At 37.8% G+C, this 576,716-nt stretch overlaps 53 protein-coding genes, 5 long non-coding RNA genes, 4 other non-coding genes and 1 pseudogene across 86 annotated transcripts; 38 read left to right on the forward strand and 25 right to left on the reverse strand.

Moving 5' to 3' along the window:
• The first annotated feature begins 18,376 nt into the window (after positions 1-18,376).
• LOC133847037 (protein obstructor-E) lies at positions 18,377-26,265 on the forward strand. Its single transcript, XM_062281786.1, has 6 exons — positions 18,377-18,477; positions 18,668-18,724; positions 21,764-21,986; positions 22,441-22,559; positions 25,502-25,898; positions 25,955-26,265. The coding sequence occupies exons 2-6, from the start codon at positions 18,685-18,687 to the stop codon at positions 26,124-26,126; spliced, it is 951 nt and encodes a 316-aa protein (XP_062137770.1). The 5' UTR covers positions 18,377-18,477; positions 18,668-18,684; the 3' UTR covers positions 26,127-26,265.
• A 14,453-nt stretch (positions 26,266-40,718) lies between these two features.
• On the forward strand, positions 40,719-42,728 carry LOC133850437 (uncharacterized). Its single transcript, XM_062286544.1, has 2 exons — positions 40,719-40,941; positions 41,541-42,728. The coding sequence occupies exons 1-2, from the start codon at positions 40,930-40,932 to the stop codon at positions 42,567-42,569; spliced, it is 1,041 nt and encodes a 346-aa protein (XP_062142528.1). The 5' UTR covers positions 40,719-40,929; the 3' UTR covers positions 42,570-42,728.
• A 664-nt stretch (positions 42,729-43,392) lies between these two features.
• LOC133838988 (importin subunit alpha) lies at positions 43,393-46,422 on the forward strand. The gene is made up of 5 exons (XM_062270271.1): positions 43,393-43,591; positions 43,943-44,088; positions 44,161-44,474; positions 44,528-45,098; positions 45,231-46,422. The coding sequence occupies exons 2-5, from the start codon at positions 44,026-44,028 to the stop codon at positions 45,849-45,851; spliced, it is 1,569 nt and encodes a 522-aa protein (XP_062126255.1). The 5' UTR covers positions 43,393-43,591; positions 43,943-44,025; the 3' UTR covers positions 45,852-46,422.
• A 218-nt stretch (positions 46,423-46,640) lies between these two features.
• LOC133834977 (serine protease inhibitor 42Dd) lies at positions 46,641-51,763 on the forward strand. Of its 2 annotated transcripts, none has more exons than XM_062264802.1 (4): positions 46,641-47,233; positions 50,281-51,219; positions 51,278-51,428; positions 51,496-51,763. In XM_062264802.1, the coding sequence occupies exons 2-4, from the start codon at positions 50,317-50,319 to the stop codon at positions 51,618-51,620; spliced, it is 1,179 nt and encodes a 392-aa protein (XP_062120786.1). In that variant the 5' UTR covers positions 46,641-47,233; positions 50,281-50,316; the 3' UTR covers positions 51,621-51,763. The 2 variants fall into 2 exon arrangements, with proteins under 2 accessions (XP_062120786.1, XP_062120776.1); XM_062264792.1 differs by lacking the exon at positions 46,641-47,233 and adding an exon at positions 47,386-47,415.
• Positions 51,764-52,396: 633 nt separating this feature from the next.
• Positions 52,397-245,628, reverse strand: LOC133834941 (uncharacterized). Its single transcript, XM_062264732.1, is given in 24 exon segments — positions 52,397-53,186; positions 53,267-53,785; positions 53,884-54,070; positions 62,855-62,965; positions 62,967-62,988; positions 63,428-64,482; positions 68,917-69,126; positions 69,439-69,577; positions 69,635-69,817; positions 70,598-70,747; positions 71,474-71,871; positions 76,829-76,945; positions 77,676-78,320; positions 78,322-78,375; positions 84,082-84,187; positions 95,009-95,148; positions 106,185-106,412; positions 139,388-139,653; positions 141,165-141,256; positions 141,567-141,674; positions 156,693-157,734; positions 180,096-180,144; positions 240,957-241,511; positions 245,097-245,628. Coding segments are annotated over 21 exon segments (6,147 nt in total). The 5' UTR covers positions 157,583-157,734; positions 180,096-180,144; positions 240,957-241,511; positions 245,097-245,628; the 3' UTR covers positions 52,397-52,659.
• Positions 59,427-61,138, forward strand: LOC133834986 (odorant receptor 67a). The gene is made up of 4 exons (XM_062264815.1): positions 59,427-60,378; positions 60,438-60,639; positions 60,703-60,858; positions 60,928-61,138. The coding sequence occupies exons 1-4, from the start codon at positions 59,540-59,542 to the stop codon at positions 60,979-60,981; spliced, it is 1,251 nt and encodes a 416-aa protein (XP_062120799.1). The 5' UTR covers positions 59,427-59,539; the 3' UTR covers positions 60,982-61,138.
• Positions 88,973-90,425, reverse strand: LOC133842322 (heat shock protein 23). Its single transcript, XM_062275376.1, has one exon. It carries the CDS (start codon positions 90,087-90,089, stop codon positions 89,421-89,423), a length of 669 nt encoding a protein of 222 aa, XP_062131360.1. The 5' UTR covers positions 90,090-90,425; the 3' UTR covers positions 88,973-89,420.
• On the forward strand, positions 92,166-138,110 carry LOC133834949 (uncharacterized). 5 transcript variants are annotated; one of them, XM_062264761.1, is made up of 13 exons: positions 92,166-92,327; positions 110,712-110,877; positions 114,132-114,505; positions 115,058-115,230; positions 116,630-116,695; positions 118,119-118,259; positions 118,344-118,473; positions 122,500-122,636; positions 126,671-126,815; positions 129,564-129,823; positions 131,893-131,997; positions 133,641-133,782; positions 133,872-134,406. In XM_062264761.1, the coding sequence occupies exons 2-13, from the start codon at positions 110,814-110,816 to the stop codon at positions 133,926-133,928; spliced, it is 1,794 nt and encodes a 597-aa protein (XP_062120745.1). In that variant the 5' UTR covers positions 92,166-92,327; positions 110,712-110,813; the 3' UTR covers positions 133,929-134,406. The 5 variants fall into 5 exon arrangements, with proteins under 5 accessions (XP_062120745.1, XP_062120754.1, XP_062120737.1 ...); XM_062264770.1 differs by having other exon boundaries at positions 133,926-134,405; XM_062264744.1 differs by lacking the exon at positions 133,872-134,406 and adding an exon at positions 137,439-138,110 and having other exon boundaries at positions 92,167-92,327.
• Positions 160,698-173,265, forward strand: LOC133840756 (cGMP-dependent protein kinase, isozyme 1). 5 transcript variants are annotated; one of them, XM_062272800.1, is made up of 11 exons: positions 160,698-161,382; positions 162,836-163,196; positions 167,617-167,688; positions 168,093-169,196; positions 170,716-170,867; positions 170,941-171,224; positions 171,281-171,450; positions 171,516-171,754; positions 171,810-172,127; positions 172,188-172,419; positions 172,486-173,263. In XM_062272800.1, exons 2-11 carry the CDS (start codon positions 163,092-163,094, stop codon positions 172,999-173,001), a joined length of 3,192 nt encoding a protein of 1,063 aa, XP_062128784.1. In that variant the 5' UTR covers positions 160,698-161,382; positions 162,836-163,091; the 3' UTR covers positions 173,002-173,263. The 5 variants fall into 5 exon arrangements, with proteins under 5 accessions (XP_062128784.1, XP_062128801.1, XP_062128818.1 ...); XM_062272817.1 differs by lacking the exon at positions 160,698-161,382 and having other exon boundaries at positions 168,681-169,196; positions 172,486-173,257; XM_062272809.1 differs by lacking the exons at positions 160,698-161,382; positions 162,836-163,196 and adding an exon at positions 164,804-164,863 and having other exon boundaries at positions 172,486-173,265.
• Trnag-gcc (transfer RNA glycine (anticodon GCC)) lies at positions 174,486-174,556 on the forward strand. Its single transcript has one exon. It is a non-coding gene; the product is annotated as a tRNA-Gly (tRNA).
• Positions 245,629-252,430: 6,802 nt separating the features above from the next.
• LOC133850228 (ATP-binding cassette sub-family C member Sur) lies at positions 252,431-314,622 on the reverse strand. Of its 4 annotated transcripts, XM_062286270.1 has the most exons (23): positions 314,160-314,622; positions 302,620-302,885; positions 302,329-302,504; positions 292,658-292,873; positions 289,700-290,396; positions 287,794-287,897; positions 283,061-283,198; positions 282,206-282,368; positions 281,249-282,143; positions 275,053-275,314; positions 274,209-274,346; positions 272,982-273,118; positions 272,293-272,500; positions 270,642-271,312; positions 270,383-270,561; positions 265,812-266,530; positions 262,757-262,914; positions 261,541-261,736; positions 258,177-258,966; positions 256,742-256,869; positions 254,680-254,974; positions 252,933-253,129; positions 252,431-252,876 (listed from the first exon to the last, which is right to left on the reverse strand). In XM_062286270.1, exons 1-23 carry the CDS (start codon positions 314,333-314,335, stop codon positions 252,715-252,717), a joined length of 7,071 nt encoding a protein of 2,356 aa, XP_062142254.1. In that variant the 5' UTR covers positions 314,336-314,622; the 3' UTR covers positions 252,431-252,714. The 4 variants fall into 4 exon arrangements, with proteins under 4 accessions (XP_062142254.1, XP_062142251.1, XP_062142252.1 ...); XM_062286267.1 differs by lacking the exons at positions 283,061-283,198; positions 302,329-302,504; positions 302,620-302,885; positions 314,160-314,622 and having other exon boundaries at positions 252,432-252,876; positions 292,658-292,861; XM_062286268.1 differs by lacking the exons at positions 287,794-287,897; positions 289,700-290,396; positions 292,658-292,873; ... (1 more) ...; positions 302,620-302,885; positions 314,160-314,622 and adding an exon at positions 283,360-283,516 and having other exon boundaries at positions 252,434-252,876.
• A 580-nt stretch (positions 314,623-315,202) lies between these two features.
• LOC133850233 (probable isoaspartyl peptidase/L-asparaginase GA20639) lies at positions 315,203-316,873 on the forward strand. Its single transcript, XM_062286275.1, has 3 exons — positions 315,203-315,439; positions 315,503-315,553; positions 315,639-316,873. Exons 1-3 carry the CDS (start codon positions 315,350-315,352, stop codon positions 316,593-316,595), a joined length of 1,098 nt encoding a protein of 365 aa, XP_062142259.1. The 5' UTR covers positions 315,203-315,349; the 3' UTR covers positions 316,596-316,873.
• On the reverse strand, positions 316,616-317,564 carry LOC133850236 (RIP-like protein). Its single transcript, XM_062286278.1, has 3 exons — positions 317,419-317,564; positions 317,282-317,347; positions 316,616-317,227 (listed from the first exon to the last, which is right to left on the reverse strand). The coding sequence occupies exons 1-3, from the start codon at positions 317,533-317,535 to the stop codon at positions 316,814-316,816; spliced, it is 597 nt and encodes a 198-aa protein (XP_062142262.1). The 5' UTR covers positions 317,536-317,564; the 3' UTR covers positions 316,616-316,813.
• Positions 317,565-317,670: 106 nt separating this feature from the next.
• Positions 317,671-318,822, forward strand: LOC133850235 (large ribosomal subunit protein uL30). The gene is made up of 3 exons (XM_062286277.1): positions 317,671-317,807; positions 317,880-318,178; positions 318,262-318,822. Exons 2-3 carry the CDS (start codon positions 317,880-317,882, stop codon positions 318,719-318,721), a joined length of 759 nt encoding a protein of 252 aa, XP_062142261.1. The 5' UTR covers positions 317,671-317,807; the 3' UTR covers positions 318,722-318,822.
• Positions 318,823-319,375: 553 nt separating this feature from the next.
• On the reverse strand, positions 319,376-320,420 carry LOC133850234 (thymidylate synthase). The gene has a single exon (XM_062286276.1). The coding sequence runs from the start codon at positions 320,415-320,417 to the stop codon at positions 319,518-319,520; it is 900 nt and encodes a 299-aa protein (XP_062142260.1). The 5' UTR covers positions 320,418-320,420; the 3' UTR covers positions 319,376-319,517.
• Positions 320,421-320,449: 29 nt separating this feature from the next.
• On the reverse strand, positions 320,450-322,163 carry LOC133850237 (transcription factor mef2A). Of its 2 annotated transcripts, XR_009895608.1 has the most exons (4): positions 322,005-322,163; positions 321,520-321,814; positions 321,181-321,390; positions 320,450-320,557 (listed from the first exon to the last, which is right to left on the reverse strand). XR_009895608.1 is itself a non-coding variant. In XM_062286279.1 (3 exons), the coding sequence occupies exons 1-3, from the start codon at positions 322,019-322,021 to the stop codon at positions 321,253-321,255; spliced, it is 450 nt and encodes a 149-aa protein (XP_062142263.1). In that variant the 5' UTR covers positions 322,022-322,163; the 3' UTR covers positions 320,796-321,252. The 2 variants fall into 2 exon arrangements, 1 of the variants encoding a protein (XP_062142263.1); XM_062286279.1 differs by lacking the exon at positions 320,450-320,557 and having other exon boundaries at positions 320,796-321,390.
• Positions 322,164-322,833: 670 nt separating this feature from the next.
• LOC133850231 (sorting nexin-17) lies at positions 322,834-325,438 on the reverse strand. The gene has a single exon (XM_062286272.1). The coding sequence runs from the start codon at positions 325,207-325,209 to the stop codon at positions 323,683-323,685; it is 1,527 nt and encodes a 508-aa protein (XP_062142256.1). The 5' UTR covers positions 325,210-325,438; the 3' UTR covers positions 322,834-323,682.
• A 377-nt stretch (positions 325,439-325,815) lies between these two features.
• On the forward strand, positions 325,816-327,563 carry LOC133850232 (tRNA-dihydrouridine(20a/20b) synthase [NAD(P)+]-like). Its single transcript, XM_062286274.1, has one exon. The coding sequence runs from the start codon at positions 326,068-326,070 to the stop codon at positions 327,259-327,261; it is 1,194 nt and encodes a 397-aa protein (XP_062142258.1). The 5' UTR covers positions 325,816-326,067; the 3' UTR covers positions 327,262-327,563.
• Positions 327,564-327,746: 183 nt separating this feature from the next.
• On the forward strand, positions 327,747-333,917 carry LOC133850238 (uncharacterized). Its single transcript, XM_062286280.1, has 2 exons — positions 327,747-328,249; positions 333,637-333,917. The coding sequence occupies exon 1, from the start codon at positions 327,945-327,947 to the stop codon at positions 328,200-328,202; it is 258 nt and encodes an 85-aa protein (XP_062142264.1). The 5' UTR covers positions 327,747-327,944; the 3' UTR covers positions 328,203-328,249; positions 333,637-333,917.
• Positions 328,231-333,084, reverse strand: LOC133850230 (insulin receptor-related protein). The gene is made up of 7 exons (XM_062286271.1): positions 332,133-333,084; positions 331,983-332,063; positions 331,757-331,920; positions 331,027-331,149; positions 330,605-330,955; positions 330,238-330,538; positions 328,231-329,855 (listed from the first exon to the last, which is right to left on the reverse strand). Exons 1-7 carry the CDS (start codon positions 332,547-332,549, stop codon positions 328,299-328,301), a joined length of 2,994 nt encoding a protein of 997 aa, XP_062142255.1. The 5' UTR covers positions 332,550-333,084; the 3' UTR covers positions 328,231-328,298.
• A 1,908-nt stretch (positions 333,918-335,825) lies between the features above and the next one.
• LOC133850198 (chymotrypsin-like protease CTRL-1) lies at positions 335,826-339,151 on the reverse strand. Its single transcript, XM_062286229.1, has 6 exons — positions 338,928-339,151; positions 338,236-338,583; positions 338,067-338,175; positions 337,815-337,999; positions 336,073-336,374; positions 335,826-336,017 (listed from the first exon to the last, which is right to left on the reverse strand). Exons 1-6 carry the CDS (start codon positions 338,998-339,000, stop codon positions 335,904-335,906), a joined length of 1,131 nt encoding a protein of 376 aa, XP_062142213.1. The 5' UTR covers positions 339,001-339,151; the 3' UTR covers positions 335,826-335,903.
• A 1,031-nt stretch (positions 339,152-340,182) lies between these two features.
• Positions 340,183-341,166, reverse strand: LOC133841008 (uncharacterized). The gene has a single exon (XM_062273256.1). It carries the CDS (start codon positions 341,015-341,017, stop codon positions 340,742-340,744), a length of 276 nt encoding a protein of 91 aa, XP_062129240.1. The 5' UTR covers positions 341,018-341,166; the 3' UTR covers positions 340,183-340,741.
• Positions 341,167-341,577: 411 nt separating this feature from the next.
• LOC133840994 (recombination repair protein 1) lies at positions 341,578-344,552 on the reverse strand. 2 transcript variants are annotated; one of them, XM_062273243.1, is made up of 4 exons: positions 342,991-344,545; positions 342,849-342,929; positions 342,571-342,773; positions 341,578-342,515 (listed from the first exon to the last, which is right to left on the reverse strand). In XM_062273243.1, exons 1-4 carry the CDS (start codon positions 344,279-344,281, stop codon positions 341,856-341,858), a joined length of 2,235 nt encoding a protein of 744 aa, XP_062129227.1. In that variant the 5' UTR covers positions 344,282-344,545; the 3' UTR covers positions 341,578-341,855. The 2 variants fall into 2 exon arrangements, with proteins under 2 accessions (XP_062129227.1, XP_062129217.1); XM_062273233.1 differs by having other exon boundaries at positions 342,571-342,929; positions 342,991-344,552.
• A 304-nt stretch (positions 344,553-344,856) lies between these two features.
• Positions 344,857-346,951, forward strand: LOC133838860 (tubulin gamma-1 chain). Its single transcript, XM_062270095.1, has 4 exons — positions 344,857-345,129; positions 345,203-345,405; positions 345,461-346,063; positions 346,127-346,951. The coding sequence occupies exons 1-4, from the start codon at positions 345,081-345,083 to the stop codon at positions 346,694-346,696; spliced, it is 1,425 nt and encodes a 474-aa protein (XP_062126079.1). The 5' UTR covers positions 344,857-345,080; the 3' UTR covers positions 346,697-346,951.
• A 115-nt stretch (positions 346,952-347,066) lies between these two features.
• LOC133838869 (uncharacterized) lies at positions 347,067-348,397 on the forward strand. Its single transcript, XM_062270105.1, has 2 exons — positions 347,067-347,471; positions 347,536-348,397. The coding sequence occupies exons 1-2, from the start codon at positions 347,159-347,161 to the stop codon at positions 348,264-348,266; spliced, it is 1,044 nt and encodes a 347-aa protein (XP_062126089.1). The 5' UTR covers positions 347,067-347,158; the 3' UTR covers positions 348,267-348,397.
• Positions 348,398-348,565: 168 nt separating this feature from the next.
• Positions 348,566-351,078, forward strand: LOC133838845 (1-acylglycerol-3-phosphate O-acyltransferase Pnpla3-like). Of its 2 annotated transcripts, XM_062270085.1 has the most exons (5): positions 348,566-349,556; positions 349,642-349,994; positions 350,068-350,339; positions 350,429-350,505; positions 350,608-350,744. In XM_062270085.1, exons 1-4 carry the CDS (start codon positions 348,714-348,716, stop codon positions 350,473-350,475), a joined length of 1,515 nt encoding a protein of 504 aa, XP_062126069.1. In that variant the 5' UTR covers positions 348,566-348,713; the 3' UTR covers positions 350,476-350,505; positions 350,608-350,744. The 2 variants fall into 2 exon arrangements, with proteins under 2 accessions (XP_062126069.1, XP_062126060.1); XM_062270076.1 differs by lacking the exon at positions 350,429-350,505 and having other exon boundaries at positions 348,567-349,556; positions 350,608-351,078.
• A 608-nt stretch (positions 351,079-351,686) lies between these two features.
• Positions 351,687-360,491, reverse strand: LOC133842049 (chromodomain-helicase-DNA-binding protein 1). Its single transcript, XM_062274953.1, is given in 8 exon segments — positions 351,687-352,658; positions 352,775-352,909; positions 352,969-353,159; positions 353,161-357,529; positions 357,599-357,778; positions 357,863-357,981; positions 358,044-358,652; positions 360,303-360,491. Coding segments are annotated over 8 exon segments (5,811 nt in total). The 5' UTR covers positions 360,312-360,491; the 3' UTR covers positions 351,687-352,459.
• Positions 360,492-360,644: 153 nt separating this feature from the next.
• On the forward strand, positions 360,645-362,775 carry LOC133842103 (protein ABHD13). Its single transcript, XM_062275028.1, has 5 exons — positions 360,645-360,947; positions 361,009-361,250; positions 361,317-361,658; positions 361,728-361,906; positions 362,263-362,775. The coding sequence occupies exons 1-5, from the start codon at positions 360,809-360,811 to the stop codon at positions 362,381-362,383; spliced, it is 1,023 nt and encodes a 340-aa protein (XP_062131012.1). The 5' UTR covers positions 360,645-360,808; the 3' UTR covers positions 362,384-362,775.
• LOC133842078 (DNA repair and recombination protein RAD54-like) lies at positions 362,641-365,708 on the reverse strand. The gene is made up of 6 exons (XM_062274997.1): positions 365,439-365,708; positions 364,086-365,388; positions 363,871-364,024; positions 363,406-363,811; positions 363,181-363,344; positions 362,641-363,118 (listed from the first exon to the last, which is right to left on the reverse strand). The coding sequence occupies exons 1-6, from the start codon at positions 365,439-365,441 to the stop codon at positions 362,770-362,772; spliced, it is 2,379 nt and encodes a 792-aa protein (XP_062130981.1). The 5' UTR covers positions 365,442-365,708; the 3' UTR covers positions 362,641-362,769.
• A 169-nt stretch (positions 365,709-365,877) lies between these two features.
• LOC133842064 (ER degradation-enhancing alpha-mannosidase-like protein 3) lies at positions 365,878-370,350 on the forward strand. Of its 2 annotated transcripts, none has more exons than XM_062274977.1 (7): positions 365,878-366,212; positions 366,343-366,818; positions 366,884-367,030; positions 367,700-368,913; positions 368,974-369,245; positions 369,380-369,520; positions 369,681-370,350. In XM_062274977.1, the coding sequence occupies exons 2-7, from the start codon at positions 366,685-366,687 to the stop codon at positions 370,275-370,277; spliced, it is 2,505 nt and encodes an 834-aa protein (XP_062130961.1). In that variant the 5' UTR covers positions 365,878-366,212; positions 366,343-366,684; the 3' UTR covers positions 370,278-370,350. The 2 variants fall into 2 exon arrangements, with proteins under 2 accessions (XP_062130961.1, XP_062130969.1); XM_062274985.1 differs by having other exon boundaries at positions 365,880-366,212; positions 369,380-369,478.
• A 1,092-nt stretch (positions 370,351-371,442) lies between these two features.
• Positions 371,443-377,852, reverse strand: LOC133842054 (uncharacterized). Its single transcript, XM_062274965.1, has 5 exons — positions 377,214-377,852; positions 375,564-377,159; positions 373,484-375,493; positions 372,512-372,710; positions 371,443-372,450 (listed from the first exon to the last, which is right to left on the reverse strand). The coding sequence occupies exons 1-5, from the start codon at positions 377,602-377,604 to the stop codon at positions 371,694-371,696; spliced, it is 4,953 nt and encodes a 1,650-aa protein (XP_062130949.1). The 5' UTR covers positions 377,605-377,852; the 3' UTR covers positions 371,443-371,693.
• A 384-nt stretch (positions 377,853-378,236) lies between these two features.
• Positions 378,237-386,479, forward strand: LOC133842087 (ethanolamine-phosphate cytidylyltransferase). Of its 2 annotated transcripts, none has more exons than XM_062275016.1 (7): positions 378,237-378,643; positions 384,018-384,268; positions 384,334-384,400; positions 384,470-384,582; positions 385,344-385,471; positions 385,534-385,719; positions 385,786-386,479. In XM_062275016.1, the coding sequence occupies exons 1-7, from the start codon at positions 378,534-378,536 to the stop codon at positions 386,101-386,103; spliced, it is 1,173 nt and encodes a 390-aa protein (XP_062131000.1). In that variant the 5' UTR covers positions 378,237-378,533; the 3' UTR covers positions 386,104-386,479. The 2 variants fall into 2 exon arrangements, with proteins under 2 accessions (XP_062131000.1, XP_062130992.1); XM_062275008.1 differs by having other exon boundaries at positions 378,238-378,643; positions 385,296-385,471.
• LOC133842111 (uncharacterized) lies at positions 386,274-387,792 on the reverse strand. The gene has a single exon (XM_062275040.1). It carries the CDS (start codon positions 387,675-387,677, stop codon positions 386,772-386,774), a length of 906 nt encoding a protein of 301 aa, XP_062131024.1. The 5' UTR covers positions 387,678-387,792; the 3' UTR covers positions 386,274-386,771.
• Positions 387,793-388,751: 959 nt separating this feature from the next.
• Positions 388,752-388,946, forward strand: LOC133835396 (U2 spliceosomal RNA). The gene has a single exon (XR_009893553.1). It is a non-coding gene; the product is annotated as a U2 spliceosomal RNA (small nuclear RNA).
• Positions 388,947-391,283: 2,337 nt separating this feature from the next.
• LOC133837443 (actin-binding protein IPP) lies at positions 391,284-395,104 on the reverse strand. The gene is made up of 5 exons (XM_062268214.1): positions 394,248-395,104; positions 393,988-394,179; positions 392,212-393,056; positions 391,891-392,146; positions 391,284-391,822 (listed from the first exon to the last, which is right to left on the reverse strand). The coding sequence occupies exons 1-5, from the start codon at positions 394,686-394,688 to the stop codon at positions 391,688-391,690; spliced, it is 1,869 nt and encodes a 622-aa protein (XP_062124198.1). The 5' UTR covers positions 394,689-395,104; the 3' UTR covers positions 391,284-391,687.
• LOC133835401 (U5 spliceosomal RNA) lies at positions 393,313-393,427 on the forward strand. Its single transcript, XR_009893558.1, has one exon. It is a non-coding gene; the product is annotated as a U5 spliceosomal RNA (small nuclear RNA).
• Trnav-cac (transfer RNA valine (anticodon CAC)) lies at positions 393,872-393,944 on the forward strand. The gene has a single exon. It is a non-coding gene; the product is annotated as a tRNA-Val (tRNA).
• Positions 395,105-395,220: 116 nt separating the features above from the next.
• Positions 395,221-396,712, forward strand: LOC133837451 (peptide chain release factor 1-like, mitochondrial). The gene has a single exon (XM_062268227.1). It carries the CDS (start codon positions 395,489-395,491, stop codon positions 396,668-396,670), a length of 1,182 nt encoding a protein of 393 aa, XP_062124211.1. The 5' UTR covers positions 395,221-395,488; the 3' UTR covers positions 396,671-396,712.
• Positions 396,675-397,574, reverse strand: LOC133837459 (exosome complex component RRP41). Its single transcript, XM_062268238.1, has one exon. It carries the CDS (start codon positions 397,481-397,483, stop codon positions 396,734-396,736), a length of 750 nt encoding a protein of 249 aa, XP_062124222.1. The 5' UTR covers positions 397,484-397,574; the 3' UTR covers positions 396,675-396,733.
• An 817-nt stretch (positions 397,575-398,391) lies between these two features.
• Positions 398,392-400,419, forward strand: LOC133844562 (uncharacterized protein C19orf47). Of its 2 annotated transcripts, none has more exons than XM_062278621.1 (4): positions 398,392-398,546; positions 398,601-399,050; positions 399,116-399,742; positions 399,804-400,419. In XM_062278621.1, exons 1-4 carry the CDS (start codon positions 398,528-398,530, stop codon positions 400,133-400,135), a joined length of 1,428 nt encoding a protein of 475 aa, XP_062134605.1. In that variant the 5' UTR covers positions 398,392-398,527; the 3' UTR covers positions 400,136-400,419. The 2 variants fall into 2 exon arrangements, with proteins under 2 accessions (XP_062134605.1, XP_062134610.1); XM_062278626.1 differs by having other exon boundaries at positions 399,119-399,742.
• A 252-nt stretch (positions 400,420-400,671) lies between these two features.
• On the reverse strand, positions 400,672-402,102 carry LOC133844575 (RNA-binding protein 33). The gene has a single exon (XM_062278639.1). The coding sequence runs from the start codon at positions 401,368-401,370 to the stop codon at positions 400,822-400,824; it is 549 nt and encodes a 182-aa protein (XP_062134623.1). The 5' UTR covers positions 401,371-402,102; the 3' UTR covers positions 400,672-400,821.
• A 2,321-nt stretch (positions 402,103-404,423) lies between these two features.
• On the forward strand, positions 404,424-404,969 carry LOC133837695 (uncharacterized). Its single transcript, XM_062268548.1, has one exon. The coding sequence runs from the start codon at positions 404,424-404,426 to the stop codon at positions 404,967-404,969; it is 546 nt and encodes a 181-aa protein (XP_062124532.1).
• Positions 404,970-406,209: 1,240 nt separating this feature from the next.
• LOC133850696 (protein Mabiki-like) lies at positions 406,210-407,179 on the forward strand (annotated as a pseudogene).
• Positions 407,180-410,734: 3,555 nt separating this feature from the next.
• On the reverse strand, positions 410,735-412,914 carry LOC133850758 (protein Mabiki). Its single transcript, XM_062286943.1, has one exon. The coding sequence runs from the start codon at positions 411,892-411,894 to the stop codon at positions 411,181-411,183; it is 714 nt and encodes a 237-aa protein (XP_062142927.1). The 5' UTR covers positions 411,895-412,914; the 3' UTR covers positions 410,735-411,180.
• A 2,121-nt stretch (positions 412,915-415,035) lies between these two features.
• Positions 415,036-418,024, forward strand: LOC133850223 (uncharacterized). The gene is made up of 4 exons (XM_062286261.1): positions 415,036-415,272; positions 417,062-417,442; positions 417,514-417,660; positions 417,726-418,024. Exons 1-4 carry the CDS (start codon positions 415,161-415,163, stop codon positions 417,878-417,880), a joined length of 795 nt encoding a protein of 264 aa, XP_062142245.1. The 5' UTR covers positions 415,036-415,160; the 3' UTR covers positions 417,881-418,024.
• An 838-nt stretch (positions 418,025-418,862) lies between these two features.
• LOC133850468 (protein takeout) lies at positions 418,863-420,106 on the forward strand. The gene is made up of 4 exons (XM_062286570.1): positions 418,863-419,117; positions 419,176-419,556; positions 419,619-419,768; positions 419,829-420,106. The coding sequence occupies exons 1-4, from the start codon at positions 419,033-419,035 to the stop codon at positions 419,984-419,986; spliced, it is 774 nt and encodes a 257-aa protein (XP_062142554.1). The 5' UTR covers positions 418,863-419,032; the 3' UTR covers positions 419,987-420,106.
• Positions 420,107-422,885: 2,779 nt separating this feature from the next.
• On the forward strand, positions 422,886-427,444 carry LOC133841023 (uncharacterized). The gene is made up of 4 exons (XM_062273276.1): positions 422,886-423,510; positions 426,414-426,815; positions 426,868-427,017; positions 427,075-427,444. The coding sequence occupies exons 1-4, from the start codon at positions 423,342-423,344 to the stop codon at positions 427,224-427,226; spliced, it is 873 nt and encodes a 290-aa protein (XP_062129260.1). The 5' UTR covers positions 422,886-423,341; the 3' UTR covers positions 427,227-427,444.
• A 1,703-nt stretch (positions 427,445-429,147) lies between these two features.
• Positions 429,148-435,096, forward strand: LOC133841014 (serine proteinase stubble). The gene is made up of 5 exons (XM_062273268.1): positions 429,148-429,666; positions 433,123-434,248; positions 434,314-434,449; positions 434,507-434,803; positions 434,871-435,096. Exons 1-5 carry the CDS (start codon positions 429,474-429,476, stop codon positions 435,024-435,026), a joined length of 1,908 nt encoding a protein of 635 aa, XP_062129252.1. The 5' UTR covers positions 429,148-429,473; the 3' UTR covers positions 435,027-435,096.
• Positions 435,097-435,339: 243 nt separating this feature from the next.
• Positions 435,340-436,172, forward strand: LOC133841033 (N-alpha-acetyltransferase 20). The gene has a single exon (XM_062273286.1). The coding sequence runs from the start codon at positions 435,450-435,452 to the stop codon at positions 436,071-436,073; it is 624 nt and encodes a 207-aa protein (XP_062129270.1). The 5' UTR covers positions 435,340-435,449; the 3' UTR covers positions 436,074-436,172.
• A 26-nt stretch (positions 436,173-436,198) lies between these two features.
• LOC133837702 (N-alpha-acetyltransferase 20) lies at positions 436,199-436,750 on the forward strand. Its single transcript, XM_062268559.1, has one exon. The coding sequence runs from the start codon at positions 436,199-436,201 to the stop codon at positions 436,748-436,750; it is 552 nt and encodes a 183-aa protein (XP_062124543.1).
• A 7,821-nt stretch (positions 436,751-444,571) lies between these two features.
• Positions 444,572-445,563, reverse strand: LOC133850311 (uncharacterized). Of its 2 annotated transcripts, none has more exons than XM_062286367.1 (2): positions 445,464-445,563; positions 444,572-445,392 (listed from the first exon to the last, which is right to left on the reverse strand). In XM_062286367.1, exons 1-2 carry the CDS (start codon positions 445,464-445,466, stop codon positions 444,766-444,768), a joined length of 630 nt encoding a protein of 209 aa, XP_062142351.1. In that variant the 5' UTR covers positions 445,467-445,563; the 3' UTR covers positions 444,572-444,765. The 2 variants fall into 2 exon arrangements, with proteins under 2 accessions (XP_062142351.1, XP_062142350.1); XM_062286366.1 differs by having other exon boundaries at positions 444,572-445,407.
• A 2,472-nt stretch (positions 445,564-448,035) lies between these two features.
• On the forward strand, positions 448,036-463,775 carry LOC133839825 (uncharacterized). The gene is given in 11 exon segments (XM_062271791.1): positions 448,036-448,339; positions 452,679-453,376; positions 453,714-454,510; positions 455,409-455,894; positions 455,965-456,031; positions 456,336-456,513; positions 457,356-457,636; positions 458,026-458,076; positions 458,216-458,356; positions 459,027-459,982; positions 459,985-463,775. Coding segments are annotated over 11 exon segments (7,656 nt in total). The 5' UTR covers positions 448,036-448,112; the 3' UTR covers positions 463,759-463,775.
• A 935-nt stretch (positions 463,776-464,710) lies between these two features.
• LOC133840657 (uncharacterized) lies at positions 464,711-467,061 on the forward strand. The gene is made up of 2 exons (XR_009894221.1): positions 464,711-465,211; positions 466,313-467,061. It is a non-coding gene; the product is annotated as an uncharacterized LOC133840657 (long non-coding RNA).
• A 4,497-nt stretch (positions 467,062-471,558) lies between these two features.
• Positions 471,559-474,772, reverse strand: LOC133850659 (DNA fragmentation factor subunit beta). 3 transcript variants are annotated; one of them, XM_062286802.1, is made up of 4 exons: positions 474,659-474,772; positions 474,338-474,586; positions 473,854-473,977; positions 471,559-473,788 (listed from the first exon to the last, which is right to left on the reverse strand). In XM_062286802.1, the coding sequence occupies exons 2-4, from the start codon at positions 474,584-474,586 to the stop codon at positions 472,800-472,802; spliced, it is 1,362 nt and encodes a 453-aa protein (XP_062142786.1). In that variant the 5' UTR covers positions 474,659-474,772; the 3' UTR covers positions 471,559-472,799. The 3 variants fall into 3 exon arrangements, with proteins under 3 accessions (XP_062142786.1, XP_062142787.1, XP_062142785.1); XM_062286803.1 differs by having other exon boundaries at positions 474,338-474,603; positions 474,659-474,750; XM_062286801.1 differs by lacking the exon at positions 474,659-474,772 and having other exon boundaries at positions 473,854-473,971.
• An 11-nt stretch (positions 474,773-474,783) lies between these two features.
• Positions 474,784-477,771, forward strand: LOC133850658 (UV radiation resistance-associated gene protein). The gene is made up of 5 exons (XM_062286800.1): positions 474,784-475,327; positions 475,422-476,331; positions 476,390-476,712; positions 476,775-477,185; positions 477,264-477,771. The coding sequence occupies exons 1-5, from the start codon at positions 474,921-474,923 to the stop codon at positions 477,376-477,378; spliced, it is 2,166 nt and encodes a 721-aa protein (XP_062142784.1). The 5' UTR covers positions 474,784-474,920; the 3' UTR covers positions 477,379-477,771.
• A 318-nt stretch (positions 477,772-478,089) lies between these two features.
• LOC133850657 (probable phospholipid-transporting ATPase IIB) lies at positions 478,090-491,651 on the forward strand. Of its 2 annotated transcripts, none has more exons than XM_062286797.1 (6): positions 478,090-479,488; positions 487,794-488,631; positions 488,704-489,484; positions 489,548-490,892; positions 490,956-491,029; positions 491,089-491,651. In XM_062286797.1, the coding sequence occupies exons 1-6, from the start codon at positions 478,839-478,841 to the stop codon at positions 491,220-491,222; spliced, it is 3,822 nt and encodes a 1,273-aa protein (XP_062142781.1). In that variant the 5' UTR covers positions 478,090-478,838; the 3' UTR covers positions 491,223-491,651. The 2 variants fall into 2 exon arrangements, with proteins under 2 accessions (XP_062142781.1, XP_062142782.1); XM_062286798.1 differs by lacking the exon at positions 478,090-479,488 and adding an exon at positions 486,465-486,891.
• Positions 481,557-484,463, reverse strand: LOC133850660 (uncharacterized). 3 transcript variants are annotated; one of them, XR_009895677.1, is made up of 3 exons: positions 482,901-484,439; positions 482,098-482,209; positions 481,557-482,024 (listed from the first exon to the last, which is right to left on the reverse strand). It is a non-coding gene; the product is annotated as an uncharacterized LOC133850660 (long non-coding RNA). The 3 variants fall into 3 exon arrangements; XR_009895676.1 differs by having other exon boundaries at positions 481,557-482,049; XR_009895678.1 differs by lacking the exon at positions 482,098-482,209 and having other exon boundaries at positions 481,557-481,868; positions 482,901-484,463.
• A 690-nt stretch (positions 491,652-492,341) lies between the features above and the next one.
• LOC133837711 (uncharacterized) lies at positions 492,342-506,471 on the reverse strand. The gene is made up of 5 exons (XM_062268571.1): positions 506,442-506,471; positions 500,788-502,653; positions 499,577-499,940; positions 496,435-496,615; positions 492,342-496,367 (listed from the first exon to the last, which is right to left on the reverse strand). The coding sequence occupies exons 1-5, from the start codon at positions 506,469-506,471 to the stop codon at positions 495,692-495,694; spliced, it is 3,117 nt and encodes a 1,038-aa protein (XP_062124555.1). The 3' UTR covers positions 492,342-495,691.
• LOC133849673 (uncharacterized) lies at positions 496,970-497,895 on the reverse strand. Its single transcript, XM_062285799.1, has one exon. It carries the CDS (start codon positions 497,893-497,895, stop codon positions 497,152-497,154), a length of 744 nt encoding a protein of 247 aa, XP_062141783.1. The 3' UTR covers positions 496,970-497,151.
• Positions 498,061-499,014, forward strand: LOC133849657 (uncharacterized). The gene has a single exon (XM_062285795.1). It carries the CDS (start codon positions 498,061-498,063, stop codon positions 498,970-498,972), a length of 912 nt encoding a protein of 303 aa, XP_062141779.1. The 3' UTR covers positions 498,973-499,014.
• A 9,472-nt stretch (positions 506,472-515,943) lies between the features above and the next one.
• LOC133850484 (uncharacterized) lies at positions 515,944-516,883 on the forward strand. The gene is made up of 3 exons (XR_009895636.1): positions 515,944-516,122; positions 516,190-516,356; positions 516,436-516,883. It is a non-coding gene; the product is annotated as an uncharacterized LOC133850484 (long non-coding RNA).
• Positions 516,884-520,946: 4,063 nt separating this feature from the next.
• On the forward strand, positions 520,947-523,116 carry LOC133850661 (uncharacterized). The gene is made up of 3 exons (XR_009895679.1): positions 520,947-521,369; positions 522,499-522,618; positions 522,676-523,116. It is a non-coding gene; the product is annotated as an uncharacterized LOC133850661 (long non-coding RNA).
• A 13,004-nt stretch (positions 523,117-536,120) lies between these two features.
• LOC133850110 (uncharacterized) lies at positions 536,121-537,450 on the reverse strand. The gene is made up of 2 exons (XR_009895583.1): positions 537,320-537,450; positions 536,121-536,572 (listed from the first exon to the last, which is right to left on the reverse strand). It is a non-coding gene; the product is annotated as an uncharacterized LOC133850110 (long non-coding RNA).
• Positions 537,451-576,716: the final 39,266 nt, after the last annotated feature.

Genomic DNA, 576,716 nt, shown 5'->3' on the forward strand with positions numbered 1-576,716 from the left:
ATGTGTGAGTTCATTGCATGTATTATAAAATACATTTGCATGTATTTGGACTTACATACATAGTTGTATGTACATATGTAAGTGCATGTAGCTTTATGGACACATGGCTTGCGTGTCATTCTAAGTAATTTTCGATGTAGCTTGTGCAATTATTTAACTAATCAACAAGTGGCGTTGAAATACATTTAAATATTTAGACATTTACATATTTGTATAAAATTAAATGGTTTGGGAATTTAGGAAAAGGCATTAAAAGCAATTACCAAGCGAACTGATTAGATAATTTAATTAGTTAAAATACGAAACATTTATATTTATTTTTGTATGTGCAGTCAAGTATGTATGCTTCACATGAATTTCTGTAATGTCAACAACTTGTACTTCTGATTGATTTGTCACATTGTAAATGTGTTTCATTCCTCTTCAACCATCAACTACATCAAATAATCAAATATTTAATGCTGACGACTAAGACTTGCACGATATCTATCAAAGTTTCTGATAGTCTTTGACTTTCGCAGACTATAGATATTGACATTTTTTTTTTTATATAACGAGTATGCAGGATATTTAAAGCCAAAAAAACGCATTAAAAGAGCATTGGCCGCAGTCTGCAATCGCTCGCTGGGCATTTCCGTCTCATTGGACAGCGAAGGCAAAAGGCGTTTGGTTTAGAGTACCCAATGAATGCAACGAGAACTCGCACTCGTCCTCACAACGAGTTCCCAAATCAAGTGTAACTATAAATTATAAAAGCATCCGTTATACGATTACGTGCACCCATTTTGAATGAAAGGGCAGCTGTCGGGGATTTATGTTAGCGATTTGCCCATAAAAATATGTATGTACTATATGTACTATACATATAACAAATGATTATCACAATTCTCACTTACTATATTATATCATAGCCGTCTTTTCTGGGCGTCTAATTGTATGAAGTATTCTGTATTGGGAATTCCTTATAATAACAACACCATCAAACTGCAATTCGTTGGCTGATGAGGGAGGTCGCCGCCTCGAAAATCAGTAAAAAGTTTCTTGGTTGCTGGCGCAGGCATTTTAATGCATTTTTATTGCAATACTTTTAGTGTTCCTTTATTTTCGACATTTTTACTTTGCTCTGGAATTTTCAGTATGTTCTCTTTCCGGGTTTCTTTTTTTTGTGTGTTGTTTTTTCTGGCTGGCGTGGCTTTTAGTTGGCGTTTATTGCGTTTCCTTCAGCATTTAAAACGCGAATGGGTTACTGTAATTTAATGTGTGCCAACTATTTGAGGCACGCACGCACACAAATACACACGCCCGTTCACGCAGACATGCGCGAACACACAAAAGAGGCGTGGCTTATGGTCAGACAATGCATTTCAATGAATTTGCAGGGAAGAAAAGAGTTTTAAAGTGCCGAAATAAACGATTTAAGTAACGAGGTTTGTTCTGTATACTCGTGGGGAATAACAGGGTACAAAGTAAGAAAGACAGTAGGCAAGTGTTGACTGTAGGAGGCCTGTTTATTAATATTTCATATGTCTAACTTCCGGTTTTAATTTATTATATATATTAAATGGTTATATATACATATATTATAATAATAATTAATAAGTTATATGTATGTACTTACTGAAATTTCATTCTTATTTACTATTTATTTGTATGTCGTAGTTAATATAAATATTAATTGAAAAGGTAACAGAATTATAACTAGATTTGTGAATTTATTAATAATAATTACACAACATACTATAGGTTTAGAGTTTGATTACGACGAAGACGAGACGATATAACCAGTTCGTGTTTAAGAACATTTACATCTCAGAGACTACAAAAAATATAGAAATATAGCGACAATTTTGGCAACACTTGTTATTGGTGCACACAGAACCAGTTTGTCTTGGGTTCTTCGAATAAAAATCGTGTTTTTAAGGATAAAGCAATTTTCGGCACAATAAAAAATATCGTCAATTCTTATGATTGTTCAAAATTTCGATGCGATCCGATGAAAAATTTAAAATGTATTCAAGAAATTAATAAATAAAAATATAGCTTCAAAAATAACTTATAATTTTTCGGATATTATTTTCCTCAACACCATTCCTTAACGGGTAACTTACTTTTGAGCACACTTGACTATAATTTTTTCTATACAAATGTATGTATTTAATTTTAGGTTTCTGGTATACACATTAAAATGTCGTTTGTGAAATATCTGGTATTAAGAATTTCGTTGAATTTTGCTTTGCGAAAAGTTCTACTTGAAAATAATTGAATCCCCTAATTGTCACCATTTGAAGGTGCACATCGATTGCACATTGATTGACAGCAACCATAATTTTACCATTTTCTTTTATTCAAATTATTTATGAGCTGCAACTGAACTGCGACAGCTCCTTCGTCTTTGCACCTTGAGGCTTAGACAGAATTTTAATTGAAATTTCGTACTTCCTGTTACGTTCTGCTAATACAAAAACAATTTCCGCCGTTTTTTGGGTGTATTCGTGTGAATGTACCACGTACATACTTGCATACTATAGTATTTATTTTGGCAAGCCAAAGGGAGCGATTGAGCCATGCCGTTGGCGTGGTAGTCTTGCACTTTTTATTCGCCTGGCCAGCTGACTGAAGCGCCATGAAATATAAAAGTCAGCTACGCTCCTCTGTGGCAACGTGACTTGTGCGTGTATGTCGACGTGCATATGTATTGGTCTCGGTGTCGGTGTCGGTGTCTGCTGTGCCACATGCATGAGAGAGCGTGTTGCAACGCACCAACTGCTTACTTATTTAACACAATTTGTACATTTCATAATTCAAGACGGTGTCTTGAAAGCCGGACAGGGATGGGGATGTTGATGTGAATGTGGAGGTGGAGGTGGAGGTGGATATGAATGAGGTTGTGGCACGGGTGAAATCTATGGTTGTGGCTGCCACGCATGCGTGGCCACGAGGGTTAGAGTTGTGGGAAGTTACTTATTTGATGGAACGCTCGTATGCAGGTCGACAGCATTTTGGGGAAGTACAAGTACAATGTGTGGATGCAGCTGTCACTTGGAGTTTGTTTCAGTAAGTGGAAAGTGTTGTTAGGCATCTTGAGAAGGTGGCATGCAACAGTAGTAAGAGCTCCCAGTTGCTGTAGTTGCAACACTACCAGCACTGACCCAAGTCCCTCAGTGTTGTCACAACCTTGAAAAGCACTCAACAAATAATGCCAGCGACTTTCTAAACACTCACATACTCACATACAATGTTAAGGTATTAACATTTATCCTTCGTCCACAATTATGAAGAGTACACTTTTGAAGTATTCTCTTTTTGAGGGACTTCATGCTGAGATAATATTCCCTCTGATATTCTTTTATTTTTGTCACATTCACATTTTTCAATGTTATTCGCTGTTTATTTTGTTAATTTATTAGTTAGCTGCGAAGAGTCATTGTAATTAAATAATAAGATAAGATATTTTAGAATGAAAATATAACTTATTTAAGCTAGCCGAGATTTGTTGAGATTTATACCTAATTAAAGTAGTTATACCCGCTACCCACAGGGTAGACGGGTGTTATAACTTTGTGCCTGCATGAAATGTATGTAATAGGTTCATCAGGGTCAACAGCCTAAAAAAGAAAAGATGAAATATTTTCGGCTGGATAAAAACGCCAATTGAGTCTTGCTTGCCTTAGCTGACAATATGGTATATTTAGAATGCGGTACTATTTCAATATATCAATTTCAGTATTTTGTCCAGCATTTGGTATATTTTAAGAAAAATTCGGGTATCTCACAGTGGAGCACACTCGAATGTAGTTTGCTTAATAGTGGTAGAAATGATTTTGACAAACTTAATGCTCTAATTTATATCTAGAATTTCTCTCTCTAATAAAATTTCATTGTGTTTATTATATTGCATTGCAGGACGAGTAGAACAAAAAACAGAAGTACACTCGAACTTGTATTATACAAGTACGTTTTTATAGTCCACTCATTTTTTGGGGGGTCTTCTGTTCTGCTGAGGCTTTGGTGGTTGGCCAGATGCTTCCGTTTTCATAAAAGCGCTTCTAAAGGTAATTGTTTAAAAATATATTTCATTTTATTATGGCGCAGAGCACTGTCTACACAGCACTCATACTCATATTAGCACTCACACTCATTTTCCTACTCATATTCTGACTGTTAGATCGCTTGTCTACTCATGTGTGTGCGATTTTCTCTACGTGTGTGAGTGTGTATGTGTGTCCATGGAAATTTCAGCAACTCTCCCAAACTAACCAACAAAATTTGCTGCTGTTGCGGTTTATTTTGTGTTGCAAAAATATGCACAGCCTCCGTTCTCCTGCTGCCATCGTCTTCAGCCTCTCTCTCTCTCTCTCGCTTCCTGTTAGCGCATTGTTGTTGGGTTTGACTTTTTGTTGGTCGTTTCAGGAATGCTGAGTTTGTTGTGTTGTGTTGTTTTGTTCTGCTGGCTTGTTATTTTAGCCAAAAGCTGTTAAATTGCATGAAACAAAACAACACGACTGCAGTGACTGCATACACACAAAAGTATGTGAGTCAGTGTCTAAAGGGTAGTTGAAAGTGTGCAAACGACTTGACCAAAAGCTATGCTGCTTCCAACGGCGGCAACAACTACTACAATGTTTGGCTATAAATATTAGAGCGGGTGTCAAAAGGAATATGTGTGGGAAATACTTCAGAAATAACAGCCTATCTTGAGATAGTTTGCACAAGTTTTCCCCACTCTTCTTTGCACTTAGCTCGGAATTTAAACTAATAAAACTGGACTTTAATGATTATAGATCGATTTTATATAATTTATACTCCTTTTAACTACGCGTATTTAATAATTAATGTCTTCGCAAATTATTTTACAAATGTGGTATTTCATTAGTTTTATTATCAAAATATTTCGTTAATTGTACCCGCTACCCATAGGATAGAAGGGTCTTATAACTTTGTGCCGACAGGAAATGTATGTAACAGAAGGAGGCATCTCCGACCCTATAAAGTATATATATTCTTGATCAGTCGATCTAGCCATGTCCGTCTGTCCGTATGTGTGTCTGTGTGTCTGTCCGTCTGTCCGTATGAACACCTAGATCTCAGAGACTATAAGAGATAGAGCTATACTCATAAGATAACAACATAAGTCTCTTAGACAGACTCTCATCATCATCATCTCGAGTAGCTTTTGTCTGCCAAGACTTTAAAAGAATACTATGTTTTATGAAGCAAACATTATTTTTTAAGAAGATTAAAATTCGACAAATGTAATCATTTAATTTTAAGTGTGGTTAAGTAATCAATATCTAAAGCCAATCTGGCAACACTCGGAATTAATGTGGTAATGATGAGTTTATAATTTACCAATCCTGAACGAACGTGTTTAAGAAAAGTCGCGACGTAGAAGACAACAGACTTTGTATAATAAACTTTAAATTTATTAGAAAAATGCGACTTTCATCGTGAGCTATATATAAGAAATGGAATTCGAACTGCATTCACAAGTGCATATTAAAAGTTTGTCATATGAAAATTGTCTACAAGGATTTTATTTTCGAACCGGTTTCAAACTATATTTAATAGGTTAGAAAACAACGTTTTTGTTTTCATTGTCATCGCTGAATTGTTGGCTCTATATCTTGTCTAAGTCTAATCTTTTTTTTTTACCATATTACGAGAAAGTCGTGCTCGACCAAGAGAGACTTTTGATCGAATTTTTTTCGAAAAAACTGCAAATATAAAGTACCCAATGTACAAAACCTGATATCTAAAATAAATTAAAATTTTATATCAGTTTTAATTTTCAAAATAATTTTTTATATTCTACTTTATATAAGAAATATTTTATGTTCAATAAGGTATTATTTGTAGAAATGCAGATGCAGTCGTGCAGGTTTAATAACTTTTAGCTACTCTAGATTAATGTTGTTTATTTCAATATAATCCCTTTTCACTTACGATTTATGAAAAGTTTACATTTCCTTTATATTTTTTAAAACTTTTTTTTGGTTGCTTTTCTTAGTAACTTTTCACGGACAAAAAGTTTTAATTAGACCAGGAAAAATAATTAAAACATTTTTTTACTTGATACTGCATACACCTTTAGTATACTCATAATAGCTTCAGTATATGTACATATTTTAATCATAAGCTATGCAAGCGAAAAAAATGAAAATAATACAGATATTCTGAGGCTACTTTTGGAGCGCTTTCAATGGAGGCGGCTCAAAGGATGTTATTGTTGGTCAGTGTGTGGCTATGTTTCATAAGTTTCGGTTAGTTTTCTTTAAAAAATATTTCTGCTTATGATGTGTTAAGAAGTTTTGCGGTTGGCACTAAAGCTGGCATGGCATTGAACTACGCGGCGTATACGCTATGCGCGATTTTATTACTTTCTTCTTTTTAGCAAGTTTACAGCGCTCGAGATGTTTGCATATTATCTGAATGCCTGTTCGCCTTTGAGAGTGCTTAACTTTCGGCTACTGCAACTATCGAGCCGCGCTTATTTGTTATGAAAACTTCAAGTGGATAGCCGGGCGCAGGATGTTCAAAGGACGAGAACAAGAACGAGAACGAGAATAAGAACGAGTAAGAGAACTACTACTCCAGCTTATCGTCTATGAAAAGCTGCTCAAGTGCAGCCCTTTGACTGGAGGCAAGGCAAAAAGGCATACGTTCCTCTTGCTCCTCCGCAACCTTCTTCTGACTGGCAGTAGTTTATTTCCTGTGTGTATGTGTGTGTACTTACCACTGCTTATGTAACAGGAAGTTGTTGGCTTCCTAAACGGATATACTGACTTCAAATAGTGTTTTTCCCCAGCTAAGCTGCATTCTTTTATGCTATTTTTCTGCCACTTTTTCTTGTTATTGTTGCTCTAGCTCTCGTCGCTGTTGTCGTTGTTGTTTTTGTTGGTGCTGCTGATAGGGGTGCAGGAGGAGAAGAAAGCAACTATGATTTCTTTGTTGCTGCTGCGTGGCGCAGTCTGTGCACGTGCCTGACGTGTGCATAGTGGGACTGATCTACAATTTCATTAGCTTAAAAGTGCGACTGCATTTTTATTTTCAGTGATAATTGTATTAATTTGCTGTGTTCTGCTATAGAATTCAGTTCAAAGTAGTTTTCTAATGTTGCTGAAGGGAATACAATAGTCTTATTGAACTATTGTTTTACATACTTGACTTCAGCCCTTTTTTTTTTTAGTAATATTCATCTTTTACTTATATTAGACTATGCTTGGCTCTAAAGAGAGGATGAAAAAGTATGTTTAATATAGAGTACATCAAATATGAGCCCTAAATTTATTTATAATTTAATTCACAATAAAATGCTTAATAATGCTTAATAATTATATCATAGATTACCCTATACTAATGAACGTGCTGCATTTTTGCCACTGTCGGCAAATTGTTTATTTTGTGGCACCTTCGTCTCTGACACCAATTGGGACCGACTACCTTCAAGAGTTTCAGTGAACTTTACTTTAGTTCATATTTACCAGCAGCCACTTGCAGCTCAACTTTATTCAACATATTTTATAGAGCATTATGGTCAGTTTGGAGGGACCCTGAAGGCAAAGTGCTTATCGCTTGATGTTCTTTTTTTTGTTTGGTTCTCCGCTCGTTTAATGTGGCCTTTGATCTGGTTATTATAGTCAGTATGTAGTGTGTGCTATTGGAAAGTGTTCAATCTTTTGGGCCATAAATCATGTTAACTTGTCCCAACTTTTACTAGCGGTGTGAATTTAAGAAAACTTAACTGGACTTCAATTTATGGCAAATATTTATGAAGCTGAAACTGCAGCTTATTAACTTAAACGGCGAGTGGTCTGTTTAGCATAATTAAGCATAGAAGTAAAAAAAAATGTGAGAAAAGGCATGAGCATTTTTATGCAATGTAAATTCATTTCGCTTATTACGACACGCAGATCCCAACGCCAACGCCAACGCCAATGCCAACAGCAACAGCAACAGCAACGACAGCAGAAAAGACAAAGCTTGACTGTGGCGAGACACCATAATCGCACCAAGACCGAGGATAACCCAGCTGTCCACGCCGACAGTTTGCCCAGTTTTACTTGTAGTGAGTAGTACCTATTCACCTGACCCCCTACACCTGTCCTACTTTGTCCGGCAACTGTCGGGTATTTAATCTCGGCAACATTTCTTTTGCCTGTGCCTGCGGTATGACATTTCCTACCAGTGACCAGCACTACCACCTCCGTCTGCACACCCCTCTTAAGACCGAGATCCGCTAGTTGGTTACCTCTTCGTCTGCAACCCTGCGCTGCGACAGCCCTTTGCCGTTGCCGTTGTCGAAAACAAAAATTAGCCGTGCAGTAAAATGGCCAAAGGAAGTGGCAAGTAACTACCTTGCTGCAGTAGCCAGCTCCGACTGCACTCTACGCTCTACCCTCTTCCTGTCGCCCTCAACAATCTCCTAGCTACCATCTACCATCTAGCATCTACCATTTACCATTTACCAACAGCCAGTGCCACTGCCACTGCCACATGCAGTAAAAATTCGTTAATGTGCAGCTAATTAAGTTCAAAGCATGGCTCCGGGCTCTGGTTCTGGTTCTGGTTGTGCTGGGGCGAGCCAGGGATATGTCTAGGGTCCCCTTGCTACCATAGTCCTTATTCATGCATAGTTAACAGCATTTTTATTCTTTTTTACTTTCTGCACTTTGCTCACTCCCACTCTCGCCCTATGTTCTAGCTCCTTCACACACATTATCTCTGTACTCCTTGATAACTTGGTAACAGTTTTGACCACGTTGAGGAGTCGCTACTGTTTCGAATTAGTAGCTTTTATATTATTTGGAGTACATTCCCTTATTTTGGTACGTCTTTAAGAACGAAGTATAACCAAATACTAATAAATAAAACTAAAAACCACTGTTGTAAGAAAATATTTTGCAAGGTCTACCCATGTTCAAAAATACCACAAGAATACTGAAATATACTAAAGGTTTTATTTGGTATAATGATATAGTTCTATAATCAAAATGTATAATAGATTAAACAAGTTAGAAAATTATAGTCGAGTGTGCTCGATATTCAATATTCCAGATTGTGAGCCGAAGCAACTAAGACCCCTAGTAAGTGGGCGTTTTTGCCCATGCAAAAGTATTCCTTTAATAACTACCACAATTTGTATCTGATCGCAACCAAATTTACACCAAAATTCGCAGAAGTAGCTTGAAAATTACGCTTGATATTCGATTTTATTGAATTGTGGGGCGGAAGTGGGCGTGGGAAAAATTTGAAACAAACTTGATCTGCGTGCAAACATAACAAACAAATGCTGTCGAAAAAAAATTAAAGCTCTATTTCTTATAGTCTTTGAGATCTAGGTGTTCATACGGACAGACGGACATGGCTAGATCGTCTCGGCTGTTGATGCTGATCAAGAATATATATACTTTATGGGGTCGGAGATGCTTCCTTCTACCTGTTACATACATTTCCTGCCGCCACAAAGTTATGTGTCCACACATTGGAAATCGGTTTTGATATTGTGTCATAAAATCGCAAAACTTTGGAAAAATAAATAACTTTATGTTTCTCTCAAAAATTGAATATTACATTTTTTTATTTTTTTATCTAGTTTTTCTGTTAAAGTTGGAAAGGCGAAATTGCACTTGTATCCCATAGTCTAATATGGTGTTTAATGAATAAAAAAGAATTTTTTTTAAACCAAATAATATACTTTTGTCAAAATAATCTGGATCTTTTTTCTGGAAATACCCTTGAATGAATTAAGAAAACTGATCTTGATTATATTATTATTATTAGGTGGCACTACAACCCATTTCGGGTTTTGGCCGACCTCAGCGTCTCCCTCCAGGCGCCTCTGCTCTTCGCGCGCCTCCTTCAATTAGAAATTCCCAGCAGATTAAGGTCCTGCTCTACTTGGTCCTTCCATCGAAGATTTGGTCGTCCCCTTCGTCGTCGCCCGTAGTCGACTCTCGCTTCGAATACCTTCTGAGCTGGAGATTCTTCATCCATACGCACAACGTGGCCGAGCCAGCGCAGACGTTGTATCGTGATGCGCCGGACCACGTCCACGTCGTCGTACAACTCGTACAACTCGTGGTTCATCCGAATGCGAAAGTCGTCCCCAATCCGAACGGGACCGAAGATCTTGCGAAGAATTTTCCTCTCGAACACTCCAAGCGCTGCTGCATCTGTCATTGACACTACCCATGCTTCTGCGCCATATAAGAGCACGGGTAGGATGAGAGTCTTGTAGAGTGCTAATTTTGTTCGGCGAGAGAGGTCCCTATTGCACATTTGCCTACTCAGACCAAAGTAGCACCTATTGGCAAGTATGATTCTTCGTTTGATCTCCAGGCTGACGTCATTTTTGGTATTAATGGCAGTGCCAAGGTATGTGAACTCCTTGACCACTTCGAACTTATATTTGTCTGCTACCACCTGGGAGTCTAGACGCCGCGTCTCCCTGCTTGTAGACAGCATATACTTCGTCTTGCCCTCGTTTACCGCCAAACCCACTTTTGCTGACTCTTTTTCGATAGCGGAAAATGCAGCAGTGACATCACGCTTGCTGCGGCCAATGATGTCAATGTCATCAGCGTAAGCAAGGAGCTGGACACTTTTATAAAAAATAGTGCCAGCTCGATGCACACCGGCTTTCCGCAAGACCCCTTCCATCACAAAGTTGAAGAGGTTGCACGACATGGGGTCGCCTTGTCTGAAACCTCGAACGGTATTGAAAGGTTCGGAGAGGTTCGTTCCTACCTTGACAGAGCTGATGGTGCTGCTCAATGTCATCCTGCAAAGACGTATCAGCTTTGCAGGAATACCGAACTCAGACATGGTGGCATATAGGCATTCTCGTGTCGGACTATCGAATGCAGCTTTGTAATCGACAAAGAGATGGTGTGTGTCAATTCCATTTTCGTGGGTTTTCTCCAGGATTTGGCGCAATGTGAAGATCTGGTCTATAGTGGATTTGCCAGGTCTGAAGCCGCACTGATAAGGTCCGATCAGTGTGCTGGTATACGGCTTCAGTCGTTCACATATTACGCTCGATAGGACCTTATATGAGATGGCAATCAGGCTAATTCCCCGGTAGTTGGTGCATATCGTCGGGTCGCCTTTCTTCAGCACAGGACAAAGGACGCTGAGATTCCAATCGTGCATGCTTTCTTCTAGCCATATTTTGCAGAAGAGCTGATGCATGCACCTTATCAGCTCTTCGCCGCCGGCCTTAAACAACTCTGCAGGCAGTCCATCAGCACCGGCTGCTTTGTTGTTTTTGAGCCGCATAATAGCAACTCGGACCTCGTCATGGCTAGGTAGTGGTATATCCACATTGTCGTCGATTGGTGGTATCGGGCTGCTTCCTCCAATGGATCTTGATTATATTATAGGAATGAAATTCATCTAAACATTTACTTAAACACCTAATGACAGCTTAGTACAAAAATTAGACGAGAGTAAATTTTGCCTTTACTACTGAAAGTTGTAGTAATCCATTTCTGACAATCTAATATTTGGAAAATTTAAATTTAAGAAAGGATAGACGAGCAACATAGCTTTGAGACACTTATTGTTATCAGATTTATTGATGAAATATACGGTTAACTTTCTATTATTGAACAGATGAACAGATTTTTTTGGAATTAACTTACTAGAATTAATTGACTATTATTAGGGGTGATGATTTTTGTTCAAGGAATTATGGATCTTTAAAACACTTTCTATTATTAAAGATCTTATGATTTTTATTGAGCATTCCTAAAATTAACTTACTATTATTAAAGAGATTATAATTTTTGCTTAAGTAATTATGCACGATGAGACGATTTACTCAGACTTCTACAGAAGCATAAATCAAAAGTGCCTGCATCTGGTAGAACTTTAAATTTATGGTTGCACAGTTTGGGCGCCATTAAAAATGCAAATATTTATGTGTGTGTATGAAATTTGGCTGTGTCTCTGAGGATACTCCACAGTCACTTCATTAGCCGCATTACCAAAGTTATGAGACGCTTTTTTATGGTTCTCATTTATATGCAGACTGACATTCGTTGCTTTTCTGCAACTGTATATTCTATATTGTACACAATTATACACAAATTGCTGTGCCGAGTGTTGATTGAATAGACTGCGAGCTGAGAAGAGTTTGTAAAAAACTATTGCTATGGATGCGGTTCACTTAGCGCTCTCGCAGTCACTGTCTTAAAACTTCTAGCAAGTAAAAACTTGTCTAAAAGATGCCTTCCTCTATCAGGCCTCTGGCCAGACAACAACAACAACAACAACATCTAGAATAGCCAAGAAGAATGCAATGGTTAAAACGCAGTTCTCTACTGTCCCTTGGTGGGGATTGCAATTGTGGTGCCTCTATAATACCATTCAGAATGCCTTCGTCTTTGGCTATCCCGTCGCATTGTCGTTTGGCTGATGAGTTTTTAAGTACAAACAATTACAAGCGACAAATGCAACAAAGAACAAAATAAAGTCAAAAAGTTCGTATAAAATAGCAAATATCCTGTATTAAGGCGCAATTCACGACTTACTCTCTCACAACTAATACAAGAACTTTACGTTTTTAAATCTTCGCGAAAATACTTAGTGGCTTTCTGATTGTAGCATATAAAGAACGTTTTTTTTTCATTATAAAAATCTAGATTGAAAAGAAGTTTGAAAATCTTGATATAACAACTTTTAAATCTTAAAAAAAAAAATTTAAATCAAGATTCTTAGGTTGAATTAACATAAGACTTATATAATATATGCAGTTTAAGATTAAAAAATCGTATTTTTTATCTTAAAACAAGATTTTAATCTACAAAAATAAGATTTTTTAATCTCAAAATGCATATACTATAATATAAATCTTATAAGGTTGAAAAATAATTCTCAATTAAGATTTTGTTGTTCAATCGTTGATTTAAGATTAAAAAATCTTGTTTTAAGATAAAATTCAAGTATCTTACATTCTAGATTTTTTGTAGAATTGCGATTTTTACATCATAAAATATTGATTTATAATTTTATACTTGATTTTGGCATTATATGATAGATTTGTATATACCTGCTTAAAAATATTATCAATGAAATTTTATGTGAAGCATTTTAACTGGCTCCGGAAGAACTTTTCTTTCGTTCTAAGTTTCCCTCTAACCGACGATCAACAGGGTATCTGTAATTTAACAATCGCAAATACTCGGAATCATGCCGCAGTCGCTTTAGTTATTTAGCCAAGTCTGTGCCCTTCAGAGTTGTGGTTATCACATTCTGTTGGACAGTTAAGTTGCGTAATTATCTTCAATTTAATTTTCAAATGCAAATCCCTTTGATTTGGTCTTTGAGTGAGTTTTTGTCGTTGGACGCTTTTCAATTCAACTAACTCTTAATTGACATTTGTTTACAGCGTCTGTCTTTGATATTCTAGTTAATAAAGGCACGAAATATTCTGAAAACAGCATTTTGAGGAGGAGGATGTAATACACCCAAATTGTAAAACATTTTTTTTGTATCAATTAACAAGCAGAGGAGGCTTTATGCATAATGAATCGCATTTATTTACCAACACTCTGCATTTGCATCATTTTCGTTTAGATTTTGCATTTATCTAAGTACACTCAGAGACCGATGGAATTTGTATATTTGTATGGAAAACATAAATAATAAACTTTGTTAATTATCCTTTTGTATGTATATTTCGGCCAAGTCGAGTTTACTAATTAATTTTAGTTGACTAATTAATTTAATGTCTACTATGGCATTTCTTTGAGTGTAGGTATCAAACCGACAGCAAACAGACCAAACCAATTAAAAATGCAGATGCCCTGCCAGCTAAAGAGCCCAGAATCGGCATTGAAACGGACAAAATAAATGGCAAACATGACCAAAAAGCAGCTTAGTTTCGAAATGTTCAATTTACCTGAAATTCGATGAGGGACACCTGGACACCTCTCTCCTCCTCTCTCCTCCTCGTGGCATTCAGAATAAATGCAACGAATGCCTGTTAGGAGGACCTGCGGCATGTAGCAGCAATGACATGTGAAAATTTGTGCCACGCACTGCCGTTGCTCATTAATTAAAAATTGCAAAACAACAACAACAACAACAACAAACAAAAACAACAACCATTACCTGCCGTGGCAGTGTTACGTTATGTGGGCTGCTTGCTCTGCGATGACAATGAGACGCACGTGACGCGTGTGTGAAACGCCGCTGACACGAAGTTCAGCACTTTCATCATCAGCTGACGGCTAGTGTCTGCCGCAGATGTCGTTGATGGCAGTGACACCCACGTTCCTTGTAGCGCGTCACCCATCCTCCACAGCGTCGTTCGCTCCGATTCTGAACCTCCCCTCGGACAGGCAGTTTATGTATTAAATCACTAAAGCGTATGACAGGATTACACTTATAGACGTGCATAAATCAAGTAGCACCCATAGGCGATGTTAACTCGTTTCCCTTAGTGGGCTATCGCTAATAGTGTTTGATTTACTGCAAGTGGGCTTTAAAACAGTTGAGAATTCCTAAAAGTGTTCGAAAATAAAATACACGGTTATAAAATTTGGATCATCTTTACTTATATCGTTTCGGATGTTAATTTATAGAAACTACGGTTTACTAGGTTAAGAATATAGTCAATATTCACGATTATGAAGTAAATTCGAATTTTAGCCAGTGCACATTGGGATGAAATGCCTTTATTTTGGCCATAACCGTAATTTTAAAGCTAGAAAGTTGAAACTTGGAGAATTTGCTGCTTATATTATTTGTGAATTTCGGATTTTTTTATTTTTTATTTTTTTTTTTTTTTTTTAGTTTTTATTTTTTATTTTTTATTTTTTTTTTGTTGTTAATCACCTCTAAATCGTTTTCCGGAAAATCATTTGGAATTACCCAGTCAAAAGAGGCCTTGACATTGCGATTTGAATCCAGCCAAATTTTTAGTTAGTCACCCCGACGAAGAGAAACCTTGCTTGTATCTATTGAAATATTTAACCCCCCCGCAAATTCCCGCAAATTAATTAAATGCTATCTGAATATACACATAATAACTCATACTACCACATAAGTTGTTATTTGTTGTCTGTTGTTTTTTGCTAGATATGCTCCACGAAACACAAATATTTTAAGGTTAGAATCAACAAAATAGTGTTTACGTATTTTATTAAAAACATGACAACACAAAAAGAAATATAATTAAAAACTTATACAAATATTTTCTACATACCATGAAGAACATTTTCCAATTTAAGGTATTTTAATAAGTCAAACTGTTTAAAAATACGACAACGCCAAAATTAAGAAATTTTACTAGTCTGCAAGCTTGCACGCACAACGTGGCAAGAACAGCTGACTTTAAACAGCTGGTGCAAGACAAAGGCTGCGCAATAAAATTCAAATTAAATATTTTCGATGTCTAGGGACATTTCTAAGCTTGAAATAATTGCAACATTATTGATATATTAACATGAACTTTTTAGGTTTTTGCCAAAATAAAGGCTTTTCATCCCAATGTGCAGTGTAGGTAAACCAAGTTGGTAGTTGGGTTGACTCTTGAATTAATTTCGTATTTTGTAGCTAATTTAAAGTCTTTAGTTCGTGTAATTTCTAAGATTCAGATGTTAACTTTAAGTATATGCATCTTTTCGTTCATCAATTAAACTAATTTAATGATGGTATTTTTATTTTCCTGTTTGTATACACGTGTAATTGGAAATTAATACAGTTACAGTCGAAGACCCTCGACTGTGAGACACCCGCCTTTCATTTTCAATAATACCACGTTCTAAAATTATACCAATAACATACCACAAAAATACTACAATATACCGTAGGCTGCATTTGGTATATTGATATAGTACTATAGATTACAAAATATACCAGATAGTCAGACAAAGCAACGAAGACAGGATTGCAGTAGGCGTTTTATGCCCTACTAAAAGAATTTTTGAAATCACTTCTACAATATTTATGTGATCCATACCAAACCCCAGACGGTGATCAAAAATATATATACTTTATGAGGTCGGAGATGTATCCTTCTGCCTGTTACATACATTTTCTGCAGGCATAAAATTATAATAACCTTCTACCCTACGGTATAAAAAGTGAATTTCATCTATCCTGATTACCCGCAATTTGAAACTCGGTGTTGGAAAGCACATTCAACTAAAAATGGCTGGAATTATCACACGGGTTTTGACAAAAATATATTCACATTAATTTAAATACACCTTTCCTTTATAAATCGACTTAAGTGTCGGGACCTTGCCTAATGATGCTAAAAAACTTTTTGTGTGGCAACCTGAACTTTTGTTTGGGTTTTAAAAATAAAAGATCAAGCGAGCTGCGGCATGTCCCCGGGCGCACATTGTGGCCAATGTTGCAAGCGCAGCACAAAAGTGCCAGATAATCGCTGGCTAATACAATGAATGACCGCCCCCGGATGCGGATCCATTCGTATTGCCATTAAATTCAATTACATGACAATAACGTGGCGCTTATGGCGTTGCGGTTCACGAAAAATTGAATATAATAATAAAAATAAAGCTGCAAATAGATAAAAAGTGCAAGCCAAAGCTAAACTAAAGCTGCTCGGGCGCGTGCACAAGTGCGAGAGATTGAGAGTGAGCGACAGGGACAGAGACAGAGAGAGAGAGAGAGAGAGAGAGAGAGAGAGAGAGAGAGAGAGAGAGAGAGAGTATGGTTTGAAGCGAAAATTATGATTGGATTTTGGTAAAGTTTTTGGTCGCAGTCAGCAACCACTTGAGGGCTGAGCTTTCACTGCATACTTTGCGGTGCCTAAGCCGCTGCATGCGGCATGCGATGCCATTCAAGCGTGTGCGACAACCCTGGACATTCTCAAACAATACGCTATGCAACACTCGCGAACAATACAAGGCAAATTTTCGCAACGTTTGAATTTCTATCTTGTATCTGTGATCGTTGCTGTCGCTTTGCATGAAGGGCTGGCAGCTTTGTGTAATCGCCCAATAATGCGCTAAGCTTTTACTTTATGCGCCACTTTGCAGAGTTGCTTGAATAGGTTTAAGGCTTAAAAGCCTGACGAGTGTAAGCACAAAATGGGAATACTTTATTGAACATCCGATAGTTTCTAAAATTACTGTTCAACTTGATATACTGATATACTTTTAATAAATGATGCCTTAATTTGAAAAAGAAAAAATAATTTAAAAAAATAGTACAAATTAATCTCATAATTGAAAACTTCAATGCTGATTGGTTCTTTGCATTCTATATATGTAAGTATCATTTTCGATTAGGAGTCCTTAAAATAACATTTCTGTAGACATTTTCCGCTCTACATTTTCTAACCATAATCAGTTATTTGAGCACATAACTTAAGACAACAATTTACATTAATTTTATTTGTAAATTGTACCCATAACATGGCCTTAAATGTCGTAGTAGTCGGGTCAAGTGTAATATCTCCGTAACCGAAGCAGGCAAGTTTAGCACAAAAAGACTATTTGTCACAATCACAATTATTGCGCACAAAAAATGACAGGCAAATAAAAATCAAGTAACTGGAAAACAAACTAAGTAAAGTCAAGTCAGCTACTGCGTCCAAGCTCAAGATGGAGAGGCAGTTATGCCCTGACATGTCCAACGTCCAATTTCGTGAGCCTGCAGAATGATGCAGCAAACCTGGACGAAATACTATATGTACACAGGGGGCGGCACCTGAGGTCGGTGCGAGTCTTCTCTACGCCCAATACATTTTGTCATATTTTTTAGTTAATTTCAAAAATGCAAATCATTGATGCCATGGCAATGGACGTAGTCGATCCTGGTCCTCGTTTTCATTCTCATGCAGTCCTGTGCGCTTTGGCCTAGCCTGTTTGACAAATTTTAGCATCATTGCTCATTGTGTGTACGCTCGTTAAAACTGAGCAATATTTCATGGGCCGTTTCGTGTAGGATTTCTGTTTTGTTTCTGGCAACATATTTTCATTGTTAGAGAGTCTCGTTGTGGCTTATAATGGTATTCAACAAAGCTTGCTTTAACTGCTGTTTGCTGATGTTTAGTTCTTTGAAAAGACTCTGCTTAATTTGGAAATAAGTTGATGAGTTCTTTCTTTCACACATACGGGATATCGATATCGATCTAATCGATTGCTGCATAGGTAACTAATTTTTGTTCGATATCACTTTTATTTGACAAAAGCTGCAATACACTCGAACTTTTTCTGAGTCAGTAAAAAGCTTTGCATAAAGCTCGCTCAAGCCGGTTTTGGTAATTGCGTATGCGCTACCGACTCCACCGCTAGTCAAGATGCATTTTGCATAAAGTTTAAACCATTTCGAAGTTTTGTCTGCTTGTCGCTGGTGTTGCTGTATGGAACAGCAACAACGCAAACAGAAACTGGTCACTCAGTTGAGCATATTTAAAAAGTATTTTACTCCTCATGGTGGCACTCAGTAAGCTCTGAGACGGGAACGCGTGCGCACAACGAAGACAAAGACGCAACGGTAAATTGTACATTCTTGAATTTGGACAAAATGAAATGGAATTGGAACAGTGCAAAGTGCTGCAATATGTGAAAATAGCACAATATAGATTTATATATAAGTGAAAATGAATAACATTTAAATAACGCAATACGACTGAACATTTTTCATCATATCCAGTTAAAACTACAAAAAACTTCTATTTGCACAGGTCGAACTGGTTACAAAATGGCGTTTATGAAAATTTGCATATTTGCTTTACTCGTGGGTAAGTTTTTTAGTGAAACTCTTAATTGCATACGGCAATTAATGAAATGAGCAACACATTTTATTTAAACATATTTTTGACAACGCTCAACAATTAGCATTAATTTTGGCATCAGCTGAAATTGTACACAAATGAAAATCATAAAAGCCGTGAAAACACATGCCATAATTCAACTGTCGACAACAGACCATTTCACCATTTCACCGTTTCAGCGAAATGATTTTATTTGTTTTCCATTTTTTTCTCGTTCTCGATTTTGAAATTGCAATTGCAATTGCATTTTATTTATTATTGTTATCCCCAAACAAATGGAGCTGTTATTACACACATATTTGTTTCACATTATTTGACTAATGTCGCACAATTTGCATAGTTTTTGGTTTTCGGTTTTCGATTTGTCCGAAAAACAACAACCTCTTTATTTAACATATTTATATTGAGGTAGCTCATTAAATTTGTGTTGTCGTCCAAATTGTCCACGTACTCGCATGCAATACGATTAAATTGCATATTGTTATACCCAATAAAATGAGTCACACTGAGTGTTTTATATTTTAAAGAGGCAAGTTTACTATTCATCTGACTTACGCTTGCTAGGTATCTTATAGTCAATCATTATTCACGAACATATTCGCCGCGCACAATAATGGAAGTGATGTGCAAGTAACTGATGCATATGTGTTTGGGCTGTTAAATATATTTTGTAATTATGTTAAAATGGCCATGAAATATATTTCAATTGTTTGCGCCTCTTCTAATTAAATGTACGAATAATTTCATTAAGTGTGGGTGCTAAAAATTCGGAATTTTTGCTTGATTGTGGGATTATTTGTGCTCAGAATTTAAAATAGCTTTTTAACAATAGAGTAATATGAGTTGTAAATTGATTTAATATTTCTGTTATTTATTTAGGCATATTTAATTATTGTTTGTGCAGAGTTTTCATTTAGATATTTAGCTACAAATTAATTTCTCTTTAAATTGTTTTGTGTCGCATTGTGTTTATACTATTCAAATAGATGTACAAACATTTCTCTTCTTTAGAACGATGGTATTAATTTCAATTTCAGTTTTGTCCCGTGTAGCTTGCGCTTTACAATGCGCTTCGTACAAACTTAAACCAGTCTAGACTACTTGAAAATGTTTATCTGAATTCAATAAGCCAGATTAATTTGCCTAACAGTTCAATGAGCGACTTGAAAACGAGTAGAAAAGGCGAAACGCATTTCAAGCTGTTTATTTTTAATCTATTTAATGTTCAATGAACTTAACACGCATGTTCCACGCACATTTATTCATTTTCCTTTGACGGCTACAGCTCGACTCAACACCCACAAAATTGAGTGTGTGACTTGAATTCATCGACGAAAGCAAGCGAGCCACAAAAACTGTAATTTTTTCCACACATATTTCTTTTTCTATTTCAATACGACGTCGGCTAAGGCACACAATTAATCTAGTTTAACCGGACTGGAAAACCAAGTTAAAGGGGCCAAATGTCTCAGGGTGTGAGGGGTTGCAGTAGGGGACAGACGACAGTTGTCGGAACCGGGACTCTATGACAAACTTGTTGACAGACTGTCAGTTCGACGGTCGACAAGTCCAGGCCGAAAAAAAACCGAAAATACTTAAACCGCATGGGTGACGACAATGCGACATTGCGTTTGACAAGCTGGATAAAAACTACAATAATGTTTTAAGAAAACGTATTATTTATGGTGCGTAGTCGGTATACCCTAAAAAAATCGTATAATCGACGATATTGAAATATCTTAGAACTCACAAACATTGCTCGAGAAAATCTGGAAGTATCATAAAATTGTCTCACTCTTTAAATTAAATGAAATACAGCTACAGTTAAACATTGAACAGTATTATTGATTGATTTATGCAGCTCTTAGAAATTGTATATTGTATTAAAAATATTACCCAAAAAATATTACTTTATAGCAAGTTTGTTGAAGTAGTCTACGTCGTTATTTTTTCGTGTAGAGTATTCACAAAATCAACTGCAAAAGTCACAGCTACTTTTTTCATTTTTTTTTGTATATATATTTGTTGTTTTTTTTTTTTGACCAAGTCGTGTACGAAACGTGTTTCAATGACAAGCAGCAGCTGCAGTGCCAACAACTACAACAACTTGTTTCCCATTGTTGTCAATGTTGTTGTTGCTGCTGTTATTGGTAACAGTCAGCTTCGTCGCCGGCGTTGGCTTAAATGTTGCCTGACACTTTACGCACTAATTGCTCTGTGGAATTGTTTCTTTATTAACGTTTAATCGAATGTCAGGCACTCCCAATGCTCTGCTTGCAACTCTGCAGTATTGTTGTGTTGTGTGTTGTGACTTGCCTGGCGTCTCGAATTGAATGGAATTGAATACATTTCTTCTTGATATACATTTTTGCTGGCAATGTTGCTGATTAAAGTGGTTTACCTTGAGGAACTTGAAGTAGTTTGTTGCAATTTTGTCGGAAGTGCATGGCAATGGCTTGCTTTGGCTTGGCTTCATGATTGACTCAGGCATTTGAATCCATTGACTTCACCTCGGTTTTGTCTTTGTACATCGTACATACATACATATCACAACAGCTGATGGCGGTGATCGCAACAAAAAACAGCTGTTTTTGTATAAATATAAGACACAAATGCTGTGTGAAACTTTCACTTTTAAGGTCGCACACTTAATTTGCCTATGTCACAATCTGCCGAGATCATAAACAACACGCTAGCTCGTTTTCATAACAGGTTTTAGGCGGCACAAAAACTATACATATGAGTTTGATAAACCGGTGGTCTACACGGCTAAAAATGATATTGGCACACTTTCAACCGGCCGGAAAAAGTATATTTTTGTAAATTTTAGTTTAATTCCTTAAAGGCTGAAGTGCCCTTCTTACTTACTCGTTTAACTAATGTTCTTTGCTACAACATTTTATTTGATATTTTAAGACTCTAATTTAAATCTCACTCCTCATCCATTAATTTATTTGTTGAAGTATAACTTTGCTCATACTTTTATCTATCTGGTCTTACAAACAGGCACAACATTAGCCCAACGCGAACGTGGCAATTTCCGCGTTGGCCCGGGTCATCCGCCATCGCAGCGTCATTTGCCTCCAAGGACGCGAGATCCTGTCGAGGTGGCAGCCATAGAGCCCAAACGCAAACAGGCCGAGGTGGAGTACGAGCCCACCGAGGAGTGTCCGGATGCAAATGGCTTTTTTCCGGATAGCAAGCAGTGCGACAAATACTATGCGTGCTTGTAAGTTTCATCATACGCCATTAAGAAACCGATATGTCGTATACGTGATATCCTTTATGATGCTAGAGTTGTTTTGATACACACATATCAAATCGTTGGCACGGGGTAAATCTACTTTTGGTTAGCTTTCCATGATTAGCGATAGTCAAATCAGCGCAGCTCACTGAGAAAACACCTCTCGGGACACTGAAAGCTGCAACCAATGGTGTGTATAATCGCACTTTGCTCATCTTTCGCACCATTGGAGCTGCAAGGGAACATAATCAATAACTCAGGCTGCGATATAATAAAGTATTAAAATCTGACTTGATTTGGATGATGCGCTAGCTCCTACGAGACACTCAACTGAAATGTCAAAGCATGAAAGACGACGTGTTACGCTTCGTTCTCCGGTTTTCCATATTATATTTAATTTCCTTATAAAAAACTAACGAAATTTTTTTCCTAATTACAGAGATGGCAAGCACACTGAACGCCTCTGTGCCGATGGCATGGTCTTCAACGATTACTCACCCATCGAGGAGAAGTGCGATTTGCCCTACAACATTGATTGCACCAAACGTTCCAAGCTGCGTAAGTTGGCTCTCTCTCTCTCTCTCTCTCTCTCTCTCTCTCTCTCCCTCTCTCTCACCCGACATGTGTATACTCCTCCTACAGACCTTTTTTATACCCGCTACCCATAGGGTAAAAAGGTATAATAACTTTGTGCCTCCAGGAAATGTATGTAATAAGCAGAAGGAGGCATATCCAAATCTATAAAATATATATAGCTTGATCAGCGTCAAAAGCCGAGACGATATATCAAATTCCGAGTGTTTGTCTGTATGAACACCTAGATCTCAGAGACTTTTAGATATAGAGATATTATTTTTTTTTGTTTGCACTCAGATGAAGTTCAAATAAATTTAATGGCAAGCCTTATTAACAAGTGAGAGTCTAATTGTGGTACATAGCTACAGTATTTATGATTTCTGAAAATCTGGTAAAAAAAATGTCGAACTTATTTAAAGATACTTTTGTATGGCAAAAAACAATCGAGTAATAGTTGCTTTGGCTGACAATCTGGTATATTTTGTTTCCTATTTAAAAAGTATACCCACATCGTTATACATACCAAGAATAGCCTTTGGTATGCCTTATTATTTGTTCGGTATTTTTTCGGCTTTTATTCACAATGGGTAGCAGGTATCTCGCGGTCGAGCACACTGGATTGTAGCTTTCTTACTTGTTTTAAATTTATTTTAAGTATTCACGGCGTGTTGCTCATTGGCAAACGCAGCATAGGATTCTTCAGCTCTGTTCTATATTTAAACCTGGCCGAAATCAACGCGTAAACGCGAGCCGTACCCATACTTATTTGCTCGTTATTTGGGCTTCTGCTTTAAAACAAAACACAAAACAAGCAAAAAATTATATAAAACAGAACAAATTTATTATGCAAACGGCATGCGAGGCGGTTAACCCAAATTGATGTCGTCAATAGGTCTTTGCTCTGCGTTTTCGTGTGCGGTGGCATGGGTTAAGGTTTTCTTTTATTTGGCTCTTTTATTTTTTCTTAGTCTTGTGCGATTTTATTATTTCATTTCGTCACGCTTCAGCACAATTTTCTATGTGTATCAGACGACTTCCAGTGCACTATGTTGAATTTGACCCGTTTTTGTGGCCAAAATTAAAATTTTTGAAATTAACAAGATTTTTGAATGCAGGTTTCTTGTATAATGAAGGTTATTACTATAGAAAGGTATTTTAAAAAAGTGGGCGTGTCAACGCCCACAGAAATCGAAAAAAAAGCGAATATCTAAAGTAATTTTCAAGTTAGAGAACACAGGATGAATGTCCTATTTCAAATACGTCCTGCAAATTTGGTCCAGATCGGATAAACAATATGGAAGTTATTCAAGAAAAAAAAATCTCAAAGGCTTGACCAAGGGCTTGTTTATCATTTTGCGAAAAGTGACGATTTTTTCAGGGTTTAACGCAAGTAATCTTAATAGGACAGCAAGATCAACAAGTTATGAAAGTGTATATGGCATTTTGTTTCTCGCAAAAGCTCCTTGCTTACGCCACACTTCTAGCAGCTCTGCAATTCTGATCAAAAAGTTGCTCCCTAATAATTCAAATTATGCAAAAAACCGCAAAAAACGCATAATGAGCTTACATATTATGAATTCAGAATTGACAAATCTACGACATGTATATACACACTCATTGAACAAATTTGAACATTTTAGTTAAAACCTTTTGGAAACTTCAACTTTTTTTCGAAAAGTGACAAGGGGACAACACTTGCTAAATATACAAATTATTAGAAAAATACGAACAAAGCACGCAACATATTAGTATCAACACATAGTAATAACTTGAAGAAGTAATATTCTTTTTGAATTTTATTATTTAATGTTATTTTGTGGAAGATATGTCAATTTGAAATTGCACCGCAAATTTAACATTTAACACTGCACGTGGTGTCTGCTTGCAACAGCTTACTTTAACAGCTGTTATTTTAACATTAAACTGTTAAGTTAACATTTTATGTATACAATATCGCGATTTGATCATTTCTTAACATGGTAACATTAAAAAAACGGAATTTTGAATACTTGCGAAAAATGAGTTTTGGCCACGAAAACGGGTCAAATTCAACATAGTGCAGTGATAGCATCGTAGTTTCGTTAAATTGATAAAAACAGAAATATTTACATAGATACCTTTTATTACTCAAACGTACAACTAATATTTAATGACTTTAAAGTCTCTTGGTAATTGCTATTTGCAACCATAAAAAACTATTGCGAAATAGTTAAATCGAATCTCCCATAAAGTACTTTCTTAATTTACTAATTGCATATTTTCCATTAGTATTGCACTTCAACTTTAATAATTAAATATGGGTTCATTAAAGCAACTAGCAACATACATTGTAAGTTGTACCTATTAGATACTTAAATTACCTTTGTCGTTCTGTATGGTTATAAGCTAAATGGTTGGAACACAGTTCGATGAGAGCCAAAAGGAAATAGTCTGTAATGGACTCAAAGGATGCATGCAATTGTCTCTTTCATATTACTCGCAGTATGTTGAATTTTTGGCAAACTGTTTGGGCCATAAACTCTCAGTCTGGGACATAGCAAATTGAAGGCAAGGAATGTCCCTTACTTGAAAATGTTCTGTAACAAAACTCTTGCAAAGAGATCGCCAAAAGCAGTACTTTAAAAATAAAGTAACTATCTGAGATCTATCTGAGATCTTTAACAGGAATTCTTAACGTCAGAGTCTGAAATTACATTTTCTTTTTTCAGATATTTATGAGTATGTTGAACTAATTTTGCAATTTGTTTCTTTAGGGTGACGCTGATTAGATAAATCCTACAATCAGTTTACAATAGAATAATTCTTTGGCTTTTCATTTTAACTAATAAATTGGTGAACTAAAAATGCTATGCCAAATTACAGAATAAGTTTAGAAGTATTACAAACTTTTAATGGAATGGCTTACATTCTTATTTTCCTTTTAGAAACTCCGCAACCGTCACAGCACTGTCCAAGGAAGAACGGGTATTTTGGTCATGAGAAGCCGGGAATTTGCGACAAGTTCTACTTCTGCGTCGATGGCCAATTTAACATGATCACATGTCCTGCTGGACTGGTATTCAATCCCAAGACTGGCATCTGCACCTGGCCGGATGAAGTGGGCGTCACTGGCTGCAAGTCAGAAGATATTTTCGAGTTCGAGTGCCCCAAAGTGAATGAGAGCATCGCTGTTACACATCCACGCTACGCGGATCCCGATGACTGTCAATTCTTTTATGTGTGCGTGAATGGGGATCTGCCACGTCGCAATGGCTGCAAACTTGGTCAGGTCTTCGATGAGGAAAACAAGACCTGCGACTGGGCTCGCAAAGTACCTGACTGGTAAGTATATGAAGTTGAATAAAAGTCCCCAGATTAATTTGATTTATTTTCCAAAGTGCTGATTGGTACAAGGATCGTTTAACTGATGCCGAGCTGGATGAGCTGGAGAATCCGAAACCAAAGCCAACGACCACCAAGAGGCCGCAACGTGTGCGCGGAGCATCGAGGCGTAAGCCTAAACCTAAGGTGGTCAAGGAGGAAGAGGAACTCGAGGAGGAAGAGGCCTAAGCGCTGACTGTTTAATCTTAAGTTTGTCATTCCTGGCTACGAATAAACGTTTCCAACAGACGTTTAGGCAAAAACAATAAACTATTACATACTTTCGCGCGCTGCAATAAATATGTTCCCTTCTCAGTCGCACTTTAAACATTCCGACTGGTCTGTTAGTTTACGTATCATTTTGTAGTCCGCTGTTAGACATTTCCAGTTGACAAGTAGTAATAATAGGGAAGCGAATGCCGCATCATGTTTTCCAGTCTGTTTCCCACAGACAACTAACAACAAATACAAAAGTTCTGCACATAAAAAATACAAGAGCAATACGCGCTTAGCTGCCAAAATGACAACATTTTTATGCGTATACAGACAAGCAGACAAGAATCTCATCGCCATTAGGGCCATCTTGCTCGCTGTTGTATTTTCCCCGTTTTATGAAACAAAATCAATGCATATACTCGGTTTGCTCTCCGTCTTTGGCAGTTCGCTCAGCTGCTGTTGTTGCTGCTGCTGCCTGCAGCGCATAAATTCAATTTACCGTTCAGCATGCACAAAAGTATGCAACAAAATCTTGCCAGACCGTAACACATACACACTCGCATTGGACATGTGTATGACGTTTGCAGACAACAAGTATTCGATAAAACGTATCGAAATTTCATTGCGAAAATTGTGTGCAGTTGAAAGACGAGATTTACAGTGGCCGTTGCCAGAGACTGAGACTGAGACTGAGATTGAGAGAGGGAGAAAGAGTGAGAGAAAGGGGGAATAAAGATGGATATGGAGAAATGGGTGTGGAGACCAAATCGTAAATTGTATTGTTTAAGTAGCAAAGTAAAATCGCAGAGTGCCATAAGATATTCGACTTCCACTTGGCAAACGTTGAAGCATTTGTATAGGGATTGGACATTGGACATGGGTAAGGCAATAAATTGATAACCCAATAAATGGATGTTCCAATTGAACTGCACAATATGATCAGCGGTTAGATTTGAATTTAGATTTGAATGGGTCACTTCTAAAGAGAAATGTGTTTCCCCACCAGTTTGTGGTTAGTAAATTGATAAAAAAAATCGAATATAGAACGGTGACTGAGCACTAAGCTAAGTTAAGTTGAACCTGCACTTTTGCTTTGCTTATCAACAATAGGATCTATAACTATGCCTAGGAACACGCTCCGAATCTGAACATGTGAAGTGAAACGTTTAGCCAAAGCAGCAGAACGTGCATTGTCCAAGTGAGGACAATTACCAGGCACCGATGTTGTTTGACTGGGTGTTAATGAACAACTCAACTCAACTCAACTCAACTGAACTCGACTCTATTCAAGTCAACTTCATCTATGGCAGGACTTATGACGCGGTCACTGGCGCACGCACTCGGCCAGGACCCGAACGAGTGGCAAGGGAAACCTGTTGGCCCAATGGCTTTTGCGTCTAATTAATCAACCAACTCAGGCAGTCAGGAGGCAGCTAGCAGTGGGTTGCGAAGGCTGGCGTCACGCTGTCAATAATTTGGCACGTTCAGTGACCCGCTCAAACCCTCCCACACCCCTCCACTGCCACAGCCACAGCCACAGTCATGGCAGTAGGCAGCAGGCAGCAGGCAGGAGCACCTGCTGTTGCGAAACCATCTAAAAAGCATTTCGTCGAACTCAGCGCCTACTTAATCAAGTGTAACATGAACATGTCCAAGCACACCTGGCGGCAGGCTGACATATTGGCCCACAGCACTTCCTGCCTGCTTTTCACTTAATGTGTGTGTGTGTGTGTGTTGCCTGCGTGTATTTGTGTGTATGTGTATGAGTGTTCGAGAAAAGTCCACACATACTCCCTCATTCCATTGTATCAAATGTCAAATTTGACATAAACAAGTGTTTACATAATGACAACAACAATTTGCGTAATTGTCGGAGACAAGTTTCACATGGACCTCGCGTTGTTTCGCCCTTATAAGGCACAAGGCTCCAGTGTTCCAAACTGGGGACGCTTTTTCTTTGTGTCTCGCATTTTCATCGTGCTTGCCAAATTGCATAATTAGTTCAGAATCGTGAGTTGACTAATTGATCAAATACCGTGGGGAAAATTTAATTGAGATCAAACTGCGACAAACATTCAATGTGCTTTATGCTGTGAATTGTGGTAATGAGAATGATTTCGCAATATTTCAACTATTCAGAAAGAGAAACACAGAAGTACTTAAACAAATTAATTTATTCCTATATTTTTGAGAAACAATATAGATTTTAAAGTTTGATAGAATATGAAATAACATACACACATGCATTCATCATCTACCACAAATGTGATATACATACATTCAGGATATTAATTCAAAGCTTGCCTCAAATATTTGGTTAAGAAGTAGAATAAACAATTTGGAAATATTGTCGGACAGGATTCGGCACATTAAATAATTAAAAGAGAATTGTGACTTTGTTCTGAAATCTGATAATGTTACTAAACAGCAAACATTTTGACCTTAAGCATCTTTGCACTACCCGAAAATGAAGTCATTGTTTGCCCACGTTCGAATCGAGGCGTTCAACCAACCGAGGCGTTCACCAACAGCATCAGTTTGGCTTGAACTTGGAACTTGGAGCTGGGCAAGTGCTGAGTGGCTGAGTGCTGTGTCTGGTTATGGTGTTATGTGGGCACGCCCAAAAATAAAATGAAATAGCAGCAAGAAAAAAAATAATAAGGCAAAGAATATGCCAATGCCTTATGCTGGGGAGAAGTTGATTGTTTGCTCCTTGGGCTATTTGCTTTCTTGATGAAATAATTAAATGTCATTCATTGAGGTCCTTTTGCCGTTTATGCCGCTGAGGAGCAGCAGCTGCCAGTTAGCCTGTCCGCCTGTTCGCCTACTCTCCTGTCCGCCTGCTTACCGTCTGACTCCTCTCTTCCCGTTTCCGTAATTGTTGAGCACTTTCGCATATCCTTTTTGCGCCTTCGCTTCTGTAACTAATTTGTGCAGTTGCCTTGGGGCGGTGTCCTTGCTTCCCAAGCGTTTTGATTTTAGTTATTGCACCCACCCGATGAACTTTCTCCCATTCTGCGTTAAGTTCATTAAACTTTTGTCTGGGCAGGCTGCACATTTAGTCAGCTAATTAACTACTGCACACTTTTCGGGCCGGCTGAAGTTTAATGAACCGACTCTAGAAATATTACACCTCCTCAGTTGCCAGCACTCCAATTTGCATATTCATAAGCGTCACATCAGCATCGAAGTCGAGAGACATCGGCGAGAGTCTGAAGTCAAAAATACTCGAACATCAGTCTGAATCATTTAGATGGCCAATTTGTAGGCCAAGTTGTGCAGCCTTGGACACTTTTTGATTTAATGCCAGACAAATGCCAACAGTGCTCAGTTTGGTCTAGTCTAAAATTAGCATTTTTTAATTATACTTCTCTTTTGCTTAAAGTGCGAAAGCCGAAAGTTTATTGAAGAATGAAAATATATTGTTGACATCTTTACTTGTTTTTGCTACATTTACTAAATATGTAAATAGATTTAAAGTGTTCTTACAAATTAGTGGATATTATTCATAAGTGATTGTAATACTTAATTAAAATTGCCGTTTCGTCGAGGCTATGCACATAATTCTTTGGCTACAATTCTGAAATAGTCTATAAGTTCGGTTATAAATAACAAATATAAATAAAATCAAGTAAAAACATTAAAAAGTAAACCTCATTAATGAATATAGTTAAGAAACCTGGTATTTATATTATTGAATTAAAAATGTAAATTGTTATATTTCCTATAAATTGTATTTGAAAACACTTCGTCAGAGTTGATCTTGATCAAGGGTTGAAAGGTGGTCTTTAAATAAAGAAGGTGGGCAAAAATACAAGGAACTAAATAAAATCCATTGTATTATTATTTGCTAATGACAAATAAGCCAAACATTAAACAGTAAATATTAAGAAAATCATGAAATTTTCGACTTGAATATTTGCAATTTAAACTTTTCGTTTTGTAGAGGAAAGAAAAGCATGAATTCAATTGCAAGTATTCGAATATCCTTAAGCAATATATTTAACCAAATTAATCGATGAAATTCAAATTTGCTGATTTGCAAAATTTTATTATCTTGGCAATAATTCAAATAAAATTAAATTTTCATCGCATTTGAATAATGCCGCCTTAATGCAGCTCGTATTTGAAAATTTTCATGTTGCGAGCTCCAATGCCGAAATTTAATGGAATATTTCACTTCTTCGGGCAAAATGCTAAACGTTTGCATAGAGAATACACCAATTTGGCGAAAACTCCTTTAAAGATACAAAAACACAACAGTCAATGTATTTTGAGATTTTTTTATGAACGATAAAGTACATTATATGAATATGTGTAATTAGATCACTCCAAGATGTAATAAATAAATTGAAATATTAAGGGAACAAAGTACATTTTCTAATTAGTTTAAGGATTTGATGCCTCAAATATTTAAAGTTAAACCACATTTGGATTCCACGTTTCGCATCATCAGGGACACAATCGACACAACATAATAAATTTACAAATCGTCAATGCGGCTTTGCCACCAATCAACAGAAATCCCTGAACAAAAGTTAATATCATTGAATTCATAAATAACCGGAATTGCCACGCCCACAATTGCCGACATACGCTCTCTCAAATGCTAATTGCACTAAACATGATTTTATTTCCCCCTCGCTGTGGCTCTCATTTGGAGAGTAGACAAAACACAACGAAGTTAATTTCATTCCTGAATTATGACTCAAGGGCAATATTAACATGGAAATTATGAACATGGCGGCCAATGAAAAGTGACAGCCGCCACAGCAATAACTCGCGGGACTCGCGCGCTAAACTTATTGTCTAGCAAAATTCTCTGTAATACTCTATAGAGTTTTGAAGAGAGGCATATTGTTTGGGTCTATTTTCAATTTTTAAAGTGACTTCATAAATATTATCACTATTCATAGCAATATAGTATATACATATATAACTTTATGTGAATGTATAGCTATTTTTATTGTTTATTTTAATATATATACTTATATATACTTATACTGTATGTAATAATACCATACACTCCTGTTCAAAATTATTCGACTCCACTTAAAGTTAATTTTTTTCGCTCGTATTAGAATGGGAAAACGAAAAAGAGCTAGGTAAAGTACATATAAAGAATAATAGCACAAAGAGTAATGCACTAAATGCGATATTTTTGACTGTGTTTGCATCTTCTGTTTTCAAGTAACGGTAAAAAAAACACACACGCTTCAAATTGAGCTCATTTCAATTATTGCGGCTGGAGAAATATATTTGGTGTGAATTTGTTTTATTTATGGTCTCGGTAAACATTTAATAGGATTCAAATAAAATAAAAACAGCTAAGCAAATGGAACCAGTTTTAAAAATAAACGTTTAACTCATTATTATTAATATATATTTATAATATATAAACAAAAGCATAAATTATAAATGATATTTAAAAACGTGTTAGCTGGCTAAGTTTCAAAGTAAAAATGGGCTTATAAAATAAGTAATAATTATGTTTCACACTATATACCTCACCACTTATACAACAACAGGGTAAACTGAAAACAAGGCAATAAAAACAAATTGCAAAACCAACAGAGTTCGGGCAACGGCAACAACAACGGCAACTGCAAAATGCAGCACTAAGGACTGCCTGAAAGCTGCCGGACACACAAAAACAAGAAAATTATTTTCATAGCACAACAATCTCTGCTTTTTTGTTGTTGTTGTTTTAGTGATTTTTGAGCAATGAACCTAAAGGGGGTCGCTTTGTCGCTCCAAGAGACGTCGCGAGAGGCACGAAGGGAAACGCTGCTGGCGAGAATTGGTAAAACTGTCCGAAAATTTACGCCACAGCGGTGCATTTTAGGAGTGGTCAAGCGTTGACAGTGGCTCTGGTTTTAGTACTCATCCTGGCTCTGGCTCCTCCTCGGTTTTGTTGGCTGTGACCCGCTTGGTGGGCATTGCATATTTTGCGGCGTTTAGGCAACGAAAACAATGCCCAAAAAAGGGAACAACAACAGCAGTCATGATGGCAAGCTGCAATTTTATATATGGTACTATGATTTATGCCATCATCATAATAAATTTATGTGATTTATCTGCGATGCCTAAGGCGGCTACTATTTTTTTTTTGCTAATGCGGTCCCAATTCAAATTTTACACTTTAATTGTAATGCAGTTGCCCAAGTCTTTGAATGTATGTGTGCGTAGCAAGCGAATTCATAACTTTTGACAGTTTTAGGTTAGCATTTCATAAGAAAATCGTTGTATACCTTGTAACCATAGTGTGCAAGGGTATATAACATCGTTGCATCCGGAAGTGTAGGAAATGCAACCCATAAAGTAGTAATATCCTTTTGACTGAAAGCACACTCAGAGACTATGTGAGTCGGAGAAATCAAATTGTAGCTTTAACTCATCATTTTTCTTGTGCACTTTGATGAGTATCTAGAAGTCAAGCACAATCGACTGCAGTTTTCATTCATGTTTATTCTATTTCTGAATTCAAGACATCCATACTATGGTAAAATGTTTACTCAGCTACTAAAGCTCCCCGAAAAAAATAAACTTTATACTTTTTTATTTTTTTCATGCTTTAAGTTTGAAGTAGAAGATTAGCATGCAGCCAAAGAAAATTCTAATAGAATTTTAATGCGTTCCGAGAACCGAGACTAGTAGACAGGTAAAAGCCGTATAATGCAAAGAGAAAGAAGGCTTAGAAATACTACTAGTGTTTAATCTATCATATCCAGTTATTCTGTATGCGCTGCTGGCATTTGGCTAACTGCCTTCAGTTGGTGTTTTCATTGGTATTGGGCTACGAAGATTGTTCGTCGAAAGAAGCCATCGACTCTGGACACTTCTCCTACTTAAAGAAGCGGAAAACTAAGCATTAACCAAATACTAAACCAACAATACCTAGAAATATTAAAGCTAAATTATAACTAATACATAAATAATAAAAAACTAAATAAATATATAAATAAAATAAATATGTGAAATAGTTATAATATATCTTCAAGAGATTTTAATATGGCAAATTAATATAACCTACAATTACTTTAAAAAAAAGCTACAATTACTTTAAAAATATTTAATTATATCGTCATATAAATGGTCTGACAAAGTCTTGACACCAAAAAACTTAAGGATTCTTGATTTGCAGAATTTTTAAGCTGTTAGCGTGGACCACAAATGTTGAACAGATGCCATAACCAAGCTCTATTTTAAAGAAAATATAACAGTAAAAAAGCTCACTTACAATATTCTCCAGCGACGAAAGATCTTTCTCAGCCGGTGATGTGTGTGTGTGAGTTATGATGTTGTTATATCTGTGGAAAAATACTTGAAAGGCCTGACAAAAGCTCTCCGCTATGAGAAGATCAAATCTAAAAAAAAAGAAGTGCGATCCAAGCGACAACTAAAAGCTTGTGAGACAGATGAATGCAAAAAGATTACCGCTACAGCAAATGAACCGATTGCATCTCACTGTTCAACAGATGGAAAGAATTCGGGATTTGTTGAATTGTAAATTATCACAGTGATTATATATGATTGTTATCAGCTTTTATCTCGTTTGCTTAAGTTTAGTCAAGCGAATTTTAATTAAAATTCGCATTTGCAATGGCAAACAACGTCAGTATACTGCGTAAAATATTTTGCATAATCATAAAATAGCGTAGACATGCTTACCCATGCTGCATTTCCAAAACAGCATCTCACATCTTGTACGAGTTTAATCTGGCCCGTTTCGTGTGTTCGCAATTCCGCATCACGTATTCGCCGCATGGGCCACGAGCAGCCGTTAAAGTGTCAACAAGTTGATGATGTAGGTACGTACTACGTAGGTAACATATCGTTGACATGACATGCTGTGACTGACTGCTGACTCCAGTCTCCTGACAAAGGGCCTTACATCTGCGTAGAGCACTTGTTTAGCCAGTTATCCTTAAATCTGGGGAAAGTTAAGTTAACAACACGAGCATGGGATGCCCAATCAATATGCACAATATGCAGTCAATATTTGAATATTCAAAACTGCTGTGATTTCCATTCACTCGATAGTCAATTGTCCCAAAACCTCTTTTGTTTGACTATTTGCTAGCCCATGAAGAGCCCTTCTGCATGTTCCCGTCTGCACTCCAAACTCCGCACTCCATACTCCATACTCCACTGATTGTTGCTGCTCCTGTTGCTGTTGCTGTTGATGGCACAGGTTAAACTGCAGTTACAGCGCGCGATATCGACGCCGGCGCTCAAGTGGCATGCATCCAAGTCCAAGAGCCCTTTACATTTTTAGGCATTAGCAAGTAGTCGCCATTGTTGCTGACGTTGTTGTTGTTGTTGTTTATGCACTTGGAATGTTAACGGCATTGTTAAAACGCGCCTGTGGAACAGTGCGAGGGCGTGGCCCTGAGCATTACTCCTGCCAGCCAGACACAAATGCAATCAATGCTCTCAGTGATTATTGTTGTAGCTCTTGATGTGTATGCGGATGCGGAGAATATTGTTGTTGCTTCACGCCTGGCGCTTGGCGCTTGACGCTCTTGCTCAAAACAATCAGACAACCCAAAACAGCATGCATGATGTGTCAGACATAGCGTGCAGCACTCTTTGTCGGCACTTAGACGCCTTTAAATATGCAACATTGTCAAGTGCAGTCAGGTGGCACTTTGTTGCACAGCTTTTCCTAATACGAGTACTTCATACTCAGCATTTCAGCTCAATCGACTGTCGCTCAATTCAACCGAATTGAAAAAATTTAATCCTTAAACCAAATGTCCCATTACTGTTTAAAAATAGTATTGAGATCATAAAAAATTAATATAACTTCGATTTTCAGAGGAATAGTTGTGTTCAAGATCAGTTCAAAATTGTTAGTTATATAAACAAAATCTCAGATTCTATTTAAATTCCCCATCTAAATTTCAGTTCATCAAAATATTTAGCTGTATTCATAACTTGTGTTTTTCTCTGAAAAAATGGTTGCAAGTTAAACAATTTAATTTATTGACATATTCTCTGCATATTTTAAATATCACTACATTTTTATACCCGCTATCTATAGGCCAGAAGGGTATTATTATTTTAGTTTATGTAACAGGCAAAGAAGCTGTCTGTCCACATGAACACCCAAATCTCAGAGTCTATAAGAGTTATTGTTGTCGAAGATATTTATAAAATACTTTTATATGGCAAAAAACAACTACTGCAATCGGGTATAACAATCTGGTATATTTTGTATGGTATATTTAGAATATATTACTATATACCAAAAATAGCATTCGGTATATTTTTAATATGTTTCGTTTTCCGCATTGTTTTGCTTTTATTCAAAATAGTTAGCAGGTTTCTCACAGTCGAGGACATTTGACTATAGCTTTCTTACATGTTAATTCTTAAATCATGTAATCTCGATTTTGCATGAATGCTTAGTTTAGTTAAATTTAATGATGTTTAAGTTTAACTTTGTCGGAATGTTAGTCAATTCAACCATATTATTTATTTTTAATATAAATACTGAAAATGAACACGTAATTTATGCATATGTTTGCGCTGGGTCAGCTTACTTCATATTTGTATATCGAAGATAAATGATAATAAGTATGTAGTTACAATGGTTCAATGTTTCATTCGAATAAAGTAAATCCGTTAAAGGTGGGAATCTGGTTTAAAGAAATTTAAATATTTATACAGCAGTATCGCTTGGAAGGATCTTAAATAATTATTAATTGAAGGATATATCTAGTTACTTACTTAAGTTAAGCAGCTTAAGTCAATAGCAGATATTTACTTGAATACAAACTACTATCAATCCAAGCAAGCAATTGCCATGATTACCATACTCTTCAATTCGAGCCAGCTGGCTGTGAGTTCCAAATCCGCTTAGCAACCCTGTAATTGGCCCCTTTGTCTGTCTGTTTGTCTGACTGTGTATAAGTTGGGTGCGGGTGTTATTCTCGAAGTCGCGGACAATCGCCAATCGTTCATCTAGTTCTTTGGTCTCCTTTTATTGCATAATCTTTAAAGCTCTAAAGCGCCGACAACAGACACGAAAATTGGGATTAAGCAATATATGATATCAAAATATATACGCAATAAAAATAAATCAGCCAAAATCAGACTACACTTTTTTGTTGTGGACACCGTTGACACAATTCAATTTTAATCGCATCGTTAAATTGATTAATTTCATTGTTTGCGTCTATAGAATTTGTCGCCAGACTTTGATCGATATACAATATATTAAACAACGCCGGTGGCGTCAATTGCTTAAATATTACCTTATAGAGCTTTCGCAAAGAGCACAGACTAGTCATCTTATTCACTTACTTTAAATATTTAAATTAAATAATCTTATATTTCATATGCTAAATTAAATACTTTTTGTTTTATCTAATTTCATTATAGGATACTGAATGTAAATACTTTGTAATTATTAATATTTTTGGAAAAGAAATTTGAATTTCAGAATAAATTCCTGATGTAAGTTTCTTAAATTATTTTATTAATTCAAAACCACATTTAGTTTACTGAGCATGTTTGGATTTCCGTTTCGACGCCAATATTGATGGATTATTTTACCGGCGTGAGTGTATGAGTTCATTCACAGTTTACTCTTAACGCTTGAAGTGTGTGTGAGTGAGTAGGTGTGTGTGATTTGTCTCAGGTCATTTGTCTTGGCATGGCTGACTGGCAATTATGCTGCTGCCATAGCTTCGAGATGAATGTATTCATTCATTGAATGCGGAAAGGTGTTTATGAGCTTGAATTTGCCTGTCAATGGATAGTTTTGATCGATATCTGTGTGCAGGGATTAACGCTTGCCAACTAATTGGCTTAAATTGTTTTCTATTGGCTGACAGCCCCAAAAGCTAAAGTCCTGTTTGATGGCATGGAAAGTTTCCAACTTAAAGGCTGAGAAGCGAGAATTGAGGAGCCGAGAACCTTGACAGCATTTCCATTCCAATGCCTTTACCTATACACATATACTCCACATACACACACACACACTCGCACACAGTTGCAAGGTTGTGTGATTTTTGTGTAAATTGTCTGTGGAACTGCAGTCGATTGCATTTGGCAAGAGCCGCCCACTTGGAATACCCTGTATTTGGCCAGAAGTAAGGGAATGATTAAAAGGTAATAGCTGGAAAAGTAAGTGTCAACTCAAACAGCACAAAAGGATAACAAAATAAGATTTTGCCCCTTCATGAATTATTTGTAGTCAAGACTGGTTTTGCTATAAATGTTGTTAAACGTCTTTTAAAGGGTATTTCCTCGTGTTACCTTTTCATTGCAGAGACTCTGATTTGCGTATCTAGTTGGACTAACATCAGTTGTGTCTACCTTTCTCTCTCACTGTTTATCTCTCATTCTCTTTCCATCTCACTCAATACACGTTGCTCATTTCGCTAGCTAAAAATGCATTTCCTGTCAAGTGTAAAAAGGAAATGATGTGATGCTCTCGAGCTGTAACGTGCAATCAATCATTGCCGCTGTCGCCGCTGCTGCTGCTGCTGCTGCTGCTGCCACCGTCTCTCAGTATCACTGCCATTTTACAGTCCGACACACACATCTCCCCTTCGCCTCTGAAGAATCACCTATTCGGCTGGCTGCCACCACTCCGCTGTCTTTGGTTGGCTGTTTTGCCATCTGGCCTTCGTTTGTGGCGACAAAGTCAACGAAAAGAGTTTATTAAGCCAGGCAAATAGTGTTAAGTATTTGTCAAATGTCAAAGTGCAGCCACATCTAGTCGCCTGCTGCTCGTGCTCATGAATGTACTCACTTTGCACTCGCATTTCCGTTACCGCAATTTCCGCCATTTTGTCGGTTTTGCGATTAAACGAATTCATCAAGTGTAAATCATTTTTCACTTAGCTCGCTTTCCTATCAAATTCGAATGGAATATAAATATTTTGTTCACTACTAAAGCGATATTAATTTTCATTAAAATGAGCCGAATTTTTTGTTTATGTTTGCATAATATTATGCATTATTATTTTAAATCGTTTAAATAGTTATCATGGACTTATTACATCAAGAAGATATCCGTTAATATGTGTAGTGCAGCTCAAGTCGCAATTCTCAACACTTATTTTAGGTACGTACTACTCAACACATAGAATAAGCAATTATTTTGTAATACACAACACTTAAATTAAGAAAGTATCGATAAGAGAAGATTGAAATTCAAGAATCGATAACAAATATATTTGTATGTAAACGAACTAATTAACAAATTAATTGGAAATATACAATGGATAAATAATTGAAAATATGAATATAACGTATGAATATAAACATCAAACATCATTAGTATAAATTTTTTTCATTCTTTAGTTTGTTTTTTAGTTTGTAATTTAGCCAGCGGAATTCGGGTTGAACAACGCTTCTTTCGGTCTTCGTTTGTGTCTTCTCCCATTTACTCTTCTATATTTTCGCAAAACAGCTGTTTGGGTCTGCCTACGCATCTTGATAGACCTTTGGGGGTACGTGTCTGGAGACAGTAATTGGTCTTTAATGGCCATTCGAATAGAATGCTTCAACCTCCGGAGTCGACCACAAAAGAAACAACGAAGACTCCACAAGCGACGCGACTTATGAACGCTTCACGCACTTTTAATTTTGAAACTGAAAGGGGGAAACGCTCGCCTTTTAAGTGTTTACTCAACAACAATATCAACAAAATAAAAACATGAAAAAACAACAAACTAAGAAAAGATGCCTTGAACACTTAATACAAATAGGCTCGAAATTCCTTGAATCTATTTAGAGTTTAATTATATTGATTTTAACCACAAAATGAGTTGACAAAATTGTGTTACCCATTTTCGTTAGAAAACCCTTCTTTGCTCATGTTGGGTAACCTTCAATCTTCTGTATTGAATGAAACTGATTTTCAATTAAAAATCCACTCAATTAGGTTTAAATAACGTTTGGTAATTTGTTCACTATGCATACCCCAAGGTAAAGTTAACCGCATAATGATGAATTTCTCCTTGATTCTAAGTATTTTAGAATTTTTTCCCTTGACCATTCGCTTGGAAAAAGTTTAAATTTCTCGGTGGGTTACACAATTTCCATGCACCTTTATACTACAATATTTTTGAAAATTCATTAAATCAATAGTAAACATTTAAATTGTGTTTAAATAACGCATGTAATTTTATTTGTATTGTAATAATAACATACATACATATTTAAAATTTGAATTGGATTCCGTTTGATATGAGATGGAGATGTTTATTTATAGTATTGCGTTTGGCATATCGACAAGTGGGGAAACGAACAAGGCGACAATTAACAAGTAAATAAACAAAATCGTAGTTGGCATTTGGGGCATGGACACCGAAACCGCGTTCACGAAAATGGGACAAATGAGACATTCTCTGAAAACAACAACTAAAAAAAGTCACCGAAACTGAAACTGACTCTGAAACAACACACAAATTGAAACAGTAAGTGAAACAGAGACTGAAAGTGAAGTGAAGCGCGAAACTGAAAACTGAAAACAGAAAACAGATAACTAAAAAACTGAAAACTCAAACTCATGCTGCAAATGAAGCAAACGCAACGTCCCGTCTGACATACAAACTGAGTGGGCAGAAATGAAGTGAAGCAGACGAAATAGCCACAGTAGAGCCAAAGGTGTTGACAGACAATGCGCTGACAAATCACCTAACAACGAGACTGTGCCAAAGGGACGGCGGTTTGGGCAGCGCCACTTGAGATGGCACTGTGTCGTGACACGAGGCACGATAAATGTGAACTTACAAACTTAAGAGGAGATGTGTGATTAATCTTTTGATTTGTGTCTACTATAGTGGAAATTAGTCGACTAGTGTGATGTGCCAGTAGAGATGGCATGGTGACACAAAATTAAAATTACTTAAAAGGAGACTCGAGATCAACTTTTCAATTTCTGTTTAATTTAGTGGGAGTTATTGTCATCTATAATTAAAAGTAGCAACTTTTATCCTCACACGCTGTACGAACGGCAACGAACAATTATTGTATTCTAGAGAGGTAATATAAATGATTGATCAATCTATATAGTAAGCGTTTTCCCCTATGGCTAAATAACACGTTGACATCTCCAATGCCTTTGCGCAGTTCCTCCACAAGTTGACAGCGAGTTGACTGACAGCCTGAAGGCAATAAATCGTGAATTTCAAGTGCAAAAACTGAAAATGTGGTGTAATCGAGGATGATTGGCTGAAGAATAACTTATTGGATTTGGAGCACTCAAATGACAATTAAAGACTTAATTAAATAATGGCCAATAGGCACACGAGGAAGCGCCGTTAGCGTTGAACTTGAAAAAAAAAAAAAAAAACAGAGCAAATCCCAAATGGAGATCTATACTGAAGCCCAACTATGAGCTCGACTATGAAACGAAACCAGTTTGCGACACAATTGTCAAATTGTCAACACGGGCATCTATAAGATACTTTTGTACTTTCGAGATACTTTTGTACTTATTACCGGTTTTGCACGTTGTCAAATGCTTCGTGAGTACGTGTGTGGGTGTAAATGGACAACACCTCAGGGGAGCCAAGAGCTAATTCTAGCTACACGCCCGCTCCATATAAAGTGACATGCACGCAGAGCGAACCACATCATTAACCAAACGTCGCTCACATCGCCATCATCAAGTGTTGGCGAGGACGAAAACTACCTTGTAAACTCGACGGATTCGCCCGATAAATTTGCATACCTCGTGTGTGTTTGCAGTGTGTGTGTGCGTGTGTGCCGCGTGTTTCCAAGTTTCAATCAAAGCCAAGTTAACGACAAAATGGCAAGTCGAGTAAGTTGCTTGGCTAAACCACTTATATCCAGCGGCTATGTATGCCGCCAAGATAAGGATATCGAACGCAAATCGTGTTACGCGCTAAACTTATAATATCTATGCACATCAAGGATTTCGTAGTTTTTATCACAAGTTTATTAAAGTCGCAGATATTTTACTATATGTAGAATTTATTGTCTAATTCATCTTCAGACTACACAGCGCGCTCTTTTCTTATCTTGAATTTAGATTGTGAACTTTATTTAATGATAGATCATTAACTTCATGTTTGGGGCAGGATTATATAATACTTGAGTACTACATATAATATGTTGATCTATTTTAGTCCGGAGTGGACTTCATTATTTGTATACTAAACCTGACGTTATAAATATTATTAAGACGGTATCCAGTATTAGAATATCTCTTCTAAAGAGTCATGTAAATGTTCTTATTTTATTTTAAACAATTTTATCTTTTAACAAGATATTTTATCTTTGTGATTTAGATACAGCTGATAGCGATTGATTTAATCTTCATTCATCAGACTAGAATAGTTTTAAATTATTAGATATCAAATCCCCAACTTAATCGATCTTAATCGCTTCCTATTCCAGTTTCTGACCGCACTCTCCCTGATGGCGCTCGCTGGCAGCAGTCTAGGTGGCTTCGCAGCCACGTACGCTGGTTACCATCCCGGTTTTGCCACCTATCAGGCAGCTCCCGCTGTCTACCATGCGACACCAGCTGCTGCTCTCTATCATCAGGCAGCGGCGGCTCCAGTGTTGGCCAAAACGCTGCTCCCAGCTGCACCGATTTACACAAAGTCATACGCTGTGCCCTCGCCCTTTGTGAAGGCTGTTGCTCCGGTTGCTGCAGTTGCTCCAGTGGCTGCCCCCGTTGTGAGCACTTATGCAGCTCCCGCTATCGCTCCCGTTGTGAAGACCGTTGCCCCGATTGTCAAGCAGGTGGAACTGGAGTCTACGCCCCGTTACGATTTCTCCTATGGCGTCCATGACTCGCTCACCGGCGACATCAAGAGCCAAGTGGAAAGCCGCGACGGTGGTAATGTGGTTGGCTCCTACAGCGTTCTCGATGCCGATGGCTATAAGCGCACAGTGACCTACACCGCCGACGACATCAATGGCTTCAATGCTGTGGTGCACCGTGAGCCTGTGGTTGCTGCCCGTGCTGCAGTCGTCGCACCTGTTGCCGCCGCTCCAGTGGTTGCCGCTGCTCCAGTGGTTGCCACTGCTCCAGTGGTTGCCGCTCCAGCCACATTCCCCGCACCCATCTACTACCCACAAGCCCAGCAGCAAGTGTTCCAGCCACAACAGCAGCTTTTCCAGCCACAACAGGTTAATGTCGAGCAGGAGAGCGAAGTTGTGGAGGCACCTCGTCAGCCCGAACAGGAGCCAGCGCCCATTGACTACACGGAGGAGCAGCAGCAACAGCAGCAGCTTTACCCACAGGATCAGCAGTTCCCACCTTATCCATCAGCGTCTCCAGCTCCGGCTGACTCCAGCGATGGCGACAACGATTCCGATGTGGTAGAAGCCCGTGTTGCTAAGGAAAACGGTTCCACTACCCCAGCTCCAGCTCCAGTGAACGAGGACAATAAGGAGGAGGACAAAAAATCGGCATAAATTTATCTGACCACTCTGAATACTTTCTGATCAAATAAAAAATTTATTCAAAAGCAATAGAAATTGTATCACTTTGGTAAACTTTAGCTAATGTTTCTAAAATATGCATGTATAACACATTGCATATGTATGTATAAAGTAATTTGTGGCAGGAAATCAAATTAACTGCATTTCGATGAAATAACCAAGTTTGTTTTAAAAAGCAAACAACCAAGTCGTTTTGCTGAATTTGCAGACTCCGCTAATGTGGATGGTAAATTTCTTCGCTGCAAGTATGTGGATCATGTTTGCTCACCTCACATTTGCAAGCGTGCATTTTTTTTTTTTGCATTACGAAATATTAAAAAAAAATATGGCCTCATTAATATCCTTTTTAATGATAAAATTTCTGAAATACTTGTATTTTTAAGAGAATCAGGAAAATTAAAAACATTTGATTCACACGCCATCTAGCGGATGGCGGCATTATTATTTTAAGCGATCGTGTTAAAATTAACAGCGACACTCGTGTAGCACATTACAACTTTGCATCTTTGATTAAATATGTAATATTTTGACAAATCCAATCATCAAGTACAAGCTCATTTGAATGCAATTAATGTTATCGCTTAAAGCAAAGGGACTGTTTTGTAATAAATTACACAAAAAAAATCATACAAAATTAAAAATTACAATAATCCCAAAACTGGTATACTTGGTATATTTCTCTTCTTAAAATAGCATATTTGGAAATCACGCTCTACGGCCACACTATAGATCAAAGCAAGCATTTCATTTAAATAAAACGGCACTTTTTTAGCGCAAAGCAAAGTAGTCATCGGAATCCAATTCTCTGCTACGTTCTCCGTAATATTACAATCATTTACATCAGTTTTATTTCGATTTTAAAGGTGTTCAGATACACAGAGATTCGGTTATATTAGTTCCAAATTTGTAGGGTGAAGCAAATTAAAAAGTTTTTCTTTTAAACATATTTTTTATAGCGGTGGACCGTACATTAAAATACAGCAAAAGAAATAGTGGTAAGTGAATCAACAAAGATTGAACGAACAAGGCTGCTGCGCCTCCGCTTCACTAGCAAATGGCGGTCCCATTTTTGTCATTTTTGCTTTGCGCCTTGAAGCGCATTGGCAGCGCAGCTGTTGCTTTTGTTGTTCTTACTTTGGCCTTGCGAAGCAGGCTCTGCAAAGAGCAAAAAAGGGAGATGAAAAAGAAAAGATCGGCAGGCACAAAAGAAATGCCAAAAGTACGCACACAAATGCATGATTCTTGCGTGTATATACATATGCGTGTATAATCAAAGCAGGCTTTGATCTCTGTCTCTGTCTCTGCATTTCCTTTGCACACTACTAACAGCAAGTTTTTCATTATAGCTGTAAACTTCTAATCGTGGCAGAAACAATTTTATTTTAATTATCAAAAAAGAACTACAAAAAAAAACAATATAATTTTCATCATGAACAAAGCGGATGGAAGTGCACACCAGGGCCACTACAAGGCAAACTCTCTTAACACGCAGGTAAGAGAGCGGTCTTTTTAAACTTGCCGTTCAAGTTTAACCTCAACTCTTGCATGTTTGCTTGTTATCTAGGACTCGCGCATGCGCCGCCATGAGGTGACCATCGAGTTGCGCAAATCTAAGAAAGAGGATCAGATGTTCAAACGTCGTAACATCAATGACGAAGACCTCACCTCACCTCTCAAGGAGGTCAACGGCCAATCGCCAGTGCAACTGTCGGTCGATGAGATTGTGATTGCCATGAACAGCAAGGATCAGGAGCGACAGTTCCTGGGTATGCAGCAGGCCCGCAAGATGCTAAGTCGTGAACGCAATCCGCCCATTGATCTGATGATCGGGCATGGCATTGTGCCAATTTGCATTAGCTTCCTTCAGAATACTGGCAAGTAAGTAATACATTTTTTTACATTGTCACATTATTCATGTCATTCTCCCGTAGCACCATGCTGCAATTCGAAGCCGCTTGGGCCCTGACCAATATCGCCTCTGGCACATCTGAGCAAACTCGTTGCGTGATAGAACAGGATGCAGTGCCGCATTTTATTGCCCTGTTGCAGTCAAAGTCCATAAATCTGGCTGAGCAGGCTGTTTGGGCACTCGGAAACATTGCTGGCGATGGCGCCGCGGCACGTGACATTGTTATCCACAATAATGTGATCGATGGCATCTTGCCACTAATCAATAATGACACACCCATCTCGTTCCTACGCAACATTGTCTGGCTCATGTCAAACTTGTGTCGCAACAAGAATCCATCGCCACCCTTTGAGCAGGTGAAGCGCTTGTTGCCAGTACTGTCTCAATTGCTTCTTAGCCAAGACATCCAGGTGTTGGCCGATGCCTGTTGGGCACTCTCCTACGTCACTGACGATGACAACCACAAAATACAGGCGGTCGTCGATACGGATGCAGTGCCAAAGCTGGTGAATCTTCTCAAGACTGATGAACCCAGTATCATTGTGCCGGCCCTACGTAGTGTGGGCAACATAGTAACTGGAACGGATCAGCAGGTTAGTTAATGGTCGTTGTTAAATTATTATATTATGATTATTACTAATTATTATTATTAATTATTATATTATGATTATTACTAATTATTATTATTAATTATTATTATTAATCATTGTTATTATTATTTGCAGACCGATGTGGTTATAGCCTCTAATGGTTTGCCCAAACTAGGCTTGTTGCTGCAGCACCCCAAGGGTAATATTGTCAAGGAGGCGGCATGGACTGTAAGCAACATTACAGCCGGCAATCAGAAACAGATTCAGGCGGTAATCGATGCGGGCATCTTTCACCAGATTCGTCATGTGCTTGAGAAGGGAGATTTCAAGGCCCAAAAAGAGGCAGCTTGGGCAGTGACCAATACTACCACTTCGGGTACACCCGAGCAAATTGTGGAATTAATAGAAAAGAACAAGATATTGAAGCCCTTCATTAATTTGCTGGATGCCAAAGATCCCCGCACCATCAAGGTGGTCCAAACAGGACTTTCCAATCTCTTTGCACTTGCTGAGAAAATGGGTGGCACCGAAAATCTATGCCTGATGGTGGAGGAGTTGGGTGGTCTCGATAAGCTAGAGGCGTTGCAGCAACACGAGAACGAAGAGGTCTACAAGAAGGCCTATGCCATCATTGATACCTACTTCAACACTGGCGACGACGAGGCCGAGCAGAAACTTGCGCCCCAGGAGGTTAATGGCGCATTGGAGTTTAATGCCACACAGCCAAAGGCGCCCGAGGGTGGATATTCCTTCTAACAAAAATCACAAGTGCCAACCATCACATATATATACCATACACTCATTTTGTTTTTCGTCATATGCGACCGCGCCTACACTACAAATGCACACACAATCTATACTGTCTTGCCACTCCAAGTTAATACTCTTTCAATGATGCCCTTCCACACTGTACCGCATTCGGCCATGAAAACGCATCTTAGGCGCGTTGCTAACTATTTTCCATTGATTCGCACACACACTCATACAAGCATATCCTACATACACACACACACACACACACACACACGGACCACATTCTAAATGCCACGTGTTCTTACACCTAGCAGCTTCTGCCTAACTGCGATGGGTGTCCTTACACTGTTTTACACTGATACACGGGATGGACGCAGCCTGTTGCGTTTGCATGGCTGAATGTGTGATTGGAGTGTGTGCTTTATTCCATTTTGAATTACACATCATCTTTTCGAATGTATAGTTAGTCTGTTAAAATATTTATTGATTATGTATATGTACACTTGTGAAAGCAACACAAATCTTTAATCGTCAGTAATTAAACAATCCGGTCAACGGATAATAAAAATTGTAAGCGATGAGCATGGATTGCCTTTTTAGACAAAGTAAATTATATTTTTCTGGATTAAATTCGAATGCAGCAATAATTGCATACATTTTAAAGAAAATATTGGTATTTATTATAGTGGCAAAATAATATGTACATATACTTGTAGATAATAATAAATGTCGTTTATCGTTATCGCACCATATAATAGAACGACATTCATTGCTAAAGCATAATGACCCCATTGCGACAGATTAGATAAGCTGATTAAACAATAGAACTATGGCAACAAAGCAAAAGCTGATGCTGTATGACTCAATTTAATCAAGCGTCGCATCCCAATCAGCGACAATTCTAGTTGTAGTGGTTGTGTTCAAAACACATCATATAGTAGAATAGAATTGTGAATGGAAATGGTCTCTCAGTGGACGCTGAGCTGAGAGCGCCCACCGCATCGCAGTTCGTCTTTAGCGTCGTTCGGTCGCTGTTTGAGCGGCCAGAGAAATTGTAAAAATAGATGAAATTTTCAGTTGCAGAAAATTCAAAACTTTGCCAGAGCTTTCAGCGTTCTCCAAGTGTCGTCATCAATGAACACAGCGGCAGCGCAATTTAATTAGCTTCTTCATATATATTTTTTGTATCCTCTAATGAAAATGAGCATTCAGTTCAATTGTGTGCGATGCTCTGTGCGGGCGTGAATTCTCTTGTCTCGTTCTTCTATTTTGTTTTTCGCCAACGCATCTTGTGAAATTTTTGTTTTTGTTTTCGTGTTTCGTATACCATTTGGGTATACTTCCTCTGGTGTGGTGCACTACTGAGTGGACAGGAAAAGTAAGAGGTAATTATCAGTGAGATCAGTGATAAATGACGCATGAGATATTTTTGAGATTCAACGCTCTGGTGTTGTGGTGTATCTTAGTAAAGTTGTGTTTAAAATTTTAAATACAAATGTATATAAGTGTTTAAAGTGTGTAATAAAATATATGTTAACCATGTTTTGGTCAAATGATTTTAAATTGTGTTCGTTATACATATAAAATTGGAAATAAAACAATAAGTTGCTGAGTTATTGATATATAATTCAAAAAAGAAAAGTTAAATTCACATCTAAAAATAAAAATTTATAAATTATGATTTAATAATGCATTTTGAGAAATATATACATACATATGCCTTGAACAAGAAATAATATACATAATTCATGATTGAAAAAGATCTAATTAAACTGCTCATGTTGCTTCCCAAACGCGTATATACTATATCTGCAAAACATATACATAAATATAGTTGCTCTTAGTGATTGTTGTAGTTGTTGTTTCAGCCTACGAAATTGATTCTGTGACCTCATGCACAGCAATTGAAAATCTATTGATCGTTTACCATCTGTTAAGAATCGGATCAATATGCATACATTCGTTGAATCGTGCTCTATATTTTGTAGAAAAATCTACAACAAAATTGAAATAAGAATGGAGAATACTTTTGACAAATTCATGATGTAATTAATTTCCTAAAGAAAACGAAAAAATTGGCACGCCAAAACTAAACAATAAACATTTAAGAGCTCGCTGAGTAAAACTACTTAGTCGACAGCTGGCACGATCTAGCGATTTGTTTTTATGTGAACTGAGGGAATACTCTATAAAAATAAAAATTGTAAACTTCACGGAATTCGAATGTGATATGATCTCCGTAAAAATAAAAAGTTAATTAAAACGTCTCATTCAATAATTGAGCACATTCAACAGTTGAATATTAGCATAAGATTTAAAAGCTGTCAGAATTATCTGCAAAAGGGTATTTGGTAGTCAAGTTCTGTGATTTATTGTCTTCACTTTCATTCAAATTGGGCATCCGATACAAATTCGCGTCAGATTAAAAGTTGCCGAAAATACTAATGCGCGTGTAACCGTGTGTGTGTGTATAGATTCACTCATGCATGTGAGTATGAATGTTTCTTTTGCCGCGCAATGTCAAAGTTTTTCCGTTTCGTGTTATTGTGTACTTTGTTGCTTAACCTAGAATAGTGTCAAGTTTTTCTATGTTTGTGGGCAATTGTCTGGGGCCATTATTTTTTCGACTTGTTGTATTCTTTGGTGTATCTAGTGTAACAATACTCTATAATCTTTAAGAAAGAAAAAGAAAAGAAAATAAGAATTGCTAATAGCTGTTATATTTAATCTCATAATCTCAATTTGAATATAAGTTAAATTTTAGTCACTCGCCTTTGTTATATGTACATATGTACATACATCTTTGTTAGTGCTCCAAATTCATATATGTACATATTGACTTATTGAAGTGGTATGAAACAGTCGATCAGACTTATCTGCTATTTATTTACTCTTACTCGATGGCATTTACGGGCTTGCATAGTGAAACGGAAGAAATTGTTTAATAGAACAGTTTTGAGGCCAAGACTCAACTTTTGACCATTCGAAGAAAATCACATTAATGGCTTGCACGTAAATATAAATCTATGAACCCATGCAAAATATTAAGTAACACACAGAATGAGATAAGAAATTGAAATAGTTTACTAGACGATAGTATATACAAATGTTATGATTCAAGATCATGTTAATGGAAGGGATATTACAAATAAAATATTTCACATATGGTTACTATATCATAAATTTACATATTATATACACAAAAGTTCTTATTTCTTTAATCGCATTTTTTGTAACTTGTGAAATATAATATTAAAAAAAATATCACATTATTTATATTTTAGAAAAGCCTTATCATTTTCCGAATCTCGAATTGTAAACATAATAGACATTCAACAAAATGCTTTACTAAATTTAATTTTATTTATTGTATGGTTTAAATAATAAATTTATTGGGTATACAAGTACATGCATAACATACACAAAATTCATAATAGGCATGTCTCTGATGTCTAATGCCACACTTGTAGGCATTCCTAGTGTTTCCACAACAGGAGAAACTTATTACGCTTGATAAAGCATTTAAAACTAATACTTTCAAAATAATTACAATAAAATAAATACCGCACGCTGCAAAACCAGAAGTTGCTTTCGGATTGATTTCAAATCTATTAAATTCAACGAAATCTTATTAATTGATTTATCATTATAATGTTGTTTATTTTGTTTTACACTTGCTACACAAAGGGTAGCAAATGAATCAGAAGGAGTCATCTCCAACCCCATATAGTATATACATATATTCTTTATTACTGTCAAAAGCAGAGACGAGATATAATTTAATCGAATAACATGCGTAATTTAGAAGAATCTCGAAAATAAACATATAATAATAATTACAGTTTTTATGCTACCGAAATATTTGGATGCGAGAAGATAAAAATTGTAAAAGTTATTTAAGAAATACTTTTGCATGACATAAATTACATACTGCAATTAGGTCTTAGCTACTTTGGTTGGTATATTTCGATTGTACTACTATATTCATATACCAAATGTTAGACTGTAGTTTTCTTACTTGTATTTTTCTTCAAAAATTTTGATTTTAAGTGCAAGTGACATGTCTCACATGACAATTCATCACCATATTTATATTAAACTTTATACGAAGAGGAATGTATCCTTTAAGACTAGAAAATAATATGATACTACTTAAAATGCATTTAGTAAATTTTAGCTTAAGCCATCCAGGAAAAGTCCCAATTCTAACAAAAATAATTTAACATATGAATTATAATAATATATTTAATGTATTGTTCTGACTTTGAGGGTTGACTTTCCCAAAGACTTGCTCATAAACTACTTATTCTAATATGTTTAGTATACCACCAGCACAGTTATATTTTTATATTTAGCTATTAATCCTCTTTAATGCATGTCTGTAAATAATGAATATATTCAATCTAATAATACACAAATATGTTAATTGCAGATCGGTCCCAAATACGCCACGAAAAACCTTATCAGAATGAGCTCTACACCTGCCTCCAGCTCCAATCTACCGCCAGAACTCAATCTTGGAGCGGAGATATTCCACATCATTGCAGCTTCAGCTGAAGATCAAAATGTGATCATATCTCCGCTGTTGCTAGAGGTGACACTGACACTGCTCTATCTGGGCTCAGATGGGGCCACTGCCGAGGAACTGCAAAAGCTGTTAAAGTTAAAGGATCGCTTTGTGAGCAATGCTAAAATGGCCAACTTCTATGCCGCCGAATTGAATGCGGCGACAAGCGATGCAGATACTAAGATCCAGCTGGAAAATCGCCTGTTTCTGCAACAAAACTCTGGTGTAGCAGTTGCCGATGACTTTCAGAAGATTGCACAAACCTTTTTCCATGCGACGGCAGAGTGTGTGGACTTACAGCAAACCGAGAAGCTATCTCGCCACATCACCGATAATATCTTGGCCAGCATTGGCGGCGGCAACTGGCAGCAACAGCTTCAGGTGAATGGTGGTCAGATGGCATCCATGTTGCTGTTGCTGGCGGCACGACTGCAAAGCAAATGGTTCTTGCCATTCAGTGCGTATCGCACTGGCCTCTATGAGTTCCACAACAACGACGGCAGCAGCAATGTTGCGAAGTCGGTGCCCATGCTCTTTGACGATGATATGTTTGTAAAGTACGCCGAGTTGCGGGAGCTCAATTCACGTGCCATTGAATTGCCGTACGAGCATGAGGACGAATTGGCAATGCTTCTAATCCTGCCCAATCAGCGCGATGCCTCGGCCTTAGCCCATCTGGAGTCTCAATTGCGTACTGTCGATCTCGGTGACTTGCAGCAGCAAATGCAAATGGAAAGCGTTCAAGTCTTGCTGCCCAAATTTAGCATCGACTTCGAATGTAGTTTGCGACAAGCGCTCAAACAAGTAATACCCAAAGCAATGAGTTATGTTATCATTTATTAATTTTATACTATTCTTGCAGATGGGCTTTTCGGAGATCTTTAGTTCCGCTGCCAACTTTAAGCATTTGCACTCAGCTTCCACCAACCTGCCTATTCTCGACGTCCTACAGAAATTGCGCATTGACCTAAATGAATCCGGCTCTGGCTCAGCGTTACCACAACCGGCAGCAGGTGAGTACTTGAATGCTATGACCAGGTCACATCTATTGTGATATTACAACTCTTTTTTTTTTTGTAGGATATAAGCCGATTGTCATTAGCAATTCCTCGCGGCAAAAATTCTTTCGGGCGGATCATCCATTTTTCTTTGCCATCCGCGGGCCGAATGTGACCCACTTTATTGGGCATGTGGTTAGTTTTTAACGGCCATATATAATATGGTATACTATCTAATGTTGCACTAACATGCCTTGTACTATATAACGGCTATTCAAACTAATAATTTGTACTCTCTAATTTATGCGCAAAAAATAAAAGAATTGATGGTTGTAGATTTTTTATAACAAGAGTCTTGAGTTTATTCAAAGATATATGTGTATGTATAATTTGTGTTCTTTTGTTTTTGTCAGAAATAGTTCTGTTCTGTTATATTATTGTATTTTTGCAGAATCTTGCATCCTTGGACTTAAACATTAATATGCTTTAATTTAGAGTTAGGGTCTAGGAAAATTTTAAATGGAATCAAAAAGTTAAGCACAGCCGTAAAAACAATTGTTTCGTGGCCTGTGTGCTTTACATTTTATTAACCTATGGTTAATATATTTAGTTACTCTTTTACTCTCATCATCTTATTTGCTAGGTCTAGCTAAAAAATTGCCTTTAGTTGTAAATTCTTTCATTTTGATGCAGCTTGAAGTTTGATTTTCGAATGAAAATGATGTTTAAAATCACTTTACAGAGTTTCTATATTTCATTTTGTTAGACTTGATAAGTTAATGTATAGGATAGGTTTATTCACAAGAATGATTTTTAAACGTATGGTACATTAACTATAAGGAAATGCTCTCTTCGGTACCCCGAGGATTGAATACCCTAGCAGAATGAAGTTTTTTTTTTACTAAAAAAATATGTGAGTTTCGTAAATATTTAAAGAGTCTAGTTATTTTTGTATATTAAGAATTCAATTTTCGAAAAGTATAGACAGACGGACAGTCGGATTTTCTTCAAATAATATTATCTGTTAGAAAATGCTACTAAGGCATTCAAATTTTAAATGGAAATAAATGCATAAATAAATCTGAGGACTCAAAAACACATTTTTAGTTTTAGACTGAGTGATTGAACAAATTTTGGGTTTAATATTAGTTATTTACAGGATTAACGATAAATTGAGGAAATATTTACACATCTCATGTTAGTCGCGAGTATTTATTTTGTTCCTTCTGTTCTTCCTTTGTCACTTTTACAACTTGCTGCTTTGCTGAGTCTCTTCGCACTTCTTGTGCACAACCGCAGGTGGTGGGGGAGGCGGTGTGGCCGAGTCCACATCCAGATTGCCTCGATTGAGTAAGTAGTCCAGATCGTGTGTGATCCTATCGAGCGTTGCATCGTGCCCCGTTGTTGACTTGCCAGTGTCCACGCCAGCTGTTTGTGTAGATGGAGTCACAGAGACAGTGGTGGTCGCTGTGCTGGTGGTGGAGACCACAGCAGCTACCATGGTGGGCAGCAGCGGATCGAAGGTTGTGCGCGATGTTGGCTCAAGGATGGTGACCCGTTTCTGCGTCTTCGGTGTGGGCAAAGTGGCGCTGGAGATTCCACTGCTCAGGTTGCCGCTGATGGTGGGTGGGGGCAATGATGGAGCCGCCGTTGGCATGCTGAGCATCAGGGAGCTGGGCATGAAGTCCACGTACGGATTATGCTGCAGCGGCACGTAATGGGGCGTGGTTGTGGGCAGCAGTCCACTGGTCGTGTGAATGCCAATGATGCTTTCTGCAAGTAGGTAGGACGAGGTTGCAAGTGGCACATTAGTGTCGCAAGTCGCACTTTAAGATTGGCAAATAGCTGCTTACCTGCGGCCAGACCCTGAAGTATGTCCAGTGTCTCAACGCCCACAAATTCGTCACACGGCCCCGTCGTGTAGTGTGCTGGCTGCTGTGCAACTGGATGCAACATCCGGCGACCCAGGCTGCCCGTCAGCCCGCCCATCGTATAGGCATCGTAGGCGTACCCCAAAGCTGTGGCTGTCTCCGCATTGCCGCCGCTGAGCAGGGCACAGCAGCGTGTGGCCGGCGAGGCAGCCACCGTTAGTGGCAGCTGCTGATGGCCACCGAGCAGTGCCTCCGTGTTGCTGACAACCGTTGCCGCCTGGCAGCGTGGTGCCGTCGAGATGATTGTCAACGGCAGTTGCACTGTCCCTCCGCCCGCCCCTGTCCCCGCACTCGCTACACTTCCGGCCCCAGCTGCTGTTGACAATTCGAGTCCTTGCATCGACTGCAGCGGCCCCGATGAACTTGACACACCAGCAACAACTGCTGCTGTTGATGTTGCCATGCATTCGCTCTCCTTCTCCTTGTCATGATTCGTGTAGACTGCAAGCGATAGATGGTTAAATGCGTTGAACTAAATACTAACTGAACTGTTTCACACATCTCCCACACTCCCTCCTTTAATCATTGTGGCTACTTACAGCTCAACGGACTATTAACGCTCGCCGTCGTCGTGGTGCAGTAGTTATCATCCAGACTCGTCTTGCTCGTATTGAATTTGGTCTGCTTCAGCGAGCTGCTCTGACTGCTTCCATTGCTGCTGAGAAATGGAGGTCCACGCAACTGACTCTCTGCCTTCAGAACGAAACTGAATAGAATGCCAAAGCCCTGCAATCAAAATAGATCTTAATAATATCTTATGTTGATAAACTATGTATTCCCCTATATTATGAGTTAGTGCGGTAAATTATCAGCATTCTTCCATACATATATAATGTATCTAAAGGTAAAGTGTGTGACCTATTCTGTCAACGTAGCGATTTATTAGACCGCAGTCTAATTTTGATAAAATTTGTATTCCCCTATATTATAAGTTAGTGAGGTAAATCATAAGCATTATTCCATCTATAAAGTATCTATAGGTAAAGTGTGTGACCTATTCTGCCAACGCAACAATTGCTCAGACCGTAGTCTCATATATGTAAATGTTTCAGGTAGAAGGTGGATTTTTTAAACCGCGGTCTACTGTTGAGTATCACCTGGTATATAATCTAACAAATAATAAAAAGAAAACATATTCGGATCGTTCGTCAATAGGGTTACAAATATTTTCTTTACTACTTAATTAGATAAAATACAATATATATAAAACATGTGTCATATTTCACAGTTTGATTGCTTAACTCGAATACCTCAAAGCGACCTTTATTTCCCCTCAATTCGTGATCAAATACTAATAGCTAACAACAAAAAATGCCATTAAAAGTCCATTACAAGTTTCTGCATAAGAAATCGCATATCCTTGAAGAAGTAAAATATTTTTGATTTTCATTTCGACTGCAGTTGTTATTCGACTGCAGTCCAAATCGGATTGAACTTGGAAGTCATCGCGATATTTACTAAGCTATCAAATATAAACAAGAAATGTCAAATCCTTTTGTGACCATAGATGATTTTTTAAGCATGCCTGTTTTTTTCTGGCATACTGTCGGTGTGGATCCCTATAAAACCGTCACTGATAAAATTAAGAGATGGAAGCTTCGCGTAAACTACGTTATCCAGATTTTGAATCTGAACTTTATACTCGCGATGGAGCTTGCTTTCTTGTACCTGAGCTTCAAGAATAGTGAGAACTTTGTGCAAGCCTGCATGGTGATGGCCTTCGTTGGATTTGTTTGTGTGGGAGAACTAAAAATTGTCAAGGTCTGGTGGCAAAGAAACCACCTGGATGCTTTGGTGCGGGAAATGGAGTCGATATTTCCATCTCCCGAAGCAGAAGCTCAAGACAAATATCAAGTCGATCTCTACCGCAAACGATGCCGTTGGATAATGAAGTTTTTAATCGTAATTTTTCTAATACTCATCACCACATACAATCTATTTGACATTGTGCAATTTTTCACTCATCGATACGTATTGAAGGTGTCAGATGCCAGAATGGCCATGCCTTATACTCCGATATCCCCTTGGGGTCTCGACACCAAAATGGGATTTACAACGATGTATGCCTTGCAGGCCTTGGCTGGATATACTTGTACTGCTGGACAACTGTCTAGCGCCATTCTTATTTATGGAGTCGTTATGCAGGACATTATGCACTTCGATTATTTATCGAGGACCCTAAAAGGCTTAAAACTCTCACTTGCAACTTATGCTGAGGATCTGAAAGTTTTACAACAGTTAATCATTTACCATAACAAGCTAATGAGGTAAGCGTCTCTTAAGTCCATCAATGAATAACAAATTTTTAAGACTGCTTTTTGTAGAATTACAGATGTCATAAATGAAGTTTTTGGTGTAACCCTGCTATTGAATTTCTTAGCATCTTCTATACTTGTCTGCATGTTAGGCTTTCAGATCAGCATTGGACTAAGCCCAGAACTAGTCTACAAGATGTTTATTTATCTAGTAGCGGCTACTATGGAGACCTATCTTCTTTGTTACTTTAGCGATTCTCTTATTGTTGCTGTAAGTATTACTCCTCGACATATGTATGTGTATTATCTGTTTCTTTATTTGATTTCCACAGAGTGAAGGAGTTTCTTGGGCTGTTTATGAAATGAATTGGTTGGAGACCGATCGCAGATTTGCTAAAATGCTTATACTGATTGCAGTTCGGGCCCAGAAACCAGTATTTCTTAAAGCAACTGTGTTTCTAGATATCTCTATGGAGACTATGACTAAAGTAAGCAAATCAATATTATTCCTATATGAATATTTATTCTATTGATATTCCTTATTCAACAGTTTCTTCAAGTAAGCTACAGATTCTTCTGTGTCATTCGTACTATGTATGGTTAGAGCAACTAGTTTTCAAAGTATTGGATTAATACTCTTTGAACCTCACACACTTGTAAAACTCTTCTTGTTTACTATATAGTTCAATAAAAAATAAATATGCACGAGCATTTTAAATTTTAAAAAATTTACTAGGATGATGTTGTGGCATCGCACTTTGAAGGTAAATTATTTTGAAAACACATTATGAGCAAATTTAAACTGTTTAATTATGAACCTTTAATGCTGTGTCTTAAACACCTTAGAGTATCCACAATACATCGATATTTAAGGTTTGATGGCTTAGAAACATTTGTATGTTTGTAATAAATAGAGCTTATAAAATAATTTGCCTTTGCTATTTTATTTAATTGCGTAAATTTAATGTGGTTGGTGGGAGGATTTGGCTTGAGCCCGATCAGCGACTCTAGAAAAATATTCTTACGATTAAACTCCTAACTCACAAGTGGTGTCGGAACTGCAGCTATATTTCGTATAGTCTCTTAATTCTATATCGTCTCGTCTAATAACGCTAATTAAGAATATTTATACGTTATGAGGTCGGAGACGTTATTTTCTTGCTTACATTTCCTTGTAAAAGGTATAGCAATTATTGAAATAATATATTAAACTTGAAAATTCTTACAACAAGGTTTAAATATTCAATAGCAATAGCTTCAAAGCAAGCCATACAAATAAAAAATATCTGCTCTTCAAATTAACTTTTTGGCAGTAATGTTTGTTTACAATATTTATTACAATGCACATTTATGTATGTACATTACTAAGTTTTCAATCCAACTTGGCATATTATATCGACAACTTTAATTTCTCAGGCAGCCATTAAAATGTCATTTCTAACAAGTCACAAATGGTATAATTTCTCACTGTGAATCCAAAACCCATTTTAATAGGGGCAAAATATTGCGGTATTATTTCAAAATATACCGAAAATACTAAAAAATACTAAAAATATACCAAATGGTATGTTTGGTATATCGATACAGCACACCATTCATAATATACCATAGACGGCGCAATGTACCAGATTGTCAGCCAAAGCAACTAAGACCCCTAGTAAGTAGGCGTTTTTGCCCATACAAAAGTATTTCTTTAACAACTTCCACAATTTTTATCTGCTCGCAACCAAATTTTCAGGAATGATAACTACTATAGCAATTATAGTATATACCAAAATTCGCAACTCCAGCTTTAAATTTACGCTTGTTATTCGATTTTTTGATTTCCGGGGCGGAAGTGGGCGTGGCAAAAATTTGAAACAAACTTGATCTGCGTGCAAACATAACAAATGCTGTCGAAAAAAATTATAGCTCTATGTCTCTGAGATCTAGGTGTTCATACGGACAGACGGACAGACACACAGACACACAGACGGACAGACGGACAGACGGACATGGCTATATCGTCTCGGCTCATCACTTTATAGGGTCGGAATGCCTCCTTCTACCTGTTACAACACCTGCCGGCACAAAGTCACCTATGGGTAGCATAAAATTCATAAATGTGAAACCAAAACTCATTTCGTGAATTATTCAAGAATTTTATTCTGTACCCTACCATGTGCCTTTTTGGGTCAACTAGTAAACAAACACGTCAATCAATTGTGATTATCATTTAGCATTTGAGACCACATCCCACTATTGCCAATCGCTATGTAATAAATTCACTTAAAAGTCCATTACGAGTGAAATAGGAAATGTCAATATGAATTGAAATCAGTTTAATTTTAATTTTCTTTATGAATTATTATTATTATGAATTTTATAAATGAGAGTTTTACTCTCAATTACGATTACTGTGATCCATTGGTTTCTCGAATATACTACTGTGGGTAAAAAAAAGTAAGACTTAGTAAGGCCTTTTGCAACATTCTGAACGTTTCGGTACCTGAAATTTGATTCCGCACACAAAATTTATTGGAACTTCTTTGTTGAATAATTTCACTCATGGTAAAAATTGCCGAATGCACTTGTTGCACTTCAGAAAGACTAGCATATACTAAACAATAACTATTATTTTGATGGGATATTTGGCATAGATGTTACTGACACTCTTGCCAACGTTGAAAAAAAATATTTCGACGAATGGATTTCCTTGCTAAATTTAAATTAAAAAGTCTTACTACTTTTTGCCTTAACAACTGAAAATTTAATTTTTAATTATGCATAAACTTTAACCACAATTGGTTTTTCCCTCCATCGAATTGAATAATAATACGAGTAACAAGTAATATGTAGGTGTATTTATACCTTGTGCTCATTAAAAAGGGTAAACAAGTTTTGTGTAAATGTATGCGACAAGTCGATGAACATGAACAGCGGACATCAATTTGTATTCCGCATTAATTACGCAGATCAAGTATTTTTCAAATTTGTTTCAATAAACACGTCGATGTGTCTGTAGCATACATCCATATATATGTACATATTACGTACAATTGTGCACAGAATATTTCGAGGTTGACTTGCTTTATGTTTATACTCATTGTTAAAGCTCATGGATCTTTTATACAATTCTAAGCTCGATGATTAGGAATGCTTATGAATCTGTTCATTTCAATTCAGTATTGAGATGCATTTGCATTTATTTGTATACCCGCTACCGATACGGTAGAAGGGTATCATAACTTTGGGCCTGCGGAAATGTACATATGTAACAGGAAGAAGGAGTCATCTCCGACCTCATCAAATTTATATATTCTTAATTAGGGTCAAGAGCTGAGGCGATATAGCAATGCCCGTCTGTCCAACTGTATGAACACCTGGATTTCCTCGACAGCACTTATTATTTTAGCACGCAGATGAGGATTGTTTTAAATTGTTTGCGACGCCCGCTCAATTATAACTGCAGAATTTGTGATTCTTCAACATTTTGATACGATCAGATAAAAATTGTAGAAGTAATTTAAGAATTTTGTATGGCAAACAACGCATACAGCAATCGGGTTTTAGTTGCTTTGGCTAGAAAGCTGGTATATTTCGTTCTCTATTGTGTATATTGAAAGTACTACAATATCGATATGGCATTAGTTTTCATTATATTTCAGTATTGCTGTGGTATTTTTTGGTATATTTGTAGAATATGAATTTATTGAAAATGGGGAGCAGTATCTCACAGTCGAGTAGATACATATATAGATATGTATAAGAGAGAGCGTTTTACGTGCCGTTACTTTCACAATCAATTACTTGTATTATTGCTATAGAAAGGTAGAACCTAATTGATATCTAATTATTTAATGTACGAATAGTTTGCGGTTTTCGCTAAAATGGATTGGGGCATAGCTGCAAAGGAGCAGGTATTTCATAAGTTAGTATTAGATACGAGCTAGACTTGAGAATGTTAAGCAATCAGCTAACGGTTGCTGAAAAGCCAGAGAAATTCTTTGTGACCTTCAATGACTTTATGAGTTTGCCTCTGTTTTTCTATCATACAATTGGAGTGGATCCGTATGAATCGACTAGCTCAAATTATGTACAGAGTCGCTGGCTTTATGTCAACTTTATGGTTCATGTTACAAATATGGGATTCAACTTTGTGATGGAATGCATGTTCGTCGTTCTCTACTATAAGGACACCGAGAGTATTGTCGATGTATGTATGACTATATGCTATGTGGGCTTCGTTCTCGTTAGCCAATTGAAGACAATCAGTGTGTGGCGTCAGAAGTCCAAGCTCAATGCCTTAGTTCGTGAAATGGAATCGATATTTCCATCACCAAATCGAGTGGAGCAACAAAAGTACCGAGTGGATTATTATTTGCGTCGCTGTCGCTTTTTCCTACGGGGATTCAGTGGACTCTACTTGGTCCTTGTCGTGACATATAGTTTCTATATCTATGTAAAGTACCTAATCCAGCACTGGCTGATGCAATCCACGGAAGTAGAGAAAGCAATGCCTTACTTCTCCATATCGCCATGGGATTGGCACAACAACTGGAGCTACTATCTTATGTATCTCCTGCAGGTGCTGGGAGCTTATACAGCCACGACAGGACACATTTCGGCCGATATTCTCATTTATGCCGTCAATATGCAGCTTGTCATGCACTTTGACTATTTGTCTAATGAATTGGCCGAATTTAAAAACGATGCAGCGATGTTACATGGGACTAAGAGCTATGCCAAAGACTTGAAATTACTGCAGGATTTAATATCCTATCACAACAAACTACTCGGGTAAGTTAATTAGAAAAATGTTTCTAACTTTAATATACTTTGTTAAACGCTCTTTCCAGACTCTCCGATGTGATGAACAATGTCTTTGGCATGCCTCTACTCTTAAACTTTCTGACTTCCTCAGTAATGGTTTGCTTTGTGGGCTTTCAGATGACCCTTGGCTTGAGCGCAGATCATACTGTGAAGTTGGCTCTCTTTCTAATATCAGCTGTCTCAGAGATTTATTTGATTTGCTATTTCAGCGATCTGCTGATTGTTGCAGTGAGTTCTAAGTAATGATCACTAATCTTAGGTACTTATGTTCGTCTTTATATTCTCTTACAGAGTGAGAGTGTGGCTTCAGCTGTTTATAAGATGGAATGGTTTGAAGGCGATTCTCGATTTAGAAAAATGTTAATTTTCATAGCTTTGCGTGCTCAGAAACCAGTTTGTCTGAAGGCCACCGTTTTTCTAGATATCTCAATGGAGACCATGACTATGGTAAATATATAAATATACATATATTTATATATTTCAGATAATTTATTACATCTTTACTTTCCAAAATAGTTCTTGAAAATGTCTTATCGTTTATTCTGTGTAATACGCACTATGTATCAGTAGAGTTCTTCTACATGTAATGTGGTTGAAGGAAGATCTTTAGAAAATGTTAAACTCTCAAAGGAGCAATAATCTCTTGAAATATATTATTTGTATTACATTATTGTATTACGGCACGTTAGTTTAGTGAAAATAACAAACACGATAATAAAGTGACATCTTTAAGCACACAAATCGATGCTAAGTAATGTGGTCCTGACCCAAGGACGTGTCTACTCTCGCAGCGGGGCTTTCATTTCATTATTGTTCACGATGTACATTGAAATTAATTACACACTGTGGTTCTTCGACCGGCAGTCAAGTAAGCTTTCTTTTGACCAAATGAAACAATTGTCTAATAATAATTAGTCGAGTGTCGAGAGTGGAGTAAGCAGCTGGGTCCAGAAGGAATCACTGAATTGCCATGAAGGTCCCAATGGCATGCGTGCTTCTGGCCTTTTAAATATCGACCAATTAAGTGTGCTTGCTTGTAAATAATTTAACATGAACACAACGCAACCCAACGTAAACAAAGAGGCCTTGTCAATTCCAAATGCCAATCGATTGACCATATATTAATAGCCTCGACCTGGGCACCCAGAAAAACAAATGAGTGTTCGAAATGAACGTCCTCTGGTGTTTGCAAAGTAACATCGCAATCTGTTCGGATTTGCTTGACTTTGTTTCCCAATACCCTGTAAATATCAAAGGGGGTAGACAATTTAATCATTAAAATTAGGAATATACTTATACTCCACATAATTTTTGTTAATTGATGTGTAACATTAATTTACTATGATATTAATTTATATTTTGTTGCACTTGATGAAGTATATTTTGGACGCACATTCCCATTAAATTGTGTTACTTTTAATTGCGTGATTAGATATGCTTCCTTTGCATACTCGAAGTCTTAAATTCAAGGTCTTCGTGTGCGTGCCAAGAACATTTAATGAATTCTATATTAGAATATTCGAAATCTGTCTATGATGTTTGAAATACTTTAACTGTATGATGAAAAATCTGATATAATAATTTGAATCCCATTACCCAAAAAGTATCTGAAGAGCTATTACTATTCCTGAAAATGTTTTGAAAGAGGTCACAAATTTACTAAGGAAAAAGAAAGCGTGTATTTAATTTATATGATTTATGTGTTTCATACTTTGAATGTAATACTTTCGTATACTTCTCCGAGTAAGTGCGAATATTCAAAAAGAAGTCGAGTGCACTTATTTAATTTACACAAGAAATCAGTTGGAAACACAAGGAAAAACAAAAAGAAAAACAAGAAGATGCCCACATTTGGTAAGTGGGAAAAGTAAGAGTCAAATTCAAGTGCAAAGCACACCCCGAAAAAAAAGGCTTCTTTGGAGGCAGGCACTTTGATCAGCGCTGGCGACGACGATGGCGACCTCAGGTAGAAGTTAATGCAGCGAGCGAAAGTGGTTAGAAAGTGGTGGGCGTCCAATGGGCGTGGCAGAGCTGTACTTTGCTCTAAGAGAGTCTCAGTTGATTTTGCATGCATAATTTGTGTGACAGGCGTAAAAATATGCAGGCTCTGCACTTTGATGAAATATGTACGCCAAAATACGGGGAAAAATTGAAATTGAAAGAAAAAACAGACATAAAAAAAACTCGAAAATGAAATAAACTTAGCACAGATTTGCATAAAAGCGAAAACCCTGAAGAACGGCAACAGTGGCTTAATAGTTTTGTTGACAAGTTGCGACTCCTAACTCAATCAGCATGAAAATCAGCGAATTGCTATAAAACTTGGTCAGCAAATCATTATGAACACTCGCATTTCTTGATTTATACAAATTTATTCATACATATATGGGAATACGTATAGTGTTTGTGTGTAATTATAGATGAATTGGGCTGAATGACTTACCAGCAGTATGCACGATATGCCAAACGGATACGACCATAAAGTATCCGGCGTTGAATTCACATAGGCTATGAAGAAGCCGTCGGTGCAGAGTTTTATAAGCAGCAATCCCCCCAGCCCGATAAAGTAGGCCAAGTCTAAAGAATGGAATCGTAGAAGACATAGAGCGAGAGAGAGAGAGAGAGAAAGGAAATTAGAAGCGATTTAACTGAGGGAGATGACGATTTTATGGTTTATGTACGTCTGGTCATATTGCTGTCATTGCTTCTATTTTCAGCATACGCCAGCAAAAAGGGAAATTAGTTTCTGCCGTGCTCTAAAAATAACTCTCAGCGGATTGCTGACTGCGACAGCTTATCGGGAACGAGTGTATAAGTTAACAGTTATTCGTCAAGACGGCGAATTGCATTTGGATTGCTCTGCCAGTCGCTTTTATGCAATCTCAAGCATCTTAAGCGGTGCAGCATAGAGATGAGCTCGTGTCGTGACACGAAGTTAACGAGTTGAAACAGTGCAGCTAGTCTTGGACTCACACGACCATCTCTAAGCGATTGTCAACTACTGAAGGATGCTTACCGCCTGCGCAGCGCCATATTGAATTTATCCAACGGATGCGTGTGCACATTGCGATTCTTGTGCCACAACCACAAAAGTTTCTTCATTAAAATGACAAACAGCGCAAAGAAGAGCAGAACGAAAAGCAAATCGATGCAAATGAATAGAACGAAGCTCAACGATGGCGAAGTCGCTCCCAAACCGGATGTGAATGCCGCCGTCGCTGCCTGTTCGTGCAGCTGGACGGGGGCGCGGTTCCAGGGGTCGAGCGTCTGTTGTTGTGGCCAAGTCAAAGCCGCAGCTGTCACCACTGGGCTGCTGTCTTGGTTGCTTGGTTGCTTGCCGCTGTCTGTGATTGATGACGCTGATGACGTAGCCACATCATCGTAACTGCCACCGCCACCGCCATCGCTGCCATCACCCATCATCGATGCTGATGTCTGAGTTAGCGCGGAAGCAAGACGCTGCCGTCTCGTCGTCCCATTGCTGAGCAGCGCCTCCGACTCGAGCATTAAATTATCGCCATTGAGAAGCGTGTGGGTGGCATAAGAAAGGCCTCCGTCATACTCGTGGCCCTCGTCGCTGGCATAGCTTGCATCGCTGGCCGCATCCGTTGACTGTCTCGTCCAGAACAACTCGAGCCACCAGTGTCGCGGCCACCTGCCAATGATGCTGCAGATAAGCGGCGCAGCGATGGCAAACAGCAGCGGCAGCAGCCAGCTGATGCCAATCGCTCCACGTATGCCCGCCGAGCCGCTGTAGAGCGCCAAGGAAACGGAACTAGAGGCGTTGCCTGGGCCGGAGTTGCTGCCCGCATTGGAAATGTTGGCCGGATGACGACTCCTGGTGCGACGAGCAACTGCCAACTCGGCCGGCGACTGGATGTTGATTTGCGTAATATTGCTAAGACTCTCGCGACGTTTGGCTTGCTTTGTGGGCGTCGCCGGTTTGCTGCCGATTTGGAGATACTTCTTCGGCACCAGCTCCGTGTGTATGACCAAGGCGATGGCAATCAGCGTTGAGATTCCAAGCAGCAGCAGGGATGCGAGTGTGCTGCTGATTATGGCGTGCCAGTTCTGAAAAAAACAGAGTGAGAGAGAGGGGGGAAATTATGAGGCGCATTAATAACGCTCCAGTAAATGCCACATTGCCACTCCACTTCGTTGCAACATCATTATTTTTAATTAAATATAAAAGTTGTCATCGCATTACAGCAACAACAAACCGCAGCAACAACATTTACGAGTGAGAGTAAGACTATATCTACATGTACATATACTTATTTCACAGCTATTTACTTTGGATTTTCATGCTCTCCAGACCATAAAGACGACATCAAAATTTGACACGTGCCTCGGGCATAAATTATTTCATTGCCACGCCTTCACGCCTTGAGCCATGTCCACATCCACTGCCAATGACTGGACATTGCTTATTAAAAAGTTATAAAATTCTCGCTCTACTTTGCTTTTCTACTCTCACAAGCCCTGTTTTTTATTTTTATGTGTGGCCAAATGGGATAATGTTTTATTAGCAATATGAAAGTGGCTCAAAAGTATCTCTTGAATTACTTCTTATTAACTTGCTGCTTCTATTTTTGTAATGCGTTTGTTATACACAAATTACTGATCTTATTTAATTAAAAATTAAATTGGTCTATTTTAGTAACATTTTTAAATAAATTAAGTTTAGAATTGAAAATTGTTAAAGTAGTAAAGAATGATTTAGAAGTACGTTTTATAGGATGGGCCTGTATGTAATGTATGTGAAATGTATTTGAGGCTGATATATATATATATCATATATATCAGCTGATACAGTCCGTCATGTCCGTTTTACAGTCCGTTCTTCTTACAGTCCGTCTTACCGTCCGTTCGTCCGTCCGTCTGTCTGCCTGTCGGTCTGTCCGTTCCTATGTTTGTCTCTCTGTCTGTCTGTCCGTCTGTCAATATATTTAGAGTGCAGTATAATATCAATCTACCAAATATAGTCTTCGGTACATATTAGTATTTTTGCGGTATAGTTTCAGTATATTTGTAGAATATGGTTTTATTGGAAATGCGTAGCGGGTATTTCAGAGTGGAGCACTCTCTACTGTTGCTTAATTATTTGTTAAGCTTAATTTATAGTTTTAATACTTCATTGCATTTACAATCAGTTATTCCATTTACAAAACAATACACATATTCTTATATTTGTTAAATTCACAAACAATATATGCAAATGTTCATAATTTTAATATTTCATAAATTATCGTAAATTGTCACTGCTCTCCATTTAGTAAATTAGATAAGGTCGTTGAGTTGAATAATAAACTCAACTGATGTGTCGAAACAAAAGAGCACTTCATTTGAAACTCTGATTAATCTTTGACTCCAAACAGAACATTTTCAAGTAAAAGGACAACACAAAGAGCGAATTTAATTTGTAATCATAAGACGAATACGAACTTGCTGCAAGATACTTATTGAAAAAATGCATTTGTAGTGGTTCTTGGCGCTGAAGTTGTGAATGTCAGAAAGCTAAGTTAAAAGGGAACAGCATAAATGTTACAACTGAATAGACCATTAACCAAATTGAATGCTAATACTCTGCCAAACTGATTCAATATGCGAGCTTGTGGGGAATGCAGGAAGTGGCTGCGCTGGTTTGGTTGAAGCAAAAGATTGTGGTTTTAATATGCCAGACACACTTCATTACATTATCAGCATTCTTCTTTCGCTTACATGTTGCTCTTAGCTTCTTGAAATCAGTCAGCCCAGTGAACGGAGGTCAGCCTCATCTCGCTGTAACATTTAAAATCATTGTTGGTGTTCTTGGGCGGAGGCAAAAACAATTTTGAGAACTTTTTAATTTTCAATTCTCAGCGTAAATACATTTTGTTTCGTTTCGCGTGTATTTTTCTTATCCGTTTATTTGGTTCTTTTTTTTTGTGCGAAATTATGAGTTAAGTGCGCTTAAAAGCTTTCGCCTTTCACATGCCGCTGCCGCCAGTCAGGAGTTTGGCCAGAGGGCATACCACATGGCGAATACGTTATTTATTTTATTCTTATATTATTTATCATGTATTTTTCACCAGTCGCTGAAATTGTATTTATTTATGTACAAATACACATGCAAATACACACACTGTGTGTGTATGTCCATAAGTAAAATGAATATTTTAAATTTTATTTATTGTGGGTTATTGTGCGGACCACGCCCACATGCCACAGCCTCCTTCAACGTGGCATGTGACACGTGTTTTTAACCATGAAATTTGCATTGTGTCTTTGTGGTATGTTGTCATGTGTGTCGCCTCTTATTTTATATATACTCTACGTACATACATATGTGCACATACTCTTACTATATTAATAAAGTCGCCTTCGCATTTGCATGCAATTAATGTGCATCAATAATATTTACGTGCGTGCTGCATTATTTAGTCAATGTTTGCCCATTGGCGCTGCGTTATTTAAACGCATTGTGCAACTTGCCCGGCGGCCGTCGAACGCCTTTACGTAAGTTGCTCATTAAAATATGATAAAATACCACAAACTCAAATGAGTGTGAATATGTGTGTGAGTGTGTGTTGCATGCTTCATACACAATGGGTGGCGCTATCAGTTGCTTAACTATGGCAACAACACTCCTTGGGGCATGCTTGAGTTGAATGCTTCGGCTTGAATTACGAGCAACTTGCTTGTGCCGTTCGAGAATTTCGCTCTTGTCCATAAGCATTATTAAGTTTCAATCCCCTCTACTAGTTGTCCCCGTGTCCATATCTGCCAGAGTCTCCTCCGTTCGCTTTGCCTTTGACAACTTTGTTTCAATTCCCCCTGTGCGTGTTGTTTTTACATTTTCAATTGCATAAACCTTTTTGTTTCTCCGTTTTCTGGTCTTGTTGTTGTTCTTGGCCTTGTCGCGTTTTATTTGTTTTTCATTCATTTATTGCGCTCCGTTGTTTCCAGCAACGGCCCAGTTTATTACTAATTCAAAAATGTTACATCTTGTTAGGAGCTTACAGTTTTTCTTACGCTTCCTTCTCACCTCTCTCTCTTTCTCTCTCTGTCTCTCTCTCTCATCTTTTTATAGCGAACTGAAGTTGGTTTTCGCGGCAGTTTCGCGGGATCCCAAAAGATTAAACATAGCAAATTTTATACTCTTGTTTATACGTTTTATTTTTTGTTGGCTTCTTTTTGTTGCTTTCATTTTATAATTTAAAATATTCTGAGATTCTGTTGGGGATTTGAAGAGAGTTGTTTCAGACTGTTGTTTTTGGGACCGATCTCAAGCATTTTATATTCCATAAACTATGAGAAATATTTCGCTGGCGTGTTTTTTGGCAAATTGAAAATGTTGGCATTTATTAATATTAATTTCGATTTAAGCGATATCTTTTTTCTCAGCTTTCTTCAGCTCTCTGGAGAACCTTGCTTTGCTCTGTTGACTTTTAATTTGCATTACTTTCAACAGGTGGATACGACAAGGCGGCTTAGTGCCATCGGGAATTGTATTTCATGAATTTTGTGTATGTTGGCTTTGCCTTCACAAACTGTAAATTATAATATTTACACAAATCCCCGCCATCTTTATGCCTGCCAGACGACAAGTTAATTTATTTTCTTTCTGACGATTATGATGATGGAGATGATGATGATTATTAAAATTTAGCTCCCAAGGATGGTGCTTCTTCACTCCCCCTTTTGAAAGTAACATACATAAGACTCAGTACGCCTGAATACTTTCCAAAATTAGTAATTACAATTTCTTGATTGTTATTTACTGGTTCCCACCCAGGTATGTGAGTACTTAGACTGCCCCAAAGGGGTGCACTGAAAGGGCGCAATATTCATTTGAATTATGTGTACACGTATTTGCAAATTCTCATTTCGGTTCTTACATTCTTCTTCTTTGTTTTCTGTTTTAAACGCACTTGAATTCAATTTGGAAACATTTTTTTGTGATTATTATTCTTTGTATTTTTTTCCGTTACTCGAACACTGGTTTCCTTTTACTCGGTTTTTTGGTTTTCGGTTTCTTTTGTTGTTGGGTTCGCCTGAATTTATTTGTATATTTATTTTGCAGTAATTAAATTTTACGCTTTGGTTGCGTTCATATCGGCAAAGGGAGAGCAGTGAGCTACAGGGAATGAGCAACAGTTTTCACTGTGTGCAGCTTTTGTTTCTAAAAGTGAAACACTGCACAGGAGTTTCAAAAAATAAACTGTTGAAACAGTTTTCTTTCAAGGTGGCTGGCAACCAATTGGTAACAAAAATATTATTTATTGAGATTTATCTATATTTCGAGTCAAGTTTTCTTTGGCAAATGTTTTTACATGTGAATGGAGATAAATTTCAAGTCGGCCTAAAAGTATGCAACAGTTTTTAGATTCGATTTTAAATTTGAGATGTGAATGAAAGGACAACATTTTGCAATCATCCTAAAAGTATGCAACAGTTTTAAGAGTTGACTCTAAGACGCCTTTCAAGCATAAATTAGATTTATTCAATTAAATTAATACTTACCACAGGCAGCATTTTCATGAAGCCCAGCAAATAAATAAGCATAACACTCGACGTAGAAATACAAAACTGCATCTTTAGGAAGGTCACAGCACACTTGCGATTACACCAGATGGGCAAGAGGATGAGAAACGCAGAGCAGCACTGAAGCAGGCAGCAGGCACAGCTAGCAATCACGAAAATGGGTCGCTGTGGGGCATGCGACTGCGTGGACTGCAACAGGATACAAAGAGAAGGGGAAAAAACAGTAAAATTTGTCGTAAATTAGCTTAATACTTATAAAACTGTGGCCAAGGGCAAACAAACAAATATATTTAAGAGGGGCAGCTTATGCCACTGCCAAGTTCCTCAATGGAAGCAAATAACTATATTTAAGTAAGTAAAACCAAAAAGGGAAATCATAAGCAAAGTTGCCAGGGTCAAACCGTAAAAGTGAAAGCATAAATCAAAAGCATTTTCCACTTTACTACACGTAAAATTAGTGCAAATTTGACGACCTTCCTTCTTTGTATTTGTGTTACTCACATTGGGCTGCTTCTTGGTCAACATCACTACATAAGTCCCAGAGAGCGGGCAAATGCATCGGGTAATATTCTCCATCAGGTGCTTGGTAATGCACAGGTCTGAGCGCCATGTTGAATCGAATGAGGCCTTATGGTCGTGTCTATCGAAGGGTAATCAAAGTCAGTTCATTATTTTGTTGTCTCTTTTGCCAGCTTACCCGCATACCGCAACCCAGTCCCCCGACTTGGGCACGCTTTCATGCTGAAATATGATCTCCACATGCCCAGCTTCAAACGAGAGATCGAGAGGCTCTCGAAAATTGTCGTTCGAACGATTCGATTGAAATAGCCAGGTTTGAATAATGCGCGAAGCGAGGACATAGTCCGAGTCCTTTGGATCACTGTGAAATGCAAATGAGAATAGGAATGAAGAAACTCGTTATGGATTTGTTATACATATTGAGTGAAAGTCCGCCACATCTTCCACTATTTCCTCATTAAGTGAATTACGAATATACATATATCAATAAGCTGTATAGCTGTATCTGTCAAACAGCTGTTGCTATTCATGCTCCAGTTGCACCCAAACTAATCGCATCAAGGCAGACAAGCACTGCATGTGTTCATTAAAGCCTTGCGGCACATACAGAGAAGGACATATAAGCATACTCTTGTCTACATAATTAAATCAACATTTGTCGGAATATTGGCAGCTATTCTACAGGCATTTCATGTTATTCCCAAACAGATTTCATTTCTGGCTTCCGCCATGGACACACACACTATACTATATGTTATGTGCTTATGCGAATGTGGTATGGACAAATATATTTTATGGTTTGTGGATGTAAGTTGCATATTTGCATTTTGTTTACTATATTGCGCCATTTGTTATTATGTTGTTGCCACATCTACAGCTGCCTTAATGCGCTTATGAGAGATGCACTCGCTTGTCACTGCGAATCCAACAACATTGACAACAGTTGGCGTTACACAAGGGCTCTCAAGGACTTTTATCTGGGGGACTTAGTATTAGACACAGCTGAGAGATAAGTAAAAATAATGCCACGCAGACTGAACACATGTTTCGTCATTCGGAAAGTATTTAAGAAAAGATTAAAAGCATATTGTTAACTATTGCTTTAACAAATATGTAAGATGCTAATGATTCTATTACTTACCTGCCACGCGTATAGTATGTCTTTGGCAGAAAACTTTTTAGGTTTTTATAGGAAATCACAGAAGCGAATATTGTCGAGTTGGCCATGATATGAAGCAGACGTGAGGACAGTCCAATGTCCATATATAGTTGATCCGAAAATAAGTCCTCGCTGCAGGCGAAAGAAAAAACAAAATGCAAAAGCATTAAATCATAACCCGGACCTGCTATGCAGCCACCTCACTTAATTAGCTTAATTAGACACTTAAAGAAGTCAAAACTGTTTGCCAAGGTAAGTAAGGCTCTGCACTATTTCAAGGAGATCCAAGCACACTATGGCAAAGTCTGTCAAGTTGAATTTTTATGATCCATTTTATAGTAAACACGAGCGCGTGTGCTTGTTGTTTTACGCATTTTCTTTTTCACTTTTATACTTATTTATGTTTGCTCATAAAGTAAATTTTCCATTAAAAGAGAATGCAAAATATCTTCACCGTTTACCGTTTGCCGTTTACCCTACGCCCTTCGTCAAGGTGGCATATTAATCATAAAGCCAAGTTTACTGTTTACTTGGCCAGCAGAAATTTGCATTCACGTTTTTTTTTTTGTAATTATGAAATTATGCAAAGTGCGAGCACTTGAAATGTGAAAGACACTGCTCTTCTTATTTTCAAGGAGACTTTAATTAATCGAACTACCAAATACATACAATCATTTTTCAAAACTGTTTAATTAAAGAAAGCGGAACAAGTGCATGATTTCGAATTATTTGCTAAATTTAAAATTACTTATCTACGCTGATATTTGCATAAAGGGATTGAAAATGCGTAGCGATCGGAGCCACACGATTTAAATTGAGCTAAATGGAATGTTCTTAATTCGGGTTGAAGCAACTCACCCGTAAATGCGTAAATTGAACGGCAACGTTTTCACGGAGGTCATATAAATGCGCAGCGAATTCAGGCGATCCAGTGACAATGTATCCTCATCGACTGTCAAAATACTCGTGGCGCCAGCAGCTTCGCCGCGATTGGCCTGCAATTTGCCTGCAGCACTGCCCGGGGCAAGGACAGCTCCTGCATTGCCATTGCCGTTTCCATCACCTCTGCCACCACCGCCACTGCCACCGCCTCCCTGTGCGGTCAAAGTTGTTGAACTGTCAGCAGTCGTTCCCGAGGACGTTGCCTGACTATTGCTGCCACTGTTGCTCCCTGTCGATGTGGCCAATTGTGAGGCCGCAATTGTCTCGCGGTTCAGTGCCGCAGATTGCGTTAAAAGTTGTAACTTTTTAATTTGCTGCAAAAAGAAAAATTGTTGTCGCGTTAAAGCATGTCTGCCCAAAGGAATGAAGGTCAAGTTATCAATACGAGAGAGCGTAAACACCGTTGCCGAGACAACACATTGTTGTTGCCTTTATTTTTTACCCAGTCAATCGAAATCAATTGTTTGCTTGCCTTTGTTGTTCAGTAGCTAGAACTCATTATGACTGGACTCATCGCTCAAAAAATATGGTATCGAGTCTCAAAGTATAATAGAAAGATACCCTGCTAGAGTAACGTATTCTTCTGTACCTGAAACCATGATCTAGACTTACATTAATGGAATCATTTTCATATAACCATCATATATTATGGAATTACCCTTTTCAAACAATTAAAAATACCATTTCATATATCGATATCTTTAATGTGTTATTTACAAATGTGCTGATCACACTTGGACTTCCTTTATTCTTTTTGATCTTGATTTCAATGTGAATGTGGTGCGGTGTTGCGATTGAAAAGTAATTAAGTATTGAAAAAAATTATTAAATATTAAAAGTGAAAAGTAAAAATTTCTTCTTTTTTGGGAATGTGAAGTTCAACCTTCCATATTTCAATTATTATATTAAATAAAATATCTAGTTTTAGGTTAATGCCCCGTTAGGCATCTTGTAGATTAACAGGGTATCTCAAGGTGTCAAGCTATTTATTAGAGTGTTGCCATAGCACTTAGACGCTAATTACTCAACATTTGCTATAACATTTTTGTATACAAAAATAATATCAAATGTTATTTACACATACATACATTATATGAATAACTTTATTTTCAGTTTGAGTGAGGTTTTCGGCACTCCTGCAAATAAACTTTTACCTTGCGCTCTAAAACAAGTAACCTCTACTTTAAGCTATTCTACCATTTCCAGGCTTATCGCTTGTGCAAGTTCTACGACTCCTTTGCGAGGATTGCCAACAATTGTTTTGCAGTCAGCAGATAGTTTCGATGAGCATTACACACCACAAATCAATAGCAAATGGCGGTGGCGAAACTCGTTGGAGTTGGCCATATTTTTCTGTTGGCAATAACAGCAGAAAGCAGAACAACAATAAGTGAGCCGGCAAGTCAATGAACCCATACAAATTATAAATTGTTGCATTCTGAAGTCAAGGGTTTGCCAAAAGCTTAAACTTAAGTAGCATTCGAGCGGACAAACGGGCAATGAACCAATCGATTTTCAACCGAGTTCTCTTCAATTTTGAAATGTTCTCTTGATTATTTTGTCATGTACGTCTTCTACTTTCAATGTTCGGATTGCATTTTCTGCTGTGATGGCACAATTTCCTGTGCAAATCATCTTTGCGCACTTGTTGGGCAGGATATATTTAAGGATAAATGAAATTACGAGACACAGAACTCACATCCATGTGCAATTGAAACCGAAAACAATTCCAATTGAAAAAGTTTCCATTGCAACTTTGTAAATACAAAACGAAAAAAGGAAAAAAAAATACAAAATACTTCAACTTCAACAGTCATCATCTACAGTCATCATCCACGCCCCTTGCGCCTATGCAAATTGTAGCAGTTGTATGATTTCCTTTTAAAAGACGGAAAAAATTTCTATGAAAATTTGCTCTAAATAGTTTCAGAAGCGAAAAGTCCGCTTAACTTTGCGACCTGGCCACGTTTAACAGTTTACCGGCAAATCACTAGGGCGGTCAACACATAGTGGGCGTGGCCACACACACGTCACATACGTGTGCTCGTATGTGTGAGTGTGTAAAACTTTTCTGCTGATTTGAAAGTTTTGCTGCGACTTTTGAACTGCGTTTTTGCAATCGTTTTTTTCCCAACTACTTTTTGCTAAGTGATTTGTCGTGAACTTTACGAATTTAATTTTTGAATAACAAAATTCTCGTAATATCCAGTCTTTGCTAAAGTTTTCTTTCGGTCAAACTGCAGAATGTGAGGATATTTGGCAGAAGCGTATTAGCAACTAAGGGAGGCCAAATGGAACGCACAAAAGAGAAACGGCAACCTTGAATTGAAGACAAATCAAAATACTGAAATTTAATTTTCTCAGTTAAAGCAGAAAAGCTAAAACCAAAAAAAAGAAGCAGATTATACGAACACAACTGAAATTGAAAATGGGAAAAATAGTGAAAAAAGTTCTTAATTAATTAGAGTAAGAGTATAAATAAGAAAAGCTGGTTCGGTTAATGGTCTTTTATCAAAGCAGAAGGTGAGACAAAATTAAATATAAACAAGTTTGAGTTTTTTTTTAAATAAGTCCGTCCCTGTGAATTAGAGTAAATATTCTTTAAACTAGGTCAATGAAGTTTGTTTGCCACTTAGTTTGTGCTCCCTCGATAATGAGTCAATAGGCATTGAAACTTTTCTCGTATATTTAAATAAAGTCTTTTTTTGGGGCATTCTAAATTGAAATATAAGCCTTAAAAAGCCAATTGAAATCTGCAACTTTTATGCATAAAACTTTTTTCAATTGCAAAATCTACAAAATGCTTTACCGCAAACAACGTTAATCAGACGAAAAATACATTTAATGAAAATCTGCTTTAAGCATGAGAAATGCAATCATAATTCAGAATTATCAACAACCAATTGATAAGGCCAACTGCAGAACAACTCATGTTGAATATGTGGATGTATGTGCTTGTATAAAATGAAATTGATAATATGCATTCAATACACCGCAATCGCATTCATTCACAGTATTCATTCATATATGAATTTAAATACATTTTATTTAATTGATAAAACATGTGGGCACAAAATTATGGTTTCTGTTGTCACATTATTGCATGTTAATATGATTGTTAATTTATGGAATTTAAATTTAAATAGCTCAAAAATATATTTAATTATCTCTCTACGTTAACTTATTTGATAGTTCTCCTCTCTTAACGAACATTATCGATTGGAGTAGTTTTCTGTTAATTAAAAGTCCGCACAAAAGTATATTCGATTTGTTCGTACCTTCAATAGTTTTGGTAGAGTCAATAAGAAGACTGCCAACTATTTGGCAAGTTGAGAAAAGTTGAAATGCTGGCATTTAATCGACCCAATTATGTTGGCAACTTCTTTTTTTCCGCCTTGCTAATAAAAATTTTTAAACTTCCAAAAAAAAAAAAGAAAATAAAACATAAAAGTGTTTGGTGAAGTTTCAGGCTCACATGGCGCATGTGAAATGCCATAACTCAAGGGAACTCGAAGGCAAACAAAATTAATTTGAGCGCATTAAAAACTTTCACGCTCTCCCCATCGACTTTCTGCCATTTGGGCTCTTAGTCACTCATCCTCATTCTGTCTAAAGTCAACTATCTGCTATGCAGACTGCGCAATAAAAACTTGCTTAATTTCCGCGCGTGCCCCGATCTTAAAAGATGAATATTAAAACACGAGCTAGCGACAGCTAATAGATTATGCTGTATAGTTTGCTTCATTCGCCAACTTACTGCTACTCCTTAAAGCGAGGTCCTTGACATTGAGTCACCGTTGCTGATGAGGATGCGAATGCGGATCAAGCTGCTTTTACTTTCATGCTACTACTTCTCCCACTACTTCTCCTACTCCCACGCCGAACAGGTGCAATCAACACTCACATAAATTTGCATATCAAAATTGAAGCCGGATGCATGCGACTGCCTGCCTGCTTGGTGTAATACAACCAACTCCTTCCCAGCAACCGTGGCTGTTACTTTTATGCCGCACTTCGCGAAAACAAAGTGTGTTCAAGGAATAAAACATGAGCCCAGACCCAAATCCTCGCCTCCCTTCCATGACAGCAGCTTCGGCTCTGGCTGGCGAGCCACTTAAAAACTTAAGTAAGTCGAGTGTGAGAGCGGAAGCCACCAACAACAACAAAAGCCGCACTCGCTCTACTCCAGATCGTCAAGGTCCAAGGTACATTGACAGTGCTGCAAAGGACAAACGGGATACGCACTTTTCACCAAACAGCAACACGGCCATAAGTAGCTTCCGTCATTGTCCGATGGACATAAGGAGGTAGCTGTAACAATGGAAGAGAATGGAGAAGGGGAGGGGTAATGGTTATTGTTTTGCGGTCCAACCAGGTGTCTGGAGTACCATTGAGCCTGGCTCATTTGTCTCGTTCATAAGTGAACTGTTTGATTGCTGCTCATTAGCAACAACTCTGAGGCAAGTTTGAGCATCTACTTTGTGGTTTACTGTTGGGTAAACAATAGTCAAGTTAAAGTGATAATATACAAATTCAATCTAAAACCTCAAATAATAGACGTAATACGGAATATTTAAATTTAGAAAATATTCCAGCTGTAATGTAAGATAAAATTGTTTTCATAGTTCAGATCTAGGCTGCAGTTTTTAGCATTACATAGGTAGTATTATTTTCACCTATCATTCAATACTTCAAGTAAAATCTATGCAATTTAGCAAGATGCTTGCCAACAAATTGGCCTTTCAAGCCACAAATACATGGCTTCTGCCGAAGGTATTCATTACCAGCAAACATGAGCATCGATTTTGTGGATGGTTTAGTCGTAGTTCGAATTGCGGTAGACAAATGTAAATTGCGGCCCAATGACAAACCCCAACTACATGCCAAATAAAAGTAAAACCAGTGAAAAATGCGACTCGTATTACACACACCCCAACACACCCCACTACACCTCACACACACATCGTCGTACTATACTATAAATGTGTGTAGTACCGCAGAGCGAAGTCCAATTTAGGCCCTTAAATGTGTATGAGCGTGTAATAAATCTGGAAAGAGCCGCAAACCAGTCTGGCAAATATTGAATATGGCTGTAGGTTATAAATTATGGCACCCGAAACTCGCTCGACTGCCGCTCTTTTCACATAATTTATGTGCGCTGGGAAGTACATACTGTACATGCGCGAGCGTGTCTGTGCATGCACAGACAAGTATAGACTTAATGCTGACTTGAACTATATACTCTAGTGTAGTGTAGTGTTGTGGTCTCACCTGTTGACTGTTCAGGGATTGTGCATTCTGCATGACTTTGTCCAGAATGCGGAGTATTATCTCCGCAGCCATCTCACGCTCCAATTGTGTGCCTTTCAATTGCAAATAGGTGTCGAGCTGCAAAATAGTCAAAGAAATACGAGTGTGAGTGTGAGTTTGAATGTTGAACAAGTGGACCAAAAAGGTGAAAGCACAGCGCACAACATAAGAGTCACTCTTCCATTGCCCATTGCCCAAAGCCCATTCGTTAGGCGGGAAATTTGTGTGCGCATTAAAATGAAAAATTGTTGCCAAGCGGCCGAAAGAGGAGGAAAACTTTTCTTCTTTCACTCTACCATAAGTTGGTTCTGAAAATTGTGTGAAAAATTGCCAGTCGCCTCGCCTGCTTCTGCCAGCTTTTGCATTCATTTGTGTGTAAAAATAGTTTCTGCCAAAAACCCCTTCACAAGTGCTTGTGGATGAGGCATCTTAACGTCCGGGCTCAGGCCGAGCCTCAGGTAAGAGTACAAGATGTTTGTAACGCTTTGAGCTCTTTGCACTAGTCTCATTCCCATCCCAGCAAAGTCTTAAAAGTGCTCAAGTTGGAGTTTCATCTCTGCAGTGCATCCCAAGACGCGATACTTGTTCAAAATTGAATTTGGCGAATGCGAACCTACTACGAATACTACTTGAGGCAACAACTTTTCCTCCCTCATGATATTATACAGTTTTCTCAAGACAAAGTAGCTCAGGCGCTCAATCGGAAATCACGAGAATTGCTAAGAAGAGCGCAAACTTCAGTTGAACTATTCGCTCCGCTAGATTTACCCTTTCGTCCCTTTTCAGATTTCTTCAGTTCTTCGCTCACCTCATGCAGCATGTCGATGAGGAAACTCGCCTCGCCCGGCAGAAAGTTATGCCTTCGCTGCAGGGTGTAGTCAAAGCAAGCCTTTAATATATTTGACGAATTGGTCTGCTGAAATCCAGCGCTCAGAGCTCGGAACCGATTGTAGATGAGCAACAACTCATCCCGCACACAGCTAGAGAAGTCAGGCAGCAGCCAGCTGGAGTTGCCGGCATCCCGCTGTTCGCAGATACGTCGCGAGTGTCCCTCATAGCCGCGAGGACAGTCAGTGATGATGGGAGCACCGGGAGCACTGGTGGGCCAGTGGACCCCATAGCTGGACTCTGCCAGACACACGTGGACTGCATTGCGCTCAATGACATTGATGTAGACACTCCTTGACACGGGTCGCACACTATTGGACACCAGACACGCGTACTCTGCGGACTTTTGTATGTTGTTGATCTTCAATATGCTGCCATCCGGATACAGATCCTCCCACATGGCTGTCGCGGCATCCGACTGAAAGAGCATGCCATTCCGCGTCCAGCTGTAGCCCAGCTGAGCATAGCGTTTGATGTCATCATTGCCTGGCGAGAGGCAACGCACTCGCAGCGAGTCACCACGCTGCAGCGTTACACTCGCAGGATCCACTCGCAGTCGAGGGGGGCGACTTGATGTGGATATGCAATGAGCGACACTGCTCCACGCCCCAATCGGTGACCTGCAAAGATCGGAAAACAGATGTCAGCTGCGTCTTATTCGATATATCAATCAATTTTCGTTTAACATAGTCGAATAACATTGAAATGTTAGAATGAAAGATATATTAGTTTTAAGTTTTTGGTATTCGTTTTTTATTTTTATATGTTGAGAAAACCTGAAATAATGTGTAACTTAGTTAGAGTGAAAGTCTTTCATTATTAACAAGTAAAAAAGCTACAGTCGAGGGTACTCGACTGTGAGATACCCGCTACCCATTTTGAATAAAAGAAATATGTTTTGCGGTATTTTTCTCAAAATATACTGAATATACTGAAAAATACTACAAATATACCTAATGGTATGTTTGGTATATGGATATAGAACCGCATTCAAAACCATAGACGGCACAAACAGATTACCAAGGCAAATAAGACCAACGTTTCAGGAATTATTACTACTATAATAATTATTGTATATACCAAAATTCACAACTCTAGCGTGGGCGTGGCAAAAATTTGAAATAAACTTGATCTGCGTGCAAACATAACAAATGCTGTCGAAAAAAAAAATTATAGCTCTATCTCTTATAGCCTCTGAGATCTAGGTGTTCATACGGACAGACGGACAGTCACACAGACGGACAGAATATATATACTTTATAGGGTCGAAGATGCCTCGTTCTACCTGTTACATACATTTCCTGCCGGCACAAAGTTATAATACCCTTCTATCATGAATCAAATAAGAAAGCTACAGTCGAGTATGCTCGGCTGTGAGATACCCCTTATCCATTTTGTATAAGAATAAAACAGTGCGGTATTATTCTTAAAGTATACCAAATGGATATACTTAAAAAATGCTAAAATCGATGCAGTACTGCATTCGAAATATACCATAGAGTGTGCTAAATATACCAGATTGTCCTACCATATGAGTAGCGGGTAAAAAATAGATCAATCGCCTTTTGATTCGGACAAAGCCTTAATAACATATTAACACAGGCTTACCAACAACAAGATTTTACTCATTACGTTTTGAAAAGGCCTACATAAGAGCTAAATCATGAGAAAGGACTCAATCATATTGGAATAAAGAATGCATGCCCAGTGAAGAGAAATGTGAGGATTCAGGAAAAAAAGAAAGTTGAAATTAATCATAGAAAACATTAATTGATACAAAAATGGCAACTATCAGAAATATTTTTTGCAATACCGAAACATTCAGAAATATGTAACATATATGTATGTATGTATGTACTTATTATTATTTTATAAGTGAAATTAAAACTAGGTACAATTTTCTAATTCATTCGCATTTTATTTATATGTTCTACATTATTGAAAATTATATGTTTTTTATGTCATTGTGACATTTAATAACTATTCTCTGAATAATTTTTTATATTTATGGACCCAGTTCAATGAGATTAGGCAGTCTCACTAAGGTCACTAATTTTACTAGCAAAAAATATGAGTGCAGCCCACTGCGCGACCTGCATTGATGTCCGTTGAAGCTGCTGGCTCTCGATGGACCTGATAAATATCTGCAATGACAACAGCAACAGGAGCATCAGGAGCAGTTAAAGCAGGCGCAAGTCGACTGTCCTTTAACAATACGTGTGTGCCTTATATCAACGATTGTTGGTTGTTTGCTCGAAGCACATGCTTGAATTTAATACACTGGCACTGGCTCTCGCCAGCTGTCTGGACTGTTGTTAGCCAGGCTAAAAAGCGAACACATTGTCTGCTGATTGGATATGACTTTGGCTGATTGCGCGCAGTCTGTGCTGAATGGACTGGTAAGCCTTTTAGAGGGCGTTTTGAAATAAGGATAACATGATTTTGTTGCGGTGTCTGGCTGGTGTGTTTGCCTCCATAGCTACTTAAAGCTCAACTGTGTCATGTGGCACAAACATGTTGCATGAATGTATGTTTGCGTGTGTGCGTGGGAGGAAGAAGGGTACAGAAAAAACAAAACTTTTGCGTCTGCTCGTGCTGCTCTCAGGGAATAGAATGTCAGTGGGTTTAGATGAAAGGGAAGATGGCGATGGAGTCATAGCCCTGCAGAGTTCGACATTAGTATAATGCTGATGATGATGATGATGATGTTGTTGCAGTTGCTCACAATTGGTTGGGAGGACTGGGGCCTTACATCCGTTTCAAATTTAAAAAAGCAGACAAACTAACGAGCAGCGACGTCAGGATCACACCTCGGGGCTCCTCATTGCCGGTATGTGGCATGTGGCATGCATTTGCCGTCGATGCTGTTGATGGTATTGGTGTATCTGTAGCAAGTGTCTATGTCTGGATGTGTGTCTGTGTCTGGCACTTTGTTGCAACTGAGCCGGAAACATTTGATAGACAGAGCTGAGCATTTGGGGAAGCAGCAATTCAAAAGATTGTTACTCTTAAGTTGCTGCTTTACGGCATTCGAGTATTTGCCCATTTGAAGTTGCTGTTTTAAATTTGTGGCACGAATCGAAAAATGGCGCAATGGCCCCGCACTTTACGACCCTGCAACGTCAACAAATCTTTGCCAGTCACAAAATCCAATTGGCAATTAACTCATTTAGCCACAAACCTCATCACAACGTCGCTGTGACAGCGACAGCGACAACGACAGCGAGCATACAATTTTTTATGGCCCAAATGTGATTTTATTGCCCCAGTCTGAGAAGCTCAAAGTTGCGTCTCATTAACAGTCGAAGTCGTTAAACAGCACATTGTACGAGTATGGCTAATGTCATTTAGTCCTAACTCCGACCATCACCACCTTGTCCCCTTTCTCTAAGTCTCTGTGTCTCTCTGCAGTCAATAAAAATCGCTATAGTAGATGGTGGCATGCCACAACACTCGTGCCACAAAATTTCCAATGTTAATGATGCTGATGCGCCAAAATGGTTCCCTTTTATAGTCGGCAGATAAAAGCGTCTTTACGAACTGAAAAGTGCATGTCCCCAAGGATAATGCCAACGATATGCTTCTTCTCTGTACCAATTCCACTACTTACATATGTACATATGAGTTCAATTACAATTAAAATATTGTAGTTACGGAAATCCATAGCAAAGCAAATTAAAACACTCAACATTACGGCCACTCACAAAAAAGTGTTGCTTGCATAACAATGATTTCCGTTAATGATGGCCGTTAAGTGAGGTATTGAAGAATGTAGTGTTGTAGATCGATCCCGTATGAATTTAATGCCGTACTCAATTGACAGCTTATAGGGACTTTAAACCGTGTAAAGTGTCGTGTTACAAGCACATAAATCGTACATAAATCAATGGACGTGACAGAAACACAATCGATGAGATTAATTGGACGAGCTGCAGTTAAGCCTAAAGACGGCAAGCCCCTGAAGGTAATGAACTAATTGCAAGTTGATATCAATAAATAAATAATGACTGCGCTTACAGCCCGAGGGTATTTTCTTATGTACCAACTCAAGTTATCGTTCTTTCCCTCGTATATGAATATGATGATGGAGTCCCTGGTGCATAATGGACGACACGAAGTGCCACACACACACACATATACCACACACATGCACGCACATTATTGACATGCTGCATAGCACTCGCACCTTGGGGCGCATCTTATTGAAAAGAATTTATGCTTTACAGTTTCAAGACGGCAAATATTAACCTTTGGGGATTGTGCATTAAGCTTGTCCGCTGAGAAAGCAGAAAAGAGGAGAAAAAATCAGAGGAGAGAGATGGCGAGCACAGTCCGCTGATTAACGTGCAATTCTCGTAGCAGCTGCCAACAGTTGCCAAGAGGCCGCTTCCACTCCTCTTCCTCTACCCACTCCTCCTCATTGGGGCCGCAACAGCAATAGCAAAAGCAAAAGCAACAGCATCGAATTCAGTATTTTTCCCTTTGCCTTTGATCTGATGGCGTCATTACGTGGTCCATACAGCAATAAGTGGAATAGCGAGAAGCTGGCACTAGGCGAACCAAAGGCACAAAGCGACAGCCCTCAAAACAGTGCTGGGGGACTCATACAGCGGGAGAAAAGCAAACGAAATCCCCCTTGGAACGCTCGGACAGCGCATTAAATACAATTGGTTCTGGGCTTTAAGAAAATCTTCGCTCGTTAGCTCTGTGGTCGCTCCTCTGCAAGCAACAGCTGCTGCTCCTGATGCTCTTTGCGGTCTTAAAGTAAGAAAATTTATGGCAGCGACTTGAGATTGCAGCTCAAGAAATACTCCTGCTACTGTTGCTGCACTTGCACTACAACACCAAAGCAGGACACTAGAGCAGGGGCACCTTGCAGCAGCTTAAATAGTTCGCAGGACATGCAACAACTTTTTGTGCAATTTATAAAGGATTGTATATTCTCACCAAATAAATTTATTCAGTATTTTTGCACACTGTCCAGTGAAAACTTTTTCAATAATTTAAAATTTCTGCACAATGAATTTAAGTTAATTATAAATGGAACATTTGCTTGAATCCAAATTATTCTAAATATAAGTAATCACACTTTTCAAACAATGTGTAAATAATATTGGAGTCGAGAAGTATACTAATGTAAAATAAAGTTTAGCATAACATGGTACGATAGGCTTGTCTTTTATGTAGTTATGAAGCGCAATGACATCTTAAAGACGTTTGAACAAACCAATGAAAATATATCTGCATGTTTAGTTTATTCAGTGAATATTCACAAATTCAATTAAATTGTCTTTTTATTGCTTCACGCAACAATTTCTTTTTTAATCTTACTCGTTACTGCTGTTAATTCAGTTTGGATTTGCTGGTAATTTGTGGATTCTGTTGAAACTTTCATCTAATCAGTTTAATTCCAAGCTTTAAGCTGGCATATCAACAGAGCCAGTCAGCCAGACCCACTTTTTGTTGGCATTAAATCACAAGCAGGCAGTTAAAAATAAAATAAAAAAAGATTCTCCTAAAATGCCACAACATTACTTTTAACTTTTCGCTGTTTCCGTTTCTGTTTCCTACACGCCAACGCTTTTAATTAGCCAAATTAAAATAAACCAACAGAAGTGAGAAACAGAAAAAAAATTAAAAAGTAAAACACAACGAGAGTTTCAATCACTTAAATGTGGGTTATTTTGATTTGTGCGTACAGAGTTCTAAGTCTGCAAATATTTTAATCTATGGGATTTAAACATTTTGTTTAACTGCTGAGGATTTTCAGCAGTCTCTCTGTTCCGTTACTTAATCGCACTTACTAAGTCTTTAAACTGTTCCAGGCCATTAAACCTAAAAAGCCGACGGACCGGTAACCATTTTTGTTTATGGCTTGGCAAATAACAAATTACGCAAATGGCTTGTAAAAAATATTGACATGTACGAGAAATGCCACAACAAAACCAAGATGTGGAGCCACATTTAGGAACTGCTGTTCTATCACTAAATATGAACAACATGTTTATGGCTTTGAGGTGGGATTTTTTTATGCCATTGACATTTAGTGAAAGGCCTTATGTAGACCTGGCTGTGAAGCCCACAAAGACTCATGAAGGGGAAGTAAGTTATAAATCAGTAAATCAGTTGGTAATTCGATTAGTAGGGTTAGCTTCAGACTGTCTGGCCTATAAATCAAATTATTTGGGAAATTGATCATTTACTTTACGGCCTTAATGTCTAATATCCATTTTCCCTAAAAATAACTGCATATTTTTAATAGAGTAGATCCTAACCAAAGGATTGCGGAGATTTAAATTGAAAAAAAAAAGGATAATAAGACTTACCTTGCAGCTATAGACTCCTTCATCAATGCGACTGGCTTTGGTAACGCCCAGAATGGCCGTGTATACATCTTTTGTTTCCGGTGGTAATACTGTAGTCCAGATCTCCCTGCAAAGAGCGAAATTCCGGATATAGTTTGTGTTAGTCGATCTGCTGGTAGATGGGTTACGTAAGTACTAGCCGGGCTAATTAGCACAGACGACTTTCGCTTTTGCACTTGTGTCAGATTCACATTTTCACACCCAACAAACACACAGACCAAATGAATTGGAGCAGATGCAACTCCCCCGCTAATTGACCCACTAATAGCGGCTCACTTATCATTTGGGGGCTAAAAGAGCAGATGGTGTATGCGAGTGTGTGTGAAAAATCATGGCTAATGTGAAAACAATCGCGGATGCTGCGGTTCGTAGTCAATTAGCAGGCAACATGATTCATTCGCGAATGTTTTTCAAAATGTTTTCGATGCCGCATCAGTGGCATTGTTGCTAAATTCAAATTTGGATTTGGTTGCATGCATAAATGGGTCGCAATATTGGCTGGCAAGCTTGCAGCATTCCCCGAGGCAGAAAGTCAATGAATGTTTTGCTTTGATTTATCTAAAAAGTATACGAGTACGTTGATTGGATAGACGGCGCGTTAATTAGATTGGAGACGAACAAAAACTCGAGGACCTGTGAGAATAAATTAATCGGAAAAACTAATGGTAAATTTTATTTATTGAGTGTGCAATCAAACACCTTGGAACTATGGTAAATGAGTTTATAAAGGTGACTTTTAGAAGTCGCTTATTGATTTCCCATACCTAATTTCCCAGTTTTAATCTGCGTATATGAAATCCGAGACTCTTTGTAGTTTACCGCGCTTGGCAACAGTATAAGAAAAGTTGCGTTCATAAGCATTTTATAAAGTTGCAATCAAGGTAAATAATTAAAATATGCTGAGCTGTGTCTGGCAGATAGAAGGTGCTTAGTTGCCAGTTGCCAGTTGCCTGTCTGCCACTTGCCCCACACTGCCACTTAACCGAGATGCAGTAAGAGCGTGGTAAGTTGTGGAGGGCAAGAGAGTCTGGGGAGGAGCCTTCAAGTAAATCCCATTGCAAAACCAAAACCAAACTCTTGCAGTTGGCAACAACTTAAGTGCTGTTTGAGGTTTTTGGTAGCAAACAAACAGGCTTTGCAGCCAGCCCAGGCTGTCACCATTCCCCTCCCCGCCTTCTACAGATTGCCCCTGTTCAACTGGATGGAGCCGCATGCTTAGTGAGTGCATTCCACTAATAACTTTTACGCATGGATAACGTTGGCAGCAAGGATAACAGCTTCATAACATTGAAAAAGTGGCCAAAAACCGCACAAAGTGCGAAAGTGCGGTTTATAGTATATGGAGTAAGAGTGGGAGTGGGAGTGAGGGTGGAAGTGGAGTGGAGGTAGAGAGGACTTTAAACCACAGCACAGGTGCAATGGCCCAAGCTGCGTTCGCAGCAATGTGAGGTCCAGGAAGCTGCTGTGTATGAGGCGTGGCATTGCCGAGCATACAAAGCACTTAACCTACAATTTGCTAATGGCTAACGGCACAAGATTTTGCCAGTGCCTGCGCCTGCCTGTTTCCATGTTCGTCGCTGGCAACGCACCTTCAAAATCAATTAAACGGCAACGGAAGTAATAACATTCTGTGCAGGAAGTGCGTAACGCTTAAATGCAGCACCAGCAACGCTAGCAACGGCAACCACAAAAACAGCAAAGCTCTGTCCTCGTTTACTGCAAATGAGCAACACCAACAACAACAACAACTGTAGCTATGACGCACAGGAAGCAGCCTTAGTGCTGGTTACTTCTCGACTAATACAATTACATACTGCTAAACACACACACAAGCACCTATATTCGTGAACGCTGCCAACAGAAGATAAAACGACTAACAACAGCAACAGTTAACAGCTAACGGAACCCACAAACAACAGAGATGCACACGTGAGAATTTGAAATTTATGGCGGGTGTCAGAAGGATTGCACTGGCAACAATGTGACCGCGTTTCTAACCTTAAAATATACCAAAAATAGTACGCCAAATAAAATGTACGAAAATGTTAGTTGTCCTGTTATTGCTCATTTAAAATTTGAAAATATGAAGTAAATGTATAGTACACAAACAAATTAGTTTCTGTCAAACTATTTAAGCGATATATTCTTTAACGCTAAATTTATTTATTATATCGAAAATTAAAAATCTACCATTTAAGGCTGATATTTGGCATTCTTGTAAACAAGAATTTGCTGCTGAAAGGTGGAATTTGTAATTATCAAATATTACAGTTTGAGAAATGTAGGAAACCCTTTTGTTAAAAAATAAATAAATAATGGAATCAAATCTATTAAATGGGTATTGCTTTTGTCATTAGTATACATTGCCGTCAGCTTTGCTATTCCGGTGAAGGTTCAATATTCAAACTATATTTCCTTATATTATTTAAAAACTGTCCATATTTTTTTTGTACAATTTGTCATCAAAGAAGTGAAATAGTCTATATAGTGAACACGTGATCATCTCTATTAGTGATGCCATTTGTGGCACATCGGCTACAAAAGAATTTTTGCTGTAGTTCGGCATTTGTAAACTAGTAGTAACTCTGGGGGCTGTGGCAGCTGACTATAAAGGCATTGCTCTGAATGTGTTTTATAAAAGTGTATGCATGTGTGTTTGTGTGTCTGCATTTGGCATTCCAACAACACTTGCTGTTGCCTTCTGAGTTGGATGAACGCTTTCCAAAGCAATTCAAATCGAGAATTGTGATGCGACTGCCGTGATTTTTGACAGACTAACAAAGATACAGTTCATGAAATGGAATTGGTCATAAAGTTGACTGACTGAAATCTCGATTCCATAATCGCATATCAATCGAAATCAATGGTACTCAGATGGCTGAACTTAAACTGTAACTTTTAGCATGCTTAAAAATTAGAGCTTTATGCAGATTGGAGAAATATTTGTAAGTAAATAAAGTTCGGTAGAGATCACGCCACGTCAGACACTCAGAAGTAATAAATAATAATAGTCCAGAGTAAACAAAAGTTACAATAAAATAAGCCACACACGTTGCCAGTGTAACTGAAAAATTATGTTTATTTTTAAGTTCACTATGCATAAATAGTTTCAAGGCATATGTTTTTGTAGGTGACCTATGAAGACAACAATAGCTGTAAGCGATCTGGGTCGTTGTCAACTGGATGAGCGCCAAGTTGTTTTAGAAGGGAGATGCTGAAAGAGAGAGAGAGAGAGGGATAGAAAGACATAGGAAAAGAGGATGGAGACGCAATAGGGATTAGATTTTTATGTGATCGGGCGCACCGCTAAAGCCTTCGGGCTTCCAAATACAAATCCATTGCAATGGTTTTATGAGTTCATAAAATTGGTATGTATGGTAGGTGTTTACTCTCCTTGTATTCTTTGCCCACTTTCCTGGCCCTCCTTCCCGGTTCAGTGATAGCGTGGGAAATTGAAATTGTGAAGTTACTTTTCTGCTGAATGTTTTATGCGTTGCCCGTGGAATGCTCGTAAATATGAATAAAAATGTGTTACGGACCGATGGCCTGGACCAATGCATTAAAGCTGCAGGCTCCTATAATCGTAACTTGATTATAAATACGATATACGATACACCACAGAGCCGAAATTCAAGAGCACAGCATTCGAATACACACAAACAGAGTCTGTGTGTGTTTGTGTAGGTGACATGTATAGGCTTCTCCAGGACCCATATAAAAACTTTATTAAACGCAACTACGCATAAAAATAAAACGATGACAAAGTACGCGACGCGCTTCCAGTCTCTCCTTCTGTTGTCCGATGTCCCGTTGTCGTTGCCCTTTGCGTGACTGCGACGCCGACGCTAGCATTTTTTTACTCTCTTATGTTTTTGTTGTTGGTGTTGTTGTTGTTGTTGGGCTGGGGCGCACAATTCACTTGAAGTTGTAACAAATTTCATTACAATCGTAACAAGAAAACGTGTCTCAACAACTAAATTGCTAAAGCCAAAGCAAAGACAAAAATTGCACATAACTAGACTGGCCAGAACTTGGTAGCTGGTACATGGCCAAAGGCTTGATTGGCTTTTTTACAGAGCACCAACAATTTCACTTTAACTGTCTACTGTTAAAGTGCACAAGCCTAACAGCGGTATGTAAAGCTTTAACTTAACAGTGCCAGCCCGCATGTTAAAGTGTCGCTTGTCTGCGACATAGCAAACAAACTACACAATCCATATATTGAAAATAGCAAACGCCCCCACATTTCAGAGTTCCCATTCCTCTTCATTCACCAAGAACTCCTTAACTGCTTGCTATATTATTTGCCCCTTGGCATATTGCTGTCATACGATGGATTTTGTTATTGTTATCATGGCGGTATTTGCCTTTTTGTTTGGGTCAAACCGGCAGCAGCATTTGCTTACTATTTTTGTTTCTTTTCTGCTGACAAGCAGCTGCCTTTTTCGACTTTCCCAATTTTTATTGATGTGCGTTTTGGGCGTCTACCCAAATTGTGAGAGAGCTATATCTATCCAGACCTTCGCCCTACGGCAGAGGACTTGAGGTGTTAGTGAATTTTATTCAAATTTGACGCTAATCAAATGACACGTGACAGGGTTGTCGCACGTCACAAGGGACTTCAGAATTATTACACATGAATCGAGATATGGAAAGCATATTTGCAGTTACATACAGCTTCTTAAAGAGCTCAATTTGAAAAAAGTATCACAAATTATGGCATTTTCTTGATTTATGTGACACAAATGTGTTAGACTGACAATGGCAATCACAAGAACAGAGGGGAGTTTATTTCTAGATAAAGTAAAAACAGCAGTAAACATTTAAGAAATCTATAAACAAATTAATTGTGCAGAGACTGTCCGTTTTTAGAGTGTTTACGATAAAGTCCTTTATTGGCATTAAGCAGAATCAAAGTAGCAAAGACATAAATCCTTAAGAAATACAACGTTATAGTTATAGATTCTAGGGGCCATATTTGTTAACGTTTTCAACAATTTGACTATGTGTTTTGTAACAAGAACGAAGTAACTAACTAACTTTTGCTCGGATAGTCTATAATAAGGATTGTGAGTCTAGTTACTGACACCAGCAGGTGCAGAGGTGCATTGGCTATGCCAAGTCTTCGTGTCATTGCATCAGCTATACTATATCTATTACATCCAAATGCTCGTCATACTTGTGTTTTGCTTCATTCAAGTCCAACGACCGCCTCTGACGGTCTTCACGCGTCCCAGGAGACGCTTCTTCCACATGCAGAGTGGACGCCAGGTACGCGCGACCGCCAGACGTCGCCAGCTTCATTTGTCCATCGCTGTGCCAGCAGGATTAGCCTCGCCACCATCAGCTGAATCGTCAATTGCCTGCTGCTCAATGGCCTTGGATGCACTGGGATCCGCAATGCTGCCAAAGTAGTTGCCAGTGGGCTCAATGTCCACCACACGCTCCACGTCGTCCAGTTTGGGTGGTGCTGGCACCGTTACCATAAGTATGCCGTCCGCCGAGAATGTGGCACGCGCCTGTGTGGCATCGTAGTGTCGGGGCAGCTTGTAGCATCGCGTAAACTCGCGTGTAATGCACAGCTGCCCCTTATCGGCTCGATCGTCCGCCTGCTTGCCCTCCACGCAGATGGTGTCGCTGTTCTTGGCCTTCACCGTGAGCTCTGCCAACTGGAAGTGATGCACGTCCAAGACCACCTTGAATGTACCCCGACCCAGCGAGTCAGGCTCTGTGCCCGTCTCAATGACCACACGGCCCACCAGGCACGAGCCGTGACACCAGGCGCTGTCGTCCACCCTCAGATGGAAATCCCGGGCGCAGACGTCCATGTCGTGGGAGAGATGGTAGCGACGCTGGCGGCATTTCGGCTCGCCCGTTGACCAATGCCTCCTCGGCGGCCAGTGAAAAGGAGCTCCGCCGTGTTCGTGCTCGTGCTCGTGCTCCCAATCCCAGTCCCAGTGTATGGGCATGGTATGGGGTTCCTTTCGATTCGTGTCCTGTTGTGAACGGTGTAGGGTGTATAGTGTTGTATGTTGTGTGTTGTGTATGGTATGTAGTGTAAAGTTGTGTTGATTCGTTGCACACGGAGCAAACGCGTTGCTTTTTGGCTAAGTGCGCCAAAAAAACCGTTGTCCTCGGCCTCCTTCTACGCTGCTCGACTCTTACTAACTAACTAAACGACTAACTAACTAGCTAAGTAGCTAAGCAGCTTGGAGGACATGATCCGATCGAAAGCGAAAGCTAATGAATTTATTCAAACCGTTTCAATTGGATGCGACTGTACCTATCGCTGGGCTAGGTAACAACTGCGCTTTGTGCCATTTCTAGAAACCATCCAATGCCCCGCATAAATATTGCAGGTTCTCAAATGCTCCACCACTACCCCGATTACTGCCAAATACGCTCAAATATACTCGACAGGGGGTAGAACCAAGCTACCCCAAAGTCAAATTGTTTGATCAATATTTGTTGTTCTGAGTCGAACGCAACCCTTGCAGCTATTTTTATACCCCCAAATGGCGCCAATGGGTTGGAAACTATCTTTAGCTTCACAAGCCCAGACAAGCCAATGGCAGTTATGCGGTAATGCCCTTAGTAACATTATGAAGCAGCGTTGAACGAGTTTATGCAACTAATTGTGGCATTGTCGCCTCACATTGTACTCGTAGTCAGCGACAACATGCCTCCGATGAGTGTCTCTCTCATGCTGTCTACGCATAGCATTGGGGCAAATGTAACTAATGAAAATCGTGACCCCCACTCGGCACGTCTCTCATATGAGTCTGAGACATACTATATATACGCACATATAAGCACATTCAAATACAGGGTACAGTAGGTATTAGTTCACCGCAGTCGAGTACAATAATACAATAAAAATTCTTATGATATTATAATTTTTATATATTTTGTAAAAGAAGTCTGTATACTTAAAAAAAAAAGTATGTTTTGATAGTAGTTGAAAACAATGCTTTAATTAATGAACTTTAAAGAATTCACTAAATAATAAACATTTGCATATATAGTAGATATTAACTTATTTCTTAAATATAACTTCGGTAATGTTGACTGCAGCACCCTGTTTATCAATTACAAATGAACGAATATCCAAAGGAGTCGAGTACAACAAATGCTTCTTTGGCCCTAGACAACACTGACGTTGTCAAGACATTTGCTCTTGTGTTGTTGTATCGTTTTTTCTTCTGCTGTTCTGGTTATTATTGTTGTTGCTGTGCAGCTCGGACCCGAGTCGAGCCAATTTGTAAAATAACGAAATATATATATTTTACTTATATATCTTGTTGGAGGTCAGACAGTTTTGTAACTTTGCTGCTGAAATTGAATTTCTGCTGTTAGCTTTACAGTTTGACAAATTTTTAGCAAACGAGCTAAGAGTAACTGCAGCTTTTGACATGGCTAAAATGACAGGACATTGTGCACCCTAAATACAAAGTGAAGATTGTTGTTAGACCTGTTCACTTTTGAAAAAGTGGAAAACGTCTGCAAACTTCGTCGAAGCTGAGAAAACATGTAAAAGAACTGATTATCTTTTTTTTTATTAATTATAGTAAATGGTTTGAGTTATTTATATATTTTCGTTTAAAAAATCGCTTACAGCAAGCACTTAATAGTCTTCATTCTTAATTAATTTTTTTTTTACAAATCGGAATTATCAAAAGAATAACTAACAGACGACAGTTTATGCTTGGGACTTTAAAGAATTTGTTTAGTTTATAGACCGACAAATAATATTCAAGATCTAATTTGAATTGAAGAGATCCGGAAAACAGTTCAAAGTCCAATGCAAGCCAAACAATTTATCTATAAAAATAAATATACTAAATTTTGTAGCATTACTTGCCATACAAACTGATAATTTTAACACCTGCAAACAACAGACGAGTCTGTTTTGTTGCATTTCTGTTCACGTGCTTCGGAAATTTACAATATTGTGTCATCGATATATGTATCTATGAAAATATAACATGGCAAATAGCTTTGTGAAACCTAACGAGTTGAAAAGGTTTCCAAAGACGTTATCAGTCGGCTTCCACTCGCCAAACAGATCAAATTAAATTTCTCTGGTCAAAAGTAAAAAAAATTCTTTTAAAGTGAAATGTGTATTACTGGTATACCAAATATTTATAATGGAACTCTTTAATTAAAGTGAACTTAAAAAGATCTACTACAATCGATACACTACTAACGTGAGTTGAGTTAAATGAAATGTAACGGCATTAAACTATTAGTGTTCAACCGTTGCTCGCCCAAGTTCTTATCTACTATATAAAAACATACTCCTTGCCCAGATTACTTAGGGTTAATACACGAAAGCCCTTAATTGAATTTGATGCATATAGGATTACCCCGGAGGTCGGTAATTCGAGTGCCATAAATATATACATTACACCAGAATCGAATAATATTTGTTAAATGCCCTTGGCTACACTGAACTTAATTGGAACATAAACAGCTTTCTAACACTTAATGAGAGCGACAGCCCCAGTAGTCTCTCATTGGGGAGTGGGTGGAATTAATGGTCGTGCTTTACATACTCGTATATGGGCAGTCAGCAGGGCGACACAGAAAGGGGTGGGAGGTAAGATGGGAATGTGTGGGAGAATGCGAGAAGGTTTGGATGCTAATCAAAGTGTTGGCCCTCGCTTACCATAGTTGGCCTTCGCGATGGTTACGAGAGAGGCGTCGCGACGTGATTGGAGAGTAATTGCATTAATTACACAGCTGAAGCTGTGGCACTGAACAGAAGTTAACTGGGTCAAAATTGTGCAAGTTAAAGGACTACTAGATCAGCTTAAAGCTAGCACTGTGAGGCTATTAAGCAGGTATGCAAAATATGTGATGATAAATCATCCATTGAATCTAGCCCTCTCCTTCCTTTCAGACGGGTGAAATCAAGCATTACAAATTTACTTATTTCCGGTTATTTTAGTACGCAAAAGTCAAGTCAGCTGAGGCCAACTAACGAATGTAGAGGAGCTTGGCTAAGACTGTTGGACAGGACCCAATGTTTAGTCGTTTGTGTAATGCGAAGTTAGTAAATGTCCAAATGAATGACTTCACTTCACTCTAGTTAAAATATTTACTCATATTTTGCTGCATCCGTTGGGGGGAAACATGTGTTTGTGGCTTTCCTACAACCACAATTATTTACACATCGTCGCATTCCTGTGCTGACGAGAAATAGGATGATGAGAAACCCAAACACGTGTAATAACGGATGTTGAGGCAGTCATACTCATCACTTTGCTATATTGGGGATAGAGTCATCCTTAAAGGTAGGTTTGGGATTCTTTAAGTTAAAGCGTCGGAAGAAATTAATCTTAATAGCGGGGTAATGAATATGACACAATGCATTTTTTCACTACTAGACAGTTAAGATTGCTGCAATGAATGTGCTAGATTAAAGTATACGAGATTATGAGTAACTAAGAAAAAATTAGAGTGTCTCTTGTTAATATGAATTTAATTTAATATGAGTTTCTGCGAAAAGCGAAAATGGAAGAAAGAGTTCTAGGAACTCGCGCCACATCTCACACCATGCTTGAATTCATTTGTTATGCCGCCTGATGAGGCATTTGCACCCTTGCTTATGCTTATGCGCCCGGGTTCTTATTGTGCAACAAATTTAAGCATCATGCTTTGAGGGGCAAATTGTCAAGGCTACATAGCCCGTTAGTTGTGGCTAAAGCTAAACCCCTAGAAACCCCAGTCGGCAGACCCAACAGCAGTCGGAGCAGTCGTCCAAGTAACAACCCCTCGTTAGTTACGGCCATATGCTTTTTATGTAATATGCCACAAAGCAGATGAACAGTAAGAGAGCAAGAAAACGAGAAAGAGAAAGAGAGAGCGAAAAAAGTAAGGGAAAGAAGACGCACATGTTCAAAGGTTGAATGAATACACGTCGTATGTGTGAGTAGTGAATGCCACACAGATGTGTTCCCGCTTCTGCCCCATTCTAGGGGTTTATGATCAATCATTCGCCTTGGCTGACTGCGGTTAGGCTGGACCAACTCTTGGCTCTGTTTTCTCCAATAGAGGATGGGGATGATGCGTCGGTGTCTGACAAATCTTTATCTTTGCCTTGACTTATTTATCCTTTTTGGCCGTTTAATTTTTATTTTGCCAAGGCTTTTTATGTCATGTTTATTGATGTGTAAAAGTCATAAAGTCAAATTGAACACTTGTGCTGCAAAATCCCCCTCGATTCGCATCGCTCTTACTCGAAAATACATATTCAAGTCGTCCTCTCGTGAAGCTGTCACATTGGCGTTACAATTTCCTTTTGGGTTTTGCCTTTTTCCATGTTTCTTACTTTAAAAGGTTAACTAAAGGTCTGTGAAAATACCCTGTAAAATCAAAGATTCATTATGTTTCAAAGCGCAGCTGACTTGAAGATATCTACTGTGTTTATTGTGGTTATGTACCATTTTAATAATGATTGACTTCCTCAATATATGAAGTATAGTATATTATCTACTATTTGGATAAATAAGAGTTATTATCTTTTTATCCTGTTAATGTAATATAAGTAGTAGGCAATACTTTGTAGCTTTATTATATACTAGCAATTGTTTTATACGGAATATGGTATTATGAATAACTCTGGTTATCTGAATATTCAGTAAACGTACGGAAACCAAACAACTTCTTTGAATGTCTTGTGTTTGCAGATAACATCAGGAGATGATTTTTAAATCAGTCATATTTTCAACAATATACAACTACAAACACTTAACTTTCACACGGTATATTTTAATCGATCAACTCTTAAGTATACAATGTAAAGTTGGCAAGTACTTGTTTTTATAGTTTTCCATTTGAATGGTCCACAGTGATAGGCAGCTGTTTAACGCCATGTTGCACTTACCTCGTTGCCTTGGTTGCGTTCACGGGTGCCCCGTCTTTGAACCATTGGAACTGCATGCGCGATGAGCCTTGGGCTGTGCAGGATATGATAAATTCGCTGTCCTCGCGCACAGCTGCTTGTGGTTGATTGACGCTCAGGTCCTGCAATGAAAGCAAACCACACACAGTTTCAGTTCACAATATATTCACTAATTAGACGTACAAGAGGGACACGGTTGAGGGAAGAGGTAAGGCATCCAATTGGGGCTTTTTGAGGGTTTCGCTCCCTTGACCCCTGTTCATAAGGGGTGGGGGCGTGGGCTCTGAGGTTTCCGGCTTGACAGTTATGTTAATGCAACTTAATTGCTAGTGGCGTTTGAGGCCCGATGGCCTCCTGATGAGGCCAATTGTTCATCTGCTTGCACAATTAATAAATAATTATTTTCGATGGATGTTGCCAGTCGCCAGTCGCAAGTGCCAATTGGCAAGTGGCAAGTGCCACACGATTTATATATTTATGTGTATATATTCACTACGTTTATTTACCCCCATTGTTTTTGTGTATGTTTATATTGTCTGCCGAGTGACACAAGTGCCGCAACAGTAAATAATTTAATGTTTTATTTATAACGGAAATAAAAGCAGAGTCATCTATATTATGCAATGTTCGAGTAGTGTATGCATATAATAATTTATTATTTTTATTAAAAAAAAACATCCGAAAGCACCTACTATACATTCGTATATCTATGATGAAGTGGTTCACTTGATTGATTGGTTCTTTACATTCATGCATATTCCTCTTTAAAAGTGTCAAATTTCAATGTGTCATTGAAATTGTTGAAAAGTTCAATTAATTGACAGATGTGAATTGAAAAGATGATTGAATGGAATACATTTTTGCTTAATATCTTTCTTATTGGTTATGTCTTTCATAAGATATGAAATAATAAAAAATTCTTGTTTAAATTAAATTTCTTTAGTTTCTTATTTAGATGGTTTGGTTCCAAACATAACATGCTACACTCCTGTCCAAAATTAAACTAGACCCCTTAAAATTTTCGTAGCAGAATAGGAAAACGTAAAAAAGTGAAATAAAGTGCTGTTATAATGTGCTATTTTTATACCCGCTAGAATCGCGTATTTTATATAATACATATATACAATTATAACTATAGTCTTTGTGATTCCTGAAAATTTGGTTGCGGTCAGATAAAAATTGTCGAATTTATAAAAGAAATTCTTTAGTGCGGGCAAAAACGCCTACTTTTTACATTGAACACTTTTTAATATCTAACATATATCCATATCCATATAAATATACCAAATTTACAATATGCTATTTTTAGTATTTTGTAACGAACACGTCTTGGGCGTCGTCTTATAATAAGACGACCCGTTCAGTGGGCAGCCAACTGGAAGCATACTCTGCCTACATTGTCGACTAAAGCTCAGGGAAAGTGGGTGGGTCTTTGCCACCTAGTAAGCTACCGTGCCACACAGATAAAAAAAAAGGTAGACAGAGTTAAGACGGGAACAGACAGGATAGGCTATCAACCGATAGACCGGTTAAGAAGTATATGCATTCAATATATATATATGAAGAACGAAGATGGTTATGTTCTTCTTCTTTACCCTCCCAACCTGTAAAAGCTTCTGGCTCTATGCCTTTACCCAACTTAAGCAACAACAAGTAATATCAGGTGCCCATTACATTATAATTTTATTTCGACTTCATGATTATTCCAAGAGATCAATACTAAAAGAATTCAAAAATACTATAATGCATGTACATAACTTCATTTTATGCATTATTTGCCTACTATATTAATTTGCCTAGTATTTCCTAATAGGAAGGGTATGAATATAATACTACTAAGAATAATAATAAAAATAATAGCTGTCATATACAAGTTACAAACGATTTTTGTGCGGCTATGCCGTACTTACACATACTCATTATACGCAGATTTTTATACTGCATCGATATCGACAGGCCTGTGATGATTGATGAGTTGATGAGCTGGGTGAACTTCAAAAGGATTAGAATATATAACAGCTTTGTTATAATATTATATACATACCATACCCATATGAGGACTTACTATTGATTATATCTAACTTAAAATATAACACTAAATATAAAATTTACATTTAAATTCAAATACGAATTATATTTCAATACTATTTTTAATTGAATTTACGTTACTTTGTTGAACATTTTATATGGCAAAGAAAAATCGTATACGAGAAAAGAAATAACAGCAACAAAGGCGGCAGAGAGTGCAACAGCACTGTCGGCGGCGTCAGAAGCAGCAACGAAAATTAGCAGTGGCCTCCAGTGACAATCGCACTGTCAACACAACATCCAATCAGGATGCGACGACGAGTGGTGCGGACTCGGCAACACTTAGCAGCGAGTCGTAGCAACGAGTCTGCGAAACGCGCAGCCTCAGCAGCGCATGGCGCAACTTCCACACTGGTAACGAGAAGTGGCCACGATCAGCTCTATGCTAATCCGTTCTATCTCAAAAGAGTTTATCCGAAGCTTGGGTTCCTTCTGGAACCGTTTTAGCAACGCATGTCGTCGCTTCTACAGCCTCCTGCTGTCTTTAAGTCACTAAACTGGTGACTCCAGTGCAAATATCTAGGCGTATGGTGGCAACTCCTTTGCAAAGTTGTTGCCACGCCTTTTGGCGCGGGCCTCTGCAGTTGCAGATCAGTTGATGTGTGCTGTACTGTGGTCGTTGCCACGTGATTGCACACACAATAACCTACACCAGGAAAACGTACCAATTAAAATTATGAAATTTGGTTATCTCGCTACGTACCTTGTAAAACCAACAAGAGGGCCAAAGAAAAATAAAAACAATGCACTTTGAAAAGTGCGCACTCCCGAACAACACCAATAAAATATATATATTATATTATGACGGATGCCGTCAGATTTATTTTTAATATTTTTCTGCCGCACAACTTGTCTTTGCAGCTTTCGAATTAAAAAGAGATGGTCTAGCCTAGATTAAGAGTGAATATCGATATTGCTTGATTATCTAAGTTAGATATCGATATTAGTTAATACGATACTTATGTGAATGGCAAAAGTGATCCTGCCAACTCACTGCAAATATTCAATAGATAATTAACATCTGTTGGCGAGTGCATCAATCATCGAATGCAGATGTTATCGCGAGCAGCTGTTAGCTTGCACAACAGTCGCGTCGCAAATATCGATACCGCCATACAATTCAAATTCAAACTGCAATTAACGGACATTGCTCACCCCTACACCACAAGTTCAATGGGAGTCCTTACGACGAAGATTGAATTTGAAAAAGGGTGAACAAGAAACTACCAAAGGTCTTTAGCATGGAATGTGCCTAATTCTTTCCCTGTTAGATCTTCCAATAAGTACAAAGAATTGCCAATTTTCTTTTTAATGCGAGCGTTGATTCCAACAGGAGCTAACTTGGCATTAAAATTTGTTGCTGCATTGCTTAATGCAAAATTCCGTTTGACCACTTGTTGTCCAACTTCAAAAGAACGTGGTCTACTACGCAAATTATACATCTGCTGATTTTTCTCATAAGCCATTGTGAGATGTTTTTCAATGTCTGCACGAATCTTCTGAAATTGATCAATTCTATTTAAACCTTCCGTTCAATCGCTAAGCAAGTCAAGATTTCTAAGCAATTTAAAATCTTGACCGTGTGTAGTCATATGTTGTCCGAATACTACAAGTTATGGAGATATACCAATTGACTGGTGTATGGAATTTCTTAAAGCCGCATTGATACTTGGCAAATAAATGTCCCACACCCGCTGATCACTCCGTATATAAGCTCTTAAGGCTGCGTTAATAGAACGATTAACTCTTTCGGCTGCATTTGATTGCGGAGCATACGCACCTGTTCTTATATGCTGAACTCCGAATTTGGAAATAAAGTTAGTGAACTCATGGCTTTTAAATTGAGTGCCATTGTCGCTAACTATAGCTTCAGGTACTCCAAAACATGCAAAGATATCATCTCTTAAATAATTGATAATAACTTGCGATGTAAATTTCTTTACTGGTTTAAGAAAGGTAAACTTAGAAAAATGGTCAAGGATGATGAAAATTCCTACATTGCCTTGTTTAGTGCGCGGAAAAGGACCAATAAAATCGATGTAGAACCTCTGAAAAGGTCTGTCACTCGATACTTTATTTCCCATCGGAGGTTTTAAGTTGCACGTTGGATATTTAGTGGTTTTACATATATCGCAATTTTTAATATAGTTACGAACATCGACAACCATCTTGGGCCAAAAGAATCTCCTTCTCAGCCGTTCTAAGCTTTTAGCTATGCCACAGTGACTAGAAGTTGGCTGATCATGAGCAGCTCTGATCACTGATTGTCGTAATTCGCCTGGAACGAATAATTTCCAACAATCCTGATTAAATGCGCAACGATGATAAATGAATTGGTCGATTACTTGAAAATCAGGTAAAGCAGCTTCTTGATAGCTATCTCTTAACTTACAATATTTAGGTGATTGAAAGGCATCGGAATCGAGATTTATTTCCGGGAACAGTTCTAACTCTACTGCTGCGATTTCCGTCACGTCTTCGAAGGATCTAGAAAGTGCATCAGCTACTACATTTTCACTTCCTTTTCTGTGTTCAATATCAAAAGAAAAGCCCTGTAATTTAATTGCCCATCGAGCCAGCCTCCCACTCAAGTCTGATTGGTTCATTAACCAACGTAGGCTTGCGTGATCTGTAACGACTTTAAAAGACTGTCCTTCGATATACATTCTAAATTTTTTTATTGCAAGAACAACCGCTAGGCATTCAAGCTCAGTCACTGTATAGTTTCGTTGGGCTTTATTTAGCTTTTGGACATATAAGCGATGGGTCTCTCGCTTCCTGATTCATCCACTTGAGCCAATACAGCGCCTACTCCATAAGACGAAGCGTCGCATTGTACAACGAATGGCTTTGAATAATTCGGATGAATTAGAAATGAAGCAGTACACAGCTTGTGTTTGATTTCATCAAAGGCCACTTGAGCTACGTCATTCCATTCATACGATTTTCCTTTTAATAATTCAGTTAGGGGAAATATGACTGTAGAATACTGGGAAATGAATCGCTGATACCATCCAGTCATACCTAAAAATCTTCTTAGTTGTTTCCGTGTTTTTGGAGCTGGGAACTCATCCACTGCTTGTATTTTGTTAGGGTTTATTTGGAGAGTACCTTCTCCTACAATATATCCAAGATAATCTACTTGGCGTAAACCAAACTGACTTTTTCCGACATTTATCGTCAGTCCCGCTTTATGCAATTGTGTAGCAACTGTAGACAAATGCTCCAAGTGCTCATCAAAACTTGCTGACATGACTAGCAGATCATCAAGATATACAAATATATGCGATTTTAACTGATACGGTATAACTTGATCCATCAATCTGCACATAGTCTGAGGAGCATTGGTAAGACCAAAAGGCATACGTTTAAATTGATATAGAGGTCGGTTGGGTATTGTAAAAGCAGTTTTCGGACGAGAATCCGAATCCAAACGTATTTGCCAAAATGCGTCTTTTAAGTCGATTTTCGATATGCATTGCACCGAAGGAGTCGACTTAAGAGACCATCCAATATAGGCATGGGATAGGCATCTTTTACTGTCGCCGCGTTGAGTTTGCGAGCATCTAAACAGAATCGAACCTTCCCTGGTTTAACGACTAACGTGACAGGAGAAGACCACGGCGAAGTGGGAGCTTCTTCGATTACGCCTATCTTAATCATTCGATCTACTTCTTCGCACAGCAACTTTTCTTTAGCTGGCGACAAAGAGTAGAATCTTTGCTTAATGGATTTGATATTGCCTGTATCAATATTACGCTCTCTAAGTGAGGTTTCACCTAGGCCATCACGTTCTGATGAAGGAAAATATCCGATTACGGAATTCAATTTAGCTCTCTGCGACACAGAAAGATCAAGGCCAGATGAATCAACTGACGACTCAGCTTTGATCTCATTAATAGTGAACGAAGGCGAAATGGAAATGTCAAAGGCCTTCCAGAAATCCATACCACAAATCACATCTTGTTTAATGGACGGTACGAGCAAAAATTCGAAATCCTTAATCTTAGAATTAAAAGTGTAGGAATGGTAACTGTGCCAGCAACAGCTTGCTTTAAACCATCCGCAGTATGAACAAAACCTTTAATTTTCTTAAATTTGTGTTTCATAGAGATAATGTGTTCTGCAAGAGCGTATCCAATCACACTTTTATTAGCGCCACTATCGAGGAGAGCTAAATAAGATTTGTCGAAAATACAAATCTGTGTAAACGGACGAATATCATTGTTCTTGTGCACTATAGAGGAAATAGTAAAGCATTTTAATCTTCGTCTATTTTCCCAAAATGCTTTCAGTCGTTGAGAAGAACGGCTTCTTTTGACAAACAATGCGTTGGCATTAAAAATTTCCGCTCGACGCAAACGATAATCTCGCAAGCGTTCATGATATGGCTTGAACGATCGATAAAATTTTAAATCTGGTGATTGATAAGAAATGTCAGGGGGTTGTAAAGTCGTGTCAGGTAGAGAAGTCATTATGTTGGAATCCCAGGCTAGTGTCGGATGTTCCTCGTTTGAATTTGGAGAACATCCTTCGTTAAGTTTTCCTGTGCTGGTCGACATTTGGGACAAGTAGAGCGATACATGTCTTTTAAGCCACAACCAAAACAGAAAATGCGACGAGTTTTTAGAGAATCGTGATAACGATGACCAGATTCATCACAATTCCAACATTTTAAATTTTGTTTTTCAAGTAAGGCACAGATTTCTTCATTCGATTCAGGTTCTGATACAGATTGATTATCAGAATCCCCATCATGAGAAATGGCATTGACAACTCTCCTAGAAATATTCTCACGCTGTCTCGAACGCGTGTTTCTAAAGAAATCTTCGTGTCTATGGCATTCTCTTCGCAATATAGCTAGACTAGGTGTATCTATATGCAGTAACTCGTGCTTCAGATCAGATCTCAGATTATGTCTGACTTCTGTTATGATGTCAAACTCCGATAACGGGTTTTTGAGAGAATCTGCGATAGCCACCATCGCATCCAGAAAGTCATCAAAAGTCTCATTGGTTAATTGCTTTCTGTGTCGCATAGCCTGCTTAATATCTCGATCCGATCTTTGATCTTGATAACGTTCTCGTAACTTATTACATAGCTCAAACCAATTCATATGACCTGCCGTCTTATGAACTCGCCAATAAAAGGAAAGAGCAGAACCGGAAAAGAGTAAATTGGCAAATTGATACAATACGTCGAAGTTGCCATTGAAATATTGGGTCGTAAGACAATTAATACGATATATAAAATCTTCTATAGGAAGATCATTGGCTGAACCAGAAAACTTAATTTTCCAATTAGAAATAACATTGGAAATTCGGTCAGGCCTATCAGTGGAGTAGTCACTCATGTTCGTACGTCCATCTGAGGCTCTGTTTCTCGAATTAGAGTCATTAGCTCTTGGCACATTGTCAGGAATCTCGTTATCCCATTCGAGCTGTGACTCGTCTCGAGATCCTCTCCGAAAGGAAGAAAGATTCAAGTTACGTAAAGCCGTGTTAATTTGCTCAGACACTGCTGCAGCAATACTTGTTCTATGAGCTTCTAAAGAACTTGATATCATTTGTTGAATGTGATCCTCATTACTTACATTGCTAATAGGAACGAATCTACCCGAGTCTCGCCTAGTTGCAGCACCAACTGATTGGCGTGTATTTTGGGTGTTTCTATTGGTCGACCTAGTTACTGGACGATTTCTTGGAATAGCTCCGGCGGGATTATTACTCGCACCTCGAGGTCTACCCAATGTGGTTCGTGAATTGGCACCTGCCATACGTGACAAATTCTCGGCACTATGTGTAAGAGTACATGGCTGCCTACAATTTGGACAAGTGGTATTACTATTTAACCACTCTGACAGACAAGAACTATGAAATTTATGTTTACACCGTGTTTCGGTATAAGCTGTTTCAGAATTGACGTCGTTGCAAATAGTGCAGAGAATTGATTCTTGGGCCACGTTGCTTAACGAAACTAAATCCTCTGTACTACGCATAACTGCCATAATGAAATTTGTTTTCTCTATACAATTTTAAAATCGGAAAATAATATTCAACAATATTATTATATAACAACAGCAATAAAATAATATTCAACAATATTATTTAAATTCAGAAAATAATATTCAACAAAATTATTTATTCTCTCTCAAAAATCTTTTAATTGGGACTTATCCTTTTATTACTTGTCGCATAAAAACAAATATATATATCCTGCAATACTTCTTAGTAAATGAACTGAATCTATAAACTTCTTTGATTAGTTGATGAAGGAAAAGAGGAACTTGTCGAAATAATCCAACAAGAGCGATCTCAATTTTCTCACTCATTCAAACAGAAAACAAAACTTACTGCTAACTGAAATCTATCACTTGGTTTAGATCAACCTGAGGTTAATTCTAACATTCCAGAGTGATAAGATGACAAGTCGAATAAGCTTTAGAGACTACTAACTATGGTTAGTATTATATTGGCCAACTTGATTGATTATTGGTTAGGCTCCACGAAAATTAGCAGACTACCTACACTTCCGAATAATCAAACAGCTGACACGCTGCACTACTAAAGATTTGGATGGCGGTTGAGGAAGGAAATGGGAATATGAAAAAGGTAACCGGAAGCGCGGGGATGCGATTCCTAGATTCTGGATCGCTAATTGGTTGGACATTTTATTCTAACACAATTTCGGCTCAACGTTCGGGCACCATTTTATTAAATGGCGACTCCATTTAGAGCACATTTTTTGTATTACTATCTCCGGCTCCACGTTTGAGCCGTTTTATTGTGTTACGATCTCTCGCCCCACGTTTGGGCGCCATTTTATTTATGTAACGAACACGTCTTGGGCGTCGTCTTATAATAAGACGACCCGTTCAGTGGGCAGCCAACTGGAAGCATACTCTGCCTACATTGTCGACTAAAGCTCAGGGAAAGTGGGTGGGTCTTTTGCCACCTAGTAAGCTACCGTGCCACACAGATAAAAAAAAGGTAGACAGAGTTAAGACGGGAACAGACAGGATAGGCTATCAACCGATAGACCGGTTAAGAAGTATATGCATTCAATATATATATATGAAGAACGAAGATGGTTATGTTCTTCTTCTTTACCCTCCCAACCTGTAAAAGCTTCTGGCTCTATGCCTTTACCCAACTTAAGCAACAACAAGTAATATCAGGTGCCCATTACATTATAATTTTATTTCGACTTCATGATTATTCCAAGAGATCAATACTAAAAGAATTCAAAAATACTATAATGCATGTACATAACTTCATTTTATGCATTATTTGCCTACTATATTAATTTGCCTAGTATTTCCTAATAGGAAGGGTATGAATATAATACTACTAAGAATAATAATAAAAATAATAGCTGTCATATACAAGTTACAAACGATTTTTGTGCGGCTATGCCGTACTTACACATACTCATTATACGCAGATTTTTATACTGCATCGATATCGACAGGCCTGTGATGATTGATGAGTTGATGAGCTGGGTGAACTTCAAAAAGGATTAGAATATATAACAGCTTTGATATAATATTATATACATACCATACCCATATGAGGACTTACTATTGGATTATATCTAACTTAAAATATAACACTAAATATAAAATTTACATTTAAATTCAAATACGAATTATATTTCAATACTATTTTTAATTGAATTTACGTTACTTTGTTGAACATTTTATATGGCAAAAGAAAAATCGTATACGAGAAAAGAAATAACAGCAACAAAGGCGGCAGAGAGTGCAACAGCACTGTCGGCGGCGTCAGAAGCAGCAACGAAAATTAGCAGTGGCCTCCAGTGACAATCGCACTGTCAACACAACATCCAATCAGGGATGCGACGACGAGTGGTGCGGACTCGGCAACACTTAGCAGCGAGTCGTAGCAACGAGTCTGCGAAACGCGCAGCCTCAGCAGCGCATGGCGCAACTTCCACACTGGTAACGAGAAGTGGCCACGATCAGCTCTATGCTAATCCGTTCTATCTCAAAAGAGTTTATCCGAAGCTTGGGTTCCTTCTGGAACCGTTTTAGCAACGCATGTCGTCGCTTCTACAGCCTCCTGCTGTCTTTAAGTCACTAAACTGGTGACTCCAGTGCAAATATCTAGGCGTATGGTGGCAACTCCCTTTGCAAAGTTGTTGCCACGCCTTTTGGCGCGGGCCTCTGCAGTTGCAGATCAGTTGATGTGTGCTGTACTGTGGTCGTTGCCACGTGATTGCACACACAATAACCTACACCAGGGAAAACGTACCAATTAAAATTATGAAATTTGGTTATCTCGCTACGTACCTTGTAAAACCAACAAGAGGGCCAAAGAAATAAAAACAATGCACTTTGAAAAGTGCGCACTCCCGAACAACACCAATAAAATATATATATTATATTATGACGGATGCCGTCAGATTTATTTTTAATATTTTTCTGCCGCACAACTTGTCTTTGCAGCTTTCGAATTAAAAAGAGATGGTCTAGCCTAGATTAAGAGTGAATATCGATATTGCTTGATTATCTAAGTTAGATATCGATATTATTTAATACGATACTTATGTGAATGGCAAAAGTGATCCTGCCAACTCACTGCAAATATTCAATAGATAATTAATAATATACTAACATCTGTTGGCGAGTGCATCAATCATCGAATGCAGATGTTATCGCGAGCAGCTGTTAGCTTGCACAACAGTCGCGTCGCAAATATCGATACCGCCATACAATTCAAATTCAAACTGCAATTAACGGACATTGCTCACCCCTACAATTTTTGTGGAATATTATTTGGGTATATTTTTAGCAAAAATATTGCAATATATTGTTTTTATTCAAAATGTGTAGCGTGTATCTTACAGTCGAGCACACTAGCTTTCTTACTTGTTGACTCTGTTTGCATCTCTCGTTTTCAAGTAACTGTAATAAAAGCACACACGCTGTGTATCAAAACAACCTATTCTATATTTTGATTAAAAGTTGCTGCTTTCGAGATTGTATTTGATTATTTTAAGAAAGAAATGTTTGAATCATATTTTTATTTTATTCATTTGCAACACTTACCATCATGTTCAGCGGTGGATTCTCATCGAAATGATGAAAGTTGGCGACAAGTGTAAAGTTTCCAATGCGTCCACGTTCCACCATGCGAGTGATGACCTCTCGAATGCGTTGTGAATCACCTTTGACGCCAAAGAAATGAAAGGTTATGTCCAGTCGATCGGTGGTATTTGAAATCAGTTCAAGATCGCTTATTTTCGTAATATTAAAGTTGCGCAAAACTCTTGTCAACTGCAAAACATTCAAAAAAGGCAGCTTATAAATTCATGTATTGATTTATATTTCCAAATTTCATTGTTGACTCATGACAGTGTTTATTATTTTTTCGAAAGCAACATATTCTTAACAGCATGAGTGGCAAGATTAAGCACTTTACGACTCCCATAACAATACGCTACAGTTGTGAAAGGTAAAAAGATGTCATCCCATAATATATTAAAGCGGGTGAACAGCACAGTGGACACTATCGTTCACTTGGGTGCACTTAAAGTGCTGCTCGTTGGATTTCCCCTTGCACTTTTGTTATCTGTAAAAAACTTAAAGTTGCAAGTTTTTTCTTTGCCCGCTGAAATTGGTTATGAAATGCAATTTGGCTCTTGCCTAACGAAACTTTTCTATATTTTCTTATTGTTATTATTTTTCCCTTGTGTGCAGCTCTGTGGCTCATAATCTGGGAACAGGAATTGGGTAGCGAATAGTGAAGACTATGCAGTGTGTCTAGCTTATCCTTATTTAAATGATTATGCATTACGTTAAAGTCCTTTGCTCGTACAGTTGACTTGGTCCCAATGCGAGGGTCGTTGCTCTGGCTATGCAGTTGACTGAGGCCAAAAACTTCTCTGAAAACTTTTGCACTGCTAGTTCGCCACAAGCTATAACAGCAAATGCGACCATTTGCTTAAATATTAATATTATTGAGCTATTTCTTTTTCATAGACCAGCTTTTTGAAGTCAATGACATTTTAGGCTGCGCAGAAACGACCACAATCTTAAAAAACAAAAATGGCAAAAAAAAGTAAAGAATAGTCGAAATATTTTTACAAGCATGTGCTTCGAGTCACCAACATTCTAAGGCTAACAATTTGGTACACTTTAAGTCGATGGACGTCATTAAAAGTACCGTTAGCTTGACAACTTTTGGCTAATATGGCAACGCTTCATTTGCCACTAGAGTAGCACAAAGCGGACTAGAAAACGAAAAGATACCAAAAATAAAAGCTAACCAAAATGCAATTTGAGGCATGTTCCCGGAAAAAATGTGAAATAATTTAAGGAGAAAAACGGAATAGAGGAAACTGAAAACGGCTTCAAAATGAAGAAAAATGTTGATTCAAAGGGCAAATCCAAAAGAAGTGGCAAAAGATACAGTGGATATTCAAGTCCGCTAGACTAAGCTGTGCACAACGAACCAGCTCAAAGCAAAGTAACCAAGACGAAAGGTTGATTAGAACGCAGCACAGTTATTTTCTTTTAAGTAAAGGTATAAAATGTAATCTTCAATGCAATGATTAAAGATTTAAAGAAATGTTCCTATTTGTATAGGACATTGTTAATTTTCAGAATTTAAAATCCATTTTTTATCCAAGATCGGAATAGAAGTTTGATATTAATTAAAAATCTAAAAATGTCTTTATCAAAGCGAACCAATTACTGATTTTAATTAACAAAACATTTAAGCATTCTATAATGTGGCAGCTGTCAAAAAAAAAACAAGCAATAAATATCGAGCACTGAGAGAGCTCGAACAAATTGTACCTCGTAAAATGCAAGCATATTTTAACATGCAATGCATTAAAAGCATGATTCGAAAGGAAAGTAAACAAACTATTTGAAATAATACTATTATTTAAAGGATTAATATTAATGCAATTTAAATGTTTTCCTAAATATAATATTTTTAATTGTTTTGCCCTTTAAGATGGATTGTCAGATTCTGAAGCTTGCAGTATAAAATCAGAGCTGACAGTGTAACAGAAAATTTCTTTATCTGGCCTCTTTTGAACTAGCCTTGAAGTAGCTAGTTTGAGAAAAGTGAGAGGGAGAGAGAGAAGTATGGCTAGAAAAAGGAATTGGAAGGGAGAAACTGTAATAGACGTGGCGGCAATCAGCCGCTTATTGGTAATTATTACAATATTTTTTTCACGCCTTCAGGACGTGTTGCCTGAGCTGCCATGAGGCACTTCAATTGCAGTTTCCGTTGGCCTTTTAGCTTATGTACAAGTGCATATAAGTATGTAGCTATATATTTTGTAATTACTAGTGAAAAAGTAATGTAATTTCATTGCTCTAATTATAGCGCAACGTCGCCATAGTGTGGAGGAAGGTACTCGAAAAAATTAGCACTGGGTTGCATTGTCGGGGGCGCGCAAAATCAACAATGCAACGTGCGTCACAAAAGTGTAAAGTAAAGCTCAGAATGGTTCCGGGTATCCACTTTCCCTTCCTCACTTCTCTCCATCTCCATCTCATATTTGCCTTTTTCCCGTTTGCCGTTTTCCATTTCACAAGTGGCCGTCAATGTCGTCAACGTGGCCAAACTTCGCTCAACTTATGTAAATATATAGTTACGGAATTAATCAAAAAAGTGCAACAGGGAATGAAGAAAAATGAGTAAAACCAGGCTGCCACGAAAATGAACGACTCCATGCTACTCTGGTGTTGCTAATAAGAAAAACTTTTGGAAAATGAGCATCTCTGAACTTTTGTTTCACTATGGCGAATTAGTGTGTCTTTCCATTTTGCAGAAATAAAGGGTATAATGAAAAAGAAGCACAAAGTTCCGACCACAATACAAACAGCGACGGCAGAGAGTAAGAAAATAAATATTTTCGGTTAATAAAAGGGAACAATTTTTGTTGCCACACTGTGCACACTCGCTTTTGTTTTTTAATAAATATTTCTCAAGTGAAAAACTTGCGAGTGCGGAGAGAAAAAATGTGCAACAGTCAACGCTCTAAAAAGTGGCGTTGGTAGTGCAGAAGAGTTTGCCAGGCGGTGCAACATAGAGTTCAGTTCCTGGTTCCTGATTCTAGCCTGATTCCTGCCAGCATGTTTCTTTATGGTTGTTGGGCAAAGTGTTTTCAGTTAAAGTGCAGCAGATTGTTTATTCAGAAGTTTTGTTTATGACGGCTGCTAAGTTTTACAAATGCGTCCTACGATGTACTCAAATTTAAATGACAATATACTCAAAAAATATTAATGTTAAAATAATTTTGCTAGATTTCTTTTACATTTCCGTAAAATGCTAATATATATTTCCAAATTAAAATTGCAATTCTTAAAGCAATTTATCTGATTATATGTAATTAATATGACTATAGCCTCATAATAACTTAACCTTCATAGATAGACGCATTAGGAAATCGGAGTTACTCATTTGTTTTTGCGAGTATTCACACACACTCGTTGAACTGACAAGGAGTTAACATCTTGAACCACAGTGATAGAGGCACATTGTGAGCATTGGCTTCTTGACTGCCTGTCTGTGTGTTAGCCACATCATTTTTATCTCAACGCTGTGCTAATGGCATTTTAATTTCAACATTCGAGTATGAGAACGTGGAAAATCTTGAAGGCATCGCTTTCCGTGTGTTGCCGGGGAAATCTGTTGGCAGGACGTTGCCGTTTAAACAGAGCTTCAGAATATTTTCATAGTCCGCAAAACATTTCCATTTTATACTGATAAAAGAGAATTGCCCATGGAGATATGCCAAGTAAAATAATTAAAGCAAAAGTGAAATGAGGAAAACATAAAATGCATATTTATTTGAAACGCCGCGGCGGTTTCTTAAATTAAGATATTTCCCATTTCTGCGAACCTTAAAAGAATGCAACATAATTCTAAAGTTGCTTTTGCAACAAGACATTATGGAGGAGAAACGTTTGAAACATAATATACTCAAATGAGTACAAAGCGAATCCTAAGAAATTTGAAGTAAACTTTCCTTTGCTATTGCCAAAAACAGTCAAGAATTTACCGTTACCTGGCCAGAGAAACTTTACAACTAATGAGTTTTAATTGCGAAATTAAGTTTACTTTTGTCGAGGGTAAATCAGTTACGCTAAATATCTCAAGTTTATGTCAAAAATAACATGACAACCAACTTATTTAGTGTTACTTGCTTAAAGCACTGTGATTAGTCAAGCTTTCTCATGCCCATGCTAAAATTAAACAACACAAATGTTTATAAAAGTTCCTAGTATTCCCATTGAAAATATTGTTAAATGAATTCTTTAAAGTAAAGTAAAAGAAGGTTATAAAATTCATTCAGCTTTTTAAGATTTAATAAACGAACCTGACCGTCTTAGTGACACCTCGAGCGAAAGTGTTGACAACTTTTCGGACAGAAAATTTGATTGGTTTATTTTTTGTGCGTCCAAGAGAAGCAGTACTCCTTTAATATATGTACTATATATGTATGTTTCGGGCATCATATATTGTACTCAAAGCTCCTTCCCTGAGAAGGCAAAGTCAAAGCAAACAATTTGTTAACTAAAATGGTAAATTTTCTGTGTTTTTGTAATTCATAGCGTTTCGTTGTTGCTTGGCCACTTTCAAGGACTAACTTAAGTGTGAATTATCTTCGCCTCAATCTTGGACTTCGTCTCAACGTCGTTGTCTATTGCGACAAAATGCCGGGAGTTGTGTTTCTAATCGTTGTGCCCACTGCGAATTTTGAACGAGAGTTGATCTACGGTAAGTAGAATGAAGGGGAAGAAATTGAATAACGCGCTGTGCGCTAATTAAATAGAAAGTTACAAAATTTGTACATGTTGCATCACATTGTGGCATGCTACATACTTTTGCGAGTCTACATGCGGTGCTTAGGCGCATAATTATGTTGTTTAGTGGCGTTATTAATTATTTTATGACATCGTAAAAGTGTAAAACTGTTTGCTGCGCCTAAAAGCATGCTACGAATTTTGTTCACCACAAACAGAGGGAATCTGTGTGTGTGTGTGTGGGTCTGTAAAAGAATTCGTTTAAAGAGGCTTGTACGTTTACTTTTTGCTGTGTCTAAAAATTGAATATTAAATTTTAATTAACAAGCCTGCGAGTTGGGTTAAGTGTTACAGCATGTGGCATGAATGCAGTACGGGGTTGTGGCATGTTTATTTACTCGCAAGCAGCATGTGTAAACATGCCTCTTCTCAGCGAAGGGGAATGTGTCAAAGTTTAGACGCTACAGCGCAACGAAGAAGTCTTTTGGCCCGGTTAAAACTTAATCAAATTTGTTGGTTCTTCTACAAAAGCACATCAGCTTAATTTGTGTTTATTCGGTAAAGTGAAGCTGCACGACTTTCAATTTGTTCCGTTGCAGTAATGGGAGTTAGGCACAATTTTGGAGATAAACAAGCAAACAATATGTAACAACCAAGGATATCGGCACATTATACATAATATAAATAAGTCCGCTAAATCACAAAAATTGAATGATTGATTTAATTTTAGAACTTCTTTTTCTAATTTTGCAAATATTTTGCTTAGCATCAAAAGTGTGCATCAGTGCGAATTAAATTAATAAACAAGACTCCAAATGCCACAACAATTAAGAACCCATAAAGAATGTACGAAAATACATTTATTTTCGGCACAAAAACAGCAAGCAACAATCAACTGTCATTAAGCAAGGCTATTAATTTATCATAATCAAAGACAAAAATGTCCATAATAAAAACCTATCAAAAGCGATAATTTATGAAACGCATTCCAGCATAAGAAAAATAAATAAAATGTGTCGACTTATCAGGTTTGACTGAGTGAGGAGAGTGCGTGTGTGTGCGTGTGTGAAGCTGTGCTATTGCTATTATTAATCAAATATTTATTTAAATACTTGCATACATACATAGGCAAAGTAAAACAAGGCAAAAGCAAGCGCTGTCAATGGGCGTCATCATTAATTTTGTTTGTCGCCATGACAGTGGCTCCAAAAGCTGATAATGACAATGGCACTGTTGATGAGTAGCAAGCCAGCTGAAGAGATCGAGTAGGTGGAAAACATATACGCAGCAGGGGTAGAGTTGCAAGGAGAGCTTCTGCTCCGCCGCTGGGCGTGAACAAAGTTGGGTCAAAGTCAAAGTCAAAAAGTAAAATAAATGACTTTCTTTTTGGAATGTAAAAGTGAGCAATGAACATGCGTTGCCAGGCTGAAAATTTGGCCAACAAGAACAACTTGACATGCACATATACTTCGTATACTTGTGTCAAGTCATTGAAGAGCCGGTCGAGGTGCCAGACATAAATCACAGGGCTCAATGCCATGCCAAAGCGTTTCTCGAAGTCCTCCTCAAGTGGCTGCTAAGACGGAAAGAGTGGCAGGAGAAGAGATGAGGGGATGGGCGGGCAATACGCCAACTTGGGGACTTGACTTGGCCAAAACATAACTATGGGTAACAAAGACTTGGCTACTCATAGGAAAATTTGCTGTTCTGCAACTAAACTAAGCACATTTAAGCTTTATTTTGGCATTTGTCAATGTGCGGGGATTTATATAACATTTCGATGTCTGTCTGGTTTCCATTTGCTCTCTTTTTCTCTATGTCTGTATCTTTCTCTGCCTCTCCTTGCATGCGTTAGTATAATAAATTGAGATACTTTGTGTGGTTTTTATGTAGGCTTTGATTTGATTTTTGCCTGCCAATTTATTTATTTAGCACAAGTGGAGGAGGCATTGACCCTCTGCAAAGCTCATTTAATTACAGAGAATATATAATGCATTTGGTTTTTTATACTTTATGCACAGTATGTATGTGTATGAATTATTAAAAAAAGATTTATATTAAACAATTGCTCTTTGCTTACTTAAAGCCATCAATTTAATTAGTGCCATTTGCAGCTGGAGGCGCTAGTGGTCAAATGCTATTTAAATAAGCCAAATAAATTAAAAAATTTCAGCTGCTTTTAGTCGCTTGTACATAATGCAAATATTTATTAAGTGCTTGAAATAAATTCCACGCGAATTTTTCGCTAATTAGAAAATAAATCGACTAAAACTACGGTATTAAATAAATAGGCATTTAAATTAAACTGTTTGACTAAAGATGCGACAAAACAATTCGCATATTTCAAATGCTTTGAATTCAGCATGAACTAAATATGCAATTTTAATACTTCCAAAAAAACAATTAGTGTTACTTGTGCCAGCCAAACAATATTATTAGCTGTCCTAATCCCAACATTAGAGTGTGAATAATGAGGGATAATTGAGCTTAATACAAAAAATGGGAAACTGGCGTCAAAGATGTATTTATTTTTCTTTTAAAATATATACATATAGTACATATGTATGTATATATGTTTCAAAGAGTTGTAAATGAAATTTTGTATGTCGCTATATTATTAAATATCATAAAAAACGATCACAGATATGCGAATATTGGGAAATAGAAATTATCAATTTAATTCTGAGGGCATTCAAAAAGTATAAGTATACATCAATTTTATTTATTATTCATCAAATGACTATACTTATATCTGTTTCACATCATAATAAGCAACTCGCTCTGCAACGATTATAGTCTTGTACAAAGGGCTTACATTGATCGTCTTGTCGATTTTCTTTAAACGTTTTCCTATGCTTCTGACTATTTACTTTTATTTTTTCGACATACATATTTAGTTTAGTTTAGTTTTAGAAATATTAAATAATTTGAAGGCGCAAAATTTGTAAGTGGAATAATCAGCTGAGTTCCATCAATATCGCATTTTTTTTCGATAATAATTATGATCAATGATGCGATTCCATTAGCCATCCCTCTCTTACATACAGCCGCTTATGGAATGATGCGGCGGAAGGTTCTTAAGGGAAATTTCAATGATGCAGCTTAGTTTATACAGCGTATTATGTTGATTTTTATATTCTAGGGATTTTTATTGACAACTGTTGCGTGTGATTCGTTTTAAAGCAAGTTAATAGCTCTCTAGTGAAAAATCGCTTCATTTACTTGTAGGCACATCGAACAATGCTGTAACTGAGACGACGACTACACATGGCTCTCCTGGTCGTGGGCATCATGCGAATGCTGGGATGGGTGGCGGCAATAATAATCTGAACATCAATCTTCCGGAAAATAACAACGCAATACTACGACTCGAAGTTGAGTTACGTGACAAGAATGTACCCAAGTATCGACGCGGTGTGGGCGGCGGCGTGCCCGGTCGTGGGCGTGGCATCGGTCAGGGACGGAATGCTGCAGCAGCAATAGCTGACGCTCGAGCTGGAGCAGGTGAGGCAGCGGCAAGTGCGCTGAATAAAGGAACTGGAGCGGCTGCCACGTTGGCTGTGCCACTGGACCGACGTAATTTAGTGGTGCCGCTTGAAAAGGTGCGTCCATAGAGCAGTAACTTCTGAGTTGAACTCAGTCCGAAGCCCAGTTGCCCCCCAAAACACTTAAAGTTGACTTTCGATGTGGTGTACGCCGTGGTGGATAGGGGACGAATGATTCAGGGGTACAAGGATATAAGAGTACTCAACCACTGAACGCTGTGTGTAGTGTTGTGTAGATGCACTTAACCAGGCGAAACGTGACTCTAGCTCAGTGCATGTGCGATTAGGAAAGAGGTCGAAGAGGATGGAGTGGGGGGAGTGCGAGGGAGGCACGTTGACATTGTAAAATGGCAACCAAAATGTGTTTGGCTTGCGGTTGGTCAATCGCAGAGCTCGCGTGAGTCGAGCTGATTTTGATGAATGAGGGTGACAACTGGCCGAGTTAGATAATCGCCAAGATGAAGATGCGCTTCCGAAGATTGATGAAGCAACCACAGCTTTAAGTAAAGGAAGAGCAAGGGGTGAATCGTGAAGTGCAGCTGCGATTCAGCACTTCAATAAGATGCATAACTAAAGTCTTACTATTGTTTCTGTTGTTATATTTGCCAGGTGCTTGAGGAGTTACTTGTCAAGCTTGAAATTGAGCACGTTACTTGGACAACAAGCAAAAAGGGATATTTTCATCACGTCGTTTTCCCACTGCAAGCCGGTGATGCTTGCGAGACGACACTGCACTGCCTCACGGAGCTGGGCATTGGCACTAAATTGAATTCCAGTGTCAGGTAAGTTGAGACATTGAAAGGCGCCACCAAACGGCAAAAGGAAAACGTGCCGGGCAAACCAACAAGGCGGCAACACTTTTGACCAAGCGCTAGCAACAGCTGGCCAAAAACCAACCTCATTCCGCCCCCTGCAGATGGTTTGGCTCTTAGTAAAAAAAACTGCAATGCCATCGATGGAAGGGCTGAACTCATCTTAAGCTGAACCCACAGTTATGCAGCTGTTAGGGTTTTACCATATAGACGAGGAGCAGTAGTCTGGCAGGCACGCAGACTAGTTTATATTTGGATTGTCTGTAGGCGGCAATGGCAAGAACTAAAGGCGGGCATCATATCACATTGCTATGCAACAGCTGGACAGCTCCGGATTTGAAAATTGAAAGCTTTTGTCAAGTCTAAGTGTAATTGACAATGATAGAGTTATAAGTGCGGGAATTGAATACATTTTCATGTCAGACGTTTAATGCATAATTATTAAGATCGTAGCAAAAATAATTTGTTCTTGGCTTAATGAGCATTATGTTAAGTTTCACAGTTGAAGGCATCTCTTTTGCAATTACTCAGCATTAAGTACCAATGAAATTTCACTTACGGGCAAGTGCAAGTGCAGGAACTGTTTGCTTGGGAGTAAATTAAGTAGCTAAGGAGAAACAATGAACTGGTCTCGCACTTGTACTAAGTGGCCCTACAAAATAAATTAAAGATGAACTGACAATGACCAAAAGACGCCAGCAAGCAAGCTGGGTGACAGGCTAGACGAGAGCAGGTGCGATAATCATTTAATGGCATTAAGCTGGTGCATTAAAATGCAACCTTCGGAGAGGTGTGACCAGCTGCTGTTAGGGGCCAGACAAAGACATTACATGCAAGGGGTCGAAGATGCAAAAGGAGAGCCGGACATGGTAAATGGGGAATAGTGAATGGGTGAGTGCAAAAAGGATTGGCCGAGTAGCTGTTTACCTTTACCTATACCTTTGGCTGAGTGGCAGGTCAAAGGGTGGACAGTTTCGATGGGCAAAAGTGATATTTAAGCTGTTTAATGTGCACAGAATGCAATTAAGTTTCGCCATAGTAAATAGTCAGACACTCCAAGGAGTGAGCACTGAGTCCTTTGAAGCATCTGCAACTTCGGCCCCAAGTCGTGGGATTAAGTATCAGCTGCTGTCATTCCTGGGCAAACCAAAGACAAGATACTCGTATTTGCCTTGCAATCCAAAACAACGAAGACCAAAAGCAGAAAGCAAACGTGGCTCACGGTCCTACAAACTTGGCTTGCAACTGAAAAATATTTCCATATTCAAATGCATCCTTTTCGTCATCTGCATTCGCCTACTCGAGTGGAGCACACGAGTAATAGAGTAGTCTTTCATCTTTCATCTGCAACCTTTGGTTTGTTTTACAGCGTTCTGCCCTGCAGTGTTAGTTACGATGCCATCACCGATGCGGCCAACATGCGAGATGATTACAGGTAAGTCTGTGCAGGAATAATCCTATTGTCAGTGTCAGTGTGTGTGTTGGCCTAGTGTCTACTTTTAATGCGAGCACCTTTGTCAGCTACAGACACGTGGCTTTTGACCCGAGTGCTCCTTTTGTCGGAAACTAATTTGAGCGCCTCCTTTTGTGGTTAGCTCTCAAAGGCGTGTGCCATTTCATTAACTTTCACTTGCATTTCCAACTCTCTGCTTTCTTAGTTTCAGTTTCCGATTCAGTTTGAGTCGTTTTCTCATTCGGTGTCGCCATGTGTTTTAGTTTCAGTTTCATTTACAGGAGCTCAGTGTTTGTCTAGCCGATGGCAATATAACAAGTGGGTTGGTCTACCTTTTTTTCACACCTACTCGTATACTGCGTGTCGTCTTTCTATCCACAAGGGGTCTGCTTGGCACTGTGAAACTTGGCTGCCATAAAGTCTGTACTTCTTGCGATGATATTTGAGTAGAAAAACTATCGATAGATAGCATTTCGTGCAAAGCATTGAGTATATCAAATATATTATTTACTTTTTAATTAAATATTAATAAGCTTCAAAATTTAATTTAATTCACATATGTTAAAAACTCGAATCGTGTCACGCACCCATCTCTAGTGCACCCAACACACAATTTTCAGTGCTTGGCACATGACCAAGTTTATTGAGGCTTTGGCAAAAACGACGAGTATTGTCACAGGTTTTTTTGTGTTGTACTTCAGCTCTCTCTGTCATGCGGTGTAAAAAGTGAAAATGTTTGAATTTACATATAAAAGCAGCAAGTTAGTTGGATTAACCCCATCAAAGGGTTAAATGCATCTGCCTAGTGCACATAATTTATGAGTTTCGTACGTTGACAAGAAGTTTTATGTGTATGTGGGTGAAAGATTTGTCTCGATGTGAAGAGGGATATATGGAGAAAGTGTCAGAGTAAGCAAGAGAAAGAGAAAGGGGAAGCCAAGAGGGAACCTAATTGAGGTTGTGGTTTCTTTACAGAGGTTAGTTAAGTGGCTAGATTTATTGCTGGGAAATGTATTCGAGATTTAAGAACAGTTTTTTCTGTGTCAGCTTAAGATATTCTCTGAATAGAATAAAAAAATGAGGAAAGACTGTCGGTCTACGATAACGAGAAATAAAAACAGAACATTTTAAAAATTCTGCTTTTAGTTTTATTAGTAAATTTATTGAAATAATTAAATTTGTGATCTATTTGAGAAATCTTGATAAAAATCCTTCTTAAGCTGACGATACTTGGTAAAAATGTTTTGCAATTGAAATGAATTGAAATCGTGGTACAATTCCATACCAATTAGCGAGAACACAACTGAGCTAAGTGTCGGCCGCAGGATATTGGCCATGGCTACTGGTTGGCCATGGCATTTTATGATATGGTTTTAATGGTGTTTATTTATTTAACTATTAATAGTGATGATGCCGAGGAAGCGTCCAGGTGGAACAATTTTGTGGAATCAATTAAATCGAAATTGACCGTTAAACAGGTTGTGGACGGTGTGCGGGCTGGCGGTTCCTTGTCCTTTGACTATCTGCTGCTAATTGTTACCGCCGAGTGAGTACACATCGTGCTTACCGAATTCCGTTCTTAAATTCTAATGCGAGTGTGTGCAATCTATGGTCTATGGTCGTCTTGCAGCTCCCTGGCAGCTCTTGGTTTGGTCGAGAATAATGCACCGAATATTGTTGCGGCGATGCTGGTTTCCCCGCTCATGGGTCCTGTTATGTCTATTACATTTGGCGCAATTATCTCGGACAGAGAGCTAATGGTAAGTGCATGCAGCTGTCGTTACCATTGCAGCTGCCGTTGTTGGTGCTGTTGCTGTTGCTATGGCTGTTCTCTGTGGTTGGCCATAACCATTTCGACTCGCTTTTGTGATGATGTGGTGGCAGCATTCGCTGTACAGCAATACACAAATTGGCAGCAAAAACATTGCATAAAGCACAAATAGCTAGAGAATCGACAAATTGCAGTTGCAGACCCCAGATGCAGATCCAGTTCGAGGTCCAACAATAATCCGTTGGCAGCCGTACTTTTACAGCGCTTCAGATTGATTTATGTTCATACATATGTATGCGAAAATGACAGTGGCAAATAATAATAATAATAACAAAAAACATTTGTCGAAAATTACCCTGTCAGTCAGCCAGTCAAATAATCATCACCATCACCATCACCCTCAGCCTATAGCCTGTGGGAACAACTCATCCCACAAGTGGAAAGTCAAATACATAATGACAATTTTCATCGGAATTTGTTACATATTTTCAACACTTTTGTGATAACTGTCGAGTTGCTGCTTTTGTTGCTTGCTTATGGGCAGCTCGTTCGATATCATATTTTCTTTTTAAATATTGACGAAATTTGTGTAATGGAAATATCCCGTTGTGGTAATTAAATTAGGGAAAGACTATCACAGAATTGGACATTAATTATTGCGAGTACTATTTTGACAGCTTTACATTACTTATTAATTACTACATTAAATATGTGAATAAAATATTTTCTTTTTATGGATAAGCGGTGCTACTCTTATCGAATCTAGGCCAGCCGTTCTTTTGAACTTGCTTAAGCTTGATAATAAATGGAATTAAGCCATACTAGGTAAAATCTTAGAATTTTTAATCCAAACTCTTAACATTCAAATGTTAAGGGTTGAACACCAACATTTACTCAATTTCCAAATAACTTTCTGTGTACGATGCCTATAAATAAATGAAACGAGGCCGCCGTTTTATCCTCGGTGGAAAACTCGTTTGAAGAGCGTCTGCAAACAGACTTAAGCTACTTAAATTAAAAGAAAATAAGCACTTAAGGAATTATACAAAACTCGAAGCAAATAAAACTTAACGTCAACTACAGCAAGTTGCCTCTCCCTTTTCGCCTTTCTTTTCCTCCGTACTCCGTACTTCGAGCCCTATAGCCTGCTGTTGCCTGTTGTCTCTTCCCTGATCCTTGCTCCATTGCTGTTCCTGTTGCTCATCCTGTTCCTCTGACTGTCAAGTGAGAGCCATAAATGTCAAAAGCAGCCAGGACAACAGTCGAATTCTATGGTTAAGCTAAAATTATCCGTTTGTTCGTTGAATAACGACATGAAAAAGAAAACGCGATTCATAATTTTTGCAGGTGCGCTTTATATGATAAACACACTCATAAATGAAGATAAATAGAGAGTCTGAAAGATGAGGCGAGACAGAAGAAAAACGAGATAGAAACCAAAAATGTGAGGCGAACATTTTTTCTAATGAGTGTGAGATTTCGTTTGCTCCCCCTCTGGGGGACAACTCGGTGTCTGCTGACATAATTTTACGGACTGTGCACACACTGACACATGCATATGTACATATAAATATATACATGTAGGTATATATTCCTAAGTACGTGTCGTGGCTGCGGGTAAGCCATCTGTGTCGTGTACTTCAATTAAATTTTAATTGAAATGAATATATTTTTTGTCGTTTTACATGTCTCTGTGAAGTAGCTCTAGTTGCTGCATAATCTTTGCCGCAGTAGGATGCCACAATATAAAACTACTGAGTATTAAAGGTACAAGTACGAAAATAATTACATTGTACGAAATATAAGTAAGTTCAAGTACATTAATTAAATAATTTACTATCGCACTAAAATCATTTCATTCACTTTATACAGCACTCGAAAAATGAATTATGTTTAGAAAACAATTACACAAATTCTTCAATTTCAATTTATCGCAATTTGTATTTATATTGCGAAGAGAACTAAATATGTTCAGTAAATAATTTGAAAACAAATTTAATAGTTTTAAATCCTTGATGCAGAAAAAATAATTTGCAACGCATAAAAATTGATAACTGAGCGTTAAAAAAAATAATTGAAAAATGCTAACAAAAAATTACGAAATGATCATAAAGTTGCGGGAATGAAAACTAAATGCTTTGCCTATGTGCATAAATGTTTATGGCAGCATCTGTCAAAAGTCGTTAAATGTTATTGAAATGTTTTTTTTTTGTGCAGCTGCGGGCAATGCACAAACAAATACACAAAATGGTGTGTATGGAATACTCTGTAGTGCTATAAAATATTTGCACGCCATTTAAACTTGATGCATGTAGTTTACACATTACTCATACGTCTGGTGTCCCGTTCCCCCTCTTCCTTTGTTTACTTAACTACCTTTTCGAGTGAGAGAACAAACCAAAACACCGAGAACACAACTTGCCACTTATAATTTCACTTTACTTTAATGCCAGTTGGCAAATTGTTGTGGCAGTGTCTCGACTCTTTAAACTGCATTTACTCGTACCCACTTTCACTTGGCAAGTTGCTTCTTTTAGCAAAGAATTTAAACAGTTGTCAGCTTTTTATGCTGCAACTTGTGTTTCTCTCACTCAGATTGAGGGTTGAGCTTGAGTTCTGTGCATTTCAAAGAGAGGAGAAGTCAAAGCATAAGTAAAAGAAGTCGATGCGAGAAGAAGGGAGCGCCCAAGACGACAAAGACAACGACATCATCTGGCTGACATTAGAACATTTTTCTTTTGTGTGCAGCTGCCAAAAGCAGTTTGAGTTGCGTGGCTGCAAATTTGGGTTAACATGTCACGCACCCACTCGATGTGGCCAACTCCCCCATTCCACACCCTCCACCCTCGTTCGTTCCCCTTCTTACACACCATTTCTTCATTCTTATCCTTCATTTATTTTTCTCTATGTTATACGCTGCAAAGTATGCTACATTATCGCACAAAGTGTCGCTTACTGCCGTCAGTTGGCATTCAACATGCAATCCTTTTTCTGTTCGTCCAGTCTTTATGCCCCCTTCGCCAAGTGATTTTGTGTAAAAAAAAAATACTATTGTAAGCTTATTCTATGAAATCAGCTTCAATATTCAAGATATATTTCAATAATATTGTAAATATAAACAAGTTAGAAAGCTACAGTTGAGTTTACTCGATTGTGAGACACCGGCTACCCATTTTGAATAAGAGCAAAACAAAAATATACCAAATTAATATACCGCAAAAATACTAAATATGCCTATATTTGGTATACATAATGAAAATGTACAATATTATGATCAAAACTAAACTGTAGCCAGCGCTCTCTTTTCTCTAAAAAATTAAATGTATTGTTAAATACTATATAATAAGTAAATACAATGAATATTTGGTATATTGATTTTGTATTCATTCAAAATATACCATTAGAGTACTACCATTCTAAAATAACAAAAAATTATATGTCTATGTTATCTCAGAGATCTAGGTGTTCATTCAAACAGACGGACAGACAGAGAGACAGACTGCCTGTTACATAAATTTCCTGCGGATACCATGTTATAATACATACTCTTCTTACCTATGGGTAGCGGGTATAAAACCAACAATTGATTTTGTTCTGTGTGTTCTTTTATGACTTTTTATAATTTTAATAATTTTATACATTTTGCAATGGTATTCTAAAATTCTTTTTATCTCAATGAGACTTACTTTAACAGTGAGATGTTATTAAATGAATGTGGGTTGATAAACGTTATGTAGAATTCTGAATTTTGAAATATATTTAAATTATAAACACTGCCACCTGTTTTAATAAGCCAAGTTTAATTTTCAGTGCTCAGCAAACTGTTTATTTGCAAATAACTGCTGGAGACTTTGTTTGCCCCCATTATGCTATGTAAATACAGTTTGTATATTCGTTTTCTGGGTATTTCTTTTATTTTGTTAGCCAGGGCGGTTCTTCTAATTGGTTCATGCTTATTTTGGGTACAGGGTACTTTGTAGTCGTTTCACGAATACTATTTTTTATTCAATTTTAGCGCGTCGGCTTTATGTGCTTGGGTCTGGGAATGTTGATCTCCTGCATATTTGGTTTCTGCTTTGGTCTAATTCTCGGAACTACAGAAATGCCATGGGGACAGAATGCGGATTGGCCAACGGAGGAGATGCGTGGCAGGTAAGAAATGTCCAATGTCCCCTGTCAAATGTCAATTTCAATTACTGTTAATCAACCAAACAATTGTGACAGATTTGATGAAATTTGTCACGTTTTAGGTTGTCTCTGCACACAAATGTACATCAAATTGATATAACCAGTAGATGTTTCTATGTTCATTCCCCAACAATTGTTCGTAATTTGGTTCATGTATAATCCTAATTATGTTTTGCTTCTCATTCGCATTCGACTCTTTTTCATTTATTTTAATTAATATTTATTTTGGCTTATGGCAATTAAATTCCTGAACAGTAATTGTATATATGAAATAAATCTTTGAATTCAAGGACATGGCAAAGCCAATTAAAACGAGTATCTTAGCCGTAAAAAACGCTCTTGGCAATCGAAATTAAATTAGGTGGAATGTATAGAATTACTATTTTGAAATATATTTGCATAAGAGTTACATAACAATACATGTGTATTTCACAAGCATAATGAATAAAAAATTATGAATACAATTAGCAGAATGATACAATCTAAAGGTAAAGAACTACTATTAGTAGAACTGTGGTTGACAATTTTTCATTTGATTTGATTACCTTTAGGTAACGTTGGTTAAACGAAGACACTCCCCTCCTTGCTTGTCTTTGTTTTAGATGCACTGGTCCAATTTGAGATCACAGTTGTATAAATAAATCGTATTGCATAATCCACATTTCTTTCTACTTTGTAGATGCTTAGTAGATCTGCTTGTACAGCTGGCATAAGCAAACTCTTCAATGTAAACATTCATTCAGGAATACTATTTAGTAAATATGAAAACTCATTCAGAAAAACAGGTCAAAATCAAATAGGCACTGGGTGTACGATAAAAGACTCGGGTTGGCTTAACTTAATCCAAAGGCGTCTTCTCGGAATACTACAACTATGATATACAATTAAATTACTGGCATTTTTATTTGCTCAAACACAAATACCACTAATTTGGTGGCCAGTGACGATGCCGTTTTCACGCGCCACGTGACACAATTACGAGCGGACAATGGCACCTATTGAGATGGTGGGGTGAGGGATTTCAGCAGGAAGTTGGCCATTAAAAGCACACGCGCATTGAGAGATATATGTATGTACAGAGCAGTACTCGAGGTGGCTGCGGCGGTGGTTGCAGAGGTGGAGGTAGATGTAGTGGCCAGGAGCAATCACGCAATCTGGGCAGAAAGGAGAGGCTTGCGTTATTATTATGATGATATGTATTTGTACATTGAGCATTGTGCTGGCCACGCTCTCAATTGAGATGTAGATACACTCAGCCGTCAGATTTGGTTGTCTATGCTATCTCCATTGCACACACTGTCGGCTTGACGGCTTGTATGCCCCTGCCTCTCCTCACCCACCGTCCTTTGTATTATTATTTTAACAATTTATTTTGCGCAATTAACACAATTGCCGACACACATTCATTACACACAACTTCCGCGTAACTGCGTTTGAGCTTAATTTATTGTTGCTGCCACAGAGTGGAATGGTGGAAGTGGGCGTACCAACAAGAGGAGAGGGGGGCTTGGTTGGCTCTGTCTGTTGAGACCTAAGCCTATTTCGCCCACTGGCGCACGAGATTTCCGCAGTCGGCGCGTGGCAACTTGAAGATTTGCGCTTTGTATGTCCTGGCAAGCTGGCAAAAAACGATGCCATAATAAATGTGTGCTCATATACTTGCCGAGAGTCTATCTATCGCCTCATTGCTATGGGACTCCTAGTGAGTGAGTCAGCGGGGAACGGGCTTGAGACAAAGGGGAACGCACTGAGTGTTGGCCTAATGAGCGCACGCCTCGCATTTCGGGGGAGCGGATCAGATTAGTTGAATTATTTGCAAGTAATTTATTACATTTTCACTCCTAGATTCCCCAACTGACTTGAATTGTGCACCAAAGTCGGGCATTTCCAAGAACCGATGGCTAATTAACATACTTAATGGATTTCCATTGTGACAAACAAAGCCTTCTTCATTTCTACACGACAATGAAAAGCTATCAAAAAATTAACTTCTGCAAACCAGTCTTAATTCAATGTCAAGGCTAATTCGACGTCTTAGTCCGCAAACACACCCTAAAAACAGTCGATAATAGCAATAGTAATGAAGAACATTTTGTAATACACTTTTATATTTTGAAATGACCCTAATGAGCCTCAAACATTACCTCATTGTAATGTTAATACTTAGGCAAGCGATTCAAATTCTCTTTAAAATTCACTTCACTTTGGAATAAGCTCTAAAAAGTAGATGGAAAAAGACAAAAATGAAGACTATAAAGAATTTACAAATCACTGAGCCAGAACCATTAGAATGAATTTAATGCTTATGAAGGCTATTATAACTTTTCGCCTCCAGCGAATAATCATGTTGTAGGTAACAGACAGAACCTATAAAATATACATATATAATCTTGATCAGCATCAAAAGTCGAGACGATATAGCCATGTCTGTTTGTCTTTTTTCTCGTCAGCACTTGTTAAGTTTGTTTCAAGATTTTGCCACGCTCTCTTCCGCCACCGCAAATTTAAAAAATCAAAGTTTGAATTTAGTACAATATCGATATACCAAGTATACCTTTTGGTATATTTTTTTTGGATATTTTGTAGTATATTAATTTGGTAATTCCTTTTATTCAAAATGGGCAGCGACTCTTACTTGTTTTTTACTAGTTTGAATACCAAACATCAAAGTGTCAAATGCAATTTATTAAAGTCGCCTATCAATAAGGGATGGGTAATACAAAAAATTCTCTTAGTTGGGGTCACCAATTAGTTTGGAGTGAAGATACGATACGGAGTACGAATGTCCGTATGGACATATGACACGGCTGACAATAACAAAATAATTTGTGACATATGACAATTTGATATTAGGTTTTTTAAGCGCTGGCGTTTAATTATCTCGTATTAAAGAGGAAGGGAGAGAGAGTCTTTGTCATTAAAAATCAGTGGCATGTATTTAACATATTTTTCACATGTTTCGTGGGTCATGTATGATAATTATTTAATTACAATGCAAACTAATTTGACGGTATTTTCTCATATGAAAATTAATTCCAATGGCACGTATGCAAAATATGAAGTATGAAAGACTAAATTACAACTGTAGGGTATGCGCAGAAATTTACAAATTCAATGAAATGTTTAGAGTTTAATTTACATTTTTTAGGTTGTTCATAAAAGTCAAGCATAGGTTAACTTGACTGAGATATATCGAGTCTAATTGAAAAGCCAAATTAGACAGATACTTATTTGAAAGACGCAGCTCCGACTTCTACAATAATTGAGCACAAATTGCGGCATATAATAAAGTTGTTCCATGATAAAATGTGAAATGTGTTCTTTTGTTGGCTGAGGAAGAATTTCAACAGTCGCGACGTCAAAGCATAGTGAAGGGCCATTAATCAGCAAAAGTTGGAAGCAGGTTAAGAAAATAAAAGTACGAGTTTTCATGTAGGCAAAGTGTAGGCACAAATGAGGTGTGCATGAATCACACGCAAAAAAGGACTCTGAAAAGTTTTCAAACATTTTTCACAACGAGAAATGACTCAAAAAAAAAAAGAACCAACCGTCGACAAGGTCGCTTGCCGGAAGTGATAACAAAAGCCGCTGACACTTGACAAAGTCGCGAATTACCTCAACACAAAAAAAAAGGAAAAAAGACGGAGCGAAAGTCAAATCAGGACTGAGGTGGCGCCACCTGGTGGCGTGTCCAGCTGACAGGACAGATAAGCAAATACCACTGACAGCCGTAGCGCGGCATTCATCTAAATTTAACTTAATTTGCAGTTGCAGAACCTGCTTCCTCGTATCCATTCACAGCTGGCATTTATCAATTTTCTGCGTTTTTATTTTTAATTAATTTTTACATTAACATTTGTGCTGCTTGTTTTTGTTTTCAATAAACTTTTCTCCTGCACTTGTTCCACCCATACACACACACATACATACACTCAGACATGCATACAAACAAACACTCAGAATTTTAACGCAATTGAAATTCTCCTTCCACCCATCAGAGGCAATGTGCGTTCCCTGTGGATGGGAGTACTATGGGCCCTAACATCTGGCACAGGCGTTGCCGTTGCCCTGCTTCAGGGTTCAGCTGGCCCTCTGATTGGCGTTGCCATATCAGCGTCTCTCCTGCCGCCGGTCGTCAACTGTGTGAGTATGCAGCCTAACCGAATATGTCTTTTAATTGTAATGCTGAGAACAATTGTCACTGGCAACGAGAATTATTATAAATGGCGTCATATGTACATTTATTGATTTTCTGGTAATGCTATTCACAAAGCTAAGTGCGGCCTTGAAATACGTTTTTCAATTATAGTCTCAGCAGCTTATCTGTCATCGATGAGATTGCGAAGCAGCACTGTGAAATCAGTTATGTAGCGCCTTTGCTCTTCAAGATGATATCACAAATTGGTCACACATTTGGCATAAGATAATTCTCAGCTTTGACTGTCTAATTGGGTCTGCGTAATAGAAAGTCTCTCTTCTCAGCCAACCAATGAATGAGGAGTGCCTTATTAACTTTGATGGCAGGTTGTGCTAGAGTTCTTTTGAGGAGTTCTTTGACTTATCAGATAATTGGAGAAGCTTAACAGCGGAGTGATTTCCTTTAAAGGATTTTCTGTATATGATCGAACGAAGAAAATAGGAAATAGGAAAATAAGTTGAAGTACGTAGAAGTTATCTTAACGAGTAAACTCATTTATTTTCAGTCTCTACTTACTTAGTAATCTCTGCCTTTGTTATTTTGAAATTAACCGAAATTATACCATATTATTTGCTTCTTAATGTTCTTGTTCAACTATCGTAAATATTTGTAAATACTTAGAAATTTGAGCAATATTTGATGTTGAGCAAATAAAAGAGTTTTCGTTGATAGATAAACTGAGAATACATTTGCTGTTTACTTATCTGTAAATGCGATGACCACATGATAGAGTGTGTTTATGTGAAGGAAGGATAAATAGAGAAATATGTGAAAAGTGAGAGACACAGGGATAGAAAGCGAGCGGACGCTTTGGTGGCCAACACATAAATTAGGCCAAAATACAATTTGCTGATTAATCTGAAGTGTAAGGCACAAAAACTTTTGGTCGTAAATTTATCTGGCCGATTGCCTGCCTAGCTGTTACTTAACTGGCTCGCTCTGGCTCAGAGTCAGACTGAGACTGAGACTCAGACTCAGACTCAGCTGGTTGCCTCACATTGTGGCAGCTAACCGCAACGAGTGCATAAATTTCGACCCAATTTTCAAGTGCGAATTGTACCCCAAGCGGATGTTGCGTAAAATTATTAAGCAAACCTACGATGAGTTAAAAGGCAAAGGAAAAGAAAGGGGAGCGATGAGTGAGCCGAATTGTAAATGCATGCAAAAACTTTGCAGAGCGGAAGCAGCAGGGCAACAGCCAAAGGGACAAGCAAACAAACAAAATTCCCGGCGACATGAGGCTGGCTGACATTTATCAATTGTGACAGAAAGACAATGCCACAAGGCGGCGGGACAAGTTAGGAGTCGGGACTCGGGAGTCGGCAGTCGGGCCACAGCCATGACAAAATGATGCAAGAGAGAAAATTGCAGGATGGTGATGGGGAGGGGTCAGACGGAAACAGCAGGATGAGAGGGAATTGAAGCGGTAACGAGAACGAAAACGTACATACATTCCATACACTTCCTCGTCCTGCTGCTAATGGTAATGGTCGAAGTATAGGATCTAGAGCTGGAGCTGAAGCTGGGTGCAGGTCTAGCTTTGGCCTTTGCTTGCTGCATGTGCTGAAACAATGGCGCTGAGATCGCTTAATCATGCCGACGATTGTGGTCGAGCATGTGTGTGCATTCAGTTCCCTTTTCTTTTCGTCCTTGCATCCTCGTGTTGCTCTCGCAGCTACATAGTTTTTTGGCTTATATGAGAACCGCATAAATCAGACACACGCACTAAAACTCTGACGCTGTCAGCTTTGTCAGGCTGGCGTTGCACGTTTCTAACCTAAAATCTGCTAACTGCATTGCCCAGCAGCGTGCCACAATTAATTGCAAGCATTTTGTACGACGGTAGCGGCAACGGCGCGTATGAGTAATAACATTTATATTCTATTTATTTTACTCTAACGGAGCGGGGTCTGTGGGAAAAAATATTGCTGCTGTATAATGCTATCATTTGACTTGTTATGCCATTCATTTATTTACTTTTTCACGAATATTATTTCAGGTCCGTGTCCCTTGATTCCTGATTTATTGTTCGCTGCAACTTAAATAATAATAATTTAAGTTTTATTTTCTTTTCTATTATCATTTAATAGACTTTAACTTTGCTCGCTGCTGTGGAAATAATTTGTCGTCCTTACTTTCAAATAAGAACCAGCATAACTTTGCCAAAATGGCCATAAATACAAAAAAATAGCAAACAGAAAGCAGAGAAAAAGACAACATACACATTCACATTCACATAAACACGTATTTGCAGCACGCACGCACTTCCGGACAGACATATGTGTGTATATGTATGTGAGTGTGTGTGCACGCCTAGCACTGAGTCATTATAATTTATAAGCGCAAAAAAATGCCATAAGAAAAGAGAGAAGCAAAAAAAGGCAGCGAGTAGACAATGCGACAATGAAGTTTTATCTACGACCGCCGAGTCTGCCTCTATGAATACATGTGTTTGTCCTTGCTTGTGTGTGTGGCTGAAATTTATAACAATTCAAGGCCGAGATCACTACTACTTTGTATGCTAAGAGCAACACCAGAGCCGGTTTCAATTTCAATTTGGCAACGCGTATGCTACGACCTTATGACCTCGAAAGCCAACGACAATTGCCAGCCAACGCATTGCCTTCAATTACATCTTAAATCTGTAAATGTGACTTGCTTGTTTTGTTTTTTTTTTTTTTATAATTTTACAGGGTTTATTTTGGTCACAGGCCTGCATATGGCTCATCTATCCGGATAAGAGAATACCCCACTTGAAGAACGAAGCGATGAACTCAACCACCGCCTATCCATTTATTTACACTGATTATTTGCCAACGGAGTTCTTGATCAATGGCATTGTCTCTGCCTGTCTGACAGTTGTGAATGTTATTTGCATATTCATAACTGCAATTATTGTACTAAAAATCAAAGAGGTATCAGCGCCCTATACCGCCAGTCCGGATTTAAAGCGGTGAGTATCAATTACTTTAATTTGATATAAGGCATTTCTGAGATAACGGAATTCACCTCTAATTATTGAACTGAATTTAATGTTAAAGCTTAAACTATGTATAGCATTTCATAGCACATGATGAGAAATGCCTCAAAGGTAATCTTAAATTAACATTGCGATGCACTCACTATCGTGATTTATCCTCTGGGGTTGCATGACATGCCGAATTGAGTTTGAAGTGTCTTTATTCGACACACACTGCAGTGTGCACTGTAGAGTTTCTGATAGTTTAAATCAATTATTTGTGGATTATATATTGCGACCTTGTTGCACTAACTTTCACTTTTAATAGCATGTTGGTTCATTGTGTTAGAAGCATTTAATAAACCTTAAAACGTTAACATGCGTAAAAGTTGACAAATCGCACAATTAACTGGCTGGCTTATTTCGTGCATTTCATAAGAAATAACTCATGCGCCGAGTGGTCGAGTCCATTCTAAATGAAAATAAATGAGTTTTATTGCCAGAGACCTACCATAATAAATAGCCATAGCCAAGACGCCACACTTCCTTCGTTCCCCCAACCCCCTCTCTTTTCAATCCTCTTCTTCTATCTCTGCGTGTGTGTGCTTGTGTTAATGGCCGCCACTTGGAGGCTGGCTCATGGCTGCTATATTTTGGTCTCGTCTACGTGGCCTTCAATCTCATAAAGTGGCGCATTAAATTACTCGAAGCGAGCACGAAACAATTTTTCCTCAAAGCTTTGTCAACATTTGCGACATAAACTGCTAGCAGAATTATGTATATGCTACAATTTTTGCTACAGTTTGCACAGTTTTGCGTATTAACTCGAGCGCACGCTCGCTCGCCCACCCAACAGCAAAAAAATCCTAACCTCCCTTTATATATCCTGTAATCACAAACATTACACAAGAGAGTCAAACTGACTGAATTGAAGGTTTATGTCACTTTATTGAATTTGTGACATATTTAACTGTTTTGAATGTCAAAGATAATGACAGAATAAAGTGTTTGAAAATTATGCTTTCAAATTGTTGTTTACTCTAGGAATATTCATGCGGCATTTACTAGTCGAGTTCACGCTTCTGTTTAGTGAACTCATATTTGTTTTGCTTTTTATCTGCGTATTTAACAGTTGTTTATGCAATATTTCTGTTTGTCCTGCTGCATTCGTGTCGTGTGCAACCATCTAACTGGATAGGGGCCAACGCTCTGCTCAAATAAATGCCATAGATGGGCGACAACTCTTGTGCTCGTGGCTCGTCGTTCTTTGTCCATATGGCTGAGAGCATTATTTTGTTGTTTTTTCAGTTTCCCCATTCCCATTTCGATTTCAATTCGGGTCTGGCAATAAGCATAAAGTGCATGATATCATATTTATTTGTTGTTAGTTTGTTTACTCCGCTTTTTATCAACAGATTCTGTTATTTTTTCAATTGCACACTCTCTTGCTATCACAGCAATATTGATTGTGGTCACTAGCAATTGCGAAACATTGAAAGAGATGTTGGTTTTCGATTGGTTTTCGAGTGCGCTACGAAACTGGTATTTGTTACGTAGCAAACAAATTAGACAAGAGAATATCGTTTGTTTTGAATATACCTACACTATAAAAAAGCTCTTAAATTAAGAATTTGCATTAAGAATTTTGGATAAAAAAGTGCGTCAAGAACAAATAGACAACAGATCTTGATTTTAAGAACATTTTATATAGGACCCAAGTTCTTATTAATAAGAGGAACAAATTGTTTATTATAATATGAAAAAAAATAAATTAAATATTTTTTTTTTACTATTTATTTATTATTTTACCATTTTATTATTTAATTAGCGCATTCAATTGTATGTTAAGCACTCGACTTACGAGAGACCCTCCTCCTTAGACTGCAACGAAGATTAACTGAACTATGAATGAAAACACTCAAAACTAGATAAAAACTATATAGATTTTTCAATAACGAATTTTTAACACGAACGTTTTTAATTTTAGAAATTGGACTTGTTTTTAATGTAGATGTTAGCTATCAGAATATGGTTGTGGTTAATGCTCTGTTTTCTCTCAACAGATTTTGGGAAACGGATCTACGAACTGTCCGCAAGACCAATCGATCCACAATGCGCCATCGTGGAGGGACTTTACGTGGACTTGGAGCTAGTGACAAGCTTATGGGGTAAGTTCTCCATCCGACTGAAAATGACTTCAATATTCCCGTTCTTTTGTATTTATAATTTTGCAATTGATGTTTATTGTTGTTGCGGTAATTGAGCGCATGTGTGTAACTGTTTCTTCTTTTCATCCGCCCTCACTTCCTTTATGAGGGTAAGAGAGCGTGGGTGGGGGTGAGTGTTCATGACATTCCCATGGGGCAACACAATTTACTTCGTACCCAATCTTGACTTGATTCTGAGTCAGCACATCGAAAGACATGCTTCAAAAAAAAATATCAAGAGGTAAATATCAAAAGTATTTATACTTGTGTAATTTTGCCCTCCCATCTTATTCGGGCATGGGATATTAATACAATATTATCAAAAGGCAAAAAGCGGAAGGGGGACAACTTACACTGGCGTTTAAGGAATTTTAAAGAATCTCTTGCAAAATTGTGTTGCAAATTAATGTATATTTATCCAAGTTGTATGAAAAGTGAGCAAACCACAATAATTATTTAACACAAAGCACTTTGTCCCAATTTTTGTTTAATTTTCTTTTTTATTGTCATATGTTAGAAATATGTCAGCAAAACATCTGTAGGCATTTTTATTTGAAGGTTAAGTAAGTACGCCTATTTATTTAACTACAACTACAAACTGGTTAAATAAAACGATTCACCATAATTCAGTAAAGAATTCAACGTGAAACTCAGTGACGAATTTATCAGCAAATACAAGTTTTTAGTCACTAAATATTGAGTGTAAATAACCATTTTATACCCGCTAACCATATGGTAGAAGGGTATTATAACTCTGGCAGGAAGTGTATGTAACAGGCATAAGGCGGCATCTCCGACCCTATAAAGTATATATATTCTTGATTAGCGTACACAGTCGATTCGGTCTATCTGTATGAACACCTAGATCTCAAAAACTATAAAAGATAGAGATGTAATTTTTCCGACAGCATTTGTTATCTTTGCATGTAGATCAAGTTTGTTTCAAATGTTTGTCACGCCCACTTACTCTCTCACAAATTGACAAAACTCAAATAATAAGCGTAATTTTAAATTAAATTTTAATTTTTATTGTGATCAGATAAAAATAACGAGGGGTCTTAGTTGCTTTAACTGACAATCCGGTATATTTTTCACTCTCACAGTCGAACACTCTTGACTGTAGCTTTCTTAATTGTTAATATTTGGCTAAGTTATTTAACAGGATAATTATGTGTCATAATGTTAAATCGCATTTGAATCCAATTTATCGTTAATATTTTACTTTATATTGATATAATATTTAAAAATTTTATTTAATTTAATAATATATTTGATAAATATAAGAATAATAAGTAAGAAAGCGACCAGCCATTTCGAATAAAAGAAAAGCAGTGCGGTATTATTCTTAAGATTTACTAAATAGTACACCCCTAAAATACTAAAAATATACCCAATGCCATTTTTGGTATATCAGTGAAGTAATGCATGCTGATCGAGTCGAAGATGCCAAAATCGGCCTGTTACATATAGGAACAAGTTATAATAGCCTTCTACACTATAAGTAGCGGATATAAAAATTACCTTCAACTGTATTTTCACATAATATTTTAATCGCTTGTTAAGTATCCGCTTTCTAAATTTGTATATCTGCTTTAATCCGACAGTGGAGTGAACTATCACGGCCTGGATGAGGCACGTAATGCCAAAATGGATTCAGCTCTAGAAAGAGCCCTGGCGCAAGCGGAAAGTGATACAACGTTTAAGAAGGTCAAACGAATGAGTTATTCAAGCAATGCAGCTGGTGAGGTAAGTCTTTTATTGTAGGAATAGACAAACTGAAGGTGACTGTCATATTTATATATATTTGATTTCTACTGCTGCGATTATTCATAAAGTTGTTTAGCCATATCTGGTCCTCCAACGCCTCCTGGTTTGATTTTTGTTCAGAGTAGAAGAGCTGGAGCTGGAGCTGCTGCTGCTGCTGCTACTTGAGCTGGAGCTGTTTTTCCTGCGGCCTCCACCCATAACTTTTCTTCTCCAGTGGCGTGTGTGCCTCACTTTATGGCTGCTACTGGAACTACTGCTAGAAGATGAGGATGCTGTGGTCGTGGTGGTCGAAGTCGAAGCCTCTGTTGTTGTGCTGGTGGCTTCACTCTGGGGCATGTAGATCACGCATAGAACCAAGAGGATACACCCTAATATAATCGTTTCACTTCTCATGTTGATCACTTCGGTTGACTGATAGTTTTCCAACGAGTTGTCGGCGTTTTTATAGCGAAGAAACTAACCAAAAATTGGCCTTAGATTTTGCGTATTGACAAAGGTGTTTCTTTTTTAATTACGCAAAAAGAATTTGCAACTAGAAAATTGACAGCAAAAGATTAATAAATCATTTGCGAGATATGTTTAAATTTGTTGCTTTATTTAACCAGCTGTTGCTTGTCTTTATTCTTTACTTGATGGAACGTATCAAGCAAGGCCATGTGCATATTATCTTGCATTATTCTCAAATATTCATTTCAAACCTTTTCATTGTATGAAATTTGATAATATTTATAATTATAATAATATCCAAGTTAACATAATTGCAAATTCAAGTTTTTTGTTTTGCATTGAAAGCGTATAATTTCTGTTTATTGGCTAATTTTTGTGGCTTAACAAAATATATGTACTATTAAATATCGAATGCTATTGCGCATTCGTTTAAATTATGAATAATACCAAAACAATGTTAACTATAATTGCGGATAGTTACATAAGTGTACGATAGGCGTGGAAATCAATCATAATGGCAGCCAGATTTGTTGAGCATTACGTCAGGCAACAATTATATTGATAATCCTTCTTTTATCTCTAGTTGTGCCTAGTGTGTAATATTACTCTTCGTCCACCTTCTATGACCAAAGGTTGATGTTCTTGTCCGCAATTACTGGCGTAGTGCTAATTTGGTACATTAGTATATGGTGTTGTATGAACCGTTGAAGATGGTCTCTTATCGGCACATTCGGATTTCTAATCACATTTTCCTGACCTGGCCACTGGCAAGTAAGGCAGGAGGATGACCAAATCTTTCACAAATCTCTGATTGAATACCAGGAGTGATTTCGTCAGTATAAATAGTAATATACTGCTTGTTAATACCTTATGGAGACGACATGAAGTTGTTTAACAAGTTGGAATAAGAGATTTATTATTTATTTAATCCATTAATTATTAAATCAAATATGCAGCTTATGTGGCAAATAGATCTGAGATTCGAGAACACCTATTAACGTTGTAATTATTTGTTCTAAAATCTGTCATCGAGGGCGGCAAGAAGAAAGTGAGAAATGTAGAGATGGAGACAACACGAAACAGTTAAAATAACAATAAATGTTCGCTAATCGCATTTGTCAAGACTTCTGTCGTGGCTATGAACACAATTCCCGGGGGAAGGCAGCATTTAAACGAAATTACCCCCAATTACGAGTATTTTTGGAAGAAAAAGAGAGAGAAACGCATTAACATACAGTCGGAGAAGACGAGAGCGAGCGAGAGAGAGAGAGAGAGAAAGAGATGGTACATACATTAAGAAGTGACCTCAATCATTTGTTGTTGATAAGCGCAGCAGGAGTCGCTAGTAAGAACTACTCGCGATGCACAGCGACAGGCAAAAGCTGTCGCTGTCGACAACGACGACGATGGCGACAGACACAACAAGGACACACGCAAGGATAATAAAGCAAGTCGGTTGGTCATAAATCAATGCGAAGTACGGCGCAGCACAGAGCACAGTAAGGAGTAAAAGGTCAGCACCAGTTTTGGTTCCATCCTTGTCGCGAGACGCAAAAACACGACCACTCTTGCAACTTTATAGTTGAGAATTGCGCAAGATTTATGGTAGAATCTGATGAAGTCGTCGCTCTCGAACAAGAAACAAAAGCAGCAAATGCAGAGCTTCATTGTGCCCAAGTTCAAGAAGATTGACTGAAAAAAGAACATTCATTTCCGATACGAAGATTGAATTCTCAGCTTGTCGCTTCAAGTTTGAGCGACAATTGATGGAGGTTAGACCTAACAAAGATGGTGAATGAGTACAACAAAGTGTGCAAAACCTTATAAGGGTTCGCTGTTCAATTCTTTATATCGAAGAATTCTTCGATATTGTTGAATAAACTTTGTCAAATTAAAGCTCGTATTAATAATAAGTCAAAACTATGTAATCATAATCGGGTAGTCCATAAGCCTATGCTGATGGAATGCAAAAGGAAAAAAGAACTTTGTTAATTTCCTGTTCAGCGTAAGGAAGAAGGATTATGCCTTCAATTAAAACTTACTGGGAAAAAGCGATTAGGCAGCCAAGCGTCAATGGCCACAAATCAACTTTTACATTAATTCGTTTTGGTAAAAAGAAAGATGAAAGTTGACATCGCGGGAAGAGCGGAATAAGAAGGCTCTTGAACGAGTGACAGATAGATAGGCAGACATTCAGACAAACAGACTGACAAAGAGGACATGGTTCAAATATTTAGGGCGTGAGGCGAAACAGAGTGTAAAACAAACTTGTCAAGTGGTTAGAGGGCAAGAGTTAGAGAAACCAGAAAGGGAGACACGGAGAGAAAGGGATTGAGGATGGCTTGTAATCTATTTAAAGTGAGTCGCGGCCACTAAAACTCAATTAACCCCGTTTGACGGAGCACCAGGCAATTGAAAAAGACAGAGACAGCAAGCGCAAGAGCGAGATAGAGAGATAGAGACGGAGAGGAATAAAAAGAAATACGAAATCAAGGCAAAAGATTACAAACGGAAATGGTTGGCCAACCATTGAGTGGCCCATAGATGGGATGGGAGCTCAGCATTTTTCACTTAAAACCGCATTGATACTCAATTACTAGTGTATGGGTTGCCAGGTTGCAGGATTGTTGAGTTGGCCAGTTGCTCGCCAACTCTGAGCCTTTGCAAGCTTTCCACTCAGGAGAAGCAGCGAGCCCAAAACAAACGTCGCATCGCGTCGGCGGATGTTGAGCACAGGAAAGCGGAAGCACTTTGCAACGGAAATGAAACATCAATTAAAGTCGCACACTGCCAACGCCGAACGTGCACTGTAGAACGGGCAATGGCGAACGGTGGCAACCCTGGCAGATGCCGAAAAATATATTGCTTTTGCGTCCAACTACAACCCAACATTGTTAATCCTTGTGGTGGATGCCACAGCCCTCGAAACAGCCCTCGAAACAGCCCACGAAATGCTGTCCTTGTGTCTGTTGTAAGTTTTTCTCAAATCTCCCAATGACTGAGCCCATTTTTCTGTTAGATTGCCGTTTAATTGTAACTATGGCAATTGCAGCACACGACCAAATATCTCGCTGCATCACCAAAGTGTTCCTGAAGTGCTTGCTCTTCAACATAACTTTTGTTTACTTATTTATAATTACTTTCTTTAGAGTCTTATTCTTTTGCTCTACCCATTTTTCCATTCACAGCTTACCGAACGCCTTGCAAAGATAGCCGGGCTGAATAAGCGTCATGTCGAGGATCCGTTGCACACGAATTCGAGCAGCTTAGCGGGCAGTCGTATGAACTCTATACCCAACTCGCAGTTGAATGTGGACCTAAAGGCTTTGGACAAGATAGTGACCAGCCTGCTGGAGCAGCAAAGCGGTGGCAACAGTAAAGCCACCGCAAATCTAGAAGCCGGCAGCCGAACACCGCCCGTGCAACGTATACCGTCAAAGAAACTGAACCGCTGGCGTCCGCTTTCCCGCTCAGTGCACAGTTTTAAGCGAGGCGATGCCAGAGACTATTCGGGTGGCAACTCCACCCAGTTGCAGGAGTGCAGCGATATGCAGGCTGCAATGGGAGCACAGCACTCGCACAGCAACATGCCCACCATTATGGAAAGCAGCGCTGGCAGCCCGACCGCCAACAATGCCCAGCAGCTGACGCACAATCCGTGGACGGCTTCGCTCGAGCGTACTCCGGGTGCGGTCAGAAATGTACTGCACAGCATCAGCCAGGCCGCCAATGTTCCTTTAGCCGGGTCAGGCCCTGTTCCGGAGGATCAGCTCAATCTTACACAGAACTATGTGGGTTGATTGACAAAAAATTATACTAGCATCATTTGTATATGCCTGTAATTGCAGTCACTCTCGAAAGTGATATAACCGTTACCCATTAAAAAAACACTATAGTATAAAAATATACCGAAAAATGCAAAAATAAATCGAAAGCTATATTTGGTAGCCATAGCAGCAGGACCCGAGTGAAAAAGCCGTTTTTTGCTCAATATATCAAAAATGGGTTTATCTTCAAAATTGTGTTTGGCTTTTTTCGATTTGCGGAAACAAACTTGATCTGCGTGCCTCAATAATCGAGTGTTTCTTATGAAAATGACGCTGATAAAAAATATATATTTTTTGTAGGATCGGAAATGCCTCGTTTTGCCTGCTTTATTCATTTTCTTTTAGCCTATGTGTAATTGGTAGAAAAAGTTGATGAGTTAAACTATTTCCTATTTAATTCCTTTTTCTACTATTCACCTGACAATGTCGACTACAATTATTAGACAGCTTTAAGCACTTGCAGTTCATATTGGTGAGCAAAGCTTAATATTAAATAGCAAATAGTAAGCACATCCAACTGAAACCAAGAATCACTCACGGAATTTCATTATCAAATTCATATAATGTTGTGACCCACGAGTAAATTTTAAACCTCGCAAGGGGCAAGTGGTAAGTGTCGGGGAAGCCTGGTCAACAAATGTCAAATGGCTGGTACTGTAACACTTAATAATTTAGAGGAGCAATAGAAGGACTTGAGAGAGGCGCCCAAAAGAGGGCCACTCAACGTTGACGGACGACAATTTTTGTGTGGCTGGTGTCTGTATCGCTGTCATCATCAGAGACTCAGACACAAACTGGCCGGCTGTCAGGGACAGGGATTGCACATAATGACCTAGCTGCTTCAAGTTGTCTGACCATTGCGGTTGTCGGGGAATGATGACGAATAAATTGGTTGACTTGTAGGCGCACAACAAAAGTACCTGCCATTTAATTGCTAGTGACCGTTAATTAAAATTAATAGAATGTATGTCAGTTGAGACTATCTTTGTTGCTCTGAAAATGCTACTGATTAAAGCACAGATGAATGGGACAACGACCCTTATTTCCATATATAAATAAAAGTCATGTATATACTAAGCACTCTCTGACTGCAGGGTATCAACAGATCTCCTAAGGCTGTCGGACTGCCGAAAAGGCAGCTTACCTAGCTGCTTTTAAGAATATGCATGTGAGTCACGTACTCGAAGTCCGCTTAGTTGATGGACCATTCCGGAACGAGAAGGAGTTCAGCAGTATATAGTACAAGCTAATCAGGTCTTCAAAAGTGCCCGCCATAATATTGATCTGAATGCTTTTTTTAACCCACTCACCTGTCGCTCCATGACGTCAGACAATTGTTCGCGCTCCGAATTGCGATAGTATCCGGTCAGATTGGCGCCCAGTCGCATGGTCACCTCGTAGCGCGTCTTGCCACTACGTGCCGCATTGCGATTGCTTTTCAGATTAAAGTAACCGGAATTTGCGTTCGAATTGGATCCGGAGCTGCTGCTGGTGCTGGAGATGAAGCTGCTGGCGCCGTTGATGTCAAATTCGCATGCACGATGGCAATTATTGGCGCTGGCATTACCAATGCATCCTGCGAAATACAAACCGATTATGTAAGGTAACTTTGCGTTTATCACTAAAGTAAGACGTCAAAGTAAATGACGGTCTATTATTAAAGAGCAGATAGCTTAGGTTTTATGGAATTCAAGCATTTACGCACAAAAATATTTTCCATACGGTCGAATAGGGTCAACGATGAGGAATAATTTAATAATGCTTGTTGCCAGGGTGAGAAAAATAGGGTGAGAGGACTAAACTGCATTGACATAGTGCCGCAGCCTTAGCCACACAAGCAGTTAAAGACTTTCGACAAAGCGCTTCGAGGACTCTTAAAATGCAATAAGAGACATTACAGCGCACGAAAAATGTTTGAAATGTTTAAGGAGAGTGCGAAACATACGCAAAAAAAAAATAACCCTCGTCCGGCAGCATTTCGCTCGTGACCTACATTTGCTATGCATTTCCCACCTGACCCTTGGCAAGCAGAGCAAAAGCGAATGTCAAATTCGATGACATTGTCATTCTGCGGAGAGCTCACCTGGGCAAGGGACGGATTATTGTTCTTACAGCAGAACATTGTGTAAGAAGATTTTTGCTTATTGCATGCTATCAAAATGTCTGCTCATCATTTATTAAAATAACTTCCTATCGCCACACTATGAAGTCTATTCAATAACAAATTCGGTAGTTTCATTCACATCAATTATCTTGATGATAAACAAGAAATAATTGTTGCATACTTTTGGACAGATATGTGTAAATAGCACCACACATATTCATAATGTGATTGCATACCTTCAGGCTGAAATTTAAATGAGTTAGAATGCTGCAGACGCAGTTAATGGATAATTTAATCAACTACTGATATTCTAAGAAGCAGGCGATTTATTAGGTACGATTTCGAATTGATATTTTCATGAAAGCTTCAAGTAAGTGAATTTGTTTGCGACTCAGAGCATGCAGTGCTGTTGCAATATTTGCTCGAGTTTTACTCATTGTTGCCTGTCACTTGTTGTCATTGTTGTGGGTTTGGCGCGCTCGCAACAGTTGCAGACTTTGCTGGCGCTGCAGCAACAACAACAAAGTCAACATTGGGCGTGCCAGTCCGCCCAGTGACAACCTTTCCACTTGCCGGTTAAATGACGCGACAAAGTCTGCACTTGACAATACCCCGGTCATGCCGTGTCCTGCCTCAACCCATCCTCGGTATGCTCATCAACCCTATCGCTCAGTCCCTTTACAGAACACTTTGTGTGTTGCATGCCTCTCAGCGGGCATCGAGTGCATTTTCAATGCTTAATTATTTCCTTAATTAAATTTGCTTGCCGAGCTTCGTTTTCGTTTTCCTCCATTTTTTTGCGTTTTGCATTTTCAGTTCGTTGTTTCTTTCACTCTGTCTGTCTCTCTGTCTGCGTCTTCACCTATCTCTTTTGCTCTCCTCCCCATTGAATTGATGTTTTTCAGATGCACATGCTCCGTTTGCATTCCTTATTGCTTGTAATGTCCGATTAAATTTATTCCCTTTCTATGGGGCTCACTTACCCTGGGTCGACTCGTTGATTTCTGGTATTTCACATTTGGTGCCCTTATAACCTTTAGGACAGTGGCACGTTATGGCCGCATCGCCGATGTGCCTGTAAATCAAATAAAATTAATTTATTCACCAGAATCGATTGAACTTTATCTGCTTTTCAAATAACTATTTGTTGTTCTTGAGAATTTCTTTTAAATTCTGTATATATACATATTTATGTATACATATGTGCCATGAAGTCTTAAGTAGTTTTGAAAGTTGTAATTAAAATTTGAAAAGTTTATCTTATTATTTATATTGCAGTCTATTATTCTTTATTTCAGCAATCTGTGCATCTTGAAGCTCATTAAGCTTTACACTGCAGGCTCTGGCCAACTGAGGTTGCGTATTATTTTGATGACTCAACTTACTTGCAAGTGCCGCCGTTTTGGCAAATGTTCGTATGCGCATCCGTACATAGTGGACCATGACCACAGTCGCTGCCACTGAAACCAGGGAAACAGGCGCATCCATAAGAGCTGCAGTGAGATGAAAAAGAAGATTAGAATGTGATTCATTAGTACTTTGCTAGTGATGTTTATTTTTATATTTCCTAAGTTTATATATATAAACTGTCAGCTGTAAGAGACAAGATCCTGCAGTAGTTGTCAGAACAGGATATCTTATTTTATTTGGCATCAAATTTCTAAAAATATTTTTCTTGTTATTTTACACAATGTTATCAATTGTAATAATTTATAACCGCTACCCATGGGGAAGAAGCGTATTATAACTTTGTGTCTGCAGGAAATGTATATAACAGGCAGAAGAATCCATCTTCGACCCTATAAAGTACATATAAATATGATATAGCCATGGTATATTTTTAGTGTTATTGTGGTATATTTATTTGGTATAATTAAAGTTCACAGTAGGTAACGGGTGTAACACAGCCGAGCATACTCGAATTAGGTTTGTTACTTGTTTTGATGATGGTTTTTTGAATTATTGAATTATTGAATTACCGAACCTCGATTGAAATACCAATGGATTATTATCAATTATGTATGGTAGTGCTAACTTTTTTGAAGTATCTGTGTACACATGACGGCTTACAAATTTACGGAAGGGAGAGCGTTGTGGTACGTGTTTAAGACGAGTTTTTTATATTTGCTGAAAAACATCATTTGAACTAAATGTTAAGGTCAAACACTTAACCCAAGGCAATAATTTAAATAACTTGGCGTCAAGGATATGCCAGACAAACACGAACACTCACACGCGTAGAGGAAAAAATATGGGTGGACAAAAATGAGGCCTTGAGAATTCTTTGCGCACTTATTAAGTTCAATTAAGAGCAAACAAGTACTAGAGGCCGAGAAGTCCTTGAGCTTGAGCTCACGTCTGCTCATTAATGTAAACGACAGTGTAGAAGCTAAGGACTCTTTATCGAGTCCAAACTTTTACCCATAAAATGTTATTAAAAGACAAAAGACAATAGGACACTTTAAGCTAACTTTAACCAAAACAAACAGAGAGGACAAATAAATTAAATATCAACATTCACAATCACTTTTTTATTATAAATATTTATAAAATAAATGATATTTCATTTAGCTGGGAAAACAGTTTAATTAGATTTTGCCATCATGTCAATTAGAATGGGAAGCATGACGGCAAATTGCTTTTCGGCGTTTCAAATCACAAAAATTAATTCACGCTAACAAAATATTCGTGTTGACAATCTAATTGGGACTCCGAGCTTAGCAAAAGATGACAAAAAAAAAACGATAAAGTTAAAATATTGCCGGCGCGAATAAACGACTGCATGATATGCTGCACTAGACTCAGACTTCAACAGCTCAGTAATATTGTAAATAATATTTGGTAATTATTAGAAGTTTATATATTAAAATATATATGAATGCATAAAAAAAACTCGTCGAAGTACAATTTTGTATATTTTAATTATAAATTTAGTATTCAATAATAATAGAGGGTATAAAAAGGTCGCCTACTATTTGTGCGTTGAATAATGGCGTATCCTTTGCCATTTGTTTCACTCCCCATTTAAATGTCTGTTTGTCTGTCTGCAGCCCCGTCGCTCGTTTTTCAGCGCCAAACAATCACAATTGCTGTTGTGTTTTGTGCCATGCGTCGTTGACACATGTCAACAGAAATTAATTTTTAGAAACATTTTGAAATTGTCGAGAAGAAATTTTGGGGAAATTAAAGCCTGCCTAAAAATGTACAGCAATTTCATTAGAACTCCCGCTAGTTGCCGCGACTATTGGCATATGTGCAGTCATATAATTGTTGTATCTCTCTTGTCATCAATTTGATGTTAAATATTTAGTTTGTCCGTTGAGTTGGACACAAGTTTGCAGATATCAAAACGACAAAAAACATAAACTAATTGATCTGCTATTAACGCCATAGGCAATATACATTAGCTGATAGTAGCATATGTCAATATTGAATGCATGTTAAGTATACGAGGGTTGCTATTTATATTTCTGGCCTAATAATGAAAATGCGAATATTTATAAAAAAAAATGGATTTATTGTTTGTCACAGTATTCTCCAGCAAGATTTATATACTTTCGAATCCCCTCAAATCAATTGTCGAAGCACTTTTTCCACTCTGATTGAGGCACCTCCAAAACATGGTTTTTGAACGCTTTAACAGCATCTTCTGACATCGAAAATCGATGACCACGCCTTTTTTCGATGATGTGCGGGTATAAAAAGAAGTCATTGGGTGCCAAGTCAGGGCTGTAAGGCGGATGACCCATGAATTCCACGTTTTGACCACAAAAAAAGGCGCGGGTTTGAGCTGGTGTGTGAGAGTTCGCGTTGTCATGGTGCGGAATGATCCATCTTTTCTTGTTCGTTTTTCGAATTTCTACAAGGACTTCAGGCTTACAAATTATGGTGTACCACTCAGAATTGACTGTCCTACATTGCTCAAGCGAAACAGTCGCCACATGACCAGTTTTACCGAAGAAACAGGAGACCCTTTGCTGAATAGTGCTTCCTCCACGAACAAGGTTCGTTGGATTTGGCTCGTCTTCAAAGACCCACACGGTCGATTGCTGTTTTGTTTTGGGCTCATAACCATAGATCCATGATTCGTCACCTGTGACTATCTTATAAATGTCTTTTGAAGCACAGGGAATGTATTTTTCCAAAATTTCTTTGAACCAATCCACACAAGCCTTTTTGAGCAATTGCCAAATTGTGCGGGTGCTGAGAACAACTTTTTGACCAGGTGTTTATGCAATATGGAATGTATTCTGGTGGAAGAAATGTCAAAGGATGCCTCTATCTAACGATATGTCACATGACGATCTAGCATTATCAGTTCACGCACGGCATCAATGTTTTCTGGCACAACGTCTGTTTTTTGACGACCTTCACAACCTTCGTCTTCCAGCGAGCATCGGCCACGATAGAATCCATTAAATCAGTTTTTCACAGGGCTATAGGATGGCACTTCATCGCGTTATAAAGACTTAAGTTCATCGGTGCACTCTTGTCGTAATAATCCAAGTCGAAAGTTGTGAAAAATTATTGCTCGAAAATGTTAACGAGTTAATTCGATTTTTCTGCCGAGGTAAGTTTTAGATTAATCGTTTATCGATATCAAACGTGGTCGCACATGAAAAAGTTGTATGGAGCTTTTATCGATAAAAGTCCAAACTTTCTTTGGGAAATAGCCAATTGGTCCTAATATGGCTAAAAGTGACCTAGGCCAGAAACTTAAATAGCAGCCCTCGTACGCCGTGTTGGCCACAAGCAATAAAAGAAACTTTTTCGCTTTCTTTTTCTCAGTTTTTTTTTATGTTTGCGCCTAAAACTTTAACGAAGAGAACGAAATCAAAACGTGCCCAGGGGTGCGACAAAAACTGGGAAAACTGTACTGAACTCGGAGACACTTGGAAAAACTTTTGCTTTTCTTTTGTGTTGCAGAATAACATTCACTTGGATTTGTTGGACTTTAATGGGCATTCTTGATGCGTGTTGGGCATTCAGTACAACAACCAATAAATTCTCATGAAAAAGCCGAGGCAACACTTGTTGGATAATCGTATTGAGGGATCGAGAGGTGTTTGCAAGCTCTTTTCGTTTTTCTGGTTAGTCATAAATTAAAAGCACATTTCGTTGTCTTTGAACTGCTTTAAGCAGCAGAGGCTTTTGTTGTCTTTAGCTATTTATCATATGTACGTATGTAAGTAGTAAATATGTAAGCAGTATCTATGATATGTACATACATGAGCCATATAATATAGAATAAGCTCGGGACACGCCCATTGTTGGTTCCCCACATTGACCTAGTGCTGTTCGCTTGTTGTTGTTGTGCATCTCAAGTATATATGTAAGTAATTGTGCCTTTGTCTAGCGGAAATTAATTGCCTCTCTGGTGTTCAGTGCTCTGGCATCTGCGGTGCTATTGCGACTGCGATTACAAGACCCTTCGTCCTTCCCTGCGCATGGACCTTGCATGTCCTGCCGTCTGTGACGGAAGCGCTTGCCCCTAACAAATGCCGCATGTTTGGTCTGCTGACCAACAAAACCAGCTGACCGAAATAGTCGAATCGAAAAAGTTGTAAAAAAAAACTCATTCGTGAGCCATCAATTTAGAACAACTGGTCTATACTCTGTAAAATAAATGCAAACTTCACACGGAATACAAATTTAAAAATCTCTTGAAAAATATTTTAAAATATCTTTGCAATATATGTATGTATGAAGTGAAGTGAAAGATAGGGTATCAAGAGAACAGAAGCTTTTCAAAATGCAAAGTCCTATCTCTTTCAATGGTTTTTGCATTTTTTACGATTCGTTGAAAATCACCTGCAGCTGTTTGTCCATGTGTTGCAGTACTTCTGCATATTTTTGGTATTTTTTTTCCTGTTTTTGATCATTTTTTGTTGAGCGAACGATTTAAATTTTTTTTCACTAGGCGCACCAAAATTTGCATTCTTTTCTTGCTCAATTTTTTTTTTGTTATTTGTAGTTAGCTGGAGGCAGTCTTCTCTTGTAAATAAAAATTAAATATATTGCGCATACGACATGTGCGGCACGTGGAAAGCAGCAGGCAGAATTCAGAAGGCATTGTTTTGATTATGATATCGACCCCAATCGTTTTTGGTCTTCGTATTTAAATTCATTTAAATTCAAAAATGCAGCTCAACAATTAAAACAGCGTGCCAAAAGCTGTTACAATTTTATGGGCCGCCACTCAAAAACTGCTGACAGTTAAGTGCTGACTGTTTAGCAGCAAAGCAGAGACTCCAAACCTTTCTCTTGGCTCTGCTGGCTTCTGCTTATGACAGAAATAACTAATAATTTTCATGATGCACATACATACAAACTCCTTGGATGTATTTGTGTGTATTCATAGTTGTCTGGCTGCCAATAGCGCCTTGCCTCATGCGAGGAAAGAAACTTGCGACAGTAGCCAACATTCTCTCAGTGAGTTGCACTTATGACTAACCGACAATAAGCAGACACATGCTGAAAGGCTGCTTTGATTTCAATGTACACTGAGAGAACAGATTTAACTCAAATCAAGAATGCTACAGTCGAGTGTGCTCGACTGTGAGATACTCGCTACCCACTTTGGATAAGAGCACTGAGGAATTATTCTTAAACATAAAAAACTAATATACCGCTAAATACTAAAATATACCGAGGACTATATTTGGTATATTGCTATATTGTTACATTCAGAGTAGAGTTCTAAATATACCTGATTAACAAATTCAGAAATCGAAAAAACTGTTATTATAATATGTTCTTAAATTACACTTGCTATTCGATTATATTCGATTTACGAAGGCAGAAGTTGGCGTGATGTCGAAAAACTTCAATTTCTATTTCAACCAATTCATTTTTGCAACTTATTCACAATTATGTAATTGTAGCTACAAAGAATTTGGTGTAGTGCAGTTTAGCTTGAGGGGATGTCAGAGATTCGTTAGTTGAATTTTTGACAAACAGCCAAAAAGCATTCTAGGAGTTTGAGAAAATATGAAAAGCAGCCAGTTGTATCTCAAATGGATGCATGCAATTATAAAATGTCCCGAGAAGCTGAAACGGCGACAGGGGTCTTGGTCTTGGGTCACAAAATAATTTATATTTGGATGGAGATGTATTATAAATAGTATGTATCTGCTGCAATTTAAGAAGAGACATTATATGCAATGGCTATTATAAGCCATATGATCCATAATTATATACTTTAAACCTTAATGATCTTCATCAACGCAAAGGTCAATCCGCCATTAGACCAAATGAAAATTATTTGTTATACAACATAGAGATAGATTTTCTTTGTAAACTCGTATACAAAAGTGAATCCTTATCCTGCAGAGAACTCATGCTCCGAAAAAAAATGAACCATACACGCACGCAACAGGGAAAGGAAAAGCAATGGTAAATTACAACAAATTGGTTTAGGTTTCAATGTGTGTACTGACGAACAAATAAAATTTTAGCAGCTCTGAAAAAGAGCTTGAAAAATAAAAGATTTTTCGTTTTTGTTGTACTACTTTTTCTATTCACCTAATGTAATCAAATTAAATGCCATTAAATTTGATGGCTTTTTTTCTGCGGATAGGTGTGCACATAAAACTGTGTATGAGTGTGTGAGAGTAGGTGTGTGTGTGTGTGTGCGAAAAGGGGTAGCGAGTATAGCAATTGTTACCGATTGTTACGGTAGCCTTGCGGCTCCTACGGTTTTTCTTCTTTTTTTTATGGCTCGACAATCGTAAAAATGTTGTTAAAAAATAAATTTGAATTTGCATTTTTATGGTTTTGTCTTTTGTATATAGAAATTAATTTACCACCATTACAAAATTTGAAAATTAAATTGCTGGAAACTCAGTGAAAAACAAGTTGTGAGTGTTTCTGCTGACAGGAAAGACACGTGGAAGTCTCAACCAAAATAAAAATATACAAAAATAACAGCAGCCAATTATAATTGTAAAGTTTTTGGCTGACAAACGAGTTCAGGTAAGTTTTTTCCGTTTTTTGTTTGCCCCAAAAGGGAACTTGGCAGCTAAGAATGAGCCACATATGGCAAAAGTAAGCACACAGGAAAATTAAAAATGAAACTCCCACAAGAGTTCAGAGGGCAAACTTTTAATTGAGCAAGGAGAGATGGAGACAGAAAGTGAGATGCAGATGCAGATGCAAACGAAGATGGAGATGGATATGGATATGGATGGAATAAGAAGAGGGAGCTACATCAGGTCAAAATTTTGGGCAAACAAAACTTAATTGCAATATGCAGAGCACCTGCAGCTATTTGAATCCCCTTTGACCTGTACCTCCTCCGACTTTAAGAGCATGCTCGTGCCTCAGCTGCCACCTCCTCAACTTTGGATAAATGACAATGTTTGACAAGGCAAACAATACACAATACACGCATTCTCATATGACGGGTGACTGGCGACTGGTGAATGGTGAATGGCGAATGGTAGCCAGATGCGAATGACACTGACACAGTTGCCACCGAGTTACCGAGTCACCAAGTGGATGCCAACCGACTCATTGCACATGCAACGCCCACAACATTGCCATCCTTACAACGACAACAGCGACAACAACAGCAACATCAACGACCATCCCCCTGGCACGCTGTATCACTGTTTGCTCTTGCTCTGAACCTGATCTCATTTAACGCAGTCGGTCTGTTTACCCAACTTGCCCCGGCAGCGGCTACATGCGTTATTACATGCGAAAAATACGAAAACTCCGAGGCGAACACTCGTTGCACGCTACATGCTGCACGCAGCACGCAGCACGCAGCACGTTGCACATGGATTGCCGTAAGCTGCACCAGCTTCCCACACCTCCTCCGCACTGTTGGCCGCTCTGCTCATGTGACACACAATTTGCCACCGCTTGAACGTGGCCTAATTTTAGTTTTTCTCTTTTGTTGTTGTTTTATGTTGCTCAACTGATTGCTGACCTACTGTCAAGGTTCCCCATTGACAGCTTGACGGGATCCACGTGCGTATATCCTATAAAATTCCACTCATTGCTATCGCAATTCCAGTGCCTTCTATTACAGGGTATAAGCTTGGAGTATTTTATTCACTTGGTTGTTTCTATGCTCATAAAATTCAAGGGTATTATAACATTGTGCCTGCAGGAAATATATCTAACAAGCAGAAAAAGTCATCTCCGATAATATACATATATTCTCTATTAGGGTCAACAGCCGAAGAGACTATAAGAGATAGAGAGAGTTATAATTCTTTTTCGACATCACTTGCTTTGTTTGCACGCAGAATATTGGAGTTTTTGGGCAATAGGGTCTCAGTTGCCAACTAGTATATTTTGACATATAGTATATTTTGTACTCTAGTACAATATCTTCGTATATATCAAATACAGTATGGTATTTATGATTTTATTGAAAATGGACAACGGGCATCTCACAGTCGAGCATACTCGACTATATCTTTCTTTCTTGTTTGTTGTGAGCATGTAGCTTCGAAAGTTAACGAAATTAGTCTGTGATTGGTCAAAGTAAAAAGAATCAAAACTATAACAAAAGACAATCTTTTTTGTTGAATCACTGGAATTTCTCAGGAATTGCAAATTCTTAGTTCTTCATTTGCTTAAATTTTTTAATTTTAGTATCGCAGGTTTAAAGTTTCTAGAGAAAATAACACACCAGAATCTTAAAACACTCTCGAGATGGATTTTTAAATATGAAGCCTTTTAAGTAACAAACAAAATTATATCAGTCTTCCTTTGTAAGTAAGGTACAAACACAAATTAAGCAATCGTAGCATAGCATTTGTCTTTATTCAATTATTCTCATCAAATTGGCTATTAGTACGCATCCTTTTCCCAATTTAAACCCTTAAAATATATTCAATTCCACTTTCAACTAACGCAACGCTCAGAGAACTGAAGGAGAAAAAAGGCTTGGAAAAGAACCCGCATCAGTTCGATATGAAATCCTCTTTGTTGCGCCTCAAAGCGAAAACTTTTTCAATTAAACATTTCTTCTTAAAAATACAGACACGCACAGAGAACTCTTAACAAAAAAGCCAAACTAAAAGAGAAATCCCTTAAAACGACTGTAGTATACCCTTCACTGAATTTTCAAATATATTTTTACCCAGCATATAGTCTATTGCAAAATTAACGTTAACTGATTTGTTTGTTTCAATGAAACTAAAATTTTATGGAAGAATGGTAGTGTGCTTAAGTAAGAACTTATTAGATTATGTTATTCCATTTCATTTGCAACATTCATTTCACTTTTTCGTAGAGTATTAAAAGGGAGCGTGAGTCAAATGGGTTGAAAACCATACAAAATATTTAAACATAAATTGTTTGCAGCTGAATGGAACTTTTGCGGTGAAGTGCAACAGATTTATGCAAACCGAAAAACTGATGCATGCATATTCTCAATCGGCAGTGCTAACAAACAAATGTGTAAAACAAATTGCTTTTGTTGATATGATATTTTTGATGTTATTTTCCTGCTTTATTTTTTGTAGCAGACGCTAAAGCAATAGCAGCAGTAACAGCAATTGAAAATTAAAACGCAATGCCAACAACCAATGGCTGGTCAATTGTTTATTGCTTATTGTTTATTGTCCTTGTGGATACTTCTGAATTGCCAAAGGAATGAAAGCAGATCGACGACAGCCAAGGAGCTAGAGCTGTAAGGAAGCCAGTTAGCCCCGCAGGCATTTTAAATATTTTAAGCTAACTTTATTAGCAATAAAATGAACTCTGCTGGCAACCACTTGTAATGAGGTGGCAATAAAAAAAAAAATTTTAATTGCATCGCAGTGTCAATAGCTACAGGACGATTCTTAAATTAAATACAAGAAAACAAAAACAAAATCGAAATAAAATACAATTAGTGGTTGCTATGAAAACTCAGCATCAAATCTGTTCAATGTATTTAATGAAAAATTCTACGTATTCATTTCAGTTTAGATATATAATATATAAATATATTCATATTAAATATATTCATCCATATATCAGAAAGCTTCATCTTTCTCCATATGATATCGCTCATTAAAAGTTTAGAGGCAAACGCTAAATAAGCGAGGTAGTAAAAATTAAATTAATAAAATAACGAAAGGAAAGAAAGTCTGTCAAGTATACGCTCTGTGGTCCCCTTTCTTTCTAGCAGCTCTTATCATTTGACATTTTTAAAACGTTATGCATTTTTTCGCACAATTATTAAACAAAACACGCAAAGGACGAGCATCATAAAAATGCAATGAAAAATTGTGCGACAAGCACTGATGGCACACATGGAAACAATGATGCGGGAAGAGAGAGGGAAGGTGTTCAGTTCGGAGAGGTAGGTTACAGTCTGCCGACTGGTAACAGTTGTAGGGGCTTTAAGAGGAACTTCAGATACTTGACGACGCGATGCCAGCTTGAGTTGCTCTTGTTTTGTTTATCTTAGCCACGTAGAGTGGAAGACAAGTCAGTGCCTCATTTGCCTTGGCTTCGTAATTAACTTACGAGTTAAGACCAGAAGTTACCAGGGAGCTGCTACGTGTCTCTCATGAAGGGGCACCGCTGTCTCGCGTTGGGCTATCGGAGGCTGTCACTTTTATATTAAATTTCTAGGCAACAACGCGAACACATTTCGCTTTCATTTTGACATTAATATTAATATTCAATTAGTCAGCCAGCGTGTTGGCCCTCGGGCTGTCCAATTAATGTTAATTATGCTAAGTAGGCCAGGCCACTTGCATGTTTGCCTTATTTTCCGCGCAAATTGCTTTCGAGTTGCCTCAGTTTATTTTTTGATCAGGCTCATAAATCCAGCTCCCAAATGTATTAAATTGATTTGTCTTGTCGCCTTCTCGGTCTTTATTCTATTTGTTCCTTTATTGTATCATTGCCAGTCGTCCTAAGCGCTGTTAATTGCCTTTAAATTGTCAAATTTGCTGGCGTTAAAATTCAAATTAACAAAAGCAATTGAAAAAGTTCTTCGATTCGCCCCAGAGCATGTTTTGTTTATTATGCTAATTGAGTTAGTGCCTTCACGTTCTGGCGCCTTCTTGAGGAAAATTCACGCCACACTCAAAATAATGGGGTGGGGAAAGTGGGAGGATTGGCTGGAAAAGAGGTGGCAAACTCATTGTTCTTTTATGTAAATTCATTTATTTCAGCCAACTAGCAAATCTACCTTATCTATAAGAAAATACAATACGATTTAAGCTAGAGTAAGGCATATTTTAATGTATTTAAATTTGAGTGAAAAATGTTATCTTCAAATAAATGCAAATCTTAATTTGCGCCAACTTGTCACTTTGTCAGTTTTCTTAACTTTCGTGTGATTTTAAATATGTTTTTGATGAAGGTTTCATTAGTTTTATGACAAGGTTGAGTACAGTGCTCAGAGAGCATTAGCATTCCCTAGGTAGACACTTCTTTTCCAGTCTGTGTGCTCTCACTCTTATCTCCTGAATCTTCACTCCTGTCATTCTCTTTGGATCTCTAAGGCATTGTCGGCACATACATACACACGCAAGCGGCATTAGTTTAACCTTCATAAATGGTAGCCAATGCCAAACAAATGATATTGCTTTTAGCCAACTCGGCGCACATTAGCTCCTCCGCTGCTCGCATGTGCTGCCATTTATAAGTCATGCCCGAGAACTGTACACGTGGTGGCCAGAGAGACAGAGAGAGGGAGAGAAGAGGAAGGAGGGCCGCAGGGAGAGCGGTCTCAGAGCAAGTGCACCTGTGTCCGGGTGCCACGCATATTTAAGCACACCAAAACTTTTACGCCTCACAACTTTTGGTCGAATGCTTCATTCTGCTCCCTCGCTCGCTCTTCGCGCATTCACTTCTGTCGACTGTTGGTGATTTCAAAATTGAGTTTTCTTTCGGTTCCGGTCAATGCATATAAACTGGGCCAATGGCAATGCCAATCGTGGACTCTCTCAACAGTCGCGCACCCAAAATCACGGGCATCTAACCATGCAAACTGTTAAATGTTTGCATATCAATCTTTGCTCTTCTTTCTCTTCGCTTTCTATTTCAGACTGGGTTTCGGGGCTCTAAGGGGTTTAGGGGATCTGCTTCGGTTCGGCTTCCGTTTATGTATTTCGCTTGAAATTCAAATACAGATTCAGATGGTGGCAAAACGGTACAACTGTTTGGGGCCTTTCAGCCTAAACCAAGTGGGAGCCATACATTTTGCAATGTTCCAGTGGCTGACGCTGTTGTTGCTCTTGCTTTTTGCTTTTGCTGTTGCTGTTGCCAAATAACTTTCATTTCGCTGTGTTTCGTTTCCTGGTCTCCAGAGTATTACCGAAACCCCCAAAACCCCAAACAATGAAAGGCATTGCCAACACATTTGCGCCAAAAAAGTGGGCAAAAAACAATGAAAATAGTGAAAAGAAATAAGAACGATATATTCAAGACAATTTTCACGATGAGATATCCTTTTTTAAATTCTTCAATTACAAATTTTTAAATGTTTGCAACACAGATGAAAATATGAAATGACTGACCCACATCTTTATGTGCTATTAAACAAAAACACCTCGACTTGCTTAAATCCAAATCAAAACAGGGTATCACAAAACGTAACAAAAGGGTTTGCAAAAAATTTTGCATACAGTAAAAAAGCCAATTGAAAGGTAGTAACAGCAACTTCAGTCAGCTGCATTTCCTCAGGCAATTCTCTACCTTTTCACTCAAAGACATTTTCTTAAAAAATAACCTCAGCAATTGAGTTTGACATACAGTATGTCAAGAAACTCTTTACACACTGAAAATATTTTTTGACTTTGCATGCAAAAATAACGCCTTTAGTTATTATTTTTCAATTTTTTTTAATGCAGATCTATTATTTAGTAAATTTCAAATTAGTATGTACAAAAATAAAAACAATACAACGAAAGGGAAAATTTTAAATCAACAAAATATGAGTTTACACATTTTGACACTGTCAAGACACACTTTAGTTTTCGATTCTGTTTTGTTCTATTTTTCGAAAAAACTGTACTTTATTGTTATCTATGCTTCTGCACTATTCGCTATTTTTGCATTCCTTTTCATTCAATTGCGAAATCTTGCTACGCACTTGTCAAAAGCTGATTTTTAATTATTTAACATGCCTGGAGCTGGTTTGACTTTTGACGTTACCCAATTGACTTATTATAGTCACAAAATTGGAAAATCTGTAGCTTAGCTAGTGGAGCTTTTGGGGTATCGCAAAAATAATTTATAATGCTCCAAATCGAGCCGAAAGGAAGACAAACTGCAAGCAAAGTGTGGAAATGGTCGAAAAATGGATATTGACGAGCGGGCAGACCGCCTTATTATGGGCATGGTTCGTCAAAACCCCCAAATTTTGATCAGAACCCATGCCAAGGAGTTGGAAGAAGGGTGTGACACGGTCAATTCACATGAAACCGTCCGCTAACTAATTCTGAGGAGCAAACACTCTTCAACCGTTGAAACGGTTGCGCGTAAGAAGCCGCTGCTTTCGAAAGTAAATGTTGAAAATGCTTAAGTTTTGGCTTTTAACATGAGGATCACGCCGGACAACTATTGGGATGACCTCGTACTCTATGTCCAAACCAAAAAAAATCCTATACTACAATGATGGACCAACTAGAGTATGACACAAGTCGTTAACAGCCTTACATCAGCGCAACATCATTGTGACAGTAAAATTGGGAAAATAGTATTTGTTCCGCAGAATTAGTTAGCGGACGGTTTCATGTGAATTGACCGTGTCACACCCTTCTTCCAACTCCTTGGCATGGGTTCTGATCAAAATTTGGGGGTTTTGACGAACCATGCCCATAATAAGGCGGTCTGCCCGCTCGTCAATATCCATTTTTCGACCATTTCCACACTTTGCTTGCAGTTTGTCTTCCTTTCGGCTCGATTTGGAGCATTATAAATTATTTTTTGCGATACCCCAAAAAGCTCCACTAGCTAAGCTACAGATTTTCCAATTTTGTGACTATAATAAGTCAATTGGGTAACGTCAAAAGTCAAACCAGCTCCAGGCATGTTAAATAATTAAAAAATCAGCTTTTTGACAAGTGCGTAGCAAGATTTCGCAATTGAATGAAAAGGAATGCAAAAATAGCGAATAGTGCAGAAGCATAGATAACAATAAAGTACAGTTTTTTCGAAAAATAGAACAAAACAGAATCGAAAACTAAAGTGTGTAAACACTTTCTTGACAGTGTCAAAAATGTGTAAACTCATATTTTGTTGATTTAAAATTTTCCCTTTCGTTGTATTGTTTTTATTTTTGTACATACTAATTTGAAATTTGCTAAATAATAGATCTGCATTAAAAAAAAATTGAAAAATAATAACTAAAGGCGTTATTTTTGCATGCAAAGTCAAAAAATATGTGTTTTTTTCAGTGTGTAAAGAGTTTCTTGACATACTGTACATGAGAGTTCGTGAAGCTGACGGAGAAAGGCTTTGGAAATGCTGCGCGATCTGGCAGAACTTGAATTGATGTGAAATACTTTGGACAACAACACTTCTGAGAAACCTTTTCACCTCACATATTGATTACAGGTTATAATATAATTTTGAGTCTCATTCATTAACATCGCTTATAACATCTCTCATCACTATAAGGTAAGACTTACCACATTATAGAGTTATCGATGTTTCTTTTCTACTATTATTTCGACTTATGAGTGACTGGTAATTTGCGCAGAAAATATAAATTAAAACAATAAATTAAATATGAAAATTAAAACTACGATTTGTGAAACGTATTGAGGTGGTCCAACATATTGGAAAAAACTACACATTGCAATCTGAAAGCCTGGCCAACATAAACGAACTATCGAATGAGAGTTTAAACTATCGATATATTTGCTTTACAATTTCTTAAACACTATTTTCCCATTTAGACCAATCGCTTGTATTATGCGATTATATGATGCAATTGTTTACACCAAAACATTACGTGAACAGCTTTTAACGTATCAACAGAAAATGGGCAATTTAATAAATTATGTGACAATAAGGGCATTCAAAATATATAAGTTTGTATAAATTTATTTTATCATTCATTAATTGACTCTGTTTTTTTCCGCTTTGCATCAAATTATGCAACTCGTTCCGCAATGATACAAAGTGGTCAATTTGATCATATTTCTGTACAAAGGATTTAATTTAATCGTCTTGGCGATTTTCTTTAAAAATATTCTGATGCGGTATCTCAGTCTATTTCATTTATTTTTGTTTTACCTTTTTGGGGTTTCAAGCTTGTTTAAATAATTTTAAGGCACCAAAATTTGAAAGTGGAATATCAGTAGGTTTCAATCGATATTGCATTTTTTCAATAGGTATACCAAAATATTAGCGAAAATATGGTCACATATTCAGAATCATTGTCGCATCATCAATGATGCGTCTCCATTAGCTGTCTCTCTCTTAGGGAATGATGCGATGGAAAGTTCTACTTAATGGAAAGTTTCAATGACTAGTCCGAACAGAGTATAATACAAACTACCAAATATATCAAATACAGTTACATTTGAACTGTTACTCACCTGTAATCAGCACTAGCGTAGCAATTGCCGAGGAAGCGGCACTGCAACGTATTGCATTGCGACGGCTTCACTTCGTGCTGCACCTCATAGGTGATGTTGAAGCCATAGACATCAAGCAGGCGATCGAGTGCCCGCAGATGAGTGCCATCCAGTGAGGACATGGTGAAGCGGATCTCCAGATACTGGCTGTTGAACTGCATCCAAGTGACCTGCGTTACATCGTCTTCGGTCAAGGTGAACACCCGATGGGCGGGCACCTTGAAGTCATCTGAATAATACATGTACTCGGTGAATTTAAGACCGCCGAGCACATAGAGTTGCGTTAGATAAACCACAATCGAGACGTTGCCTTGGGCTGTCGTCGGCAATTCGGAGGCGTCAATTATCCAAACGCATTCGATGGGCGTGGCAAAGCGATTTGGGAAATTTGGCGTCTGTATGAGGCCATAGCGTGACTTGAGCAGACCACCGCAACCAGTGGAAGAGGAAGACGATGACAAAGAGGAGGATGATGAAGAGGACGATGAGGAGGAGGAGGAGGAGGGGAAAGAGCTGCTCCCGTCCGATGCATGCTCAGCAATGGCGAAAGCATTCAAGGCAAAGTTGTGCTTGGCAGCGGGAAAGGGAGGCGGAGGTGGTAGCGGCACTGCGGGCAGGGAAAACTTTTGATCCACATTGCTTTGGCGCTTTTGGCGCGAATGATGCGCGTTGTAGTTGTGTAGTTGTTGCTGTTGTTGCTGTTGATGTTGATTTGTTAACAATGTTGCCACCGGCAGCAACATAAACAGCAGCAATGTCGTTGATAACCTGACGGTTGTCAGCAGCGACATTGACTTGGCTTTTGTTTTGTATTCTCTTTCACTATACTTGTAGTTCGACTGCGTCGTCATCTCCTGCTTCGGCTGGCGTCTCCTGCAGCTCTCGCCTTATCATTTGGCCCACGTTAAGCATGCAGCACGGTCGCCAGCTAGTTGAGTTCTCGTTGCAGTTACCCTTGTTGTTGTTGCCACGCCACAGCAGCCACTCATTGACTGTGGGTCAACTGTAAGCAATAGAAAAAGAGAGAGAGAGGTGGATAAAGAAAATAGAATATGAAATTTTTAGCAAAAACCGTTTTGACAGATGTCGTTTGCATTTGAATAACTGCTGCTGTCATCCCCAATGCCGAATCCCCTCTTGAGTTCCTACTCCACTAACACTAGCAAATCGTAAACTGTCAGCGTGAAAAAGCAATTTAAAAATCCACTAAAAACGGAGCCCACTGGCACGCATCAATCATGGCTGCCGTGAAAGCGTGTATGCTCATAAAACAAAGGCCCCAAAAATGCTCCGACACTAGAGCGCTTTTCTTTGTCAACTTTCAAATTGTTTTCCCATATTTTGTTGGACTTGTGCTACCCTCCATTCTCTGTTCTCTATTCTCTGCCCGCTGTACTCCATTCTACACTCTCACTCCCCTCCGGCACTGCTCCTTTTTTCATTTTGAGGCAGCCTATGCTCAAGTCTCACCATTTGCTATCGCACATTTGGCTGCGGGACATTCAGAGTGCCAAATTGCCAAAGCTCTTCAACTGGTTGACTTTTGTAGTTTTTGTGGCGCTTTAGAGGCAGATTTGCTTTACTCAACGGAAGCTCCCACTAAGAGACAAAAGGCCAGAAGCGAAATAAACCACGACACCCAGTCAGAGCATCATTTCCACACGAAATGAAAAACTCTGTTTGGGATGAGAAAACTGTGCTTTCCATAATTTAATTTCTTTAAGTTAAAATTAGAATTTGACGACACTACAAATTTGCATAAGCTGAATAACTAGTTGGTAATAAAGACAACATTTTGAAATGATGCCTCTTTCAAATAAGAATGAATTGACTTTTGATATGCTCTCTACTGATTATTGCAAAGAGATGAATGCATTTATAATTGAGTTTCGACTCTACGCTACTGATATGCGATATTTCTTATTAATTCGATTAGATCTTTATAACAGGCATAAAATAAAGTTTGCTTGGAGGCAATAATTGCACATTAAGCATTGCATCGCATGCAAATTGTATGAATAATGAGAATAGCCACAAACTATATTTGACCATTGACACAAATCAAATTAGACATACACAGTAGTCAATATTTGATTCGCTGCAAATTATTTGTGGCTCAAATGTCATACGAGCATTATATTTGCATACTGGAAATACAGAAATTGTTGGCATCGTTGGGGCTCGGAATTAGAGTTGGGGTAGTTACGAGTATTTCGAGTCGAAAGTGTGAGGCTTAGCAAATAACTAAACCTTCGCTGACAATATCCGTATAAATTTAACACAACTTCTGGTACACATTACGTATACGACGCGTGAACTTTAAGACAACGCGTCGTCAGAGTTGGCAGAAAGGTGGATAAACTTTTGTTGCTGCCACTGCCACTGTCACTGCTTCGTGTGCTAACAAGTTTAATCAAATGACAATGTCGTAACACGTGCATACTTTGGAGCACCCAAAGGCCGTAGACGTCCCCAGGCTAAGACAAGTTTTCGCTGACAATCCCAACAACATTCACATGTGAGCACGCAAAATCATAGGCACTTCCTTCCACCCTCCTCGGCTCGCCTAATGCTCATCCTGGTGTACGTGAGCTTCGCGATTTTTACTTTCAAATTGCTTTAGTTACGCATTTTAAGCATAATGAATATTTTTCCTCCTTTTCTTATTTTAGCTCTTGGCATGCGCATTATGTGCTTGCAAAAAGTTAATTTACGCGCTACGTCATACATTTAATCTTGCGAGACTTTTGCCCTAAAGTTATTACATTCGATAAGGAGAGAGATATTCCTTAAGGCGATAACACACACACACACAGACGTCAACGACCTTTTTTTAAATTAACGTGAAAGGCGACATTTAAGTCAGCCAAGACAAAAATAAATTCAAAAGCGTTGCATTCTTCTAGGCGGCTAAATTGAACAACCTCAAACAAATTTTACCCATTCTCACTTAACAGATGAGCGAAATTTTTGACGTGCGGAAAAGCTAAATATTTCACAAGTTCCACATACTTTAGAGTGACTGTTTTTTGAAAAGCTTTATAACCCTAAATTTGTAACAGAAATGGTGAAAATCAATCATTCGCTAATTAAATAAATTAAATTATTGAAAGAAACAGATGAACTCACATTCTTTACCTATTTCTATGGCCACAATACTGAAACAAATTTTATTGCAACTTGGTTGCAAAAATTATAGGATTTTAAATTTCAAATACAATTCAATAAGTCCACAGCTTTTATTAGTCCTATTTCATTTTTTGAAGAAAATGTCTATACCCGCTTTATTTAAAATTTTGTTTATTTATTCATCTTTATGTTTGTTTTTACTTTGCCGATATAAGTGCGGAATAATAGGTTGTCTATTTTTTCGCATGTGAAACTGCTGATTTGATATTCTCATAAATTCTAGTGTCGGAGTATTGATACTCTTATAAATTTTGTTATGTACTATACTATATGTGTTATACTATAGCATATTGAAAAAGTAGAATTTATATTGGATTGTTGGCGTTTTTTGAGTAACGATTATCATTGAATCCTCACGTTAATGCAAATTGAATACTTGACACAATGTGCACTTGTTAAAGCTATGAAATTATTTGAATTGAATTCATTGAAATAAATAGCTTTCAAAGTTTCCTTTTAAATTTCACACTGCTATCGAAGGAAAGATTATCCAAAATCTTCGTTCGTATTTCTTATCATCCTGCTTTGCTTTAAACAATGACGCGTTACATGGCACCCACTATCTGGCGATAAGAGGAGCAGGAGAGCAGTGGAGCAGGTCTACTCGTAATATGTACTAGGCGGGCACTTCAACCTCAACTCAGATACCGATAAAGAACCTCTAGGCCCAGCCAGTTGCTCACTGTTGCCGTTCGCTCTGCTGTTTGCCGTAGCGACGACGCGTCGAGCAAATTGCCAATTTAAATTGGCCGCGGTAAATTAGTCGAGTTATCAGCCTCCACGGTGGCAGGTGCACGGGTTGTGAGTGTTACGGATCGGGCAATATTTTGCATTGTCAATAGCACATATTTGTGATTTTTGTCATTCGTTGTTAGTGCTTGCTTAGTAAATTGTGCAATTTGTATGAAATTGCTAACGAAATGAAACGGAAATTGTAACGTGCCTTATTGAAATTAATAGAAATAACAAATATCAGTAATAATGAATTGCTAAACCTGATCGGATATATGGTGCAGACATGTATGTACATAATATGAGTTGCTGAAGTCAGTAGCTTGGTGGCTCAGTGGTACAGTGGCTCAGCAGTTTGCATGAGCATTTTGCGTGTCCGTTTCGAGTGGTTCTGAAGAAAAGTGAATGAAGTCGAATGAAATTCGATAGCGAGTGGTGCGAGCGAAAAATAAAAAAGCGAGTACGCTCCAAGTTATTATTCGTGAGTACCTTATACATGGACATACATAGGTACTCACTTATCGGTGTCCATGAAATTATAGAGCAATTCGATAAGAAGGTGTTTCTTTTGCCAGTGGCTCGCTACAATCGTTGCTAGAGCTCTCATCTGTGCTGACAAATGTTATTGGTGAACCTACTCTATTCGAATAGAACGAATAAAATTACCTGCAAAATCAATCACATAGCGTCTGATATCGATATCTAATCGAAAGGCATAAACCTAATACTGGTTGGTTTCTTTCTAAATTGCTTTGTTAAAGTGTTTTACTTTAAATTTCAACTAATGCTAAACCTCGTGCTGTGCGGCTCTGAAATAACAACCTTTTACTTTCCACGAAATGTAAAATGAAATAATAAAATTTAATAGTTATATAATTGAATATAAAATAAAAACGAAAACATAAACAATTACATGAATTACATGAATTTCAAGTTTTTTAATGGTTTACAAAAAATGCAGGGAAAACAAGAAAAAAAAACAATCTAAAAAAGTGCTGATAAGCGCAAAACAAAAAGTCAATAAAATAATATAAATGACGGACTCGTGACTCGATATTGTTGTGTTGTTGTTAAAAGTGAAATACGAATCATTGTTAAAAGAAATAGCAATAGCAACAAACAATATTTTGTCGTTGTTATTTTCTTCTTTCTTTGATTTGCCATATACAATTGTTGTGTTCGCATTGGAAGTTTGTCGTTATCTACATGTCGTGTAAGGAAATAACCAAACCTGATTACATGTCATATGCATCATAATATTAAATGGGGAATACTTCGAAGAGTCAGAAAATATTGCCAAAATTACCCGTGGCCGTATGCCTTATTTGACCAAAAGTCTGGTCAACTGATAAGATACAAATTCACCGAATAAGCAAATTTGATTCACGGCCATCAGCTTTAAAGCCCACACCGACCGGTCTGTCGTGTGCTATTAAGCTTTTGGCCAAACAATGAAATCCTTTTCGTCTCCCTTCCCAACTTTGCCCGCATAAATAGAAAACAATTAAGCATTTCAAACGATAAGAGATGCACGATAAAAAAAGTACACTCTGCCATTGTGACTCATCACTGCCCGGAATACTAGTGAAGTGGAGGAAGGTGGAGGGGGAGGAAGAAAGAGAAAAGTTATGTAGCTCGGGGCTTTGGCTAATTAGCCCGGTTCGTCCATCCATTTGGCGATGCGTGAAATTTGTTAACTTTACAACCATAGCTGTAAGCTTGCCTACAAGTCGACTGGCTATCAGATTGAAAGTGAGCATTCGTTTCTCTTTTGATTTTTACTCAACTTGTCGAAGCTTTATCAATGGGGGTTTCTATAACTGAAAACTGACGCAGACAAGTTGGTTGACGAAATTATTAATTTACATTGCTCAGCAAATCAATAAAGCTGTCATAAATCTAATCAATTTAAAAAGAATCACCTATGTATAGGATATTTGAATGTGTTGGTATGCGAGTTTCGGGGACTCTTCAGATAACACGGTTAGGCACCTAATGCCAATGCGACATAAACATCGAACGCAAATCTATTCAAATCTATTCACTTCAGTTACAGCAATTGCAAGCGACTGCAACAAATTTACAGCGTCAATTAGAAGCGCGGCCATAAATCACAATTCTGGCAACAGTAATCAAAATGGGGTTAGGGCCCGTTAACAACCTCGACTCTGTTTTATTTGCAGGCCCCAACAACAACGACAACATCGTCAACAATAATAATAATAATAACAATCACAAATAACAAAAGATGTGTGCGATAAATATGGTAAAATAGTAGCTGCCACTAACTAACCACAACAGCAACTGTAAACAATAGCAACTATCTGCCCATCCGGGGAACGTAAGAATAACGCCCGGCGTGTGAGGCTCGCACGCAACTGACCTCCTGACCCCATCTGTCCCTCATCCGGCACACCCACACCTGTTCGCTTGAAGAAGATGGCCTGTTTTCCACGTCTCTTCCATCACCGGAGTAAAAACAAATTTACGCCATCTCAAGATGAGAACACCGACACGATACTCAACACACCTGATAGTCCCGTGGTGAGTTTCTGCTCTCTCTTCAGTTCTCTTTCTCTCTCTCTCTCTCTCTATGGGAAGAGTGCTCCCACATTCATGAGGGGCGTATTTTATTGTTGGCTCGATAAGCAGCACTGATAAGTTCATTAAGTGTTTAATTAAGTTAAGCGGGGACAGAGCTACAAAATACTTGATACCATAAATAATGCTATTACTAAGCGAGACAGCAAGTCAAATACTAAAGCTGGCTAACAGAAGCACACACAAGTAAAAACGTGTGCAGCAAAAACAAGCCAACCTTATCAACTGTGCTATGACGTTCTCTTTCCAAATATCTTATCATAAACTCATATCTAGAAATTTAAAAACCTTACTCGACAGTTGTATACACTTTAAAAGCATGTTTGGTTATTGCTTGAAATTATAAATTCTCTGTATTATCTTCTTTATTTTGACATTTTCTAAAATGAAAATCTATTTTTCATTCTGTTTTTCGCCATTCAAAGCCTGAGCCAGAATTGAGTGCGTATAAATAATTTCTCTGCTATTTTCAACAGTCACAATGAATACATGGAATTATAATTAAATTATGCAAATAAATACAAATACTATTTTTATAACACAATTATGTTGTGTTATCAGTAGACCATATAAAACTGAATAGATAGTTGTGATTTTATCAATCGTTGGCCTTGTTGTCGTATCTATCACATACTCAATTGTGATTCCATTGTTAATGGCTTAGTGTTGGCTTATAATATTATCTACAGATTTAAGGAACTATATGTCAGTCTGATAATGGTTTGCATTCTATACAAATTTATTTAAATCGATTCGATTTTACGCTGCCACACGAAATAGAAAAATGGGAAACGTAGAATTGCTAAGCACATTCCAAGGAATTTGACTTGGAATTGCCTACAGAAAATTACCAGCGTCTATAAAAAATCTTGCAAATTTCTATAACGGAATTCGAGTTGATGCAATCTCAGCAGTTTATCGATGAGGGGCATGATTCGAATATGCAAAAATATGATGAGCTTGCATACGAATAGGTGAACGATGAATCACATGCATAAATCGAAAGCGAAATGTATTCGAGTATTCGAGTGACACAATTCACAGATGCGTAGTTATCTGGTAATGTCTTTGGATAAGACGAGTGGATGAGTGGAGTTGGGCGTGTGACGTTGTCGGAATGGGCACGTGATAGAGATCGACATGGTTGCACGTTGTTGCCATACAACATACCCCGGATAGAGAGTTCAAAGTCTTAGGCGGCAGACAAATAGCGCCCCAGGGATAAATAAATGCAATGTCTTTGACATTTGAAGTGTTGTCGAGGAGAGGCAGAGGGACAGAGGTAGAGCAAATGTTTGATAAATACAATAAAATCATACAGACTAGAGAAAGCTTTTTGATGTACTAACGATTAAGACACTGGCAATAATACTCGAAACCACTATCACAACCTTCCTCTTTTTTTTGCCTTTCCGTGGGAAAATGGAAAACGGAAAACCTGTCGAAAATGTCGTCGTTTAAGGCTGATTAGCATATCAAAGCAGAGGCAACCACGCGACCTGCCTATTGACATGTGTTTATTTATGCGGCTTACGGGCTACCATGCGACATTCACAACAACCTCAATGATTTCTCCACCCCCATGCGACACTCCCCTGCAGCGAAAAAAGGTTTGAATATTTTATTGTCCACATGCCTGTCTGCCAATTGAGCGATAAGACACTCTGTCCTTTTGGGGCTCTGTCGTTTGGGTTTGGATTTAAAAAAAGCTTTTAAAGTCATGTCTAAGCTGGCAATGAATAAGTCACTAATCGCTGTCAACAACTTGGTCCAAAGTAAGCAAATACTCGTGTATTTTGATCACATTTGCGAGGGGTCAAAGCCACATCATCATGTTTTCAAAACAAACTTAAATACAACCTGTTCTTGGAAGCTTAGAAAATGAAGCCAATTCAACGAATTCCAACAGAGGACTACTGATTGAAGTGAAAAGTCAAGTATCAAGTTAAGGCCTCTTGAAAGATTTGTTACATCTTCTATTTGAGATGCCCTCTAGCATGTTGTAAAATGTCTATAGTCTAAAAAACAGCGAATTTATATTTTCCCCTGAAATCTCTAATAATTCGATTTAATCACAAAATATAGAGATAGTGGAGAATTCAATAAAACGTTTTAGGATTGATTTAAAATATTTATTTTATTTAGGCAAGAAATTGTTTGAGCTAAATATTACATGAAAAAAATTTATAGTAACTTTTAACGTTCCAACTTCATTTCCATTAAAATTATAAGGTGGCTCGAAAATACATGTGAAATTTGAGTAATTATTTTTAGTGTTAAGTTGATAAGCAAACAAGTAAAAACAAGAAATAAAGCTCCAGTCGAGTGTGCTTGACTGTGATATACCCGCTACATAGTTCGAATCATAGTAAAATTAATACAGCGCTAAGATATTAAAAAATAGCAAAAGCTATATTTAATATTAAGTACTACATTCAAAATATACCATAGAGTACAAAATATATAAGATTGTCAGTCAAAGCAACTAATGCCTGTAGTAATTAGTCCTGACAAAAATTTGAGCCGTACTTGCTCTGCCTGCTGCCCAAAAATTATAGCTTTATCTCTTAATATAAACAAATACTATTTTAAAAATCATAATTTCATTTTCATCTCATAAATATTTAAATTTAATATTTTCTTTTATCTTTAATGTGATACTGGGGAATAGTAGGTATAGATAGATGCGAGACATATATTTTGTATCTACGTATATGTGAACATTTATTATTTATTTTGAACAGCGTTCAGTTAAATAATAAACAATAAATAACGAAACCGAGAAAGATAAAATTGTAGTCAAGATTATGCCGCTGCAAAAGTCAATAATGGAGAACTTTATTTTTATTTAAAGACTCGGTGAGTCAGTCGAAGCAAAAACCAATGCAAATAAACGAAGAGGTAGAATTTTCGGGACAATGTTATGAAGCGAAATTAAGTGATATGCAATGTTCGCGATATACTCGATATTTATTGCTATTTAAAGCTATGGGATCAACACACATGAAGCCCATCAATCCGATAAAACCGTATGAAAATCCCCCAGCTGTCAAATAATCAAAAGTGTGGAAAAGCCCCAGCAGACACACTCATCAAGTGACTGTGAATCAGATTCAAACAAATGACAGTTTTGTATGCAATGATGAAAAGCAAAGCTGAAAAGTATGAATAATCTTTGCCACAAATACAAATGCGGCGATATAGAAACATATTTATAAGTTACAATGCCAGTACAATGGCAGTTGGTTTTCTCGTTGAGTTCTTGCCACTGTTGTTGTTGTTTATTGAGGCTCGGCAGAGGGATAAACTGGCAACTGTAGCAGAACGACGAGAGCAATATTAAACTGCAGGACTCCCCACATTTATCAGGCAGTGTCAGTACCAGATTGATTTCAAAGCTAACGGACAGACTAAGCGAGAGGGGGAGAGAGTGGGAGGGATATCCATATACTTCGCCATCCATCCGACTCACCGACCCACAGACAGATGATACGAAAGCAACCGGCATTATTTGCTTACTTTCACAGATTGTTTTTGTTGTTCTTTTTTGTTATCGTACGTTTTTTTTTTGTTGCTATTGCTGAGTAGCAGCCACAATTGTTGTTCCCTTTGCTGTCATATATTTTATATTCTTTTTGTAAGCAGCGACCTGTTGACGTTTTGACGCGATTTGGCTTTTCCATCGTGAATGAAGTTAAATTATGTTGGACATAAATTCCATCGAGTGTCGAGTTAAAGTCATGAATGTTCTCGAACTGAGTTAATGCTTACAAAGTATGTAACCATTTTATATTCATGGTTTAGTATTTATCTCTTCTACTAGTCTAGAATACATTTTCAACAAAATTTACTCAATAAGTTTGTTTGTTCATTTTTGAGCAGTGAACCAGATAGTTCTTTTCGTTGGGTCGATTTTACTCACAACATTGTTGACTGCAGGAACGACTAATAAAAAATGAAACTAGCAAGAACGAACTAAAGTTCAATAGTGATGAACAGAACTGGAAGGAACTAAATATCAAAAGTGAACAACTAACTTAAATGAACTAAACAACAAAATTCACTTTACTGAAACTTGTAGTCCTTCTTTCTTGAATGAGCCAACACTACTTTTTACTCTACTCGCATAGCCAATATAAGAAATTAACTTTTAACAAAGTGTTTCTCGGATCAAAGCACTCATGACAAGTGAGTTCTCTACAGTCGCACCGTGGGAGGCATTGGACAATAAACTCAATTGTGGGCAACAAATTTGATAACGATTGAAAAAGTTTTCCTCACTCAAACTTTAACATAAATTCTCTTATATGGTTTTTTTCATTTTTGCTTAATTTTCCAATTTGTTGTATGTGCTCTTTTCTAGCAAATTGGTCTCTACATTCGACGTGAGGAGAAACCACTTTACACCCCCATTCTAACGCCCAATGCCAGTGAGGTAAGTGCGTCTGACGCTGTCTATATCTTTGTAAAATGTGTTGTCCTAGCACCTCTAACCTTCCACCTACCACCTCAGCACCCAGCATTAGTCGTGGGTTCCGTATATGTACATACATACATACATACATATATGCCATCAACTATCCAAGCGTATTCTGCTTGTCTTTGCCAAACTCAATTAATATTTGCACACATGTTTCTTATAATTTCAAACAAAAATGATGGAAACAACAACACGAACAACACTTGTAAATATGTACACAATACAACAACAACAACAACAACAACAAACAAAAACAAAATCAACAAAAACACAAACTATGCTCACGGACCCACACTTTCTTGCACTCCGCACTTTTGTTTGTCTTTGTGAATGTTTGGGTTCCCCTTGGGCTCGATTAGGCGCAATTGCAGCGCCTAAAACAACAGCCCATAGCATCTGGCTCTGGCTCTGGCTCCGGGTCCAACTCTAGCTCCGTTGGCCAAGTGCTTCAGGGCGTGTCTGAAAATGTGGCTAACACTGTGTGTGACGATGCCACCGACAGCTCGGCGAGTCTGCAGCAGCAACAGCCAAAGAAGTTTCGCTCCAATAAGAATAGGCTGCAAGCCGAGGAGAAAGAGAAGCAGAATGAGAAAGGAAATGGTAATGGGAAAGTCAATGGTAGTGCAATTAATGTCACACGTACCAATTCAAAATTAAAGCCCGTCAAAGAGCGACGACCGACGGCGTTGCCGACTGAGGCGCCCATCGTGGATGATGGCGCCCAACGTGAGCATTCCGATGAAGAAATGGAGAAAACGCTGGCTGTTGTTGCTGTTATGGACGACAAGTCAAAGTTCAGGGTGAATAAGAATGGCATAATTGATGAGAGGGGCGACAATGACACGCTTGTCAACACCTCGTCACCGACTACATCTACAACATCGACACCAACAGCACAGACACCAACCACAAAGGCAAATGTAAAATTTTTCATTGGTCATACACAGGAACTAAATGCTGAGCAGCACAATGATGACACTTTGTCCTGTCACAGCAACGATGCCAACAACAACAACAGCAGCAACCACAACAAGTTAACAAATGGCACATTACCACTGGATCAACAGGGATCTGAATATGAGCAGCGATGTCTGGAGTCCACAGGCACGACAATGCCGAAAGCACCCGCAAAGAGTTACAGTAACGTGTCACTCAATTATTTGCGAAGGTCCAAAAGTACCATGGCCACCGTGACAGCGGCCAGCAGCAGCAGCAGCAGCAGCAGCAACAACGGTGGCAACAACACCAGCCAACGACGACGTGTCTCCACCATGCCCAACATTAATATACCACCGCCTCCGCCGATGCCCGTCGAGCTGTTGAAACCCGTGACACCGATGCATTTGCGCAAGAAACGAAGTGCGGAACGTCAAAGCGACCAACACAATGAGCCTCAACAGCAAGAGCAACAGGAGCAACAAACTCCCTCAATAGACACAATGCTCCATGCTCCAAGCAGTCAGGTATGTAGGAGTAATGAACCAAGCTGCACATCCAATTCACAACTGTGCAGTAATTTGTGGCGACACTGGCTGCTAAAAGTGTGCCACCACATGGCCGATCATTTTGCAGCTGAAAGTGTTTCAGTTACCCCAACAGTTTTCCTCTTCATCTCAAACATCATTAAAATTTAATCCTGAGCTATTAACTTCTGGCCAATTACTTTTACATGATAAACATAATCAAAATTTTAGCTGCACATTTCACCGGACTAACATTGCTCTGTTGACCCGACCGTGGGCAAGGCGTTAATAAAGCGCTCATTGCTAATTGAATAATCTCCTCTATACGCTGGCAAACAACAACAACTACAATAAACAAGTAATATAGCTTTAGAATGCCCAACTTATAGACGAGGTCATACCCTGTGAATTCCGTGTCATTTAAGTCACTATGTCAAAGTTAGGGAAAGATAAGCATATATGTAGAAAATATTTTTTAGTTTTACAACGCAAAGAAATCTTTCTTCATATTTTAATAAACATCAATAGAAATTGCAATGGCAGTATATACATTATTTACTGTAGAAGTCGAATCCTTACATTAAATACAGGGTATGCTAGAAATTACAGTTATTTTAGAGCTCAGCTGAGTCTGTATGTTATTGCACAAGAGGGCGAGTTTTCCCGACCCATATCCCTGGCCCCCTCGAGATGCTACTAATTACGGCTACAAATGAAATGTTAATTGTTTAGCAACAGTCATGAACACTAACTTTTGGCCAACAAAAACAGACAACAGATAAAACCCAAACAACCCCTCAGCTCCCGCTCACTCTGTTTTCCTTGCACTCTCACACTGCTTTTCACTCTCTATCTCGCTTAGCAGCAGATGCAGCTGTTGCCAATTCTGACTCTTTTACAGTCCAACAACGTTGTTGGCTTGCCTCTGGTATTTACCTGTCTTCCTCTCCGTCCGCTCCAAAACTCCTGCCTCCGGCCTCTGGCCAAATTGAAACTGTTGCTAAGGCAGCGAATTGGACAAAACCCACAACAGATACGAGTATTTTGGCTGATGTTGCGACTTGTTAGTCAACGTGGCCATTGCTTAGTCTTTGCTAACTCTTGGTCCGCCTACGTGCAGCGTCTGTGGCGCCGATAGTTTGGCCTAGAGCCCTTTTGCCTCTTCCAGCCGGAAATGCTTATAATGGCTGCGTTGCCACTGTGCGAATGGAGTTAAATATTTTATCAGAGAAGCCCGTTAAAACCCACAGAATCTATTCTTGTCTGGGGCCAAGTGCATTGTTGTGACTCGTAAAATCTTTAATAAACTTTAGTGGAAATTCCAGGCGTAACTCCTAGACTGTCAACCACCTTAGGTAACAAAAAAGTCAATATAAACCGCTGGCTAATAAACTGACAAACTCTATCCAAGCTCTATCCAAACTCACTTGACTATTACTTATTATTGGCATGTGGAAAAACATTGAGTTAAATAACATGTTGGTTGATTTAATTTGCTTTTATTTGGCTCATCAATTAGGTTGAGTTGGAAGACAGCAAGAAGGGCAGTAGCTCAATGACGAAGGAGACGACAACGAAACTCCATCGCGTCGAAGGTGGCCTTATCTTTGTGAGACCAAATTTGCCAGTGCAGCAGAATATCAAAATCGAATTTAATGCCAAGGATGAAGAGTAAGTAGTAGAGCACGAGGATGCGACAACAACAGAGCGAGACATTGTGTTTACCTCCCTCATTTTGTATTAGCACACGCAATCTCATACTCAATGCCATCGAACACAACGACTTTCTCAATAACCTAATGGACAAAGAGCGCAAGGAGATGGTCATCAATGCTATGGCGCCGGCGAGCTACAAGAAGAACAGCTACATCATCAACGAGCATGACGAGGGCTCCGAGATCTATGTCTCCGCCGAGGGTTACTATGATGTCATACAAGCTGGCCAGCATGTGGGCAGCTTCGGACCTGCCACCGTCTTTGGCGAACTAGCAATACTCTACAATGCACCCCGCAAAGCCACCATTAAGGGTAAAGCACCTCTCATCATCTAGAATACACTTCTACATATAATAACTATCTTGCAGCGGCAACCGATGCAAGGGTTTGGAAGATTGCGAGAGAAACCTTTCGGGCCATCATGCAGATCTCGGGTTCCAAAGAGCGAGAGGAGAATTTGCAGTTCCTACGCTCGGCGCCCTTTCTGCAGGAACTCGATGAGAGTCTGCTCAACAAGGTTGTGGATCTACTGCAACGGGTAAGAGTAATGAGAAGATATAAATAAATACTGAATGAAGTACATTGAACTTGCCTTCCTCTCAGAAATTCTACGAGACTGGCAGCTGCATTGTACGCGAGGGGGAGGTGGGCAATGAGTTCTTCATCATACGCGGTGGAACGGTGACCATCAAGAAGAAGGATGATGCTGGGCAGGAGCAGGTGGTGGCCAAGCGTAAGCGTGGCGACTATTTTGGAGAACAGGCGCTGATGAATGCGGATGTGCGACAGGCCAGCGTCTATGCAAATGCACCTGGCACAGAGGTGCTCAAGTTGGAGCGAGAGTAAGAAGCTGGCAAACGGCTCAAAGGGACTTTAATTAGTTTATGCTTTCCGCAGAGCCTTCATAAGTTATCTGGGCACCATTAAGCAGCTAAGTGAGAAACCGGACACGAATGTCAATTTGAATGGTCGCTCAAGCAATAGAAGCGCCGAGTTTGATAATGAACACGCTCACATTGCACTCTCGGATTTGAAAAAAGTGGCGACACTGGGATCTGGTGCATTTGGTCGTGTGGATCTCGTCTCTTATAGCAATCAGACATATGCGCTAAAGATCATTAAAAAGATCGAAGTGATCAAGCAGGACCAAATTGAGCACGTCTACAACGAGAAGAATGTGATGATCAAGTGCCGCAATTCTCCCTTTATAGTGCAGTGAGTAGAATTCAATTTAAGAATCGATTGTTAGATACTGAATTCTTATCTGTGTTAAAGACTCTATCGCACATACCGCAATGAGAAGTATGTTTACTTTCTCATGGAGGCATGCATGGGCGGTGATGTCTGGACTGTGATGTCGAAGCGACAGCATTTCGATGATAAGACTGCCAAGTTCATAGCTGGCTGCGTTGTGGAAGCCTTCGACTTTCTGCACTCTCATCACTTTATCTACAGGGACTTGAAACCAGAGAACCTGATGCTCACAAGCGATGGCTATTGCAAGCTGGTAAGACTCATTGTACTAACAATAGAAATATGATTGAATTCACTCCGATATCTCTCCATCTACAAGGTTGACTTTGGCTTCGCCAAGTACGTGCGACCCAATGAGAAGACAAACACTTTTGCCGGCACACCCGAGTATGTGGCACCCGAGATAATCCTGGATCGTGGCCACGATCGCGCCGTTGACTACTGGGCCTTGGGCATATTGATATTCGAGCTGTTGGTTGGTAAAACGCCCTTCCGCGGCATCAACCAAATCAAAATTTATCAGAATATACTCAGTGGCATCGATGTGATCCACATGCCCTCGCGAATACCCAAATTCGCCCAGCATCTGATACGACATCTGTGCAAACAGTTGCCCGCCGAGCGACTCGGGTATCAACGGAAAGGCATAGCGGATATCAAGCGACACAACTGGTTCGAAAACCTGGACTGGGTGCGACTCAAGCAGAAGCAGCTGCCATCGCCCATCAAGAGATCCCTGAAGAGCTTGACAGATGTACAATACTTTATTCATTTAGGCGGCGAGAACGATTACGAGCCGCCTGAGGAACTAAGCGGGTGGGACAAGGACTTTTAGTATTGCGATTGAGATATTGTTGTGGAGTACTGTAGAGTTAATTAAGTAGTCGACAAGCGAATACATATGTCGAAATAAGTTGTAAATAAATTGATATTACAATTGTTGAAATTTTCAACTTTATTATATTACGCCACCAGTTAAAGCAATCAGAACATTGAGATGTCGACAGTTTTCACAGTTCAGAGCGAGTTGGCAGCTTATTTGTTTTCACCACTTCAATTAATAACGCCAACGTGTTTTTGTTGTCTGCAACACACACAGACGTTCACACTTACACCCTCACTTAGATACCCGAAGTTGGCAAGGCAAGGGAAATAAATAAGTATTTTCAATTAGGCTCTGTTGTTCAACTGCAGCTCAGTTCAGCTTTCATTTCATTTCACACAAAATTGTCCAAAATGACAGAGATACATTTGCCGCAGGTAGTAAGTATCTTTAACTTTGACTTCGTAACAGCATCTTGAATTATGAGAGCTCGTTACTAGTTACTTTGTCGTTAGATAAGCATACTATGCAACTGTCAGCTCGAGTTCATTGTCAGTATTGTCTTGCAGTTTGTGTTAACAAAGCTGTCGTCATCATTATCAGACCGAGAGTCATTATTACCCACATGCCGTCGACATTCATTTGTATCTTACAGACGATTCTAAAGGCACATCCAATATAATTGCATTGTGCGGCCATCTCCGCACACTGCCTGCCGCCTGTCTGACACATGATGAGGCAAGTCTCGGCTATGAAAATGATGCAAACTTTATTGTTTCTGAATAAAACATCCATACGGCAGTCTCCTGACTTCCACACAGCCAAGCAGGTATGTCGAACCAGTGTAGAAGTATCTACAGGATGTGCTTGCTGGCTGCAAATATGAAACGGAGTCAAGTGCAATTATGTGAACTTAATGTCTCTGTTCATGTCTCCATTCCTGTCTACTTCAATCACTTTACGAGGCAGAGAATGCTCGACGGGATTAACTACGAGATCAAAGGTTAAACAAACTTAAAGAGATATTCGATAGCCAAATTTCATAATTCAAAGAAATTTAAGACATAAAGATAAATGAGGAATTAATTAATAGGTTAATATTATTATTTAATAATAATAATGGAAATATTTGTAAGACTGCCTGAGGCAAATCAACTAAGAATTCATTTAAGCAATAGTGTATTAAGTTCACAAAACATGTGCTCTCTCTCATTCAAAAGTTTACGTTCCGAAAAGCAGCATTCTTGTGCATATTAAATATTTCTAAAAAAATTATGTACAGATTTCTTAAATATGCGCCCCATTTTATATGTTATGTAACCCAACAAATGTTCCTTTGAGATAAGATAATTTTTAAAAATTAATTTATTTTTAAACACGCCCATTATTAAGTTATTTTAGATAATGTAAAAACTTGTTTCAAATACAACTAATAAACGCAGTAACCGAATTATGGTAGAAAGGGAAAACAAACATTTTTTCATAATTCGACACAAGCATCGGTGGTTCAGTGGTAGAATGCTCGCCTGCCACGCGGGCGGCCCGGGTTCGATTCCCGGCCGATGCAAATTAATTTTTTTTTAAATATCATTTTGTCTTTTTTGTCGACGAATTTCAATAGTCAATTTAAAAAAATATATACCTAAGATCGTAGGAAATTAAATAAAATAATATTTGTTGCATCCTTAACATAAAAGTCCAAATCTAAACACAATTTCGGTATAGGTTTTTTTTTTTTGTATTTCGCCAACTAGAAACAAAAGACAAACAAAAGTTGAGGAAACGCGAAAAATGTGGAGAAGAAAACATACCCAATGATGCGAAAAAATTCCCACAAACAATAATAAATGATAATTGATAATAACGTTTTGCTACCTTCCTTCCGTCTGTCAGGCGAAGAATAAAAAGTAGCGGCATCAGATGAAAACAGAGCATGCGAATAAAGCAAATAAAAGTAAGTAAGTATGTAAAGGAAATCAATAAAAATGATGGCGACAACATTTGGCCACAATTTCAATTTTGTGGTAGCCAAGCGCGGCAAAGGAGCATTCCAACAATTTCCGACCGCATGCCCACTTACTGTCTAAGGGGCGCTGAAGAGGCGACGGTGGAAGGGAGAATGAAGTGAAAATTTTCATTTTGCAACTGTCGAAAATGTTTCTATACATTTTCTTAGACACCTTAGACAACGCCTTTTCACAATTTCTATGCGAGTGCACAGCGTGGCAACAAAGTTGGACGAAATGTCATCATTTCCGATGGGGAAACTGTGCGCGCTCAAGCGTCAACTACTACGAATGCTACGCTAGGTGATGAGGACATCACCGTCTAGGACCCGCAGCGAGCATCCGTCGACTGGTTATCAGCATAGCACACCGGGGGAGAAAAGGGTTAACTAAAAGAAACCATGCAAATCCCTTTTTATTTGCCCAAGAAACTTTGACGCATAAAGCAGAGAAAAAAAATATATTTCGTCGAATCAAAAACGCAGGCCGCAGCAAGGCAGTAAGGCAGCCAGGAAGAGGGGCGATTCGAACCACGAACCTCTCACGGTTCCTTAACGAAGCGTGAAATTGTTAAATGAGTGCGAACGTCTACGAGGGGTTTGTCTTTCTTTCCATTTGTGCTAAATTATTGATTAAGAAACTTTTTCGACATGCACGTTTGGTCGACCTATTCTCTGGCCAGATATTCTTCAATTCAATTGAATCGAATTGAGTTGTGTGTTCTTCGCCATGCCTCTTACTTTTATCGAATTGTATGCCAATTGAGTCACGAAATGTCCAGTGCTTTTTTGTTACAAACAAGAAATGTAAAGTAAATGTGAAAGGCTCATGGAATTCTAATCAAATGAAGACCCAAAAATTTACATTTACTGCATAGACTTTAAAAAGCAAAATATGACACTGTTCAGAGCATCTTTTTTTATGTCAAAAACAGTCTCAGCAATTTTGCACAACATTTTCTTCAAAATTTGCGGCTTTGTGCTTCATTACGTATACGCAATGTTGAACTCAATGGGAGCAGAAGCTACTATGACACTATATTAGTTTTTTGTGGGGGGAGTACATCATTAGGTGCCAACATTTGCATGTTACGTCATCACAAGTAAAGCACACTGAAAACATTTTGACTTCCTTGAAAAGTTCAACCAATATTCGACTTTGCATACCACAATGCCAATACAAAAGTCTTTATTTGGAGGCTCAAAAATAGTTGCCAACACAACTGGTAAAGCAAAACTAACAGGCAATTTACAACTTGTTCTTACGTATGTGTGTGTGTGTGTCTGTGTATTTATGTTTGTTTGTGTGTACAAAGGAATTTGAAAACGAAAGACAAAACTTTCTTTTTAATACTTTGCAACACAACTCTTGGTTAAACTATGAGAATTGTAGGCCTAAGTGAATGTCCGTCAACATCTTGAGCATATGCAATTTTTAAACCCATGTGAAAGGCTTTGGTAACTTAATACAAAAATACTGAGAAAGAAGGCTTATAAACAAAATGTGAACCCTAATCAATGGGACTATTGTTTGCTCACACATTTTTAAGAGGAATCCAAACAATGGCCAACAAAAACTATGCTTATATTTTATTTTATATATTTTAAGGCAGTTCCATTCGTAGACATATACATACTCATGTATGGCTTTTGTTACAGATATGACGGCCAATTTGTTATCAACAATTCTAAAGACTGGCTCAATATTGAGCAGATAAGTTATGATTTCGGAACAAATAATAGAAATTTGGGTCAAATAATCATAAAACCCATAGCAGAACGACATTTAAATTAAAGTTCAGCTTGAAATGTTCTTCTAAAGATATTTTAGTCAAAAATACTCTTATGGACTTTATTATTATTATTATTTTTGTTACTTTATATAATCTAAAGTGTAACGTCACATTTTAAGAAAACAAGAGGAAAACTGCGTAAAGAAATGCACTAATTAAGGAGTGAACACACGAATGCCTTTAATTAAATGATGTATTGTTTTGCGCATCTTTCATTAAGATTTTCACGTATATAGAAATTGTAAATTAATAAGTTTTACAAATTTGTAGTCTAACAGTTCAGGAAAAGATCTGAAATAAGCGGGTAAATCATGGAATTATTTGAAGAGCTCTCAGTTTCCCAAGCACTCAATTTGCTCGAAATCATTTGAATCATTCAAGCAAATGGTGTTATAAAGTGGATAGTTAGAGGATAGCTCCCCTATTGGCACTTACACTCAGACAAAGTGAGTGGAAACATCATGTGAAATCCTTTTACTGCATTCAAATCACAACAACAAATCATCACGGACCACGCCCTTCATACGCCTTCAATTGCCGATGATGCGTTGGCCATTTTACAAGAATACTCGCATAGAAACTGCCGCCCTGGGTGCAATTTGAAATTTTGGACATTCAATAACGATTCACACAAAAGGGCACATCACACACACGGACACGAACACGAACATGCAATCACACACAGAAAGAGATACACATGGACCGCACTCAGGGGTGCATACGGGTGTACGTGCGGTCCCCGCAAATAAGCTTTAAAATTTTACCATTAACAGGCGCCCAATGTTTACAAATGGCAACCGACAAGCAAAGCAATGCAAAGTTGTTTTGGCCTGTTTTGAAATGTGCGTTTAGCACGTATGGATTTGCTGTTGTCATTGTGTAAGAGCCTATGTATAAGCAAAAGCAAGCAAGGACAACTACAATCGATTGGTCTTTGGTGCTGGCACAGCACGGCACGCAATGGTCGGAAAGGCCTTACTCGATTTCGATCTAATCAGCTTCGTTCTAAAAGAAGCTGTTAACAATATTGTCAATTCTGTGTCCAGTTTGTGAAATCAAGGGATTCCAGCTAGTTTATTTTTATGTTGAGAAAAAGTTAAATTTGCATTTATTTTTTGTACGCTTTGTGCCAGGTTGTCCGATTGTACCGTTGTCCTGTTTGTTGTGTTGTCCTTTTTGTGGGTGTCCTTGCTGTTCATTTTGTGGGCGAGCCTCAGCGGCACTTGCCTCATAAACACTTTGGTGCTGAACACTATGAATAATTAATGAGTTTTGTGTTGTCGTTCCCCACTCTCGTTGTAAGTTTTCCGCCCAAGTTGTTGTTGTGCAGAACTTTTAAACAGTCAACCAAAAATTGTTGTTTGTTTGCTTTTGTGGTGCATGCTTTTAAGCACGGCTCGGACAATAGGCTCATGCTCTATTTGCGAGGCATTTAAGGTGCTCAAAAAGCTCTTTTCTCGAAATTAGTTCAAATTTACAATTGTGTCGAACTAAAGAAGACCTCACATAGGCCATTTTAAGAAATATTTTGTCATTAAACGACCTTTATAATAGTGTAAACAATTTATGAATTCTAGGAATTAAAACTCTTTCGACATTTTCATACAATCAAAAGCTATTGCTGGTGTACGATATTAGTAAGCAATTCATTTTACTATTTCTGATTCTATTATTATTTCAGAAGTTTTATTGCATTGAATTTGGAAATTCGATTTCGTTAAAAAAAAATCTTTATATTTGAAGTCGAGTAGCTGCCAACAATACAGGCAATTGAATCGAATATAATCGACCAACATGGAATCAACACACATTCAGTGAAGTAGCATTACCACAAGCTTGCCTCTCGTCGGAATCAAATTATGTTATTTTCATGAGCCGCCCGAAAGTATGCAAATATTTGCTGTATACAAACATATGATTTGCCCGTTGAGAGTCAACGTTTGCAGCCACCTCAACAAAAGCGACTACAAGTACAGCTGGCTGACTGGCAAGCTGGTTCTCTGGTAGGCAAAAAAAGGTCGTTAGATTGTTAACAAGTTCATAAAAAGACGCTGGGACACACACACACGCACACTCCCATGTATATGTTCAACCGCACTCACACATTTACTTCGACATAGGACAATTATACTAGCAGGAAAAGGAACTGTAGCTGGGGTGGCACTTGTCCCTGTCTAAATACTACACGACGCGACTGCTTGCGTATTTGCAAAGCACTTTTTCCATTTCACCACTACCTCAGTTGCTGTTGCTGCGACGTCGACGCGTCGACGGAGCCTGCAAGAAGAAATAAAATGCAAACAGCACAAAAGTATGCTACGAAAATAAAGCTAGACTGAAACCAGGGCTGGAGAATGTAGGCAGTTTGCAGAGCTCCGACTGCGACGCGACTGCGGCTTTTGTTAGCATTAGGCAATTGATGTTTATTATTGCAAGTGTATATGTGCATATGGGAGTTAGGTGTGGCGAAGTTCCAGACAAGGCTCTATTCCACATATGCTAAACTAAATTCAAGCATAAAATGTGGCCAAGCAAAGCCGATTTAATTCAACGCAAAATGCACAATTGTTGCTTGTGTTGCTAGACTTATTTAATGCATAGCTGGGCAACAACAATAACATACATACACAGCCGCTTATGCGGCGACAACAATTAAAAGCAATTTGTAACCGCAGTGAAAATCGCTTTAATTTTATTGCCACTGCTGCCTTTTTGTGCATGTGTCAATATGGGTTCTGTAAACAGAAACGTATTGGTGTGCGTACGTAGTTTGATTTAAATTTCCAACAATACAATGTTTGATACAAGTTTGGTCAAATTAATTAAATTCCAATAGCTCTGACATTATTAATAACATTAATTTAATTTTTTCAAATTTATGCATACTGATTATCTCTGCAAATTTGATTAATTTTATTTTAATCGATTCCTTTTTTGTGGCTACTTAATTAGCCCAATTTCATGATTAATTTACATAGTAAAAAGAATTTTCTAATTAAAAAGCCATTATTGGTATTAAGCAAAAGCAATCAAGTATGAAATTTAATCACCTTTTTTAATTAAAGTCATTTTTAATAAACGCTTTTTTTCTAAACCCTTTAATATTGTCTTGTACATTTTGTGCAGAAAACCTATTTAATATGACTAAAAATATTTAAATTCCAAACTCTTATTGTTTTTTTTGTACGGATCTTAAATTAGTTGTTAGTTAACTGTAATTCAGCAAAAAAATTGAACTTAATTTTCTCTTCATGTTAAACTTCCATTCGGATCCTCGAAATTTCATTATTTTTTTTACTGAAACTCACCGTCAATCATATTGGTCGTCGAATGGAGGTGGAGATGTTTCCTTGGCGTCTGCAATTAGAAAAGAAAAAGTTTTAATTAAATAGGGAAATATTTATGCAGCATTTATGTTAATAAAATGGAAAAGTATGTAAACAAATGAAACAAAAGCAAAATAAGCGAAATTTGCGACCCGAAATTGCTGTAAAATATTAAACAATTAAGTTGAACGCAATGTTGCCGCACAAGTGTTAATAATTGAAATACACGTAACGCAGCAGGAACAAACAAATAGGCAAACAAAAGTTTTCGCCTGCGGCCAATTAATAATAAATCGCGTGGTGAATCAAAAAACTGGAAATCAAAGTCTGAGGCAAAGTCTGAGAGAAAGACTATGGCAGCTGCCAACTAATGACGCGCTTCATTTGGGCCAAGTATTTTCGCCGTACCAGCTCCACGTGCAACAACAAATTGGCACCACAAATGGGGGCTCAAACTTCGGTCAGCCCAAAAGTCAAAAGGACGCAACAAAAACAAAAATGATAAAGGTGCAAAGGAAAATGCCAGAGGAAAGTTTACCAATGGATCGGGTCGGCCTTCAATGCTTCTGAGAATTTGTTACGGCGGGCTTAGCGCTTGATTGAGCGGATCCAAATTTGTAGTAGCACTTGCCAGTTAACGTGTTTATGTATGAGGGAGTATCTGCTACTTTTTGTTCGCGTTCGCGTTCGCGTCACGGACTGATTGATAAGGTTAAGGTAAAATTTGACCCAAACCCGTGGCAAGGTCAGAGGCAATTGGGCTGTGGCAAATTATAGATAGGCCTCGCTATTTACCCTTACTTTTTATGCGCGGCCTAATATTTAAATTAAATCAAGTTACCCCAATGTTTGGCCAATGAATTAAGGTTACTTGAGCCTAATTTGATTACCTAATTATTCTGTGAAAAAATGTGGGAGCAAATTAACTTAAGCTTACGTCAATTCGTTGTCTTATTGAACCAACTTTAATCAACAAAGGAAAAGTTAAGCTAAAAACAGTTGTTTCGAAATGCAATTCGAATTTAAATTTTTCACACAAACCATAAAAAACCTCTTCAATCAAACCATTTCTAGCAACCTGAGCTAAATTTATTTTCTCTGTGCTCCTTGGGCAAACTTGAATCCATTTCAAAATCAATTTTCAACAGACCTCGGTGCTATACATTATGCCAGAAATCGAAACGCAAGACGAAAAGCTAATCAATCAAAATGTGCAGCCTCTTTTGTTAATAAGCCAAGCAGAGCCAGGCGGGCCAACACAATTTACGCTCTGGAAAAATAAATATATAAATAAATAAGCATAAAACTGCGAAATAATATTAAAGAGCAGCTACTTCGAGGCAATGTCAAAAGGCAAGGATATGTTCGAGAAGGCCAGAAACAATCCTCGGGATTTTCTCATTTTGAGAAATCGAAACTCATTCCTGGCAAGCATCAAAAGTGAGAACTGACAAGACAGTCAGAGAAGCTTCGAAGTACAATATTTGTTGCATACCTCCAGGCGCTGTTGGATATTGTCTTGATTGATTTTCATATTGTTGAGAATTGCCTTTGATGATGGTAAAAGGAGCAGTTCGAATACTCAAAAATCATATCTGATTCTAGCCGCAAGTCCAATGAATATTGCTTAATCAACTGTGAATGTTTAGTGCAATCCATAGACGTTGTCTGCTTACTGTTTTCTGTTCTCCGCAACGTAATAAAATTTTCTAATTGAGTTGCCGCTAACATCATGAAATGTATAGCGAACTCACTATGGCTGATTTATAAGCGGCACAGTTTTTGAGGCTTTTAGGCCATGTGGCAAGTTGCTGCCAAAGCCAGCTAATAAATTATTTGTGCTAGATAAAAAACGAGAAACAAAAACAGAAATAAACAAAACTTGTGCCGCATAAAAAATGCTCGTAACGCGCCTAAAGGCATGCCATGCTTTATGTTGTTTATTTGCAAATTGTTTTTCCCTTTTTATCCTGGTGCTATGGTGTTATGATTTATATAGAAACCAGCCACGCCCTGTCCATAAATTATTCCTGTGCAGCAGAGGCCAACCACATAAATAAAAAGTATAAGATTGGGAAACAAACCTCACAATACATTTGTATAATTAGTAATACCATCAACATCAGGCAGCACACTCTGCATTTGAATCATGAGTTGAAATTATTGCAAGCTTCAAACCTATAGAACTTTCGTCTATTCGACAGATGTTTCTCAGAAATAATTGGCAAATATATTCTAGAATCAAGTTAGTATGGTTTCTTTAAATTAAGACTCAACACTATGTTTTAAGCTTAGAAAAGAAGGTAGGCTTATGCACAAATTTTAAAATTTTAAAATAAATCAGAGCCAACTACAAGGATGAAGCTTTTCCAGTATCTCCCTTCAGCAAGTAGTTCTATGGCTGGCATGCATAATTAGAGCAACCTGTCTGCCAAAATGAATAAATTTGCGCAGTGAATGCGATGCACATATGTGTACACTTGAACATGAATGCACGGCACACTGAATACATGCATGTGGATGTATTTGTATTTAAAATATGCAATTGTATACGTGCGAACATTTCCAGAGACAAATGTAAAGAAATACATTCTGAGGTTGCTATGCAAGTGCCGGCAGTAGGAAAAACTCACACAATATCTGAATATTAAGAAAACGCATTTGATTTAAAGTTGAACTTTCATTGCATAAAATACAAAATGTATCACTGTGAAAAACCAACGAAGGTGTAAATTAATACGCTTATGATTATTAACATAGCTAACAATTTAAGTTAGATATGTAACAATGTTACATTTTCCAATATTTACTATTCAAATATGGAAAAATAAATAATTATTTATATTTAAACAGGGAGTTTGTGTTGTAGAACTACACATTTATTTCTTAAATAATATTCAAGATTTAAGTATTGGAGGATGAAAACCAAATTTAAATTCATTTTATATATAACTACATTTCACAGTCTTATAATTCCAAGCGAAAAAAATATTGGTAGCGATTTAAAAAAAACGCAAAACAGTTGTGTTATATATATTATTATTTGGTATATTGATATAGTACAACAATTAAAATACCATAGAGTTTAAAATATACCAGATTGTCAGCCAAATCAACTAACCCCTATTAAGTAGCGTTTTTTGCAATACAAAAGTATTTCTTAAATAACATCTAGTGAGCCAAGTTTAAGGAATCAATAATACTGTAGTTCTTATTGTATGTACCAACAAAATGTTCTAACATATCTTCAATGTTTTTCCATTTTGTTCCAATTTGTGGAGTCGGAAGTGGGCGTGGTAAAAAATTCTAAACAAATTGGATCTACGTGCAAGCTTAATAAGTGCTATCGAAGTAAATTGTATCTCTACCTCTTATAGTCTGTGAGGTCAGAAGCTACAAAGATATAATACCATTCTTCCCTATGGGTAACGGGTAAAAAAAATGTCACTTTGTGCGTTGACTGCTTTGTGGTGGTAGAGAAGCTTTGAAAATGAATGCGCATTATGTCAACTGTTCATGCTGTATGCGGCACTAAAACTGTTGCACATATTAATGCTCAACACATAATTATGTACAATTACTTTTTCCAACACGTTATAAGCTATGCAATTTTGTGGTATTTACCCAAGTACAAATATCGCATCTGTTATGACCACATTATGAAAAATCCGCTCCAAGAACACTAAACGGAAATTATAAACTGATCCTGACTAGCAGATAATTGTGTGTGACGTCATGTGATTGCTGATTTCATCAGCTTATTATTTTCGCACATTATCGTGGCTTTCAGTTTGCAATGACAATTAGAAAACTTAATGCGAGCATCGCGGCAAAACTCCGCTCGACGCAGCTCATCTATTTCCCTTTTTTACAGATGCTTTCTTTATAGAGTAATTATTGATATTTATTGCTTGTACGAACAAACTTGCAATGGGCACTTAATTTGTTGAAGAAAATTTGTTGAATTTATGGCTGCGACTAATAGCCACTTGTAACCTGCGACAGGATACAAGCTAGCTGACTAGAGCTAGATACTGTGACAATATTATGGCTTACTCCATAGAAATTTTGAGGTACTAGTGAATAAGTTGATTCACTACAATTTACTTTTCTTGGGTTTTGTAAATAGACAAGCATTACTTAAATAGTTCGAATTGAGCTTTATTACGTGATAAAGTGTTGCAAATTGTTTTTAATTATATTGAATTTCAAATTGATTATATTCCTATATAATTTAATTGAATATCAACAAGAGCTTTGTTACATATGCGTATCTGTTCATATAAAGTATTCACATTATTTGAGTATGGACAATAATAAACAGACGCTGGCAATTTTTGAATCAATGTTTATTAAATTCTGTCCAAATTGTCTGTCGACGGATCTCTGTCTGACTCTGCTGCACTGCGTTCTCACTGTTGTTGACATTAATTGCCAATTAATTTTGCTACAACATGAACAGCGTTCAATAAATGAATAATAATGTATATACATAGATTCAGTAAATACTCTGCTCAATGGAACAAACCGGAAGAGTATTGCCAAGAGCAGCCGATTCCGTTGATTAAATACTATCAAAAGATAGTCTTATGACTATGTAGCTGGGTTCAAAGGGTATCACTATCAAAAAATTAAAAAATGCGTTCAGCTTGGCGTATTGCAAATCTTATTGGGAACTATAGAAGGATAACCCTCCTTCTTGTTTTAATGGCAAATTCAAAAGTTCAAATAATTCTCTAAAGCCAAACGTGCGTAAAAAATGCCAAACATTCGTAGTCAACACATTAAGCTGAGACTCAAAGAGAATGGGGATGACGAAGAAGAGAGAGAACGAGGAATTTTTTGAGTAAATAAATGCACATTCAACAATGCGAGAAAAAGGCGAAATCACTCATACGCACTATCTAACAGCACCGAGATAGGCAGCTTGGCAGATATGAAGTTAGCGAGAGATGGCATGGGGGCAGATTGCTGAGAGAAAATGTGTAGGTAACTCCTTCTAAGTGGCGAGGGACATTCGAACACACAAGTTTATTTACGCTTCACTGCAGTTGCTTGCCATCTGCTTTGTAGGGGTTTTTTTTGGGAGATGTTAAGCGTTGCTTCATTGTCAGGCATTTAGAGTCGACCTTCTTCTATCGAGTTGCCTAATATGGTACTCTATATCATAGCAGTACGAACAAAACCCCAGCACTAATATGTTTGATCAAAGCATGCGTAAAAGTCATAAAAAGAGAAAGTGAATGAAGTATATGTATGTGTATATAAACTTCTATACTTTCAGAGAAAACAAACCATCCAAAAACCAAAAAAATAAAAAAACAAATGTTACTTTTTTGGAGCAAAAGTCAATTTATGGTTTGCTACCCGCATAATTTTATTTTGTTTTGTTCAATTTTATTTCCTTATTGCTGCAGCCAAAATCCTATACAAAATTGGCCAACATTTTATGGTTATGCTTCAGTTTGTAAATTTTTTGTAGCTTTAAATGAAGAGCATAATTAAAATAATTTGATGGCATCAATTTCGCGTTATGACTCATAGACTTTTAAAAATCAATTTAAATGTTTTGATTACACTTGAAATGAAACCATGAAGCATAATTAAATTGTTGCAAATTTACAAGTCTATAAACTCTATCGTCTTTGCAAATATCGTTAATATTTTTAACGGAAATTGCCGTCGAGATTAATGATAAACAAAGTGACAATAAAGCGCTTAAGCTCAACATGCGAAAAGTGCATCACATGCGGCGTATGCGCAATAAATTTTTAAAGCGTGTCTCATTTAAATGCGCCATTCATAAATTCGCCATTAATTCAATTTTAAAATACAGACACATTCCCAGTCTCAGGCCCTGGCGTTGCCCAAATGTCCTGCAGCCTGCAGCCTGCCTTCGCGTCGCATGCATGCGTGCAATTAACAATTTGCACGTTGTTTTCCATTCATTAAGTATCTCTGGCTCAGGCTACTCTCTGTTGCTTGAACCTTCGGTGTTTCAGTCTGGAATTCCTCTTTATTCGCTTGCCATTAATGCAACGATAAATTTATTTCATCCACAGAAAACGAAAAAAATAGGCTATACAACTCTTATCCCCAGCAATGTCTGTAATGGTTTTAGTTTTACCATTCGCCTTTTTTATGTCTTATCTATAAAGCTATTAGTTTTGATAAATGGCCCTGCTGATGCCTCTGGTTTTTGGTCACTGTCAGCGCTTCTTCACCTGTTCTAGTTACACATACCGGCCATTAATATCCAATACCGCCTAAAAAAAGCCAAGCTAAAGCGAAGTACATTTAAGAAGTACAACAATAAATAGAAATGTAATAAATTTAACCGAATCTTCACATACAGATGTAACATAACAATTGTTACCGACAGAATTTAACATAATGCTGTCAAGTTTAGTTTACATCGAATTAAGTTGTTTCATTATTTGTATGTGTGAATGTTTTAATATGTTTAGCAAAATACGTTTAGTGTATTAAATTGTGAATTGTATTTACAAAAACGTAAACTTTTGAATGTTATTGCTTATTTTTTGTTGATTCAAAACTTCGCAATATATATATACATATATTTATAGGGTCGGAATTACCTCCTTCTGCCTATTACTCTAAGTTTAAAATTACATTTGCTATTGGTTTTTTATTCAATTCAACTTGATCTGTCTGTCTTACAAATAGTCTCTAAGATTCAGTTGTTCATACGGACTCATGGACAGACAGAAAGAAGGACATTACAAACATTTGCTAGAGGCATATATTTATAAATATATTATAAAGTTTGGTTGTACTCGAAAAGCACTTAGTGTTGTTACAAATGATATTTATCTATGTAACTTACAAAAATTAAGAGCAGTAGCATATTCGATATACGTTAACACGTATATATATCAGTTTGGGCTTGATGACATTTCCATTTGCTGTCTGCCGACAACAAAAATCCCAAACCAAAAAAAAAACTAGACACGCATATTTCCTTGTTGACATTGGCATTTGAAAGAGAGCTAATCTGCATTTGTAAAATCAAATGCGAGTGCAAGCGAATACGCAATAGGCGATTGCCAAGCTAGCATTCACTGATCGCGTCAATCACACATACACACACATACTACAGTAGATGACCATCTACGTTTCCAAAAGCAAACAGTAAATCTCAGTAAATCTCCGTCGGTGAGTTTAGGGGACTAAGATTAAAATCTCTGTATTCACATATTTTATATTTTCTTATTTATCATTACGGAGCCGTATCAGATCTTCCTGTAGGATGAGTAAGTCCAAGATTGGTCTTAGAAAGAGTTCAGTTATACTCTGACATCAAATGTATGATACGGTTAACGCAATTTCACAAAATTTTAAAGATAAGAGGTCACGCAATGGGTTCTTACGCTCTATAGAATTATTTTAAATTTTATCCAAATTTTGATGCACGGAACCTTTACACAAGCTGAATAAACACTCAAAACTCCATAAAACCATGGATTCATTTTAACTAATAATAGTTAAAACTAATAATCTAAAAGAAAAATTTGCTTTCTTTCTATTTAATTTAAGTAGCCCAATTTTCGCTATTCTTATACGATTTTCTAGTATTTAGAATGCATATTTGAAACCTACTGAACAAATAAACGCAATCTACTCGTCTTAGTATAAAAGACAGTTAATTGCCAAAGAACGGTAGCATTGTCAAATTGGTTTCTTGAACATGAGAACTACTACAATTTTATTGGGGTGTGCCTTAGTGGCCATTTGTCTTTCCTACTTACCAACAATAGAATGTCAAAGTTCATCAACAACAACAACAACAACAACTGCGGCTACCGATACTGCAACGACTACAACGGCCGCAAGTGATACCACTACAACCACTGCCTCCTCATCTGACACTACGTCAACAACATCATCATCATCGAGCGGCGGATCTAAGAAGAAGACCAGAAGGAAGCACAAATGGAAGGTCGTGAGAAAGCCCGGCAAGAAAGTTATCAAGAGACACCGCAAAGGAGGCAAGAAAGTCAAGAAATTCTTTCTCTAAATGAAAATTTGGCGACTGATATTGAATGAAGCCTCATATCATACTAGTATTTGACAAATAGAAGGAATATGAAATTGTATTACACATCGATTTAAGAGTTTGTTACAAAGTGCACTTTATTAAATAGTTTTAAAAAAATGAATTTGGTCTTTTTGTCAAATTATTCTAGAATGAAAGAGAGAGATTAAGTACCATTTAGAAAAGAATTACTTTAAGCGAGATATATTAGTGCTTTCTGAGCGTAATTTTAAGGCGATGTGTTGCATTGATTGCTAATCTGGTTTAATAATCTGGTATATTTTGTACTTTATGGTATAATTTAAAAGTGATAGTATGTCGATATATCAATACAACCTTCGGTATATATTTTTTCCCGAAATATGTTATATTTAATATATAGTAAGAACAAGTAGGAAAGCTACAGTCGAGTGTACTCGACCGCATTTAAAATATACCATAGACGCCATAATTAATTATTGTATACACAAAAATTCGCACGTCTAGCTTTAATATTACGCTTGTTATTCGATTTTATTTGATCCGCGTGCAAACATAACAAATACTGTCGAAAACAAATATTAGCTCTATCTCTTATAGTCTCTGAGATCTAGGTGTTCATACGGACAGACGAACATGGCTAGATCGTCTCGGCTGTTGACGCTGATCAAGAATATATATTCTTTATAGGGTCGGAGATGCCTCCTTCTACCTGTTACATACATTTCCTGCCGGCACAAAGTTATAATACCGTTCTACCCTATGGGTAGCGGATATAATAACTGATTTGGTTTTATTCAAAATGTACTTTAGCGTTCTAAGTAATTCTTATCTGTTAATTTTGTCTACACTCTTGATCAACTCGGCTGTTAACGCTGATCAAGAGTATTTATAAATTATGGGGTGGATTGGAAATGCTTCCTTTTACCTGTAACATATATTTCCTTTTGAATCAAAGCTACAATACCCTTTAAAGGAACCGACGAAAAAATTTCGATCAGTTGTGAGCAGCATTCAACATACTGGCAGAAAGGAAAGCAAGATAGTGCGCTTGGTGAAATATTATTAAGTTTTTCTGACACTAAGACTGTTTACGCTAATATGATGACGAAGATGACGAAGTACATTATGGAGCCATGTCAGATCTTCCTATATACTGAGTAAGTCGAAGATTGGTCCAAGAATGAGTTCAGTTATTCGCAGACGTCAAATGTTTGATACGGTTCACTACATTCTAAACATAATAGGAATTATTTTCAATTGTATCCAAATTTTGATGCACGGAACCTTTACACAAGCTGAATAAACACTCAAAACTCCATAGAACCATGGATTCATTTTAACTAATAACAGTTAAAACCAATAATCTAAAAGAAAAATTTGCTTTCTTTCTATTTAATTTAAGTAGCCCAATTTTCGCTATTCTTATACGATTATCTAGTATTTAGAATGCATATTTGAAACCTACTGAACAAATAAACGTAATCTACTCGTCTTAGTATAAAAGACAGTTAATTGCCAAAGAATGGTAGCATTATCAAATTGGTTTCTTGAACATGAGAACTACTACAATTTTATTGGGGTGTGCCTTAGTGGCCATTTGTCTTTCCTACTTACCAACAATAGAATGTCAAAGTTCATCAACAACAACAACAACAACAACTGCGGCTACCGATACTGCAACGACTACAACGGCCGCAAGTGATACCACTACAACCACTGCCTCCTCATCTGACACTACGTCAACAACATCATCATCATCGAGCGGCGGATCTAAGAAGAAGACCAGAAGGAAGCACAAATGGAAGGTCGTGAGAAAGCCCGGCAAGAAAGTTATCAAGAGACACCGCAAAGGAGGCAAGAAAGTCAAGAAATTCTTTCTCTAAATGAAGATTTGGCGACTAATATGGAATGAAGCCTCATATCATACTAGTATTGGACAAATAGAAGGAATATGAAATTGTATTACACATCGATTTAAGAGTTTGTTACAAAGTGCACTTTATTAAATAGTTTTAAAAAATGAATTTGGTCTTTTTGTCAAATTATTCTAGAACGAAAGAGAGAGATTAAGTACCATTTATAAATGATGAATCATTAATCATTGCTTTCTGAGCGTAATTTTAAGGCGATTTGAACTATTTTAGGGGCATACACTAATAACTAAAGTCTTTATGAAGTATGACGGAAAAAAATTAAAAAAGTTAGATAAGAAACAATTGCATATTTGGGAAAAAACAACTGCTGCAAGTGGGTCTGAGTTGCATTGATTCCTAATCTGGTTTAATAATCTGGTATATTTTGTACTTTATGGTATAATTTAAAAGTGATAGTATTCCGATATACCAAATACAACCTTCGGTATATATCAGTATTTTTTCGAAATATGTTATATTTCATATATAGTAAGAAAAATAACTGATTTGCTTTTATTCAAAATTTACTGTAATTTTTTAAGTAATTCTTATCTGTGCATTTTGTCTACACTCTTGATCGACTCGGCTGTTAACGCTGATCAAGAATATTTATAAGTTATAGGGTGGGTTGGAAATGCTTCCTTTTAACTGTAACATACATTTCATGTTGAATCAAAGCTACAATGCCCTTTAAAGAACCGACGAAAAAATTTCGATCTAGTTGTAAGCAGCATTCCAGATACTGGCAGAAAGGAAAGCAAGATAGTGCGCTTGGTGAAATATTATTAAGTTTTTCTGACACTAAGACTGTTTACGCTAATATGATGACGAAGATTGGTGCAAGAATGAGTTCAGTTATTCGCAGACGTCAAATGTTTGATACGGTTCACTACATTCTAAACATAAGAGGTCAAGCAATGGCGTCTTACGATCTATAGAATTATTTTAAATTTTATCCAAATTTTGATGCACGGAACCTTAACACAAGCTGAATAAACACTCAAAACTCCATAGAACCATGGATTCATTTTAACTAATAACAGTTAAAACCAATAATCTAAAAAGAAAAATTTGCTTTCTTTCTATTTAATTTAAATAGCCCAATTTTCGCTACTCTTATACGATTATCTAGTATTTAGAATGCATATTTGACACCTACTGAACAAATAAACGTATCTACTCGTCTTAGTATAAAAGACAGTTAATTGCCAAAGAACGGTAGCATTATCAAATTGGTTTCTTGAACATGAGAACTACTACAATTTTATTGGGGTGTGCCTTAGTGGCCATTTGTCTTTCCTACTTACCAACAATAGAATGTCAAAGTTCATCAACAACAACAACAACAACAACTGCGGCTACCGATACTGCAACGACTACAACGGCCGCAAGTGATACCACTACAACCACTGCCTCCTCATCTGACACTACGTCAACAACATCATCATCATCGAGCGGCGGATCTAAGAAGAAGACCAGAAGGAAGCACAAATGGAAGGTCGTGAAAAGCCTGGCAAGAAAGTTATCAAGAGACACCGCAAAGGAGGCAAGAAAGTCAAGAAATTCTTTCTCTAAATGATGATTTGGCGACTGATATTGAATGAAGCCTCATATCATACTAGTATTTGACAAATAGAAGGAATATGAAATTGTATTACACATCGATTTAAGAGTTTATTATAAAGTGCACTTTATTAAATAGTTTTAAAAATTAATTTGGTCTTTTGTCAAATTATTCTAGAATGAAAGAGAGAGATTAAGTACCATTTATAAATGATGAATCAGATATATTATTGCTTTCTGAGCGTAATTTTAAGGCGATTTGAACTATTGCTAGGGGGTTACACTAATAACTAAAGTCTTTTATGAAGTATGACGGATAAAAATACAACCTTAAAAAATATGTTAGATAAGAAATAGTAAGAACAAGTATTTGGGAAAAACAACTGCATTTAAAATATACCATAGGTCTGAGTTGCATTGATTACTAATCTGGCTTTAATAATCTGGTTATATTTTATACTTTATGCGTATAATACTTAAAACAAATATTAGTGATAGTAACTCGAGATATATACGGACAAATACAACCTTCGGTATATATCAGAATATTTTTCGGAATATCCTTATATTTCATATATTTCCTGCCGGCACAAAAATAACTGATTTGCCCTTGGGTATTCAAAATTTGGTTTTACTGTAAATTACTTTAAAGTAATTCTTATCTGTGCATTTTGTCTACACTCTTGATCGACTCGGCTGTTAACGCTGATCAAGAATATTTATAAGTTATAGGGTGGGTTGGAAATGCTTCCTTTTAACTGTAACATACATTTCCTGTTGAATCAAAGCTACAATGCCCTTTAAAGGAACCGACGAAAAAATTTCGATCTAGTTGTAAGCAGCATTCCACATACTGGCAGAAAAGAAAGCAAGGTAGTGGGCTTGGTGAAATATTATTAAGTTTTTCTGACACTAAGACTGTTTACGCTAATATGATGACGAAGATTCGAAGATGCAAGAATGAGTTCAGTTATTCGCAGACGTCAAATGTTTGATACGGTTCACTACATTCTAAACATAAGAGGCAAGCAATGGCTTACGATCTATAGAATTATTTTAAATTTTATCCAACTTTTTATGCACGGAACCTTAACACAAGCTGAATAAACACTCAAAACTCCATAAAACCATGGATTCATTTTAACTAATAATAGTTAAAACCAATAATCTAAAAGAAAAATTTGCTTTCTTTCTATTTAATTTAAATAGCCCAATTTTCGCTATTCTTATACGATTATCTAGTATTTAGAATGCATATTTGACACCTACTGAACAAATAAACGTATCTACTCGTCTTAGTATAAAAGACAGTTAATTGCCAAAGAACGGTAGCATTATCAAATTGGTTTCTTTAACATGAGAACTACTACAATTTTATTGGGGTGTGCCTTAGTGGCCATTTGTCTTTCCTACTTACCAACAATAGAATGTCAAAGTTCATCAACAACAACAACAACAACAACTGCGGCTACCGATACTGCAACGACTACAACGGCCGCAAGTGATACCACTACAACCACTGCCTCCTCATCTGACACTACGTCAACAACATCATCATCATCGAGCGGCGGATCTAAGAAGAAGACCAGAAGGAAGCACAAATGGAAGGTCGTGAGAAAGCCTGGCAAGAAAGTTATCAAGAGACACCGCAAAGGAGGCAAGAAAGTCAAGAAATTCTTTCTCTAAATGATGATTTGGCGACTGATATTGAATGAAGCCTCATATCATACTAGTATTGGACAAATAGAAGGAATATGAAATTGTATTACACATCGATTTAAGAGTTTATTATAAAGTGCACTTTATTAAATAGTTTTAAAAATTAATTTGGGCTTTTGTCAAATTATTCTAGAATGAAAGAGAGAGATTAAGTACCATTTATAAATGATGAATCATTAATCATTGCTTTCTGAGCGTAATTTTAAGGCGATTTGAACTATTTTAGGGGCATACACTAATAACTAAAATCTTTATGAAGTATGACGGAAAAAAATTAAAAAAGTTAGATAATAAACAATTGCATATTTGGGAAAAAACAACTGCTGCAAGTGGGTCTGAGTTGCATTGATTCCTTATCTGGTTTAATAATCTGGTATATTGTGTACTGTATAATTTAAAAGTGATAGTAACTCGATATACCAAATACAACCTTCGGTATATATCAGTATTTTTTTCGAAATATGTTATATTTCATATATAGTAAGAAAAATAAATGATTTGCTTTTATTCAAAATTTACTGTAATTTTTTAAGGAATTCTTATCTGTGCATTTTGTCTACTCTCTTGATCGACTCGGCTGTTAACGCTGATCAAGAATATTTATAACTTAAAGGGTGGGTTGGAAATGTTTCCTTTTAACTGTAACATACATTTCATGTTGAATCAAAGCTACAATGCCCTTTAAAGAACCGACGAAAAAAATTTCGATCTAGTTGTAAGCAGCATTCCAGATACTGGCAGAAAGGAAAGCAAGATAGTGCGCTTGGTGAAACATTATTAAGTTTTTCTGACACTAAGACTGTTTACGCTAATATGATGACGAAGATTGGTGCAAGAATGAGTTCAGTTATTCGCAGACGTCAAATGTTTGATACGGTTCACTACATTCTAAACATAATAGGAATTATTTTCAATTGTATCCAAATTTTGATGCACGAAACCTTTACACAAGCTGAATAAACACTCAAAACTCCATAGAACCATGGATTCATTTTAACTAATAACAGTTAAAACCAATAATCTAAAAGAAAAATTTGCTTTCTTTCTATTTAATTTAAGTAGCCCAATTTTCGCTATTCTTATACGATTATCTAGTATTTAGAATGCATATTTGAAACATACTGAACAAATAAACGTAATCTACTCGTCTTAGTATAAAAGACAGTTAATTGCCAAAGAATGGTAGCATTATCAAATTGGTTTCTTGAACATGAGAACTACTACAATTTTATTGGGGTGTGCCTTAGTGGCCATTTGTCTTTCCTACTTACCAACAATAGAATGTCAAAGTTCATCAACAACAACAACAACAACAACTGCGGCTACCGATACTGCAACGACTACAACGGCCGCAAGTGATACCACTACAACCACTGCCTCCTCATCTGACACTACGTCAACAACATCATCATCATCGAGCGGCGGATCTAAGAAGAAGACCAGAAGGAAGCACAAATGGAAGGTCGTGAGAAAGCCCGGCAAGAAAGTTATCAAGAGACACCGCAAAGGAGGCAAGAAAGTCAAGAAATTCTTTCTCTAAATGAAGATTTGGCGACTGATATTGAATGAAGCCTCATATCATACTAGTATTGGACAAATAGAAGGAATATGAAATTGTATTACACATCGATTTAAGAGTTTATTATAAAGTGCACTTTATTAAATAGTTTTAAAAAATTAATTTGGGCTTTTTGTCAAATTATTCTAGAATGAAAGAGAGAGATTAAGTACCATTTATAAATGATGAATCATTAATCATTGCTTTCTGAGCGTAATTTTAAGGCGATTTGAACTATTTTAGGGGCATACACTAATAACTAAAATCTTTATGAAGTATGACGGAAAAAAATTAAAAAAGTTAGATAATAAACAATTGCATATTTGGGAAAAAACAACTGCTGCAAGTGGGTCTGAGTTGCATTGATTCCTTATCTGGTTTAATAATCTGGTATATTGTGTACTGTATAATTTAAAAGTGATAGTAACTCGATATACCAAATACAACCTTCGGTATATATCAGTATTTTTTCGAAATATGTTATATTTCATATATAGTAAGAAAAATAAATGATTTGCTTTTATTCAAAATTTACTGTAATTTTTTAAGGAATTCTTATCTGTGCATTTTGTCTACTCTCTTGATCGACTCGGCTGTTAACGCTGATCAAGAATATTTATAACTTAAAGGGTGGGTTGGAAATGTTTCCTTTTAACTGTAACATACATTTCATGTTGAATCAAAGCTACAATGCCCTTTAAAGAACCGACGAAAAAATTTCGATCTAGTTGTAAGCAGCATTCCAGATACTGGCAGAAAGGAAAGCAAGATAGTGCGCTTGGTGAAACATTATTAAGTTTTTCTGACACTAAGACTGTTTACGCTAATATGATGACGAAGATTGGTGCAAGAATGAGTTCAGTTATTCGCAGACGTCAAATGTTTGATACGGTTCACTACATTCTAAACATAATAGGAATTATTTTCAATTGTATCCAAATTTTGATGCACGAAACCTTTACACAAGCTGAATAAACACTCAAAACTCCATAGAACCATGGATTCATTTTAACTAATAACAGTTAAAACCAATAATCTAAAAGAAAAATTTGCTTTCTTTCTATTTAATTTAAGTAGCCCAATTTTCGCTATTCTTATACGATTATCTAGTATTTAGAATGCATATTTGAAACATACTGAACAAATAAACGTAATCTACTCGTCTTAGTATAAAAGACAGTTAATTGCCAAAGAATGGTAGCATTATCAAATTGCTTTCTTGAACATGAGAACTACTACAATTTTATTGGGGTGTGCCTTAGTGGTCATTTGTCTTTCCTACTTACCAACAATAGAATGTCAAAGTTCATCAACAACAACAACAACAACAACTGCGGCTACCGATACTGCAACGACTACAACGGCCGCAAGTGATACCACTACAACCACTGCCTCCTCATCTGACACTACGTCAACAACATCATCATCATCGAGCGGCGGATCTAAGAAGAAGACCAGAAGGAAGCACAAATGGAAGGTCGTGAGAAAGCCTGGCAAGAAAGTTATCAAGAGACACCGCAAAGGAGGCAAGAAAGTCAAGAAATTCTTTCTCTAAATGATGATTTGGCGACTGATATTGAATGAAGCCTCATATCATACTAGTATTGGACAAATAGAAGGAATATGAAATTGTATTACACATCGATTTAAGAGTTTATTATAAAGTGCACTTTATTAAATAGTTTTAAAAAATTAATTTGGTCTTTTGTCAAATTATTCTAGAATGAAAGAGAGAGATTAAGTACCATTTATAAATGATGAATCATTAATCATTGCTTTCTGAGCGTAATTTTAAGGCGATTTGAACTATTTTAGGGGCATACACTAATAACTAAAGTCTTTATGAAGTATGACGGAAAAAATTAAAAAGTTAGATAAGAAACAATTGCATATTTGGGAAAAACAACTGCTGCAAGTGGGTCTGAGTTGCATTGATTCCTAATCTGGTTTAATAATCTGGTATATTTTGTACTTTATGGTATAATTTAAAAGTGATAGTAACTCGATATACCAAATACAACCTTCGGTATATATCAGTATTTTTTCGAAATATGTTATATTTCATATATAGTAAGAAAAATAACTGATTTGCTTTTATTCAAAATTTACTGTAATTTTTAAGTAATTCTTATCTGTGCATTTTGTCTACACTCTTGATCGACTCGGCTGTTAACGCTGATCAAGAATATTTATAAGTTATAGGGTGGGTTGGAAATGCTTCCTTTTAACTGTAACATACATTTCATGTTGAATCAAAGCTACAATGCCCTTTAAAGAACCGACGAAAAAATTTCGATCTAGTTGTAAGCAGCATTCCAGATACTGGCAGAAAGGAAAGCAAGATAGTGCGCTTGGTGAAATATTATTAAGTTTTTCTGACACTAAGACTGTTTACGCTAATATGATGACGAAGATTGGTGCAAGAATGAGTTCAGTTATTCGCAGACGTCAAATGTTTGATACGGTTCACTACATTCTAAACATAAGAGGTCAAGCAATGGCGTCTTACGATCTATAGAATTTTTTAAATTTTATCCAACTTTTATGCACGGAACCTTAACACAAGCTGAATAAACACTCAAAACTCCATAAAACCATGGATTCATTTTAACTAATAATAGTTAAAACCAATAATCTAAAAGAAAAATTTGCTTTCTTTCTATTTAATTTAAATAGCCCAATTTTCGCTACTCTTATACGATTATCTAGTATTTAGAATGCATATTTGACACCTACTGAACAAATAAACGTATCTACTCGTCTTAGTATTAAAGACAGTTAATTGCCAAAGAATGGTAGCATTATCAAATTGGTTTCTTGAACATGAGAACTACTACAATTTTATTGGGGTGTGCCTTAGTGGCCATTTGTCTTTCCTACTTACCAACAATAGAATGTCAAAGTTCATCAACAACAACAACAACAACAACTGCGGCTACCGATACTGCAACGACTACAACGGCCGCAAGTGATACCACTACAACCACTGCCTCCTCATCTGACACTACGTCAACAACATCATCATCATCGAGCGGCGGATCTAAGAAGAAGACCAGAAGGAAGCACAAATGGAAGGTCGTGAGAAAGCCTGGCAAGAAAGTTATCAAGAGACACCGCAAAGGAGGCAAGAAAGTCAAGAAATTCTTTCTCTAAATGATGATTTGGCGACTGATATTGAATGAAGCCTCATATCATACTAGTATTGGACAAATAGAAGGAATATGAAATTGTATTACACATCGATTTAAGAGTTTATTATAAAGTGCACTTTATTAAATAGTTTTAAAAAATTAATTTGGGCTTTTTGTCAAATTATTCTAGAATGAAAGAGAGAGATTAAGTACCATTTATAAATGATGAATCATTAATCATTGCTTTCTGAGCGTAATTTTAAGGCGATTTGAACTATTTTAGGGGCATACACTAATAACTAAAATCTTTATGAAGTATGACGGAAAAAATTAAAAAGTTAGATAATAAACAATTGCATATTTGGGAAAAAACAACTGCTGCAAGTGGGTCTGAGTTGCATTGATTCCTTATCTGGTTTAATAATCTGGTATATTATGTACTTTATGGTATAATTTAAAAGTGATAGTAACTCGATATACCAAATACAACCTTCGGTATATATCAGTATTTTTTCGAAATATGTTATATTTCATATATAGTAAGAAAAATAAATGATTTGCTTTTATTCAAAATTTACTGTAATTTTTTAAGGAATTCTTATCTGTGCATTTTGTCTACACTCTTGATCGACTCGGCTGTTAACGCTGAACAAGAATATTTATAACTTAAAGGGTGGGTTGGAAATGTTTCCTTTTAACTGTAACATACATTTCATGTTGAATCAAAGCTACAATGCCCTTTAAAGAACCGACGAAAAAATTTCGATCTAGTTGTAAGCAGCATTCCAGATACTGGCAGAAAGGAAAGCAAGATAGTGCGCTTGGTGAAATATTATTAAGTTTTTCTGACACTAAGACTGTTTACGCTAATATGATGACGAAGATTGGTGCAAGAATGAGTTCAGTTATTCGCAGACGTCAAATGTTTGATACGGTTCACTACATTCTAAACATAAGAGGTCAAGCAATGGCGTCTTACGATCTATAGAATTATTTTAAATTTTATCCAAATTTTGATGCACGGAACCTTAACACAAGCTGAATAAACACTCAAAACTCCATAAAACCATGGATTCATTTTAACTAATAATAGTTAAAACCAATAATCTAAAAGAAAAATTTGCTTTCTTTCTATTTAATTTAAATAGCCCAATTTTCGCTACTCTTATACGATTATCTAGTATTTAGAATGCATATTTGACACCTACTGAACAAATAAACGTAATCTACTCGTCTTAGTATAAAAGACAGTTAATTGCCAAAGAACGGTAGCATTATCAAATTGGTTTCTTGAACATGAGAACTACTACAATTTTATTGGGGTGTGCCTTAGTGGCCATTTGTCTTTCCTACTTACCAACAATAGAATGTCAAAGTTCATCAACAACAACAACAACAACAACTGCGGCTACAGATACTGCAACGACTACAACGGCCGCAAGTGATACCACTACAACCACTGCCTCCTCATCTGACACTACGTCAACAACATCATCATCATCGAGCGGCGGATCTAAGAAGAAGACCAGAAGGAAGCACAAATGGAAGGTCGTGAGAAAGCCCGGCAAGAAAGTTATCAAGAGACACCGCAAAGGAGGCAAGAAAGTCAAGAAATTCTTTCTCTAAATGAAGATTTGGCGACTGATATTGAATGAAGCCTCATATCATACTAGTATTGGACAAATAGAAGGAATATGAAATTGAATTACACATCGATTTAAGAGTTTATTATAAAGTGCACTTTATTAAATAGTTTTAAAAATTAATTTGGTCTTTTGTCAAATTATTCTAGAATGAAAGAGAGAGATTAAGTACCATTTAGAAAAGAATTACTTTAAGCGAGATATATTAGTGCTTTCTGAGCGTAATTTTAAGGCGATGTGTTGCATTGATTGCTAATCTGGTTTAATAATCTGGTATATTTTGTACTTTATGGTATAATTTAAAAGTGATAGTATGTCGATATATCAATACAACCATCGGTATATATTTTTTCGAAATATGTTATATTTAATATATAGTAAGAACAAGTAGGAAAGCTACAGTCGAGTGTACTCGACCGCATTTAAAATATACCATAGACGCCATAATTAATTATTGTATATACAAAAATTCGCACGTCTAGCTTTAATATTACGCTTGTTATTCGATTTTATTTGATCCGCGTGCAAACATAACAAATACTGTCGAAAACCAATATTAGCTCTATCTCTTATAGTCTCTGAGATCTAGGTGTTCATACGGACAGACGAACATGGCTAGATCGTCTCGGCTATTGACGCTGATCAAGAATATATATTCTTTATAGGGTCGGAGATGCCTCCTTCTACCTGTTACATACATTTCCTGTCGGCACAAAGTTATAATACCGTTCTACCCTATGGGTAGCAGATATAATAACTGATTTGGTTTTATTCAAAATGTACTTTAGCGTTCTAAGTAATTCTTATCTGTTAATTTTGTCTACACTCTTGATCGACTCGGCTGTTAACGCTGATCAAGAGTATTTATAACTTATGGGGTGGGTTGGAAATGCTTCCTTTTACCTGTAACATATATTTCCTTTTGAATCAAAGCTACAATACCCTTTAAATGAACCGACGAAAAAATTTCGATCAGTTGTGAGCAGCATTCAACATACTGGCAGAAAGGAAAGCAAGATAGTGCGCTTGGTGAAATATTATTAAGTTTTTCTGACACTAAGACTGTTTACGCTAATATGATGACGAAGATGACGAAGTACATTATGGAGCCATGTCAGATCTTCCTATATACTGAGTAAGTCGAAGATTGGTCCAAGAATGAGTTCAGTTATTCGCAGACGTCAAATGTTTGATACGGTTCACTACATTCTAAACATAATAGGAATTATTTTCAATTGTATCCAAATTTTGATGCACGGAACCTTTACACAAGCTGAATAAACACTCAAAACTCCATAGAACCATGGATTCATTTTAACTAATAACAGTTAAAACCAATAATCTAAAAGAAAAATTTGCTTTCTTTCTATTTAATTTAAGTAGCCCAATTTTCGCTATTCTTATACTATTATCTAGTATTTAGAATGCATATTTGAAACATACTGAACAAATAAACGTAATCTACTCGTCTTAGTATAAAAGACAGTTAATTGCCAAAGAATGGTAGCATTATCAAATTGGTTTCTTGAACATGAGAACTACTACAATTTTATTGGGGTGTGCCTTAGTGGCCATTTGTCTTTCCTACTTACCAACAATAGAATGTCAAAGTTCATCAACAACAACAACAACAACAACTGCGGCTACCGATACTGCAACGACTACAACGGCCGCAAGTGATACCACTACAACCACTGCCTCCTCATCTGACACTACGTCAACAACATCATCATCATCGAGCGGCGGATCTAAGAAGAAGACCAGAAGGAAGCACAAATGGAAGGTCGTGAGAAAGCCCGGCAAAAAAGTTATCAAGAGACACCGCAAAGGAGGCAAGAAAGTCAAGAAATTCTTTCTCTAAATGAAGATTTGGCGACTGATATTGAATGAAGCCTCATATCATACTAGTATTGGACAAATAGAAGGAATATGAAATTGTATTACACATCGATTTAAGAGTTTGTTACAAAGTGCACTTTATTAAATAGTTTTTAAAAAATGAATTTGGTCTTTTTGTCAAATTATTCTAGAATGAAAGAGAGAGATTAAGTACCATTTATAAATGATGAATCATTAATCATTGCTTTCTGAGCGTAATTTTAAGGCGATTTGAACTATTTTAGGGACATACACTAATAACTTAAGTCTTTATGAAGTATGACGGAAAAAAATTAAAAAAGTTAGATAATAAACAATTGCATATTTGGGAAAAAACAACTGCTGCAAGTGGGTCTGAGTTGCATTGATTCCTAATCTGGTTTAATAATCTGGTATATTTTGTACTTTATGGTATAATTTAAAAGTGATAGTAACTCGATATACCAAATACAACCTTCGGTATATATCAGTATTTTTTCGAAATATGTTATATTTCATATATAGTAAGAAAAATAACTGATTTGCTTTTATTCAAAATTTACTGTAATTTTGAAGTAATTCTTATCTGTGCATTTTGTCTACACTCTTGATCGACTCGGCTGTTAACGCTGATCAAGAATATTTATAAGTTATAGGGTGGGTTGGAAATGCTTTCTTTTAACTGTAACATACATTTCATGTTGAATCAAAGCTACAATGCCCTTTAAAGAACCGACGAAAAAATTTCGATCTAGTTGTAAGCAGCATTCCAGATACTGGCAGAAAGGAAAGCAAGATAGTGCGCTTGGTGAAATATTATTAAGTTTTCCTGACACTAAGACTGTTTACGCTAATATGATGACGAAGATTGGTGCAAGAATGAGTTCAGTTATTCGCAGACGTCAAATGTTTGATACGGTTCACTACATTCTAAACATAAGAGGTCAATCAATGGCGTCTTACGATCTATAGAATTATTTTTAATTTTATTCAAATTTTGATGCACGGAACCTTAACACAAGCTGAATAAACACTCAAAACTCCATAGAACCATGGATTCATTTTTACTAATAATAGTTAAAACCAATAATCTAAAAGAAAAATATGCTTTCTTTCTATTTAATTTAAATAGCCCAATTTTCGCTACTCTTATACGATTATCTAGTATTTAGAATGCATATTTGACACCTACTGAACAAATAAACGTATCTACTCGTCTTAGTATAAAAGACAGTTAATTGCCAAAGAACGGTAGCATTATCAAATTGGTTTCTTGAACATGAGAACTACTACAATTTTATTGGGGTGTGCCTTAGTGGCCATTTGTCTTTCCTACTTACCAACAATAGAATGTCAAAGTTCATCAACAACAACAACAACAACAACTGCGGCTACCGATACTGCAACGACTACAACGGCCGCAAGTGATACCACTACAACCACTGCCTCCTCATCTGACACTACGTCAACAACATCATCATCATCGAGCGGCGGATCTAAGAAGAAGACCAGAAGGAAGCACAAATGGAAAGTCGTGAGAAAGCCCGGCAAGAAAGTTATCAAGAGACACCGCAAAGGAGGCAAGAAAGTCAAGAAATTCTTTCTCTAAATGAAGATTTGACGACTGATATTGAATGAAGCCTCATACTAGTATTGGACAAATAATATAGTAATACACATCGATTTAAGAGTTTGTTACAAAGTGCACTTTATTAAATAGTTTTTAAAATTAATTTGGTCTTTTTGTTAAATTGTTCTAGAATGAAAGAGAGAGCTTGAGCTACCATTTAGGAACGAACTAATTTGGCGGGATATATTAGTGAATCAATAATAATTGCTTTCTGAGCGTAATTCTAAGGCGATTTGAACTATTTTAGGGTCATACACTAAAATCTAAAGTCTTTATGAAGTTTGAAGTTTTTGTTGTGATCGAATAAAAATTGAACAAGTAAGAAAGTTACAGTCGAGTGTGGTCGACTATCAGATACCCGCTACCCATTTTTAATAAAGGCAAAGTATTGCGGTAGTATTTTCAAAATATACCAAAAATACTAAAAAAAATACTCAAAATATACCAAATGGTATGTTTGGTATATCGATATAGTACACCATTCAAAATTTACCATAGACGGCACAATGGTCCAGATTATCGGCTAAAGCAACTAAGAGCCCTAGTAAGTAGGTGTTTTTGCCCATACAAAAGAATTTCTTTAATAACTTCGACGATTTTTATCTGATCGCAACCAAATTGTCAGGAATCATAACTACTATAGTAGTTATTTTATATAGCAAAATTAAATTAAATTAAATTATATACCAAAATAGCTTTAAAATTACGCTTGTTATTTGATTATGGACAGACGGACGTGGCTAGATCGTCTCGGCTGTTGACGCTGATCAAGAATATATATACTTTATAGGGTCGGAGATGCCTCGTTCTACCTGTTACATACATTTCCTGCCGGCACAAAGTAAACAAACTACTGTAGTTGTTATTGTATATGCCAAAAATCACAGCTCTAGCTTTTGTTACTAGATTTTTGTTTATTTGCGGGGGCGAAAGAAATTTGAAACAAACTTGATCTGCGTGCAAACATAACAAATGCTATCGAACAAAATTATAGGTCTATCTCTTATAGTCTCTAAGATCTAGGTGTTTATACGGACAGATAGACAGACGGACATGGCTAGATCGTCTCGGCTATTGATGCTGATGAAGAATATATATACCTTATAGGGTCGGGGATGCCTCCTTCTACCTGTTATATACATTTCCTGTCGGCACAAAGTTATAATATTCTTCTACCCTACGGGGTATTTTCAAGCTACAGCCGTGTACGATAATAACAATAGTGAATATGATTTCTCAAAATTTGATTGCGATCAGATAAAAGTTGTGGAAGTTATTAAAGAAATACTTTTGTGTGAGCAAAAACGCCTACTTACTGGGGGTCTTAGTTGCTTTGGCCGACAATCTGGTATATTAAGCTGTCTATGGTATATTTTGAATGTGGTAATATATCGATATTACAAATATACCATTTGGTATATTTGGTATATTTACAAATATGGCATTTGGTCGAGCACACTCGCCTGTAGCTTTCTTACTTGTTCTAAATAATTTTTAGCTCTTTCGACTGTTTTCAGAAAAAAACAATGATCTTAGAACAAATAATGTTTTTAAAATGGTAGATCAGCCGAATGTTACTTTCACTATAGAATTATTTTTTACAATAAGACCAAGTTCATTTGTAAAACTATTTAATAAAGGGCACATTGTAACAAGTTCTTATATCTACGTGTGATACAATTTCGGTTCCAACCTGATTATCCATTTAAGTGTGGGCCAATTTTTGATTTAGAAAATGAATTCCTCAATTTTTTCGGCCTCCTTTACGGTGCCTCTTGATAACCTTCTTGCCAGGCTTTCTCACGGCCTTCCACTTGTGCTTCCTTCTGGTCTTCTTAGAGCCGCTGCTGGATGATGACGATGTGGTTGAAGTGGTGTCAGATGAGGAGGCAGTGGTTGTAGCGGTATCACTAGCGGCCGTTGTAGTCGTTGCCGTATCGGTAGCCGCAGTTGTTGTTGTTGTTGTTGATGATGATGCAGTTTGACATTCTATTGTTGGTAAGTAGGTAAGACAAATGGCCACTAAGGCACACCCCAATAAAATTGTAATAGTTCTCATCTTCAAGAAAACTATTTGTGAATGATACTTTTATTTGACAATTAACTGCCTTATATACTAAGATGAAGAGAATAAATTTATTTGCTCAGTAGGTTTCAAATTTGCATGTTAAATAAATAAAATATACATACATATAATAAAATAGCGAAAATTTGGCTATTTGAAGAAATGGGGGAAAGAAAATATTTTGTTAGATTCATAGTTATTATTTGTTCATCGGCTATATGGAGTTTTAAGTGTTTATTCAGCTTGTGTAAGGCTACCGCTCATCTACATCAAAATCCAAATATAGATAAATTGGACAAATTTGAACGTTAACCCACATTACTAAATCACTTGAACTCATTACTTTTGAATCTAGTAAGAGTGACCCAGCCATATCCATCATGTGGGGTTTGATTTTAACTGAACATACTCGACTTTTCTACTTGTTTGTACTTTTCATACGTAAATGAACAAATAAATGTTCTTTTAATGGACTTACCATATATATGTAACAAGTAAGAAAGCTACAGTCGAGTGTGCTTGACTGTGAAATGCCCGCAACCAATTTTTTTTGAAAGCAGGACAGAATGGTTTTAATTATTAAATATACCAAATTAATATACAACAAAACACCAAATATATACAAAAGGCAATATTTGGTATATTTATATAGTACTACATTCAAAATACTTGTGCACTTTGTAGGGTCGGAGATGACTCTTCCTGTCTGTTACATATATTTCTTGGAGGCACACAGTTTTAATACGCTTTTACTCTACGGGTACGGGTATAAAAAATGTGCCAAAGAAAATGAAGCTTTCGTGTTTATTCAGCTATTCTACACCCGCTATTAAAACTCTGTGCTACGAGAACTTCACAAATCCATAAATTATAAGCAATAAGAAACATGAAAGGAAACTACAGTCGAGTGTGCTCGAGTGTGAGATACCCGCTACCCATTTTGAATAAAAGCAAAAAATATTGTGATATTAATTTTATAATATTCCAAATATATAACATATACCTCAAAAAATACGAAAATTATACTAAAGGTTATTTTAAGTAAATTTATACAGTACTACATTCAAAATTTAACATAGAGTGCAAAATATACCGGATTGGCAACCCACTGTACGAGTCGTTTTCCCCATACAACCGTTTTTATACCCGCTGCACATAGGCAAGAAATGTATGTTACCAGTAGAGGGAGGCATCAGCGTCAACAGCCGAGACGATCTGGCCATTTCCGTCTATCCGTATGAACACCTAGATCTCTGAGACTATAAGAGATAGCCCTATCATTTTTCTTCGATTGCATTTGTTATGTTTGCACGCAGATCACGTTTGTTTAAATTTTTTTTCCACGCCCACTTCCGACCCCGTAAATTGACAAAAATCACATAACAACCGTAATTTTAATGCAACTGTCGAAGTTATTAAAGAAATACTTTTGTATGGACAAAAACACCTACATACTAGGGGTCTTAATTGCTTTGGCTGACAATTTGGTATATTGTGCTGTGTGATGTATATTTTGAATGTGGTACTATATCAATATAACAAATATACCGTTTGGCATATTTTTAGTATTTTTGGTATATGTTGAGAACAATACCGCAAAATATATTGCTTTTCTTCAAAATAGGTAGCGGGTATCACACAGTCGAGCACTCTCGCATGTAACTTTCTTACTTGTTGATTTAGAAAATGAATTCCTCAATTTTGTCGGCCTCTTTTGTGGTGCCTCTTGATAACCTTTTTTCAGGAATCATAACTACTATATTATTATATATATATATATACCAAAATTCGCAACTCTAGCTTGAAAATTACGCTTGTTACATGATTTTTTTGATTTGCGGGTGCGGGAGTGGGCGTGGCAAAAATTTGAAATAAACTTGATCTGCATGCAAACATAACTAATGCTGTCGAATAAAAATTAAAGCTCTATCTCTTATAGTCTCTGAGATCCAGTGTTTCATACGGACGGTCGGACAGACAGACATGGCTAGATCGTCTCTGCTGTTGACGCTGATCAAGAATACGTATACTTTATAGGGTCGGAGATGCCTCGTTCTACCTGTTACATACATTTCCTGCCGGCACAATGTTATAATACCCTTCCACCCCATGGGTAGCGAGTATAAAAATTGGGTTACACTTAAGTGGATAAATAGGTTGGAACCGAAATTGTATGAGACATAGATATAAGAGCTTGTTACAATGTGCACTTTATTAAATAGTTTTACAACTGAACTGGGTCTTATTCTAGAGTGAAAGTTTTTTATTTTTTATTTTACAAAATTAACAATAATACAAAATAATATTAAAGCTAATTATCGCGGCGAGCACTAGCAACAATGCCTTCGGCTCTGTGTTTTTTTTTTACATCTTAAGTTTGGGAGTAGATGCATTCTTTGAATAGAGCGAAAGTAATATTGGGTTGCTCTCACATTTAAAAAAAATATTTGCTCAAAGATCATTGGTTTTCTCTCACAACAGTCGAAAGTGCTACAAATTAATTAGAAAGTTCTAAACCGATTCTTTTTATACCCGCTGCCGATAGGGTAGAAAAATATTATTACTTTGTGCCGGCAGGAAATGTATGTAACAGCTAGAAGAAGGCATCTCCGACCCTATAAAGTATATATATTCTTCATAAGCATCAATAGCCGAGATGATCTAGCCATGTCCGTCTGTCTGTCTGTGTGTCTGTCCGTATGAAACACTGGATCTCAGAGGCTATAAGAGATAGAGCTCCAATTTTTAGACTGCATTACTTATGTTTGCACCCGGAACAAGTTTGTTTAAAAATTTTGCCACGCCCACTTCCGCCCCCGCAAATCAAAAAAATCGAAAAACAAGCGTAATTTTAAGGCTAGAATTTTGGTATATACAATAACAACTATAGTAGTTATGATTCCTGAAAATTTGATTGCGATCAAACAAAAATTGTCGAAGTTATTACCGACAATCTGGTATATTGTGACGTCTATATTATATATTTTGAATGTGGTACTATATCGTTATACCAAATATACCGTTTGGTATATTTTTAGTATTTTTGTAATAGTTTTGGTATATGTTGAGAACAATACCGCAAAATATATTGCTTTTATTCAAAATGGGTAGCGGGTATCTAACGGTAGAGCACACTCGACTGTAGTTTCCTTTCATGTTTCTTATTGCTTATAATTTATGGATTTGTGGAGTTCTCGTAGCACAGAGTTTTAATAGCGGGTGTAGAATAGCTGAATAAACACGAAAGCTCCATTTCCTTCTGCACATTTTTTATACCCGTACCCGTAGAGTAAAAGCGTATTAAAACTGTGTGCCTCCAAGAAATATATGTAACAGACAGGAAGAGTCATCTCCGACCCTACAAAGTACACAAGTATTTTGAATGTAGTACTATATAAATATACCAAATATTGCCTTTTGTATATATTTGGTGTTTTGTTGTATATTAATTTGGTATATTTAATAATTAAAACCATTCTGTCCTGCTTTCAAAAAAAATTGGTTGCGGGCATTTCACAGTCAAGCACACTCGACTGTTACATATATAAGTCTATTAAATGAACATTTTTTTGTTCATTTACGTATGAAAAGTACAAACAAGTAGAAAGGTCGAGTGTGTTCAGTTAATATCAAACCCCACATGATGGATATGGCTGCGTCACTCTTACTAGATTCAAAAGTAATGAGTTCAAGTGATTTAGTAATGTGGGTTAACGTTCAAATTTGTCCAATTTATCTATATTTGGATTTTGATGTAGATGAGCGGTAGCCTTACGCAAGCTGAATAAACACTTAAAACTCCATATAGCCGATGAACAAATAATAACTATGAATCTAACAAAATATTTTCTTTCCCACATTTCTTCAAATAGCCCAATTTTCGCTATTTTTATATGTATGTATATTTTATTTATTTAACATGCAAATTTGAAACCTACTGAGCAAATAAATTTATTCTCTTCATCTTAGTATATAAGGCAATTAATTGTTAAAGAAAAGTATCATTCACAAATAGTTTTCTTGAAGATGAGAACTACTACAATTTTATTGGGGTGTGCCTTAGTGGCCATTTGTCTTATCTACTTACCAACAATAGAATGTCAAACTGCATCATCATCAACAACAACAACAACAACTGCGGCTACCGATACGGCAACGACTACAACGGCCGCTAGTGATACCGCTACAACCACTGCCTCCTCATCTGACACCACTTCAACCACATCGTCATCATCCAGCAGCGGCTCTAAGAAGACCAGAAGGAAGCACAAATGGAAGGCCGTAAGAAAGCCTGGCAAGAAGGTTATCAAGAGGCACCGCAAAAGAGGCCGAAAAAAATTGAGGAATTCATTTTCTATCATAAATCAAAAATTGGCTTACACTTAAGTGGATTGGTTGGATAGGTTGGAACCGAAATTGTATCACACATAGATTTAAGAACTTGTTATGATGTGCACTTTATTAAATAGTTTTACAACTGAACTTGGTCTTATTGTACAAGAAATTCTATAGTGAAAGTAATATTGGGTTGATCTCCCATTTTAAACAAATTATTTGCTCAAAGATCATTGGTTTTCTCTGACAACAGTCGAAAGTGCTAGAAATTATTTCGAAAAAGTAAGAAAACTACAGTGGAGTGTGCTCGACTGTGAGATACCCCCTACCCATTTTGAATAAAAGCAAAATATTGCGGTATTATTTTCAAAATATACCGAAAATACTACAAAATACTAAAAACATACCAAGTGGTATATTTGGTATATCGATGTAGTATCACATTCAAAATATACCATAGACAGCTTAATATACCAAATTGTCGGCCAGAGCAACTAAGACCCCCAGTAAGTAGGCGTTTTTTGCTCATACAAAAGTATTTCTTTAATAACTTCCACAACTTTTATCTGATCGCAACAAAATTTTCAGGAATCATAATTACTATTGTTATTATCGTACACAGCTGTAGCTTGAAAATATATATATAATTATGTGTTATGTGAGGCATCTTCGACCCTATAAAGTATATACAGGGTGCGCCATTTAGACAGGACCTATTTAAATGTTTAATAACTCCGCCATTTTTCAGCCCATTTTGGAAAATAAACAAGATTCATTTAGGGTATAGAATGCCATTTTATGACAATTCACTCAGAATACAATATCGATCAAATGACCGCCTTCATTAGAAACACAAAAATCGGCCTTTTTTGGACATTTCGCATTGTATTTGACAACATTTCGGGCGTAATAGCAGCAATTTCCGCTTTGATATTAGCTTTAAGTTGTTCAATAGTCTTCGGTATGCTGACATACACCTTACTCTTCAAGTAGCTTCACAGAAAAAAGTCCGGTGCCGTCAAATCCGGCGAACGAGGAGGCCACTCCAAATCACCCTTTTTTGACACGACGCGTCCCGGGAACTTGCTCTGCACTTGAACGATTACTTTCGATGTACAGCGCTACAATTTCAGCCTGATTTTTTGCTTTAAGTCGAATCATATCTAAAATGGCATAGGCTGAAGATTCAGAATCTGGCTGGCTTGTGAAAATAGGCTGAAAAATGGCGGAGTCATTAAACATTTAAATAGGTCCTGTCTAGATGGCGCACCCTGAATATTCTTGATCACCGTCAACAGCCGAGACGATCTAGCCATGTCCGTCTGTCTATCTGTCCATATGAACACGTAGATCTCAGAGACTATAAAAGATAGCCCTATAATTTTTCTTCGATAGCATTTGTTATGTTTGCACGCAGATAAATTTTGTTTCAATGTTTTGCCACGCCCACTAATTTTAAAGCTAGAGTCGCGAATTTTGGTATACTACAGTTATTAAGATTCCTAGAAATTTGGTTTCGATCAGATAAAAATTGTCGAAGTTATTAAAGATATACTTTTATATAGACAAAAACGCCTACTTACTAGGGGTCTTATTTGCTTTGGCCGAAAATCTGGTATATTGTGCCGTCTATGGTATATTTTGAATGTGATACTATATCGATAAACCAAATATACCACTTAGTACATGTTTAGTATTTTGGTAGTATATTTTCGGAATATTTGGAGAATAATACCGAAATATTATGCTTTTATTCAAAACGGGTAGCGGGTATCTCACACTCGAGCATTAAAGGAAGCATGAAAGGTAGCGTATTATAACTGTGGGCCTCCATAAAATGTATGTAGGAAGAGTCATCTCCGACCCTACAAAGTATACAAGTATTTTGAATGTAGTACCATACATTTGGTGTTTTCTTGTATATTAATTTGATATATTTAATAATTAAAACCATTCTGTCCTGCTTTCAAAACAAATTGGTAGCGGGCATTTCACAGTCAAGCACACTCGACTGTTACATATATAAGTCTATTAAATGAACATTTTTTTGTTCATTTACGTATGAAAAGTACAAACAAGTAGAAAGGTCGAGTGTGTTCAGTTAATATCAAACACCAAATGATGGATATGGCTGGGTCACTCTTACTAGATTCAAAAGTAATGAGTTCAAGTGATTTAGTAATGTGGGTAAACGTTCAAATTTGTCCAATTTATCTATATTTGGATTTTGATGTAGATGAGCGGTAGCCTTACACAAGCTGAATAAATACTTAAAACTCCATATAGCCGATGAACAAATAATAACTATGAATCTAACAAAATATTTTCTTTCCCCCATTTCTTCAAATAGCCCAATTTTCGCTATTTTTATATGTATGTATATTTTATTTATTTAACATGCAAATTTGAAACCTACTGAGCAAATAAATTTATTCTCTTCATCTTAGTATATAAGGCAATTAATTGTTAAAGAAAAGTATCATTCACAAATAGTTTTCTTGAAGATGAGAACTACTACAATTTTATTGGGGTGTGCCTTAGTGGCCATTTGTCTTATCTACTTACCAACAATAGAATGTCAAACTGCATCATCATCAACAACAACAACAACAACTGCGGCTACCGATACGGCAACGACTACAACGGCCGCTAGTGATACCGCTACAACCACTGCCTCCTCATCTGACACCACTTCAACCACATCGTCATCATCCAGCAGCGGCTCTAAGAAGACCAGAAGGAAGCACAAGTGGAAGGCCGTAAGAAAGCCTGGCAAGAAGGTTATCAAGAGGCACCGCAAAGGAGGCCGAAAAATTGAGGAATTCATTTTCTAAATCAAAAATTGGCCCACACTTAAATGGATAAATAGGTTGGAACCGAAATTGTATCACACATAGATATAAGAACTTGTTAAAATGTGCACTTTATTAAATAGTTTTACAAATGAACTTGGTCTTATTGTAAAAAATAATTCCAGAGTGAAAGTAACATTGGGCATATCTACCATTTTAAAAACATTGTTTGTTCTAAGATCATTGGTTTTCTCTGATAACAGTCGAAAGTGCTACAAATTATTTAAAAAAAAATCGTAACCGATTTTTTTATGCCGACTACCCATAGGGTAGAAGAATATTATTACTTTGTAGAAGGAAGCATCTTCGACCCTATAAAGTATATATTTTCTTAATCAGCGCCAACAGCCGAGACGTTCTAGCCATCTCCGTCTGTCCGTATGAACACCTAGATCTCAGAGACTATAAGAGATAGACCTATAATTTTTTCGGTTGCATTTGTTATGTTTGCACGCAGATTAAGTTTTTTTCAAATTTTTGCCATGCCCTCTTCCGTCCCCGCAAATTGATAAAAATCACATAACAAGCGTAATTTTAAAGCTAGAGTCCCGAGTTTTGGTATACTACAGTAATTGTAATTCCTGAAAGTTGGTATCAATCAGATAAAAATTGTCGAAGTTATTAAAGAAATACTTTTATATAGACAAAAAAGCCTAATTACTATGGGTTCTTAGTTGCTTTGGCTGACAATCTGGTATATTTTGCCGTCTATGGTATATTTTGAATTTGATATTATATCGGTATACCAAATATACCATATATTTTTCTTTTATTCAAAATGGGTAGCAGGTATCTCACAGTCGAACACACTCGATTGTAGCTTTTTTACATGTTTCATATTGGCATCCCAATCGAATATTGAATTGTTGCTACCATTAACGTAACTTTACGATTATTAGAGTTAGAAAATCAGCATAATGCTAATGCTTAAGTTCAGCATTATTTGTAGTTCATAATAACAAAGGATATAGTAAATGTTCAAACATTTTAAAACTTACTTAATATTCATACCTAGAGAACTAACAAGAATTGTGTTCCCAAAATTACAATTAACATCGTCGATCATCTATATAAAAACTGAAGACTCTTCGAGTCATATATATATTTTATAATTATACTACAGCATAATTCGTAGCACACAAAAGGTTCATTCCATAATTACACCCGCTACCCATAGGGTAGAAGCGTATTATAACTTTGTGACTCCATGAAACGTATGTAAAAGGCAGAAAGAGGCATCTTCGACCCTATAAGGTATACAAGTATTTTGAACGTCGAACTATATAAATATACCAAATATTGCCTTTTTTTATATATTTGGTGTTTTGTGGTATATTAATTTGATACATGTTATAATTAATACCGTTCTCTTCCGCTTTTAATAAAAATGGGTAGCGGGTATCTCACAGTCAAGCACAACTCGACTATAGCTTTCCCTCTTGTTATATACAGTAGAATCCGGTTATAACGACTCCGCTTATAGCGTCCGACCGGTTATTACGACGAAAACTCGATGGCTTGGTTGGTCCCCATACAAACTTATATTAAAGCGCCTCCGCTTACAACGTCTCCGCATCCTCCGGTTATAACGACGTAAAATGGTCGGTCCCTTGAAAGTCGTTATAACCGGAATCTACTGTATATAAGTCCATTAAATGAAAATTTATTTGTTCATTTACGTATTAAACTGTAAAAGTACAAAGAAGTAGGAAAGTCGAGTGTGCTCGACTGTGAGATACTGGCTATCCAATTTGAAAAAAACGGGATGTGACCAAAATTTGAATCAAAATTAGACCTGCTTGCAACAAAAACAACTGCTGTTGAAAATTAAATTTCTAACTAATCTAGTGTCTAAAACCTAGTATCATTTCTATAAATGTACCATCCTACAACAAGTACTAACTAATTTGACCATGAAAAATGAGGTTTACCTAAACTAGTTAGATGAGATTATATTTGGTAAACACTTTTTATTGAACACTATGGAGTCGTAGTCAATTTTTCCCGTAAGGGAAGATAATCTTTCCAGAGTATTTTCAGTTAATATCGATCACCAAATGATGGTTATGGCTGGGTCACTCTTACTAGATTCAAAAGTAATGAGTTCAAGTGATTTAGTAATGTGGGTAAACGTTCAAATTTGTGCAATTTATCTATATTTGGATTTTGATGTAGATGAGCGGTAGCCTTACACAAGCTGAATAAACACTTAAAACTCCATATAGCCGATGAACAAATAATAACTATGAATCTAACAAAATATTTTGTTTCCCCCATTTCTTCAAATAGCCCAATTTTCGCTATTTTTATATGTATGTATATTTTATTTATTTAACATGCAAATTTGAAACCTACTGAGCAAATAAATTTATTCTCTTCATCTTAGTATAAAAGGCAGTTAATTGTCAAATAAAAGTATCATTCACAAATAGTTTTCTTGAAGATGAGAACTACTACAATTTTATTGGGGTGTGCCTTAGTGGCCATTTGTCTTACCTACTTACCAACAATAGAATGTCAAACTGCATCATCATCAACAACAACAACAACAACTGCGGCTACCGATACGGCAACGACTACAACGGCCGCTAGTGATACCGCTACAACCACTGCCTCTTCATCTGACACCACTTCAACCACATCGTCATCATCCAGCAGCGGCTCTAAGAAGACCAGAAGGAAGCACAAGTGGAAGGCCGTAAGAAAGCCTGGCAAGAAGGTTATCAAGAGGCACCGCAAAGGAGGCCGAAAAATTGAGGAATTCATTTTCTAAATCAAAAATTGGCCCACACTTAAATGGATAATTAGGTTGGAACCGAAATTGTATCACACATAGATATAAGAACTTGTTATAATGTGCACTTTATTAAATAGTTTTACAACTGAACTTGGTCTTATTGTACAAGAAATTCTATAGTGAAAGTAATATTGGGTTGATCTCCCATTTTAAACAAATTATTTGCTCAAAGATCATTGGTTTTCTCTGACAACAGTCGAAAGTGCTAGAAATTATTTAGAAAAAGTAAGAAAACTACAGTGGAGTGTTCTCGTCTGTGAGATACCCCTACCCCTTTTGAATAAAAGCAAAATATTGCGGTATTATTTTCAAAATATACCGAAAATACTACAAAATACTAAAAACATACCAAGGAGGCATCTTCGAGTAAAGTAAAGTATAAAGTAAATATATTCTTGATCACCGTCAACAGCCGAGACGATCTAGCCATGTCCGTCTGTCCGTATGAACACGAAGATCTCAGAGACCTATAATTTTTCTTCGATAGCATTTGTTATGTTTGCACGCAGATAAAGTTTGTTTCAAATTTTTGCCACACCCACTTCTGCCCCCGCAAATTGACAAAATCATATAACAAGCGTAATTTTAAAGCTAGAGTCGCGAATTTTGGTATACTACAGTTATTAAGATTCCTAGAAATTTGATTTCGATCAGATAAAAATTGTCGAAGTTATTAAAGATATATTTTTATATAGACAAAAACGCCTACTTACTAGAGGTCTTATTTGCTTTGGCTAAAATCTGGTATATTGTGTCGTCTATGGTATATTTTGAATGTGATACTATATCGATAAACCAAATATACCACTGAGTAAATGTTTAGTATTTTGGTAGTATATTTCCGGAATATTTGGAGAATAATACCGAAATATTATGCTTTTATTCAAAACGGGTAGCGGGTATCTCACACTCGAGCATTAAAGGAAGCATGAAAGGTATCGTATTATAACTGTGGGCCTCCATAAAATATATGTAGGAAGAGTCATCTCCGACCCAACAAAGTATACAAGTATTTTGAATGTAGTACCATATAAATATACCAAATATTGCCTGGGGTATACATTTGGTGTTTTCTTGTATATTAATTTGGTATATTTAATAATTAAAACCATTCTGTCCTGCATTCAAAACAAATTGGTAGCGGGCATTTCATAGTCAAGCATACTCGACTGTTACATATATATGGTAAGTCTATTAAATAAACATTGTTTTGTTCATTTACGTATGAAAAGTACAAACAAGTAGAAAGGTCGAGTGTGTTCAGTTAATATCAAACACCAAATGATGGATATGGCTGGGTCACTCTTACTAGATTCAAAAGTAATGAGTTCAAGTGATTTAGTAATGTGGGTAAACGTTCAAATTTGTGCAATTTATCTATATTTGGATTTTGATGTAGATGAGCGGTAGCCTTACACAAGCTGAATAAAAACTTAAAACTCCATATAGCCGATGAACAAATAATAACTATGAATCTAACAAAATATTTTCTTTCCCCCATTTCTTCAAATAGCCCAATTTTCGCTATTTTTATGTATGTATATTTTATTTATTTAACATGCAAATTTGAAACCTACTGAGCAAATAAATTTATTCTCTTCATCTTAGTATATAAGGCAATTAATTGTTAAAGAAAAGTATCATTCACAAATAGTTTTCTTGAAGATGAGAACTACTACAATTTTATTGGGGTGTGCCTTAGTGGCCATTTGTCTTATCTACTTACCAACAATAGAATGTCAAACTGCATCATCATCAACAACAACAACAACAACTGCGGCTACCGATACGGCAACGACTACAACGGCCGCTAGTGATACCGCTACAACCACTGCCTCCTCATCTGACACCACTTCAACCACATCGTCATCATCCAGCAGCGGCTCTAAGAAGACCAGAAGGAAGCACAAGTGGAAGGCCGTAAGAAAGCCTGGCAAGAAGGTTATCAAGAGGCACCGCAAAGGAGGCCGAAAAATTGAGGAATTCATTTTCTAAATCAAAAATTGGCCCACACTTAAATGGATAATTAGGTTGGAACCGAAATTGTATCACACATAGATATAAGAACTTGTTATAATGTGCACTTTATTAAATAGTTTTACAACTGAACTTGGTCTTATTGTACAAGAAATTCTATAGTGAAAGTAATATTGGGTTGATCTCCCATTTTAAACAAATTATTTGCTCAAAGATCATTGGTTTTCTCTGACAACAGTCGAAAGTGCTAGAAATTATTTAGAAAAAGTAAGAAAACTACAGTGGAGTGTTCTCGTCTGTGAGATACCCCTACCCCTTTTGAATAAAAGCAAAATATTGCGGTATTATTTTCAAAATATACCGAAAATACTACAAAATACTAAAAACATACCAAGGAGGCATCTTCGAGTAAAGTAAAGTATAAAGTAAATATATTCTTGATCACCGTCAACAGCCGAGACGATCTAGCCATGTCCGTCTGTCCGTATGAACACGAAGATCTCAGAGACCTATAATTTTTCTTCGATAGCATTTGTTATGTTTGCACGCAGATAAAGTTTGTTTCAAATTTTTGCCACACCCACTTCTGCCCCCGCAAATTGACAAAATCATATAACAAGCGTAATTTTAAAGCTAGAGTCGCGAATTTTGGTATACTACAGTTATTAAGATTCCTAGAAATTTGATTTCGATCAGATAAAAATTGTCGAAGTTATTAAAGATATATTTTTATATAGACAAAAACGCCTACTTACTAGAGGTCTTATTTGCTTTGGCTAAAATCTGGTATATTGTGTCGTCTATGGTATATTTTGAATGTGATACTATATCGATAAACCAAATATACCACTGAGTAAATGTTTAGTATTTTGGTAGTATATTTCCGGAATATTTGGAGAATAATACCGAAATATTATGCTTTTATTCAAAACGGGTAGCGGGTATCTCACACTCGAGCATTAAAGGAAGCATGAAAGGTATCGTATTATAACTGTGGGCCTCCATAAAATATATGTAGGAAGAGTCATCTCCGACCCAACAAAGTATACAAGTATTTTGAATGTAGTACCATATAAATATACCAAATATTGCCTGGGGTATACATTTGGTGTTTTCTTGTATATTAATTTGGTATATTTAATAATTAAAACCATTCTGTCCTGCATTCAAAACAAATTGGTAGCGGGCATTTCATAGTCAAGCATACTCGACTGTTACATATATATGGTAAGTCTATTAAATAAACATTGTTTTGTTCATTTACGTATGAAAAGTACAAACAAGTAGAAAGGTCGAGTGTGTTCAGTTAATATCAAACACCAAATGATGGATATGGCTGGGTCACTCTTACTAGATTCAAAAGTAATGAGTTCAAGTGATTTAGTAATGTGGGTAAACGTTCAAATTTGTGCAATTTATCTATATTTGGATTTTGATGTAGATGAGCGGTAGCCTTACACAAGCTGAATAAACACTTAAAACTCCATATAGCCGATGAACAAATAATAACTATGAATCTAACAAAATATTTTCTTTCCCCCATTTCTTCAAATAGCCCAATTTTCGCTATTTTTATGTATGTATATTTTATTTATTTAACATGCAAATTTGAAACCTACTGAGCAAATAAATTTATTCTCTTCATCTTAGTATATAAGGCAATTAATTGTTAAAGAAAAGTATCATTCACAAATAGTTTTCTTGAAGATGAGAACTACTACAATTTTATTGGGGTGTGCCTTAGTGGCCATTTGTCTTATCTACTTACCAACAATAGAATGTCAAACTGCATCATCATCAACAACAACAACAACAACTGCGGCTACCGATACGGCAACGACTACAACGGCCGCTAGTGATACCGCTACAACCACTGCCTCCTCATCTGACACCACTTCAACCACATCGTCATCATCCAGCAGCGGCTCTAAGAAGACCAGAAGGAAGCACAAGTGGAAGGCCGTAAGAAAGCCTGGCAAGAAGGTTATCAAGAGGCACCGCAAAGGAGGCCGAAAAATTGAGGAATTCATTTTCTAAATCAAAAATTGGCCCACACTTAAATGGATAAATAGGTTGGAACCGAAATTGTATCACACATAGATATAAGAACTTGTTACAATGTGCACTTTATTAAATAGTTTTACAAATGAACTTGGTCTTATTGTAAAAAATAATTCAGGAGTGAAAGTAACATTGGGCTGATCTACCATTTTAAAAACATTGTTTGTTCTAAGATCATTGGTTTTCTCTGATAACAGTCGAAAGTGCTACAAATTATTTAAAAAAAATCGTAACCGATTTTTTTATGCCGGCTACCCATAGGGTAGAAGAATATTATTACTTTGTAGAAGGAAGCATCTTCTGTCCGTATGAACACCTAGATCTCAGAGACTATAAAAGATAGAACTATAATTTTTTTCGGTTGCACGCAGATTAAGTTTGTTTCAAATTTTTGCCATGCCCACTTCCGTCCCCGCAAATTGATAAAAATCACATAACAAGCGTAATTTTAAAGCTAGAGTCGCGAGTTTTGGTATTTGTATTTGGTAATTGTAATTCCTGAAAGTTGATTTCGATCAGATAAAAATTATCGAAGTTATTAAAGAAATACTTTTATATAGACAAAAAAAGCCTAATTACTATGGGTTCTTAGTTGCTTTGGCTGACAATCTGGTATATTATGCCGTCTATGGTATATTTTGAATTTGATATTATATCGGTATACCAAATATACCATATATTTTTCTTTTATTCAAAATGGGTAGCAGGTATCTCACAGTCGAACACACTCGATTGTAGCTTTTTTACTTGTTTCATATTGGCATCCCAATCGAATATTGAATTGTTGCTACCATTAACGTAACTTTACGATTATTAGAGTTAGAAAATCAGCAAAATGCTAATGCATTATTTGTATTTTGTAAAAAACCAAGGATATAGAAAATGTTCAACATTTTAAAACCTACTTAAAATGCATACCCAAAGAACTAACAACTACTCAATGGGTGGCAAGAGGGTTATAAAGAGGGACCGCAAAAGAAGCTGAAAAATAGAGGAATTATTTTTTAATAAGGAATTGGAATATTTAAAAATACCTTGTATAGTTAAAAAGATTTGAAACGAAATTGTATTACACCTAGATGCAGGAACTTGTTACATTGTGCACTTTATTAATTAGTTATTCCAAATTAGCCAGGCCCTTTTTCCATATGTATATGTACATATACCATTAATAATGACGAAGAATACTGAATTGTTTATCAATTATCTGAATCGCTTTGAGTTTCATAATGTTTTTGATATATGCAAATTTTTCTTGAATAGGATCTAAAAACAATTAAAAATTATAATTAATTATAAAATATACCAAAAAACGCCAAACACACAACATAAATACTAAAAATATACCAATGAACATTTTGGGTATATTGACACAGTCCTACATTCAAAATATACAATGCAAAATACACCAGATTGTCAGTCAAAGCATTAAAGACCCCACACAAAAGTCTTTCTTTAATATCTTCGACACTTTTAATCCGATCGCAACCAAACTTGATAAAGACTGTAGATATTATTGAATGCAACACTATCTCTCTCTCTCTCTCTCTCTCATGCATATTCTGAACATGGAATCACTTTTGCTCCCCACTGTACGTAGACGGCAGAATAAGGCATATCTAAACCCATAAAGTACAAATATTCTTGATCAGGATCAACAGCCAAGACGATATAGAAATGCACGGCTGTCTGTCGGTATGTTTGTTTGTCTGTCCGTTCGTAGAAAACTAGATCTCAGGCACCAGATTAGGTAGAGCTATAATATATAATTTATTAATTTATATAATTTTCAAGAGCAGTTACACAAAGATCAAGTTTGTATGCAAATCGAAACGTTGGTTGCGATCAGACAATAATTCAATCTGGTGTATTTTCAAATGTATGGTATATGTTAAACGTAATAGTAAATTAATACTTCAAACATTTCTATATACTTTAACATTTTTCGGAATATTATTTGCAACTTTTAAGAAACGTTATAATTATCAGTGAATTCGATCTTAAATTATATTACATTCAGACCAAGATAATTGTTTTGTGTATTTATCCAATAATATGCGCAGTTTAAATCAAATTTAATTTTAAAATCATACATCATATGACCTGATTAGTTGTTATATTTATTCAATAAAATGCGCAGTTTAATAATGTAGATCGCAGATGAATGTTAACATTTAATAATACATGGAGTACATAGTCGAATACACCGTCTCGGAGTAGAAAGTGATTCAAATTGCCAACGTACGCTCGTGCAAATGACTTGAATAGACTTGGCCAAAACTAAATATAAATAATAATACAAATTGCAAAACAAACAGTTACAAGTGCAAGCAACAAGTAGAATGAAGTATACAAATATGAAAGACACAGATGAAGATAAATTCAATGAAAACTGACAAACAAAGCAATGCAAGGAAATGCGACGCGACAAATCAAATTAAAACCAATGCAAATTTCAACAAAATGCTGCAATACATACTAACTTCAACGAAACGATACCAACTGAAAACAAATCTCGTTTTTAACTTCGTATACAGAAATTCACGTGTGATAGTATTTGAAATAATCAGAATATGAAGAAACATTTTTTTCACAAAATGAGTTTAATATATGAGGAAATATACATATACAAGGAAATATAATAGAAAATTAATTTTTTTAAACAAAGCATTTATTATATATATATATATATATATATATATATATATATGTATTTAAATATTTTGTATTGTTATGTAAGTTGTAAATGAAAAATAATTAATGTTTTTAATTATTTTGTAATGTAAATGAAAAATAAGCTATATAACCAATAAAAAACAAACACATTGAAGACAATGGTACATAGCGATGATTCTGGTACTTATGAGTAAAAATAGAAAATGAGAAAAGCTATTGCGGATTGATTACGCCTTGTATCTTATTTACCTCAGAATAGTGCGTTTCTTCATTAATTTTTAAAAGTTGAGGTGGGAGCAAAAAAAATATGTCAGAATGCAACAATTTGTAGACAGAGAATACTTGTGAATTTGCTAACCAAAACAGGACATTTGCATGCCAACATGCAAATATGCTTGGGGTTACAATATGCTACGCTTTAAGAGTATAGCTACGTTATAGCACATTACTCGTCACAACTGTGAGGACGCTAATGTCTTTTAGATAATCGTTGGCATGCGGCGCCGGTGGTCGCCAACTGGCATATTAAACAGAATGACGCCGACTTACTGAAACACACGTTCCCACACTCCAAGCAGCTTAGTCAAAGCCAAACGCCTGAAGCTGTGCTAACATTTTCATGCCATTTGATTTTACTTGGCATCGTTATCTCCCTAGCCGCCTGGTTCCATGTCCTGGCAACACATGTCCTTGCGTGGCACTGAGCGTAGACAGCACCCCAGGCTATTAGGCTTATCGTTTTCATAATTTACTAAAAATAATAAGCAGCCGGGATTTGTCTGCGCTAGTACGAGTGCAAGTATTTGTGTTTCTATGCGTATTGTATTTGTTACGCGTCTACATGTGAATGTGCGACAATGCCTATGGCGACTTATACTGAGATTATGTGGCCAAGATATGTTCGACTGACGACCATCAATAAGGCGAAGGTGAAAATGAGGTCAATGCGGTCGCAGGTTGATAATATATACAATGCCACTGATTTGTAATCGCAGTAAAAATTAATGACAAATCGAAGCAGATGGCTGCTATAGCGGAATTGTAAAGAGAGCTATGCTAAGTATGATATGTTGACGACTGTTTTTTTGACGACTGTGCTTAACCGAAGAAAGGGTTCGCTTTTGTATTGAAATCCCAAATGTGTATCCCTTTCAGTTGAAATGACTTTAATGCTTTTGGTCTTTCTTTCAGTTGAAATGACTTTAATGCTTTTGGCTAACTGATTTTTCAAGGCAACTAAATGCTAAAAGGTCAAGTGGGATTAATTAGTTGTGTTCTGTTTCCCTTTCCTATTGTTCCAGTCGGACACATTTCTTGGTTTGCATTGTTTTTCTGTTTTTGTTTGTTTTCTGTTTTTTTTTTTTTGTTTAATGAAATTGAATTTAAACAAATGAACTTTTAACTTCTTGCGCATTTTCTTTAAGTGGAACCTTTCTTGATCTTCAATGACTGATACAATACTCTACTAATAGGGTATTTTACCCTATTGTTTCAATTAAACTATTAGTTAACGAGAAAGCTACTCCTTAGCACTTTGTTTCTCATTGCTGCTCATCTGCATTACTGTATCGCAGTAATCATTCAACAAAATAATTTTATTCAAAACTGTACTAAGTGATATAATTGCAAAATACAATATGTATCAAATTACAGAAACTGTTGGCTGTCCAGTTGTTTAGCAGTTTCTCTTATACCTTCCCGAAAATTGTTTATTTGAATTTCTTTCGCATTTTTACGTACTAAATATTTTACGGTAATAAAGTGCAGCAATCAGAGCACTCAGAGCAGAGCAGCTGTGATCTGATTCTGGACTACTGCCAAATAAAAAATGCATGACACGGAGCCCAGTAAAATCCTTAACAAAGCTGACAGGTTGTATGTACTGTGCGAATATTTTTTTGAGAGAGGGCGAACCACCGTATAAACGCACTCATACATGGACAGAGATTCACACCTGCACCTGAACGCCTTACAGTGCGCATACAAAGCAGTCTGCTTAAATATTTATAAAGATAACCAAAAAAACAAAACAAAACGAACCAACTACCCCAAAAAGAAACATACGCATGACGCATAAGTGTGAATTTGAAACCAACTAATGAAAATGCGAACATTTAACAGGTAGCTAATTTGACAATGACCAAACGTCGCAGCTGTGATTTATTGTAAACTCCTGTGCTTCTCCCCTTACCCCTTGGGAACCACACAATCAAAAATCGTTGAAATGATTTATGGGCATCGAGATCACCGGCTGCCGCCTACTGAGTTGGCCAGCTGAAAAGGCGCTTAAAGCTGCCTCGTCGTTCTGACTTCAACTTAATGTCAACCATGTTCGCTTGGGTATTATGCAAATTTGTTATGTAGTATGTTATATACATACATGTGTGTTTGCGCGGATATGTCCATATCGAAGTACATATCCAAATGTGTGCCAACTTCCGCCACATAAAATTTGGCATTGTATTTATTTTTCCAGTCATTACTTTGGGCTTGTTTAAGCTTCGTTTTTTGAGTATATCTATATTTCGGAAAAGTTAATGAAGTTTGTATATTTATCTTATTTTATGTTATTAGCAAACACTACTACATATTAACATGAAATTGTTTACTTTTGTATATCAGCTAACTTGATGATTACATTACGATTGCTCTATTTCTTTTCGTGCTGCGTTCGACATTCCCCCATTTCGATAATATCTGAATATCAACAAATTATTTATTAGTCATCAGTCTTATAAAATATGTTTATCTTTCATATGCCAAAAACAATTATTATGCATACTACTTTTATAACTCTAATATTATTGAAACTACTTATAACTACTATTATTTTTATTATTAATAACTAATTTTTAAGCCCATTACTCATATATTAGAGAAGTATTATAATTTTGTGTCAACAGAAAATATAAAAAAATACAGACATAAAGAGTCATTGCCGACCCTATAAAGCATGTATATTCTTGATCAACGACAACAGCTCAGACAATATAACCAAATTAACACTTATAAAAGATACAGCTATAATATATTAAGATTATTTTACATTATTGCCACGCCCACTTTCTCCCGAAGAAATCCAATAGAAAGCGTGATTTTAAAACTAAAGATTTTTTGCGATCAGATAATAATTGTAAACATTTTTAGAAATCATTTAATATGACAAGAAATGTCTGATGCAGTCGGGTCTTTCTTTCGTTATCAATGGGTATATTTCTACTTTATGGTATATTTTGAATGTAGTCGTATATGGATATATCAAATATAGAATTCGGTATATTTTACTATTTAATCTTTATCATTTAATTGGAATTTCAAAAAAATTTAGGTACTTGCGATTAATTTGATTTTATTTTGAAGTTTCTTCATCAATTTATAACACCTGCCACAAAGCTAGCTGTACATACATATGTAAATTATGCTTAATTGCGATGCATCGTTATTTTGATTTTTGTTTTAGTCAGTTGTTTGGTCAATTTGAAAGTAATTATTTGTAGAGTTGTTTAAACAATGCTGTTTGTGGTTCACCTAACATATTTATACGAACTGACTAAATTCATGATTGAACTACTTACTTGATGTCAGCTTAACTTTGTAAGCTGAATTGATGCAAATAAAAGCCACATTCTATAGCGGATCTGAAATACATTTGATTTTCACTTGACCGTACAGCAAATTTATCTATACTCAGAGAGAGGGTGAGTGAGAGAGAGAAAGGAAACAAAGCCTCAACCGCATTTGCATAACCACACAAAAAACCATATCATGCTCTATTTACATAACCAAACTGTGCTTTGCACTCCATTGAAACTTTTGCCAGCCAACAACGTCAAGTATACGTCATGTATACTAAAAATAAAATAGAATAGAATAGAATAAAATACCACGAAAAAATAAAGAAAAATAAAAATGGCAATAGAAACTAGACTAAAATGTTGCTAACGGCCATTAAGTAGAAATAGTTGAGTTGAGTTTCGAAACTTGTTTAAAAATACTTCAACATTTTTGCCTAAATTCAAGTTGAAAGTTTCTATTGAAGAGCAATTACAAGACGACATGGATGGCCAACAAAAGTTCCACTTGCTGAAACTTTTGCCCAAATAGATTGAAAATATGTTCAAGAGAAATCAGCATAAATATCCAAACTATGCTCTTATCATTGTCTCAACACAAGTCACACACATGATCGATTATATTTATTACTACCACATTAAAAGGTATTTAAAAATTTAATAAAAACAAAATTTTGATAACAGACTAAATTTACCATTTCATTTTAATATCTTTGTATCAAAATGAAGCACAATACTATGATGTGAGCTCACACTCACACTGTTTTTTCTAGCTTATCATAACGTGGTTACGATTTCAAGATACTGAGAGCCAGAACTTTAAAAGGTTTACCGATAACTTAAATATATGTTGTTGAGATGTATCAAAGCTGAAAAACAATATTCTATCTACCTAACTTAAAAGAGATATGGCACGTAGGTAATGTTTAATGATGTTCTATACTCCATATTCATATATTATCACTAATGTTGAATTCATACCGAATTGTAGCGTCTGCTCGCACTCTAATTAAATTGAGCATACGCCATGTGTGGCACAAATTAAATTTGCCAACACACAAATAACGGCAGCTGAGTTTCAGTGCGCAGGCTAAAATAAAAATTTACTTTTGGCCAATTTTTATTAGGCCGCTGCGGTTGCTGCCTGCCTACAGTGCTCTTCATACAAATTAATGTGTCTCGGCTCCCTCCAGTGTTCTCTTGTGTTGTGTTGCGTTGTTCTTATGTTCGTTGTCCTCCCTGGTTGGTACGTATGTCCTTAAGGCTATTTGCTATGCCTTGTGCATTAATTTCATGCTTTAATGCCTCTACACATACATATATACGTACATATATATAAACACATTCACAACACACATACAACAAGAGAGAACCAAGTCATTCAAAGTGGCTGACGTCACAAGTAGAGCGTGAGACAAATATTCCAAAGTGTTGGCGTCAAAACGATTTGTCGTCTAATTGCGGCAGATTTTCACCACTTATACTCGCACACTCTGTATCTGAATACCTAAGATTACATATGTATGTGTATAGTATGTACATATGTACATACATATATGTTACTCTAATAGAATTTGAATATTTCATTTGGCATTACGCTTGATTACGCCAAAACAATCTTCCGTTGCTCGCAGTTAGAGGCACTTTGAGCTAAAACGTTCTCCAGTCTGCCACAAAATTAATGAAAATTAATTTACTATAATTTAGGAGCATTGAGGTATGTTAAGCACAGCAAATTGAATGCCATTTAAAAATGGCAAAAATTGAAAGTTATTTCGGGTTGGTAAATCAACTCATCAATATAAAGCTGCACTCATAAATGGCTTTACTGGACCATAACACACACAAACACACACTCAGAAAAAAAAACATTGGCAGAGAAAATAGCGTTTGCAAAACAGGCCAAGCCAAACAAAATCATTAAGAAAATCCTAGCGCTAAGCCGATGAAAATCAAATTGTGCTCCAACAGCTGCCAGCATCCAAATATAAATAAATACGTAAAAAGTGTATAAAAGTAAAATAAAAATGCCACAACACGTTGCATTTCCACACTGTGCCGGGCATAAAGACAAATTGAGTCAAATTTCACATACAAATAAACACATGCAAAGAATATCATTTTTACACCAATGCAATAGAGCAAATCTAAATATTTTCACCTTTTTTTAAGCTTTAAATATTTTTATGTATGCAAATGCAGAATTACGAATCTTTATTTCAAAGTTGTATTTTTTAATATTTCTAAATATATAAAAGTAAAAAGTTTCGATACTCTGTTCCTCTTAACAAAAACGATAGACAATTTTTGCAATTTGTTGCTCCAATGTGCAGTGCAACTGGAGCTTAGTCATACGAGTTTGTATGGCTGCGCGTGTTGTTGGTCAGTAAGTTGATTTTGTATGCAGGCGCTATGAATTTTATTATCACATAAAATAGCTGGCGTAAAAAAGAGCAACAACAACAAAAATAGACGCTGAAGCTTAAAAAAATAGCAAAGTTCGGGCCAAATAGAAAATGTGGAGGGCCCTCGTTATCAGGCACTTTGTCTTTGGTGGCATTGGGGTTTTTCTAAACTGCATTTTAACGACTCCCTGGGCGCGGCCAGCTAACGTATATTTTGACTCCATAATACACTCACACTGAATGTGTGTGTGTTTGATATGGTTGGGGGGGCTGCAAAGTATTTTTAACGACCTAATGAAAATTGATTTCATAAAATTAAATTTTCTTTCAACTTGACCAATTTCCGTTAGGGATTTTCCACAAGTCGATTGGCAAAAGAATATAAATGTGAAAGGTCCATAAGGAGTAAACTTCCATTCCATGACATTCATACATAACGAGTGCACAGCATACTTATTGAAACAATTCTATTCTGTGACTTTCAAATATGCCAAGTCTCTTTTGGGTAAGATAAAAATGTGATTAGCTCAAGGCAAATGTATTCAACTATAACAAATTCCAATTTTACAGACCTTAAATATTTCGTCTGATCTATAATAAATTTTGTGAGAAAAAAAATTGTTCATACTCATAAATTATAAACTGAAAGAAAAAAAAACATGTATTAATCGTGAAACTCGCATAAATAAAATGACATTTGAGTCCACACTCTCATTATTCCCACTGAACAGAGTTTACTTAATGCAAATGAAAATAATTGTGCTATTATGAAACAGTTTAATCGTATAATCATAAATTTGAGTTTAATCGCGAAATAATTCATTTAGAAATTAAAACAAAACAAAAACAAATAAAAATATCTACGTTGCTGCAGCTGTTTATACCCACGGCATGTTAAATAATTTTTTTCATTTACTGTTTATACCCACGGAATGTTAAATAATTTTTTTCAATTAAAGTGTTTGAGTAGATTTTTATACCCGCTACCCACAGGGTAGAAGGGTATTATAACTTTGTGTCGACTGAAAATATATATACAATATGCAGAAGGAGGCATCTCCGACACCATAGAGTATATATATTCTCGATCAATGTCAATAACCGAGACGAATAGCCATGTGCGTGTGTCTGTCTCTCTGTATAAACTCCTAGATCTTAGAGACTATAAGAGATTAAGATATAGTTTTGTTCGACAACATTTGTTATGTTTGCAAGCAGATCATGTTTTAAGTCTAGAGTCGATTTTTACTACATACAATAATAACTCTAGTATTTATTCCTGTTAATTTGGGGTCAGATACAAATTGTAGAACTTATTTCAGAAATGCTTTAGTATGGACAAAAACGCGTACTTACAAAAGATAATTGTTGATTTGACTGACAATTTGGTATGTTTGGTACTTTATTGTTATTTTAAATGTAAACTATATACCTATATGGCATATTTTTAGTACATTTTGCATATTTCGAAATTAACGTCGTACTATTTTGCCATTTTCTTAAATGGGTATCGGACATCTGACAGTCGGACACACTTTCGAATACTTTCGTACTTGTTTGTTTTCTGTTTGTCAATTGAAACGTTCGTTACCGTGTAGTTATTGCTTATATATCACGCAAATTATACACAAATAAAAATATTAATCATACGCACAATAAATCCAGGTAAATACAAAATAATCTGTATGAAGAGTTAATAAATAGTCGCAAAATAGTTTATAATTTGGGCTTACAAAAGCAGAAGAACTTTCAAGACAGATTTTATAGACAAATAGATCTTTTCCGTACAAAGCTAACTCAGTAACGAAAAGATACATACTTATATGTCTATGTAGAATATAGCGTATATCATAATTCAATTCATAAAAATGGATCCAGCGTCAATTAACAATAAATTCCAACTTGATTGGCTAGGAAAATATGCCTAACATATGTGCATATGTCAAAGGAATATAAGTATTAAAAGTCGATATGGAAGATTTAGCTATCAAAAGTTAACATTTAGTAAAATATGAACTGTTGTTTTATGCAAATTGCTATTGCCAAAAATTGGGAGAGATAATCGAAAACGGTCAAAACCATAAACAATTATACGCCTCTCTTGCAATCTGCATAAATTATATGAAATTCATTTTCAAACTTTCAAAACCCTACAAAAAGCGAAAAATAATAATAAAAAAATTTTAAATAAATTAAATAAAAAGTAAATGAAAAGTTTTTATACAAAAACCGAATGCAAATGCCAGGGCCGAAAATTGCGCAAATATTTAAACTACGCTTGGAGTTTTATTTCGTATTGTAGGGATTAGATTCGTCAGTCAGTAGCAAAGGGAGTAGGAACCATATCCAATAACGGTCAATGACGGGGAATGTCGGAAAATGTGGGGCATGCAAGCGTATAATTCAATTACGGCTAAAAGCTCCAGAAAATAGCAAGTACCAAGGGCTGAAAAAGCGCGAAACCAAAAAAATTGCAATGCCAACCGCAACGAAAACGAAAAGATAACAAAAACAAGACACTCACAATGCAAACACAATAAGGAGCCAAAAGGCACCGAATGGCCTAAAGTGAACGCAAATGCGCAATATAAGTCGCTTGGGCCACTTGAGCATATCATTGACCAGTGAAGCCCAAGCCTAAAGCGGCGGTCTCACAACTAACAAAGAAATCTGAAAGATGAGCAAACCATAACCAAAATAAAGATAGAAAAACTGAAGGCAAAAGGAAAAAAAAACCAAGAATAACAAAAATCAGAACAATTCAGCAAACAATTGAAGGAACGCTGAGCTCAGGACATTACATCCACCCAAAGCGCCTGTCGTCTTACGTGAGTTTGCCATATTTTCTATGTAAATAATTTAAAACGGAAATGACGTAGATTATGTGCCGGCAAACGGAAGTTACTTGGGGCTCACCACCAAGTCGCTGACTGGGGCAAACGAGACAAAACATGAATACAAATAATTTGCAAACAATAGAGCCGAGTTCTCTCCCCTTCCTAGCCATTGGCCACCCAACAATTGGCTATTAAAGCCAATATATTTTGCGGTATTATTCTCAAAATATACCAAATATACTGGCGGCGTTTTGCTCTTACTTGTATTTGCATTTTGCTTGACAGTATTGTTTCTTTTTTTTCCTAACCAAAATAAAATTCAAATTACTGTGGCTGGGAAAAATTGGTAAAATGCCGCATGCGCATTTTTTCAACGTCTTTGGTTATTTTTTATCCAAAGCATTTGCCAAATTTACCAAAAACTATTTTAAATCAGATACTCATAATGCCGGCTTCTATTTCAGCTGATGTTCTAAGAAAATTAAGTTCTGAGGTTTGAAGCATTATTAAGATCAACAAACCTGTGCAAAATTCTTATTCGTTAATGAGGCGGTTGTCGTCAACGTATGGTTAAATAAGAATTTTTGTTGATACGCTATAATATAATATAATATAGAGCAAATAAATATACAACACCTCTTAAAGTTTTGTTTCGTCGGGAAAACAAAAAAGAGCGAAATAAAGTATGAAGAATAATAGCACAAAGAGTAATGTACAAAATGGGCTGTTTTTGACTATGTTTGCATTTTATGTTTTCAAGTAACGATAATAAAAAGCACACACGCTTTTATTTGAGATACACTGAAAAAGTTTTAAAATTAAGATTTTGGTCTTAGTGCTAAGAATTTTAATCTTCAAAGTGCGTCAAGTTCACGAAAATGCTAATCTTAGCGAACACTTTTGAAGAACATTTAATATAAGACCCATCTTCTTATTAATATGATGAAAAAATCTTATACAATAATAGTAGACTATATTATAAGTAAAAAAAACCTATAATATATTTTATTGTCTTTTTTGTAAAACTTATTTGTTATGATGTTTGCCCATTTTATGATTTGATTAGCTCATTTAGTTTATTCTAATGTACTTTAATTACGAAATATTTATCAGTGATTTACGCAATCTCCTGGTTGCGAACGATTCGCGACAGCTCGACTAACTGAGCTATGAACGAAAACATCCAAACATGGATAAGGCTTTCATGGGAGTTTCAAAAGATTAGTATTCTCAGTTTTGTTATTAAGTGGTCTTATTTCAAGAACACATTTTTTAAATTTTTTAGAACTTTGCCTTTTCCAGTGTAGGCTGCACGTACATATATCAAAATTTTACGACACAGTTCAATTAATTTAGAGAAATATTTGGTTAAAATTTTTTTTTTTATAATTTTGTTAAACATTTAAATAAAATGTCGCATGGTTGCTTAAGTGTTTAGTGTACGTTCGTCGAAGATGGTACCCAAGAGAGAGAGAGTGAGAGACATCACTTCAATTTGTTTAAAGACAATACACTTATTTGTAAAAAAAAATGCCAGTTTTTTGTTAATGCATAGGGGTATTGCAACACATAAAAACATTGAAATACGAATGTTTACTTAATAATTGCGAACAACATTTAAATAGTACGATTTTGTGTTTACCACCTGCCAAGATTCTTGGTAATATGTAAATAAAGATCTACTGCAGCAATACACAAGCTTGTACAGCTTGATACCCTGTAATGACTTACTAACTAAATTACATTCAATATTCGCAGAGTAAAAATAAATTTTTATTTGCATACTTTATTGATTTAAGTAAATATTATTGATTTCTTCAATTAAAGAACCTACAGAACTACAAAAACTTTACAACACAACCTGATTCTTAATATGGTACAAGATGATGCTCGGCCTTGAGATACATACTTTTAAACTATGTGGCGACAGCCGATGGAAATTGTGTGTGTGTGTATAACAACCAAAATGCGACAAAAACAATAGAATAGTCACGATATATACTCGACTGAGCAACGCTAGAGCTTCGTGACCAAATGAGGCCTAACGGGCTATAAAAATTACGAGCTAAATGGCGGCAACAACTGCGAAGTGCCCGCATGACAGCCCGACTGACTAACTGACTGGCTGTTTGTTCAGAAAATTCAATTTCCAGCAATGGTGGGAAATTGATGTCAAAAGCGTAGTCCGGCCAAATTCATTGACACATAAATTTGGCTGGCAGTGAAAACAGCTTTAATGAACGGTTACTGGCGAGTGCTATACAAAGCAAAGTCATATCGAGTCGACTTCCTGCACGGCTGTTTTTGCTCTCTCGTTTTTTGAGCCGTTTATTCATTGTATTTCAGACAGTTGGCAGTCAACACAGTCCACTTCAAACAAAGGCAGCACAATCCGCAGACCATTTCCAAGGAAATCCGAAAAGTAACGGAAACAATTTACTTAATAAACCCACGTTGCTTCGAGCATCGACAAAAAAATACCTTTGAAAATTATAAACAGCAGCTGAAGTACCGGACCGGACTGGGGCAGAGGCAGAGGCAGAGGCAAAAGCAGAGATAGAAACAGAGACTCGGCACAGTCAAAGGCAACAACAGCGAAAGGGGTTAGGGCCAAAATCCCAAGCAATGTTGCGAAAAACCTCCATAAATTATAAATATTACGCAAAAAGGCATTGCCAAATGGGCGTTCTGAGCTGGGGCCCAGTCACTATTTACAACTAAACGACCCGATGCCAATGGGTCTATATGGCCTTTTGTGAATTGCCTAAAAGGATTTCGATAGAATACCAAGGCCACAATGCATTATAATTTGCCAGGATGGAGATTTTAAGGACTGTGTGTTGAGTTGTTTTCAAATGTGATGTGTTGTGTTATGTTATGTTGTGTGTATTTTGGGTTGGGTTCAATGTGGATCACCTTTAGGGCATGGACACAAAATGCTAAAAATAATATAAAGACATTTGTGAATATTGGGGATAAACTATTTTCCAAATATGTAAAATAACAAATACCTAAAAAATGGGAATTTAATATATCACTAATGAAATTACAAACAGCAAAGTTGTTTACTTTAAAGATTGAGTCACATTTAAATGCGGCTACCAAGTGCTTCTATCTTAATCATTAGTTAAGAGTTTAACTCCGAATCGATAAAAATGCGAGTAAGAATTCCGCAATGCAATCGGCAAGCGAATGGAAAAATAACAGCCAATGTCAACACACTCGCAGCACACAGGTGAACGTTCAAAAGTCGTCCATAAATTTGACTTATCCGATGCAGCTAATTGAATTATCACCCAAAGGCTATAAAATAGATATTCGCGAGAACGTGAAAATACGAAAGGGAAGCGAGTTTAAAAGGCGCAAGGAGCCGTTAACCTCGATGCTGTTGGCTGCGCAGTTTGGTCCGAGGAGAGAAACAAATAAATAAAATACACTTTTATTACTTACAAACATACTTACGCACACATACAAATGTGCACGCATATGTGAGTTTGTTTTTGGTTTTTATGCAAAGTTCTTTGCACAAAACATTAAACTTGAATGCTGAAGGAAAAAAGCCGAGCATAGCATACTTCTGTGCGGAGGCATAAAAATCATTTAAATGTTTGTTTGTCCCACGCTCAATGCATGAATGTGTTCGTATGAATATTAATAATCAGCATAAACATAAACATACTCGTAAATATAATACATGCGCCACATAATGCTGCTAAATGTGAACTCCCCTACATACTGAGTGGAGGGCACTGCGAATGCGGCTTGGCCCCACAAAAACAACAACAGCAACTGGGGAACGCACGCTGCACTGCTTTGGGTATTTGGCCACAGAGCTGCGCTTAATATTAAATTATGACTCACTTTTCGCTTTTATGGCATAACATTTACAATTGAAAAGATTTCGCTTCCAGCCGCCCTCCTCCTGCTCACGTTCCCGCTCCTATTCCAGTTTGCTGCCATTTAGTGTCCGAAAGTTCATTACGCTGTTCAAGGACATCGACAAGAGGCTTATGCAAAACTTGCCACAGCTATAAACCAAATTAATAGCCCCAAGCTGAGCGAATTTTGACGCGGCTATTTCCCAAAAACGAGTTGTGTTTGTTTTCTACTTTTTTTGGTGGTTGTATTTTGTTTTTGTTTTTGGTATTTCGTCAGTGAATTAATAGCTTCCATCCTCGGATTCGGCTAGAGCTACCGGGGTATGCTGAGACAACAAAATGCGACACTTTTAGCCTGTGGATTCCGATAAGCCTCGGGGCCAGCGACAGGCAATTATCTCATCTTTGCAGTCGCCCTTAAGCTGTGCCTTGGCTAACGACATGGATAAGAACTGTTCTGAGAGATTTTGTTGTGAAATGGCGTGAAAGATTTTAATGAAATCACAAGTATTGTTGACAAATAATAGTTTTCTTGACTGTCACAAGCTTTAGTTTGTGTCAAGTACAAAAGAAAAAGAGTTTGCAAAGTTTCTTATTTCAGTTCTTACACATTTTTACTTATAAATGAAGAGTTTTAAATAAAACGCTTGATATTCGCCTCTTAAATCACTCCGAACAGAAGATTCATTTGCTTCAGGAAACAAATTCTAGGAAAAGACCCAAGGCCAATTTCAAAAGAAACGAGAAACGAGATAAGAAAGCTACAGTCTAGTGTGCTATGAAATACTCGCTATATAGCAAATTAATAAACGACAAAAATACTGAAATATGCCGAAGGTTGTATATAATATTTATATGTATACTACAACATTCAAAATATACCATAGATTGGAAAATATACCAGATTGTCACCAGGTATAAAAACTCATGCTGCAACAATTCGTTTTTAAAATTTATGCTGTATCGAACTTCGACACGGATGATTCCGTCAACAACTTGTATATAAGAATGAACAACAAATATTTTAAGGGGTATACGATAATCTAATGGAAATGCCAATATTTATCTATTTAATAAACACCTAATTCAGTATTTATTTCGATTAAATTCCTGTTTAAAATGGAATCTTTAACCAAATAAGTCAAGCTGAAATATTTAAAGAGCTTGCCTTGCAGAATGCTGTGTTTCGTTAAGCAAACCACACAAAGCACTTAGGACAAGCTGTCAAATATTTTAGTCGGCTCGACGCGATTAGAAGCAGCCGCAATTGTTGTAACGTTTATTGTTTTGCTATATTTTGCGCACAGATATCGGCAAAAATCCCGCTAATGTGAGCATTGCGCGCAAAGAAAACATAGCACCCTCGACGAGGTTACGATGGAACGTCGAACTCAGCCCCCAAATTGAGATGCTGACAATGTGTGCACTGAAATTTCACCAAAGCGACACTCCGTGCTCCAAAGAAATACGTAAAAAATGGGGAAAAAAATGTACTAACAACAATCTACATGGGGCAGGAGAGGTTAGACCTGGTATTGTGAGGGTGTGTGTGTGTATGTGTGCGTCTGCGGGTCGAGTACACGATGGAAATACCAAATAACTTCACTTAGTTATGCCCAAGAGCGTACCGAATAGTCGAGGACTTTCATGTGGAGGCGGAGAGGGTGGAGAGAGTGGAGAGGGATTAAGCTGGATGGAATGAGAGAGGGGAATGGGCAAAGGAAATGGAACAACACTTGTGTCAAATGGCTCAAACGCAAAGCAATCAGCGATGAGGCATCAATAATTCGCAACGCGTTTTGGCCTCTCCCAACTCGAGAGCTGCCTTTCCGCTTTGACCAAAATGAACTAGGATTCCCGTTTGATGCCAAACGGTCACATTAAAACTAAAATTGCTTTCAAGTTGTGGCTTCGCCTTTGACTTGACTTTTGTTTGTGGTCTGTTCCCGCTCGCTTGTTCGCTGTTCTCTGTTCGCTGTTCGCTTTTTCGCTTGACTCGGCTGTCGCTCTTTGATTTATGGCGCCACTTGCAGCTGACAAGCGCCACAAAGTATGCCACATTTTTTCACCCGCTTCCTCTCTCACTTTTGTCTCCTTAGCTGCTTATGCTAAGCGCGGCCTATTAAAGCATCCGACGACTACTCGACTGTCGCCTCTCATTTTCATTTGGCTCGCTTCGGCTCTACATTTCCTTCTTTTCTTTTTTTGTTTATATTTTATGTTTTCGCGGTCACGTTTTTATCTTTAGGACGCAGCCCAAAGAACACAAGCCGCAAATAAATTGGCGTTTGCTTTAATTTTGCTGTGCCAAAATATTTTCCCTTTTCGGGTTTACTTCTCGTCTGATTTGTTTGTATACACTACAAGAATGAATAGTGGTAAAAATAATTGTTTATTACATTCCAGTTATTAATAATTTATTTTTACATGTGTGCATGCGTATTCCCTAAACACATATTTTGATGTCGTCAAAATATTGTTAGCCATATTGAATTTATTGATTGTGGAGTAGACTCGAAATGTAAAACTAACATTTTACTAAGGATAACTCCAATTATTATTCTTCAGTTTATGTACAGTTTAATCAAAAACCTTGAGATATTTGTAGTCTTAACTGAACGATTTGACCCACTGTTATTTATCTGTAAAGCAGCCTTTGCTTTCTTTTATTTATGTTCTATTTCGCTACCCACTTACTGATCGCATAACGTTTTTAGCCTTGACTTTTGACAGTATCAAAACACTAAACTTGTCATATTTAAGCATGAATTGCATATATATAATTTATGAGCTACTTTTAGGTATTTCCAGGAATGTTGATTTACTGTTGACTTTCAGCAAAGCTTGCACAATTTAAGGGGAATTTAAAACACAAAGTCGATGCTCTCCTAAACCGACTGATAGATACAAAGCAAAGCAGCCCATATATAGCAGAAATGTAAGGGAAAGCTTTGGAGTGAGAGTGAAAGAGACAAAAAAGCTTGTTTTCATGTGAATCCACAAGAATTCAGCGAACAGCAGTCAGCAGGATACCACTCATTGCAAATACTTTCGAATACGAAATGAATACGAAATCCTACTGACACAGTGCGGCATGAATACGAGTTCAACGGGCAAATCTGGTAGCGAAAACACACTCTTTGGAGTGCCAGATTGTAGCACTTCTTTGTTGGGCCTTTGATTGGACTCTAACCAGCAATGCAGAGGACCACAACAACAACGACGAACCCAAAGGTGCCACTGAGGTTAGGCGCACAATTGTAATTGAAATTGAAAATTGTTGTGACGTCAAGTGTCTGAGAGAAGTCTTCGGAAACAAAGTTGGTAGAACAGCAACTTTTCAACTGCTTCGGCAATTGGCTAGAAGTTCTTGTACCAAAAGTTTGCCTCAATGCTGTCAAGTCACAAAACTATCCTAGTCCCCACATCATATTTGTGCGTACTTTGGACAACTTTTGGAAGATAAGTAAAACGACCAGCTGTTTCCAGAATTTAATATTTAAAATGAAATTAAGTGCGTAATTGAAAGTTGCAACAAAATGCTCAGCATGTTCAAAAACTATTCATGCAACACCTTACAAACAGATTCTTACCACAAGTAGTCATATTTTCGAAAAGTAAATACCCTAATGTTTTGTTATATTATTATATATTTTCGATATTTAAAAATTCTCCTCTAATTATCGCCCATCAATCTCAATACTCTGCTTTACTTAAAATTAATGGTATCTAAACTTGATTTTACTCATACTCAAAAATTTAAAATTAGGAAAAATGAAAGCTCAGCTATTTCTTTTCAGACTTGATATGCTTTGTAGCGCATCAGTTATTTCCGAGAAGTGTATAACGAACAACTCACTTTCCATTTTTGCAAATTTGCAACAGCTGGCAAATATTTGAAGATGGTAAATACAATTTCAATGCAAATACACACTATAAAGCAACCTGGCCTTTGTTTAGATAAAAGCTCTTTTTAATGTCGCCGCATGTGCAAATGTGTGTGGTTAAGGCCGGAGTGAGGAAGAGTGAGGAAATGAGGGAATGGGAACAAACACAGTTTATCTCTATGTCATTTTCTGACACACACTGTGCGGACGCCAAAGGATGTCAAGGCCTAAATGTCAAATGCATTTAAAAATCATATTTTTATGCAGAAAATAATTGAACAAAAAAGCAGAGAGCATAAAAGCCGATGAATGACAGAGCTAGTGAAAGAGAAAGCGAATGCGAATGAGAAAACAGACAACATTCACATGGCGTGACAACTGATAAATTCTTGAAGCACGCTAAATTCCACATTTTGTCTAACAAAATAAATTTCAATTTTATCAGCTTGCTCTAAAAAAAAAACAAAGATTCATTTTCACATTCAGTTTGACATATTTGCATCGCCATTTAATTCGCATAGGGTACATTATAGTCGCTATAACTGCAGCTCTATGCTGATATACCCGCTACCCGTAAGGTAGAAGGGTATTATAACTTTGTGCCTCCAGTATATTTTGCTGTAAATCTAGTATATTTTGAATGCATCACTATATCAATATTCCAAATTTAGCTATTGGTATATTTCAGTATTTTTCGGTATATGAATTTTGTTTATTTTAAGAATACAGCATTCTTTTACTTTTATGCAACATGGGTAGCGGGTATCTCTAAGTCAAGCACACTCGACTGTAGCTTTCTTACTTGTTTTTATTTTACTCGTATTTTAGGACAACTAGACAAATTCGCTTGCTCTGCAGACGATTTAATTAAAATTTATGCATGTTGCATATGACATAGATTACAATTATATACGCACAGCACACAATAACATTAAGACGGGGCAAGCAACACACGCTCACATCTGCATACGTGCAAGTATTTCTTAAAAAATCAATGTACTATTTCATTGTTTGCTGTGGCTGTAAGCAAGGCAATGACTGAACGGAGGGGGGGAAATGTAAAGCCAACGGCTAACATAAATTGTCAGTTGCAAATCCTTGACAAATCTGCTGCATTGGCTCCTGTCTATTTTTTTTTATTTTTCGTTTTTCGTTTTTTTTTGTTATTTCGTGTTTTTTCGTGGTGTGCTTTGGCGTACTTTGCGAGATAAATCTTTATTGCCTCATTTTGCGCTCAAAGCTGATTTCTTTTGCCATTCTGTATGCCTTGCCTCAACTTACTTGCAATTTTCGTTGCCAAACTAACTGTGTCTGTCTGCTTGTCATTCGCTTCTCCATTCCCCCTCCCCACCACTCCGCTGTCAACATTGCTGGCTCTCTTTAGCGAGTGTGGCCAAAAAGACAAAGACGACGAAGATAACGTCGCCTGTGAAAAGCCCGCATCGCAACCAACAAGAGTAATAATATCAACAACAACTTGAAGAATAAAACGACAAAACTTTGCAGCAATGAATGACAAATAAAAACGTAAAACATTTCAAACGCACAACACAACAACAGAAAGACGCAATGAAAATTACCCAAGAAAAACTAAATGGAATCCGAAAAACTTTTCCGTTTTGCCCATTTCGCTGCCCGTCCATTCACTTGTCTTTAATTTTTCGCTATGGCCATGAGTCGGGCCTCTCTTGGAGTTAATAATTAATTTGCCGCTTTGCCAAAAGCAAACTTTAATTTTTTTCCTTTTTTTCGGCACGGGTTTCATGGCTTTTACCAATGTTTGTTTTGTACTTATTATTGTGTGCATACAAATTTCCCATTGATGGGAAATTGGGGTCTTAAGGAATCAGACCAGGAGCAGGACGTGAAAAATTGCTTGACATGATCTCTGACAAGGGTCGAACGGCATTTAGCTAATTTTTTACACATAATAAAAGCCAATCGACTAAGAACCCAATCAATTATTGTAAGGGGAATATTTTAACGGGTTTCCATTTGCTGCCGGTAAACTATTCAACGTAAACAAAAGCTGTTTCATTGAAGAACACCATAGCTGTTTGTATTTAAAAAGCTTTATAATTCAATTTTAAACGTTTCATTATTAAACAATACTATTTCGCTAACTAATTATTGGCGCCTACCCCAAAAATATATAAATATGAATAAATGCTTGACTTTTTTTGTTATTTTGCAGTTGGTATGTTAGTTGATAAACAAACTAAACATTTCAAAACTGCAGTAGATTGCATGCTTAATTTCCCACTGGATTTTCCCCGCTGCTTGTAAAGTCAATTTCAGCGGATTCGCTATGAAAGACTTCCACACACATTGCAGAGTTCCCACGATAAAAGTGCGGTAGACTCAGCATTTGGAACTCTACAACAAAATAAGCGAGTATGTAACATACAAAAATAAATAAGCTACAGTATAAAGTTGGTCTAGTACTCACATTAAGCATTCGCCATCCACAACATTACGTATACGCGCCGGATTCGCTAACGATAGTCCAAAAAACACAATCGCCACTTTGTGCCTTACTGTGCGGCGCGCCGCCAGTGAAATTTAAATACAAGCAACTGTAATTATGAAGTACCCGTCGCACTGTGGACACCACGAAAAGTCACACACACGCATACACGCACACGCACACACACGAACTCACACTCGCGCAGCCGAAGCCGTAACTTTGTATTTGCTTAAACAGCAGCTGGCACAGCCGCCTGTTTGCTTTTCATATAAATTGTTTCGCACAATTTTCGCCACTGTTTTGCCTTTTTGTGTTTTCTTTCTGCTTCTTGTTGGCTCACTGCTTAAATTTTCATACACATTTTCGGTATTTTTCTTTTGCCCGCACGTATTTCATTTAATTTTTGTTACATTTGTGTTCTGCTTTCGGGTGCTCTGTCATATTACTAAGCGTGTTTTAATAAGCTACAGTATTTTGTTTACATATTTGTTAAACCTCTCCACAGTTTTTAGGCAGCTCTCACATCCGCGGGCTCAACTGCAAAAAAAAAAACAAAAAGGGAAAAAGAGAAAAGTTACATAGTTTCTGTTATAGTTACTTGTTGTTGCTGTTGTTCTTTTTTATTTCATTTGTGAATGCATAACCTGGAGAATTCCAGCAATTTGAACTTTCGGCAAACCAGTCAACAAAGTTTCGCCGCAAATAAACAACAAATGGTTACTAGTGCAAGGTGACTTAAATAAATAAAAATACTTGTAAACATACCCAAACAAACATACATTGACGTACGCCTTCACGCAGTGTTCCGGATACTTGAAAGTAAACCAGGCTAAGCGCTATGCTATCCTGCTGCTAGGACATAAACAAATAAGAAGTAAACAATATTCCCCCAAAATATACCCTATTTTATAAACAACTCGATTTAATGCTTATTGAACACATTTTGTAAACAACTAAAATAAAATTATATTCTCTTTATTAAATTACGTTATTGTAGAGTTGCTTAATTACTCTTATTTTATCTTTATTCTGCGCAATTCAACACTTAAAATAAGTTATCATTACAAAATACACAAAACTTGAAATAAACAAATATCGATAAGAGACAAAGAGAAGAAGAAACTAAAACATCGATAACAAAGTGTGTATAATCCATGTTAATAACATAAAACATAATAAAAATTTCTGTTTAATCAGTTTTATTTAACTTAAATTCAACAGAGTATTAAGCAGTTCACAGCTAAAAAGTAACATTGCGAAATAGCGAAAAGTGAAACATAATAATAATTGTAAAACTAAATTTAGCTGCATTTTTGTTTAACCGTTTTGTTAACTTAAATTCAACAGAGTATTCAGCAGTCCACCGCGTTTGGTTATCCGCGTTTCTCCCACCTTGAGATGACTCCAACTAAAAGAACTATACGACCCTATAGTTATGCTAGCTGTGGCATTATTTTAAGGTGCAAGAGCTGCCTGCGCACAAGTGTGTTGCACATAAAACACTCCACAAACGTGCAGCAACTTCAAACAGCTGTATGCCACAAGCACAAAAACGACATAACAAAAATAAGTATATTCGCCGGAAACTTATGGCAAAGCATTGAAAATGAAAACGAAAACGAACGCATTCCCAATGTGCGTGTATGTCGAGTTATGTGCTAAAGCTGGCACACAGAAAACTGTATCACAACAGTAGAAAGCAAAAAGCAAACGACAAGCGGCAAATGACATATTGGAAAAATGAGAAAAGCCAGAGTTATTCTAATGCGCATTGGGAGAAGAGGCAGGGAAAACTGAGCTTCATATCAAATTGGCAGGCAATTGGATTTAGTTTTGATTTAGCATCTATTCAACTGTGCTCATAATCAATTGAAAGCAATCAAAGCAAATGTCCAAGTCTCGAATATTCGATTCGAAATGCAATCATCTTGTAATAGATAGAATTGAGTTTGCGCTGACATAAAGTTGTTAAATTGATAATGTTAATATTGGGTATTGGATAAACCAATCGACCAAATAGAGACGTAAGTAAATAACTTTTTTAAAAAGTTTAATTACAAAGAATAATAACTTAGAAATGTAAATCAAATACACCTACATACATATATATTTATACCCTTGAGTTAAATCATTTTAAAATTAATAGAAACTCTTTATTTATGCATGACAACGTTCGGTAAAAATTAAATAATTGATTAAACTGAATTTGCAATTCTAAATGAACAGCACAAATTAAACTGATTGATCATCATATTTGCAAAATACTATTCCTTCACTGGGTTACATAAGATAATCGCACACCTCTTGGTCTCTGCATAATATTAAAAGATTTGTCGCAAGGCACTCAGTAAAAATAAAAGATAAAAAAAAATGGTGAAAATAATAAATATATGCCATGCCCTGCAGCCCAAATGAAGACTGCGGAGAAACAAAAAAAAAACAAAGTAAAAAATAAAATAACTTTCTGTACAATTTTGTGAAAACTGTCTGAAAAATGCGAGCATATATTTTTCAATGGTAAACCGATATGTTGCTGCGCCTGACAGCATGCAATAAAAAAGTACAAGCACACATACACACTCGCACACTCATACACGCGCAGGGAAACACATAAAAGAGGGCGTGGGCATGGGCGGCTCTGAGGAGGCCTGGAAGTGCTCAAAACGCAGCACGCACAGAGCTTTGGCAAACCGCTGATGTGCAAACAATAAAGTTCAAGGATATACACGCTTGCGTGTGTGTGTGTGCCTGAATGAGTAAGTGTGTGTGTGTGTGGGTGCTTGGTGCCATATATAATAGAGTTTGTTGCATACTTTGCGGTCGCAGAGCCCGTGGGTCAAGTTGCGCCTATGTTGACTTTAGCAGCCCAGTTAATAGCAACACACTGCACGTCGACATGCACGCAGTGTGTTTGCCGTTAGGCTATGTGTTGGATTTTAATTATGCTAATGCAAAATGCAAACAACACACACACACACACACACACAAGCAGGCTGCATGTTTTGCACCTTGAAGAAAAGTTCTTTGACTTGTGTGCGGCTTCTGTAACCTCTTTGAGCAAACAAACATTTTTTGGGGCATTTTTAGGTCAAGTTTAATAGCATTTCGTAACAATGCTGCTTAAGCATTTGTTTATTCAGTAAATTAATTAGAACGCTTTGACTTTTGCCCTTCTCTTTGCTCTGCCTTTCCTGCAACCCTTAGACATGACTTGCATGAGGTTGAGCAGCTTGAGGTTGAGGTTGAGTCCACGCACGCTTCTCGCTAACATCTTGTTGTTGTTTTTAATTAAAAATTCAAACAGTATGGCATGAAGTCGTTCTCCCTTGCTCCTCGCTCTTCTACAGTGTCTGTGTCGCACTTTTGTGCAAGTATTTAATTACTTTCACTTTCGAAAGAAGGGCGAAGCATCGCGAGCAACCGAAGATGCGAAGAGTAACCCGTTGTCTGATAATTGCTAAAGTACACAATTCCAATTAGTCGTGGATTAATGTTTAGTGCACTTGATTGTTCAGTACATCTGGAAGGAGTAAACTATGCGACCTGCGTTCAGCTAGAGTAACTGTTTAGTTGGCATAATTGATTACCGACTTTAATTTCAGTATTTGTTATTAATCACTACGCATTATTCGATTCACTTGGGTGTTGTTACACAATTTTCTGTCACTGTTAGAGATATACAAATACCTTTATATTATTAAATTATTAATGTAAATATACACCATCAATAAAAAAAACATGCCGTCTGTCCTGTCTTTCCTTACAAGCTGGAAGCTGAACAACAATATAAAAGGACCTGAAAGACCTGCCCCCCGTGGATGTCTAACTAATGAAGCACACTTATTGAAAAGGCCAAAGCCGAAGTGCTAAATCATGATGACAAATGATATACGTAATTATCAAAAGCTTTTCTTGTAATAAATTTATTCATTATATTGCAGGCAAAAGATTGTCGAGAATTATCACAAAAAAGAGAAAAGATAAAGTGATAAATAATGAAATCATATTATTAAATGGCAGTCACGCTGAGCCTAGCCGGATATTTCAGTTATATTTTCCGAGGAATTCATATAATTTCAATAAAATAGTATTTGGCTTTCTTAGTATAGAATTCATAAGTACCTGTCTGGGAAATATACGTTTTCAGCTACTGTGATTGGTTTTAAGTCTTATCACAATTCACAAATCAGTGGCAAGCAATTTAGGCAAAATGAGCCAAAACGCCATGGGAAACATTTTAAGGTTGAGGTAAAACGACCGCAGAGCCACGAGAAGTACGTGGCGTATGTGTCACGCGTCAACAGAACTTATAGCAGCCAGCATTCACTTGAGTTAGGTCAGAGTCACCGTAGAGTGGCGCGCGATAAGCGGAAATGCGAAATGCGCACTGCGAGACAAAGCGAATCGCTGCTGCTTCAATTTCAATATTTGCATATGCGATTTATCTTGAAGTTGCCTTTTTCTATTAGGCTAACGATTTAGCTGCACAAACACACAATCATAGTACACTCGGAGGCACAGTGAAGCGCTGTTAATTGATATTGAAAATCTGGTCAAAATCACGTGAAAATTCTTAAGCTTTGCTCACAAAATATCGCACGCGACAATTGTTTGAACTGATAACCGCACGCGTAGATAGACACGAAACAACTGAACGCGGACAGCAGCGCCCAAATGTCGGCAACTGTCGCCTACAGATGCCGATACGCAGCGCCCAAGCGCAACAGCATGTACTACAATCGCAAATGAACAGGTCTGTTATGCAGCCGAAGGTCTTCTGAGTTGCCGAACTACACTTCGTGTCTGCTGTCAGCTGTAGGCTTCGGCAATGTCCCGGATGCTGGGCAAAGAGAGACTCTCTCTCTTTTGCAGATACAGCATTCAGAGTAAGTGGAACGCATCTCCCAATATGTTCCACTTTCACAGACCGGTATGTTCCTTACTCGTTCACTGGGTCAATATCCACTCTGTTTGCCCAGCATGTGCGTGTTTGTTTGAGTGTGCGTGTGTGTGTATATGGGTTGCTTCTCATCACATTGTCAATGCCGCATATGCGATGCCGGTTTTGTGGATTACTTTCTGATTTTCTGTTTTGCTTTTGTTAACTTTTTTTTGTTTTTTTTGTTAAGAGCTTGCAACGCTTTGGTTTTTTGGCTTTGACTTGGTTTACAAATATATTTGTTGCATTGCGCATTCTGCGGATATTTGTTGCATACTTTTGAGATGCACTGTTCGCCTGCGGTCGCTCTTGAGCATCAATTTAATGGCCTGCTTGTTCCGGTTACCAAGCCAAAGCCGATCGTATTACCAATAATCCGTTAAAGAAACCCGTCAATTTAAGCTGCAAATTAAATCAATATGTTTATGGGTGTATCAACAAATGCTCAACCGAAAATCATTCGACCAATAAAATCGTAACGATAGCCATCGCCCTAGGCTGCTTACTGTCCGCACACCTGTTCATCTTTCACCCGTCCACCTAGACCACAATCAAATAAAATTGCTGAGTTGTCATTCGTATATGAATTTACCGCTTCAACTGATATGAAGGCATTTTCCGATTATCATGCGTGCTCAATGCTGATACTCGAGCTGCTCTTCTGTTTCAGACTTTGCTTTCATCTTAGATTTTCATCTGAATTTAGGCATTCCAACAGCAGCTCACAATCAGTGAATCCAAAGACCAAACTGACCAAACGATAGGGTCAACTTCGCATTAAAAGGCTTTCCATAGCCTTTTGTTGCAGCATTACTTGGACAATAACATAAATATGGATACATGCCAACAGGTTTTAGATATTTTCTCTAATTTTATTAATTTTCTAGCTTTAGTTGGATTGCAAACTAATTTTAATAAATAAATAATAAAAATATAAACAAATATAAAAAAAAGTGAATTAATATTTAAAAGAAATAAACATGTAAGATGTTTGAACTAAATATTTTATTGGATACTCCCGAATTTATTACATTCCTTAGATTCACTTTTATAGCATCGTAGATATTGAATCGATTTTCTAAAAGAAGAACTATACACAAATTCATTGAATTGAAAAATTTGATTTGAGCACACAATATGATTAGCTAACACAAGAGGTGGGTGGGTGTAAAAGGGCAGCTAACAGTTACGAAACAGCATAGACATCTACAATAGGGGCAGAACGCTTGGGGATAGGGTATCGGGGTTTACGACATTTACGAGCGTTTGAGTTTGACAGATTTCTTTTATTAAAGCGACAGACAGTGAAAGGACTGGCAACCGCTCGAGCACATTAAATCCAATTGTACATGTGTATGTGCGACTGTGTGTGTGTGAGTGAGTGTGTTTGTATGCGTTTACTAGTTGTGGAAAATTTAATAAAAACAAACCGCAATACAGACGAAGTGATAAAAAGAAACACGCGAAAAGAAGAAACAAGAAAAAAGCTAAAGTCGAGCGGGCTCGACTGTGAGATACGTTACGTATTACGTATTAAGTTATTATACTATAAATATACCGCAAATATACTAAAATATGCTGAAGACCATATTTTGTATATTTATGAATATACCAAATTGACTGCTCAGGAATCATAAACACTATAGTTATTATTGCCTGCACCAAAACTCTAGGTCTTCAAAATAACTTTTGTTATTCGATTTTTATCAATTCACGGTGGCGGCAGTGGGCGTGGCTAAAATTTGAAACAAACTATAACTGTGTGCACGCATTACAAGTGCTGTTGAGAAAAAATTATATCTAAATCTCTTATAGTCTCTGAGATCTAGGTGTTCGTACAGTCGGACGGACAGACAAACAGACGGACATGGCTATATTATATCGACTGTTGACGCTGATCAAGAACATATATACTTTATAAGGTCGGAGATGCCTCCTTCTGCCTGTTACATACATTTCCTGTCGACACAAATTTATAATACCCTTCTACCCTATTGGTAGCGGGTATAAAAATCACATAAAGACGTCATGAAACACGTTGCGCACTTGAACGCATTTTACAACACTGACAAAAAAAGAGTATGCTCAAGGACAGAGAGGACAAGGCCAGGCAAAAAGTGACAAGAGAAGAACGTTTCCAATTTAATATGAATGCAGAAGGAAGAACTAGTTATGTGCCCTGGTGGATGATGACGAAGGGGGGAGGAGATGCGCACATGTCTACAATGCCTGTTCGCAATATGAAGCCCGCAGCACTTTCAACACTTTTGCATGCTCTGCGTATCAATCAACATCATCAGTCTAGGCGCCTAATTAATGAAATAATTAACTTGCAACTTTTATTTTTGCTTAAGTGCTTTCCCAGCACTTTCTCGCACACTTTCACACGCACACACACTCGCCCACTTATTCACACATATGTGTTGTATGTACTAAATACATGTGCACATGCAAACAATTAATTTCATCAGCAACAATAGCCAAAATAAACAAGATAGACACAAGGAAAACCAAAAGTGTAGCAAATTTCAAGAAGCCGTCATTGCAAACGCAATAAAGTCAAGGTTCTATTCAGTACACACACTCAATCTCTTTTCGAGTATTTACCAAAAGAAAAGAAAACCTTATAATTACGGAATAAGCATCAAAGAAGTATATCAGAATTTTGTCCTTAACAAAAATATTGCTTAGTCCACAATATTTCGTGATTGTTCAAATCGTACAAAGCTCTTCAAAGAAATAATAATGTCTGATTATGTTTCAGCTACACTTCTAAAGAGTACCTTAAAATGCCTATATTGTGATATTTTCTTTCTAATGTAATCAACGTTAGTGTTTCATAATGACGTCGAAATTAATTCCCCGATGCCATTTAATGAAACATAGAATCAATAACGATAATTAAGCATTACGCTCTTTATACTTTTGACATCGAAGATTGTTCGTTTAATGGGAATTCCAATAATCAATTGCTGTCTCTTCCTTAATATAAGTTAATCCCTACTCTGATGGAACCCTCTTTAGAGTTAGAGCATGCGAAAATCCATAAGAAACGAACAAAAATGCCTGAGTTAGCACAAAAAAAAAATAACACAATGGGAAAGGAAAACGCCTCAACAAAAAAGGCAGAAAGAAGGCTAAAAACAAAAGCTTGATGAGTGTGTCAGCATAAACACACACACATACACACATTAAACAAAAAAAAATGGAGGAATAACAACAAAGCGAGAGCAACAAATAAATCAACAAATCAAAGAACTTAACTAAGAAATAAACGAGTCTCGACGAGTCGCGGCAAGCACAATGAATTAACCCAATGTACACATAGGTTAGTCAGTGCGATTAGACGGGACGACATGCACAAACATGTGTAGAACAGCAGACACACACACAGACACATATGTACTTCGAGACACACACAAACACATACACTTGGTATGTATATTTCGACATAGAACATAGCCTGACAGCAGCATGAGTGATTAACATCGCTGATGAGGATGAGAGCGAAGATGAAGATGGAGACGTGGATGTAAAAGGGGATGTGAATTGGGAATGGAACTGGGATGAGGTTGGGAATAGCGAATGACGACAAGGACAAGGACGGGGGAAGAACGACAGTGCCCATGCCAATTATTTGGATTAGCCACAATGGTGGCTGACTGTGTTGGCTGGCTGTCGGCCTAGTTGGCTGCTTGGCTGCTTGGTTGCTTGGCTGGTTGACTAGTGTGGCAGCTCTGCGACGCGTTGCGTCGCGACTCGAGTCGACTCGACTCGACGCCATCACAGGGACTGACTCGAAACTTTTGGCAGCGATTTGTGACGCTTCGGCAATTAGTCAAAAGCAGTTAACACGCCCCTAATGCGAAAATGCTGCGTCAAAATTGTGCGCAGCGAATAATTTATTAGCAAACACTTGAGAACGTTCTATAAAACTTGTATCGAGTACTCATCGTAAAAGGTTTTCCTATTATTCTTAAATAATCTTTAATGAGCTTGAGTGCTAATTTAAACATTATTGAAATGTGAAATATCATAAATGATTTAGTATGTATTTTTAAATTAAATTTGCTTGTAGATCACAGAAAAACCAAACGACAATAATAAAAACAATAAATTAAAAAATAAAGTCACAGTTCCACACGTCAAAATAATTTCTCATCAGAATTTTTAGGTGAACCAAATGAGAAAACTACAGTCGATTGAATAAGAACGGTATTTATGATTCCTGAAAATTTTGTTGCGATTACGAGAACTCTTAACTGTAGCATCAAACTTACAAATAATTTAATTCAGGTAAAATAGAAAGCCATTATAAATTTATTCACAGTAAACACAGAAACATTTTTATCTTATGCCAGCATTTTCGTTTATATACATACATATTAAACGAAAACTCAATCACTTACTAATATTTACTATATATTTTTCTTTCAAATTTTATTGGTAGCTTTAAATAAAATGACATAAAAGTAAATGTCGAAGGAAATGTAAAATCACATTGGCGTTGCGCTTTTCTTTTTTGGCAATTATTAAAAGTGTATGCAATATAGGAAATAGTTCTCCCGATTTCTCTTTGCCTCTTTTGCATATCAATTAACCCATTTTGACTGAATCAAACCAATTTGCCAGCCGCGCCCCATACAACACTTCAAAAATCAAAGCAGTACACCAAAAAAAAAAAGTGTATATATGTATTGAGAAAAATCCTTTCGCATTTTGCTCCTCATTGCCAATTAAGTTTAATTGCCTGGCAGGCTAAATGGCTCCAGGCCAACTACTTGAGATATGCATACAAAAGTGAACGCTTAATATCGCAAAAATTCATGCACCTTCCATCCATGAACTCGACTTTGCCTGTGGTTCCCCTGTTCAGCCTTACTGAAGCCCATTTAACAATCAATTTATTCCTCAATAATATTTTGCTTTTGTGCCAGTTGCTGTGAGGTAAGCATGAATTGTTGGGGGCAAATAAAAATGCAAAAATGTTGTTGCCACATTTTCATTGCATATTCATGCAATTATTCACCACAGTCCGATGCGATTTCAGTTCCGTTTCTAATTGGCCTGATTTATATACGGGAGTGCCAGTTTGTTACAGTCTGCAAATGTTTTTGTTGTACTCTTATATTTTGCAACTGTTGCACGACTTGCATTCTCAAGCGGCTGTTTAAAAGTGCCAAGAGAGCTAAATGGATTTGCTTTCATGGGAAATAACCATTATTGTTGTGGTGCTCAACTGACTTATATTCTTTAGCCGACTTCAATGCAAATATTGTAAGTACAACATGATTTTTTGAGAACTATTGCACTCTGGACTTTACGGTAAAACAATGATCACTTACAATTAATTCGAAAATAACTACCAAGTACAAATGTTTACTAATTGAAATTCTGTGGAAAAAAGTAAGGTAAATTTGTTTTTAAATCAAATAATCTTTATTCATTCTTCTAAATCAAAGTAAACCCCTTCCGATGAAATACACTTGTGCAGCCTTTAATTGGAATCCTCGAAACATGCCAAATCGTCCCTTTCCGGTATATCCATCAGAGCCATCTTCGATTCAGCTTTTATCTCCTCAATCGACTAGAAACTGGTGAGTTTTGAGAATAACCAGAAGTAACACGGAACGAAATAAGGTAATAATTCTAATTCCTTCACTTTATTGACGTGTTGCTCATCCGTTAACGTTGATGGCCGTCCGGAGCATCCTAAGTCATCAATACGTTCCCGAGGCTAAAGACTTCAAGGACATTGTAACGTGTAGATACTTTTTCTGCGACATGGAGAATCCCCAAAGGACTTCCGCGAAATCCTCAAAGTTTTAAAGCAGCCGCATTTTCATCCGCAAACGAAATTTGATGTCACTTCTTTGCTCAATTAAATCAGACATTGTAAATATCAAAAAAATACACTCTTGGTCGTTTGGTCGTCTCGTAAACACAACCGTTAATATATTACTGATAATAAGGTCGACTTCAAATTTCACCCAGATGTCATAAACAGTTCTGCAAACTCAAGAAAAAAGAACTAGGCCAAAATGTTAAGCCAGCGAATTTTAAATTTAAAACTAGAAATGTGTTATGCGCTTCAAATTTAAATATTAAGAAAGCTAACTTTAATCAGCTTCTTGAACGCGCAAGAGAAACTTCATTGGCAGTTCACTAAAGTCACGTTCTCACGCTGCAATTGCAGTGCCCTCGGTTAAAGCCAGCTACATCTTCAGGTTCAGCGTCATCTGCAACCTAAGCTGTGTGACGAGCCCACACATCACATCACAAACAAGAAATAAGCCAAAACCGCTGATGCACTTCCTTTAATCCATAACTATGTGTATGTACATATGTATTTGTGTATGTGCAAATCATATTGCTGTCAGATCGTTTGCGGCATACTACAAAAGCATGTACAGATGTGCGTGTAACTATGCGTACTGTCACGTGGTCACGTAGCGTATACGCACAGTTGCCGGTTGCCAGTTGCCAGTTGCCAGTTAGCAGTTGCCGGCAAAAAGTATGCAACAAGAATTTAATGTTTGCTTTTGACATCTGTTTTATTGAGTAAAAAATATGAGCGAATACTGAAAAGCACAAAATGCACAAAGTACCATAAAGTACAATTTAAGATATAAAATACAAAATATAAATACATTATTTATACACACTCGTATTAGATAAAAATCACATTTGACACACACGGGCGCACAACTACAAAGGAAATACAAGTACATTCGCCCCAGTTCCAACAGCTTTTAACTTCAATTACAAATTACATACTACAATAAAGTAACATTCTTTCAATCAGCAACTTTGACAGCCATTCAACTGATCCCCCTTGTTAAGCAGTCCGTGGAATATAGAGCTAGATTGCTGCAGCAACTGTCGCGGATTACCGTCCTCAACGATCCGTCCCTGCTCCAGCACTATAATGCGTTCATAATCCAGAATAGTGCTCAGTCGGTGCTGTAAATAAATAAATGAAATGAAACGATACCAACATCAAGTAAAGCTCAACTTACGGCAATGGTTATAATTGTGCGGCCGTGGAAGGCCTTGTCTGCCGCCTTCAGTAGAGCACGCTCTGTACTGCTGTCCAAAGTACTTGTTGCTTCATCCAGGACGAGGCAAACGGAGCCCCGCAATATGGCACGTGCCAAGCAGAGCAATTGCCGATGCCCAGCACTGAGGCTGATGCCGCCGTCAGTGATTTCCGTGTCTGTGTCCGCCAACCAGCCAAGCCAAGTGAAGCCAAAGAGCAAAATGAAGGCGCAACGCCATCAGGTGGCCATCCAAATAAAATAAAAATATATAATAAAAACCGGTTTTTAGTGCGTAATTAAAGTTGCATTTAATAAGCGTAACGTTATTGCTGCTCGGCTAAGCACGCATTTAAGCCCTAACGAGGCGTATTAACTCGAAGGGGCAACCCAAAGAAAACTGCGTAATGTGTGCAAGGACATGGCAAAGTGTGGCTCGGCCAAGGTTTGTCAACATGATTGAGAGTCTTTTGTGATTAAGCTGATTGCTACTTAAAAAGTAGTTGAGCGCTCTGTGAGCGCACTACTAATTGAAATCAGGCAATAACTGAATGACCCTCGTATTGATAGCGCTGAAGAAGTCTATAAAGCTGTTTGATTGCATCGAGGAGTATCTAATAAATTAATGATTGCATTGAACTCGTAAACAAAGAGTTAGAAAATTGAAAGGCAAGGATAAAAAGAATTCGTATAGTCAATATTAATCACACTAAGCTAAATTTGTAAAGTTAAAGTTACTGCACGTATATTCTGAAAAAAGGCAATCAATTTTCATAATCATTTTTGTTATGATGGGTGAAAATTGAAATTTAAGTATTTATCTTTTGAATTTCATGTGAAGTTCTCAAACAAATGTTTTTTAAATGGCTTTATTTAAATATTCCTAAAAATACCTTTCCTCATAAATATTTACCAAACTGCTTTCTGGTGACATAGAAAAGTATGTTAAATCGTTGAATTCAATGCAAGGAGCCAAACGGTACACTCATTGAAATACATTTATGCAGTTTACAACTCTTACTACTTTTTTAAATCAGAAATATGCGAACGAATGATTCCATCAGAATCTATTTTTAGACGACTAAAAACTGACTTAACTGACTCTCTAAGCGAAACATTTAAATGGCATTTAGACGCCAGTTTGTTGTACGTCCATAACTGTGTGCATAACAGATATCAGCATTGCACAGATATCTATCTGTCTGTCTGGCTATCCATTCAGAGTGGTTAATCAAGTTGGGTTCACGCAAATATACTTGATGGATACACATGTAGTATACGAGTCACACGATGTACAGACTATATATGTATATGTGGCACATGTGAGCCAATCAGCACAAAAAATCAAACATGCATGAACGTTACATCTATTTTTTTTTATTTTCAGCAAACATCAAACAGACAAGATGGTTGGAGAAGTTTGGGACGCTGCTTGCTGGTGACTTCTGTATGGGAATGGCTCATACCCTGGGAAGCAGGGGGGAAAAGCTGGCGAGTCGGCCAAGCCAAACGTCATGTTTGCTGCCAAAAATAAACATGATTTTTTCATAAGGCACACATAGAGGGAGAGAGCTAGCAGAGTCACTGAGCCGCAGTACCCAAAACTGACAGTCAGTTTGTTTGTCTACACAATAAAAACAACAAATGGTTCAAAATATGGCGACACGGAGCGAGAAGGAAGAGGAATGAAGTCAAAAAACTGGTGCAATGTGCGGTGAATTGGACTTACCCAGACCCAAAAGCAGCTGAACGTTGACAAACTCCTTGAGCTGTGCCAATTCCAGGCAATTCCACAACTGCAAATCCGAGTAATAACCATGCGGATCGAGATTTTCACGAATTGTTGCATTGAACAAATGCACATCCTGAGGAATTATCGATAATCTGGTACGCAGCTCGTCCACTCGTATCTGCTCAATGTCCACATCATCAATGCAAATGTGTCCACTTGTCGTCTGTAATACTCCAAACAGGGATAAAGCCAACGACGACTTGCCGCTGCCCGTCCGGCCACAGATGCCAATCTGTAAGTGCAAAATGTATTTTGTTGGGTTAAACTCGTTGGGTCGCCAGCTGAGTAAAATGTTCAATCAATTGTTCACAACGATTGACAATTGAAATATGTTTGCATATGAAAAAAGAGCTATATATAGTCGTCATATATATATATATATATAACATATATATTGTATGCTATGAAACCAAACTCCTTTAGTATGCAATGACGCTCTCTTTGCGCTTGTCTGATTTAAAATAAGACAACTGTAGTAAGGTCGTGTAGACCGCTCTACTCGTAGTATACATTATAATTCCTTTAATACTTCACTTGGGAAAAGAAATTGTCAAGCCTCTAGGAAAATATTATTGAATAATTGTTGATTCTTGAAAATTTGGTTTAGTTAAGATAAAAATTGGTTATTAAAGAAACAATTTTATACAGCATTTCATATATCTATATACCAAATATGACAACGAGTATATTTTAGCATTGTTACAGTATATTATTTTAATATATTTTAAGAATAATGCTGCACTGTTTTAGCTTGCTTTCTTGTTAGACTTCACATAACTTTCTTTTACTTATGCGAGCATCTGGTGGAGTTCTGCATCAGTCGTTAATTATCCAAATATATGAATTTTTTTTAATTGTGTGTTGTATTCCATATTATCTGCAGCTGCTTATAGCATATTGAATATTTTAGAATTTGTATATGTATTGTATATACGTCCACTGAGAAATGGTAAAAATATAATTGCAATATGTAAAAGATTGATTTGTTGGAGTTTTTACGAGTGCTCACAGCTTGGAAATCTAGCCACAAGTAACAATATTTTTAAAATTCGTGACATTTTTCGTTATTTAAAATAATTATCAGTATTAATCAACATGATAACATTTCATTTATGTTAGAAAAGACTGTTCTAAAATCGATTGGCTTTCAAATATTACCAGAATTTAAAGTCAAATATGTGGACTCAATTTGCCACAACGATAATGGGCTTAAGTATCTATAGATACATGCATCGTTTGACGACTTTCTCATCAGTTGTTGACATTCTGCGCTGTCTGGCGAAAGTCAGAGCTATTCAGATTGGTTTTTGGCTTTGGTTAGTTTTGCGGACAAAGTGCATACTCAACTATCAATGGACAAAGTTGCAGAGTCCAAGTCCTGCTGAAGTTACAGTTTGTAAAAACAGAGGCTTTGCTACTTTTACATTTTGGTTTGATTTCATTACAGACCGAGATGGGTAATGGCTCATAGTGCAGTGAAGCACAAATAACAAAGGGATGGTCTTTTTATACCCGCAACCCATAAGGTAGAAGGGTATTATAACTTTTTGCCTGCAGAAAATGTATGTAGAAGGAAGCATCTCCGACCCCATTAAGAATATTTATATGTATATTCCATGTCCGTCTGTTCATCTGTCCGTATGATCGCGTAGATTTCAGAGACTATAAAGCTAGAAGCGCCATTTTCGCTACATACAATAATGTCTCAAAATTTGGGTGATATCAAATATCAATTTTAGAAGTTATTCAAGAAATACTTTTCTCCTTTCTTTAGCTGACAATATGGTATGTTTAGTACTATATGGTTTATTTTAAACGTAATACTACATTAATATAGCAAAGGCATATTTTAGTACTTTTGCTGTATATTAATTTAATATATTTTAGGAACAATACCGTACTGTTTCCTCTTATTCAAAATGGTTAGCGGGTATTTTACAGACGAGCACACTCGACTGCAGTTTTCTTACTTGTTGGAGTTATTTTTGTATGGACTTACCCTTTGGCCCGCTGGAATCTTCAAGTTCAGGTGGCTGATAACGTTGTGCCTTTGTCCTTCATAACGCAAGCTGACATTCGCAAAACTAATGTCGCCTCGTTGTGGCCAGGAGATGGGAACGCTTTGGTCTGCACAAATATGAAATATAACATAGATTAGATTAATGTAAACAAATGTTCAGACTCCTTATACTTATTTCTAAATTTAAAACCAGTTCGACAAAGCATGAAAATTTGCGACCTTTTCCGCCCGCAACTGTCAGCTCAGAACATCAGGGGAAAAAACGGAAAATGAAACCAGCTAAGCAAAAACTGATGAGGGCAACGGGCAAAGAGAAAAAGTTAATGAAAAGGGTTCCAGCAGCACGAGGACATACTCGTGTTTCAAGATTTTCAAAGTCAATTGCCTGCCTGCGCCTTGGTTTAACAGTAGATTAAAATTATTTATTTCAAAGCAAAATTGAATAATGAACAATTAAGGAAATGTTTTCACACAAAATTTTATAATTGCAGTTCGAATTCTTGATTCTCATATGACGGATGTTTCATACAGTGTTACAACCACTAACGATATTTGTTTTATAAATTTTTTTCTATTGTATGATAAAGATATAGAATTCATATTTTTATTCGTATTCAAATTATTATGAATATGAATACCACGCAAATTTTTATGAATTCATTATATTGAACTTTGGCAAAATAATCTTTGTAATACGAATAAACGTGATTCATTTATATTTAATTCCGTACAGGTAACATCCGCTTTAGCTATCAATATATATTCTACACATAAGTCGTGAAAAATACTTGTATAAAGGCGAAGCTGCGAAAATATATACAATTATATAATGGATAATTCTGATTTCTACCAAATTAAGATCGTTTACTAAAATATAAATTGCTTACCAAATATTACTATACATCAAGCTATCTCATTTTACTGGCAAGTTACTCATACAGCCACTTCTTACATCTCTAAAATTCAGACGCTTGAATATCTCTAAATAAAATCGGTTTGAAGATCGAAGATACGCTGCAACAATTTGCAAAAAAAAATAACAATAATATCCCGTTTTTTTAGACACAGGGTATACAAATGTTAAGAGAATAAACTTTATGTGCTAATGAAATATTGAAATACAATATTGTAAGTCGCAGCATTTGAAAAACATGAGTTTTTGGCTTTTTCGATGCTGAACAATTTTATTAAAAGTTAGCCAAGTATTAAAGCAATAATTTGCAAAGCAAACGCTCTTTGGAAATGCATAATATTCGCTGTTTACGATTTAGCCTTAACTTTTCCAACAGTTGGCGGCAATGGCAATAAATCAATTGACAATCAATGGTCTACATTAAATGGCTGGCGCGTAATTGAAGGCCAACAGTCACACTCTCTCACTTACACACACACACACTTCAAGTTTAATACTCACAGGTTTTGATGCGCCTTACTGGCTCATTAGATAACGCGACCTTGTCGTCAAGTGGCGTCATTCTCTTATCTTTAATCATTCTCGTTGGCGACGTCCTCGCCTGCTGCAACTTGTCAACAACTGACGCTGGGTGGAAGTTTAAGTGATTGCAGCTAACGTTGCCATTGCCGTTGCCTGCATTTAATTTATCAGCATCTTCGCAGCTACCTCCTCCTCCTCTTTCTCCTTCTCCTTCCGCTGCTGCTGCCGACCCAACTGCTGTGTCTCCATCAACATCAACGGCAGCTGACGTTGCGCCTGGGTAAACTTTGTCAACGGCACGAGGATTCGTCGAGCAGCAGGCCAACCTATCGACTTCATTGCTGATTTCCACAACGTCCTGTTTATGTCGCTCCTCTGTTTCCGCCTTCATCTCTGTCCCCGACACCGGCTCCCGCTCCGACTCTGGCTCTGGCTCCGACTCCGGTTCAAGCTCGAGCTCGAGCTCTGGCTGCTGCTGTGCATAGTGAGCAATGCGTTCGACCGAGCCCGCATACATCTCCATATCGGCCAAAAGTTTTACAACCCAATTAAGGTAAATCGGCACCAACAACGTGTAGTTTATGGCCAAACCGACCAGCGAGGGTGTCGGTGTCAGTTCCTTGGAGCTGGCGCTTTTATTGATGGCATAAGTTCCTGGCGTCGTCGACGAGGACGTCATCGCCTCCTTTGCGTAGTTGCTGCAACTGACGCTCGCCGTCGCCAGTGCCGTTACAATGGCCACAAAAACAATGCAGCCACCCAGGTAATCCTGCAATAAAAGGCCAAAAGAGTGAGACAGCCGCATGCATAAGAATATGTGCACACATATATCTAAAGACTGAGAGACGAGACAGCGACTGCAGGGCATGAAGATGATGAGCACTTGTTAGTGTTGGCATTTTCGGTAAAGATTCTTTGCACATGACTTTTTAATCAGTCGACGTGTGCGTGCGTCTGCTTTTCGTACTGACTCCTGTACTTTTTGCGTTTTTCGTCCTACCAGCTTTAAATGTATTCGGCAGCTCGTTCTTCCTGCTACCGGCCAGAGAATTTTGTAAACTTTTTACTCTCTTTCATCTTAATGAAAGTTTTAACGGGGGTAACTGCCAAACCACAATTGAAAAGTTTTTGTTTGCTATTTTGTGGGTTGAGTTGGGTTTACGTTGATTGCCCATTTTGCCTCTCTCTCTCTCTTTCTCTTCGTTGCTCTCTCTTTACATATGTTCTTATAAGCCTCGTCTAGTTCCTAGGCACACATAGCTGTTGCATTTGTTTCACCAATGCCTCTCTTTGACTTGTTTGGGGTAATGGATGTTTTACTTTTTTTAAGTGGGCTGTTTTCACAGTTTTATACTCAATCGATTAGCACAGCCAATTTGTGCTCTATTAGAGTATAATAGATCACAAGCCACTTGCAAAGAAACTTCTGTTCAAACAAAGAGTAAGCTCTCCAAATGTATAAGGACTTGAAAAATAATATAGAAGAGAAATGACACCCACATTTCTGAGAAGGAAAATCCTTTTTCTCGGAAACCAATTATTTCTACTGTTCATACAAAACGAGCTCAAAGGGCGTAAATTAACCGACATAGACTTTGAGTATTCGCCCAGAAGCGCTTAATTCAGGTAACTCAAAGTCCCTTTTACGTTAACCAAACTCGAGCTGAAGTCGCGAGGCGTATTTAACTTGCCCCAACAATGTATATTTATACCCAAAAGAACCTAGGGCACAGTTCACAATTAGATTAAGCAAACCAGTTTCGAGTTTCAACTCGGCAATAAGTTCGACAATAGTATAGCTGTGCCTTTAATAAAGTTGGGAGCAAAACAAGTAAGAAAGCTACAGTTAAGCCGTGCGGTATTATTCATATTATATACCAAATTTATAAATCGCAAAAATTCCTTAAACATGCTGAATGCTAAATCTGGTATCATATATTATATAGTAAAGTACTACATTTAAAATATATCATAGAGTTAAAAATATACCAGATTATCAGCAAATGCAACTAAGACCAGTTTTTATCTGATCGCACCCAAATTTTTAGGAATCTTAAATTTTATATTTATTATTGTATTTCGTATTTGTTATACGTATTTTTTTTTATTTTAATTTGCAGCGGCAAAAATGGGAGTGACAAAAAAATTTAAGGAAACTTGATCTACATACGTGCAAAATGATGCTGTCGAAATTATAATGATAGCTCAATCACTATAAAAGATCCTGTTACAGACGAACAGACAGACAGGCGGACATGGATAAATCATCTCGGCTGTTGACGCTGATAGAGAACTTATGTATATTTTAAGGGACCAGAGATGACTCCATTTGCCTGTTAAATACATTTCCTACCGGCACAAAGTTATAATACCCTTCTTTCCTATGGGTATTAGTATTAAATTCGTTAATTTAGGTTGGACTCTGCACTGGTCTTTTAACCCTAAATTACACCTAAGTACACACAATCAATATACCCAATAAAGTAAGCTATTTCGCCACGCCCCCAATGAAGGACCGCCTCATAGATGCCACAATTGTAGACGTCAACACAATGTGTACCAATTTGAGCACAATCAATGGACACTTAAAATCCATAACAGACGCTCGAACACTATAAACTATACCTAGTAAACCTCCCACAGACACTGGCTCGATATATCGGAGAGACGTATGAAGTGACAGGCAGGCAGACAGACAGTCATCCGAGTCAACTCACTCGCATAGAGTCTTGTCTGCATATATACGGTCATGGCCCCAAGGGGCATCTTCAATCACCTGCCCGAAGAGTACAGCTTTCACTGTGTAAATGATTGACATTGAGATATCTTGTAAAGATGCACAGAAATAGATAACGTTTAGGTGAACCTATCAACCTATTATTGCAGGCATCTTCAACACTTTTCTTTTTAACTTATGAAGTCTCTAACTTAATCAAGCATAGGTTATTATCTTGAGAACGTATTTTGAGTATTGAATAAGCATTTAATTTCGTCTGATCGCATCTCTCGCCTATGAGATACTGAAGAGAATATATGTAACAAATGTATATAATAGTAAGTATAATATTTAAATATAATTTTATCATGCGAACACTTTTCGTACTAGCCACTCTCACTAGAGTATTCAACTGTGAACTGTAAGTAGCAAACTGAGTAGCAAATGACCCAACGACGCGTTCGTCTAAGTGATATGCCAATTGAATTCCAATGCAAATGCATACAACCCAACACAACACAAACCAGCACAACACACAAATACAAATGCAAAATACGAGTGTGCTCATGGCGAAATCAAATGTGCATAGCTGGCATATTGACCAGAAGTGGACCTCAAAGGACTTACCAACGATATGCCCAACCAGCGATTACTCGTATTCAATATGGTGAATGCAATTGTATTCGCCTCAAGACGTTTGAACAGGATCTCGGTGAAACGTGCCTGCTGATTGTATGCACGTATTGTGGTCACACCCTGTATTGTCTCCGATAGATGCGATATGACCGGTGAATTTGTTGAGTTCTCAATCCGTTGAAGTTCGCTGGAATTGACAATTGAGATACATACATATATGTGTTAGTCAAAGGTTGTCGACTTGTCCAATTGGTACATTGTGAATAAAAACAAATAAAGAAACTTGCAGTATTCATTGCATCTATAAGAAGTATTTTTAAAAATACAACAAATGTCTACAGTAAAAAATCTGTTATTTATAATTTAATTTGGAATTCGAATACCTGTATAAAAACAGTCATATTTTTTATTTAAATAAAAGACAAATAAATACCAAAAAAGTCCCTAGACATAAACTGTTTAAAATGCACAACGACAAAAGATGTACAATAATAAATTTCGAAAAAATTTTTTGACAAATTTGTTTTTTCCTGGGTTTCCCTGTCCCTCTTTCTCTCTTATGTCGAACTCAAGCGGCAAATATACCACAACAATTGTCGTCCAGTTTTGTCTCACAAAGTTTTAGTAAAGTTTGTCTACTGCAAAATATGCTTGGAAGACAATTATAAGCCGCAAATACTTAGATACAAATCTGCTAATAGTGCCACCACTCATACTATCTAAACAAAACTAAGGAAGAAGAATACCAAACGAAAACCAAGGACTAAGGTTCTGAGTTGAGACTGAGACTCAGACTGAGAGTAAAACAGAAATTAGAAAGAGCACAGTCAAATGTTCAAAATGGAAAAGATCTCTTTTGCTTTTGTTTCCATGATTATTGCTAACTATTGTCGATGAAGGGCAAAGATGGTGATGGCCAAGTTTAACTGCTCATGGCCAAAAACTTTTGGCTTGCAAATGTTGACAGCTGGCTGTTTGATAAACTTGGCACAATAAATTCCCCATGCCCCTGCAGTGTTTCTACGAAAATACGTATTCAAATTAGACTCACTCATAAGGCAGTGGGCGTGACAAGCGCCCACATACATATTCGTTATACTTTGCTCAAGAATTATGAGAACCACTTTGTCAGCATTACACCAGGAGAATGGTTTACAAACACACATGTGTGTGGTGCAAAACAGCAGTACAAGGAAACATCACTTACCGCGCCGAACACCTGTAGAACTTCTGTATGGCATAGTAGGCACCACAAATGGGCAGGGTGAGGGCCAGAAACCAGGGTGTAATGCTCACATTTATCAATATGGCAAACAGGCAGAGCAACGAGAATTGCAGCAAGCGTTGACTGGTTGCAGCGATTTTCTGTAAATGAAAACAAACACATTGGGTAAACTGAATAAAGGTGTAGTATAGAATAGAAGGGTGACAGCAAATAACAATAAAAAAATATAAAATATTCCAAATGAAAAATATATTGAAAATTGATTCAATCTAGAAATGCAAATATCTTTGTGTCTAACAAAAAGTGTCAAAGTTTTAATCATTTTGAAATGTAATATTTAAGATTTCAAACTTTGAAAACATCATTTTATCATACAAGAAAAATAAAAATTTAGCTCAACCTCAAAGAGATAATTCCTTTTAATTATTTAATCTTTTACTTTTCTACTTGATTAAAATTCTAATATAATTTTCATTTCAATTCAACATGCCTTCAATTGTATTTTATTGTAATTTTATTTTTTATTTAGTTACTCATTTTGATGAAGAATTCGTACCCCAGCCAAGCACGCCACTGTCTAAGTCGATGAGTGAATATGCCGCTGCTTCATGTGGCATGCTAATATAGAAATAGGAACAGGCAGCAAGAAGGCAAAACAGGCAGATTGTGCGGCTTTTTGACAGACATTTTTAAATGACTTTTGCTCGTTTGCGGCACGAATTGACAAATGACTAAATTTGTGTGTGTGCCTCAGACTCCCTGCCCCATGTTGTACAGTAAGCCGCATGGTATGTTCATATGTATATCTGTATGTATGTCCCAAATTAACGAGTACAAGTACAGCATACTGTGGTCCATAGAATCGGCTGGATATTCCGGGTATTTGGTACTATATGAGTATGGCTCACGTTTTGACAAATGTGTGTCACAAACGCTTCAGCCAGCAATGTTTCATAATCAAATTTTGTGTGTTCCTCCCTGCTTTGGTTTTTACAAAGTGTCATCACTCCTGTAAAGTGCACAATAATTGAAGATTTATTTGGCACACGTGCAATTTCAGTTCACCCAGCATGAGCGTAATATTTTGGCAGTGTTGGAGCACAAAAATTTAAATGACCACATATTAGGTAATATGGTTAATTAATCCTCTGACAAATGGTTTGATTTCATGCTTCTGATTGTTCACAAAAGTCTACTTAAGGTCACTTCATAATGTGACGAATTCTTTAGATTTAAGCTAAGTATTGCGTAAAATATTAAAGTGCTGACGTATGCTCTGTTTCCACAGCACAGTTTCGGGTTTTCTTGGTTCTTTTTCAATATATTTAATTTTTTTGCTTCACGAAAAATGATTTTTTCACATCCACGAGAAATGTAAAAATATTTGCCAAAAATTTTCCAGTATATTTTTTCAGTCACGCGATATTTTATCGAGATGAAATCGAAACGGAGCTCAAAGCAGCAAAAAATGATATAAAAAGGCGTGCAAAGCTTTGCAAATTCTTCTTCACTTCTGATTTTTATAAATCATTCTGCTTTAATTTTTTAAAGATTTAGATTACTGAATTATAATTTGTGGTTAAAGTTTGTTTTGCGATACACTAAAAATTTACAATTATCCATTTTCTGCTGTGGAAGTAACATAACTGGATTCTATCAAATGTGAAAAAACTGTGTGGCTGTGAATACAGGGCATTAAAACCCAATTTAGGCATTAAATAAATTATTGAAGATTAATAATATAGAAATTTTGATTACTTATAATATGCGTCCCATTTTTTTATAAATGTAGAATAGAATTCCAAATCTTCCTCAAGCGACACAAATTATTTGTTAAGCATTCTTAATATGAGTAATGTCCTTAAATTTGGTAACTTAAGCTTTTGACTAGCTCTACCTCAGAAAAAATATAATATAAATAAATAATATATACATACATATGTATCGCACCACGGTTTTCAGGCTTTGATTTATAATTTATGTCATTGAAAACCATTTTGGTAAAACATTTTAGGCGACACAGAACTTTTTTATACAATTTTGCTCCTTCCTAAGCTCAAGAAAGGACCTCCTCTCTACATTGGACCAGTTAGGTCCTTTACACACTAAAATTAATTTTTTTTTTTATAGTTATAGTGTATTGTCGTATAAACTACAATAATAAACCAAATTAAACTCACTTTTCTTAAAATTAAAAACAATTTCGGCTTTTTTAGTGGAAGAAAAGAAAAAACTGCTATTCCAATGTTCAGCCCAAAAGTGGTGCACTTGGGTAAAAATATCAAAATTTCAGAAAAACTGATCAAATCTAACGGGGTTTTTGCTGTTTTCTTATCTTTATGCTTCATTTTACAAAAACAATGTGCTAGCGATCAACTAACAAAAAGGAATAACCAAAAAAATAACGGTTACATAGTCTTTTCTCTGTCGCACTGCTATTTCAAAGATCACAGCTGTATGTATAACTCTATAGCCAATGAACAGAAAATCCTTGGTTAGAGTATTAAGTACACTTTAATGCGCAAAATAGTCAACATAACCCCCAGTATCATAGATCGATCAGACTTGTCAGTTCAATCAAATTGAAAACACGCACATCAGCATTCATACACATGTAGTGTGTGTGTGTAGCTTTAAATAAGATTGACAAAAATATGTTGCATGGAAAAAGGTCAAACAAAATGAAAAACTATAATGAAAGCGTCCCTAAAAGTGGCGTCAACAAACTCATATATTACGCACGCACACACATACGAACGCAGAATGTCAATGCATAATGCGTGCTTATCAAGGACAAATCTAAAGCAGAACAACAGCAACAACACGACAGCAACTAGAACAACAAACAAGAAAAACTACAGGCAATGTGCTCATATTTTATACACACACAATACAAAAAGCTAACCGAAAATTATGCAGACATACACATGTGTGTATGGGCGTGTGTCTGGTTGTGTGAGTGTTGGTATGTGTACAGCATAGCATATATGTACATATATGTATGTGTGCGAAATACAACAACAATAACAAATCTTACCTTATCAATGATCGCCATATCGTTACTGAAACGATTCACAATGCGACCGAGCGGAGTCACTTGAAAAAAATGCAAAGTTTTATGCAAAATCGTTTGCAACAGTTTATCGTGCAAATTACGACGGGCATTACAGCCGGCCCATTGTCCGGCCGGTGTTGATATCATGGCCATTATAATGCAAACACACGAAATTGTTGCATACATGCGAAAATAGTACGTGACTTCGTCGTTGTCCATATCCATGCCCATCGTTGGATTGAACTGACTCTGCTGTTGCTGTTGCTGCTGCTGCTGCTGATGCTGTGCCACATTCGGTGGCACATGGTCGCTCCAGTGTTGCAGCCAAACGTCCGTGTAGACACGCAAACATTGCCAAATTAGTGCGGTAATAAAAAAGCCAATGATTATGGGCAAACCGGAGGCGCGCATGTACAGCAAATATATGTGATGCGATATTTGTCCATATTTGCGTTCAGCATCCGTCGTCGTCGCTGCTCCCATTGTTGATGCAACACCACCTGACCGTTGCACTACCTCATCGTGTGCCTCACGTTCCAGCTTCCGTTCCCCTTCCCCTTCCGCTTCATCTTTGTGCTTCTCAGGCTGAGCTGGCTGCAACGAGAGTGACGCCACGTCTGACATGTCATCGCCGTTGTCATCATTGTTATTGTTATTGTTACGTCCATTTGTCGGCAACGCATTGAAATCGATTTTAACATCTGAAATGCACAAGTTGATCTTTAATAGTAGACAACAAATGTGTGGACCGTTGACAATAAACGATTACACATAGAACCTATCATCGGATCACTATTAAAAACAATTTATAGCTGAAGATATCCTTATCTCATTTTAAACTGCTTTATCAATAACGATTGTACGATTTTAGTTATATTTATTTAAATATTACAAGACTGATTTTTGCATGTAATTCTTACTCAGTATACATAATTGAGCATTTTTATTAATGTATTCTTCTATATTACATGTGTGGACCATGAAGGTACAGTCGAGTATGATATATCCGCTACTTATTTTCAATAAAAGTAAAACAAAAAATTATAGCTATAACTCTAAAAATCTCGGAGATTTAGGTTTTTATACGGACAGACAAATACATAGAACAACATACCAACAGACAAACGGACATGGTCTGAGCTATTATCAAGAATACCTCAGTAAAATTGATATTTGTGCATCATATTTTGTTGGTTTATTTTTTAACTTTGGGGCATCCTGTCAGCAAAAGTTTACAAGGGTGGAAGACAGTTTGAGTCATTGAAGGGCTTGAAGGAAGCCATAGTTAAAGAATGGGATGCCATCGACACAAACACGCTCCAAATCTTTGTAAACTCAATGCCCCAACGTTTAGAATTGGTCGTACAAGAAAATGGAGATTCAATACCATACTAAAATAATAATCTTAAGCCATTTTGTTACTTAGTTCCTTAATATTTTGGGTTTTTTCAATTTTGCACAAATATCAACTTTCGCTAAACAATTTTTTCAATTAAATTTTTTATGTATTAAACATTTTATAATATAATAAAAATCATGTTTATCAAATTTCAATACCAACTACCTATTTATAAAAAAGTAAAAGTTAAAAAGTAAACCAACCAAAGGAAATTCCTTCTTCTGCCTGTTTCACTTTCTGAGCAGAAAGTTTTAATACCATTCTACCATTCGGCTCGCGAGTATAACAATAATTCAGAAAATCTATTTTAAGCCCGAATTTTTAAGTTTACATTCAAGATTAAATTGTAGACCTGTGTGAGGATTTCAATGACAAAATATAACTGAAATACTTGATTGATGCTGTCGAGTTAATCGAATTGTCCTTTGCAATTGCAATCCAGTTTTAATTTTGCTCATAGCTAAGTTAGTTAAGATGTCGCGAGTCATACCATCTGTGGTATTGTTAATGAAATAACTACAACTGAATGCAATAAATGCTAACTAGATAATACTAAAAAGCATATATCGCATATTCCATAGTTTACAAAAAATACCATATGGTATTAAATTCATATTTCGAATTTTTGACTTTACATTTTTTAATCTTGAGTTAAGATAACCAATTTTCCAAATTTGACAACACTTCGAACTTGATCCGACGTATTTTTCCCGTTTTTTTACATTTTTTATCGCTACTCATAGCTGAAACACTTAACGAAATCCTCTCATGATATAATTTACAACCGTGACTCCCTAATTTTACCGCTGCTTTTATATTATATATTTATTCAATATTTGTAAATGATTCATCATACTATCGCTGAACAGATTTAAAAACAACAACAACAATACAAGTGAAAGGTAAAATATTTGTTTTTCAGGTAAAGGTAAAAATGGTTTCTGTTTTACTCCAGTTGTCTCTGCTGTCGCTTGTTTCAATAAAAATTCAATTTTTTATGCACACAGAGACACATACATAACTATACTATATGCAGCTGGCATGCAAAAAAAATATTTTTTTCATTATTCAAGTGTTTTCTCTCCTTCGTTGCTTGTTTGCCCTCGCATTTCTATTTGTTCTCTTTTCTTCTGCATTGTGCGATACAACATATTGCAATCAGTGTTGATCCTGGGACTGCCACGTGTTAAGCAATGGAAAATGCCCAATAAAAAGAAATTGCTAATTACCAGCAATTGAAGCGGAAACAAGTTGAATTTTAATGTAATGTGCACGTAATTAGATATTTACTGTCACTTTAAGTAAACCATATGACACGGCTATGGGATATGGGCTTGCAAAATTAAATGAAATGAAATAATGGGATGTCATACATTATTGGACTGCACTTTGGATATCTGTATCTGGTTCCTACTTTTGCATAAATCGAACTTAATTGATCTGTCGAGAACGTTTGTTTTATCCAAGTCGAAAACTGACATCGGCTAAATTAGTTGAGAGGAGTTTGGATAAACAATTTTCGTTGCAATTTTCAAGGGTCGCAATGTTGAACGACTTCTGTGACATTCCCACAGCTGATTAAATTGAAAGTTTTCCAATGCAGACTCGAACTGGAAGTCGTCAAGTTGTCAGCCAAATATTGACAGCGGGTAGATAGATCAATGCATTAAGTTAAGTAAAACTTTCGCAACCCGAACAGCGAGCAACTTGGCGGCGCACTCAAGGCGCGTTGTCTCTTTGACTCACCGATGAGAGTTGAAAACTTTTGAAATCAAACTTGATTTAAGTTTTTGCCACACATATATTATACACTGAACTGACTTCAGCTGTTGTACCAAATTTACCAACATTTTAAGCGAAATAGTGATAAATATGCAAATATTTTGTTTGCAACATCTTTGTAGAACACTGTATATAAGTATATATGCATGTATATAGATATCAGCAAATCAATATTCATTACAACAAACATCCCAGGCGAAGTCAATACCCAACGAATTTGCGAAAGTTTTCGCAACATTTATTGCAGACTTTGTTGCACGCTCCTTCAGCGCATATTGATAGCTAAAGAATAATGTCAGTGTTTCTAAAGGAGTTCCCTTGCTTTTTAATTAGCTTCAAAGTAAATGGATTGTCAGATTCATGTTGTACCCTAGACAGTTAAAGGATAAGCATAGACTTTTAGTAATAACTTTAGCTTTAACAAATATATTCATTGGATTAAACTTCGCCCGATGTGATGTTCGATTTATCAACGATGTTATTCGACTTTAAAACCAGTTCCTTCTGGCATTGAAGATGATTTGCAAAGCCCAACAATTTTCATACAAAATTAACAAAAATTAAATTATAATATAAAACACGAAAGCTACAACCGAGTGTGCTCGACTGTTATATACCCGCCACTCGTTTTCAATAAAATCATATTCTACAATTATAGCAAAATATACCGCAAAAATACATTTCACAGAAGACTATATTTGGTATATTGATGCAGTACTATCTTTAAAGTATATCAGATTGTCAAGCCCACAAAAATATTCCTTAAATCACTTCTAAAATTTTTATTTGAACATAACAACATTTTCAGGAATCATAAATGCTATAGTTAGTATTATATTATATGTCCATATGAATGGACAGACTGGCAGAATGACACTATATCGTATTTTTTTAGAAAATTCTTCATAAACTATTGAATTACTTCAATCAAATCAATTGTAATGTGTACTAACATCAGCTATATATTCAATATAATATATCGTATGAAAAGGCAATAGTTGAATAGTTGAAGCAATCAAATAGTTTATAAAATCTGTTCATAGATTTCAGCATCAATAACTTTGTGAACCCTAAGCAATACTATTAGTACAATGAAAAGATTTTTTAGAGATTCTAGAAATATATTTAATAACTGAATTGACTATTATTCGCTGTGCAAACGAAAAGTACATTAAAACTGATATCACGTATACGCGCTGTCTGCCAGCATCGATTAAGTTGACCCATATTGCGGATAAGAGCTTTCGATGCATACAAAATGCTAGGAAACCAAGCAACAACCAGGACCAGAAGCAGAATCCGCACTAGGACTAACTTTGAGGCCAGTTGGCAAGTGGAAGAACAGTAACAATATGTCAGTTGCATAACTTACGCTTCACAGGAGGAGTTGGCGGTGCATGAGGCGCATCTTTGTGCATCTTTGTCTCACAATCGGAGTTTGTTGTTGCCTGCGGATTGGATATGTCAACGACAGGCGACGATGGCACTGAACTTAGTTCTCCAGTAGTTGGCAAAAGAGCAGCGGCGGCACTCGACTCCTCAGATATACTCCTGCGGAAGGCAGAACACAAACACAAAACAAATTCTTTTAGTCCAAAGAGAACGCAAACTAACTCAAATAATTTACTTACCGAATTGAATTGGTCGCACTGAGCGGACGGTGATGATGCTTTGGTTTATTAGAACGTCGCATAGACATGCGGCGCAGAAATTGCTGAAAGCTGCCACGAGTTTGTGCAGCTGCTGCCGTGTCTCCCATTGTTGTTGTTGCTGCTGTGTTTGCCTGTGCCTCATCAGCGGATGCCGTTGCCTCCATGGCCGGCGGCGATGAGACATTGCGTGTCACCTGTGGATGATGCAATTTCTGCGTCGGCTGCCACGACTGTGCCCGAGGAGTCTGTTCAGCCGGCAATTGCGGTGGCTGTGGCGGTGGTGTGATTGCTCCACTAACCGAATCTCCACCATCAACACTGCTATCTGCATAGCTACTGCAGCTGGCAGTCAATACACTGCGACGCAACAGATCACCGCTGTTCGTACTGGAGGTCGATGTGGCCGTCGCCGTACTGAGTCCGCTCAGTCGATGCCACGAGTTCGTGGACTTGGCACTGCTGCCACGGCGTTGCAATGCGGCTCGACGGCGCGGTCGCATAATGACATCATCTGCTTGGCACTCGTCAATGGGTAGCGGCACATCGTATATGAGATGCCGCGAGCCATAAACACTGGAACGTTTGCGATGTAGATTGAAGCTGCCAGCCGATTGCAAGCCGCAGCTGCTTACACTGGCCAACGACAGCGACTGATGCAGTTCAAAAGACAGAAAGGCGCATTAATTGGTTTGCAATAATAGCAAAATCAGCAAGAGCTTTGAAAATTAATAATATCTGCTACTCGACGGAATATTTTTAATGCACTTGCACCGCACTTCGCAGCCTCGACTAAGAGTTCAATTGAGCAAAAATACGTTCAGTAAAGAAGGTTTTCTTTTGTAGGAATATAGTGCGATTTACTAAACAAGTTACCCTGGTATACGAGATGATACACATTGCATCGTGATCTGAAATTCAACTCTGTTGAGAAGCAGATTGACAGACACATAAGCCGCTATAAAGACAGGCAGATAAACCGCCGAACTAGACTCGCTAGGAAACTCATGCCTGTCAGACCACTGAGGCGCTTAAAGCGTCAAGGTTTCTCCAAAACGTTTATTCCAATGAAAACTACAATAAATTCGTTTGGCCTAAATGACTTTTCCCTAAAATGTATTAATACAGTGCTTAATTGCAATACTGGTTCAACTACTCAATGATAAATAAATTAATAAAAATTAAGTTCTTTTTATTAATTTTTGGTCAGTGAACTAAGTCGAATTTCATTCATCGCTCGATTTTTGCAATATTCTTAAAATCCCTCATTTTATAATTTTACTTCCCTGATTTGTTTCTGCTTTTACTTAAAATTTTAAAGGCACACAATAAATTTACATAAACTAATTTTATTCATAATTACTGCTCGTTCGATCCAACTACTTGCTATACCTTTGCCTATTTTAATAGCGTTAAACACGCCGCTAAATGAACATATGAAATTATATGAGGCCACTAAATGAAAATTATTTGACAGTTAGATTTACTAATAAATAATACTAATCTCGAGGCAGAAGATACTCCAATCTTCTTAGAGCGTTCTTATATCAAAAGTCAATCAAGCTCTTGCTTTATTCATTTGCATATGTTAATTTCAGTCGAATTAAACTGCGTATTAAGCCATTAAACTCACCGCAGGAATGTCATCATCCTCATCTTCGTGTTCCTCGACTGCGCTGCTGAGTGCATTGTTAATCTCCATGAAAGAGGTGTTGCCATCGGTTGCATCCACTTCCGAGTCATTACCTGCTTCCGACGTCACTGAAATTGAACGCTGCAATCCCAATTTGCTTACGTTCTTAAACAGTTTCCATCGTTCACGTGCCGTACGCTCGGCATTACTTTTTAAAGGTTATAAAAATAAATTTAAAATCATCATTAAATTATTTATCGTGATGAAGGTTGCAAGATGCCAGATAAATTGCATTAACACTTTAAAAAACTGGAAGTGTCACATTGAAACTGTGTGTTTTAGGGACAATTGAAAAATGGTTGTGCCTTAATTGTTTATTAATTGCCATCGTCTGAACTATCCTTTAGTGAGCTAAAGAGAAATGTTTAAGGAAGTGCCTAAGTGGTAAGCTAACTTTAATGGAAAATGACAATCGAAGAACTTGCCACAAAAAGCTTGGCACAAACTAGGATTCTCTCAGTCTTTGAGTTCCCCAAAAAAATAGAAGAAAAATAAAGGATAAGCCGACGACAATGCCTCAGTCATATTCTAATCTATACCTGTCAAAAGAAAACAGTTCGAGAGAGAAAGAAAGAAATACGAAGAAGGAGAGAAAAAGAGAGATTTGCCTGTAGCGCTGTCGTACTCACTTTTGTTGGTGGTCCTTTGCATTTGCGTTTGCCTTAGCAATTATCGAGTTCCATTTGGCGATTATGTGCGGCTGCTTCAGCTCAATATCCTTATAACTCCCACAAGCTTGCAGTCGGCCATCTTTCATCACAATTAACTGACAGGGTCGACGGAATGTAACGAAACGGTGGAATGAAATGAAACGAAACAAACAGTATAAAAGAAACGAACGTAAAAATTACAACACACTAAATAGTACCGCAAGAAAGAAAGAACGAAGGAGAGAACGGAAAATAACATTCTGCTTAGGTTTTAGACACCGAAGATTGCATATCCTAAAAATCATCATCATCATCGTATGTACTATGAAAATGTGGTATAAACTAGAATCGCATTAAAGGTAGGATGAAAATAAAAACCTTAGAGGAGTGCACATAGCCTACATAGACCTAATTATTTAATACATTATAGAATGCCTCAAATATGAATTGAAATTTTTATTTTATCAAATGATGAATTAGCAACTTTACAAAAATTACAAAAAACTCATATGCGGAACTTAAAGAAAAAAGAAGTCGTACTTTATGCTGGAATTACAAAATAATAACACTACTTAAATAAATATGTCTTAATAACTAAATTAATGTCTTTGAATAACTAAATAATAGCATAAAATTATCAAGTTTTTTATATTTCTAGCGACACTTTCTTTATAAAAACGTACTTAGTAAAGTAAGCAAGTTGTCGCATATTTAGTGAGATAATGCTACGGTCTATGCAGAAAAGTTCACAAGACTTGTAAAGAAAAAGCGGTGCAGCACAAAAGCAATAAATTCAATTTCAAAATTTAAATTTGAATTTTTTCGTCTGCATTTCAATTTTTTCTCCTTTTTTGGAAGAATTTTTCCCTTTGCAGCACTCTGCAGTGCTCAAATAATTGTAAAAATGTGTGCGAAAGTTAGAGGAAGACGCCTTGGAGTGGGAGCCAGCAGACCGGCAACAAATGGTCTTTCCAGGCAATTGCATTTATGGCCAAAAGGCGATAAATGGGCCCGGCATTTGGAGCGCAAAGTAACAAACGGATGCTCGGCTAAAGGCAAAAAAGCAAAGTGCACAATGCAAGAGCAGAAAAGCAGCAAAGCCGCCACAATTCAACACAACTGTAGAGCCATCTACAACTGGACAGTTGTCAGTATTAACTGAGAAATTTGAATATGAAATGCTGTCTGGCCAAAGGGGCCACTTACATAATCCGCCTCCTTTACCAACTGTAATTGCTGTGACACCAGGATGATGCTGCGGTTCGACTTCAATAGCATTTGACGCACACATTGCTCGAAAACATGGTTTCCCACCTCATTGTCCAGCGATGACAGTGGATCGTCCTATAAAATAAAAATTACTTTTCAATACCAAACAGCTTGCTAGAGATGGCATAATAGAAGGACATGCTGTCAGTTATTAGAATTAATATAATTACATATTTGTATTACAAACATTTTTCTAGTCAACAATTTAACGTTATAAGCATTATTTGTAAAAAAAATAATCTTCTCTCTTTGATCTGAACAACATAAAAAGCTACGATATTCCAAGTCAAGATCAAGTAGTTACAAGTAGACGCATTTTATGGATATGCTGTAATTTACCTAAAGTATTGAACCTATTAACATAAATATAAATAATTAAAAAGTAATATCCTAAGTATTTTCCTATTTAAGTCAACAAACATTCATTTTTATAGGAAACTAATCTGGTTTCCATGATCTGAATAACATAAAAAGCTATTCCTTATATTTGCTTCTTCAACTCTATTATTTAAAAGCCAAGCGATTTAGTTTTTATAAAGTTTTCGGTTCGTTTGCCGCAGACTTTTATGGCATGCCTCAAAGTACCATACGATGTGGCACATAAAACTTGTTTACCGTGCAACAATGTGAATGCGCCGTTTTTTTTTTATAACAACTTTGAACTTTAAACGTTTCGGGAATTTTATGATCACATGCATTCACATAAAGTGCACTGAGCCGTCGGATTGGCATGCAGCTGATCCGTGAGCAATGTCCTTGTCCTTGAGACACACTCACTCACCATTATGACGACGTTCGCCGATGAATAAATTGCACGTGCTATGGCAATCCGTTGCCTCTGTCCGCCGGATAGATTGATGCCACGCTCGCCGATTATCGTAAAATCGCCGGTCGGCATTAGCTCAATATCCGGTTTTAGTGCGCACGCATTTAACACAAAATCATAACGTTTCGGTCGAAATGACTCTCCAAAAAGTATATTTTCACGTATGGTGTCGTTCAGCAACCAAGGACATTGGGGCACATATGAGATGGTACAGTTTCTTGAAAATAAAAAATAAATAGAAAAACATTTAATTACATTAGATTATGGTTGCTACTTAATAAAATATTAAGGCAAAATTTGAGAATAAATTGTGTATAATTAATTTTTCGAATTACATCTAACTATTACTCAATTATCTATACTATATATAACAAATAGATAATTTAATCAAATCTTGATGTCCCAAATTAACCTCAAATCAATTAAATTAAAATGGTTTAATATGCGTTCTTAGTTCACTCGACTCATTCAGCGACTCAGGAAAAATTATTCGTGTTATTTTAACTATTAAATATATGTGTTCTTAAAAATACTTTTTTTAAATTTAAAAACGATCATTAATTTAAAGTGCAGAACGAACTGAACTATAATGTGGATAACTGCAATGTATACACTGTTTTAAAATACAATTTATTGACTCATAATCTTTTAACTTAAATTCGATGCATATATGTAATTTACAAATTATGCCACAAGTTTTAAAGCTTCGAAATTGTATATGCCAAAAACCCGCAGCACTTGTCTTTTATCTTTTTGCTTTTGTTGTCAATTTGACGTATTTTAAAATGCATGGTATGTTTTGAATTTTGTAGTATATTTATATACCAAATAAAGTGTTTGGTATATTTTAATCTTGTGGTATATCGATATACCAAATATAGCTTTTGGTATATTTTGGCTTTGTCGATATAATTAATTGGTATATTTTTGCGATAAACACTACTTCGCACAATTTTGCTTATGTATAGCTTTTTAAATGGTTTATTTATGACAACTAAAATTTAAACATATTCATCAACTCAATAAAAATACATAATATAGTATCATAATGCGTTTAAAATATTTGCAGATATACGCATACTTTTTTTGGGTAAAATATACTTAATATCCCAGAGAGAGATTGAACAAGCTCCACATGCTAAGGACACATTTAACTGATTTTCTAACTGGCTTTAAATGCTTATGAACTAGCTTAAATGAATAACTTGCATCGCACATCAAGCTTAACCAAGTTATATGCAAAATACCTTTAAGCTGCAAACTTTCGCCGTTAATCAAACCAAAGCTAAATATATCCAAACACCCACGCTCGTGCATACAGAGCAGACATATAGACACACTTACAACGATTAAGCTTTCGCTTTTACATGACATTGCTAATTATCGCAAATGCGAGTGACTTCAATTAATTAGCTGCAATTTAGTTAAGCGGCTTATATGATAACTTTCGCTGTGTTGCTCGACAAGCGCATAAACCGCAAACACATTCACACACACAAACACACCCAAATATACGGTAAATGGCCACACACATACACACTGTCAAATGTCCCACACTTACACAGATGCTGAGATACACTTGCGGGATAATTAAGTGACTCGCACGAGGTGCAGATAAAGTGATTGGTTTTCTTAGCGACCGCAAAATTGCCAAACCACAAACTTGTGACCAGTATTGTAATATGTCAAATAATTTCAAGTGTTGTACACACAGGAATTATCCCCACTGAGTTCGGGTAATAATCGCTGCTAATGTTCCCACATTCCTGCGGTTTTTGAATATCTCTACTCAGATAATTTAATTTCAATTATTACAAGGATATTTTGTCAGAGATTTGCTTGATTTGCTGCAGGTTTACCATGCATTATGATTGAACGCAAAGCAAACTTGATTCGAATTATGCAAATTTGAGGAGTTACTCCATGTGATTGAGATTATCAGCAGCATTACAAAAGGCATTAAAGGTCCGCTATTTAGTATTATACTCCTTTAAAGGACTGTACTAGACTTAATTTGGAAGCCTTCATAAATTATTATAAATATTACTTATTAAATTGACTGGAAAATATTTTCAGATTAGCACATTTTTCACTAAACTCAGCACGTTACTCGCATTACGTATGCGTCCAGTTGACCTGTTTAAACTAACCGCAAACTACGTATACTTTGGTCTTGCCAGGGCCATTAAATCACACTTTGCACCTCAAATCAAACAGCTATGGACTTGGACGCATTCCGTCTCGTCTCGACCCCCCATATCTGGCTGCTTTTCGGATTGTGGTCTCGTCGTATTGTCGTCTCGCCGCATCGTAGTGTCTGGCTGGTTGAAAATCACAAAAGCGCACACACTTAACAATCGTTAAGTTCACGTGGCTCTTGCAATCTATGCCAATGTGTACATTTGCAGTCGTACAATAAATTTCCCAGCCAAAAACGGGAAGAGTAGGAACAGAGGAAGAGGACCGAGAGTGAGAAGAATTGAGAGTCAGTAGAAGGCAGTGCAGTGTGTGCACACACCCAAACAACACAGACATTTATTACAGTAATTGAAATTATTGCACATTTTGCGTTTGGCAGGGCGACACGAGAGAGGAAAGGGTGGAAAGGCAGAAAAAACAACAAGAGAAGTTGCGGAGGCAGAGGCGTATCCTGGCAAGGCAGCACAACTCCTTTACAGCCTGCTGTGCGATCTCTGCTTGTTAAATGCATTTTTATATGGCAGCCACGCCTTCAATGTGCTGGGCACTTTGTTACAGCTTCTCGATGGGGAGAAACGAAGGGGCAGGGCAGGGCAGGGTACGACGATGGGTTGGTGCACTTCCCTCCCTTTATTTTATGTGCAATAAAATTAACATATACAGACATTTTGTGATAAATTACCGCATCACGTGATGTGCCTGGAAACGACTGTAAAAATATGTTGAATGACTGCAGCGACGATGACTGCAACTGCAACTGCAATGGCTACATTTAATTTGAGCATTCCCTACCCACATTAAAAGTGAAATTGTGATTACATCAAAAGTTGTTGCATGGCATTAACTGCCGCAAGGCGCATACCACAGACGTCTGACGACTGCCGGCGGATATCGGATGACAGAACTGTGTCCCCCAGAGCTGCCTCTCCCCTCTTGCAGTCGCAGTCACAGTCGCAGTCAGTTGTCGCTCTGCCTGTTACTTTCCCTGACACTCGCGACAAATGCCTTTGCCTTTTACCTACGGCACAATACATTCATTTAAATTTGCTCAACGGTGCGTATGCGTGATGCGTTTTAATGGCTTAAAAGCCATGCGGCTGCTGAGTGGCCTACAAACGTTTTGTGTGCACCTTTACTGCATCAGCTTAAGTGAATTAACTTAATTTCTACCCAAGTAAGTAATGAAAATAATACAAAATTCCAAAATAAGAAATTCTTATCTTTTGATGTATTTATAGTTATTTGAGCGTAAAGTGTAGAGCGCCTCTTTAAATTTGAATGGCACTCTAAACTAATTATTACATTTATTTTACTCATTTCCAACTTAATTCATTCAATTCAATTATTTAAATATAGAATTGATTCCAAACAAGTAAGAAAGTTACACAGTCGAGTGTGCTCGACTGTGAGATACCCGCTACCCATTTTTAATAAGGCCAAAATATTGCGGTATTATTTTCAAAATATACCGAAAATACTAAAAAATACTAAAAATATACCAAATGGTATGTTTGGTATATCGATACAGCACACCATTCAAAATATACCATAGACGACACAATTTACCAGATTGTCACCCAAAGCAACTCAGACCCCTAGTAAGTAGGCGTTTTTGCCCATACAAAAGTATTTCTTTAATAACTTCCACAATTTGTATCTGATCGCAACCAAATTTTCAGGAATCATAACTACTATAGTAGTTATTGTATATACCAAAATCTAGCCATCTACCAAAAACTCTAGCTTTAAATTTACGCTTGTTATTCGATTTTTTTGATTTGCGGGGGCGGAAGGGGGGCGTGGCAAAAATTTGAAACAAACTTGATCTGCGTGCAAACATAACAAATGCTGTCGAAAATATTATAGCTCTATCTCTTATAGTCTCTGAGATCCAGTGTTTCATACGGACAGACGGACAGACACACAGACGGACGTCTCGGCTGTTGATGCTGATCAAGAATATATATACTTTATAGGGTCGGATATGCCTCCTTCTCCCTGTTACCTACATTTCCTGCCGGCACAAAGTTATAATACCCTTCTACCCTATGGGTAGCGGGTATAAAAATTCATAAATGCAGTATGTATCTGGTTTGATATTGAAATGATTTTCAGCGTATTTATCGCTGATTTGAATACATTTAATATGAGGCTTTAAACCAAAGTTATCTGATTACACCAAGTGAAATTCCACTTTAATTTTAGTTGACTTTATTTTGTGACTTGACGTTTTCAGTTGGCTTAGATTACGCACGTTTCGTTGTATGCCCGTGAGCCAAAACAGCCAAGCAGCCAAACAGAAACAGAGGCAGAGGCAGCAACTAAAGCAACACGCCCCATGCAAATATTTGAATTATTTATGTGCCATTTTCTGTTGTGTCAACAACAGGACTGACTCGTGCCACATGCCTTCCACTAGCTGCCACTTGCCTGTTACTGCTGCTGCTGCTGTTGCTTCCTGCATGCCTTCATTTTAAAGGTGAATGGATGCCTTTGGTTTGTTTGCTCATTTAACGGCATTTAATTGCATAATTTTTGGTGCACACTCAAACTAATTAGCCGAACTATGGTTTATAGGTTATGGTTGCTCTACTTTCAATTCAGCTAAAGGTCGTGACCTCTGGGCATCGGCTCTAAACTCTTGCTAAACTTTAATTGCACCAACATTGAACTCAACGCTTAAAACTTGAATCAACATCGAAGAATCGGGATCCGGCTCCGGCTCCGGCTTGAGCACGTGTGCCAGTCATATCCAGCTATTTTCACACTCGGATACTTTTAATTAAAGTTTTCCAATTGTGTGTATAAGCGAATGCATGAGTGTTTGTGAATGTGGAAATTGAGGGTGTCGGGTTGGTTCGTTGGTTGTGTATCTTCGTCTTTGGGTTCCCTTTTTGCATACAGCCTGTCAATTTGGGGAAGGCATTCAAAGCGGCGCTTGCAAGTTTTCTTGGCCTTCAACTGTGCCATAAATAAAATGCAATAAGCTCAGCGTATACTCCACTCCCGCTACCCTCATCCAACAATTTCACCTCCCCCTCCTCCTTATGCCCATAGCCGTGACAGCAAAAGCGTTTTCAATAAATTTTCCTACACCACAGGGCTTGGAGTTACATATGCGAGAGTGCAACTCTGAATGTGAATGTGTGTGTGACTGTGACTGTGACTGTGAGTGCAAGCTTCCGAGTGTGTGTATAACATTTCAATTCACAAGTTTTCATTTTCGTAGTGGTTTTCATTTTTGGTGATTCCCAAGTAAAAGGCGATGTGCTGCCTACTTTTAGGGCTGCCATTAAAATGCATTGCCATAATATGCGTTTTATATGCAAAACTGCAATTGGTATCAATGGATTCGCCTCCCAATATCTCCATCCCACATCCACACAGTCAACTCCCACTTGAACTAAATATATTACTGGTAAAAGCCCCAGTTATTGGCTATATTTATGGGCTGATTGACGTGTTAAGCAGCCTTCGATGCAGAAACTAGGTTATACCTGCTGTTTTTTCAACAGAACAGTTTTGTAAATCTGCATTAGACAGATTTAAGCAATTTAGGAAAAGGATGAATCCCATTAAAAATCTTAATAGTATTCGAGATTGAAAATATTTTATAATAACTATAAGAAAATCTAGTTAAATATACGAAACTTTATTAGAAGGTGAAACGAAATAATGACGTGAACAAGTTTTTTAATTGTTAGAGTAGGAATTTTCTCTTTGGTGCATATTTTAAAACTCAAATAAAAAACTTGGAATCTTGGGTTGCTTTTCGTAATTGCTTTGGTATATTTAGTATGTTATGGTATATCGCTGTAGCAAATGTACCCTTTGGTATATTATTTAACTATATTTGATCGACAATCGAAAGTAGCATTCTCACTTGCTTTCGTTACATATGGAATTAGTTGAATATAATTGAACAGAGATTTCTTTTATGATATCTACTTACTTGTGCCAAAACATATTTCCGCCAAGCAGAGGCATCTCCATGAGCAACGCCGAGAGCAACGAAGTCTTGCCGCTGCCATTCTTGCCCACAATGATAGTCAACTTGCCCTTGGGTATGGCCATTTCTTGGATATGCAGCTGAACAAGGGGCATATGACGCTGTGGCTGCCAGCTGAAGAGACCGTCGTTGATGGATACGGCAATATCATCGGGCATCTTGAGCAGCAGCGAATCTCGACGCCAGCTATCAGTATTTCTGGCGCGAATCACAGAGAACTCAAGCGGTTTCTCAGCGGTGCCGCCAAAAAGTTTAGGAGGCCGGATGGCCACATAAGGTGTGTTGCGTAGCAGCTCGCGACGTTGCTGGACGAGTCTGCTGTGTCCCAATTCATGAGTGAACGATGCTGGTGACTTGTCTTCCGGTGGATCTCCGCTTCCCTGCAGCAGTGGGGTGATAGGCTCCGATTGCGCTAATGGCGCCGGCGATGGAGGCTGGTCAGGAATGCGTAAGCGCAACGCCAGACGCTGCTCATTGAGCTTATTCTCCGCCTGGGCCGTGCGTAGTGTCATATTTGACTTCTCCTGCGTCTCGTACATGTCCAAGGATGCGTCACTTTTGCTGAGGATGCGAGCCATGTTTCTGATGCCCTCGAACTGCTTCTGAATCTCGGGCGCATGCAGGAAGCGTTCCAGACGACGTGTAGACACCCTTGCAGCTATGATTATTGGCACCGTTATGGGGAAAATCAACAGGGGTACGGTGAGCTGCTGAAACAGTGCCAAAGCCGAGAAGAGGTGACTGGCATTGAAACTTAGACGTGAATCCTGTGGCAGGCAAACATAAATTGCCAACGTGACCAGGGTGATTAATACTGTGGAAATGTGCGTTAATATCGCTGCATTAAGAATGAGAGCTATTAGATTAAACTGTAAATTTGTGATTGGTTTTACATCCTACTCATAAATGTCCAGTACATGGCATCCTTGTTGAGATACTTGAGCTCCTTCTTACGCGCCGCTTGTATTTTTCGCAGAAACACCTCGTCCCAAGCATTCAGCTTGATGATCTTAATCCCTATCAAGGTATCGTGTATTTGCTTCAAGCGCTCGTCTGTGTATTGCTGTTAAAAATAAGTTAATATTGTAATTAATGAAATACAAAATCTTTTAATAGAAAACCAATTTTAATATGAGAACCCAATACGGCGATGAAAGGTTAATTGCCAAATTCTTAGACATACTAGGATGTAGTAAAGGACTAAATTTCAGCTCTAACTATAATAGTGAGGTCATTACCTCTCGGTTCAGAGTGATGAAACTACAATGTGTTAGTCAAAACTTCCATTAGCCATAAGTGACTGAAGAAACCCTCAACAATCCAACAGATGGCCAGAAGCAAAACCGAAATTCAATTAACTGAAGTTGACCAGCAAGCAATAACTTTAAATTGACCACAAATCTGTTAACAGGAAACTTTTAATGAGCCGACAGTAATAGCAACAACAACAACAGCCACAAGAGGCAACATCAACAGCTATCCGGACAAACTTCAGAAGAGAGAGAAAGAGAGCGAGAGAGAGAGGAAACCCCAAAACAAATTCTCAACTGGAAAACGTCAAAATAACAAGCAGGCTGACTGGCAAGCAAATGGCTAACATAGAAGTGACCAAGCTGGCCATTTCATGCTTAACACACAAAATGTTATGAATTTCATTTGAAATTGAAATGAAATTTGTCCATTGTTTTGCAATAATTAAATTCTAAATGCAAGTACATACAGATTGGAATTGAGTTGCTGTTGAAGTTTACTTACCGCTATCACATCGGCATTCTTGGACATTGCATTCCCGATGAGAAACTGCAACGGCGTCATAATTACAATACACACAATGGCCCCAATCACCGCACTTATGCCCAGCTTCAGATACAACAAGTAGATGACAATGGCTATCTGGAAGTAAGTACAAATACAAACAACTGTGAATGAAATGCAAGTATTCAATTGATTTGCTTATGCAAATTATGCAGACATAACAATACAGTGTCTTGGCTCTGCAACTAGGGAAGCTTAAGTCTTAATGATGTTTTACATATAGAGTTCTGAGTAATTACCGTAATCATGTGTTGAGCTTGGGCAGCATGAAATACAAATTAATTCAATATGTTAGGGAAATATTAGTAAACGAGAATATGTGTATTAAACAAGCCAACACAACTGATAGCAACATTATGTGTAAGAATTTATCTCATGGCGCAAAGAGAGAAAACAAGTGTTATTAATATCTTCAAATAAATTTATGTTTGATATTTCTAAGCAAATTTTATTAAAGGTTTTAAATACAATAATTAATCTAAATATTTCCGACTTAAAATTCAACATGAACTGAATTGAAAAGCTTAAAGTTGAAAAAATAATATTTACTTCATTACTACAAAAGACGAGCAGGGCTGGCATTGCGATCTGCTTCTGAAAGCGATGCGCGAGCCCTTGAAATTTTACAAACCCAAAAAGTCAGCTACAAAGAGTATACACATCTCGAACGCATCTTGCCGAGCTGGGATGAACCTGTCGAGGAGCAGCATACGCAAGGCAAATGGGTGTCGACCAGTTAACAGCTGAAGTATCGCGAGAACATCGACCAGGCCAAGCTGCAGGAACCTAACGCGGGCTACAGGTAAAACATTTGCTGTCACCGCCTCAACTATCTCGAGCGCGGCAATCTGACGGTCACCAGAGTCTTTGAACCCGTCGAGCTCAAGCAATTGAAGCCACGTCATAACCAGCGTTGTCGTCGGCATCATCAGAACTCGTTGCATGCTATAATCGAGCAACATGTGCACTTCAAGTGTCTGCCCTGTCAATTTTATGCCAACACCGAGCAAGTTTCTCAGATAGGTTTAATAATAGATAGATTTAATAATCTCTGAAATTGGAAATGACACCACTTTACTTTCGATAAAATATTCCCATTTTAAATTTTATTGCTTTACTAAATTACATATAAAAAATAACTTTCTGAAATATTTGTATTTCCGTATAAATACCTAGATATAAAAGACTACAAGAGATAGCGCTGTAGTCGGGTCCTGGTTGGCAATCGAACATATTTTGACCGTATTGTCTATTTTGAACATTATATTATATCGATATATCAAATATAGCCTTAAGTATATGTCGGTAACTTTTCAACATATACATTTGGAATATTTCAATGCGTAGCTGGGTAAAACAGCTTTTTTCGAATTTTTTTTATGCTTATGGATAAGTTAAACTATCGATTTTTGGCACTATTTACCGTAATCAGTTTTCTAAATTCATATACTTTGCTCAAAAATTTACTCTTCTACAAAAAACTTTATTGGAATTAAGCCATTGAATGACGCCTTGCATAAAAAACATTTATGTACATATATTCAATGCTCTCGTTTTTAGTCACTGTAATTTCAATTTTACAGCCGTTCACAAATGAAATAACTCAAATTTGCACAGTCCACATAACCTCGAACGTAACTTCCATTGTTTTCCCATAGCTGAACACAAGATTGTGGACGGAAGTCATCTGAAAACCAAGCATCGCTTACTGGCATTAGCAGTAAGATCCTCATTTCTTCAGGTGTAATTCTGTTGCTTTGCCAAAAAAGATGGCTTGGTCGTTAGGCTGGCAATATGATCCTCAAGTTGAGGTTCAACATTGGGACCTGACAGACGGCCACCCGAAGACGAGCACAACTTATCTGCCGTGCTCCAATCCGCCTTCTGAGCGCTTTCAATATAATAATATTTGCTTCCATATAGTTTGTAACGATCATCAGAAGCCAGACTGCCACAGCTCACTTCCATGAAATTATGCTGAGCGAGAACAAGAATTATACTCAATGCAAATCGAATTGCCATTGCGACTCGTTACTGTTCCTTTTGAAAACCGAAACACGACTATAGAATTCCACTCGATTGATCTGGTATAAATACGCTATTTTTTTAGTCAAAGCAAGCTCATGACCTTCGATTTCCCCTTGGATTAGTGCTTGTCCCCTGCGCTAAACTGATTTGATTAACACGTAGGAAATAAAAATTGATAACACAGTTATATACATTCATCTCAATTAATTTAGTGTAAACAGCACTTAAACAGTTTCTTATTGATGGGAATTTATGGAAATATTTCTAATATTCGTCTTCCAAGAAACCTATTCGTGGTTTAGCCAATATGTAACAAAAATATTTGAAAATCATCGATACATTTAAAACTTGCTAGATGGCCACCCGAGCTTCGTCATACGATCTGTACTAAGCTCTAATCTACCTTTCGAGAAATATGAAAAGAATAAGAATACTTGATGTTATCATCGCTCATCGCGATAAGAAAATTATATATTCCAAACTAATAGGATTTCCCATTATGAACTTTGAAATCAATACTATTACTATGAAAATCAGAAACATGATTACAACTTTTCACCATACGGACTAGTATAAATATACTTATCTTAAATATTCGATGTATATTTTAATCAGCATAATTAAACCTTAATCGCTGTGCATTTTTATAACAGTTATCTCTAATAGTCTATTTGAGATAGAGATATAATATAACAATTGATATATTTACACGCAAAACAAGTTTCTTTCAATGTATTGCCACACCCACTTCCGCCTCCGCAAATAGAATTTCGATACGTAGTACGTACAATAATAACTAAAGTATTTACGATTTATCAGATAAACATTGTAGAAATATTTAAGTAATAATTTTGTATGGCAAAATCACTTACTGCAATTGTTTTAACAGACAACTTGGTATGTTTAGTACTCTATGGTATATTTTGAATGGGGTACTATATCAATATACCAAATATAACCTTTTGTACATTTTAGTATTTTTGTGGTATATTATTTCGGTATGTTTTAATAATATAACCGCACTGTTTTGCTTTTTTCTAAATGGGAAGCGGGTATCTCACAGACGAGCACACTTGACTGAAGGGAAAGCAGATTTAAAGATAATATAGCATCAAAAAAGTAGTTACAATTTAATAATCAAAATATATTTCAGCAGAATCAAAAAATGTAAAATCTATTATTATTGCTTCTAGCAAAAGCAGAAACTTCCTGACTATAGCCTGATTAAGAGCTAACGTATTTGACAAGAACATCTATAGCAATAATACATGCTTCTTAAGCATTTTCGAAAGCCCTTTATGGCTGTATCCGACTTTAAGATATCCATGGCTGCACAATGCGACATTATAAATGATTGGAATTATAACGACACTCATTTAGTACTACAATAGCTATTTAAGGTAACTAGAGGTCTCTAACTTCTATTTCCAACTTTTCAAAATGTGAACTTTAAAACAATAAAAAATAAATAGTCTTAGTGATTTTTGTTATAGTTCCCACTAAGAAAGTGACAAACGCATAGTATATCAACAATGCTTCTACCTCATACTCTAAAGTACAGTAGTATGTTATATCTTTTGATTATGCACAAATTCAATAATCCCCAAAACAATATGTCCTAGTTTTCAGTTTGCAAGATATAACATATTATATAAGCAATCTAGACCACACACAATCCAAAGGCAGCCAATACCTGCCAACTTAAATGTTAATTAATTTTTTACACAATAAGCCCAAGTAACCAAATGTTATGCCAGACTGCCAGACTGTCTGACTGTCTGGTAAATCCGATTCGACCTGCATACAAACGAGTAAATTATAATGCAGCTGTTGCCAGGATACATAGCAGCATAGCAGTCGCCATCGCAAATCCTAAGCCTGGCAAAGGACGCAGACCCAAACCCAGCCTTATGCCCAAAACATTTACAAATCAATTCATTTCGAGACAGAGCGAGTTGTCCGAATGGAAACTGGGAACTGTAACTCGACTAGAGCACAGGACTAAAGTAAATACAACCCCATAGCTAATTACGCCGAACGCATTTAATACTAATTAATTATGCGTGTGTGTGTGTCTCTGTCTATAAGCCACATAGTTCGAATGCATGAGAGCTCTTATGATACCCTCTAAGAGTACATTAAAACTATAACTACTTTTTGCCATAGCTTTCACTTTAGGTATATTAATTGATTCTTTTTAACTATTCTTAAAATATGTAAATATTATTTTATATTTCAATATTTCATTACGGCGCACTTGCTAGTCGAGCATTTAAATCTATAGAAGAGTTAACATTTAGTTTAATCATTACCATGTTTGCTTAATTGCATAAAAATCCTTAAACTCTTGATATCGAATGTATTTAATAGGCATAATCAAATATTTACATTTAAATGCCAAATGCAAATAAAATGCACATGCAATGTGTAAGAAATTGCACAAATAAAATACAAATCAAATGCATTGCAATCTACGAGAACTCTTTTGTAGAAAGCCAATTACAACATTAGATAAATCTATTCAGTGTCATTAAGGAAAACGACAACAAGTTCAAGCAATATAAATTAGATTTCAATGCAACAAAAAATACAAAAATGGCACACAAGATGCTCGTAAATTATTCCCCAATTCCCGATATACGAACCTTGAATGGTATAGCCCAGGCGTAGTGAGAGATCCAAAAGAATTGCATAATGTTGAGTGTGTCCTCCGTCATGTGATTCGTGATGGCGCCAATATCATGTAGGCCTGTGAAGCATGCAGCAAATAAGATGCAAATAAATTACATTTTGAAATCGCAAGTATTTATTTAAGTTATCTACAACTTAATCAGTTAAATAGGCAATGTCCCAATGTCCCTAAAAATCACGAATTATAGAAATATAAAAAATGAGTTTAAAATTACAATTTAAAGCTATGTACATCTTAACGAATCATATGTTCGTAAGAGTGGTATTTAAAAAAGTAAATATATATGTATAAGTATAGTACTTGCAGAGTTAAAGGAAGCCATAATTGTGTCTGCCGCGAAAGGTCATAGCAAAAAAGAAGTTGAGTAAACGAATTTGAATTTGATAAGCAATGCAAGATATGATGCCTAATCTGATGCTTGATAGGGCACACGAGGACTTGTTAAAGTCAAGAAAGTCGCGTATTAGATCACTTAGTTAATATGATAAGTTTAAATTCATACGACGGTTAAATTCGCATGAGTATTAGAGGCTAAAAATATTGTTAGTGTTAAGAAACGATTGTATAAAGAGAAAACCTAACAACCGGAGTGTTGGTAAATACTGTAAGGACGAGGTGCGAGCGAGAAAGCAATATAGGCTGAACGTAGTGCACTATGGTCACAGCCGACCACTTTTCTTGGCATCAATATATTTTTTAGAAGTTAATATATCACAGAGGTTTTGATCGCATTCTACAAGAAACGGACTGGCCATCAATATTGCATACCAAAATCAGCTGTTGAACAAAGCTGCTAGTAATAAAAAAACACATGTGGTGAAATAATGCGTATTTCATGGTAATTTTCAATTTGTCATAAATGGAAAAATACGATGAATTGTTCAAATTTTTTTATGAGGCTTAATTATAAAGATGTCAAATAGTTTTAATGTATTGGCAATATTATGTTAAAGAGAGCCTTGTAAAATCTGCCAATATTTTATGAATTCTCATCTTTGAAAAGCTATAGGAAGTGAGTCCGACCTTGAAACCTATTGTGTGTCGTAGAGTAATTAATTCTTGATCAATTGCATATAGTCACAAGTGTCACTTTTAACCACTTTTTGCGAAACTTGAAATTTAGAAAATTGAAATTTTTAGACCGTAACTATAGTGCGATTGTTCTCGAAGGAGTCAGTAAACAAGAAGAAGAACTCGAGATAACGAGACTCCTTACGCTTTACAATAAAAATAATGAATTATGGAAAACTATAATAACCATCACTCTACTACATATTAGTGTAACTTTTAAAAATATGAAAAACTGGACATTTGTGAGTATTAAACGTAAAGCATCCAGTATATAAAAATATATACTGGAGTAAACATTTCATTGATATGGTTTTGTTCAAACGGACAAGCAGAGAAGTACATTAGCTTTTATAGGCATCTGATTGCAATCAACTTAGTAAGTTTGCACCACACCAAGTATATCAATCTGTAGTAACAACAATCGAGTTCTGTCATAAAACCTGTCGAGCAATAAACTTGGCCGCTCGACATGGTCAAAGCCACTCGAAAAGCAATTTGTCTTTACGGGGCACACACACAAAAAGCAGCTCTAATCGCATCTAAAAACAAACAGCAGCTGCTAGTCGAAAGCACAACAATTGCGCCCAGGAATAGCCACGCCCATTTAAGCCAATTACAAATGGACATTTGGCCAGGTCGCTGGCGGCAAACGCTTCAGCCGTAAAACTTTCAATTAACACCAAACGCACATTTACCTCTGTCAAACACGACGGAGTTTGATATAGGACATGGTCTGAGTGAGTGAGAGTAGGACAGAGAAGGGAAGAGAGACAAATCCAAACACTCACCGCCTGAACGCTCCGTTTGTTGTGTGGCATCCACCTCTGCAGGCTTATCATTGGGAGTCAACTTAATGTCGCCATTTTGTTGCACATCAGCAGCAACAGCAGTAGCAGGAGCAGCCGGAGGAGCTGTAACAGGAGTAGCAGGGACTGCGGCAGGATTGCCATCATCACCATCACTGTCCACAGCATAGGCAGAAGGAACATCAGCAGCATTGTTGCCACAACCGCTGCTGGCATTTAGAAGCAAACTTTTGCGATAAATTAGACCCTGTAGCGATGTTTTAATCCTGATGCCCGTCATATTGAGCACATGCGTGGAGGCCTGTGACAATGCGGCCTGTGCCAATGCGGCCAACAATACGAGCCAAGCAATGCTCCAGCCATTTGTTAACAAATCCAACCATCTGGCATAGTAAATTCTCACATCGCCAATGCCAATACCCATACTGTCATAGTAAACATCATCAGCAGCAACATCTGTGGCCGCATTAGGGTTACCCATTCCAGTTTGGGTCTCCTGTTCGTGCTCCTGGGCCGCCGCATAGAGTCCCTCAATATATTGCACTATTTGCTGTATGGCAAGAGGACCAATCAATGCAAATAAATCACCGGCCAACTTTAAAATGCCGCCCAATGCAAACATGCGCCAACTGTTCTTTATATAGCAATACCACAAAGATGGCGGCACACTCGATTTTTTCTGCAAAAGATTGAAAAATAAAAGTCTATAAATAAATCAGTGTTATAAATATTAATACAAATACGAGTATAAACATGATTAACGATCTGACATAATGCAGTTAATAAACACATAAGTCTGTTGGACTTACGCACAAGCTTGCCATAATGTCTTTATCCTCAGAGTGATAAAAGCTAGTAGATATTTAAATATGTACACTCTTTCTTAATAATACTATATTCGAAATAATCAATGAATGAATTCAGTTAAAAGTCAGCTGACAATCCACATTTCGAATACGCGCAGCAATTAATAGGAACATAAATACCAGACGCTATTTGGCTGCTTTGCTGTCTCTTTATCATTAAAATTGCATAAAATGCTGCATATAAATTAAAGTCAACAACACCGCATAAGAAAGTCGTAGACCAGAAGTGAACGACTAACTCATGCCCTGTACTTATAATATAGCAAGAAAACATGCTACACCAAATATTGCACATATCCATTGCTATAAAATAGTATTATTATTTTATAATATAGTATTTTTATTATGTAAAATTCCTCTTCATTGTCGACAATGTATACAAACAACCATATAAATGTACTTCGAATTAAGTTTCATTTTGTTATCTAGCAAATTGCAAAGTCTCCAGCCCCATTCCCGTATTTAAATTTTTATTTTATTTGCATTGATAATTTATTGCTCTTGGCTAACAGCAGAGTTGCATTTAAATAAATAATTAAGCAATTTGCTTGTTGTGCTTTTTTGCAAATGAAATACAATATTTTCTTAATGGAATTTCAACAGAGTCAGCGTCTGCCGCAACGTCAGAAGCATTCCCAGTTTTCCTGCTCGGCCAGGCCAAAGCCGAAGACTCAATTGTAACCGTTTTTGGCCTGGAGCATTTAATTATTTATATAAAAAATGCATGCTTTTTAATTAAATGACGCTTAATGCGTTCAGTTTTCATTTAATGTGTTTAACATGCAACGAACACATGCATTTATAATATTTATTGTTGTAAGTATTTATAAACACAGAGAAACCTCCATATCCACAAAGAAGCTGAAATTCTCTTTGCTACTGAGAAGTGTAAGTAAGTGCATTGTATACATTTTCATTAAGAAAATCAATCAAAATAATAGTTAAGTCTTTAAAAATGGTTAATTAACAAGATTGAATGCTGCAGACACTCGACTGTGCGATAATAGCTATTAAAAGCTCTAAAAGTACAGGGTGCGCCATATAGACAGGACCTAATGAAATGTTGAATAACTCCTCAATTTCTTGGCCCATTTTGGAAAATTAAACAGAATTAATTTAGGGTATAGAATGCCATTTATTGACAATTCACTCAGAATACAATATCGATCAAATGACCGCCTTTATTAGAAACATTTGAGCATTTCGCATTGTATTTGACAACATTTCGGGCGTAATAGCAGCAATTTCCGCTTTGATATTAGTTGTTTAATAGTCTTCGGTTTGCTGACATACACCTTACTCTTCAAGTAGCCCCACAGAAAAAAGTCCGGTGCCGTCAAATCCGGCGAACGAGGAGGCCAATCCAAATGACCCTTTTTTGACACAACGCGTCCCGGGAACTTGCTCTGCAATTGAACGATTGCTTTCGATGTACAGCGCTACAATTTCTGCCCGATTTCTTGCTGTGAGTCGATCCATGTCTAAAATGGCATAGGCTGACGTTTCAGAATCTGGCTGGCTTGTCAAAATAGGCTGAAAAATGGCGGAGTTATTAAACATTTCAATAGGCCCTGTCTAGATGGCGCATCCTATATATTAAATTAATATACCGCAAAAGTACTGAAATATACCGAAGGCTATAAGCTACTCATTGTCAATATAACCTCTTGAACCAAAAATATACCAAATTAATCAACCGCCAAAATAATGAAGTATACCGAAAAGCTATATTTGATATAGTGATATACCACATTCAAAAAATACCATAGACCACAAAATATACCAGATTGTCAGCAACAAAGTCTCGATTGTAGTAGACGTCTTTTCAATACAAAAGAATACGAATAACTTTTACAATTTTCATCTGGTCGCATTCAGGAATCATAAATACTATAGTTATTATTGTTTGTTCCAACATTCACGTTTGCTATTTGATTTTTTTTTTTGGATATCCAGAGGAGGAGACAAAAAGACAGACGGATATATGTAGTTATATCATCTTGCCTGTTGACGTTAATCACCCTACCCTATGGGTATCAGGTATAAAAACAATAATAAAATCGAAAGAACTCACCACTTTCTCCGTGTAGATATACAAAAATCGATCATAGTGTGCCCTTGCACTATCTTCCAATCGCATATGTCCAAGATCTTCCAGCTCAAGAGGTTCCTTATAGCCAAGCCAGAGCAGAGGAGTTAGCCACCAGAAGCAGGTCTTTGAATAGAACGTGGCGATTGAATGCTTATAGCCGATGCGATCATAATTATCCAGATAGTCATCCCGATAGCGCTGTAATTTAAATTTTAAGCAAAATATGCAAGTATGTAAATTAAACTAAGAAAGACGAGACTTGAATGAAGTCCTTGCTTGAAGTGACAGGCTCACATAACTTGAACGTGTTTTTGCGCATTCCGCAGGCCAAAAAAGAAAACAAAAGCCAAGCAGAAACTGGACCATAACTCAAAAGCATCTTAGCAACTGGTCTTAAGTTTCGCCAACAGATTTCACTGACACCTTCCCATACTTTCCACTCTCATCTGGTGCCACAAGCAAAAAGACAAGATGACATTTTGCAGCCTCGTCTTGCATGTGTTACTGCCACTTGTAATGCTATGCTATACCCTGTAATAGGGTATTATGAAGGGTTATTTGCAATTTGATACTAAAGATAATATTGAGAATTACTATTTGTATAACTGTACTATTTAAACTTAATTGAAACACTAACTAATCTCTCCAATTTTTTTATTTATACTGAAATAGTATTTAACAAAATATTGCTTCATTTGTTATTTTTGTTTTGTTTTATTATTCTTTTTTAAAGTCTTTTGTTATTTCATTCCCCTTACACGGTATTTAATAGTGTATCACAAAAAAACCAAGAATTTAGCTTGTTTTTTTTTTTTTTTGTGTTGTTTTTTGGAATGCAACACGTTTTGTATACTGCTCAACGCCTTAACAATGGCACTTCGTCTCGGCAGTCGTTTGGCTTTTCTTTGCTAGCCTTTTGTTGAGTTCGTGTCGCAGTTGTTGCTGTTGTTGTGTTGTTGCGAGTGTTGCTGCAAATGCAGCAGATTGCCAGTTTTACTCAGCGTGGCAGATGTTGTGGCATTTGTTGCACTTAAGCGTCACTAAAGCAGTCGTTTTTGTGGCACTCGGCATGCGGTCAAGCACGCAACGCCTTGAAGTATGCAAACGCTTTGGCAAACTGACATAAATAAAATATTTGCCGAGCACCAAAAGACTTAGAGCGAAAGCGGAGCAAATCTGCTCTTAACCTCAATTAAAATGTAAACATATTAAAATCCAACTGCAATGCTCCCATCACATCTTTCACCAGTCCTTCCCCCGCTTACCCCCCACGAAACGGGCTAATCCCTTGTTAAATTAAATAAACCTTTTGTATTGTCATCGTCAGCGACGCTTTACTTTCTCTCCGCCTGCTCGGCTATTTGCTCAACTAATTTTACGCGCACGCTCTGCCAAAATGCAAATGCAAACTGCATTTCTCCGCCACTCCCCCGTTGCACTTTGCCGCCTAACTCGACATCCGCTTTGCACTAACAACAGCAACAATAACAACAAGAACATCTCGTGCTTCTTGTATTACAATACCCTGCGATTGAAGGCTTATGCATGCACAAATCAATTTAAGAGAACTTTAAATATATGTATTTTTAACCATTTTGTGATTGCTGTTATTTCAAGTTAATAATATTGGATAAACATGTTAGTAGATATAATTTGTCGAGATCTTCAAAAGTTGTCAATACATTGACCAATACTTTGTTCCTATGTATAATATTATAGTTGAATTTGACACTTCATTTCGATAACAAATAAATGTTGATGTTTTGTTTCTGTCAGCAGCAAAGAGTATCGCCTAGTCGGGTATACCCACCCGTGCACCCCTTCCTAGTTGTTTGTATTTTCGGATTTTGTGTTCAACGTTGCATGGCATTATTTGCTCACACCCCTGGCCGTCATTCCGCATTTTAGAGGCAGTAGTCGCCACGCCCCCAGCCACGCCGCAAACTTCCTTTATTAAAATTATGCACTGCATGGCGGATCCCAAATTAGGTTGGGTCTTCTATCTCGACTCCCAAGCAGAGACAACGGCGTCGGTAAAGGCAAATAAGCGAAGCACGTGAAGCGGCATTTTGTCAGTGCCGGAGTTTCCGGTACTTCAGCTTTATGAATGCGGCTGGGACAAGGGAAGCGGAATGGTAATGTTGACAAATGCCCAACGCTCAATTGTACGCTATAGTCTATGACTCTGCCTTTCGGTCGCTATCGGATCCCTTCACTGAGTACTGAGTGCATTTGCCCTCTTCATAAGAAACTTTTGCAATCACCTCACAGAACAGCACTTACAAATGTACAGCATACTTCAAGGCGTATTCTATGTGAGTGCACGAATTTACATAGTTTTCTCTCTTTATAAACGTTTTGAAAGTAGTGGGGCTGAAAATGAGAAGTGGTAAGGTTTCTAGGAAACCAAAGTTTGTCTTCCATTTGACTTTTTAGCCTCAGCTGGCATTGATTTGATGTTTGAATATTACTCATACGACATGTGTGTGAATATCTCAAAAGGAAAAGTTGAAACAAGTGCCAACGAGGAGAGGGGAACAGAAACAGAAACCGAAACCGAACGGAAAAAAGCATGTCGAGCATGCTAGCACATAAATTTAGCAAAGAATAATCAATAAGGCAAAGATTGAATTAAGGATGCATACGAAGGTTTACCCATGCTCATGTCAATGTTAACAATCACTTTGGCACGTTGGTATGTGTGTATAGCAATGTTAAGTTAACATTGGGAAGCCTGCCAAACTCGCATAATTTTTGCGGCCCTCGTTGTTTTTCTAAAAGGAAATAATTGGATGGAGGTCAATTTATACAAAACAAATTACATTCAACTATAATTTGTCGTTTTCCCTTATTTACAATTGAGATTGTTCAGATAAAAAATTTACATTATTTAAGTAAAAACAAGTTACAACAAACAACAAAAGCTACAGTGCAGTATTATTTTTTAAATATACCGAAAAAAAATATAATGATATATTTGATATATTAATATAGTACTATATTCGAAATATACCACAATGTACTAAACACACCAGATTGACCCGGTGCGGTATTATTTGTTAAATATACCAAATTAAAATACCAAAAAATAAAAATATGCCAAATGATATATTTTATATATTAATATAGTACTACATTCGAAATATACCACAATATACTAAACATACCAGATTATCCCCTTAGAACTACCATAAACCATAAACAAGTTTTTCTTAAACAAGTAAGAAAGCTACAGTCGAGTGTGCTCGACTGTGAGATACCCGCAACCCATTTTGAATAAAAGCAATATATTTTGCGGTATTATTCTCAAAACATACCAATTATACTACAAAAATACTAAAAATATATTTTGGGGTATTATTATAAAAAATATAGCAAATATACTAAAAATACTAAAAAAAATATATACCAAATGGTATATTTGGTATATCGGTGTAGTACCGCATTCAAAATATACCTTAGACGGCACAATATACCAGATTGGTAGCCAAAGCAACTCAAACCCCTAGTAAGTAGGCGTTTTTGCCCATACAAAAGTATTTCTTTAATAACAATTTTTATCTGATCGCAACCAACATTTCAGGGATCACAAATACTATAGTTATTATCGTGTATACCAAAATCCGCAACTCTAGCTTTTAAATTACGCTTGTTATTCGATTTTTTTGATTTACGGGAGCAGAAGTGGGCGTGGCAAAAAATTGAAACAAACTTGATCTGCGTGCAAACATAACAAATACTGTCGAAAAAAAATTATAACTCTATCTCTTATAGTCTCTGAGATCTAGATGTTCATACGGACGGACGGACAGACGGACAGACACACAGACACACAGACGGACAGACGGACATGGCTAGATCGTCTCGACTGTTGACGCTGATCAAGAATATATATACTTTATAGGGTCGGAGATGCCTCGTTCTACCTGTTACATACATTTCCTTCCGGCACAAAGTTATAATACCCTTCTACCCTATGGGTAGCGGGTATAAAAATTACAACTTTAATTCAATTTCATGTATGCATTTTACATGCATTTCCTGCAGATTATAATTCCTTTATACCCTATGGGTAGCGGATATAATCAGTTTAAATGTAATTTTTGAAATATTCGAAATACTCTACACCTTCGGCTTGACAATTTCTTGATGTACACTAAATATTTCTTAAATTAGTGTATTACTTTCCTGAACGAAACATTGAATTAAAAATCAAAGTTTCTACTTGTCAACCCTTGCAATACGCCCACATTCCACAAGTTTGTGCCACTAAGTACTTTCTACTTTTCTACTCTTGCCTACTCTTGATTAATATTTGATATGCACATTTTTCTGCCAACTTATTCACACACAGCATTACAGCTATTATGTGCTAGTATCCTACTATCACATGCAACAGCATTAGTGCATTTGGCTGCATAACAATGACGAGCAGAAGAAGTCGAGGTCCAACTTTGCGCCCACCCCGCCGATCCGTTTAGCCTTGCAGCACGGCAACTCGGCAACTCTGCAACACAGCCTCAACCCTCAACTAACCGACGGCCTTAGCAAGCACTGGCAAATATGTATATAAACAACCGTAAACTGTAAGTTTTATGCTGCTGCACTGGCCATGCTCTGCTGTCACAGTTGCCACAAGCAGCTGCCGTTGTCTTCTTACCGGAGTCGAGCTCTGCTGAGTTTCTTTGCATAGCCAAAAAGGTAAGCAGCAAAATCGTCTAATGTAACTTTAATGTTTTTATTTGCTTTGCTACTTTCCAGCGCTTATTGCTCTGTGCCTCTTCTAGTGCTTCCTACTTATTATTATTATTGCTGTTGATGTTGTTGTTTTTGTTTTTGCTACTGTTACTGTTGTTGACGTTGCTGTGGTAGTCGCTCCCCATTTTCCTATTGCTGAGTATCTGTGCAGCGAGTTGAGCTTGTAGGAATGTCCTATGTGGCAACTTTGGATTTCCGGTCTCAAGCGGAAATAATGTCAAGCATGAGGAGACACACAAGCTGAAACCCACTGCAGAATTCCTTCGACCGCGCTTTCCGCTTATTTCAACTGTTTAAATATTGAACTACGTAATTTTATGTAGAAGCATATACTTAATATGTTGATTTGTTAAAGAGATTTGTAAAATCAAACTGCAAGCAAATTATGCAGATATATTTTATGCAAAGAAAGAAGTTTCTTTTAATATTGATTTTCCTGTTAACTTCCTGCTCTTGATGACTGTTTTACTTTGTCGAAATTTGAGTTCTTATTGATTAAATACTTAAGGGCTTACTATGTGTTGGCGGGCGAACTAAATTTTCTACTGGGGTTCTATAAGCACATTTCCTACTGTGTACTTATAATCAGCGTTTCTCTTTTATGCACGGGAATTTCACCGTTAAGGCAAACGAATGCAGTTCATCGTAGTACTGCAGCTACAAATTTCGGCGGCGTGATTTACTTTTGATTTGTATGTCAGCCCAAGCTGAGGCAATTAATTGTGTTTAAAAATAACAGAGTAAGTAAAAAATGTAAAATTATGAAATTTGGAAAAATAAACGAAACTAAATAAAGATTTCAGCTGATCGAGTACTAAAATATGTTGATTGCGAACTTCGAGTAAATGCAATGCTTCAATTATTATCTAAAATGTCTGAGATGACATTGTAAACACCTAAACACATTCGACAACATGAACTCACCTCTTTATATATTGTGAAGCCATCAAATATCGCCAATGTCAATAAACTCAGTACAGAGATGGTGGCCAGACTGGATTCCAGTTCGAAGAAATCCTCATAGTATGCCACCTCGGCCAATTCATAGATTCGCAAGATGAAAATCAACAGTTCCACGGCAATGCTGCCATACAAAAAGACTAAGAAATGAGACGACCTTTGATTAATTTTCCTGACAGCAAATTATCAAACTATCAGACACACAGACTATCAGACTATCAGACACTCATTGCAACACATAGATGGGATACGCACCTGTCACTTTTTGCGCTCGAGCAGGCGATGATAGCACATTAGCATAATTGTCAACAGAATGGCGGCCAGAGCGTTCCACACGGCGCCAGCACCGATGACAATCATAACATTCAGCTCCATGGGCGTCGAGTCAAAGAGCAGGTTCAGCTGGTCGACATTGCGTTGGGGCAGCAGACTTCTGGCCAGCTCGAGACTATTAACGGCCAGTAGAAGTAGCGAAACAGCTGCGCGCAAATTGTGAAATGCTAGCAAAGTTTTATGGCACCTGCAATGAAAAGCGAAAACGGAAACAGCGAAGGCAAAAGCAACGTTAACAAACAAACCAACATATTTACACACACATAAAGAGTCAAAGACGGTCAATTATAAAGATGCGAGCGAATCTTCGTGCTCGTCGTGACACGAAAATGCATCGCCACAGTAAATAATAAATAAATAAATAATAATAATAATTATAAATAAAGGTAAATACTAAAATACTTATTGTCTTTTAAATTGACTTTCTTTTAATAAATGTTATTTATTCATTAATTGTTTCGGATTGCTACTATTTTACATTATAAATAATTCTTGCATCTATTACTAACCTAATTCCTCTCGAATATAGCATTCCTATTATTATTATATATCAAGAATAAAGTTAGAAATTTGTTCTTCGAAATTCAAATACGGAAAAATACGGAAAATCGTACAAATTTTATAAAAATATTATGAATACATATTTTTATAAAATTATAAAATAACAAACCATTAGAGAAAGTTTTATGCAAACATGAAATACATGTCAATGACAAAACAAGAAGGTAAATAAGAGCTAAGAGATAATAATCAATATAAATATTATCAACTAAGTCTACATTAAATTTACTTTAAAAAAAATAGAATGTTTACATTAATTTTGTCCGTTTTTCGCTTTTTTAGGTAATAAGTAAAGTTTGCATTCCTCTCGATAAATTACTTATTATAATATATGAAGAATTAAGTTAGAAATTTGTGCCTACAAATTTAAATACAGAAAATCGTACAAATGTAATAAGCATATATATGCGAAAGAACTATTAAAAACACAATAGGGTAAATAAGAACTAAGTGTTAATATTACATATATTATCATTACATATATTATTAACTTAGTGTACATTAAATTTACTTACAAAAATAGAGTTTTACATTAATTTTATCAGATTTTCGGTTTTCATGTATTAAGTAAAGTTTGCATTCCGCTCGATAAATTGTTATATTATAATAATAATATATGAAGAATTAAAATAGTAATTTGTGCCTCTAAATTCAAAGAAAAAGAACCATTAGAAAAGGTTTTATGCAATTTTAAAACATGAGAAACATATAAATATAGCGATATGAAAATCACACATGGAAATGTAGAGATTCTCAGCGTGAAATCTGTGCAAACCCGTAAACACGACCGTTAGTTAATAAAATTGAAGTGTCTTTTATACGTGACTCGTTTTGTGCCATTCTGTTGGAAGTGGTGAAAGATTCCGCATTAAACGCATCTCTAGATTGCTACATAGGCAGATAGGTAAGTAGAAAATGTGGTTACTTTTACTAGAGGAAGAAGGTGAGTCGTAAGGAGAGCGCAGAGCATAAATATTACAATATCAACAATTTTGAGTTTAATTAAGTGAAGTGCCAACACAGCCAGACTAGCTCTCTGTATGGGTGTGTCTCTTCAAAGTGTTTTTGTAATTGCCACAATTATATTCAAGTGCCACACGGCATCTCTCTCTCTTTTGTCTGGCCTGGTTTCAAGTTCAGACTCAGCTCCTGGCACGTCTGCTTGTTGATATTATTGTTGTTGTTGCTGCTGATGCTGCTGCTGAGGCACCGACTGGCCTGGTGGTCATAATCTTAAGTGTGATATATGGCGCCCACTTTACTGGCGCACTTTGTGATTGCACTGCCAAGGTTTCATATTCAAAGTAAGCAACAATCTTTTAATAGGCATTCCAGTCAGCTAATATCAGATTAGACTAAGAATGGATACTCACACAACAAAACACATTTATAAATAAATAATTTAAGGGAACATTGCTAATTTAATTAATAAATCTAAAGAAATTCTTAATAAAAGTTGAAACCGTCAAACCTCGAAATATTTCGATAAAGACTTCAAATCACTTTGATAAGTTTTGGAATACTCCAATTCAAACAATCAAATAAACAATTTTTTATATCAATAACTTTAATATAAGTTCTAATTTTAGAGCGAACCTTTTGGGGACCTTTATGACCCTAAATTTGACACGGAAATAGTAACAAAAAAAAAATTAAAGCAAAAATTTTTGTAAGAAACAGCGCTTAAAAAAATGGTACATTACTAATGTAATGATTAAATAGTGTAATAAGCAAATTCTTAACGGAAGTAAAACTTTTAAGCTTCAATTTGTCGTTTAGTAGAAACATAACGTAAAAGACTTTAAAGAATAACTTCGTTAAGATTAGACTAACAATGGGATAAAATAGTAAACAAATTTCTAACAGAAATGAAAACTTTCAAAAACTTAAAATCATCGTCATAGTCGAAACATATAATACATACAGACTTTAAAAGAGTAAATTTAATCATTTCAAGTAAAATAGTAGAGATATACTGTGTAGCTATGGTACATTCAAGTCACAGTTACTAGCATAGAAATACCACCAGACTTCTAAAGCTGTGTGCATCCTCATCAGTAGACTCTCACACACATACACAAAAGATACATTTAATGATGTGCTAAAATGTGGAATTCTTTTTGGCTGCACAACGTGAACGCGTTTACACGTTTACACATGGCGTGGGGAATAGTGAACTAGGTGAGAAAAGGCTTGGGAGGGCAGACAAGGAACAAAAAAGTGGAAGGGAGTTGAATACAGTTAACTTGCGTCCGCAATGCCGTTGAAATATTATTTATTGCAAATACTGTTGCATACTATTTGGCGCAGTGGCAGCCCAGTTAACTGTTCGCCTATACAAAAGTAGAGCTCAGAGAAGCTGGGTCAAGTGATTTGAGATATTCAAAAAAATTGGTGCCCATTGCTTTAAATCGTTTGCCCATGTTTGCCCACGAAAAATTTTTTTTTGCCCACCCTTAGTTTCGAAATTATGAAAATTTTTTTTTTTTTTCGAAAATTCAAAAATTTTTTTTTTCAAAATTTTTTTGCGGAAATCGCTTTAAAATCGTTTGCCCATGTTTGCCCATCTTTTAGTTTTTCGAAAAAATTTTTCGTTTTCGAAATTTTGAATTTTGGAAAATTTTGACATTTTTCGTCATGAATGACTCAAACTCGATCGCCCACACCTCGAAATTATGAAAACTAAAGCTCTACAACGGTAGCCTCAAGTGTTTTCAAGTCTGCCCATATCTCAGAATTTCAAAATTTTGAAAAATTTGAAAGTTTTCAACTTTTTGATTGTTCATACAAATTCATCGTTTGCCCAACTTTCGAAGTCTTAAATTTTTGCCAAATTTCAAAATTTTTCAAATTTTTTTACTTTTCAGACTGCCCATTTGCTATTTTCGTTTGCCCACCCTTTAGAATTTCAAAATTTCAGCTGATCGAGTACTAAAATATGTTGATTGCGAACTTCGAGTAAATGCAATGCTTCAATTATTATCTAAAATGTCTGAGATGACATTGTAAACACCTAAACACATTCGACAACATGAACTCACCTCTTTATATATTGTGAAGCCATCAAATATCGCCAATGTCAATAAACTCAGTACAGAGATGGTGGCCAGACTGGATTCCAGTTCGAAGAAATCCTCATAGTATGCCACCTCGGCCAATTCATAGATTCGCAAGATGAAAATCAACAGTTCCACGGCAATGCTGCCATACAAAAAGACTAAGAAATGAGACGACCTTTGATTAATTTTCCTGACAGCAAATTATCAAACTATCAGACACACAGACTATCAGACTATCAGACACTCATTGCAACACATAGATAGGATACGCACCTGTCACTTTTTTGCGCTCGAGCAGGCGATGATAGCACATTAGCATAATTGTCAACAGAATGGCGGCCAGAGCGTTCCACACGGCGCCAGCACCGATGACAATCATAACATTCAGCTCCATGGGCGTCGAGTCAAAGAGCAGGTTCAGCTGGTCGACATTGCGTTGGGGCAGCAGACTTCTGGCCAGCTCGAGACTATTAACGGCCAGTAGAAGTAGCGAAACAGCTGCGCGCAAATTGTGAAATGCTAGCAAAGTTTTATGGCACCTGCAATGAAAAGCGAAAACGGAAACAGCGAAGGCAAAAGCAACGTTAACAAACAAACCAACATATTTACACACACATAAAGAGTCAAAGACGGTCAATTATAAAGATGCGAGCGAATCTTCGTGCTCGTCGTGACACGAAAATGCATCGCCACAGTAAATAATAAATAAATAAATAATAATAATAATTATAAATAAAGGTAAATACTAAAATACTTATTGTCTTTTAAATTGACTTTCTTTTTAATAAATGTTATTTATTCATTAATTGTTTCGGATTGCTACTATTTTACATTATAAATAATTCTTGCATCTATTACTAACCTAATTCCTCTCGAATATAGCATTCCTATTATTATTATATATCAAGAATAAAGTTAGAAATTTGTTCTTCGAAATTCAAATACGGAAAAATACGGAAAATCAGTACAAATTTTATAAAAATATTATGAATACATATTTTTATAAAATTATAAAATAACAAACCATTAGAGAAAGTTTTATGCAAACATGAAATACATGTCAATGACAAAACAAGAAGGTAAATAAGAGCTAAGAGATAATAATCAATATAAATATTATCAACTAAGTCTACATTAAATTTACTTTAAAAAAAATAGAATGTTTACATTAATTTTGTCCGTTTTTCGCTTTTTTAGGTAATAAGTAAAGTTTGCATTCCTCTCGATAAATTACTTATTATAATATATGAAGAATTAAGTTAGAAATTTGTGCCTACAAATTTAAATACAGAAAATCGTACAAATGTAATAAGCATATATATGCGAAAGAACTATTAAAAACACAATAGGGTAAATAAGAACTAAGTGTTAATATTACATATATTATCATTACATATGGGCATTTCCAAAATCGCGCACGGGACACTCGTACGCGTTCAAAGTAAAAACACGGCAAAAAGGAAACGTTTTTTTTTTCAACTGAAACGCTTAATGTACAGCATTTTATTAGCTCTTTCATTGGTGCAAAGATTGATGATGGGTATTTTTTCATTTAGAAGATAATTGCAGAAGTCAAGTGATTCGCACGGGACACAAAACGGAAGTGGTTTAAGAGGTCAACCAATTCAAACGCAAATTTCAGCTAATCCAAAGGCAATATTTTAATGCAACTAATTTTAAATGTTTGTGCATTGATGCCTCATTAAGAAGATTATAATTTTTTTCAAAAACGACTTGTATTTTTTTTTTAATTCAATTTGAAGTAAATTCGCACGGGACATCGCGCACGGGACATTTTTTACCACCACTATTTTTACACCCGCTACCCATAGGGTAGAAGGGTATTATAACTTTGTGCCGACAGAAAATGTATGTAACAGGTAGAAAGAGGCATCTCCGACCCCATAAAGTATATATATTCATGATCAGCGTCAACAGGTGAGACGATCTAGCCATGTCCGTCTGTCCGTCTGTGTGTCTGTGTGTCTGTCCGTATGAACACCTAGATATCACAGACTATAAGAGATAGAGCTATATTTTTTTTTCGACAGCATTTGTTATGTTTGCACACAGATCAGGTTTGTTTCAAATTTTTGCCACGCCCACTTCCGCCCCCGCAAATCAAAAAAAATTTAATAACAATCGTAATTTTATAGCTAGAGTTGCGTATTTTGGTATATAGAATAATAACTATAATAGTTATGATTCCTAAAAATTTGGTTGCGATCAGATAAAAATTGTCGAGGTTATTAAAGAAATACTTTTGTATGGGCAAAAACGCCTACTTACTAGGGGTCTGAGTTGCTTTGGCCGACAATCTGGTATATTGTGCCGTCTAGGGTATATTTTGAATGCGGTACTATATCGATATACCATATATACCAGTTGGTATATTTTTTAGTATTTTTGTTGAATATTTGGTATATTTTGAGAATAATACCGCAAAATATATTGCTTTTTTTCAAAATGGGTAGCGGGTATCTCACAGTCGAGCACACTCGACTGTAGCTTTCTTACTTGTTAATTTTGCGGCAATGCTGCCAACTTACTCCATCACTCATATTGTGTAAATATGAGAGAGGAATATGTTGGTACTTATGTTGTGTACTTACGGTCGCGCACGGGACAAACTTTAAATGATCACCAAAAATACAAATATTTTTTTTTCTCCAAATTTTTTTTATATATTTACTGCGCGCATAAACTCTGTTTGCAAAAAAAATTTGATGCAATTCGAACAAGTGATTTGATTTACTGATAAGAAATGTTGTTTTCGGTCGCGCACGGGACATTAAAATAAGTGATAATGCAAATCAAAATTTTTACCGTTATTGGTGATCGCATGTTACTTTTTGCGTTCTCTTTCGTTTCTTGCAATCTCCAAATGATTTTACAAAGCAAAAGACAAAGCATAATGCATTTATTTTAGAAGTTGTTATCAAAACAAAATATGCCCTACAAACATCATAATCACAACAGGTGCGTTTGCGGGACTTTGCATTCGAATATTTTGAAATCTATAAATGATAAATGCAAAATTCTTTCAAGTTTATTATATTTGAATATTTCTTTATGTAACCATGTTGGAAAAAATCATTTTCAAGAAATTTTAATTTTTTGGTCGCGGTGGACCTTTCTGTGGAAATGCCCATATATTATTAACTTAGTGTACATTAAATTTACTTACAAAAATAGAGTTTTACATTAATTTTATCAGATTTTCGGTTTTTCATGTATTAAGTAAAGTTTGCATTCCGCTCGATAAATTGTTATATTATAATAATAATATATGAAGAATTAAATTAGTAATTTGTGCCTCTAAATTCAAAGAAAAAGAACCATTAGAAAAGGTTTTATGCAATTTTAAAACATGAGAAACATATAAATATAGCGATATGAAAATCACACATGGAAATGTAGAGATTCTCAGCGTGAAATCTGTGCAAACCCGTAAACACGACCGTTAGATAATAAAATTGAAGTGTCTTTTATACGTGACTCGTTTTGTGCCATTCTGTTGGAAGTGGTGAAAGATTCCGCATTAAACGCATCTCTAGATTGCTACATAGGCAGATAGGTAAGTAGAAAATGTGGTTACTTTTTACTAGAGGAAGAAGGTGAGTCGTAAGGAGAGCGCAGAGCATAAATATTACAATATCAACAATTTTGAGTTTAATTAAGTGAAGTGCCAACACAGCCAGACTAGCTCTCTGTATGGGTGTGTCTCTTCAAGTGTTTTTTGTAATTGCCACAATTATATTCAAGTGCCACACGGCATCTCTCTCTCTTTTGTCTGGCCTGGTTTCAAGTTCAGACTCAGCTCCTGGCACGTCTGCTTGTTGATATTATTGTTGTTGTTGCTGCTGATGCTGCTGCTGAGGCACCGACTGGCCTGGTGGTCATAATCTTAAGTGTGATATATGGCGCCCACTTTACTGGCGCACTTTGTGATTGCACTGCCAAGGTTTCATATTCAAAGTAAGCAACAATCTTTTAATAGGCATTCCAGTCAGATTAGACTAAGAATGGATACTCACACAACAAAACACATTTATAAATAAATAATTTAAGGGAACATTGCTAATTTAATTAATAAATCTAAAGAAATTCTTAATAAAAGTTGAAACCGTCAAACCTCGAAATATTTCGATAAAGACTTCAAATCACTTTGATAAGTTTTGGAATACTCCAATTCAAACAATCAAATAAACAATTTTTTATATCAATAACTTTAATATAAGTTCTAATTTTAGAGCGAACCTTTTTGGGGACCTTTATGACCCTAAATTTGACACGGAAATAGTAACAAAAAAAAAATTAAAGCAAAAATTTTGTAAGAAACAGCGCTTAAAAAAATGGTACATTACTAATGTAATGATTAAATAGTGTAATAAGCAAATTCTTAACGGAAGTAAAAACTTTTAAGCTTCAATTTGTCGTTTAGTAGAAACATAACGTAAAAGACTTTAAAGAATAACTTCGTTAAGATTAGACTAACAATGGGATAAAATAGTAAACAAATTTCTAACAGAAATGAAAACTTTCAAAAACTTAAAATCATCGTCATAGTCGAAACATATAATACATAAAGACTTTAAAGAGTAAATTTAATCATTTCAAGTAAAATAGTAGAGATATACTGTGTAGCTATGGTACATTCAAGTCACAGTTACTAGCATAGAAATACCACCAGACTTCTAAAGCTGTGTGCATCCTCATCAGTAGACTCTCACACACATACACAAAGATACATTTAATGATGTGCTAAAATGTGGAATTCTTTTTGGCTGCACAACGTGAACGCGTTTACACGTTTACACATGGCGTGGGGAATAGTGAACTAGGTGAGAAAAGGCTTGGGAGGGCAGACAAGGAACAAAAAAGTGGAAGGGAGTTGAATACAGTTAACTTGCGTCCGCAATGCCGTTGAAATATTATTTATTGCAAATACTGTTGCATACTATTTGGCGCAGTGGCAGCCCAGTTAACTGTTCGCCTATACGAAAGTAGAGGCACCTGAAAAGTGCTATGCAGAATGAATGTGTTATTTTTGTTGTATTTATTCTGTACAGTTTTTAGCGCGCCAACAATTTTGTGGGAAGCTATTTTATTTATTGTGTTCACAGACTGTCTATAAATTTAATGAAAAATGCCTGCCTTGACAGTGAGCTGAGGCGTACCATGGCACGGATCGAGACAGACGACAGACGTCAGACGGCAGGCGGTCGACGTGAAACCCTTACATATTAATTACTTTTTTGACCGCTCTAAAAGTGCATGAATAATTGATTTCAATTTTTGGGTAAAATGTGCACAATGTGCATTTTTTGCGTTTGCGTCTTCTTGTTCTATTTTATTGGCCACCCACTCTGAGAACAACAATGTGCATTTAAATGCTGTACACCAAAGAAAATAATAAAAAATTCAAACCTATTTGAAATTGTTTACTATTTTCGTATACCCAACAAACACAAAAGATGTGAGGAAGACTGCTCACTACTCACACTCGTAAACAAATAAATTTGTTTTCTTTTTTCTGTCATGGGTTTTTAAATATGCAACAACAATAATGATTGCCAGTAAAATTGTATATTATTTATTATGGTAGTATTTTAGATATGGTATCTTTTAGTGACATTCTCTGATCCAAAGCTCTCCCAATCACTTTTTTATTGATGTTTTTGTTTTTTATTTATCCATTGTTCATTTTTAGTTCAGGTGTAACATTTTTTATTGATAGGCTGTTTGTTTGCACTTGTTGTATTTAAAATTAATAGTCGTTGATTGAATAGTTTGGACAAGTCCATAATTTGCAGCTACGTAATTTGAATATATTCGTACATTCCTCTATACACAATTTTGTTTTGTTTTTTTGTGAGTACATATAAACTTATTTTCCAATTTGCTGTAGTGCTTGAAATGTTGATAAATGATAAATGATGAAAATTTAATTGTTTCATTGGAATTTTGTATTGTATAGGCACAATGTACAAGAATGCATTTAGGTCAAAACAAGAATATTGAATTAAATGGAATGTTGATAAACTAAAATTAATTGCAAGCAATTAAAGCAAAACAAGAAAAATATTCCAGACTCAATTTTAAAATTCTTAACTCAATTAAATTGGGATTTCTTTTTAAATTCCAATGCTTTTTGAATTGGCGATATTTCCATGACATACTTTCTTTGCCACTTACCCTTGCAATTATTGTTAACTGTTCAATTTCCTAGCACATTTGGTTCTTTCCAACAAAATTTATTAATTAATAGAAAGACATATTACTACGATGATGGCAAACAATTAATTCTCTATAACGAAAATGTTTCCAATAAAAGTTTTGAGCGACCGACGCATTAACCAATACAATTAAATATGATCATTTGTAACTTAGACTCAATTAATAAAACATTATTTTATGATTGGCAAAATATATAATTTAAATTTAACATAAAATAAATAAATATAAAAAATAAAAATACTCTGAAATGTTTCGAAGCTTTGTTAGAACATGTAAAAATAAGTAATTCAAAAAAATCGATACATTCGATTTTACTAATACATATTTGCAAATAATTGTAAATATTTAATACCCTAAATAAATAAACAAACAAATTTGATTGAATTTACAATTTAAATTAAGTTTATTAATAGATACCCCTACCCATTTTTAATAAAAGTAAAATAGTTCGGTATTATTCTTTAAAAAAATACCAATCTGATACAGCAAAAATTCAAAAATATATCGATGACTACTTTTAGTATATAAATAAAAAATAATGATTAAATGGCATCTTCTTAAAACAAAACAAGTAAGAAAGTTGCAGTTGAGTGTGCTCGACTGTGAGATACCCGCTACCCATTTTAAGTAAAAGCAATATATTGCGGTATTATTCTCAAAATATACAAAAATACTGCAAAATATTAAAAATATACCAAATGGTATATATTTGGTATATCGATATAGTACAGCAATAATATATACATAAAATATACCATAGATGGCACAATATACCAGATTGTCAGCCAAAGCAACTGCAACCCTGGTAAATAGGCGTTTTTGCCCATACAAAAGAATTTCTTCAATAACTTCGACAATTTTTATCTGATCGCAACCAAATTTTCAGGAATCACAACTACTATAGTTATTATTATATATATATATACCATTATTTGCGACTCTACCTTAAAAATTATGCTTGTTATTCGATTTTTTTTGATTTTCGGTGGCGGAAGTGGGCGTGTCCAAAATTTTAAACAAACTTGGTCTGCGTAAAAACATAACAAATGTCGAAAAACTTATAAGTCAATCTCTTATAGTCTCTGAGATCTAGATGTTCATACGGACAGACGGACGTGGCTAGATCGTCTCGGCTGTTGACGCTCATCAAGAATATATATACTTTATAGGGTCGGAGATGCCTCCTTCTACCTGCCGGCAAAAAAGTTGAAATACCCTTCTACCCTATGGATAACGGGTATAATTACATGTTACATTTACAAACTTACTACTGATCTTTTGGTGTAAAACAACAAAATTCAAAATAAGATAGTTGGGAAATGCTTTTAATTAGTTACATAAACGCATAAGGCTTTACAGTCTATCTTTTTGAGCTTTTGTAATTTTACATTTTGATGAACTACAGTATAACTTATTAAAATTTATACCCTAAGAAACAAAATATGTTAAGTAAACCCCAGCTTTCTGGTTATAACATGTTAAAAACGTGCATGACGAGACGTTTTAAATTCAATTTATTGTTGCTTGCTTCGTTAGAAAACGTGTACTACCAGATTTTCAAGTGTGAAAATCGACAACATGCCACACGTCACTGGTGCTCCCCCTACACGATCCCCTCCTACCACACACACACATACATACATATATATGATATATACATATGTATCTATCACTCCAATCTCCCCATGAGCACGAATTGTCTGTTCTTTTGCAAGTCTTACGCAGCGCAAGTGTGGCAAATTAAGAAATCTAATAAAATTTTAAAATACTCTGAGAGTTTTGTGTCGAAAAACAGCGATACATATAGAATAAAATACATCTCACAGTGCTTCGAATTGGAGCACATGATTTGTTTACCGAATGATCCAAAAATACCAGAAAATTGCATTGAAATGCACTTGCAGTTGTATTTGTATTTCTAGTTGTTTGTTGTTGTTGTTGATGTTGCTGTTTTTGTTGTTGCACCTATTGCATATGTTAATGTTGTTCTTATTGGGGTTGTTGTTGCTGCCGCTGCATTTGGTTGGTGTTGTTGCAGCTATCGCCTTGGCACGGGGCGTAATTTCTCAAGTGCCGGATGTATTATGGGCATCGGGAGTTGATTTTTTATGAATGAACAAAAGAGCAATGAGTACACTTACAAGTGTGCTTGCATTGAATTGTTTGTATTGTTGTTTTTAATGCATTTATTTCAAACTGTTTATTGATGCGTATTCCTGATCAAGGGGTGAATTATTCGGCTCTTGCAGGAGTGAGTTCTATGAGTTTCGGATATCAATGATATTTTAAATGCATTCAAGTGGCTTTGCATTGCGCGGAACGTCTTTAATTGGTTAGTGGAATGTGAGTGGAGAATTATTAAAAAAAAAAAGATTCTAACGCCCAATGTTTTTATGTATCAGAATTCTACGACATCTTAATTAACCATCGACTATTCTACTTTATCTTTTATAAACAAAAACATACATATGTATGTAACTCTGATTACTTCAATATCCGTCATTTTTTTGGGTTTGTTTGTATATCTATATCTATCTATATAAATCCAAACAAAATGACTTACATTTAAATCTAATGCATACCTTAAACACCTGTAGAAATTAGGAATACTCAATTTATTCAATCCGCATTATTGAAATATGTAAACAATTAACTTGTAGATTGAAATCAACATGACATAACATAAATTGTTAAGCTATGGATAAATAAATTTGTTCTAAATTCCAAAGCATTTGAGAATGGGCTTATTTCAATTAAGTAGATTACATTGACCACAGATAAATACTTGTGCGCATATTGTATGACAACAGCAAATATTGAAATGACAATGCGGCGACTCTGTTATGTTGCTTGCAGCTGCAACCAGATGATGAAGATATATGTGCATATTGAATGACCAATGATCCATCCAATGCTCTACTGCAGCCCCTTGAGTAGCCGTTCATTTACGAGAGGTTCATTGGTCAACGCAAACCGATGACAAGACCAAATAACCAAAACAAACCCGAGCAACCAAAACATTTCCAGAGAAATTCCAATGAGAGACAAAACAGAAAAAAATGAAAAAGAAAACTCGTAAGACCTCTTGATTACATGTTTGTTTATATGCAAACTGGAGTAAACTTTTATTAATTGAGCGAACATTCGAGCGCGTCTGTAGGTTTATAGATACATTAAATATATATGTATGTGAGTAAATATGTGGCAAGAAGACAACAACGATGACGACGCAGTGCAACAACAGCCACAGTCACAACCGCTAAACGTTGCCACCTCCGATCGCCGCGTCGCCTTTTCATACACAAAGAAATTCAGACTATTCGAATAGTAAATGCTCTAGATTGCACAATATAAAAACCTGGATTTGAACCAAAAATATTTCACTCTAGCAAAGATTACAGAACATTTTTGTGGTTTGCACTTCATATTCTCTAACACTAAAATATGATAGCATAAACAAGAAGCAATCTTAAAAATAATTTTCGTATTTCTAATCAAATTAAAAGAGAAAAACAGATGATCAGAAATGATGGCTTGTTGAAGATGATCTTAGATTTTTTATTATTTATTATTTTTTTATAATTGATAATAATAAAAACAAAACAAAATAAATAAAAAAGTTTAATAAATAATAAGTTTCTTAATAAAATGTAATAAGTTTTATAAAATGAAGTAGATGTAGATCATCTTCAATGCGACTTAAAAAGAACTCACACATCAGCATGTTTGCATGAAAATGTTGTGCTTTTACTTATTTGACTGATGTCACGGCTGTCAGTAAATAATTCAAATGATTTTGCAACTAGATTTAGATTTCATGTTTTGTGCTGTCGCCGTTGCTCGCGCTGTTGCTGTTGTTGTCGGCGCTAAATGGAAATGTATCTTTTTATATTTCGCTTCTATGTATCTGCATCTGCGCAGACGATCTGGTTGTTTAGTCATGCAGCCAGAGTCGGTCATTAGGCAAGTGCCTGGGGAGGTATAAAAGCTAAGTCTTAAATGAGCTTGGGGAATATTTATCAGACACATTTACTTGGAAAACTGCATCCCTGAGATACTCACATGCACAGATATATTAAATGCATACGTATGAAAAATAATACTCTCAGCAATTTTTGATTTTATATTTGTCTGTATTTTTGGGGCCCGCCACATTTATTTCAACAGCTGGCCTAGCGCCACATGAGTAATCTTCCCTCTTCCGACCCGTTCCTGCTCCCTTTCCCGGTTGCCTCACCTAATAACCCCCTCTTACCCTCCTCATGCTTGGCAATTATATACAAAAACTGCGTCGGTTCGCTGCCTTTGCATATTGTTTATAAACGCATGCGCTAAATTTAAACAAAAAGATCCCATTTGTTTATCTGGGGCTAAATATTCTTCAAGCTTTTCAGTCACTTTATGCCAAAAGGGCTGCAAGATTTCGCTGCTAAACAAGTGGTTCATGTATTTATATCATGATATTTATGTAATATGAAAAAAACGAGAAATAATAGTATAACGAATTAGATTCCTTGTCAATTGGTAAATTAAAAAATAAAAATGCATTATTTGCAGTTTAAAATTAATAACTGTATTTTGTACATAATTTGCCATCCAAGAATTACAATACAATGAAACATTCAAATGATTTTAACCGAAAATATACTCTGTAAATATATATATTTTGCAATCATTCAGTATATCTTGCATAGCCAAACAATTATCTTGATTCTTCTTCGCAGCAAGTTTTCAATATACATATATGTATGTATACAACAACTGAATGCAAGACAATCAGTGTAACACCTATATAATTTTTGATAGATAATTTTAAAAAAATGTACGCCTTAATAGCATTTTTGTATTTCAACAGTTGGAAAAAATGTTGTTAACTTTATCAATGATTGTCAAAAATTGCATCTTGAACCTTAAATTGCAAAGTAATTAAAAAAAGCTTAAAACTATCACAATCAATATAAATAAATTCATAACGCTGGGAAAAAAATGTTCATGGTAACTGAGATTTATATATTTTGAAATGGAATCCGGAATGAAAATATGTATTTATCTTTTCAAGGGTTACTCTTATTAACGAAACCGAAATCTACTTAAAGGTTTCTGATTGTTTTCATGAGGGAGATTTCTCACCACCAAAAGAGCTTTATCAATTAGTCACGAAATATTCCAATTTAGATTTCTATGCGCTTCTAAAATAGCTTTCAATTTATATGGTTTCTTATGAAATGGAATGAAAATAAAATAATGAAATATTAACATGCTTAAAGAATTCAAATTGTATATATAGAGCTCTCCATCAATGAAATATAAATTGTTGTCTCGGTAAGAGGGAAAACAAAAAGTAAGAATTTAAAGCACACATACACAGAGAGAAACTTTATTCAGTTTTATTTTTTTTTTTAAATCGGCACAGTTTCTTGTCAAGACTTTGAGGCGAAAACAAAAAATGCAATTAGAAATAAAAACAATTTTCTAATTTTCAATCAACGATATGAGTTTAATTTTCACATATGTTATGAAGGCAAATGGTATTTCCCTAAAGTTTAAAATTGTAATATATAATATTAACTTACTTTTCATATTTTCTCCAGATATAAATGCAAGCCACAATCAGTATAAATATAGAACAGCAGGTTAAAACATACTTGTTACGATCAATGGCACAAATATCGGTTTGTAAATTATCATATACGGCACGTTCTTCACCACTTAACTGATCGCAGCGGATCTGATTAAAAATCGGTTTCATTTTGGAGATCTAATTAGGATTTCATTATACACTGCAGTATTAGATCACTATTGATGGGTTATTTAATTTGAATGTGTATTCAATTCAATTGAAACTTTCAACAAATACACAAAGTTTGAACGCAATACATATATTTGTAGAATCCAAAAAAATTTTGCGCACACAAAAGTCGAAATTTAGAAACCACACTAAAGATTCGAAATGTAAACAAAATATTTCGCAATTAAAAATACATACATAAGTATGTATGTTTCGTATGTGAATAAAAACGCAATGTTATACACAGAACGTATTTCAGATACAATGTACACACATTAATTATATATATTAATTATGACTTTTTATCGTAATTATTTTGAATATAAACAATGAAAAATAAGCGCACGTTTCGACTGATTCGCAGAAGACAACGACGGCTAAAAACTTTCCCGTTAAGAGCTGCCAACCGTCTGCAGCCGAGCGACGCAATGTACTGAAAGAAACGGTAAAAATATTCAAAAAACAGAAAGAACTCTCGCTGAGAGGCTGTGCGTGCGTGACTGAGAAAGAGTGAGAGAGAATTGCAGAGCTAGCAAGCGACTGAGTGAGCGAACTAGCACGTGCAAGATCGTGCAAAAGTTCTTTGCTTGCTTTTGTTTTTGTTATACCCTGCACGTCATACATAAAAGAAGAGTATATGTAGGTTGTCATTGCAAAAGATTTTCTTTAAAATTACATATATCTCGTATTAAAAGTTGTTTCTTTACAAAATACTATTCTGTTTTACAACTAATAATGTAAGGCGTGAAATACAGGGTATATGTATGTATCATGTACAATCAACGTTTTTAAATATAGTCTCCTATTATTACGCAAGATTTTTGTTGTTTAGACTTGCGTATTTGTTGTTTACAATCGCTTGTTTGTTTGCCGGTTGTTTTCTAGTTGAGCAACAGTTTGACAGCCACTGTTTTCATTAAACTGTGTGATATTGAGAGTAATTTAACCGGTTTAAATTTTTCTTTAATACGGCGAATGCAATTTCGGCATAGCATTCAGCATATAATCGGAGTAATGCGACAATCCATTAATGATTTCGTGATACAGTGCTTTATTATGCTTCAGGTAAGCAAAACCCATATTTTTCATGAACTCTTTAAATTTCCCGTTTATTATTATTATTCTTAGTGCTCAAGTATTTCAGTTGTTTCTCTGATTTTGTCTAAAAATCTCAGGCAGGTAAGTTCAACAACTCAGCAGGTTGTCAATCAAGTCTAATCCGCCTGAAAACCTCGTTTTAGCGATGCAAACTGTGCAACGCAAGGCATGCAACTTAGTTGGTACTCCAATTCAGCCCACTGTCCTGGTGCATGGCGGCTCCGGCAATATAGCCGATGTCAAGCTACCCAAAATTCGAATAGGCGTCAAAAGAGCAGCTCGCATTGGCTTCGATGTGCTGCAGAGGACGGGCAGTGTTTTAGATGCCGTGGAGCAGGCAGTCAATTCTCTGGAAGAAGACGGCAATTTCAATGCCGGCTATGGCTCCGCGCTTACCTATGAGAGTCAAGTGGAAATGGATGCTGCCATCATGCATGGCGCACAACTGGAGGCAGGCTGCGTTTCCCTAGTGCGAGACATTATCCATCCCATTACGCTGGCCAGACGCATCATGGAAAAGACACGACATCGATATTTGGCAGGCGAAGGCGCCATGCGCATAGCTGCAGCCGAAGGCTTCGACATACTGCCCAAGGGCGCTTTGGTTACAGCAGCCTCACTTGAATCCCTGGCCAAGTTCAAGGAAATCTTGAATAAAACGGGCGGAAGCGACTCATATGGTTCGCCGGGTACTGTTGGCGCTGTGGCAGTTGATGCCTGTGGTAATGTGGCTGCAGCTACCTCAACAGGCGGCATCACTGGTAAACTGCCAGGTCGTATCGGTGACTCTCCGGTATTGGGCGCTGGAACCTATGCAGACAACGAGTCGGGTGCTGTGTCTGCCACGGGTCATGGCGAGTCTATAATGCGCTTCAATGTTGTATCCCGTGTACTGGCATTAGTCCACCACAGTAATTGTACAATTCAACAGGCTGCAGAGCAAGTGCTGGGTGAGATGACGAAACGTTTCAATGAAACTGCTGGCATCATAGCCATAGACCATCTCGGTCAACTGGGCATCTACTTTACATCACAACGAATGTCCTGGGCATATCAGCGTGGCACAGAACTACATTGCGGTGTCGATCCTGACGAAGATGAGTTCGAAATTGTGATACAGTAATTGGTCAAAAGTAATGGCAATATGAGCTAGATTGACAATGTATTCATATTATACTAAGAAAATTTGATCTTTACGCCAGAATTGACCATGAAAATGAATACCATGATCCAACTACAATCACAATGTACTCCTAAATCACTAACAAACTTAAATAAGAATCTTTAAAGCTGGACGCAGCCAGACATAATAAATAAATACAAAATATAAGTCTGTCCGTTTTAAACTGAACAGCAATAATCACAGCTTCCACAAATGGCAAAGAGGGAAGACTTTGGCTGGGCTTCTATGAAAAACAGCAATGCTTGGGTGCAGCTTACTTCGTGCTCGTTGATTCTACTTTGAATCAACTGCTGCAGTTGGATAATATCGGCGGCATGCTCAAACTGCACACCACACTCGCATTTATATAAACTGCTTATGTGAAGAAGTGGTTTCTTCAGGCAGACTGGACAGATTATTGGTACTTGTGACGGATCCCGTTCGTTCTCAGCAAACAGCTCTTCAAGGTTTTGCTCTTGTAGAGCGTACCATTCGTTAACATCAGCCAGTAGCTCTTCATAGATGTGCTGCTCCATTTCCAAGTCCTGATCCAACTCATTAAGTTCCAAACGTAAAATGTTATCCAAGTCAGCCTGCAATTGCAACTAGTTAAATAATCAGCTTTGAATATGAAATTCACATGTTACCAATTGAATTTTACGGTTGCCATCGACATTTCCCTTACGAGCATTTACAATGCGTATGCGACATTTCTATTCATATGAATTGGAGAAAAAAAATACAATTTACAAATTTATAAGAAAGTGAACTCTGTTGCACTTGCCTCTCGCAGTAAGTCACGCAATTTTGGCATGCCTAACCGTTGTTTTTTGGCTACATTTTGTGCATGCCGTTTCTGTTCAACACTTGTTTTGTGAATTGGCTCGTTAGGACACTGCATCGCTGCAAATTTGCAATAATATAATGCTTAAATAGGCTTTATAAGAACAAACTGCAAAAGACGCGGGCAACAAACAGCTGGAAACAGCTGTTTACTTATCGATATGCATAAGTATTGATATCGAAATACAGCTGTGCACGGAACGTGTGCCTGTACAACACTAAGGTTTAGAGTTGCTTTGGAAAAAGTTTGACACATGGAACATGGCGTATTTCGTGCTTCCGCTCTTTCTTTCCCTTTCTTTTACCAACGTGCATAGTGTCTAGTAAAAGGTTAGTGCAAAACATTTTCAATTTTCTTAACAAAAACAGTGTTAAAATGTTCACAATTTGTGCCTTAAACAGATGCCAGCCACGGCCGCCAAGAAACCAGCAGCTAAAAAGCTGCCCGCTGTGCCGGAATCCAAGCTCAAATTCAGCAAGAAACAAATCACCAAGCGTGTCGCTGAGACGAAACGTCGCTTGAAGCGTGCCGCTGTCGTTGCTCTGCGCAAGAAGGAGAATTTGATTCGTGCCGAGAAGTACCAGAACGAGTACATCAAGGCCGATCAGCGCGAGATTAAGCTGCGTCGCCTGGCCAAGAGCCGTAACCAATTCTACGTGCCCGCTGAAGCCAAATTGGCTTTTGTCGTCCGTATTCGTGGGTGAGTTCACATTATTGAATCAAGTTGCATCGACCCGTGTTGTTGTTGATGTTTGCTAACAAATTTTCCAATTTGGCTTGCAGTATCAACAAGGTTGCGCCCAAGGTACGCAAAGTGCTGCAATTGTTCCGTCTGCGCCAAATCAACAATGGTGTCTTCATCAAGCTGAACAAGGCCACCATCAACATGCTTCGCATTGCCGAGCCCTACATCACCTGGGGTTACCCCAACTTGAAGTCGGTGCGCGAGTTGATCTACAAGCGCGGCTATGTCAAGCACAGCCGTCAGCGTGTGCCCATCACCGATAACTTCGTGATCGAGCGTAAGCTGCGCAAGGCACACAACATTCAGTGCGTTGAGGATTTGGTGCACGAGATCTTCACCGTGGGACCCAACTTCAAGTATGCCTCCAACTTCCTGTGGCCGTTCAAATTGAACACGCCCACCGGCGGCTGGCGCAAGAAGGCCAATCACTACGTCAACGGTGGTGACTTTGGAAACCGCGAGGACAAGATCAACAGACTGCTGCGCAAGATGGTCTAAGAATTCTGCGGTGGGATAGATTAAATCAAGAACGGTCTGGCAACAGCGAAAGAAATAAAATTAACTCTTTTTTTAAAAGTACCCAAATGCCGTTAACAAAATGCCAGTGTTTTGACTTTCTCAATAGCTGAAAACAGCAAACTTCTCAATTGACATATATTGTAATCTGTGGTTCAAAGCCGAATGTTCTAATCTGTTTCTGTTATTCTATTAATTATTCCCTCATCTTATGATGTTTATTCCAAGAATTCAAGAATCTGAAAGAATTAACGGCGACATATCTCTGTGTGGACTCTTAAAAGGGAGAAAGGTTAGCAGGTACTTTTATTCCCTACACGCAGATATAGCTTGCGCTCTAAAATTTTCAAACTGGTGTGGGTCGTTTTATAATACACACATAATTCGGAGAATTTATTGGAATGGGATATTAAATTTTAATGTTATACTTAAAACACTACAATAGGTTGTGGATGGAGTTGATCTACTCTTGACTCCCACAAAGTCTAGTAACTAAAGCCAATAATATATCTCGGAATTTTGTAGAATATCGAATTCTCTATTTCGAACACCAACAGTAAGTCGGTGGGTGGTGATAACCTTCATGTTAGAAAAGAATGGATCACAAACAATAAAAAAAACTACGAGGTGACAATATACATTTGAAAGAACAATAAGGATTTATCAAATTTCTAACTTGCCACAATCTCGAATTAAAACAAACATCACGTGCTTAAAACAAAGCTTATGGAATATTCAAATGAGTGTTTTCTGTATAGACTTTATTAAGATTTAATTGCTAAACAGCCATCTCCATTTGAATCTTTTCATGAGGATTGTATCCAACGATTTCAAAATCTTCATAACGAAAGTCTTCAATATTTTTGACCTGCCGCTTAATGTTAAACTTAGGAAATGGACGAGGCTGCCGCTTCAGTTGCTGTTGCAATGGTTCCACATGATTAAGATACACATGAGAATCTCCCATGGTGTGGACAAAGTCACCAGGCTTCAATCCGGTCACATGGGCAATCATGTAGGTGAGCAGCGCATAAGAGGCGATGTTAAAAGGAACCCCGAGTCCCATGTCTGCACTTCGCTGGTACAGATGACAGGAGAGTTCTCCTCGAGATTGCGACACATAGAACTGCACCAAGCAGTGGCAAGGAGGCAGTGCCATTTTGGGTATATCCAAGGGATTCCAAGCCGACATAATGATACGACGATCCGAGGGATTGTTTCGAATCGTATCAATCACTTGCTGCAGCTGATCGATGCCTTGTCCGCTGTAGTCATCGTCGCAGGTGCGATACTCGGCTCCAAAATGACGCCACTGGAAGCCGTAGACCGGACCCAGATCCCCAACAGCGCGCTCCGTGTGGCCACATTTATCAAGGAACTCGCGAGTGCTGTTGCCATCCCAGATGTGAACTCGCTGCTGTTGTAGCAGTTTTGCATCCGTCTTGCCGGCTACAAACCACAGCAGTTCCAGGGCGATGCCACGGAAGAAAACTCGCTTGGTAGTCAGCAATGGAAACGAATCATTGCGTAGATCAAAGCGCATTTGAGTACCAAAAATTGAAAGAGTGCCAACTTCTGTCCGATCGATACGTTGCTCTCCTGTTGCAATAATCCGTCGCACTAAATCCAAATATTGAGCCTCATCGTGATTAGGCTGTTGGTCCATTTCAGCGTCCATATTCAGTGTTTCAGCTTGACGTCCGTAAAAACTGTGTTTATTTAGAATGATGCATCTGTTTAAATGGCGGGAACGTTATTGGCGGGAATGTGCTGTGTGGCCAGAGGGCGAATCAGGAGAGCTTTATCTTTCTGCAAATACTTTAAATTATGGAATGATAAAAACTGTTTTGGAGAACCAATATACTCCAGCTATCGATAAGCTTTTTAAAATATAACTATCGATACGCTTTCTAAAACATCGATTTCGACTTTTGCGGCGATTTGAACTTAAAAAATTAAATTCAATCACTTAATGTTCGTAATTACTAGATAGTTATGGTTCAAATCGGAATGTCAGCAGTTAGATATGCAGATGATTAAAACAATTATTTTGCAATGCATTACACTGTTTATTATTGTTTTTCGCGAATTGCGAATGGTTTGGAATTCAGGGATGCTGCAATTCAAAATGGTCATTAATTTGCGAACAATAAATTATTATTGCTACATTTTCGAATACAGGATGCTGTTGAATTTTTTGTATAAAGATTTTAACATTTTTTTGTTTGCCTCTCAGCTGGCAGTGCTTGGAATTAATTTTCAAAATTGCTCAAAAAATACATGCACAATAAAAATAATGCATATAATGTATTCGGTTTTGAAGTCAATACAATTATTAAAAAAAAACCAAACGTTTGATACAGCATCCTGATTGCAACAAATGCATTTGTTTGTTAATAATTGTCAATCCGGTTGTGTGGTTTATATAGCATTTTACGTACACTTATTTTATATATGCTAAATATTATGCGCCTTCGTCATTTATGTATTTGTGTTGTTATTGTGATTATTCTCTACTGATGTGTAGTGGTCACATGTATGTTCTGCACCAGGCGTTGGCCCCAATACTCTTCTAGATTGAACGGTTTGAAATTTTTCAATTGATTATCAGATTCATTGCAGTATATTACAGGTGTTCCCTGCTCGCTAACCTAGAAGAGACGAAGAACGTAAAAAGATATATGCATACATACGTATATAAGGTAATGAAAGCGACCTGCCGCAAGGTGCTTAATATTGTGTTGTCGACTTTTATTATTTATAGCTAAAATTGAACTCACTTTGTTCCAAGCCCCACGAATGTAACGAATTAATTCATCATGTTGTGATATGGTCACACTTTGCTGCTGTTGTTGTTGTTGGTGCTGTTGCTGCGACACCGCCGCTGCATAGAGCGCATTGGTGTTTGATGAAGAGTTAATAATGCTATTATTGGAGTATTGTGTATTATGCGATGCGTTTGTCACCGATGCCGACGATGAGGACGACGATGTAGATGAGGAATTTGAACTGTTATGATGATGGTGGTTGTGTGGTCCATTGCCACTGCCTTGGCGGCGTATGTAGGGGTAGCGTCTGCAAACAGATTATAGTATTACACAAATTAGTTTTCCAATATCACCTACTTTTTACATACACACACACACATAAGACACACATACGCATGCATATGCTGTGTGTTTACTTTTTTCCTAAATTTGTATGCGTCACAAACTACGCGTAGCAGTACCATATGATGTGTGTTTGTGTTAATTGGATCACTTACCCATTGTTGCGTTCCATTATATATTTAATTTTATAAAAATATTGCTTTAATTTTGTTGTTTTTGTTTATCACACAAATCCCAATGCTATTATTGGGAGTATTGTGAGCTATTTTTTCTGTTCGTTGTTGCATTCAGTGTGACCGTAATGGAAATTTCAAAATATGCTTTTATAAATACAAAAAATATTCCAAAATAAATCATCGACTTGCTTTTCAAAACTATGGCTCAATTATTCGAAAAGAAAAACACGATTTGTCTCAAATTAAGTTTTTTCAAATATTATGTTTATAACAATATGTAATTATGAGGTATGCTTAAAAATAAAGTACCATACGGTATATTTCATATATGGTCATACTATATGCAGGAAGATGGGTTCAGGTTTGCGAGTCAAGTTTGCATTCCCAAAATTGTGTATACTTTTCAATATAAAAAGTATTTTTTTTTAATGGCGATCACTATTGATCACCGCTACGTGATCAGGTCCACGCTCGTATGAAACCAATAACTTCTTACATTTTTCAATAAATTTGAAACAAATTTTTTAAATAATAAATGTTTGTCATTTTTTGGCAATTGGATTTGTGGACATTGTATAGTTTTCAAAGTTAAATGGTGTATTATAGATTTTAGCTCCAAGAAGTTTTCATCCGATATTAAAATTATAAGTCAAAACGTCTTCCAACGATTCCAAAAACGATTCGTTTTACGTTTATTTATATAAAATGCATAACATATATATTTTGTTCAACTGTTAATAATAAACGTAAAAAATAACTGCACATATACACATACATACATACAATGTAAAAAAGGAAATGTTAAGAGTAATTGTTTAAAAAATTTCATTTACAAAATAATTACAATTCGTATACATAAATACTTATATGTTTTATGTATGTGTGTGTAAACATTTGATTTAAAATGTAGTATAACATAAGTCTATAGTTCTTACTGAGCATTCTTCTTAAACACAACGCAATGTTAGTTAATCAATCATGATCAAGTCGATCGATTGATCATCTCATATGTATCTTGATAATAAATTTATAGCTTTTGTCTTTTAAAACAATAAAATGCACATTCCGAGTTGCTTTAAATTTACCGCATTAACATTTGGCAGCACCATAGGGAGAGGAGAGGAAGGGACGAGTTGATTTCGGATTTCAAAACTTAACTATAACTTATGTACTTACTTATGTACATAGTTACATTATACATTTACATTTACATCGATAACTTTCGTTTAGATTTGTGCTAACAGTTACAATTTTGTTTAAAAAACTATTTTGGCTGTGCGCTGTCTACGAATCAACTAATAAACAAATTCGTTTTGTTTTTTACACTCACACATACAAACACACTGCATACACATACATAGTAATCAGAGCTGGAAAACATACATATATGTAAATGTTTTTAAAGTTCGTCATTAGGATCGAAAATTGAGAACACAATTGATTACAGCAATTTTGCTTGTTGTTTTTCCGTTTCCATGTTGAGAAGTGGAAGTTTTTCTCTAAATTTCATGTGGACATTAAAATGCAAGCAAAGTATTGAATGATGAGTTCAAATCGCAATAATGGAGATGTTTGAAATATCATTAAAAAAGTGTAAAGGTTTTCCAGTTCCATAAGGAAGTTTACGCACAAAAGAGTGTGAGAATTGATACTGAGCTTACAGATCATCGTCGCCAATCCCCTCAAATGCTTCGTTGCGCACCGATGTGCTCCCAGCATCGTTGGCATCGTTTCGGAAGAAGACCGCAGCAAATGTTCGTGCGGTTGTCAGCTTGTTATGCGGTTGCTTGCAATGCTGAGCTAGAAACTTAACCGGCGGAGTTGTCGCTTTCGCAGTTGATGTAGTTGTTGTTGTCGATGTACCCGAAGTAAAAGACGACACCGAGCTGGTTGTTGAAGATGTGGACTCTGATGCGCCACGCGAAGTGCTTGCCTCCTGCTCATCATCGCTGCCCCCGCTACTGTTGTTATCATTGCGCAACAGCTCGTCAACCATGCCCTGGAGCGAGACAGACATCAGCATCGCCTGCTGACTGGTAATTGTAATCCAGCGCAGCGTTTGCTTCGACATCAGATACTCAAAGGACAGCTGCAGCTGTGTGGGCTGATCCCGCGACTCGAATGTGTTGTGCATGGCACTAACTCGCCAACAACGCATGCGTGTCACCCGAAACTTGGTCTCGTAGATTTTGGCACCGCGTGCCGTGCGTAAGCTGAGTTCTCGATTGCCAATGGTGACCAGTGCTTGGGTCTCCAGCTGGGGATAATCGACTTGGGCGGCTCCAAACTGGAGGCAACCATAGCTTGGCAGCTGACGCACCAGCTCCAAGTATTGCAGCGGCCGCGACTGCATTTGCAGGCTGCTCAGCTGACGGCGCATCTCTGGCGTGCAAATGATCCACTCACGTGCCACATCCGATAGTGTTTGGTGATAGAGCAAGTTAAGGGCGATACTGTTGCCCAAAAGCTTGCCATCCCAGCGTGCGTTCCAGTAGCAGGTGCGCAATAACAATTGACAGGGCTGCGCGTGAAGGCGCGTTATGAACGGCGACTCAAAGTCCATCAGGCGTCGCAGCAGCAACACATTTGGGGGATCATCGGGAGATGACAACGGAGATTCGGGATTACCCTCTACCTGGCGCATCAGATACAGGCAAAAGAACTGCATCAGTTCGGGCGGCAGTTGCAGTGTGCGACAGACTGTTTGGAGCACAGAGCTAGCATTCTGTTGCACATGACAGTTGACCAGCAACTGTGCCACAGGAGGCGATACATGGCCACCAGTGTAGACCTCGACCTGCAGCTGCTGCTGCTCATTTTCATTGCCCACCGAGCCCTCGGCCAGCGCAGTTTCTAGCTGGGCACGCTGCAAAAACTGCTGCAGATAGGAGAGCCGTGCAATACGAGAGTCCTGACCAATTATCTGCAAGTAGTGCTCGAGAGCGGCGCGTCGTGTCTCCAGCTGGCTATTGCTCAGCGGTAGCAACCGTTTGGGGGGAAAGGGCGGCAGGGAGGCGTCTGTGCAACGCCTACGCAGCTGTTCGTGCAACGCATGCAGCTGTTTGTAGCGCAGGCAACAATGATAGTTACCGTTAATGTAGATGTTGTACACCGTGTACGTGGGCGAACCCCCGCTCGCTCCCTCTGCATATTGTTCCTGTGTGTCTGGTATTGAGAAATGCATTGTTGTTGTTGTTCGGTTTGCTTGGGTTGCTCTTTGCTGCTGCTGTTGCCTTCACTTTTTCATTGCGTTACACTTTGCAGCGTCATGGACGTCTACTGCTACTGATTTGTTATGGTTGTAGTTGGATTAGTCACTACGCTCTTTTTTTGTACAAGCATTAATTTTATTTAATTAACAATTGTGCGTTTTTTCCAGCGTGACCACAAATTCGATTTGCAAATATACCAATACAATCGGTGGACTTCAGGAATACCAAAAACGGTCACTCTGAGTATAACAATCGATTTCGAATTCGAAAATTTTCTCCCATTCATTTTGACTGAAACCATAAAAAAATATGCAACAAGAAATGAGCAGTGTGGAAAAAGTAAGATTTTGAGATTTTCTTTGTATGAGTAAATGTGCTAACGGTCGATAACATTGTGATCTAAATTATCGACAAGAAACACTAACCAACAGATATTCTTAACATAAAAAAAGAAACTATGTAATATGAGAAAACATAATACAGTTCTTAAGTTTATATAAATCTTATGTAAATATCCGTTGTGTTACTTTTAGGCCAATAAAAAGCTGTTCTACTGAAATATACTGAAAAAGTATAAAAGTGTTTTGCAGTCATACTTCGACGCACGTGTTAAATATAACAGCTTTAAAGTAATGAACTAAAAGTTTGAGCACATCTAAATGAATTATTTATTCATTCAATAATAAGTGAATTTATTTTAATTGGCGGCATAAACATCGATGTTTGCAATAGGAATCAATGCTTGAAATGATGCATGTTTTCCTTTTCCTGATCTTGCTTGGTAAACGACTTGTTGATTGTAAACAAATAGAAAAAACGACTACCTAAGCATGCAGTTGCCACAACAAAGACCGCACCATGACATCGCTGCACTTTTTGCCGGTGCAAAAGATTTCCTGCGGGTTAGTGCACCAATGGTGCGATACAGTAAACTGGAATTTCGTAGACTACTTCGACAGAACGGCGTCCAATTGGCGTTCACTCCCATGATGATCTCTGATTCGATCAATAACAGTGAGAAAGCGCGCCAAAATGAGTTCAGCACGGGATTGGATGATCAGCCGCTGATAGCACAGTTTGCGGCCAAAGATGCCACTGAATTTGTGACATCCGCTCAGCTTATCTACCCGTATGCCGATGGTGTTGATTTAAACTGCGGCTGTCCACAAAGTTGGGCCATTGCCAAGGGATACGGTTGTGGTTTACTTCGACAACCGGAGCAGGTGCGCGACATTGTCCAATGCCTGCGACGCACGCTCCCCGCGAGGTTTAGTGTATCCGTGAAGATGCGATTGTTACAGAGCAGGGACAACGAGACTTCGGTGCAGAAAACCATCGAGTTGGCTCAGCAATTGGAGCATTGCGGCGTCACTTTTTTGACGCTCCATGGTCGAACACCAACACAGAAGCACTCCAAGGATACGCTGAATGTGGCAGCCATGGCCGAAGTGGCACAGTCATTGCAAATACCACTAATTGTCAATGGTAATGTTGAAAGCTTTCAGGATGCCTGTGAATTGCACGAGAAAACTAAAGCGGCAGGCGTAATGGCTGCCCGAGGATTACTTGCTAATCCGGCGTTATTTAATAATGAGTATCAGCTGGCTACCAGCACCCCGAAGGAATGTGTGGAACAGTGGTTGGACATTGCGGAGACGGCTGGCGATCATTTGCACTTTCAGTGCTTTCATCACCATCTCAGCTTCATGTGGAGCAACGCAATGAAACGTGCCACTCGTGTCCAGTTTAACAGCCTTAGCAGTCGAGCGCAAGTGCTTGAATTTATGGGTGAACACTTTGATGTCCACCCAAGGGGCCGTAGCTTGGGAGCCAGCTACACAAACTGTACATATTCTCACTTTACGCCTCCGAAGCACGCTCGACATCTGGCTGCCGAAGCAGAGGACAGCTCTTGGGATGCCGGAAGCGATGGCAAATTCTTCACTGAATTTAAAACAAATCAACTGTCTAATGATAATACAGAAGATCTGGAGCTGGATGGTTTATTCGCACACGGAGACTGAGGCTTGTTAATTATAATATTAAGGGTAAAATTACTTTGATATAAACATTTTCTCTAAACAAATTCCATTTAATTATTAACGTTGTATATAGTATAAATTAAATAAGACAGTTCCCCTTATTGTATACTCATTTCAGGGAGATTATAATAAAATTTTTCAATCTAAAGATGGAATTCATCAATATATGCAATTTAAGTGAGATCCGTAACGCTATTTTAATGCAAGCAAAACAGTGTGGTATATTAAGTTAATACACTGAAAAATTTCTATGAAATAAAAATTGTGGAAGTTATTCAATAAATGTTATTTGAAACTGCAACTGCAGTTAAAAATTAAATACTACCGCACTGTTTTTCAAATACTAAAAATATTTACCTGTTATTTCACAATAGACCACACTCGACTTTTTTACTTTTGACTTGTATTTAACAAATATTGACACTAGTTTTTGCACATATACATACGTCAATTAATTTCTAAATCCTATTTATCAAAACATATTGCCATTGCATAGAGCCATATTTCCATAAATATTCCCATACCTAATAAGGTGTGACCAGCCTTGTAAGTGGTGTCGATATAACTTGGTATATTTTTGACGAACGTTTAGTTGTATACTTGGATATTTATCTTGCGGTCACGCTGGACAACCAAACAAAGGAAGCAAAACAAAAAGTGAGAAAATGCGCCGCCGAGAACTTCAAACTATACAATTGAAGCTCTCCGAGCTTAAGGAATACGAACAGGCCAAATTGGAGCGAGCGAAGGCGCGCCAACAAGTGCATTCCCCCCGCACGCCAACACCCACATCAGACAGCGACATCCTCTTGTTGCCCTCCAGCAGTGTGCCGGCTGTTTTGCTAGCAAACAGCACAACAACAAGCAAAATCGAAGCTGCAGCAGCTGCTGCGAATTCAACCCCAAAGCATAATGATGCATAGAAAGAAAGGAACTAGATGGACATTCGAATTTTTTGCTGCTCGGATTGGTAAGTTGATTTAATTATTTAAAATGATATCTATACATACATAAAATGGTTAATACTCGTTGCTGCTATTGCTGTTGTTGTTAATGCTGTTGTTACCATTGCTGTTGCTGTTGTTGTTGTTCTGAAAACGAACAGTCTCAAAGCCATCAACGAGTATTTCGCGATCTTCCGGTTGATGGCGTTCGCGCAGCCATTGCTCCCGTAGCGGCACATACCGACGCAAACCCGGCCATTTGCGCCAGCATCGTCGCTTGTACAGGAGCCAGACAAGCGACAGGCCACACCCAAATAAAAAGCATATTACGAATATGCTGATTCCATGGGAATGCGAGTGAGTTTCCACCAGTTCTGTGACAGGCGTTACCGTCTCCACATGTGAAGGCATTGCTTCCGTTGCAGTAGTTGCTGTTGTCGTCGACGTTGACGTCGTCGTTGTTGGTGTTGTTGTAGTTTTAGGTGTTGTTGTCTTCATTGTCGTCGAGGGCAGTTGACTTTGCTGCTTGTCGCACGAGGTTATGGTCACATATGGAGACAAAGTACTGCCAGCCATCGATTGCACACGGACCGCACACGCTATATACGTGTTTTCTAGGGTTCTCGACAGCACATAGTTGGCATCAGCATGATCCCGTCGCGTCAGACAATAGATATGTGACTCGTTCCCGTGGTAGGATCCATTGCTCTTATAGTGCACCACATAGCTGTTGATGATACCATTCGATTGCGCTGGCTCCTTGAATCGCACAATGTACTGATTCGAGTCTGGCACACGGCAGGCAGATAACAACGGCGGCAAATCTGCACTCAGACTGTAATTTGTGCGTTCATTTAGCGTGGTTGGAGTGCTGCAGCCAAACTGATTGCATGCCTGCAGCTCCAGAGAGTACAAGCGATAGCGCTCCAAAATCCGCAGTTCGTATAGAGTTGTATTTGGTGCTAGTCGCAGTTGCTGTTGCGGCTGCTTCTTATCGGCGATATCGGCACAGTTATTGGGTGCATCGAGACTGCAGCGATACTGGGCCTTCATTTCATCAATGAAATGCTGATCTTCCGTCTGCTCTGCATGATGAGCACAACATTCGTCGTACTCTTGAGCTGAATCCAAGTCCTGGCGTTCCATATCCTGCCACAAAACCGTTTTTTGCTTGCAGAAGTCTCGCTGTTCAAGATACGCCTTATCGTCGGGCAACTCGTAGACATTCAACACATAATAATCGTGATCCTGGGCGCCCATACTTAGAATCATCACAAAATCCATGCTTTTGACGATGGCCAGTGACGGTGCCTTTGGTATGTCCCGTTGTGTCTGGACGTAGATCACTTCGCTGCGTGCTTCTTCTTTTATATCGCCTCCAAAGGTGCGCAAAAGGCACGCGTATCGTGTATTGGACTGCAATTGATCTAGCTGATAGGTGTAGTGGGTGCCATTCTCCTGTAGGTCGTCCTCAAAGAGCAACATTCGCTGCCAATTAATGCGCGTACAGATCGGAGCATCCAGTTCCTCCACAGCAGTTTGGCCTGCTGCCACGATCCTGTAGATCAGTTCCAGTTCCACGCTCGTTTGAGCTTTTGGCCAAATCAATCGAATCGTGCGATGCGAGAGTATCTGACGTTGGGGTGGGTAAGACAAAAACAATATAAGTTCATCAGCTGGGAAAGCGCTCTCCTTAAGGACATTCACTTTTTGTAGCAGTTTTGGGATATTGTAGCACATTGTCTTGACTGGACACACTTTATATATGTTGCATCTATTGACCTACTTTGATACTTTTTCTTAAATTGGTTTTTGAATAACGAGAAGTTTCTGTTTTCTAAATAACGATCTAACAAAAGATTATTGTTCCTAATTCTGATTGTGCTATCAAGGAATGTTAAAAGGAACAAGGTTGAGGTTTCTCTATAATAATAATAATAGACACTAAAAACTAGCACCCCATTCTGGTGTCCGACCAAGCGAAGTTTCTGGGTGATAATACCATTTAACCCACCTGTACGTTCAGTTGCAGCTTAGAGGGACCACAGAGCACATCTTGATCGTTCGTTTGCAACGACTCCAGGACCTTGTCGTATGACACACGTCGCTGAAAGTCTTTCATATGCATATTGCACAACTTGTTGTTGCGATGCATAAAAATGCCACCTTTTACCAACTCCAATCGAACCTTCGGCTCCCACAGCTCGGTCAACTCGTTGTTATCGTAAATTATTATTCCATAGTGATTATTTTCGAGAGGATCGCCGTGAATACGTTGCAAGTTCTCTAGAAATTTAAAGCTGGTTAACGAGGTGCTAGAAAAAAAATTAACTAAACATTACTGCGAATTGTTGACTAATAATATAATTGGAAAAACACACCGAAAGATCTTGAGATGACCACGTATCTCGCGAATAGAGCTCAGACTCTCCATCAGCCTCTCCTCATGCACATTATTTCGAATACTTATGTAGAGACTACTATTCACAATCTGACAGCCCTTCAGCTCTTCGGCATCCCCCAAATTATAGATGACAATGACCTCATCGCTTGGGTCCGGTGAACAGACACTAATGCAGGGTTCTGTTGCAGCACAAGGGACGCATGCTGACGAGGTGTTTGCCTTGTATCCACTTGGACAGAATGCCACACAGTCGCCGTTATAGGTGAAATGTTTCATTGCCGCACACTGTTCACGAGTATAACAACGCTGATGATACTCCAGTAGATATCTGCCAATATAGAATAAGGCTAAGTTTCCATATACAATGAACACCAACTAGGCGTTGTAGAAATCACTTACTTGTCCGGCGGACATTGTTTGACACATACGCCCGCATTCGTTATTCCCCGGCACACCATGCAGCCCGCAGCTGTTTCATTGAAACATCCACCAAGGCATTCTTCATGACAGGTGTGTGCTCCTCTGTGAAATAATCGTAATGTTATTCCTAATCGCTCTAACACAAATCCAAAAGACTTTGAATTCTAACATGAGGCATATTCTAAGTTTGTAAAATATATATTTATAAGGAATTTCTCGCCATTTTTTAAAATCTACCAAAAATAGTCTGCTTATCTTAAACTCTGTTGCCATATTCGATATATATTTGTATAAAAATTAGCAAGTTTTTTGTTCAAATTCTTCGAAGTAGTCATATCTTCTAGAAAGTATGTTGATGAAAGGGTTTCATGAATTAATTCAATTGCAAAGTTTAAGTTACATTAATTATTTTAAAAATGATGTCGCAATTGCTATTTGTGACTTTAATTGTCTAATCATAGTTACTAAGTTATTCAATTACAAAAAGATTATGCAAATATGATGTTGTCAGTAACATGAAAATAAGCTTTGTAATTATTAATATAATTTGAATTGGAATAGTTTTGATATAGGCAAAGAATATTTTGCGACCTAAGTCTAAAAACTGATCATATTCTCAAAGAAAATAGTGCAGCAATGGGTGAATTATGCACCAGATAAGTGGCAACCTTGCTATGAATGGTATTATTATAAAATATATTGGTCCAACCTATCGATATGGGCCACGTTATCGTTCTGGAAACGCTGGCAAGTGAAATTCGACCAACAATAGGAACTGGGGCAACCGTTGCAGCCGACAAGATTTGTGCAGTTGATGGCTGTTGGTACGACGTGATTACTTCCTTGGGATAACGTGATTCGGTCTAAGTTAAGCTGAAATTATGATGTGTTCATATGTTATTTCTTATGAATATGCGACTGAGCAAACTATTTACATTATTTAACTGGCAAAGCTTGGGGTTGTTGCCAATGTACACGTGTCCTCTTTGAATGGCCACCAGGGACGGAAACTCGAGCTGTAAATTGAATTAGCCAAAAATTGCACAAATATAGTAAAAATATCTGCTATATGGTTTCACGCTTACCAGCTCAAGATTAGGCATGCCGGTCACTCCCAGTGCATAATTGAGGAAGAGACGACGACCTCGTATTACCGTGAGATTGGGAAACATGTGACGGATGCTCACTAAACCGCGCACGTCCGTGAATATCACATAACCGGTCACTTCGCGAAGTTTGGGAAATGAATACAGGGAGTAGTTGCATTTTTCAGTGCTCACGGGCAATAGTGTTATCATCATAAAGCCATTGATCACGGTACAATTATCCAGTTTATGCATATTATTGCAATTATTACGAATGTCAATGCTAGTGCATTCTCTGTACTCTTCATAGGCAGATTGAACGCCAACTGCTGATGACGCTGATACTGATGTTGATGTCAAGGCAAGCGATGCCAAGGCACACATCACCAGCAACATGTAGCCGATGTTTGGCAACATGTTGCCAAGTGTCTGATTCCCGGCGTGTTTACTGTAATTTTTGTTGTTGTATTTGTTGCTGTTTACATCGGCGTCTCTTCAACATCGCACAGCTTTTTGCGCCTTTTTAGCAGATTTTGTTTTTGTTTATATACACATACATACAATTGTATATGTATATAAATTGTATTATACAGTTATAACACTTCTTTTCCCGACTCTGTTACACTCTATTCCTTCGTACTGTTTTGCCTAATTAGCGCGTTGGCATCGCTGGGCGATCGATCGCCCAAAAATTCCGATTAGCTGCAATTTATGAGTTTCTTTCGCTCTTCGTCTCAATATTTCGCACACAATCTACAACAAAAATCGCACGAGCTTCGTTTAATTGTTTTATTTTTTCGTTCGTTGAAAAGGGTTTCACTTAATTTTTGGTCACTTCGTTTTGCTTAGCTGTCTAAAACTGTACACACACTGACATCAATAAATGGGGGACTCTGACACGTACACTGACTTCAACAGACAATTGTCGAGGTTTTGTCTTCAAACCCATCGAGGCGCCTTTTATATTGGGCGCCAGCATCGTGTTATTGAGCTCTTTTCCTTCAATGAGTGCTTCTATTTGAGGCTTGTCACTTCGTTTAGCCGAAACTTGAGTGAGATTATTGTATACACAGGAAATATTATTGATTACACTAGTCTACACATTTCGGTTTAAGGAATATGAATATATATATGTATTGGAGACTGACGCAATTCATATTTTGTTGAAGGATCAAACAAAATGTATAACATTTATCTAAGAATATTCCGTCTAGCTAGCTACTAATAATATAGCTAATATGCTACTCTTATTGCTAAATGAAAATGAAGATAAATAATATAATAAATTGTAGTATGCAGTGTTTTAATTATTAATATTTTTTTCCATTTCTGAAATATTTCTGTTTTTCCACAGAAACTTAATGCGTTTCTTTAATAATACTTTTCTTAATAAATTTCAATTAAAAATATTGCTATTGTCCAATTGAGGCAAAAATTTGGCTTAATTGTTTAATAGACACACATATATTTATATCACCGTCTTTTTGAATTTTTATTGTTTCAGCGGATCACTGCATTTCGAGTTCCTCAGAAAGAAAGATGACAGAGCTATCGATATCCAAATAATAATGTAATTCGAATTAGTTTTCACCTCTGTACTTTTAAGTTAATAGATAAACCACACTTATATTCATTTAAAACAGACTTTTTAAAATATTAGGCACGTGTGTATTTATTTAGTTTATACTTCATTGTATGTTCAGTTCACGAGTTTAATAATATACTCATATTCACAAATGATATTTCTTGTTTGAAAACTGTAACAGTTGCTTTGGATAAGTTTTTAAAAAGATGGCGAGCATGCGACGAACTTAACGCCTCGACGTCCAATTGCCGACTGGTCAAAGAATTGTTTCGTCTGGACTGGACTGGACCGGCCGGCATGGGTCCGATGACTTTCAGCCGTTCGGTCGTCAAGATCTGAGCGAGCCATCAAATTGATTTTTCATTTAGTGTTTTTCCCTGGACCCGCTACACTGCACAATCTGTGGGGTCTGTTGTTAGTCTACTTTTCTGTTACGGCATTCGAAGAGAGCCAGGCCGTTAATTAATTTGAAAACTTTTGATTTGCCATTTGTCGATGTCAAAGTCGCTCATAGACTCGCTTCGGGGCGAGTACAAGTTAATTTGTTAGTTGTGCAGCTGTGCCGGCATCGAATGTGATACAAATAAAGTGATGTGTATTCGTTTTCAAGGTTACAATTTCTCCAAGTGCATTTTTCAGGCTTTCGATTTTTATGTGTGTCGTGTCTCTAGAGTCGAGTCGAGTCGAGTCTTGACGTTGTCGGCCTCCTGCCAAACAACCAGCTGATCTGCCTGCATCATTAAAACAGCTGACTCCAATTAGCCACATGGCACCGGCATCGGCACCGGTAACTGGAAATGAACCTCGTCTCGTCTTCCCATGCAATATTCTAGCAGCTGAGCCCAAGAAGCTATTAACGTTAAGGTGTGAGTGGAACACATGTAAAGCAAGCTGAATGAACGTTAATCCTCTACAGTGTAACGAATATTTCATACTCTTTTTTAGTCTCCATCCATATTCCTTTATTTTCAGTGTATTCAATTATGAAAAAAATAAAAGTTTATCAAAATATGGAATTCATAATTATATATCGAATCTTTCAGAATTATTAAAGTTAAGTTTTCACATTTATAAATAAATTTTTGTTTTGTGTGTGCTGTCTTCTAATCAATAAAATATGGACTCTCATGGAGTAATGGCAACTGGACATTGACATTTTTATGGCACACAAAATGATTTGGGGTTTGGCCTTCGTAGGGAAAAAACAAATAAACAATGTATTAAGTTTACAGACTGGGCTGAGAATTAAATAGTTAATATTTATATAAATATCAACCGAAGAATTAGTAAGTTCTGAATGTAATAAAACAAGAACACACTTGATATTATTTTCATAAATTGTTTTTCATAGAATTATTTGCTCATGAGCTCGTTAACTTAATGTTTTCAAATATGATTTTTTTATATTTTTTCCATATAATGTTAATGTTTTCAAATATGATTTGTTTATATTTTTTCCATATAAATAGTTCAATATCAAAAATTTCAATAGCAATATACAATGATTGGGGTTCTAAGATCAAATGGAATTTCAAATTTGTTCTCAAATTTTGACTCATGAGAGTTTCAATTCAATAAATATACTATAATTACATCATTGAACAGGTTTCTCTTTTTCGTTTGCTCTCAAAGTGATTGCATAAGGAGTATTCAGTTGTGATAGTCAATTGTCCATAAATTGTGCTATAAGTCGCATTGAAATTCGAAAGAAATTGTCATAAGTTTTCTTCTTTCGAGTTGGCATTGCATTATTTATATGGGCGATCATTTGATACAATTTTAAGGCCTCTGTTGTTTCGTGTCAAAGTTTAATTAATTCAATTAAATTATTTGTATGCGTGAGTGACGCAGACAAACAGACAATCAACAGATCAATACGAAACAAACTGTACTCGATTACCCGTACAATATTCACACAATGGATGTATGATGTATGTACATATACATATAGTATGTAGATTAAATTTACCCGTCTGTACTACTTTAAATAACTAGTGATGACATCCGTAACAAAGTTCTTTTATTGTCGGTGCTTCACACTTTTGTTTATCGCAATGTTGATATACCTTTGTAACGGATATAAGAAGTATTGAAATGTTTATTTGCAAAATAATATGAATACCCAATTTAAATACAGATTTTATAAATTAGGGACTTATCTTATGAAAATACAGTAAAGGAAAGGCTTATTCGGGCGGCGTATTATCGTGAATCCACTCCTGGAAATAGACCAGACTGGTATAAACGCTGGGTATGCGTAATCCGCCGCAGTTATCCGAGCCAAAGGACATTATACCGATCTGGAATGGGCGAATGAATCAAACTTGCTATAGCTTTCAAGGCGTTTTCTTGTACCTGCGAAAAGATTCCATTCTCCTGGATGAACAACGGCGCACCTCCAAAGCCCTGACACACATCTTTGCCTTCGCCGCCGGCGCACATCCATTGGCCCTCAATCGAGTTGGGCGACTCGAGAGCTCCCGTTGAGCCATAGTTGCGCAAACAAAGATCCCAGCTGGTCAAGGGCACGTCCAGGTGCGACATCTCCGGCTGACGTATGCTGGACGTGGACATCTTGCCCCAGCCGGCAATGGTTGCCCTCTTGCCCACTACCAAATTGGCGCGTGTCTTTTGCAAGCAGATTGGCTGTGTGGCCACTACGGTGATGGGAACAGAAATGAAATGATTAAGAGGGGTATTTCTCAACCTTGTTTCGCCAATATTTTATCCATTGATCAAACTGTAATTTCGGCTTCAGAGAGAGAGAGAGAGAGAGCTTTCAACAGCAGACACAGCAACATAGTTGCATACAGCGACCGTCCAATTGATTGATCTTTCGCTCACATACGCCCATAAAATATTATAAAGCCATAAAATCACCCAACAAATAACGAGCTAGTCAACAATTCAGGTAACGCCTCCTCGACGGCATCTTGACGCATCTTCACTTCACTTCACTTCACTTCCCTTCCCTTCATTTTTCTTGCTGTCTTCTGTACTCGGTCTTGGGTTTTCTTTGCTTCTTATCGTATTGTTTTTGACTTAGTTAACGTGTTGTTTACGAGTTGTTTGTGTCCGAATTTTTCCTCCTACTCCTCACCACGAATGCTGTCGAAGAGTCTGCAATAATGACCATTATTTGTACTAATGACCCTAATTTAAACAGACATCTGAATATATGTAACTTTGACCCCATAACAAACCGAGTAGTTTCTATCTATCTTAGCATTATCATCTGCATAAGTTAACCTGTAATAAAAATGAATCCTTGCCCTCCATTCGAACAATTCAAAATTGAATTACATACAAGCCATAATTAAGTACGCATTGCATTTATATTGCTATAAAAATATTCTTCCTCAATTTTGTTATAACCGCTGCCCATAAGGTAGAAGAGTATTATGTATAACTTTGTGCTGACAGGAAATATACAAAGGTACGTACATATGTATACAGAAATATTTATATTCTTGATCAGGCATATCCGTTTGTCTGTCCGTCTGTCGTATCAACACCTACACCTATAGATCTTAGAGACTATAAGAAATAGAAATAGGGAAATATATATTTTTTTCGATATATTAATTTGGTATATTCAAATGATAATAAAGCACTCGTTCACTATTACTGAGAACGAGTATAGGGTATCTCACAGTCGAGCAGACTCGATTGTAGTGTTTGTACTTCTTTTACATATGTTATGACACTATTATAAATTCATATTCTTGTCAGCTTTAACCAAACATTAAACCCATTGAAGTGTAGCCAAAAATCGAATTCAGATTTTGAGTAATTTCTTGCTCCACACATATTTTAATGAAGCTCCGCACTTGACAATTAACCCCCACATTTAGATTGGAGTCCTAACCTCAAATTAGATACATGCGATGTGTAAGCGAGAAATGAAGAGAGAGGACAGGAGAGAGAGAGAGAGGAGACAACTAACATTTATGAACTTGGTAATGTGTGAGTGCGAGTGCGATGCGAGTTCAGTTAGAGCAAAACGATTTTTAATTAACATTGACACTGCGAAGCGTAACCCGCTCTCGCTCCCGCTCCCCACCCCGCGGTGCATCAAGCAACCCCCTGATACATACCCGAGTAGTTGAGTGGAGTTTTTAGCACGAGCAGCGCAATGTCATGATGATATTGCCCTTGCTTGTAGTCTGGATGTACAATAACATGGCTGATCGCATGATTCACCGAGCGTGGAGCACAGAAACCAGTGCTGGCGCAATCCGGATCGCTGGATGTATCATATTCACCAACACGCACCGATGATCTTCAAGATGGAATGTTCAGATGTATTAACATAAATTAATAGCCACTTATAGTGAAAGGATACGTACAGACGATGACCATCGGCCTTGGCCAAGGCACAATGCGCGGCGGTTAGGATAACCCGACGGGCAATGATGGAACCAGCACAGGGATACGCAAATGCTCCCGTGTTGACGTCTGCAAATGATCGGTTCATCAGATACATACATATATATGTAGTATGATGGCCTTACTTACGCTTGAAGCCAACGCGCGCTACAAATGGATATGAGCCCAGTCCCTTGTAGAAGTGTCCTTGCACCAAAGACTTGCCACACACCTGGTTCTTCTCCAGCGGACTACTCGGGCAACACACATAGGGCATCTCTTCGCCACCTCCACAGAACAACGACTTGTCGCCGTAGTAACAGTTCTTTGCCACCTCATAGATCATCGCCGTGCAGTCGTGAAGTGGAGTGCACTCTGTGCCAAAGGAACACTCAGAGCCTGTCTGACCTCCCACATAGGAACGAGCAGCCATCGAGTGGCTGTCAGTGGAATTTCCCTTGGATGCTCCTCCATAAGTGGGTGGTAAAATTAATTTTTCTTTGAAATAACAAAATAGATTAGATTTTTTAATTCCACATTAACTTTAACTTTTAAATTGGTTATTTTGTTTGCAATTTTTAAAAACTTTAACATATATTTTTCACTTTCTAAATTTAAGAGAATGGAAATAGATTATTCTTATTAACATTTAACATTTTAAAATGTTTTCTTTAGAATGTTAAACATGTACACAAATTATTATTTTAGATAAGAGATTCGGGCTATAAAACTGTTTTTACAAGATTTTAGTCAATAAAAAGTTTTTCAACGAAAATGATCCTTTCTTCCTGAATTAATTTAAGAATAACAAAGTTTTTTTGGTTTTTATTTTATCATCATACCAAATTCACCGTCTTCCGCTCGAATACTTGCGTATATGCTGCTGATTATGAAAATTGCGAACAAGGAACGCATTGTTATTAAAATTGTCCTTAGAAATATCACACAATGATCACTTAAAAGAACTCTCTTTTGCTAAAAACTCCGGTTGCTGCCGATGGAGTTTGAGTTCTGTTACCGTACGTGTTAACAACACTTTTTCGACTAAACGACTCGATGTTAGGCTGCGACTAAAGATCGGATTGTCAAATGAAAATAAAATTTAATGGCCAGATGGGCCACTAAATACTGGCTACTGGTCTCTAGCCTCTCGTTATTAACTGATTTTTATGACAGTTTGGTCTCAATTCGCGACCATTTCCCAGTTATGGTTGTGTTTGTTTTGTATTGCATTGTAGATACGACTGATAGGTATAAAATATACTATAGCATACTCGTATATGCCTCATCTCAGCCATGCTCTATGTGTTTCATATGTGATGATGATACTACTGCAAAATGTGGATCACAGAGTCATTAGTTAGATAGACGGTTTATTTTTTATTTATGCATGTGGATAGTTGCACATCGCATTGTTGTTGTCATAGAAATGTGGTTTTACTTTTATTATATACAATTTTTATACTGACGTATGTACATGCATACATACATATGTATGTACGGAGGTATGTAGATCATTTTCATTATCTCACATCATTCATGGCAGACAAATGCGAAAGTTGGTTGCACTTTTCGTTCGTAATTGCTTAATTTAAATGGTATTTATTAACCATATTGTGCATTAACATTCAGTTAACTGCTAAATTTATAAATCTATTTACAAATTCAATTCATGTAAATTCGTTCTTGGGTCTAACGGTTAAAAACCACAATCGCATATTATTGAAAATTCATTTCATTTTTGTTATTTGATTACGGTAAATTAGATTTTCAGCAAGCTGTAAGCTTACAGCATTACAGCTTGTTTAAATACAAAGCTCTCAAACTTGGTAGAAACCGATCAGCGAATAAGAATTAGTATGTGATACATACTAATCTAAAGAGTGTTCTTAGTTTTTGTTAGTTTATGTTCTGATCAACAGTTAAACCAAATGAAAACAGTTGTAGGCACTTTGATTAGCGTATTTTGCTGTTTTAAGCTCTATCATATCATATCTATCACATAAAAGTAACAATTTAATATTCACTAACAGCTAATTAATATCGTGAGTTATGAAAACAGCAATATAGTGGATTATTTTGGATGTAAAGTTGAACTTATAGACTGTAGGGTACATTCGAAATTTAACTTAACCGAAACTTTCTTCTGTTCGCAAGTGCGTTGTTATTTAAGCCCATTTTTTCCTCTTTTTGTTTTGATTATAATAAAATATTTTGTATGAGATCATTTTGATTCGATAAGCGGCCGACTGACCACAGAGAGCTGGTTCCACTTTTTTAAGCATGAAAATAAGCGCGACAAACGCACATTAAAATGTTTTATTGCACAAACATACATACTAGCAAGTACATATACATACATACATATATAGACACACGATACATATAGACCAATGTATGAACATGGATGTATGTATGTAAGTATGTCTGCTTGAGCCGAGCTAATTCGTTTTCTTTTTTTTTTTGTGAGTTGTATTTAATTGTTAATTTTACTTTCATTACATTAAACGACTTTTTATACACTTTTACCAAAAGCAAGAAAATCGAAAACAGGCGAAGATAATTTTACACAGCTTGGTTGTTAATCATCATCACTGCTGCAAGTTCTTATCCTCGCTTACTAACTTAACAATATCCTTGTTGACTCGTCTTGGAACTAGAGCTGCTGAAGTGCTTCGGAAAAGCATTCGTAGTTGTTGTTGTCGCTCCCCACTCGAAGTTCGAAACCAGCGTCGAGTTCATCGTGCAACGGAATGGGAAAGTTGTGAAGCACTTGGCAGAATACCTCATAGCGATCACGTAACTCGGCATGCACATCTTCGCTGCGCCGCTCCCCCGAATGCAGATAGTCCAGCATGGAATACATGAACACGCGATTAGCAATGTGGCAGTCGGGCAAGAGGCTACGATCCACTTCCTGATTGGGACACATGGCCCAGTTAAATGGTGAACAGTTCGTCTGCGTCGAACAAAAAGAATTAGTATTCCATAAAACTTTGATTTGAATTGAGCGATTAATTTATCATTTACATGTGTGTAACTATTAAAAAGGTCTATATACGAAAAAACAATTTCCAATTCTAAAACATAAAACAATGCCAACTAAGCGTTGAACAAAGCATACTTTCAACAATTCAATAAGCATAAAACAACTGCGGAAGCAAAACTATCAAAGTGACGTTACCATTCTCTTTAACCAGTTCTTTAATAAGATACAATTCAATTAATATGAATTATATATTATTTATCGCTATTTAAGTCAATGATGAGTTACCTCCGTCTATATAATTTATCTATCCAATATATATAAAATATATGTGTTTGCTTTAAGTTTTTTTGTTCAAAACGTTCGTTTCTCTAAAATTTAATAATAGCTTAAATTTGTCTTTTTTTGCATTAGAACTAAAATACAGTTAACATTTATATGCTAACTAATTTAATGGTTCGTAAACGCCTCTAAATTGCTAGAAAATGATCGAAATACGCCGAAACTAAAGAGCGTGTCCACTGTTTTTTTTCTTTATTTAATTGGTATACTTTTATTTGATTGTATTACAGCAGAATGGAATCGAAGCATCTACAGTAAAAAAATAATAAAATCAATTGTGAAACAAAAAATACTTCAGGAAAGTTAGTAAATGTAAAATAAACAAAATAGAAGATAAACAAAAAACAAAAATTTGAATTATTCAGGGAACAAAAGATAATAATAAAATGTTACTTGTTTTATCAAACAACATATTCTGAACAAATATTGTATCCACGAGTACTTAAATATTTAGAAAAACTGTAATAGGGCAATGATCGCTGCCCAGACAGTGGCTCCGCATCACATTGTCAACAATGCGTGGCACAAACCGCTCGGAAACAATGCAGTAATCCAAGCGCCAGCCAACATTACGGGCGCGAGCATTAGACATGTAAGTCCAGAAACTGTAAGCTCCGGTTTGTTTGGGATACAAGTGCCTAAAAGTATCCACAAATCCGAGATCCAACAGTTCAGTCATCTTTTCACGCTCTTCCTTGGTAAAGCCTGCGTTGCGTGTATTTGACTTTGGATTGGCCAAATCGATCTCCAAATGCGATACATTCATGTCTCCACAAATGACAACTGGCTTAAGGGCATCTAATTTCTGGACATACGCCTGGAACAGCTTTTCCCAGCGCATGCGTGGCTCCAAATTGACAAGCTTGCGCCCTGAATTTGGCACATAAACGTTTATCAAATAGAATTTCTCATACTCGGCAGTGATCATACGGCCTACATCATCAAACTCTTCATTTCCAATGCCATACTCTACATTTATGGGCATTATCTTGCTGTAGATAGCAACACCTGCATAGCCGCCTGGCATACACAACCAGTAGGGATGATAGCCCGGCAGACGTGCCACTTCATCGGGAAGCTGATCGGTGACGCACTTTGTTTCCTGAAATTGTATGAAATGAGTATGTTTAAGATATATTAAAATTGCAATTTTTTACCTGCAAACACAATATATCAGGCTCCTCAAAGTCGACGAACTTGAGGCCATCCTTCTTCAGCCAGGCACGTAAACCAGCCACATTCCAGCTGGAGACTTTGAGATTAAATTCTTTGTCCGTTGGCGGTGGGAAAAGAGTTTTATCGTAGCTGCCAGCAGCGGGTGCATAGGTTTTTTGTACAGCTTGCTTTTTGGTTTTGGATGCTGGAAAACAAAAGTTGATCACGTTTTGCAAACTTTTCAATACAGCAAGACGACAACCGGGATCCACCAACGTACTTGTTGAACCGTCTGCTTCACTCACTGCCACAGCATCACTATTATCCTCAGTCTCGGCGGCTGTTCGCTTGCGACCTCGAGCTAAAAATATACTAAGAATTAAGCTGCTAGTCCTAATATATTATGTCTTGTAGTATCTTACGTGGTTTGCTTGCTGCTGGAGCCGGATCTTCATTTTGGTCATCATTTGTGGCTCGTTTTGGGGCACGCTTCTTGGCCGCTGGTGCTGCAGCAACCTCTTTGACTTGTGGCTGATCATCTGCATCTCCATTCATAGCTTTTTTGCCACGTTTCTTCGCCGGCACTTCAACTTTGTCATCATAAGCTTTCTTACGTTTACCAGTCGTTTCCTTGCTTACAGATTTTACTTCAGTCTCCGACTGTGGTGGCGCCACAACCCCATCTTCCTCTAGAATTTCGGATATTTCCGTATCTGCCAGACGTTTGTTGCCCCGCCCACGCTTCTTCGTTGCTGGGGCAGTTTCGCTACCCGATGCTGATGAAGTCTCAGTGCTTTCTTTTTTGGCCTCTTTTACATCTTTATCAGCATGTTCAGTGGCAGCGATTAGTTCGTTGTCCACGTTCTCTGCGAGCTCCTTTTTGCGTCCTCGCGCTTTCGGCTTCACGTCCTTGCTCGCCACTTCAGGGATTTCTCCGGCCTGCGTTTTTGTGTCGGCTGTCTTCTTAGCGTGTCCTTTGCCTTTGCTGGCACTACGTTCCACTGTCTCTACTGGCGCCAAGTCCTTGCTTACTGTATCTTCTTCCTTTTGAGGATTTGTCTCCGCTTTTTTAGCGCGTCCCTTACCTTTACTTACTGTGTGCTCTACGGGGGCTACGGTCATCTCTTTTTTGGCACGAGACTTTGTGGGTTTAGCTACAATTTCCTCTTCAACTGCCTCAGTTGTTGGTTTTTTGGGACGTCCTCTTGCCTTGGATAGTGCAGCGTCTCCAATTTCGACGGGCTCTTCTGGTAGCTTTGCTTTACCGCGTCCCGCACTTTTTTTTACAACATCCTCTTGCACTTTCAGTTCCTTTGAATCCAGAATGTCATTCGCTTTGGAGGCAACCGCTTTCTTGCTGCGTGCCTTCCCTTTAACAGCAACGGAGGATGAGGGTATATCATCTGTAGCAGAAAAGTCATCCCTAAGTGGCTCCTTCACTTCAGTTTCTTTTTCGTTAGTTGCCTTTCGTTTGCCTCTTGAGGTAATTTTCTTAGCCACAACAGTTTCAGCTTTCTGTGCATCATTGGTATCTTCGGGCGGGCTAGCAGCAGATACCGCCGCCGTCTTGCCGCGCGCTCTGCCTTTCAGTGGTTGCCCAGAAGCATCAGCGGCGTTGCTGGCAGCTGCAGTTGCAGATGCCGCTTCGATGCCATTTGTTGCTGACAGCTCGACGGACGTTACTTGCTTTTTTTGCACTTTTGCGCGAGGCATTTTTACTGTTTTTTATACGGAGCAAAACAATTGTTCAGTTCGGCAGCGTCGTTCACACAATTTTCAATGCGTTGTTGTCTTTTTCGCTTTTCGCACCTTTTTCAAATGTGGGTAAACGCCAAGAACAACAACCGACTATTAACACTGCGCGGGCAATGGCAATGCCTTCCTTGGAAGCCGGCTTTTTTTTTACCGCGCCTGAAATATATGGCATATTTATGACTATCGATGCTTTCGATTATACTGGTATTTCAAAAAACCCGAAAAATTTTTTTAGTACTTAAAATACGGTTTACAATATAACTATAATTATTTTGATAAGCGTCGTTCTTATTAATAATGATTAAATCAATTTTTATAAATTATATTTATATTTCAAACATTCACAATAATCGATGGCTTCGATTAATTTGCTATCTTAAAGTGATATAAATGATTGTTCTATATTTATAAAGCTTTAAAATATATATTTATGTTTTTTTAATGCTAATATTATAGTTAAATTAAACATGAAAATCAAATTTTGAAAATATCGATTATAACACATCGACAATTGAAGCTGCATTCTTGCAATACATTTATCGATTTTATTCAGTTTTTCAGCGCTACCCGCTGTATAATTTATTTAACTTTTTACATATAAATAATGGTTAATTATATCAATATTACGTGTTTTTAGTTTAATGAGTACATAAATTAAACAACTATCTGCATAGAAGCACAAAGCGCACAACAAGAATTCTACAACAAGAAGACCTTTCAGAATCATCATCGACATAGAACATCGCATCTCGTCCAAATGCCTAGTGAAATAATTACTTTACAGCTGGGCCAATGCGGGAATCAAAGTGTGTAGAATGCAAACTTCAGATGAATAATTCTTTGTCATTGTGTAACTTGCGTTATTATTAATATTTTTAGTTGGCTTTGAGTTTTGGAAACGCTTGTGTTTGGAGCATGGCATCTCACCGAGTGGCGTATTAGAAGACTTTGCCACCGACGGGTTGGACCGCAAGGATGTGTTCTTTTATCAAGCAGATGACGATCATTATATACCGCGTGCAGTGCTGTTGGATTTGGAACCGCGTGTCATTAATACTATTATGACCTCAGCTTATTCCAAGGTGACTGCTAATTTATAAATTACTTGTAACCTTTTAATGAATGCAGAGTCTTTAGCTGTATAATCCCGAGAACGTTTACTTGTCCAAGCATGGCGGCGGAGCTGGCAACAACTGGGCATCTGGTTATAGCCAAGGCGACAAGTTGCAAGAAGAGATTTTTGATATAATTGATCGCGAAGCAGATGGCAGCGATTCACTGGAGGGATTCGTTCTATGCCATTCCATTGCTGGAGGTACTGGCTCTGGAATGGGCTCATTTTTAATGGAACGTCTTGCCGATCGTTATCCCAAGAAACTCATTCAAACATATAGCGTGTTCCCGAATCAGGAGGAAATCAGCGATGTTGTAGTGCAACCCTACAACTCAATGCTGACACTTCGCCGATTGATAACAGCTGCGGACAGTGTTGTTGTCCTGGATAATACGGCATTAAATCGCATTGCATGCGATCGCTTGCATTTACAGAACCCGACATTCACGCAGATTAATACGTTAGTCTCGACTATAATGAGTGTGAGCACTACAACTCTGCGTTATCCATCGTACATGAATAATAATCTCATTGGATTAACAGCACCGTTAATACCAACGCCTCAGCTGCACTTCTTAATGACAGGATATACACCATTAACCAATGACGCGAATCTCAGCAATCAAGTAAGTTCAGCAGCATGAATGACCAGAGCGCAATTTGTTTGTAACTATCAATTGTCCAAATAGGCTGTGAACGTGCGCAAGACAACTGTGCTTGACGTGATGCGTCGCCTGCTGCAACCAAAAAATATGATGGTGTCTACAGGTCCCGACAAGACCAATCATCACTGTTACATATCCATTTTAAACATAATACAGGGCGAGGTGGATCCCACCCAGGTGCATAAGTCGTTGCAGCGTATAAGAGAACGTAAATTGGCCCAATTTATACCATGGGGTCCAACATCTATACAAGTGGCGCTCTCACGTTCTTCACCTTACGTTCAAAGCAGTCATCGTGTCTCAGGCTTAATGTTGGCCAATCATACAAGCATTTGCTCTCTATTTGAGCGCGCATTAAGTCAGTTTGATAAGTTGCGCAAGCGTGGCGCCTTTCTCGATCAATTTCGCCGAGAAGACATATTCAAGGACGATTTGAGTGAATTAGATGAATCGCGGGAGATTGTGGATGGTCTGGTTCAGGAGTACGAGGCGGCCACACGCGTAGACTACTTGGAGTTTTCGGCTAATAGACCAAGTAAATCAGAAGGCGATACGAGGTCTGAGGAAGCCAAGTCTGTGAAGTCAGATATTTAAGCCATAAAATTGTTTGTGCCATTAAGATTTATTAAGATATATATGTACATTTATATATAGGTGATATGATTGTTGCTCACGATTGACACGTAAGGATTATAAATCCTTCAAGTATTCAGACACCATAAATTGTTTAGTATCATGTTTAGATACGTCAGTACGTACGGTTGTCAGTTGAGTGTCTAAAAATGTTACAACAAATTGTACTTGCACCTCCACATTTCGTTTCTTAGCTAATAAAATGTTTCACAAGAATACAATTTCTTGAAATACTTTAAATAGAGTCATCGACATTAAAATTCAAAACCCTAACGGTTGGTTATTTTAAAAAAGCTATCTAATGATAGACCGATAAATCGTGGTGGTGGGTAGATATTTAATCGATACATAGCTTCGGTACGATAAATATGCATTTCTTTATTAAACGCAATACGACATTGTGCTTGTTTTGTATTCTTAAGAATGGCACAAAATGTACCTGTTGTGGGCTCCGAAAACGAGATAGGGTCTCAAATTTCAACGTTCGCAGTTATTGACTTAGAGACGACAAATTTGCCACAATACAATCAAAATCGAGTTAGCATCACTGAGATGTGCATTTATGCTTTCGATTCTGCGATTTTGAAAGATAATCCAACGGAGAGTCTGGAACTACGAGACGATGTGTCACCCGAATTATGCCAGGAGCCACCCCGACCGCCCAGAGTATTGCACAAATTGAATTTACTCTTCCAACCCTCAATGGCAGTTAATCCAGTAAGTGAGCATATTACTGGTTAGTATCCGCATCATAAATTAGTTACTCTGATTGTGTTAATGGTATTTACTTAATAATTTAGGATTAAGCAATTATCTGCTGGAACGAGAATCCAAGTTAAACGAAAATGCCGGTCAACTGGTTTTAAGGTTCATTGAGCATTTACCAGCTCCAGTTTGTTTGATTGCTCACAATGGATGGCACTTTGATTTTCCTATTATAAGGAAGTCTTTCGATAAGCTCAATATACAGTTTCCAGCCTCATTGCGTTGTGTGGACTCTCTTCGTGCCTTTATGGAAATTGACGATAAGCGTAATGAAGATTTATGTATGCGAAAATCAACGAAATCCATTGTGGAGCCTGAATCCAATCCGTCTAGTTCCAAAGAAGTTGACTTTGAGGCACGGAATAACAAGACACCAGAGCGTCCAACCTTGCCACGTGACGATGCTATACGAAAACGCAAGCGTTTAAGCGACGGATGTGATGATGAAGACATTATTGATCTGACATTAGATTCACCTGTAAAACGTACTCCGCAAAAATTTCGATCTCGACGTCAACTGTTTGAGGGCTTAAAATGTGCCACGACTAAGCGTATTCCACCGCAAGGTTCCTATAGATTGGGTAACTTGTTTTACAAAACCTTTAGTCGTCCAGCTATCGATGCACATCAAGCTGAGGCCGATGTCCAAATGCTCACACAGCTGGTGCAACATTATGGTACAGATTTTTTAGCCTTTGCGGAAGAGCAATCCATTCCATTCAGCGAAGTTATACCACTTGGCGGGACGATTAGGAATAACAAATAACCAAAACATATTATAGGAAATTGCATGTTTATTTTTTATTAATCCAGATAGAATATGACTCTTTGTAAACAAATTTTAAAATTATATATTTTTGTAATGTGTACAAGTGGAATAAATTTTATAAAAATGTTCATATATATTTTATTTTATTTACTTATTAAAAGTGAATATGATAAGCACATACTTAAGAATCCACTCTCGCAAAATATAATCGCAATTTTAAATGTTACAAATGTATCGATATATGGTAATCGGTTGACCGATGTTTTTGTACAGTCTGAACTGTAATCACATCAGCTGTTCCCAAACAAAGACTCAGAACGATTAACGTTGCGAAAAACAGCAGAGATAAAACGCTAACAGAGATCAAAATACAAATAGTCATTGTTGTTGAGACTCAGTTTTATTGACGGCAAGTGAAAAAACAATTAAAGAAGTGAACAAATAATGAATCTTTCCTTTGCTGGCTGCGGTTTTTTGGGTATTTATCACGTCGGTGTCGCAGTGTGCTTCAAGAACTATGCACCACATTTATTGTTAGAAAAGATTGGTGGAGCCTCGGCTGGTTCCCTAGCCGCATGTTGTTTGCTCTGTGATCTGCCACTGGGCAGCATGACCTCTGATTTTTTCCGTGTGGTCAATGAAGCACGTCGCCATTCCCTTGGACCGTTCAGTCCATCGTTTAACATACAGACTTGCTTGCTCGAAGGATTACAAAAACATTTGCCTGAAGATGCTCATAAGCGAGTTAATGGACGGCTTCACATATCACTAACCAGTGTTTTTGATGGCCAGAATGTTATCATATCCGAGTTTGAGTCGCGCGAAGAGGTTCTGCAGGCGTTACTCTGTGCGTGCTTTATTCCCGGATTCTCGGGTATATTGCCACCTCGGTTTCGTGGAGTACGTTACATGGACGGCGCATTTTCTAACAATTTGCCTATATTGGATGAGAATACGATTACAGTCAGTCCATTCTGTGGCGAAAGCGACATTTGTCCGCGGGATCAAAGCTCACAGCTATTTCACTTCAACTGGGCAAACACAAGCATCGAGATCTCACGACAAAATGTCAATCGATTTGTACGCATTCTTTTTCCGCCACGTCCTGAGTTCCTCTCCAAGTTTTGTCAACAGGGCTTCGATGATGCTCTCCAATTCTTGCACCGCAACAATCTAATAAACTGCCGACGTTGTGTGGCAGTTCAGTCTACATTTGTGGTGTCCGAGACAGTTGCACAACCTCCAGAATTCGATCCAGAGTGCCGGGAATGTAAGCGGCATAGAAAGGTTTGTATTATGCTAATTACAAAAGCAATATTTTATATTGCTGATTGCTAAATTTTTTGACATATGTATTGCAATTGTTGTCTAGGACGCTTTAAGCTCTAATATGCCACAGACCGTGCTGGACGTCATACAAGATTACATTGAACAGGCAAATAAGGGCTTGGCTAACTGGATATTTAAGCATCGCGGAATCAAACTTTTATCGCTGCCAGCTACAGTGCCAATGGACTTCTTACTGGCGACAGTGTATAAAATTTCAAGTCTGACACCGAAATTGACAAAGCAAATGCGTCAACTGGCTAATCAGCTTAATAATGCGATTCAAATGCGTCTATTTAGCAAATTTACGCTATATGATCAGCCACATTTTGATACCACTGGCTTGTTACATTCAAGCCGTTTATATGGACCACGAGTTTCGATACTCGTTGATGAGTGGTAGGTCTAATATTCGCCCGTATTCGGGCATTAAAAATACTTATTAATTGAAAATATTTTCCTTTACTTGTAGCGGCGCATCTCCATTAAATGTGGATGTTGATAACTTTGAACATGTTCTCAAGATGAGTACGCATAATGACGCTTTATATGCCTACTATTACACGGATAACAGCACCAATCATGTGAAAGTTACCGAAATCTTTGATTTTGATGAAATGACAGAACACGGTGAACTAGCAACCAACTTGCAACTGTATGAGGGCTCTGTAGAAGATCATCCCAATCCGCGCCAACCACATTCTCACAATGCTGTCGTCAGTGAATGGAATGGCGTCGAGTCCGGTTAGTATGGTGAACCTGCTATAGAGCATCTATACATCATCCATTTTATCATTCATCATCATCATTATTGACTAACCCATTTCTTACAGTTCAAATAATGCCCACAACACCTGAATTGCACGATGTCGCCTTTTAAAACACTCATAAAAACCATTGCCATTGTCAGGTATTTCAATATTGTATGCCTTTCATAAAGTCTTGATTTATTTATATTGCGATTATTACATCGCTGTACATAATATACAAATGTACCTTTGTTGATTTATAGACTTTTTTATTGATGCCCAATCCCCAAATTCGACCGAACTACCTATGCAAGGAATGGCTCAACTGTCGTTTTTTTCCACCGTCAACATCGAACATAACACGACTGGTTTCAATGAACCACAGGCTGAAGCAAATTCGAATACGTCTAACGATTTGTGTATAGAAATTGAATGAGACCCAACATGACACAGACTCAATATCGAATTTGTAATGCAACATTTCCAAAGCGGCTCTTAGCTAAGCGAAGAGCCACCTAGCTTTCCGTTAGCTTGTAATACTTATAATCGTAGTACGAAAACGTATGTACCTATGTAATTTATATATTTTATGTAATCTCCATTTGCTACTGCTCGTTGCACATCATCGAAATTTTATATAATCTTGCCTGTTCTAATGTAAAACTTCAAACCGGGACTCGTCTATGTTAAATGTCTACTGAATCGAATAATAAATAAATTAATATATAAAGAAATATTTAAAAATGCTGCAACTAATTTAGCTTTTCCCTAAAAATCAGCGCGAGGAATTGTCAGCTGATATGAAATTTCTGTAAAGGCGACGGTGCTCGTATTGGTTAGAACCAGGAATTTCCGAGCCTACAATTATGCTGACATTGAGTTATTTTAAATATTAACCGAGGGAAAACCCTACATCAGTAGGATTTTTCTCTGGATTAATTCTAAAAAAGGTAAACAGATCACCATGACGAATATCTTTTATATTGCGATCAATTACAGTTTACATTTGTCACCGGCCGATAGCCGTTTTTTTTTAAAAAGGAAAACAGTGGGGCTATATCATTTGCAGCCTTTTTTTCCTTATAAAACGATTGCTTGAATAACTTCAAACTTTTACATGAACTATACTTAGGAATTTTAAAGACTATAATTATTGTGTGTAGTACACACTGTGTACTGCTTTAAACTTGGGTTTGGGCGTGACAAATATCTAAACTTTGTTATGGCTAGGTGTTTAGCATGTTAGCAGGGCACGAACCCCATATATCCTATTTTCCAAATTTTAATTTCATATACCGAAAGTAGGTTTTTGGCCATCCCTTCCGCAAATAAAAATTAAACGTTGTACATAATGCATTTTATAATTTAATGATATACATACATATTTATAGACTTCAGATACTACAACATATGTTATATATACTTATTTCTACATATTAATATTAGCTAATTTACATACTCGTCTCCCAGGGCTGTAACTCTATATATGGTATATAAAAGTGCTCAAGCACAGACATAGAAACGAATTCTTATATTTTCTTTCATTTCATTTATGATATTTATTTTTTCTTTGTTTAATATTTAAACATAATCGAATCATTCATTGTTTGCGTTTATTAATTTAGTGAGAATTTGTTGTTATTTTAAAAGCTTTCAAAAGACTTATTAAATTGGCATTCGCCGGTAATTTTCTGTACAGTATAAAAATTGCCATGAACAAAACCTAAAACTACGGTTTATACAAGGGAAATTGTAAAATTACCTACTTTACGTAATTTGTGTTGTTTCGATCTCTTTTTGTTGAGCGCCTGAAACGCCCCCATGAACAAAATATACGGTTTATATATAATTTAAATTTACAGTTCAATTTATAAATAGCTGCTATATATTACTTGCACATATGTTTAGCTATATATGTATTATACCTAAACTGTATATGTTTGTTGTTCTGTGTCGTGTTATTGTATCTTGTGTGTATGAGTGTGTGTAAATGTTGCTCATGCATTGTGCCAAGATCGTTACGGAAAGATTAGTAGCGTCTGACACAAGACACCACAGCCAAACTTAAAACTAACCTATATGTCTGTATATACAATTTCTGGCAACAGATGCTCCTCACGTCTGCGTGCGACGTTCATATTCACTGCGTCTATAATCAGGAGGATAGTCGCGAGGCATCACAGGATATGGACGCGGTTCTCCCCGATATCCTTGAGGCGGCGGCGGCAGTCCAGGCACCATATTGTTCGGCAAATAATAATTAGGCGGCAGGTAATGGCTTGAGTATGCATGTGGCGGTAGGGCGGAAGGGTATCTATAGTAAGAAATTGAAATCAATTAGCCAACTTTGGATTTAAACTTCTATAATAACGAATTAAATGACAACTTCCAAATATTAACTTTGTATTTTCGAAATATGACACTACTTACCTACGCTTGTCAGGCCGTCGCTCACGATCGCGTTCGCGATGATCACGATGGTAACCACTACTGGCAGCACTTCCACCTCCTCCACTGCGCTGGTACAATGTATCATATCGCTCCCTTTTGTAATCAAAGTTGTAGCTATGTTAAATGGTGGTGAGCTTATTAATTATATAAATTGATATGAACTTTTTACATACCGATCACGAGTATGCCAACGATCCATTTCGGAAGAATAGCCCGATGGCACAGGTTGTTGATCAAAACGCCGACTGCTGCCTATACCCGATGGCGAATTAGGCCCTCCACGTCGAGCACTATTTCCTTCATATCCACTAGGAGCTCCACCACCTGCGCTAACATAGTAATCGTCGCCTCTATGATGCTTTTTTGCGCTGATCTTCGTGACTACCGTGCCGCGACGATGTAGCTGCATCCATGTTAAGCCGCTTAAAAGACATAGATTTGAGGTTGTCGCTGATGCCAGTGTTGGTCATGCCCAAGCTGCTGGCTTCAGCATCGTTCTCATCGCGCTTCCTTTTCATTGGCGACTCGTTGGTGAAGCGACGATTTGATTTATCGTCACAGCCAGCACCAGAGTAGCGTGACTCGCGCTCTTTATCTTTGTCCTTTTTCTTTTTTTTACCGCTCTTGTCTCGTTCCTTCTCCTTATCAACAGTGGCACCGTTTTCTGCCCGTGAACGTCTAGAACGTCCACTTTCAGGGCTTATTGAATTTGTTGTATCCATTGGAGTTTCCGGCTGCGTTTGTTGTTTTAGTGCATGCTTGTAAATCTTAAATAGACGCTTTGCATCCAGCTCTGTGAATTTGGACACAAAATACCATAGATTGCTACGCCATTCCTTCTTCTCGGATTCCCCATAAGGTTGCAAGCATACGTCAATTTGGCGTCCAATTTGCAATAGACAGTCGCGTGTCTGCTGCAACTGATCCTGTTGCGACAGGCTGAGATCGGGCTGATCTAAAGCCTTCAAAGCTTTTTTAACCGGTCGCATTTTTTCCTTGCATTCATTGAAGATACTTGGATCTAAATCGCCCAGAACTTCCAAGGCTCGTGGCTCATTATTGGCTGTAAAGTGCATTGGTTTGTTGCCATTATTGTCAGAAGCGCTCGTTTTCTTGCTCCGCGTCTTTGATTTTTCCTTTTTTTGTCCACTGGTATGTTCCGCCGTTGCAGAAGATGCGACTGGGGAGGCAACGAGGCTGGCACCATCTGCTGCGGTTCTGGAACTGTTTTCGCCAGGTAACGTGGAACTGCCATCGTCAATGGTGCCATCTTTACGCTCTGGCGTGCTGACCGCTGTCGTGTTCAAGCTAACGCTTGTTTTCATTTTACGCGGACGACGTTGACGTCTTTGTTCACCTTTAGTCAGTTCCACATTCTTTTTGATAATCTTCAGCAGGTATTCAGCTCTGGATTGCAAGTGCTTGGTTTGCGGCTTACGTGTGTCATTGAGCAGTATTTTTTCACTGAGCTTAAGCGTTGGATCCAGTTTCATCTGTTCCCAGGAACCAATTCCATATTGATAAATTCCACGCAGCAAAGCGGTATCCTCTTCAGTGCCCCACTCTACATCGAAATTGGGTGAACGGGTTTTTATATTAAATACCCATTGTTGTCGTTCCTGCGCTGAACTGGGCATTAGCTCATTAAGTGGCTGCAACTCCTCCTCGCAAGAGAGCAGGGTTTTGGCATTAAATGAAACGCCTCCCAGTTTGATCGAGTAGGTCGCGCGTGGTCGTCGCTGCTTGTTGCCCTGCTGCTGGAGCTCTTCTTCCTTTACAGTCTTGGTTTCTTCCTCCTTGTGTTCGTTAAGGAACTGTACGCAACGATCGTGCAGCATCTCACCAATACGCTTCAGTTCAGCCAGTGGCTTCTCTTGCAGCTCTGCATCGCAGGCAATTGCCTCCAGACGCATCAACGGCGCAGGAAACTTCTTGTAACTGCGAATGAAGCGACGCAGCTCGGCATCACTAAAACCAATAATTTTCTCCTTCATTGCTGGACGACCACGCTTCCGTTGTCTGCTGCCATCTTCGCCGCCACCGGCACTGGCATCTGAACCTAGCTCATAGTCTGAATCGGCAGAATCATCACCCTTGGAGCGTGCGGCACCCTTAGCCAGGCCTCGTTTTCCAGCATCGCTTTTATTAGCCGCAGTCGTTTTGCGACGCGGCGGCAGGTACAAGTCCTCCATTTCTTTGGCGCGTTCCTGATCCTCAATAACCTTTCGAAAGCCTTCAGGTATTATATCGTCCCAGTCTTTGCTGTCGTCCTCCTCGTCATTAGCCTGTTGATCTTTACTCGTCGATTCGCTTGGCTCATCCTCTTGAAAAGCAGCGATACTGGCCACCTTGAACGCAGAAAGTAAATCATCACCAGGCATTTCAGGATCTTCGTTGCGAGTCTCAGCACGGCGCAGAATTTCATCAATATCGCAAACAAGCTCTTCCTCATGCTCCTGCTCGTCCTTAAAAAGTTCCTCGGCTCCGAATTTGAGAATGGCTGACAAGTCATCCTTGTTAAACGGATTTGAGTTTGACGAATGACCATTGCCGCTCTTATCAAGCACTGTTCTACCCGTGGTATCCATACGTTGTATTACTAAATGATCAAGGACCATTTTCTGTTTGGCTCGCTCGACAATTTGTTCCTCAACCGATCGGGCAGTTACAAGACGATATATGTTTACTTGATTCTTTTGGCCAATGCGATGGGCACGCGCCTGCGCCTGCAAGTCATTCTGTGGATTCCAATCCGAATCGAATATAATGACTGTATCTGCAGTGGCCAAATTAATACCTAAACCACCTGCACGTGTCGATAGCAGAAAGCAAAAATCCTGACTACCCTCGGCGTTAAAGTGATCCAATGCCTGGCGTCTCATCTCCCCTTTAATACTGCCATCCAAGCGTTGAAATGAAAAGTGGCGTTTCTGCAGATAATCAGCTAGTACGTCAAGCATACGCACCATCTGTGAGAAAATAAGCACTCGATGGCCAGTCTCCTTAAGGCGACACAACAGTTTATCCAACAGCACCAGCTTGCCAGAGCCCTTGAGCAGCATCTGTAGGGCTTCATCCTGCTGCAGACCGAGCAACTCAAACTCTGAGGGTCGTATAAGGGCAGCATGATTGCAGCACTTCTTCAGCTCAATTACAATATTTAGAAAAGTGGAGGTGGATCCGCGTTTTCCCTTGCGCAGGGCATCGAAATTTTTGGTGAGTATCCACTTATAATACTGTTTCTGCAATGATGTCATCTCAACACGTAAAATTTGCTCAACTTTGGCAGGTAACGATTTCTCCACATCTTTCTTTACGCGCCTCAGAATATATGGCTCTAACTGCTGATGCAGACGAGTATACCCCTTGTCCTCGGCATTGCCATGTTGCACCTCAAAGTTTTCCCAAGTATCGAATTTTTCGGGCATTATGAAGTGCAGTAGAGCCCACAATTCCTTTAGTGAGTTTTGCAGTGGTGTTCCCGTAATCAGCAGACGATGATTCGTATCAAACTCCTTGAGTGACTTATAGAGTAGCGAATCATCGTTTTTTAGACGATGCGCTTCATCCACGAGCAATGCTGCCCACTGCAGCGTGCCCAGAAATTGTTTATCCTTCAAGACTATCTCGTAGGTAGTCAGTATGCAATTGAATTTCAGTCTTTTTGAGCCCTCGAACTGCCACTCATACTGCTGTATTAGCTCACGGGACTTCACATCGCCTAGATACGTAACGACATTCATGTCGGGTGCCCACAAATCGAATTCCCGCTGCCAGGCGGTCATAGTACTAAGCGGAACCACGCACAGAAAAGGACCATACAGATGATGCAGCTTAAAGAGTGCATAAAGAAAACATATTGTTTGTATGGTCTTTCCAAGACCCATTTCATCGGCCAGAATCACCGAATTTTCCTTGCACCACGAGTGCAACAGCCAGTTGAGACCATCCATTTGATAGTCCCGCAATGTTAAACCATCCACCAGAAACTCCGGTTGCCCCTTAATACGTGAGAACTTCGGGCGATACTTAATTACACGGCAGTGCCGCGATGGCGTACACTTGGAGCTTTCTCTGTCGGTAAACTGCTCCACACATCGTAGCCATTTGCGTAGCACAAGTGTTGCGTCCTCCCATGTGGACTCCGCATATGGTAATGATTGCCATTTGCATAGATACTCTTCGCTGCCATCGTCGGGTTTCGTGCCGCGTGCAATGATGCGATCCACATTGTTGTAGGATTTCAACAAATCGTGCTGCAACTCCAACTGACACTCAAAGTAATCGATATCCTCGGGTCCAGCATATCGACGCCAGCAAGCCGTTTCCTCTTCTTTCTTAATGAAATTATCCAGTTTTTTCATACCTTTTGCCTTCATTTCACGCAGCGTCATCTCCGACTCCCAGGTATTGTGTATGTAGCTCCAACCCTTCCATTTAATGAGGTATTGTACCTCAGACTCTGATGAGTCATCAATGCCTTCATTTGGATCGCAGCCGTTTTCCTCAATGGCGTATATAGTTGTTTGATTTCCAGTGCAGGCTTTTTTGCCAACGCGCTGCGCTAAAATGCGTTCGATAGTCTCGCATTTCTCCTCCTCCTCAGCGGCAGCTGCATTTGCCGCCACTTGCGTCTCATCATACTCGAGCTCCAGTAGATCCTCAGAGTCTGTGGCTTCATCCTCAGAAGCCTCTTTGTAACTAACTGCGGCGGCGGTGCGACGCGTGGCACAACTGCTTTTGAAATAGAAAATATCAATGGTCATTTGCGTTTTTGAAACTATTGCAAGTAAGTTAACCAACCGTTTGCTGGGATCATCATCGTCACTATCCTCTGAGCTGAATGACTTTACGCGCCGGCGCTGCTGCTGTTGTGACTGTTTGGAGCCGCCAGAGCGGGCATTGCACTTTCGCTTTTGTGCGGCAAACGGCGCCTCATCGCTGTCAGCGTCATCGCTTTCATCACTCTCATCAGAGTCCCAGCTGGGTAAGTGAAAAGACACATGATTAACAAAAGCAATTAGAAAGAGTTCAACTAGTTCGTAACTTGGAAAATGAGCAACTCACTTTTGCTTCTTCTTCTTTTTGACAGGCTGAGGGCGTTTTGACTTATCAGCCGAAGCTGGCGGCGCTTTGCGCGGTTGTCGCGTGGATCGCTTAGGTCTGTAATCATCCTCTTCATCCTCCTGCCAGGTTATCGAAATATTTTCTTAATTTTTTCATGAACTGTAAACCGATATCAACTTACGCTGCTGCTACTACTGCTGGAGGACGAGGGCGATGCATTGGCAGAACTTTCACTGGCATCTTCATCGGCACTTGCTTCGCTGCCGGAGGCTGCCTGTGCCTGTAATTGTGCTTGTTGCGGCAAATGCTGCTGCTCATCATCATCCTCATCTTCCTCATCGTCATCATCATCTTCATCCTCATCGGCTGCTTTAGGCAGTGTTGCAGCCGAGGTGCCGGAGGAGCTGCTGCTATTGCTCGTGTGTAATTTACTATTGTTGTTATTTGTTCTGTCAGGTTCGCCTCCAACCTCTGCCTCAGAGTCGGAGTCACTGGTACTGGAATCGCCGCTGGAACTCTCGTCCTCATGACCATCCGTAAAGCCATTTGTTGTTGATGTTTTATTATCCGCTTGAGCGGCCAATGCTGTTGGTGGAAGACTAGCCACCGTTGGTTTGGTAACTGTCGGCTCCGGGGAGCTGCGTCCATCACTTGAATTACCTGAGGAACTGTCCGAATCAGAGTCGGAACCAGAGGAGCCACTGCCACTTCCGCTGCCACTACCACTGGCATCTTCGCGTGTGTCATCTTGTTCGTCTGAGCCTATACTATGCGACGATTCATTGAGTGCCTGGCATAAGATTAATAAGAATGATTATGATAATAATACCAAATAACAATAAGATCACACATTCTCAACCTAAATTGCAAAAGAAAATAATTTTTTAGAAATGTTTACAAGAAATACGGGTAACACAATCTGTGAGTAGACAATAAACATGCTACGAATTTGTTGAGAACTTAAACTCGATCCTATTATTTATCTTTAACGGATCCATTCGTTTTGCCGTACGCCACTTTGAGCACGATACAAACGCATCCCCATATACAAATTAAAATTGTTTAGATTTAGCTTCTAATCCGGTCCAGAATCGACAATTTCTTTAACTCTGCGATCGGCATTCAATAGTTAGATTCATTCGATAATTCATTCTTTACTTGACATAGTTCGATTAAACTAGATCCTCGCCAGCATTCATGGAGTGCATCTTCTCGCTAATCTTTAAATGCATTGGTTGTCATACTTTTATACAATTAAATTGATTTATCCACAAATCAAATAAGGTGAATTGTAAAGGGACACATTTTCTTAAGGCCACATGATCACCAATCCGTGCCTAATCCTGCCCAGAACTCAAAGGAATGCTTAGAATATCTTACTAAGCCGTTATTCCCTCATATTTGAATGAATGGCGCGATCAGAGACGCGAATAAATCGAATGACATATATTCCAGCATTTAACTGAGCTGTATATCGCTGTTACACGGCCAATCCTCTCCAGACATGGCACTTTTAAGGTTTTAAACAAATAATTTCGATGGAAATTGCAATTGCAAATAGACATCAAATCTTCTCTTGGTACGCAGGCGCAGTAAACAGAAAATCGAAAAATAACACTCCTCACGCAATCCTCGCTAGAAATATCAAGAAATACCTCAAAAATACAATGTTCTTATAGTTCTACTAGTGATTTCTGGGACAAAACCCTCAAAACAATTGATTCAATGCACCGACTGCAAGGTAAGAATTGTTTAAAACATATTTTTATACAAAAAAATTATGAAAACATAGAAAATTCTTGGTCGGTTGACTTTTGGCGGGCAGAAACCCTTTGGAAATAGGCGAAAATTCCATGGATTTGAGCACGAGGAAAACTTTGCACCTCGCAAAATATGATTACGTAATCGATGAAAATTTTCTATTGCCACTAGAATTATGAGAAAATGATGCATTTTAGTGCATTTTCGATGCGGCATTCGATGAAAACAAACCGAAATACCCAAATTCAAACGAAAATTACGAAAATGGGTACCCAATCAAATTCCACAAATTTAACACTGTCTGCCACGTTGAAGCTTCGGGCATCGGTTGACGTTGAGAAAACTGTGAAACACCCTTCGAATTAGTATATTTCAGCACTATTAGTGAAGAAGTCGCCTTTTTATAGCGATTCAATCGCGTTGCAAAGTGACGGGAGTCTCAAACGGGGGGGAAGTCACCTCTTGGGTCGTCTCTTTGTGGTGGTGCCTGCCACACCCACGAAATAAGCTTGGAATTCGGATTTTACACGTAGTTTCTCAAAATAATACTCACACAATGACTAGAATTCAACTGATTAATATCGCCTTGTTTCGAATGATAGCAAAATTTCATAGTTTTCTTGTTATTTTTTTTCTCGTACACGACGTTCACTGTCACAACTTTTCAAGGCCTACTTACCTGGCTCATTATATTTTCGTGGTAGCACACAGAGTTGCCTTGCAGCGCTCATTAAACATGCAATACACTTGTTAACGGTTTTGGCAAATGTTTATGTTGATCTTTAAAGTGAGTCACTTGTTTTTAAATGTAGTTTTCAACCACACAAAAGATGTTCACGTCGTCTTGGGTCTATTGCAGTAAAAAATACGCCATTTTGTTTTAAGCAGAGTTGTATTTTGGTGGAGCGTTATCGAATCTGCTGGGTTGCTTGTACTTATTTATCGATACCATCACTTCACATCACACCTGTTTCCGATAACATTCAGCTGTTGTTTGGTTTTGAAGGTTGCCGGACTGTCAAAGGGAACAGCAACGAGTTGGCAGTCTCGTGATAAATACTCTAACTACATATAAGTTTTCGATCCAAGCAACAATTTCTTGAAATAGATGTGTTTATTACAATTATAAATGCGGGAATAGCAGCATGTAGCGATTGTTGATACGTACGCACGCACGTATTAAACATGAAAGAAGTGGGCATTGCACTGCCCAAATCGCGTGGAGTCGGCGTGGGCATTTTGGGCGCATTTCTACTGTTTTTTATTTTCTACTATTTTTATGGGGGTTACATGACGCTAACGCTTTTTGTAGCGATTCTATTACGTACGTATGTAATGCAATAGAAACGTCAGTTACTAACAGTTTATTACTGTATTACTTTCAGTTATTTTCTACCATGCACAAGACCTGCTCTTGTATCATCCCGACTTGCCAACTAACTCTCGTATTTACATCCCAATACCAACAATGCACAATCTGCCACATCTGACCGTTAGTATTAAGACGCCCGATGACGTGACTCTGCATGCCTTCTGGATCAGCCAGCCGGAAGAGCGTTGCAAGTCAGTGCCCACATTGCTCTATTTTCACGGCAACGCTGGCAACATGGGACATCGAATGCAGAATGTAAGCAGAGTGTGAAATAATCATTGGAAATATCCACCAAAATTTAAAATGTATTAAATTTCGTAGGTTTGGGGAATCTATCATCATCTACATTGCAACATTCTTATGGTTGAGTACCGTGGCTATGGCCTCTCTACTGGAGTGCCTTCCGAACGTGGTTTAGTTACAGATGCACGTGCTGCAATTGATTATTTGCACACTCGCCACGATTTGGATCACTCGCAGCTGATACTCTTTGGTCGTTCGCTGGGCGGTGCTGTTGTAATTGACGTGGCCGCCGACACTGTTTATGGTCAGAAGCTGATGTGCGCCATTGTGGAAAATACGTTCACCAGCATACGTGAAATGGCTGTGGAGCTGGTGCATCCATCTGTGAAATATATACCAAATCTATTGTATAAAAATAAGGTGAGTCATCAAGCAGATTTTGTACCAAATTAATTTTAATTGAATTACAATCTCGCAATACTCTTTCAGTATCATTCACTCAACAAGATAAGCAAGTGCTCGGTACCTTTTCTATTTATATCGGGCCTTGCGGACAACTTAGTGCCACCGCGCATGATGCGTGCCTTGTATACCAAATGTGGTAGCGAACAGAAGCGTATGATTGAACTCCCGGGTGGCTCACACAACGACACCTGGATAGTGGATGGGTAAGTGCTCTCTATTCTAAAAATAGTAACGCTTCAAATATGTATGTACATAAGCATAAAACATAATTAAGGCTAATTAGATTATATTCTTCCTACTTATATAGTTAGAAAATATGAGCTTTGACGCCCACTTAAACATGGACAAAATTAATTGAACAAGGTCAAGCATTTGTATACCTTGGTAGTCATGTTAAAGCATTAACCCATGAACATACTACAACTGCTTTGTGCGATTTTTAAGCACTGACTGAAATACATATATGCTTGTTATGTGTCATGAAAGAAAAAAAAGATTAGGCTCTAATGACGTTCTTCAATATTCTGATAATGTCTTTTCTCTTATCTTTTATTTAAAGTTACTACCAGAGCATTAGGGGATTTCTCTTCGAGTTGCAACAACAGCCATCGCCATTGCAGAAGCCTCCAGAGAAAAGCAACGTCTGGGTAGAGTTGGAACATAAGATTATTGACGTTTAACTACCATTCATATACAAAAGTGTTCGATTGACTGTGTTAACACTGCGTTGGTATACTATTTATATAAGATAATATATAGATATATGTATGCATAAGCATGTCAGCTGTATGCATTAAACAGGTTTTTTATAAATCCAAATTATGCTTTAGGTTAAGCTGTTTTAGGCGCTTGTAGTTGTGTTTATGGAAAGTCAAAATCTGAGTGCTTAGTGCTGCTGTGCTGTGGGTTCCATATTTTAAATGTTAAACTACTTACGTACGTATTTACATGTATATTAGGTTAATTGTTAACAAATTAATAAGATAATTAGCTTTAGGTTAGCCTACAACAAAGTCTAAATCAGGTTCCGCTAATGCAAAATACAATAAATTATTTTTAAATTAACCTAAAATCCCATGAAATCTTCGTCGCTACTCTTATTCGGGTCAAAGTCTTTATCATCCTCATCATCACTAATAATTGATGGCTTCTTGTGTTTGCGGCTTGTCGATGGCTGTTGCTCATCATGTTCTTCTTCCGTTATATTGAGTGCAGTCGACTTGGCCTCTCCCTGGGAACGATGATGGAAGACAAATGAAACACATTTGCTTGCTGTCCATGATTGAGAGAGCACGCTGTCAGGCAGACCACGATTGTTGGAGCAGTGAAACCATTGCGACAAATGCGACGTGCAATCCGTGTTGTCCGGTGGTGGCTGTCTTTGCACATCCTGGAAACAGCGTTTGCATTTTAATCTAGGGGAAATGTATAATCAAATTATAGTTATGAAAAAAATCCAACTCCAAGATTCACTCACTTGTTGTGTGTGTCAGAGAGAACGTTAGCCTCGAAGCTAAACAAATCTTTGAGATCATCGCGCGTAAAGTGCTTTTCCTCTGAATCTTTATTGTCTATAATTGTGCTAGACAAAGATTTCTTATGCGTCTGCCGCTGCAAAATCTTCTCCTCAATGGATCCACTCTACAAGTATATAAATGCAAGACTATAATGCAACTGTCTATTGACAAAAGATCAAACTTACAGCCACCAGCCGATAGATATAACAGGGCTTTTTCTGACCATCGCGCCACACTCGAGCCATTGCTTGTTCATCGTTGGCTGGATTCCAGTCGGGATCAAACATGAACAATCGATTGGCGCCAATCAAATTTAAACCACAACCGCCGGCCTTGCTGCTGAGCATAAAGAGAAAGCAGTCCGAGCTGGGATCATTGAATCTATCCACCACTTTGGAGCGTTTCTTGATTGTCATGCTACCATCCAGCCGCACATAAGTGTATCGACGTTTTCGTGCCAGCTGCTCAAACAGATCCAAGGTCTGCGTGTAGTTTGAGATGAGCACGACCTTGTCATCGCTGTTCGCACGTATCGATGCCAACATAAAGTCCAACAGAACAAACTTGCCACTCAACTCCGGATTAATGTCGCTGCAAAAATTTAATCCGATTATATGAAGTTTCGACTTCGGAAATTCTAAATAGCTTACTTGGGCTTGTAATTTGTGGGCAGCACATTCTGCGAATGCTCAAAACCTTTTTCGCGTGCAACTAGCTTTTCATAGATAAGATCTGGATGATTGCAAAGCTTCTTCAGCGTGGTGATGTCGGCTAGAGCCGTCAACGAAGTTTTCTCATTGCAATCTGCATTATAAGCTAATTAGTAGAGATTTCATTCATCTGCTAACAATATCAATTTACTTACCCGCCAGATTGCGCCGCACTTGATCAGATTTAAGAAAGTTAGTGTAGAGCTGAAGCTGAACTGCTGTTAGCTTCGCACACACGACCATTTCAAACTTGACGGGCAGATATTTGGTTAGAATTTGGTTGGTGCGACGAATGATGCACTGATTGACGAGACCGATCAGCTCCTGTGTCTTCTGTAACGCTCGCTCTCGCTCTGCATCCGAGGAGTCTGCATTCTGACCACGCAATATGGAGTTTTCGAAGTTACGCTTGAAATCCGAGGCTGTGCCCAGCATCTCTGGATTAACAAAGTTGACCAAACTAAAGTATTCGGTTAGATCATTTTGAATAGGCGTGCCGGAGAGAAGAACCCGTCGTTTGGTCTTGAGACCCATCAGAGCTTGGTAGGTGAGATTGTCGCTGTTTTTCAACCGATGCCCTTCATCACAGATGACCATGCCTACCTCGGTCTTGCACAGAATGTGCGCATACAGACGAAATGTCTCATAGCTGATCAAAAGTACTGGAGTTCCACATCTGGTTGCCGTATTCATGGCGAACTGTTCGAGAGCTCGCGTTGTTTCCTCTTTGGAGCCTCCCTCCATGGCCAAACAATGCATGCGACCGTGCAGCCACTTGGTAAACTCCTTCTCCCAGTTTTTGACCAGCGATGAAGGGGACACCACAATGGCCTTTGATATGGTGGGCTTGCAGTCAGCACTCTGACGAAGCAGCGTCCAGGTGAGTGTGACGCACTGCAGCGTCTTACCCAGACCCATTTCATCGGCCATAATGCAGCCATTAAAGTTTCCCCGTTTTCCCTCCACACACTCGTACATAAAACGCACTCCCTCGCGTTGATGTGGACGCAAAACGTTGCTAAGTATGGGATCGACCACAACGTGGACTAAAAGTTTACTTGCATCCATTGACATCCGCTCGTGCTCCGTATAAATGGGTGGCGTGTAGAGTACCAGTGCATTGCAAGCTTGTGGATCGTGTAGTGCCCGTCGCACAATGGATCGACGAACGCCCAGGGAACGATTGCCACCATAGTCAGGCACGTAGTTGGCAATGGGCACCTTAAACTTGCGTGCCAGCACCTTGGCAATAGCCTGTTCATATTCGCTGTTGGCCGTGAAGCGTATTGGCAGCGGTAGCTCAACGACAACAACGTTGGTTGCATCGCGCAAAGCACTCTGCCGCTTCTCCAGTTCCTGTTGACATGCACGTTTGTTTTTCTTGAGCAATGGGGGCGTAAATGAATCCTTTGCTTTGATTCGCACTCCTAACCTTTGACTGGGTGCTAGGCTGCGTCTCTGTTATCAAAAAAGTCATTATTTATTTAAATGTTGACAGATATTCTTACCATTTTCAAAAAATTCGAATATATTGGCCTTTAAAAGTGCGGCAAAACCAGCTGTTCCTAAGACGTTTTCCAGCACCGGCAACATCTGCATACGCTGGTTACACCGTTTAAGTTTAGCTATGCCAAAATGACACTTTCAAACTTTCCATCAGAATTGAAAAGAAAAAAACATTAAATCAATTTCATACAACTTTTGGTTTTCGGCATTGTTTTACACGTTCTCAAAATAAATTGTATATTTATTAAATAAAGTTTTTGATATCCTTTATTATTCATGTTCTCATGGGAGTGTGGCAAGTAATAGTGTAATCATGCCTAATACAGTGTAGTCATGCCAGAGTTGCATTTGGTATATTTTGTTGGGTTTAAATAGCATATCTTTAAATCACGCTTGCGGTCACTGTGTTCCCTAGTGTTTTTTTTTTTGCAATTTATGGCAGAATTGATAAGAACTGCCCTTTTAAACCAATTTAACTGCCAACAAAGCGAATTAACATATAACCAACTTTAACTCCCATATGGCATTTTAACTGAATACCATACGTGCATACTAAGTATCAGCAGCATACGCATCAGAATTGCAGCTGGCGGTCCCTGATCGCGTTTCGGCGATTTGCAGTCGTGGTGTTTTGTTATTGGAGCAGCACAAACAAGATTAAAAATAAACTAAACATTTCGTCGCAATGTTACAACTTTGATGAAGAAACGCTCCCAAATCTGACGCACAATTGTATGAACAAGTGCATTATAGAAGTGAATGTGCATATTCTGTTGGTAGGCCAAAAACTAACTATGCATGTGTATGAGTGTACATACATATGTATTTATGTGTATTCTCTCACATTCAACACTTACATATTATATACACATATAATAAACTCTTTTTTTTGTATTTTTAATATAGCTGTCCATACTCTGTGTTAATTGAGGGATTTATTTAAAATTAAAAAACAAACGAATTATACAACTAAAGCGGAGACCGTGATAAATTCAAATGCCCAGCAGCAACGACAACAGCGACAACAACAAGTAACACGTTCAAAGTGAAGGTCAACGTCACAAGCGATATATAAATATATATATATTTAGAGAGAGAGAGAGAGAGAGACGAAACAAGCAATAATATTAACACCAACAACAACCACTAACGGCAACTGTGGCTGCCAAAACCAATTTACGAACAGCGCCTGCTGCCTGCATTTGGAGCTAGCGCCTTTAGTCAGCCTTCGTTTTAGGTAATAACAAGATGAGCTCGACTTCAACGGCTATCATAGCACAGTTTCTTCTCTCGCTGCTTCTGCTGGTCGTGAGCGTGCTGACCGACGATGCGAGCACCATTCCCACACAGAACATGTCCCACAAGGAGCGTGCTGAGCTGCGGTAAATCTAAAGATACTTCGCATGTACTACATTCTAATCCCATTCACATCCATTTGATATTGCAGCGAGGAGTCGCGTGACATGTTTTATCATGCATATAATGCTTATATGGCGAACGCATATCCTGCCGATGAGCTGATGCCGCTGTCCTGCAAAGGTCGCTATCGAGGCGTGACTCCATCGCGTGGCGACATGGACGACATACTAGGCAAGTGAGTATCGTTAATCAATTTACAGTAATAATTGCTGCGATTAGATGCAAGCAACAAATATACATCAATTTAATCTTGATTGCACGTCGAGAAGGTGTTATTTCTAAAGTGAGCAAAAGCTAAAGATGCCAGATACATTCACAATTGTTACATGAACATTTTCAATTTTAATTAAAATTTTTTAATGAAATTGTCCAATGTATCAACTTACATAAATTGTACTTATGGCTGCCTGTTGCAACTTACAGAACACTGTTAGACGCGCTCTCTGACATTCAAAAATCATATTCAAAATTTTCGAATAAATTATTTATTTCATTACTTTATTTCGAAAAATTAACTGATGCAATGCGATAGAATAAATGTACCAATGATAAAATAGATAAAGCTTATGGTACGAGTGTGGGAATATAATTACTACAGTATAAAACTTTCTGTTAGTTAATTGATATTTTGATCATAATTCACATTTAATTACTTCTTAAGTTGTAGTTTAAAAAGAAAGAAACTTTAATTTAACGCAAATACCAATGAACAAAAAATGTACCAAATCAATGTACTAAAAGGTATAGTCCTAATACCATAACATTCGTTTAGATTCTATCTGTTATTCAATTAATGTTTCGTATAAATACTTTCTATGTTGATAATTTGTCTCTTTTGTTGAAGCTTTTCCATGACGCTTGTGGACACTTTGGACACATTGGTATTGCTTGGCGACTTTGCTGAATTCGAGCATGCTGTCAAGCTGGTCATACGCGATGTGCAATTCGACAGCGATATTATTGTGTCGGTATTCGAGACCAACATTCGCATGGTTGGTGGTCTGCTCTCAGCCCACATTCTGGCAGAGTACCTGCAGAAACAGGCGGATGTGATGCACTGGTACAAGGGTGAAATGCTTGAGATGGCACGCGAGCTGGGCTACCGATTGTTGCCGGCATTCAACACCACGACGGGCATTCCCCATGCACGTGTCAATCTGCGACTGGGTATGAAGGATCCACAGCTCAAGAAATCGCGGGAAACGTGCACAGCATGCGCAGGCACAATACTGCTGGAATTTGCGGCATTATCGCGACTAACGGGCGATCCCATTTTTGAGGTAAGGGCACATGCCGCAATGGACGCCTTGTGGAAACTGCGGCATCGTGGCTCTGATCTCATGGGCACCGTGCTGAATGTGCACTCAGGTGATTGGGTTCGTCGTGATTCCGGCGTGGGAGCAGGAATTGATAGCTACTACGAGTATTTGTTCAAGTCGTATGTGTTGCTAGGCGATGACAAATATTTGGCGCGCTTCAACCGACACTATAATGCGGTCATGAAGTATGTCAGCGAGGGTCCGATGTTACTGGACGTATTGATGCATAGACCGCACGCCAAGTCACGCAATTTTATGGACTCATTGCTGGCCTTTTGGCCAGGTCTGCAGGTGCTTTCGGGTGATCTAAAGCCGGCTGTGCAGACGCATGAAATGCTTTACCAGGTGATGCAGATGCATACGCTCATACCGGAGGCATGGACCGTTGACTTTCAGATACACTGGGGTCAGCATCATTTGCGACCAGAGTTCATAGAGTCCACATACTTCTTGTATCGAGCTACTGGCGATCATCATTACCTGCAGGTGGGAAAGCGTGCGCTGAAGACGCTTCAACAATATGCCAAAGTCTCATGTGGCTACGCGGCCGTTAATGATGTCCGCACTGGGAAGCATGAGGATCGCATGGACTCATTTGTGCTTTCTGAGACATTTAAGTATTTGTTCCTGTTGTTCTCGGAGCCACAGGATTTGATCATCAATGTGGATGAATTTGTCTTCACAACCGAAGCGCATCTTTTGCCATTGTCCATTGCGCAACTCGGGAACTCGACGTTTAGTGAGTATATTGTAGGTGCATCTGCAGTGTCAGTCAGATTAATAAGAATAAACTCTGCAGGCTTTCGGCAATCGGACGAGCACAATGTACTCGACTTCATGCGCACCTGCCCCAGTTCCAATAAGCTTTTTCCTGAGAAAGTACGCAAACCATTGCGCAACTTCATTACGGGTTCGTGCCCGCGCAGCACCAGCGGAAAGCGTCTCAGTGCTCTGGACTTTCAAGCAAGCAATGCAGATCATTTGCGAGCTGTTTACGACATGGGCATCACAATGGTTTCTGTAGGCGATCGTAGCCAAGGCAAGGTGCGACTGTTTCATAGTTTCTATAATGTAAGTTTTTTGTTACGTTTGCATTTGTTAATTTGTTTGATTTGTTTCCATTTGATTTTTGTTAACTATTATAAACACAGATGTTAGATACATCATCATATTTTTACTAGTCCTTAACGTTACATCTTCAACAGGCAAAAAGTCAAGAGGAAGGTGAAATGGGCTTGCAGTTCATGCAGGAAATGTTGGAGCTAACCAAAATGCAGAGCATGAATCAGTTGGCGCAGCTGCAGGTGCGTAATGACCAAGACAATTCGGCAGATATTCGATTAATGGTGAGATGGAAATGATATTTAAGATGTTCAAGCGAAAGCTAGTGGCAAAATGGGACTGCCAATAGAATCAATAAAAGAGAAGGCCTCTTAGATTACATATATATGAACGGAATAAAATGTTTCCTGTTTGGCTAATCAGTAATCTTGATTTTGGTTACAGGCCGTCGCCTATGCGTTGGATGATCAATCACAGGATTGGACAGCTCTGATGGCCGGCCCATCGCACTTCAGTCCGGAGCTGGTTGGTGAACAGTTCGTCGAGGGCCACATTGTGTGGGCTCGTCCCCCACGCGCTTGCGATGAGAAGCTGTTGAATGCCGAAAATATTAGCGGCAAGATTTTGGTGGCGGAGCGCGGCGACTGCACATTCGTGAGCAAGGCCCGACTAGCACAAAAAGCGGGCGCCGCGGCGCTAATCGTCTGTGATAATGTAGCAGGTTCTTCCGGCGAGACGCAACCAATGTTCGCTATGTCTGGCGATGGCACTGATGATGTTGCCATACCCGTTGTCTTTATGTACAGCGTGGAATTCGCTAAGCTATCCGATGCCATGCAGCGACGACCTCAGCTACGGGTTCGGCTCATGCAAATGGTGGAGTTCAAGCGATGGCAGCTCGCCAAGGAGGCGCATCAAAACGAGACGGCAGCGGCAGCTGCGGCGGCGGTTGCGTCTGCATCTGCGTCCGCATCTGAGGCGGCAACAATGACGACGATGCCAAAGAAAAAAGCCAGACAAGGAATTGTAGTGATTACTTAACAAGGACCCTCTGGCATTCCCTAAACCTATAAACTGCTTTTCGATAAACATTTCACTAACTGTGTACACATAAGCATATGTATTTTGTAACTTTCGTTCGCAATTCCACAATCCATATGGAAATTCGTGTATTCTGCTAGAAACATCATTTAAAGATCTACCCAGCTACAACAACAACACGAGGATGCACATCAGCTCCATTGGCGCTATTAATTATATATGTAGTAGTTATTTTTAGCATTTGAATTTGAAATTATTTACGGTTCATTGAAGGATTAGAATTAGCTCGCAGGCTAGTTATCAGCTTCCTAACAGCAACGACTATGCGGTATGAAATTAAAGGACCGTACTGCTGTGTGTGTACTATATCAGACACGTATGATATTATATATGCATACGATTCTACAATACCTGTACATGTATAGTAGTATTTTGTAGTTTATAACATTTCACAACTTTTATATGATGAATTTTACTTTTGAGTAAGTATATATCTTATGTAAATAAACTAGACTTTAGAAAATAGCAAAACAAGATTGAAAAAAAAACTAAGAAACGCTATTATTAATAATTATATACATTAATTAGCTCATAATGTTGTATTTGTAACGATTGAATGAAAGTGTAGTTGAAATTAATTAGTCCATATACCAATATGCGTTTTAAATACATTATTTCAAGTACTAAGTACATAGGTGTATCATTTCGCTTGGGTTCACTTTTCTTAATAGAACAGAACTGCTGGAAACTTAATTGCCCACCTTTCAAGGAAACAATTATGTGCAAATGATTTGTAATGGCTTTTGTTTTAATCGTGTTTCTTTTGGTGATTTGTGAATTTTTAACTAAATATGACACGCTCTACTCCAAAAAATGTAAGAGCAGTTACTTACTGTATATTGTACATAGCTAGCAGTATGCTAGATTTTAACCTAAATCATGTTTTTCTTTTAGAAAATAAAAATAGAAACGCATTAGCTTAATCTAAATTATAAAATAATTCAACTGGTTTTCACAATTTTCTAGTGTGCTAAACAACGATTGTTATACATACATAGAATATACGTAAGCTTGATTGATTTCTCCTCGACTTAATGATCTAATATTAATTACACTTGGATTTTACATCTATTTGGTGGTTAACTAAATATATAAATGATGAAGATTATATATACTATGCTCCAAGAGCATCTGCGAAACGTACATAGTTATATTCATATTGATAAAGTTTTTTTTTGTAGAACAATCTTGGTAAGCATTAAAAGTTGGAAAACAATTCAAAATTAACAAACTAAAATCTAAATTCACGTGAGTGCTCCCAAGCTACAGTTAAAACACGGGACAATTTTCGTTATTTTGTTTTGAATCTTTGTTTTGGAATATTTGGTGTACACAGGATTCGTCTGGTGCTAACTGTCAGCGAGTTGTGGCAGCCAAGTCAGCTGCCGCCATCCTCATCATGCTTTGATGCTGTGTGGCTAAGTGCAGGATATGATTCGTAATGCTGTCCACGGTCAGCGTCTCCGGTGTCATTACGATGACCTGTTGCTTTTGTCGTGTGTAATAGCGTTGGCATCCTTGCGGCGACAAATAAGTTAGCTGCCGGGGATCCGTTATACTAATCCAAATCTCGTCGTCCGTTGGTGATTTGAGTATCAAGTGATCTCCTGTATTGATGGCCACCAGTTGACAATCAAATTGAGGCGAAGGCAGGCGATGTACGTGAAGCAATCGGTGCGATGGTGTCGCATGAGATAATTCACAAGCAATGATCCGCAACTCCGGCCACTTATTCTGCTCTTTGACGTGCTGATACAAGACGAGTAAACTGCTCTGATCCATTTCGAAGCTGGGGAAATGCATGACGCCCAGGTTATGTCCAAGATCGAAGCCCAAATCATAGTTCATCAGCGTATCGCCGCTGCGATGATCCCAAATGGTAATCCGCGTCTGCCCATAGCCAATCAATCGATCCTCCATTAAACACTCGATATGTATTAATTCGTGGCGCAGCTGTTTGAACTCACGTATGCTGGCCAGCGTATCCAATGTCGGCGTCAGCGAATATTTGCAGATGCCCGACCTTGGCTTGCCCATGACGATCTCCTGCTGCCAAGCCATAACAAAATAGCGTGACTCTGGTATGCAGGTGTAGATAACCTGATTCCAATCGCTAATTAAACGATATATGCTTTAGTTGAGGCAATTTGAATTGGAATACGTTTCATGCTCACCAATTGACCGCATCCAGATGCACCGAATGCAATTTGGGACGCATCTCCTCCTCGCAATAGTAATATACATTTACGTAGAGAGACAACAGCATGCTCTCACGTCTGTGGTGGTCCAGTTGGTGGCTTCGCATTTCAATATAGACGGGCGTTGAATTGTGCGCGCACAGGCGATTTGCGTAAGGCATGACCACTTCCACATCTGTTAGAAGCAGTAAATCAAGTTTATGTCAAGGATTGTAACAAAAGAATGATTATAAATACTTAAGTTCCATTAAGAATAGGAATGATTCATGATGGCAACTGTTCAATTTGAACCAAAACACGTAAGAAATCTTCAGTCCGGTGTGTTCGATTTTGAATAAAAGCAAAACAGTGCGGTATTATTCTTAAAATATACCACATTAATTTAACTCAAAACTACTAAAATATAATGAGGAATATATTTAATCTATTGACATAGTACTTACTATATTTAAAATATACTATAGAGTAAAAAATGTTCCATATTGTCAGCCAAGGCAACTGGGACACGTAGTAAGGCGTTTTCCAATACAAAATTATTTCTTAAAAAACTCCTACAATTTTTATCTGTTCGCAGCCACATTTTCAGGAGTAATAAATACTATAGTTGTTATTAAAGCACTGAATGCGTGAACGGAAATGGGCAAGTCAGAAATTTGATACAAACTTTATCTGCGCGCTGGCATTACAAGCTCTATCTCTGAGATCAAGGTATTCATACGAACGGACCTGAATATATTGTCTATTGACGCTGATCAAGAATATATATACATAATGGGGACCGAGATACCTCCTTCTGCCTATGGATAGCAGAATAAAAATGGTTGCAAAATAACAATTGTTATCTCAATACTGTATGTATTACAAAATGTATTTCAGTGTCTTCCTTTTAACGTTCGAATGAAACTATTTTAAGCGCAGCATAACTGGGTGACATTATGTTAAACTCACCATTTGTTGTGCGCCGAGTGCCACCCAAGTACACCCAATGTTGATCAATACTATCCGATTCCAGATCATCTGAGACGCCAGTTGTGCGTCGAGTGCTTTTATTGTTGCCAGTTGTACTTGTGTTGGCTCCAAATATGTTGTACGAGTGTTGCTGGGACGTTGCGGCATTAGTGGTTAAATCGTCTGGCTTGGGCTTTTGCAGGACATTAAAGATTTTCGAGTACTTCCAGAAGGTGATTATTCGCTCCTGCAATACAATGAGCTGCTCTAGCTCGTAGTACATGTACAGAACTTTGCCATTTTTGCCCGCCAGCGGGTTTCGAAGCGTTGTTGGGCCCTTGGTGAACGACAACAGAGCACCAGGCGGTGCCATTTGCATCTGACGCACATTATCCATTTCAAAGTCAACATGTGTGCCGGCCATTTGACGTGAACGTCGCGAAAAGTGTGGCGAACGTGGCCGCGATGACTCTGGGGGATAGATTAATGCAGGTTTGGCAAATGGAGAATATCTGCCAGTCCTATCAACGAATCCCTCAAGCGGTGGTGAATGTTGTTGCTCTTCTTGTTCCTCATTCGCTTCCGGCGCTTGTTGCTGCTCCATGGGGCTACGCACAGCGTTCACATAACGTCGTATTGCTGCAGTGAACAACGGCGGACTCACTACAACATGATTCGTAATAAATTCATGAGTGTCCATTAAAGGTTTCTGCATTTCCAGCGCACCCTTCACAGATGGCACAGCTCCTAGGTCAGCGTTGGCAATTGCCACGCGGTCCGGTTCGTCCAGTCTCGACGCCATTGGCAATGATTTCGCACGAAGACACCTACGCTTCGACGACTTTGATTCGACTGTTTGCTGTTCATGCCGCAGTCTCGACGTTCTCTGCGGCATTCGCTTTGGAGTGCGCGGTATCCTTGTCGATTTGGTTGGCGATGCCTGCTGTTGCTGCTCAGTGGTGTCCACTAGTAGATATTGCGCAGGCGAGGAGTCCGGTTTCTTGGATGTTTTCTTTGTTGCGACACGCTTTGCAGCGCCAGTTGAACCGCCGCTCAGACGTTGCTTGTTGCGGGCCTGTGGCAAATCGGCCAACTCGAAGGTCTTTAGCATGTTCACCTTGCGATTGCGCAGCATCTTGGAATTCATCGAACGCGTGATTAGTTCGCGGTCAGGTGGAGTTGACGCGGTTGCTGGTCCAGCGGCAGTCGTGCGACGACGTTTCGGCGTAGCCTTCTGCGGCGTCTTCTTTAGCGACTTGCGTTGGGACGTCTTTGTGGCAACATCCCCACTCACTGCCTCAGATATCGGTGTCTTGTTGCACTTCAGGCGGTCAGGTGACGGTGGGACAAAGGCATTTGGACTGACGGCAGATGACGCAGAATTGTTCAAGGACTTGACAATGTAAATCGATGGCTTGGATTCGCGCGCCTGACGCAAACGATTTTGCATGCTTTCGTGAAGATCATTCTGGGCAGGCGCTGCAGCCGCATAGACTTTGGCAAACGCTGCCTCCAAAGAGAGCGCATTGCCGTTACTACTAAAAGCTTTCCCAGCAACCGGCTGTTGCTCTACGTCACCTGTCGGCGATTGAAAGAAGTATTCGAGTGCTTGACTTGGAGTCGTAATTCTTGCTGAAGGCATTTCGTAGGCTGGTGCCGTAAAAATATTGGCTAGAGCTGTGGGTTCTTTGCCTCTCAGCGACACATTTTGTTGGCGATGGCTGCTGACGCTGCTGTTGCAGCTTTCGCTGTTTAATTGCTTCTCATCCTCCTGATGCTGTGGGTCACGTTTCTCCTTTTGCTGCCTGCCCCGTTTGCCGCGCACATCGTTGCGCATTCGATCTAGCTGTTGTTGGGTGCGCACTCGCAAGGATCGTCGACCGACATTGCTGTTGGCCAATTCTCGCATTGCGGTTGCCACCGCATTGGCAGTTGCCAGCTCCGTGAGCCCGAGATAATTGCAAAACTCATGTTGTTCATTGAGCTGCACGTGATTGTGATATTCCAGACCTGTTTAACAAGAAAGATAGAGACAGAGATAGAGCATTTAAACGAGATATGAGATATTGATGCATCTTACCTTGCTGCTTTTGTTCCAGTACACTTGGTTGTTGAGTGTTTTTGCTGTTCTCCAATTCCGTGTACTGCTCAGTCACAATGGCTTGATACAACAATTCATCGGGAACGATTGATTGATTGTTCACACACGAAGACGGTTTCTCTTGGCTGCCCAAGTCTGTTGTGGAGGTCTCTTTGGTTTGCAGAGACTGCAGCAAAGTTTGCGTTTGGATTGTGTTAAAGCCAACTCTTTCAGGAGTGTGCTGCTCGATTTGCGTTTCCACTTTTAGTTGCGACTCTGGCTGTGAATCCTTTTCTGGCTCAGCCGCACACTCCGGCTCAGGCACAGGGACTAGTGTTTTGATAGATGGAGTTACATGCACCTCGATGCAATCATCGTCATCTTCTTCGTCATCATCGTCGTCTAGCACAATGGGCTCATCATGCTGCAGCAGTCGCCTATAGTTGGGTCGTTTGTGAATGGCCACATCTTCACTGGAATAAGGAGTGTCGTGAGCATCGATGGCACTTAATTCTCCAGCTGCCGTTTGCTGAATTAAATCTCTTGTGAGTTCGGCGTTGCTTTGACGCAATTTATCATAGAATTCATTGAACTTTGGCTGCACAGCGGGTTTTGCTTCATGCTGCTCGAACTCGGCCTCAAAATTTTCTACATCTTCGACGACGTCGCAATGCAGAGCACAGTTCCAATTATCCATTTTCTCGCTAAAGCTCATCTGTGGCTGTGCCTGGCAAATGTTTGCCAGCCGACGATCCATGGCGTCCGCAGAGAGTGTGTTCTTCAGCGGCGCATACTTGCGTGGATGTGGCGGAGACTGCTCCTCTGCTGTGCCTACATCATCGTCGTAATCATCGTAGTCGCTTCCATTGGGCATCGACGTCGAACTGACTGGAAACTCGGTAGTGCTGCTATGTGGCACAGCAGCAGCCGCTTGCTCCTGTTCCTGTTCGTGTTCTTGCTGCTGATCCTCCACACCATCGCTGGCAATCAAAATGGTGGGCTGCTCCTCGGGCTCCTGCTGTTCTTCAATGGCTATCTCTTGCAGTCCCATTTGCATCCGCAAACTGCTTGGCGGCTCAACTACCACACACTCGTCGTCATGCTCCTCCAATTCATGGTCGTACACTTCACATATATCATCCACATACGAATCGCTAACTTGAGGTGTTTCTTCATCGACTGCTGTATCCAGAATCAACTGTTGATGCTGCTGATGTTGTTGGTCCAACACCATTGCTGCATCGCTTAGATACACGTGTGCCTCGTTGCTGGGCTCCTCATCCTCGGCATTGCTGTAGACAACACCGCCATTGTTCAGCTCTTGCTCCTCCTCCACTGCCATTAGATAGGCACGTTCCATCTCGGCTCCGGGATGCACGCTGTGTGTAACAATTATTTCGCAGCACTGGTCATCCGTCAAGAGCACTACATTGTTGTCATAAATGACGCAGCCTGCATCCGAATCTTCCATAACATGTTGTTCCTCAATCTCCTCCATCTGTTCTTCGTTCGACTGCTGCGAGTGCGAGCCAATGCCATTGCTTAGCAGATACTCATCGTTGGTTGATCTCACATTCATTAGAGTCAGCGGAGCATCTGCAAGAGCCAAATTAATGCTACGTTCCTTGGAAAAAGTGGGCTACAACTTACTTGTAATCTGGGGACTGAGAACGACACGTTTGGGAGAGCTGTTGACGATGGACAAGTGCACGCCATAGACATGACTTTGATCCCCTCCTCCGCTGTCGTTCTCCTGCATGTCATTATCAAAGCCCTTGAAGCTGTTCTCCGAGTTGGCCAGCAAACTGTGCAGTTCCGTGTCATCGGAAATGAAGGCCAGCATGTTGTCTCTGGAGGGATCCACTTCGTTTTGTTGAGCAACATCGGTGCCGGCTGATGGGTCAGTTGGCCCTGGGGCAGCAGCTGCCTCTTCTGTGGACAGTGGTGAGAAAAAGTCAAGCAAACGATCCTCGGCCGCAGCGTATTCCCTCAAAGAAGTTCCAGTTGCTGGTGCTGCAGCTGCTCCTCTTCCTTTTGACATGTTGGTGATTAACACAAAGTGAATGTAGCAACACCCACTTCAGCAATGTTTGAATGAAGAAAATGTTTTTGTGCGACAAATTTCTCAAATATATTTTCTGAATTTAGCACGTGAAATTTAAATAAAATGTGTCAATACTTAGAGTTGTCTACTAAATAATGCTCGAATTGACTATGACATGATTAACATCGCCTTTTAGGTTTGCCAATACGTATGCGTTAGCACGCATTTTTCTCTAAATTAAGTTTTAATTCAATTTTTGTTGCAGAACGTACGAAAAACAAATTTCTTTTAGGGAGCAACAAATCGCGGCACTTGTCGGTAAGTGAAGAAGAAGCAATGCCTGCCTATCGTTTATACGTCTTGTCTTATCACGATTTTATCGTACTTTTATTTAAAATAAAATTAATTTTTGTTTCCTTTAGAAGGGATTTTAAATATTTTTTTTTAATATTTTTCTTTTTCTTATTGAACATGTAGTGTAATTATTATTTCAATTGGAATGTTGCTGCTCTGTGTGAATGGTATTTCTGGTATGTTTTTAGCAATGCGGTCTCACTGTCAATCAGCTGTTAGATTTGGTTTAAGGGTTCGTTAATTGAGCAATACATTTTAGAATATCACACACAGTTCAGAAAATTCCGGAGGCGTTCGCGTGCTGATAAGCAAAAGCACGACAAAAACTAAGTAGCTATTGAAGCTTTGTCGAAATAAAAATATTGATAGCGTTCAAAAATTGTCACAAACCACACAGAGCTTGAAGTGTGCACGTCGCCTCTTGCTTTTCTTCGTCAAAAAAATAATAATCAATGTGCTCTTAATAACATAGTTCGGAAGTTTCAGTGTATATAGTAAATCGGTGTAAACTGCATGTGATTCTTGTTTAGGTCTTTATAATTTCCAATAATTGCAAAAAATTAAAATCAACTATGAGTGAGAAATTAATGTACGGCACTTGCAACGCCAACGGCGATGTCACCAGCAACAAATGCAACGGCACAGGGAAGGGGAACGAAATACGCGTATGGTGTGATGGCTGGTGAGTCAGTTTGTAATGTTCATATATACTTATGCAAGGTATATATGTACATACTTTAATGTACATTTCTGGAAATAATTTGATTTATATGTTTATATATAAATTGATGATTTACACAACAGTTATTTGTGTTCGCGCATCATTGACATTGTATGTATGTACATACATACATATATGGGAATTCTTATTAAATTTCAAATACATATGCGCACATTATACGCGTGTGTTTGTTCTGTTTTCTTTCCATTTCGAGTCCAGCGGTAGTTGTTTCATTTTCATTGCGTCACTCGATTTGTTGTTAGCTTGGCGCTAATCAAAAGCAATTCAAATTCCGTATGATAACTAAATATATTTATTCATACATATTGAACATAGAATTGTTTTTGTTCTCAGACAGGTTCAAGGTCAACTAAAAGCGAAACCTTCGGCGACGATTGTAAATGTTTACACAATTGCAACGTACATATAGCATTTTGCAAATGATCGCCAATCTTTTTCTAATTATCACACTCTGCGTTGATTACCATTATTAGAGATATTGCACGATGAAAAGTCTGACCGGTTTATCGATTGATCAAGCTAGTCAAATAATGGCTCACACTTATACATATACATGTATGTATGCATGCATGCTGGCATAGTTGGTGTTATGCTCACACATTCATGCCTGTCAATCACAAAAGACTTCCTCAACTGCTTACATACATACATGTATGTACATAAAACATGTGTGCATGTGTGAGTATAAAAACAAGTAAAAATACCCATTGTTTATACGCCTGTCTCGCTCTCTTCAGTATTTTGGATGAGAGATGCATACGCCCAAGCCAACAGCGAGTCAGCATCGCCTGATTCTCTGTATGTACCTCGCACACTGTACAGCGTCATTCTCTTACACTCCCCTTCAACCGCTGTCCCTCGACAAACCAACCCCATTCTGTGTCCACTTTCACGACGTTCTCGTCGTCTGCAGCACGTTTTGTGTTTTGGGTTTGGGCAACATTTTCGACGTGGCTCTTTGTTGACTGTTGTGGGCCGGCCGGATTTCATTGTAGCATCGGCCTTAAACATCACGTGATTTATTTTCGCGCATGCCCCACAAAAAGGTGGCGGCACCCGGTTGCGACATTGACCCAACTGTGTCCCACTGTGCTGTCTACGTCATCGTTGAATTCGTTTTGTTTGTTTTTGTTTCTTTTGTTTTTGTTTCTTTTTATACATTATCTACTCGTCTCTTGCATAATTAGATTGACATTTTGCATTGACGGTCGGTCTTGAAAAAGCTCTTTATACCAGCGGGATTGCGGGATAAAAGTTAATTGACACGCCTAGAAATTATGTGACACATTTAAAACTGCTTTAAAACAGTTTTACAGCAAAAAATTCTATTGATTTTTATTCATAAATTTACCGAATAGGAAATTAAAATATAAAACATTTATGTTAGATTAGAAATTCATCTTTAACTATAAAAACAAATTCGTATAATTTTTGAAATACATAATTATTTTTGTTTTCATTTCGGGTTATTAAAAAAAAAAATGTTAATATATGTACATATTTATATATATGTATTTGTAGAATATTGTGAATATTATTTTATCTCATGGCATAATATAAAATATTGTTAAAGCGAAATGATTTTCCAGTAAGAACCTATGTATTAATATATACATACACTTATTTGCATATGGACAAAATTTGGGAAAATAAAAATGAATTTAAAAAATTAAGTTGGGTGAAAATGGATCGAATTGATAATGATATGATAATATATATACATATTTGTAAAATTATGATTTGCGGAACACTTTGTATTAAACTATTTTTACCAATAATCCAAAGGACGGAAGTCATCTTTCCCATTTATCAAATTACAATTTTCTTTTCTTTTGCGATTGATGAAAATTATGTGTAAAAAGGGGATTTTAACCCCAAACAAACTTTTGAATGAAATAAAATTCTAATACATAAAATACTAGATTCTATAAAAGAATTTAAAATATTCTGGGTCTACTATAAAAGAATAAGTAATCTCTGCATTTTGTTATTGCTCGAAAACGCCAAAATCTAGTAAAAAGCTGGTCGACTTTACCTTCAATAATTACATATAAATTAATTAATTTAAAATATAATGCTTACATACATTTGTAAATCATTTTTTTCGGTGGACATTATTTTTAAATGACTTTCAAATATGCCGCTGCGGAAAGAGTTATTCTCTTGAATGAATTATTCAATGGCTTGTGTAATAGTAAAAAACCTGCCAGACTAATCTATTTCCGGGTAAATAAATGTTTATGAATACCATGTGTCCTCAGATGATTGCTTTGGGTCAATGGTAGCATTGGGGGGAGCTGTATTGATAAGGAAAGACGCCACCGTAATCAAATCACGCGAAATTCATTCAACAGCAGCTTGATTCCACAAAAAAAAAAATTAAATGTTTACAGATGGTCATTGTATTCAATTGTTTATACGATGAGCAGCCCATTAACCTCTACAATGGGGCAAATTAGTCTTCCTCTATACGTCTATCTATTGAAAAGATCATTGACGTAGTTTTGAGGCATATTCTCGTTGTATCAACAATTTTGTTTGCATTCTTAAGTCAATGAACTTGGCACATTAAAACCCTAGTCTTCATCAATATTGTAATACCATTAAATATACTTTCATATAAATATATGTATATGTAAGTAAAATGCTTCAGTATTCAGTTATCGCGAGAGAGCGCAAATTCTACCCTGAATCGCGTGATATTTTCTTAATCAGCAAACGGACGACGTTAATTCAATTGATTAAGACCGCAGAGCGTTGAGTGATGCACTCGATTCCCTCACATAGCACATGTGTCTACATTGTATTTGTTGAACACAAACGTACAAACTATATAATATTCATATGTACAAACATCGGTGATATTTTCATTCGGCACAGATTTCTTTGGTCTCGCGAAGTCTCCGGGAGCAAAGGTTCCGTTTCTAGTTCTTGTTGTCGTTTTAATGAATGGCCAGTCCCGGCTGGGGTCTGGGACTCTACTCACATATGTATGTACGTATATAGCTGCTGTTGGTTGTTAGGGACACTTATTCATCCCGTTATCATGCTAAAAATAATTGAAATTTTCAAAATATTTTTGTTGCGATGATGCTGATGAATGACGTCGCTTCGTTTATGCCTTAGCTTGTGATACGAAATCAAAAGTTGTTGCTTATATTATATAATGTTGTGGCCTATATTTAGTACGTCTAACAACATTACTAATTACTAAGTGTCGTGGGCCAATCGGAATTTGGCTAGCCAGTCTGCCGAGTTGATAACGATGACGTTTCAAGCATGTTATCATGGAAATTTTATGGCACTTGCTTGGAATCTGATTACCATTTGTCGTATTGCCAAGTGTGGGTGACTTATCAAATATTTACTCTTTTGGATTTTGTAATTTTGATATGAATGGGTTCTTTTCGATCGGCTCTTTGTATTGCTAATAACTATCGATACTGATAGTGATATTGATAGTGGTTTGGCCGCGTTAGTTTTATATCTTATGACATGTTCAGATATTGGCAATTATAAAAAAGTACAAGTACAAGTGTTGTACAAACATTTAGTGATCATTGGTAATATGTACTTATTGATTAGTGTGGTGGAATCTCGCTTTTCATTTTGTATTTTTTTTTCATTTTTTATTTGCCTTTGTATGAAAATTTAAATGAGTCGGCTATCGGCTGAAATAATTGGATCAGTACTTAACAAAATGTTTGTAATTACTTCGCTTCGTTAAACTAAAAAAAATCTACAATAATAATAATAATAATAATAATTATAAAGCCAATCTGATATTAAACCAAAAAAAAAATATTAGCTGTGTAAAATTAGAATAATTTATTATTCAAGGTTATATGCCATCTTATTGCTGTTACATTTCAGTGCAAATGTTTAATGAGTAAGGGCTTTGACATTTTTGTCACACTGGTGCATTAAAATGTTTATATTACTATTACTGAACGTTTTGAAAGTTTTACATGCTAATTCAGCCTTTTTGCTTGAATGGAGATATGGGCGTGAAAACGTTTCATAAGCTTAAAGTACGTTCGACACGCTTTTTCCAAATTGCAAATAAAATGTAATAAAAGGGGCATAGAAGCTATTTGCGTAGTTCGTCACGTCGAAAGCAGGAGACGAAGTCGAAGCCCAAATCCCGGCACGTGGTAGCTACGTAGAATCGTATTGCGATTATAGCATTCCATATAGGCGAACTCACTTATGAATAGACAATAATGCTGATATGAGCAACACTCTGGGCAATTCGAATATCACAATCAACAAGAGCATCGACTTCACTCGGCTATTGGTCGTACTGTCCATATCTGTATTGATGTTTGCTTCTGCGTCTCTCCTCTCCCTCTCTTTCCCGCTCTGTGCCCATATTCGCAACTGATGATCGTGTCCAAAGTACGACGCCGCTGGGGCTGAGCGTACAAAGAAAAAGTGGAGCAATCGTCGTTGAGGGGAAAAGCCTTCCTTCCTTCTCTTCCCTTGTCGACTTGTTGTCCATCTTCGTCGAGACGGGCTTTGGCCAGTCGTTGGCTTGTGGTCAATTAATGCGAGCTGTGGTTCATTTACACATTGAAATGAAATGTGTTTATGGTAATTGCACGTACGTGGAAGATAATCGATTGCATAGCTCGTAGTTGCTCGTAGTAGACGTATAACAACTTGGTTAATTGAAAAAACTACGAAACTGCGCAGCATTCTCAATTTGTTATGGCTTTTAACAGACTCTTGCAGTAATATGCTCTAATAAAATTGATTTTCAATTTGTCGCTGCTAAATTCTGTTTACAGGTACTTGAACCCCGCACGCTGTAAGTCTAATAAAAATGGAAAACTTTTACTAAAGTCTAGCGAAGTGATAATATAAATATATATTACTATAAATGGAACAAGGGCGGTGTGATCTTAGCAGCCAGGGTTATCTGTCTAAGTGAATCAGAAGCGCTAGGGATTACATCGCAAGGTCGCTTGAGTTCATTGTAAACTAACAACCCGAGAATAGGAGAGGTTACATAGCAAGTCAGTCGACACCATGAATTGTTAGAGAAGAACGCGTCGTATTAATATGTTTATTTGAATTCCAAGCAGTTGTTTTGTTCTTCAGCTCGCACTATGCCAATTGCAATTGTTGATAAGACCGAAAATAAAGAGTATAATGAAGTCCTATTTCCTGAGTATTTCTATCGCTCTTCCGCTTAAAAGTGATAAGGCCAACATATTAAATCTTGTATTTTGTCCACGAGCGTGAAAAAACGAAATAGAAAATTTTGTAATTTGTGGAATCGCTTTTAAGTGTCTAACATCTATTTTTTCAGCTACGACATGGTGCACTTCGGGCATGCCAATTCTCTGCGACAAGCCAAAGCACTTGGCGATAAGGTAATTGTGGGCATACACACCGATGAGGAGATCACCAAACACAAAGGACCACCCGTCTTCACCGAGGAAGAGCGCGTTAAGATGGTCAAGGGCATCAAATGGGTCGATGAAGTGGTTCTAGGTGCACCCTATGTGACCACACTAGAAGTGCTCGATCAAAACAACTGTGATTTTTGTGTGCATGGCGGTAAGCTGGAATTTGTGCGTGCTATCCTAATAATTGTCTTAATAATGATCGTTGCATCTTTGCAGATGACATAACTATGACCGCCGAGGGTGTCGATACGTATCATCTGGTTAAGTCAGCAAACCGTTACAAGTAAGACTTGACCCTTTGAATAATACCAGAACTCCAATTCTCTAACTCTAATTCTCTATATTTCACAGGGGAAGTTAAACGCACCGCTGGCGTTTCAACCACAGATCTCGTGGGTCGCATGTTGCTGCTAACACGCAATCATTTCCGTCAAGGCTCCGCTGAATATGATATTGAGAAAGAAGGTAGCCCTCGCTTGTTAAATTTTCAATAGGCAGCTTTCTTAACTTTAAGTTGCATTTATTATTTATGATTCCCTTACCCTTCCCATCAGAGAGTTTCTCTTTTCATACTTTTTTTCTATCGACTAACAAAACACTAATACTTTCAATTTTACATGTTTATTTTTATTTTGAATATGTAATTGCCTTGCATGCATTCGCACAACACACATTCACATTAAGTACCAAGTAAGGAGAGAAGCAAAGTTCAAAGTTTTAATTATACTTGGTTAATATAAACACTGGGCCACGCACGTTTAGATTTTAGTTAATTAAATTTCTATTTCCTACCCGTTACACTTGGCTCATGGCCCGTAGCATTCGTTAAACGTGACGAAACATTGCTTTATTTTGCTCTCTACATCTTTACTATTTCTCTTCTTTTTATTTCTATGTACGCACTGTTTACCACTAACCAAACTCAAAACTTAAAAAAAAAATCAAAATCGAAATCTATGAACTTAATATATGAAAAATCCCGTGCGTGCTGCCGCCCCGCGTTCTAAACATAAATGAATATCCAAAAAAAAAAATCCAACTATCAAAACCTGCAAATCGAACCGAAATGTTGAAATGATCGAATCAAATCGCAATCTTAACTGTAAACTATGCTCTAATTTATTGCTCATATGTATATCTATTGGCAAAAAACTGAACAAATTTGCAAAACAAAAAAGAATCGACAGCTAAACTTTTAAAACTTCAACAACTGCAATCCCGTCTAGGTTCATCAAACATGGGCCAGGATTCATCAGCAAAGAGTCCCTGGACCGGATGCAGCCAATTTTTACCCACAACGCAGAAGATAATACAGTTTAGTGATGGCAAATCACCTAATCCCAGTGATAAAATTGTAAATTTACACTTTTATTTTATTTATAAAACAGATTCTTAATTTTTTTTTTTGTCTTGCAGGTATACGTTGCAGGTGCATTTGATCTCTTCCATGTGGGTCATTTGGATTTCCTGGAAAAGGCTAGTAAATTGGGTGATTATTTAATTGTGGGATTGCACACAGATCCCGTTGTTAACTCATACAAGGGCAGCAACTATCCCATTATGAATCTCCATGAGCGTGTTCTGAGCGTATTGGCCTGCAAGGTAAGTTCTCTGTCAATTGATTCCTTTGTCAAAAAGTACTGATCATGACAATCTTTTCGTTTGTAGTTTGTAAATGAGGTTGTGATCGGCGCACCCTATTGCGTCACAGAGGAGCTGCTTGACCATTTTAAGATCGACATTGTCTGCCATGGACGCACACCGATTGCCATGGAGGATGGTAAAATTGATCCATATGCTGTGCCCAAGACGCGAGCCATTTTTGAGTTGCTCGACTCTGGCAATGAAATGACCACGGAGCGCATTGTTGAGCGCATTATCTCACATCGGCTGGAATACGAGCGACGCAATCAAGCCAAAGAAAAGAAGGAAATTGAAGCATTTGAGGCGCTGCAAAGGCAAAAGCAAACTCAAAAGGCGGGCTAAGTCCCAGCTAAAACGTTCGCTTTATTTTTATCAATTTAGACAAATGTGTTTTTAGTTTACCATTTTTTCGTTAGTTTCGTTTTTCTTTAGTTCGTTCTCGATCTTTTGCATTTGCTTTTTGTTTTGATTTTGAGATATGCGAATGCAATTTTTGCGGATTCTCAACTATCACATTTAAATGAAACAAACATTTAAATACCAACTATATATTTGTATATTTTTATATACATTTATATACAGGAATTGTAGTGTATTTTAATCTAAATTTTATGTATATGGTAAGATCAAAATCTGTAAATTTACCCACTTGTATATTGTAAGTGCAACCGAATGAAATCGACAAAATTGTACGAAATATATGTAAGATTAATGCAGATTGAATTGTGTATTGAGGATCTTCACTCAATTGTTTGTATGTTGCGGGCGATATGCTTCTTACATGCTACGAGCTATCCGCAACCAAGGCGTAATCTCCGTAATTCTATTAGCTTGCTAAACGTATCATTTTCTTAGTGCAAATCTATTATATATATATATATATATGTATATCTCTAATATCTAATATTTTGTTGATACATTTACTGTTGTGTGTACTATAGTTATTGCTAAATAAGAAAAAATAAAAATTTATTTATAGTTTCGCCTGACCAATTTTTATTGAAACGCAATTAGACCTTCTGTTCGCCCATCACGTGCAGCTCCACATGCAGCAACTGTTGCCCTGGACTTAATGACATTAGTGGCCACAAGTCTTGACAGCTAATGACAATGACGTTGCTATCCGTCTTGATAAAGTCGCGGCATGGCGCAGCTTGCACCGCTGTCGTTGGCAATGATCGGGCGTGAATGCGCTTGGAATAGTATCGCGTGGATTGCGCAGGCTGAACTACACAACGCAATGTAATAGATACGCCCTGCAATGGAGTTGATACCCAAATGGCTATCACATCGGTCATCTGTTTGCGTTCCCATAGCAGTGAATGCCTGGTGCGGCAAGCAAACAGCATTAAAACACCATGCTGCGAGAATTTACGGTAATCCCTGGGAAGAAGCGTATTTCGAGGACAATTAAGCGGATTGAGACCAAGTCGCTGATATCCATAGACCCCTAGTAGTTTGTCAACGTCGTATTCAAGAGTATTAATATGGCAGACAGCATGCAACGTTTTTTTCTCAGTAGGGAATGCAACATCCTTGAAGGCTATACCCGTCCTTGGCAAGTGCTCGTTCAAATAGTGCGCCAGCCATCCATTCGGATCCAATGTACAGGAACAGCCTTGTATAGGACATGAAATCATACGTAAACGCGCCCATTGTGACTTTTGATCTGGCACAACATAGAGGGGAGGGTGTCGAGCACGATCCACGAGTGAGTCATATCGGCTCAGTTGTACCAAATTCAGATCAGTCGAGGCCACAGAGACCGGCAGACGATAGTTGGAGTAGGGTTTGGAAAACAACGACAATGTTGTATCCTTATGTTGATTGTGGAACTTCTTTTGTCGACGACGTCGGCGAATGATGGTAGATGGCAGCCGATCAGCTGGCGTGTTGGACGTGCAGGTCGGTTCCATTTTAAAAGCAAGAAGCCACTAATCTAATAACATAATTTGGAGACAAACACATAATTTTGAATAAATGAAGCTACTCTAACAAAACTAAACTCAGTGTATACTTCGATTCAACATTATTGGGATTTCAAAAATTTGGATATAATAGTTTATTTAGGATAAAAACAAGTAAGAAAGCTACAGTCGAGTGTGCTCGACTGTGAGATACCCGCTACCCATTTTGAATGAAAGCAAAATATTGCGCTATTATTTTCAAAATATGCCAAAATACTACAAAATACTAAAAATATACTAAGTGGTATATTTGGTATATCGATATAGTACGGCATTCAAAATATACCGTAGACGGAACAATATACCAGATTGTCAGCCAAAGCAAGTCAGACCCCTTGTAAGTTGGCGTTTTTTGTCCATACAAAAGTATTTCTTTAATAACTTCGACAATTTTTATCTGATCGCAACTACATTTTCAGGAATCATAACTACTACAGTTATTATTGTATATACCAAAATTCGTAACTCTAGCTTTAAAATTACGCTTGTTAAAAAAATTTGAAACAAACTTGATCTGCGTGCAAACATAACAAATGCTGTCGAAAAAAAAATTATAGTTCTATCTCTTATAGTCTCTGAGATCCAGTGTTTCATACGGACGGACGGACAGACTGACAGACGGACAGACGGACATGGCTATATCGTCTCGGCTGTTGACGCTGATCAAGAATATATATACTTTATAGGGTCGGAGATGCCTCGTTCTACCTGTTACATACATTTCCTGCCGGCACAAAGTTATAATACCCTTCTACCCTATGGGTAGCGGGTATAATAAATGTTTTTTTTTTATTTCCATAATGATTTATAATCAAGCTTCACAAATTGTTTGAATCTTCTTTCAAAAATGTATCGTTGCAATTGTATATCGATATAGTACGAACATTTACCAACACTACTTTATCTCGTGGTGAGAACTAGTTTCTTTGCAGCACTATAGTATTTTTCATGCCGAGTACTTATAATTCCCAAATGGTTCTGGTTGCACAGCGGTGTAATGTTGATGGCTTAAGTATTTAAGTTATCGCTTCTCGGCCTTATGGCTAAGATCAAAGTGTAGTATCTGTTCTTATCAGCTTAACATCTGATAGTTTCTCCATTGGAGAACAACAAATGTTAAACTGATTTTTGGAATCAGACGGAGTGCTAGGGGCTTGCTCCACCTCTGTCACGGGTTGGCCCGGTATTGCAGTACCGCCGGGATTCGGCCCAACTTAATAATAAATTTGTATAATAACTTCTGCACGTTTGTGGAGCAGAATGAAATCGTTTTCAATTAGAGTTGTTGGGTTTCGAAAAATATCGTATTATTGATATTTGCTGTTTAAAAAATATCACTCGATTATAATGATATAAGAAATATAAAAAAAAATCGATATATCAATCAATCATATATTTTGATCATTTTTTATGTTGAGCTAATTTTGAATTTTCCTGTCTCTGTTCTTTTGGCCTAAGAATATGTATAATAAAAAAACAGGTATATTTCATCAACCATGAACTGCAAATAAGACACAATAGACTATTTTTAACTTAAAACGTGAATAGAAAAAAATATTATATTCACTCTCAAGCAACTCTTGTTTAAGTTCTTTGCAATAGAAAATAACAAAATTATTAAGGATATGATATAGAGCACAGCCCATCCCATTGTCTCAATTTTATTTAATATGGGACATGACGTATTTTAAAATGGTATTATTAATTTATAATATAATGAATAATAAATAAATGTGTATTTAATAATTTTAGAAAAACTCGTTCGGTTACATGCTGGTCTGTCATAGTACTACGGAATCCCACGGTTCAGATGAAACCGACCTAGGCATGATTAAGCAACTTTATGCCACCTTTACTAGCATGGTCATAGTTGACATTCGCGAGGTCCAGAATTCCAACGGATTTGTCTCTCAACTACAAAATGGCTTACTTAAGAAAAGCTGTATTTCCTTTCTTTCGGAACTGGAGTTCTATTGTCCTTTTGTGCAGATCTAGAAAACTTGCCTATACGCTTAATGCGACCAGTCCTGTTCTTCACAATCAGTAGGTATTTCTGTTATTTTCAACTATCTATTTCATCGGTGACATTTTTTACGTGAAGAGGCATATCGAAGTACATTTTTTTAAGTCAAGGATCAAGCATATTAGGTTTCATCAGTATGTTATTCTGCAGCAGCCCACTCAATCGCTTTACTGATATTTTTAGAAAGGTATCTTTTTTTCGATGCCCTCATGACCAGTATTCACTTTTTAGGGATTTTGAGAACACGCTTTGCGTTATGTGTGCGTTCGTCATCCTGCTTCTTGTGCCGCACACAACAAATTTTATTGGCGGACGCCAGCCGCTCTGAAGGCTCCTGGGGTAACTAGATAGTTCATGGCCAGCTTGTAGAACCCGGCATAGTCGCTTTATGGGATTTCCATACTTTAGTGGATTGCTTTCCCATGCAGCTTTGGGCAAGCTAAAATACAAACTGTTTTAACTACTTGCCACTCAGAGTGGCAAAAGTAAAAAAAAAAAGAATTCCGATATTTGAGAAAACAGAAAATCGATATTAATATATAATTTTTAGAAAAATGTCGATATATTGATATTTTGATATATTATTCACACTGTGAATTAGTGCTGCCAGAAACTCTGGAGCAAAAGTTGCGTACTTATAATCCCCAAATGATCTTCAATTTGTACATTTTTAATTCATTTTCGAATAGAATTTTGAAAATAAAAATAAACAGGATTTCGTATGATACGAATCTTTATAATTTTGTTAACACTTATTACAAAAAGCTTATGACAGCCTCTAATTCTACTCCTTCATTAATATCCGTGAACTTTTCATTACCGGTTATTTTGTAGTAAATACTCATATGGAAGTTCATAATTATGATAACACTTTCCTTGCGCATTTGCAGTACAAACTAAGTTCTTTAATTTAATTCACTTGACACAGCGAACACTGGAAATGCAGCTAACTTTACAAGTTAATGAACTCAAGTAGCTCATATAATCGAAACACTGAGTTAAATACAAGTTCCAATTTCATTGCCAGCTATTAATCGCAATTATATATTGCAGTGAATGGCAAAAGGAAATAAAAAATAAAAAGGTATTAGGTATAAATAAAAAAGCTAAAATTGCTAATAGCATTTAAAAAAAAATTGCAATTTTGTTCAAAAGTTGCTAGATCTAGCAACTAAATTGCTAAACTGGCAACATCGGTGTGAAAACACAAAAACATTGATTTTCAAGAAAAATAGGATAATTTTTTTTAGTATTAGCTCATACATTTATTATACGTAAATACTTCTATTATTAATACAGTTTTTCAAGTTCTTTTGTTTATAATTATTTTATTTTTAATTCGTACTTCGGGCACGCACTTTACAAGAACGCGCCAACAATGCTGGCAATCTCAAAGAGATTATTTTATTTGGATTTTTATTATTGATAAATCGATTAAAAACAAACAGTTAATAGGCTCGAGATGAACAATTACAATTTTCAGCAATTACGATACGTCGAAATACAATTTTGCCAAATGAATTTCCTTTTGGTTTTATTCTTTTCTATTATTCATTTTGATTTATTCGATATTTATAGGCAACTTGAACTAAAAAACAATTAGAGCCCGGCTGTTGCTGTTATTGTTGTTACATTCCTGACTAACTACTAGATAATACTAAACTGGGATGAATAGCTGAGCTACATTTTGAAAACGTTAACCGTAATAAAGCATCTAGCTTTGGTTTGGAGAGCACTACGATCAACTTTGATAGTTTTGGGATAGAGTGAGAGTGTCTAACATATACAATGCAATCCACATAATATAAATTGTGTAAGGAGTTGTTGATGTTGTGTAGTATAAAGAGAGTGCTTAAAACAAGTTTATAGGACGTGAGAAGTTGTCGGATTTCAGGCAGAAGGACAATAGTCGATTGGCCATTGGTCGTTTATCGTCCTAGACGACTACAGCGCCTGCCTCTGATCGGCTGACCGGCAAGTCTGGACAGTTCTTCCAAGTATCCGAAAGGGGATCATAACACTCGACAGCACTAATGGTTACTTGGGCCCTGTAGAAGTTTACCTCGCAGGGCTGTCAAATAAAAACAAATAAAATACATTTAACGTTTATTTGAATTTGTCATTTGTAAGGTGCTATACCTGATCCCCTCCAGCCACATAGAGTAAGCCGTCGGCAGCGGCAACAGCGGGGATTGCACGTGGAACGTTGAGAGCACAGACGGTTGACCACTTGTCATCGTCAAAGTTGTAACGTTCAACGGAACTGAGTATATCCTGACTAATGCTGCTGCCACCCACCACATATAAATATCGATCCAGCACAGCAACGCCCATTTGGCAACGTGCCGTCTGCATACGCGCCAATTGCGTCCACTCTTTGGTAACAGGATTGTAACTAGTTCATAAAATAAATTTATGTATGTTATTATTGAATTATCGAGACAATTATCCATGAATTACCTAATCAAGTCTGGTAAATGTCGAGTTGTTGTGGTGCAACCACCAACTATGTAGATAAGTCCCTCGAAGCTTACCACACCCATGCTGAAACGCGGCTGTGGCATACTGCCAATAAGTTTCCACAGATCTTTCTCTGGATCGTAACATTCCATGGTACCGCCAATATCATCCCCAAACCAACCACCAACGGCAAAAAGGTTTCCACCCATAGCGCACAATCCGAACTCGCATCTGGGCACAATCATCGGTGCAATAGGCTGCCAAATGTCGTTTTGTGGATCGTACACCTCTCCGTTGGCCAGAATTTGGGAACCACGCTCACCTCCGACCACATAGATTTTACCGTTCAGTGCCGAAACTCCTGGTAGAATACGTCCCACTTCCATGGGTGCTGTCTCAGACCATTCGCGTCTGAATATATCAAACTTGGCCACCGTTTCGAATGTGCAGTCTGTGGAATTCCATGTGCGAGGCGTGTCGCGATGCGAACCTCCGATAATATAAATGTTCTTCTTGGCGAGCTGACGTGGGCAGACCCGCAAAGGCACAAGCTGACCACGTTTGGAGGCAATGTCCCGGCAGATGGAACGCAACGCTACTTTCACCGACATGTCGCGACAATCATCTTTTAGTGCCTTATCGATGACTTTAACTGGAACGAGGGCCATGCGAACATGAGAGAGTATATCGAAGACGTAGCATCGACGCTGCGTCACGTCATGCTTAATCCAGCGCAGGGCCGCCTGGAAAACTTGTGATTCAGAATCAACACGTAGCAATTCGGAGTTAAGGAGCTGAGACAATAAATTTTGCGGTGTTTCCAGAAACTCATCTTCTAGCGTTATCTGTAATAAATTTGAAAATTATTATAAGACTGCAACTTAAAATTCTAGGTATGCTTTTGTAAGCAAACAATTGTAATGATTATTTACTGCCAATGTTTAGAATTTACCGAGAAAAACAAAACCCTTTCCTGTGTAATTTTATGTATATTTGTGTTGCCTACATTGAGGCGCTTTTCGTACAAAAAAATTTGCTTTATAATTCTCAAGCACTTCATGTAGGCTTAGGTGTTATACCTTATATGGCTACTGCCTTAAATTACTCTGGCTTCTCTTCAGTTGTCGAATAAATCTTTCGCCTTTTACTAAAGATTTCCGTGGAGAGGAGCACTCTAATGAGTCTAAATTTAATTTTTTTGATGTGCCTGGTGATTAAATGTCATCGGGTCGTAAGCGAATACATGTTTAAGCCAACAATAAATAGAGGAATCAAACATTTTACAAAGAAAACTTGTGCGAATGCTATGTAATTAAAAAATTGTTCCCAAATGGGGAGAAATTTATCTTACAATAGCTTTTTTACTTAGTTACTTTACTTTTTACTTAGCCAAGCATAGAAAAGATATGCCCTTGCAAAAATAATTTTCAAATAATACTGTAATGAATGAAAGAGTTTGTTTCTCCAATTTTTTTAAGAAATTTTCAGCATGTTTTTGAGATAATTTTTTTGTTGCTTGCATCTCATATTCTATATACTATATACTATATACTTCAAATAGGTAGTGTGTAGGATTAATTAGGATCAAATCAATATGCGAATGGCAATGGCAAATATTTCTGAGAAAACGAGACGTTTTTTGACAAAAAAGTTCTTCAACGTTTCCGTAGTGTAGCGGTTATCACGTGTGCTTCACACGCACAAGGTCCCCGGTTCGAACCCGGGCGGGAACAATACGTTATTTTTTTTTTTTTACATTTTAAATTTCATATTTACCGCTGGAAAGTTAGCTTGCACGAAGTTCATTGCACTCTTTGCAAGTGACTCGCAATTGTGTGCTTCCGCGAAGCGTAAAATACCCAAAGCATTTGTTGCATGCAGCTCGCGACATAGAAATTCACAGCAGCCATCGACTACCTCATTTAGCTGCAGCATATCCGCTGCTGCCAGAAGTTCCTGCACATTAGTCTGAGGGAAAATACCGTTATATAAAAAAAATAAATTAAATTGAAAAGATTAACAAATAAACAAGCTACCTGCGTAATCTCGCAGCGTCCTGTGTAGATAAAATCCAACAATATGAGAAATATATCGCCATCAATCGTATGCAAGACTACAGACTTCTGTTTAACTTCATTGAGACCCAACTCGGGCCTGAACATGGCTTCAAAATAGGCGCTAGCTGCACTCAATATAGCGCGATGTGCATTGAATGTTGACTCGCCTGCGACAATTTCGATGTCGCAGAAGCGCGATTGTTCCCGCAGTTGATTCAGGTTGGCCAGCACCTTAAATGGATATTGGGCATTGCAATACGAGGGCAGATTTGTGCGTTGTGTGCTTGTCGCAGCAGCGGCGGCGGCTGCAGGTTGATTGAAGTAATCGTTATCGTTATCGGTGGTGTTGTCATTGCCGTTGTGACAATTTGCATTTGCATTGAATTCATGGTGTATTGAATAGCTTTTCAGTGGTGGCATTTCGTCACACTCTTTTACTGAGACTTCTTTTGTTTGACTCTAAATAAATGCACTCTGGCGGCAGCCTTTTCACATCCAATTTGTGAGTTAATTAAACTTAATTGATACTGCTGCACTTATACACCACTACGAACACAACTATTTTTGTTAATCAAGCTCAACACACGAACACACACGCTCAATACGCACATGCATAGAGAGGCACACACACCCACACACAATCAGAGATGTAAAGCTGAAAATAACTAAGCATTTAGCTAGTTTATACAGTACACCTTTTTGGCGTAGGTGTTAGCTCTAATGGTGTCGCACTTTTTGTGACAAAAAATATTTATTTATTGCACTGATATGGGTTATATTATAAACGAATTAAATAATTATATACGAACATGATCTCTGCTGCCTTATGCAGCGTGACCACAAATTCCAATTCGAAATATACCATTTTGCTGTGAAAAACATATCAACAAAATACCACTTGGCCAGAATATATTTGCAACTAAGTTATATTCAAAATAAGCTTCAAAGCTACAATCATCGAATTCTTTTTAATTTTCTATTCAACAAGATTTGGTTTATTATGCTTACATAATGGTCTTTAATTAAAACCCATAAGAGCAAGATAGTGATGTACCGTTATTTAGATTACCATGAAATTTAGTATATTTATTTATAAAAAATATACCAGCAATTAATAAACACTTCAGAGTGCACACTTACAAACTCTGAGTGATACACACATTTTGTATCTACGAGAAGTTTTCTACTATCAAATATTATTTAACCAATTATATTTAAGAATGTTTATTCGTAAATTGTTGAATGTACGCTCACAGTGTCATCTTAATCTCAGACGGTGGGCCAGTTCAGATCCACTAAGCTTTAAGAATGAGAAGCTACAATCGTACCTTGAATCGTTACGCCAAGAATATTACTCACTTCGAGTAAATGCAGCCGGCAACAACAATTCACGCCTTGCTCGATTAGATGGTGTCGTCAATGCACTGGAACAGCACCGAGCATTGCAGCGTAACATCACATCAGACGAGGACATGGCTGCGGAGAAGGATGAGGATATGCGGGCACTGATGCAAGAAGAAAATAATGTGTACACCGATCTGTTGCAGAAACAGGAAGACGCAATGCTCAAGGAGCTACTAACTCTCTCAGATGATAAGTTGTATCCGGCATTGATATTCGAGGTTAATGCTGGTGCCGGCGGGCAAGAGGCCATGCTGTTTGCCCATGAACTGTACAACATGTATATTAGCTACTTTGATTACATGGGCTGGCAGTATGAAGAATTTGCTCACGAGACTACAGACATTGGAGGCCTGCGGCATGCTAATCTGCTGGTCTACGACACTGAGGCTTATCAGTGGCTGCGCTACGAGGCGGGAGTGCATCGGGTGCAAAGAGTGCCGGCCACAGAAAAATCTGGACGCATTCACACGAGCACTGCTTCCATTGCAGTCATTCCTAGGCCAGCTGATGCTCACGTCCATATTGCGGAGAGAGATCTTAAGATTGAAACAAAGCGCGCGAGTGGAGCGGGTGGACAGCACGTAAATACTACCGATTCGGCGGTGCGCATAGTGCATTTACCTACGGGTTTGGCTGTGGAGGCTCAATCTGAACGCTCGCAGCTCAAGAACAGAGAATTGGCCATCAAGCGACTGCATGCCAAGCTTATGCAGCAGCAACTCGAGAGCGCAGAGGCGAGCACACAAGCAACGCGCAAGGCTCAGCAGGGCAATCAGAATCGCAATGAGAAGATTCGTACATACAATTTTGTGCAGGATCGTGTGACAGATCATCGAGTGCAACATGGCGGCACACAACACAATTTAAGTGGTTTCCTTGATGGCGGCCAACAGCTAAGCGGACTTATTGAACGCCTCCAGCTAGAGCATCGCCAAGCCAAGCTTGTGGAGTTGTTGGAAACGTGGCAAGCGCCTAATCAGTCTGCCGATAAGAACTGAAACATTGTCTATATACTATTAATTAAATTGTTCGACGATTTATTGGTTTTATTTAATTTATTTTTAACACACACGCGCCCAGTCGGCAGCACTGCCTATATGTATGAGATGCTCCTTGACTGCCGCTTCCAGGATATCTCTGATTTCCCGACAACCCGCCATGGCTGTCTCTATAACCGTCTCCAGCTGGTCAATGTGAAACCGTTCGCTCATCTCCATGAAAGCAATCTTCTCGGCGCTGGGCAGAGCAGCTATTGTTAACTTCGGACCACCGGAAACCTCCTCGACATGGGAAATGTCCGTTAGCGGAATGTTGGACTTGCTCAATGATGCTGTACATGCAACAACGAACTCGTTTAGACAAATGCCCGCGTCGATCAAGGCCAATGTGGCCGCATTTAGGGAGACAGCGTAGTTGGCACCATCTGCTTGCAACACTTCTACATATATATCGATTTGGGATCGTGGATACAGTTCGGATTTAATTGCGGCGCTTAACGCTTGTTGCAAATACATTTTGAACTCCTGTGATTTCCGATCCCCGCGTGGACGATTCTTGCGCTCCGAGGTGGAGAAAGTAGCCTGACTATATTGACAGTTGATGATGAGCTCATTTCCTTCGGTCTTCTTTGCTTTCGCCTGATGTGGACCATAGACGGCAGCAAGAACCTTTGTGTTGCCCTGCTCCATATAGGCGCTGCCATCGGGCTGCTCAAAAACTCCTAATTTGCACCTAATATGTCGTAGTTCATGTGGGCGACGACCGTCAAGTCGCAGACCCTGTTCACTAAGCAACTCCAGTCGACCAGACATCTAATGTTACGTATTTTAATTCAAAACTAAAACAAAAGCGGCACGTGCACAAGAATTGTTTACCCTGATTCGACAAATAAATATCGTGACCCAGCTGTTTTATACGTAATCGATAAATTGAATATATACTTATCGAGAAACGGTCACTGTACAGTTGACTGTTTCGATTCAAGTAAGGCATTCTAATTTAATGCAAATATTTTCTTTTAGCATTCTGGAATTTTTCTACGACTCATCAATGTAATACTTGAAAGCCGAAGTTGAAAGGCATACATTTAATATCGATTCACTCACAAAGTTTGAAATTCACTTGTTATGCCCCGTTTCCACAGCCACTCATTCTACAGTTTTTTTAATTTCAATATTTTGGCGAAGATTTGGATGAAGTGATGGGAAATGATAAGCGACAATCTCACACATTCGTTGATACATATATGTATGTGGGTGTTTTTTCACAGACCTCTGTCGAATTTTCTTCTCCATGACATTGCTGAAGATTTATTTTAAAAAGCAAAAAAAAAATTTTTATTTATATATTCATACCGTGGCGCACTTAATTGTCAGCTGATTGTTGAGTGGTGATCTCTTTTTCGTTGTCATATCGATAAAATATCGCGTGACTACCCAAAAAGTGCTTTCGATATTTGTATGTTCGTTATTGATACTTTCATGTAGCTCGTAGAAGAACGTAGAAGAACCGAGTTTTTTTTTCTAATGGCGCTTTGTGCCCCATTTCCACTGCACCAAGAAACCGCGATTCTTTTCGGTTATTTTTCATTCAGGGCAAATGTTACGTTCACAAGCATGTTTTTATCGCATTTTATTTTAAACTCAGTTATCTTTGCCATAAATTCTGCTAAATGCTTTAATAGTTTATCGATGTTTGCGAAAAATAGTTATATTTTGCAGACTAAAATATCGATATTATTGGTGGTATCATCGAAGCAGGCCCACCTCTAATTATATTAGTCTGTTTATGTGAGGAAAATAGAAAAAAATAGACTTATAAAAATAACAGGATAACTGTTATAATCACGAAAAATCATGTCAAAATCCAGCGCAGGTCTGATTTTTGTGACTTTCAACCAAATAAATACTAATCTTTGTGAACTTACAGCACGATGGGTGAAATTTTTCAATGCCGGAGGAATTCCATCGCCAGCTGCGGCAAGCTATGCTCATATATTTGTGGAGAATCGCATTCAGGAAGACATGCTACTTGATCTAAATAAAGAGTATCTACGTGAAATGGGCATCACACCTATGGGCGACATTATTGCCATATTGCGACACTCTAAACAAGTGAGCGATCAACATGCCCTAGACAAAGTTCTAATACCAGAAACACCATTGTCCAAGCCGAAGGCTAAAGGCAGTGTTACCATAGCTTCCAAAGCACCAAGCGGCAAATCTCCATCTGCCGTAAGCATCGCTTCAACAGGTACAGCCACACCACCAACTAAGCCTGCACGTCGTGTACTTCCTGAGCATGAGGGCAAATATAAGGTCACTCTACCGTCTGGAACAACAGAGCGCAGCAAACAAATTTTGGCCAAGAGGGAGCAGTGTATGTATCCGTCTGTCTATAATCATTTATACTTTCACTAAATTAGTTGTCGTTTTAATCGTTAGCAGTATATTCAGATCGGGTCAGCAGCACAAAGAAATCGGATGTGTTTGCGCGATTGCACAAGACTAAATGTGATGATGATTCTCAGGAGGGCATTGTATCCAGCAGCGGCGAAAGTAATGTTCGTGTCCACGTCACTGGAGCACACAAAATATCCACTCCGAAAGTAGCTGCGACCTCGAGCAATAATTCGGTATTTGCACGGCTTGGCGGAAAGCAATCTTTCGATGCAGTACAGCAGAACACAGGACTTGCCAAGGAAATTAAATCGATTTTAAAAAATACTCAAGGCAATCTAAACAGACACTCTTCGGCTATAGTCAAGGCTAAGAACACGTCCACACCTGTCAACCGTCTGCCACAACAAAAGGTAATGCTGGTGCACAAGGTGCCATTAAAACGCGGTGATGATAGTGACGAGAGCATGGATGATGACGAAGATGATGAACTAGATAGTGTAATGAGTGGTGATGTAAGCGATGCTGAATGTCAGGATGTGACAATTCCCACTGAGAAAATTGTCAAGTTTGCTTCTACAGCAGAGGTACGAGAAATTGCCCCTCACGCGTCCTACAAGTCACGTGGTAATAGCAACTTTGCACGCAATATAAAATCTCGATTGGGCATAGGTAAGTTTGTAAACTTTCTACTCACAATGAACATAATTAATTTCTATTACTGCATTCATAGTTTCCAAGTTGCATGCCGTACGCAAGACATACAATCTTAAGGCTTCGCCGCCCAAGAAAGCAGGAGTCCGTCTTAGTCCTGTTAAGGGAAAAGCAATACGAATGCGTAGTGATGAACTACTCACACGACAGGACACGCTGCCTGTCCACAAGCGCCTGGGCAACACAGCAGCTGCACCTGCCAAATTACCGCCACTTCAGCGTGCCCAGCAGCGTGAGCAAAAGCCCAATTATTCGGCACCCCGACGTCACTCAAGCATGAATGCAGGATCGAAGCCACGGTCTCAGCCAAATTCTGTATTCGATAGACTCGGATTCAATAACTCTCTGTAGACTTGTAAGTCAAACCTTAGTAAATGTTTAAGAGTTCTGTTTAGTTCGGTTTAAAATTAAATACATATTTGCAATCAATTAATATATCGAGTTTCCAAAGTTCTTACATTTTTTTTGTCGCTGATTTGAGTGCAACCAGAATTTCTAGTTAATTAACTTATAAAATATGTAACTATTTAAAAAATCAATATCCGAACAATCTTGTGTCTATGAATTTGTATAGATAAAATTGTAATGCCATATCGAGTCCTTTCCGCGAATACAATTAAAGCGCAAAATTCAAATTTTACAGCAAATTTTATATTTCGGATGTTGATTGGTGGTGAATGATCATGTTGTTTGATTGATATAGTAGTTTTATATGCTACTACGACGATTCGTCACCAAAATGATTTATTTTCAAGAAAATAATTCTCGATTATCATACGTGAAAATAGTTGTTTTTCCCAAAAGTCCTTTATTCAGATAAAATATTATTTTTGTTCTTAGTATATAAAATAGTTTTTTATTTGGTTTTTCTTGAATAGCAATCATCAAAATATTTTATGTACAATTTATAAAGTCTATGTAAGTATTGTTTATTTATATTTTTTTATATTTTATGGCACTTAAATTACTATATCACTGGTTGCTAGGCAAATCACCGTCTTGGGGGATGAAGTTACCCCGTTTTATATTTCATTCACCTACATCATGGAGTACAGGGCATTGCGTAACTCTGTTGGCCAGGTATTTGCATCGGGATTGATGCTAAGCATTTGACGTATTTGGAGTACAGCGCGTTGCTTTTGTAGCACGTAAGCCAAGGCCTGATGGTTGATCACGGGTGTTGGCGTCGGCGTTGGCGTTGGGGTGTTCGTGGGAACATAAAACTGCGGCGCTTGATATTGATGGAGATGTTGTTGGTAGTTGTACTCTGGATATACTTGTGTCTGGAAGTGCTGCTGTGGCTGCAGTTGTGGAGGCGTTGTTGGTGGAGTGGGTGGGAGTTGATGCTGTGGGTGCAACTGTGACTGCAAATGCGGTTGTTGTAACTCCTGGCGACGTTTACGCGGTGTATTCTCGCTGAGTGCGTATGGACGGAAAAGTGGAGCTGCAGTTGGTGGCACATCATCCTTACTGATACGTTTGCCAAATTTCTTATGCTTGTAGCAACCCATATTATACTTTTCGTTTTCCGACTCAATTACCTTCGCGTTTACGTTGTGTGGATAATCCATATGTGAGGGTGCCATCTTCTTGTGTTTAGATTGTGTATACAATTTCGAGATGTTGCTACGTTGATGTTTGTCGATTGACTGTGCTCCTTCTGCTGCGCAACTGCTGCTTATATAGGGGTCTAGTCTCTGGTCCAGTCCACACCGATGTAGGCAGTCATTCTACCTGAGATGCCGAAATTATCATTAAGGTGCGCTGCTGCGACTTGTTTATGAGAAAAACTTCGTTGACAAAAGGTTTGCATTGTCATAAAAAGAAAAGGATTTGTTCCAGAATATTTCAGTGGGTTCATCTATTGTACGTCCCTACCTGCTAGCTCAAAAAATCGTATGCTCAAGTCCTTTGTAATTAATTTTTCATTTGCTCAACAGTTCTTGGCTCGCACCTACACGAAATATATTTTGTGTTTCTGCCTGGTCTGCCTGTGGCTCATTTTAAATTTTCTGGTATTTCTCCAGAATTCTGTTTCACTAGAAGACATCCATTGGTGCAGCGCCTGCGCCTGTGTCTGCGCCCGGAATGTTCTTTGATGAGGTCCGTTCCCATTGCACTATCCAATATTTCTATGGATTCTTATCTCGCTTACCGTTAATCTGGCTCATTAAGTTCCATCCCATTTCAGAGAGCCAGAGATATGCAGAATCTCGACTCTGCTTAGTGGCAATGGACAATTGAATGGAAATTTATTGGGATTTCCCTGAAGTATTGCGTGTGTATTAGTTTCTTTAAGGAAACCATTAAACTGAGTTGGTAAGTACTATATCTTTAAATCTACAGATTTCAGCTGACTCTTCTTTCTTTTCATATATTTCGGAAATTTATTGATACTTGTTTATATTGAATAGTTTGTTTTTAGAAAACGCATTGGAAATTATAGGATTGATTGGGAAATTCATATTTTATTCTCATTTAAATTGTTTGATAGTTGAAAGCTCTCAGCCTAACGAAGATTTAATATTCTATTTGATGAGAATTAAATTTGTCGTGATTTATAACTTTTGATACTGGTCGATACTAAAAAATAGATCAGATTTAATTATAATTCGTTGGAGACTTAGAGGACTGCAACATGAAAAATGAAAGCTTAGTTGTAATATAGAATTTAGTTGATCTCATTTCATCTCAAACTATAGCTAATTGTTATATTTCTGATGAATCATAACCAAACAACTTTCTTGTTAAAAAAAATGTTTATAAAAGTAATAATAAAATAAACAAATTCCCAGTCTTTTTTAACCGATCTTTTTTATTAAACCATTAAACCCGATTTTCAGTGATCATCAGAAACAGCTCCTCCAAGCAAATTGTTTCACAAATCAGTCTAAGCAATATTTTTAAAAGTGATCGCTCACTTAAATGTAACATGTAAAAAATACAATATTTCTAAAAAGAAGAAAAAAGAAAATTTAACAACAATCTCGTGCAAACATTTTGCATTTATATTTATGATTTTTTACATTTGCTCAAATTAATAATGCAGAATAAATTATTTAATTAAATACAAAATTTTTAAATATTATACACCACTTTCTCTCTTTAACAAAAGTTAAATACCCCAACTAGAATTTAATTAAGGTTCGTAAATCGAAAAGGAATTAAAAAGAAATTTAATAAATGCATATAGATGTACATATATGGTTTGATAATGATTTTGTTAGGAGATTTATTATTTTATACCATCATTATTTACTATAAATATAGCGATAGAAATAATTGTCGTGATGATATATCGCGTGCAAAAGAACTTAAATTCAAATTGAAAATAAACGACGCAACATTTTTAAATCAAATAAAAGACATTATAAAGGTACATCTATATAATATTTAATAATTTAGTAAACTAATATATTTCTAAAGGTCTAGTTAAAATGGGGCAGGAATTTAATATGTCAAATTACAAATTCATAGGCTCTTAAAGATTTCAAAGAAAAGATTTAGACGATGTGTAATAATATCAATTTAACGTGAAAGTCAATATGTGTTTCATTCATGGTATTTTCATATTATACAAAATTGTGTCCATTAAAAATGGTATGAAGGTATAAAACCCAGAAGAAAGCATTTCCTGGTAGTTCTTTGATGCTTGAACTACATTCTTTTTATCCATTCCTCTTCTTCAATCTCTGAACATTGTAAAAAAAAAAACAATATAACAATTTTTCATAAAACGCATAACAAGCAAGAAGTGTTATTTCTTGACTCAACATTCGTAGAGGACTTGACTCAAGCCCTCTTTAAATAAATCCGCATAGCAAATGACGATGACGGTAGTGACTGCATAAATCAATGGACAGAACAGGGTATTGAATGAAAAATCTAACATCCTTGTGATCGCACACTCTTAACATGGAATGGAGGATGGCTACATATACGAATGCATACATACATATGTATGTAGTACAGACTTATGTATATCGAGAAGTACTTGCAGCAGATTTGAGACACCTTGGGAGAACTAACATTTCAGCTGGCGACGAGATCTCACAAGCTGAAGTCATAAATGCTTTGCGGATCGTCTGGAACAATAAAACTTTTCAGGTGTCACAATGGAAGCCGAACAATGAGCCGGCTGTAGACAGCATAGGCCATATGAGCGCCAGGATTACGGAGACTCTCGACTTGGGTTTTTGGTCTGGTCGAGGTCTAGACCTAGGTTGAGGGCTGCTCACTCAACAGGTATTTCCAGTGAAAATCACTAGCAAAATGTTAGCCGTTAGCCGAAAAAAGGACAACTGGTTTATGACGCCCGAATAACAGCAGCCGGCGGATTAGCCATGCCAGTGATACAAACTACCTGATTTTGGTCTCTGCGCTCTGGACAACAAACAAACTCATACTCACAGGTAGATTGCAGTAGGGTGATTAGTTCGAGGTGCAGGCACACGTTCGAATGAATGAAGTTGATTGGGAAATACCTGCAGAGGGATTGGTGGGAAACGCGTTGGATTGATGAACCATTACCTAATGTTGCATAAAAGATTATGTCGAGCACAATGGCTGCACAGTCGGCAACGCGACAGCAATCGAGAACAACACCAATTGCCATTAGGACATGGATACTGCTAGCACAATGAACAACATCAATGCCTCCAGCTATGAACACAAGAAGTTCACACTATTAAAACGTAAACGCGATCAGGACGAAGACGGTGAATCAGATGATGTGATTTTTGTGTCGGAGCTGCCCGCCAAACGTCGCTTCTTTCGCCCTTGGGTGGATGAACCACAAGCAACTTCCCCAGAACAGCCAGCACAAAAGACAGCTCCCACTACAGTGGCGACCACCTATCATGCCAATATGGTGCGCTCCCAAAGGCCATGTGTGCGCAGCCCGAAGGCGCAACAGCGTCGTGATCGCAACACATTGGCTTGCCTTCTGAGCCGGCGAGCCAGAATGGTCAAGGAAGTCGCCATGGATCAGCAGTATAAGCAATTTAAACAGCAGCATGAAATGAACATGGAGCAACAGATCCGACTGAGTCTTTACTATGTGCGAGCTCTGCAACAGGCAATGGCCTCATCACAAGCTCCTTTCAGTTTCAATTACCGTGACCAGGTGCAGCACTGTGGACAACCTGAGCACCAGCAGACGCATATAACGAAGCGATCGCACTGATCTTCACTTGACAAATCGAAGGATTAATTTGATTTTAAAATGCCTCCGTTCTAAGGCATTCGCCTTGACGCTCGCTTGACTATTCCTTTACATAGTTATTGGAAGTGTTTAATTAGTTTTTAATTAGTTTTACTTTTTTATTAAGTATTTTATTGACACTGTAAATACTTTAAAGTTTTTATTTACCCTTGCTGTTGACCAATAATAAATTATTATGAATATAACATTATTTATTTTTTAATTACCTTTTTTGAAAAAGGTATTATGGTATTTTGGTTAGGTCGATGTTTGATTAGACCAAATAATCTACGGAGAATGTGCATTAACGTTGTTGTATCAAAAAATTTTTAGTCGTAGAGAGATCAAAATATTTTACATTGGTACAATTCGATTCCATTTGTCTTAGTTGAAAAACGCATTTGAAAGATAGAAAAGTTAATTCTTGTCTTTAAATTTCCTATTGATCGAGCTGCGGGTGGTAACTTATAAATATTGGTTAAGAATAAATATGCCGTTAGTCTCAGGTGTCCGACAAATTGATGACTTGCATCTTAAAATAAAAATATGAATGAATAATCAAAAAATTCGCGTCTATACCTTTGAAACTAGTTTTGTTTGATACAACAAGAAAGACTTCTGGGGTTAACATAGTAATTTAATTTCTCACAACTACTCAATTGATCATAAATAGACGTCATTACAATTTCAATTACCTTACAGTGTTAAGTTGTTATTGTTACAAATTGAATATTCTAAATTAAATATCCATAATATTGTCAGGTTACTGACAACACGAAATGAAATCACGGCTAATCGCTTGGTGTGTAGATTTAATACGATTTGAGTTTAAGTTCAGAGCAGCTCTTAGCACTTGATATCGTCGTCGCCCGAATAGATCCGATGAGAGGGGGAAATAATGTAGACCTACTCACATGTAATGGAACGTGAGTCTTGACTTGAACGTGATCAATAGCAATACCATATCATCACGTGAACTTCTGTGCACAATTTCAGAACCTATACTTACGACTATTTGAAATGCATATGCAATATTATTTAATAAGTGCAACTATACTGTAATAACTAGTTTTATGAGCAATTAAAAATTAGATTGCTAAGTTCAATGCACAGCTATTACAGATCATTTAAAGCGATGTAAAATGTGTTGTATATATCTTTTTATTTCTTCATGATAGGTAAGGATACTTTACAAATTCCTAGAAATTACGGTAAAAAACACATGCATCTCCTGACGGATCACAAACCAGTAATGGCGTCAGCTAGGCCTCAGATGCTATCGTGATGGTCGAACTTTCCAGTTCCGGTAGACGCGACGTTATTTGAAGATCACAGGTAGATCAGGATAATTAGCGGCTATGAAACGATTTGTCAAAAACAACGATTAGTTAGGTAATAAATATTGCGTTAATCCCAATGCCGATCCCGACCTAAAAGGGGCTAACTACCTGCGACCAGAGAATCTGTACAGTCGCTGGCATATAAACAGGATATCAACCGGACGACAACATCATTCCGACATTGAACGTCAAAGCATCAACAACGTCATCTACCAACCGAGAAACAATGGAGCACCACAACCAGAAATTGAACGCTGACAGTTATCTGCATAAGAAGTTCACATCGCAGAAACGCAAGCGTGATGTGGATTTAATTCTGGAGCAGAACAAGGAAAATATTACGCAAGATGCACCAGCCTGCAAAAGACGCCAGTTAAATGGCTTTTTCCGACCTTGGCTGGACAACGAGCAGAATATTGAAGCCAGCAACCAGAAGACCATCCCCACACCAAACCCACCAGTGAGCAGCACATATCACGCCAACATGGTTCGACGTAACCAGACACCACGCCAGCGCAGTCCACGGGAGCAACAGCGTCGCGATCGCAACACTTTGGCATGTCTTCTGAGCCGACGAGCCAGACAGGCACAGGACGCCCGCATGGCAATGCAGTATGAGCAATACCGTGCCCAGCAAGCTGCCATCTTGGAGCAACAGGTCCGCTTCAGTCTCTACTATCGTCATCTGTTGCAGCAGGCGATTTTCCAGCCAGCTTTCAACGCTTCTGGGATTGAGTTACCCCCCACAGCAGCAAGAATTTCTACAGCAAATGGCGTTGTCACAGCAATTGATGATCTTTGGTACCCATCAATGAGACAAGAGTTGAACCCAACTTGAATTAAGTACCGTGACAGCCATGTAATGTGATTTAGTTATTAGTTTAATCTTAGATTATTTATTGTTGACATTGAAAATAAAAATATCGCATATGAAAATATATATTCACCGTAATTATTTACTTAATACTGCATTGTAACTTATGCACTTACTCGTACATTGGGTAAAATGAGAAGCACATTGAGAAAGTTTTGCTTGTACAAATTAATGATATCATCAAGATATAACTGATACGATTTGGGCATGTCTGTTAAATGCTTTAAATGTAGTTAGCGACGTTTTTATAGTAATTGACTATTAATTGTAAATTTGTTGATCGGTTGTAATTACAGTAACATTTATAGCAAATTTAGATCGCATGACATGATAAATTTCTTAATGTTGCTGATCAAAGATTAAAGCTAATTTAAGCTAAGAAAATTAATTATTCCGACATTTGAAAAAAAAATTTTATTAATACATGCTACATACTAATATTACTCTTGTCTGTGCATTATTTCATAATTTACTCTTCATAGTTATTTGTCAGGGTCAAGCTTAAACGAGTAAGAAAGCTATAATTAGTGTGCTTGACTGTGATCTACCCACTACGCATTATTTTACAACTGTTAGAGGTATTCGAGTATTATTAGTAGCACTTCGAGCTCTTGTGCCTACTAGTATATAATATATTGTATATATTTACGAACATATATTAAATAGTTAGAATAGCCTTCTAACCGATGTAAAGATCTTAGAAAACGAGCTGCAGTAAAATTGCAAAACCCCGACAAACAATAACTTGAGCAAAAAGTGTAGCCTAAATTGCAAGAGGAAGACACGCATGTAACTTCGACTTCATGTGCTTTAAAGTGCGAAAAGCTCAAGTTCAACTGACTAAGCTAAGCTGCGCTGAGCTGAGCTAAAGTTTTGCAATCATAAACATTGGTACTCGTATCTGTTGTTCATGCTGTTTTGTGTGAAAATTGTGTGCAGTTTTCAATGCTAAGCAAGAAACCGGAGAGCCACGATATGTGCAACAAAGAAATCAGTTGGCATTTAACGCAAATTGTGCATTAGTGTGCGAGTGTATGTGCAAGTGTAAAGTGGTTTATTGGGTTGCCTTTGCCGTTTGTCGACGGAAATATTTACATTGGGTTTTCCACAAGCTGTTTGTGCACTATTCGTGCTCCATAGGAAGTTTGGAGCATTATCAACTGGCCCACAATGAAAATTAAAAGTAATTTGCTGCTCGCCGGTTATGCAATGCCAACCAAGAAACAAACTAAAGCAAAAGCTTTGGAGTTAATTACCAACTGATGGATTTCGTGGGTTCGGTCTAGTCAACATGAATACTTGAGTTTAATTAACTTTAATTAACTTTTTGCGGTATTTAATGTACATATCTATATATTGTACACTCTCTGCTAGTTGTTGTAGGCAGCACAGTTGAGTGCACTTTACTTGAGCCAGATTCACTTATACCTTAGCAACTGTAGTCAATATGGGAACTTCCTTATGAACGGGCGAGTAATCATTTTAATCGAGTTTTGTCTGGCTCATTGAACCATTGATTTTCAGTTTAACTTGGCATTGTGTAATAATTAGCGACAGTTTGCATCAATTTCCCAGACTTTGAGGAACTCTTTCAAAAGTCAGAAGAATAAATAGAATAAAAACAAGTAAGAAAGCTACAGTCGAGTGTACTCGACTGTGAGATACTCTCTACCCATTTTGAATAAACGAAATATTTTGCGGTATTTTTCTTAAAATATACAGAATATACTGTAAAATACTAAAAATATACCAAACGGTAATACCAAATACCAAATAATATCGATATAGCACCGCATTCAAAATACACTATATACGGCACAATATACCAGATTGTCGGCCAAAGCAACTAAGACCCCCAGTAAGTAGGCGTTTTGCCCATACAAGAGTATTTCTTTAATAACTTTGACAATTTTTATCTGATCACAACCAAATTTTCAGGAATCTATATTATACTATAGTAGTTATTGTATATATCAAAATTCGTAACTCCAGCTTTAAAATTACGCTTGTTACTCGATTTTTTTGATTTGCGGGGGCGGAAGTGGGCGTGGTAAAAATTTGAAACAAACTTGATCTGCATGCAAGCATAACAAATGCTGTCGAAAAAAAAAATTATAGCTCTATCTTTCATAGTCTCTGAGATCCGGCGTTTCATACGGACGGACGGACAAACGGACGGACACACAGACGGACATGGCTAGATCGTCTCGGCTGTTGACGCTGATCAAGAATATATATACTTTATAGTGTCGGAGATGCCTCGTTCTACCTGTTACATACATTTCCTGCCGGCACAAAGTTATAATACCCTTCTATACAAATTTGTATACCCGCTACTCAAGTGTGTAGTACAGGAAAAAGGATGGATTATTGATCCTATATCTGATGTATTCTTGATCAGCGGCAACAGCTGTAACCATGTCCGGTCTGTCATTATGAATACCAAGATTTCAAAAACTTTAAGACTTATTATTTAACAACTCTTATTATTGATCCACCCCCACTTCCGCCCTCGGAAATTGAAAAAAATAGCAAGCATAATTTTACAGTCCTTATAATTACTGCCGGCCTCAACAGTCGGTTTTAATGGCTTTGTTGACAAAGTGGTATATTCTTCTCTATTGTATACTAAAGAAAGCAGTAGTATGCCAAATTACCATATACAAATTTTGGCAAATATGTTCATACGTACATGTATAGTATTGTTTTCGAATATTAATCTTTGAGTTTTTCCATTTTTAGAGAAATGGATAGCGAGTATCTGCATCTGCGTCAGTATCTTTCTTATTTGTTTTTGCAGACACATATGCTACACGCGTACAAGAAAAGGAATATATAAAAAAGACAATATCGGAAGTAGTAGTTATAAAATATGTAATCTATTGTTATTATTAGATTATTATTAGCTAAGTAGGTTTGAAGTTAAGTTTTTAGGATGAAAATAATAATAATGATAAAGTCATATAAAATTCGCAAAGATTAATTTTTTCTCCATGTACGATAGGAATGTAAAAAAGAGTTAGCGTAGAAGGGACTGCGAAGTTATGTAGTAATTCCATAGTAATCATAATTAAATGATTTAAACCTTTTGCACAACGGTCTTCTACAGAAACTCAAAACAAACAAATTTTATGAGGCATGACTTGGTGGTTTTAATGTTCATTGCTTTGTGGTAAGCTGAATAATTTTTATACCCGGTACCCATAGGAGAGAAGGGTGTTATAACTTTGTGCCGGCAGAAGGCTCCGATAAAGTATAAATATTCTTGATCAGCTTAAACAGCCGATAGCCACGTCCGTTTGTGAATCTGTCTGCCTCTCCCACTTTCGCCCCACAAAGAAGGCGTAGTTTTTGTGTTAGCGTAATTTTAAGTTCGAGTCACGATTTCGGCAACGCGCAATAAAAACCTCAGTTTTTATATTTCCTGAAAATTTGGTTTTTGGTAGATTGTAAATTGTAGAAGTTATTTAAAAAGGCATTTTATTTGAAAAGAAACGATTGTTGCAATCGGGTCTTAGTTGCTTTGGTTGACAATGTGGTATGCTTTATTATCCATGGTGTATTTTCAATATAATAGTATATTGATATATGAACCGTGGCTATATTTGAGTATTTCTCAATATATTAATTCAGTATATTTAAAGAATAATATTGCAATGTTTCGCTTTTATTGAAAATGGGGCGGGTATTTCACAACCGAGCTTACTTGACTGTAGGCTTCCTCCTTGTTGCACCTAATATTAAGAATAATTTATTATCTTTGGACATTTATGTGCATCGTTTATGAAGTTTATTACTTTCAGATTACCGAGCAGAAAACACACACATTTTTATTGTATTACTAGATTTAGCTTGAGCTTTTTATTTCTTAAAGAAATTATGCGTTAGGTAGAATAACTTATCCGATTCTAAGCCACAAATTAAAAATAAGCTTTCTAAGATTATTCACTAATAATAAACTGTTACAGGATAAGATAAACTAACACTGCTCCCCCTTGATACCGTTGATGAGATAGTCGATACTAAAATTCTTGTGAGGCACAGCAACTGGGGCTTTAGCAGGAACGGGAGAGGCAGTTTGATCAATCTTGACCATTTCCGAGAGATGCTTAAAATAGGCTTGGGCTCGCATGCTCTGCTCAACAACCTTGAGATGTTGCAATTTAAACTCCTTGTACTGTTCTTCGACCACAAGATGCTCCAGTTTTTTCACTCGGCGGCTGGTGCGGCAGGCGATCGTGTTCTTATTACGACGATCCTGGTCCTTGGGCGAGCGCTCTTTTTTCGGAAATTTTCTCACCATATTGCCGTGATATTTGCAAATATCTCGCATTTTTTCCGAGCTGATGGTATTAGGCAGTGAGTGCGAGGAGGATGCTGATTCAGATCCAATGGAGTTATCGCAAATTGTGCTGTTCAGACGGCGACGTTTCAGCAGCGAAGCACTATAATTACTGGAGCACTGACTGCTGGTATCTTCCTCTTCCAGGTGACTGGAGCGTGAGAGCAGTTCCCGTTTGATTACTAGATCGATGTTCGTCTCCAGCCGACGTTCAACCTTCATGTCAAACTTCTTGTGGCGATAGCTTTGCATTATGTAAGTTATGTTCTGGATTTTCTGATAATAGCTAATGGTCTGCTTCGATTGTTGGCTCGGAATCGACTGATGTCCTGTGAAGCTGCGAGGCGTCATTTATATTGAGTCCACAGCGCCGAACATCGTGTTATCATTCGCTTATCCGCGCTCATTTATGATCTTGTTTACATAAAGTCTTCAGACTTGCAAAACAAAAACAAAGCCATAAAATCAACTATCATATTCGCGCATGCGCCCGTTCGACCTACAGCGCGTCCCTCGGGCTACCTAAGCCGATCACCAGCTCGTGAGCACAGTGCCGTTATTCGTCGTGTATAGTCCGTTGCCTGTCACCCATCATCCGTCACCCGCTGATAAGCCTTTTGTGCGTGCATGTTTATTCTTGCGTTTGTTGGTGTAAGAACAGGCCTCTACTTCTACTATAGAAATCGAACTGAAAGTCTTGAAGTCTTGAAGCATGTTCTACTCCCCTAGGTGGCAGAATGCGCGCCCTTTATTTGTGTTTCATTCAATTGTCGATTGTTTTGCTTGCAGATAATTTCCACATTTTTGTTTTTCACATTGTTGCAGTCTGAGTCAATAGCTGTGTGTGCCACTGCATCGACATACGCAAAGCAGACGTACGCACAGACACACACAGACAGTGTTTTCCTATTCAATTCATTTTTCATTTGTATTGTTCAATTTTTGGTTTTACTCGCAGTATTTGTGGCTCATTTGTCTGGGTTTGCTTTTTGTGCTCCGACTCGAATCTGTTGCTCTGATGATAAGATACTCATTCGACTTGCCGCACTCTGCATTGTTTGTCTACTCAAAAGCAGACACGGAGACAGAGGCTCTTCTTGGAAATGTCATTTTCGATGCAGCCAGCTTCTGATATTGATAAGATGTGCAGTAACTTCTTTTCGGATTGCAAAGGGTCTCAGACTGCACATTCGAAAAACAGATAAGTTGTTTCGGTGCCTTGAAGTATCTCCAATCAAGACTTTAGATTCAAAAAAATTGGTTGCAGATAACTGAATGGTGCACTTGTCCGTATTTACTGAGGGCTCTACGAAAAGGCATGATCATTTCAGAAATCATGAAATAGCTAAAAAAAAAAATATCCGCTTAAAGTTATATTGACAGCCAATTCGATACACATTTTTATATACATTTTATAATAACTTTGTGCCTGCAGGAAATGTATGACATCTCCGACGATAGCCATGTCTGTCTGCCCGTCTGTCCGAATTAACACCTTTATTTATAACCGCGAATTTTCGTATAAACAATAATACCCATAGTCTTTATGATTCCTAATTTTGGTTGCAATCAGATAAAAATTGTTTAAGTTACTTATGAACGACTCTTGTTTGGGCATAAACTCCTACTTACTGTGGGTCTTACTTGCTTTATAAACTCCTACTTACTGTGGGTCTTACTTGCTTTGACTCACAATCAGGTATATTTTGCACTATTTTATATTTATATTTTATTTATTTATATATTTATATTTTAAATGTAGTACTATATCAATATACCAAATATAGTATTTGGTATTATCAATGGAATATTTTAAATATAAAAGTATGTTGATATATTAACCTTGGGTATATTTTTAGCATTCTTACAATATATTAATTTGGTATATTTTAAAATTAAGAAAACTATGTTTTATTTTTATTCTAAATGGGTAGCGGGTATCTCACACCTTTCTTACTTTTTATATATACATTTTGTTAGTATTTATATATTTGTGCATAGAATTAAATGTCAGAAATATCCAATTGTTTTCATTAGGCGCTGGTACTTACAAAATCCCGATCATCAAATATGCATTTGTAATTCAAGTAAATATTTAAATGAATTTAATTAGTAATTCAGAGCCTGAAAGGGAAATCCAGAAGCTGTGCAGAACCGATTGCAATCCAATTGACAGTATAATAACAATAAATGTGAAAATGAATATCGTTAATTGTCACGTGGCAAAAAGTTGATCTGCTTATGGATCAAAAGGTGCGGATAAAGTACTTCCTCATCCATACCTCTTCACTCATCTATTTATATATTTCGTTCAGACAGCTTAATAATAATAGTGTTTATTAACTGATATTATATTTCAGCTCTTCAGAAATTGTGCTTTAAATAACCCACTAACCTACGGCGCTTTCGTTCAGTTTTGCTGCTTGTTAATTAACTCATTAAAGCAAACAACTTTGAAATAGCCATTAAAATAAGCTAATAATAGGTGTTTTTTTTTTATAATTGTTAAGAAGTTGCTGCGTCACTTAGATTTCACATCAAAGATTTGTTATGGTTAGCGCTATTCAACAAACTAACTCCTAAAAGAAACGACATTCAAGTTTCTATGAAATTGTATTAACATAAAAGGGTTAAACTGCAAGTTAACCAATAAAGTGGTTTAGTTTTCTTTTTAGTTTGTTATTTTCGGTAATAACACAATTCAAACAGTTGACAAATAATATTTGAATAATACAAATTAAGCACAATCAAAAATATTCAAAACCCAAGTTTGTTGTATAGTGTTATCAGTGATACACTAAGAAATTCAGTGAATGACAGCCCCTGATTTGAATACTGTTCAAATTGGCTTTAATTTGCACAGTTCTTAAGTGTAGACATGGAATATTGAACCCAAGTAATAGTAAATGACTTCTCACTAAAGAGAAACGATAATAAGTACATCAGCTATTTGAATTGTAACCATATGATAGACATCTCAAGTCTTACAGCACTTTAGAAAGTATATAGTATTTGCTTGTCGAGTTTGACTATAGCGGGATGATACACTCAATGGGCTCAACTCTACGCCTGGTTGGCGATTAAGTGTCAGCCTCTGTGACAAGGAAACATCGAACGGCTTGGAGCGCATCGGAATTGGACAGCTGCCGGTAGTGAAATGGGCTCGAATAATAGGGGGAGACTAATCCGACTTCACGACTTTTGTCTAGGGAATAATAATAATGTCGTTTGTATTTCGCTACTGATTTTGCTATGTCGTTTTATTTTGCTTCGCTTTGCTTTGTTTTCGTTTACTGAGTCAGTCTTTGCTTCTCAGCGTTGTCGTCATTAGCTTGAAGCTATTTTCGTCTCACTTGGGCTATCCGCCCCTCGACAGACGTTATTCCAGGTTTATAGGGGAGGCTATTATTCACAAGTGCCGGCTCGTTCAGGTCTGCCTCAGTATCGCAAAATTTGCCATAAATACCGAGCTCCCCATGGAGGTGGTATTCAGATTCTGTTTTGCAATTGCATGAGCCACACAGGGGTGCCGCGTTAAGCAACAACGAAGTTACATCTTCTTGAATAAATTCCCAATCATATATAAAGGAAAGTCTATAACAAAATAAACATCTAAAATGACCCGTGTTTTAAGTGCATTCGTTTTGATCGCATGGTGCGGTCTGTGTTTCGCACTTGACGATGATATTGTGCTACCATCTGTTGAATTTAAGCCTATTAAAGAACTTGGTGAGTATTGCAAGAACTATGTTATAATTTTTAGTTAGTATGCAAAATAAAGTTGAGTTTGTGCTCAAAGTCATTTGATTTAAAAGCATTCATACGGATTTTACTTGGGTTGTCATCCTTCTAAATTTAGGAATAAACCATTTAATGAGTTGTTGATATGTTGAGTCCTTGTCTGAGAAATACGATTTTTAATAATCATTACCATGAAAGCACATTTAAAGCTTTTAACTTTCATTCATGTTATTTTCATTGTATGGAAACCCTAACCATAACAGTTACACCGCATTTTTTAAAACCCCAACAAAATCATTATCAAAATGTTCAGAGATAAATTTGCGTTGCATTTTAAAGTCAATTTTAGTCTCTGAAGAAATTATTATTGCTAATCTTTTCTAAAGTGCACAAAGAGCTACAATTTCACATCAATATATTTGGTGTTTGTTTAGTTGCAAATATCGCCTACTACATATTTGACGATAGTTAATATTTTATTTATTGTGTCCACAAATTAAATTAAAAAACCCTTCACGCCCTTTTTATGTAATCAAATGGGTTAACGCGTCAAAGTGAATAAAACACTAAGTATTATTAACAACAAAACTGTTAAATTAACAGATAAATAACAGTAATAACTCTTAAGTACAAATGTACAGAAACAATTGTGTGAAACATGTCAACTTTCTCATTAGTTATCGCAATTTGAGTAACAAACAGAGTTACATACTTTAAGTAATATAAAATTATTCAACTGTTAGGCCAAAATTTAAATTTTTTGGAAACAATAATATTTGAGGCGTGCGATTGTTGTTTTTGAATAATAATTGATGTCTATTTGTGTCAATATGATGATGTTACTTAATTGGGCAGACAATCGAGAATCGAAGGAATTAATAACATAATTAATATTCTATTGACGCAGATATCATTCCTTTCCATATTATTATTTATTATTAAATTTATTAAGAGAATTAGTAAATTATTATTATTTTATTTATTAAATTATCTAAATCTAACGATAATAACAAAAATTAAATTCAGTCATGTTTTGAATGATTTGATTTTTCAGTTAGCGTAGAAGAAATGTTTTTGCAACGTTTTGATATGTAAAGCTTTAATTGGCAATTAACACATGTTACACGATACAGAATGAAAAACATGCTATATTTTGCTGTAAAGATCTCGAATTAATAGAGCTACATAGAATGAGGAGGACTTTGGGCCTTTGGTTGATAAAGCATTAAATTCCCAGCACAATGGTTTAAAAATAGAGTATTCACTTGAGTTCAGCCTGATGTTTATTTTTGAGTGAATAAAACAAGTCTCGGGCAATTGCTACTTCCGCTAAATGGCCTTCCTCTTCCGCAGCGAGCATTGCAAAAAGCCTTCAATATAAAAGATTTAAGTGACAAACTTGATGCGAATGCGCGATATGCGCCTCAGTCAATGCTCAGGCAAAGCGCTTGCAATTGAATTGTGAACTTTTTGTCATATAAATTGTTTAACTAATCTTAAAAAAGATCTAAGCAACAACAATAAAAACTGAATTCAGCGACTGTGACGCGGTCGAGAAGGGGAGTTTGGGGGATAGGAGTTACTGGTAATTATGTGCGACACCGATTAAAAAACACACTAGTGAAATTCTCGACTGAAATGTCACGTTCTGAACATAAACATCATAGATCAATTGTAGACGATATGAGATGCGTTTCTAAGTATGTCAAGGCAGAACTCATGAGTAATTTGTGTTGTTGTATTGTATTGATTGATTCATTGGATTCATTTCGTTCAGCTGCTGATATACCGACCTGTAGCCAAAGCGATAGCAACATCAATGAGTGTATCAAACAGGGATTCCAGGAGCTGACGCCGCGCCTTAAATATGGCATTAGCGACTTGAACATACCCTCAATGGATCCCTTCCAATTGGGCAAGAGTTCGTACAATTATAACTCGGGTATACTTCAGGGTCGCATCGCGATGAGAGATGTGCGGATTCACGGCCTGAGCGAGGGCATTGTCGACAAGGTGGATTATCGACAGAAGGACAAGCGTGTGCGCCTAGATTTGCTCAGCCATGTGCCACAGATGCTGGCGGAGGGCAGCTACAAGGCGGACATCAAATTGAATGACATGAAGCTAACTCCAAAGGGCACCTTCAACATTACCCTGAGTAAGTCTGACACACAATGCAATATACACTCGATGCGATGCGATACTATAATTAACTTTGCGACGTTTCAGCCGATGTCAGCATGAAAACGCGCGCCTTGGGCGAACTATACGAGCGCGACGGTCATACCTATGTGCGTCTGACTAAGCTTGAGACTGAGCCGAAAGTCGGCAACATGCGCATCTATGCCAATGGTCTGGTGCCTGATCCAGCGTTGAGTGAGTACAGCATAACATAATTAAATACTATTGTTAATGTCGTATCAAATTAATTGCACTCTCAGATGATGTCATACTAGATTTTATAAACCAGTACTGGCGTCAGCTGTATCAAGCTATGCTGCCCGAGACAATGGCCACTTGGTCACCCCTCATGCTGAAAGTGGGCAATGATTTCTTTGATGCCCTGCCCTTCGATTTGATTGTCACCAAGAACTGATTTGGTCTTCAATGTGCAAAACTAAGAGTGCTTCCGAGTGCTCGTTCCTTAGTCCATATGCGATTGTATTATTTGATTATTTGTTTTACTCAAGGTGTTAATTTAGTTTGTATCAAAATAAATTAAAGATATGTATCGAAACAAAACAAAATTCTTTCGCATTGAGGAAAATACTAAGAAATGTAGAGGGAAAGATAGATGACCCAGTTTCTAAAACGTTTATATTTTTAATTATAGAATAACGGAAATAGGACTGTTAGAAAGGTAGAGATGAATAGACAGGAAAATAAAGGTGGAGAGAGATAAATACTAAATTCAAAGGCGTTCTACCTTTTCCACCTCAAGTTCAAGTCTAGCGAGATAATTTATAGTGTATACTATAATTGTAGATCTATTTCCATTTTGCACTGAAATAATCCGTCTACTCACCTATAAATTGTAATAGAATACATTATATGGTACGATATTAGCATAACTTTGAATATAGCTCGCAATACGAGGATCCAAAGATCGCCGATTAGCAGTAATGTCAACAGAAATTTATTTCCCTTACGTCTAATATTTTCTGTCATCACGTATACTGAGCCGCAAGCACTTTATATTCTTAATTTTAGCAAAAGTCATTCAAGACGGAAACACTTAGACAGTTAGTATGACCTAATCGAATTTAAATAAGTGAACTTATCATCATTATATTATCAAATTTATACTTTACGAACCCTTCGAATGGCTCTGGCAATTATATGCGATATAAAGCGATATTTATTGTCGATAACTAATTATCAAAATTACTAATGCAAATCATTGTCAACGCGAATTGAAGTAGCGGAATGAAGGGGTCATTGGGGTAATACTTGTACTTAGACGTTTTCCATTTAATGATTCGGCATTATAAATATGTGACAAAGCCGGTTTTCAATCAGTTGATGTCTATTTGTCGGTAGCGCAGTTGATATATTAGCACGATTAGTTGAAGCGACTAACTAGTTAAAGTTGTTCTATTCAATGTACGATTGCTTTGTACTAATTCTGACAATAAAAAAGCACTGACTATCGTTCCAGCGATTCAGTTTGAGGGCGTCCGCGTTGTAGCACTATTTAGTTGGAATCATATAATTTCTAAGGATAAGTAAAAAAAGGACCTTTCGCAATATGAATGTACAGTGTATTGTAGTTATATTATGCCTTTTGGCCTATCAAGCTTATGCAATGCCTGCGGAAACCAAATACTTGAATGGTGTGTATTTATTTGAAAATCATTACGTATACGATCCGCATAACGTGTTTTTTTTTAGCATCTGAGTTTGAGAAATGTCCAGAGGATGCTAATGCAGCGGGTGATTGTATAGCAAAGATTATAAATACGCTTCTACCACGATTACGGCTTGGAGATCCAGAATTGAATATTCCGGCGTATGATCCTTTTCTTATCGATAAATTGAGTTTTCAGTACTCGAGTGGAGCTGTTAATGGCCGCATATCCGTACGGAATGTCAAGCTCTACGGCATTGTTGGGATAAAAATTCAAAAAATAGATGTCAAGAGGGATAATAATAAGATCCAGCTACGAATTTACACCCATCAGCCCAATATTAACATCCTTGGTGACTACAAGGCGGACATGCACGTGAATCAACTGCAGTTGAAGCCCAAAGGAAAATTCAATTTGACATTATGTGAGTACAAATTATATTTAATATTTGAGGAAATAATTTGATGATTGCTTTCACGCTTATAGTTGATGTGCAGACCACTGTGAACACAGAAGGAGAAATTTATACCAAGGATGATGGAAAGAGGTTTTTGCGGCTTATCGACATCGAAGCAAATCCAAAGATTGGCGATATGATCATCAAAGCCAATGGCATCTTCCCAGACCCTGAGTTGGGTAAGTGAATATCCAAGTGCTCTATGCGAATCCTTACTAAGAAATTTGTTTTAAAATTAGACGAAATTGCATTGAATGTGGCCAACAATTACTGGCGCGACATCTACGGTATTATTTTGCCTGAAACTCGAAAGTCTTGGGTTCCACTTCTGCTGCGTTTGATCAACCAGGCTTTGCTGAAGGTCCCCATCGATGAGTTCACCAGTAGATCGAATTAACCTACAAGTCCAAAACAAAATCTCTGTCATTTATTGTGATTGTCTTTAGTAAATATTTTTATACTATAAAATACAAATTTCTCAATTAAAACGGATTTCGCACCCGTAATTATATTGTCATCAGTTCGCCCTTCGTTCATGCACAATTTACAGGGGCACATTGAAACTGGTTTTTATTGTTTTGGTCATGCCCCAGTTTTACACCAAACTATGTGCCTAAAAAAAAAACAAAACGAAAATTCAGTCACTTTTTGTAACTGCCCCCCACTTTCGGACTGGGTGCACCCAGCAAATGGGGTTAAGTGCACGACATGTTGACCTTGAAACGGCTATCTGTCTATCTAGCTACTTATCTATCTCCTCTGCTCATGTGTATATCTGTGCAATCGCATAGAGGGGCCAAGTGCATGCACTAAAGTGAAATTGAGCAAGACGATTACAACAAAGTAACAGTTTGGTTGTCGACAGTTTGATGTATACTCGTACTTTGACGTCAGTCAGCCTCGTGTAAAACAAGTAAGAAAGCTACAGTCGAGAGTGCTAGACTGTGAGGTACCCGATACCCATTTTGAATAAAAGCAATACATTGCGGTATTATTCTAAAAAATGTACCAAAATAAAAGTACGCAAAATTATAAAAATTTACCAAAGGCAATATTTGATATATTGATATAGTACTACATTTTAAATATACATTAGACTACAAAATATACCAGATTGTCTGCCAAGGCATCAAAGCCTAGTAGTAAGTAGGCGTAATTATTATTTTACGAGTATGTACCAAAAATCAAAAAAAACAACAAAAAAATTATATCTGTATCCCTTGTATACTCTGAGATCTAATGTTTTCAGTGATGGATTGAGAATGTGGGGTCTGAAAAGACTCCTTCTGCTTGTTACATTTGTTTTCGAAAGGCAGAAACCTATAATACCCTTCTACCCTATGGGTTGCGGGTATAAACATTTGTATGGATGTAATTTTTCTAGATTTAATTAAGCTATACTTCGTCAGCTCTAATGGCGTTTGGATATTAAAACAGAAAATATTACGATATAATGTATGTACATATGTTATTATTATAAGGAACTCTGAACCCAGCTGTCAAATATTTATGACATCCAATTTAAAACCGTTTTAAAAGCCCTGTTAGTTGGCCATCGAACTTGTTATGTACATATTATTGTTTTTATTGGACTTCCATTACGATTTATGAATCAAAACAAACTTTAAAGGTTGCACTCTTAAAAAACGTAAGTACGTAAGCAGGTAATACTAAAGCTAAAGTGCTTTCCACAGGTCAGCGTTAACTATGCCATAAATTAGATTATAATAATATCAAAGTGCACAGATTTATGTATGCGCATGGCATATAATTGCATAATGTGTGTGGCATATCAATTAAATTGTTTTTATTATGGCAAATAGATATGCCAATCACACATACGGCTGTCGCATGGCACTCTAAAGCCCGTGCGGGCAAGAAAGAAGCATACGGACCATTAGAATCGCTGAACTTTTAATAAAGTTTGTCATCGTCGTCGGAAGTGATGACTTGCTTTAATCGACAAGCTTTTTCAACGTCACAAACGCACTCCCCAAGTAACGACGTGTTGTTCACCTTGAAAAGATACGCAGCGACAATTTATGTGTTGTCTCCACTTTGTGAGGTTTCTGGAGCAATTGGTGCAAATGATTTATAAATGGCCTACATTTAAAATGCAGTAGACGACTTCAGTGCTTGTCAATCTGTTGCTGCTCTGCTTATATTGTAACTGGGTTCGGCATTCGAAGCGCAATCTACAGAATGCCGACAGCTTCCTCATTGCAACTACATTGAACGTTTTGTGGGTGCAACGGAATTCATTAACATGTTTGTAATTAAATAAATGTTCTTAAACTATTTATTGAAATATGAGCGGAATTGATATTTGTCGAGGTTTTATATTTAATAAACATTAATTGTGACTCAAAAATTATTTTAAATGTATAATTGCGCTAATAATTAGTAGCAATAAAACAAAATTTATCATTCAGACTATTATGATAATTACATATACTTTGTTATATACTATTTATACTTAGAAGAACAAAAATGCCTGACAATCTGGTATATTTTGTACTGTGTGGTATTATTTCAATGTAGTACTATATCAATATACTAAATATAGCCTTTGTTATATTTTTATATTTTTGAGGTTTTTCTTAAAATTAATATAGCGCTATTTTGCTTTTATGGGTAGCGGGTATCTCAAGGTCGAGCACACCCGACTGAAACTTTCTTACTTGTTTATAGTATATAAAATGTAAGTATAATTGATTGCAATTATAACGTATTCTTATTGTTATTATGAAATTGTTATTGTGTAATTTAAATTCAAATTTGTTTTATGAAAATGAATTTGTATGAATATGTATTAACTTAGTTAAGTTTATTTTGGTAAGGTATTGACAGCTAACATAAATATGAATGCACAAATATGGTAATAAGAGTAAGTACAGTTGTTATTACTTTGTATGAAAAGAGAAGGAAGTTGGTATAAATTATTACAAGTACACAATATTACACACCCTTACGTTATCAGTTAAGAGACATTCTAATAAGTGTCTAGACGCTTACACTCAAATTTGAGTATGGCAAGCAATTGTGTCAAGTCATGTCTGTAGTGCAGTGCTGCTAAAACTGTGGTAGTGTACATGTTCTCAAATCAACAACAACGACAGCTCAACGACTCACAGACAACAGTCGAAAGCTTAACTGAAAGCTCAACCAGCGCCAACTTCGAAAGCCTTCGGAATTGGTTATGTTGTTGTTTTTTGGCAGCGCGCTCATGGAAAACTTAAACAAAAAACTCGAGCTGAAAACTATAAATAAACGTGAGTTTTATGCAGCGCTCATTTCAAGATTTGCAAGCGGCGGGCGGCCAACGGAATTGTTCGCTGATTTTTTAAGTTTTTGCAGAAGTTTGTTTACTCTGTGCTTTGGCAATTGGCTAACAGTGTGTAGGTGTGTGAGAGTGTGTTTTGTGTGGATAGATGTATGTGCACAATTGCAGCAACAATTGCAGTTAGCCGAGAAAACAACAGCAACAACAAACTGTAAAATTCGTGTAGAAACAAAAGTGAAGCCGGTTTTAAAATTACGCAAAAAAACCAAACGAAACGAAAATTGCCAACGTTAGTGTATGAACGTTTGTATAGATGTGTTTGTGTTAAATCAAGCGACAAAGAAAAAATCAATTAAAACGAGTTTATATTGCCAATTGTGTAAAAGTGCTGTTCAAATCATCGACAATAACCAACAGTAACAACAACAGTAACATCAGCATCAAGGGGCAACTGAAACCAAAAATAACTATGAAAGCGTTTTACATTTTGCTGACCATCGCGGCAGTTGGACTCGGAAGTGCCGCATCCGCTACGGTACCCACATCCGCTGCAGTCGACCCACAGCAGGCGGAGTATGTGGACGCCTCCGATCAAGTGTTCGCCTCACAGGGGACACCAACTGATTTGCCTGAGACAGGTAGATATATGAATATGCGCGACTATATGTTATGCAACAGAGCGACAAGAACTTGATATTCAAATCGAAAAGCGTTACAGTGCAACAAGTTTGTTGCCTCACTCTATGATTTATCAAAAGTCGATTTGAAAATAAGATCAAAATTGAATTAAACTTCACTCGCTAGTTGGTGACAAATATTTTTTTTTAACGTATGTGCGCAGTTGTGTTGTACAAATTTGCGGAAATGCACGATTTTGAGAGATGCGAGCTTATAATAAATGAATACTTAGAGATAAATTTAACAAATATTGACGATATTTAAAGTGTTAATAAATTATTTTCATATCTGTATATATTATATGGAATATGCTATATTTCGAATATTTGTTTTGACTATTTTTTAAGTGTTTGTAAAACAAATTCTTGACGCACTATTTTGGTCTACGGCTTTGACTCATTGCGGAGGAGAATTTTATATTCAACTCACTTATTTCTCGTGTGATCTGCCTGTTAAATTTATTTCATGACTCACTGTAAAGTTTTAAACTTTACATAAAGTTTTTTTTTTTACCTTCGAACCTTGAAACAAGAAAACAGCGAGAGGGCTTACATCGTGATTGATTGACTCTCAGATACTTATATAAATATGAGAATTTATTCTTCCGGTTTTGGTATTTATTTATTTTATATAGACAAATAAAGAAAACAGAACATAATAAAGAAATAACTAGATACAATAATAATATGCCACTAACAATTTTTAATAATTTTAAAGTCAGACAGTTTTATAACAAATAGTCAGAAAAACCAAATTACTTTAGAAATTAACAAGTAAATGGACTAAAAAATATTTTTTAAGCATATGCACTTAACTTTACGTTTTTTGTTTGTCTGACTTTTAACACTTTTACGACATCAATAAAAAATCTTCATTATTTGAACTTGACATATATTTTCACCTGCGTTGTGCGTGGATGCTTATGTGAGTGTGAATGCGTATGTTAGTGAGTGTGGTAAAAGTTATAAAAGCGCTGTAGAGTAATAACAAAGGCACCACTCAGAAAGTGAATGTCGAAATTTGAACGATGAGACGAGCTCACAGATCTTGTGCAAATATAAATTCTGAAGCGAAAATACAGATAAATATATTTATCGATTATGCAAAACAAAATTGCAGAATAAACAAACAGACAGACAGATACAGCAACAGCAACAGAGCAGCTTTAGCCACCGCACGACTAGTTTATTTTATTCATTTCCAATTGCATTCATTAATTTAAGCAAAGAGGGAGAGCAAAAAAAATAAATTATACGATATACAAACATTGCCAACCTGCGGTTTCGGCCTCTTGCGAAAAGTCAACACGTCAACGGCGAGGCAAAAAAAAAAATCGACTAAACAAAAAAGAAACAGATAACAAAAAACCGGCTGCTGCTGTACGCATTTCTTAAAAGCACAAGAGCTTAAAACTGACCTACATCAATCGAAAAAAAATAAAAACAGCGCTAACTTCAAATGGGCTTTTCAAATGGAACCGCTGGAAGTTGTAATTGTAACATTTGGCTCTAATTGCGTAAAATGCCGCGTCACAATAGCGCCAAAAATTTATTGACATTTGCACTATAGCTTATGCAAACGAATGACTTAGGCAACGAACTCAATTTCAATGCCTGCTACCAACGTGTGAAATTTGCATGACTCGCATATAAACACAAAGCCCTTTAAGTGTTGACAGCATTAACGTCGATTCATTTTTGTCGAGCTGTGAGTTATAAGCTCACCTTTGACATTGAACTTGTCAGCAAAGCTACGAAAAACCAACACGCAAGTGCTACAAATTGGGCACAAATTTTACAGACTTTCAAGTTGCTATACCGCATCATGGCTGAAGTCTTAATAGTTGTATGGAAATTAAAGTTTAAGTCTTGGTTACTTAGATGTAATTAGGCATTTTGTATAAATACTTGGTATTTATGGACTTGTTTTCGTTTTTTGATATAATTTTAAAGCTATTAAATTTAATTGCAACCTTTACTTTGGACTCGCTTAGAAGATTAAAATCTAGACTTGAATGTCATTTTATGGTTTATAATAACCTTCGCTTGCTTCTTTGTGATTTTAAACAGTGATATTAGTACACATCCATATTTCTATATTTTTATATATTTCCTTTTATCATGCCGTCAAGCTTTCATTGAAAAAATTCTTACAAATTACGTACGTACAACAGTACTATATTGAAATAGTTACGTAATGATGAGTGAGGGACTTTAGAATAACATTGCAAAAAACTTAATAGCGCTAAAAATCGTAAAATCGTAAACGACTGTTTCGCAAAAAGGGGTCTTTATGATTAAAAACCAGCAAACACATTAAGCCTACTTCAAAATCGCCAAATGTTAACAAAAATATACATTGTTTTTAAAAGGAAGATTTATTTTGTGCTGCTCTCGCTCATTTTTTTTATAATGGCATTAATTATAAAAAACCAGTTTAATTCAATCTGAACTGGAGTGAATAACTTGTTCACTGCATATGTGATAGTTTCATTTAAAAGTTCTTGACAACAATGTTAAATGTAATAACTAAACGGATAAAGTTCTCTTGATGTTAATTCGTCAAACTCCAATTACCCACTTCAGAAAGACATTGAGTGCTACACGTCATTGTCACCTGTCACCCAGACCCAAGATAATGCACACGTAAAAATATTAACGATAGGCAGGTCCAATTTAAATGTTACAGCTAAGGGAAAAAGGCTGTGATCGCGAGATGTGAACTCTGTCTCGCTTGGTTGCGCTTGGCGCAATGATGAATGCCTGACTGAACTTAATACGTATGCTATAAGTCTGGCCGTGACTTAATCGACTGACTCTTTAGCTTTCGGCTAACACTAATCTTACTACCACTTTCGCCACAGTTACAGCAGCAACATCGAGTGTTGGCAATGCTTTCTGCAGCCTCAGCTCACCGGGACTGGATGAATGCATTCGTGGACTTTTTCAGTTGATTGTACCGAAACTGAAGACTGAGGGCTTACAGGAGCTTAACATGGGCGCGATTGATCCGTATTTCTATCAGCGAGGCATCTTCCGTTACTCTAACGATGGCGTTCAAGGTGGCCTGCTCATCAAGAACATGGAAATTAACGGCATCAGCGGGTTAAAGGTGAACACAGTTGCCACCAATTTTACAAACGATGGTTTCGTCATTAAATTGGGTTTGGAGCTGCCCAAGCTGAAGGCTGGTGGACAATTCAAGGCTGATGTGAAGTTCGGCGGACTGCGCCTTGTGCCCAAGGGACCTTTCAACATAACTATTGGTGAGTAGTTCAATACCCAAAGGAAGTGTAATAATATTACTCCAATTTACAGACAACGTCAAGGCAACGGTGTTGACTGACGGACACATCGAGGACCTTCCCAATGGGAGTCGGCGCCTTAGCCTGCATCGCCTAAATGCGAATGTGAATGTGGGCAGTGCTCGTGTGTTAGCCAACGGCATCTTTTCGGACCGTAATTTAAGTGAGTAGCAGTTGATAATGTAATTGAAATATTATTAAATCTTTAACTGCTTTGCAGATGCTATGATCCTGAATCTGGTCAATGAGAATTTACCGGAAATAACACGTGTGGGAATTCCTGCCACTCGTGAACAATGGGCGCCCATTTTGGTCACGCACATCAACGAATTCTTCGCCCCGGTTCCTATAGAGAAACTTTTGGTTCAGTAATATGGGCTCAATTCTTAACTTTTATATGCATTGTATTGCTAGTTAGTTATTAGTTATTATATACGAATTATCAGTTATTATTAATGCTGCTTCCAAATAGTTAACTTGCTTCACCAACTGTCACTTCAACAACGCAACATAAAACTAAACTAAATTGATATTTATTTATAAAATTCACTCAGTTTAAGCATTTCAAAATTATTAAATTCGTTTAATTAGTTGCTTACATTTCAATTTATTTGTGGGTGTCTTGGCAACCATAGGTTTGAAAGCAAGTGTTCATTATTTATTTACCTAAAAGTATGCATTATAAAAGTATTGGAATCATAACATCTGTAGCATACTTTTCGGCATCACATATAATTAACCTAAAGGTTATTTGACTACAAAATACGCTTGGATATTCGAAGGATGTACAATTTAAAATCAAAAATAGACTATAAGGAACAAATATACGAGGTCATTGGATTCACGTCTTTCTCAGACTGCCTCTTCATCTTGATACTTGATGTGAATTGCTTTCGAAAATACAACACTCCCAAACGGCCGATGGAGAATGGATACCGCTTTTACAATCAATCAACAGGAAATTGCGCCTCGGGGTCCAATTACAGACAATTATTTGGCGAAATATTGAAATACACAAACACAGTTGTTCATGTTTGCTTTATGTGCCGAAAAAAGGTTGAGGCCACCATGACAGTGTCACTCTAAAACGTCATCACACATTAATTTAAGATTGGCAAGCAGTTGCCCATTATTTGAAAGTCGGATCAAGTGGGATAACAACGAGAGCTGGCCAATTCTTGACAACAATTGATTTAATTTGCGATATTCTTAACTCTCACAACGCCCTCGCATATCATGACAATAGACTTTAACTTGATTTTGATTCGTTTCATTCGGTCTAATAATGAAATCATGCATGGTATTTCTGTTGATAAAGTTGAATGCATTCTTATTGCGCATAACCTGGGGGTAATGACAACAGCTAAGACGTTAAGAGCACATTTAAGTGTGTGACTAACAAATACCATATAATATATTATATTCTTTTCTTACGAGTATTCTGGTGTCAAATGTATTTTGTCAGCGTGTTTAAAAATGTAATTATGGTATCTAAATTTAATATTTGTCACAAAGGCATTATAGGTTGCGAAAGAGACAAAACTTCTACAAGATGTAACATTTTATAATCATTTGTTACTTGACAAAAATATGGAATCATATATTAATGAATAAATAAATAAAGTATTTCAAATCATTACATTGTTTAATTTCTATACGATGTATTTATAAGAACCAAAGAAATAATGAAATCGGAATTTGTGTGTAGAAAACTAAATATTTTCTATGAGAGCTTTCTGACAGTGCATATTAAGCATGTGGACAAGGCTTGAAAGCAAAGATATTGTTGGCTTTTTAATGCTTATTATGCAGCCATACAACTTGCAGTTCTCGGTTGGAATCCCAGTCCGTCTGCATGTGGAGCAATGTGCGTAATCGGGTTGTCGCTGGCCACATGGGGGCAGTGGGCCAGGTGTGCGGCCAAGGAAGAGAACAAACTGGCACAGGAGCAGGAAAAGGCGTAGGCATTAATAGAACTAGTTTACAAATGCAAACGAAGCGTGTGTGCATTAGAAGTTAACACCGAGTTGGTTAAAAGGTAGCCAAAACGCGGCCAATACATCGTCTATCAGGTATCGAAAAATGAGCGTGAATAATTGACGTTTCGGCACAGTCTGAGTCTCAGTCTCAGTCTCTGACTTCGTCTGCGTTTTGTGTCTGTCTCTTTTGCTTGTGTCTCTGCCATGGTCTCAGTCTCTGGCTCTCAGTCGGTGTTAACGTCGCTGTCATCGGAGCCGCTGGCGTTGTCGAGTGGTAGCTTCATAGCTGTTAACCAAACTGTGTTGCCATCACTTGGCTCAGAAGCTCGCGGACCTCGCTGGCCAACGGTCCTGTTTCTAATAGAGGCGGGAATTGGCAACGTTATCGATTCAAATTCTGAGCCAAGATCCAGACGAGAATATCTTTTCGAGCAGTCGTCTGCCCGTCCAGGTGAATGCCATCGGACAACGTGCGTCGCATTTTAAAAAGAACGTATCGAGACGCGTATCGGAGTGTGATTATATACTATATTATATCAATTTATATATGGTCTGCAATTCACCGCTTCGAGTTGAAACAAAACAGCAAACAACAACAAAATAGCGCAAAATAATAAATAAAAATATTTTGCGGTCGAAAATGTTTACATTCTTGAGAATTTTATTACTTTGTGTGCATTTGTTGCATTTTAAAACGACATTAGCCGAGGATGTGCCATCGATAAGACCATCCACAACGACCCTATCTGATCAAGCTGAACAAACAAAGGCTCTCGAGACCTTGGCCGTGGTCAATGCTACAGTCGATCAAGATTTTGCGACTATTGCAGATGGTGAGTAAAGCTCCCAAATTACAGTAAAAGTGAAATTCTGTGTGGGGAAAACAAATGACTCAGACAACAAACTTGCAACTGAATATTAACAAATTGGATATCTAATGAAATTTAATGCATTTAAAGTTGTTGCTGTTGTTGTATTTCTGTTCTTTTGAAATATATTAAAAATAAAACAACAAAAAGGAAATATTTGTGAAAAGTTATATTTTTAAAACTTAATTTAATTTGTTTACAAATCTGCCAATATTTACACGCTTGCTGTGCGTTTGTTGCCATATCATTGCCTACTTCTGCTATCATCTTTTAGACGTCATCCGGAAGGTTCGTTGACATTGGACTACTATAAAAATGCTGATAAATTTATGCTGGGCACGCAGTCAACATTACTTGTTTGACCTTCAGAATTGTACAAACTATTTAGTAACAATGAGGAAAATGTCAACTTTTTTGTGTATCACACTCTTCATCCTCCTTTTCCCGCTTGGCGTGGTGGCCCTTTGTACCAGTTTGGGATTGTGTTCTCTGCCAACTTTCTATTACTTGCAAAGTCGACAACAAAATCTGACAGTGGAGGCGTATTTTTTAGAGCTCGCCGAGCTTGTCGCCTGTCAATGGCCGCAACTTGAGTACTTGTGCTCTTTTATTTATTGCCAACAATTAGACAATTAGGCAGCACTTTTGATGTAGCCACATAAAAAAGTCACGCCTCAAGTCGACGACATAAGCCTATTAATACAGTTGAAGCAGAGCGAATACTTCTTGAGCATTAGCTTTGACTAAATTGAGTTTTAATTTGATTAAATAACTTATGTGAGGTTCGGCAAACCCTATTAATTTATATGCCCCATAAAGTGTTGACACCCAGGTGCATATTCGCCTGCAGTTTATTTTCAGATTCAGTTTCTGCCTCGGCCTATGGTTGGAGCTATGATCACACTGCGTATTAATCCAGTTTAATTTGTGACTTGTCTGGGACGCAGAAGGAACAAGTCGAAGATGTAGACCTTGAACTTGTGTCTTGCCCCCATTGTGGCCTTATCTGTGACTATCTTTAGTATCTTGACAGCAAAGTTAATAAGTTTGTAACGCTAGGGGGTGTTGCCATCTTAAAGTGATCTGCAAACTGAGATCACTTGAAAGTTCATTAGCCTCTAAACAAGACAAAAACTTATATGGTATGATGATGATGTTTATTCCCAGCAAAAGCACTTTTCTTTAGCCAATCTGTCGCACTGTTGTCGAAGCACCTAAGCCACAAAAGAAGACCAAACTATCCAATATTTACTTAACATTCGTTCACGCTTCGACTTCCAGTTTCACGCTTCAAGTGATTACTCAATATTTTGACATTTCTTAAAAAAATGTATACGTGTATGACAAAAACAGAAAACAAAAGCAAGAATATTGACAATAAACTTAAGCGTTTTTCAAGCTGAATGACAATTGCTGTGCCATTTTTATCTCAATGTTGTTGCTGTTTCTGATGTCGTTGCGCACCTTTCAACGCACAATTGACAACATTTCCTTTTGTCAGCTGCCGCCAAGTCGCTCCCCCCTAAGCAACTTTCTACTGTCACTTGTCATATTTATGTAAGTAGATTCCCCCTTCGCTCGTCTACTATATTTGTCAAGTCTATTGGCAGCTTCTTAAAATTGGCCTAGGCTGCTTTTGTTCTCTGGGATTTATAACTCTGGCTCTGGCACTTTTTGTTGTTCTTTTTGGTTAGCATCTGTCTGCCATTTGTTTAATTTATTTAGCATTTCGCGTGTGGCCCACATTATAGTTGGCTCGCATTTGATTTATGTGCTCAGCCAAAGAGTTCCCTAAATGAGCCATTTAGTTTTTGTTTTGTTTATGGAGTGTTCATATTACCATAAATACCCTATGCGAAATCGCTTATACTATGTATTATATAGAAACTTTGTGCCTCCTTGAAATGTAAATGGCATTGACGACCCTATAAAAATATTTTTCTTGTCATTATGAAAACTTAGATCTCAGAGACTATAAGATTAAGGTGCTTTGATTGATAATCTGCTATATGTTGCAAACTTGATATGCGTTGAATGTAGTAATATATCAATATACCAATATAATAATGTCTAATAATTTTTATGTTTATTTTTAAAATTCATGACAACAATAAATATAAAATTCCATGTCCAGGTATCGAAGAAATTTCCCATTGATCGTATCAGTCACACATATGACATTATAATAGATAGGGGAGCTTGTGAGGTTTTTGTACATATTAGCGCACTAATAAGATTGTTTTAATCAAGTTTACATTAAGTCAAGTCTCGATTCATATTTGTTTTTTATATCAGATCAATAAACCGATATAGTACTTGATAATATAGTTATAATATATAAACAGAGGACATACAGAAAATTGTTTGTTTTGAAATATGTTTTGTATTCGTCGAGAAGGCAAGAATACAAAACATATTTCAAAATTAACAATTTTCTGTAAGTCCTCTGTTTAGTCACTTAATAAATGTCTTCTATTTAAGCTTTTATTAAAGTGGATACTTAAAAGTGCATAAAGTAGGAATGGGTCGATTGATGTGCACGTGTTTTTTTTCTTTAGTCGCGGGTAAGGCGGAATGGAGACCATGTTGAACGCACGTTACGCATATTGAATAAGTATTTTTTGTGAATGACATTTGCATATTACAAAGGAAACTTTAGCACGCATGCCAAACTCCCAATCGAAAATGTTAGTGCTTCGCTTGTGAGTCATCTCAATTGAATCTCTATGTGTACTCGTAATATTGTCGATTCCCTGTAGAAAGCCTGAAAGATCTTATTACTCATGGCCCAAATCATGCAAACATTTTTATGTTTATTGTTAATGGCCCCATTTTTTGATGGATTTTAAATTGTTATGACAGCTGTCAAGCACTGGGAGAATTGCTGAATTCAAGTTGTCAAGCTGTCAGGGATTTGTGTTTATAGAACGGATATAATTTGAAGTGTTTAATTACACTTGCACTTATGAAACAGAACAACAGGCTGACATTATTTATATAATTGTACGTGCAACTCATTTAAGTGCTTTTAGTTTTATTATATTTGAAGAGTTCCTGTATAATATACAAAATTTTCAAATAACTTTTCCTTTAGTGTAGAAGGGTATCATAACTTTGAGCCGCCCATATAAAGCTCATATATCCTTGATCAGCGTCAACAGCCGAGTCAATATAGCCATGTCCGTCTGTCCGTATGGATTCCTAAATTTCAAAGACTATAAGAGATGCTTACATACCAAATATACGTATATACATATATCGATAAAGTGCAGTATTTTTTCGTTATATTAATTTGGTATGTTTAGATGATAATACTCCATACACTGTTTTGCTTTTAAAGAGAATGGGTTGTTGGTATCTGTAGCTTTCTGTTTTTTATTCCATTTAGATATTTGGTCTTATTTTATTCTTCTTGTACAGCTTCCGAAATACCTGACTACACACGAAAGCAGAGACAATTCTTCTTCGATCCCAGTCTCTTCATTCTGCAAGCTGGACTGACTGGCGGCGGCGCCTGGGAAGGTTCCAGATGTCTAACTACCAAAGGTCAGCCTGGGGTATGTGTTCGCATTGCCAGCTGCCAGCGCTATTATCGGGTCGTGAGGCAGTTGTCATTCATAGCGGTGCGTCAATGGCAGCCCCAGAGCTCGTTGGGATTGGGAACGGATGTGTGTAACTTTTATGATCAACTGGGACGTATTAACAATGGTATCTGCTGCACGGACGTGGATGCAAACACCTTTGGCGTTTTTCCAATACCTACAACAACTACGCCCCCAACTAGCCCAACAACGACTACCGAGAAACCTACGCCATCTGCTGATGAGATTGACAGAGTGGAAGAGGCTGAAGGAGAATATGAACCAGAGCAACCAGTTGAAAGCGCAGATCCTGTAGATATCGATGCAGATCCAATCGATAACATCAATAGCGTTGAAGACACACCCGACTTCCAGGATATGAACAACATTGATGGCAGTGCCCCCGAGTCTCAGCCACATCCGCAACCGCCTGCTGCCTTGCCATCGGTAACACCGCCCACAACTGCGATTTATCCCTATCAATGGCCATTTGGCACCTTTGCAGGTGGCGTGCCACAATGGCCCCCACCGTTGCCTACCCATCCCCCCACAATTGGAGGCTGGCCGCCACCAATTCCAACGCATCCACCAAGTCATCAGTACCCTACGCATCCAACCTCAAGACCGAATCCCTCCACTCCCAGCACAGTGCTGACCACCCGACGACCCACATCCCGTCCATCCAGCAAACCTACTACCACCACTAGGCGACCCAGCTATCCGGTAGGGAGCACAACGACAACGCGCCGACCAACAACTGGCGGAGTGAGTGCAGAAGGTTTGCCTTTGCAGTGTGGCAACAAGAATCCTGTGTCGCCGGATCAGGAGCGTATTGTGGGCGGTATTAATGCCAGTCCTCATGAGTTCCCCTGGATTGCGGTCCTATTCAAGTCCGGCAAGCAGTTTTGTGGTGGCAGCCTGATCACAAACAGCCACATTCTCACGGCTGCACATTGCGTGGCCCGGTAAGTGACTCCATATTTTATGTATGAAGAGGTGACTGTAATCCTGGCTTTATTTATCGGTTTAGAATGACCTCTTGGGATGTGGCCGCCTTAACTGCACACTTGGGTGACTACAACATTCGCACGGACTTTGAAGTGCAACACGTTTCTCGTCGCATCAAGCGACTTGTGCGCCACAAGGGATTTGAATTCAGCACGTTGGTAAGCCATTGTAGTCTTTACTGTTTATTGCATAAATTAATGTCTTTACTTGGTTAGCACAACGACATTGCCATTTTGACGCTGAGTGAACCAGTGCCTTTCACCTCTGAGATTCAACCAATTTGCCTGCCCACTTCGTCCGCTCAGCAGGCGCGCTCCTACAGCGGCCAGGTCGCCACGGTCGCCGGTTGGGGAAGTCTGCGTGAGAATGGGCCACAGCCATCGATTTTGCAGAAAGTGGACATTCCAATCTGGGCCAATTCTGAGTGCGCTCAGAAATATGGCCGTGCAGCGCCTGGTGGCATCATCGAGTCCATGATCTGTGCCGGTCAGGCTGCCAAGGATTCATGCAGCGTAAGTCACAGTTGATGTAATTTTATTCATTTTATTTTATATGTGGTTGTTGTTGACTTGCTGACAGGGTGACTCTGGCGGTCCAATGATTGTCAACGAAGGTAGTCGCTATACGCAAGTGGGCATCGTCTCGTGGGGCATTGGATGTGGCAAGGGACAGTATCCGGGTGTCTATACACGTGTCACTTCGCTTCTGCCTTGGATCTACAAGAACATCAAATGAAAACTCTAGTATTGTGTTTAGTTTAAGTGGTGATATATTGAGACATGTGAAATAAACTGTATAACCTGCATACTTTGTGTTTTTTAATATGTCCATAATTAATTTCATTAAAACGTGGCACACTTTGTGTAAATAAAATCATACTTCTTCCCCTATTGCGGATTTAATTTGAACTTCAAATTTCTCTTTAAAAGACCCAATCTTAACAGTTAAAAGTGGTTGTGGTCTCAGCTAAGACTTTTTTTAAATGCGGCCCCAAAGTATGCCAAGCTTTTTTTTCTTGCATCGAATGTTAAATTCATGTACTTGACGTCAGCTCGAATAGCCTTTTAAATTCTTATCAATAATAACTTCAAAGGTAACGTAGGCTCTAAGAACAATTGTAATAAAATTTTATACATTGTGCATAGTTCTGTATTAACTATGACAGCCATTCGTGAGTTTGCGTTACAGGATCTATTTAAATTTAATCGCATTGTCTTTGATCAACTGACCGAAGTTTACTCACTTGAATTTTTTTTAAATAAATTTCTGGAATATCCATTTTTGTCTGAAGTGGCCACTGCACCTAACGGACAGATCATGGGATTTCTAATCGGTTGTCGTATCATTGACAGTGATAATCGAGTCGGCGATACAAAGCATTTTGATTTCAATAATAACCATGGTCATGTCAGTGTTCTCACCATTGATCATAAGTATCGTTGCTTGGGACTGGGGACAATTTTAATGAACTTGTTTAAAGCCAAGCTGGACCTCAAAAACGATTTGTTCGTGGATCTCTATGTGCGTAGACGTAATGTTCGAGCTGTTCGACTTTACATATCCTTGGGCTTTGTTATCTGGCGTGAACTACCTCGTTACTATAGGGATGACATCGGCTATGAAATGAGATTGCCGCTGACTCGAGATGTGAGTCGCAAGTGCTTAAAGCAGCCGAAATCAAAACTGGACATTCTCTATTCCATTGGACATCAGCTACTAGAAATGCCGATGAACTATCTGGTTAGACTTATGAATGCCCTATGTAGCCTTATGATGAAATGACAATATGTATTGAAAATTCGATAAAATTTATGAACATTACATAAATAATATTCACTCGTTTGAAATGATCAAAATCTTATTGTTAAACGTATAAAATAAGTTGTTTTTCCGTTAATGTTGCTACAATGTCTTGCTTGAGGGAAATGCGCCTGGATGATTTGTTCACATTCAACCCATTGGTTTTCGATCCATTCACCGAAGTCTACCGCATCGGATTTTTCATGCGTCACATTGCTCAGTGGCCAGAATTGGCAGCGGCATCCATAGCTCCAGATGGTCGCTTGGTTGGCTTCATTTTCGGCAAGTTTTTGGACGGTGTCAAGGATAACACTCAGCAGCACGGACACGTCTGCGCCTTGACAGTGCTCTCTGATTATCGTCGTCTGGGTATTGCATCTCTGCTCATGAATTATTTTGCTCAGATGTTGGATGTAAAAAGCTCCTGGTATGTGGATTTGTATTTGCGATGCAGTAATTCTGCCGCCTACAATCTATATTGCGCTCTGGGCTACGAGATGCGTCGTGTTCTTCTCGATTATTATCCAGGCGATCCAGAGGAGAATGCGTATGATATGAGAATGCCACTATCCATAGATGTGAATAAGTTGTCCTTGGCCTTGGCCAGCAGGGAACCTGTTCGCCTGCCTTTGGAAGATGATAGTGATGACGACTATTAGAATATGGAAGGGGGCGTGGCGTTCAATCATAATGTGGTTTCTTTTCATATCTGGGATACAAGAGCATTTGCAATTTGTTCATCTAATTAAGTAAAAAAATAAGAAAGGGAAAGCTCAATTGCGAGAAATTTCAACAGCAGCCAAGTTTCCGCTGACGCACAAAACTAAACTACAAATCTTATGGTATAGATAGATATAGATATGTGTATGTAGACCACTACAACTAAAGATACACGTACTTGTGCCTTAACGCAGTTTTTTATGCCAGGCAAATTTAATTGCGAATACCAAAACCAAAAAATCAAGTAAAATAAAAAGATTTTAAAACATTGAAACACTTGCGGCGACGCGTCCGTTTCAATGGTCAAGGCTCACATTGTGGTTTTTTTATTGGCCACAGTTTATTTTGACTTTTTGTCTTTTTTAAATATGCGACACACAGCTGCGATGTGGGGAGGAATGAGGAGTGGCCAATTTGCTTGTCTAAAAAACACAATGATTTTTATAATTCGTGCAACTTGAAACTCAAATGACGCAAAATTTCTTTCAGTGTTTCTGTCTTCAGTTTTCTGATTGTTGTAGTAGCATTCAATTTGTCTATGACATGTATTTAGATTTCGTTCAGCAATTTGCTCAAACTATTCATTGATTTTGGTGGCGTCGAGTGCAATGAACTTTTTATGGCTTTTTTTCTTATATTTTCTGGCTAGATCGCAAAACAGATGTTTGTTCTATTTTACGTTATACTAAAGGCTTTAGCTATGATATTCATTTTAAAGTATTGCACAATGATTGTAATGGAGAAAATGAGTGTTATAAATAATAATAAATAAAATGTAAATAGTTGTTTTTGTAACATGTGTAATGTTAGTTATAGAGAGAACCTTTAAGTATGTGTTATACCCGGTACCCATACGGTATAAAGTATATAACACCCGAGACGATATAGCCATGTCCGTCTGCCTGTCTGTCCGACCGTATAAACACCTAAGTAGCTCTTAGAGACTATGTTATAAGAGTTTTTTTGTTGGACACCACATGTTATTTTTCCAGGAAGATCAAGTTTGTTTCGAATTTTTACCACGCCCACTTCCGCTTTCACGAGCGGACACAAGCACAATATATAAGATACAGGATTTATGCGATCCGCGATCTGATAAAAATTGCAGAAGTTTTTTGAGATAATGTATGGGAAAAAGCTTACTGCAATCGGAATAGAATCTTTAGTATATTTTGAATGTAATGCTCCATTGATATACCAAATATGGTCTTCGTTAGATTTCGGTATTTTTCCGAGATATTATATTAATATATTTATAAAGTATGGTTTTATTGCTTGTTAGCTTTTTTTTTCTCAGTAAGTACTGCTTTCTGCTGATGACTGACTTTGGTAGCAACGACTCCTGCTGCTGCTCCTGACTGCTTCAGCTATGACTGTTGATACCGATAACTTAGTGCCAACCGATACCTAAGTGTCTATCAACTAGCCTCCACTTCCGTTACATGTATATTGTTGGCTTCGAAGTCAATCAGCCATTTCAATTGAATATGGGCAGCTTTATAGGTTATTCAGTCGGCCATTTGAAAACTTAAGATATTTAAATATACAAGATCGCAATTTACATATGCAAATATTTTACGCTCTTCTAATGAGGTTAATGTTCGAGACATGTTGACTCTGACTCAGACCCAGGCGCTGTGCGCTTGTTCAGCGTTCTATTTATACGATTTAATGGCGCATTTTGCACAAAAATAAAGTAAAGTTCTAACCAATTTGTATATGCGATCAATCTATACCATTCTATATCATTCCCATAGAGGCAGGAATGGTTCTATTTGTGTATTAGTATAAATAAAAACGCAACAGCATAATTAATGATGGCGAAAGTGCGTGAAATAAAAATCTAATTAAAATGTTGGGCAGGTGGTCCAGAGGTAGCACAGCTAATTCACAATCAAACCAATCATTATATATGTATGTACATAAGATCAGTTGGGTATGAAGATGAATGAATCTTTAATGCTGCAGACAATACATATTCTATAAGCTATATATTTAGTCTGGTTCGTCTTCTGTTGTGTTTCCAATAAGATTCTATTCACTTGATGTTTAAACATGTTTAAACTTTTAGTCTTTTACTTATATATTAAAAACATATATGATTTATTATGACATATTCCCAGCATGTGGCAGCGTTGCAGAGCCTCAAGAGCAAGACTGACCAAACTGTTCATCATCATTCACTTGGCTTTGTATCGTGATTGTATCACATTGTGTTCATGATATTTCGCGACTGTTGGTCAATCTTTTTTTGTTGTTAATTGTATATAATGAAATACACATATATGTATGTATGTATATGTGTATATAAACTGATTCAACTCTCTTGCTATATAGTATAATGGATAGTTCCGTAGCGGGCACGGGTACGGGCACGAGCTCGGGCTGCATGCGCCTATTTGTTTTTATGCTTTCCTTTTGGCGTTTCGCTTTTTTGGCAAGCGATCAATTTGACAAAAAGCTAAACATATTGCCAGTGCTGTGTACAATTTAAGTACCAGATGTATACAGTCGAGAGCAAGATTCTAGCACCACATTTCCAATACACAAATGAGTAATTTACACAAATGTTTACAAAATCTTCAGCGATGATACAAGGCAAGTATAGTAAGAACACTACATATTGTTATCGATAGTATGTTTTTAATAGTTTTGATATGTCTAATTTTTGAGTTAAGAATATTGTTAAAATATTATTGTATTGTTATTTGAACTTGTTTTCACTAGTTTTGAAGAACTTGTACAAGCAAAGGAGTTTGTTTAGAATATGTGCGCAGAGCAACAATAGTTTTTTTTAATGCTATACAAGAACCTTAGGCTAAACATGCTAAAGTTGCTCTGTATACTCATAAGTACAGATAAATAAATAAAAAGTACAAGCAACTGCGAGCAATCGCCCACTGGTTGATGCTGTTGCTCGATGCTTGTCGTTGCCGTTTGCTGGTTGCCGCTTGCTCAATTTCTTCATTTAAATAAACTCAAAATTCATAGAATTTTCCAAGCAGACGCACTTTACACGAACACATACACATACAAACACGTGTGATGCACACACACTCACTCATACGCTCGCATACTTTGAGAAAATCAGAGAATAGCCAAAAAATATATAGAGGAAATTCGTTTCGAAATGTGAATTTTGTGTTTTTTTCGGCTTTTCTCCTATAAAATTTTCGTGTGCGAATTCAGTGCGACTTGGGCTGCTAACTTGAACGCGTTGCAAACGAGAAAATCATCCGAAACAGAAATTTTCAACTAGAAACTAACATATAACACGCCTGTATATATATACACATATATATGTATATATGTTCGAATAGATATTCATTCTATTCATTTATCTAGCTAGCTGTCTATATAGTCGAGTGCGGTATATATAGATAGATCTATCGCCGAGTCTGCAGCACTGGCAAAAGTGAGCAATGCGTCGTGCCGCGTTTTTAAAAATAGAAAATTACAAAATTCTTTGCGCGAAAATATTGTGAAAAAGGTTTTTTAAGGTTCTCAGTGACTCTAGTTCGAACCCGAAAAATCAAAAGATCGCCTTTTCATCTGGAATCGAAGGAAAACCGAAAACTTTTAGTAGTGCATGTTATCCTCGGATTGTATGTGTGTCAGTGTGTATGAGTGCGTGCTTGTGTGTGTGTGTGTGAGTGTGTGTCTGAAATGTGTGTTATATAAGAAGGCGTGATCTTTATGCAAAAATATAATGGCGATCTATAACAATTAAAACAAAGCAAAAATATAAAACCAGAATATAATAATCTATGAATTTTCAGTGTTTTTGTGTGCATAGATTGCCAAGATATTCGTAGAAATTGAGTGCCATATCAACAACCGCCACAAATAACAACAAAATCTACGATATATTGCTGTCTGAGCACTGAATATTACTTGCAAATCCAAAACAAGAAAATAGCCAAATTGCAATGAGTTCTGGGTAAGTTGAATATTACACACATACAATACTACATATAGTACATACGAATATTCTATATGAATAGAAATGATCGCAGTTTTGTAGAATATATCATCGTTTTATGGAATGAAAAAAAAGAATCTCTGAAAAAAGGGGAAAACACGCTAATTATAAAAATAAATAGAACAGAAATTTGGTGTTATTATGAAATTATTAGTATTTTGTCTAATAATAATTTAAGATTATTCGAAGCGAACATGACTTGCAAATGAACTCTATTCCGTTGTAACTTATGAAAACAGCATAGATTATTTAAGCAAGTTTGTTTTTAGTAATTTAACCAACTTATTGCTAGTGTCACAATTGAGTCTAGACAATAGAGAAAATCCAATACATATCTGAACAGCTGCTGATAATATCCTAACGAAAGCCATAAAGTTGTTCGAACCCCACGCCCGGCAAGTTAAATACAGAAAAGCGAAACTTATGTTTTCGCTTGAGATAAATGAAACATATGCGAACGCATTTCTATACGTATGAATATGTTCATAAATACTCATATATATGTATTAGTACGTACGTACGTACATACGTACATGTGTATATTTCGAAAGAGCCGTACAATAAAGGTTCATATAAAATTTGAAGGCCAAGAAACGCCCACGCCCGCTCTCATCTTCGAGGGGGCGTTTGGCAGCCCTCGGGCGGCGAAGACAGGGGCTGGGGCTGCGGCTGCACGCGCTTTTTGGCAGGCGACATTTTCATCGTGTCTGCATAATTTTCAACTCACCCCACACACTCTGGGAAATTAATTAAATAATTTTGTTGTTATATTCTTCAACACAAATTTGGCGCCGTTAACTGTGTTTATTTGAGAAAAGTACTATTCGCATTATCATTTCTCAATTTCAATTTTGGAAAATTTATTGCAGCACACGTGTTGACAATTTAGCTGACGACACACCGGAAGCTCAGTTGTTTCGGCAGCCATTTAAATGAAAGAAAATTAACGAACAAATACAATGTCTATAGCACTTTTGAAATGGCCAAGAATTTGGCATAAAAATGCATTTCATTTTTATCATTTCTTTTTTGAAACAGTCAATTTATTTATTTATTTATTTTTTTTTTTTGCATTTCACCGTTGACGTTGACGTCTCGCACATAAATTCTCAAAGGCCGTCAAGAAAATGTTGTGCGAAAAGCTAAATGTCGAGTATATTAAGGAAACTGGGTCAAAATTATAGAGACCCAGATAAGCAAAAATATTCAGAACAAAACAAAATATTCGAGTACATAGAAGTGCAGGTGAAATACTTAAATGGGAATGTCTTATTATTTATCAGATCAATAAGAAATATTTTGATTTTTCAATTAAATGCAAGCAAGGTATTTGTAATTACCTTTCACAAATATCAACGCCAAGAAATATAAAAATTATTGAACAATAAAAATTCAAACTTCTTTCTCAGAAAAACTTGGAGAAACACAATTTGTAGGTTTGATAGGTACCATACAAAATCAAAACATTATTCTTAAAATATTGAACATTTCTCTAAATTTCCGATAAAAAAAAAGAAATTTATGTAATTTGGCATTCATTAATCACAATAGTGTTATTAACACGCATTTAGTTAGTTGGTAGAAAATTTGCATATTTACCTTTTTCATGTCTTTCCATGACTTTCATATGTGGACTTGTAAACGTCGTTAAACAAAATGTGAAACAGAGGAAAAAAACATTAATCTTTCGTGTGAACTTAAGCTCGGAGTGTATGAAATCTTACATATATTTACGAATTTGTGCTTGATTTGTTTATCTTTTATGTCCGAAGGCAACGTTTTGATGCATTACTCGTACTGAACTCGTATATAGACAATTATTTTGACACTTCTTCATTGCTTTTTGTGAGTTACGTAAGTCAGGTGTGAATTTATTTACCTTACGCATTTTTGCATTCAACATTTTAAGTGGAATTTTTTGTAGTCTTGGGGTTGTTTGCACTTAAGTTCAAGTGCTCGAGAAATGACCGTGAAAACCGCAAAAGGAATAATTTAACAGCGCACGTACAAAGAGGATTAAGAGGATACCCGATTTCAAAAATATTATTTCAAATTGATAAATTAGAAAATGCAAAAATGATTTGTTGACGCATGAAAATGGGTTTCAGTGAAAGTGTGTGTTTTATGAATTGTGCACAGATTATTTATGTGTCTTACAATTGGCTTGCGTCATTTTTTTTGTACAGAAAATCAATATTGCTGCATTTTTTCACATTAAACAATTTGTTTACTAGTCAAATTCCAAATTCAAATAAAAAAGATGCTGGCGGCTCCAATTTCTCAGACGACCGAATGGACCACATGTGGCTGTGTTTTGAAAAAATGATCAAAAAATAATGTAAAATAAAAAATGTATAGTTGAATAAGAAATATGAGCGCATTATATTGTGCAACAAGCTCTCTGGAGTTGGACTTGCAACTTCAACTTCAACTTCATCTCGGACTTGCTCTTGCTCTTGGTGTTAGTATTGGTGTTGCCTGGGCTTTGGACTCAGACTATACTTTCACTCAAGTTGTGTCGCCTGCTGACCCGGCAGCTTAATATAAATAATTATGATTCCAGGCGGTCAACCGGGCAACCAGGTAACCAACTAGGCTGTCTGATGTGCTCATGTCATGCAATCAACGTTTCGACTCAAGACGCAAAAAATGACAAATGAAAAACGGGTTGCAGTTGCAGTTGAAGTTGCATTCCCCAGACCCAGGCAGGCAGGCAACAGGCAGGCAAGCTTCTTGTAGAAAGTCCAAATCAATATGATGAATCGATATTGCACTTAACTCAATTGCTGATTTTTAATTTTGAAGCAAAATTTTGTTTATTTTGATTGTAAATTCCCCCGCCTCATCGGCTTTTCAAGGTCGCACATGATTCACATAATACAAAATTAATTGCAACAACAAAATCAAGTAAAGATTATCGTAAAACTTAACACATGCTCGTGGCGTGTCGTTTTCCTTTTCATTTTCTCTTAATATATAGTTTTATTGTCTATTATTTATTCCATTTTTTTGTTGTGCGAAAGCTGCGCATTTAAAACAGTTTTTATTGCCCAGATTTTTCCCCATTTCCCTCTAATTTTCTCGCTAATGAAACATAAATTTGATGTGCTTCTCTCGTGAGTTTTTGCAAGCCGTTTGGTTTATTTTTGAGGAAAATATATATAATAAATATTTATGCTTTCTTCTATATACATGTATAAATGGGGGAATTATTTATTGCGTTTCGCAGCAGACTGATCGACAATGATACTAAGCAAAGTTTGGAACAAATGAATGTTTCTTAAAATAAAACTTTGCAGTTCATACACTTGTTTGTTCACTCGTATCTTCAGCACCATCTAAGCTGTTTAATCTGTCTTTATTTATGGGAAAAACACAGAATGATGACCACACATTGTATGCAACTCCATTACAAGAAATAAGAAGGCAATCAAATCACTCACAACATGCCACCGACACACACATTTAGGCCAAGAGTGTTAGGAAAATCTCGATATCTCGAATAATTTGGAAAAATTCTTTTGAAGCAGACAGAAAATTTAACACATAATTAAAAGAAATTTCCCTGCCAGTTTCCCACAATGAATGAGCCAGCGAATGCCAGCCCCTGGCTAACTAAATAGGCAACCCTTGTTGATTGATTATTGAGTCTCGCGGTCTCAAGTGCTATTCGTTATATGGTACGAGTATCTGTATCTATCTTTTGGTATCTAGCTGTTTGTCTGACCCACTTTTCGGCGCGCCACGAAATTATTGAATGAATAATAAGTTTAAACCATTTTTCTGACAGTTGGGCAGCGTTTCATTCAATAAGCACAATAACAACAACATCAATACCAATACCAAATTATTGACAAGCACTCAAATCCCAAGTGTGCGTCAATAGTTTTTGGTTATAGGCCAGCTGTCAGTTTATAGGAGGCAGACCCGCCCGACACACCTAGTGAGTCACTCGGTAGCCTGCCCCAATGTCTACCCATCGAGCTGCTCATCCTCAGTCTCAAATAGATTCGGCTCGCCTCGCAGCACTATTTTAACATAAAGCGTGCCCCTTTCGTCTCTGCGGCACAGCTTCCACACATCTCTTGCCGAATATACCAGATAGTCGATGTTGCCGTGGAGCAGCTCCTCACTATCCTTCAGCGGTACATCGAGAAAGTTACGTAGGCAGCGTAAGCCACGCATCTCACGCCCCTCCGGCCCATCCAAGAGGCTGACACGAGCACTCACCTTTCGTGCGGCAACTGGACTGACCAGATATAGCACATACATCTGCTCCAGGTCTTCAGCCGGAGGGTTCACATACATCATCAACATGAGAGGCAGATGATGCACCAGCTGCAGTTCCGGTCCAATGGGACGACTCAGTCCCGCATCGTTGGAGCCGGCATAGGCAATAACACCCACCACATAATTGCAGCCAGCTGGCAGTTTGGCCAGATCCACATCATACACGGTGTGCCATGCGGCGCCAATCTCTACCATCGAATCCTCGGGTCGATGACGCAACAGCAGATGCGCCAACAACTCCTGTGGCTTCAGATGTGACTTGCAGTCGATTACCGGGCATTTAGCTGGAATAGCATCGAACAGATCCAGCTGGGTGAAGATATTCTGAGCGAAGTGGTTCAAAGTCATCGAATACTCTAGGAAAGAGCCAGAAGACTTACCATTTTTGTGAAACCTTTTTGAATTTAACATCAAGTGAAACATGTGTTCCGCTCAAATTGTTAATTGTTTCACCTTGGGAACCGGAAATACTCATATCAGTAGTCTGACAGTGGAAGCTGAGGTCAATCGATATAGAGAAATAATTTGTAGATCACTATCAAATGTAGACTGTAGGAAACGCGCTACCCATTTTCAATAGAACCATATTCTAAAAAATTACCTAATACATATATTTGGTACATCAATTTAGTACTATATTAAAAGCAACAAAAACCCGTTTGCAGTAGGGGTAATTTCTACTAATTCTAAATTCTACAGTTTTTATCGATTCGCACGGTCGGAATTGTGCGTGGCAAAAGATAACAAATACTGTGGAAAACAATTATAGCTCTATCTCTTATAGTCTCTGAGATCTAGACGGACGGATATGGTTATATCATCTCGGGTTTCATGGGTCGGAGATGCCTCCTTCTGCCTGTTACATACATTTCCTGCAGGCCCAAAGTTCTCTTCTATTTATGGGTAGCGGGTATAAAAATAACATGAAATAAATAAACTCCATCCAGTTTCATTCAGTACACAATTTAAACAGATTTTTTGTGCCATCTGTGCTTTCTTCTATTCGACCTTGCGATTGTTTGGATGAACAGAGCAAATTGTTAATAATTGTTACGAGTTATCAGTTAACAGATACATTTGTATCTCCAGGTTGCTATCTCAAATTTGCGCAGCTTTTGCGGTGCCCCAGCTCAGGCACTAAGCTCTAATACTAGACACAATCGGCATTTGGCAAAAATACGCCCGAAACTTCCACAACATATCGGGAGAAAAGTACCGCAGATAACGAAACGTGAAAACAACTAAAGTTGAGTGGGAAGTTTGTTGTGAATGCGCTGGAGAAGTCGGAAAGGGAATGACGAAGAGGTGTGCAGAGATAAACGTCGCGTTTGCCTCTGTTCCCGTCGTTTTAATTATGAAAAGCTACAAAAGTAATAAGCAGACGACATGACTACCAAAACGAAAACAATTAGTTGCACGATAAGAGACGCAGATACAAGATGCCAGATACAAGATACACAAGATACTCGAAATCGTACTCGAACTCGTTGTAAGCCAAAAGTCGAAAGCGTTTGGCGTTTAGCTTTAAATTTGTCGCCGCGTTTGAAATGCCAGTCCGGCCAGACCGCCGCGGCTGTCCAACAACTTGCCAGGCAATTGACAGACATATAAATTGCTCCACAGCCTGGCAGGCCGGCAGCCTGCGTATCTTGTATCTTGTAGCTACACCCGCCACAGTCAGAGCCACAGCGGTTAGAGTCGTTGTAACCACTGTTGCCGCGTGCTATTTGAACGTTTGTCATGCACTCGGTTTTCCTTTTGCGGCAGCAGTAACAACGGTGACTACCACAAATGTATCTGCAACAAGTTGCTAACGTTGGCGTTGGCGTTGGTGTCGACGTCGACGTCGACGTCGACGCTGACGTCGACAGCGTTGCTGGCTTCGGCATCGAAGCACCGAGACGAACGAACTCGGCTTCAAAGCGCGTCGAGACTTTGCTGCGTGCAGTCGTACAGTGCGCTTCAGATACAGATAGTTTTGTACGATCGCCACTTCGAGATACATTTGCTTCGCGAGTGCGTTAAAACTATTGAATGGTTTCGTTCGTTACTGTGTGAATGTGTTCTACGAATTCGAGTGTTAATTAACTATCTCAGTTGTAAGCTCTTACAAACTCTTCTATCTGACGATGTCAAATCAATGCAGCAGCAAATGTCAGCTTTGTTTTTAGTTAATTTGAACACATTTTAGCTCATGCCTAAAAATAAGAAACGTGCGTGAGCGTAGTCGTATCTTTTGGATACAAAACAGCAGCCAATCGTCCCGGCTCTTTCATGCTATTTGCGATAAAGATGTTTATGATTGTGACTGTGATGATGATGATGATGATGATGATGCTGCTGTTGTTATGGTTATGAGTCATCATTTTGGCAGGCAAGCAAATGCCCAAAGGTCTTCCGATTGCTTAGATCGCCCTGCTCTCCAGTGAATCGGTCAATCGACTGACTCAGTTGCTTACTACGGTTATTTATGATTCTTCGTATTCGTTCTTTTTGCGCCTTTGTTTGACAATGTCAATAATTGCACGGCGATTGGGAATGAAAATACAATGGGTGGCACAATCAAACAATGAATTCCGTTTCTTTATTTGTGAAAAGCTTATCTCCAACTAGCAGATGAGCTAACTATCGCCGAAGTAGCTCATTCTTAAATATACAAGGAAACGCACATCCCAGTGGGAAATTTTACAGAATACTAAGTACTAAAACTTTAAAAATAATTTGTTAACATTTTTGTGTGATAAACGAATTCAGAATTTTATAAACAAATATAGTAGTATTACTTGCAATTACAGTTTTTTCTCTTCATGCCAACCTTAATGCAAATTGTCAATATATTGATTGTGCCCACAATAAAGTAGGAAGTTTGTCAGCTTTATAGCGAGAATGTTATCAGTATTTTTCTGACGAGGCGTGCATTGATTGACATTTATGTGTGATTCATTTCAACAGAGCCGCTGCGAACTATGCAAAGTGCCTGACTAAGTGCACATACGAATAATAATATTTATAAATAAAAGAAAAAGACAATGGCCACCTCCACATTGACTGCAGCTGCGACTCCGTCCGCATCTGTGAAGAATCCACAGCTGAAGCGCGTCGTCTACTCGAAGTATCGGGAACTCTTGGGATCGTACAACGATAAAGCCAATGCCATCATTGAGACTCTACCCGCCTATATGGTGCGAGAGGATCGCGGATTTCAACTGGAGTTGCCGATGGCAGTGCAGTGCAATGATAAAAGCAGCGCAGATGTGTAAGTGGGCTGAGGTTGAGAGGTTGTGGGGTGCAGCTAGATCTAATCCACTTTATGACAGAAATGTGCGATAAGGATTTTGGTGCGCAAAAAAACTTAAACAATTTCTATGTAAATATTTGGTTGCTGACGTGAGATTAGCGGTTGTGGAATGTGCAATTCATACGTGGCACCCTGTTGAGTTCTCCTAGCGCTATTTATAGACAGACACAGACACAGATACACACGCACACACACACACACACACACATACGAGATTTCAGAGAGACGAAACGAACATGCGGACAATGACTATCATTATGTCATGTTGCATGTGGCAGCTTTCAAGTTGTGTGTGCTGCCTGCCCTTGATCTTGAAATATGCCCAGCCTGGCAACTTCTACTAGCTGTGGAGGAGCTGAGTTCGACCAACGAGTTTTTGTCGCCTGCAACTTGAGGCATTTTATGGATGTGCGCTGTGCTGCAAATCGTTGCACGCTCATTTGCATGAGTAAAAATAAAAAGTGAAAACGTAAATTGTACAAATATTTTTACTTCTTATTTTTTATCTGCAATTTTCTTTGTTATTCGTTTGCTCGCCTGTTTTCACCTCACTCATGCCAGCTGCCAGCTAATGGACCAAATGAGCACGATGCAACATTTGTAAATATACAAATATTTGAATAATATTTTTGGCATATTTCTTTCTGGTCTATGAACTGTCACATTTGCCTTGGACTATTTGCATTTCGAACTAAATATAGATGACGTTCATTATTGTAAACGCAAATTCAATTGTTAGCGGATTCATGTGCATTTGTTAAGTAAATTAAGTTCCACGTTCAGGTTAATTAGTTGCAATACTTTGTTTAGCTAAATGTATGAGCACTGAGCACTAAGTACTCAGTCTTCCTGCTGCCAAGTTGACACTTTAATTGCCGAGTCTGTCAAAACCAGCTGATGCTTTAGTTGCTCTTATGTACTTCCCTTAACAGCAAGTGCTAAGGGGAAATGATCCTCGACAGATTGACGTCACCAGACGCTAGCGTTGTCGTCGTCTGATCTTTGTGCTCAATATATCAGGTTTTTTTTTTGTATCTTTCTTCTTTTTTTTGGGAACTGACGTTACTTCTAGACACGTGTGAGTCAAAATCACGCAAAAAGTGCTATGACGACAGCTCGATAGAAGGACGAGAAAACTATTAAACTGCTTGAACATTAAAAGTGTTTTGTTTTTGGAAAAACATATAAGTTTAAGATCTTAAAAGTCTGTTTATGTTTTCGAAATATATATACATTTGTTATAAGTGGGCACCAAGTAATAAATTATAGATTTTCAATAAGACATGAATATTATTTGTATATCAGTATAATATTTTGCTCTTAAAATCGATTCCATAAATTTTAATTAAATAGTGATATAAATTATATTATGGTATAATGTTTTTAAAACAAAAAAAACCAAGGCCGAATAATTCTTTGGTGCAAATTTAATTATTTTATGAAAAATTAACTTTAGTACTGACTCATTCAGTGCATGGTATGATTAACATCAGTTAGTTTTCGGCTGTAGTTAAAAGTTGTATTTATTTTAGGAAAATAGATTTACAGATTTTTAATGTTCATCATTACAGATTATTGAAGAATCTTTAAACTTATTGGAACCAAGAGTTGTTGATGTTTTGCATTGTTCGCAAACAGAATTTCCCATATGTAGTACTTATTGGCCGTCGACTTTTCTCCAAATAATTTGCTTAATTTAACCGTTTTTCATGTTGACATTTTGCTAATTAAAAGCCAAGAGGCTGAAGCTAATGCTGTCCGCCTCTGGGGATATGGACTGTTGGCATAGGCCCAGAAAGCATATAACATCATCATCTTCGTCTGCATCTGGCCAACGGGTTATGCTAAAAGAAAGTGATGGGGAAGTCTCTCTCTCTCGGACTTGGCTTCTCTTTTTTCCTGCTGTTCTGAAAAGTTGTCAGGCCTGTTGGTCTGTTAGCCTGTCGCCTGTCAGCTTCATTAGTTTTTATGTTTACTCAGATACAGATGCACATGCGCACATGCACATGCACAGACACTGAGATACAGATACAGATACAGATAGAGACCATGCACGCATGTGACGATGCGTTTATGATTCGTTTTTAACTGCTTAGCCTAAGTGGGTCAGGCGAACAGGAACAGGTGATGCGATAGCTGCTCAAGTGATGTATGGTGTGGTGCAAAAGTGTCGCCAGCACTTTTCCAATGTGCTTGTTGAGAAAACCGCAAATGCGAAGGCAAACCACACAGAGCGAGCGTATTGCAAAATTGCACCCACAAGTCAACAGAGCGCATTGGGGCAATCCCACAATCCGCTTTACATGCAAATTGGAGCGAGTGCATCAATGTCAAACACAAACAGAGAGCGACAAAACCGAACTGAATAAATGCAAATCCAAAGTCGAGTCCGATTGTGACGTAACTGGCTGCGGTCGATGACAAACGCGCCTCGCTAATTGAGTCCATGTGTAGCAAATGAGTATGTATCAAAGTTGCTTGCTATAGTTGAAGATAGACTCCGATATGCCACCTGACCATTTCCAATCGAATCGAATCAATCTATGGTCAGCTATGCCCAGCAAGTCGCTGACTTGAACTGATCATGGAGTTTGCAAATAAAGTTTCTGCTATTGCGTTTGGTAGACTCATCCAAAATTGTAAGGTTGTTTACTTTATCCCATTGTTTTCATCTCCTCTTTCCGAACACTCTTCTCTTTATTTTCTCTCGTGACGTGCATTGACACTGGCGAGACAATTTTTTATGGCGCCCGCAAACTGAAGCTGGCAATCTCTTTATGGCAAGTTAGGAAATTCATTTGAACTTAACTGTTAACTGTTTTTTGTTGCATTTAATTCGTGTGTTAAAAGTTGTTGTTCCCCATTTAAGGGGTGCAGTTATGAATGAGCAATATTACTTAGGCCTGACAAGCCTGAAAATCGGCCACGTTTCAACTTGTTGCAAATCCAAATGCGCATTTCCTACTTTGCCAAGTGTTTAATAAATTTAATTCAAATGTGTTTATATTTATATATTTACAGTACAAACAGATTACCTTATAAGAATTTATGATACATAGGTATATTTAAACGTGTATGTGTATTTATATATACAACTGTTGAACAACTGTTTACTTCAGAGATCTAATAACTAAATTACTGAGAGACAGTAGTTATTTACACAATGATATCTTTATTAAAACTGTAATAATATTCGATGTTATAAAATTTTAAAACAGATTTCAACAATTAGAATAGAAACCTAGTTATCAATAAGCATTATTATAAAACGCAAAATATGTTCTTTGAATTTGCAAACAATTCTTAATATGTTGGAAATCTTTATCTGTATATTTGCCACTAATTATTGATTATCATACAAATGTCTAGACAACCCATGTTGGCACAGAATGTCACTCAATATACTTATTTATATTCCATTTGTTGACATATTTTTTATTATATACCAAAGTTGATCTTCCAAAACTGAGAATTTCCAATTGGTTTCATTTGTATTCAATGTTTGGAGTTATTGGTCCATGAATAAATTTGAAACAAAGCTTTTGAAAATATTCTGCTTTTCTTATATTATTAGACTATCCGCTCACCAATATTCGATAAATGGCAATACTGTATATACATTTGAGATGAAATTATGAAGAATAGTAATCACCATTGATTATAAAAAAATAAAAATTGTAATTAACTGACAACGATTAACGCTTTTTGATGCTAAGACATTTTCCACTCGTATAATAGGGCCTCTCACTTTCATTCAAAAAGCAAAAAGCAATATGCCTTGAAAAAAAACTGACCGTTATATCCCTAGGCTTTGATTGCACTTCAACTTATAAGTGGGTATGAATGGCAATGGCAGCATCTTCAGTTCACTTTCCCTCATTCAACAACAATAAGAATGGGGCAAACAAAATACATTAACTGGCAGGAAAAAATTGGCTCATTGAACTGTCGATGAGCGAGTCATTAGTCAAGCAGCAAAAAATGAATACATACATATTGCAGTATTTATACATCTACATACATATGTAGAAATATATTTATGCGAAGAGGGATCGAACAAATGGGGGCTCTTGTCGTGGAGCGTCAACTTTAAACAGTTAATAACAATAGACTTAGCCAAAATTATGATAAATAGAAGTTCAAAACACAAAACGAAGAGGCGTGCAAAGAGAAGTTAAAACAGAATTGAGAAGAACCACAAAACAATTTGCATGAAAATGAAACCGTTTGATGACCAAAAACAATCACATCTTATGCTAATGGCAACTCTCCCTCCCTCTCTCAATGTCTGTTGCAGATATGGTCAGCGTGGCGGAGGCGCCGTTGGAGGCGGGGGCTATGAGGCGCCCGCCTGCGTGCAAAACGCAATGATGACAAAAGACAAGAAGCCTTTCACCTATACGCCCGGAGGCATAGATCTCTCACAGATCCGGTCGGAGCGCATGGCCAAGCGTTTGGCCCGCAACGCACAAGCCGAGGGTGCTGGCACTGGAGCCGCTCAACAGAACAGACCTTCGCCACAGTCGCCGGGAGGCAATGTGGCTAGCTCAATGGGTGCCGCAGCCATGGGCATGCCCTTCCAGGTGTTGCCACCTCCTCCACCGCCACAGCCACAACCACAGTCGGGTAAGAATGGTAATCATGCTGCTCCTACAGCAGCACCCCCACCGCCACCCCCACAACAAAGCACATTAGCACCACCGGGTCGAGGCAGTGCACCCGGCTCGCCGGCCGCGGCACGCAAGTCGCCGACGCCACAGCGGTTTGAGCCACCACCACTTGGATTCAGGCCGGAGATTAAAATTCCGAGCAATCCGATGGCGGCGTTGCGCAAGGTGCCGCCGCCCGTGGAGAAGAATACCTTCTGGAAGGATGAGTACTGCAAGGAGCGCTCCAAGAGCCCGTTGCCAGAGTCAACCCAGAATCCCAATGCTAATGGGTACAACAGCAGCAACAACAACAACAATAACAACAACAGCTATGATGCCGTTGATGGTGAGCAGAGAGAGAGTAAGAGAGAGAGAGATGGATATCGATCGCATCATTTCGCTGGCTTTTGGTTGTGGTTTTCTTGGGGCATCTAATTCCAATCTGTCGGCGGGCCAAAGTTCTCTTGGTACAGTTCTTGGCCCGCAGTTCGCCCGCCTCATCTTGATCGCCGGCTAATTACTAAGCGGTTTCTGGTGCTTTTAAACAACATTCGACTAACCTCAGACATCAAGCGGCATTATCTATTGGCATTATTCTCCCCACTAACGGCACTAAAATTGATCTTTAATTATCACTTATCGTTTCAATTGATTGATCCTGATATTGTTCTTTATTCTGGCAGCGATTAAGCCAACCAATGGTGGCAGCAACAACTACAGCAATGGTAATGACAACAACAACAGCATCAACAGCTACAGCCCGTACACACCAACGCAAGTGCAACAGCCACAACAACAGCAGCTGCAGCAACAATCACAGCAGCCACAATCGCCCTCACCCAAAACACCGCCACTGCAGCAACAGCAACAACAGCAATGGCAACCAACTCCACCGGCAACACCACCGCAACAGACGCGTCAGGAGTTCCGCAGTGTGCCCATGCCAACGTCGCCAGCAGTTAATGTTTATACCCGGCAATCAGACTCTCCACGCTCGCCCTTCGAACAGCAACAGCAGCAGCAACAGCAAGAGCGTGCCACCGAAAGTCCTTTCCGCTTTGCACAGATGCAACAGCAGCTCCAGCAGCAGCAGCAACAGCTGCAGCGTCCACCAGCAGCAGTGTCTCCTTTGGCGCAGCCACAACAGCAGCCCCGTCCACCCACTGCCGTGTCTCCTTTGGCACAGCCACAGCAGTCACGTTCACCGACAGCAATTTCTCCGTTGGCTCAGCAGCAACCACAGCAGCAGCAACAGCAACCGCAGGCTGCATCTTCTGTGCCCTGGCGTACGCAACGCACTCCACAGCAACAGCAGCAACAACAGCACCCACAGCCCATTTACAACAATGTGCAACAGCAGCAGCAACCATCACAACAGCAACAACAGCAACGATCTCGCGATATCTTTAGCCCAGCCAAAACAGAGCAACTACAACAGAGCTATGACAATCAGGAATCGCAATACCAAGGCGCTAAACCTGTGAGTACTACGAAATTAAGTATGGAATGAGGTTCTATTCCACCTGTTGTTGAGTCAGAATCAGAAAATAGACAGTTATTAAACATGAATATAAGAAGTCTTCAATGAAAACCAAAACATTTCAATAATAAACAAAGAGCAAACATTATTAAATCATTTCCAAAATTTGAGAATAGTTTTTAAGTCAAGACTGAAATTATAGAATTATTTTACAAGAATTTTTCCTCAATTCTGGGATGTCGATGTTGCCTTGATATCAAATGGCTCTGACGAATTTAATATGTGAACTCACAAATTAAGTTGAATAATTTTTTTCTATTCAATTTCTAATTGTCTGAATAATATTGAAACACAATCGGTTTGGCTTGATCCGCAAATCATGCATATCCCATGCCCTGTTTTCTTCTTCTGTAGGCAATTTTTCAAATCATTATTGCACAGCATTCGCGGAAGCATTCAAATTTATTTTTAAACAATTGCAGTGAGCTGCGGCAAAAGATGCGCACATCAAATTGAACATTGAACGCATTCCGCGTGAGCAAGCGCTAAAATTGTAGGCGCTAAATTTAGCGATTGACAAAGGCCAAACACGAATTTTGAACTTGAGGCAATTGCAAAGGAGGATTTATTACAACTTGAAAAGATTTTTGAACTACTTAAGTGTCTTATATAGACACTACAACCTTTATCTCTCTTGGCAACCTCGGCACCTATCACCAAAAAGGAGGTTACCCGATAAAATTTAAGTTTTCTTTTCACGTCATTTAAAATAAAAAATGACGCTTAGTGAGTTTTGCGTCCATGAAGTGAGATACTGTTGTAGATAATATCAAATTAGGGTAAAGAATCCATAAATGAGAAACTCATTGCCATTGTTATAATTCAATTTTTTCAATAGACCAACGTTGGCTCGCTTTACATTGCACCTTTGGCACAGCCTGTAGAACCACAGGCCCAACGTCTGTTACTGCAGCAGCAACAACAATCCGAAGCACGGGATTCTCCTATGCGCCAATTGCCACAGCAACAGCAGCAGCAACAACCACAGCAGATTGGAGGTCAGCCACTGCGTTGGCTAAGCTCACAACCCCAGGCCAAGGAGCAGGCGCCTTGGGCACGTCCCGAGGAGAATGGAAACGTGATGCCCTCTTCCTTGCGCCAGCCAGCTCAGTCAGCTGGAGCAACGCAAGTGCAGCCCACTACTGGATACTATCAGTCACAGCCACAGCCACAGCAAGTGGTGCAAGGCAATGGCTATGGCACCTCATCCTCTCCGGGACAGACGTCACAGCACAATTTTGGCTCAAATGCTCAACAGAGCGGTCTCCGTCTGCAGATCAACACGAACAGCATCAGCAACAATGCGAGCCAGACTGGACCCAGGGTAAGCGTTAAAATATGTTAGAAGAGCTGCGAGTTATATTTTTCTTAATTACCTGTTTGTCTGTTCATAGGAACGTATTATTCCAATTACATTGGAACAGACGCCAACTTATGCAGCTGCACAGCCCAATTTTGGTGGTAAGTTGGAATGTTGTTTTTGTAGACTTCAATGTGTTTCTATGTGGCGCTTTCAATACCCTAAAACCCTAAATGTTTGTGACTAAACCAAGACCCTTTTTACGTAGTATGTTTCCCCGATTGCGAACCCATATGCACTCTCCAACCCATTCCCCCTCACATGATCCTTTGACTGACTTCCGAATGTTCCAATGAGTAACTCTTTCCGTCTCGATATCAATTTGTGTCTATGTATACTCTTTCTTTCCTACGAAAGCGCCTGCTGGCCACATAATACGCTCAGCTAATCAATTTGTCGATCAAGGTTACAACAACTACCCAGCATCAGCAACTGCCCAACAACAGTTCGTCTCCAATAACAACAACAACAACAATAACATCGTCAACAGCAACGGTAACAACAATTCAACACGCATCATACCGATTGCAATTGAAGGAGGCCGTGGCGGACCTGTCTCCCAATTACCCGTTATCCTCCAGAAGTAAGTAGTGTCCGAAATGACAAAGGAAGATACGATTCCTTCATTACACTACTTTTTGTGCTTTACCAACATTAAAACTGAAATAGTTATGCACCACTACCACTAGCACTAATGCGTATTAATTTTGTGCTTTCTTACAACCAAATCCCTAACGACTTACCAACGTTTTTAGTGGCAATTACAATTTGTATGTGCATCAATGTCCGCTAGAGGCGGAGATACTCTTCAGAAAGAATCGACTCAGGTAGTACTCCGAATTCTCGTACTTTCACTCAGTCGCTGCAGCTGTAGCCCGATAACTTACTACTATAAATACCATACTTTTTAGTGTTGTACAATGTTATTTAGCAGCAATTAGCATTTAAAACTTGTGTTATCATGTTGCTGCCGAAGCTCTTGTATTTCTCATCAGGTGGCAGCTCTGACTGGCCAGCACTGACTGATTACCACAAGACAATCGCATTAAGCTTGTTTAGATTTGTTAATACCGATGTCAGCTTCGACGGAAACATGATCAAAATTGTCGCGAATTTAAATGCTAACTTTGTTGGAAGTGATTTTCAAATTGTTTTCTTTTTATTTGTAAATGTTGTGTGTATATTTATCATCACAAGTTAATTCTTCTGTAATTTATCATGAGTCATTTATTCAGCACATGGACATTTTGTGAATTTTTATAAAAATTTCACATTTCAATATCAAAAAATAAAACTCACTCACAAAAGTAATAGTTAATCCCACGTTTCGTTCACAAAAACAAAATATGTTATTTGGTTTTCAGACATTATCAAGAGCATGCTAACCAAAAACTTAACCTAACATACGCCTATATCTACTTGCAGCGATCCACGCTCACCGCCCATACAATCGAAATCGTTTAGAATATTGCAAAAGATAACCGACACCGTGGACGACGGCAGCGGCAGCGATGGCCGTCAAGACTCGCCACAGAGCACTCGCCAGACCCAATTGGATGTGGAACCGCCGCAGCTGCAGCGTCCACAGTTTGCTCGCCAGATGAGTGCTCAGCAGGCACGCAATAGTCCGACTATTGAGCAAATGAGGCGATTGCAAATCGCACAGGATCAGCAATCGGGTACGCCTACAGCTTGGTCCCCGCAAGGTGAGATCTCATTGGTTCCCCTCCTCCCTTGCATCTTCTTCTTTCTCTTTGCATCTTTTTGCATTCAGCATTGGTGATCATCATCGGTAAAGTACAATTACGTGGAGAGTGTCTTACGGTTTCAATTCGGTTTCCCCTGTCTCTATTTTGTTTTAGGCTTGATCTCTAGTTTAACACTCGGTTGGGTTGACCCTTATACTTTACTAATAACACGCTTAAAGCCACAACAATACAATTATTAGAACTAATATGCTTACTGTATCTGTCCAACCATAAATAAGGTATCGCTTAAGTACAGTAAAAGTTGGCAACAGCATTACTAAGCAGCTTCAGTTTAAAATTTATGTAGTAACTACTAATGAGTCCTACAAAATCGGTTGTATTTACAGGTAATGGAGTATCAACACAGAATCGCTTTACACCACAGCGGTCTTTATATGGTGAGTATCGATTTCGCTTTTTCATAATGCAAAAAAGAAAAGAAATTATCACAAAGAATATTTAGATTTTGAAGGAAACTGAAGATAACAGACTATTATACATTTTATGGAAAATACAATAATTAAGTATCTTTCACAGATTCATCTCAACAACCACAACAACAACAATTTATACCAGCTAGTGAACAACAAGCACCGGAACCGAAAAAATACACCGGTAGCGCCATACCCAGCCGATCTTTCAAGATCCTGCAGGCTATGACAACCCCAGAAAATGCCGGTAAGTGAAAATTTTTTTCAGAATTTAAATGCATTGCTAGATACAGGATAGACTTAAGTGGCTCTCCCATGCATATACTATAATTTGATATGTGGGTTAGACCGAAAGGTTTACATACTTGTAAATATTCCATAAAACATCACTAACAAAGGCATAAACACACTCGTATACAAATGCACACACTCCACACTCACATTTGTACTGCATCATGTTATTATTCACAGTGTTTTATAATTGTATTCGTGATGGAGAGATTTCACCTTTCTTGAAATTCATTGTCTTATCCTTTGAAACTGTTTGAACTTAGACCATATCTAATACGAGTAAATGATAAACAATAAATAAGTGACAACAAGCCCTTCCATTTTTGGGATCAAACACAAACTCTACGAAGCATGTTGTATTCCGCAATGGACATGAGCTAAAAGTTCTTAATACATCTTAACGAATCCATCTCAAACTCCATTTCACAATCACTCACAATGCATACTTGAAATATTTGTATATAGCTTCTGCTTGATCGTTGATCGTTTAATCTATGGAACTCATATCATATGCGCAGTCGAAACTGTTGGTGTATTGAACATAATATGCACTCTCACCTTGTCTATTTCTTTTCTTCTTTCTTTTTATTTACTTTTGATAACCGTGCACCAAAAACCGACCTCAGAACATAAAATTCACACCGAGCTGGACTCGGATTTGGAAAATATTGAATTGAACGAAAACAATAATCACAATAATAATAATAATTATAACAATCACAATAATAATAATATTACTCGTAATAATACTGGGAATAGTGAGAATAACAGTAATAGTAACCATAACCGAGAGATTAACAATAAAATGAATAAACGTCATAGTTACACTTCATCCACACCCACACCTACTCCACCTCCCAACTCAAACACATCAAACACATACTCATCCAATTCATCCATTAGTTCAGATAGTTCTGCCCCAGTAAAGCCCCAACCAGAACGTTCTCAATCGGTTCCCCCTCATTACCCGTATGCCTTCGGTTATCCCTATCCCTGGTACATGCCACCACCACCTCCACAATCCGTCCCTGGACAGTCTGCAAATGGGGAACCACCACAAGTGTTGAATTGGCCTTATCCTTATCCCTATCCACCTCCATTGCCTCCATCCGGTGATGCAAAGCAAGGGGACGTTTATCCCCCGTATGGGTATTATTATCCGTATTACTTACCTCCACCACCAGCCTATGGTCAGTCTTGTCCCCCTGGCGATGCCCATCAACCACAAAACTATCCGCCGTTTATGCCGCCCTATGGTCCCTATGCTTATCCGGTAGCGCCCAGCTTTAGTCAGAGCTCGACGGAGAGTCGTTCAAGCAGTGTATTGCCAGACATAATCATCACTCCAAGCACCGATGATGTGCCCTCTCAGGTCATAATGCAGCACCACATCAAGGTAGAGCCACGTGAGCCACCCAAGCGGGCACACTCCGTAGAGATTGAGGAGGTCAGCAGTCGGCCAAAGTCACGTAGTATTTGCACCAACAAGGAGCAGGTTATCGACATGCTTTGTCAGCGTCTAGCTAACATTAATAAGATTGCAGGTGGCAATACTCAAGACAATCTATCCAAACAACTGCAAAAAAAAACTACGCCGGAGAAATGGCTAAAGAGTTGGGAGCACGTTCACCCAGTGAAAATAGCAGCGATGACGATGATGACGACTCAAACACGCCCAAACATGCAGCTACTAACGCAGCACCATCTCCACTGCAGGCAATTAAGTCAGTGACCAATGTGAATATATTCAAGGGTTTAAGCAACATCCCAGTACAGCAGTTAGATTCTGAGAGTGAAGATGACGATGAAGATAACGACGACGATGTAACAACAGCTGACGAAATGTATGACGAAGAAGAGCAAGTGGAAGAGGAGCACGAGCATCTCATAGAAGAGATTGAAGATGAGTACGTCGTGGAGGAAGATCTCAGCGTCATATATGAGGAAGAAAGTGAGTTAGAACGGAGCAGCGATTACGCCAAGACGGTCATCAAGCGAAATGACTCAAGCATGAGCGATGCTACCATTGCTGATCGTCAAGGTGACGATGAGGATAACTTGGACAAACTAATAGAGGACAATGACAACGGTGAGGATGACGATGAATCAAACTCGGTGACTGTTCGTCTACCATTGCGTTTCTCCTTTAGTCGGAGTTCAAATGATGAGAACATTGGCACCGTTCAGGTGGGCAGTACCACACAGACCGAGGAAAAACGCCACAGCATAGACAACAAACGAAATTCCTTCACCGTGGCTAAAGTAGAGAGTGAAGATGAGGATGAAGATGATTGCGAGGTTAGCGTTACCATAAGTTTATCAAACTCGTCGCGCTCCAATTCAGTGGATAAGTCATGTCCACCCGTTGTTGATAAGATAACTGGCCGTAGGACAAGCAATGAAGATGTCGCCACATCATTTTCACTAGGAATGCGTAATAAGTTCTCTACGGAGATCCTGAATGGCGATGTGACAAATAACATCGTCAAATCGGAACCAACAATGGAAGTGACTGAGAACGAGTCTCCAGCTGCTCCCAAAGAGGAGTTCGATTTCTTTGCTACGCTCATGGCTACCAAAATGCAAGCACAGAAGATGATGGAACAATCAAAGAACTACTGGAAAACACCAGAAACTAAGACTGTGGAACAGCCAAAGGAAGCAACTCAACAGACGGATTGCCTAAAACTAAGAAATAAAGAGCAAGAATCAGAGGGTAGGCTAAGACCAAAATCTGGCGATCTCTCTAAGACTCAGGCTTCATTAGAGGCGGCAAAAAATAGCTTCTGGTCTACATTTGCAACGGCAGCCAAGGAACCTGAACCGATAGTGGAATCGGAACAGCAGGAAGAAGACATTGATTTCTGGGCCAGCATCGATGAAAGCAAAAATGATTCCCAATGGACCAAAAAGAAAAAAACTGTTACGTACACTCCATTAAAAAAGGAAACGGTGTCTAAGATAGAGCATTGGACCACCACACTTAAAGCCAGAGTTGAGATCCTACCGGAAGCGCAGTGCGCTACACTCCATTTTGTGGTGGAAGAAACCCCGAAAGTGGTCGAGGCACCTGCTGACGAAGAGGAGGACTTTTGGGCATCAGTGGAACAGGCAAAATCAGAAGCGAAAATATCGAAAATCACCGAGAAAGTCACACAAGATTCAGGAGCAAATCAGGATGAGCAGAAAACAAAGTCGGATTTTTGGGACAATCGGGCCGCAGATGCGCCAAATGAAGAATTAGTTGAGGAAGCCATACAACAAATTGTTGAAGACGAGCAAATAGATTTCTGGTCCGACATGGAGATATGTCAACCAGATAACCAACCCAACCACTTTGAGTTTGATCCCACAAAATATCCTGAGGAGCCGCGAGAGGTAGATACAGACGAGGAAATTGACTTTTGGGCTGAGATCGAAGCAAAACGTGAAACAGACGATGATGACGTTACTTTTCACAAGTCGGCCACTTTCTGGGCACGCAAAGAACGCCAGAACTCTGTCGAAGAAGCTCCCTATAAACCAATGGAGACGAAAGCATTCCGCGCCAAGTTGCCCGACGAACCAGCGATCGAAATTGATGTATGGGCCACATTAGAGGCAGCTCGGGGTGAGGAGCCCGTTATTGTTGATCCAGTTGTTGAGGAGGACCATACACTGGCGGCTCAATATGAAGAATTGGAGCACGAGAGCGAGGAAGAACTACCAAAGGAAACATCAGTGGAAGAGCCTGCTAAAGAGGAAGTGCCGGAGACGAACCTCCAGTTGGTTGATACCATGTCGCTGGCCTCTATGCATGAGCCAGCTACTGTGCACACCTGGACACCTTACGCACCCAACAATGAAGAGACCGCGGAGATCAATAATGAACCTGACTTCTGGGCTGATATGGAAGAGGAGCGTGCCAAGAAAGAGCAAATAGAGGAAGCTGAACAGAAGCGTCAAAACTATCGCCAAGCGATGGCGTTCTTCAATACCTCCATTGATGAACAAAAGGTGGAGAAAAAAACTACTACACAACAGTGTCCTCGCAACAGTGTTCTCCAAGAAATAGAGGAGTTTGAGGATGCCGATGTAAATATTGATTTGGGTCCTCCAGGAGAGTACGAGATTGTTGGCGAAGAGGACGATATTGTGGAGCAAAATACTATTCAATCTGTTGAGGCCGCTGAAGAGGAACGAGGTACTGTGACGCCCACAAACTTTGTGCCTCAATTGCCTGAAGTTTATGTAGAGCCAGAATCAGAACCAGAGCCCGAAAAGCTGAAGCATCTTCTGCCTAATGGACTGCCCGATCTGGGTGTGGAGAAGTTCAATGAGACTCCTAAAATTTCAGTGCGCGATCGCATTAATGTATTCGAGATAAGTCCTCCGAGTGGCGATAACAAGAACACGTCTAACAAAGCCCTAACAGTGCAGTCGTTGTCCGTGGACAGCGGACGTGGCAAGGGACAGCTTTCCCGCAACAGCAGCACACAACGTTCGGAATCAGAGATCGAAGAGGACGATTCTGGAGTGACGGACATGAACCGACAACTGTCGGAGACGGACACCGAATCAGAGAGCTTCCCAGAACTCCGCAAGATGACAAGCTATCAGCGCGCCGCCACACATTCCAGGCTCTTTAAGCTGCTGCAGGATGAAAATGATCTTCCCGAGGGTGCACAAACTGGGCAGGTGGATGAGTTCCAGTTTAAGCCGAGCAGGCGCAAAATTGTTCACAATGTCTCCATTACACGTCGACAGAACCCGAATGCTGTGACTGAGGCTGAAACAATGACTGAGAGACGCGAACGTCTCTCGCTGCCGCTCCGCAAGAATACCAGCATTGATGCGGACAATCCATCCACACCGAATAGTCCCGCTTCGCCCATTGTGGGACCATCGGTCAGCAAGCAGCGTGTTGTCAGCGATAAGCTGGTAAATGAACTGGTCCAGAGTCTGCTTCTCAAGAGCGACAGCACACATCTACGCAATCTGCCCATGGAACGTTTGCAGGCAGCAGCCAAACGTGCTCTTGTCGAAGAAATGGATTCGGTAGAGAATAGCTCGCTGGACAGCACGCCAGCGATCACACCCAAACAGGATAATGAATATTCTGACTATTACAGCAGCTGGACCGATGCCAGTGGTGGCGAGGAGATTGTGCCCTCAAAGGCTTTCCGTGCTCTGCAGGATCCCCGTCGCAGTCCATGGACAGTTCGCTGTCCGCGTGTGCTTAGCTCCAAAACTATCAATCGCGATCTGGCGCGTGTCACAGAATCACCGGAGATATTGAGTAGTCGGGGCAGTAAAAGTCCCGAATGCTTTAGGCAACAGTCTAGGGAAAGATCTACTAGCAGCTGGCGCAAGTTGTAGATGCTGTATAAGTTCAAGGTTTAACACATGGGCTGAAAAGTCCGGGCCTGACAAAGAAAACTTGCTTTTTTTGGATCAAAATTGGCGTTACTCATCAACTTAATCTTTATCAAGAGCATCGCAATCATTCCAGAGCCGCTATAACATTTCAATATAAATTTTTTAGAACGATTTATTTTTTGCCTCAAAATAGGCTTCAATTTCAGTGATAATCTCTTCAATCGTGCTAAATTTTTATCGGCGAGCATTTTTCCAGGACTGCTGACCTCCAGAAGTCACTGGGAGCCTAATCTGGCAAATTAGTGGATGTGGGAGCAATTCGAAGTTAAATTCAAGTAGTTTTGTCACTGTCATTGAATCATGAACACATTCTTGTTGTTGGTCAAAAGTGAGCAAACGCGGCAGCCATTTTGAAGAGATTTTCTTATAGTCAAATGCTCATGCAATATTAAGCCAACATGTTTTTTTGATATCTTTACGATGTTAGCTAACTGACTCAAATTTAATTTTCGATCGTTCAAAACGATTTTGTGGATTTTTTGATATTTTCTGGTGTGACCTCCCCATTTGGACGTCCACTGGGTTCTGCATCATCGGTGTCTCTACGACCACGTTTAAAGTCAGCAAACCAACGTTTAATTGTTGTTTCTGATAGAGAGGAGTCCCCATAACACTTTTCAAGCCAAAGCTTTGCTTGAACGGTATTTTTTCCCATCAAGAAGCATTGTAAGATTAGAAGACGAAATTGCATTTAATCCATTGTTGCGAAAATAGAAAAAGTAGTGTCACTTTTAGCTCAATAACTTACAAATTAATGAATAGAAGATCAAGAAATTTTAGCAGCTGTCTTCTGAAGGATTGTATTAACTGAAAAAAGGTGACTGCAATAAAACTAGCACAATCTATGTGTGAGGCCGGGACTTTTCAGCCCACGTGTTAGCTCATAGGGCGGGGATCATACAATCATATTTTAGATTTTAGTACACTTGCATTTGGGTCTTGCTCTTTGTGCAGGCCAACAGCAACAAGCACTGCCCTTGGTGGTAACAGGGAGCCAGTAATTGCATTTCTCATCACATCACATTGTATAATATGACAAAAACTCAAACTATTAATTAACTAAATATCTAATGAATAATGTAAATAAAACTGAAGTCAATCAAACCAACTGAAAACAAAGAAAAATCGTTCATTCGTTCGTTCGTTCCGTTTGTTACCTCAGCAGTCACAATTTTAAAATTCAACATACACATATATTTATTTTTCTTTATATATATTCTTATATATATATATAAACAAATTAAAATAAAAACAAAATAATTCCTACCAAAACAAACCAATAACCGAAGAAAAATTAAAAATCAAACAAACCCAAAAAGAGTTATCAAATCGCCACAATAAAAATCAGTTTCATCAACTCAATGATTTTGTAGAACTCGTTCAAAATCCTAAGGTACCTAAATTAAATTAAAATTTTATCACACCCAAATTAGAGCTGTTTTTCTATTACAATTTCAAATTTGTCCTCTATCTATATTCTATGTATTTTTTATTTTTTTGCCGCTATTTGATTTAATTAGTTATGTGTGCCGTATTTCTCTTAACTATTTATTTATTGCGATAAATATTTGCGATATCAACATTCTATTCTGCTCTATAAAATACACACTTTGTAACTTGAACATTCCCAATTAACCAGGTTTGTATAAAAGTAATGATTATCAACATACTACACTATAACCTTTTCCTAACGTAATAAAAGACTAAAATAGTCGACCGATTAACCCTCTTTTTGTAGAACACATATAACTTGACTTAGTTAAAACATGAAAAAGATTTAAAAATGTAATGTCGCAAATATTTTAATCTCAAATGCTTTTCCCTATATGAAAATGGTATTAAACAATTTAAGAATCTTGGAGAGTAAACTCCACCTTGAAACAAAATGCTGAACAACGAATGAGGATTTTTTGCTGCATTACTGAATAAAAAAGAAACAACTTATATGAAAAAGTATGAATATTACAAAAAGAAAAATTTACAATATAAAATGAAAAGTCGTTCGTAACATTTAACCATTCATGAGCTGCAAATATATACATAATTGAATGTTTTTTTTCTTATACTTTGATTAACTTGCTGTTTTTACACACAATTAAATATATATATTCTTAACCAAAAATTAATCGTTAATTTTAATGATTCTGATTATGATTATGATCAATATGAATGGCTTATACCCTACGAATTGAATTCAGTTTACAAAATTTGTGCATTTTTTAAGTAAATTAAACAATAAAGGTGAAGTTTCCTCTCGAATTTATTTTGGCTGCTATGCAATTTCTTTCAAATTGCTGCTTAACTTTTTATTTGTTTTTATATTTACCTTTTCATTTTGATTTTTTTGTCTGAACATAGAACGTACTACCTTGTCTTTGGAAATCAAAACTAAAAAACCAAAGGCAAAAACTTCCATAAACTTATTGTCAGCTTTATATGTGTATATCTGATTATTGAATATGTTTTAATCGGATTGTCATTTGGTTTATTTCAGGACCTGGACAATCGGATCTATAATTATTTCTCAACGCCATAGAAATCAATTATAGCTGACAGACTACTGGAATCGTGTGTATGTCTTAGTTTAAGCACCAGGAAACTTAGGATTACCATAATCAAATAATTTGGGAACGGGCCCTGCAATAACAGTTTTTAGTGAAATTTCTTAAAACTAACTTCAGCATTGTATTTGATGAAATGATGAGAAAATCTTGTATTTTCTCTAATTGTTAAACGCGATTTGAAAGCAGCACTAAAACCTCTAACACAATTTTCGAAAACCAATAGCGAGAGCGAATCATTACTAATCCTAGCACTTAAACGTATAAATAAAAATGAAAACAGTTACACGAGACAGTTAACAGACGAAATAACAACAATGAGGTAACAACGAAACGAAAACAACAAACGCAATGACAAGTAAATCGACCAATCATACAAAAGATGAATCCGGATAAACGAAAAGCGCATATTACAACGATTTATATTATTAATAAATATACAAAAAACTGTTTAAGAAACCTCTGAGGACTTTTAAATACTTTCATCAGCTTTTAACAAGGTTCTTTTTGTTTATGTCATAGTTATTTATATGAAACAAGAAACATAAATATGGTATTCGTATGCATACGAATGTGTTATCTAATTTTTTGACTACTATTATTATTTTATACTTCTATATTTTGTGTTGTATAATTTTTTATGCAGTGACATTTTAGTAAATAAAGAAATATATAAAACAAATCGTTGCTTTTCAATTCATAAATTTTTTTATTTCATAGTTTGTGGTACAGAGAAGCCGAGTGTAGAAAAAAATTAAAGTATAGTTTTATAAACCGTATTGTACATATTGCACAAAAATAAAGCAAGAAATTATTCATTTTGATTTTATTATACAAGTAGAGATTCTACATTCAAGTTCGGTTGCGCTAACGTGAACTCATAACCGATCTTATACACAATACAGTATGTATACCAGCTTTCTTAAAATGGACATGTTGAACAAGGCAACGGTTAAAATACCTGTTCAAAACACAACTACGCGCTATATAGCTAACAACATTTAAAGCTAATTTTTTAAAATAGTTTGTATAATATATAATAGGTTGGCATATACATATGCATATATATATGCATATTAAATGCATAAATATGTCATTTTTCATTCATTATACAATATGTTTGTAAACATTTCAACATTAAACTTCTATAGTATAGTTAACTTTGAGATACTTGAGATTTGTACAACTTAACTCATTTGAGACCAGTTTAAATTACATATGTTCATAGCATAAATTGGCATACATTCTAAGGGCTACGTCCCTTATCATAAATGTATATGAGAGCATATATCTATAAAGTGTCATCATCATTATTGTATATAATATTGCTTTAAGGGATAACGTTATACTTATTTCCCTAGGAAGTTGTATCTGCCGTCTCTACATCCATGAGCTCTTGTACAATTCGATACTCATGACAGTCAGCGCATAGAAGACGACCATTTGAGCGTGAATGATGACGTTGATGACGTTACTTTTCACAAGTCGGCCACTTTCTGGGCACGCAAAGAACGCCAGAACTCTGTCGAAGAAGCTCCCTATAAACCAATGGAGACGAAAGCATTCCGCGCCAAGTTGCCCGACGAACCAGCGATCGAAATTGATGTATGGGCCACATTAGAGGCAGCTCGGGGTGAGAGCCCGTTATTGTTGATCCAGTTGTTGAGGAGGAGCATACACTGGCGGCTCAATATGAAGAATTGGAGCACGAGAGCGAGGAAGAACTACCAAAGGAAACATCAGTGGAAGAGCCTGCTAAAGAGGAAGTGCCGGAGACGAACCTCCAGTTGGTTGATACCATGTCGCTGGCCTCTATGCATGAGCCAGCTACTGTGCACACCTGGACACCTTACGCACCCAACAATGAAGAGACCGCGGAGATCAATAATGAACCTGACTTCTGGGCTGATATGGAAGAGGAGCGTGCCAAGAAAGAGCAAATAGAGGAAGCTGAACAGAAGCGTCAAAACTATCGCCAAGCGATGGCGTTCTTCAATACCTCCATTGATGAACAAAAGGTGGAGAAAAAAACTACTACACAACAGTGTCCTCGCAACAGTGTTCTCCAAGAAATAGAGGAGTTTGAGGATGCCGATGTAAATATTGATTTGGGTCCTCCAGGAGAGTACGAGATTGTTGGCGAAGAGGACGATATTGTGGAGCAAAATACTATTCAATCTGTTGAGGCCGCTGAAGAGGAACGAGGTACTGTGACGCCCACAAACTTTGTGCCTCAATTGCCTGAAGTTTATGTAGAGCCAGAATCAGAACCAGAGCCCGAAAAGATGAAGCATCTTCTGCCTAATGGACTGCCCGATCTGGGTGTGGAGAAGTTCAATGAGACTCCTAAAATTTCAGTGCGCGATCGCATTAATGTATTCGAGATAAGTCCTCCGAGTGGCGATAACAAGAACACGTCTAACAAAGCCCTAACAGTGCAGTCGTTGTCCGTGGACAGCGGACGTGGCAAGGGACAGCTTTCCCGCAACAGCAGCACACAACGTTCGGAATCAGAGATCGAAGAGGACGATTCTGGAGTGACGGACATGAACCGACAACTGTCGGAGACGGACACCGAATCAGAGAGCTTCCCAGAACTCCGCAAGATGACAAGCTATCAGCGCGCCGCCACACATTCCAGGCTCTTTAAGCTGCTGCAGGATGAAAATGATCTTCCCGAGGGTGCACAAACTGGGCAGGTGGATGAGTTCCAGTTTAAGCCGAGCAGGCGCAAAATTGTTCACAATGTCTCCATTACACGTCGAAAGAATCCGAATGCTGTGACTGAGGCTGAAACAATGACTGAGAGACGCGAACGTCTCTCGCTGCCGCTCCGCAAGAATACCAGCATTGATGCGGACAATCCATCCACACCGAATAGTCCCGCTTCGCCCATTGTGGGACCATCGGTCAGCAAGCAGCGTGTTGTCAGCGATAAGCTGGTAAATGAACTGGTCAGAGTCTGCTTCTCAAGAGCGACAGCACACATCTACGCAATCTGCCCATGGAACGTTTGCAGGCAGCAGCCAAACGTGCTCTTGTCGAAGAAATGGATTCGGTAGAGAATAGCTCGCTGGACAGCACGCCAGCGATCACACCCAAACAGGATAATGAATATTCTGACTATTACAGCAGCTGGACCGATGCCAGTGGTGGCGAGGAGATTGTGCCCTCAAAGGCTTTCCGTGCTCTGCAGGATCCCCGTCGCAGTCCATGGACAGTTCGCTGTCCGCGTGTGCTTAGCTCCAAAACTATCAATCGCGATCTGGCGCGTGTCACAGAATCACCGGAGATATTGAGTAGTCGGGGCAGTAAAAGTCCCGAATGCTTTAGGCAACAGTCAAGGGAAAGATCTACTAGCAGCTGGCGCAAGGTGTAGATGCTGTATAAGTTCAAGGTTTAGCTCATAGGGGCGGGGATCATACAATCATATTTTAGATTTTAGTACACTTGCATTTGGGTCTTGCTCTTTGTGCAGGCCAACAGCAACAAGCACTGCCCTTGGTGGTAACAGGGAGCCAGTAATTGCATTTCTCATCACATCACATTGTATAATATGACAAAAACTCAAACTATTAATTAACTAAATATCTAATGAATAATGTAAATAAAACTGAAGTCAATCAAACCAACTGAAAACAAAGAAAAATCGTTCATTCGTTCGTTCGTTCCGTTTGTTACCTCAGCAGTCACAATTTTAAAATTCAACATACACATATATTTATTTTTCTTTATATATATTCTTATATATATATATAAACAAATTAAAATAAAAACAAAATAATTCCTACCAAAACAAACCAATAACCGAAGAAAAATTAAAAATCAAACAAACCCAAAAAGAGTTATCAAATCGCCACAATAAAAATCAGTTTCATCAACTCAATGATTTTGTAGGACTCGTTCAAAATCCTAAGGTACCTAAATTAAATTAAAATTTTATCACACCCAAATTAGAGCTGTTTTTCTATTACAATTTCAAATTTGTCCTCTATCTATATTCTATGTATTTTTTATTTTTTTGCCGCTATTTGATTTAATTAGTTATGTGTGCCGTATTTCTCTTAACTATTTATTTATTGCGATAAATATTTGCGATATCAACATTCTATTCTGCTCTATAAAATACACACTTTGTAACTTGAACATTCCCAATTAACCAGGTTTGTATAAAAGTAATGATTATCAACATACTACACTATAACCTTTTCCTAACGTAATAAAAGACTAAAATAGTCGACCGATTAACCCTCTTTTTGTAGAACACATATAACTTGACTTAGTTAAAACATGAAAAAGATTTAAAAAGGTAATGTCGAAAATATTTTAATCTCAAATGCTTTTCCTATATGAAAATGGTATTAAACAATTTAAGAATCTTGGAGAGTAAACTCCACCTTGAAACCAAATGCTGAACAACGAATGAAGATTTTTTGCTGCATTACTGAATAAAAAGAAACAACTTATATGAAAAAGTATGAATATTACAAAAGAAAAATTTACAATATAAAATGAAAAGTCGTTCGTAACATTTAACCATTTATAAGCTGCAAATATATACATAATTGAATGTTTTTTCTTATACTTTGATTAACTTGCTGTTTTACACACAATTAAATATATATATTCTTAACCAAAAATTAATCGTTTATTTTAATGATTCTGATTATGATTATGATCAATATGAATGGCTTATACCCTACGAATTGAATTCAGTTTACAAAATTTGAGCATTTTTTAAGTAAATTAAACAATAAAGGTGAAGTTTCCTCTCGAATTTATTTTGGCTGCTATGCAATTTCTTTCAAATTGCTGCTTAACTTTTTATTTGTTTTTATATTTACCTTTTCATTTTGATTTTTTTGTCTGAACATAGAACGTACTACCTTGTCTTTGGAAATCAAAACTAAAAAACCAAAGGCAAAAACTTCCATAAACTTATTGTCAGCTTTATATGTGTATATCTGATTATTGAATATGTTTTAATCGGATTGTCATTTGGTTTATTTCAGGACCTGGACAATCGGATCTATAATTATTTCTCAACGCCATAGAAATCAATTATAGCTGACAGACTACTGGAATCGTGTGTATGTCTTAGTTTAAGCACCAGGAAACTTAGGATTACCATAATCAAATAATTTGGGAACGGGCCCTGCAATAACAGTTTTTAGTGAAATTTCTTAAAACTAACTTCAGCATTGTATTTGATGAAATGATGAGAAAATCTTGTATTTTCTCTAATTGTTAAACGCGATTTGAAAGCAGCACTAAAACCTCTAACACAATTTTCGAAAACCAATAGCGAGAGCGAATCATTACTAATCCTAGCACTTAAACGTATAAATAAAAATGAAAACAGTTACACGAGACAGTTAACAGACGAAATAACAACAATGAGGTAACAACGAAACGAAAACAACAAACGCAATGACAAGTAAATCGACCAATCATACAAAAGATGAATCCGGATAAACGAAAAGCGCATATTACAACGATTTATATTATTAATAAATATACAAAAACTGTTTAAGAAACCTCTGAGGACTTTTAAATACTTTCATCAGCTTTTAACAAGGTTCTTTTTGTTTATGTCATAGTTATTTATATGAAACAAGAAACATAAATATGGTATTCGTATGCATACGAATGTGTTATCTAATTTTTTGACTACTATTATTATTTTATACTTCTATATTTTGTGTTGTATAATTTTTTATGCAGTGACATTTTAGTAAATAAAGAAATATATAAAACAAATCGTTGCTTTTCAATTCATAAATTTTTTTATTTCATAGTTTGTGGTACAGAGAAGCCGAGTGTAGAAAAAAATTAAAGTATAGTTTTATAAACCGTATTGTACATATTGCACAAAAATAAAGCAAGAAATTATTCATTTTGATTTTATTATACAAGTAGAGATTCTACATTCAAGTTCGGTTGCGCTAACGTGAACTCATAACCGATCTTATACACAATACAGTATGTATACCAGCTTTCTTAAAATGGACATGTTGAACAAGGCAACGGTTAAAATACCTGTTCAAAACACAACTACGCGCTATATAGCTAACAACATTTAAAGCTAATTTTTTAAAATAGTTTGTATAATATATAATAGGTTGGCATATACCATATATTAAATGCATAAATATGTCATTTTTCATTCATTATACAATATGTTTGTAAACATTTCAACATTAAACTTCTATAGTATAGTTAACTTTGAGATACTTGAGATTTGTACAACTTAACTCATTTGAGACCAGTTTAAATTACATATGTTCATAGCATAAATTGGCATACATTCTAAGGGCTACGTCCCTTATCATAAATGTATATGAGAGCATATATCTATAAAGTGTCATCATCATTATTGTATATAATATTGCTTTAAGGGATAACGTTATACTTATTTCCCTAGGAAGTTGTATCTGCCGTCTCTACATCCATGAGCTCTTGTACAATTCGATACTCATGACAGTCAGCGCATAGAAGACGACCATTTGAGCGATTTGTACGTTGTACCTTATCGTGGCATACAATGTGAACCAGTTTGAGATTCTTCAGAGAGAATATCTCCAAAAAGTATTCAAGCACAGAAATGTCGATAACGCGTTTGTTGTGAAGCGTGCACTTGCGTTGTGGATATGTAACCAACTCTTCGACATTAGCCACGAGAGAGGGCAAAATTGAGCGACATAATTCAATTTGATGATCGAGATTCCACACTTGAAACAAAATAAGATTCTCACGCGATGCATATGGATTTATGGTGTGCTGTAGACTGCAACAGTTGCCATTATCTGAGTATGCACCCTGGCAATAGAAATCTCCCAGATCAGTGCATAATGAAACAGACCATTCATCCAGTATGGCATGGCGTGTAGTATAGTCCTTAATGAGTTGTCTTAGACGCTTATTAGGGACACCGGCAGCATCAGTCTCCTCTGCATCAATATGCTCTTGCAGTATCTCATGCTTCTGCTGACACTTTCGATTAAACATCATGGAGAAGTAATCGCAGCCAATTAGCAGATAGCGAAATTGTTCCAGCGCAGAATTAATCACTTGTCTCGCCTTGGCATTTTGTCTGTACAGTTTGTTGCGAGTCAGCTCCTCCTTAGTCTTGTAATAGTAACCACGAACACGTGTTTGTGCTCTCATTGCCATTGCTTCCTCCTTGGATTGAAAGCGCTCCTCGCTGCCCTCGAACCATTCAAGGTGATCGACCTTAAGACTCAAGTGTGCCTTGGTGTTGTCCAGAGCATGACGCTGCTTTTGTTGTTCGTACTGCGCAATCATACGACGAAACTTATCCGGATGCTGCTCAATGAAGTCATAAAATATGTCTGCCACCTTGAGCAACGGCGACTCTTGACGCATTTTTTCAAACTCATAGTCACCATCTGTAAGCAAATATAATCTTTATATTATTTAAATATAATCATAGACTTTGCAGTCAAGTCATTACCTGTTGTAATAACAGCATCGGGTCCAGCCACGATGAATAAGGTTTGCGCTGGCAAGCTGTTAAAATATTCGTCATCAGACACTTCAAACCCATCGGTTGCCAAATAGATGTGCAAGTCCTGCAGCTTGAAACGAAGTCAAGGAGATATGATGTAGCGAGTATATACATACATATATAGGTAAGGTGCCCTTGACTTGCTTCAAATTGAGCCCTGACCTATGTGTCTATGTCTAGCATTGAATTTGTAGCAACAAGTGTCCTGTTGCCGATATGTTTGCTTTTCCGCGCATGCGCTTTGCCTTACAGCGTATGGCTGACATTGGGGCGACAAACAACGCGGAAGCGCACCACAAGACATTGGCCTTGAATCTCCAGGGACAGGGACACGACCAACTAGGTGGGCGGAATGGGCTATGGTCTACAAGCTTGGAGCCTCTTTGACGCGCAATTTCATAAATATTGGCTGACAATTATCGAGACTTACCGGAAATTTAAGCAGAGCTTTCCGTATGAGCATTTCCAGTGAATTTGCTCCAATCCCATATTTTCGAGTTCGCTCATTGTCAGTTATTTTGTAGCCTTGCATTTTTCCTGACGATTCAATGTCCCGTTCTCTTTCCTTATCTCTGTTGCCCTTGTCCAGTCCTTTGCCAGTTGAACTTTGATTGTTTTTGCCACAGCTGCTGCTACGTGTGGACGGCGCCATTATTGCCTCTTTAATGTAGTTGAGCATCTAGAATCAAGTTTAATCTTATTTAATTTTCGATCGAATACAAACTGGGTTTAGTTTGTTTTAGAAGAAAACCTTGCATCAAGCTGCCTTTTACGCTGACCAACCAATATAAACTTGCCCCTCTGTTGGTGTTGCCACATTGCTGCTGGATAGTGAGTGTCAGTGCCACATTGTTAAAAACGAAATGTGCACGGTCACACTGCTTGTCGTTGTTGAAAACAGCTGTTTGTCCAACACAAAGTTGATCAAAGTTAATTTTTGCAAAATATTCTAGTAATTAATTTATTGTGCGTTTACCATGTGCCCATCAGCGTAACACCGAACCATAATCGCAATGCATTTGCGACCGCGATGCTGTGAATGGCTGCCGCTTGCAACGCAGCAGTTGCGTCTCCGCAACCTGGCGCGCATCCAAGGACTCAACATTGAGTGCACCTTGGACGCCAACATCAATATTAATGCGAACAGCGGCAGTGGGGAGTGTGGAATTGCGGAACAAGAAGAGTTGCTTTTATACTACACATTACATGCAGATAAGGCTAGTGAAGCGTTCTATACGAGCGAGGCGCTGCCGCAGCGTCACCAGCAGCAAAAGTGGGCGGAAATTTGTGCGGGCGACGAAACCTGGCGAAAATCTAATGCTCAATGCGTGTGTGTTAAAGTCTGGGCGCATTATCAGCCGACTGCCCAGCGGACTCTTGAGCCAAATGAGACTGAACAGATATCGGAGCCGCAACAAAGGTGAATACTCCGGTCTCCATAACGGCTACAGTTGCCATTTGGTTTCATTTTGCATTTTCCAGTGAATCGACATTAATGTTTATATTGTTTACAGCGCGAAGCTGTCGCAGCGACTGGCCAATGTGCATTTGACACCCCACAAGCTGTCACGCCCTCCAGAGCTGCTCTTTAGCTGGGGTGTTTACTTTTCCGGCCTCATACCTGTCGCACAGCTGGCGCTTGCCAATTGTCGCATTAACTGCTTGATTTTTCAATTGAATGGCGAACTCTTTACCTCACCGGCGCTGATCAGTGAACAGGGATTGCATGCCCAACTACATCTGCATTATCAACGGTATGCCGAGCTCGACAATAATAAACGGAATGCCAGCGATGCTGGCGGCATCAATTCGCCAAGTGTTAGTCGCAGTGGCAGTCCTGTTCTGCAGATGAGCACCATGCGCTATGCCCAACTTAGCTGTCAACTGGCGGATATGCGTCGTAGCTATAATCTGGAGAGCCTGCTGCTGTTACAGCGTCGCCAACGCGATCAGCGAAAGAAACTACGGGATATAGCGGAAATCAGCAGCGAAATTGCACGACTGAGTGTGCGCTGCATTACGCGCAATGAGCTGCGACTGAAGCCAAGAACAACGTCAATCTCTGGATCGCCGTACGGCAGTCTTCATTCTCAGCAATATCATTCCATGGGGCGAACGCTTAGCGTGCTGCTGGCTGAGCAGCAAGAGATTGCCCCACTGACATTGTACAGTGCCCAGCAACTGATGCAACAGATTGAAGCATTGCGCTGCAAAAAGCGACTACTCGAAACCGAGCGCGAGACATTTAAAGAGCGCAACGCGCAAAAGCAAGAGCATCTCCAGTTGTTGCGGGAAGAACGGGATCGAGTGCAACGCCAATTACACAACCAGTTACTCAAGCTGGAACAGCAACGTTTGGAATTGCGCACAGAGGCGCCGAAGCAGAGTGCTGATCACGAACAAAAACGACAAATCACACTACAGGTAAGATTTCATGCAGATGCAGTGGACTTTTGTTAAACTAATTATTATTTGTGAATAGGTGGAGCGTAGCATGTCCACGTTGGTGCTCGAGCTTCAGGAGATTTATGACATCAAAAGTATGGGCTCGCAACAGTTTAGCATTTGTGGTATTGCCTTTCCCCACATGGAACAATACACGAGCGAATCCAGGCAAGCGACAAATGCCCAGTTGCTGGAGAACGTCTCGCCGCTGGCGGTGAGCGCAGCGCTGGGCTATGTGGCACATCTTGTACAGATGCTAGCCTACATTATGGATCGCCCGCTACGCAACCCCATTTATTATGAACCATCTCGTTCGCGTATTGCCGATGAAATCAAGGAGCTGACCTACACATCGAAAGAGTAATATTTCTTTTTACTATTGACCAATTTGCAAGATAATTTAATTGTGATATTTTTTGCAGATTCCCTTTGTATTCGCGTTCAATTTTGCCATCGCAGCAAACCAAGTATGCCATTTATTTGCTGCGTCAGAATGTTTCGCAGCTGTGCTATGACATCACTGGCCACTGTGATTTGCGAAACACATTTAGCAATTTACTAGAACTCTTTGATACGCTGCGCTACATTGAGCGCACGCAGCGCGATGCATCGATGGATCGTGATAACCAAATGTCCGTTAGCGGCAGACATGTTAACGGTTTGGCTGTAGCGGCGGCAAACTCTCAGCTTTCTCAGTCGCACTCATCGGTGGACATGAATCATGTGCCACTGCCTACGACAGCAAATACAGCCAAAGATGCCTTGCTGCAGCAACTGCTGCCGCCGGGCGTGAGTCAGGCTCTGGCCATCGAGGGTTATGCGTCAACGCAACGGTATGAAACTGTTATTAATTATATTGAATTATTTATTACTAACAATTTTATTCCTATCTCGTATCTTATAATGTTTAGAATTTGTCGGTCTGTCGGTTCCTATTCGGATGGCGAAGATGAGTTTCGGCCTAGGTTGGAACAAAACTATTCCAACTCGGACTCGAACATAACATTGCAAACGGAACGCAGATAGGACGAGCTGCGTAAACGGCGCCGCAATATAATCACATAATTTACTTATATATAATACAAGTATCTATATTTATATAAACTACATATACATACATATGCCACTTTCCCATTCTCCTACTTTCCCTTTCCTTTCTCAGCAAAAACAAAAACAGTGCGATGTCTTCATTTGACTCATTGAAACGAGAAAAATATCGCTTAAAACGTATTAACGTATTATGTACTTGAGGCACTTGTGTTTATGTTTTACATTATAGACTGCTTCGAGAGGTAAATGAACAAAACGAAACTAATAAGGTTTAATGTTTGCTTTCTGTTTAATGAAGATCTCGATGTAAATGCCCGTTCTTTGTTTGTATGCTAACTTATTAAGACAAAATATATATTCTATTTTATAAATGATTCTTAAATTTATCTAATTTTACATGTTTTCGTGGTTCAATTTGAATTGTGCGCCAGGTATCTCAAAACGTAAAGTTTGCATTTTCCAACACTGCTACTGGTTCGAACAGCTGTTTTACACTTTGGCCAAATTATTGCAATTGGCCTGTGGAAGCAGCAGCATTGTGGACAAAAAGAAAAGGAACGTGCAAGAACATATATATACTAAATTATTTAACAAAAAAATTTATTTGTTTTTGTTATATTGCTCTAATATCCAACAATGTGATAGATTTAAATATTCCAATTGCTGCTCTGCTATTAAGTATACGTGTGTTTTAATGGAAATGTGTGTGTGTGGCCCGGGCCATGGCCTTCTACTAATAAAACTGAACGACGCGTTGTTATTGTTTTTGTCGTTTATTGTTGTCGCGAATAGTATGCTGTAGACTGCCAACCGGTAGTACAATCAATTGCTCATAAATAGTTATCAATGGTAGCGCTTGATTATTTGTCTAAGCATTACACAGTGAATTTCAAGATTGTGATAACTAGATGACGTCGTCCGAGGAACGCCCGCATTTCAGTTTCTCGAGCAGACGCGAATTGTTAATACCTTTAACGCTTTGCAAAGTGAAGTTCATAAATGTTTACGCGCCTAAATAAAACACTTGATAAGGCAACGCCAACAGCAGCTGCACGTTTTGTTTACCCCGCAGTCAAAGCGTTGAAAGTGGTCGTCGTATAATGCATTTGCGTTATTCTATTGGAGATTGAAAACGTGGCACGCTGACGCCAAGTTAGCAATAACAATAACAACAGGGAAACAAACAAAAAGCTGCATTTAAAAAATAGAGAGTGAAAGAGAGACAATTAAAGGATAAAGCAACCACTGGGAATTGTTTGAACGCTGTAAAGAAGTCAAAGAAGATTTTTATAAATGTTTCGCAAAAAGCAAAAAAAGTCACACCTGTATTAACTAAAACTTGCGCTCGCTTCCACTCTCTCTCTAGCTCGCTCTCTATTCACCTCTCTTAGACTCAGACACACACACATACGCAATCAAAGAAGCTCTCTTACGCCATGACTGATAACGAGCTGCCTTCGACGCTACGTGACTTCGACGAAGAGAGCGAAGAGACTGATTCAGAAACTGAATTGCTCATACGACACACAGGCAGCAACATCGACGCTGTCATCGCTAACAGCAACAACAAAAGCAATAGCAAGTACAACAACAACAGCAACCAGAGACGACGCAAAAGCTCAACTGGTTACAGCGGCATTGGCGGCATTGTTAGCCCCTCTAATAACGGCGGCAGCGCCAACACTTTTCTGGGCAATCTATTCAGTCTTGGCTCAGCCGCCGGCCAGATACGTTATAGAAATGAGCGGAGTCGCGAGCGCGCCAAATACTCAAATAGCAACAACAGCGGCAGTGCATCGCGAGACATTACGTCGACGGGTGGCGCTAGTGCAACGAAACTGGCGCAACTAACAAAAACGGGCGCCAGCGGCGTCGATAGCTCCGCGTCGCATGCGACAACAGCAAATGTCACCGCCTCCTCCGCCTCAGCCTCAGCCGCCGACACTGCAGGCAACGCATCGAACGGTATTGGCGCGCATACGGTGATCGATCCCGAGAACGGCTCTTCCACGGTATTCTATCAAAACAACAGACGTCGCAGCAAGAGTCGCAGCATCTCCAATGTCTGTAAAATGTGTCTCTGCAGGTGCGTAAATGAATCACATGGACACCGTTGCGTATACATAATATATACATACATATATGTATATATATGTGTATGTATTGTTGTCCATCATTGTGTTTGTGTGTGTTGGCAAAACAGCTGTTCCGTTATAATTGTATTTAATTGTATGTTCTTCCGTCTGGTTCAGTGATCGATATAAACGAGCTTAAGTGTACCAATATATGTATGTAGGTTTGTAGTTTATTGAAACTGAAAACAAAATAAATGAATGTTATCTTAAAATCAGATATATGCATAGAGCTAGGTAGAGAAATATGTATAATGAAGCTAAAATGGCATACGCATACTGGTAGGGAAATAAACAATACGAGACTTTGGCCTTTATAAAATGTAAAATTGTATTTTATTATTCCCATATGGGAGCTTCTCAAGGGAGTACAAGTAAAGTCAAAATCACCTAGGCTCTTAGCCGATCTAGAAAACATTTTTTTTTTTTATAATGTATTAGATTAGAAAAGAATTGACTTCCTCTCTTTTGATTAGACTTCCTGTTTGCATCACACACTAAAGAGATAGGTATTTTTTCCAACAAGTCAGCCATACGCTAGCTACCTCAAACATCTTAAAACCTTTCTTGGTAGGAAGTTCTGCTCCAGCGACTTTGTTTATTATCGTGTTGGTTTGTCTGTTGTTTTATGACGTTAGCACAGGGCAACAACAAGAAAAACAATTGAAATTCAAACTACGAAATGAAAACATTTCGAAATGCCGCAAGTAAAAAAAAAATCCAACAACAATAACAAATGAAAATTGCAAAGGCAGCCAAAATTGTTGATGAAATGTTTCTGAGAAAACGTTGTATTCATGTTTGAAATGCGAGTAAAATTATACACACATAATGTGTTGCACATATTGCTGAGAATGTATATATATGATTTGCATATATATATTTATATATTTACTTATATGCTTACATGTATAGAAAGATATATTTTTAATTTGCTTAATTAGAAGAAAGACAAGGCAAAGAAAGAGCAGGCAAATGGAAAAAGAGCGCACAGAAAATTCTGCCGCTAAAACAAATAAGATGTAGGTGACTAGAAAATACCCTGCACCCTAATCATCGAAAAAACAAAACATTTGTGTACCAAACTATCTTAAATTCGTCCAGTGATCGCCTCTTGAAAACGTTTCCGTTCACACGGACGCAAAACAACTCAATCAGCAAATGGAGTACGAGGTTTAAATATTCCACAATTGTAGGCGAAATAGAAATCGATAACCGTGATCGACAAAGTACTAAAACTGAATTGAATCGAATCCGTCAGTAGTTCTGTTTTCCACCACATTGAGTTGATGCCTGTGCTGCCAACCATTCCAGCTAACTCTGAGGGAAATGGAAATTTTTAGGTAGGATAGAAACAGAAACTGAAACTAAAAATACACTCAATACAATGACAAAGCACTGTGCGACCGTCACATTTCACACGCCAAAACATTTCAGCAAGACTTTAATTGTTTTGTTGTGGGCTTCCTACAAATTGGTGGATGGGGGTCTCTTAATAAATTTGCATATGTAATCGATTTTTGGCGTGAAGCTTCTGTAGTGACTTAACTCGTTTTTGTTTCGTGTGCTGTATTGGATAACTCTTAAATCCAAAAACAGCTAAAAATGAGTACGTGTCACAAATTTGTACTCGAGCAGTTAAATAAGTATGGCCCTAATCTAACTTGTGGGTTTTGTTCGTGAAATATCGTATTAGGCGATATATAGGATGTAGATCTAGTAAAAAGAAAGGAGTTGCATTAATAGATTATAGCAAAAGTAAAGAGATACTTTCTTTCTTCAACAAAATTCTCAACATTTAATTTAATAGATCAAATAAGTCTTTAAAGTTTAAACATTTGTGTGACTTTAAGCAACCTGCTCCAAACTGTTATTTAATTAAAATTTGTGAGTTTTTATTCAATCATTAATTATTGCTATTGCAGCTTTTTACTATTTCTTTAATAACTGTAAATTGCTTTTAAGAAACTGCTCACATATTCATTTAAAAAAATTCAATATTTAAGAGAGCCGAATTTCAAATCGTGTTTGAGCGAGCTCGTGCCAAAATTTGGTAATTTATTAATAATTTTTTGTTATATCGTGTCACGAAGGGAAACACGACACGCACCCGGCTAGCTTCTCGAATCGAGACTACGGAAACCAGTTTGCTTAGATTTAGATTCAAGGTTTCTAAAATACAACAAACGGGTTCCGCAGCAAAAAGTCGCATCCAGTATAGCATTCTTTCTTTTGGGTGAATTTTTTTATTTTTCATTCTGTTCATGCCGAAAATTGAAAGTTATTTGCCCTCGTCGCTTATCAAATCGAGGTCGCACTGCTGAGAGAGTCCGTCTGTGGAGCAATAATAAATGCAAAAAGCCGCAACGCTTAGCATAGTTCATCCGAGTTTTGTGTTGGGTAATACCCGCAATTCGAATATGTACTGTACAGTCTCCATCACAAGCTAAATGTACTCATAATAATCTCAAAACCATAGCCAAAGAGTACCTGAGAAACAAGTCATTGCTTGTTGCTAAATATGTGGAACACACAACTATGCGAGCGTATGAATAATACTCACCATTATGTACAGCCTGACCTATTCGGGATACCCAAAATTCGGTATTAACATAATTGAATTCTTATCAACGATAGATAGTTTGCTGCATTAAAGTAATTGAATTCATATCTGCCTAGGGTTACGTCAAATTAATAATATGAAAGTAACTAATTTTGTTCATGTGACCGAGTTCTATTTTTACGAAAACAAGTAAGAAAGCTACTGTCGTGCATGCTCGACTATGAGATACCCGCTACCAATTTTGAGTAAGAGCAAATTAGTGCAGTATACACCAAACAGTCATTCTGCAAAAATACTAATATATACTAAATGGTATATTTGGTATATTGGTATAGTACTATATTCAATATATTCCAAAGAATTATAAAAAATAAATAACTATAACTTATATCGCATCCAAATTTTTAAGAATCACAAATACTGTAATTATTATTGTACCGACTTTAGTTTCAATATTACTCTTGTTATGGCTTGGCTATGGCAAACTTGATCTAGGTCTTCATACGGACAGAAAGGTCAAGAATATATGCACATACTTTATGGGGTTGAAGATGACTTCTTCTGTTAAAGTTAATAATAATAAATAATAATAAAGTTAATAATATGCTTCTACCGTAAGGGTATTTAGTAAGTAAGAAGTTTTCAAAGATAGAGGTAACAATTTTTGATAAATTTCTTCTTTGCAATATTTTAGTTTTAGGTAAATATTCAATTATTAGTCAATATTTACAAATATTTATTTAAATAATGATTTTGTACAAGTGTTGTCTACAAGAAACTGGCCCTGAGTTAGTTGTGCTTACCATTTACCATTGCCATTGTTGTACATACATATGTTGAGTTGTAGTCTCTTTACCGTCTCTTTTGACACTTGTTCGCAATTTTTGTTTGGGTGTTTCTTTGAAGGTCTTGTTGCTGTGCCTAACCCAATTACCCAACTGAGTTAGGCCTTTGTTTTCCATGCTCACCTGCAATTTATTCCAACGCGTTACCTGTTATATGAAGCTCGAAGATTTTGGCTAGAGATTGCAATACGGCTCCACTTGAAGGCATAACCAACTTTGTGGAAGCAACGAGCCGTTTCGTTTCACTCCCCTTTCTATGAACTTTTATTTTGTAGAGTATTAGACGAAAGTATGCGTTTCCATTAAATGCGAGCAACGACACGATAAGACTCTAATATTTCAAGCAATTTTGAATGATTTATATAGTTTTTGGCTTGAAGAAGTTGTCATTTAAATTTGGATAAAGTCACCAGAAATAGTTGTATAAGCGTATTTAGTGCAAAACAGATCATGCTGTGATTCTAAGTCGATTTTCTATAGCATAGAATTTCTTCGTCGCCAGTTAAAAGAAAATAATAACATAGACAATGGGCGAGTGAAAAGTAAGAATCGTCGACAGAAAATCGCACAAACAACACACTTTCTCATAAATACCGCAAAAGTGTCGAAAGACAGTAGAATTTTCTCTTGGTTTTTTTAGTCGAGGCGTGTCAAAGGAATTAATTTGAGACCAGACAATGAGCCATTGACTGACTGATGGACTGTTGAACCGACGGTCTGATGAACGACTGCTTGTGAGTGAGTGAGGCGCATAATTTATGCGCCACTTACCACCTGTCGGTTACCGCTAACCAGAGGCAACTTGTAGGTGGATGTGGGGAGGAAACTCACACCAACTAATTTTAATTTTGTGTGTCAACCAGCGACTTGCTCCTCTATTGCTCTGGACCGACCCACGACGATACGCCCCAAATCGCTTGGTTGATTTCTGTGCAAAATACGAGTATTGGAGAGCAGCAATCCAAAGAGGTCTGCCCGCTGATTCCGACAGTTCTATGAACTCAGCTAAGCTATAAATATACTTGTGTGCTACGATGGGTCTAGTAGTTAGCCTCGGGACCCCTCCAAAGCTCCGTGGTCAGACGCCTGAGCTGACTTGCTTTGCCTTATTAACCCACATTGTCGGCTGCGGGTGAAACAATGAGTCGTTTCTTTTACCAACTCTTTGCCGAGTTGTGGTCATACTATACACAGAGTCATACTACAAATAATAACATTAGGCGTTCCCATTGACGGGCCCTGCAAATGAATCTGGAGCATTGGCTGATGAATGGGGAATAGGGAGACGTGTGTGGGAATTGGGAACTAGGGTCTAGTCATGTTGTCGCTTGAGTTAGAGGGCTGTTTGGCATGCAAAGTTGTGGCTAAAAGAAATGGTAAATAGCGCATAAAACAACCATTTCACCGGTTGCTTGGGAAAAAGCCTCTTACCACATTGAATGTAGCTCGTTTGTGTAACCAACTGCATTTGATATTATGCATGTGCACGAAATAAATAAATGCTTTGTATTTCTTTTCTTCTTTTACTCTCGCTGTATTCATTCAGTCCCGTTAACAATTATTGCTTATTTCCCAAAAAAAAAAAAAACAGTTTTTAAAACAATTAAAATATTATCAATGTGCCACTGCTAAATTCTTGGAAATATTTTAAGGAACCGATATTTTCAATAGCATCAATTTTGCTGAATAAAAAAATATGAGACAATAGTTGATCGATACCATAAACAGCTTTTAAGTCGATTGGCTTCAAAATAAAAATTATTTATTCAGCATTTTATATTTAGCGCAAATTCTTTTTAAATATCATCATTAAATCTTTCAGACTTGTTTTAATCAAAAGCTTTAAAGGTCCGGTTTATAACAGAGTGCGAATGTTGTCAGATAGCTACTTCGCGTCGATATATTTATTTATATACTATATATATATATCAGTACAAAACATACAAAGGTGATTCTTTTATTATAAATTATCTGTATACTTTATGAGTAACTCAAGAATAGTAAATACGGGTCTAGACTTTACTTTTTTAACAGGAAAGAGAGTTAAATCCATTTATGTTTGACAATCAACAATAATGTTAACAACTGTTCTAAGTTTTGGAAGTGTTTCACAATTTTGTTTTTCTTCTGAGACTTTATACTGAAGCGTGATTAATTAATGTTGACTCAAAAAAAGCGAATGCAATTCGTATGCAGTTGTTTACACTGATTAGAAGGGCAAGGAAACGATATGAAGAACGAATACAAATCTGCCTACTTTGAAGCTTGGCTAAGCAATTATAAACAAGAGAGAAAGCTACAGTCAAATGTGCTTGACTGTGAGATACCCGCTACCTATTTTGAGTAAGAACATAATATTTCGGTATTAATGTTATTATATACCAAATTAATATACCGCAAAAATAATATATCAAGTGATATATTAGGTATATTGAGTGCAAAATATACCAAATTGACGCCTTCTACACACATCCCGCCGTCACAAAGTTGTAATACCTTCTACCCTATGGGTAGCGGGTATAAAAACGCAGTAAAAAAATAAAATAAACGTAGCACGAGCTATTGAAACGGAACGGTGACAACACTGGCGGCACCAACTTTTGAAGTGCAATTTGCCTTGGTTGTTTATGAGTCAGACCAGGGTTAAATGAGATTGAGATGCCATGTGAATGTTCGCAATGTTTCTGTTTTCTTTTTTGTATATTATTTTACATCTGACAACTGACCCTTTGTGGGTACGAGCCTGACCGAGATCTTTGTCTTTGGTCATTTATCAATTTTCGAGCATTTTACAAAAATTAAGCACGTCGATGTCATTGAACCTTTCTGTGTTTCTTTATCATTTTTTATTATAGTTGTTGCTATTGCTGTTACTGGTGGTGTTTCTATTGTTATTCTTGTTGTGGCTCTTCACTTTAATGGCTTTGTCAGTTAGCAACTTTTTCTTATGAGATCATAACACGAAAACGTAGCTAGAATGCTTTGGAGACATTATTGACAAAACTTTTCTGAGGCACACTCTATTGGCATAAAAAAACGTTAACGGACAGACACGTTGACACGCCCAACGCCCGCAACATGAACAGCGAACGGAATGCCCATAAAGGCAAAAAAATAAAACAAGTTTACCCAGAGAGACTAAAGCAAACAACAAGCGATAAAATTATGCCAACCGATGGCGGTAGCCAAAGCTCTGGTGTTGATGATATTGCTGATCTCAGCGGCGTCTGACAACAGCAGCAATGAATACCTAACAAAGCTTATTTAATTAACACCGTAGTGTGAGCGCAGTCTGCACCTTTTTGACGTTTCATACATTTGCTTAACAATTGTCATTTTAAACGAGCTGCGAGCGCGCCAAACTTTCGGTGCTGCCAGATTGTTTTGACGTACTAAATGTATAGCTAGCTGTACTCTACCAACACTCGACTCGCGGCTTATTCATTAGTGCGTTCTCTCTTTTTCACTTGCACACGTAGGCTTTGTTATTGATTTCTCTTTGCAACCAGTGTTGTAAACAAGAAATGCTAGACGACGCAGTTTAGACACTGAATTTTCACTTGTGATTGATTTTTGCATGTAAAAGAATTTTAGTTTTTTGTGCTTAATAAATAACTACTAATGTGAATTGTTTAAAGTGATATGAGCATGTAGACGAATGTAATACGTATACCATGCACAATGTGCAATACTGTATAAAGAAAATTCAAATACAACAGCAACAACAACAAACAATAACGAGACAGCTGCTGTCAGAAGAACAAAGCCAGCAAAGGCAGCAGCACAAATAATAATTGGAAGTGTAGTAAAATTGAGCATTCAATATTAATTTAGTGAAGTTGCGCTGCAATATGGATGACGGCACTTCGCAAAGTTCGGCTGCGGCGCCCATGACCAGAGAAAACATCCCATTGCTGAATCGCCAGCGCAATCGTTGGTATTCATTCAGGTGAATCATCTCAATCCCCCTCACCCCGACAGCCGCTTCTGTTTAACACACATACTGAAAAATTGGTTTATCAGCATTATTCGCTTTATTGTCCGCTAGAGTGGCGTTGCATTGAAATAGTGGAGAGACGCTAAGCAGCCGCAGTAGCAGCTTAAATAACAACAATATTTTCTTTCTTATTCTTCACACATCCAAGCACACATACTCATGCATGCATAAACATGTGTGTGTACATTTCAGTATTGGTGTGTTATGATGCCTAACTTTTCAGTCTTATTTATTCAATTTTTATTATTGATTTTTTTTGTGGTCAAGGCCGTTTCCAATGAATTTACTTCCCATTTTATAATGAAATAATGATTGCATTTCAGAGTTATAAGAATAACCATTACTTATTTTCAAAATTTTTTCAGTTTGTTTTTTTTTATTGTAAATATTTCGTCAGAGAATTACTCATATTTATGAATGTTCATATTCAAAGGAATTTCGCTTCTTTTCAACTAATATCTTTGAAGGAAATAAGCCAGTAGAAGCCGAGTGAGAAAATTTGAGATTCAATAAATACTGAACTTTAGTTAAACATAAAAAATGAATCAATTTTATAGTTAGTTAGCTTACGATAAGCATTGTATTGTGGCATTGTGCAAAAATGACATCGTTGAATGCTATATAGGGCTCGTGTATTTCATAAACTATCCGACTTATGTTTATTTAAAAATATAATTTTGAAAACCTTTTAGTGTAATAATGGCAAACTCATGAGTGTGACAAATCGCTAATAATAAATAAAGCAGGAGCCTTATTGTTTTTTATGTTTACAAAGAAGAGTTTTATGATAATTAAACAAAGTTAACGAAAAAATTGGTTATGAGCAAGTATCAATTTATTTGGATTTCTTACAGTTGTTGGAAAAAATGGTTCAGGCCCCGCGAGTTGAGAGCTCGTAACGTCAACTTGGGCAGGCCAAACACTGAGAAGTTTCCTCCCAATGAGATTCGCAATCAGAAGTACAATTTTATAACGTTCCTGCCATTGGTGCTGTTCGAGCAGTTTCGCTTTTTTCTCAATCTGTACTTTCTGTTAATGGCGCTGTCCCAGTTCATACCAGATATCCGCATCGGCTATCCCTACACTTACTGGGGTCCACTTGGTTTTGTGCTGATGGTAACAATTTGCCGTGAGGCAGTCGACGATCTTCGACGTCATCAGCGGGATCACGAGGTCAATTCCCAAAAATATAAAAGGCTGTCAGCAACACATGGCAATGGCTATGAAATGGTGCCCAGCTCTAAGTTAAAAGTGGGCGATGTTATTATTGTGGAGAAAAACGAGCGAGTTCCCGCTGATCTTATTCTGTTACGGACTAGCGACCGGAGTGGATCGGTCTTTGTGCGTACCGATCAATTGGATGGTGAGACGGATTGGAAACCCCGATTGGCGGTGCCTTACACACAGAAACTTAGTAGGGACGCGGATCTATATAATATCGATGCTAGCTTCTATGTGGAGAAGCCACAGAATGACATTCACAGCTTCATTGCTACGTTCTGCATGACGGATGGTAGCGAAGACACTGGACTTAGTGTGGAGAACACGCTGTGGGCTAACACAGTTGTTGCTGCCGGCACCGCCACTGGCATTGTTATCTACACTGGATGTGAGACACGCAGCGTCATGAATAACTCTCAGCCACGCTCTAAGGTGGGATTGCTAGACACAGAGATCAATGGATTGACCAAGGTGAGTTTAACAACAGTATAATATACTCAGAGATACTGAATTTATCCGAGTGGATTTTATCTGTGAACATAGGTGTTATTCTGTGCAGTACTGGGACTCTCGCTGGTCATGATGATGCTGAAGGGATTCGGTGGTCCTTGGTATCGCTACATGTTCCGATTTGTGTTACTCTTCTCTTACATTATACCGATCAGTTTGCGTGTGAATCTCGATATGGGCAAGGCTTTCTACTCGTGGCAAATGCAAAACGATGACAACATTAAAGGCACTGTGGTGCGATCAACGACAATACCAGAGGAGCTGGGACGCATCTCATATGTGTTGACGGATAAGACAGGCACTTTAACACAAAATGAAATGGTTTTCAAAAAGATACATTTGGGTATCGTGTCACATGACGCGGATACCTTTCATCATATTGGGCAGATGATACAAAAGTTATCGGGTAATATACTGCAGCAGCAACAACAGCAAGGCAGCCTATCGAGCTCAAGCAGTGCGGGCGAAAATAAACCGATTATGTTTGCTGGCAATCGTATGCGTCGTCCCGAGGGATGGCGCGAATGGGAGGCAGTGCGTGCTCTGGCGCTGTGTCACAATGTGACGCCGGTAAGCGACGAGGAGGACAATCGTTCAGTGTCAACCGCTTCAACGGTAACTGGTGGCAATAATTCACCTACCAAATCTGTGATAAATATTGAGGCTCCTGGCAGTACAGACACGGAGCATCAGTATCAGGCCGCCTCACCCGATGAGATTGCGTTGGTTAAGTGGACCGAGCAGGTTGGTCTAACTCTAATAGCTCGCGATCTTAACACTATGACGCTGCAAGTGAAGACTGCCAGTGATGAGAGTGAGTATCCAAAACACCCACCTACACTGTGAGATCCATTTAAATTATTTCTTCTTTGCACAGATGACATCCTGCTTCACTATCAGATTCTGCAGCTTTTTCCCTTTACGAGCGAGAGCAAGCGCATGGGGATAATTGTGCGTGAAAGCAAGACGGGCCAGATAACCTTCTACTTAAAGGGCGCCGATGTGGTCATGTCCACCATTGTTCAGTACAACGACTGGCTAAGCGAGGAATCAGGCAATATGGCTCGTGAGGGTCTTCGGACGCTTGTCGTCGCCAAAAAGGTGCTTACCGAAGAACAGTACAACGATTTCGAGATGCGATACAATGCAGCTCGCCTGAGCATTACGGATCGCGTGGCCAAAGTAACCGCAGTCACAGAGTCGCTGGAACGTGAAATGGAACTTTTGTGTCTCACCGGTGTAGAAGATCGGCTGCAGGAGAATGTAAGACCTACCTTGGAGCTTTTACGCAATGCGGGTGTACGCGTCTGGATGCTGACAGGCGACAAGTTGGAGACAGCTTGCTGCATTGCCAAATCGTCACAATTAATTGGACGCAACCAGGGTCTCTATGTGCTGCGCTCAGTAAAGACACGCACAGAGGCGCATCAAGAGCTTAATCACTTTCGTCGCAAACAGGGTCATGCTCTGGTTATATCTGGCGAATCACTAGAGGTATGCCTGCAGTATTATCGGCTCGAGTTTCTGGAGCTGGCAACTGCCTCGCCGGCGGTCGTATGTTGCCGTTGCTCGCCCACCCAAAAAGCCCAAGTGGTGGCGCTCATCCAGAAACACACCCGCAAGCGCACATGTGCTGTGGGCGATGGGGGTAATGATGTAAGCATGATTCAGCAGGCAGATGCTGGAGTTGGCATCGAGGGACGTGAAGGTCGTCAGGCTTCGCTCGCAGGAGACTTTAGCATTCCTCAGTTCTCACACATTGCCAAGCTGTTACTGATCCACGGGCGGCGCAGCTACAAACGCTCTGCAGCCCTTTCCCAGTTCGTTATACACCGTGGACTAATAATTACAACATTGCAAGCAGTTTTCTCGGCTGTGTTCTATCTGAGCTCGGTGGCCCTTTATCAGGGCTTCTTAATGGTCGGTTATTCCACACTGTACACCATGTTTCCTGTGTTTTCATTGGTACTGGATCAGGACATTACCTCGGAGACTGCTGTCACATATCCGGAGCTATACAAAGATCTATCAAAGGGACGTAGTCTCAGTTATAAGACCTTCTTCATTTGGGTATTGATCAGCATTTACCAGGGAGGAGTCATCATGTACGGTGCGCTCATACTATTTGTGGATGAGTTTATACACATTGTGGCTATCAGTTTCTCAGCTCTAATTATGACTGAGCTCATCATGGTTGCGCTAACAGTACGCACCTGGCACAGGTAAATCAAAATCAAAACATGTTCACTCTATCCCGTTTTGTAATCATGTTAATTGTTTCACAGGCTTATGGTCTTGGCGGAACTATTCAGTTTGGCGCTTTATCTAATCTCGCTGGCTGTCTTGCATGAATATTTTGGTAAGATTTTGTCAAATGCATTCGCTTGTGATACCTTTTAATTCATACCTTTATTACAGACTGGGAATTTATCTGGTCTTACGACTTCCTCTGGAAAGTATCGCTCATCACAGTCGTCTCCTGCTTACCTCTGTATATAATCAAATTTTTGCGCAAGAAATGCTCGCCCCCATCCTATTTAAAACTCTCTTAGACGTGGAAATGGCCGTGCAATCCTCGAACTTTTGGTTATTGAAAGAATATCTACACTTTCGTAAATTATTTTGCACAGTTCTTATGTTGTTTTGTCCAAGTTCTGCCAACCACTCAACAAACCCCATGCGTGATATAAAGTGTAATTACTTACCTTTTGCTATCTCTCCCATCATGTTTTATTTGTACAATTTGTTAAACTACGCAAAAGTGAAATGAAAGTGATTTGTATACACATTTAAATGATGATTAATGTTTAAGTCGCAATAAACCAAATTATGTTACTAATTATTTAATGATAAAGTAAATGTATCTATGACTAAACCTGAAATCAATTATAAATGTATGAAAAAAATCGACAAATAGATTTTGTATTAAGTATTAGAAATCACAACATATTAATAAATACATCTATGATAACAATAAATAATTTGAATATGTATTATCAGTCATTAAAAGGGAAATGTATGTGGGCTATTGGAAAAGTAAATTCATATAAGTTCATTAATTATTGTTTTCTTTCCCAAGTCGAAATAAATTATGATTAATTTCGTTTACAATCTTTATTTACCACCAGTTTGTTTGTTGTTGGTTGTTTTAATACTAATTCACAATGCTTTGCTTTCAAATATATAATAATAATAGTTAATTATACTTCATATTATGAAAGTATATATGCGTATTTATGGTTTTGTTTTGGTATTAATACATGTATTTTTGTTGTTGCTAAGCTTATATTAATCATCCATCTATTGCCACTTTTAAAAGTTGGTTTTCTTTTTCATTCTTTTGTATGTAGGTTTTGTAATTAGGGTTATTTTTTTTTGCTGTTGTTGACGTCAATAAAAATCATTTGTTTAATTATATTCATAATATGCGGTTATTGAAGTTTCTGCAGATGCAATACAGATTATAAACACAATTTCAGATAATTGCATTTTTTTTTATATTGAACATTTTTTTATATTTATTTTATTCATTTTGGTTAAATGCGCAGAAATACTTTGAAAGTAAACAATTTGATTTTAGTACTAACTTATTTAATTTTTGTGTAATGTTATTTCGATTTTCTTTTAAATTTCACATTAATTATTTGTATTGAAATTTATTACATTCAACATTTGCATTTTAATTGGGGGCTTTTGAAATTGTTTTTTTTTTTCGTGTGCAATTGCTTAATACGTTTTTGATTTGATTTTTCTATAGGTTTTTACTAATCGCAAATATTTTCTGAGCCATTGATGGAATCTACTACTAAGTAGTTCATATGTGAAAATGTTTGTGTTATGCGCCAATTTCTTGTTAACTGAACGTCTTAAGTAATCTGTAGTAAAAATTTTCCGTCCAACAGTTCTAGTATCTTAAAGCTTTGCCATTTCTCTTTTGTTGCTTGAACATTTGAATACAAATACACATACAGATTTACTCTCGGGCACGCGACAATATTTATATAGTACATACTATATGTAGTTGACAATCCAATTCTCTATGTACGTACAGTATGTATGTATGTATATGGTAGATACATAAGTATGTACATACTTTGACTTTTCTTCTAATTTACTAAAAATCTACAAAATATAATATTTAATTTATTTTTTCTTTTTCTTTACTTAATATATAATTTGCATACTCTTGTACATAAATGTGTAGAAGTATGCTTTATTATGATTGTTTAATATTAATTCATATTTATGATGATTCCTTTTATTTGGTTTTTGATGAGGTCAACTGTGATTTGGTTTTTTAGAATATGCAACTTTGAGTTTTATTTTGAAGAATATTTTTGCATTGTGCTTTAGTTTTTTCAAAATTGTTTTTTTTTTTGGTTTTTATTTGTTGATATGTGCTTACTATTTTATTTTGTGGTTAATTATTGTTTATATGTTATACAATCCAAAACGGTTTTTATAATTTGTTATTTGTAAATAATTTTGTATTATTTGGGCTTCCTTTAGATGTTCATTTAATAATATTCAGTCTATATAAACATACATTTATACATTTATGCTAAAGGCTCGAACAAAAACTAAAGAATATGAAGCATTTTTTTCAGTTCTGCAAAAATCTTCACCAAAACTGGTTTAAAACTGCCAAAAAAATTAAAAAAAATCGTAAATGCCAACTCATAAACACGTCCTAATTGTGTAAGTTACAAATAAAAATTTATCATCGGCAAGCCGATGAGTGAATACCCTTACATAGTCATACAAATAATGCATCCAATAATTTTCTATGTTTACTCAGATATATTTAATATAATTTTATAAAACCAAATCAAGTTTTGTTAAGTGTAATTCTATTAGAATTTAGAATTTGTTTTAAAATATACATTGTAATTTTTATAATTTTTAAGAATTACATGTGGGTGCTATATAATAATCCACTAGGAAAACATGCTCAGTGAAATGATTTGTATCGGATAATAATAAACTAAGGACATATCTGGACAATAGAATTTTTGAATTGTGCTCTGCAAAGGGTATTAAAGAAAAACTGTTGTTGCGTTAAAATATTTTCGTATATCTTATATATGTGATGTGCTATGTAGTTTGTGAGTGTGCCTGTTTTTATAGCTTTTGTTGTTATGTAAATCTATCAAAAATTAATTGTATTACTTTATTTTCACAAGATTTTGGTATTAGCTGCTATTATTTAAATTTTTCATTCTTTCATATGTAGAATTATTATTTTTTATTGTATTTTGTTTTTGTATTCTATTTACTGTATTTGTGTGTGTGTAGGTAGTTAAATATCATTTTGAATTTATTTGTTTGTTAACACATTCCTCTTGACGAGTTTTTTTCATTGCTTTTGATTTTGGTTTTGGTTTTGGTTTTGAAGTTTTCTAGTACAACATTTCATATATTTGTATTTATGTTTTTGTTTCGTCTATAGTATGATTTTCGTTTATTGATTTCATTGTTTAACATTTGCGTATGTATGTATATTTGTATGTATTTTGTATATAGATATATATTTGTATATATAGAAAACCAACTATTTACATACACATAAGTATTTAAAATACATATAAGTTGCTAAATGTTGAAATATATGATAGATAAGTATACACATACATATACTTAAATAGCATGGTGTCGTTCAGGTCATTAAATTGTGGTATAAGGTATGCAATTCACAAATTTTTAGAGCCCTCAATTAAACAATAACATCATTATACATACATTATTCTTGTGGCTTCTGAGCAAAATGTATTGTTCATAACATTTGTTTAATACTGATTTCAATATGTTTTTTTCATCATACTTAAGAGCATGTTTTTTTCTTTTGCATTTAAATATTTGATTTAGATATTCTTCAGTATTATAATGTCGTGCGATTATCATTTAATGCTTATATTATCATCATTTCTTTGCTTGTTTTTTTTTTTTTGCAGTTTGTGAACTGCTGGAAAATATTCATTTTATTGTTAACAACTTCATATTTTGTGTTTCATTCAAAGTTTTTGGTTTCTTTTTTAAAGCAATGCCAAGCATATTTTTAAATTAACAATTACTTTTTATTGTGTTCTTTTTTCACGTCACAAGCGAGTGCACCGTGTCCAAAGTATGAACAACATGCAAATCAAAAATTGTGTTTGCAACAGTACGCTTGGCATGCGCATTTTTTACACCTGCACCGATATATAAAATTTTGTGTATAAAGCAAACATAGGAATTCAAATTCGAGATGAGTACGAATACTTGTGAGTTAGTGAGTGTACGACTGTACCACATCCTCAGGCAGTATGTTTTTTTAACTTTTCGGGGGCTTTAATGCTTGTGCATCAAAATATCAATAAATGAACTACGTGTTTGTGTTTCTAAAGTTTTCTACCTTTCTCTTGAACACAATTGTTGTGAATTAAATTATAGTATAAGGGTGTTTTTTCTGTGTGAGTTGTGACATACAAATGTTCAACTTAGTCCATTGGAAAACATTTAAAACTGCTTAAAATCGATGAGTTTGCCTAAACTCTATTCAGGATACGACAACTACACATACATACAATACATACATAACTATTTAAAAGTTATTACATATAATGTATATTGGTTGACGCGCAAAATGAATTACTACTGCAGCTGACAAAGCGGCTACACATACAAAAAAAAACGTGGCAAAGCTTTTACAAAATTACGAAACTACTTTACAGTTACGAATACTGAATATTGAATACTGAATACTGTATACTGCATACCGAATATATTCTGAATATAGGCCAAATACCAGGCATGTTTTAATTAGGCTCCCTTCTATCAACATGCTCTGGTACGTTGATGCTTATCGAAATCAACCTGCTAAACTCCAAATCTTAAACTAACCACTGTGCGGATGCGATTCACTCGACGCCAGATGGCGCTGCTCCTCACTGACGGCCTGGCGAGCCGCCTCGCATTGCGCACAATGCTTCTCCAGAAACTTCATGGACAAGTGGAACGTATACCGGTGCCGGGTACAACGCCTTTACATCTTATACTCGACGATCTTGTTGGGATTAAGGAACTGCTCCCGCTGCGCAGCATCCAAATGGGCCACAGTGCGCGTCAATGCTGATCCAGAACCCGAACCGGAGCTCTTATGCTTATTTGAGCCATCAGCTCCACTGACGCTTCCACCACTAACTGCTCCAACTCCTCCCCCTCCTCCTCCACCGCTTGTGCGTCCTGAATCGGTGCCGATCGGTTGATAAACGCCATCCGCACTGACCACGCCCACATTGACGCCAGCAACGACCGGCTGTTGCAGATAGCCCGAGTATTGTGGAGGCAGCTGGTAGCTGGCCGGCGGCTGCTGTGAGATGACACGCGGCTGCTCTGTATGCGCAATCGGATACTGCTGCTGGTGCGCATAATCCTGGCTACTGCCCCCGCCGCCAACCACAGCAGCAGCAACGCCGCCACTAGGACCACCTCCACCCATGCGCGAGCCCGAATCGTCGTTGAGACCCTCGCCCATTTCACCATCCCGATTGTGGCGTCCCCGGATGCAGAGCTTGGTGAAGAGCCAGACGCGTCCGCGATAGAGCAGATAGCAGCAGAAGTGAACAAAGAACGTAAAGATGATGGCGCACGCCGTTACAATGATGGCTTTGCCCGGCTTGGTCCAGTCCATCATCGGATAGATGGAAGTTTGGTTTTTCCTGAAAAAAATCCAAATCCAAATGTACTTTTGTTTATTCCAACAGCTTGTTGCCAGATCCGACTCACCTGTCTGTGCCGCCGGCTAAGAAATAGATGCCCGTGAATATGGCATATGCGAGGCCAATGCCAGTGGTGAAGTAGGCATGGCTCATCTTTATTGGATGTCCCACAATAGCAAGATCGATGAGCATTATAATCGAATTCAGCACATGCACCATAATGTTGAGGGCATCAATCTTGTGATGGTCTATGGGAAAGACATTTTGGAATTAAATAGTGGAATAAGACCCAAAAATAATGTCAAAATTATTTCAATCTCCACTGAACTAAATTTAATTAATTAAATTTAATAATCAACAAACTACACTTCCAATATATGTTCGATATTCACCAAAAATTTGTCAGCTTAACATTTTATTCTTAAAAAACGAATGTAAACAGGTTTCAAGTCGTAAATAATAATATAATTTATTTTGTATTATTCAAATGATAAAGAAAAAGGGATATTATAATTATTATTATAATTATATTATTATAAAGAAATAAGGGATATTTTTTGCGGATATATAGTATTATTATGCTGTCATGAACGCATCATTAATTTTATGAGGAAGCTACAAGAAGATGTACAATGATTATATTTTTGATAAATATAACTGCATTTGATTTAGAAATCCATTGAAAAAGATATGTTTACAATTATGTTTGATTTATAAATTTTGATTGCAAAAGAAAAAACATAAATTTGTATACTGCTTAATTTAGATAACTAGAAATAGATGGCTAGTAAAACGAGGACGCATCCCGAATAAGTTTCCTGTTGGAAGAGGAGAGCAGATCAGAGGACATTATTATGTCATCCATACTAGTAAGATAAATGTAGCAGGCCAAGAAATCGATCAGCAAAACAACCGAGCACAATGGAATATCCAAGACTGGCCGCATACTCTGCAAATGGCCGTGAAGAACTTGTGCCTGGAAGATCATCACAGGGCACATGACCACCACCATCAAGCCATGAATAATGCCAGCTGGCGTATCACAATCGTCGCAATTGTATTGATGTACAACAATAAAGCAGGAGGTCACCACAACGACGACAATGAACCATGTAGCAATGTAGAGCAGGGGCGAACACTGTGGTGGCAGCCACAGTCCCAGCAGAATATAGAGACTCATCAGTGCCAATACTTCGACTGCCCAGACAAGATCATCGCCATCCTGGGCACCCAGCAGGCAGGCATGGCCCAAGGCCAGTAGCAAAGCAATGGAGCAACAGCAAATCCAATTTACTGGAAACATACGACGTAGTTTGAGGACATTCACATACACATTGAAGCTGATTAGGCCAAGTATGAAGAGCACCATGGCCGTCACTCTGCTGGCATCGTCAACTTCATCCCGCAATTCACCAACAATTAGGAGCAACAGAATGGAGACAAGCACGAATGCGAGGGCAACTCCAAATACCTGCAGAGAGTAGCTGTATTTGCGGAGCGCCTTTAGGACACTTGGCGTATCGCTCATCAAATTCCAGATTGTTCCGGTTGTTTGTCGATGTGTTTCACTGATCACCAATTTTTTGAGAGCTGTAACTGTAACTGTCAGTCAGTGAACGTCACTGACATTCCCATTTATTCGGATGGGGAAAATGGAAACAAATAGGAACTCTATTTGTGTTTGACAAGCAACATGTATAGTCATATGAGATCTTTGTCAGCACCAGAGCTATATGTGCGATCCACGGAAACTCTGACAAAAACCACAAATCTGACTCCAAATGACGCCAACTATTCGTATAGTTCTGGAGTTGGGCCCAGCACGGATAGTCGCCAACAGGTGAAAGCACAGCCAGAACATTCGGCTGACCGTGAGAAACGAAAGTTCATTCTGCATCGACCATGTCGGATTGCCTTTCTGTCCTACGTGTATGTGCTGCTGGGTAGCCAAGTGTTTCTATCGGCACTACAGTGGTTGGGCTCCACCTACCGCTGGCGACCGCATCTCAATACAGCCGAGCGTAGCCTCTACATGCTGCTGCTATTGCTGACCTGGTTGAATTTGTCGCTGGCATTCTTCGGATTTCGTCGTTTGCAAATCAGCCATCCCTTCAATTGGATCGTGTTTGTGTGCATGTTTGAGAGTTTGACACTGCTCGTGATGTGTTTGTGCCTAAGGGAATTGGACCTGGCCTGGTATTATATACTGATCGCGATCAGCGTAATTCTTCTCTATACTCCACTCGGACTTTGGATTCCCCCAAAGTTGACGGCTAACATCTGGATATTGATACTAATGGCGATGTCTGTGTTGATTACCACAATGGTGTCCCTTGTCAGTGGAGTCTGCATGCGTTTCTATATGCTGATGACAGCGTGTTTGATTTTCTTTGGACCCTGGACCACATACAATGCCTTCAAATTGCACTCGGTGGCAGAAGACATGACATGCAGATTCAAGTACTTGGAACATGCCGCCAAAATGTTTATTACTTATGGCTGTACTGTCGGTGGTCTGGTGATAGTCAGTCGCATAGCCATCGAAACTATCGAGTCGGAGAACTGCAAGAGTCGTATCTTTTGCAACACTTTAGGCGTTACTTGATCGATTCTTACTTTCCTATATCCAATAAATAAGATTGTAAATAATAATGATTGCCTCTTGTTTTTTTTATTCGTATTCTTTATCATTTACTGGTCTATGCTCTGTCCCTCGTACACCTCCCACCTAAGATCTAAGACCTATCAGCGTCAACAGCCGAATCAATATAGCCATGTCGGACCGGATGAACACTTAGATACCAGATACTATAAAAGACAGAGCTATTATTTATTCCAGATCAAGTCTGTGTAACGCACACTTTGCGGGGACAGGCAAATAGAAAACTATGAAATTGTAAGAATAATTCACAATAATAACTTTATTATTTTTTAAAATTTTGGAACGATCAGATGAGAAATAATTTTATATGGCATACTTCCTCACAGCTGCCGGGTCTTATAAGACCAAAGTCGATAATCTTGTTTGAATGTAATAGTATGTTGATATACAAAAATACATTTCGAAATATTTTAGTATATTTTGGTGCAAACAGGTAGCTGGCTCTGGTTACTTTACAGCACACTCGATGGTAGCTTTCTTACTTGTTTGTTCTTCTTATTCTTCTGATTCTGAGTATGAATGATTCACTCATATCGCATAAACTTACCCGGATTGTGCACAAGCAGCCAGTAGCACATGGTAACGATGAACGCATATACTGTTGCACAGGTGTAGAGCACCCAGTAGAGATGATGCAGTCGACTCTTCTTCGCTTGTCGGACAATCTCAAAATCCTCGCGTTCGACCATCATTCCCTGGGTCACTATCCAAGCGGCTAACCACGCCTGCACTGTGCAGAAGAGCAGGCCCCAGTGGGTCAAATATATCCACCACTTGGCATAGTGGTGCTCGAAATGCTCCTCAGTCCGGCCAATGTCTAGCAGGGAGCACACCAATGCCGCCAGGCATGTTATGGCTGTTATCCAGCGATAGAATAGGTAAACAATTCGAACCTGCGTATTGCGTTGCCACTGCAGATGTCAAAGGAAAAAATTTAAAATTTCAGGTGAATCAATTATTTAGCAATTGTTCATTGTTACTTATATCTTAACTACTCGGCAAATGCGGTATAAATACACCGAATCAATAATGAAGCGGTGTAAATATCTGGAAAACGCCAAATTGTCTAAACCAAAGTACGAAATGACATGATTTTTATACTCAATACCCGTAGGTTAGAAGGATATTATTATAATATTGTACCTGCAGACATAAGGAGGCATCCCCGACCTTATAAGTTATATATATTCTTGATTTTTTCGATAGCACTTCTTATTTTTCCACGCAATTACTGATTACTACCCACTACGCAATTTTAATCGTATTCAATTAAACTTATTTGTTTAGTACTAATTACGGGCCTCAGACCACAGAAAGGATGTTTTGTCATATCTCTAGCATAAATGTTATATCAGAAAAATTGGAAAGCTTTTAATACAATATTTCATTTGTAAAAACTGTTGCTTCCTTTTTGTATAAATACTTTAAGATAAAATATCAAATAGTAACGGTGTAATGTAAAGCATACACACCATTTAATCGCTATATTTACTGTATTTTGAATTGAAATTCGTTTAACATAAACAATATATAACAACAATATTGAAAAAACCATAGACATTAGCTATATCTTGTTCACATTATCATTTGACTGTTCAGAATCTATAGGTTGTTTCAATTAATGGTCTATTTTTTGTTCGTCTTTTGAGGAAAGATTTTCTACAATGCATTGCAATGTTAGGGAGCACAAAATTGCTTATAAATTACATAAGGGATATTTAGGGTTCTCATTGGAGTACAGTGTAATTTTGAGCTTACCTGGCATAGATAGAAGTTGTGGCGATGCACATGATCCGGAGTAAACTCCGGAAAGCAACTGTTCCACAATTTGCTAACCATCATTCTCTGATTTCCCAGGCAGCTGCTGGCGTTGTTGGCGAACTGATTGAATCCCTCGCAGCTGTCGTGCGATGGATATTGGTAGGACTGATAGGCTTGCTGTTGTTGCGATTGATGTCCTGGCAGATGCAGATGTTGCTGTTGCTGATGTGACTGTTGGTTATGGTATTGCTGTTGTTGTTGCTGCTGTTGATTATAATGTTGCTGATGTTGCTGCTGTTGCTGCTGTTGGTAGTGATGATAGCGATGTTGTTCCGCTTCGCGATGCGACTGATTGCCGCTGCCGATTTCACTGTTGGCCCCTCCTCCTTCTCCTCCTCCTGCACCAGCACCTGCTCCTGTTCCTCCTCCGCCAGCAGCTGTGGCTGCTGCTGCTCCTGCTCCGGCTGCTCCGCCGTGCTCCGTTTGATATTCGTGTTGCGGCGGCGTTTTGTGGCTGTGTCTGCTTCCGCCGCCGCCGCTGCTGCTGCCGCTGTAAGGGCGTAGAAAATCGGGCAGATCAAGATCAAGTATGTGCGCCAGCTGCGCCTCCTCGTCGTCGTCGTCGTCGTACTCTGGATGATGGTTGCTGTTGTACTGCAGAAAGCGTACGTCCTCAAGGCTTTCGCAGTCCGTGGATAGCAATGCCGTTGGCAGGCACTCCTCAAGCAGATCGTCCTCGTCTTCGGTGGTGCTAGCAAGGCCCGGCAGATAGCCGTAGTTGTCGTAGGCGTCGTATCGCCGGCGTGGCGTTGCCTTGTAGCGATAGCCGCCAGTTTGTAGCTCCTCTTCCGCCGCCGCTGCTGCTGCTGCTGCTGTGACCGCTGTGAACTCCCGAAAATGTTCGGCCGCTGAGGTTGTTGCTGCAACTGCTGCTGCGGCTGTGGCTGTAGCTGCTGCTGTTGCAGTGGCTGTTCCTGTGCTGATTGCCGCAGGAGTCCGGCTGTTGCTGGCACTGCTATTAAAATAATAGTCGGTGGCTACACTGGGCGCCGGTGGTGGAGGTGGCAACACTGGTGCCGGCAGAGCTGGTAGATAGCCAGGTGAACTGCCCGCCGATGTTGCTAGCAGCGGAGTTGGCGATGTGTCAAAGTTAATCAGCGCTGCTGCCGGATAACCGCCACCGCTGTATCCCAGTCGATACGGATATGGTGCTCCACCGCTGCTGCTGCTGCCAATGTAGATGTGCGCCGAGGTGGAGGGCAGATGGTACCAGCTGGTTAGATTGCTGCCGCCCAGACCGAAACCAAGGCCTAAACCCAAGCCTAGCCCCAGCCCGCTGCTGCTGCTACTGCCGCGACTGAAGTAATAGCTGTACTGTTGCTGCTGCTGTTGCAGTTGCTGGCTATGTTGGTGGTGGTGCTGCTGCTGCTGGTGTTGTTGCTGCAGCAGGGGCAGATAATCGTAGTGATTGCTTGTAGGCAGCCAGCGATGACGCGAGACCGGAGTGGAGCTCAGACGCTCGTAGTATTGGCGCTGATGGTAGAGAAATTGTTGCTGCTGTTGGGCTAGCTGCTGTTGTTGCTGTTGCTGCTGCAACTCACGCTCGAGCCGTTGCAGCAGCAGTTGTTGCTGCAGTTGTTGGATCTGCAATTGCTGCTGCTGTTGGGCGAGCAATTGCTGCTGCACTTGCTGCTGTTGCTGTCGCTGCAACTGCAGCTGTTGTTGCGTCTGCTGTGTCTGTTGTTGAGCTAATTGCTGCTGTTGTTGTTGTTGCTGTTGGCCACTAATTGGCTCCGGTCTAAAGTATAACTGCGCGTAATCCAATGTGAAGGCGTTGCTATTTACTTTGCTTTTACTTCGCGCCTACCACTTAACAAGTGTTCTTGCGGTTACAGTTTCTCCTGTTTCTGCTGTTGTGGATGCACCCAAGCCTGCTACTGCTGTTGTTGTTGTTGTTGTTGTTGTTGACTTCACAATTACTGCTGACGCTGAAAGTAGAGCAAGTGAGAAATGCGCTTTGAGTTGAGTACTTTTCACATGTCGCGACATCTTGCCACATGCCTATTAGGACACTAATTAGACAAGCATTAAGAATACACCCTGTGGATCTCAATTGCTGCTGGGTTGGCTTAAGGGCGCAGTCAAGTAAATATCCACCAAGTGACTCTTCTACGGACTCAAATAGACAACATTTCCCTTTGGCATCTAATTGAATTTCTGCTTTGAAGCGTAGTAAATGAAATCACAAGTCAAGCTTTTGACTCCTCTGAAAGCGTCTGCAATTCGTGCTCTCAGTAGTGAATGGGCTGAGACTAGTTGAACTTGAACAATAACCAGGCACAAGAAGCTTTGCATTTCCACATCAAGGTGATTACCTTAGTTAGAACAAGATTTGAAGTCTATCCAAAATCATATTTATTCATTTCCCATATCAAAAGTCTACAATTTCTCCTAAGTAATTAGGTAGTTGCATTTCATAGTTAAATTTATTTAAATTGAGTTATCTGGCTTTTCATTTAACTTGGAATAAATACACTGTATTATTAATTTACGATTGCAGTGCCATTAGTTTTGCAATGAAAGTTAAATTAAAGTCAATTATTTTAATACACTTCTACATAAAAATAAATGTCTTTCGATTATCCATTAGAATGATATTTAATATTTTGGCATGAGGAAGTAGATTATTCAATGTGGCTGCTTCAAATAAATATAAAGGGGCTATTGCAAATCATTTTGGCCCACTTTGCTCATTGGATTGTCCAATGGAGCACCTAATGATTTGTGTGTCTCATTTACCAGCAGCAAATAAACAAACAAACTTAAATGCTAAACTAAATGGTGCAACAACAAGCTGGGCAAACACAAGCGTCAACAACAACTACAACTACAACGACAACGACACCAGGCAACAATGCGGCTACCCCAATAACAACAACAACAACAAAGGCAACATCAGCAACAACGGCAATAAAATCAGATCAAATTGAAACGCGCGTGCAGCGGCGAAGGCTCAAATGGTGGCTAGCAACTTCCGGTGCGGCCATTTTGTTTGGTTGGTCGCTTGAATTGGGGTTCTGTTTAGTTGAGTTCAGTTTGTGCTTTGGGCTGAGTTGGTTGAGTTGTCTGCATAAAACAGGCGAAGTGCTGTGCGCAAGAGTCTGACAAAGAGGAATGGGCAGAAGGCATAAAAATTCAGAGAGAGCCAGAGGAGAGAAGAGCAGGAAGAAAGCGAAGAACTAAATGCATTTTGGTTGTGTGTGTGTATGAGTGATTCTGTGCGTGTGAATATTAGTATGCTGGTGTGTGCGTGTCTTTTGACGTCAGCAGCAATGGAACTGTTGTTGTTGCTGTTGTTGTTGGTGTTATTGCTGCTGTTTACACAGCTGCGACGAGGGCCGCATTTGTTGTTATTACTGGCTGGTTCCTGCCTCTTTGGCCGCTTCTGCTGCGTCTGCCTCTGCTTCAGCTTCTGCTTCTTCTTCGACTGGTTGTTGCAACATTTACATTGGCGATTTGCTTGAATAATACTCACACTCAGTCACCAGCAAACAGCACGAAGTTTCAAGCTACCTAAAGACTGTAAAGCCTTTACCAACAGTCTCTTTCATATACATAAAGACATTCTCAAACACATTTAGACACACACACACACACACACACACACACACACACACGCAGTGTGGTGCTTACATGCACAATTCCGGCCACAAATTCTCTGCTTGGCTCAAACCCAACACTTTCCTTTTTTTGCTCAATTTTCGTGCACTCTTTGTGATCCATGAAATGGAGGATAGCTATGCCATAAGTTATGTTCTCACTGGTCCCAACTTGATTCAGTTGTTCGAGAGCTGTGAGAATGACTAGTTTAATTTAACCTAAAGCAAGCAATGAATGGTTGGGCCAGTTAAAACTTGATTTACAATATTGCAAAATATACTTTGCCTTTGAAACCGTGTCATTGCTATTAAAAATGTATCCTCAGTGATTCGATTTCATTGATTTACAATAAATAAATGAATTAATACATTGTACAATTAGATAAAGAGTATTTGATATTCGCTCTCAAAATATGACAAATGTACATAAATTTGGTGCTCATAGTTTTTTCTTTATATTGCTTTGGGTTTTCCCTTAGCTTGAAAAACTTCGTTTAACTTTAAGCTTCAACTTTTCGTTTTTATCATTTTTACTCTTTTCTGTTTGCATCAAACACAAAAACAAAAAAAACACGAACTTGACAAGGAAATGTAAAAAATTAGAAGCTTGCAGCATATTTAAACAAAAGTTTGTTAACTTTCAGCGGGGAGAAAGGGTCTGGTTGGAAAATTCCCTGAAATGGGGCGCTTATTTATAGCCACTTGGCAGGCATGCAGAAATTTTGATAATTGTTTGTGCAACGGTAATTAAGAGCATGCAGCACGTAGCATTTGCAACTCGTAAAATCCACGAATAATTCGTTATGCTGGCAGTTGTTTTAATTGATATTAAAATAGATACTTGATGGCACATTCTGGCAACAGAGTGAGAGTGATTCCAAGTGGGAAGCTTAGCGAACCATTAAATGCGTCATAAATTCAGTGAAGTGGCTAACGGCAGACACACACACACACACGAAGACACACAAAGTTATATGTGGCGTATGAGCGATATTTAATGAAGTCGCACAAGGTAGTGGCAACTGCGTTTGCGACAGAGACTGCGACTGCGACTACTGTGATTGTGACTGCAGACGCTGATGACGACAATGGTAACGAGAACTCTGAAAGTCCATAATCCCAACGACAACAATAATGCTAATTTAATTACAAAAGCATGTCTCAGCATGTCCGCGCCACACCGCACAGCACAGCACAACAGCTATCCAAGCTCTCATGTATGGGCACAACTGTACTTTTCGCTTGGGCATATCCTTAATACGTTCAAACAGAATTTGTTCAAGTCTCCTCGGGCTCTTGGCTGCTTGGTGCTGGCACGCTTTTGCTTCTGCGTTTGATTCTGCTTCTGCTTCTGCCTCGCACAAAAGAAAATGCACATCTCTATAGAGTAAGCTTTACATTTGCCGAGTAAAATTTCAAGCCGAAATTATTGAGAAATGCTTTTCTGTAAGTTGAAATTGTATAAATGCAACTTATTTTATAAGTATGAATAATAGTAAACCAAGAAAAACAAGTAAGACAGCTACAGTCAAGTTTGCTTGACTGTGAGATTCCCGCTACCTATTTTTATTGAAAGCAAAAGAGTGCGGTATTATTCTTAAAATATACTAAATTTAAAAAAATACAAAAATATTAAAATATACCAAAGGCCGTATTTAGTATATTAACATAGTATTACATTCGAAATATACCACAGAGTACAAAATATTCCAGATTGTCAGCCAAAGCAACTAAGATCTGTAGAATGTTGGCTTTTCTTCCTACACAAAAGTATTTCTTAAATAACTTCTACAAATTTTATCTGATCGTAACAAAATTTTTATGAACTATAAATACTGGCAACTGTACTGTTGCTTCCAACTTCAACAGCGCTTGTTATTCGGTTTTATTCGATTTGCGCTGCCAAAAGTGTTCGTGGCCAAAATTTTAAGCAAACTTTGCGAAAAAATTTTAGCTCTACAGTCTTTGAGATCCAGTGATCAAAGATCTTACGGTCAGACACATAGGTGGACAGATGGTCATGGCTATATCGTCTAGGCTGCTGATAAGAGTATATATACTTTATAGGGTCGGAGATGCCTCCCTCTGCATGTTACATATATTTTCTGGAGGCACAAAGTTATACTACCCTAATCTATCCTATGGGTAGCGGATATAATATATAGAATAAAGTTATAAGTTATTTGCCATTATACGATTATACAAAACTTAGTAAATAAGCTAAAGTTTTTATGATATATATTAGAAAATAATCAAGTTGAAACAGAATGTATGAATGAAACAGTTCAATATAAACGGACAAACATTATTTATTGTTTCAATTATTTATAACGCCCTAAATCTAAGAATAACGAAAGATGAAGAAGTAGTTTCATTCCACTTGAAGTTTGTAGTTGGTGTCAACTGTGGCTAAATCGAACATGTGTGCTGAAAATTCGGGATTTTTCGCTGAGTAAACGTCTTAAGTAACACGTTGAGCTGAGTGTGTACAAGTGTCAGTCAGATTAACGCACATACAATCATACGAACACACACACACACACACACACACACACACGGACACACACAGGGATACACGCAAACACATACTGAGTTATGTACACTGAGATCCTGCGCCAGCTGCTGTCACATGCAGGCCGCGTTGCCTGGCGACGCATTAATTATCCTTTGAAGCCGAATTCCGCATTGATTTATCAATATAACGGGCGCGTGAATTAATTGCCAACGACTTTTGTATCGAGTGCCAAATGAATTATGACTGCTCCAGACGTAGACACAGACGACTCCACTCCACTGTCCACAGTCGACTCAACTCGAGTTGAATCGAGTCTCAAAAGTTATGCAATAAGTAATACAATTAAGCATTTTCATGTTCAGCACTGCGTTTGATTAACTGGAAAACTGAAATACAGAAATTCCAAGTCAGTTCCCTAAGGGAAGCAGCTCACTGCAAGGTCGAAAAAGGGGCTAGGGGCTGCCTTCAAGTTAAGCTAAGTTCAGATGAGACTGGAACTGCCAGAGAATGCAATTTAATTAAAATGAAAAATATTTTTGTGCCAATAATGTTGCTAAGAGTTTTGTTTTGTGTGCTGCGAGCCAAGAAGGAGCAAGGAATGAAAACGAAGCCAGGATACTCACACTCGAACTTGTACTCATCCAATTTCAGCATCTGCAGCGAAATGCTGAAAATTTCTTTCAACATTTATTCCAGCAAATATTTTTAAACGCTTTTATCTTTAGCGCTTCTATTGATGTTTCACCCTTAGATTAAGTTTGAGCCAAGTAGCAAAACCATTTGTACATAGTTGTCAAACACTTTACAGCTTAAAGCGAAATTTTTCAATGACTTTATGTTAAATAATTCTTTAATAAAAATTATTTTTTCCTAGCAGTTGTTACGTTATCCAAGCTTAAGCTTCACTTTATGTGTAGATTTCTAATTAGGTTGCATGTGCAATTTTCCAAATTGAATTAAACGTATCGAGAGTTTGCAATCAACAAAGTTAAAACGCGGCTGCAGGCAGCCATTAAAATGAGAATTATAAAAACATTGTAGAATAGATTTTGAGTTGCCTGCAGGCAAAATTAACTTTTGCAATGCATCATTCACAAAGAGGAAGAGCATGCAGCATATCGCGTTGTTATATTGAAAACAAAATCCTTGTTGAGCTAATGTAAAATTCTTATGCATGTGAGGTCGCCTCGTGTGGGTGATGAGTGAACTTCTGCCGTGCTGCTGTGCCAGGGGGTGAGGGGAGAGGCAGTGAGCTGCACGTCAGACACATTGATGTGTTTGTTTATGTAAACAGGAAGTGTTGCGCTGCGGGCTCAGTGCAAAAACTAACACACACACACACACACGCAGCAGCAAATAGAAGTGGAGGTGGAAAAGGGCAGGGAGAGAGCGCGAGAGGAAATCAGCGACAGGCGGAAGTAGAGGGCCTGCCTGCCATGGCAGTTATGCCAGCAAGTTCCACAACATGGAGAGAGAGAGAGAGAGTATGCAACTTATAGTATGGTATATATTATACACATGCGCTTCCCCTCGCTTTGCCTTATGACATTTTTTGTTTGGTTGTCTGGGCTGCTCGTTTGTTTTATAGCAAAATGTTTGCCCACATGAAATTATAGTAAAGCTAACATTTAATAGATGGCCTCTGCGAGTGATGTGTGTATGTTTGTGTGAGTGTTGCACTTACACTTGCACATGCAAGTAGCTGACATGTAAATAGCTCATTAAAAGTTTCACACACATCGGGCCAGAGCTCAGAGCCCAGAGCACTGAGTCACACGCGGCGTATGAGTAATGTGGTTACACACTGCTTATGAAAATTAATTCTCTCACAGATGCAGATGCATTTAAGGGTTGAGCTCAAGTTTAGGCAACTGCTACAGAGTTGGTCCTCACATTTTACTTTTGCAGCCTCTTTAATAACCTGACAAGTGCAACGATCCGTGTGGCAGCATCACGAGGCGATTGAATGAATTCAACCAGCTGTTTGCTGTTGGTTGTTGGTCTGTTTCTCTGTTTCTGTGTTTGTAACGTTTGCCACTTTATGCAAATTCTGTCATTGTCAGTTTCACACACAATGCACACTCACACACTCTCTTACTTTATACACACCAGCCAGTCAGTCTGTCAATCAGTCAGCTAGCTGGTTGTTGGTCTTCTGGCCAGGACGAGGTCGTGTCTGGTTGTGGTAGATGAGCGTCCACTTGCCAGAGAATTGGCTGCCAGTTGCACGCTAACAAAGTGTGCTTAATTGACGCGCTTTTAATGATATTAATTTCATATGACCGTAAATTTACATAACCCACTTGAATTTATTGCGACCGCATCTACAGCAACTTTATCTGCGTTTGCCTAAAGTCCACAATGAACAATAAATACAACGTAATATTTACATTCTGAGGCAATAACAAATGACAGTAAATACCCGAAAATTACATTTCAGTTTACTAAGCTGCAAAATTTGACCAGGTCTTAGAGGCAATTATGATGACAGACTAACCTAATATTTTTTCAACTATATGCTAAACATATTTCCAATACTCTGTTATTTAAATTCAATTGAAGTATTAACAACATAAATTGATTATCATATTTAAATATAAATTCTTTGAATGACTTAGGTGTTTGTTTATTTCACTGATTCGTTCTATAGTTGAGTATAGATCTTTTGTCAAGTATCCCCATTAAAGGGATCAGGATTGTTTTTTGCTCTTCGTAATTTATATTGGAAGCCTAATATTAAATAATTTTTATTACTAAGCCTTCGTTCTCTTACTGACCGTAGAACCTTTTTTTTTTATACAGAGACTAAATAATGGTGAAATTGGTTATTCGGAGCTATTAAGCCAAATTAGTTATGCTATTCCGATCAGGAACTATCTATCTTTCTATCAAGTATTTAGTTATTTTTATTTATCTATTAGTATAGTATGATAAGTTTGCTGGGTAATTTAGTTGTCCAAAGTCTTATTATTTGTTCGCGGTTTCTGATTAATGGATGCTGCGAAGAGTGTTTTGTTTTGCTAAAGTTTTTTTTTATCATTTTCAGAATGCATCTTTCGGATGCGGGAGAAGATAATTGATATATGTATTCAGTTATTAAGAAGTCCAAGCAGTTCATTAATATTAAAATTATAGTCAAGCAAACTCTTTCTAATTTGAATTGATTTATTTAAACTACAACATTGCATGGCAGCTGCATTTGAAAAACCTTTTGGATTCATGTATAATTTATAAGCTGTTAGCTTTCAATATTATGTCAACTCACCAATGATATTGCAATTTGGCAAAGTTGAGCAAAAGTTCTTATTGAACAGATGCCAAGAGCAAATGCAAAATTTATTATTGTTTACTTAACGCCAGTTTATTGGCAATTACTGAGAAGGGCAAATGGCTTTAAGATGTGTATATATAGAGTTGTCATATAGAGTTAGCACATCGTTGAACATTACATGCATGAACATACTATATAGACAGGTGGAGGCCATTTTCTGGTTTAATGAATTAAGTCCTGGCTTGCGGTCGGCTCGGTGGCTCATCGAAAGTTATGAGCATTGATAAATGGACATCTTAAATTGCAATTTATATGCAAAATTGTTGGCAGCAGTTGGTAGCTGGGCGGCTTGATGGCTGGGTAGCTGCCAGGCCAGATTAATTTCATTAAAAGGTTGTCACAAAATCCTTGAAAAGAGACTATCGCAAAAAAAAAATGAAACAAGATAGGAGTTTAAGAAAAAAAAAACGATAAATTGGTGTGCAAAAATGCCCTGGCTGCATATTTAATAGCGGCTCAGCAGAAAAAAAAAACGGAATGGAAAAAACGCAAAACCCCACAAAATGAATGTAAAATGCACGCCGACAATTTTTCACGCCTGCAACATCAAGCACAGCAGCAGCAGCAGCAGCAGCAGCAGCAGCAGCAGCAGCAGCGACGGTGGCAACAACAGAGACACCGACAATGAAGGCGAAATTTATTATCAGTGTTTGCACAGTTAAACAATAAATAAGGAGAGCCGCGGCTCTCAGTGGGATCTGCGGCCAATGCCTGAGATTATGAATTCCCTGTCCGATAAGCACATAAAAATTAATTTATGCCTTGGCTCAAAGTACAAGTACGACCAATTGGTGGCGCGGCCGAGGCTAAAAAAGGATGAAGGCCAGCTAAAGGTGCGTCTAAAGCATGGCCTTCATTTAAGGTCACTCTCTGGACCAAGTCCTCTCCTTCTCTCTCTCTCTCTGGCTCTCTCCCGCTCTTTTACACACAAACTGTCTGTCAGTTTGTTGGAGCGACAAGAGAGCTCCACGACTGCTTCTGCTATCTGACATTTCGTTTCGTTTCGAATGTTTTGACAACTTCCGCGACACTTTTTGCATTTCGCCTGATTGTCGTAAGCGGAAATATATTTCCTTCTTCTTCTTCATCATGTTCTTCTTCTACATGGCTTTCTCATATACAATTTCACCAAGGCATCTTGAGGATACACAAACCTCGCGCCCATCTCGCCTCCCAGACAGTTTATCAAGTTTTTCTCCTCTCTACTGCTGCGGCAATATTTTCCTCTGGTACATTTTGATTTACGGCACTTTCCCCCTATCGCAGTTGGCAAACTATTTCGTCTGGTTTCTTGTGTGTGACTTCTGCTTCCTATATTCAAGCCAATACTGATACCCACAACAGTTGCAGTCAGAGATTTAACGGTTAGCTCGTAAATCGTATCATATTTATGCCGAGCCAATTAAATTCCAATGCTATCGAGGCAGAAGCCTCTTTAATTCGAAATAAAATATTCAATCAACAGAAATCAAAAAACATTGCAAATATGAATTGAAAGCATATTAATAAGTGGATATACACAAGCCAATAACGGAACTATTGTCAATTCGTTTCCCACATGCCAACGAGAATCCATCAACATAAGTCAATTCAAAAAAATCCGCAATTGTTATAGAATCGCCAACACATAACCCCATCAATCCCCATAGCGCAAGTTAACAGCTTTTATTACATAAAAATAAAGGCGAAAATAAGGTGACAACAAATAAATCGGTATTTTTTTTATAAATGATGGATTGAGAGATGCTGTGTAAATTGTTAGAATAATATCACAGAATTATTATGAATAAAATTTAGTAATAGGTTTTTTGGATACATCACTTAATCACATTTTAGATACAGGGCAAAGAAAATATTGCTCGACATATCTGTTTTGTTGCACTGACCTATAGAATTTCTTTGACAGAAGGGGTATAAGTTAGCATAGAAATGATTATACATACAGAAAGGGAAAGAGACTAAGAGAGTGAGAAAGGTGGCATTGTGGCACACAATAAGCATTCGTTCATGAAGAAACCATATAAAGCACATATATCTAAGCCATGTTCTGATGACTGCATGAGAGCACAGCATAGTTGTAGACGAGGGCAAAGAAGCAGCGGTAAATGCCGCTACTGGCGCTACCTTTTGTGGCCCAAGGGGAATGGGCGTGGGTTGCTGGAAGAGAATAACATCGACGTTGATTGCGTGCCCCATCGAACCCAGAGTGTAGCGGCGAGGGGTTCACTTTGCCAGAGCTTTTGTCGTGTGAGTTTGCTTAATTAAATGTGTTGCTTTTTTTCATTTTTCATTCATTCACTACGCACCACATTCCGGACTGGCTTTTCATTTGTCGCTGACAATTGCAGTGGCTGGAAAAGCTCGTTGCCCTACTTGACATTTCATGTAACTAATCAAAGCGGGAATATCATCGAGTCAGTTGACAGTAGAATAAGTCAACTATAAGTTGGGTTTAAAAAATTCATCTAAGCTAAACGTAATACGTTTTTACAGAGCGTTTTTTCTTCAAATGAAGAATAACTATATAAATTGAAATATTTTTAAAATGCATTTTATTAAAAAGTAAGAATGTTATAGTCGAGAGTGCTCGACTCCGAAGTACTATATTAAAAAAATACCACGAATTTGTATTGAATGGGAATTTGAAAATGGTTTCGTGAGTTGCTTGTAAGATTTTTATCTGACTGCAACCAAATTTTAAGGAAACATAAAAAGATTAATTATTATTGTTTTTAACAAAAATTGCTTCTCCCTACTTCTAAAACCAATGTGATTTGATTTGAGTTACAGCTCTATATAGTTTATAATTTCTGAAATCTAGGTATTCATACAGACAAACAGACACATATATTTGATGGGAAGAATTTGAATTCTTCTGCCTGTTATACACCTTTCCTGTAGGCATAATATTATAAAACTTTTCTTCCCAATTGGTAGCGAGTGTAAAAACTCTTCTACACATTTAATTTTATGTGGTAACTTAAAATAAAAATACAGATATCCATAGCTTCACGTCAAATTCAATCTAACTCAATTTGAAACTACTCAATTCATTTGTATTGAAAGTGACACACACTTGCATGTGTTCGTTCATTCATTCATTCATTTATGTAAATGTATGTTTACTCGTATATATTTATGAGTTTATCGTAAGTTAGTTGTCAGCTGTTGACATTGCTGAAAAATCATACGCACACACAAGAAAACTTCGCAGTCGCCGGTCGTAGTCACACATTCGAGTATGTAGGTAACTGATATATGGGCAAACAAGAAAGAATATAAAAAGTATCCGCGATTTGTGCTATGTGTGTATGTGTGTGTGTGGCTAACCCCCATAAATCACTTAAATGTTGCGACAGTTTGCTGCAGCATCCATAGTCAGAGCCAGAGACACATCAGTGTCTACGCCATTATCGTCGACATCATTACGATCGTCAACTAGGGAGCAAGCGAATAAGAGCAGCAGCAGTTGCTTTTAGTTCAATTAAGCGGTTTCCCCAGCATCGGTCCAACAACGAAGCCTATGTTAATTTATAGGTTATATCTGTGCCTGTTGGCTATTATTTATGCGCACATCGGTTCAGCTTTTTAAACTTAATTGCTAGCTCATATGGCCTCTGCCTCTGCCTCTGTCGCTCTCATAATGAGCTGCAAATGCAACAAATTGTGCATACGACACGTGTGTGGTTCACATTTCAGCGTTACCCAATTACGGAAGATTCGCAAATGCGTAAAGGCCGCCGTAATTGGAACTGTGTGTTGTAGCTGCAACAATTTAGTTGAGAATTCAAGAGGAAGCAACAAAGGTATGTGTACGTACATATGTCTGGTAACAGAATGCAGATAAAAATTGAAAATCATCAATGCACATGCCAATCGGTTTTAATTGAAATGCCCAGCAAGCGAACTCATTGGTACAGTGGTTCATGTTACAACGAAAACTTTGGAGAAGGTTCATGAAATTTCGTGTGTATAGCAATTATAATCAGTACGCAATGAAGGTTCATTTAAATGTGCAATAGTTTAATATTCAAAATGTTGAGATACCAACAGATTTCTGTCAATGTTAATCTATTAAGCGATACACAGTGTCACTGGGTTTTCAAATCAAACCGCATAATGAATAAAAACCACGGCAATGAGGGAGAGAACATAATAAAAAATGTAGGGACATCGGATGCGCACATGAAGAAATGAATATAGTTCATGCAGTTCGCTGCTGGCGTCAGAGCCGACGTCGCAATGCCAGAGAATCAATACGCAGCCAGTCGTAAATGCAAACAAACTGATGCTAAAGGTAAAAAAATAGAAATAGAAAAACAAAAACAAAAACAAAAAAATGAATAAAACACGACACAACATGTTCTGAACAAGGATGCAAAACGAGACCACAAAACAAAAAGAAACTACAGCAAAAATAAAACAGCAAGTAAAAAGTAGAAAGAGACGGGGAAATATCCGAACATAACCCCGCTAACTACTCATTTCGTACCTGCATAGAATTCATGGCTAAAATATTTGCGATGCGCGTGGCAAGCGCCTAAAACTATGCAGTGAAATTTGTTTGTCGAGTTTTTAGATTCTTTCCTTTGCCATTTAGACGGAGACAAAGACATAACCACGCTGACCGCAATTAAGGCGAAATGTGCCGGTGTATTTGAGCGCCAGTTGGCCAGGGGAGAAACGTGTGCTGATGAGGCATTGCAATGCATTGGAATGGGAATGGTTTTTGCTGCCTTGCTGAGCAGCCACAAAGCTAAACTCCCGCTGACGTTTCACTATTCTCACGCTCACGCTCTTTTCTCACAATCACATTCTGTTTCTCTTTCTTTCTGCTTCTCTGTTTCCTTCGCTGACAATTCAGTGAAATTTTAGCACAAGAAATTTACTGCAACAAAAAAACAAGTAAACCCGGACGAAAGCTACAGTCGAGTGTACTCGACTGTGAGATACCCGCTACCCATTTTAAATAAAAGCAATATATTTTGCGGTATTATTCTCAAAATATACCAAATATACTGCACAAATGCTAAAAATATATCAAATGGTATATTTGGTATATCGATATGGTACCGCGTTCAAAATATACCATAGAAGGCACAATATGCCAGATTGTCGGCCAAAGCAACTAAGACCACTAGTAACCCTGCAGTTCTGGAGGTGTCGATTGCCCTGGGTAAGTGCTTACCTCGCCGATCCCTACATGGGTACTTACTAGATTAACCCTATAGTAATCGAACGTCGAACCACCTAGTCGACTCGAATTTGCGATTGGCCCTAGATAAGTCCTTACCTCGTCGATCACTACATGGGCACTTGACTATAAGTGAACCTATAGTAATCGAACGTCGAACCACCTAGTCGACTCGAATTTGCGATTGGCCCTAGATAAGTCCTTACCTCGTCGATCACTACATGGGTACTTACTAGAGTGACCCTATAGTAATCGAACGTCGAACCACCGAGTCGACTCGAGTTTGCGATTGGCCCTAGATAAGTCCTTACCTCGTCGATCCCTACATGGGTACTTACTAGATTAACCCTATAGTAATCGAACGTCGAACCACATAGTTAATAAATATATGCGCATTAAAGCATAAGTACAAAATAACGGCAAGCATCGCTTTTGTTTTGTTATTTTGTGGAAAAAGTATACACAAGTTTAAAGAGAAAACTTCGATTATGCTTTACATCGCTGTTTGTTTACGCGTCTTTGTTTTATTTTGTGCTACTCTTTTACTCAAACGCAGCTGTGTTTCCTAGATGATGAAATTATTGCAAGCATTTGAATTGAGAAGTGCAAAGCGGATCCGCGATCAATTATTAGGTGAGTTACTTAAAAAATAATTTATGTATGCATTATATGTTTAATGTGTAAAATATTAAATAAGCAGATAATAAAAGAATATCAAGCAGTTAGTATAATGCATAGTTCTACAGTGGAAAGCGACAATGTGCCTAAAGAAGAGGAAGTGGAAATTATGACAGAAAATCTACGTTATAGAAATAATGACAGGGAATGCGGCCTAAAAAGAAGACAATTTCTTTGGTGTTATGATCGGTGAGTATTTTAAAAGATAATTATTTAAAAATCATTATCCACTTTAATCTATTAAGACTTTTTAATCCTTTATTTCCAGATTCAATAACTGAGGACCAGTTGAGAAAGGCCTTGCAGCTCCAAAAAAAAACGATATTTTAAAACTCAAGTTGCCTTAAAGTAATAAAAGTATCCGTCTTATTAAAATAAAGAAAAATTAAAATTAAATAAAAACTGTAATTGTAATTGTAAATTTTTTTTTAATTTATAATGGCCGACCCCTACATGGGGTCCGATGTAAGCACTTATTTTACTGACCCTTCAATGGGGTCCCATGTAAGCACTTATTTTACCGGCCGTTCCATGGGGTCCCATGTAAGCACTTATTTTACCGGCCGTTCCATGGGGTCTAATGTAAGCACTTATTTTACTGACCCTAATATGTTGCACTATTTCACTAGTTCGTGGTAATCGAGGCGGTGGCGATTGACCCTATTTGCGGACATTTCATACAAAAACGGAAATTAAGAAACGCATGGCTAGACGCCACTTTGCAAGTAGTGACTGGCTCCTGGTAAGCGCTTATTTCACCAGCAACGAACTAGCGCTCAGAACTGCAGGGAAGTTGTCGTTTTTGCCCATACAAAAGTATTTCTTTAATACCTTCGACAATTTTTATCTGATCGCAACCAAATTTTCAGGAATCATAACTGCTATAGTAATTATTATTTATACCAAAATTCGCTTGTTATTCGATTTTTTTGATTTGCGGGGGCGGAAGTGGGCGTGGCAAAAATTTGAAACAAACTTGATCTGCGTGCAAACATAACAAATGCTGTAGCTCTAACTCTTATAGTCTCTGAGATCCAGTGTTTCATACGGACAGACGGACGGACGGACAGACACACAGACGGACAGACGGACATGGCTAGATCGTCTCGGCTGTTGACGCTGATCAAGAATATATATACTTTATAGGGTCGGAGATGCCTCGTTCTACCTGTTACATACATTTCCTGCCGGCACAAAGTTATAATACCCTTCTACCCTATGGGTAGCGGGTATAAACAGCAATATTTTGCGAGTGGCACTTTCCAAAGTACAGCCATAGCGAAGTACGATGCTATTATTGCGAACGCCGCGAGATAACTTCTATGATTTTTTGTCAGTTTATCATGTGCTAAATCCTCAATATACATGCATTCCGTGTATCATCTTATGAATGACTGGATAACAAAGGAGGCAGCTCCCATTATTATTCAATTTTTCATTTATAATAAATCAATTATTAACACCACTTAAATATTTAAATTTAAATAAAAAAATAGTCCTTTAAAAAATTAAAAAGCGTAAGTTTGTCTATTATGATTACAAAGAAAACCCTGTTTTGTATAGCTTTAAGAAAATATAATATTTAAGATACACACGTTTAAAGTATCAATTAATAAATTAAATTCAATCATCATTGAAAATATTAAGCAATTTGAATGCCAGTAAGCGAGAAAATCTATAGATGATAGATAAATGTGGCTTATTACTGCTTTTACATCCAGTCTGCGTTTACTATGCGAAAATTCTTTCTTTATTCCACGAAATATTTTTCTCTATTTATTATTTTTCATATTTATTACAAAACAATTCGTATTAATACCTCACCGTATCAAATATTTTCATCATTTCGCAATAATAACCGCCAGAAAATATGGAGCCAAAATATTTTTTATAATACCCGTACTGTTTGATCTATGAAGCTTCATTGCATTGTCACTCTGAAAATTGTTTCCGCACAACAATCCTAGATGGTCAATTGGGTTGCCGCCTCTTGTTGGCATATTTTTAAAGGGACAGTTATAGCAAATGTTATTTTGTTCGTCTTTGAAAATCGTAAAGTTTTGCGTTAATGCTAGACTTGTAATATTTGCAAAATTATAGCTCTATCTCTTATAGTCTCTGAGATCCAGTGTTTCATACGGACGGACAGACAGACGGACATGGCTAGATCGTCTCGGCTATTGATGCTGATCAAGAATACATATACTTTATAGGATCGGAGGTGCCTACTTCTACCTGTGACATACATTTGCTGCCGCCACAAAGTTATAATACCCTTCTACTCTACGGGTAGCGGGTATAAATAGTGCAAGTTATTGAAGTATGGCATCATAAAGCACTGAAACAGATAAAGGTGCCAGATGTTTTTAAACAGCCAAAATTACGAAAGTTTTATTAAGAATATAGCTTAAATTCCCGTTAGCCGCTAGAGTACTATTTATTCCACATTTTGCTTTTGAAGACTGCCAATTGGCAACGCTGAGCAGCAACAGTCAGTCGTAACGAAATCAGTTTTTAGCAGAAAGCTGTATCATTTAAGTTAATCAAACTGTACTTTTACCCATATTATCCACTATCCCATATATTTAGCAATCAAAGGTTATCTTTATAACCAACTGGTAGCATGAAAGAAAACACACATTTATTAATATGTGAAAAATTACATTGAAAAATGAAAAAAGAAACTCTTTGGAATGAAATTACACCTTCGCACCTGCTCATTTAAACGGACTTGTATTTATGTAATGTAATATGCAGCTTACTTAAACAACATTTGCATTAAACTTAGTTGCTTTAACAAGTTGTCGAAGATATTTCACTAATTGTCGTTTTGTGAATAAACAGTGGCGTATAATCTGAGCAGATGTATCAGATGTATTTAGTGTATTTGTAATCGACAGTTATGTTAATTGGCCTCTCGTCTTTACTGCAGGCCAATCTCAGTTTCAGTGCTTAGTGTCTTAGTCCATTTCAGCTATTTGCATATACTTGTATTTTAGCCAAGAGCATTGTGCGAGCGATGTCAGCTGTTGGCCTGCTTTGCATTTGCTTGCTGGCTATAATTAAGGTGCAATTAAAATTGCTAACTGTGCCGGAAAATCGCATTGGTCGTCTTCTACGCTTCCAAGTTGGGCATTAATAATTTATCTGCCAGTTAGAAAACGAGGCTATCGAACGGGGTTATTGACATGCCAAGAGACATTGTAAGAAGTGCTCTTCTTGTAGCTGTTGATATTTTTATTCGATTGCGATTTGAAGACTTAAAGCAGTGTTGCCCCTTAGCTTCGACCATCTGACTTTTCTGCATCTAATGGCCACATCAATTTTGGTGTGTGGCTATTAAAGCTTTAGTCGGCACATCCATATGGATATCCAACGCATTGGACAAATGGTTGGGCAGCCAGACGACAGCTCGTGTCCTTGCCCAATGAGCGGAAGCTGAAAATCATGGATGAGTGAAAATCATGGATGGATAGCAGAGGAAAACAACGAAGTAAAAGCAATAGCAAAACTGGCAACCACCAGACTCACAAGACACCGAAACGAATCTCTCAGCGATTTGTATGCTATTCTCTTTCTCTTTCTCTCTCTCTCTATCTTTCTCTATATCTGTATTTTCTTGTTCATACTTCTTTGACAATTTAAGTTTTTGGGCGCATTGATGACAGCAACAACAAGCAATAGAACACGATGTTAACAATATGCTGTGAAAAACTGAAAACTGTGAAACTGATAGTTGAAATATACCCCACATGCAGCCCATAAAAATGCGGGGTATGCAGACGAGCTGGCGGGGGATGTACGGAGAGCATGGGAAGGTGTGCATATGTGGCATGGTACTTTGAGTTTTATGCATTTCTTCTTTTTTGGTGCGCATTCAAAATTGAAGAGGCGCCTAAAAGCATGCAAATGAGCCTCTATAGTATGTGCTTGTGGCGAGAGAGAGTGAGAAAGGGAAAGAATTCTGTTTCTTTTCCATTGCTTTCTTCTCGTTTTGGCTGTCATAGCAAATGCCAGACCGAGAACAGGGTCTGATGACAACTGTCCACAGCTTGTCTCAGCCTGAAAATAAATGCAATGTTGAGCCCGCATATTTGCATCATGACCCAGTAAATTTTGCTAACACTTTTAGGGCCAAACAAATTTGCACTGACCTTGCTTTTACTGTGTGTGTCGTAAAAAACATCTCCGCGTGCAATTGTCAAATATTTATACACTCTCTATGTGTGGGCGATTCCGCAGATCAAATCAAAAACTATGGCTTCTAATGACGTTACCTACTTTAAGTCGCACAATGGATGAATGGGAACCTTCGATTGCGTTTGGAGGATGTCGCGCCATCTCTAATCTTCTTCAATCTTCAGAATACGAACAGGGGTCATACACACAATCAAGAGAGCTCCCATATCACGGCGTGTCTTTTGTGCTCATGACACTTGTCAAAGCTATCGAAATTCGCAAATAAACTATGTAGATGTGTGCGGCACTGTGGGTAAAATCTTCGCTTTTTTGCAGCCATCTAGCACATTCAACTTTAAGCAATTTTATATTTGACACATTTACGAACCGTTCAGTTGAAAAAGGTGTAATTATGTGGAAGAGAAATAAAAAATGCGGAAAAGGCGAAAATTTGTTGTCTGATAAACAAGTATCGATGACAAGAAAAATCTTTTTTTTCCCGGTTTTATGGCCGGATATTAAGAAATGAAAGTATTGTCACTTACCCCAATTTGCGAATGACAAATTTGAATCGGACGTGACTTCATATTTTCCATCAGTCCCAATAAAAACTAATACATGTCTTTTTGACAACATACTTCTCGTTCCTTTTTAAACATTATTGACAAATATTCGTGTATGATATTGAAATTAGTTAAGAAACAATACAAATAAACAACACAATTTTTAACAGAACGTTGATATGTTAACTAACATACAACATGCTGAACATCATGCCAAATCTATTTAGCAGATTAAAAGCTTTAGCAAATTAACCCTGAGGGAAATTACAAGGCGCCCATTAGCTGCTTCGATCCACTGTCTTGAGGCTCTTTCAATGGAATACGGAAAGCTATGTGTGTTTTTGTGAATGTGTTTGCTGTGTTTGTACAGTTGGTTGAGCAGCTGCTGGTTACAAAAGGCCATAAGAAACTCGCACACACACACACATGCACACACACTCGCACCTACACACATATAGACGTAAGTACAAAGCGAGACCCCTAACTGTCATAAACTAGGATTATGTTGCATATACATCTATGTAGAAGTGCCTCTACATGTATATACAAACACATACACACATGTGTATGACTGTGTATGTGTGTGTGTGTGTGTGAGACTATACGTATATGTATGCCTATTGAATTTTAAAACATTTTGTTGTTTGGGTGTTTTGGGGCTTTGCTTTGCACAAGTTGTCGATAATTACTTTTTGGTTTTGGCCTTTGTTCGGCGCCTTCACCTCCTCTGCTCCACTCCACTTCACTCCACTCCACTCCACTCATAATTGATGCGTGTGCGACATTTGTATAAAGGGAATTCGAGTTCCACTGCAGATATTCATATCTAGTTATTGTTATTGCATAATGCCAGTCGTCTGTTTTACAGTGACTTTATCTCCACAGTGCTAGTAGCATTGCAAAACAAGTTCCTGGGTGCCAATTAATGCAGCAGCTCCCCAGGATTTGAAATGGATGATTGCAAGGTCAGAACAATTTGTGAATAAGATTCAGTTTAGTAAGCCGGAGCGATAACTTTATTTATTTATTATTAGTATGTCAATTTCCTACGAATGCGAACTTTGCTAAAATCTGAGAATCTATCTTACCTGTCCTGCGAAAAACCCTCTATCCATTTTCAACATAGAAAAGAATACATCAGATTGTCAACACAAGCAACTATGACCCGACAGCAGCATCCTTTTTTTGCTATACAAAATTATTTATTAAACAAATTTAACAATTTTTACGAATCATAACGACGGTAGTTATTATAAAATACACTGAAAATCGTGACTCTGGCCTCAAAATTTCTCTTACTATTCGATTTTTTCAACTTACGGAGTCAGAAGTGGCATAAATCTCAAAAAAACTTGACCTGCGTACAAACATACAATCGAAAATTATAGCTCTTTTTTTATAGTCTCTGAGATCTGTACTTTATGGGGTCGAATATGACTCTTCCCTTCCACAAAGTTATAATACCCTTCTACCCTAGGGGTAATAAACACTTATTTTTCATAATTACCAGTTCATTTTTCTCATATAGTTATTTAAATGCAGAAGTCGGAAACCATCTTTAATTTTGTTAAATGATTTCTAATTTAAAGCTAAATCAAACATGTGCACATACGCACTTCGAGGACATGTGGGTGTGCCATCTAAAGGAAACGGTGGGTGTATAATCAATGCACAGGACAACGAAGTATGTGAAATAAGGAAAGTGGAAAGTCGGTCATAGTTTGACTTGCTGCTTCATTAAATTTAATTTATAAACTTGCCATAAGCACTAAATCACTCGGTACTCGGAATACTCCGGACGCAGCTGTGGCAACGGCAACCAAAGCAACAAGGAAAGCGCAGAACGGAGAGAACAGAGCAGAGAGCAGAAGAGACAAAGACAGGGGTTACAGAAGAGACGACTCCAAAGGCGGCACAAAAGAAATTGCATAAAATGGCGACTAGTGGCCAAAATGGTGGGCCATAAACATCATTGCCGTTGTGTTGGTTGTTTTTTCTTGGCCATAATTTGCAAAATAAAAGGAATATTTGCACCAAAGCCGCAACCACACACAGCAAATGCCCCAAACATGGCTATAAAAACCAAAATTGTGAAGAAACAGCAACGCAAATAAAAAAAAAGCAGAGCAAGGCAAGACTTAACATCTATTTTTGGTTTAGTGAAAATGAAATACTCTCTCTAACAGCTTTTTGAAAATAAATTGCTTAAAATATTTTAAATAATATGTTAAATGCATGACAGTTTGTTTTATAAAGAGTCTAAAGCATAAATGTAGGACTTCCTAAACGTAGATTGAAAATATAGCTGAAGTTATCCAAACATAATTATTTTCGTAGAAAAGTATTTAACAATATTAAAATGGGATATTATTGTGAATGTTCAGTGTTCTAAATTATGTTGAAGATGAAGTGGAGATAAAGCACTTAACCATGCACAAATCTAGTGTAATACCCGCAATACAAGGGTAACCAAGAATAAACTGTAGCAAAAATCAACTCAGCGCTTGACACACACAACACACAACAAGAACAGCAATAACATGCGCAAGTGTGCAGCTTATTGTTGTTTCAGTTGTTGTCATCGTTGTTGTTGTAGCTGTCGCTGCCCATATTGTTAGCTGCCTTTTTGCGTCAAGCATTTCCGTTTTTGGCGCTCGAATGTATGCTATACTTTTTGTGCTTGCGTGTTTCTCTCTGTGGGTTAGTTCTGTGAGAGGCCTGTCCTGCGTTGCGACGTCTGTTGTCGTCTGTTTGTGTCAGTGTGCGTCTTGGAGTCATGACAATTTATACGGCCACGCCCCATTCGACCACTTGCCCATGCTCTACTCAAACTTGCCAAAATTAAATGTTTGGGCTGTGCGTTTGACGCGCGCGTGTCGAGTGATTTTTATGCGTGTTGACTTTTCACCCACTTGACTCACCTAAATGTCTGTCTGCTAGTGCGCATTCCATTTATCTGTATGCAAGTGTGTGTATCTGCGTGTGTGTTTCTGTGTGTGTGTGTGTGTGTGTGCAGGGACGTGGACTTTTTAATTAAGTTGCTGTAATGCGGCTTTGCTTTGGCGACGACTTGGCTGCCAAGATAAAGTTGCAAGTTTTCTATTTAAGCGGCTGCACAGCCAAAATCTGACGCAAAACTTGGTAGTCACACGCACACACACACACATACATACATTCGCTGTCACGCACAAACACCGACATGTATACGTACACAACCATAGTGCACTATGGGGTTTATCTCCTTATTTCATGTGTGTGTTAATATCTATACTAGATTTGTCTATGCGATTTGTATATCTTAAGAAATATCTAATTAAAAATGGTTTAATTTTGATTAACAAGTCGAAACTATGCTTGGCAAAAGTGAAGTCTAACAATAAAATTAAGTTTTACATTTACAGTACTACAGTTGCTTACTTACAATTAGGAGTTTGCAGTAGATGTTTATCGCCATACAAAAGTATTGCACATATTCTTTAAAAAATATTATTGCTCAATCTCTTATAGTCTCTGAGATCCAGTGTCACACACATACAGACAGATACATGATCAGGGCTATATCGTTTCGGTTGTTGACGCTGATCGAGAATATATAACTTGATAGGGTCGGAGATGCCTCCTTCTACCTGTTACATAGTACACTTGGTGGAGGCACAAAGTTATAATACCCTTCTACCCTATGGGTAGCGGGTATAATTAATGAATTCTCGAAAACTGAGAAATATTCCCATAGTGCGCAGTGATGTGTGTGTTGCGAGCCAGAAACGTGTTAGCTGGCATAGCATACTTTTGTGCGCTTGCCAAAATGCAACGCGGCGGCAGCGGCCATCGCATGAGAAAATAATATGCAGTGGCAAAACTTTTATCGCATGTGTGACTATGTTTGTGCCTGTGTTTGTGGCTGCATGTGAGTGTGTGTGTGTGTGTGTGTGTGTGTGTGTGTGTTTTTTTTATTTCGACTTTGCTCTACTATTACTAATGTTAATATGATAACGAGATACATGATATAAATAAATTATGATGGGTAAAGGGCAGTGCGATCTCCTGTGGTACGGCCGTAAAGCATTGCTTCACAAGAGACATAGCGCCACCTATTCCATCGACTCTCTCCTGGCTCTCTCCATGCTTCTTTGGGTCTGCATCACAGTTGACACAAACTCACAAATCGCAACCCAGTTGTCCACTGATTGCAGCATAAGCGGGACCAAGTTTCCCACCGCAATCGATACGCCCAGTGCCCTTTCCAAGTCGTTGCGTAGTGATCCATATAGCTTGCAGGCGAAGATAGTATGCTCAGCATCCTCCAGTGTTCCACACTCAGAGCAGTTGCCAGAAGCTTCATGACCAAATCGGTGCAGATAGCTTCTGAAGCATCCATGGCCACTTAGAACCTGAGTCAAGTGGAAGTTGACTTGGCCGTGCTTCCTGCTGGTCCATTCCCCGATGTTCGGGATAAGCCGATGCGTCCAACGGCCTTTTGGAGACATATCCCAACGTCGCTGCCACCTCTCTAGGCATTCTTGCCGTCCTGCTGTCCGAACGGTTCGCGTTTCGGCGTTGCTGTGGTGCCGGGATCGCAGCTGCCGATAGGTAGCAGCTCGCTCTCTGGCCATTTCCACAAACGGAGGTACACCAGCGATGACGAACGCTGCGTCCTCAGAGATTGTGCGGAATCCACTAATGATGCGGATGGCACTCTTCCTGAACACTGCCTCCAGCCCTTGGCAGTAGCTTCTGGTGTCCAATGCTCGAACCCATACTGGTGCCGCGAACAGTGCGATGGATCGCATGGCACCCGCGATTAGCGATCGTCGCAATTGCTTTGGGCCTCCAACATTCGCCATGAGCCTTGACGGTAGCCGGTTCATGCCTGCAGCTTTATTGCTCGTCGCTTCCAGGTGCTCTCGAAAGCTGAGCCTTGTATCGATCCAAACTCCCAGATACTTGATCGCTCTTTGGACGAAATAGTTGTACAGCCAACCGAAATTTGCGCTACCTCTACATGTTTTCTGCTGCTTATCAGCACGGCTTCAGTTTTATGCGGCGCAAGTGCCAGCCCAACTGAGCCAAGCCACTGCTGGATGGTCTCAATTGCTTGGTTGCACACACTCTCGGCCTGCATCAGCTCCTTCCTCACGACAAGGACAGCGATGTCGTCTGCGAAGCCAACCATGTGCGTGCCCGGGGGGAGGGTTAGTCTCAGGATGCCATCATACATGGCATTCCACAGAAGAGGGCCCAAGACCGAGCCTTGTGGGACACCTGCCGTCACGACGTACTCCTCTGTACCAGCGCTTGTCTCGTACAATAGCCGCCTGCAGGATAGGTAGCTACGCACGATTTCCAGAAGATATCTCGGCACTTGGAACGCTGCCAGAGCCTTGAGAATGCAGTCCCAACGAGCCGAGTTAAAGGCATTCTTGATGTCCAGCGTGACCATCAAGCAATACTCCTTGGCTCCTCCCTTCCATCTGCTGCCCGCTATGGCGTGTGAGGCGATCTCCACAACTCTAGTCGCTGCGTCGACTGTCGATCTGGCCTTGCGAAAGCCAAATTGATTTGGCGATAGGTCACCTCCTGCGGCAATAGCACGCTCCAGCCGGGTGCATACGATTTTCTCCAGCATTTTTCCCGCATTGTCAATGAGGCAGATTGGCCGATATGCAGCAGGTTCGCCCGGATTCTTGCCTGGTTTAGGAGCAGAACCAGTCTCTGCGATTTCAGATATCTGGAAAGACAGCCTCCTGTAGACACCTGTTGAACATATCAACGAAGATTTCCGGCCTCAGAGCACAGGCGAGCCGAAGAGCTCTCAGTGGAATGCCATCCGGCCCAGGCGCCTTTCCCAGCTTCATGCTTCCAGCGATAGTACTTATCTCGGCACTGGTAACCAACTCAATTGCCGCGCTGTTATTGGATGTGGCGACATCAAGATTTCGCACCGTCTCACCAGCTGTAGTCGGAAACAGCTCACGGACAACGCAGTGCATCACATCATCCGGTGGCATAGACGCTTTGTGTGCCGAGATCTTTTAGTGACCAGTTGGTACGCCTTCCCCATGGGTCGCTCTCCAAAGTCTCACAAAGCTCGATGAAGCATTTGCGTTTGCTCGCCTTGATGGCATGTTTCAGAGCTTTCCGCCTCTCTTTGTATTCGCGCTGCCATGATGTGTAGGACGGTCTGCCTCGCGATCGCTGATAGCATCTTCTCACGCGGTTGCATTCCCGCCTGGCGGTGGCGATATCCTCATTCCACCAGTACACTGGCAGATGGTGGTGGGTGGAAGATCTTCTGGGGGGCATCGAGTCTTTGCATGCTTGCGCTAACGCATGCAATGCTATCGTAGCCATCTGCTCGGCGCTTCCTGCCGCTTCCATACACTGGATGCGAGCGCTGAAGCGCAGCACGTCCATCTTATCCGCGTTGAAGTTAACCCATCTTGATGGGTCACCTGTATTGCTGGGGCGCCGCCCGCCAACTTCGCACAGAATAGCACGGTGGTCGCTAGCTGTGTAGCCGTCGCTCAAGCGCCAACGTGCCGAAGGCGACAGCGCGCTGCACACATAAGTCAGGTCGACTATGGACCCCACGCCAGCTCTACAGAAAGTCTGTTGCGTGCCCTCGTTCAAGAGGATTAGATCCAGCATTTGGAACGTTTCCGTCACAATCGAGCCTCTCGCATTTGTGCAGGGACTACCCCATTCCATTGCCCATGCATTGAAGTCGCCGCCGACAATTAATGGGGAGCGGCCTATAGCATCTGCTGCGAGTTCATCCAGAATGCGCCCGTACTCCTCCAGAGACAGACTGGGGCCAGATACACGCTATAGACCCATGTACCGCCGATTTTTGCTCGCACAAATCCACGTGCAGCATGCTCGTGTCCGAACTGCAACGGTGATTTGCCGCACACCCAGATTGCTGCCTTACCCGTAGTATCCGCTGCCCAGACTGAGCCTGTTACCGCTCTGTACGGTTCGCTTAGGATAGCTACGTCAGCGCTATCATCTCGCACTGCTTGCTGAAGAAGGTCATGCGCAGCTGCACAGTGATTTAGGTTGAGCTGGACTAATTGCATGAATGTGCTTTCGTTGCGCTCTTTGCTGCCAATGGACAATTGCGACTACCAGCCTGGTGGTTTAGCTGTTTGCCTCCATTTGCGCTGCAAATGTAGCAATTCGCTGCGTTGGTGCACGATGCCACTTTGTGACCAGGTACTCCACATCTTATACAGCAGTTACTCCTGTCAATGAGATTCTTGCATCTGCTGGCTATGTGCCCGATCTCAAGGCATTTGAAGCACCTCGTCCTCTGCTCTTGCTCCACAATTCTGCAGCGAGACCACCCAACCTTGAGTTTGCCCAACTCAAGGATTTTTGGAGCCCATAGTGGTGGCACCTGAAGAATTGCTACCTGCGTGCCTGCGTATCCCGCTCTCAGGCTCTTCAGCTGGCACACATCGTTAGGGACGCCCGCTTGCGCATGCACTGCTGCCAACACTTCCTCCTGTCGCGTGAGTTCGTCCAAGTCACGAATAGCAATTGTAGTTCGCTGGGTAATGCTGCGCACCTCTGCGCAATCCCTAGCACGTTCTCGATTGCGTCCTTCAGTTTGGAAGTACTGTCCAGCCCAGAGCCGCCGAGCTCCAACAGAAGATCTCCCTTGGCAGTTCTTCGAGCTGTGATCACGCTATCAGCGACATTTTGCAGCTTCCCATCCTGCCGTCTGGTAACCATAGAAAGCACGTCACTATAGCTCATCTCTCCTTTTGCACTGACCACCAGTGCGTCAGGCCGTGGCTTGGTAGTGGTCCTCTTCCTCCCCGTGCTTTTCGACTCCACAGTAGTCCACTCGGCGTGAGTTACTGTTTTATTTCGCTTGGGTGGAGTCTTCCTCGGCTCCGCCTCGGTATCCCTCTGCCTCTTGGGTGTTGCCGACGGCTTGATGCCGATTGCCGCTGACACGACTGCTCTTGGGGCCGCTTTATCCAATGCTCCTTCAGTGGCTATGTCTGTGGTGACTGTGACGCTTGCCTCTTTACACAGCTCTGTTGCGGCTCGATGCAATTTCTGCATTCTTGCCAACTTGCTCCTCATCTTTTCGTTGATGTGCCTCTGCGAGGTAAACTGCTCAGAAAGGCCGTCCAGCTCCGTGCCCAGGCGCTCCAACAGGTCTTTAAGCGACCTCTTCTCGCTGGCTGGGCCAGCAACAGGCACAATACGTGTGGCCGCCATATCGGGATCCGGCAACACAACGACCGCCGCCGACGAGCTGCTTGCTGGTTCCTCGCTCCTGCTCCTGTTGTCGCCCGTTTGGTTATGACATGCATTTTCTTCTATGCTGCTGCCACACGGGAACTTAGGCCTCCTGTTAACTGCTGCTGCTGCTGGTGGTGGTGGTGGTGTGCGCTGCATCGCCGACCCACTCTTTTCGGCCAGACCACTTAATAAATTAAGTGTTGGACTTTTCCGATCTTGGTGGATTCGAACCGTGGATCGCTGAAGAGTCCGCGCCTCTATGCACTGCACCACTGCAGCTGCACTCTTTCAGCGGAGCTTATTGCGTATGTTAATTAGCAGCTCCTGAAAGTATGCAGCTATTTTTGCACTTTTGAGCTTTGCGCTGTGCTTTTAAGCTTTGCGCTGGGCTTCTAGTTGGCCGACTGGCAACGCCAGAACGCCCAGTCTGGCTGAGCAGCTGATGATAGCGCAGCCCTCGTCGTCAGCTGATCGTGGGCGTACGATTGTTATTGTTTACCAGTAGTTGTGGTCAATTGTACTGGAACCAACAACAATTTCCCCGCTGCCGTCAATTCTGCCAATGCGTCTCCTGGTGACACGGCTGCCTCCGACGTCCAGCAGCAGGTGCCCCGACCGACCGTGAGTACACAAGGATTGAGCACAGCTCGAACTCACTCGTAGTCACTTTTTTGATTTTTCTACTTATTTTAGCGAATTCCAGAGCGATCAAAGGAGCGACTTCAGAACGCGACCGGCTTGTGGAAAATTCGCACACTGTCTCACTGTGTGTGTGTGTGTGTGTGTGTGTGTGGGTATTTTGTGTGTGGGCTGCAGCGCTTTTGCATGTTAATGTAAATATTTCTCAATGCTGCAAACTTGCAACGCGTAGGTGTGCTATCTATGGGTATTATGCCTCTGTCTTCTTGTTCCTTTTCTTTCTCTTTCTCTCTCTCCCAGTGTTTCTTTCTCTCTCGCTCGTGGGTTTCCCTATTCCTCTGGGCGTTTGAATGCCAGTTCGCCTTCTATGTTATGTTGGCCCCAGCAGCAGCATTGGGGCAATCATTTGAACTGTGCTTAAACTTTTGCCTCGTAAGCGAGTCGAGAATATGAACACCATGAAATTGTTAAGGTACTTACAATCGGGCACAATGCCCAAATGCATATAATATATTCAAAATAGATATGTTGGTAAAGTTAATAATTTAAGCATACGATGCAAATGCTTCACTCCTTTTTTTGGTGGAAAAATGGCAGTCACTAAACACGTTTTAGATTAGCTTTGAGTCGACTGGAAAACAAAATATTGAACGAGTTTTTAAAGAGAAATGCAGATGCGGAAAAGAATTTATGGAAAAGCAAATATGAAATAGAAAATTCATTAGGTAATAATCGAAGTCAATTGAATGTAGATTGTGAGAACGAAAAACTGTAAGCACTTTGCTTTCTGCATTTCCTTCTATTCTTCCAAAATTGCAGCTATATAGAGTTGGCACTCTATTGAATTGCCCAAAAGGAATGACACTTTTTGGAGCAATATCAGAAACTGGAGCTGCAAAGGCCATAACCATACCTATTATCATAAGCCGATGCTCAAACTGGTCTCATTTGCTTGCACGGAGAAAGTGAGAGAAGAATAATTTTGACAGTTAAAGAACGACCAGTAAGCATCTTGGCTTGGGTGCATTTCTGAGCTGGCGCCATCTAACGACAGTCGTTTGAATTATGTTAAGTGGCTCCGCCGACAGCTGCAGGCGCCACTAAAGTGAGTATATATGTACATATATATATATATTACACGTTTGTATGTGTGTGTTTGTGTCTGAAATTTATTTATTTGCTAGAAATAACGCCGTAAAATGCGGCTCGAAAGTAGGCAAAGGCAGATGACAAAGACGCTTGACCTTAGCCACAAGCGCAACGAGAGCCTCGAGACACTCTTGCCAAGGGTCTCGATGGAGAAGGACCAAGGGGAAGGGGGTAGGCTGAAAAGAAAGATGGCAAATGTTTTTCGCAAGTATAAAAAAATTCGTTAAAGTGACACACTGAAATTGTGACACGCCCCCACAGTCGCCGAGGCTCGTGTTCATAATGATGCGCTGTTTGTGTCAGGCAGCCAACGCCATCTCTTCCTCTTCCTCTCTCTTTCTCTTTCTTATTCTCTATAGCTCTTCTTGGTACTGTGTCCTTTTTCGCAACAGCAGCAATTTTCAATGTTGTGCGCGGAATTGTTGACAAAGTTCGCCTCAAGGCAAACAACTGCCAAATGGTAGGGATAGTCTTACTATGCACAATAAGGGAGTTTGAGTTAAAGCATCGTCTCAGTTTCAAGGCAACAGTCGCCGCCGTAAGTTGACTACATAAAAATGAAATTACACGAGAAATTAAATTAGCGCGAATAAGTGCAAAAAATTTGGCAATAAAAACTGCGACTGCGACATTGTTGTGACACTTAAGCGGACCAACAGACACGGCGCCAAATAGACACAGGCAGACACAACCGAGGAAAGAAAGATACAGAGAGAGAGGGCGAGGGTGAGGGAGAAAGATGAGAAAGTAAGAGTGGGAGAGAGCAATGCAAACAATAAATTAAATTCAAACATGCGGCGCACGTCAAAGGCGAAGACAACTCTTAGCTCGGCCACAGAAGTGAGGCTCAGACTCAAGTCCAGGCTCGCACTACTCAAGTGGCAGCACTCTCAGACCTTAAAAGCACCAAAGTGCCCTTATGATAAACAGCCAAGTGCAAGGGACCTTCCCAATAGCGTCGAGAATATGCAACTGTGACGTATTCACTGCCTGAGCAGCTAGTTATCTGTGTATATGATTTACACAATAGATACCCTCGATAGATAAACAACAGAAAAATAAACTAAATCTAAAGGAATATGCAAAAAAATCGTGATATAGTTCTGCTTCTGTCGCACTGTTATTTTAATAAATACAGCTGCATTGTAGATGATTGCTACAATAAATCAGATTTTGAATTTGGTATTCGTTCAAATGTAGTCTGTAATACATCCTTAGTACCTAAATTATATAGAACAGTTCAAATTCTTAAAGTTTAAATTTACACGATTACGAAGTATACAACCATATATCTATATATCCTATTTATCATTTGGTGTCCAGGGTATGCATAAGGCAATTATACTGATGTACCTGACTCAAAACAAAACAAAACAAAACAAAAAAAACGAAACAAACAACAACAGAAATGAAAGCCGCTCAAGCAACAGAACAAATATTATAATCCAAGCAACATCTCATCATTGTCCTGGCCCTATTGCTTTCTCTCTCGGCTCATTTCATATTTATAAGCTGACAATTGATTATTTGGTTGTTGTTGTTGTTGTTTTTTTTTGTCAATTATTTGCAGTGCCATAAACAGCTTTTCCAGCCACAATGACATCAACAATGATAAGTAATTGTGTGTGTCTCAATTGCAGTGTGTGTGTGTGCGAGTGTGTGTGTGTGTGTGTGTGTGTGTGTGTGTGTGTGTGTGTGGGAGATTTGTGATGGTAATCAGAGCAAATCCATTGCCAGGTTTTATGCATACACCTTCGACTGCGATTATTTCCAGTGCTGGGAAAATCGTTCTGTTTCCAATCGATCAGCACAAGACAAACTTGCTAAGTACCAATAGCTAATAGCTATAATTAATTATGCTCTTTTTATAAAAGTCGCCAATATGGAGCAATTATTTTCTGGACATCCTTGTCAATGTTTTGGTTATGTAACCTCTGAAATTTGCAAAACATTATACGATTTCCTGCAGTCCTTTGAGAAATGATGACAACAAATTTGCCAAATAGTTTTCTGTGGCTATTTTTGGCAGACGTTGCATACCTCTGGGTATAACGAGAGAGACAGAGAGAGAGACACACACACACACATAGCCACCCACACCCGTATACCAACACACAGCTGTTGGTCCGCAAGTTTTTTGGGTCCTGCCAATGTCAATTTAAAATGCAATTTAAATGCGCCGGCAACTGCTACTAGAATTGACAATGGTGAAAGTGAGGAAAGCGGAGAATTCTGTTTGAGGATTAATGATACAAAATCGAGAGTTTCGTCTACAGAACAAGAGTGTATTGCGAAGATAAATACATGGGGAAAACCTCATATATCATATTTAGATATTTTATCGCATCCTTACCAACCACTTATAAATGCCTTAGCCCATCTAATCAACTCAAAGCGACCCTGTAGTGTCACTAGTTTACTGTACATATACCAAAAAATATACTATATTTTCATGATATTGTAAATAAAGCATTTAAGACTTAAGCTAGAGCACAAACAGTGTTCTTTAGTTTAAAAACAAGATACAGAAACATATTTACTTTAAAGAATAATTCGTTTTTATTATAATTGCGACGTTGGAATTATACAACTGCATCCCAATTGTTATTGTTATCGATGCTCGAAGGCGATGGTCGATAGTCAGTTGCATGTTTCAATGCACAACAATGTTGCCAGATCGTTTTATTGGCTAGAACACTGCTCGATCTGAAGTTGCCTGATCTTTTCATACATTACTAACAAACACTACTCAAGTGTAAATGTAAATGTATTCGATTTTAAACACAATCTTCAAAAGTATTGAATTAGTAAATAATTCGTTGTCTTTAAATTTATTTAATAAGATTACAATTTCATAATGCATTGTTTCATCTAATATGCACACATTAAAAAGTAGAATAGACTTTCATTCTTTTTGATGTGGGGTCTAGTACTGTACACAACTCATCCATTGAGGAGACAACGTTGTTTTGCTTGACTTTCAGTTTGACTTTGAGTGACTTGGGGAGGCGGTCTTGTCACGCCTTGTTTCCCTAGACACACTATCATTGCAGTTGGCAAATTTCATTTGCCTGCAAATTGTTTTACGAGCATGTTGTCCTCAATCAGAAAAAAAGAAACACACGCTAAAATGTTAGCCAAATTTGTTCACTTAAAAAGATTTGTTGCGAGCCATACAAAAAATAGTTTGAAAAATGGCCATCACAAGCACAAACTATTAAATTAAATGCTGGAAAACTATTGTGCGTGAGAATTTATATGCCAAGCGAATGATATCGTAAAAAAAGTACATTTTGTTGCGCATAGTTTGCTTTAACTGTAAACCGGAAAAAATAATGTCAAAAAACGTATTAAAAAATGAAAGTTTCGGACTTAAATAGAAATCGCAAAATACGCATTATTTTTATACGCATTTGCATTGCAAATTACTTGGAAATAACATTTTTATTTAGAATTCTACGCATGAAAGTAACATACATATATAGTCAATTAATCAATAATGTACTAAATAAGTAAGCAAATATTAAAGTTTTCATGGCCAATTCAGCTTTAATGCTAAAGTACCAAATTGATATGGATCCGGAAAATATTTATATTAGATCATAAACTTAAAGAGGTTTTATTAAACTTGAAAGCACTCATCAATAGTTTACTTATTAAAAATGGAAACTCATTACAAATATTCTATAATTGAGAATTAATCTATCAATTGAAATATTTTGAATAAATGCTTTGGCTGAAACCATTGAAAAGTTCAAATTTAGTTACAAAACACTTGAACGATTTTCAGGAATTCCTTGTATTTACATATCTTAAAATCTGCGCAAACTTTAAATTAAATTCTGTTTTGTATTGTTCTTGGCAATTCCCTAATTCAAATTTCCTCAAATACTCGTACAAGCAAAATGCTTTCGCTTGAAGGCGAGTTAAACATATAAAATTAATTGAATTAATCAAAGCAACAGTCAAACAAGTGGCAAGAGGCAACAGTGCAAACAACTTATTCTAAAGCTCATCAAAAATCCAATACCGACAGTCAGTCTGTCTCCCCATCTGTCAGTGTGTCTGTCTGTCAATGAGTCATTCAGTTATTCAGTCGTTTAGTCAGAAGTTGATATCAGAGCCGCGCTCCAACACGCACACAAAGCAAACAGAATTAAGCAAAAACTCGGGCCACAACTCGAGCGGAGAAACATATTTCAATGAAAGTTCAATACACCTTCAGCATCCTCCACCCACTTCCCTTTCACAACATTCAGATTTGTGCGCCGCTCTCAATGAATATGCGATGGCAGCCAACACAACACAACACAAAAAAAATGCTTTATGTACACATTTTGCAACGGTGAGAAAAGGCAAATAAATTGAAATTGAAACAAAATGTGTGTTGAATTCAATGTGGGTAGCAAAAGTCGACTGACAAAAAGTGCTGCCTTCGATGCGACGAACGAGAGCAATTGGCCAAGGGGGAGACAGCCAAGCGGGGTAGAGTCGCATAGATGGGCAGACGTGGCGTATGCGCAATCAATCATGAACGAATTCAATTTCGACAAAACGCAAAGGCCTCTCTGTAAAAGTTAAGTCTATGCTTGAGTATCTGTGTGTGTGTGTGTCTTTGTATGTGTCTATGTGTGCACATATAAATACTTGTATTTGTATTAGTGTGTGTTGCGGAGGGACTGTAGCATAGCAAGGACTTCCTCATCGGCTGGCTATTGCGTAGTTCGTCCTTCGCTTTAGCCCATCTGCTTGGGTAACCTGACAAGTCTCCAAGTTTACTCTGGCATCAGCATCTTATCTATTGGCATCTGCTGCGCAAAAATAATGCTCATTAAAATTGACAAATCATGCGAAAAATGTGTAAATAGCAATTATAAGCACTTTACGCACTCACACGGCGTATACGTTATGATAATGGCCACAGAGATGAAGCTGGCATATTTTGAAAAGCGCTGCGAAAGCATTGAGATCATTTTTAATGATGCACATTTATAACGCAATTGTTTTTAAATTACATATATTACGTTCAAATATTTACTATAAGCATTGTTCAAAACATGGTTTTAAGAATTTTTTATGTTATAGGTTAACGTAACAAATCACTTTTATCATTTTCGACAAGAAATCATAATAATCTCCGGAAGTATTTACAATACAGCGTATACTAAACCAACATAAAATTTAATTTACGATACTTTATGTTAAACTTAAAGTCCTTGAAAACCTTGAAAATAATCAAGTGAATTCCATTGAAGCATTATTCTGTGGGTAATGTGAGTCGTAAGTACTTTATGCTAGGCTACGCTGTGGTCATTTGTCTTGTCTATATATGTATGTATGTAAATATTCGTTTTCCTTTTCTCAACGTTTTCCTTTAAAAGTCGGCCTGTTTTGAGGTAGGCCCACATTTTGCTCAATTTGCCCATAGATAGGATGGAAAATTATTGGCAGTCATTTGCTTGGCCCAAACGAGCTTCCTTTTGCAAGGCATTTTCTTCACCTCCATCTCCATCTCCATCTTAATATATGTATATCTTCCCTGGCCTCTTTGCTGCCCATTTAACCTAATAGCTTTTCATTGTATTAGTTTCGTTCATGGTTTTGCTGCTTTTATTTCTCAGATTTTTTATACCCGCTACCCATAGGGTAGAAGGGTATTATAACTTTGTGCCGGCAGGAAATGTATGTAACAGGTAGAACGAGGCATCTCCGACCCTATAAAGTATATATATTCTTGATCAGCGTCAACAGCCGAGACGATATAGCCATGTCCGTCTGTCCGTCTGTCCGTCTGTCCGTCTGTGTGTCTGTCCGTCTGTGTGTCTGTCCGTCTGTCCGTATGAACACCTAGATCTCAGAGACTATATGAGATAGAGCAATAATTTTTTTTCGACAGCATTTGTTATGTTTGCACGCAGATCAAGTTTGTTTCAAATTTTTGCCACGCCCACTTCCGCCCCCGCAAATCAAAAAAATCGAATAACAAGCGTAGTTTTAAAGCTAGAGTTACAGTTTGCTTGACTAGTTTTGGTACTTACTATAATTGCTATAGTAGTTATGATTCCTGAAAATTTGGTTGCGATCAGATAAAAATTGTGGAAGTTATCAAAGAAATACTTTTGCATGGGCAAAAACGCCTACTTACTAGGGGTCTGAGTTGCTTTGGCCGATAATCTGGTACATTGTGCCGTCTATGGTATATTTTGAATGGTGTGCTGTATCGATATACCAAACATACCCTTTGGTATATTTTTAGTATTTTTTTGAGTATTTTCGGTATATTTTGAAAATAATACCGCAATATTTTGCCGTTATTAAAAATGGGTAGCGGGTATCTCACAGTCGAGCACACTCGACTGTAACTTTCTTACTTGTTTTCCTTTCCACTCACGCCAATCTGATTTAAAATTCTATACGCTCTCTGAAAAGTTTGCTTGAGCCCTGCAAAATGAATCTCCATGACTGCCTTCGATTTTAATTACTTCTGTAACGAATAAAAAATCTGAGCCTCATGATTGATTGCCTAACCGAGTATTATGAGAATTTCAAGCAAATGTTTGTTGTGGTTTTTATTTATGTGAGGCAAAAAACACTGAGGCCTTTAAATTTAGTCAATGAAATAACGCTGAAATCATTTCAAAACAAAGTAGCTTTATGACATTACTTTGACGATTGAATGAAACGTTTAATGGTCTGAATATAACTGGTGCGTATGTTTTTTCAAACAAAATGCAGATCAATTGATGAATTCATGGTATTTAAGAAATTTATAATGTTGATTTTTCAACAAAAAATAAAATTTATTGTATTTCTCTTCTTGGGATTTGTTAACTGCCCTTAAAATGTACGAGTATTGTTGTAATTGAGCAATCCGTTTAAATGAAAAAAGTAGGAAAGCTACAGTCAAGTGTACTCGACTGTGATATACCCGCTACAAATTTTGAAGAAAAGCAAAATAGTGCTTAAAATATATTAAATAAATATACCGCAAAGATACTACAATTTTCCAAAGTTTATACTTGGTATATTTATATAGTATTACATTCAAAATATACCATTAAGTACAAAATATATCAGATTGTCAGTGAAACTAAGACCCGCAGTAAGTGGGCTTGGTAGAAATTTGAAACAAAGTTGATCTGATTAAGAGAATGAAAACGCATATGTCCGAGTAGAACGTCAATGTGTTAATTTTGTTAAATCACCTGCTCTACGTCATACTTATCTCCAATTTTAAAAGCAGACGCCAAACTTGGCATATTCAACGCTCCGTTTCGTGGCATTATGGCAGCCCTTTTTACACCTATTCGGCAATTAATTTGGGCCAACACTTGAGCGACTTGTGCGCTGGAGGCTGTTGTCCCTACGACAAGCCATAAAATCAATGCCACTTGTTAAATATCGTGGGAAAAATACAAATAGACGATTCACTACAAACAACACACGCTCCACACTCCACACTCCACATTCCTCGCTCCTCGCTCCATACACACCATAGTGAAACAAGCACTTCGCACACACCCGTTTCAACTCAGAGGCTGGCAAATTTGCACATCGCGAAACATAATGAACACAAATCTTGCCTGTGTTGTTGCTGTTGTTGTTGGGTCATAAAAAGACGAAAATACTTGAGGCACACACAAAGCCAACGGCTATGACGAAAAGTCAACTGTTTTGTTGCTGCTGCTGCTGCTGCTTCTCTTGCTTTTTGCTGTTGCTGCTGCTGTCGACTGCGCCATAAAGTATGCAATATTTATTTTGTATAAAACGCGTGCAGGGCATTACAACAACAATCTAAATAAGAAGCTGCTTTCTTTGCTAAAGAATACCCTGTAAAGTAATCAATGACTTGCTACAACAATATTTGCAAAGAAATAATGATTTTCAATGAAATGTCAAAACAAGAAATTTCAATGCGTGTAGAATAGTAAGGCTGAACAGTTGGAGAAACTTTACAGCAAGTGGAGTTGGTCGAACACCTGAGCCCACAGCTGTGATACCCTTTTTTGGCTGACTTACAGGTAAATCGTAACAACAACGAGAACGACAATGGCAGCAACAACCATGGCGATAACAAAAGGGGCAGCCATTAAAAGCGGAAAAGCAAATGAGCGGCAAAAAGACTGCGCCTGAAGGATAAGTGCACATAAATACAACAATTTGCCAGGCTTTCCAGTGTACATACAAACATATATACGAGTATGTATGCACGAGTTCATTCTGAGTTCTGGGGCTCCTGACACAGTCGGCACATTAATTGAAATATTTATGCCATAGCCAGTAATGGGCTTGGAGCATTTGGTTGAGCCTGAGACTGAGCCTGAGCCTGAGACTGAGACTAAGACCTCTGACAGATGTGAGTGACAATTTTTGGAAAGCTGTCAAAAGAATTTCAACCGTTTCGTTAGATATCTCTCTGAAATGCATTGACCCATTACCCAGCATTCCACGCCTCATTTGCTGATGCCGTTTTAATGAAGCTCCACGCAATTTTAATGTTAATTAGCCATGGCTCACGTACCACACACAAATTCAACTTTAATATTTATCGTAATTATATTTTAATGCCATGGTCGAAGCGATGGTTTATATTATAATTATTGCTATTATTTCAGTCCACTGTGTAAATATTTATTTGCCATTGCCTCACAGGTGAATGGAGCTGCTCTGTCTCTACTCTAGCACACAGATACAGATATGTGTATACTCACAAGTTCATTAATAAGTACGAGTATCGAGTAAACAATAACAAACCATTTGCTGCCATAATGCAGTCTGACAGTCGACAGCTGATGGCATTTGCGGGGCAAAGGGTGAGCATCTACTTAGCAAGCGAATGAGCACTTGTCTCTAGTGAGCCGTGTAATAAGTTTCAAAATATTACCTGTCATTTAAGCTTAAATATGGTAAGCTAGCGATGCTTAAAATCAAATATTTTTAATTGTGTACAATTCGATATAGATATATAATATGTAAAGTTTGTTCAAAACAAAGCAATTACAATTGTATTAAAATATGTATGTCATTTATTAATGCCTATCTCACTGCAAGACATTGAAACTGATCAAGTGTATTTTTTTATGAAATTTTCTTAAATTGAGTACTTTTTTAGAGAAGAGTTGATGCTGACCTTTTACTTTAATATACAAAAGAGTGAAATAATGTATGAAGAATAATATCCCAAAAAGTAATGCACAAAATGTGATATTTTTGACTATGTTTGCATCTCCCCTTTTCAAGAAATGGTAAAAAAAAGAATACACTGTTCAGTTTTAGCTATGCTGCTCATGTATCAAAAGTTTTGATTCAAAACTATACGACACATTTCAATATTTTTGTGAACAGTCAATATTTTACTTTATTTATTTATTTTATAATAAATTAATTAATAGTTAATAACAACGTCTTGCGCTTTTCCAACTTCAAAAACTATTTTAGAAATTGATTCAATTACACACATATTAAATACTAATAAAACCTTTCAGATCAGAACATTGGCTGATGATGATGTCTTAGTTCAAACCTTTCTATATGTCACTCTCTATAGATTTGAAGTATTTCTGGAAATGTCTTTCCATAAATAATGTTATTTATGTGCATACTTATAGTTGGGTTTAATACGCTGAATTGTCAATTAATAGCCAGTTATTGATGTCAATTGAATGTTGAACGATTCACGCACTTATTATTGCGATGGCAAAGGCAATGGGAATGGGAATAAGAATGAGAATGACCCGTGGGGAGGGATGGGATGGTAGGGGAGTCTCCCCAAAATGTTTTCCCATCGTTTGATTGCAATCTTGCCATTCATCAATATCAACAGAAGCACATAATTCAATTTGCACATACGCCAGCGATCATTGAAGACACAGGTTAAGTGTAATTGAATCAATTGAATCACTGGTTGTTCAGTGGCAAATTGAAATCAGGCCAATTATGCAGAGCGGAACAGAAATTCATGCTGGCTCACGCTCAAAAACGATTGCATGGCTTTGTTATTGACATTGATACGTTGATTGATCTGTAAGGCTAAGTCAACGAAAGGTGCATGCCACATGCGAGTGCCTCAAGTTGCTGATCGATCGTTTACTCTTAATTCGCATGCTCAATCTCCCTCTCCCAGTCCCTCTCCATAACTATCTCAATCTCTTTATTTCGCCCTCTCTCTATTGCCATGCGCGACTATCACTGGTGGCGCTGGATCAATTTAATTGACCGTGCTGACGTCGCGACATCGACATCGCCATCGCCATCGAGAGACGCACACACGTTCCACTCGTCGATAATAATATTAAGCCCGATGATGATGATGCTCTAAGCGTGGGAGCTTCCAGCTCAGCGTGCCCCTCTTACACTCAAAGAAAGTGCCGCGTAATTGATGCGTGTGTCGCATGTGGCGCATCTGGCGTGTGTCGAGTGTGGAGTGCTGCCACCGAAGGTCATTGCGATGTCAATTGAGTTGCCATCTGTCATAGTGGCATAGTGGCATAGGCCTAGGTAAAGCCGCAGCGGCAACAGTGGCATTAACCAAATAATGTGGCACGTTCAACCTGCCATCTGCAACGTGCAACTGCAACATGCAACATGCAGAAAGCAGAGAACAGAGAGCGAATAGTGCTTTAAGTTATTGTTGACGTAGTTTGCACACCGAAACGAAACGCATAAGGTGAAGGCGAAACGCAGGCGCAGAGCGCGGATACAAATTCAAGGACATGAACATGCTGATGCACACAGCCAGCGGCTGTCCAAAAATAGCGACAGCAAGCAAACGCAACGCCCCAAAGTATGCAATAGAAAATAGTCGCGCCCATCCTGCCAACAGAATGAAATGCAATTTTAATTTCATTACACTGCAAATCCACATTCCACTAATTTGTTTTGGTTTCTCTTTTTTTCATTTTCTCTGCACTACGTGTGTAAGTGTGTGTGTGTGTGTGTGTGTGAGTTTCTGTGCGTGTGTCGGTTGAGATTTTATGGCACTCACAGACTCGAAAGTTATTTTAGTTTTCGACTGTCGACATCTGCGTGCCATTAAAATGCATTAGGCGTGGCAAGTGTTGCATGAATAGTACCGCCACGAATAGTTTGCAACAGAGCAGCTTTAGCCGTGCTGTGCTGCGCTATGCTGTGAGGCAGCTTAATTATTTTAAGGCTTTAAGGCAGCCTCCTAATTTCATTAACGACTTCATCAACAATATAAAAAATGAGACACTCTCATAAAACGATTTAAAGAGATTTGCCAATATTCACCAAGCTAGAACTAAAGAGATTGTTCAAATAATGTAAACACTTAAATAAAAATAGATCTACATATTTGAAGAAGTTTATTTATGTAATATAATTATGTACTATTTATGTCGTTTCTGATCAAGAAAATGTTTAAAAAGTAAATTATCTGATCTGAGTGGATATTGTAGTATCGTCTTTTTTTTAGTATCGTCATTTATTTCATTATTGGAATTGAAGCTGCGAATTTTGTAAACAGTGGAAGCAGAATAAATAGATTTAGTTTTGCTTCTCTTTTCTTCAATCTCGCTTCAGCAATATTCACAATACAAACATCCTCTACACTAACAGAAATCAAAGATTCAACTTGAATGAGCAATTAAGTCCGAATATAACACTTAAGTTGGGACGATTTAAACTTCAATTTTAGCCTCTAGAATCCATTATTACCCATTGGCAACCAACATTGTAGACCGTCCACAATCCCAGACGAACTAAACTCAACACAAGCAAGGAAATTTAATTTAACTACCGCAGTTCTCGGCCAGACGCAATGACGGAACTTTCTAATAGTTGGCATTAATTTTTAATTTTAATGTACGCGACGTGAGAGGAGATGGACACAATTTCCTGGCATTTGGCCGCTGGTCAGGTGCTTGCCCGCAGGAAGATGCAAAGCTTGCGAAGCGCAGAGAGTGAAAATGAAAATGAAAATAAAAATAAAAACAGTAAAATCAAAGGAAGAAGAAAACAGAAGGAAAAGACCAGGCAGAGAAGAGACTTGTAAAACTCGCACTTGGTAATTATGCGCTTATCGTTGTTGCCCCATTACCATTTTCCGGAGCACCCTCCGAGTCCCGGTACCCTGGGCACCCCTTCTGTTTCTTCCGTAGAGTCCTTTGCAGGGGCTAATTTCATTTTGCATGCAAATCGCGCACTTTTCGCCAGCTGCCGATTTGCTGAGTCTGTGTTGGATTTTAAAGCGATGCGTTCGATTGTTTCGCCCCCAAAAGCGAATTAAAAGTAAAACAACAAAATACGAAAACGAGAAAACAGAATGAGCGCGATTACGAATGTGGACTCAAAATGAAAATGAAAACTTTCGGCAAAAATCTCATTAAAAGTTTGTCGACGCTAGGCATTTCTTGGCCCGAATTTGACTGTGTCCCGCAATTATTGGACCTAACCAGACTCGGCTTGGCAGGCCAGAAAGTCACAGGAATCGGCTTGGCATGCAGGTAGCCTGCATGTCCTGCCTCGAGGGTTGTTCTGCGTTCCATTCATGCGTGCCAGCGCAGGATCGGACCGAACAAGAACATGAGTTGCCATTGCCAATAATTTGTTTTTATGTTTCCCTCATAATCGGTGGCCAGCAGCCGGTTAAACGCATCTCGTGACACACGCAAGAGTCCCAAAATATAGTAAAAAAGTCGAATTCGTGGGAGAGTTAGGAATTGAATCTTTAGGTCGGAAACTCCGTTTATTGCAGCGAAGGGAAGTCGAAAGTGAGAATTCTCGTATGAGGAATGCACATTTGGAGCCAAAGTTCTATTCACATTGTTGGGTGCACATGCCCCTGACATTTAACGGCAATACTCGTAGAGGCTGCAGCAACAACACGAGCCAATGTCATTGCGGTGGCAGAGCCTTCTGCTGATTGGCTAGCACACATCAGGGGAAATTATTATTCTTCTTGCTGGTATCCTTTGTTTTTGTTGTTGTTGTCGATAGAAAGGATGCTCTTGATATACCATTCATGTTCAATCAACTCACCTTTAATACTACATTAGCAGCTCCTTGACTCCTTGGCGTTTTTCCCTTACAAAAAGTCTCAACTCAATCTGAACATAAACAAAAACTCTTTTCTTTGCATTTGCTTTTGATGTTGTTGCTGCTGCTGCTGACGATGCTGCTGCTGCTTTTATCTTGAACGATGTTGTTGCTGTTGTTATGCTTGTTATTGATGTTGCTTTTCGAGCTGCACATAGTTTTATATTAATGCGAAATACAAGCGAAAAGTTTTTACTATCGCGCACTTTTCCACACAATGTTAGCTAATTGCCAGATCCTTTGACAATTGCAATCATTTCATTGGTTTTCACAAAATTCCATACAACATTTTACAATTACTGCGGTTAGCTCGTCGTGTCTAGCGCTTGCAGAGTCTGTCGCCCAACTGAGCAATCGCTTGCGCTGTCAAACGCTCAAAGCCTCGATTGCAAAAAAGAATTGCGAGTCTCTCTCCATTTGCGTGTGTAGTTTGTGTACGTGTGCCTATATGTATGTATGAGTTAGGAAGTATGCTGTCAGGACTGACTGCATATAGCCCAAAGCAGCAGCAGCAGCAGCGGCAGCAAAAACGAATGGCAACCACGTGAACAACAAACGACGACCACAACGACGCATCGGCTATGTCAGATAGAGAAAGAGCTATTCAAAACGGTAACGGGAGACAATGTGCTCTCGTGACGCCGCTCTCAAAGCTTTCAGTCGCTTGCTCTCCCTCGTCATAGTTACGTTGAGGCGTTAGGTTGCGTGAGTCACCAGCACCTGATGTGTTTGCGAGAGCGTTGCTTAGTTTTGTTGTGCATTACGACTGTTGTTGCTGTTGTTGTTTTGCAAAAAGCCGGTTTGAAGTTGTTACATTTGTAGTGGAAGCATTTTGCAGGAGCTGCCATATGACAAACAGAAAAAGTGAGAAAAGGAGGCAAAAGAGAGTGTACGTATGTGTCTGTATGTGTGAATGAGAGTGAGAGTAAACGAAACAGGGGAAGACAGTGAAAAGAGCGAAAACATTGCCATGGCTAAGCTACACAAAAGGTATCAGCTATTGGTTTCCGGAAGGGTTAGTAATCGAAGGAATATTGACACTTAGTCAGGTGGGCTTATAAATGATAGATGCCCGGATAGACAGATGATGGCTTAATAATACAACCATGAGAATGGTATCAGTCCAAAAAGAATCCTAATGGATAGGCCAACAAAAAAATGGACGACAATTAATTATTATATTCAAATTACTGCTTAAATTTAAAATTTGTTCATAATAATGAGATTACTCTGAAGAGTGTACTGATAATCTTTCATTTATTAATATTACAAAATGGATAATATTTATGCCATTTAATTATATTAATTTTTATTGTATTATTATTTTTTTTGTGAAATAAATGCAAGTGCACATTTAATACAAGAATAGCTGATCCTAACTACTGCCAAATTTGCCAAAAGACCTCAAGACCGACAGACATCGCGGCGTCTGCTCTCCCACAGAGACAGAGAGAGGAGTCTCTCTAAAGGAAACACGCTAGCCAAAAGGACGCCGTCGTTATCCTTACAAATACTCACAGCTCAATTGCACAGAAGGCAGACAGTACCTGCCCCAATGTTCGTGCTCAATGAAAAGCTCTGCAAATGCCGCTCAAAGCTTTGCTGCTAAAGTTCGCCAAACACATCCTCAAAAGCTTCACCAGAATGGCGCCTTTCCTCTATATTGCACAGTGACAATTTTAATGTAATATAGAAAAAAAATTAATAAATCAAAGTAATTCTCAATAAAAATCTTAATGACTGATTATTTATTAAGTGTTAAATAACAAAATAAACGAAATTTTTTATTTAGGTATTTACTATCCGTCTTATGTTTAGTTTCACGGTGCGCAGTCCAAGAGCAGGCATCATGCAAGTGTATCCTGGCATCATTCCTTGGACAACCCGCTGTGCTGAAGGCCGTTGTCATAATTCTGAATTAGGAAAGGTTTGTTGTGGTCCTTGTTCGTGTTGTCGTAGCTGTTTCTGTAGCCACTGAAAGCTGTGCTGTGCTTTTCGCGGCGCGGCACGGCGTCACAGACCTTGACAGCTTGCCAGCTTGCCAGTTCGAGTCGCATGCTGCTGCAGCACTAAAGAAAAAGATAAATGAAGCCGTCGCTTTTTGTTATTTGCTCACCTGTCGCAGCTGCAGCCACAGCTAGCAGCGATGTGTTAGAGTTGCCGCTGTCAAAGTGAAAGCACACCACTTTTATACCCCCATTACTTTCACTTTTCTGTGCAACATTCTCTCTTAGAACTAGGTAATTGCCACCTCTTGGGCTGATGTTTGATTGTTATCCTTGCTGCACCTCGTGATGTCGCATTAAAAATTGATTAGTATTCAAACTCTTCAGTTTTCAGAGTATTTGAGCCAATTACAAGCACGGTTGGCTGCTTTTAACAAATGCTTAAGCTTGGTATTTATTAAACCGTACAGGCAATAATATACTTATTAGTTACAACATTTTCACATGGAATATATTTATTGAAATTGAAAAGCTAACGGCAAATAGTACTTTGTAAATTGTAATGTACAAAGTGTGTACATTTATTCTGGCAAAGCAGTGCAACTGCTTTATACCATCTATAGAAAGCAGTGTATACGCCAAGTTGTTCAAAGCGCCATCTATCAGAAGCAAGTCGAACTCCCCTCAGCGAGTTACTGAACCAGTCTTATTTTGTACACAATTCCGTCGATGCAAGATGCGTCAAATTACAATAAATTGAAAGTCTCTGCAGAAACACTAAATGAGTACTGGTATATGTATTTAAATAAAAGTGTAATTGTAGTTCTCTAGCTTATCTCTTTGATCTTCAACATTGCAAGCATTCTATCATCATCCCCCTTTTCCAGTTTGTCAATTGTTCTGTGTCTATGCGCCTTTTGTTAATGACAATGTCAGCCACACACTCACAGGCAGACAGACAGACAGACAGACAGCCAGACATTTGAAGACTCTGTGCTCGGTGCATGCAGACAATATAAATCGCAACAACATGTGGACGAAACTAAAACGTTCTCATTTATCATCATTTTGGGGCATGCAATTGCGATATTTTGCTGGCAATTGGCAATTGTTGTGATTGGAAGCAAACAGGCGGCTAACTCACACACGCACATCCTCACACCATCCTCATTGCCTTAATTGCCACACACACACATACACACACACACAAATAGACATACATTCGCATTCAAACATTCGTATTCATACGTAAGTGTAATGATTGCTCATGCATAAAGCAAATGGCGCAGTTGTCGAAAATTTTCATTGGCAATTGTGCAAACAGCTAAAGACGCAACAGGTTGCAACCCAATTTGTGTATGTGTGTGAGTGTGCATGTGGTGGCAAGAAGGTGGCGGCAATGTTGCAACCAGCAGACTACAACGTTTTTTGAAGCAGAAAATTGCACAAGTAAAGTGCAAAATTAGACAGAGACGACGCCGCCGCCGTCGTCGATGACATGAGTGTCTCAAAGAAATTTGCAGAGTACACTCACACTACGCACACACACTCGCCTACACTCAAAGTACTCACAGCCAGGCAAAGAGACATTTGTAATTTACTTTTGTTTGTTAATTGTGGAAGTGCCACTGTGAAAGGCAAAGAGGCAGGCGAGGGAGGTGCTGTCAATACAGCAAATGCAGCAGGCAGAAGGTGGCAGGCAGCAGGCAGCAAGCAGCAGGCTGCACAAACGTTGCCTCTTTAGTGTGGCAAGTGAAGCATCAGCATCGTTGCCACCACCATCATCATCATCATCATCATCATCGTCAGTTGCAACCCAATTACAAATATTCCCTTGACTTCAGTTATATGTCGCACCAAGGCCAAGCGTCATTAATGAACTGCTAACTGAACTATATAGTTAAGTGTAGCTGAATCACATGAGCTTTGATTTTCTGTGCATACACTATTATTTTTATGCCCTGTTCTTATTTGAAATGCGAATATTGGGTATATTGCGATTGAAATACAATGAAGGGGTTTCTTCAGATTCTATAGAATATATGTAACATAGTTACAATTCTTACAAGTCTGATTTAAGAAGGGTATTATAACTTTGTGCCTCCGGTAAATGTATGTAATAGACAGAAAGAGGCATCTCCAACCCTAAAAAGTATATATATTCTTAATCAGGGTCATATAGCCATGTCCGACTGTCCGTCTATCTGTCTGTCCATATGAAACAATGGATCTCAGAGACTATAAGAGATAGAGCTATAATTTTTTTGACAGCATTTGTTGGACTATTTGCACGTAGATCAAGATAGTTATAAATTTTCGCCACGCCCACTTACTACGGGTCTTAGTTGCTTTGACTGATAATCTGATATTTTTGTACTCTAAGGTATATTTAAAATATATTACTATATCGATATACCGAATATAATGTTTAGTATATTTGTAGTATTATGCGGTGTATTAATTTTGTATTTTAACTACTACGTACTATTTTCTCATTCAAAATGGGTAGCGGGTGTCTCACAGTCGAACACACTCAATTGTAGCTTTGTTTAATATATTATTACATTCGTTAATTTGAAGAACAAGCTTTGCAACAAGTTTTTTGTCTGCTTGTTATAAACTTATGAAAAACAAAATTATAAATCTAAGGTGAAGTCTGCTCGAGCGAACTAATATAATTAACATATCAAAAATTAACATACTAACCCATACTGAAATACAGTATAAAATATATTATAACATGATCTGCGAGCAACAAGTGTTGCCTTCATCTTTTATAGTCTCTGAGATCTGATTTTCATACGAACAGACGGACAGATAAACATTCGGACATGGCTATATCGTCTCGGGGTTGGAAATGTCTTCTTGTATATTTTACAAACATTCCTTTCCTATGGGAAAGGTGCAAAATATGTAATTAATTTTGTTTACTTTTATACATCATTCACTGATTATTTTTCTTTAAGCAGTTTTCTATTATGGACAAAATTGACCTCGTTACAATTAAGTAAATTGGTCTTACTATTGTGGTAGTTAAAGAAACAACACTAATTGTATTTTAGCGTCCGATTTATTCTGCTGTTTGATCAAGACTGACCGCGTAGCTTAATTATGTATAATACGAATGTGAAAAGAGAGAAATGATAAAGAGAGCCAATATCGAGAGAGAGAGAGAGAGTTCGGATAGCCGAGAGAGCATCGAGTTAAAGTATATGTATGTATGTGTGTGTAGGCACACGTCCTACTACACTATTGTTTTCCAATGGTGAGTTACTAGCAGTAAGTCAGTCTATTGAAGGTTGTCTGACATTGTTAACTGAAAGTAAATAGCGATTGAAGCGAGTTTGCTTAACTGTAATCTGTTGACTTTACTCACCCAACCTGTCAATTAATATTTTTTTGGCCACAACTTTACGCCAGTCTCCGTCTCTGAGTTCGCATATTATCGGGTTTCAATAAATATTTGCAAATTGAAATGTGAAATGCAAATGCAAACGCAAATGCAAGTGCATGTGCCAAATGGATTTATCAGTTAATGCTGTAAATCGCGAAATCTGCCTTTTAACACTTTCTCCCTCACACTTCTCCTCACCTCTCCTCTCCACTCTGCCATAGGTATTCACATGCATTTGGCATCATTTAATGCGCTTTCGGCAAGAGGCAAACCAAATATTTATGTAATGCTGTGCGTTACTCAATTAACTGATATAAATATAGACATCCCGACTGCAAAATATATGTACATATATGCTACGCACATATGGACATTCCATCCATCCTTGCACTCGGAATTTGTGCACACATTAATGCAATTAATTTTTGTATTTGTCGTTAGCGGAAAAACAATAACAAATTATAATTAAACGCACCGCGTACTCAGCGGATATTAAAATTCTTGACTGATGTGTTCAATGTAAATGTATTATACGGAATTATATATATTATTATATATTTAGCTGTATAAAGTCAGCATTCAAAACATTGTCATTAAATTAAGTAACTCATTTCTTTTGTTGTAATTTCTGAGCTCAAACTCTTGAAGTATGTTATCCTAACCGACAGACATCGTCACAATTATTGAAGCCGATCAAGACGCGGAGTTGTCACCTTCAATCTGTGACACATATAATATTTTACTACCCTATGGGCAAAGGGTAAATAAATAATAAATTAACAATAACTTAAAAAGTAGAAACTACTAGTTTCTTAAAATTAGTATTAAAAAGTTTAAATTTCTCTGACAGTCTTTATTTCAATAAGTCAATAATAAAAATGTAATTAATTTAATTTAATTCTTTGACAGCCTTAATTTCATAAACAAATATAAAAGTTTAATTAACTTTGTTTTTATATAATATGTATTTATATATTTTTTTCGTAGAGTATCACAAATTCCGCAATATAATTTATCATTTGTTCGTACTTTTTTTGGCATTTGATCATTTTTTGCACTCTTGTTTATTTGCATTTAAATCGTGTTTGTGGCAGTTAATTATATTTTACAGCTAATGGCAAAATGTCAAAATAATTAAAATGCCCATTACAATGCAATCATTCTGCCCTGCATCGGACAGTCGACGTCTGAAGCCTGAATCTGAGTCTGAGTGAATGGGTCGAGTTGTGGAGTTGCAGAGTTGCGGAGTTGCGGGGAGGGGTGAATGTGAATCAGCCGGAAAATTTCAGTTTATAATTGACAAGTGGTTGCCAACTGTCAACGACGATTAAAGTGTAAATCCGCTTAATTATAAATTAAATGTAAATACGAGCTATTGATTACAATATTAAATTTACAACATTTTAAAGTATATATTTTACGGACTTCATCTTCACCGTTCACATTAAATTTGAAGCGATATATGTATTTAGTGTTCATCGGGCTACAACAATACTTTATCATGCATTCGATACGCATGTGGAGCTCTATCTCTAGATTCGTCAGTTCATTAAATAACGTTAAATATTATTTGCCATCTTTTGGCATTTATTTCATGTTTTGCCTGCTAAGCACATACAAAGCCCCATCAACCATTAGCTCGATTCGGCTCAACTCATTTGCAAAGGTCATTAAACACATGTACGCCACAATTTAATTTTGCACAAAACAATCATTTAAAACTCTCTAATTACGCGGCGAACCGTTTCGAGTCCCATACGCATTCTGAGGCCAAATGAAGCGCCTAAAGTTATGCAACAAAATACAATAGCAATTTATTATTAATAGAAAGCCGCATTGCAAGTGGGCGTCGCCATTTGTATCATTTTGTAATTAGCAGCTTGGAATGACGAAAAATGAAATGTCCTCGAACGGTTTCATTTCGAGACGCATTCGAGATACCCTATAAGGATTAATCATGTAACCAAACTTCATTGATAATCTCTCTATCACATTAGAAGCAGAACCTATTTTTCCAAAATATGTTGGCGACTTTTTCTGAATATTATTTACAATAAAAGTAAAGTATATCACTGAAATATTGAACTACCCGCTTTGCTGGGCTTATTCGAAAGTGCGCACAAAAATATAATTATAAATTTAAATCTAATTAAATTAGCAGCCTGTCAGACAATTGACAAAGCGGACAACACATGGTTAACTGACTAACTGGCTAAATGGCGAAACGAAATGAAACGAATGAATGAGTGACTGAATGACTAGGGTAAATGAATGGATGCATGTTAAAAAGTGACTTTGAGTGTGGGGAATTGAAGTTAAGGCAAATGCACGCTCAATCGGACAGAGGCCTCTAGAGGCCAACTACATATAAACGCAGCACGCGTCAATGGCGCCGCATAAACAATTTAATAATTGAATAAAAGGTTCAGTCACGCACACTCATACACACACGCACACACAGACACACGCGCGCAGACTGACATTTGAGTGCTTTTTCTTTTTTTTGCATGCATCAGCTCTAAAACACGAAGTGTTCGGCTAGTTGAGGTCCCAGTTAAACATGCTTCACTCCCGCAAGCTGCACTCGAGGATAGTTCATTACCAATGCTTGAGAGTGTGTATCTTTGGGATGCAAGTTGAGTTGCGTTGAGTTGCGAGTGGATGCGAGTAAAGTACTATGGTAGTATGCATTTATGCTAGTCTCATTAGCATAGTGATATTGATTTTCTGGTTAACCATCAATCAACAGAACGCCATACACAAAATGAGATTGCTATGCAATTGAGGCTTCAAACCGCAGCACACGCCATGCTCGAATGCCTTAAAGCGTCTGCTTGGTATGCAACAATTTATGTCCACACACACACACACACACACACACACACCGAGGCATGCAAACACACGCACACACACACCCACATAGCAGACAAAACACAACACACACTGCACACATAGCAAAGCATACACACACACACACACACATAAGCATATATAAACATACGTTGCATAGCAGCCGCCTTCTGCATATTCTGACCATACTAATGCTGGAGATTCTCCGATGCCGAGCCTAACTGCAGCTCCTTCTATTGCTGCTGCTCCTTCGGACTGGGAAAAGGGGTGCTCTGGGGGCGTTGTCTTTGCGCGGTCATTTGGCTTCGATAAACAATTATGGCCACAGAGCGAGACAACTGAATTTGCCAGACGACAAGAACAATTAACAATCTCGCAAATGGCACTAATTAACTATTAAACTGGAAATATGCTTTTCATCGACATTGAACTTATGCTACAATATAGTAGAAGGCTGTCTCCTTAAACTCGTTTCAATTTCAGTTAATATAACACATGAATTCTTATTCGCGTTTACCTAAAATGTTCTAAGCTTTCGCAAACATATATTATAAGAGACTACAAATTTTAAACAGTTTGTATTTATGTGAAAACAGAGTTCTTAGATTTGTCGAGTGTCGTCTACAATCTATTTTGCACGCATTTTTATTTAACTTTATTGCAGTCGAATATTATGATAGAATACAAGAATATCTCATATGTTAAATGTTGCGAATTCGTCTGCTTTGAGATATTTATCATACCCGATACATATAGGGTAGATATTTGGCTAATATTGAAGCCGACATCTTTATAAAATCTTTTTCTTCCCTTTTCTTCTTCATTCGATAAGAAAGCATGCGGTATTTTATTAAAGACGTTTTAATTGTTTAACAAATTTATTTTTATTCTCTCCAGCCGGAATAATTAAAATCAACCCAGCTAAAATTGAAACGTGTGGTCTTTTTATACCCGCTACCCATAGGGTAGAAGGGTATTATAACCCTGTCTCTGCAGGACATTTTTGATACATTCAACAATAACTATATTATTTAAAATTCCTGAATTTTGCGATCAGATAAAAATTGTCGAAGTTATTTAAGAATTAGTTTCTTTGGCTAACAATCTGGTATATTTTGCACTCATAGGTAAATTTTGAATGTAGTACTATATCAATATACCTAATATAGCCTTTGGTAAATTTGTAGTATTTTTGCGGTATATCCAGCACACTTGACTGTAGATTTCTTACTTGTTTGTACCGTTATTTGCAAGCAGAAATTGAAACGGAGACAAAAAAAATCACATTTTGTATGCTACTCTATTTTTTGCTATTAGTCTTCATAATTCATTTCGCTCCTTTTGGGTTTCCCATTCTGTTAGGAGCGACGAAACAAAACTTTAACAAGGTGTCGTATACTTTTTGGCAGTAGTATTTTGTTGCGCTCTGATCAAGTTTATTTTAGATTTTTATTATGCTCACTTCCACCCCCCCAAATAAGTAAAACGTAATTTTAAAACTAGATCCTCGATTTTATTTAATATATGGGTAATTCCATGACGGAATTTGTCCCGTGCGAGTGAAAATAACATAAACTGAAACAATTTTAACAAGTAAGAAAGTTACAGTCGAGTGTGCTCGACTGTAAGATACCCGCTACCCATTTTTAATAAAGGCAAAATATTGCGGTATCATTTTCAAAATATACCGAAAATACTTAAACATACTAAAAATATACCAAATGGTATGTTTGGTATATCGATATAGTACACCATTCAAAATATACCATAGACGGCACAATGTACCAGATTGTCGGCCAAAGCAACTCAGACCCCTAGTAAATAGGCGTATTTGCCCATACAAAAGTATTTCTTTAATAACTTCCACAATTTTTTATCTGATCGCAGCCAAATTTTCAGGAATCATAACTACTATAGTATTGTATATACCAAAATTCGCAGCTCTAGCTTTAAAATTACGCTTGTTATTCGATTTTTTTGATTTGCGGGGGCGGAAGTGGGCGTGGCAAAAATTTGAAACAAACTTGATCTGCGTGCAAACATAACAAATACTGTCGAAAAAAATTTATAGCTCTATCTCTTATAGTCTCTGAGATCCAGTGTTTCATACGGACGGACGGACAGACACACAGACACACAGACGAACAGACGGACATGGCTATATCGTCTCGGCTGTTGACGCTGATCAAGAATATATATACTTTATAGGGTCGGAGATGCCTCCTTCTACCTTATAATACCCTTCTACCCTATGGGTAGCGGGTATAAAAATAAGTGAATGTTATTCTTAAAGCTTTAAATAAGCACTACATTTAGAGCTAAGATTGATTTTAGGAACTTGTTCTATTTTATGATAAAATATATAAATTCGTTAATTTTTTTGGTTTTGCGTACGAATTTGTAAATGTTTGCAATTACCTAGTACCCATCTAGAACTAAAAAAAATAACCTTTTCTTATTTTTAAAATTGTTTCAGTTGATGTTATTTTCAATGTAAAGAGTCTCTCACGGAACAAATTCCGTCATGGAATTAATAACTACAGTCTTTATGACTCTCAAATTAGGTTACGATCATGTAAAATTTGTAGAATTTATTTTAGAATCAATTCTAAATGTCAAGAAATGGGTGCTGCTGTCGGTTTTTGCATTTATTAAATATGGTATATTTTGAATTCTTTAGTAAATTTTGAGTGTAGTAGTGTATAGGAATAGGATAGTATTTTTTTTTTATATATATTTTAAGAATAATAAAGCATTGGACTGTTTCTTTCTTAATTGTTTAAATGTAATTAGTGGTTCTGTGTTTCTTTCCTCATAAGAAACTTACGTGCTTTTATAATCCCAATGCAAACCCGTAATATACTCTTTAATAAAGCCACATATTAAGAAGTTACTTCGTATCACAAGTGCGAACTATGATACAGATTTGTATGGCTTATTTGCCGATGTATTTATCCGCACACATATCAAATGAAAAACAGAATAAAACTTGGCTAACCAGCTTGCAACCAGCTTGTCTGCATAACTGACAACTGTCGGCCTCGCTTCACGTCTCTTCATCTGCCGTGTCTAAAAATTCACTTTTCACAAAGCGATTGCATACTTTTGGGCGTGAGGAATGCCTTCGAGGGAAAAAAAAATCGTTCACACATTGCTGCCAAAAACTCAATAACAAATAGTACACGCAGTACACGTTCTCAAGTGCCACGCCCAGAGCGTCCTCGAGCTAAACGCCCACAGACATGACGCAATCAAGTGGCTGCTGCTTTGCGTGGGTTGCTTCGGTTGCATGGTTTGGGTTTTGGGTTGCATTCGTTGACTGACTTCCGCTCTATTTGCTGCGACAAAGTAATAGGAAAATTTCATACTTCCGCATATCTTTGTTAAAGCCGCACAATACGCTACTCAAGCTGTGTCCTCCTGCTGCTGCAGTTGCTCCTTCCTTCGCGTTCCAACGTCGCATTCTGTCAGTCGCTTGGCAGTGCCACGCCCCAGACGCCCCAACAGTTGTCGCTTGTCGCATATTTTGTGCGCGCTCAATTATACGCTGAAATGAAGCTGCTCATTCAGTTGCGCCCCAGGCTCTAACCCAGGCCCATACTCATGCCCATGCCCATGCCCAGGTCCAAGCCCCATGGCCCATAACTGTGCTCGAGATCCTCTAGAAGTCCTTTCTGCCACTGCCACTGCCAGTGCAACTGCCACTGCCACTGCCACATACCGCGGCATGGCCCCTTGCAGCCAAGCGATTTAGCTGTTTGGTTTGTTGGCATTTCATTTAAGTGCAGCCCCCGAGTGCAGCATATTTTGTTGTCATTGTTTGCACTGTGCTCGCGTTGTTTTTGCTTCTCCCGATGCCCCGATGCCCGGATTCCCCGATCCCTGGATTCCGCGTCACCACTGCTCCAAAAGTCTGGGTGGTTTCCTGGCATCGCTCTCAGATGACCCAGCAACTGTCCATTTTTCTTCTTTTTTGCTTATTTCTCCACGTCTTCTGCGAGTATTTTGTGCAGCTTCAGCACAAATGTAAATCAGTTATTGATAGTCAAAATAATGAACGATTTGCATAGACTATCATTGCGAAGCAGGAAATGCCAGACGCTTCCCCTTTGCTCCTTCTCCCTGCCACTCATCGCTCCTCTATCCGTCTCTCCCACTTCCTCATTGTCTGCTCTTGGTTTTTCTCTAGCAAATCCTTTGGCCCTGAAGGCATTTAATCGCAGCTATTGCAGCATTGGCAGCGAATTGAGCTTCTCAAGGATTTCAGATTTTCAATTTAACAGATTTACATTTAAAATTGTATTTTCACTTCCTCTAATATAAAACATACTACATATAATAAAAGCTAAGATTTTATGTTATATTAATTACCTTAATATTAATATTATTCACTAAGTAACAAAACAGTTTTAAAAGCCAAAAATATTGGTGGATTGTATAGAGAATATTAATGGATACTATATATAATATATTAAAAAGATATATTTGTTCATAGAGAATATTTGTATAGAGATTGATAGATTCTATATATTATATATTAAATAGTTATATTTGTTCATATTATCAAATTTGTGTTGCTTCATGAATTATAAAAAAATTATATTTATGAACAATAATTGATACTAAATTAAATTTTGAGTTATTCAGCGATTCTCTCTTTTCACAACCTCGTAAAATCTATTTTGATAATTGTTGATATACTTGCAAGTCTTTAAAACTAAATGGAAAGAAATCGTGTGAAAGTAGTCAAATAAAAATAAAACATATAGGTTCTTACTTATTTTATTGTATGTAAACTAACCTATCTTAGCTATAATTCATGGTATATATAAGCATACTTATACAAGTCTTATAAGTCGTTGACTCAATCGAGTCCCTCGATTAAATTACTTTCATTCTCTAATAAGACTAAAAGAGTATTTGAGGCTGTATAAATTAATTTTTATACCCGCTACCCATAGGGTAGAAGGGTATTATAACTTTGTGCCGACAGGAAATGTATGTAACAGGTAGGGAGGCATCTCCGACCCTATAAAGTATATATATTCTTGATCAGCGTCAACAGCCGAGACGATCTAGCCATGTCCGTCTGTGTGTCTGTCCGTCTGTGTGTCTGTCCGTCTGTGTGTCTGTCCGTCCGTCCGTATGAACACCTAGATCTCAGAGACTATAAGAGATAGAGCTATAATTTTTTTTCGACAGCATTTGTTATGTTTGCACGCAGATCAAGTTTGTTTCAAATTTTTGCCACGCCCACTTCCGCCCCCGCAAATAAAAAAAATCGAATAACAAGCGTAATTTTTAAGCTAGAGCTGCGAATTTTGGTATATACAATACTATAGTAGTTATGATTCCTGAAAATTTGGCTGCGATCAGATAAAAATTGTGGAAGTTATTAAAGAAATACTTTTGTATGGGCAAATACGCCTATTTACTAGGGGTCTGAGTTGCTTTGGCCGACAATCTGGTACATTGTGCCGTCTATGGTATATTTTGAATGGTGTGCTGTATCGATATACCAAACATACCCTTTGGTATATTTTTAGTATTTTTTAGTATTTTCGGTATATTTTGAAAATAATACCGCAATATTTTGCCCTTAAAAATGGGTAGCGGGTATCTCACAGTCGAGCACACTCGACTGTAACTTTCTTACTTGTTATTGTTTAAAAATGGATTCCATTATAATATTACATTTTTATTCCCTTAACAAAAGTGACAATAAGAAAGAATAACAGAAGCTAGAATCAGTCCGAGATTCACAAAGTTGGAGTCAGTTAGAATATTATATTAAGGTGGAACTCGAAGAACACATAAAATTTAGTTTGCCCGCACAAATGCGATTTATCTTTGGAAGAACGCGAAATAGGTCAAAAGCCCATGATGATCGACTGTTCCAAGCAGCCCAATACCAAGATCTTCTGTCAGAAAGAGGACTTTATTTCAATGCCTGTGCCTCTTAGATAATGTGTTTGCTAGGGAGTAAGAAACCTAATAGTAATAGAGTACAATGACGTATCAAAGATGTCTTCGACATCTACATATAAGATACGACTTTACTGTATTTATCCCAACTGGCTTTGAGCAGAATGAATCCTAGACATCTAATGTTTGCCCAACAATCAACTTGTATATTATAATAAATAGTATTCTTGATTATTTGAATAAGGGTATTGAGAAATGATCAAATCGCGATATTGTATACCTAAAATGTTAACTGAACAGTTTAGTGTTAAAATAACAGCTGTTAAAGTCCGCTGTTGTAAGCGGACACCACGTGCTGTGTTAAATGTTAAAATAGCGGTGCAATTTCAAATTGGCATATCTCCCATAAAAAATTATGAAATACAATTCAAAATGAATATTAATTCTTCAGGTTAGTACTATGTGTTGATACTAATATGTTTCGTGTTTTATTCGTATTTTTCTAACAATTTGTATATTTAGGAAGTGTTGTCCCCTTGTCACTTTTGGAAGGAAAGTTTAACTTTACAAAAGAGTTCAAATTATATCAGTGAGTGTCCATATACATGTTGTAGATGTATGTATTACATATACTCAGATTTTGGAATGTTGTTAACAATAATGGAGTAAATACAAACTTTGGTTGTTAGCTTGCGTGAAACTTTTTAGAATACATCAACTAAATTATTCATAAACATGTAGTTTGTCTCATCTTGCGGTTTTGTCAAGTGTCCCATCCGCAAATAATCTTCATCTCATTACCAAATCCGTCCCAACTGAAATGGCAACGGTAACAGCAACAGAAAGTGGAACTGTCGCATAGCTGCAGAGTAGCAGAGCAGATGCAACTCAGACTCGGGAAGCAGGCAGAAAACAAAATGTGTCAACTCATAGTGACAGCTTGGACACGCCAAAATGGAGACTCGGGGACACACTGTGACTCGAACGGGTACCATATGGGGCCAGGTGAGACAGAAGCAGAGACAGGTAAACATGTGAACTTTACGTTCATAAAAAAGCTAAGCAACCGCAGCCGGCAAATAGCGAAAGTGTGCAAATTGTAGTGCGAAAGATACGAAAAACTCGCATCAGCTCCGTATGACGTACAGCAAAAGCGGCAACAGCAACCTTAACTCAACTCGAACTCGAACAAGAGCTCGAACAACGAAAAAACTCCCCTTGGGGTTCGGAGGTGGCATTGACTGCGAGACTGCCACTGTAATATGCCAAACAGAAGTCCCAGCCAGCTATCGTATGTTGGCTCGTTGTGAGGCATTGCATATGCACGGACCGCACATACGACTTCAGCAACAAGAACAAAAAACCATGTAGCATACATTTAGCTATGTGTCTCAGTGTGTGTGTGTGTGTGTGTGTGTGTGATAAAGTGAAAGCAGCGCGCCAGCATGAAAAACTTTAACTACTTTTTCAATTGTTTGTAAAATGCAAATGCAAATGCGAAGCCGTCGCTTGCCCGTTCGTTGTTGGCTCGTTCATTCATGTCCTGTATTTTTGGTCCGTTGGCTGCTGCTGCTTCTGCTGCTGCTGCTGCTGCTGGCCCAGGGTTCTGCCAACTGTCTGCCATTTTGCTTGTTGGCCATATACGTTATGCACACAATATTTTTTGCTATTTCTATCTCTTTTCTTTCCCTGTCCGTCCCCTGCACACTCTGACTCTTTCACACTCCCACTCATGTTCGTCTGTCGTCGGTCTTTGTTCTCTCAAACGCCCGCGCTTTGACTGCCGCTTAGCAATAAGGAAAAACATAAAGAAATGATAACGCTTTTAAGCCATTCGAATGACATTATAAGTTATGAGCGGGCGTGCGTGTGTGTGTGCATGTTTCAACATCCCGACTCTTTCCGTCGTGGTGTGGCGCATTTGCTTATGGCTTATTCAATTAGAAATTTATTAGCATACGCTGCTTGGTATCCAAATCCATGTTGTACAGGCTTCGCCATCGCCATCGGCATCGGCGTCATTGGCTTCCAACCCTTTTACCACTTATGAATTGCGACGGCCATTCGAGTTTTGCGATGTGTGAAACACGCATAAAAGTATGCAACAACTTGTTTTCCTGACCGCCTTTTTTATGCGAACGAACCAATCTCAAGTAGCCATAAGCACATGTTGACTTGGCTGAGTAGACCACTCGAAGGCCCAACTGCTTTCAATGGAGTTCAGCCTCACATTCAGTGTGTGTTGCTCTAATGATTACTCACTTTGAGCGGAAGGCAGCCTGAGGAAAAGCATAACACGAGTGGCAAATGTCGGAAAAGCAGCAATATTAATACTCGATTTGACACAAGCTAAAACTTCGTCATAGTCAAGATCTGTTATATTCAAAACTTACGAACCGTGGAGTATTATTCTAAAAATATTTCAAATTAATATACCTAACAAATACTTATATATACTCAAGACTACATACAGTTCGAATATCGATATACTATTAAGCTCAAAAATGCCAGATTGTCAACCAATTCAACTAAGTTTAAAACTAAGCTTCTAAAATTTGTTTCTGATCACAACCAAATTGTCAGGTATTATAAAGACAATTGTTATAATGGTGTCCACGTAAAATCATGACATTACAATTTCTCTTTCTCTAGTATCGGTTATTGAAGCTGATGAAGAATTTATAGGCTCGGAGATGACACCTTCTGCCTGTTATATGTATTTACTGGAGGCACAAAGTATTGTAGTAAATATAATTTTTTGTAAATATGTTCTTATCTAGTGCCTTACTTCATTTTATTTCATTTTCATCTCATCTTCACTTCAAGTGCTTCTTATATTTGTATTTGCAGTCAAGTTAATTTTAAATTAATATTCAATTTATTATTCAACATATAGAAATTAAATTTGATATTTTGTCAACAATTTAATATCAATGCTAATGTTATTTTGGTAATACAATTGCAGCATCGTTATGTAAATATTAAATGAATCAAATTTCAAATTGCATAAATCTAGTTGTCGTTAATGTAAATGTATTTTAATTAACCAATATTATTCCAATGTAAAGGTTTACTACCTCCGCTGGCTGCTTACAACTCTCGCCTGCCTCAAAGGACTTTCAGCAAACAAGGCTCACAAGCGACAAGCAGCAGACGAATGTCGACTGTCGACTGTCGAGAGGAGGCCAAGCCACAAATGCCGCTGAAATGTCAAACATTTGTGAGCAAATAATTATTAAGTCAAAGTGTTATCTAGCATTTAATAGAGTATTAGTCATGGCAGCTAGTCTAGCCGGCAGTTGGCTGTTGGTTGTTTGCCTCGTTTGTTTAAACTAATGCTGCGGGCATAGTTCAATATGTCATTTAGGCACTTGACCGTTGCAGCACTCTGTCCGTGGTTGACGTTGCCCACCGACCCTCAGCAAACACCTTTCGCATGCAACTGCAACAACAACAACAACAGCAACAACAAGTGTGGCTGTGGCTGTGGCAAGTGCTGCAGTTGCAGCTACCGCGTGTGTAATTAGTTTTTGGCGTGTTGTTTAGCAATTTCGTAAAATTTCTTATTTAATACGCTCGCAAGTGGCCAAGAGGGCTGCCAAAAGCGTTGCGCCTAATTGCAGGCAATCATATTTTGTTTGCCCAAAAAGGCAGCTGATGCCACAGCACAGCACAGCACAGGGGGGGGATGCGCGGCGCAAATGTGGGTGATGTGGGCGTGGGCGTGGACGTGGGCAAGTGCATGCAATCAAGCCATTGCTGTCAGTGCCACTGCTGCACGTTCTGGACATGTTTGTGTTTGAACACATACAGCAAAAACGAGACAGCGAGAATCAGGCAGTGAAAGCGAGAGGCAGGCGGTGGAAAGGAAAGACAGATACAAAGCGAGAGAGAGAGAGAGAGAGAAAGAGAGGCCGCTTAGCGCCTGAGCTACGCAAATCAATCAATTTAAAAGCAATTGCCGTTAATGTGCAACGCTTGTTTGGCAGCTGTCAGAATACCCTCCGTCTGCCCCCTACGCCAACCTGCCCACCCACACACACACACACACATATACAACGCCAGACTGTCTTGGTTTATTAGCCAATATTATATCGGAGGAGTTTTGAGTCGACGACTAGGACTACGACTGCGACTGCAGGTCAATGTGACTCAGTTCGTCTCAGTCTCGGAGCTGTTGATTGATGTTTCCAGATCATGATTGCTCCTTCAAGCAGTCCCCCATTCAATACTACTTATTATACATGTGGCTCGACGACACGACACGACGAGCACATCGCTTCAGCAAACTTGGTGCCTACTCTTTGGCCAGCGACTGATTGATGTTGCCTGTCAGAACTCATAATTGCTTGCACATAACCGGGTCTCCTAATTAGCGGTTGTATATTTTGGCTAGGGATCCGACTACACTCTCCAAATCAAGTGTTGGCTACTGACGGGTCTTCACTTGCAAATAAGTGTACTTCAAAGTGTGCACAAAGAAAAGCATTGTGAGAAAATGACAAATACATTCTAGTCCACATTAACTACAATAAGTTTTATGTACAATTCAGTGAATCCCTTTCTTTTCCTTGTTTCAGGCTGGCGCTCGTTTATTGGCGAGGACATATTGCTCAGGGCTGCCAACTCAATCAAGCTATCGAATGAGCGCCAATCTATCGATACATCTTTGCAATTCCTTGGCCGACAATACCCTGTTTAGGCTGGGCTTCATTGAAAATGTTCTTTAAGTAAAACCCTTCGCCACATCGTTAAGTAGAGTCAATTAATAAATAATAAATTAAATTTATAAAAACTTAAGCTTTTTAAATCCCATAATTTATTTAATTCCTCATTTACGGGGGATTTGTTTTTATTGCATTTCATATTCTTCTTCTTCCTGACTAACTTTATATACTTGTTTACCTCTAAACAGCTCTTTGCGTGATGTAAGCACTTGCCAGAGAACGGCACGGGTATACACACTCAACCGGTGCACCGGTTACTCATGTGCCTTTTCGATACATTTGATCAGTGTCTGATCAAACACTCGAGTGTCTGAGAAAAACATTTAGGTATTTTTCAGAATTTGAGCAGATACTCATAAGACACAAGCCATTTCGTCATGAGTGCAAAAATTATCGGGTGCACGAAGAACAACCACCAGCAGACTCGCAGTACCCACACGATTTTGAGTGTGTGTTACTCGGATTGCGAGTGCTGAGTAGCACCGGCATCCAAATATTTACGGGGGTGAGAAGTCAAATTTATTAGGGATTTGAAACTGTATATGTATGCAGCTTTTATCTACCTTTAAAAGGTATATGCTATTTCAAAGTGGAAATTCAAAAAAGTTCTGTATAGTGTTTAAAGAGATTGAAATTCACTTTTAAATAAAATATATTACCGTTACTTATAGTTCCAGAATTTTTAAGTTTTCTGTTTTTGAGACTCCAGAAAAAGATTTCTTTTATTTTGTTATTGAAATTGTACATGTATTTCGAGTTTATAAAATTCCTTCATAGTTAGAAAACTAATCTGAGATTTCTGGATGTGAATATTTATACACATATACATATGTAATATGAATAAACCACGAAAGTTAAGTTACATTTCTAATCTTTTTAATATATTTAAAATCTGTGTTCATGAGGCCATAATTAAATGTTGTGATATACTTATAAACAATGGTGTTATTAAATAATTAATTGAATCTAATAAACGACAATATACATACTTATTATGCAGTGAGTAAGTTAATTATGTTTGTTGGTCTTCGGATTAAGGTTTTTTAAATGCTAAAAAGTGTCATTAATAAAAATATTCGCAGTGCAAATATACGTCATTATTTGATATTCTCTTAAGGTGATGGGAATCAAGATGAGTAAGCTTCCATAAGTGACGGTACATGTAACAAAGAAGAGGTTTCCTGAACTTATACCTTGTTATAGGTGGGGTAGGTAGTTGGATATGCGATGGGAGGATATGCGGCATATGAGGGATTTACGGCGTTGGTGCTGCTGCTGGTGGCGGAGTCAATACGCGACCGTTTCCGCAATCCATTTTCATATGTGTGTATAGTGAGAATATTACATAATAAGTGCAGCTAATCAGACCTGTAAGTGATTCCAAATATGTACATGCAATGTTAGAACATTTATCTATGCTATACTCTTTAATGTTAAAATCTGTATCTACAAGTTCATATTTTAATACATAATCAGGAATACTACAGATATGCATAAACAAATGAACTTACCGGTAGGAAATACTTGGAGTAAGAAGATCAATAAATTACAAAAATATATACTCGTATGAACTTGCTACATAAAAAAAAACTAATTGTTGACGATTCATGCTTGCTTTATTCCGTATATGAGTAAGCCTGATATCACAGCAAGCAAGATGCTAACACCAAAGAAGGTACCCCAGGCTAAGTTTGTAGCTGAAGAAGCAAACTCTTCGCCATTTTCTACTGCCACAACACTACCTATGCAAAGGAAAACGCCTCCAATCACTCCTAGTACGCCAATAATAAGCCCAGCGGTGTGAAGTTCCAAGAATCCAACTTTTTCCAAAGGTTTTATCATTTTCACAACTTTTCGTTTTTTTTATTTACTAAATAAATATTTATAAATGTAGAGATGCAAGGATAATATGGAATAGGTAAATTATGAATCTTGAACTACTGAAACTTAAACAGAACTGCGACTTTCCATCGAACCTCTACTTCGTTATCGGTTGTAGTCACAGCCGGTTATTCATGTGCCTTTTCAACATAATTGTATCAAAAAATACTCATGAGTACGGATGTCAAAAAACGCACATATGGGTGTCGAAAAGGAAAAAAAAATCGTTTTTTCCATGAAAACGGTCGTACTTTAAGAGAGATTTCTGAGTCTAATATGACTCTTTTCTGACTCAGAAACATATAAGTGCTTTCACCCTTCCAACAAAGCATGGAAAATCCTCAGACACTGCACATAAAAGTTGACTTTTTAGGCACTGTATGGATAAATTTAACTTTATATAATTTTTATTTAACTCAACAAATTACAATATAAGAAAAATATTAAGAATTTGAAGAAAAATTTTGAAAATTTTTGAAATATAAAATTATTAAAAACTTAAAAAAAATATTAAGAACTTAACATTAATTTTTAAATTAACTTAAAGTTCCCCACTTATCACGTCCGACTTGCAAGGCACGAAATGCAACAACGAAATAAATTTATTTTAAGCGCGATTTTTGCTCTGTTCTTACTTAACTTAACTCCGAATATGCTCAGACAATAGACAATTTTATGAGTCGAAGTTTAGAATGTACCGATTGCGCTCTAAAAACGATCTTATTTATGTGCATGCGCAGAAAACGCTCTTAAGTTTGGCTCTTTTCGGACATATAATTTCAAGCCCTCCTAACTTTGCTTGCTGGGATACTAAAGAGTATGGGTGTGATATGATCTTACGCAATCGGGTAAATCCGGTGTTGGTGGATACGTCACAACACTCGATAAAAATTATGACGCTGATGCTGATAACATTTGCTCATTAGCGATCATCTATACAATTTAAATTATACAACTATTGCTTGGCGTATGCATGATGACTTATGGAATCACTTTATGTATGATTAGTTAAAATGACATTTTAAAGTACTTGTTATATGTTACCTAATTAATAACACAATTCAAGAAGAAAATTCAAATTTTTTGAGAAATTGCAAATATGTTTAATTATTTTATGAATTAATTTCAAGAAAACCATCTATTATTTATTTATCCATTTGTCAAACTATCAACACGCCCAAATCATTCATTCCTTTAGATCGCTAGATGAATCGTCTTGTAGAAAGCTTCTTGCATCGCATCGCGTAATTTCTCTAACGCCTACTTTTCTCGAACATGTGCAATTTTGTGTATCATGCGTCATTTGTATTGTGAGTGCTGTACAAGAAAGTTGATTTTTTCCTGCGCGTTTTATAAAACAATCAGAGGTAAGTTTATATTTTTAACTACTATTCTAATCTGATTAAAATTAAGAAATATATTTGGATTTGTATTTATATTTACAGTTTTAAGGACCACGAAAGAGCTATTTTGGATGATAAAAATAGAAACTACAATGCATTGTCCAGGGCGAAGAATATAGAAAACGCCGAAATAAATAAATTTTTTCTTTTAGCTATTACATTATTTAGTTATAAGTAAAACTGTTTAGATAATATATAATTTTAAGTACTCATTGTTTTAGTTTAAATAAATTTAATTTGAAGTATAATAAACATTCTATGTACTGCATTTATTTTTGAGCGTATTTTTATTTTACATATTCCGAACTACGCATTAGAATCTAAACGCAGATTTTCTGCAAGAGCTGGACCACATATTTTCTACAAGAAACGTCAAGTACAAATTCTGCCAGCGCAGCCGAGGGAAATTTAAATTTCCCTTTGGCAGAATTTATACTTGATGTTTCTTGTAGAAAATCAATTCCGCGTATACGGCAAGCTGAAAGGATAAATTCTTTTCTCATCTTGTGTCTACACAAGACGTGACTGGAAGAAAACTTGTATGTTGTCTGCTACTAAAACACAATTGGGATACTCTAGTGTCTAATTAGACACCCGGGTGTTTAGACAACATGGATGTTTTTCAAAATTTGAACTCATAAAACACAAGCCAATTCGTCATGAGTGCAAAAATGATCGCGTGCACGAAGAACAACCATCGTCAAGACACAAGTGTCTACAAGCCGAGTGTCTAAAATGATCGGGTGCCGAAAAGGCAAATGCAAGAAAAGCATTGAGTATGACAATCACTCAGACTCGCAGTACCCATACGATTTTGAGTGTGTGTTACTCGGATTGCGAGTGCTGAGTAGCACCGGCACCCAAAAATTTACGGGGGTGAGAGTTGAGTGTCGAAATTTGCACCCTCGACGATGTCTGACTCACAACCACCATCAATCTTCTTTAAAAATTATAGAATGTCGTACTTACAATGTTTGTTAGTTTTGTCCAGTTTGACTATACATTACTGCTAAACACTTCTCTGCATATTCATAACAGAAGTAGCAGATACTAAGGCCAACGTTACCAGATCCTTGCATATATCATAACGAAAAATTTAAACGTTGGATTGTTGTTAACTACTACTGACAATAAAACAACCCCAAACTGGATTCTTAAAATTAATGTTTTGTTGTGTACGAGTATGCCCTCAAAATAGGCATTTAACTATACAGTGTTTACTTTTAAAGTCAAATTTATTAGGGATTTGAAACTGTATATGTATGCAGAGTGGAAATTCAAAAAAGTTCTGTATAGTGTTTAAAGAGATTGAAATTCACTTTTAAATAAAATATATTACCGTTACTTATAGTTCCAGATTTTTAAAGTTTTCTGTTTTTGAGACTCCAGAAAAAGATTTCTTTTATTTTGTTATTGAAATAGCACACGTATTTCAAGTTTATAAAATTCCTTCATAGTTAGGAAACTAATCTGAGATTTTTGCATATTAATATTTATACACATATAACACGTGGGCTGAAAAGTCCGGGCCTTACACATAGGTGGGGCTAGTTTTATTGCAGTCACCTTTTTTTCAGTTAATACAATCCTTCAGAAGACAGCTGCTAAAATTTCATGATATTCTATTCATTAGTTTGTAAGTTATTGAGCTAAGAGTGACACTACTTTTGCTATTTTCAAAACAATGGATCAAAAGCAATTTCGTGTTCTAATCTTACACTGCTTCTTGATGGGGAAAAATATCGTTCAAGCACAGCTTTGGCTTGAAAAGTGGGGGACTCCTCTCCATCAGAAACAACAATTAAACGTTGGTTTGCTGACTTCAAACGTGGTCGTAGAGACACCAATGATGCAGACCCCAGTGGACGTCCAAATGGGAAGGTCACACCAGAAAACATCAAAAAAAATCCACAAAATCGTTTTGAATGATCGAAAATTAAATTTGCGTGAGTTAACTAACATCGTAAAGATATCAAAAGAACATGTTGGCCTAATATTGCAGGAACATTTGACTATGAGAAAGCTCTCTTCAAAGTGGCTGCCGCGTTTGCTCACTTTTGACAAACAACAAGAATGTGTTCATGATTCAATGACAGCGACAAAACTACATGAATTTAACTTCGAATTGGTCCTACATCCACCGTATTCGCCAGATTAGGCTCCCAGAGACTTCTGGAGGTTCGCAGTCCTGAAAAAATATTCGAAAAATCGTTCTAAAAAATGTATATTGAAATGTTTGCGATGCTCTTGATAAAGATTAAATTGATGAGTAACGCCAATTTTCATCCAAAAAGCGTGTTTTCTTTGTTAGGCCCGGGACTTTTCAGCCCATGTGTTATGCAATATGAATAAAACCACAAAAGTTAAGTGCACAGAAATGTTGAACAGCGAGTTATATTTCTAATTTTTTAATAAATTTAAAATCTGTGTTCATGAGGCCATTATTAAATGTTGTGATATACTTATAAACAATGGTGTTATTAAATAATTAATTGAATCTAATAAACGACAATATACATACTTATTATGCAGTGAGTAAGTTAATTATGTTTGTTTGTCTTCGGCTTAAGTTTTTTTTAAATGCTAAGAAGTGTAATTAATAAAAATATTCGCAGTGCAAATATACGTCATTATTTGATATTCTCTTAAGGTGATGGGAATCAAGATGAGTAAGCTTCCATAAGTGGCGGTACATGTAACAAAGAAGAGGTTTCCTGAACTTATACCTTATTATAGGTTATAGGGATAGATAGTTGGATATGCGATGGGAGGATATGCGGCATTGGAGGGATTTGCGTCTTTGGTGGGATATGCGTCGTTGGTGGGATATTCGGCGTTGAGGGAATATGCGGGAGGAACGGTTTTTTGCAATGATTCTGCTGCTGCTGGTGGCGGAGTCAATACGCGACCGTTTCCGCAATCCATTTTCATATGTGTGTATAGTGAGAATATTACATAATAAGTGCAGCTAATCAGACCTGTAAGTGATTCCAAATATGTACATGCAATGTTAGAACATTTATCTATGCTATACTCTTTAATGTTAAAATCTGTATCTACAAGTTCATATTTTAATACATAATCAGGAATACTACAGATATGCATAAACAAATGAACTTACCGGTAGGAAATACTTGGAGTAAGAAGATTAAGAAGTTGTGTGAACCAGCAACAAAGTCCCACAAGCATATCAACAATTGGTAACAACACCAACAGTAGAGAACACCAACCAGGGCAGCAACATAGAATGTCGATTCTGTTTGACAATTTCAATAAATTAAAAAAATATATACTCGTATGAACTTGCTACATAAAAAAAAACTAATTGTTGACGATTCATACCTGCTTTATTCCGTATATGAGTAAGCCTGATATCACAGCATACAAGAATGTCAGGACTTTACCAACTTCGAATTGGTCATATGATGGTGACTCTTTGCCATTTTCTGCTGCCACACCTTCGCAAAAAAGAAAACCGCTTTGAATCACTCCTAGTACGCCAATAATAAACCCAGCGGTGTGAAGTTCCAAAAATCCACCTTTTTCCAAAGGTTTTATCATTTTCACAACTTTTCGTTCTTTTTATTCACTAAATAAATATTTATAAATGTAAAGATGCAAGGATAATATGGAATAGGTAAATTATGAATCTTGAACTGAAACTACAACTGCGACTGTCAATCTTGAACTGAAATTTAAACTGAACTGCGACTTTCGATCGAACCTCTACTTCGTTATCGGTTGTAGTCACAGCCGGTTATTCATGTGCCTTTTCAACATAATTGTATCAAAAAATACTCATGAGTACGGATGTCAAAAAACGCACATATGGGTGTCGAAAAGGAAAAAAAAATCGTTTTTTCCATGAAAACGGTCGTACTTTAAGAGAGATTTCTGAGTCTAATATGACTCTTTTCTGACTCAGAAACATATAAGTGCTTTCACCCTTCCAACAAAGCATGGAAAATCCTCAGACACTGCACATAAAAGTTGACTTTTTAGGCACTGTATGGATAAATTTAACTTTATATAATTTTTATTTAACTCAACAAATTACAATATAAGAAAAATATTAAGAATTTGAAGAAAAATTTTGAAAATTTTTGAAATATAAAATTATTAAAAACTTAAAAAAAATATTAAGAACTTAACATTAATTTTTAAATTAACTTAAAGTTCCCCACTTATCACGTCCGACTTGCAAGGCACGTAATGCAAAAACGAAATAAATTTATTTTAAGCGCGATTTTTGCTCTGTTCTTAGAACTTAACTCCGAATATGCTCAGACAATAGACAATTTTATGAGTCGAAGTTTAGAATGTACCGATTGCGCTCTAAAAACGATCTTATTTATGTGCATGCGCAGAAAACGCTCTTAAGTTTGGCTCTTTTCGGACATATAATTTCAAGCCCTCCTAACTTTGCTTGCTGGGATACTAAAGAGTATGGGTGTGATATGATCTTACGCAATCGGGTAAATCCGGTGTTGGTGGATACGTCACAACACTCGATAAAAAATTATGACGCTGATGCTGATAACATTTGCTCATTAGCGATCATCTATACAATTTAAATTATACAACTATTGCTTGGCGTATGCATGATGACTTATGGAATCACTTTATGTATGATTAGTTAAAATGACATTTTAAAGTACTTGTTATATGTTACCTAATTAATAACACAATTCAAGAAGAAAATTCAAATTTTTTGAGAAATTGCAAATATGTTTAATTATTTTATGAATTAATTTCAAGAAAAACCATCTATTATTTATTTATCCATTTGTCAAACTATCAACACGCCCAAATCATTCATTCCTTTAGATCGCTAGATGAATCGTCTTGTAGAAAGCTTCTTGCATCGCATCGCGTAATTTCTCTAACGCCTACTTTTCTCGAACGTGTGCAATTTTGTGTATCATGCGTCATTTGTATTGTGAGTGCTGTACAAGAAAGTTGATTTTTCCTGCGCGTTTTATAAAACAATCAGAGGTAAGTTTATATTTTTTAACTACTATTCTAATCTGATTAAAATTAAGAAATATATTTGGATTTGTATTTATATTTACAGTTTTAAGGACCACGAAAGAGCTATTTTGGATGATAAAATAGAAACTACAATGCATTGTCCAGGGCGAAGAATATAGAAAACGCCGAAATAAATAAATTTTTCTTTTAGCTATTACATTATTTAGTTATAAGTAAAACTGTTTAGATAATATATAATTTTAAGTACTCATTGTTTTAGTTTAAATAAATTTAATTTGAAGTATAATAAACATTCTATGTACTGCATTTATTTTTGAGCGTATTTTTATTTTACATATTCCGAACTACGCATTAGAATCTAAACGCAGATTTTCTGCAAGAGCTGGACCACATATTTTCTACAAGAAACGTCAAGTACAAATTCTGCCAGCGCAGCCGAGGAAATTTAAATTTCCCTTTGGCAGAATTTATACTTGATGTTTCTTGTAAAAAATCAATTCACGTATACGGCAAGCTGAAAGGATAAATTCTTTTCTCATCTTGTGTCTACACAAGACGTGACTGGAAGAAAACTTGTATGTTGTCTGCTACTAAAACACAATTGGGATACTCTAGTGTCTAATTAGACACCCGGGTGTTTAGACAACATGGATGTTTTTCAAAATTTGAACTCATAAAACACAAGCCAATTCGTCATGAGTGCAAAAATGATCGCGTGCACGAAGAACAACCATCGTCAAGACACAAGTGTCTACAAGCCGAGTGTCTAAAATGATCGGGTGCCGAAAAGGCAAATGCAAGAAAAGCATTGAGTATGACAATCACTCAGACTCGCAGTACCCATACGATTTTGAGTGTGTGTTACTCGGATTGCGAGTGCTGAGTAGCACCGGCACCCAAAAATTTACGGGGGTGAGAGTTGAGTGTCGAAATTTGCACCCTCGACGATGTCTGACTCACAACCACCATCAATCTTCTTTAAAAAATTATAGAATGTCGTACTTACAATGTTTGTTAGTTTTGTCCAGTTTGACTATACATTACTGCTAAACACTTCTCTGCATATTCATAACAGAAGTAGCAGATACTAAGGCCAACGTTACCAGATCCTTGCATATATCATAACGAAAAATTTAAACGTTGGATTGTTGTTAACTACTACTGACAATAAAAACAACCCCAAACTGGATTCTTAAAATTAATGTTTTGTTGTGTACGAGTATGCCCTCAAAATAGGCATTTAACTATACAGTGTTTACTTTTAAAGTCAAATTTATTAGGGATTTGAAACTGTATATGTATGCAGAGTGGAAATTCAAAAAAGTTCTGTATAGTGTTTAAAGAGATTGAAATTCACTTTTAAATAAAATATATTACCGTTACTTATAGTTCCAGATTTTTAAAGTTTTCTGTTTTTGAGACTCCAGAAAAGATTTCTTTTATTTTGTTATTGAAATAGCACACGTATTTCAAGTTTATAAAATTCCTTCATAGTTAGGAAACTAATCTGAGATTTTTGCATATTAATATTTATACACATATAACACGTGGGCTGAAAAGTCCCGGGCCTTACACATAGGTGGGGCTAGTTTTATTGCAGTCACCTTTTTTTCAGTTAATACAATCCTTCAGAAGACAGCTGCTAAAATTTCATGATATTCTATTCATTAGTTTGTAAGTTATTGAGCTAAGAGTGACACTACTTTTGCTATTTTCAAAACAATGGATCAAAAGCAATTTCGTGTTCTAATCTTACACTGCTTCTTGATGGGGAAAAATATCGTTCAAGCACAGCTTTGGCTTGAAAAGTGGGGGACTCCTCTCCATCAGAAACAACAATTAAACGTTGGTTTGCTGACTTCAAACGTGGTCGTAGAGACACCGATGATGCAGACCCCAGTGGACGTCAAATGGGAAGGTCACACCAGAAAACATCAAAAAAAATCCACAAAATCGTTTTGAATGATCGAAAATTAAATTTGCGTGAGTTAACTAACATCGTAAAGATATCAAAAGAACATGTTGGCCTAATATTGCAGGAACATTTGACTATGAGAAAGCTCTCTTCAAAGTGGCTGCCGCGTTTGCTCACTTTTGACAAACAACAAGAATGTGTTCATGATTCAATGACAGCGACAAAACTACATGAATTTAACTTCGAATTGGTCCTACATCCACCGTATTCGCCAGATTAGGCTCCCAGAGACTTCTGGAGGTTCGCAGTCCTGAAAAAATATTCGAAAAATCGTTCTAAAAAATGTATATTGAAATGTTTGCGATGCTCTTGATAAAGATTAAATTGATGAGTAACGCCAATTTTCATCCAAAAAGCGTGTTTTCTTTGTTAGGCCCGGGACTTTTCAGCCCATGTGTTATGCAATATGAATAAAACCACGAAAGTTAAGTGCACAGAAATGTTGAACAGCGAGTTATATTTCTAATTTTTTTAATAAATTTAAAATCTGTGTTCATGAGGCCATTATTAAATGTTGTGATATACTTATAAACAATGGTGTTATTAAATAATTAATTGAATCTAATAAACGACAATATACATACTTATTATGCAGTGAGTAAGTTAATTATGTTTGTTTGTCTTCGGCTTAAGTTTTTTAAATGCTAAGAAGTGTAATTAATAAAAATATTCGCAGTGCAAATATACGTCATTATTTGATATTCTCTTAAGGTGATGGGAATCAAGATGAGTAAGCTTCCATAAGTGGCGGTACATGTAACAAAGAAGAGGTTTCCTGAACTTATACCTTATTATAGGTTATAGGGATAGATAGTTGGATATGCGATGGGAGGATATGCGGCATTGGAGGGATTTGCGTCTTTGGTGGGATATGCGTCGTTGGTGGGATATTCGGCGTTGAGGGAATATGCGGGAGGAACGGTTTTTTGCAATGATTCTGCTGCTGCTGGTGGCGGAGTCAATACGCGACCGTTTCCGCAATCCATTTTCATATGTGTGTATAGTGAGAATATTACATAATAAGTGCAGCTAATCAGACCTGTAAGTGATTCCAAATATGTACATGCAATGTTAGAACATTTATCTATGCTATACTCTTTAATGTTAAAATCTGTATCTACAAGTTCATATTTTAATACATAATCAGGAATACTACAGATATGCATAAACAAATGAACTTACCGGTAGGAAATACTTGGAGTAAGAAGATTAAGAAGTTGTGTGAACCAGCAACAAAGTCCCACAAGCATATCAACAATTGGTAACAACACCAACAGTAGAGAACACCAACCAGGGCAGCAACATAGAATGTCGATTCTGTTTGACAATTTCAATAAATTAAAAAAATATATACTCGTATGAACTTGCTACATAAAAAAAAACTAATTGTTGACGATTCATACCTGCTTTATTCCGTATATGAGTAAGCCTGATATCAGGACTTTACCAACTTCGAATTGGTCATATGATGGTGACTCTTTGCCATTTTCTGCTGCCACACCTTCGCAAAAAAGAAAACCGCTTTGAATCACTCCTAGTACGCCAATAATAAACCCAGCGGTGTGAAGTTCCAAAAATCCACCTTTTCCAAAGGTTTTATCATTTTCACAACTTTTCCTTCTTTTTATTCACTAAATAAATATTTATAAATGTAAAGATGCAAGGATAATATGGAATAGGTAAATTATGAATCTTGAACTGAAACTACAACTGCGACTGTCAATCTTGAACTGAAATTTAAACTGAACTGCGACTTTCGATCGAACCTCTACTTCGTTATCGGTTGTAGTCACAGCCGGTTATTCATGTGCCTTTTCAACATAATTGTATCAAAAATCCTCATGAGTACGGATGTCAAAAACGCACATATGGGTGTCGAAAAGGAAAAAAAATCGTTTTTCCATGAAAACGGTCGTACTTTAAGAGAGATTTCTGAGTCTAATATGACTCTTTTCTGACTCAGAAACATATAAGTGCTTTCACCCTTCCAACAAAGCATGGAAAATCCTCAGACACTGCACATAAAAGTTGACTTTTTAGGCACTGTATGGATAAATTTAACTTTATATAATTTTTATTTAACTCAACAAATTACAATATAAGAAAAATATTAAGAATTTGAAGAAAAATTTTGAAAATTTTTGAAATATAAAATTATTAAAAACTTAAAAAAAATATTAAGAACTTAACATTAATTTTTAAATTAACTTAAAGTTCTCCACTTATCACGTCCGACTTGCAAGGCACGTAATGCAAAAACGAAATAAATTTATTTTAAGCGCGATTTTTGCTCTGTTCTTACTTAACTTAACTCCGAATATGCTCAGACAATAGACAATTTTATGAGTCGAAGTTTAGAATGTACCGATTGCGCTCTAAAAACGATCTTATTTATGTGCATGCGCAGAAAACGCTCTTAAGTTTGGCTCTTTTCGGACATATAATTTCAAGCCCTCCTAACTTTGCTTGCTGGGATACTAAAGAGTATGGGTGTGATATGATCTTACGCAATCAGGTAAATCCGGTGTTGGTGGATACGTCACAACACTCGATAAAAATTATGACGCTGATGCTGATAACATTTGCTCATTAGCGATCATCTATACAATTTAAATTATACAACTATTGCTTGGCGTATGCATGATGACTTATGGAATCACTTTATGTATGATTAGTTAAAATGACATTTTAAAGTACTTGTTATATGTTACCTAATTAATAACACAATTCAAGAAGAAAATTCAAATTTTTTGAGAAATTGCAAATATGTTTAATTATTTTATGAATTAATTTCAAGAAAAACCATCTATTATTTATTTATCCATTTGTCAAACTATCAACACGCCCAAATCATTCATTCCTTTAGATCGCTAGATGAATCGTCTTGTAGAAAGCTTCTTGCATCGCATCGCGTAATTTCTCTAACGCCTACTTTTCTCGAACATGTGCAATTTTGTGTATCATGCGTCATTTGTATTGTGAGTGCTGTACAAGAAAGTTGATTTTTTCCTGCGCGTTTTATAAAACAATCAGAGGTAAGTTTATATTTTTTAACTACTATTCTAATCTGATTAAAATTAAGAAATATATTTGGATTTGTATTTATATTTACAGTTTTAAGGACCACGAAAGAGCTATTTTGGATGATAAAATAGAAACTACAATGCATTGTCAGGGCGAAGAATATAGAAAACGCCGAAATAAATAAATTTTTTCTTTTAGCTATTACATTATTTAGTTATAAGTAAAACTGTTTAGATAATATATAATTTTAAGTACTCATTGTTTTAGTTTAAATAAATTTAATTTGAAGTATAATAAACATTCTATGTACTGCATTTATTTTTGAGCGTATTTTTATTTTACATATTCCGAACTACGCATTAGAATCTAAACGCAGATTTTCTGCAAGAGCTGGACCACATATTTTCTACAAGAAACGTCAAGTACAAATTCTGCCAGCGCAGCCGAGGGAAATTTAAATTTCCCTTTGGCAGAATTTATACTTGATGTTTCTTAAAAATCAATTCCGCGTATACGGCAAGCTGAAAGGATAAATTCTTTTCTCATCTTGTGTCTACACAAGACGTGACTGGAAGAAAACTTGTATG

This window comes from Drosophila sulfurigaster, chromosome 2L, assembly GCF_023558435.1.
Source record: "Drosophila sulfurigaster albostrigata strain 15112-1811.04 chromosome 2L, ASM2355843v2, whole genome shotgun sequence".
NCBI classification, from domain to species: Eukaryota; Metazoa; Arthropoda; class Insecta; order Diptera; family Drosophilidae; genus Drosophila; species Drosophila sulfurigaster.

What these genes read in the sequence shown, in the direction of transcription:
- LOC133837459 (XM_062268238.1), bottom strand. Translation starts at nt 397,483, where the DNA reads ATGTCTGGTCGACTGGAGTTGCTTAGTGAACAGGGTCTGCGACTTGAC.
- LOC133841023 (XM_062273276.1), top strand. Translation starts at nt 423,342, where the DNA reads ATGAAAGCGTTTTACATTTTGCTGACCATCGCGGCAGTTGGACTCGGA. An exon ending in ACCTTTCAACATAACTATTG is followed by an intron (nt 426,816 to 426,867) that starts GTGAGTAGTTCA and finishes TCCAATTTACAG; the next exon opens with ACAACGTCAAGGCAACGGTG. An exon ending in CTTTTCGGACCGTAATTTAA is followed by an intron (nt 427,018 to 427,074) that starts GTGAGTAGCAGT and finishes ACTGCTTTGCAG; the next exon opens with ATGCTATGATCCTGAATCTG.
- LOC133837443 (XM_062268214.1), bottom strand. Translation starts at nt 394,688, where the DNA reads ATGCCACCACTGAAAAGCTATTCAATACACCATGAATTCAATGCAAAT. An exon ending in GACGCTGCGAGATTACGCAG is followed by an intron (nt 394,180 to 394,247) that starts GTAGCTTGTTTA and finishes ATTTTCCCTCAG; the next exon opens with ACTAATGTGCAGGAACTTCT. An exon ending in ATGTGGCTGGAGGGGATCAG is followed by an intron (nt 391,823 to 391,890) that starts GTATAGCACCTT and finishes TTTATTTGACAG; the next exon opens with CCCTGCGAGGTAAACTTCTA.
- LOC133834949 (XM_062264744.1), top strand. Translation starts at nt 110,814, where the DNA reads ATGCCGGGAGTTGTGTTTCTAATCGTTGTGCCCACTGCGAATTTTGAA. An exon ending in ACGGAGGAGATGCGTGGCAG is followed by an intron (nt 122,637 to 126,670) that starts GTAAGAAATGTC and finishes TCCACCCATCAG; the next exon opens with AGGCAATGTGCGTTCCCTGT. An exon ending in CAAGCAATGCAGCTGGTGAG is followed by an intron (nt 133,783 to 137,438) that starts GTAAGTCTTTTA and finishes TTCCATTCACAG; the next exon opens with CTTACCGAACGCCTTGCAAA.
- LOC133841033 (XM_062273286.1), top strand. Translation starts at nt 435,450, where the DNA reads ATGACAGCCATTCGTGAGTTTGCGTTACAGGATCTATTTAAATTTAAT.
- LOC133850198 (XM_062286229.1), bottom strand. Translation starts at nt 339,000, where the DNA reads ATGCGTTCCTTGTTCGCAATTTTCATAATCAGCAGCATATACGCAAGT. An exon ending in AGCGGAAGACGGTGAATTTG is followed by an intron (nt 338,584 to 338,927) that starts GTATGATGATAA and finishes GTTATTTCAAAG; the next exon opens with AAAAATTAATTTTACCACCC. An exon ending in AGCGCGCGTTGGCTTCAAGC is followed by an intron (nt 338,176 to 338,235) that starts GTAAGTAAGGCC and finishes GATCATTTGCAG; the next exon opens with ACGTCAACACGGGAGCATTT.
- LOC133850237 (XM_062286279.1), bottom strand. An exon ending in TTCGTGGGGCTTGGAACAAA is followed by an intron (nt 321,391 to 321,519) that starts GTGAGTTCAATT and finishes CGTCTCTTCTAG; the next exon opens with GTTAGCGAGCAGGGAACACC.
- LOC133850233 (XM_062286275.1), top strand. Translation starts at nt 315,350, where the DNA reads ATGCAATTTCGGCATAGCATTCAGCATATAATCGGAGTAATGCGACAA. An exon ending in AGTGCTTTATTATGCTTCAG is followed by an intron (nt 315,440 to 315,502) that starts GTAAGCAAAACC and finishes TATTATTCTTAG; the next exon opens with TGCTCAAGTATTTCAGTTGT. An exon ending in TGTCTAAAAATCTCAGGCAG is followed by an intron (nt 315,554 to 315,638) that starts GTAAGTTCAACA and finishes GTGCAACGCAAG; the next exon opens with GCATGCAACTTAGTTGGTAC.
- LOC133837702 (XM_062268559.1), top strand. Translation starts at nt 436,199, where the DNA reads ATGTCTTGCTTGAGGGAAATGCGCCTGGATGATTTGTTCACATTCAAC.
- LOC133844575 (XM_062278639.1), bottom strand. Translation starts at nt 401,370, where the DNA reads ATGGCACCCTCACATATGGATTATCCACACAACGTAAACGCGAAGGTA.
- LOC133850235 (XM_062286277.1), top strand. Translation starts at nt 317,880, where the DNA reads ATGCCAGCCACGGCCGCCAAGAAACCAGCAGCTAAAAAGCTGCCCGCT. An exon ending in TTTGTCGTCCGTATTCGTGG is followed by an intron (nt 318,179 to 318,261) that starts GTGAGTTCACAT and finishes TTTGGCTTGCAG; the next exon opens with TATCAACAAGGTTGCGCCCA.
- LOC133838988 (XM_062270271.1), top strand. Translation starts at nt 44,026, where the DNA reads ATGAACAAAGCGGATGGAAGTGCACACCAGGGCCACTACAAGGCAAAC. An exon ending in CAAACTCTCTTAACACGCAG is followed by an intron (nt 44,089 to 44,160) that starts GTAAGAGAGCGG and finishes CTTGTTATCTAG; the next exon opens with GACTCGCGCATGCGCCGCCA. An exon ending in TAACTGGAACGGATCAGCAG is followed by an intron (nt 45,099 to 45,230) that starts GTTAGTTAATGG and finishes TATTATTTGCAG; the next exon opens with ACCGATGTGGTTATAGCCTC.
- LOC133837695 (XM_062268548.1), top strand. Translation starts at nt 404,424, where the DNA reads ATGAACAACATCAATGCCTCCAGCTATGAACACAAGAAGTTCACACTA.
- LOC133838860 (XM_062270095.1), top strand. Translation starts at nt 345,081, where the DNA reads ATGCCTAGTGAAATAATTACTTTACAGCTGGGCCAATGCGGGAATCAA. An exon ending in GGGCCAATGCGGGAATCAAA is followed by an intron (nt 345,130 to 345,202) that starts GTGTGTAGAATG and finishes TAATATTTTTAG; the next exon opens with TTGGCTTTGAGTTTTGGAAA. An exon ending in ACGCGAATCTCAGCAATCAA is followed by an intron (nt 346,064 to 346,126) that starts GTAAGTTCAGCA and finishes TTGTCCAAATAG; the next exon opens with GCTGTGAACGTGCGCAAGAC.
- LOC133842103 (XM_062275028.1), top strand. Translation starts at nt 360,809, where the DNA reads ATGAAAGAAGTGGGCATTGCACTGCCCAAATCGCGTGGAGTCGGCGTG. An exon ending in TTTTGTAGCGATTCTATTAC is followed by an intron (nt 360,948 to 361,008) that starts GTACGTATGTAA and finishes TATTACTTTCAG; the next exon opens with TTATTTTCTACCATGCACAA. An exon ending in TGGGACATCGAATGCAGAAT is followed by an intron (nt 361,251 to 361,316) that starts GTAAGCAGAGTG and finishes TAAATTTCGTAG; the next exon opens with GTTTGGGGAATCTATCATCA.
- LOC133841008 (XM_062273256.1), bottom strand. Translation starts at nt 341,017, where the DNA reads ATGTGTCCCAATCAGGAAGTGGATCGTAGCCTCTTGCCCGACTGCCAC.
- LOC133842111 (XM_062275040.1), bottom strand. Translation starts at nt 387,677, where the DNA reads ATGGAACCGACCTGCACGTCCAACACGCCAGCTGATCGGCTGCCATCT.
- LOC133838845 (XM_062270076.1), top strand. Translation starts at nt 348,714, where the DNA reads ATGAATCTTTCCTTTGCTGGCTGCGGTTTTTTGGGTATTTATCACGTC. An exon ending in AATGTAAGCGGCATAGAAAG is followed by an intron (nt 349,557 to 349,641) that starts GTTTGTATTATG and finishes ATTGTTGTCTAG; the next exon opens with GACGCTTTAAGCTCTAATAT. An exon ending in TCGATACTCGTTGATGAGTG is followed by an intron (nt 349,995 to 350,067) that starts GTAGGTCTAATA and finishes CTTTACTTGTAG; the next exon opens with CGGCGCATCTCCATTAAATG.
- LOC133850238 (XM_062286280.1), top strand. Translation starts at nt 327,945, where the DNA reads ATGCGCCGCCGAGAACTTCAAACTATACAATTGAAGCTCTCCGAGCTT.
- LOC133850228 (XM_062286270.1), bottom strand. Translation starts at nt 314,335, where the DNA reads ATGAAACCGATTTTTAATCAGATCCGCTGCGATCAGTTAAGTGGTGAA. An exon ending in CATGTACTGGACATTTATGA is followed by an intron (nt 282,144 to 282,205) that starts GTAGGATGTAAA and finishes TTCTTAATGCAG; the next exon opens with CGATATTAACGCACATTTCC. An exon ending in GCTGGTTGGGCATATCGTTG is followed by an intron (nt 258,967 to 261,540) that starts GTAAGTCCTTTG and finishes CTTTTATTGCAG; the next exon opens with GATTACCTGGGTGGCTGCAT.
- LOC133842078 (XM_062274997.1), bottom strand. An exon ending in ATATCTATCGGCTGGTGGCT is followed by an intron (nt 363,345 to 363,405) that starts GTAAGTTTGATC and finishes ATATACTTGTAG; the next exon opens with AGTGGATCCATTGAGGAGAA. An exon ending in CTCTCTGACACACACAACAA is followed by an intron (nt 363,119 to 363,180) that starts GTGAGTGAATCT and finishes CATTTCCCCTAG; the next exon opens with ATTAAAATGCAAACGCTGTT.
- LOC133838869 (XM_062270105.1), top strand. Translation starts at nt 347,159, where the DNA reads ATGGCACAAAATGTACCTGTTGTGGGCTCCGAAAACGAGATAGGGTCT. An exon ending in AGTAAGTGAGCATATTACTG is followed by an intron (nt 347,472 to 347,535) that starts GTTAGTATCCGC and finishes TTAATAATTTAG; the next exon opens with GATTAAGCAATTATCTGCTG.
- LOC133841014 (XM_062273268.1), top strand. Translation starts at nt 429,474, where the DNA reads ATGTTTACATTCTTGAGAATTTTATTACTTTGTGTGCATTTGTTGCAT. An exon ending in TTTTGCGACTATTGCAGATG is followed by an intron (nt 429,667 to 433,122) that starts GTGAGTAAAGCT and finishes CTTCTTGTACAG; the next exon opens with CTTCCGAAATACCTGACTAC. An exon ending in CTGCCAAGGATTCATGCAGC is followed by an intron (nt 434,804 to 434,870) that starts GTAAGTCACAGT and finishes ACTTGCTGACAG; the next exon opens with GGTGACTCTGGCGGTCCAAT.
- LOC133850658 (XM_062286800.1), top strand. Translation starts at nt 474,921, where the DNA reads ATGCATTTGCGACCGCGATGCTGTGAATGGCTGCCGCTTGCAACGCAG. An exon ending in ATATCGGAGCCGCAACAAAG is followed by an intron (nt 475,328 to 475,421) that starts GTGAATACTCCG and finishes TATTGTTTACAG; the next exon opens with CGCGAAGCTGTCGCAGCGAC. An exon ending in CTGACCTACACATCGAAAGA is followed by an intron (nt 476,713 to 476,774) that starts GTAATATTTCTT and finishes TATTTTTTGCAG; the next exon opens with ATTCCCTTTGTATTCGCGTT.
- LOC133837711 (XM_062268571.1), bottom strand. Translation starts at nt 506,471, where the DNA reads ATGACCATCTGTCCACCTATGTGTCTGACC. An exon ending in GTCCACCTATGTGTCTGACC is followed by an intron (nt 502,654 to 506,441) that starts GTAAGATCTTTG and finishes GTTAAGTGGTAG; the next exon opens with GCGCGAAGTAAAAGCAAAGT. An exon ending in ACAACTTCTATCTATGCCAG is followed by an intron (nt 499,941 to 500,787) that starts GTAAGCTCAAAA and finishes TGACATCTGCAG; the next exon opens with TGGCAACGCAATACGCAGGT.
- LOC133844562 (XM_062278621.1), top strand. An exon ending in TTTGGCCAAGAGGGAGCAGT is followed by an intron (nt 399,051 to 399,115) that starts GTATGTATCCGT and finishes TTTAATCGTTAG; the next exon opens with CAGTATATTCAGATCGGGTC. An exon ending in AAAATCTCGATTGGGCATAG is followed by an intron (nt 399,743 to 399,803) that starts GTAAGTTTGTAA and finishes CTGCATTCATAG; the next exon opens with TTTCCAAGTTGCATGCCGTA.
- LOC133842064 (XM_062274977.1), top strand. Translation starts at nt 366,685, where the DNA reads ATGAGCTCGACTTCAACGGCTATCATAGCACAGTTTCTTCTCTCGCTG. An exon ending in ATGGACGACATACTAGGCAA is followed by an intron (nt 367,031 to 367,699) that starts GTGAGTATCGTT and finishes CTTTTGTTGAAG; the next exon opens with CTTTTCCATGACGCTTGTGG. An exon ending in ACTCGGGAACTCGACGTTTA is followed by an intron (nt 368,914 to 368,973) that starts GTGAGTATATTG and finishes TAAACTCTGCAG; the next exon opens with GCTTTCGGCAATCGGACGAG.
- LOC133850468 (XM_062286570.1), top strand. Translation starts at nt 419,033, where the DNA reads ATGAATGTACAGTGTATTGTAGTTATATTATGCCTTTTGGCCTATCAA. An exon ending in GGAAACCAAATACTTGAATG is followed by an intron (nt 419,118 to 419,175) that starts GTGTGTATTTAT and finishes GTTTTTTTTTAG; the next exon opens with CATCTGAGTTTGAGAAATGT. An exon ending in CTTCCCAGACCCTGAGTTGG is followed by an intron (nt 419,769 to 419,828) that starts GTAAGTGAATAT and finishes TTTTAAAATTAG; the next exon opens with ACGAAATTGCATTGAATGTG.
- LOC133849657 (XM_062285795.1), top strand. Translation starts at nt 498,061, where the DNA reads ATGTATAGTCATATGAGATCTTTGTCAGCACCAGAGCTATATGTGCGA.
- LOC133850230 (XM_062286271.1), bottom strand. Translation starts at nt 332,549, where the DNA reads ATGTTGCCAAACATCGGCTACATGTTGCTGGTGATGTGTGCCTTGGCA. An exon ending in AACGTGGCCCATATCGATAG is followed by an intron (nt 331,150 to 331,756) that starts GTTGGACCAATA and finishes ATTATTTCACAG; the next exon opens with AGGAGCACACACCTGTCATG. An exon ending in GGTCATCTCAAGATCTTTCG is followed by an intron (nt 330,539 to 330,604) that starts GTGTGTTTTTCC and finishes TTTTTTTTCTAG; the next exon opens with CACCTCGTTAACCAGCTTTA.
- LOC133842322 (XM_062275376.1), bottom strand. Translation starts at nt 90,089, where the DNA reads ATGCCCATACACTGGGACTGGGATTGGGAGCACGAGCACGAGCACGAA.
- LOC133850234 (XM_062286276.1), bottom strand. Translation starts at nt 320,417, where the DNA reads ATGGACGCTGAAATGGACCAACAGCCTAATCACGATGAGGCTCAATAT.
- LOC133850659 (XM_062286802.1), bottom strand. Translation starts at nt 474,586, where the DNA reads ATGCTCAACTACATTAAAGAGGCAATAATGGCGCCGTCCACACGTAGC. An exon ending in AAGCTCTGCTTAAATTTCCG is followed by an intron (nt 473,978 to 474,337) that starts GTAAGTCTCGAT and finishes CTTCGTTTCAAG; the next exon opens with CTGCAGGACTTGCACATCTA. An exon ending in CGATGCTGTTATTACAACAG is followed by an intron (nt 473,789 to 473,853) that starts GTAATGACTTGA and finishes ATTTGCTTACAG; the next exon opens with ATGGTGACTATGAGTTTGAA.
- LOC133849673 (XM_062285799.1), bottom strand. Translation starts at nt 497,895, where the DNA reads ATGAGCGATACGCCAAGTGTCCTAAAGGCGCTCCGCAAATACAGCTAC.
- LOC133842087 (XM_062275008.1), top strand. Translation starts at nt 378,534, where the DNA reads ATGAGTGAGAAATTAATGTACGGCACTTGCAACGCCAACGGCGATGTC. An exon ending in CGCGTATGGTGTGATGGCTG is followed by an intron (nt 378,644 to 384,017) that starts GTGAGTCAGTTT and finishes CTATTTTTTCAG; the next exon opens with CTACGACATGGTGCACTTCG. An exon ending in CTAATCCCAGTGATAAAATT is followed by an intron (nt 385,472 to 385,533) that starts GTAAATTTACAC and finishes TTTGTCTTGCAG; the next exon opens with GTATACGTTGCAGGTGCATT.
- LOC133837451 (XM_062268227.1), top strand. Translation starts at nt 395,489, where the DNA reads ATGTTTATTCGTAAATTGTTGAATGTACGCTCACAGTGTCATCTTAAT.
- LOC133840756 (XM_062272800.1), top strand. Translation starts at nt 163,092, where the DNA reads ATGGCCTGTTTTCCACGTCTCTTCCATCACCGGAGTAAAAACAAATTT. An exon ending in TTGTGGATCTACTGCAACGG is followed by an intron (nt 171,451 to 171,515) that starts GTAAGAGTAATG and finishes CCTTCCTCTCAG; the next exon opens with AAATTCTACGAGACTGGCAG. An exon ending in GCGATGGCTATTGCAAGCTG is followed by an intron (nt 172,420 to 172,485) that starts GTAAGACTCATT and finishes TCCATCTACAAG; the next exon opens with GTTGACTTTGGCTTCGCCAA.
- LOC133850223 (XM_062286261.1), top strand. Translation starts at nt 415,161, where the DNA reads ATGACCCGTGTTTTAAGTGCATTCGTTTTGATCGCATGGTGCGGTCTG. An exon ending in TAAGCCTATTAAAGAACTTG is followed by an intron (nt 415,273 to 417,061) that starts GTGAGTATTGCA and finishes CATTTCGTTCAG; the next exon opens with CTGCTGATATACCGACCTGT. An exon ending in GGTGCCTGATCCAGCGTTGA is followed by an intron (nt 417,661 to 417,725) that starts GTGAGTACAGCA and finishes TTGCACTCTCAG; the next exon opens with ATGATGTCATACTAGATTTT.
- LOC133840994 (XM_062273233.1), bottom strand. Translation starts at nt 344,281, where the DNA reads ATGCCTCGCGCAAAAGTGCAAAAAAAGCAAGTAACGTCCGTCGAGCTG. An exon ending in TCCAGCAGCAAGCAAACCAC is followed by an intron (nt 342,930 to 342,990) that starts GTAAGATACTAC and finishes GTATATTTTTAG; the next exon opens with CTCGAGGTCGCAAGCGAACA. An exon ending in CTGATATATTGTGTTTGCAG is followed by an intron (nt 342,516 to 342,570) that starts GTAAAAAATTGC and finishes ATACAATTTCAG; the next exon opens with GAAACAAAGTGCGTCACCGA.
- LOC133850758 (XM_062286943.1), bottom strand. Translation starts at nt 411,894, where the DNA reads ATGACGCCTCGCAGCTTCACAGGACATCAGTCGATTCCGAGCCAACAA.
- LOC133842054 (XM_062274965.1), bottom strand. Translation starts at nt 377,604, where the DNA reads ATGTCAAAAGGAAGAGGAGCAGCTGCAGCACCAGCAACTGGAACTTCT. An exon ending in TCTCAGTCCCCAGATTACAA is followed by an intron (nt 377,160 to 377,213) that starts GTAAGTTGTAGC and finishes TGGCTCTTGCAG; the next exon opens with ATGCTCCGCTGACTCTAATG. An exon ending in CACTCGGCGCACAACAAATG is followed by an intron (nt 372,711 to 373,483) that starts GTGAGTTTAACA and finishes TGCTTCTAACAG; the next exon opens with ATGTGGAAGTGGTCATGCCT.
- LOC133847037 (XM_062281786.1), top strand. Translation starts at nt 18,685, where the DNA reads ATGGCGTTTATGAAAATTTGCATATTTGCTTTACTCGTGG. An exon ending in GACAAATACTATGCGTGCTT is followed by an intron (nt 21,987 to 22,440) that starts GTAAGTTTCATC and finishes TCCTAATTACAG; the next exon opens with AGATGGCAAGCACACTGAAC. An exon ending in CACCAAACGTTCCAAGCTGC is followed by an intron (nt 22,560 to 25,501) that starts GTAAGTTGGCTC and finishes TTTTCCTTTTAG; the next exon opens with AAACTCCGCAACCGTCACAG.
- LOC133850232 (XM_062286274.1), top strand. Translation starts at nt 326,068, where the DNA reads ATGCAGTTGCCACAACAAAGACCGCACCATGACATCGCTGCACTTTTT.
- LOC133834986 (XM_062264815.1), top strand. Translation starts at nt 59,540, where the DNA reads ATGTTAAGCAATCAGCTAACGGTTGCTGAAAAGCCAGAGAAATTCTTT. An exon ending in GCGATCTGCTGATTGTTGCA is followed by an intron (nt 60,640 to 60,702) that starts GTGAGTTCTAAG and finishes ATTCTCTTACAG; the next exon opens with AGTGAGAGTGTGGCTTCAGC. An exon ending in CAATGGAGACCATGACTATG is followed by an intron (nt 60,859 to 60,927) that starts GTAAATATATAA and finishes TTTCCAAAATAG; the next exon opens with TTCTTGAAAATGTCTTATCG.
- LOC133834977 (XM_062264792.1), top strand. An exon ending in TGCGACAAGCGCTCAAACAA is followed by an intron (nt 51,220 to 51,277) that starts GTAATACCCAAA and finishes CTATTCTTGCAG; the next exon opens with ATGGGCTTTTCGGAGATCTT. An exon ending in GTTACCACAACCGGCAGCAG is followed by an intron (nt 51,429 to 51,495) that starts GTGAGTACTTGA and finishes TTTTTTTTGTAG; the next exon opens with GATATAAGCCGATTGTCATT.
- LOC133850231 (XM_062286272.1), bottom strand. Translation starts at nt 325,209, where the DNA reads ATGCATTTCTCAATACCAGACACACAGGAACAATATGCAGAGGGAGCG.
- LOC133850657 (XM_062286797.1), top strand. Translation starts at nt 478,839, where the DNA reads ATGACTGATAACGAGCTGCCTTCGACGCTACGTGACTTCGACGAAGAG. An exon ending in TGTAAAATGTGTCTCTGCAG is followed by an intron (nt 479,489 to 487,793) that starts GTGCGTAAATGA and finishes GATTTCTTACAG; the next exon opens with TTGTTGGAAAAAATGGTTCA. An exon ending in GAAGACTGCCAGTGATGAGA is followed by an intron (nt 489,485 to 489,547) that starts GTGAGTATCCAA and finishes TTCTTTGCACAG; the next exon opens with ATGACATCCTGCTTCACTAT.
- LOC133850236 (XM_062286278.1), bottom strand. Translation starts at nt 317,535, where the DNA reads ATGCAGTGTCCTAACGAGCCAATTCACAAAACAAGTGTTGAACAGAAA. An exon ending in TGCGTGACTTACTGCGAGAG is followed by an intron (nt 317,348 to 317,418) that starts GCAAGTGCAACA and finishes TCATATGAATAG; the next exon opens with AAATGTCGCATACGCATTGT. An exon ending in GCAACCGTAAAATTCAATTG is followed by an intron (nt 317,228 to 317,281) that starts GTAACATGTGAA and finishes TTGCAATTGCAG; the next exon opens with GCTGACTTGGATAACATTTT.